At 46.8% G+C, this 551,913-nt stretch overlaps 9 protein-coding genes across 27 annotated transcripts; 3 read left to right on the top strand and 6 right to left on the bottom strand.

Annotated features, from left to right (window-relative positions):
• Positions 1-34,780: 34,780 nt before the first annotated feature.
• LOC131810500 (solute carrier family 25 member 3-like) lies at positions 34,781-36,715 on the bottom strand. The gene is made up of 2 exons (XM_059138515.1): positions 35,565-36,715; positions 34,781-34,922 (listed from the first exon to the last, which is right to left on the bottom strand). Exons 1-2 carry the CDS (start codon positions 36,476-36,478, stop codon positions 34,781-34,783), a joined length of 1,056 nt encoding a protein of 351 aa, XP_058994498.1. The 5' UTR covers positions 36,479-36,715.
• An 11,971-nt stretch (positions 36,716-48,686) lies between these two features.
• Positions 48,687-56,700, top strand: DMRTB1 (DMRT like family B with proline rich C-terminal 1). Its single transcript, XM_059137052.1, has 4 exons — positions 48,687-49,302; positions 50,906-51,111; positions 54,364-54,580; positions 55,797-56,700. Exons 1-4 carry the CDS (start codon positions 48,723-48,725, stop codon positions 55,877-55,879), a joined length of 1,086 nt encoding a protein of 361 aa, XP_058993035.1. The 5' UTR covers positions 48,687-48,722; the 3' UTR covers positions 55,880-56,700.
• Positions 56,701-89,183: 32,483 nt separating this feature from the next.
• On the bottom strand, positions 89,184-305,982 carry GLIS1 (GLIS family zinc finger 1). 4 transcript variants are annotated; one of them, XM_059137085.1, is made up of 11 exons: positions 305,900-305,982; positions 304,534-304,837; positions 174,207-174,384; positions 167,452-168,331; positions 110,005-110,166; positions 105,355-105,465; positions 102,426-102,558; positions 97,829-97,985; positions 92,879-93,057; positions 92,109-92,276; positions 89,184-89,685 (listed from the first exon to the last, which is right to left on the bottom strand). In XM_059137085.1, exons 2-11 carry the CDS (start codon positions 304,793-304,795, stop codon positions 89,555-89,557), a joined length of 2,361 nt encoding a protein of 786 aa, XP_058993068.1. In that variant the 5' UTR covers positions 304,796-304,837; positions 305,900-305,982; the 3' UTR covers positions 89,184-89,554. The 4 variants fall into 4 exon arrangements, with proteins under 4 accessions (XP_058993068.1, XP_058993065.1, XP_058993064.1 ...); XM_059137082.1 differs by lacking the exon at positions 305,900-305,982 and adding an exon at positions 304,977-305,130 and having other exon boundaries at positions 105,367-105,465; XM_059137081.1 differs by lacking the exon at positions 305,900-305,982 and adding an exon at positions 304,977-305,129.
• Positions 305,983-331,814: 25,832 nt separating this feature from the next.
• NDC1 (NDC1 transmembrane nucleoporin) lies at positions 331,815-376,718 on the bottom strand. 2 transcript variants are annotated; one of them, XM_059136742.1, is made up of 18 exons: positions 376,342-376,718; positions 374,672-374,792; positions 372,283-372,384; positions 369,912-370,086; positions 367,635-367,773; positions 363,414-363,522; positions 360,971-361,022; positions 358,484-358,619; positions 357,639-357,731; positions 355,833-355,914; positions 353,418-353,573; positions 350,390-350,635; positions 350,174-350,289; positions 347,841-347,891; positions 346,054-346,117; positions 345,156-345,256; positions 334,787-334,947; positions 331,815-332,133 (listed from the first exon to the last, which is right to left on the bottom strand). In XM_059136742.1, exons 1-18 carry the CDS (start codon positions 376,702-376,704, stop codon positions 332,070-332,072), a joined length of 2,331 nt encoding a protein of 776 aa, XP_058992725.1. In that variant the 5' UTR covers positions 376,705-376,718; the 3' UTR covers positions 331,815-332,069. The 2 variants fall into 2 exon arrangements, with proteins under 2 accessions (XP_058992725.1, XP_058992726.1); XM_059136743.1 differs by lacking the exon at positions 376,342-376,718 and adding an exon at positions 375,958-376,104.
• Positions 376,719-383,563: 6,845 nt separating this feature from the next.
• YIPF1 (Yip1 domain family member 1) lies at positions 383,564-422,600 on the bottom strand. 3 transcript variants are annotated; one of them, XM_059135688.1, is made up of 11 exons: positions 422,457-422,600; positions 422,100-422,171; positions 421,638-421,717; positions 416,557-416,717; positions 412,715-412,795; positions 412,386-412,473; positions 406,598-406,714; positions 403,238-403,404; positions 402,698-402,880; positions 397,160-397,255; positions 383,564-384,085 (listed from the first exon to the last, which is right to left on the bottom strand). In XM_059135688.1, the coding sequence occupies exons 3-10, from the start codon at positions 421,666-421,668 to the stop codon at positions 397,172-397,174; spliced, it is 912 nt and encodes a 303-aa protein (XP_058991671.1). In that variant the 5' UTR covers positions 421,669-421,717; positions 422,100-422,171; positions 422,457-422,600; the 3' UTR covers positions 383,564-384,085; positions 397,160-397,171. The 3 variants fall into 3 exon arrangements, with proteins under 3 accessions (XP_058991671.1, XP_058991674.1, XP_058991673.1); XM_059135691.1 differs by having other exon boundaries at positions 383,564-384,105; XM_059135690.1 differs by lacking the exon at positions 422,100-422,171 and having other exon boundaries at positions 422,457-422,591.
• Positions 422,601-439,403: 16,803 nt separating this feature from the next.
• Positions 439,404-454,280, top strand: DIO1 (iodothyronine deiodinase 1). 2 transcript variants are annotated; one of them, XM_059137447.1, is made up of 4 exons: positions 439,406-439,780; positions 447,486-447,629; positions 451,172-451,371; positions 453,486-454,280. In XM_059137447.1, the coding sequence occupies exons 1-4, from the start codon at positions 439,459-439,461 to the stop codon at positions 453,576-453,578; spliced, it is 759 nt and encodes a 252-aa protein (XP_058993430.1). In that variant the 5' UTR covers positions 439,406-439,458; the 3' UTR covers positions 453,579-454,280. The 2 variants fall into 2 exon arrangements, with proteins under 2 accessions (XP_058993431.1, XP_058993430.1); XM_059137448.1 differs by lacking the exon at positions 447,486-447,629 and having other exon boundaries at positions 439,404-439,780.
• An 11,764-nt stretch (positions 454,281-466,044) lies between these two features.
• IFT25 (intraflagellar transport 25) lies at positions 466,045-499,756 on the bottom strand. 7 transcript variants are annotated; one of them, XM_059135316.1, is made up of 7 exons: positions 499,630-499,752; positions 488,285-488,355; positions 487,017-487,128; positions 473,374-473,480; positions 471,502-471,570; positions 468,227-468,270; positions 466,045-466,257 (listed from the first exon to the last, which is right to left on the bottom strand). In XM_059135316.1, the coding sequence occupies exons 3-7, from the start codon at positions 487,112-487,114 to the stop codon at positions 466,144-466,146; spliced, it is 432 nt and encodes a 143-aa protein (XP_058991299.1). In that variant the 5' UTR covers positions 487,115-487,128; positions 488,285-488,355; positions 499,630-499,752; the 3' UTR covers positions 466,045-466,143. The 7 variants fall into 7 exon arrangements, with proteins under 7 accessions (XP_058991299.1, XP_058991300.1, XP_058991295.1 ...); XM_059135317.1 differs by lacking the exon at positions 499,630-499,752 and adding an exon at positions 499,399-499,467; XM_059135312.1 differs by lacking the exon at positions 499,630-499,752 and adding an exon at positions 498,851-498,969.
• LRRC42 (leucine rich repeat containing 42) lies at positions 499,599-520,402 on the top strand. Of its 3 annotated transcripts, none has more exons than XM_059135310.1 (9): positions 499,603-499,741; positions 500,936-501,024; positions 504,980-505,466; positions 511,520-511,651; positions 512,824-512,942; positions 514,140-514,228; positions 514,398-514,511; positions 518,223-518,307; positions 519,903-520,402. In XM_059135310.1, the coding sequence occupies exons 3-9, from the start codon at positions 504,994-504,996 to the stop codon at positions 520,175-520,177; spliced, it is 1,287 nt and encodes a 428-aa protein (XP_058991293.1). In that variant the 5' UTR covers positions 499,603-499,741; positions 500,936-501,024; positions 504,980-504,993; the 3' UTR covers positions 520,178-520,402. The 3 variants fall into 3 exon arrangements, with proteins under 3 accessions (XP_058991292.1, XP_058991293.1, XP_058991294.1); XM_059135311.1 differs by having other exon boundaries at positions 499,607-499,741; positions 500,992-501,024; XM_059135309.1 differs by lacking the exon at positions 500,936-501,024 and having other exon boundaries at positions 499,599-499,741.
• Positions 520,403-535,663: 15,261 nt separating this feature from the next.
• On the bottom strand, positions 535,664-544,965 carry LDLRAD1 (low density lipoprotein receptor class A domain containing 1). 4 transcript variants are annotated; one of them, XM_059137183.1, is made up of 7 exons: positions 544,829-544,926; positions 544,260-544,311; positions 541,890-542,086; positions 541,646-541,771; positions 539,526-539,663; positions 537,985-538,113; positions 535,664-537,168 (listed from the first exon to the last, which is right to left on the bottom strand). In XM_059137183.1, exons 3-7 carry the CDS (start codon positions 542,002-542,004, stop codon positions 537,020-537,022), a joined length of 657 nt encoding a protein of 218 aa, XP_058993166.1. In that variant the 5' UTR covers positions 542,005-542,086; positions 544,260-544,311; positions 544,829-544,926; the 3' UTR covers positions 535,664-537,019. The 4 variants fall into 4 exon arrangements, with proteins under 4 accessions (XP_058993166.1, XP_058993168.1, XP_058993167.1 ...); XM_059137185.1 differs by lacking the exon at positions 541,890-542,086 and having other exon boundaries at positions 539,526-539,607; positions 544,829-544,965; XM_059137184.1 differs by lacking the exon at positions 541,890-542,086 and having other exon boundaries at positions 544,829-544,965.
• Between the last annotated feature and the right edge of the window lie 6,948 nt (positions 544,966-551,913).

Consider the following 551,913-nt stretch of genomic DNA (forward strand, 5'->3'; position numbering starts at 1 on the left):
TGAGTCAATAAATGATCGTAATTAAGTATTGCCTGGCTGCTGAGTTTATCTTATCAACCCCCTCATAACGTGCTCCTTTTATCTTCTCCCCCAGATCTCCACCAGCGCCACAGGAAACAAAAGTGGTGTTGGCGTTGGGCTAACAACAGGCCTTGGCCTGCTCCAGGCTCCCAGAGAGGCGTTCTTGGGATTCACCAGCCTCTGGAGCAAACCCCTGCCCAGCTCTGGTGCCCAAGAAGTTGCCTGGTGGGAGCTCCAGTTATTATTATTTTGGGCACAGGGCCTCATTCAGAAAGTGGATGAGTTTAATTACAGGAAAACTGTGAATAATGTGATCCTTTCATTCGTGTAACTGTGACTCCCAGACACCTGCTCCATTCAGGAAAAAAATAGGTTTAAATTGAAAAACGCTTCTTCTGCAGTCTTTAATCACCACCTCATTGAAGTTCGTGGCACAGAATGTGTTCTGTTAGGAAGTGCGTCAGAATGATGGGCAAAGTCTGAGGAGGGAAGGCAGAGTCCCTGCTGTGGGAAGGGTCACGCCTTTTCTACTTGGCGGGGGCTGGGGATTATCCAGACTCAGGGACAAGATCGATGAAACTTGGCCATGCCCTTGACAGGAGATTTTTGTCTCCCTCACAGTGACATCTGTGGACAGTTTATGGTCCCATGAAAATGCTTATGTTAAAATGCTGAGTAAGAAAAACAGAGAATCTGGACTACCCAAAACCAGTTCTCCATGAAAAGAGGAACTTTGTGTCCAATTGAGACAGAAGAGCGAGAACCTGATTTACCCTTCCACCTGACCGGTGCTGGTAGAATATATGAAACAATGGATTTCTGAGAGAAGAACTGCCCTGAAGAGTGAGCCTTTCTTACCTCAGCATTCCTGTCTGGAAAGTGTGCTCAGGCCGCAGTACAGTTAGAGGAATCCAGGCAGAGCCTGGGCCCCCCGGAGCTGAGGAGACAAAGTCTAGAGAGTTGTGACACTAATGTCCACTGGCGCCAGAGGAGAGATGTCCAGAGAGAAAGTTCTGGAAATCTGTTTCACTCATGCTTTCAGCTGAGAACCGACCAGGGCTTGTGGTATAGGAACAACCCAAGTCTAGGGAAAGAGCCACCCACAAGGAGCAGGGGACTTGATGTTCCTCATGTACAATAGGGAACCATTCGTGTTCCTCACCAGCCGTGGTTGCAAAATTCTTAACAGTCCAGCAATATATAAAAAAAGGTTAACGTCATGACTAAGTGGAGTCGATCCTAGGAATATAAGGAGAGTTTAACAGAGTAACAGACTAAAAAAGAAAAATATATGACCATCTTAATACAAGAAAAATGTTTTGATAAAATCTAGTCTCTGCTCGTGCTCTCATGCAAGCTAAGGACAGACAGCAATTTTCTCAACCTGATATGAAAGGCATCCACAAAAAACCTTCAGCCGATATCATACGTAATGGCAAAAGTCTGAGTGATTTCTAAGAAAGCAGAATCCTTCTAAGATCAGGAACAAGGCAAGGATGACCTCTCTATCACTTTTGTTAAGTATTATCGTGGAGGTGTTAGCCAGTATGATAAGGAAAGAAAAAGAAATAAAATGCTGACAGACTAGAAAGGAAGAAGTTAAACTTCTTTATTCACAGATGACATGATCGTTTATGTAGAAAATCTTACACCGCCTAAAAAAGCTACTAGAAATAATAAGGGAGTTAAATAAGTTTGCAGGATACAAGTCCAATGGAATCAACTGTATTTCTTTTTTTCTTTTTTTAAAAGATTTTATTTTTTATTTGCTAGAGATAGAGCAAGAGAGAGGGAGAGAGAGAGCGAGTGCAAAAGCAGGAGGAGCAGCAACCAGAGGAAGAAGCAGGCTCCCTGCTGAGCAAGAAACCTGATCAAGGACTCAATCCCAGGACCTTGGGATCATGACCTGAGCCAAAGACAGACTCTTAACCAACTGAGCCACCCAGGCGTCCCCAGCTGTATTTCTACATACTAGAAATAAACACTTGGAAATTGATATTTTGAAAGTAATATGATTATAATTTCAAAAATGGGAAACACTTAAGAACAAATTTGTCAAAAGATATTCAAAATCCAAATATTGAAACAATATGGAGAGAAATTAAGACCTAAATAAATGGAGAAATAGACTGTCTTTGGGTCAGAAGACTGTATTGCTAAGAAGTCGGTTCTCCCCTGGGCACCTGGGTGGTGCAGTCAGATAAGCATCAGACTTTTGGTTTCGGCTTGGGTCCTGATCTCCGGGTCATGGGATCGAGCTACTCATTGGGCTCCGTGCTCAGTGGAGAGTCTGCTTAGGACTCTCTTTGCTCCTCCCTCAACCACTCCCTCTTTCTTTCTTTTCATAAATAAATAAATAAATAAATCTTTAAAGAGAGAGAGGGAGAGAGAGGAATCAGTTCTCCCCAAAATGATGTACAGATTCGATGCAATTCCAATAAAAACCATCAGGATTTTTTGCAAGTGTGTGGAAATTGACAAGCTGATTTCAAAATGTACATATAAATGCAAAGGATCTGGAATAGGCAAAACACCTTTGAAAGGCAAGAACACACCTAAAGTATATATACTACCTGATTTCAAGACTTACTATAAAGTTGCTGTAATTAAGACAGTGTGGTATTGGCATTAAAATAGACAAATCAATGAAACAAAATAGAGATTCCAGAAAAGGGCCCATGCATAGGTGGCCAACTGATTTTCAGTAAAATGAAAAAGGTGAATGGATGTTCTTTTCCACAAATGGCGGCATATGACCAAAGTGACAACAACAACAAAACCTGGGCTCTTATCTCAGGCCACATACAAAAATCAACCTGAAGAGGCAATAGACCTAAATATAAGAGCTAAAAACAGTAAAACTTTTAAGAGAAACCATAGAGGAGAAAATCTTCATGACTTTGGTTTTTGCCAGGATTTCTTAAACTAAAAATTACAAAAGAAAAAAAATGAATAAATTGGACTTCATCAAAATCATAAAGATTTGTTCTTCCCAAAAACTCTGTTAAAAAAATGGAAAAGCTGGGGCACCTGGTGGCTCAGGGGGTTAAGCCTCTGCCCTCGGCTCAGGTCATGGTCTCAGGGTCTTGGGATCGAGCCCTGCATCGGGCTCTCTGCTCAGCAGGGAGCCTGCTTTCCCCTCTCTCTCTCTGCCTGCCTATCTGCCTACTTGTGATCTCTTTCTCTGTGTCAAATAAATAAATAAAATCTTAAAAAAAAGAAGAGAGGAAGAAAAAGAAAATGGAAAAGCAAGCCACAGAGGGAGAGGAAATATCTGTAAGCATATAACCAACATAACGATGCATAACTTTGTGAATATGCTGAAAGCCACTGAGTTATAACATTTTAAAAGGATGAACTTTATGGTATGTGAATTATATCTCAATAAAGTTATGAATGAAAACAAAAAATATCCCACGAAGGGCTTGTAGCTAGAATATATAAAGAGTTCTTGCCACTCAATTACATTTTAAAAACTCAATTTTAAAACTTGAGCAGAAGATTTGAAGAGACACAGCTGCAAAGAAGATACAGGAAAGGCAGGAGATCACACGCCAAAGTGCTCCAGATTCCCTGTCGACAGACACAGGCAAGTTAAAACCACAGGGGACGCCACCACCACCGCAATAGCTCCAACTTCAGTTGTCATGTTGGCTCCCAGGCAGTGCCATCAGTTTGGCTCACCAGCTCCTAGTGGTCTGAAGGAGACCTTTTGCCCCACCGTCTGTTCTCCACCTACAGCTTTCAACCCAGCACCCCCAAATACCCACCGTGTTTGGGAGCTCACTTAACTGCATTTGGCTGGCCAGCACCCGGGGCAACTCTGGTGGACGACAGCTACAGCCCCGGCCGTCCAGGACGGGTGTGGGCGAGGCTGCCCCCTGGCTGCCACCTGTTGTATCATGGGGGAAGCTTGGGGATAGAGGAAGAAGGGTAAAGAATGAAGGCGAACCAGGCAGTTTCAAGGGTGTGAAGTCAGAAAGGGATCCAGGAAGAGCAAAGCGGGCAGAAGAATTTAGCAGTAGCCTGAATGGTGGTGGTGGGGTTGGAGGACAAAGTCAGGAGTGAAGATGAACCAGGGGCTGGGGTCATGCTATTATTCACCAAGGCAGAGAGTACGAGGAGGAGGAAGTGGCACAAGGAAAGACACCAGCTACCACCTTGCAAATGTGTGGTTTGGGTGCCTGTGGGCAGCCAGGCACCCGTCCTGCAGGCTGCTGGCCGTCTGGGTCCAAGCAGGCACTGTGGTGGTCCACAGAGGGAAGTGTCTGGAGAGGGCAAAGTTGCTGGGGGGTGGGGTGAGGAGGACAGAGGAGCCAGGGCCAGGTGATGAGATGCACCTACGTTAAGGGAAGACCAAGCGCTTGCAAAGGAAAATAAAAACAAGTGGCCTGTTCGCCTGCCAGCTCCTTCCTGGCTGTGACTTGAGATGGCATAAGAGAGAGAGGGGAGTGGGGGAAGACTCTGGCCTTGAAATTGGAGGAGACAGGCCCTCTAGGAGGTGCCAGACAAAGTGCTCATCCCAAAGAACAAGCCAACCTGGTGTTCTAACGTCCCAATCTGATTTATTTATTTATTTATTTATTTAGTCAGAAGTTGGACCAAATTCATATCTGCAGTCCACCAGCCCTGCTTTTTCCTTTGTCATTCCCTCCTTCATCGAGCAAGTAGTCACTGAGCTCCCATCACCACACTAGGCATAGCTTAGTGCTGAGGATACTCGGTCCTCCTATCCTCATTCCTTGGCAACATCTCCACTCTTAAGGCTTCCAGAAGCTCCCCTCTGCTGACCTAACACGGTGCCTACTCACCCCCATGATCCCTAGCCCATCTGGCTGCCCATAGGCACGTGAGCCATGCATTTGCAAAGTGGAAGCTGGTGGCTTTCCATGGATCTCCTCCTCCTTATACTCTCTGCCTTGTGAATGATGTCAAAGCTTCAGAAACAGCCAACATAACACCAAAGAATCACTGAAATAGTAATTAGTAACGAATTATTGCGCATACATCGAAAAAGACCATTTGCAAACTGGGAGCATTCAAACCAAAACGTGGAACGAGGCTCAGGGGTATGTCGTTATAAAACAGCTTATCTTAGCGAGAAGCCATGACTGTTTATTCTTCACAGCAACTGGTTATAATATTAGAATGTTCTTAAATGATAGGAAACTGGTGAGTGGTTACTTCATATCATCCTTGGAAAACAAGTTTTGTTTATGATTTTCAGAGGCATAAGCAAGAAATGACCCAGGTCATGTTAGTCTTGCAAAATAAACTAAATGAAGCTTTGTTTGTGTGACTAAACTGGTTTTGTCCCCTCATGAAATTTTCAAGGCTGGACTCCTTTTGGTTTTGATTGTAACAATAGCAGGATGTTGGCCCCCGGCTCATCCTCACTCCTCTCTCTCTCTCAACAAATCCATTCATTTAGGGAGTCCCATTGGTGATGTCTGTCAAATTCTTCTTGAACCTGTCCACTTCTCTCTCTCCCTAATATCTTCCCAAGTTCAGGCCCTCTTATCTGATTGGTTCCCTCTCATTCCCCACCTATCTTCCTTTGGCCTTAAATTTCTCTACTGTGAGATATTTTTACTTGTAAGTGGCATAAACCTAAGTCAAATTGACTTAAACAAAAAATTGAGGGGCGCCTGGGTAGCTGAGTGGGTTAAAGCCTCTGCTTTCGGCTCAGGTCATGATCCTAGGGTCCTGGGATCGAGCCACGCATCAGGCTATCTGCTTAGCGGGAAGCCTGCTTCCCTCTCTTTCTGCCTGCCTCTCTGGCTACTTGTGATCTCTCTCTCTGTCAAATAAATAAATTTTTAAAAATTGAATTTATTGGCTTTCATAACATAAAAGTTCATGGTGGCTTCAGGCATGGCTGGATCCAGGAGATCAACGATGTCCATAGGACCTGGTCTCTCTGCTTTTTTCCCCCTCTCCTCAACTAGCATAATGGGTTGATGTCATTTTCTCCACATTGAGGCCCCCAGAAAGAGAGATTTCTTTCTTCTCTAAAGATCTAACCAAAGTCTAATGGTTAAGTGTCACTGACAATGACTGGGTTGCATGCCCATTTCTAAGCTAGTCACTGGGGCATAGGTGTGTGTGGTGTTCTGACTGGGCATATCTGGGTCACATGTCCACTCTTGAAGTTGGGCATGGGGATGGCACCATCTAAACCACGAGGACTGCAAGTAAGAGAAGGAAGATTCCGACAATCAATGTCTCTGTCCAGGTGGGTAGGCTGGACATGAAACTAGGGTCAAGAGAAACCATCACCTCTACTTTAGCAAGGAAAGCATTAGCAGCGGACGGGAACCTGGGAAAAGGTTTGCTGAGCAAATGCAGGATTCATTATAGTCCTTTACACAGCACATTTTCTATTTCTGTCCAATTATCATGCCGCACACGTGCCATCACATGTGTCTTCACGTAGGTGTGGGATTAACTTTGTTGTGCGTAGTACTTAATTACAGCATTGAACTCTGCTTGCTTGAGGCTTATCTGCGCAGCACACGGCACGCTCCTGAGCAAGGCTGACCGCCCTCAGCCTGAAGTAACTAAAGAAGACCTCCTCCAGCCCCACAGTACCCTCTGCCATCCAGGGCAGTTTTGGGCTGCCCTTAGAACTAATTTCAGGATGAACCTGACTCAAACCCTCAGCCTTGGGTCAGAACCAGACTTGCTCAGTATGGGTATTGTGGGAGTAGGGTCCCAAGATTGTGACACCCCCGCAGATCCCTGGGAGTGGGGGCCTAATGAGAGAACAAGTTGAGTGGGCTTTGAGAAATGGCTCTGGTGAATGTTAGTAGGGGCCCCTGGGAACCTTGTCCAATCAGCAGCTCCCCACCGCCCAGCCTTCTCCCTACAATTATCTGTCTGCCTTACTTGGTTAATGAGACTGTCCAGTCATCTTGGAAAAGCTTCTCCTGGTGAGCAGGACTTGTTCCAGAGGGCTGGTGGGCCTGGTGAAGAGTGTCACGTGCATAAGGGCTCGTCTGAACATGATTTACAGGAGACATCTGACCATCTGGGCTTTGGGAAAAGAGGAAGAGCAGGGACACTCCTCTTGTGTGTGTGAAGGACAGGATTTCTGGGTGATCCTTGTGGACCCGTCCACAGAAGTCGGCTGTCCTGGGGCGCCCCCTGCTGGTCATATCCCCAAATGGCATCCAGGCGAGCTCAGGCCTCTGCTGTGCGGACAAAGGTTCAGAGGGTGGGGGCAGACCTACTCAGTGTGTCAGGCCCAGAGCTTTCCAGGCTGGCCTGGCAGTCTTCCTGGGCACAGGCAGGTGGCACCCCATGGGAGACGGCTCAGGCTTCACAGCCTCTGACAACACCCAACCACTGAACATAGAAATGTGTGCATGATGTTTTCTCCTCTCCCTCTTTTGCAGACCCCGTGAAGAGGAATGGACCAGGCTCCAGTGTGGGCCGCCACACAATGGCTGGGAACCTGTGAATGACTCTTCATCATGCTCCCACTCGTAAGATGGGGTTCAAACACGTGCTGGCTTCCCAGGGCTGTCTGAGGTGGGTCATCATAGCTGTGCCTCTGTGTATGTTCCTTGAGACAGGGCACACATGAGTGCCCTGTGAGAGCTGTGCATGTCTTCAGTGTGTGGCTGTGGCTCACAGAAAGCCACCACGAGGGTTTTCCTCCAGTGCCAGTCTGATGACCTTGCTCTCCAGGGGCCTCACCACCACCCTAGGAAAGTTCAAAGTCCAGGGGTCTCAGAGCCTTCAGACCCAACAGGGCCCTTACCAGCTGCCTTTTTGGGTCATTCTCCAGCAAGAACCAGTGGTGCTCCCTCCCCAGGCTCCCTCTCCAAACTCCAGCTACCTCGTGCTTGTCCTGGTTCACAATGTTCTCCTGGCCGCTTACCAGCTAAGTCCTCCCATCTCCGTCTCAGTCTAGCCTGAATGTCACTTCTGCCAGGAAGCCTTCCTTTCTGATCTCCCATCAAGATAAGCTTCTCCTTGAGGAAGTCAAGGAATTCCCTCCGCCTTACACTGCCTTAGGTGTCTGCACCTGGCTCTGTCACCCCCACTAGAGTGTGAGTGCCTTCAGGGAAGGTTCCTGTCCCCCAGCATCTACATGGGGCTTGGCACCCAGGAGGGGCTCAGTGGGACCCGAGGGTGAAGCAAGCAGGCAGTCTTCTGGAGCCCAGCCATGATGGCATCTGCCAGGGAGCCTGCTGGGCAGAGGCCAGAGACCTGCCATTCCTCTCATCTGTGGGAGGTACCCCTCCTGGTGGGGTTGTCTGTGGATTCATTCGTTCACACATAAGGGTAAGTGCTGGGTCCAGGGCCTGCTGTGAACTTCCCATGGGCGCTGCTCTTCCCCAGAAAGATACTGACGGAACCCCTCCCAGATGACTGTCACCCAGCCACAGTCAGTGGCTGCCACCCTTCCCTCTTTCCCTTCCTTCCTTCCTTTTTCAGCGATCTTCAATCAGTTGTATTGAGGGATAATTCACATGTGATAAGATTTACCTTTTAGCACAGTTTGAGAAGTTTTGGAAAACAAACATAGAGCATTTCCATTGTCCCCAAAAGTTACCTGGGGACTCTATGCCATTGATGCCTGCCCCCTCCCCCCGCCAGCTCTGGTCCTTCTACACTTTCTATCACAGTAGCTTTACCTTTTCCAGAATATCACAGAAATGGACTCATGAAGTATGTGTCCTGAGATTGGCTTTCATCATTTAGTGTTTTCTTTCTGAGATTCAGTGGTGTTGCTGCGTGTGTGGGTAGTTCCCTCCTTTTTACTGCTGAGTAGTATTCCATGGGAAGGACAAACCGCAGTTCGCTTAGTTCCCAGCAGAGGGAGCACTCCCCGCCTTGAGAGAGAACAATGAAAGGTCTTAAAGAACTGTGTAGATGATGTGGTTCCGGGACAAAAAGTGTGGTAGGGACTCCTTCCAGGGAGGACAGTCAGGGCAGGCCCCTCCCAAAGTCTTCTCGAATGGGGTCATTGTCTCTATTCCCAATGGGGCTGTGGAAATAATTCTTTCCTGGCTTGCATTCCCAAATCGGATCAAAAGCTTTCCCCAACCAGTCTTTTTTGATCAGTGCGTTCATTTAATTTTCTCTGTGTGGGTGTTCTTCTTTTTCCAATGGGCAGGTATTAAAGGTCTTTTAAAAAGCTGCATCCACTCTCCTGGATGATGCCTGTTTTTCCTGAGCCCAACAGAGAAATCGGGGCATCAGGAGCACCCCTGCTTGTCCAAATGGGTGGCAGCTACAAGGGTGTCTTTCTTTACCCTGAGTGTGCGGCCGTAGCAAGAAAGCCCCTTCACTAGCAGCCTGCAGTGTGGCCCTGCAGGAGTCAGGAGACAAAGGAACAGGACTGGAGAGACAGAGAGACCTGGATCCCTGGCTCCGGCCAGCAGTGCTCTCAGCAAGATCCTCTCGGATCTGAGTAAGTGGGGACTCATGGTTCTTAGAGAGTCGTGGGCAAGTCCCAGCTTGTACTCGCTAGTGTGTGTGTGGGGGTCCTAGCCAAGTTGTACCCCTTGTTCCAAATCTTGTACCCTTGACTGCATTAATACATTTCTTAAACGGGGAATCTTCTTTGGTTTTTTTTGGGGTGTACTCTTTGATGTTTTGACATATGTCTATCTTCTGGGAAACCATCTCCATCATCTAGAGAGAACGTACCTATTGCCCCCAAAAGTTTTCTCTTGCCCCTTAGAAGTCACTTTCTCCCAACTCCCACTTTCTCCAGGCAGCCACGGGTCTGCTTTCTGTCACTATAAATTAATCAGCGCTTTCTCGAGTTTTATGTGTACCCTTGTTTTGCCCGGCTTCTTTCACTCAGAATCACAATTTTGAGATTCGTCCCGGCGTGGTGTGCTTCAGGGGTTGGGATCATCTTTGAGTTCCTGTGATAAGCCCTACTCAGTCATGGCCTATTTTTAATCTTCTGTTAGATTTGGTTTGCTAATAGTTCCCTGAGGACATGAGCATCCGTATTCCTTGGTGAGGGCAATGAACCAAGACTTGGATCCAGAATAGACCAACCAGCTAGACAGGGGCAGTCTAGAAAAAAAAATGTGGTTTAGAAGCTTTAGGGCACTAAGAAGGACAATTGAGAAAATGCTGGGATTGCAGGATCCTGTATCTGTGTGCAAACCCAACAGAAGAGGCCCACGGTGGGCTCCTGTTAACAAGGGACCAGCAACTGTCTCCTCCACTGGGCACAGAGTGGGCTCATGCTGAATTAACTGACCCGTTTGGGGCTTCCTTAGAAGAAGGAAAAAAACAGTCTTTTTTTTTTTTTTTAACTTTATTAATTCCGGAGAGAATGCAGAAGGGTGAAAAGCCAAAAATTATTATAAAACACTTGAAAAAAGCAGCCCCAATCTATGACAAGCTGGAGAGGAAAGCCTTCATGTGCTCACTGGAACAAAGCAGACACTCGGGATTTTTATAACAACTGAGAAACATTCTCCCTGGTCATCGGGTCTGAGAAAAAGATGGTGTCTTCTAGGCAGGTACCTAAGCAAGGTGGAACAGGGAGAGAGAGAGACAAAAAAAGGACAGAATAAGAGAGGGGGAAGGGGAAGGAAAAAGAAAAGAGATAGAGAGAGGGAGAGGAGGAGAGAAAAGGGACCAGGAAAAGAGAAAGATGTTTGTCATTTAAAAAAGTATTGAATAAGGGGAGGTCAGTCAATGCTCTTTCTGAATCTTTTAGCAAAATAATTGTCCCTGAGCATTGCTAAGGCCAGGAGGGCAGGGGAATAAGAAGAGGAGGTCTGTAATGGGTTGGATTTTGTCTCCCCAAAAGATATGTTCAAGGTCTAACTCCCAATACCTGTGAATGTGACCTAATGTGGAAAGAGAGCTCACAGGTAGAATCAAGTTAAGGGTGCTCATGCTAGATCAGGGTGCCCTTCTAAGGAGAGAGAAGTTTAGACACACACACACACACACACACACACACACACACACGGAGAGGAAAGTACCATGAGACGTGGAGGCAGAGACTGGAAGGACAGTTCTACAAGCCAAGGAATGCCAAGCATTGCCAGAAAACACCAGAGCGGGGACAAGCAAAGAACAAACCTGCTCTGGAGTTCTTGGATACAAAACATGGCCCTGCCAACACCTTGATTTCAAACTTCCAGGCTCCAGAACTGGAAGAAGATCAGCTTTGGTTATGTCAAGGCACTCACTCCGTGGTCATCTGTTATGGTGGCCCTAGGAGCAGGGTCCCTAGGAAAATAAAGCATCCGGAGCTTCCTGTCATGGTGGAATGGTGTCCGCTCCAAGTTCTCATGTGGATGACCTCAGAACACAACTGTATTCTGAGAGAAGCTCTTTAAAGAAGGGATTAAGTGAAAATGGAATGATTAGGGTGAGGCCTAATCCACCTTAGGAGAGGATATTGGGATACAGGTGGCAGGAAGACCATGTGGAGACAGGAGGAGAAAATGAGCCAGCAAGCCAAGGAGAAGAGCCTCTGGAGATGGACCCTGCTGATACCTGGATCTTGGACTTCTAGTCTCTTGAACTGTGAGAAAATGAAGTTCTGTTGTTTAAGCCACCCAGCCTTGTGATGATAGCTCGAGCAAACTAGTAGAGCTCTGCCATCCTTCAGCGTTCCTCAGTGCCACTGAGTGGGGAGGGTGACTGGAGCCTCTCCTGTCTGCTTCTTGGGGCTGGCTTCCAGGACAGCCATGGCCGCCGCCTCAAGCTCAGATGGAGGAGCCAGCACACAGTGCTGTGGGCTCTGCCCGGTACCTGCCCAGACCTGAGGGAGCACAGAATCGCTGTCTAGCTCCCATGTCAGCAGCCCAAGGTGCACCCCTGAACAGTCTGCTACCCCAGGTCACTCTCCTGCCCGATTCCCTACAGGCGTTGGCCTGAACCCTTTCTCCCATGACCTGGAGCTTCCTTCACATGGCTTTGGACACCTTTCCTGCCAACCCCCTACCAGCCATTGGCATGAAGTGACAAAATACTAAACGGTGACAGACTGGGGTTTCCACACCTGGGTGAATGATCCTTAGGTTTACAATTTTGTCCCTAACCCTTCATTTTCTGTCAGGTCCGGGAATTCACCTTTCAGAGCTGCCCGCTGTTGAGTGGACTCAAATTCCTGAGGAGAATGTCAGAGCAGAAGGGTCCAGCCTCCTTGTGTGTTTTTATTTTTGTTTTGAACAGATGAGGAAACCAAGGCCCAGAGTTGGGGAGGAACTTGCCCTAGGTCACACAGCTATTTGAGGGTGAGCTGAATCCAGAACACCAGGCTCCTGGGGCCAGCCAAGCCCAAAGCATGCTCAACACAAGTAGCCCAAGAATTCTTAGATAATACAATTATCTAATACAATTTTTTTTTTCCCCTGCCTCACACTCATAGTAAGATTTGGGGTGGGCTGCAGAGGTTGTGTTTTGTTTTGTTTTATTTTTTAATTTTCCCAATTTTAAAAGCACTCAGCATCTTATTTATTACAGCAAAATCCAGTTCATGTCACTGTTAATAAAACTGTGATTTAACAAAGGGCTTTTATTACAAAAATAAATTCCAGTAATAACTGCTCAACCAGACACTTTGCAATTAAAAATAAAACTGTGCAGTAAAGAGAAATGCAATTCACAATAAACTAAGTCATTCCCTCTCCCTGCTCTCCACCTGCCTGGCTTCCACAATAGTGCTTCTCAACTGCGAACCATTTTCTGGCATTAGGCTGTTTAGTACTGCTCTCTTCTCCAAATAATGAAACAATTTCATATTTTTAGCTTGGGGCTAATTCCCGAACAGATAGTCACACTTCCTCTCAGTCAATAATCAGCTCTAAGGAACCAGGAGCCAGCGACACCTGCCCTCACCAGCCCGGCAAAGCCAATAACACACCCCATCCCCCTCCCTGCCCACGGCTGCTTGAGTGTGTCCCTTTGCTTAAAGCAATCCCAAATTTTGATCTCATCACTGTCTAAGATGAAAGCACGGAGTGTAGGAAACCCAACTTAGGAGTCAGCTAGGGCTGCCGTAACAAAATATCACAGACTGGGGGCTTAAACAAGAGATATCTATTCTCTCGCTGTCCCGGAGACTGAAATCCAAGAGCAGGTCGAGTTCTGCTGAGCTCACTCTTCCTGGCTTGCAGAGGACCCCTTCTCGCTCAGGGGGGCACAGAGAGAGAGGAAGCAAGACCTTTGCTGTTGCTTCTCATAAGGGCGCTGATCCCATCATGGGCCCCACCCTTATGGCCTCATCAGAAACCTAATTACATCCCAAAGTCCCCGTCTCCAAATTCCATCACACTGGGGGTTAGAGCTTCAACATATGAAGAGGGGGACCCACAATTCAGTCCATGGCCCCCACCTACTAAAACAGCTGACTGGTTGTGTTTGCAGGGTGCTTACGGGCAAATTTGCACCTGGAATCATATTAACGAGAATAGTTTTTCCCCTGGCATGTCTCCTGTGCAAAAAACCTTTTTGCCTCCAAGCAAATTCCCCTTTAGTCTGTTGGCAAGGACAATTGAGAAGGAGTGGACTGTGTCTGAGTCCCAGGAGATAAAAGCAAATGGAAGGGTTAATTGCTCTTCACAGCTCTGGAACTGCTTGGTTTAGCTGCAAAGGTTCTGATCCACTGGTAGTAGGAGACCCCAGGGAATTCCTATAATTCCCCCTTGATTATTGTTGCATTAATTCTTCACTCCTCCAACCTTTCTGTAGTTTATGGGTGAAACAGCTCTAAAAGAAGAGAACAAATTAGGCAAATGCTTTTGATTGTAAGAGCAGATGATACACACCCCACAGGCTCTCTTTTGTGGGTTTTTTCTATATATATTGACACAGCTAATCTTTGTTTCAGCAGCATGCATATAAATATTATCCAAGATGACTGGCATATGGAACTGTTATGAGTCTTTTAAGAAAATCTCCAGCTGAATCTGATGTTTCCCATGTGGCACCTGATCCACAGTGGGTGTGGGATATTTATAGAACAGTAATAATGATATTTGAAAACACTGTAACGTCTAAAGCCTCTATTTCCCTGCAAATTTCATCTCGAAGGCTGCATTTTGCAGACACAAGCTCCTGCCAGCCATTCGCGCTGATTGCTGGAATGCGGGGCATTGTTGAGATTCACAAAGCGGCTGTTTTGAGCATTATTGCCTGTGAACCCTTCAGAAGGAAAGTCACCTTCTCATGTGGATGGAAATGTTTGCAGGTAAGGACGTGCCAGCTGACTTGGCCTTCCAGTGCTGGTCTTTTGCCCTTCAGGAGAATTCCATTTTGGATGCATGTGCCCCTAAAAGCCACAGTAGGGCCTCAGGCTTCGTACGACAGTTCATGAAATTGCAGAATCAAAGGATCTTATGATCCAACAATCTATAGGCTGGGAGGGCGACTAGCTCCCATTTTAACCAATTTCCCTCCTTTTAAACCAACGAGGGTGTCCACAATAGCCAAACTATGGAAAGAACCTAGATGTCTATCAACAGATGAATAGATAAAGAAGATGTGGTATATATATATACAATGGAATACTATGCAGCCATCAAAAGCAATGAAATCTTGCCATTTGTGATGATGTGGATGGAACTAGAAGGTATTATGCTTAGTGAAATAAGTCAATTGGAGAAAGACAACTATCATATGATCTCCCTGATATGAGGAAGTGGAGATGCAACAGTGGGGGGCAGTTAGGGGGGTAGGAGAAGAATAAATGAAACAAGATGGGATCAGGAGGGAGACAAACCAGAAGAGACTCTTAATGTCACAAAAGAAACTGAGGGGGGATGGGGGGTGGGGTGTAGGGAGAGGAGGGTGGGGTTATGGACATTGGGGAAGGTGTGTGTTATGGTGAGTGCTGTGGAGTGTGTAAACCTGGCGATTCACAGACCTGTACCCCTGGGGCTAATAATACACTATATGTTTATTAAAAAAAATAATAAAAAAACCAACGAGGGTATTGGTTTGGTGGTAGAGGTGGAACTGATACCTTTTTGTTCCTCTCCCAATGCTCCCTCCATCACCCCGTAGCTGTTTCTGTTGCTTGTGTCATAGTGTGTGTCCTAGTGGATTCAGACCTATCATTTAATACATGTTTACTAAAAAGCTCACTGGGAGAATAACTTCTACTTTTCAGTGTCTACTATGTGCAGACCCTCTACCAGGCCCTTATTTGCAAACCCTCATTTCATTTTTTTTTTTTTTTAAGATTTCATTTATTTATTTGACAGAGAGAGATCACAAGTAGGCAGAGAGGCAGGCAGAGAGAGAGGAGGAAGCAGGCTCCCCGCCGAGCAAAGAGCCCAATGCGGGACTCGATCCCAGGACCCTGAGATCATGACCCGAGCCGAAGGCATCGGCCCAACCCACTGAGCCACCCAGGCACCCCCCTCATTTCATTTTTTTATCAGAACTTTATGAGGCAGGCATTAACATCCCCATTTTACACATGGGAAAACAAAGGTTCAGAGAGGTTGTCCAAAGTTCCCTGACTAGGAAGTGGCCAAGTCAGTGTGGGAAGCTGGGACTGTTCGGCCCTGTAGCCCCCATCTTGCCATCAGAGCGGAGAGGAGGAGAAGGTGAAGCTGGAGTAAGCAAGACACGTTCTTCTCTCTGGACAGACCGGAGGCCTGGGCTTTGCATATTCACAGCTGGGGGGCCCAGAGGCGAATAGATAATGCCCTCTGCCTGGGAAGAACATTCCAGGTTTGTGGGAGACACAGGTATAAACAGAAGCAACAGCTTGTGTTCCAGGCTGGACAAAGAAGTGTTGGCAGGGGGTGCAGGGGATGGCAAGGAGTCAGCCAGCTTCGAAGGGGGCTGGGAGTGGAGGTAGGCCTGCAGGGAGGGGACCTGCATGGAGAAGGCCCAAGAAGTAGGAAGTGTAGAGGGAGAGGACCGTGGTAGAGCGACTGACAGACACCAGATCACAGAGGGCCATGGATGTACTGACAAATTCGGGGGTAGACCTCACCCAGGAAGCCTGAGGGTCACAGACGGGGAGGGAATCTGACTTGGACAGCTAACCTATTCAGTGTCAGGGGAGGCCTGAGTAAGGGGGCAGGGTGATAGTGACCATGGGAAGTGACAGAAGGGAGCCTGACAGGAAGCAAGATGGATAGACAGCCTGAAGGAAGGAAGAGAGAATCAGGGGCGACTTCCAGGTACCAGAAGAAGGGGGATGGGAGGTGGCGGGCATTGCCGGCAGTTTAGAAAATGTGGAGGCTGAGATTCCCCTGAGAGCTAGAGCCAGAGGATGGGGGGAGTAGGCAGGGGGCTCCAGAGAGGAGTAAGGGGCTGAGCAGCCGGTGGGCTGGAATAGGGACAATGACAGTTGGGAACAGCCCAGCAGTGCTCAGCCCCTGGGTAGGCACAGAGGAGGGGGACTGCGGAGTTGTCCTTGGGGTGGGCTTGCCAGCAGGGTGAGGGAAGGACTGGGGCCCAGGTATGTGGGTATGTTTGGGCCTGGCAAGGAGGGGGCGCCAGGATGAACTCCCAGGGCACAAACCCCACAGGATCTGAAGAAAGCCATAGGACAAGGTCACGTAAGTCTCTAGACAGTGGTGCCAGGGTGACTTGTGTCCGATCTTCCAGGAAGCTCCCCAGTCAACAGCGGCCAGACCCCAAAACAACTGCTCTAAGCGTTTGCTGCCCACCTTCCTGCCGGCGTGAGGCTGGCTGTGTTGCCAAGGCAGCGGGAGCAGCACATCTGAACAGCGTCTCCCTGGCAACTCCACTCAGGTCACACACGCCCAGGGCAGCATGGGGAACAGAAGGAGCACTGGACCAGGAGTCTGGGGAGATCACCCATGGGTCTGCCATAGCCCTCCGTTACCCCATCTGGGAGCCAGATGGTCAGTCTGGTCCCTTCTGGCTCTTTGAAGCCATTAGTGCCAGCTCGGAAGGGGGAACCCGCGAGAGGAGAGGCAAGCGCCTTCAGGAGAAGCCCTTGCAGGGAAGTCGGCGCACCCTGTCACAGACAAGCTAAGGAAACCCACGGGGAATTTCAGCCCATGTCCCCGGGCCTATGTGGGAGTCTACATACTGTTGGGGAGCTCAGCAGAAGGAGAGTCTTGGGTGCTTGGCAGTCCCTCTTGGCTCATGGCGGCTTCAGACCTCAGGACAATCTCTTACATGCCTCATGGGTGGCTGTTTCTTAAAGATAGTCACCATGAACACACCCCCCAGTGAACAGGACACCCGGGCGTGGTGCTTCTGCACCTGTGAGCCTGGCGACAATGCTTGGAGGTGGGCATTACCACGCCCACTTTCCCGGCGAGGAGATCAAGGCTCCCATTTGGTTAGGGAGCTTGTGCAGGTGGCTGGGCCGGAGTCTGCCTCCAGATCCGTCTGCCCCCACACAGAGACCCAGGGACCTCAGGAGACTCACCCACCTGTCCAGGCAGAAAGATGGCTGCTTTGGGGCCACGGCCATTTTGGGGGATGTGCCACATGCTAAAAAGTCACCCTGAGGGTCCAGGTGGCCACTCTCAAGGAACTTCCAGTGTGATCAGCAACCTTAGAGAAGGTTTAAGGAAACTGCCTTTATGGGATTTAGACCTGTGGGAAAGATGAGCTCCCTAAGCAACCAGTAGCATGGCCTGTCTGGAAGCCACTGGCGACCAGCACCCCCCTGCCCCCCGCCCATCAACGCACCCCAGCAGCTTCCCACCGAGGCTGCACACATCTGCCCTGCCACTCTGGGGCAGACAACAGGAGATGACACGTCTACACCAGAGGGAGTGTGAGCCCGACGTGTCTAGAAGGAGAGGTGCTGGGGGCTCCTCCTCTCCTCCCGGGGCCCCCCCAGCCCCACAGCGCGTGGACTTCCATCTGTGCTGGCATTTTCTAATGCAGCCTGGCAGGTGCTTGGGCTGCGGGGCAGGAGGATAAGGGTCTGGATGGAACGTTGGTTCATTTTTGTGGCAGGAGATGGATGAGATGTTTGAGGGTGGCAGGATGCACTCTAGTTCACCACCTTCAGGAAAGGATCAAGCTGGTGGAAACAAATTCAGTCATTCCAATTTAGGAAAAGGCATCTTGAGGCCTTTTCCTTTCTTTTTGTATCATCCCTGGAGTCTCTCTCTCTTCTTCTTCTTCTTCTTCTTTTTCTTTTTTTGTAAGATTTTATTTATTTATTTGACAGTTAGAGATCACAGGTAGGCAGAGAGGCACGCAGAGAGAGAGGAGGAAGCAGGCTCCCCGCTGAGCAGAGAGCCGGATGTGGGGTTTGATCCCAGGACCCTGGAATCATGATCTGAGCCGAAGGCAGAGGCTTTAACCCACTGAGCCACCCAGGCGCCCCTCTCTCTCTTCTTTTTTAAGATTGTATTTTTAAGTAATCTCTATACCTAGTATGGGACTCGAACTTACAACCCTGAGGTCGGGTCGCACACTCTTCTGACTGAGAAAGCCATGTGTCGCACTCCTGAAGTCTTAAATTTTAAATTACTTTTTCATTCAAAACACATTTATTTTTAAAGGACTGGCCCATTGTCATTTTAGAAACCTTACCCAGAGTTGAGTTTAAGGAGCTCATCGGGTACCTTTAACTACAACTTGGGCTTGCCAAAGACATAGTGCACTGTGTATATTTTGTTTTTAGAAGGATGGGTTTAATGTTCAGACTTCATCTGACTGTCATGCCCACTACAATTATGGATAATTATGCTGTCTTGCTGAGAAATCACAGCAAGATATGGGCTGTGCAGAAGAAGACAGACTGACACACAGGGTCTGCCTGATAGATTCAGACCTGAAATCGCCATGTTTAGGTTTTAGTAATGGCGCGGAACACGAAGAATTCTCTCATGCTGTGTGTGTGTCGCGGGGAGGTGGAGAATGAAAATTACTTCCAAAAACAAAAAGCCCTTTCCAACGGTGCAAATGGAGGTAATCAGTCATCTAAAAGGAGGTAAGAAACAGGGAAATAAATAAAGGACTGAAAAATTAGGACACTTTAAGACTGAAAATGAGGCTTTGTTTGTAACATGCTCACAAAAAAAAAAGGGAAAAAAAAACCCATCAATCTCTCCATAAAGGAGACAATTACTGGCATGTAATTACTGGTGTGACAAGCCTCTGTTTCTCATTCCTCAATGCAGCAAATATTGATTAAGTGTCTACCATGTACCAGATTCCAAAGATGCCAATTAAAAAAAATTAGAAATCCTTAAATGTCAAATTCTCTTGCTATCCATGTTACAGTCACTGGATGATAAGACATTAAAAAAAAAAAACCCTTATAAACATTAGATTTCTAAATGTTAGTATACTCCTTTCTTTTCATGATTTAGATCCTGAAACAGATCCTCCAAAGGACAAATAGTTTTAAAATAGAGTGGAGGAATTTTTCATCTAGAATGAATTTGGGCATTTTGTATCCTGGTGCATTTCTGATTTGGGCCACAGACTCTTTGGAGCCAAGAGGGGGGCTGCACAGACAGATGGGGGCTTGAGGGGGCCAGGGTAAGAGCCCAGAGGGCCAATGGGGAGGGCGGGCCTGGAAACCAAGGAAAACAGGTTAGAAAGGAGGAGAGGAGGCTAGTGGTGGGAATCAGGGCCACTGGCTAATATGAGAAAGGCTCCTGTGTGGTTTACCTGTGGCTTCCAGAGCCTCAGTAGACAATGACTGACTTCTGTCTAAACCACGCTGGTGAAGCTTGACTCACAGTTCTGTCGCTTCCTGGCTGTGTGATCTTGACCATGTTACTCAGTTTCCTGTGCCACGGTTTCTCATCTGTAGAATGAAGACCCCTCACACAGGCTTGTGGTGAGGACTGAATGAATTCATCTCTTTCAGTGCGTGGCACAATGCTCTGTAAATGTTAGCTCTTATTATCGGAAGGAGTGATGAGGACATTTTCCCTCTTTTGACTACCCAACATCCAAATCTCCTCCTGTGTGGGTCCTGGGCTTGCTTTGCCCAGAGGACACAAGAAAGTGGGCCTGGGGCAGATAAACACACAAGATATTTTAATCCTGAGCGAGGGAGGTAGAGGTGCTGGCCCAAACTTGAAGATGATTTGCAGAGCTGGTAGCCATGAGGAAGCATGGCTGGGTTGACATGCTAGGGCGGCTGGACTGTCCCCGTGGTAACTTAGCATAGTCCTGGCTGCCAACCTCCTTGGCTTCTGCCCCTTCTCTTGCAATAAATTCCTTTTCTGCTGCGTTAGCCAGAGGCCGTCCTATGGTTTGCAATCAAGAACTCTTAGAGGAGCCATGCTCCACGGTGCTGTCAAATACCACCTCCTGCTAGAGACCACGGGGAGGGAGCACAGCCCCCTGGACTTCCCGCAGACTAGGGAGAGAAGGCAGACCTCAAAGTCCATTGCTGAATCCAGAATGACTCCAGAATGGAACAGCAAGACCCCAGAGCAGATATCACTCATAGGGAGAACTTGGTAGACTGCCCAGAAGGGCCAGAAGCATCACGATGGAGCCCCTAGGAGGGCAAGGCCAGGAGCGATGACACACCATATCTCTGAACTTGAAGATGGCAGGGGGCTGGGAGGCCGTGGAGGTAGGGGAGATGAGCAAACATTTACCCAGGGCCTAAACCATGGCTTTTGGGTCTCTAATCCTTTATTACTATTTTTCTGCCAACTGCTTCCTTGCAGGGAGCGGGAGATTTTTCTGCAAGTGGGGCAGGGGTGTGTTTATCCGATTGTTGCAAATTACATGGTAAACACAGATCCCCCCCGGTTGAGGCAGTCACCGAGTCTCTTTGTTAGATTAATAAGATTACAACAATCTGGGCAGACTTTCAAGTGTTTATTTTCGAAACCTTACTTCAGGGGGTGGTAGTCACATAGTACCAGACCTGACTGGCTTCCTCCTATTTGGGTAGAGAGTGTTTCTGTTCCAAGGGCTTATTTTCCCACATATGGAAGGGAAAAAAGATCATTCACCCTTAACTTCTACCAATTTATAATCAGTACCCTATAGCCTGTTTTGTGATCGACAAGTTAGTGTTTATTTTAACACCTATGTGGCAGTTGGCCTTTTCCTGCAGATTTTAAAGGGAATCCCTGTTACAGGGAACGATTTCCTGCAACTTGAAAGCCTTTCGGCAGACTGGCCTTAGGTCTGTTAACTGTACGCATTTCAATAAAATTGACTCAAAGCAAAATTCTGTAACACAAACCCTGTTGACTTGCTTTATGACATTATGGATGTCGCAGCTCCTTGGCAAAAACACACCACTCCTGCCACCCAGGGCCAGGAAGGAGGATTGGGGAACTCAGGGGGCACAGTTGGGCTGGTGGCTGGAGTGGTGGTCTTTGCTGCCCTTTGGTACTTCCCATCATGGTCTGCCCTTCAGACTCACGGCTCAGCACTGTGGGCTACGGGCTGAGCCCTGAGAGCCGTGCGGGGATAAGAGGGACTGATTCTGATCTTGGCCTTCAAGGAGGTGTCAGCTCAGCTGGGACCAGAACCCTTGGTACCATCCCAGCACACAAGCACAGAAAACCTTCATCCCAGGTCAGGGTTGTGTGTCCTGCCTCTGGTCCTGCCACAATTTCCCTAGGTCCACCCTGCCCCATTCCACTCTCCTCTCTAACCCACAGCCCCAGACCCAGCTCCTTGGCCCCCACTGCAGATCCCCCGCACCCTAAGAAGTCTCACACTCCCTCCATCAGCTTCCTCCACCTGCTACGTCCTCCTTCCCCCCTCACCGCATTCTTCCAGACCCAAACACAGGGCCTGCGTTCTGGAACTCATCCCTAAGCCTTCTCACATTCTGCAGCACCCACCTGGTTTTAGACTTGACTGCCTCCCTGTCTGATGCTCCCATGAGGCTCTCTGGGAACATTTCAAATTCTTCTTGATATCCCCACATGCTGGGCTTGTGATGTACCAAATACTGGGAATTTTTAATAAATGTTAAATGAATAATTAGATGAATGAATGAAAAAAATGATGACTATGCTGGTAGAGATACCAGTAATAATTAGCTTTATTTAAAGGCTTTTCAGTTTATAGGGGTTTCCTACTCATCAACTTATATAATCCTCATAGCAAGTTAGAAAGGTGGTTACTCTTGCCTGAATATCACAAAGAGGTTAAATTATTATGATAATAATAAGAGCTCGAATGTCCAAGGGCTGACTGTGTGTCAGGTAGGCAGTCATCTTTTACCATTGGGGAAACTGAATCTCAGAAGCTTGTCTAAAGCCAGAGCCAAGATTGAAGCCCACATCTTGGGACTCCAAAACCTTTGTTGAGTCCCTGACACCACACTGGCAGACAGGGTACCGGAGCCAAATCTGCACAGATAAAGGGCACCTGAGCTAAATCTTAAAGGACTGAAGTGAAGATCAGTGAGGGTCAGACAACGTGGTCAGTGGGACTCACGTAGACAAAGGAGGGAGCTGGAAGTCAGCAGATCAGACTTGGGGCCTGGCCCCCAGGAACAGTGTGTAAGCAGGAAGCGATCAATGTCAGTGGCAGGGGGGTGTGGGATCAACTCACCACAGGCCTCAATGCTCTGGGTAAGCTGCTCAGACTTCATCCGGCAGTGGTGTGGTGTGTGTGTGTGTGTGTGTGTGTGTGTGTATAGAGGGGGCAAGGATGAACACTGCAGGAGCTTTTGAAGTTTTCTTTTTTTTTTTTTTTTTAAGATTTTATTTATTTGACAGACAGAGATCACAAGTAGGCAGACAGGCAGGCAGAGAGAGAGAGAAGCAGGCTCCCCGCTAAGCAGAGAACCCGACGCGGGGCTCGATCCCAGGACCCTGGGATCATGACCTGAGCCAAAGGCAGAGGCTTTAACCCACTGAGCCACCCAGGCACCCCACTTTTGAAGTATTCTTACATGTTAGTAGGGGAAGGAGCTGAGAGCAGCAACATCAGTTACAAACTATGACAATAGTTCGGTCAAGTTATAAGGTGACTTAACATGATGTAGAAATACTAAAGGGGAAACAAATACAGAACATATTGAGAATATTTCCCATCCCTCTCCCGTTCTCTGTTCTTAGGCCAAGGGAATTTCTCCTATGAAAAACTTATCCACACTCTCCTGGTTCAGGCCCCTGTGCCTTTGTATGTACTGTTGGATCTGCCTCGGGCGCTCTCTCCCCTATACGCCCTTACCCACCTGGAGAATTACCTATTTATTCTTCAAAATATTTCATAGATGTAACTCTTCCAAAATCTTTCCTCACTACAGGCATGATGGAGCTAATGACCTCCCCTTTGTAGGATGTACATACTTCTGTGGGGACATGGGTGTGAGTGGAATTGTTTCTACATCTGCTTCCCCTGAGAGACAGTGAATCCTGCAATGGTTGTAACGGGTTTCCGGTTTGGGTTCCTGTGCTTCCGGTAATGCCTGACCCACGCTAAGCACGATGTTGAATGAATGAATGCATGTGGGCATAAAGGAGGAAATGAATGAGTGATGCTATTATTCCCCTCCCTCTTTTCCAGCCATTCCTGATGTCCGATAGAAGAAAGCTAACTTGACATTGTCTCTCAGATGAGGTGTTTTATCTTGAAAAATGCCCCGAACTTAAGCTTTGTTTTTGTGAAATTAGTGAGTGTCTCATTTGGCATCCATCACTAGCAAAAAAGGCCTGGGTGGAAAAGAAAAGGAAGAAGAGGAGAGAGGAGAAGCATGGTGGGCCATTGGCTGACAGGTGCTGTTTGATAAAGAAAAACAAAACACCCAAAGGGTGGTGGGCCTTTCATATAAGTGACCTCAGAGGAACTTTTTCCTCCCAAAAGGAGCCAATAGGAAAAGACTTTGAAAACCGTAAGGAACAGTGGCAAAAAGATGTATTATTACCTGACTGGATGGTAAAATATTGCCTTGCTAAGTAAGAGCTAGCTTTCCATGTTCCTATCCTTCGAAATGGATGATTTTTAATATTAAATGTACTCCTTTCACTTACTAAGACACACATTAATTATGAGGAAAATGTTTCCAAAACATAAATTTGAATCTGTTGATAAGCACACAACTTCACAGAAAAGTAGGAAGTAATGGAGACCAGCAGCTTAACCTGCGCAGGGAAGCCATCTGTGACTTTGGAACAAGCACCTTTACTAACTGGAGGGGGCACGCCATTGTGAAATGCTAAATTAAATACCACTAAACATTATTACGGCTTCACAAAGTAGTTACAGGCTTCAGTAAGCGCACTTTTATCACAAGGACACACAATCGAAAGCCAAATAGTTCAGTTTAATGTGCCAAAAATACGCTTACCCCATACATTGTTAGAAAGAGCAGTAGGAAAAGAAATCTGAAATTTGCTGCTAATTCATTTGACGGCAGCCAACATCGCCTATCTTCCTTGGCAAGAGGGCCGTTTTTCTATGCTGTATTTTGCACACAGAAATCTGCATAGAGTGATTTGCATACCAAAAACACATTTGTAAAGGAAACTGTTTGCCTAGAAGCCAGGGAGAGATGGGGTTGCCTCTGTTGGCTTTTACACACACAACACCCCCAGGCTACTTGCTTTTCATTTCCCTATACACGACATTTCCACAAAGGGTTATGTACTTTATGAAGCATTAAAAATTAAAGCAAAAAATCTTGTATATATCCAAGAACAACCATAAGAACAATAACCATACAGGCTCCATTTCTCTAGGCTAACAGACTTCAGTGTTGACTAAGGAGGGGGTAGTCGCAACTAATAATAATATAGTGAGCTTTTATTTTATATCAGGCATTCTGCATAAATTATTGCAAATTCTCACAGTCTTCAAGATAGGTGCTGTGGTTCCCCATCTCACCCAGGACGACACTGAGGCTCGGGGAGCTGGAGGTAAGTAACTTGCCAAAGCCACAAGAGTCAGCACCGGTGAAGCCAGGTTTGGGAACCTGTCTCTCTCAGCCCTTTCCTGCCACACCCATGCTGCCTCTCTTGTTCCCCAGTTTTGTTGCATACCGTTGTCTCATTTCCAAGGGCTGAATCTACCAGTCTGGGGTGGGGGGCAGGGAGTCATGCTGGGAGAGGTGCACCCCTTTGGTTTCCTGGCATTTTTTCTGACCAGCGCTTGGAAGCAGGACAGCCCATCTCAAGGCCCAGTGAAGGTGCCCAGTAAAGCAGCTCAGTGACGGACACGGGGTGAATGGGCAATGGCCTGCGATTCAGAGGGTGTTGGGGCTGTGAGGGAGGCGGCTTGGTCCCCGCACAAAGAAGGTACATGGTATTTGAGAGGCACTGGAACCCTCCGGCTCAGTGCCCATGCACTATTGCCCATTTGGTGCTAGCCCAGCTGTATTCTTGGAAACACAGAATGGTTTTGTGTGTGCTTAATTACAATGCTACTTACAGAGAATTGATCAGCAGTGAATCAGATGCTTGAATTGATCAGCCGTGAATCAGATGCTTGATGTATTTCTTAAGGAAAAAAACTGGTGGTGGCACTTTGGAATTTGTTTGTCTGATGAATCCTTTGGATTCCTCCAGGGTACAGCCTTCAAAAGAAATCGGTCATTTCTGGAAAATCAAGAGAGGGAAAAGGGCAGGATGAAAAGACAGGATGACTGCAAAGCAGGATTATAAACTTTTGCTGTCTTTTCAGATGTTTCTTTGTGTGTATTTTCTCACCTACTTTCTCTTTTTCAGGGGACAGCAAAATTTATCCCTAATCATCTCTCGTTATTTGTGGATTGCCATTGTCCAAAGATTCCTGGCTTTGAGACTTCGTTATGATTTAGTCACTGTTAGAAAGCAGTTTTTCTGACACTTTCAGTAATAAATCTCTTTTAATCTGATCTATAGTTGCTCTGTTCATAGCAAGTTCCAGGCTAAAGCAAGTAAAGTGACAGCAAACTGCTGCGTGGGCAGAAAGTCCCGGTTTGAATCCTGGTTTTGTCACTATGGTTTTTACCTCACTTAATCCCTCTGAGCCACTGTTTCCTCATCTGTGAAATGGGGGAGGCTATAAGGGCAGAGCCTTCTTGGTCAACAGCTAGTCCACTCTCCTTCCTTGCTGACAGTAGCAGCAGCAACGAACCCGCATTTATTTGGCTCCAAGTGGACCTAATCCCAGCAGATGCATTGCACCGACCTAAGTCCCCTGCTGTTGCTGGTGAGCCGTTTATGGAGGCCACAGGAAAGCAAGTGACCTAATTCTGGCCAATGAGGCCAGAGGAGAAATCTGGCAGAAGCTTCTGAGGAAGATTTTCCTCTTTGATAAGAGAGACAAATGAAGAGAAAGCCCCCCTGCCTTTGCCCTTCTTGCTTCCTGGTCTGGATGCTGTTGCCAATAAATGACATTTGGTGCTAAGGCAGCCGTGTCTTCAAAATATGGAGGAGCATCACTGACATATTAAAGATGGCAGAGCCGAAGGACTGGAAGAGCTTAGGTCCTTGGAGTAACTATTGAACCATCTTGGTTGAATCAAGATCTATTGAACCAAACTTGGTTTACCTATCTCCAGATTTCTCCTTAACAATAAACGTCTTTTTTTTAAAAAACATTTTATTTATTTATTTGACAGAGATCACAAGTAGGCAGAGAGGCAGGCAGAGAGAGAGAGAGAGGAGGAAGCACGATCCCCACTGAGCAGAAAGCATGACTTGGGGCTTGATCTGAGGACCCTGGGATCCTGACCTGAGCCAAAGGCAGAGGCTTTAACCCATTGAGCCACCCAGGCAACCCCAGTAAACGTCTTTTATTGTTTAACCTGTTGTGTGTTGGGTTTTGTGCTGCTGGCAGCGGGCAAAACAAAATCTTAACTTACACAAATACCAATCTCACAAAATGGTTATAAATACAGGATACGATGGATGTAATATATTTAGTATAATACCTGGGCCAGTGAATTGCTGCTATAATTATTAGTAACAACAGTTAGTAGATACAGGTGATGATCGAAGAGAACAAAAGTTTCCAAACACAACAGGCGAATCAAATGAATGGTACTGATTCAACACAACAAAAAAGCTTTGTATTTTTGATAAGGGTCGGGGGAGACATCGAAGTCTAAGACAATGACTGCAGCGACAAATCCTCGTGTCTGGGAGTGAGATGTAAGTACGAGCCTGAGTGCAGACGTTAATAGAGATGAAAGGACTGGGGCTCTTTGCCAGGTTTCCGTCCACCCTCTTACAAACGGACAATCGCCCTGTCAGCAGCTCTGATTCATGTCTGAAGACTAACAATTACGCGTATGTGAATTACCAGCCTTGCGAAGGAGCAGAACGCTTTCAACCCACAAAATCTCTCTCCAGAATACCAAATTTTACTAGCATTTTCCAAAAACATGTTTTATGTCTTTGTGGCAGGAGAGATAGATATACTGACATATATTAAACATATAATAACTTAGAAATATCATTTTTTTAGATATAGCCTGCCATTTCTGAGTGCTGTCATAACTCGCAGGACAACATCTAGTTTACACATGAAATCACTAGTTTTTGAAACAACCTAATAGAACACAAAGGATAAACCAAGATAACATGCGAAAGTACCTAGCATAATAGAAGTGATATAATAGATTGGACACTCAATAGTAATTTTATTTTATTATTTTATTATTTTTAAAATATTTTATTTATTTATTTGACAGAGATCACAAGTAGGCAGAGAGGCAGGCAGAGAGAGAGGAGGAAGCAGGCTCCCCACTGAGCCCGATGCGGGGCTCCATCCCAGGACCCTGGGATCATGACCTGAGCTGAAGGCAGAGGCTTTAACCCACTGAGCCACCCAGGTGCCCCACAGTAAGTAATTTTAAAGTAAGCTAGATTTCCCCCTTCACTCTGCTTTAGCAAAGAAGCAAATGACAAGATATCAGTCAGTGAGGATTAAACACACATATACTCACATCCATATCCACTTATGTATAGGGTCAGTGTACCTCTGTCCAAAAGCCTTATACTTTCTATGGCAAGACAATAACATTGATTTTCATAACCGATAGACACGAAGCTTTCTGAATCTCTGAATTATTCATCATATTTGGCAGAGTATAAAAAAGAAGTACTCAGGCATATAGACAAAAGTTCATCAAGAACTGAAGACAAAAAAGGATTTCTGGTTATCTTGCAGTTAATTAAATAAAACCACCAATTCTTGAACATTTTGGTTAACTGAGATTTTCTTGTACCTTATACACACATCTGCTTTTCTCAAAAGCCATCTGCTCCTCTTTCTTTCTTACAATAAAGGGCAAAACTGTTGGCAGCTCAACTCACGTTGTGAGGTGATTCTCCAAAATGAATGATCTCTGTGTCATTAAGAGATGGAGATACCATTCATTCTTTAGAGGCGATTTCCAGCCTTTAGGATGACATACTGGACTTTTCCTTACTTACTTATATGGAATTTAACATGACAATGACACCAGCTAGCGGCTTACTTTTGCAGCTGTTGTCTTTGTGGGTTTTTTTTTTTTTTTTAACCCTAGGTTTCTTATTGTTTGACTTGAAGTGTAATTGACATAGAACATCATCTTAGTTTCAGGTGTACAACATAACAATTCAATATTTGCGTACACTGTGAAACGATCACCACAGTAAGTCTAGATTGAGAAAGACAGAAGTAAGGTCTATATCTTGAGGAAGGAAAAGATATCTGAGGTGTATGTAATAGTCTCAAGACATTTTTTTTATTATAACAGCTTTATTGAGATATAATCACATATCACGAAATTCATCTTTTTAAAGTGTATTCACAAAATTGAGTGTATTCACAAAATTGAGCAACCATCACCACTAATTCCACAACACTTTCATCATATCAAAAAGAAACTACCCACTACACATGAGCGGTCACTCCCCATTCCTCCCTCCCAACCCTCCAACCCCACACCAGCCTCTGGCAACCACTGATCTACTCTCTACGGGTTTGCCTATTCTGGACATTTCATAGAAATGAAATCACACAGTATTTGGCTGTGTCAGTCCTTAGCATATGATTTCAAGTTTCATCACGTTGTAGCATGTATGTTTTTTTGTCGAATAGAGTTGTATTCCTTTTTATGGTGAAAATATTCCATTGTATGGATATGAAATATTTTTAATCTATTCATCAGTTGATGGGCAGTTGGGTTGTTTCCACTTTGGGACTATTGCAAATAAAACATCTCATATCTTGATTGAGGTGAAATTAATTTAGCACACAATTAATCATCTTTAAGTGTATAATTGTCATTCAGTGCATTCAAAAGGTGGTTCAATGACCACCTCTCCCTGCTTTCAAAACTTTATCACCCCAGAAAAATACTCCATATCCAGTAAGTAATCACTTCCCCTTCCCTTCACCCTAGCCCCTGGTAACCACTCATCTGCTTTCTATCTCTACGAATTTGCCTATTTTGATGTATTATAGAAATCATACAATATGTGACCTTTTGTGTCTGACTTTGTTCAGTTAGCATAAAGTCTTTGAAGTTCATCCATGCTGCAGCATATATCAGTACTTTGTTCCTTTTTATGATTGAGTAATATTCCATCCTATGGATAGACCACAATTTATCCATCAAACAGACATTTGGGTTGTTTCCACCTTCTGACTTCTCATGATATTTTAACATCCCCCATTGTCATCATCCTAGTCCAGGCTTCCCTAAATTCTCTCACTGAATTACAGCAACATTTTAACTGATCTCCTCTCCCCCTACTCCATTTGTTTCCTGAAAGTCATTCCAGCAACCTGAAAGTCATTCCATGCTTAAGGTCAGCATTCCATGCTGAAGGTCACTCCATGCCTTTCGTGGGTTTTCCAATGGCTGTACGAACGATCTAAGGAGCCCAGATTTTTAAACATGAACTACAAAGTAGGAGTCACCCCCTTCCTGTTTACCTTTCCCACTTCATTTCATACCCCTCCCCCTAGAACTGGAAGGCTCCATTCAAAATAAAGTTCTCAGTTCCTCAAAACCATCAGCCTTTCTCTTTCTTCAGGGCAGGTGCACATGTTGTGCCCACTGCCATATACCATCTCTTTGCCGGTCTAACTCCTACTTATTCTCTAGGTCTCATCTCAAATGGGAGATGTGCAATCTTACATATACCCTGTACTTCTTTGCAGCACTTTGCAGAACTGTAAATTATTTTTCCTACTAGACTGTGAGTTCCATAACGGCAGGAAGCGTATATTATGCTCATCACAAAAACCCTTCTGCCTAGCCCAACACTAAACATATGATAGACGATGATTAATAGTAGTTATAGACTGGGCATGGGCAGAATTATCAAATTGTCCCTAGAATTTTAGATACTCTATTACTGAAGGTCTTAAAATACACAAACACACATACACACAAATCTTAGTTATAATTACATTGTCAGAACTCTCCCTACTTATCCACTCACTCAAATACAGCTTTCAGAAAAGACAAGACCGTGGTGCCTGGGGCGGGGAGCTCATCAGCTGAGCATCTGACTCTTGACTTTGGCTCAGGTCATGATCTCAGGGTTGTGAGATCCCTCACAACCCCTCAGTCGGGCTCCACACTCAGTGCAGAGTGTGCTTGTCCCTCTCCCTCTGCTCCTCCCCCTCCTCACTCTCTCTCTCTCTCTCTTTAAAGAATACATTTTTAAAAATTCTAAAAAAAGAAAAAGCAAGATGAAGCCTTTTAAATAATATTAAAATTTAAATTCCCTTTCAGGGATGCCCAGGTGGCTTAGTCAGTTAACCATCCCACTCTTCATCCTAGGTCAGGTCTTAATCTCTGAGTTGTGAGGGCGCCTGGGTGGCTCGGTGGGTTAAGCCGCTGCCTTCGGCTCGGGTCATGATCTCAGGGTCCTGGGATCGAGTCCCGCATCGGGCTCTCTGCTCGGCAGGGAGCCTGCTTCCCCCCCCCTCTCTCTCTCTGCCTGCCTCTATGCCTACTTGTGATCTCTCTCTGTCAAATAAATAAATAAAATCTTAAAAAAAAAAAAAAAAAAAAAAAAAAAAAAAAAAAAAAATCTCTGAGTTGTGAGCTTAAGCCCTACGTTGGGCTCCAAACTGGGTATGGAACTTACTTTAAATAAATAAATGAAGAGATAGATAGATAAATAAACAAATAAATTTCCTTTCAAACTGTTCTTTGTTCATGATTTTTGGAAAAATGATCTTTTAAAAAAATATTTATTTGACAGAGAGAGAGAGAGATCACAAGTAGGCAGAGAGGCAGGCAGGGGGGAGGGGGAAGCAGGCTCCCTTTCTGAGCAGAGAGCCTGATGTGGGGCTCAATCCCAGGACCCTGAGATCATGACCTGAGCAGAAGGCAGAGGCTTAACCCACTGGGCCACCCAGGCCCCCTAAAACAATGATCTTTCAGAGCACATAGAACAAGCCTACTATAACTGAATGGCTGCCTATCAAAATGTGATCTTCTGACTTCAGAGATTATTCTTGCCTTTGAAAGGCTCAAAAGAAATACTTGCTAAAGACACACTTAAACAGTAAGGAAAAATACTCGTAACATTAATACCTTGATTCTTTCTAATCTTTATCAGTGTGGTTTAACATGTAAATATGGCTTTTGTTTTTCAAGATTTTACCTACTCTCTTTATTCGCTTCTCAGAGAACAGATCAATGGATGAGATTACAGCTCCCGATCATGAAATTAATTTCATATACTTGAAAAAGCTACTTTGATCACCACCTGGGGGAAAAGATAAATAGCCTAAGCCAGCTTTTTTAGCTGCAGGAACTGAAGATTAGAGGAAAGAATTAGAAAATGTGATAAAATAAAGCCTTGAAACTGAAGTACCACAAGTTACAAGAAAAAAATTAAGACACACTGTTTTTATGACCATCAGTCCTCTCAAGTTAGGACTGATGCACTGACCTGATGTGGAAAATGACTTAAATATTAAATTAAATGTATTTAAGTATTTAGCAGTTTGATTACTTCTAAGCAATTATGCCATAGGTTTTTCCACAACTGAACCATGTTACAAACTTTCCATTAGTGCAAAATTAGGAAAGCTTTATAGTACAAATAGAAATCCTTTTTTACAAAAAGAAATGTAAAAAAATATTTTTGAGGGTTTATAAAAAGCATTTTATGAAAAAGATAATTATTTGTTATGTCAAGGTGCTGAGCTTGAGTAGTGAAGAAAATGTGAACTCTGATTCAGACTGTATCACTTATTAGCTATATGATGTTGAGAAAGTTACCTAGCTCCTGAGTCCCAGTTTCTTTATATACAAAATGTACAACTTCAAGGATTGAGATTATGAGAAAATGCACATAAATTGTCTCACAATACCAAGGCACCTGGGTGGCTCAGCCATTGAGCATCTGACTCTTGGTTTTGGCTCAGGTCGTGGTCTCAGGATCAGGGGGCTGAGCCCCTCATTAGGCTCAGCTCTCAGTGGGGAGTCTGCTTGAGATTCTCTCCCTTTCCCTCTGCAACTTCCCACCCCCTACCTTCCCACCTCCGTTTGCGTGCATGTACAGGCTCACTTGCTCTTACTTAGGTAAATAAATGAATCTTTAAAAAAAAAAGTCTCACAATACTAGACATATACTATGGCTTTTCTAATTCTAACAGATTTGCATAATTTCACAGAACGGTAATTACAAAGTAAAACATTGAATAGAAGTTTAAGTTGTACCAAAGGAATAGTAACTAGGAAAAAAATCCCCAATGACTTTGAACGTAAAAGAGTCATTAAATTATTTAATTAAATTTTTACTTAGTAATCTTACTTAAATGTATTTGTTTATTAACTTTTTTTTTTAAAGATTTTATTTATTTATTTGACAGAGAGAAATCACAAGTAGACGGAGAGGCAGGCAGAGAGAGAGAGAGAGGGAAGCAGGCTCCCTGCCGAGCAGAGAGCCCGATGTGGGACTCGATCCCAGGAGCCTGAGATCATGACCTGAGCCGAAGGCAGCGGCTTAACCCACTGAGCCACCCAGGCGCCCCTGTTTATTAACCTTTATTAACCTTACTTGAATTAATTTTTATTCTTTATTGTTAGCTACTGTGGCCCCTATTTAGTCAGACATTTATAAACCAGCAATCAAAAAAAAGTGAATAGAAATCTAGGAACTGAAGAGGAAAACTGCTGACCCAAACTAAATAAATTTCCTTGACCATGTCCACGATAGTCAAAATCATAGCCAAAGAGTTCTCCTTAGATTATAATCCTATAAGCATACGCAGTGTATACTGCAGAAATCATCTGGTGTTCTCAACAGAACAATCAAGAAATATCACAGAACAGAACAAGTGGTATCCTGAAACTACACAAAGATTTTGCAGCAACCCCCTAAATTATAGTAAAGATAGAACTTTACTTAATAAATTGTTGACCAAAGAAACTTCCTACAAACATTTTACAAGGCAACACTAGACAGAAAGACACTTGTCTTAAAAATTTCCAAGAAAGATCCCACACAATTTAGTCCCTTGAAATTTATCATTCTCCTTCATTGAGAACTTCTCTTTTCAAAAACCTGGACACTAAGTGCCTACGGAAAGTCAGTGTCTTAATAATATATAGTACCCTTCCCTTGCATCCTCCCCCAAACAAACAAAATAGGACTAAATATAAATTTGATTCTAGTTCATTCACAAGTTCTGATTTTTCCAAGTTCTTTATTATCAAATCAAGACAATTCAAATATACTTACTTAAATTTAGACATTTTTAAACCTCTGTTAACCCCTAAACAGTTTACTATTACACAGTTAAAACATCCATATATTTTAAATTTGCTGTCCTTAATACAAGTTAAGGCAATCATGTAACACTGTGACAAATGGCAGCAAATATCACATTAAAGTTTATTTTTTACTTACATTCTACAAACATCTCTAATTCACAGTTGCACTAATTTTATAATTTCCCTAATGAGAGATGTGAAGGCTACAGAAAACCATATGTGCTTTATAACTTCAGTAAATTTTATGAACCTCAACCATCATAAGGATCATGGAAACATGTACGAAATTAAATGAAGGCATTTGTGACATTAAAAGTGAGATTTTCCTTCCAAAGTCACCAAAACCACTCTTTAATATTCAACAAAAAATTGGAATTGCAGGGTTTCATGTGTGTGTTTTTAAATGTCAGGGTGGTATGATCTTCTTTGGATGTATGGCTGTTGAAAGCTGACTTGTACAAAAGAAATTTTTAGAGAACAGAGGCTTTTCTTTACATATTTATTCCCAGAGCCTGCCCTTCATCTCATTTTGGTTTTCCACATTGATCCAATTGTAGCACTTCCTGGAGAGAGCTATGTTCTAATCAGCAACATCAGGAAGAGAATTGGACAAAGCAAAATGAGAAAATGCAGATCTTCTCATGTCACGTCTCTTTGAAAACAGTGAATACATTCTAAGTTACGAGGCAATAGAAGCCACCATTTATTTAACTTTTAATAGTTTTTTCCTGTGATGGACATGAACAGGAAACATGGAATGGGTCCTTCATCTATTCAATAGGTGCACGATTTCTATTGAGGTGAGTAGCAGAATTTGACTTTGTTCCCTGCCCCACGCGGTAGTGCTGACCTTCAAACCTCATTAGTCGGCTATTCAGTAAATCTCCACTGAATGGTGACTCAAAGGAGAAACAATCTAGAGACCCTAAATTACCTAACATTACTTCCCGTTAAGAATTTTCTCCTTAAAGTTGCCGGAAAGCTACCGAGTTAAAGCAGCCGTGCCGATTCCCCAAAGGTAATGGTTTGGACTCCTACTAATTGAAAAGGCTGCAGTTGGCAAAAAAGGAAGGAATCAGTCCTTTAAAGAGAACTCTGGACTATTTCGTCACCTCTCCAAAGCTAGAAAACGAAATATGTGACACGCTAGCACTGCCTGGACACTTGGGCCCAGGGTGGCCGCACGAGCTGCCAAATCCACGCCTACTCCTGCTGCTTCTGGGTTGGGGGCGCTTGGGCGGCTGGAGGGCGAGGCAGCTTGAAATAGACCTTGACCGAGTCATAGATGAACCACTGCAGCGCTGTCAGGGTGCCGATCATGATGATGCTGATGAAGTCCCAGAACCTAAGTCAGGTTCAGTGGGGTGAGGAGGTTCGGAGCCGACGACTAAAGAAAGAATTCTTAAGACGTCATTGGTGCAAAATGGTGGTTTATTAAAGCACGGGGACAGGGCCGGTGGGCAGGCGGAGATGCGGCTGCCCCGGGTTGTGAGGGGTGGTTGGTTATATACGCAGGAGTTGGGTAGGTGAGGACAAAGGGTTATTGGGGCAAAGAATACTATCAGGATATTGAAGGCTTACTTACTATTAAGTAAAGACAATTGAGAGTCTCCTGGTGGAATGTTACATTCCTGCCATCAAACATCCTTGTTAATGAGATTTAGGTTTAGAAGAAATTTAACTTTATTTGCTTTTCCTTCTACCTCCGCCTCCTTTGGTTTTTATGGAGGGGAGGGTGACATTAGGCTTGAGAAACTGAGTTCTGTGTCTTTGGAATTTGGGCTATTGATAAGGTAACTTCTTTGTTTGTAAATCTCAAGGATATTTGCAAACCAAGGGAGACTCCTGTCTTGTAGGATTGTGATCTTAGCAAGTTAACTATTTATCATTTTATGGCAGTCAGGGGTGCCTGAGGAATGCTACACCTATGGAGGGGAGCGGATGAAGGGGGGGGGTGCAAGGCGCCAGCTCTTGCTTTGTCCTCAGCCAGCCTCCTGCTCCCTCATCAATGCGGGCGAAGAGGCCCTTCCAGACACCCTTAAAGCCCAGTCTGCGCAGAACCTCGAAGGCCGTGCTGCCCTTCTCCTTGTTCAAAACGGACACGACGGAGTCGGCAGGGTGGGACCCAACGGCACAGAAGATGCCGGCGATGTAGCCGGCCACGAAGGTGACGGCTAGCTGCTCGGCCTTGGTGCACTGGCATTGGGGCTTGGGGACCACATACTTGTAGAGAGCCTCCACCGTGCGCTCGAAGCAGGCGAACTTCATCATGGTGTAGGGGATCTGCCGCAGCCACAGCGGCGCCACGCCCTTGTAGAAGGCCCACAGGCCCTCCTCCGCGAACATCCGCGGGGCGGCGGCGCGCAGCATGCGGGCGAAGCCGGGCTGCGTCTGCATGCGCACCTTCACCGCCTCCATGGGGGCCAGCGCCACATCGGCAAAGAACTCGGCGCTGGCGGACGCGGCCAGGTACAGGCTGGTTCTCCACTCGTACGCCCCCTCCGGGCCCAGCAGCTCGCTGTAGCGGATCTTGAAGACCTCGTAGAGCCCGAACTTGAACAGGCCCTGCAGGGAGTACCCCAGGAGGGTCGGGGCCCAGCCTCGGGCCAGGCCGCGCAGCCCGTCCTCGCGCACCGTCGCACTGAAGCCGCTGAGGATGCCCTTGTACTTGCCGGGGTCCGCCTGCATGCAGCACTTGACCAGGTCCAGGGGCACGATGGCCGTGTGCGTCAGCCCGCAGCTCAGCATGCCGCCCAGGCCGCACAGCAGCAGGTACCTCGTGGAGCCATACTCGTAGCTCTGCTTCTCCTCCTCCCCCGCCACCGCCGCCCCCCAGAGCCTACCCCGGAGCGGGCCCGTGCTTCCCGCCTGCCGGCCTTTGTAACCGCCAGCGTCACGCATGACCGCGCCCGCTCCGGTCACACACTTTGGTCTCCCGAGCTCTTTCCTCGCGGGGGCCGCGGAACAAGTGCGTGTGCGTCGTGCGCTTCCCCCGCGCGCCCGCGAGCCCAACGGTCGGGTCGGTCGGTGGGTCGGTCGGGGTGGACCACAGGTGCAGCCAGGAGCCGCCAGGCTTCTTCTGCCCAAGCTCCAGGTGCGCCTGCGCAGGCCCCACCGGCGGGTGAGGTGGCTGTCCCGAGTCCCCCTCCCGGGTTGGGGGAATCAAGGAGTGTCCCCTTGCCCTTCACCACCAGGACCGTCCTCCATCCCTCCCTCACGCCTCCAGGGCCTCCCGTCAGCCCTCCCTCACCCGAGGGGCAGTGGTCCCCTCACCTTGAGTGGTAGGTAAGGCTTTGCTCTGTCCAGCCCAGCTGCCTAGTCTTCTACTAAGATGCTAAAGAAATAAATCAACAGGTACAAACAGGAGTACACACAGGAATAGGCAAGCAGATAGATCAGGAGTTGGACGAGGGGACAAAGAGTCGCCATGCACTGCTGCCTTCCTGAGGGGCCTTTCTGGGGTCCGTGCCTCACTGAGCCCACTTAGGACAATGGTCATCTCCATAGCAACGGAGTGTTCTACGGAGGGAACGGCTAGAAAGAATCGGGAACATGGTGTTGGAGGCTAGTCCTGCGGCTTCTGGCCTGACATTCTCATCTGTTAGATAGGGACATCTGCCCCCAGCACTCCCACTCCACGGCTGTTTCTCGCCAAGAGTTGCAGTGAGGGCCTAGGAAGCATGGAGGTATTCACTAAATTGGGGGGACAGAGAGTCTGTTGATTATTTTCATTCATAAGGTATTTTTTCATTGACTGCTGAGCTCCTGGCATAATTTTGGAGTTCACAAAGTGAGTCAAAACCCCTCACTTCCCTGAGGGAGACTCACTCGCCTGGGAAATAAGAGCTAAGTGACTCCACTGGTAAATCAGTAGCATACCTTCATTCATTCACCCACTATGTGTCCTGCTGTGTGCAGAGCTGGGGGTTTAAGAAAGAGTTAGACATAATCCTGCTTATATCTAAACAAGGAGATTTAAAAATCAGCATCGTGTGGTATGTAGTATAATAGGGGTCTGAATAAAATTCTGGATGAACAATGAGAGCAATAATACTGCATCATGAGGTTGAGAAGACTTCCCAGAGGAGATGACAATGTAGCTAGGTTTTGAAAGATGAGTAAGAAAGAGCCCATCACTCACATAGAGTAGATGGAAAGGTAAGTCCAGGTTATGGGAAGCATGAATACGTGAACTACTGAGGAGAGGTGACTAATTCAACATGGTGGAAACTAGCCAGGGTTGAGTCCAGAAAAGTAGAATTGGGTCAAATTAGGGAAAGCCTTAACATCCTGTTCAGTATCTTGCCTTTTATGCTCTCGGGAGGCCAGCGTTTCTCAAAAGTGTGATCCATAGACCGCCTGCGTCAGGATCACCTGGAATTCTTTATTTAAAATCCAGGATCATACCTCCAGGCCCTCTGAATGATAATCTCTGAGGGTAGGAATGTGCCATTTTAATAAGCTCCCCTAGATGGATTCATCATTAACTTCACTGAAGTTTGAAAACCACAGTATGTGGATGAGGGGAGGTCAAAGATTTTTTAAGTTTTTCTGATCAAGAATTTAGTACTTTTATCTGGAAGTAGGTGTGTATACAACTCTGCAAATTCATCATGAAGCTGTACACTTAAGATTACTGAACACTAGACACTTTATGTATGTTATACTACTTTTTAAGTTGATGGTATAAAATTCTAATCACAAACTGAGGATGTTGGCCATTGGGAGAGCAGAGGCAGATATAGGTTTTCTCGATCACCCAGTCTTATTGAACTCCTGTCCTTACTGTAATCTTACACCAGTGTTAAATTAATTAAACAAAGCAAATAGACTAGGGTGGCTTTAATGCTTTAGCAGTCTATGTAAGGAAACCGAAATCTAAGCCTGCAAATCTATCAATGTTAAGATATTGAAAGCCAAGGACAGCCAATCACAAATGACCAAGCTGGGCTTTTCCAAATAAGGCAACCACTTAAGCAACAGCCTATCACAACAAATCATTTCTTTGGTCTGTTTTGGCATCTTCTCTATAGAAGTCTTTCCCTAGTTCCTGTCATTGGAGTCTTCTAGCTACTTCCGATTTGGTTGTTGCTGCCCAACTGAAATTGATCTTTGCACTAATAAACTCTTAAAACTTTTAATATGTCTTAGTGTATCTTTTAACGTCAGGAATTTTGGTGTGAAAGAGAAGATTCTCTCCTTGAGTCATAAGAAAACAACAAAGTGTTAAACTATCTCATTCTGAATAAATCGGGATTCCTAGAGTCTGTTCCTGGGAATATTGTTCCACTTGAAAAATGTCAGGGGTTGGTCAAACATGTCTAAGGAGCATTTCCTACCAGAACCTACATTCTCAAATGAAGCAATATCATCCCCAAGGGTCAAAAATTAGTTCTTAGGGAGCAAAAAACAATGGTTTGTGGCCCCTCAAAACTCAACTTACTTACCAAAGTCTTATTCCTTAGTATTTAGTCTGGCGGAGGGTGGGGACAGGTGGATGGAAAGGAGCGATTAGGGGATTGTCTAAAAAAACTTCTAGAGATGGAGGGCTAATAATGAATAACAGGTTGAGAACACAGCACTAGCGTTTCCTTGTGGAGATTCACTGGGTTTGTGAACATACTATAGAGTGAGAAGTTCCATCGTAAAGAACTTGAACTTTGCTAATATGTAGGGTGTGCTAATTTTTACTAGATTTCAGAACATCTTTTATATACGATACCTAGTCTCATGTCACAGACGTATTCTTCCATGGAGCATGTTTCGGGAAATGCTGAACTCTATCAAATATAGAGCTTAAAGAAAATAAAGAATAAGGAAAGGCCAGAGTAATAATAGCAGGTACAATTTACTTATACCTCTATTTCCTAAACGTATAATGTAGATTTTTTATTTGTTTTAAAGATTTGATTTATTTGAGATAGAGCAAGAGAGAGACAGCTTAAGCACATGTACAAGCAGTGGGGAAGGGCAGAGGGAGAGGGAGAAGCAGGTTCTCTGCTGAGCAGGGAGCCCAACACGGGGCTTGATCCCAGCAGCGTGGTAGGATCATGACCTGAGCCGAAGAAGCCACCCAGGCGTCCATAACTTGGAAGTTTTGCTAACACGTAGCATGTGTCACTGGCTACTTTATGAAAACAGAGGTTAAATCAGTTTATCTCATTCATAGGAGATACATGTTCTGTACCACTAAAATATTGGTAAAGAAAATATACAAGTTGAAGGAAGCAATTTAGTGATCTTCACTACCAAATTTTTTCAAAAAATTTTTTTCTAGCTGCATGACCTGAGCCAAGTTATTTAGCCTCTTCCTGAGCTTCATTTGTTTATTTTTTAAAATCTGTAATTAGGATTAATTATAACTACCTTTAGAGTTGTTAAAAGATGAGATAATGCACACAAACTACCTGGCCTAGCACCTTGTATGTTAATAAGCATTCCATGAATGTCAGTTTTTGTTACTCTCCCACCTTTTCTGGCCTTCATTGGTCCTCACAGCATTCACGGTTCTGTGATGGTCCAGTCTCGGCTCTTTCCCCTCCACTTGAGTGATTTATTCAGTTAACTGAATTCCCACGAACTGATGGTTTAGGGCAGGGACTGAAGAAATCAGAAGTGGCAGGGATGTGAACACCTTTGACAGTGCCCCAGGATGTGTCACAGCATCAAATAAATAGGACAGAGATGGCTCACCTGTGACCTAACAGCCTGTCAGAGCCACAGACCGGAATGGGACAGACACAAGAGGGCAGGCTTCCTCCTCTTCCAAACTGCCCCTCCTAGGCTGGTGCTTTATTCAGTTGCATTCTAGCTAGGGCAGCCAGCTTGTCCTGGCTTGCCCCCCACTTTTCCGTGTGGAGCACTGAAAGTCCAGCAACCCGAAAACGCTCTCAGTCCCAAGCAAATCAGGATGGCTGGTCATGACACTTTCATGAGTCCCAGCTGTGCCCAAGGCCTCCAGCCACTGCTAGCAGGCTGTGTCAGAAGAATCACTGGCTTGGAAGCCAGGCGTACTTGGGTGCAAGTCCTGGCTCGTTCCATTTCTAGCTACATATCCTGTAAATGTCATCTTTCTTGAACCGCAATTTATCTGTACACTTCATCCCAGTCTTTCCTGAATTTGTGATAAACTTCATATTATCGTTAAATTAAATGACAATACAGTGCTTGCAACGATATAGGCCCTCAATGAATGCTAGTTTTTTTTCCCCTTCCTGACCTCCTTATACTTGGGAGAGTTTCATTATTTCCTGGGGTTCCAGATGTCTAAAATATCCCCGCAACAAGTTTCGGGGAAGGGAGGTGGCCGTCAGGCAGTAGGGGGCGCTGTTGCCGCTCTTCCTCTCTTCGCTCCCCACACCAAAGCAATAAAGCTTTAGTAAACCACTGATCAAAGGTGGCTAAACTCTAAACCCACACTTGGTTTGAACTTATCTAAATGTGTCCCACATGCCTGCAATAACGTTCCGGGTGTATCGAGATGATTTTGAATCTTGTACATTCAGTTTGTAATCCTTCTCACTCCAGGAGGTTTACGCTGTGCCAGGAGGTCAGATGTTTGTTCGTAGAATTATTTAACCCCAATCAGCTAATTATTCTTATGAGTTACATGCCTTTTTTCTTTTTGCTTGACCAGTCTGGAAACAATGACAGGCATTCAACTGAGATTTACTGTAAAACTTGAACAGCCTGGGAATTACGGAGTTCCTTAAACTGCCTCTGAAAATAAATATTTCTGATTTATCTGGCAAGTTGCAGGGGGAAAAAGCAACAACCTCCAAACTCATTAAACTAAGTAAGTCTAACCATGTTTAAAGAAAATGTTGTGGGAGGTAATATTCCTTAGATGTTTAGATGAAAACTGTTCATAGCAAATCTTCATGCCTTTTTGTTTGTTTGTTTAAGGAATTATTTGTGCAAAGCAACATTAGTGCTCCCAGGGTTGCAATTTTTATCCAGGGTGGGTTCTGGGGCAGAAGGGTGTAAATCAAACAATTTTTTATTAAATTTCCAAAGTTCTTAACAATATTAAATGTCCAAAGGACTTCATTTATCAAGCAGCATGTGTATGGTTTATCCAAGCTCTCTGGTTGGGATCTTAGTAGACTCTAAAGGGCTACACAGGAATGGTGTAACCTTAGTATATAATGACACCCTTCTTTCTTTTCTAGTTCACAGAGTTTTTCCCTGGTAATTTATACCTAACAAGATAAATATGAAAATATGAAAAATAAATATGAAAAAAATAAATGTGAAAACATTCCTATAAAAATGACTTCAATGCAACTGAAGATTCAAAATGCAAACCAGAATTTTATTAGACTCTTCTAGCTGATATCTTTTAATAGGTTAATGTTTCTAATTCTAAAGCACGAGACAGAGTTTCGATTCCATTAGAAAGGCCCTCAGTGACAAAAAGTACATTCACGTTAGTGAACATAATCTAACCAGTGTGAGGAAGGGACTTGTTGAAGTGGCCTACTACATGCGGCAGTGGTGTAACAGCTTGAATCAGAGCTACCGTTGAAAACCTGCTCTTTGGAAGTGGAAGAAGGCCTGCACAGACAAATCTCTCCTTCAGTGCTGCCAGTAGAAATACCATGTGGGACATATATGTATTTTGAAATTTTCTGGTTGCCACATTGAAAAAGTGAAAAACCACGTTAAAATACAGTATGTCATTTAACTCAAAATATCATGATTCCAATATATCATCCATACAAAATTATCAGATATTTTCCACTCTTTTTTATACCATGTCTCTGAATTCTGGCATGTATTTTATATTTTTAGAACATCTTAATTTGGACTGGCCACACTTCAAAGTGCTCAACAGCCACATGGTAGTAAAGCTATGGTGTCAGTCAGCTGGGGTTTAATCTATGCCTGGAGAGCCTGGAGCCACCCGGAAAGGTGGAGCAGCGGAATCTACTCTCCTGGCTGGAGGCGGGGACACTATTTCTTTCTCTTCAATCCGCATTCCCTTGCTCTTCCTCCTCTTTGGTACCATGTAATGTGTGCTAACCATGCGCCAGATACCAGACACTGTGCTGGGCATTGTAAATGCATTATAATCCCGCAAGAGTCAGAGATCTTACTTTATAAAAAAGTATAAAGTAAATGAAATAACTAAATAATGGCAATGAGAGCATAATGGTTGAGAGAACAGACTTGAGAGCTATTCAGACATGTTTCTGCCACTTCCTGTACACCTTGGGGAAAGCATATCTTAACTTCTCTAAGCCTTGGTTTTAATAGCTGTCAAATGGACATAACAAAAGCACCTCCCTTATAGACGGTTCTGTGATTTAAATGAAACCATGCCTGTGTTGGGGACCATGCCTGTATTTCAAAGTTTCTTCTGGCTGGTCTGAGAATTAAATTGACATGAGACAGATGAACAGAAGAGAAACAAATTTAATTTTGTATTATGGGAACCCTCACGTGCATGAGGGGTTTAAAAATGGAAAAGTTAAATGAGGTATATATACCTTCTTGAGCTAAGGAATGGGATAGGGGGCTGGGGCTTCAAAGGGGAGGAGGGCAAATAAGAGCAGCTTAGTAATTAGGTGCCTGCCCTGCCATACAAATGAATCATTCAGATAAAAGTTATCTCTGATAATAATTCTTATTCTGGCAAAACCCCTCCGTTTAGATTCTTCTAGGTATTTAAGGCAGGGTTGAAAGTTTCTCTTAAATCGGCAGGGTTTTAATTACCTTCCGCTCAAAATAGTTCAGATGCCAAAGTAGCACATTTTGGGGAGACTCGTTCTGAACCCCTCGACCTGCAAAGCTGTATGCACTCATATATTAATATCATTAAATGGGGTAAATGTGGGGGTACTTTAGAATTTGTGGCACATTATACAAATATTACTAATGCTTGTACTACTGATGAGCAAAAAATTTAAGTGACCTAGCCAAGCAAGGCAACACAGCTAATGAGCGGTAAACACATTCTTGCCCAGTTTGCCTGTCTCTAAAGCAATTATTTCCTGCCGTTTGTTTATAGTTACAATACAGACTAAATTTGTCCTGAAGCTGTGACATAAAATGGAAAGGTTTCTTGAAAGAGAAATTCTTGATATCTGCGTGCTGTTCTCTTAGAAGCAGAAGTCGGGGAAATTTTGGGTGTTTTATTCTGTTTTGTTTTTTTGCGTATATAAGAATTTACTATTTTAAAAAACTAGACAAGTTACACATAGAAAATTAAATTTAATTTTCTTTGCTCCTTTCTTCTTTTTGACTCTCATTTTAATAGGGAATGGTGCCTTGCATATATTGGCATTAAATTCATGCAGGTTGTATTAAACCAAATTTGCATTTTACTAAAGGAGAGAGATACTAAGGCTATTATTTCCTATTAACAATGTATTTATAGGGACATGTATTTCTCATCTTTTAAGACAAAAAATTTCTTGAAATTTGACAGTACTTGTAATAGTTTCTGTGTGTAAAAAAATTTCTTCCCATCAAGTTAGCAAGAAAGCAAAACAAAGGTCAGTGCTATATTCAGTTAACTGTACCATTTTGAGTATGCCCTCTCTATCCAGATTGTATACTTTCCATTTGTTCCAGAGGATTGTTTATTCTAGTCTTTACCTACAAAAGCTTTCATCTCGTTCTATTTTTCTGTCACTCTCTTGTCTTCCCTCGCTGCTGCTTTACGACTCCTAGGAGATTCCCAGGAGAGGTCACTTGAACCAGTGAGCACGGCTGCAGGCTTCGGAGAATCAAGTGGCTAGGCTAGCACAGTGTTAGTCCAGGGCCATGGCTAGCCTCGAGTGTATGCCCCACCCACAACAACCACCCCACTCCATTTTCAACTTGCAACACCTATGTGAGTCGTAGTTACTTATTGTTTTACTTTCTGAAAGAAAAGCCAAGGTCGGGACATGTCTGGATATGTGGGTTTCAGTTTGGTCTGCCTCTGCCATGTCATTTCTTCTCCTTAATCTTAGATAGTGGCCCCTGTAATTTCTCCCCAATGACCCCACCATCTGGCTACTGTTTAACTTCTATACCTTCTCTTTCTCCAATCCTGACTTCACTGAACTAGAACCACACCGCAGGCCTTCAGACGTGCTCTTCCCTCTGTCTGAGACACCCCTCTCCTGCTCCTGTCCCTGACTATTTCTTGTTCAGCCTTAGCAGGAAAACCAACCCTTCAACAAGCTGGGTTTTCTCTTCTCTTCTCCCCTCCTCTTTCTTCCTTCCCTCCCACCTCTCCCTCTCTCCTTTTTCTTTTCTTTTTAAAGTAAGCTCCATACCCACCGTAAAGCTCAACGTGGGGCTTGAAATCATGACCCTGAGGTCAAGACCTGAGCTGAGATCAAGAGTTGAACACTTAACCAACTGAATCATCAACACACCCTGGGAGCCAATCTCTTGATCCAGGCTAGGCCCTCATATGGGTTCCCACAGCATCCTGGTTTTCCCCACCACCCCGACTCCCCAGCTTTCATTTGGAATTACTTGTTTACTGTCTGGTTTGCAAGCTAGAATGTTTGCCTAAAGGTAAGGATACTGGTTTTTTTTTTTTTTTAATTTACTTCTGTGTCTTATACTTGGCACATAGTTGGCACTCAGTAAATATTCCCTGTTGGGGGTGGAAAGCAACTGAGCAGGGCATCTTAGGAAGCCTCCCCAGGGTGCTACCACCTTCATAGCCTTTGCCCCAACTGTAATGGGGTATGTAATAAGACAAACATTTCTATTCATCATCCAAAGCGTTCTTGGGAAGAGCACTATATTTGTTTAGGAGAAATATTGAAATAGATGATATATGGTTCAGAATATGGACTTTGAGGATAGATTTCCTGGTTTTGAGTCATGGTTCTGCCACTCAATGGCTGGAAAACCTTGGGCAAACTACTTCTCTAGGCCTCAGTTTCTTCATGTGTAAAATGGTGGTGAAAATAACACACCCACTTCAAAAGGGCTGTTGTGAGGATTATATGAATGAATACACACAAGGACTGAAGAACTACTGCATACAGAAACAGTAAGTGCTCGCTGTTATTATTACTATTAGTAAACCATTAGGGGCTGGGTGTGAACCAAGGTTGATCACCAAATTCTGCTTGTCGGGAGAGTGGTTCTGTTCACTGTGGGCTTTCTGTTTTGTATGTTTGGGGAGAGTTGCTGAAGCCAAGCTGATTTACTATGCCAATTAGAGATGAGATAATTTTGACATTGGCAGGAGAGGGAGGCAAGAGCCATTTCGTACATTCAACAAATATTTACCGAATGTCTATTTTGTGCTTAACATTCCAAAAAAATCAAGAAGGGAGAGAGAAGCTAAAGAGTCTGGGGGGACTCAGGGGGTGTGGGGGGCAGACGAATTCCTCTCCAGTGGGTGCAACACAGCAAAGGAGGATGTTGAGAGAACAGAAGTGCTAAGGCAGGAAAATAAAGCGTCTGCTATAGGATGTATCATGTAAATCCTCCCTTCCATCCTCTACAAAATCTTCAATAAAGTTTTCATTGCTCACTGGAGAGAGCCTGAGGAAGGGGAAGATAGCAGATATCTGGGTTATAACTGTTAGGGGAAAGAAGCTATAGACAAAAATCCCTTCCTTACTCTTGTGTACTCCCAGTAAGGAGGGATTACAGTGCATGCAATATTTAATGATCATAAACGACACCTCCATGCATTGTATAATACAAGACTCTTTACAATGAATATAAATTAAACAGTACCAATAGCAACCATATAACTGAAAAGAAGAGGCATTATTCAAGACAGGAAACCTTGGGCTTTGAGGGAAAAGGAGCCTCATACTTGGGAGTCACATTTGACCACCAACCAGCCCCTTTGTGGTTTATTAGTCGTTGCTGTGATTCCTCAGCAGCTATGACTTGTTATTTTATAAACCACTGGTTAAGAGGATGCAGGCTTTCTTAAACATAAATATCCTAAGGTTTAGGTATGGCAGAAAAAAAGGGGTCCACCATATACTTATGGCTCCCATCCTTTTATGACTTCCAGTTTTTCACTTTTTCCATTTTTTTAAGAATTTGAAAATTTGTATATAACAACATAAAGAAATAACAATTTAAAGAAACGTATCTATTTCTTTAAAATAACAATTTAAAGAAATGTACATATTTCTTTAAAAAAAAAAAAAGCAGCCTAAGAAGTAATCAGTCAGCAAAGCAAATAAAACAAAACTATCAATTTGCCTGAATTTCCAAGAGTGAAGTAAATAAAGCTCTGTTGGAATTTACCTACACAAATTGAGACTTTCCAGGGAAGAAAGAAACAAACCAGTGTTTTTTTCTTTTTTCTTAGATTTGTTTACTGTGTAAACCCTGGGTTTTTTTGCATCTTATAATGTGACTACTGATTAAAAAGATATACGGTTGTTTATTAATGTTCTCAAGGCATGATGCAAATTCACACCACCTTGGGTATATTTTGCCCCTAAAGCTATGAAGTAAATATGGAAGCATTTTGTAGTTAACAAGGCCAAAATATGTTAATTCAAATAGTTGGCTTTGAATAGGATTTTCCTTTAAATCATTAATAGGAAAATGAAGAGAGCTTGGGTGGTCAAGCATGAAATGTAAATGAGAGTAGTTTTCTTTTTTGTCTCATCTGCCCATGTTATTTGATGTTAAAATTTAAATTTGATAATGTGGAATATGACCTTATCATGAAACAATGCAGCTTATGCCCCAGATTTTTTGACAGCAGTATTGTAACTGTGATTTTTAAGTACCATTTTCAAATGAGAAGTTCAGTGAAAAAATTAGACATTTTGAATTGGTGGAGTCAGAAAATGACTTTTATCTACAGGACCTTATTTTTTAAATCAAAAACTAAGATAGAGGGTGTTAGAGCAAAGCAGAGACAAACCTAGATCTCTTTAAATGGATGTAAAATCACCAGTGAAATCCCTGAAGGGCCAAATAATACAGGAAGCGTATACTTTTGCCCTCTTATTAAAATGAGGAATATTTTTCTTTAAAGCAGAAAAGGGCTTTACAAACCTTTCAGCTGTGGGTTTCTAATCAGCCTCAGAACAGCAACCGTTCCCCTATCGTCAGGCTGCTGGTGAGAAGTGCAAAGGAGCCACCCATAACTAAGAGTTCCAAAAAATCAAGGTGGACACCAGGCCTCGCTTTTGCCATTCTGCTACCAGGAAGAAAATTTTAGAAAGAGGTCAGTTTAAAACACACACATTTTAGCCAGGTTTTAAGTATAACTACCTCCTTAAATATAACTGATCCTATGATTATAATCTTTTCAATGTAGGTGTCAGTGACCTATTTTCCCCCGTTTTTTGGACTGGAGAAAAATAAAAAAGACCTGAGTGTCACACATTTCTATCAAAAAAATGAATTAACTTGTAGCCTTGGAAAACTATGAACTTTGTGCCAGTTTCCAGATGACCCAAGATTTGGGCTGCTTTACAGAGGTAACTAAATATATGGCAAAGTTAAGAATGATAAAAGCTCGTGCTAAAATATGCTGTGTAAAGTATGCTTTACTTTGGAAGGCATCGACAACAGCAATGCACCATTTGCCAGAAATGCATGACTATACCAACAAAATCCTTGCTATTAGGGCACACCCTTGAGCAACTATCACACTGCACTGAGCTCTTGAGACTATTCTGGAAGCATCACTGCGAGCTGCTTCTCAGCAGGGGAGGGAAATGAAATTCAGCAGAAGCAGCAACTTTTGGAAGGAGAAGCACAGTTTGCCTCTTAAGATGCTTCTCTCCCGGAATGGGTTTACTGAGAGCTCCGTGCCTCCGGAGCTTTAAATCTGTGGACCGTTGACTATCACTCCGCCTCTTTTGAAGTTACAAAAATACCTTCTGTGTGGCGGGAACAGCAAGTTTGGAAAATTAAATGGGTAAAACTTCAGATAATTCAGATGACATACATGCAATAGCATTCCATGAAGAATTTATTCAACCCAATCCCTTGCATGTAATTAACCAAGACACACAAAGTCTCCAAATTTTGCACTCCAAAAAAGGAGGGAAAATGCAAGGGTCCTGTGCAGCTACCAGGACCTACTGAGAGCCACTTTGTTACAAATGTATCCAAAGTCCCCAGCACCAGAGACTTGTGGGGCGCCGCTCGTCCTGGCTGCACTCGCTCGGCAGCTTCCAGAGGTGGCGGTTGTGCTATGAAGGCAGATCCTGCCAAGCTGGCCGACAAGATGCTGCGTACTCCCAAGTGCTCGCGGTGCCGGAACCACGGTTTCCTGGTGCCAGTCAAGGGCCACGCGGGCAAGTGTCGCTGGAAGCAGTGCACCTGCGAGAAGTGCTACCTGATCACTGAGCGCCAGAAGATTATGGCCGCGCAGAAGGTGCTCAAGAAGCAGGCCTCCGAGGAGGAGCAGGAGATAGCCCTTGGCGCACACGGGCCGGAGCTGTTGTCTGGGGCTGCGGCTGCTGTCCCGGGCCCAAGCCTCCGCCAGCTGCTTCCACTGGCCGTTTCGGGAGACCGGGAGCTTGGCCCAGAGTGCCGCGTGGCCGCGGGCTTCCCCGAGAGGCCTCCGCGGGGCCCGAGCCCGGGCCCGAGCGCCTTCCAGCCAGTTCTGGGCAGCCGCGGCCACGTGGGGCTGAGCGAACGAGCCACCGTCGCCATGCCCAGTTCCGTGGGGCCCCAGCTTGGGGCGGAGGCCGCAGGCAAGGGCTATCCCGGCCGCTTGGAGCTGCGCAGGCCGCTGCGGCCCATGCCCAGCCCGCCATTCGCGGACTTCGGTAAGATTCCCTGGCCCCGCGTGGCCTCGCCCCACCCCCCGGGATGCCTTTCTGGGTTGCAGCCTCCCGGTGCCCCACGCCAGCGGCCCGGGCCACCCTGGATCGTGCCGGGATGGGCCCTTGGGGTGTGGGTGGGGTAAATGCTTTCAGAGGTACTCTTGCTGTGGAAAGCCGTTCTCTATGTACAGAATTGGGTTGGGGGCCATTTTGCAAAAAGATTTAAAAAAAGCTAGAAAGTAATGGGTGGTTCTGGCAGCTTTTAACATATAGCTTCTTGCATTTCCATCTTGGGAAAAAGAAAATGGCCCCCAATCCCTTAACTGTGGCTTCTCCTCCAGGAAGACGCCTTAGCTAGATGGGCCCTACTGCACTTGCGCACTTCTTCCCGCGCTTTTCTTGGGCTGGTGGCGCCTTTTTCAAGGCGCTCCCGGTGGGTGGGCCCGCGCGATGGTGACTGCGCATGTGCAACTATGACTGCGCATGCGCACTCTTCCTGTTCCAGTTGCTGGAGGCTCCGCCCAGCCAACTTCCTTTGAAAAGGCCTGGCCCAATGCGCCTGCGCACCCGTTCGCACCCTTTTCCAGAAAGTGGAAAGGAGACGGTTCTCTGCACCCCACTGGAGAACAGTTGGTCTGTTAATATTGCCTCTTTTTCCTCCCTTCCCACCATATGCCTAAATTACATGGTTCCTTATGTCTTGGTGGTTTTCAATATTAAAGCACAGTTTCAAGTTACATTTAGATTTGAGGCTCTTTTGGGGGTGCAGACACGTGATTTCTTTTGGTTTTCTCTATGGCAGTGTGGTAGAAAGAGCATAGGAGACTGGGAGACTGCTCAGGCACCTTAGGCAAACTCCTTCCTTCTGTGGCAGTCTCTCCCCTCTATGTGAAGGGGATTGGCCTGGATGCTCTCTGAAGGCCAGTTCCTTGTGGGACATTCTAAGAAAATTTAGGCCCCCAAGAAACTAGAGGGGGAAGACAGACCTGAAACAGCAATTCTAGAAGATAACTTTCCACAGACATAGTGCTTTTCTCTGTTCCATCTCAACAGGGGCTGAGCACTTAACCGTTCCACAGCACTAGTGATGAAGACGCAAAGAGGGAAAAGTCACATTTGTTGCCTTCAAGGATCTTGCCCTCATGGGAGGGACAGTGCCGATCAAGGAATCATGCAAATCAATGTATAGAGCTCGAATAATTGATGGTTTTGTTGCGGTCTGAGGAAAGAGTCAGCTGAGTACTGAGAACTTTCTGAGGCACAGTGAGGTTGGGGAGAAAGCCTTCTAAACTGAGGGAGCAGCATCTGCAAAGGCAGTGAGGTTGATGAGAAAGGAGAAGCTGCTGGGTTATAGTGCATGAGGAGGCCGGAGTGGAGGCAGGAACCAGCCCTCATGGGGCTTTATGACTGTGCCAAGGACTTTTTCTAAGAGCAGTGGGACATAGCTGAAGGGCTTAAAAAGCAGAGAGGATCAAAAGCACAATGGATGGGGGAGTTCTTTGTAAGTGGCTTTGAGTGTTGTGCTGCTACCTTTGTACAGTGACGTGATGCTCTTTTCTCTAGCTGTGTGTGTTTTTAACGTTTCCTTCATTGCTTACCTTTCCAGGGTTCCCTCTGAGCATCGGCTCAGACTGTGTGGTGGGGTCTGAGTACCTGGAGAGAGACCCTTCTAAGCTGTACCCCAGCTGCTCCAACATGCATTCTTATTGTCCATTCCCACTGGGCTACCAAGAAGGCTCCCCAACCCCAGGGATCCCCCTGCAGCGGGGCTTCCGGCATGTGTCCTGCAGCCACTTCCATGGAGGAGCCTTGGTAAGTCCCGTCCCCATTCCTTTCCCAGTTCCTCCTTATCCCAGATGCCCCATTGCTCTTATGGATGCTCAGTCCCAGAAAGCAAGCTGATGGGGCAGTCTGTGCCAGGCCCTGAGCACTGGCAGGACCGGTACAACACTGACCTTGTGCAGTGTACACCTCTCAGAGGGGACGCGTGTGGGCAAGTCCATTCATATGTAAACAAGTTGGCCTGGCTGGGCTGTGGCATGTGCTTTTCAGAGCTGGGAGATCAGGCAAGAAGGAACACAGAGAAACCTCAGATAAACCTGGGGGGCAGCTGCACGGTACCCCCCAATGAGTGAGACTGCCAGTCTAGACTGATGGCATGTTGGGGCCAGAAGGGCTTTATTTCGCTGAGGTATCAGGAAGGAAGTCTCACTGTCCCAGCACCACACAGTTGAGGGCAGAGCTAGGAGCAGACGTAGGTCCCTTGCCCAAAGATAGGGGCCCCTTGAGATTTTGGGCTGCTTTCGGGAAGTATTGAATGTTAGTCATGAAAAATAGGGAAATCTTTCACCAAACACCTGTCACCTCAGGAAATATTTGTTGAAAGAACGATGAGATTTAATCTTTTTGTAAGATTACTGGTCCTAAACTAACTGTGGTGCTCTTTAAGCCTCGAGTTTTGAATACGGAGTATGGAGGAGTCAGGCCATCCCTGCTGTGTGAGGTACAAGTTGGGGAGACCAGGTTTTGTGGCATTGGTTACCAGCTTCTTCCAGACCAGAGTGGCTAAAAGCCCTTTCCCTTTTGGCAACCCTGAAGTCAGTCAGGACTGTAGGATAGTCAGAGGCTTGGGTAACCAGTCCTGACTTGGCCGCATTGGGCTGGACCTGTGGGGCAGGTTGTCTCGAATGCAGCTCAAGTTCATGAAAACGTAGACCACCATTACTTTTCCCCCCTCCCTCAGAGCTAAATGCCTAATCTTGGGTGTTAGATGTTTCTCTTGGGTGGAGGGTAGAGAAGAGTGAAGACTGAGCAGCCTTCTTGGTTTAATGTGGAAGGTGATTGAGAAGAAAGAGCACTTGATATTTTCTTAGCTGCAGAACAGAGCCAGTGGAATTCTGCCACTCCCTCCCAGATGTGTCCACACAGGTCAGGCAAGCAGGGTGCTGGGTCCCCACTCTGGCTGCCACTCCAACAGCATCTCTTCTATTTTAGACATTGTAAAGTTTTACATAAGTCATTTTCCATTGATTCATGGCAAAGGAGTTTGAAGACCCCTGGTCTTGATAATTTCCAAGATGCTACTCACCCTTGTGTGAACCATCAGGGTACGCTGTATTACCCCAACTGTAGAGTAGAAGACAATGACTCGGGGAAGCAAAGTATTTGTTTGTGGGCACAGAACTGGGGAGGGAGGGCCTAGGGTTCAGATTACATAGCTGGTCAGTAACAGAGCAGTCCCCAACCTGGAGCCCTGGTACTCACTGGGGACACCCTTCCCGAGGTATGTTTGTCATACAGAGACAGAGCAAACATGGACCTTGACTGTCACCACCACCCCTGCCACACCTGAACTCTCATGCTGGCCACCCCCATTACAGCCCCAAGGAGAGCACAGAGCCTCCAGCCTTCACACAAAGAGGGGGCTCTGGCCAAGTGAAGCACGCACCCACCGTCTGCTCACACAGAAGCTTGGATGGAGCCTGGCGTCCAGGGTAGAGCTCTGATTGACAGGCTTGCCAGACGGCCTTTGTTAAGAGTGTGATCTCAGTTGGTTTATCTGGGCCTGAGCTGCCACCACGGGCCCCAGGCAGGAGCTGTGATCCAGGGAGAGACTTGGCTGAGCAGCTTGGAATTAAAGCACTAATAATCCCCCTTCCCACCCCCTTCACGTCTGGATAGAGGATCAGGCATTTATTTTTGATGCTGTTTCAAGACCCAAGAGCCTATGAACTGCTTTCATCCTTGTCCTGCTGCCCCCTGCCTGGGCTCGGAGATACTCCCCAGAGATGTCTTCAGCCTCCTATTCCTGTCCCTGCCCCATTTGCTGCTTCTTCACTTCCTCTGTTCTCTTCCCACGAAACAGCACAAGCTTGGAGTTGGACAGACCTGGGATCCAGTCCTGTCTCCGATGTTTACTAGCCATATGGCCTGGGGAAGCCATCTAACCTCCGAGGGTCTGACTCAGGTTCTCAGTCTGGCTGGTAGGGGAAAGAGGACCTATCTCATAGGGCCGTTGACAGATTGAAGAAGATGTAATGCATGGAAAGTGCTTGGCACGGGGTCTGGCACGTAGTAGATACTTGAAGGTGGGCTTTCTTCCTTTCCTTGTTAGGAAAGGCTGGAAGAATCTAAGATTTTTACAGACTGCCTCAAGGCTTTATTTAATGTGCTCATGTGTGACTCACCGATGTGGTGGCAGTGCGTGGGGTTTCTCAAACTCCTTCGTCAAAGGACACTTTTAAGAGCACATAAAATATCTTATAGGACACCAGGGTTCTCCAGAACACAGCTTGTAAAGTGCTCTGAAGTTTCTGGATGCAGAAGTAAATAAGAGGAACTACATCTGAAATTTATTATGATTTTTTATTGCATTGACATCTTTCTCTGTTCAGCGCTAAGCTGTGTAGTCCTCCCTCCAGACGCCCCCATTCCAGCCTTAGGGTCCTGCGGCACAAGCACGGCTTCCATGTCCAGAAGGAGGAGTAGCTGCACAGAGGGCGGCCCGCTTTGCTGAGGTCCCCCAGCTGCCCTTGCCTCAGGAACGGCTGCACCGCACTCAGCTCTTCTGTGGTGTTAGAATAGGGCCTCCAAGGCCCCCTGACTCTCAAGTTCTCAGCTGTACCAGGAAAAGGGACCACAAGGGGTTGGGATGCATTCAGACCCTTCTGCAGCACGAAGCAGTAGAGCCCAACAGATGGATCCGGTTCCGCCTCTACCGCTTACCAGTTCTGCGGCCCGGGGCCCAGAGCTTGCCCTCATGGACACAGTCTGTCATCGTTATAGTGAGGAACGTCATGGGGTCCTGAGGGTGGAAGGAGGTTCTGCATCTATGCCTATACGAGAGGGCTCAGTGTGACTTTGTGCCTGAATTCCTTCTTCCCTTCAATCATTTGGTGGGTATTTGCCAAACACCATGTCTCAAGTGCCCTGTGCCCAGGTGTGGGGGGCACATGGTGAATCTGCCCCTTGGGGAGTCCCCCTGCCCCCGCCATTGAGGAGCGTGAGACCCATTTGAGAAGCCTGTCTGACTAACCCTCTCCCTCTCTGGCTTGCCTGCTGCAGGTGCCCGAGCCGGTGGGAGACTACCAGCCCAGCTACTACCCGCCGCCACCCCCGCCGCAGCCGCTGCAGCCGCCACAGCCGCCGCAGCCGCCACAGCCTCAGTTTCTCCCGCCGGGCTTCCTGTCTGCGCTGCACTTCCTGCCGCCGCTGCCGCCACCGCCGCCCCCGGCATCCTTCTCTCTTACTGTCCTGTCTGATACGGACAAGGAAACCACTGGTAAGTGGGCTCCAGTCTGCCAATTTCTGGGGAGCCAGGAAGGTTTTCCAGAGGAAGGGGGCCTACTCTGAAGTGGATGCGGAAAGAAGGGAAATGGAGAGCAGAAATTAGAATGCATTGGGCCCAGGCTTGAGCTTTTTCCTTATACACCTCCCTTTATTCAATATGCAAGCATCCACAAGAGGGAGTCCCCAGTCCCAGGTGAGGAAAACCAGTGGAACCCAGAGAGGCTCCAGGTGCAATGGTGATTCTCTCCCCATCCGCGCCTGTGGGCTAGGTGTGCAGGTTGCCATGCGTGCTGTGTGTTGAGAAGACCAGAGGCATCTGGCCTCTCTGGCTTGGCTGGGCCTCTCCAGCTAGGGAGAGATTAGATGCTGAGCCTGGAGCAGCGGCTGGGGCTGGGCTGGGGCTGCTAGGGGTAACCCTCTGCCCCCAGCTGCTTGGTGGAGAGAAACAGGCCAGGAGCTAGGCCTGTCTTTGCCTCTGTAAAATGGGTCCTGTCATGGGGTGACTGTGACAGTCAACTGACAATCTGGATGTAAAAATGCTTTAGGTTTTCTGTTGAGGGCTCTTGCAGCTTTGAAGGTTCTAGGATTTTTTTTTCCCTTTCAATCCTTCCCTGAGGCTCCTTAGGAAAGAAAAGGAAGTAAGAGACCTGTTGCACACTTGCTGTGTGTGAGACGCCCAGATCTGCGGGCTGAAGAGCTGTCGTGTAGCTTGAAGCACACCCAGCTGCGGAGCCAGACAGCGGGGGTGTGGGTCCTGACTTGGGCCCTTAGCAGCTGTGGGGCCCGCAGCAAGTCCCTTCAGTCCTTGTGCCTCAGCTTCACCTTCTGCCAAGGCAGACGGGTGGTCCCCACCTCAGGAGGGGATTCTGAGGACTAAACAGAACATGAGCCCGAGGATGGCCTTAGTGTGCGTTCTTGTTTACTGTTTCCCCTCATCCCCTGGCTGACGTGATCTATTGTGAGGCAGAAAGACGCTGAGGTTCAGAGCCGCGGGGTAGCTGGCTTCTCCCTGCCTGGCTGGAGGGTCAGTTGGACTCTGTGTCGCGGGGCCCAGGCTCAGTTGCCAGTGTCCGAATACCCAGCAGAGGAAGGGCAAAGGCATCCTCCGCTGGGGCTGGGAGTGGGGAGAATGCCTTACAGAAAGTCTGCCTCTGAAAGTAGGTCATTCCCTCTTTGTAAATCCAGCCCTTCTTCTTTGTCCTTCCCAGACGACCAGGAGCAGGACGCCGAAGTGCCCGCAGCGCCGCCCTGTGAGCCCAGCCAGCCGCCCTCTCAGGAGCCGTCTGATTAGGCCCAGGCCCTCGGGCCAGCAGGGTGGGGGTGTGGGGTGTTCCAGCAACGATGTTCTCATCTGCTTTTGGCCGTGTGTAGGGAGGAAGGATAGTGGTGGGTGTAAGATGGCAGTTTATTTCCATTTCAAGACAGGAGGGAGGAGGGGGATTTCTAAAGTTCTCTCGATTCTGAGATATGGGATTGACCAGGAGCGTGGAGGATGGTTGGTTAGCAGGGGAGGGCCAGGGCTCTGAGGATCACGGGGCTGGTGGAAGCTCACATTTAGGAATGAATTTAACCGAGTCTGGGTTGTGTGGCTGTTAAACTCACTCCCAGTTGCGGTCTTTGATTTCCTCAGGCCCCGCTCCAGGACAGGAGGCACGAGTCCAGCCTTCTGCTTCTGCCTCTATTTGGTCCCAACTGGGGGTAGCACAGACACCAAGCCCCCAGCACATCCAGGTGGCCGGTGTGGTCAGCAGGACCCTCGGCACTGACAGCCAGTTCCACAGCGTTCTTCTCTGCTGCTCTGGCCCACGAGAGCTACTTGGCCATTGCCCCTCGCCCCATCTCCAAGGGGCTTCTCTAAGTATTCTGACCGCTGGGGCTGCTTCGTCTCCCCTCCATAAAGTTTAAGCCATTATAGGCATTATTTCTGGTTTGAAAAAAAATCTATTACAGTTTGACTATTTGATATTTTTATAGTGATTGCCAACTTTAAAAAGTAGGCTGTTCCTAAGCATTGATGCAATTCTCAGAGAGTAGAATGTGCTTCTAAACCATCTCTGTATCCACTTCCTCTCTGGGATCAGTTGACTGTTGAAATAAAATAAGCAGTAGAAATTGTTGTGGAAGGTTTATTCTCTCTTTAAATCCTTGTGGGAGGTGGTGTTGGGTAGAGGGTTGGGTCAGGGCCTGGCCTGCCTCCCTTCTCCCTTTGCCTCTGTTAGCAAGCAAGAGGCTTGGGCCAGGCTATGAGACTTTTGACTATTATTGTTGGTATTATCACCATTTTGGTTTTTTCTTTTTAAAGCAGCAGAGAGCTTTCGAGGAAATCTGATGCAGATCCCAAAATATAAAGATGTCTTTTCGTTTCCCTCACCCAGCTGTGGGGGGTGGTGAGAGAAAGCCTTCTGGAGAAGTTGGGGTCTCAACTCCATCTTGAAAGTGAAAGTAGGCACTCCCAGTAGGGGGATGTGGAGAGTAGGGGACCTGGAGTGAACAATTCTGGGTAAGAGACTGTGTCCTGTTCTCTGTCCAGGGAAGGACTGACATTCAAGAGAACAGGCTGACCTTCCTGCAACTTGCCTGCAGGCAGGGGTGTCCCAGCATGGTCACAGGACAAGTGGTAGGATGATCACTGAAAAGTGATACTCGGCTGTTCTCCCAACATAAGGGCAGTGGCTGGGCCTGGGGCTGCTCTGTTGGAAGGCCCTGGAACAGGATATAGTTTTAGAAATGTTTCATTTACTGCATTATAGAAAGTTCTTCCAGCGGGGCTGATCTAAGCGTGCCGAGGCCCATAGGTCAGCATTGGCTTCAGTCTGGACCTGATGATGTGACTTCAGACTAGCTTGGCTTTGATGCTGAAGGTACCCCCATGCCAGCCCTCCCCTCAACAGTGCTGGTTGTGCCCTGGGTTCACAGCACTGTAGGAGCCCTGCCTTCCCGTTGGCCTCACTCCCCCTGCACTCACTGGGCCCTGGCATGTCAGTGTGGCCAAGTAAGCCTGGATCCGTGCCCCTATTTTTTCATTGCACTTTGTTTTATCTTAGACTCCATGTTTTGAAAGCTTTTTCAGCCAAACTGCATTAAAGTATTTCTGATCAACACACACACACACGTTATAAAAGTTTGACTACATGGACTCCATAGCAATCCAGACCAGTGCAAGAAAGTGAGTATTTATTTAAGCCTGTGGGGTTTGAGATGGGAAGTTCTGGCCTGCTGAGAAGGGCAGTATCTGTTGCTGGAGTTTGTGTCCACAGGACTCCACAAAGGGAGGATTTCTCAGTTCTAGAGGCCTGTGATCTGTTGAACCTCTGGAGATCAGTTTGCATCTTTCCTGGAAACTTGAGGGTGCCGGCTGGGGTGAAAAGAACTGTGGGGCAGGATTGGAGACCTACCATCTTCCCTTGCCCCTGGTGTGAAGCTCCAGTTTTGATAGCCCCACCTTGCCCTTGTGTGTGTGTTCTCACCATGTTTACTTTAGGGGTCAGTGGACACCTGCTCCCTTTCCCAGTAGCCTTCCCAGTCAATCCAGTCTGAGCCCCCTTTAATGCCCTGTTCCTCCAGGCTGTCCCTTTAGCAGCAACAGCATGAGCACTGAAACACCAGATCTTCTCATATTGCTGCTTTGCTCACACACCTTCTATGGCTCCCTGCTGCTCTGAGGCCAACATTTTCAACAGAGTCGGCCTGCCCACCTCTCCAGCCTCCATTCTTAAGAAGCTAACCCAGCCCAGGTCTTGCAGTAGAGTGCAGGAAAGGATGAGAAGAGAGAAACGCAGCCAGGAGCAGTACTGCTCTTCCCCAAAGACAGACTTGGCTACAAGCTTGGAGAATGTTCTGGAAGGCAGCTGGCTGGCATTGTGGGACGCCAGGTGTACTGTAAGGGCGCTGCCAGGAGGGGGCGCGCAGGCAACAACCGTGCTGTTGCCTAGCGACGGACCACAAAGAATAGCGCAGCTCCCACGCCAGAGGAGGCGAAGGAATAGTTTTTCTGCAGCGCGGGCTTGAAGCGCCACCCAGAGACCTGGGGTCTCCCGGGAAATCAAAGCGATGAGCGTCCAGTCTGCGCTAGGTGATTGCTAGCCGCTGCGCAGTCCTCTTTGCGCTGCCCTGCCTAGGAAATAGGTGCCCTTTTATCTTCGTCTTCAGACACCAGCCCCAACCCTGTGCCCCCAAAGAAGGTGAAGGGAAGAGGGGTTTTACCATTTGTATTTTATGAAGGAAAGTGAGGCAAAGAGAGGGATAGTGATTTGCCCAAAGTCACATTGCTTCTACATGACCAGGAGGGTGCAGAGGAACACATACATCCCTGAGCACCAGTCACAGAGATTTTAATATCCATTTCTCCCTGAGTTACTTCTTCAGATTTTTTTTTTAAACTAGGTGAATGCACCCTAGTTTCTGAGCGGATTCTAACATAGCATAGGGAGAGCAGCCTAAGGACACTGGCCTCTTGAAACCACCACCCACTCTACTGACCACAGCACACATAGCCTCCTGAGAAAACACTGAAGTAGGCATTCTGGAGACCGGTGTGAGAAGGGTGCTCAGGATATCTGGGCCAGAAGGCAGGCAGCATTTGCTGGTCTCTGAGCTCTGACTGTGGCCTGGGGTTCACCATAAACACCACTGTGTGAGCTGGGACTGACAGAACGTTTGGTCTTTTCTTTCCTTCTTTCTTCCTTCCTTCTTTTCTTTTCTTTTCTTTTCTTTTCTTTTCTTTTCTTTTCTTTTCTTTTCTTTTCTTTTCTTTCTTTATCTCTCTCTCTCTCTTTTTAAAGATTTTATTTATTTATTTGACAGAGATCACAAGTAGGCAGAGAGGCAGGCAGAGAGAGAGAGAGAGGAGGAAGCAGGCTCCCCGCCGAGCAGAGAGCCTGATGGCGGGGCTCAATTCCAAGACCCTGGGATCATGACCTGAGCCAAAAGCAGAGGCTTTAACCCACTGAGGCACCCAGGCGCCCCAGAATGCTTGTTCTTGAGGTTTGTGTGGAGCAAGGAGGTGTGTCTTCTAGGGCAGCACTAATAGGTTTGATCCCCAAAACCCTCTGGAGAGAATCTCTCCCACCCTGACACCCCTGGCTTTTCTGGAGAGTGGGGGTGCTCTGCAACCTCTTGTAGACAAAACACATCCCTTGGACCCTGAGGCAGGGGAGGAGATCCTCTCTCTGCAGCTCTGGGGATCCTAGCAGCTCCTTCCACTCCTGGGTGTTATAGCCTTGGTGGACCTGGGCCTAGGTTCCTCTTACTTGAGGGCTGCTCAGAGACCTTGGTTGAGGCATGGCCTCTTCTCATTGGCCAAGGCTCAGGGTCTTCAGGCCCCACTCTTCCTCCTCGCCTTTCTATAGCTGTGTGTTTTGGGGCACATCACATACCCTCTCTGAGCCTCCCTTTGGTTCAGGGGCATGCTAAGAATGTAGGGAGCTCTTGCCTGAAATGTCACCTCTGATGCCGCCTCTCAAAGTACATAATATGTGGTACCTGCATTATCAGATGATCGACAGCAGCCTCTTCTTTAAGACTGTGTTGGGGGTGAAGACTTACAAAGCATATTAGCTGTGGCTCTTTACTTGCCAGCCCTCCCCATGTACCAGGCACTGTACTGCGCACTTTCCACAAATTGTCTCTGTGAATTCTCACAGTGACTCCCCCAGGCAGACACCACAATACCCCCATCTTACAGACCGCAAGACGGACACCTACAGAGGTTAGGTTCTCATGCTTGGCCATACCGTCTCTAAGTGGCAGAGTTGGGGTTAAATCAGAGTTCCACTTGAGTCTAGAGCTAAGTTCCTAGCCACCCTGTACTCTCCTCCTCCTCCACAAGGGAGAGGTATGAGTCCTGGAAAGGTTGTGTTGCCTCCTGGGACTCTGCCCAGCCCGCTGCCCTTCAAGACGCGGACAGGCTGCCTGCACACTGTAATTCAGCTCAGTTCTCACACAAAGAATGAAATCATTTTAAACATTTTTTCCCCCAAACCCTATAATTTCATTTTGAAAATGAACAAAGAAGCATGAAGTCATTTTTCGAAGAAATGAGTATTAATAGCATATTCACATTTTGATCAAAATCCTTTCACAAGGTTGCTGGAAAATTTATCAATAATAATACTTGTAATTCAAGTGTAACCCAGGAAAGAGTTTTGACTCTGACTGGGATAATTTCTTCTCACACTCATTTCTTCATCTCTCTCCAGGAGACGTTTGTTTGTTTCTCTTTAAAAATAATTGTGAATATGAAGAATGCATGGAAATCATACACAGTTTGTAAGGATAAGCCAGAAACAGATTTTTTCCCCCACCTCCATTTCCCCTTCTCATTTTTCTCCTCACCGATGTCCCCCTTTTGTGTGTGTCTCCCCACCCAGAGATAATTTGTACAAGCTTTATTTTGTTGACTAATTTTTAATTTTGAGATAATTATATATTCACATGCACTTGTCAGAAATAACACAGAGAAATCTCATGGACGCTTGACCTACTTTCCCCCAATCGTTACATGATGCAAAACTATAGTATAAGATCACAAGCAGAATACTGACATTGGTACAGCCCACCCAATTTATTTGGATTCACTTTCACCTGTTACATTTGAGTTAAATTTTGTATAAAGTGTGATTTTTTTTGCCCATGGATGTCCCAGTGCTCTAGCACCTTGTATTGAAAAGACCGTCCTTCCTCCATTGAATTGTTTTTACACTTTTGTCAAACATCAATTGAGTCTACTCGTGTGAGTCTATTTCTGAGGTTTTTAATCTGTTCCATTGATCTGCTTGAAAAAAAAAAAAGCCATACAAATGGTAGCACATGATCCACGCTGTTCTCCACATTTCTCTTTTCATTAACACCGGATCAGGGCTTCTGAGCTTTTTTTAAACCATGGACCCCTTTGTCAGTCTGGGAAAGCCTTTGACCCCTTCACAGAACAGTGCTTTAAATGGATAAAATAAAACACATAAGGTTACAGAGGAAACCAATTATGTTTAATATACTTGTCAAAATAGAGAAATACATTTGTGGTTTAGTAATACATGTATTTCTTTACTAATGCATTAAATAATAAGATTGAGCAGCGGGTATAATCATTATTAATAGTTTCATAGTCGTGATGTAATTGATTTTTCTGAGATACCTGCAGCAACTCGAAGGCCCTATGAGAAAATCTGTGACTTCTCTCTCTGGTGACCAAGTCACCACTAATTCTTCCGGGGTTTGTGGCCTATATTCATAATTGAAGGAAACACTAAATTATAGTTAGAGGTTAGCAAACATCAAGATGTAATTCTTCCCCCGCCAAGTTCACAGAGCCCTTAATTCACTTCCGACCCCAGTCGTGAACTGCATTCAAGTTTGGAGAGCCTCCCAGCTGTCTCGTTCTTCTTAGCAGCTGTGTAGTATTTCGTCGAAGGGATGCGTTTTCCTTTATTTAAGCAGTGCACTGTTACCAGATGTTGAGGTGGTTTCCGGTTGTTTGCTCTGACCGTTGACTTAATTTTATATGTGTTTTTCTCTTGCTGGAATTTTCTTCTCAAGCGGGGGCCGTCCAGCTGACCCCTCAGGGCTCAGAGACCCTCGGCCGGTGACACAGACACCGCCATTCTGCTGAGGGCATCCTGGCCAGCAGGCCTCAGCCCGTGTCACCCTCCGGGGGGCTGTCCACTCCCCACAGCACTACATCCTTCGCCCCGGCCCCGCGAGCCCAGACCAGGGATCCCACTGCAGCCGTGGTGAGCCAGTGGGCCAGCAGGCCGGGAAGTTTCCCCAAGCTGAGCAGCATCCTGTGAGCAGATGTACGGCTCCTCTGGGCCTTTGTGCTACATTTTATTAACAGCAGAGAGTAAGATGCTAACATTCTATCCTGTCAGCTCTTCCATTTGAGCTGGTACAGGCTTCGGCCTGTCAGTAATTAGCTGTTGGGTGGTGTCTTTGCTTCATCTTTTTTCTTTTTATAATTGGAATCAGAACATATTTTTTCTTTCTTTCTTTCTTTCTTCTTGGTAGTAGACGCAGGCCATGGAACATTCTGTGGGGACTTGGCTGTTTTTCCACATTCATGGGCAATTAATTCCCAGCTCTATGCCAGTTCCCCAGCAAACACCGAGTTGCCTTCTGACGTCGTCAGCCATTTGCCAAAACCATAGCTCTCCGCACTCCCTCGCCCCACTTGGGAAAAACAAGCGATAACACCTCAGTCTGAAATGTGTGAAACATACCTGGTTTTGAAACCCTGGCCATTTCACGGTCAGTCTATAATTAAGCCAGTGCTTTTGAACATCTGGCTTTTAGATTTTTTCCCCCCCAATTTGGAGTAGATTTTTTACTACCGCGGCATATTAACATCAGTCATGGGTGATGTCAGCCACCATCTCCAACATTCAAAACAGCCTGTGCTCTGTTTTTGGAGTCAGTATTTATCAGGCACCTACAGTGGGCCCAGCCTGGTGTTGCCCCAAGACGAGGTGGGATTTTCCTTCCCATGAGCTAACCTGGGCATCCTAACACCCTGATCTGATGACTCCCTCACCTAAACCCTTCTCTGGCTCCTCACTGCTCTGGGACCAAGGCCCAGCTCCCCAGGCTGGCCTATAAGGCCTTTGAAACCCGCAACCCATTTGATTGCTCCAGAGTCTTCTACGTCTTTAGTCCTCTTTTGCACTGCGATTTCCCCAAATGCCTATAGGCCTTGCTGGTGCGGTGCCTTCTGCCTCGGCCAGCCCTCCCTTGGGCCTCATGGGCACCTCCGAGGAGCCTGCACAGAGTCTCATGAGGAAGTCTGGACTTGCCTGAGTTTGGGGCCAGCTGTGCCCTGCAATTTTCCCTGCAAGACTTCATGGCACTCACTTGCCTCTTCTTTGGGTTCATCGCAGGAAAGGATGACCTCTAACTCTCCCATTGAGGTCACTAGTGATGACCTTGGGGCCAAACCCAGAGGTCAGTTCTCTGTCTTTTGCTCTCTCAACCTCCTAACCCATTTTCATGCATTTCTTTAGACTTCTGGGACACTCCTCTCTCCTTCCTATCTCCTGGCAGCTCCTCCTCCATTTATTGCTGCTTCCCGCCCCCTTCTGGGCCTGCTTTCTGCCTGTCCGCACTCTCTTGGGGGCCTGGGCACTCCTTTCTGCATCTCAGGGCTGTTTCTCTCCAGTAGCTTATGCAGGTCCGTCCCTTACCCTCCATCTAATACATAGTAAGGACTAGCCTGGGCTCTGGACACGTGTCACCTTTGTCCATGCGACCTCTCCAACTGCCTGTCCTGTAGGTTCAGGTTCAGGTTCAATACCGTATGGTTCTGGTAGGAAACAGAAGTCAACTTGGAAAGTTCTAGAGATTCACAAAAAGTGTTCCTCAAGCGGGTTGGATGCTGGGGGGAAGGTGGGTTAGAGGTGGGTCTGTACAGGGGCTGTGTCACTCCCTGTCTTTGCTCTTCTCTCAGAGCAAGAAACTTTCATCTTAAAAATGAGGGGAGGGCCACGAAGCCCACCAGCTGCTACATTTCCATGAGTGCCCTCAGGTAGTCACATTCCCACCTAATGCCTAAGCTAGAACGTGAGCTGGATGGCAGAAAAGGGGAAGGAAATTCATTAGTCAAGCTGTAGTGTAGATGGTGGCTGTGGTCACCATGTCTGCAGCCCATTGAAAGGTGGAGGCCAATCATTCCTGCTGTTTCCTAGCACACATTCTATGTTCCCCTCATGCTCTGGAAGTGCCACGGCTGAGGGTTCCCTACCTGGTAGGGTGACCTAGTTCTTTACCCTCCTAGGGCCCGAATCCTTGTCATCCTGGCTTGGGGTTTGCTGCAGCTTCCTGCCAACCGGAAGTGTCTGTCCCCAACCTCAGTGGGTCCCTGGGGGATGTCCTCTTCTCCATGTGCTGCAGAGTTCCCTTGCCTATCGGTAATCGGTACCACCCACCCAGGCCAGCACAACCACTCTGCCTATCGGACCAGTAGCTCGAAGAGCTCAGAGTGGCTCAGTGGAAGCCCTAATCAGGGGGAATCATGGCTGTGTTTCCCGGTGGAAGCCCCTTGAGAAGGGCTAAGGGGAAAGAGCACCCCCAAAACTGCTGAGCCAAAGACTGCTGTCCTAGTGTGGATTTCTCAGAAACAGACCCCCAACATGAGGTTTGGTGAAGAAGTGATTTATGAAAGAAGTTGTCTTGGGGGAGGCCAGGAAGGGGGAATGGGGGTTAGGACAGGGAATGGGGGGAAGCCAAAATGATGCCGTTTCAGGCCAGCTCTCAGCCTCAGTGTGACAGCTCTGGAGTGGATGTCATGACTCCAAGTTATCAGCACACAAGGCTGGAGAGTCAGGCTTCCGCTCCTCTCCACTCTCAGTCCCTGATTAAGGGCTGCTTGGTGGGAGATGTACGTGCCTGGGCACTACCAGCTGTCTGAGCCTGTGGGCCAAACCGGTTCTGGGAATGCAAGGGATGTTCTTGGAGAAAGAGCCTCGATGCCCCCCATTGGATGCAAAAACACTCTGAATCCAGGAGGGGCCGAAATATGGAAAAAAGGAATCTGAGGGGATCTGGGCAGAGCTCAACATGATCTGCTATGTTGCAGAGATGGGAACCGAAAGTTCTGTAAGAGAGTTATGGAGGGGGGAGCGTGAGCGGGCTCTGGTGATGCTTGCACATCTGTGAAGATGCTAAAACCCATTGAATTGTACACTTGGAATGGGCGAGCAATATGACATGTGAATCCCATGCAAGCAAGCGGTTATTGAAATAAAAACGTGGGTGGGGATACCCCTGGTGGGAGACAGCCCCACCCACTGGTCACTAATTAAGGCACACAGCCCACCCTACGTGACAGCTCTGCTGCTTCCCACGATGCTAGCCTCCCGCCAGCACAATCACTGAAACTTCCGAAGCCATCCGCCACCTCTGCAGGCTAGCAGCTCCTAGGTGCGAGCCCATGACCACACTTCTCTCCCTGTTAATTGCATTCCTGGGTTGGAGGCAATACAGCGCGGCATCCCTGGTGATGGAGAAAGGATTCTGCATGGCCACAGATGGTGCTCCTGGTGGAAGCATCCAGCAGAGAAGGCAGATCTATACTCAGATTCCAAGAGGATTAATTGATGGCGCTCCTCATAGTGGACGACACCCAGTGTGATTAACTTGCCATCATCATGGTTCCTGAGGAGTGATGTCCAAACTGGGCAGCACTAGCCCATGTTGCACACAGACCGGGCCCTCACCAATGGCAGTAGCCAAACCAACTTTGGTAGGCGGAGACCCGTGCTGTCGAGCCTGAGAGGACCCTCTACCCCAGCTGGTATGGATGGAATGTTCGTGTCCCCCAGTAATTCATATATGGAAGGTCCAACCCTCCCATGTGGCTGTAGAGGCCCCATCTACGGGGACTCTACAGAGGTAATGAGGGTTAAATGACATTCTAAGGGAAGGGCCCTGATCCCATAGGATTAGTGTCTTTCTAACAAGTGACACCCGAGAGTTCCCTCTCTTCCTTTCCATGAACACCAAGAAGAGGTCACAGAAGCCCAAAGTAAGACGGCACCACCTCTAAGCCAAGAGAAGAAGCCGCAGAATGAAACCCACCTTGCGGGCACCTTGACCTTGAACTTCCCAGCCTCCAAAACCACGAGCAGTAAAATTCTGTTGTTTAAGCCACCCGCTCTGTTATGGCGGCCCATGCAGACTAATACAATGCCTGCCATGGTCATTTTGTTCATGAGCCCAAGGAGGGAGGCCAGGACTGGCTGGAGAGAGTTGGACTGATGTCCAACTCGTCCCCCCAGTTCGCGAAAGCCTCTTCTGCAGTGACTACCCTCTGGCGCTCATCTACTCAGGAGAGGAAGGTCTTCGCTTTTCGCCTATCTGGAGAGGCTGGGCGGCATACCTACTGACCTGCCCCCAGCTTTCCAGTCTTGTTCAAGTTGCCGAGTAGCCGGCTGACCCTGGAATGTCTGCCCATGAATCAGTGTAAGCGCACACCTCAGGCTGTCTCTCCTCCCACAGGGAGCGGGCACGCACCCCTGGAAGCATCTCCCTTTACAACTCTCTTTGGGGAGCCCCGAGTAGGCTGTAATGTGCCTCCATTCACTCCAGTGCACACTCATGTGTAAACCTGGGGCTTCTAGTGGTTTCTTTTCTGCTCACTGGTCACAGGGATTTCCCCAAAGGGATAGCAGAACACCAGCAGCAGGTCCAATGGCATCTAAGCCATATGTCCATTTGATGTACTTGTGCCTGCTGGACCTGTTCCCCCCAGTTTTGTGCACGCGTCTACATGGAATGAGGGAGAGTTGTTGCTCACACCCAGCTTTATGATTTGGAGGGATGGGTCCAATCCAGCGTGTTTGTTTTCTTTTGCTGCGTGACAAATCACTACAGACTTAGCGGCTTCAAACAACACTCACTTGTCATCTCACAGGGACTGGAGATCAGAAACTGGGTAACCGCACGCCTGCGTTCTGTGCTTAGCATCTCACCAGGCAGAAATCAGAGGGATGGCCCGGGCTGCAATGTTATCTGAGGCTTAAGGTCCTTGTTCAGACTCATTCTGCTTGTTGGCAGAATTTGGTTCCCGGCAGTTGCAGGACTGGCGTCCCCCTCTTCCAGCTGGCTGTTGATTGGAAATCACTCAGTTCCTACCGGCCATCCTCTGGTCCTAATCACACGGGTCTCTCTCAGCATGCTAGTTTCTTCTTCAAGGCCAGCAGAAGAGTCTCCCTCCAGTGAGCCAGGATAGGGTCTTATGTTACATAACCCCAGGAGTGACTGTTACAGCAGAGGAAGACTCCAGCAAAGGGGATTATACAGGACACATACCCCAGGGGGCTTCTGCCTGCATGGGGTGCCATGGTGGCTCAATTGGTTAAGTGTCTGACTCTTGATTTTGGCTCAGGTCATGATCTCAGGGTCTTAGAGTCAAGCCCTCTGTTGGGGTTCAGCTCGAAGCTCGAAAAGGAGTTTGCTTGAGATTCTCTCTCTCCCTCTCCCTCGCTACTTAAAAAAAAAAAAAAAAAAAATTAAGTAAAATTCTGCCTACACACCTATCATCTTATAGGGTCCCAGCAGGAAACAGCATGCTGAAATTGGGATAAGTTAAGGAGGCGTGTGTCAGTAAGGGAACTTATAAGAAGATTTGGTAGGTAGTAGGAAATTATACTGGGTTAGTGCAGTGACTGGAGAGTTTGTTAGCATCCCTAGGGCTGAAGAAGTGAGGGGACAGAGCAGCTAGCCCACTAGCTAGCTGTGGAGAATCTGCTATGACAGAGCAATGATGTCCCTCCCAAGGATACCCTGGAAAAGGGAGCCGGGAGTATAATGACTGTGACCCCCCCTCCCCCGCCATCCAGTCTCCTGCCAGGGCTCCCTGATGCTGAGCTCAGCCAAAAGCCAGAGGGCAAAGGAGCCCCTTAATATAGTCCCACATGTTAGCCCCCTGGGGCCCAGAGCAGGGGAGAGGACAGGGGCCAGGGGAACAGAGGCACCAGGAGGACATCCAGCCAGCAGCTCAGGTCACACAGCCCTTGGGTGTCTCGTGACTGTGGGGTCTGGCCCCTCCCAGAGCCAGTGGCCAGCCTGGGCTGCTTTCTAAGGAGGAGAGCTGCCAGCAGGGGAGAGCAAGCTGGGCTCCGGAAGCTCAGCAGCATGCACCGATTCTGTGGGGCACAACGGCGATTGCACCCCGCCTGCGCCCCCATCTGCCCCAGAGCTTGCTCACCCCACTGGGGCTGCTGGGTCACATGGCCATGCAGCAGACCAGCAGCCTGGACAGAATGCAGAGCCCTCTCTTACTTCAGGTCCATCCCCAGCTAGCAGGCCTGCCAGGCCCCCAGGAGATGATGGTCCCCATGAATGTTGTAGACAACTTCCAAAATCCAAAGAGACCCTTCCAGTATGAGCTTCTTGTGCAGGCGTCATTGCTATAAGGTGTAACAGTACATCTTTCATGGTGGCAGCAGTATTCCAGATTCTAGCCTCTCCTGCCCTCTGATCTCCTCCGGGAAACCAGACACTCCGGGAGCCCGGGGCATTCTGTCTACGGGGGTCACGGCTCCTCTGGACACAACATGGGGTGGAGAAGAGAAGGTAGACACGGAGGGAGAGTAACTACTACACATCTCCAGCCTGAGGGGCAAACCAGAGCCCTCACTTTAACAGCCCCTGCTGGCCCCTTGCACTCCCATATTTCCTCCTGTACTCCCACACCGCTCCCTGCCTGGGCAATGGCAGTGGTCTTCTGACTGGCAGGTTTGCCTCCCTCTCCTCCCCACCCCTCGCTCTGATTTCCATAAATAGAGGGATCCTTATAAAATGGGAACCAAATGAAGTCACTCCCCGGCCCAAACCCTGCAGTGGCTCCCACTGCTCTTTGAGTAAAACCCCAATCCCCGGGCCCAGTCTCGGAGGTTCTGGATCAAATGGCTCCTACCCAGGCTGGTCCATGAGACAAATTCACCATGGGTGCGTACATGAGCCGCTCGGGTTTGCTTGTTTGTTTTTAATAATGTGATAAGCACCCACGAATCCATCGCTCCAGACAAAAGTCCTCTGCCCAGCCATCTGGTCCCCAATCCTGCCCTCACCTCCCCCACCCACAGTCACCAGCATCCTGAATCCCAGTGCCTCATTTGCTTGCTTTCCTTTTTTTTTTTTTTTTTTTTTTTTTAAATTTCATCACATCCATATGTATTCCTAAATGGCTGGTTTTTAAAAGTTATTTTAGGCTATTGTCTTTGGAACAAACTTTTTTCACTGAATATTACATTGCTTACACTCACCCATTTGTTTTACCTGCATTCTCACACTCTCCCTCCAGCTGGTACTCAGGTGTGCAGGTTCCACTGTGGGCCAGTGCTATTGAGGACATCACTGCCCAAGCCTCTACTGGCCCATCTCTCCCTTCATCTTCTGCCACTCTTCCCCTCACCCGCCATATGCCAGCAGGCTGGCCTCTTCGGACACACTCTGAGTTCATCCTTGCCTCAGGGCCTTTGCACCTGCTGTTTGCTCTCCCTAGAATGCTTTTGCTGGTCTGGCTCTTGTCTCTGTCTTTCTGGTTTCAGAGCAATGTTACTTTTCAGATGCCTGCCCTGGCCCACCTGAGTCTACAACTCTCCCCTCCCAGGAACTCTCCCCATGGGCCTGAAGTCTTGGGCAGCTCAGGGAAGGATGCCTGGAGCACAGGGGGCACAAGGTTGGGGTAAGAGATGGGCCAGAGGAGCTGTTCAAGAGCAGATACAGGAAGCCTTTAATGCCATGGTAAAGAGGCCATGCACACTTTTGTCCTCTGTAGTATGTTAGGATCAGTGCCCCCAAAAGAAGTCTAGTGCAGTCAGGGTTCTCCTCCGGACCTCTGAGGACAGGCAGCTCCCACATATGCTTGAATATGAGGCAAATGGGTTTTCCCCCCAATTTATCCCTCAGAAGAGAAGGGGTTGCCTCATAGTGGAGTCTACGTAGTTTTACACTTATGGAGCTCTTGTTCAATTACTTTATTTTGAAAAACAAAGTGTTAGTTGGGAAATACCTGTTGGATTAAATAAACTCTGGTGTTCTGGACAGTTCTAAGGGTTACCAGAAACTTGTAGAAAAGAGAACGGAGAACCTCCTCACTGGCAGGGTCACCATTCAGAGGGGTGTGACCTGACAATCATCAGAAGGGGAAACTGAGGCCCAGGGAGGTGCATAACTTCCCAGCATGCAGACGCAGGCCAAGAATACAAGGCCCCTGCTTATTAGGCCTTTGGGCTTTTCCAGGACAGTATGACTAGAGAACAGCAGGCCAGCCACAAGGTACACAAAAGCTCTCGGCTTTCTGGGCCTTGAAGGCAGGAGGAGTGAAGCTGTGTGTTTTGTAACCAGGAGACCTGGGTTTGAATTCCCAGCTTCCTCTCCAACCAGCCTTGGGACTGTGGGCACCTTGCCTCTCTTCTGGGGACATCAGTTTCCTCCTTTGCTGAGCGGACATAATGGTAGTGCCTTGTCCTGGGATGTTGTGAGGGTTGAGCTGCTGCAGAGTGGGGAGGCCCTCATTCCTTGGTGGCCAAAGGGCGGGGTGAAAGCCTGCTGGAGGCTGCCGGTGGCGCATGGTGGAGCCCCGGCAGGAGCGGGGCTGGGGGTGCAGCAGGTCCGAGAGCTCTCACCGTGAGAGCATGTGTTTGCCACCACAGGCCCTGAATGTCTTGTAAAACTCACAATTTGTTCCAAAGAATAAACAGCATGAAAGGGAGTGCAGAGGCTTCATCCAGGGCTGGTGGTGGGGCGGGGAGTGGCTCGGAGGCTGGTTTCCATTTAAACCAGATTTGGAGGCATCTGTTCCTACAGGGCCCTGGGTCTGGGAAGCCCTGCCCGATACAGACTGTGTGCTTGGCTCTGGCCCTGAATGAAGGACACAAGGCCTCACTTTCTCCATCTGTGCAGCAGAGGGAACAATGGGATTATTCTATACACTATAGGATTAATATATGCAAAGTACTTAGAAAGTACCCAGGAAGGATGAGTTCTTACTCTTATAGGAGACACACTTGTCTGTGTTCTGTGATATCCAGAGGGATCAGCACTGGACAGAGGAAGCCTGGGGCCTGTGGGACCTGTGGGACCTGGGAAGGCGCTTGGCCAGCTTGAAGAGACCGAGGTTTCCTGGAGGAGGGGACACTGGTTTTCCCCTCATAAACTGGGGATAAGGTGGACAGAGATGGGTCCTGGCAGATAAGCAGCATGTGTAAAATCTCTGAGGTTGGAGAGAGGTTTTCATGTTTGACAAACTGAAAGAAATTCCCTGGGGCTCAGAGATCCAGGGGCTGGGTCACATGGATCATGACCTGCCCTTAGAGGATGCCCAAATAGCCCGGAGCATCCCAGAAGCCTTCCTAAAGGAAGTAACACTCAGGTTTCGTGTTGAAGAATGAGAAGACATTAGTCTGTAAGGAAGGGAAGGAAGGGTGTTCTAGGCAGAAGGAACAGCAGGTGCAAAAGCCCAGAGAGCCAAGGGAGCAGGGCATGATGTGGGATGAGCCTGGTGAGCTCATTGGGTGAATGCGCTGAGAGTGGGATGACTAAGTGTCTGTTGGGTTCAGAAACAAGGTGATGGGGTGAATGTGGGGCAGGACGTGTTAGTGGGAGAACACTGGCGTTCTGAAGGGAGGACAGAAATAGGAAGTGGCTAGTGCGGGCAAGGGGTCCGGGCATGTGTGAAGATGAGCTGAGAGTGTCTCTAAGCACTGCTGTGGAAAGGGCAGAAGAAAGGCTGCAGAAGGAGGGGGCAGGGGATGGGCTGTAGGAAGGCTGTAGGTACAAGAGGGCCCTCAGATAGTGGGTCTGGGGGAGTAGGAGAGGAAGCCTGTGGTGGAGGCCTGGGGGACAGGAGAGAAGGGAGATGGGAGAAGGGTTGCTGGGAGCTCCAGGGGAGTCTGTCGCCAACACCTGGACATGGCCAGCCTGTGGCGGTTTCCAGTGCGTGAGCACTGAATGAGTGGAGGGGTGTGGAGCGGGGAGAGGGGTTCTAGGCCCTGAGGCTGCGGCTGCCCTGAGGTTGCAGCTGCCCTGAGGTTGGGATGGGAACTCCAACTTGCCCTCAGCCTCAGTGACCATCCTGGTAGTGCTGGAGATCTGGGGCAGGAGGAGCTGGGAGTCAGCCTGTGGGGAGGGTAGGGGGAGAGGGGCGTGCCAGACCAGAGGATTCTGGGGCCTGGGCAGGGGTAAGGGGTTCGTGGGAGTGGCTCTGGCTTCTCATCTGGTTCCCCGGCTCTAGGAGCCCTCTCTCCAGGACCAGCCAGAGCAGGATGGTGTGTCCCCCTCCCCTCAGCACTCCTGCGCCTGCTCCCTGAGCACATGTCACCCCTGCCTGGCATCTCTAGGCTGTTCTCAGAGTCCTGAGTTGCAGGGAGATTAGTAATCTCCAAAGTCCCTTCTGATGAATTAGTTTGGTTGTGTTCAAGAGCTTGTCCAAGGTTTCACAGTGAGTGCAAGGTGGATCCAGGTCTCTGGCCCCTTCTCCCCCTGGGAAGAGCTCCCTGCAGCCTCTGGGCACCCCAGTCTCCTACCACCAGCCCTTTAAGTAGAAGTGTCTGTGGGGAAAGTTGAAGGAATAGCCACTAGAGGGCGCCATGACCCAAGCCAAGCATCTACTCTAGCAGGCATGCTTGGGGTCTTTATTATATATTTCCAAGGGGCTGTTAGCTGCAGTGGGAATTCTTAAGTTTATCATGGTGTAGGGTTTCTGCTGTCCTTGAGAGGAGGCAGGAGGCCCAGTTCAGTTCAGTTCAGTTCAGTTCTCAGATCTGCCAGAAGCTTCAAGCCAGTCCTGCTCTGGGCCTATTTCCCCTTGGTCTATGGTGGTGTCTTATTCTCTTGGGTGGGTGAGGGCAGGGGAGGGTGCAAAATGGCCTGCATGCCCCGCACACCTGCACTGTCTGTGGGGACCTCTGGTAGTCCTCCTGGTCCTCAGGCTGCCCCCAAGGCTCCAGAGGGCTCTGGAGTTTGCGGAAGATGTTTCCACGCTGGCCCACAGCTCTCTGGGAAATCAGGGCAGGAGCCCTGACCCTGCTGTCATGGAGACTGAAGTCCAGGGAGGCGAAGGCCTGAACATGCCCACAGCCCCGCTGTGGGGCCCCACGGTGGGCTCTGTTTCTTCCATCCTTGCTCAGAGTGCCCAGGAGGCGGAAATCCCTAGAGACCAAGGTTAGCGGTCACGGAGATACTCATCAGCCCAGTAGAAGACTGCCTGGAGGAAGGGCACTGAGCCTAGACACAGCCCCGGAGCATGGCTGCCAACCTTAGAGGGCCTCCAAAGGGCTGGGACTCTGCCTCTAGCACTTGCCGCACGTGGCTCTGAACCAGGGGACCAAGGACCATCAGCCGAGAAGGCGCTTGTCCCTCTGTGGAGGCCACCCCAGGCTAGGTGTGCCTCCAAGCTCGGCAGTCACATTTTGGCTACTTTCTTCTTTCATTCCAGAGTAGTAACTGACACCCCCACTTCCTGCTGGTGAGACCCTTCCCCCTTCTCGTCCCTCTCCCCATACCAGCACAGAGAGTAACCGCTGCCCATCCAGCCTAGCAGGGAGCTGCCTGCCTACTGCAGACCATGCAGCCAATGTAACCTGGGAAGTTCAGGGAAGAGTGTTCCAGACAGAGGGAACAGCATGAACAAATGCCTGGAAGCCAGAGGCAGAACTGAAAGATTTGGAGGGGAAGGTATGATGGGAAGAGGGCCTAGGCTCTGATATGGGGGACCTGAGGCCTCACTGAGGCCTTTGAGCTTTCAGTTGGGGGTAGGGGAGCTCGGATGTCTCTCACACTGGTCTGCAAGTGTCCTTTCACTTGAAAGTCTCCCACCTGGGAGTTCCCATTGCTAACTGTGTGCACCTACCCCTGGTACGCCCCTGAATACTGCCCCCTAGCGTTGAACTGCCCCCATTGGAATGCAGGCTGGGAGGGGGCAGTGGAATGGGATGCAGAAGTGGGCCATGAGATGGGGTGGAGGGGGAAGTGAGGAGGTTGGGTGGGAAGCAGCTGATTTGTTTTAGAGCAAGAGGCTCTGGGCTGCTTTTCTAAACTGCAGCATCAAAGGCTGCTTGGAAACGTGTACAGAATAAGGTGGAATATTATGGAAATTGTCTCCTCTGCTTTGTGGCCTGGGAATTCACGGTCATTGAGAAGAATTTCCCCTGGTCCCATATTTTCCCGTCTTTGAAAGTAAAGCTTGTGGATCAAATAAATGCAAATACGTTTCTTCTGAACTCAACTGGCTTCACCAGCCATGACATAAATGGACTGAACTTTGTTCCAGCCCTCCTTCCACCACTGGAGGGTCACCAGACTCTTTTCCACGTATTCAACGTGGTGACGTTCCCGTTCTCATCTTTCCCGTGACCATCACTCGCAGTCATGGACCCCCGAGCGCTGCCTGGCAGCGGGGAACCCGGGCCCTGCCCTCACTCGGCCATGCGAATACTTACCCAAACCTCAGTGTCTTCTCAGCTTGTTTTCTCTTACCAAGAGGGATTAATTTCACCAATTGCTCATTCGTTTTTATTTTTCTGAGAGTCATGCAAACACATTGTTTCAAAGAACCAAATAGTGTACCATGGGCTTTGAACAACAATCTCCAGTCGCCACATTATCCTTCTCACCCAGCTCCCTCCCAGCTACACTTTCCAGAGCGGCTCCATTCAAACCCTGAAGCCGTTTCTTCTTGTCCACTTTCCCAACTAGTACGACATGTTAACTGCTGTCCCTGACTCCTCCCTTGAAGACACTGCTATTGGCTTCCTGGCGAGGGCAGTGACGATCTTTCCTCCAGTGCTCCCACCTCTTGTCTCTTCCCCAGGCTCCCAGGAGTGGTGGCACACAATTTCAATGAGCAGAGGCCCGCATTTCTGCTATCATGACTGCGTAACTGCTCTCAGTTCCTCCAAGCACTGGAATCTGATTATTTTCTTCTTGTATTTTTACGGTTTTCCAGAATTAAGAACGGCCTCGTTTTCTCATGTGTTTGGTTTTCTATGTTCCTCATACTAATTCTTCCCAAACACCTTTTAAAAAAATTTTATTTATTTATGTATGTATGTATGTATTTATTTATTTATTTAAGGAATCTCTGTACCCAACGTGCGGCTTGAACTCACAACCCTGAGATCAAGGGTCGCATGCAGTGACCACGCCAGGCAGGCACCCCTTTTCCTGCATCTGCTGATAACCACGCACACCTCCTCTCCGCATCACCGTCCATGCTGCCAAACATGTCAGAGCCTGCGGCTGCCTCAACCCCTGCTGCACTGCCTCCGCTAGACCTTGACCTTGACGGTGTCTTGCTCTGATCTCCTCTTCGTAAGGTCCCATGTCTTCTTGTCCTTGCTTTATTCTTTCTGTGGAGTTTATTCCCCAGTAACTTTCTGAAAAAACTGGCATGTCTGAAAATACCTTTTTTCTACACTCACCCTCAGTCAGTCATTTAGTTGGGCATAGAGTTCTAGGTTGAAAACTGTCTTCATTCAGAATGTTTCCGATCTTCGCTCCACACGTTTCTCTCTGTGTGCTCTGGGTATCGCTCTGAGAAATTTGATGGCATTCTGGTTCCCTCTCTTTGTATGGGCTTTCTGTTTCTTCTCTCCATCTCCTCTTTTAAGGATGCCCTCCTTTATCCCTGGTTTTCTGAAATTTTCAAATGATGTGCCTCGGTGAGGGGCTTGTTTTCATCCATTGCACTGGGCACCCAGAGAGCCCCTTGGAGCTGGAGGCTCACATCCTTCCATTCTGGAAATTTTTCTTATCATGTTCCTTTGATAACTTTCCTTCCTTCACTTTGTCTTTTCTTTCTAGAACATTTATTAGTCAGATACTGACTCTTTTGGTGGATCCTTAATCCTCCTTACTTATTTTTTTTTTCCTATTCCTGATTTCTACACCTTTTTGCCTACTGTCTGAGCAATTTCCTTCATGTTACCCTTCACAATTTCTACCAAAGATTTCATTTCCATTATCTTGTTTGTTTTGGTTTTGCTCTGCTGCCTGTGTTGTCTCTGTTTCCTCCAGGATTTATCCCCAGCATGTTCCTGGTGGCCCTTGCTGGCATTAAAAACCCACAGGAAACTGGGCACCTGATTTCAGTTGGGGAGGAACAGGAATTGTTGACTGTGAGCTTCACTGGGGTCATTGGTGGCAAGTCAGCTTTTTCGGGAGGGCTCCAAGTGCCCATTTCCAGAGGCTGACTACTATAGAGAAGACTCCCCCTTCTCCCATCCTGGGTGTGCATGGTGGGGGTGGGGCCGGGGGCAGCTTCTCGGGTATTTCAGGACCAGGATCCCCTCTCCTTCTGTCTCTGGAGCATGACCCCCATCTCCCGGTCTCCTGGGAGTGGCTGTGCAAGCTGGGAAAGGGGGTGCCAGGGAGTCAAACTGCTCCTACATTGGCTTGCCACCAGCCCCCTTCTTTTTAACCCGCTTCCTTCCCTCTTCCTTAAGGTGCCTTCTCTGGTACCTCCAAGTCCCGAGTCTTTCTGAGGCTCTGTGTGGGCAATGCTGCTGGTGTCCGGCAGTGCTCCCTGTGCAGCCATGGAGCAGCTTCCGCCCCTGGTTCAGGCTCCCCTCCCCATCAGCCCCATCTCCCACCTGCGGCTCTCCTGCTCTCACGGTCTTTTTATTTCTATACTGTCGCCTTCACGGACTTGTAGAAGCAGATGAGATCTACACTTATGTCTCATTTCTCTCCTCTATTTCAGTTAGACTTTGCTCATGTCAGGCCATCAGAGGGGAAGCCTCACTGTCATTATAACCGCCAATATCTGTCCCGTGCTTGCTCCATTCCCAGAGCACTGCGAAGTGCGTTGCAACAGACCGTCTGGTGGGATTCCTCGTACAGCCTTGTAGCGAGGGAAATCATAGATACGGAACTGGGCCCAGGCAGGTGGGTCTCGCCCAAGGTCACCCAGTGAGGCCAGTTCCTCAGCCAGAGTAAGGGCCCTGGGTGGTCCTGGTTGACTGACCCCTCCCGCCTCCCCCCTCCCTCTCCCCACTACTGCATTGGACTGAACTGTGCTCAGTGCTCTGCTCACCCCACGTTCTCTCTCACTGCCACACCTTGGCACAGGTTGTTCCCCTGAAGAAGGAATCAAAGACATCAGGCGAAAACTTGCTTGTAAGAATAAAGATTACCCAGACTCCCAAGGTGGAGGTGAAAGCCCTCAACTCACCTCCCATGAGCTTTTGTGTCTGCAAGAGCCCCATCCCACCCCCAGTCTTTCCTTATGGTCTCTCCAGAAATAAAACTCTTTCCTTTATCACCTTTGGTTTGTATAAAATGTTTGCTGCCGGCTGTGCCTGGGATATATGCCCTTCCCAGCGATTCTTTTTTAACTTGGGGAGAGGTTTTTTTTTTTTTTTTTTTTTTTTTTTTAAATATTTGGTGCCTAACCCGTTAGTTTCCTGTCTCTGAGGTAAGACAGCTGACCAAGCAAGGGACAGGGTTTCATACTGATGAGAAACACAGTGCCAGTGGGAAAAATAATAATTAGTCATTTGTTGCTGTTGCCAAGACGGTCACTTAATAGAATGCATGGGTTTTGTCATCATTAAGAGATTTATAAGAAATTCAGCACACAGACTCTCTTTAAAAAAAAAAAAATTGCTTGGGGTGCCTGGGTGGCTCAATCATTTAGCATCTGCCTTCAGCTCAGGTCCTGATCCCAGGGTCCTGGGATCGAGCCCTACATTGGGCTCCCTGCTTGGCCGGCAGCCTGCTTCTCCCTCTCCCCCTGCTTGTGTTCCCTCTCTCACTGTGTCTCTCTGTCAAATAAATAAATAAAATCTTTTAAAAAAATAAATGCTTTATTGAGATACAATTTATATACCATAAAATTCGTGCATTTAAAGTGTACAATTCAGTGAGTTTTAGCATATTTACGAAGTTGGGCAACCATCATTACAATCAATTTTGCCTTTTCCTCACCCCTAGAAGAAACCCCATACTTATTAGCAGTTATTTCCCATTCCCTCTCAAGCCCCCAACCTGGACAAACAGGAGTCTATTTTCTATAGCTCTACGTTTGCCTACTCAGGACATTGTGTATAAATGGAATCATATAATATGTGATCTTTTGTTACTGGCTTTATGTCCCTTAGCTTAATGTCTTCAAGGTTTGCCCATCTTGCCACAGAATTAATACATCATTTTTTCATTGCTCAATAACATTTCATTGTATGGACACACCACATTTTGTTTATGATGTACGTTTGAGTTGTTTCCCCTTTTTGGCTATCACGCATCACACTGCTCTAAACCTGGTCTTTGCCGGACTATTTTATGACAGCCATCCTAGTGGATGGGAGATGGTCTCCCGTTGTGGTTTGGATTTCCATTTCCCTGGTCATGTTGAGTATCTTTTCACGTGATTGTTGACCATTTGTAAATCTTCTTTGGAGCAATGTTAATTCAGATCTTTTGCCCATTTTTTAATCAGCTTGTTTCTTTATTATTGAGTTGTAAAATTTCTCTCTCTATTCTAGATACAAGTCCCTTACCAGATATGCGATGTGTAAGTACTTTCTCCCAACCCACAGGTTGACTTTCTACTTTCTTGTGTCCTCTGAAGCACAATTTTTTTTAACTTTAGTGTCTAATTTATCTTTGTTGTGTTAGTGCTGCTGTGCTTTTACTATTGTATTTAAGAAAATATTGCCTAATCCAAGGTCATGAAAATTTACTTCTATATTTTTTTCTTACTCTTCTATAGTTTGAGCTCTACCATGGAGGTCTTTGGTTCATTTTAAGTTAATTTTTGTATGTGACATGAGATAGGGGTCCAACTTCATTCTTTTGCATGTGGATAGCCAGTTGTCCCAGCACCATTGGTGGAAAAGACTGTTCCTTCCATCATTTAACTGTCTTGGCATCCTTGCCAAAACTCAACCAAAATGTGAAGTTCTATCTCTGAAACCTCAGTTTCATTCTATTGATCTATACGTCATTATGCTGGTATCACACTGCTTCAATTACCGTATAGTTTTACAGTGGATTGTGAAACTGGGAAGTGTGAGTCCTCTAACTTGTTCTTATTTTTCAAGAGTATTTTGACTGTTCTGGGTTCCTTGAATATAATACGAGTGTTATAAATATGTTATCAATTTCTGCAAAGAATCCAGGTGGGATTTTGATAAGGACTGTGTTGAATCTGTAGATCAACTTGCAGAGTATTGCTATCTTAATATTAAGTCTTCTGATCCATGAAGATGGGATATCTTTTCATTTATTTAGGTCTTTTTTCATTTCTTTCTAAAATGTTTTGTAGTTTTCAGAATATGTGTTTTGGACTTCCGTTAAATCTGTTACTAAGTAGTTTACTCTTTTCAATGCTATCGTTAATGGACTTTTTCTTAATTTCCTTTTTGGGTCACTTATTGCAAATGCATAGAAATTCAATTTTTGTGTATTGATCTCATATCCTGCATGCTTGTTGTAATCATTTATTAGGTCTAACAGTTTTATTGTGGATTCCTTAGGATTTTCTACATACAGAATCACATCACCTACAAACAAAGATGGTTTTACTTCTTTTCAAAACTTGATGCCTTTTATTTCTTCACCTAATAACCCTCGTTAGAACTTCTAGAATCCTATAGACATCAGTTAGATTTACTGGTTTATAGTATTGTTCAGCTCTTCTATTTCCTTGCTGATCTTCTGCCTAGTTCTTTTTTTTTTTTTTAATATTTTATTTATTTATTTGAGAGAGAGAGCGTGAGGGTGAGATCACAAGCAGCGGGGAGGGGCAGAGGAAGAAGCAGACTCCCTGTTGAGCAAGGGGCCTGACACAGAACTTGATCCCAGGACTCCAGGATCATGACCCAAGCTGAAGCCAGACACATAACCTACCGAGCCACCCAGGTGTCCCTCTTCTGCCTGGTTCTATCTATAATTGAAAGCGAGGTATTAAAGCCTCCAACTATTACTAATTGTCTGTGTTTCTTTTCAATTCTGTCAGTTTTTGCTTCATGTATTTTGGGCTCTGCTCTTCAGTGCATTTATGTTCATAATTGTTATATTTTCTTGAGGGACTGACTCTTTTGACACATATACCCCTTTATCTCTAGTAACTTTTTGGGGGGGTTATTTTAAAATTGGTTTTGGACAGACTTTAAAAAAAATATTAGAATTGCAACCTCTCCCACAGGCTCCTGCTGGGTTCTAGGCAAGGAAAACCAGAGGCCTGTTTCAGGCTCTGTCAAATGGTCACTGCCCCCTTTTCCTTCTCCCCTAGGCAACAGTTCCATGCCTCAGTGTCCCTACCCAATGAGAGGATTGCGACTTATAGCTGCTAAGCTTTTCTTTAGCCTTCTTTGGGTTCAGACATTCTGCAACTAATACTAATACCATGTTATTTATTAAATGCTTACTGCGTATCTAGCACTTTCAGATGGCTCATCCTATTTACATACCATCCAGTAAAGTAGAAATCATTTTTGTCCTTATTTTATAGCTTAGAAAACCAAGGCTGAAAAAAGCTGAAGTATATTTGGAAAGTAGAAATAGGCATGAAGAAGTAACAAGTGTCAGCATCAACCCCATCTTCCCAAGACAAACCACTCTCAACCTTTGGAAGTACCTTTGTCTAAACTTTCTTCTAGACGTGTATGTATTTTTAGAAAATTGTTTTCACACCACATATACTACCTTCTTTCACTATATCATGTACCAAAAATATTGAGGGAAGGATTTCCTCACAGTCAGAGCTAAAAAAAAAAAGATAAAAGAGGCTGCCTTGTTGGCGGTAAGCACCTCATCAGCGAGAGTGCATGAGCAAAGCCCTTGGTTCGCACAGTGCGACAAGGGCTCTAATGGGGGCTGTTTACGAGCCTGTCTTCTCCTCTGGACTGCAAGGCTGCCCAGGGCTAGGACAAGACTGAGCAATCTCACTTTCCTGTGCCCAACTCAGAGAAGACGTGGAGACAGTTTGATGAATTGATCAGCATGAGCCAAGGGACTCAAGAGAAAATGAGAAACAGCTGAGTCTAAAGACTTTCTGGGCTGGATCTCTTCAGGAAACGGATTTGTGACAGAAGCGTCCTGGCCTGGGTTCTGCACTCAGGGAGAACTTCCTACCCTTCCCTATCTGTAAAATGGAGATTGGCCTTTCTGGGATGGCTTGGGTAAAACTCCAAGTCTTGTTGACAGATGGACCTTGGAGCCATGAGACTCGGGCGTTGAGGCCATCTCCTAGGGCGGGGGGTCCGGGGGCAACAGCTGTGTGGGAGTCGCCAGCCAACCTGTTGGCATCCACGCTGGGTGATGTACTGAGTGCTTTGTTGTATGGGAACAAGTCTTGTGTAACTTGACCTGGAGCGACTCCTCAGTACACCTTACATGTGACCGTGGTTTTCCATTTCTCAGGTGAGGGCATGGAGGCCCAGAGAAAGCTTATCTAAGGACACATAGCCGGGATTTGAATCAAGGTTACAGGCCCTGAGTAGACAGGCTGCGGTTTTCTGACCAGTGAGTCTCTGCCCAAGACAGCCTGGGGTGATGTGAGCACTGCCCTGGGAATCCTGAGATCAGATCCACTGCCAAATTGCAACATGTCCCCAATCAGACCATCTTCCTGGGCCTCAGTTTCCCTACTTGCAATGTGAAGTTTGGTTTAGAGTTATGGGGAGACTACTTGGGGGCAATATGGTTGGAACAATATGGTTGTATTTCTTGAGCACCTACTATATGACAGTATTGTCCCATTTAATCTGAGGGCCGAGAGAGGGTCATTGTCCCATCTGACACAGTAGAACACTGGACTCTGTGAGGTGACCTGCCTACAGCCCCAGTCAGAGCAATTCTGGAGACACAGGAACCACTTCTGTCAACACTCTGGGCCTCCCCATCTTTTCGAGAGCCGCAAGCTCCGAGCCTCAGTTTCTCCGTCAAGAAGAAGAGAATAGCGTGTGCCCATCACATTCCGGGTCTCTCGGGCATGGCACCACCTAATAAAGCCAGGCTCCCAGGGTGCCTGGGTGGCTCAGAGGGTTAAAGCCTCTGACTTCTGCTCAGGTCGTGATCCCAGGGTCCTGGGATCGAACCCCGCATCAGGCTCTCTGCTCAGCAGGGAGGCTGCTTCCCCCTCTCTCTCTGCCTGCCTCTCTGCCTGCTTGTGTTCTCTCTCTCTCTCAAATCCAAAAATAAAATCTTAAACATAAATAAATAAATAAATAAACAAAGCCAGCCTCCCTGGAGATGCAGCCCAACGTGCAGCGCCTTGCTTGTCCTGGCAGACAGCCTCATGCAGGGCTCAGTGACCTCATCCTGGGGCCATCCTCCACCTCCCCCTTTGCTTCCTGGCAGGAGAAGTCCCTGAGCTTCCTTTCTGAGAGATCAGGCTCTAGTCCCCTGCCAGGAGCCCCTCGGGTTGCTCCGTGTCTGACGGTGGAGGGGAGACCGATGTGGAGGAAATCTTGGGTGAGGGCCAAGTGCCAAACATGGGTGAAAATACCAGCTTAATGGGGCGCCTGGATGGCTCAGTGGGTTAAGCCTCTGCCTTCGGCTCAGGTCATGGTCTCAGGATCCTGGGATCAAGCCCCATATCAGGCTCTCTGCTCAGCGGGGAGCCTGCTTCTCTCTCTCTGCCTGCCTCTCTGCCTACTTGTGATCTCTGTCAAATAAATATATAAAATCTTTACAAAATACCCCAAAACCAGCTCACCCAGGCACAACCCCCAATGCAGATCTCCTGTTCCAATAGAGCTCCCGATCCCCCACATGGTAACTGGGGTTGACTCCCAATCCCAGGAACGCGTCGCAACCTGACATCCCAACACCTTGTGGGAGTTGGGGGACACCAAAGTGCTGGGGTGCAGAGGCTGTCAGGGGGCAAGGGCTTTGCTCAGGAAGATGGGAGCCCGAAGCCTAGCTGGCCCGTGTGTAAGCCTGTGTGTGAGTCATTTCACCTTTCAGGTTGTCAGTCTTCTCATCTGTAAAATGGGGATGATAATAGGCCCTGCCCTGCAGGGTTGAGTGAAGGTTTAGTGACCCCCTGTGTAGAGCACTCACAATTCCTGGCCCAGGGGGAGTGGGAGACTTTAGTAGAACCCCTGGACCAAGAGTTCCCAGCCCTCCCTGCGTGCACCAGAGCCTCTAGGGAGCCTTTCCCACACAGAAGCCCTGCCCTCCCTCAGAGAGCTGATTCCACTGCTCAGAGGTGGGGTCCGGGTGGGGAGGTGTGGAAATTCCTGGATGATTCCAATATGTTGTCAATGGGGGAGCAGATGGTTCTGCTTCAAGCCACGCATCCTGCACGTGGGTAAACTTTCCTTCCCTGGCACTTAATCTCTCATACATCCCAACCTTCCCTCACTGCCCTCACCCTCAGGGCCAGTCTGAACTCTTGAGCCTTGGTTTCCCCATCTGTGAGGCGAAATGTTGGCGAGATGCTGTCCCACCTGTGGCCTGGCCGCCTTCCAGACTCCAAAGGCCCACAGAAGCTCATGTGCTCCAGCCTGCAGCTCTGGGGCGCATGACTCTTTCCCTGCAGCCTCCAGACAAGGTTTGGTTTCTCAACACAGAGGCTCCTAGTCAGGGAAACATGAGAACAGAGGCCCCCATCATGGCTGCCCCTTCCCGCTGTCCTGGGCTGCCCGGGTGTGAGGTCTGCCAGTCCCGAACCTCTGAGAAAATATTTAGGCAGTAACCCAAGCCTTGGCCACCTGCTTTCCCTGCGAATGTGCAATTAATCACCTGGACACACACTGCCCTGAGTCCAGTCTCAGGAATGATGCTGGGGTGGCAGGCCCCTCATTGCCTGGGTAGGCAGGAGACAGCTGTGTCTCGGGTTGGGCCTGAGAAGTGTGTGGAGGGTGTGCGGTCCAGCTCTTGACCCAGGAACAGGACTGCTTCATAGCTTCCTGTCTGCTCTTGCTTGCACACCCCCAAGGATGGGGAGCTCAGTTCATCCTAAAATAGTCCATTCTGCTTTAAAGGGCTTTGCCTTTTAGGAATCTGAGATTTGCCCCCATCCCACCCTCTGGGGTCCCAGCCTGCTCGGGGGTCTCCCAGGATGTCAGCTCCGTCTTTCCGGGCACTCTGCAGAGCTGTGTGGGTGTCTTCAGAGTCCCCCGCGTCTCTTGTATTCTGAGCCACACTTCCAGCACCCGTGGCCAGCTTCAGGTGTGAGGTGAGGGGACTTCTCCCTGTCCTAGCCCATGTTCTGCAGACACTCTAATTGGTCAGTGGCAAGTTAATCTAGAGAACCAACTGTGTGCCAGGCACTGTACTGGGCTCTGGGGACACAAAGCCTCCCAAATGGCCGCTGCTGTGACAAGACAGGCCTACAGTAGAGGCGAATTTGGGCTCCAGACCCTCCTCTAGGGCCCTAGTCTGAATTTGCCTTCTGTACCCATCTAGGCTGCCAGACAAGCAAGGAAATCCCAACCTGGCCACACTGGGATTGGGTCCATTTTTTTTCTTCTGGAAAATGTCAAACATCCACAAAAGTGTAAAGATTATTATAACCAGCCCTGGAGAAGAGTATAATGGGCCCATTCTCCAGCTTCAACCTTTTCCACATGAGGCAAAGCCCGTTTCCATCCCCTTCATGCCCCCACCTCCTCCAAATGATCCTGAAACCGGGCTGGCTCTGTTCCTTGCTCTGACCAAACCCAGCCCCACATCTCATGCTCCCCCAGTCCTGTGGGAGCTCAGGCAGTCCCCACCCTCCTGCAGACATCCGGCACGTCTTCTGGTGGAAAGGCCTGGCACGTGGCTTACTGGAGGCCCGCTGCCTCCCCGGCCCCTTGAGGAACCTTCTGCAGAGCCCGCTGCGTCATGGGCCTGGGGCCCCTGGGAGTAAACTGAAGAGTTTTGGCTCCGAGGCTGCAGTCTTGCCTTCCTGGTTCACGCCCCGTTTGCATTTCCCTCGAGAGACACGATCACTTAGAAACCTATAAATCCCTGGCAGGGCTGACGGCCCAGGCGAGTATATAAATCAGGACTTGGAAAAGCCGAATGGTTCCCGCGGGCTGGCGGAGAAGGGAGTGCGCCAAATCTCCACGGGCCGCTCCCCACGACCCAAGTCGGTAGGGCCCTGGGGCCCAGTGCTGGGGCCACAGACCATCTCTGGAATGCCAGCTCTGCCCTCACTCTCTGGGACTCAGTTCTTAACTCTGCAAAATGGGCTAATGACCCTCACCATGTGGAGACAACATCGGTTCTGGCTGAGCAGTAAGGCAAAGGGATGTGGTGGGCATCCAGGTGGGCTGGCAGGATGGGCTGGGCAGAGGCCGTCTGGGGACCCGGAGGCCTGGGTTCTCCACCGCTGGCCACTCTCCTGCTCTGTAAACTGTGGACATGTCATACTCTTGGGACCAGTCTTTTCATTCGGAAAATGAGGGGCTGGACAGGGCGGTGAGCTCACAAATACGTGTTGTGGCCCTGATCTGCATGAGGTTCTGCACAGACGGGGCCCAGGTCCCTCGCTCCTGGCTCTCACGCCCCACGGATGTATTCGACAAACAAGTACTGAGCACCTGCTGTGTACTGCAGCAGCCGAGCAGCCCACCGTGAGGAGGGCAGAGCAGGACCCACCTCCTGAGCTTCCAGGGGGAGCCTTGCCCCTCCCTTCACAGCAGGGGGCAGAGGCGCGTCCCAATGGCACACCCCACTCCTCCCCTTGCCTGGTGCCCTGTTCTGCATGTGTCCTGGGTTTCTCCATCCGGGGGGAAGGGGTGGAGCCGGTGGCCTCAGGGGACCTCTTAGTTCTAACGATCTGGATCATGGGGACCCCAAAAGCCAGCAGCAACAGAGACTCTGGAGTCAGAGGGAGTCGAGGCAGATCCTGGGATGGGGAGTCCCTGTGCCCACCACCAAGGGACCCTGGGCCTGACCATAAAGGGTAGAAGGGCAGTTCCTGATACCCACTGTCCCCAGAGACCTCCGGCAGGTGGTTGAGGAAGGGGTCAAGTGACCGGAGGCCCTTGCACCAAGGGCCTTTCCCACCAGCACTCTCCTGGGATGCCTTTTTTGGGTCCTCTCCCCCGGGCACTAGGGCTCTATGTTGCTGTAAGCCACAGGCAGCGAGGCAAGAGTCATCGAGGGGGGGGCAAGGCAGGGAGAATGGGGCACAGAAGAAAGACCTGCAGTTTAAAGAAGGCAGGAGAAAGAAGAAAAAGAGACGGGGGGGGGGGGAACTGGGAGGGGCAGAGGAAGCGGAAAGGAGAGAAATGGGGACAAAAGGGCTCAGCAGAGATGGGGAGATGGACGGTACAGGGGCAAGGAGCTGCCGGGGGCGAGGGGGAGCAGTGAGGGAAAGCCAGAGGGACAGGAAAAGATAGAAGACAGGGACAGGGGGACAGAGCACAGGGAGAGGAGGACAGAAAGCAGAGGGACAGGAAGAGATGGAAGACAGAGGGCCCCTGATGCAGACAGTGATGAGGCAGAGTGGGGGACAGGTCAGTCTCAGCCTGGACTGGACAAAGGGCAGGGCAGCAGGGGCTGCCCCGAGTGGCTGGGCTGAAGGGCAGTGTGGTCATCACCTGGCTGACTAGGGCAGCTTGTACCCTGGGTCCCGCTTTGGGGGCCCTTGGGCAGACTCAGCTCCATTGCCCTACAGACCGCAGAGGGCCCCAGGGGGTGGTCCATCCCCAGGGCCGCTCCACGTACGAGATACTCACCACTTCCACCTGACCCGAAACCCCTGTGTTGGGGGCGTGGGCACTAGGCACCCTGCCCTGTGACGGCAGCACAGTCCCGGCCGCAGGCCCTGGCACTTGGTCAGAGCTCAGGAGGGGCCGCGGTTCTCAGTGTTTCCTAAATAAGGGGCGAAGAAAGCATGGCCGGGAAGGGAGATCAGGTCCAGTCTCTTGGCGGATCCTGCCCCAGGGGCCCAGCCGCTGCTGTGCTCCCTAGACTAGGATGGAGACCTGGCGGCGTCTGGGAGGCGGGAGGCCTCCGGGTGCCAAGAGGAGGAGCGGAGGCTCAGCGGAGACCCCGCAGGGGAAGGGGGCAGTCACATCTAAATTCAGGGTCAGGATGAAAGCTGCTATGACTGAGTCCCTACTGTGTGCCGGGCCTTTGTCTCCAGCTCGCTCATCTGTCTTTTCTCTTTTCTCTTTTGTTTCTTTTTGCCTTTGTCCCCATCTCTCCCTCTCTCTCTCTCAGAAACTAAATGGGATCCAACTGCCAGCTCCTTGTGTGTTCTCCTGCTCACGGCGCAGCCCTTTCATTATTAATAGAAATATGTCCTCATTGTACAGCTTAATTCTGCTTATCTGGAGTGGATTAAGTGCTTACAATGACATGCAGTATTGATTCTGGAGCATCTCTGTTAAAGGAATTTTGCCACGACCTAATTAGTTCCATAAAGCCAGTGGAGGATGGGACCATGGGACCGAGGGTGCCTGGGAGTCAGGAGCCCTGAGTCCTCATCCCAGATGCCCACGTGCTATGTGGCATTAGGTCGGAATCTCCCCACTGGAGGCCAGGACTGGGGCCTGTTCTGGGAGCAGGAGGTGGGAGCCAGGTTGCCCGGAGTCCTTAGGGCTGGAAGTGCCGTGGGTGAGAGTGTGTGTTCTGGAGCCCCATCCCTGGGTATTGAATCCCTTGCTCTACCGCCCTCTGGCTGTTTCAGGTCCCTCAGTGTCTGCATCTTTAAAATGGGGTCATTGTCGGGCTCTGGAAGGAAACAGATGGGCCTCTGACTGGGGCAGGTGACGAGGGTTTAAGGAAAGGTCCATGTACAACAGTGTGGATGGCAGACTGACGAGGGACAGTGCGGTGCCCTGACTTTCCTAAGAGTGGGAGCAGTTTCAAGCCTCCAGCCCAGGCCTGACGAGGGAGGACAGAGGGTCACTGCTGTGACCAGCACATTGGGGGGGGCACATTGGGGTCTTGAATGAGGACGGAGCCTGCCCAGGGACCCTTGCTCTCCCTCCTCCTTCCCAAGCTGGGCTCCTCACTTGCTAGAAACAGCTGGGAGGCAGAGGAAAGGGAGCCCCAGACACAGTCCCCACACATTGGCCTGGACACAGAGCAGGACGCATGGCCTCTGTAGGTTTCAGGGGGAGACCGGGCACGTATACAGGTGGCAGCCTTAGTCCTGTCCCCACTTGGCTGGGTGGCTTCTCTGAACCTCAGCTTCCTTCTCTATAAAGAAGGGATTGGGGCGCTTGGGTGGTGTCGTTCGTTAAGCATCTGACTATTGGTTTCAGCTCAGGTTGTGATCTTGGGGTTGTGGAATCCAGTCCTGCGTCAGGCTCCGTCCTCTGTGTGGAGTCTGCTTAAGACGCTCTTTGCCCCTCCCCTACCCAGTACTCTCTAAAATACATAAACCATTGAAAAAAAGAAGAAGAAGAAGAAGAAGGGATTGACTAGATCTTTCCACCTTGCTTTGCCTCCCTGCCTCAGTCTTGGAACTGGGTTTGACTCCTGACTGCCCTGCCTCAGGACAGGCCGCTCCTCCACAGAGCTGTCCGAGGAGAGCCCAGCACACAGTAGGTCCGCAACACCCGCACCTTCCCTTATCTCATTTCACTTCGGCAATGCCAAGGTAGGAATTTTCCTGAAGGACTTCTTCTTCTTCTTTTTTTTTTTTTTTTTAAACCAGGTGACCTTCAGGGTGACGTGGTGAGATGCAGGACGCTGTCCAGGCCATCTGTCCAGGTCTGGATGAAGGGGAGGGAGCCAGGCAGGGGAGGACAACAACCCCGAGTGAGCCTCGATACCCTCAGAACTGGTTTCCTTCCCCCATCCCAGACAGCATGGAGTAGGGTGGGGATCTGTGTCCAGGCGGGGATGCTGTCTGTAGCCTGACCCCCATCTTCGGGAGGCTGTTTGGACTCTGTCCTGCCGCCCCAGGCCCTCCCTGCTGACCCGAAGCCAGAGCCAGCAATGAAAGCACATTCCAGTGACTGAGAAGTCAGCTCAGAGAGCAAAGGTCTAGGCCAGCTGATCTGGGTCCCAGTTTGAGCCTTAGCCTTGGTCTTCTCACCTGCCTTGCAGCATGGTCCTGGGACCAGCAGGCCGTGCGGGCCGTGTGAGGCGGGCCCCCTTCCCCGGGCCTCCGAGCCCCTCACCCGGGCTCCCTTACACACCCCTCCACCCTGCTGCCCGCCTCAGCCTCGACGCCCCCTTGCGGGCACAACCAGGCCCCCACGTCTTGTTTCCAGTTTTTAATGTTTTTCTTGTAAAAACCCAAAATATAAAACTGGAAGGGGAATGGAAAACAAGTTCTGTACATTTTATATACACGAGGTCTGTGATTTCAAAACTGTGGGGGAAAGAAAAGGAAGACACAGGCAAGGGAATGTTGCAGCTCACGGATCCTGAAGGGCACCCCCGCGCCGCCAGCTCGGGCTCAGGCCGGCGCTCCTGGCCAGTGCTGGCAGCCGCCGCAGCCTGGCACCCTGAGTCTGTGGGGAGCTGCGGCCTGCTGGCTCAGGCTGGGTGCCCAGAGGGTGGGGACAGACGGCCAGTGGGCAAAGCAGTGTCTGCCATAGAGGGGGGCAAGCGCAGGCAGGGCCTTCCTTCAGGTGTCCGTGTAGATGGACGGGATGTGACTCAGGCAGTGGTCAAAGGCCCCGTTGGGGAAGAAGCTGCAGTCCTCGGGGCCGCTGGATGCCATGTCTTCGGATGGCTGTGGTGGCAGGGCCTCGTAGCCTGTGGGTACAGTGGGGAACAGGGTCCGGGCTGGAGAATGCAGGGGCTCTGCCTCATCGTCTTTTCCCAGCCCCCCTCACCCCATCTTATTGCCCAGGGTCCCTCTCATAGTGTCTTCCGCAGGGCCTGCTCTGAGGCTTTACTCTTCCAGAAAAGGGAGCTGGTGGGTGGGAGGAGACACTCTAGGCCTAGCACTCCCCCGAGGGGCTGGGGCAGCCGGACAGACAGAAGGCTGACTCGGGGGCAGACTGTCACCCAGTGCTGGACTATAGGACAGGACTATAGGCAGGGAAGAGAAGGAGGGCTATCACAGTTCTTGCCCTTGGGGGCTTGTCCCCTCCTGGTAGAGGGAACCCATCCCATCCCATCCCCACTCTTTCAGGTTCCTTCACCTAACCAGACACGAGAAACCCAAAGAAGGAGATGAGCACTTACTGGGTTCTTACTGAGGGCTCTTGAAATCTTAACTCAAGTCTCTCAACAATCCTGTGAGGTAAGGAGTCACTATCCCATTTTACAGCTGAGAAGACAGGCTCAGAGAGGCCAAGACACTTGCCTAAGGCCAACTGCTGGTCAGTCGGGGAACTGGGATTTGAACCCAGAGCCATCTGGCCCCAAGACACCTGGTTCTTCCATTGGACGTGCTGTCTGAGTGGGGTCACTGCTCAAAGGCCCTCAACCTGGAGGGTCTTACTCAGTCCCTGCCCAAAGAGCCAGGTCCCTGAGCTGCTGTCACAGATTTCTATAGCTTAACATAGGCAGGCCTCAGTCTTTCCATCTGTGCAGTGGGATTAATCTGAGCTACTCCTGGGGCCCCACAGTGCCACCCTGTGAGTCTGGATCAATCCATGTCTATTCTCAGCTTGGTAGGAGGTGTAGGCAGCTTTGTGGGTCCTGGGATGGGCCCCGAATGCTGGGCTGCCACCCAGATAGCAGAGGAGAAAGGAGGCCACAAGAATCCACTACGTTGGTGTGGGGCATGGAAGCTGTCTCTTGCCTGTGCTCATTCTTTGTTCCTGTTGCTAAGCCCAGAAACCCCGCCGCGGGCTGCATGGAGCAGGGGAAGGATGAAGGGTGAGAGCCCGCAGTGCTGGGATTGGGGTCAGTGCCTTATCACACCAACCCATGCGTGTGCAAAGAAGAGACATACATCCCCCACGCCCCGGGCACACCCTCGGAGAGGGTACACATCTGCCTATGACGCACAGAGGTAACATGCCCCCATCCCCAGACACACTTACAGCATGCTTGAACGCAGTCTGTGTGCACAGATTGGAGTCCTGGGATGGGAACCGGGCAACGCAGTGTGTGTACAGATGGGAATAAAGGGTAGAGAGAGCGCGTGTACACAGTGCGTGAACATCAGCATGAGTGTGACATCTGCACATGCATGTAGACCTGAGCACCTGTGCCCTGTGAGCTCCTTAAACATGCAGGGGGGCTTGTAATGCTTGGAACCTGCTTGTACGGGCCCTATGATATCCACAGGCACCACGGATACTCACCACAAATGTGTGAAGAAAGAAGACACACACAGACGGGAGAGCACGTGTGTGAATGGGAACATAGGGCCCCACGTGCAGATGGACCCACAGGCTTCTGGGCGCTTGTTTACAGCCTTCTTGTCCCTCTGTCCTTAATCCTCTACCCTCAGCTGCACACACCCAGAGCTGTCCAAGGGGTCTCTGGCATGGGGCCTCAGGCTGAGATCCCCATCTGTCTGAGACCCCCATCCTGCCCACGCCTTGTAGCTTCCAGCTGGCTGCGGGCCTGGAGGCTGACTTGAGGAACTCTGAGAAGGTCGGCCCCAGCCCTCAGATGCCCCTGCTCTGATCGGCTCGGCCTTGCTGGTCTGAGCCCATCCACCCTGGCCCGTCACTGGCTTTCTCCACTGCAGTGGGACCCTTCCTTGCAGAAGGCCCAGGGCTCCATAGCGGGGGACATAGATGCCACACAAAGTACAAGCACAACCTCTAGGCTCTGTCCTTTCCTAGTAGTGTGGCCACTCCAGTCTCGTTTCATCTGTTCGACAGAGATCCGTCTTTGTCTCTTTCCCTGTTGTACCCCCAGGGTCTACAACCGTGCCTGGCATGTAGTAGGTGCTCAGTAAATAGTTAAAGGGCAACATCAGCTGGACTGTAAGCTCCCTGATTCTTCTCTGTCTTCAGAAACCTGCCAGTGCGCAGACACGTAGCAGCTGTGACAACGTGGGAGGGATACTGATCTGGAGAGAGGCAGGATGCCAATCCCAATTCTGTGGGGTTCTGGGACCTCTGGGAGCCTCGATGTCTCCTTCCACCAAGTGGGGATGACTCTGCCTCTTCAGGCCGTCCCAGGGCTTCAGGACAATGTACATAAGCACCTAGCCCAGGGTTGGGCCATGGTAGGCAGTCAGGGAAGGGAGGCAGGCAGCTGGGGCTTACCGGTGGCAGATAAAGGTGCGTTGAGGCCGTGGTAGCTATTGGGCCGCAGGGGGTTGAAACCGTGGGCTTCCCCGACCAGACCGTCCCCGCTGGCTGCTGGCTCAGCTGTCCGGTAGCAGTCGCCGTAGGGGAAGCAATTCTGGATGGAGTGGAAGGTGCCCTGGTACCCTGCAAAGAGAGGCAGCAGGGGCTGCGTCAGCAAAGGATGAGTGCCCGGGGGCGAGAGGGGCCAACCCTGCTGCGCTGTGCCATCTCCCATATAGTCCTGTCCCTTCACATTGGGTGTGAAGGAGAGAACAGAGCTCCAGCGGGAGAAGGTGCCAGCGGTCCTGGGCCCCTTTCCCAGCTCTGCCGGCCGCTGGAAGGGGAGGGTAAGGTGGCCTCATGTAGCGGCCCCTGACTGGAGTCATTTGTAGGCTGACGCAGCGCTCTGAGGGAAGGGACTGTCGGCCCCACACCCCCACCTCCTGAGATGCCTGCTCCCTGCCCTTCCTCCAAGCAGCAGGCTGTTCCCACCTGGTCAATGCTGTTCCCTTCAATGCCTTGTCAATGGAATAACTCTTCCCCACCCCTCCAATGGAATTTCCTCAAGAAGTGCCCCTGACTAGGTGTGTTGGGTCACTTGACTCCTGGCTTCTCCCATAGTGACCCTCAGCGCCCTCCCTCATTCTGATGCCCACTGTCTCCCCCATCAGTGCCCCATTCCCCTCAGGCACCCTGAGCAGAAGTCAGTGGGTATCTATGGAGAGGGGCCCCCAGCCAGAGCTTACCTTGTGGACTGGGCAGAGGTGGGGGTGGAGGGCTCTGGAAAGGTGGGTAGGATGGCTTGCTGGAGAGTGTGGAGAAGGGCTGGACTCCTGGAGAATGGCTCTGAGAGGATGGTGGCAGCGGTGGTGGCCCGAGTCCCTTCAGTGGGCTGACCATAGGGGAAAGGAGGCCGGGTCCCAACCTGGAGAGAACAGAGGCAGTCATCAGTAGGACAGGCTCTGGGGGCCAGGGGGCCAAAGGCATGGCTGCTGCTGCTTGCTTCCCTCCAGCCATGAGGAGCTCGCTACCTGATCTGCTCTTACTTAAGACACCGCAGTTAGAAGAGAAAGCTTTTACTCTAGATTATGTTCAAACTGGAATTAAATTTGAAAGTCATCTAAGCTTGAAAGTCCAAAGGGATCAATAAAGAAGAACTTCTATCTGGTATTTAGGACTGGCAATCAGCAAGGAACACTGGTTATCAGAACGACCTTTGGAGTTGACAGAACTGTTTTAAAACCCCATCTGCTCTCACTGGCTATGACTTCAGCAAGATGCTTAATGTCTCTGAGCCACTCCCAGGGTTGCTGTGTGTCCAGCTGGGACACTGGGATTCTCATGAGCTGCGGGAAGTACCAGCCACCCCCGCGGGACCACGCTGCTCTCACTCTGCACTTGCGCTCTGGCCACCGGGAGGACAAGCCCCAGAAGAGCTGCCCTGACAGCCCCATGGCACTAAGAGTCACCACCCACTGAGTCCCCGCCTCACCTCAGCCCCTGGGAGAGAAGTTCTTGTGTCTGCCTCACACATCAAAACAGCAAGGTTCAGAGACGTGGCTCACCAGGTTAGTCCTGGCCACACTGACCTCACGGGTTAGGATGAGGGTAAAATTAAGTAAGTTAAAGTGGACATAGCACCCAATATGATGTTACATGTATTCTGAGCCACTCCATGAACCAGCATCATTATTATAAAGACATAGGGAAAGAAAACAAGCAGATAGTTCTGATGTCTAAGTTGGGCTTTCTTCCCCCACACAGTGAGCTTTCAGGGACCTTCGGTCTCCATCCTTGTACTCACATACCTCCTGTGATGGGGGGCTCACCACCTCTATTCATACAGAGCCTGAGGTAAGGCAGGCCTGAGCCTGTGCTCTCTGGAAGTTCACTCTCTGGAATAAGGTCATGGTAGCTGAGAGCTGTTCTGTCACCCTGACCGCAGCAGAGCCCAGGCAGGTTATCTAACTGGATGGCATGTCCATACAGCGTGGGGTCTTTCCTCATGCTGCTCCCGCTGCCTCTGCTCACAGGAACCGACCTGGCCCTGAGGCCAGATGGACTTGGGGGCTCTGGGGACCAGCCTGTAAAGCCCTTACGTGCATTGCGGAAGAGGCAAGGGGAGCTCAGAGTGTCCACTCTCTGATTTGCCTTGTGGATCTGTTGGACCATCCACCTTAAAATATACTACAAATCCAATGTCTCAGCTAAGGTGACCGTTATAGGCCAGAAACACTACCTCTGCTTACCCTCTAAACATGACGTGTTAGGGGGACAGATCAGCACCTTTCTCTGAGGGAAGCAAGGCTATCCTGAAATGGAGAAAGATTTAAGGAGAGGCCAGTGGGCCCCAGGTCTGTAGCCCTGCTGGGTCCCCCCCACCTGCTCCCTTCAGCCTGGGCACCCTCTGCTCACTGCCGTCATTCGATGTCTGGAACCCCACCACTGTGAGTGTGCTGAAGGTGACACAGGGAGCCTCTGTGCTGGCCCCTGGTTCCCGGTCCCCCATCTCACACACTGCAGGTACCTCCTCAGCATCAAGTTGACAAAGTAAATCCTCATCAAGGCCCCATGACCTTCTTATCATCCTCATGACTGTTTTTAGGCTCTTCTCACAGAGCCGTCAAGTGGGAAAGAGTCTACCCTGCGGTCTATATGCCGTGGCGGGCTGTGCATAAGCCGTGTGTCCTCACAGCAGGTTTTCAGGCTGAGACTGGGCTGAGGTGTGGCCCGCGGGGAGGCTGCGGGGTGGCCTGTAGGGGACCTACCCCCCTTCAGGCCCGCTGCGTGGTGACCACCTGCCTCACGCCCGGCCCAAGCTTACACCTACGGCAGCCCTTCCCTGACTTCCCGACGGTCCCCTGCCCTGGGAGCTCCTGTGGGAAGGCTGGGCCTTGCCTTTCAGGGGCACTGTGCTCAGCCCTGGGCCGGGAACACCACAAACAGCTGATAAACACTAACCAACGGGTTTTTAAATCGTTCAGCTACAAAACCCAGAGATTAACAGCGCTGCAGAATTAAGGAGAACCAGATCTGAAGGAGGAAAAAAAAAATGCATTCTCAAAGTTTGTTTTCCCTGTCTCAAACCTGCCATAAATTCACATTTGCCACCTTCACAGCCAGTGAAATTAAACAGAACACGACTCTCTCTGCAGCCGACATGAAGGCTGAGGTTACGCTGCTCTACCTGAACTCTTTAAAAGGAAAAAAGATCATCTGGAGCTCCTCTTCTGAGTCATGCAAATGATTCCTAAATCAAATATTTTTGCTTCAATTGGAACCTATAAAAATTAATATAAAACCTCACTGGCTTGGCAGACTGAGGGCTTCATACCTCGTATGGGGCTGAGGGGGAAAAATCGCCCTTTCGGCGTCTTCCCTGAGCCAGGGTAAATAAATTTGGTCATGAAGTCAGGCCCTCTTAGCATATTTTTGAGTGAATCAGATAATTCTGTCAAACTCTTTAAACGTCTCAGCAAACCACCAGGGAGCCGCGAGTGGCCTTCCCTGTTGACTTTGGCAGGAAGGGGAGGCTGAAGGCCTTTTCCCTCTGCCTTGCCGCTCTTCTCAGGGGCTGAAAAAAGAAACCCATTCAAGCTGGGCCTGGGCCTGCTGTCAGGCTCGAGGGCCCTCTTCTCCCACAGCCCAGCGAGGGAGCCTGGGTGCCTGGCCCGTTGGGATGACTCGAGCAGGAACCGGCACTTGGATGGTGGGCTGGGCTGTCCTGGTCTTGTCATCACTCTGCCACTCGCCGCAGGAATCCCTGACGGGCACTTACACGCAGGCGGCAGGCAGGTGATGAATGAGGCAGAGCAGAGGGCCTGAGCAGGGAGAGGCCTGTGTGGTTTATTTTAGTTTGGTTGGAGACATTTTTGGGGCTGGCGTGTGGATGAGCAGGTGGCCTGAGCTGGTGGGTGGGTGGGTGGGGGGGGTAAAAGTGTCCGTGTCCGTGATGCCACGTACAAACCCAGCAGGTGTTGTGTCTGCTGTGGCTGCTCCTCACCATCTTCCTAAAGGAGATTTTAATACCCATTTTATAGAGGAGGAAACTGAGGCTCAGGGAGGCCTGGTTCTCTGGGTCCCCTTTGGCTCCCCCTCAGGCTGCCTCTTTGTAGCTCTCCACGCATGCATCCCCCTCCCCCAAGTCTTCCCTGGTCTATGAATGGCACTTCTGCCTCCCCAAGGGCCCATCCCGGGTGCCTCCTCCTCTCCCCGCCCAGCTGCGTTTCCTCGAGGCCCGCTGATTCTCTGATGCCTCCTGGTGTTCCTCCTCTCCACCCAGCAGCCCTGGCTCAGGCCTCCACCCTCCCACATTCAGTGCTGCCTCTGGAAACCAGTCCTACACTGCGGGTCACGCTGTCCTCCCCAAACTGACCACATCCCTGCCCAGCTCCCTTTGGATATAGCCCCACCACAGGCCGTGTGATCTGGCCCTGGCGACCTCCCTCCTGAGCTTGTCACCCTACACAAAGGTGCATGTTTCCCAGAACACAGCAAGGCTTCAAGGCTTCACCGTGTCTGCACTCCCACTGCCCCTTTCTCCCAATCTCTCCTCTCGGTCAACTGCTACTTAACTGTGGAGGCCTGGTCTAGCACCACCTCCAGGAAGCCTTCCCTGCATTGTCCTCCACCACACTGGGCTCTCCTCCAGGCTTCCACAGCCCCTTCTGCTTCTTCCCTCAGAGCCCTTGTCTTACGTGGTCTATCCCTGCGGGTCTATGTCCCTTCCTGATGGTGAGCTTCTCCAGGGCTGGGGTCATCAGTCGCTTGAACATGGGGTCCAGGGCCGGCCCCCCTCAGGGGCTCAGTAACTGGACGCTGACTGACTGGATAAGTGAGTGGCGAGGAGCCTAGTTCGGAGCTCTGGACAGCAAATTTGGTGATGAAGCCAGGCTGGCCCCAGGCACAGGCAGGCCAATGCCAAGGCCAAGGCTGTGGCCTTGGGGAGCAAGGGCAGAGAAGGAAGGTACCGAGGCCAGGCCTTGGGGGTCAAGTTTGATCAAATCCTGCTAGTGATAAGTGAAAGTAGCAGGGAGGGCAGGCTGTAGGGCTGTGTGAACTCCCTCAGCACATTTGCAACGAAAACAGATTTGGCAGCACCAGGGGCCAGCAATTAGCACATTTACCATTTCCAGCCAATTAAGTGGCCACAATGGGAACCACATTGAATACAGAAAGAGTCGCTCTTCCTTGCAGTGATCCTGCATGACGGCCCCTGGACAAACCCTGCGGGCAGGGCGGGGCAGTGACCACAGCTGCTGTGGCCAGAATGGTGGTGAGAGCCAGACGAGCACCTCTGGAGTGGGCAGCAGGCAGCCTGCTTGCCAAACGTGGCGTGAGCCAAAGAGAAGCCGGAGTGAGGCTCCCGAGGCGGCCCAGTCAGGCAGTCCAGGGTGCAGGGCAGGGCACAGTGTCTTCAGCAGTCGCCCTTACGGGGGTGGGGGGAGAGGAGGAGCACACGCAGTGAGGCGTCAGGAAGTCCATGTGCCAACACCCTCTGCCTGGTGTGTGGCCTCGAGGCGCCATTGAGACTGTGCACAGGTGTCCATCCAGGATATGGTACACAGTAAGCGCCACATAAATGCTGACAGTTTGCATTATCAGTGATAACCACAGAGTGCGCAGGACGCCTCCCCTCACCTGCCCCTGTGCAGGTGTCTGCTTGTGGTCCCGGAGGACCGGCTTGCTGTACGTACCCGTCCCTGGTGCTCTCAGCCGTGGGGAGAGGGGACAGATGGTGGTGGGAACTGGTGCTGGCATCCAGTGGGTGGTGCCTGGAAGGGACCTCGTGCATGGGGGGCAGGATGCCCGATGAGAGCCCATTATGAGGGGTGACAGAGCCAGGATACATGCCTGCAGGGAAGCAAACAATTACCACTGGGCTTCGGCCGCTCCCTAGAGATGGCTGTGAACCACCCAGGAGCTGTGTGTCTGCTGTCAGAAAGAGACAGACACGAAGCGAAACCAGCACGGTCGTATTACCAGGAGGTCGGGGGCCCAAACAAGGAGGGGATGGCCCTGCTCCACTGTTCGTGCCCCGGCTACAGGGCTGTATATGGGGCTGAGGCTGTCCTGAAAGCAGCGGAGGACTGAGAAGGGGCTGTCAGAGGCATCAGCAGGCCAGGCTGTGTGTGTGTGTGTGTGTGTGTCACACACATGCTTGCATTTTTTTAGGGTGGTGGGTTTTATGGAATGTGCTGCCTCAAGTCTCCGGAGCTGTTCTGTGTAGCCCTGGAAGCAGACAGGGATCCTGGAATGGAGAGAAGCCTGAGAGAGACTCAGGGCTTGGCCATACTTCTCATAGGCAGACCTGATGTAGAGGTCTGCCTTTGGAGGAAATGAATTCCCTGTCTCCAGAGACATGCAAGGACAGACTGGATGTCCACCATGAGGGGTCCTAAAGACAGGGTAAGATTGTGCTCGCTGGATGTCAGGCTGACCTAGGAGACCTATGAGAAGGGACGCCACAGACGGTTGTACAGGCTGTACACAACACAAGGGTTCTGACAGAGGAGAGGTGGCAGCCATGCTCTTATCTACGATTCTAAACCTCTAAAAGATGCCTGCAAGGTGGTACCACCTTCTATCACTTGTTACTCCCAAGGGTCTTACTCTTGTTAAGACAGGTAGGGAATGAATCAATGGAGGACATTAGGTCATAGTTGTTGCTACAGGGGTCTAATGGAGGGTCTGGGAGTAGTTACTGAGGCTAGTGCTTCCCAAATGCCTTCACCAAGGAACCCCAATTAGAAGGGAGAAGGACCCCAACTCTGGGACTTGAGCCTGAGAGGGACCCAGCAGAGGTGGCAAATTTTCCCTCTATTTTATCTGAAGAAAATAGGACCAATTTTGTTCCCCTTTTAAAATCTGGCCACATTTATTTGACTTTTATGACACTGACATCATTTTCCTAGAAATTAAGTCATTATATTGATGGCCCAGGATAACTCCACAGGCTCGTGGCCACACCCAGAGCTCTGATGCAGGGTTCACACTGATTAGTCTGAGCTCGCCTGGGTCAGCTGCTGCAGTTTGAACAGCACCCCGGTCATTGTGGGTCCAGAACCAATGCTCTTTACCATGAAGACCATCCGAGCACACAGCACACTCTTTTCGTGCATGGAGTCAAGAAGGAACTTTTACATTCTCCAGTGGCTGGGGGGTTCCAAGGCTAGCCCATCCCAGGTTGGCCCCTTTCTCCCAGACCTGCAGCTCAGGAAGCTACCACCAGGAACTGAACAGACCAGGGGAGGCTCCCTCCCTGAACAGCAGCGAATCAGGCCTCCAACTGATACCAAAGAAAGCCCGCTTAAAGCCAGGCCAAAGAACTGTCCTGGGGTTCTAGCTCAGGCTATGTCCAAGATGTCCACGTAAGGGCCTGTGGGCCAGGCTTCACTGTGGGCTGGCTGTGAGACCCCAGGGCTCTGAATGGGCTCTTGGGGGGCCCTCTGCCTCTCAGCTCCAGGCCTTATCCCTTCCCATCGTGGGGACCTCTGGTCCCAAGGGCAGCCCCACCATCCATCCACCACACGTCCCTCCCCAGCTGTCAGGAAGGCACTGGAGGGGATTTCTGGGGATAGAGCCTGGCTCGGCACTGCTCCTGGCTTGCTCCGCTCACCACTCCCCTGAGCATCTCACCTGCCATCTTGAACCAATTTGGAAGCCTGACAGCTAGGAAGGTCTAGAATCCCGATAAATCCTGCTCTCTCTCCCTCAGCCGTGCTGAACTCGTGCTTTTCATATCCTCGCTGCCCATCACATTATGCTGGGTCTGCTAAAGGAGCCTGCCAGATAAGCTCCGGAGGGTTTTCTCTGAAGAGAGCTGGGCCTTCCAGATGAGAGACAAGCTCTTGGGAGTTTACTATCATCAGACAACAAACATTTAATGTCCCCCTTGCAAGCTCCTCCCCTTCCCTCCCCACTCTGTTCTGGACTCCTCTCTGTCCTAACACTCCTTGAATCTGCCCCGTTTCCCCTTGCCTTTGCCTACCTTCCCCTGTCCAGCCCTGTGCAGACAGTGGGGTAGGCATGCTGAGCATGTAGGCAGACAGCAATGGCAATGATGGTGGCACAGCATCACAAGGGCTGGCGGAAAAGGGATGCCATGGAGCCTGCTGGCCTCTCCCCAAAATGCACCATTTGAGCCTATGAATCACCATCCTCCATCATCAGCTTTGAGTGCTTGACCTCTGGCCCTACCATCTTCCCAACTGCACCCCAAGCCTTTGCTGTATGGCCTGCAGAAGCTAGTGGCTGACGTGCAGAGAGATCCAGAAGTTCTGCGCCTGCCTGGCTGGTCCTTGTCTCCCCACGGGGCTGGAAGCAGCCTTCAGACAGGGACCAGCTCAGGGCCTGGTACCCAGCAGGTGCCAGTATGGTGAGGAGAGCATCGGCGGCCGGGAGGCCTCAGACTATCTGATAATGGACAAGGCCTGTGGCTGGACAGACAGCCCAGGTTCAAGTCTGGTCTCTGCCATTGACTGGCTAAGGATCCTCAGCATAACCTCTGGAGGACTTAACCTTAACTTCTGGAGGACTAAACCCTAACCTCTGCAGGACCCTGTTCCCTCATCTGGAAAAAAGAGCAGAGTAGCATGGACTTTTTGAGGCGCATGTGAGGGTTTTGCTAATATGGGCACATACAGTCCCCAGAGCGGCTCCTGGCATGGATTCGGTAAACGGTGGGGCCGTGCGTTATCATGAGATGGGGGAGAACACAGTTCCTCTTCTCACTCACCATGGGCGACAACAGCAATACTTGTGATAAAATTATCTGCCACTCTGCGTTTATAGACGTGATCATGTTGCAATCACATTTGTTGTCACAGCAGGTCTGGGGGAGAAAGTGAGGCTCGAGGCAGGGAAGATGCCACTTGCTCGCTGTCAGAGCAGGCGTGGGGTTACCTGGACGGTCCTCCCATGCTGCTGCCTCAGTGACTCTGCTTCTCTGCAGCATGGGCTCATGGGGACCGAAGGAGAGGGTGTCCGTTTAGTGACCAGCCCGAGCAGGTCCTCAAGACATGGCTATTCCAAGTCTGGCCCTTTTCCCTGGGAGAGGCCCTGGCCCGGTATCCTTGAGAAAAGACGTCCAGCCTGGACCAGCTGCTGACTTTTCCACGTGACCTTGGGTCAGTCCCCCTCCTGCCCAATCCTGAGTCCCCCCAGAGTAAAAATGAAGGGGCTGCAGGGGCCTCTGCCCCAGGCCAGCCACTGCTGATCAGTCACAGCCCTCCTTCCTGCTGGGGCCTCAGAATCAACACATCCCTTATCCCTGTGTCTCTTCTTGTCTGCTATTTTACCAATTCTGACCTTGTGAGAAGAAGCCCGTGGAAGAGGGTACGATCCCTGCTCCATTCTCCTGGGGTGTCCTTAGAGACCTTTGTGAACACAGATCCCTGTGAAGGGCAGCCCAGAGGAAGCGTAAAGACCTTCTCTTCCTGAGGCTGTCTGGTAAGGGCTCTGACAGAGTTTTAAATCTGCTGCTACTTCCACACTGAGGGGAAAGCATTAAAAATGAGAAAATAAAGAATGTTTAAGATGGTTAGAGTAATTCAAGAAATCCCAGAGGGTGGGAAGAGCTTTCCTCTCTGATCCTGCGGTTTCTGTGGGGGGCGCAGGGGGCACAGCACCAATCTTGTCAGTGGGAATCTCCCATCAGGCCATGCCGCCAGCCATGCCACCAGCCACGCAGCAGGGATTTCCTGCTGGGGCCTAGGGAGGACAGGCAGGCCACCTCAGCTGGACCAGAGGCTCTGAGTGTCCGGCTGGATGGACCTGCAGGGTCCCAGGGGTCGAGGGGCTCCATGTCTGGGCTGCAGCGTTTAAGAAGCTGGAAGGGATGATGGCCACGTGGTCCATCTTCTCTGAGGCTCAGTTTTCTCTTCCGAAGCCTGCTGTGGTGATGTGGAGCCCTGGTGGGACACATGGGACTTTGGCTTGAGGCCTGGGCCTGAACCCTGATGTGGGGCCTGAAGGAAGTGCAGGAGCGGCCTCAGTGAAGGGCTGGGGGAGGAGGCCGGCCGCGTGAACACAGCGGCTTGGAGACAAGAGGGAGCACGAGGTGCTCAGGAACCATGTTTGACATGCCAAGGTTGGGGTGGGCCTGGCCTTGTGAGGTCTCGAAGGCCAGGCTGAAAGGAGCCTGGACTTCCTCCTGTGGGCAAGAGAGCCACAGGAGAGGGTGAAGGAACGTATGTCAGGGGAGTGGGTGCCTGCGTGGCCCCTGGGAGCCCACAGAGCCTCACCATCTTCCTGCAGGGCTGTGCTGCCGGCCCTGCCTCCCTGCACACCTACCTGGGAGCAGCTCCTGGCCCAGGGGGCGGCCCCCCTTCCTGTCGTTGGCAGCCAGCTGTGTGGACCCATGGAGCTGCTGCAGGGCCAAACACTCAGTCAGGACGTCGGCCTCGATGTCAGGGCCCGTGTGCAGCTGAGGAGCAAGCAAAGGGAGAGAGGGTGTCAGTGTGAGACAACCCACCACCAGCAACACTGGGCTTAGGGGACTGGACAGGAAGGGCTCCAGAGGAAGACCCTTCACCTCACTGCTCCTCGGCTTCCCCGTCTGTGAAATGGAGCTAATTATACATGTTGGGTTAGTTCAGGGCTGAGAAGCAGATGCTAAGACAAGAGTGAACAGGCCAAGATTTTTGCCTGAGAGAAAACCAGAGAGCTGGGCAGGCTGGGAGAGCTGTGGGCTGAGCTACAAGTCTGACCCAGAGTAAAGGAGGGAGGGAAGGAGGTTGGTGGAAGCATCCTAGACTGAGTCCTCAGGGAGCAGCCGTGTGTTGGAAGTCAGGGGTCCTGTGTCTCCCAGGCAGAGGTTTTGCCTCAGTATCCCTGCAGGGCCTGCCACACTCAGTTCCTAGCTGGGAGCAGCCTGCCAGAGGCACAGCCTCACTCATGGGCCCAGACGGGTGTCCAAGGATGCAACTGGGCCCTCCCCCAAGCAGCCACTGTGTGGCCCATTCTCGTGGCTGCCACAGTGAGCTCGTGTGTGGCATTCAGCGGGCACAGCGGAGGTGTCTTTCCTTCCTTCCCCCCGTCCCCGCATCTTTCTTTCTTCCTAACACGAGGCACAGTGGAAACAGTCTAGGGCTAGAGACAGAAGACCCGGGTTCAAATCCTAACCCATCTCTTCTGACTCCCTGTGTGACACTGGACAAGTAACTTAACCTCTTTGGCTGTCCCCTGCCTGTAACAAGCAATGACAACTGCCCCCCCGCTGCCCCCGGCTGCTGTGTGGAGTAAGGAGATGACATCTATGAATGAGCTTGTTGAAGGTACTGTTGTGAAGGGCTGGCTGAGCCCCACATGGTCACGTGACAGTCGGCACACTGGATCCACATACGGACTGAAGTCGCTGGCTGAGAGCAGCCTGGGCCGGCAAATATTTTGGCCAGCTCTCAATTGTCCTAAAGGCAGGCTTGAGCTCTGTACCCCAAAATTCTTCACCTCCCCAGAGAGGCCAGATGGGGACAGGGTGTGGCTGGTTGAGGCCCTTGGGACCTGGGGCAGTGAGGCAGGTCTGCACCCTCCCAGGGAAATCCCAAAGCCTGACTATCAGAGCCCTGAAAATTAACTTGTCCAGACTCTTCATTTCACCTGGGACAAAACTGGCCCAGAGAGGGCAAGAGCCTGGTCCCACTTTGCACAGCAGCTGAGAGTCAGCCTGCAGGCTTTTCCCACCCTCCCAGGCCAGAGAGCTGGCACCCAGGCTGGGGGATGGCACGCCCAGCCTCCTGACAGGCTCTCAGCTCCTTGCCCCAGCAGCTGCTTTCCATGTAAATTCAGTTTCTGGCAAAAGAGGGCCAAGGCGTGTTCCTGCAGACCGCAATGTCGATCGGATTAGGAGCAGCAGGAGAGGAGCATTAAGGAAGAAAAGCATTTCTAATTCTCCCTGAAACGCAGCAGGGCTGCCAAGGAGCTGTCATAACACAAGGGTCGCTTTACCCAATAAGATACATCATCCCTGATGGCTCCTAATGGATGCCTATGGTTGGGAAGCTTGCAGATCTGCGGCCTCAGGTCCCTGGGGCTCAGTGCGAGCCAAGCACAGGGCTTGGGAAAACCGGGGCAGGATTCTGGTCCTCGGGCACCAGTGGGCTCAGGCTAGAAGCCTCCTTGGCATAGAGCCCAGGCCATTCCGCATCCCTGCTCGGGCCCTTCAGCCTGAGAGCAGTGGACAGAGCTCAGGCCCTGGAGACGGGCATGTCTGGGGTGAGACCCTGGTGGTCTCTCCTGAGGTTCACGACTCCATGCTGGGTTCAGTTTGGCCCTGCCTCGTCACAGTGAGGACAGATGGGGTGTTCTCACCAGACGGCTCAGGTGTAGGATAAAGACTGAAGCCTCAAGCTTGGCTGTTGCCTCCACCCTGCCATGTCTTTCCAGCAGAGCCCTGTGTGTCCCAGACCCATCTCTGTACACCCCCACCCCACAGGACTGAAGCAGGCCTCTTTCTCCAGCCTCTCTCTGCTGGACTCACAGCCCTGTCCACAGTTCTTAAAACAGTGCTTGGAAAACGGTAGGTACTGCATAAATGTTGCAGGGTGAATTAACAGGCTCTCCCTGCTCTGTCCTCCGCTGTCACGTGGATACCCCTGGACTGGCCCTGGTGTTTCTCTTCACCACCCCCTTCCCTTGCACTCAAGTACCTGCCTCCCATGGCCCTGGTGCTCTTCTGGAGATGTGGGTTGAGCCCAGAGGTGGGCTGAGCCCCAAGTGGCAGCTCCATCCCCCCACTGCCCTGGGTCCCTCCTGTTCCCACCCCAACAGGCTAAGGCCTCCTCTTATGCACACCTGACTATTCTCTGTGGACTTCTACTGTCATCTTTATTATATTCTACCAAATGAGCTCTTTATGTCTCCCTGCCAGGTCCCCATCAGAGGAGGGCACCATGGTTTCCCATTTTTATATCTTTGATGCCTATACAGGGCCTGCCATCAAATGTTAACTAAGCGAGCCAGGGCGAGGGGGCAGATGGATGATAGAGAAGCTGTATGTGGACGGTCTGTGGGTGGACAGATGTCTGGCCGGCTGGAGGTGAGCAAGTGAACTCAGGGGCCGGGAGGCCAGTCTCGGACGATGGAGAGCAGCATCCCCAGGTGTGTGGAAGGGTGAATGCAGGCAAGGAGTGCGGGTACCTGGCTTGTTGCCCGATAGGTGTCTGCGAGGCTGGGAGTCGGGGGCAGACACTGGCAGAGGTGGGCCTGGAATGGAGACTCTTACCTTCTTACGCACCTGCTGCTCTTTGGCCGAATGGGCCTTCACGTGCTTGCGGAGGGAGCTGGGGTCCGTGTAGCGCTTGGAGCAGCCGGGGATCTGGCAGGCATAGGGCTTCTGTAACATCAGAGGGGCAGAGGTGGGGTGAGGGAGCAGCTGTCTGGCAGCCCAGCGTTGTACTCTGTGACCCGCAGCAGGAGGGGGGCCAGCTGCAGGCTCACATCCAGTCCCTCCCCGTGTCCCCAGCCAGGAGGGGTCTCACTCAGCCAGCCCCGCCCACACGCCTCAGAGTGCAGGAGGGGTTGGATCTCCCTGCTACCCTCATGCTGGGACCTCAGAGAAGTCAACTCCCATCGCTGAGTCTCTCTGGCAAAATGGAGCCACCTGAATTCTAAGCATTCTCCCAGCTCGGACACTGGCTCTGAGGAAAGGGCACCCTGTGAGCCCACGGCTGCAGAGAACGCACAGGTGGGCAAGGAGTACAGTGAGGTGGCTGTCTTAGAGGAGGAGGAGGGGGAAGAAAAGGGACAGCACAGGGCCAAGCTGGAGTACGGCAGGGCCTCAGGGCTGGGAGTGACTAACCACACCTTGCAGTGGCTCCAGACACCCCAGATTGCTCTGGTCGGTGAGAAACCCAAATCCTCAGTCCAGGGATCATGGGAGCCGGGGAGGGAGCTGGATCTCAGACGAAGGCCTGGGGAAGCTGGGGGTCTGGGCCCTTTGTGCACTTTCCCCTGAGTCCCTATCTCATTGCTCATCTAGAGCCAATCCATCCGTTTTACTGCCTCCCCTGTTCCTGCCTCCCCTGTTCCTGCCTGGGGCTCATACTGTTCTTTGTGCCCCAGTCTCACCTCCCACCACTGCCAGAGGACCCTTGGCCATGCTCTCACCTTTGAAAACCCCTCCATGGCGCCCTTGTGTGCTCTGACACAGCCCATCTCCCAGCACTGAAGGCCCTTTGGGACGTGGGCCTGCTGAAGTTCTCACCCCTCCTCCTGCCCCCATCCTTGTACACCCTTCTGCCCAGCCCTTCTGGAATCTTCTTTCCACTTCTGCTCCCTGACCCTCCCCCAGGCAGCACTGAGCACCCAGCACTGCTGGCTTCGTTCAATGTCCTTCTCCTACTAGATAGTGCATTTCCTCGGGGGATGGTCCCTTCTGATTCATCTTAGGTCCCAGGGACTGACTCAAGGAGCAGCTCTAAACTGAATTCTGAGCTTTCCTGTAGGGAGTTCCACAGGACCCTGCTTGGGGTTCCAGCTGCTACGGGGGCTTGAAATCTTCCATCCCAATATACTTCGTGGTTCTGATTTCTCCAGGCCCTCCGGCCTCCAGCAACTGCAGGGAACTGGAGGATGTGTGGAGGAGGGGGTACGTCTCAGATTAAGTACCGGGACCTGTGAGACACACCCAGACGAACTGCCCCCGCCCAACCCCTCCCTAACCTCCTGGCAACTCTGTTCCCACTGGTGTGAGGAGAGACCAGTACAACCACAGACCCAGGGACCTCATGGGGAGGGGGAAGCAGAAAGAGATGACCATACCTTGGTGCTGCCACAGACAGTTGCCAGGTTAAAGAAATGGAGGAGAGCAAAAAGAAAGAGACAGAGAAGTGAGAGGCTTGCCTCCCGGAAAGGAAGGTGCTGGGCAGGAGGGCGGAGGGCACGCCTCAGACCTGCCCCTCTCTAGCTACGTGAGACACAGACGTGTACACACACACACACACACTCTCTCTCTCACTCTCTCTCTCTCCTAGGGCCCTGCTCCCACCCCAACACACGGACATATGTACACATACATGTTCTCCCTCGTGGGCTCCAGCTTTTCAGGCCCCTGGCCCTGTCCCTCAGGGACACTGGTACAAATCCACACGCTCTTGCCAGAAAGCAAACAAACAGAGCTCCGAGGGTGCAGGCGCACTCGCCTGGAAAGGGCACAAGGCCCATCTCCGTGTTTGTTTTTCCAGGGCCTGACGTGTGCAGAACATTCCTCCGGTTCTGCTCCCCCGTGAGCCCTCAGGAAACCCTGTGGCTATCCCAGGCGGCAGCCAAGCCCAGGACTGGGGAGTCACCATCCCGGACCCAGAGCCTCATTAGTAACAAGGACACTGGTGCTGGTGCAGGAAGGATGGAGGGCCATGGCCCATATGGCCCTCCACGTCTGTGTGCGGCTACTCTCCATTGGGCACCCGTTCAGCCTCATACCCACTGTGGGAGAAGCACAGAGGAGGAAACAGAAGCTGACGCATTGCCCAAGATCTCAAAGCAAGAGTGTGTCAGTGACATTCTGGGGTGGGGGGGGGGCTCTCCTTGCCTGGGTACAGGAGACCTGATCACCCCCTGCACAGTGGCAGTCAGGACTCTGAGCGTCAGGGGACATGGCCGGGTTTGGTCAGCTTCCAGTCAGCAAGTCGGAGCAGGGAAAGGAGGTACTCCTGTTTGCCGTGTGGACCGTGTGTCAGGCCTACACCTGCATTGTTGCTGTTCATTTTCCCATGTCTCCCCGGTGATGTAGGTGTTTGAGGAAAATGAGGCCCAGAGAGGCTCGGTGGCATTCCTTAGAGCTCTGGGCCCAGGTGGAGGGCCAGACTTCAAACCTGGCTGGCTCTCTCTAGTCTGTTCTGCCACTTTCCTGCCTATGGCGAGAATCCCATGTTCTCTGGCGCCAGAGGGGAGCTGGGAACATGACTGGGTCTCCCTTCTGGAAAACAAGGCCCAGCCCACATGGGCTGACCCACTGGCCTCTGTGTGCTGGGAAGGCAACCTCTCTGGGCAGGATAGCCAGAGCTGTTTCTGTGGGGAAGGGCACAAGTGGGGGCTGGGCTTGGCGGCTGTACCTCTAGGGCTTCACCAGGACCTGTGGGGAGATGAAGGCCTGCTATAACCCTCTGGGCTCACTGTGGGCCTGACCTGACCTAGTCCTCACAGCTCTGTTCACATACCAAGTGGGGGCCAGAGGCCTGTTGCTTTGGGGCTGGGTCCAGGAAATGCAGCAGGAAGGGAGGGAGGAAGGGGGCAAGTCAGAGTAGGTGACCCTGAGAGGCCCAGAGGGACACTGTTCAGGCTGGGGGTTGCGTGTGCAGAGGGCCTGGTGCTGTTGGTGCTGTCCTGCGGTCTCTGGGAGACATAACCAGGGGGCTTGGGCACGGGTTATACCCCTCAGGGCCTGGGTGGGGACCAAGGACCCCAAGGCTGGGCTAGTGAGAATGTAATAAAAGCAGGGGTTGGTGAGAAGGCCTCACTTCATGTCCCCAGCACAGCCTGTGACAGCAAAGCCTGAGGGGGGTGGAGTGGAGAGAAGGGTTGGGTTCAGTTGGGGACAGGGCTCCTTCTTCCTACCCTGTCCCCTGTACTCCGATCCCTACTTTCCAGGGGGACTGCTACCCTGGCTTTTCCAGCCAAGGGTCACTGGACTCTGCGATGTACCAGCTGTGTGACAGTCAGTGACTTCACCAGAGTCTCAGTTTCTTTGCAAAATGAGAATCGTGGCCTTTACTTTGTAGACTATTACCAACATTAAACTGGGAAGAGTGTATGGGACACTGGCTGTGAAGGAAACGTACAGAACATCCTGGCCAGGACCTAACCTAACCTCTGTGTTTCTAACATTTTGGCTCTCGGCTTTCCCAGCTCACTCCCAGCTCTGACTGCTGTTGTTACTCACTCTTGTGGGCCTAGTTTCCTCATCTGTGTATCTGCCTGTTAGACAGCCTGGGCCCATTGGCCACTCGGGTCTTCCAGTCCCCCACCAGCAGACGTCCGCCACCCAATGTTTGCCCAGAGAGCAGAGAGATACAGACATACACTCTGGATACAGACCTGTCTCCTGCTGTACTTGGGGATGGGGTCCCCCCAGGCCATATGCACCCCTGGGACACGGGTGCAAGGCCCAGCTCCGAGTCAGCTCCGCCACCTCCCAGCTGGGCAGACACTGAGCCTCCTGAAGCCCCGCTTCCCTCAGCTGTCAAAAGGGTCAGCGGCCCCCTGACAGGCAGGGTCAGTATGAGATCATGGGAGATGACGTTTTTGAAAGTGTGCTGCTAACCGCTGAGGTCTGGATGACCAACAGAGGAGCTGTGACAAAGCTGAGGGTTAAGGCCGTTTGACCCAAATAAGGGAAAGGGGATGGACTTACAGGGATCTGGGGCCCAGATCTAGAGTCCGAGGCCCTGTTCATCTCAACCCCACACCCACCATGCTTAGGAGCTAATGGACAGCCCTGGAGAGGCCCTGACCTGTCTCCATGGAGGGTGTGGGATGGGAAGAGCAGGGAAGGCCTGCTCTGCGGCTGGCTGATGGGTTGGGGGAGCCAGCTCTCTCCATGGGGCATGTCTGGACACTGGTGCCCAGGCCAGGAGCCGCAGGCTGAAGCACTGGTTCTCAACTTGGAAGACTTTACTTCCTCTTCCCTGGGCTATTTGGCAATGTTGAGAGACACTGGCCACAACTGGGAGATGGAAAATTGCCCCTACCTATCGGACAAACGTCCCATAATAACAGGCCTCCCCTCTCCTGGCATAGTTATGCTGCCCAGAATGTCCAGGACTCAGGACAAAGGCAAGTTTCCTCGCGGGCCCTGGCTGCTGGCTTGCACCGCACAAGGGAGGGAGCGTGCATTCCGCCCACCCCTTCCCCTCGGCCTCTGCCCTTGGCCTACCGTGTCCAGATGGGTGCGCTGGTGCTTGGCGCGGTCGCTAGAGTTGCTGAAGGCCTTCTGGCAGCCTGGGTGCTGGCACAGGTATGGCTTCTCACCCGTGTGGCTCCGCAGGTGGATCTTGAGGTTCTCCAGCCGCGAGAAGGCCTTGCTGCAGCCTTCAAACTGCAGGAAAGGCTGGTGAGGGGTGCTCTGCAGCACCGGGGGGAGGGCCGCTACTCAGCCTGGGAGCGGCCCCAGCATCCCCTGTCCCCCAGTCCTGCCCAAGGCCTCCGGGTGCCCCACTTCAGCTCCCCATGTAGTGATCGGGATCCAGGCTCTATCCGGAAAACCCTGGTGGGTTCCTGTGCCTTAGAAATGGCCGTGAGGGTTAGAGAAGAAAGGGGTCTTTCCCTCTCTGGATCTGGAAGGATCCCCAGTGGCAGGTGGAAATGACATGCTGTTGTTGGCAGCACAGCCTTGAAGGGACAGGAGAGTGGGAAAGACAGCCCTGGATTTGGGATCTGAGGCCTGCATGTGAGTGAGACTTAGGGCAGTGCCCTTGACTGCCCTTATTTCTTTGTCTACAGACTTAAGACTATGTGACTACCACTCAGGGCTGACAGGGGGCTCCATGTGGAGGGGGACGCTGACTGTCAAAGGGCTCTGTCCATCTGGAGCGTGCATCAGTGCCGATCACTGTCAGAATAACAACCCATTTGTAAACTCAGGGTCTTCAACGCGTTGTTTGGGCATCCATCCAGTGCCCAACATGGGCCAGGTCCCATGCTGGGCAGTGGGCAAGCAGCAGGTGTGGCCCAAACAAGGCGACGCCTCTGGTTGGGGTGGGTTGGACGGAGCAGAAGACGTGGGGCCTCCTTCTGCAGTCCAGGGTGCCCCATCCCCCCAGACTCTGCTGAGGTCCCCCCGCCCCAGAACCCTCGAACTTCTCACTCCTCCCACGCTCTCCCCTACACGACCCCCTGAGGAGGTCTCTGACGTAAAACAGGATGCCATGACTCTGCCTGAGGCCGGACGCCCTGTATACCTTCCTGCCCCCAACTCCTGCACGCCCCCAGCAACAGCAGGAGCCCACTAGGCCACTGCAAGCCCCAGTTCGCCAGTTGCTCAGCCAGGGACACCATCTCTCTTATAATCATCCATCCAATCCCCCGTCAGCCTTCAAAGTCCAGCTCTAATGCTGCCCCCTGGCACATTCCTGGACCCCCCGTGTGGCTAGCCACTCCTCCCTGCTTGTCCTCACTGTCCAGGGTGTCCGGCCAGGCCAGCACTCCTGTGGGGCACACCGGGGGCTGGGAAGACGACCCTACTCAGACCCGGCCCCGCTCTATCCATGCAGACACGGAGCACGCTGTTGTACCACACCATAACTCTGAGGTGTGTGGCCTCCACATTCCTGCCTCAGAGATAGAGGCTTTGTGTGGTGACCGCAGGGCTGTGTCACGGCAAAGACAGGACGCAGGCCCCTTCTGACGCCGAAGCGCCGATGGTTGTGCTCTGGCCGCTCTGGCCGCTGCCTTCCCAGGGCAGGTGGGCAGGGCGGGGCAACCCTTGAGGAGGAAAAGACAGAGGAACCAGCTCCCGGGTCCATCATTAGTTTCATCCCCCAGCTTAGGACAGACATAAGGACGGGGACTCCGGGACAATGACTGGTCTGGGGTGAGCTGTCTCCACCCTCCGTCTCCTCCTTGAAGGCCCGGCCACAACCGCAGGCTATGCTCCACTGGGGCTGAGCCAAGGCAGGCAGCCTGCTGCTGGGTTTTAGAGACTGTCCTGCCTCCTGCTCCCAGTTGATGGGCCTTTTCCACTCATGAAAACCGGGACGAAATCCTGTTTGGGGAGTAAGTTGGCCACAAGCTACTCCTCTGCTCTCCTACAATGGCTCCGTGCCAAATTCACCCCAAAATGAGGTGGAGGAGCCACGGCTGGAAAGCGGGCTGCCTCTTGGCACCCAGCTGGTCCCTTTGTTCCTCCGTTGGCCGCTGCCTGAAGGGTAGATATCTAAGGCCGAGAAGCAATAAGTTCTTAGGCCCCGCCTGCTTTTCTGGACTGTGCGAGAGCCCAGCAGACTCTGGAGGCCCAGGCATCATCTTCTTCTCAGAGGGGCCCGTGTGCCTGTCTGGCCAGCCTCCGTCTCAGCAGTGTGGCTTTGTTCAGGCTGCACGCCCTACCCCCCCATGGGACACCTTCCCTTCCATCTCAATGACAATTTAATTCATACATTTTTCAAAAGCCCAGGACCTGTGGCTTGGTGTTCGCGCTCTTCTGCAGCAACCCTGTCGCCTCTCCCATCTGCACACACCCACCACGTCGTCCTGCTGGAGCTGCTTGGGAGTGACGACTCAGTATCCTCGGGACTCTCATGCCCCCAGGCCTTTGCTTGAGCTGCTCCCTGGGCCTGGAATGCCTTTCCCTCCTTCACTTATTTTGCAGATGTCTTACTGGACTAGGTCTACTCAGTAGTATTCAAGCACGGCCTCCTCCGAGAAGCCTTCCCAGCCTCCGCAGCCCCTCTCTGGACACACTCTGAGCCTGCAGATCAGAAGATTTTTACTGCACACCCATTGCCTTCTCGCCAGACCTCCAAGCTGAGGGTGCCTTGAGGGGAGGGCTAGCATCTCCTTCATAGGACAAAAGCTGGATTAAAAACCTGATGGGGGGGTGGTGAGAACAGAAATCCCCAGGCCTGGAGTGCCTGTGCCCTTGGGAGTGCACCCTCTTCCCTGCAGGGTTCATCCAAACACCCAATATCTGTACCCGAGGTCTGTGCCACACCCATGTCCTACCCCGCCGTGGAGCAGAGTCACAGGCTAGGGTACAATAAACAGCGGTCAAGGGTGCCCTGATGGGATGCCCATCCCCCGAGGTGGAACTGGAGGTAGCAGCAGGTGGAGAAGGGGTGCCGCCTGATCCAAGACTGCTCTGGGGTGAAGACGCTGTGGGGCCCACTGCCGAGCCACACCCCCAGCAGGCCAGTCCCCAGACACGCCGGGGCACCTTGAGGGTATGGGCTCTGCTCACAGCTGCTGCCATGGCTCACCCGGCTCTCTCTATCCAACCACCGTGCAGATGGCCAACAGGGGCAGAGTGAGGAAGATGGCATGCTCCCTGGTTCACAGCCATGTGCGCTCGCTCTGCTGGGCCTGTGCTATGCCTGGGGTTACCCCACTCAGGACTCTCCAGAGTTCCTCATGCCTTCCGACATCCAGCCAACCCCCTTAGCATTCAAGGCCTTTCCAGGGTCTGGTGTGGCACAACCTGAGGCCGGGGGTCCAGACTTAGGAAGCAGACTGCCCTGTGATCTTGGCAAGTCAGTGCCCCTCTTTCTTTCTCCATAAAATGAAGACAAACCAGCTCAGGCAGTTGGTGTAAGGGCAAGGCAAGGTGCATATCCACACGCGACACAGCACATATTCTGTGAATGTTCTGTTATCACGGTAGTGATGGTTCCTATCCTGCCCTCAGGAAAGATACCTGTGTAGGTCAGGTTTTACCGACCCCAGAAGTAAAGAACAGGGGGCCCTGGCTGACAGGCTTGCCATTGGTCTGGCCCTAAAACCCTTTCAAGGTCAGTCCCATGGGGGCACTGCTTGGGTGCCCCAAACAGCCCCTGATGAGGGTGAGGCAACCTTTTGGGGTGGGAATGGCCTGACAGGGCCCAATCCATTGGCTATGTGGGGGCTGGGAGGGCAGCACGGAGAGGTACCCCCCACTATTGTGTTGGGGGGGTAGAGATGCTTCCAGAATGGAGACAGAGGTCTCATGGCAGAAAAAGAGCCAACAGGGGGCCTTGGTTTCCCTGAGGGGGGATGGAGAATGGGCCCTATGGCAATGCCACTGTGACCCAAAGATGTAATGATCTTTCGATGGGGTCTGCAGCCCAGGGTGCGACACACAGGCCTTCCTGTACTCCTCCCCCGACACAGTAGTTCCTTGAGGCTCTCGGGCAGATTTTGCCCTGGACAGACCCCTTCTTTCCTGCTGTGAATGTTCAGGTATATAACCCCGCTGGGCAGATCTCCTAGGATGTCCCCGACCCTGGTACAAGGGGGACAAAGGAGAAGTGGCTGCTACTGGCCCAGAAGGGCTAAGCCACAGTCAGAACTGCCACCTCTAGTGAGAAGAAGGGACCCCCTCAATCTTCAACACAAGCCAGCAGTGCCAGGTAAAGCCCATGACTCTGAAAGTCATCCACGCACCCCATGCAACAGTCGCATGCCCCCAGCCTTACCACACACCCTGCTCGCAGGTGCTGTCACCTGACCTTCATCTGCCACCCTTCTACCTCCTCGCTGTTGGGATTCAGGCTCATCCTCTCATCTCTGTGCACATGGATTCACATCTTGACTCACTCGGGTACCCCTGTGTGCCTGGCAGCGTGCTGGGAGCTGGAACTTTGGGGCAAAAAAAGGCCACAAAACACCCGTAAGTCCAAACAAAAAAGAATGCATTCAGCCCCATGAAGGGGCTGATGTCAGGGGGCTTCCAGCTGGGGAAGGCAGGGGGCTCACCAAAGCCTTCTCTCGGAGGAGCCAGGACTTGATGCCTCAGCAGCGTTTGGACAAACAGCGTGGGAAGCACAAAGAGACTGGGAGGGGTAGAGAACGTTCTGGAGACAGCCAAGGATTTGCTAAGCCAGAATGAAGGGACGCAGAGGAGAGGTGGAAGTAGAAATGGGAATGTGGGGGGTTCTCTTCTTTCTAATCCATGGAGTGCTGATTCATCCTGGAACAGGTGAGTTTGGGGGTATTTTTTCCCAGAAAACACCACAGAAACTGCCCCACGTACTCATTGATGGGGCCCAGCCAATGAGTTGGCTCTTCACCTGGAGGACCTTGGTGCTGCTTCTTCTGGCTGGACTCCCCAGCCCCTGATCTTCCACTTCCACCCAGATGCTTGTGCCAAAAACCCATTCCTTCCTCCCTGGGCCCTGTTTCCAATCAGCCACCAAGCCACGGAAATGCCACCTCTTAAACAACTTCCCTGGTGCACCCTCTTCTCTTCTTTGCCGCCCTGATTCCTGGCCCACACCCCCAGCTCCGCTCGCCCCAGTGACTGCACTAGCTGCCGTCCTGACTCCTGCCTCTCCTCTCCCACAAAATCTGGGATCTAGAAGGAAGACTTAAGCCTACAGGTCTGAGTCCTTCCCTGCCTAAATCCCACAGAGTATTCTAGTGCCTGGCAAGTATCAGTCTTCATTATGGCATCCTGGAGCCTGTGCCCTAGTCCCTGGTGATGGCTTGGTGGTGCCTGCTCCCTCCAGCTCCCACCTCCACACTTTTATGTTTCAGCATCAGAGAAGCCTGGGTGCAAATCCATACTTCCCAGCTGGAGTCAGACCTCGGGCAAGTGCATTGGTTGGAGTTCCACCAAAAATGGGGGCATCACTTGGGCACACCTGGGCACACAGCAGGGGGGTGCTGTCTGTAAGCCCAGGGTACATGCAGCATTCGGTATTATTTGGGGTGAATGTGAAACACACTCTAATAACCAACCACACAGCACATTTATGTGGTCAGGAACAAATGCTCACATGCCATGGGCAACAGGGGGTAGCTACTGTGAGTGGGTGGGTGGGGACACAGAGAGGAGAAGAGACAGAAGGGACACCTGTCTAGAAAAAAATGTAAGAAGGGATGTCAGATACTTTTTACTTTAAAATGCATGAACATTAAAATATATCCTAAGACAACCCTGGGGTGATTCAGGATATAGGTGGCCAGGTGACACCCTCTTGGATACCGACCAAGGGCTGGTGGCTGCTGTGTGTGTCTCACGTGGTATGTCACCAATCATGACAACGTGTTCTGCCGCTAAGGCTCCCTTTTCGCTCCACTCTGCAGACGAGGAGCGTGAGGCTCATCAAGGGGACACGCCTGGCTCCAGGCTGGCAGAGCTGGGATCTGGTCTCGAGTCTGGCTGATAGGTCTGTCTGTCTCTCTGTACCCCTAACCACTCTGGTCACTGCTGCAGGACCCCGATGGAAAGCACCAGAAACAGGGTCGCACTCAGCAGCTGTTACAATGACTTCCAACCAGGCCCACAGCCTGGGTTCCATTTCCAGCCAAAGGCCAGGCCTGGCCCAAGATGCAGAGCTGAGGCTGGGAGAGGAGGGTGCCCTTCCTCCTGGCCCCCCAAGACAGGAGATGTCACTGCACAAAGAGGAAAAGCACGGCGTTGCCGCAGAAAGGAGTGAGCCGTGGCCGACGCTCAGAGCGCAGGGTCCTGAAAGGCCCAGTTTCCACATGTGGGGCGTGTTACAAAGGAAGATTAAAATAATGGGGGAAAATACCCCGGGAACCGTGAAGCCCCAGACCATCTGGAGTTTTATAGTAACAGGCAGGGGAAAATCAGAACCTAATTGAAAAAAGTCCACTACAATCCATTACGGCTGCGTGCCGCTCATAGAACCAAGGGCAGGAGATGAAAGACCGAGGGGAGCCATCCCAGGAGCTGGGAAGGGCCCAGCATTTCCCTCTGCAGGCCGAGCCCAAGGACCCTTCAAGTTCTGGCTGGGGGAGAGGGAGGGTCCAGGGTCAGCTGTCGGAATCCAGCTGGGGCTGGGCTCACCCCGCTCAGCATCCTGCCCACTCTGAGCCCCGCTCTCGTCTGCAGAGTGGCTAAGCGAGACTGCCGAGGGAAGCATGCTGTCAGACACACCGTGTGCTGAGCAAGACTGTTCTCTCCCCGGGCCCCTGGGAAAGAGCAAGATTGCTGCTTCACAGGTGAGGCGTGGGGGGCAGTGTGATATGAGCCACAGAGCATGAGACCGTGCAGAGAGAGGTCTGCACCGGCCTCCGCCAAGGGACAGTCACAAACTTGGGCAAATCATGTGCCCTTTCTGCCCTCACTTTTCTTCCTCTCTGAAATAGGGCCACTGCTATCGACAGTGAGAAGTAAATGCAAGGATGTGCCCAGTGGAGGAACCGGCACACAGCGGGTTCCAGGTGAATGTTAAGTCTCCTCCCCATGGTGGTCATGGCCCACAGAGCAGAGAGGGCCCGGTTTCTCACGCTCTGGCTAAGAATCTGGACACAAAGGGCAAGGCGGGGGGGCGTGTTGGGGAAACAGGGCATGGGTGGGGGCAGGGGAGGAAATGCCTCCAGTTTTGGCATTTGCCAGTGACTTGCTTCTAAACAAACACATTTCTGGTTTAAGGGTAAAATATATTGGGTTACAACAGTCTGGCAAGCCATTCGGGGATCAACTTCTCATTTTTGTGCAAACTTTTAACTTACTTTATAACAATGATTGGGATGTGCAGTGCCAGAGCCTTCTCCAAGATGTCAGATAATTCAGTGTTTGGCCAGCTCGAAAGGCCAGCCAGCCGGGAGCTGAGGTCCCCTCCCCACCCCCTTACCCCAGCAGGGGGACTCTGGCCTGGAGATCACTGTCCTCAGAGCCCCATGGGGTTTCCACCGGAGTCTCCGCAGAGCCTATGCTTTGCCAGTCCTCAGGGGGTCCAAGCAAGAAGGGGAGGGACAGATATGGAGAGAGTCCTGGGAGGGGAGGCCGGACGGCAGCAGCATGGACTCTGCTCTGGGAGCCCATGAGGGGCTGGTCTTACTTCAGGCCCACGGTACTACCTGAGTCAACGAAGGAGCCAGCAGACGTATGCAGGAGGGAGACTGTGTCGGGAACAGCAGCTCTTACATTTACCCTGTACCCAGGACTGGGCCAGACTCTTCCTACACATGACCTCCTTTGTCCCATTAGGACAGGATAACAACCCCTCCCTCACGACACAGGCAGAAAGCAAGGCCCAGGGAGTCTAGGTGCCAGATTTCCAGAGCTCCCGCGGGATAGACCCTAGGTTTGCCTCCAGTGCCCGGACTCCCGTGCTTTGGGCCACCCTAGTGTCTTGGGCAGCCAGGACCAAGATCCCCGGCCAGTGTGGGGGTCCCTTCACACCTGCTCAGCTCTTTGTGCCTTCCTAACCATCCAGAGAGGATGGCGGGCTGGAGGGGGTTGGGGAGGTGCTGTGAAGCACAGAAGGCAAAGGGAGAATGTGCCAGAGGGACCACAGCCCCCCTCCCCCCCCATCTCCCAGAGACAGTCAGATTGTACCTGCCCTTGGGTGGATTTCCAAGGCTGGATGAGGGCTGCAGACCCCCTGTCCCTTCTCACCAGGACTGCACAGAAGGCTCTTGGCTGGGATCTCTCCAGCACAAAGTCTCTGGGCAAGAAGTACGTTCTTATTCCCAGTGAGCAAGGGCCAAGAGGGCTAGGCCACCCCTCCAGAGGTTTGTGGAGCCCCCAAATGAGGAGAAGCAGAGGGGCACAGAGTCTGCTCCTCAAGCACACAGGTGGGCCCCGGGGGAGCTCCTGTGCTGAGCAGAGGCTGAACATCATGGGGAGGCAAAGAGCGGCTCTGCCAGGGGCCAGGGCCTGGCAGCAGGTGGATGGCATGGGATGGCTGTCGCACACGTGCACCGAGCCCCAGGTGCAAATGCGGAGACTCAGACACATACATGCACCGACACCTCCCATCCCAACCAGGCCCGGCGTCAAAGACCGAGAAGCCCAGGACACCACCGCACAGCACCAATTCCAGCACATGCTTACACCAACAGGGCTCAAGTCACAGACACAGAGGCCAGCCCGTACACGCTCACACCTCTACACAAGGACCCTCAAGCCCTAGACCCCAGCACGGGCTCCGGGCCCCAGATGCACTGACTGACAGCACTCCAGCACCACAGCACCGCAGAGGCAGACTGCCCCACGTGTGGCCTTGGAACAGTCTGTGTGTGGTGGGGAGAAGACACTCACCCAGAGTGAAACAGCTTCTAGGAGGTGAGTGGATAAAAGACACATCCTCACACTGTCACAACACCTGACCCAGCCAGACTTGGAGACAGTCACACTCCCACACACCTCTTTCCACGGCTCTAGGCAGCCCTCAGGGGCCCACAGTACCTCCCAACTTTCCCATGGCTGCTGGACGGGCTCGGCTTTGGCGAGGGGACATGTGGCCTTAGAGAACCCCAAGGCAAGGCCAAAAACAGCCTCTGGCCACGCTGACTTCTAGCTCAGTGCTCTCTCCTCCTCCCCTGCTCAGCCATAAGCCACAACTGCCAGCCTTCAGGCCTGTATCTGTGTCCTCTGCACACGAGGGCCCTCGATTTGCCTGTCTAGTCCTCCCTGTCTTCTAAGCCCCAGCTCAAGCCTCACATCCGCTCCTCTCCACAGTCCTCCCACCATCCTTCCTGATTCTGCCCCCTTCTGAGGGCCAGGGACCGAGTTCGGCCTGGCTGCCATCGTGGGGCTGACTCCAGGACTGCCCATCTCTCACTGCTCACACATGGCATGGACACCGCACTCATCCTGGTACCGTGCCAGCTGCCCGGCTTGGCCTCTAGGAACTTGGGCCTGGGAGGGGGAGGCCAGTAGGCAGAGGCTGGAGAGCCACATGGCAGCCCACCCCACCTCCACAACCAACCGCCAAGCAGAAGCACCTGGTCCCCTTTGTTGGGGGCTGTGTCTGACTACAAGTTGCAGTGAGGTTGGCCAGTGCTATTTTGGGAGGAGGAAAGATAGGGACCACCATGAACAAAAGGGCCCTATCAAGCCCCCGACTTCAACATCCCCTCCCCTCAGGCTTGCCCCCTAGCCTGGGCACAATGTCTCCCCACCACCAGCAGAGTTGGGGCTTAGGTCTGGTTCCTCTTGGTCCTGGCCCCTATGGAGCTCTGTGTTCCCACTGTAAAATGTGGTGACACTCCTGGCCTCAGATGCCCGCTAGGGCCATCAGGGCAGCATGCCCCTGCTACTGGGTACAGGACAGCGCTCAGTGAATGGCAGTCCCCCTTTTGGCACCTCTCCCAAATTCCAAACAGAAACAGTGGGGTTGCGTCCATATGTGAAAACATCGAGGTTAAAGATCTGAGGCCAGATCTGACTCTATCACTGGCTGCTATGCAACCTTAGACCAGTCACTTGCTTCCCCTGCGCTTAGTCACCCAAGGCTTGTCTGCCCAGGACAGTGGGACAATGGGGGTGAACGCGCACCAGGTGCAGTTCATCCAGGTGGCAGCTGTGTGATGCTTAGTGTCCTAGGACTGCCTGGGGAAGAAAAAGCCCCCAGACATCACCCCCATCTCTTGAAAGAAAACCTCACATCGGGTCACTCGGAAACTTTACAAATGTACAATGTGTGAAGATCCCGTCTAAGATCGTGGGTGGCTGTGAGCCCCCTGCCTGCCCAGTGTGCTCTGGGTTTTGGATCTCATAGGATGTCCTGTGAGGCCCTGGGCTCCCACCTTAAGGGGGCGGTGTTCAGAAACAGGCTTGTGAGACCACTGGTATGGGCAGTAAGACCCAGGGATGTTGGTGGGAGAGTCACAAAGGCTGAGCTTGGAGTTCGGAGGAGACCCACCAGGGAGGAGGGGAGTGACCTGTCCCCGATGTTCAGGAACCAAGCCAGGCAATTTTGTGTTTGGGGGCTGCAAGATGTCTCCCAAAGCTACCAGCTCTAAACTGGGGTGCACTTGCCACCCAACTCCCAGTGCTATCAACAGGATGACCAGCCTCAGCACCATCACCCCTCCCATCTGCCCCAACTAGCCACCCGTTACTGACCAACAGAGGGGTGCCAAGGTGGGCTGACCCTGTGCAGGCAACTTAGGACCACACCCTGAATGGGGCCCGGGGTCCCCTGTCACACCCTCCTACAGCTGTTCCAACCCAGCACCCGGATTCACGGCAGATGGAAGGAAAGGGGACAGTCTTGCACTCACATAGGAGCTGGTGAAGGAAAGTCAGTTACCATTAAGAACATACGACACAAACAAAAACCCAAATGAAATTCAAGCCCTGGAGGGGATAAGAAGTTAAGAAGAGACACAGCAAACCTTTCTGATGGCCAAGTGCCCCAGTGTTTAGAACACTCTTTGCCCTGGTCCCACCAGCATCACAGCAACCCCGTGAGAGGCAGGCCTGGGACCCCGAGGCCTACACTGGGGTCTCTCTGAAGGGGGGATTGCTGCCAGTGACCCTCCTTCCTGGCCCCAACTACCCTACCATGCATGGTGACATCCAGCAATAAGCCAGGCACCCCGCTGATCAGCCACGGGGCAGCCCCCTGGGCCAGGTATCCAGGGAAAGTCCTTTTCCCTGCTGGGCCTCTGTTCTCATCTGTCAAATGGGTATGTGTGGAATAGCGTTACGGCCCTACTCAGGTGCCTCGGGGAGGAGATGACTTAACAGAAAGCAGAGCAGACAGGAATGAACTTCTGGCTTTTGGGTTTCGACATCCCAGGCCCCAGGGCCAAATGGAAAGATCTCTGGAGGCAGAGATGAGTCATGCACAGTTAAGATTTCAAACGATCTTTCTGCCACAAACCCATCTAAAAATGCCCAACACAGGGCCTGACACGGAGTGGGCTTTTGGAAATATCTGTTAATGAATGAAAAAAAAAACCCCAAATAACAAACAACTGAGCCTTGAGGGAAGTGCGGGGTAGGGTGGGGAGACCCCAAATTAGTAGGGGGCAGGACAGGTTCTGTCAGGAGAAAGAGCCAAGCTTCCCATGTCCCCACTCCTGAGACAGTGCTCCTACTGGGATAGGGTCACTGGAGGGGAAGCAAGATATGCATAGACGGCTGCGATCCCTAAAAGTGGGGAGGCTCTGAGCTTGGGGGCCATGCCCTGGGTGTGCCACAGCGTCCCCAGCTCAGCTTGTGGGACCTGAAGCAGGGCTCTTTGTAGGTGGGGCCCTGTCCCCTACAGGCAGGGCTCCGGATGTCTCCGGAGGTACCAATTGTAACACCATGGCGGAGACTGAGTCCGAGCTGGGCCTGAGGCAATCTTTCGGAGGGATGGGACACACGCAGACTCTGGCCAAAGAGAAAGGACGCCAGTACTCTTGAACTGCCAGCATGCAAACGCTCGGCCTGGGAAGGGAGTTCATGGAAAACGTCCACGTTGCATTTCTTTCTCCCTCACTTGAGTCTGAAGACTGCATGTTGGAACCGGACATAAAGAAGTCAGCCGGTGCACTCTTTCTGTGCTCTGCGTTTTTTGACCTGCAGGCCACCCTGGACACAAGGTGCCTCATGACTATCTCTCATAGAGAAGGAGACAGACGGTCCCAGAGAGCCTGAGCTCATAGTGCTCACAGAGTAAAGGGGTGGCATCGGGACTGAACCCAGGGATGGCTGATGCCAAAGAGCTTGGCCCTGTTCTGACACTGCATTCAACCAAAAGCAGATTGGTTAGGAAACACTAGGCCGTGGGAAAGAAAGGACAAAAAGCAAAGAATTCAAAGTTTCACATCACTAGGACATAACAATTCTAGCAGTAACAGCTGCCACACTGTCTCTCAGCTTCCCCGAGAGTGTTTGTTTCCCCTAAGGCCCCAGTTCCCCCACTCGTTAGCCCCGCACAGGCTGGAAAGCTCTGGAAGAGGCTGGGAGAGGTGTCCCACCCCTCACCTGTGGCTGGGATGCCCCAGGGGTCTGAAGGGGATGGGCAGCTTCTGCCAGACCAGGCAAGCTGTCCAGCAATCTGGAGAGCCTTCTTCTTCTTCTTCTTCTTCTTCTTCTTCTTCTTCTTCTTTTTTTTTTTTTAAGATTTATTTATTTATTTATTTAACAGGGAGAGAGAGAGCGCAAGAGAAACAACACAAGCAGGGGGAGTGGGAGAGGGAGAAGCAGGCTTCCTGCCGAGCAGGGAGCCTGATCTGGGGCTCAATCCCAGGACCCCAAGATCAAGATCTGAGCAGAAGACAGATGACTAATGACTGAGCCACCCAGGTGCCTTCTGTCCCTCGGACAAGGGGAAGCCCTCTGTGGCCACCACATGAAAGAAGACCAAGGAAGCTGAAAAAAAAAAAAAAAAACCAAAAACAAAAACAGAAACAAACAAAAAACAACAAACAAACAAACAAATAAAAAAACTGTATGATAAAACAGGAAGGGATCCTGAAGGAGAAACTCGCCACAGGGCACTTGGCTGAGAACCAAGGGGGTGGCAGGAGGGGCGTTCCGGGGAGCAGGGCCCCTCCCGGAAGCCTGGCTCTGCAGAGTTGAGCCTGATGGGGGCAGGGAGGGGGGAGGGATGCCTGGAACTCATTAGCATTATGTCAGGAATAATGTAAAATTAAAACATTTAGCTTTGGCTTCTAAAATGAAGGAGGACAAAAAGAGAAGGATGCCATTGTGCTGAGTTGCGTCGCTCTGACTGGGGCACCAATAATTTACTGAACATAAATCTCGGCCTTGCGCTTGGACGCAGCCCAACCACTGAGGGCTGATGAGTCTGCAGCTCTGTCTTGGGGCAAGCGAGCTGGGAGCCTGGGAGGGGCAGGGGGCCCAGGGCTCAGGGGGCCCAGGGCTCAGGTGAGGTCTTCCAACTGCTCGCTCCCCACAGAAGAGCCAGGTATGCAGCCTCTCTCCTCACCAGCCCCTCCCTGCCTCCACCATGGCCACTGCCTCCAAATCCATCAACCATCCTGTAGTCAGACAGATTGCAAGATGGCAAGCCTGTCCTTGTCGCTGCACAAAATCCAGTGGTGGCTCCCTGCTGCCTTCAACGTACTACCCACAGCCTTCAGGCCTGGTGTTTCTGACTCCCAGCATCTGAATCTGCAGGCCTTCCAGCTGTGACTGCCTCCCAGGCTCCCGTTTCCTCCCCAGGCTCCAGTTATACTGACTGCTTGGGTTTTCAGAACTTCCTGTACTTCCGGAGCTTTTGCATATGCTGTTCCCTTAGCCTGGAACTCTCTCGGGCATCAGGGCTAACTAAGCTCCAATAGTGGCTCCTCGGCAGAAGCTCTGGGCTTTCCTCTCTGGGTCCACTCTGGCCCTCGGGGAAAGGGAGGGGGGCTGGGCCAGGCTGTGTAGGAACTCAGGACTCAATGTTAGGACCGGCTGGCCTTTGGAGGTCCTTGTGTTACAGATCCAGACCTCGAGGCAGACCAGAAAGTGCAGGGCTGACAAGGCTTCCCTGGGCCCCTGCCCCAGCTCTGGTCCCCTTGGATTCTTAGAGTAGGCTCTTTCTGCTCCTACATGCTCATTGGTCCCCCAGGCCTGAGTTCAAGTTGTAACTCTCCTCCAGCTCCATGATCGGCCCAAACCACCCAAGCTCTCCCGGATTCAGTGTGTGTTGGCATTCCAAGTATGGAACTAGAGTACAGGGCTCCCCCACCCCCGCTCCCAGGGCTGTGCAGAATCAGCGTCAGAGGCTGCAGAACACCGACCATCGCCACCTGCAACCCCCCGTGCAGATGGAGAAACTGAGGTCCGAGGTGACGGAGGATAGGGAGACAGTGGCAGAACGGAGTCCGAGGCTTCCCACTCCGGAAGACAGTCTGAGCACAGTTCACAAAGCCTGACCTGTCCGGTGACACAAGACAGATGCCCATTCAGTCACTGGCCATCCACTCGTCCTCATTCACTCACTCACTCAGCTAAGAGCCCATAGCCAGATGTTCCAGACACAATGTAGTGACACGAGCGAGTCACCAGATAGTAAATACAGGGGGATTCTATTCTAGCACAGAGGACAATTATCGTATGTACTGAGAAAAGTCTGGAAAAATACTCTAAAATGTTAAACAGTGGGTATTACTGAGTAGTCTCATTAGAAATAACTTTTCTTTTTTCTCTGTACTGTTTTCTACTTCTTGATATGTCACACTTTTTACTATATATTTTATACCCCTGTGTTTTGTTGAAGTTTAAGAAGAAATCACAGTGGGCAGTGATCCTTTCTGGACAGACTGAGATTGCAGAACTAGATTCTGCTGAGTTCTACATGTGGCTTCAGGTGAGCTGTCCTGGGGAACAGGACTGGAGGACGCTCCCATCCTCAATGTGGAGCCAAAGATCTGAGTCAGGTCTGGATGTGACATTTGTTCCTGTCCTCTGTGAACTCAGTTTCCTTCCACATGATGACCTCTAGAGGGGATCTGAGGATCAGGGAAGGCATGGATGTGGCGATGAAGCCCATGACAATGACAGCTGTGTGCCTACATCAGGAAAGCCAAGGCTCACCCTGTCGGATGACCCGCCCTGGACAGGTACAGATGCCTCCTCACGGGGTGATATCACTGAGCTGTCACACACGTGGTAGTCAGTGATGACCGAAGAGTCTCTGGAGATGCAGTGGCCAGTTTAGTCAAATAGTGGTGACAGACGACCTCACTCCTAGGTCAGAGGACACACAGGCAAATCAGAGCCACAGCCTGGATGGGGGAGGGCAAGGCTGCTGCTCACCTCCCGGCAGCCACCAAGAGCACCAGGAAGAGTGACCTTTGCCACACCCATCTCTGCAGTCTCGGCTGAACGTCTGAGGACACACTTCTGGGCCAGCTGGATGGGGTGTAGAAGTTTTGGGTCAGCCCGACCAAGGTTCAAGTCCCAGCTCTGCTGTGTACTGCCTTGGGTCCTTAGGCATGTTACTTATCCTCAATGGCCCAGAATTGGTTTCTAAAAAGAGTTAACACGCCTTCCTGGTGGGTTTATTGTAAGGGCCAAATGAGGTAAGAGATGGCAGGGCCCACCATCTCTGAGGTCAGGACAGGGCTCCACCCAGCAATACAACATGTCAATGATGGGCGTCACGCTCCAGGAAGCCTGTGCCTCTGCTCCCTTCACTCTCTACCCAGAGTGCCCTCCGCCCGCCCCTTTACCTGGCAAAAGACTGCTCATCCTCCAAGCTTCAGCTCATAAGCCGCCTCTTCCAGGGAGCCTTCCTTGATTCCCCCACTATTAAGGCCAGGCTCCTCTGGGGTCCCACCAAGCCCTGTCCTTCCCTCATCATAGCCCCTAGGACTCGGTATTTTAACTCTTGGCTTCCATGTCCTTTCTTCCTGCCAGCTGGGGGTGTGAGTCAGAGAGGGGATGAGGCTGGTCCCACTGATGGGCCTCTCACTACACAGCCCATCAATGACCTGGACACACAGCATGGACTCAGGGCACGTTTGCTGAGTGGAATAATGTGCTTGGTTGGGGCTAGTCACCCTTGTCTCTTCCCATCCTTGGGTAAGAAGGAAGATTTTGGGTTTTTTATTTTTTTAAGATTTTATTTATTTATTTGACAACGAGAGACACAGTGAGAGAGGGAACACAAGCAGGGGGAGTGGGAGAAGGGGAAGCAGGCTTCCCGCAGAGTAGGGAGCCCGATGCAGGGCTCGATCCCAGAACTCTGGGATCACAACCTGCACCAAAGGCATACACTTAGTGACTGAGCTAGCCAAGCGCCCCAGGAAGGTTCTTTTAAGATCACAGAAAGTTTGAGTTAGAAAGGGTGTTAGGGGAAGTCTGTGGCTGGGGAAGGAGAGACTGGTTCAAGGCTCCCCGTTCAGTCAGTGGTGATACCAAGAGAGGGCGCCAGGTCCTCAGACTCCCAGCCCAGTGCTCCCTGACCTTTGGCCTCAAGGGGACTCTCCTCCCACCCACAGAAAGGCCAGCAGAGCCATCTCCTCCTGCACCCTCACAGAGCTAGCTCTTGATGGCTGGGGTCCCAAATTCTATTCCACTTTTCACCACCTGCTCCTGCCTCTGATGGATGGACGGTGTTATTTATCTCTGTAACGTTCCATGTCTCAGGCCCTGACCCAGGCCAAATCCCCCTGACATACCTAGCTCCCCAGTATGTCACCAAGAGCCCACTCAAGTCTGGACCCATCAAGGGCCCTGCTTTAAAATGTATTTGCTAAGTGCTTGCACCACAGTGGGTTTTCATCATCTCTGGAATGACTGTACGTTCTGGAACACAGACTTGGTGAACTTGGCTCAGACCAGGTCTGACAAAGTCTATTTCCCTGCCTCTCCCTTTGCGCTGAGCCAAGCCTGGGCTGCCAGGGATTACCAGAGCAGAATGGGGGTAATTTCTCATTAGAAATATGGTTCATAAAGTCCATTTCTATTTTACTCAAGGAGCCAGGAGCAGCCCAAAGAGGTCCAACTTGAGAGTCTTTCTGTGTGAGGGGGCAGCAGTGAGGACTTTTATTTTCTTACAAATCTATGCTATTGTGTTTTCCACGTTTTCTGCAATAAGCATATAAAACATATACATTTATTTTTTTAAAACTCAAGGACAGAATCCTCTTGCTTCTCCAACTCCCCCCCCCACCCCACTCCCCTGGCCTGCCTCCCTTGTTGCTTCTTTGCACAGGAGAAGTTTCTGCTAAACTTGGGATGAACCTCTCCCCCACCGCCAGTCGCCAAGCTCTACCTAGACCCTGGGTCTGCTCGCTTTACCTTCTCAACAACTCTGCATTTTATTTTAAGTAGGCTCCATGCCCAGGATGGGACTTGAACTCACAACCCTGAGATCCAGAGTCCTACTGACTGAGCCAACTAGGTGTCCCAATGACTTCGTGTTTTAAAGAGGACTCTTGGCTAAAGCCACCCCAGGAGTCCAGGCTGACTAAGACCTGAATGTAAGTCTGTCTGACTCCAAAGTACTTCCTCTTTCCTACGGTAACACCTCCCCTCTCTGGGCCTCAGTTTCCCCAGCTGTAAAAATAAAGAGGAGAGGGCTGAAGATGGTCCCACAGGTCCCCTCTGATGCTGGCATGCCCCATCTAGTGTGACTGGCTTCTTTCTCTTAGCGTAATGATTCCGAATTTCGTCTGTGCTGTGGCATGGATCAACACTTCATTCCTTTTTATGGCCAAATTAATGTTTCATCGCATGGAGAGATCACGTTTTGTTTGTCCCTTCATCAGCCGGTGAACATTTCCTTTGTTTCCACCTTTTGACTCTTATGAATCCTGCTGCTATGAACATTCCTGTGCATTTTCTATAGACACACGTTTTCTTCTGCTTGGGGTGTATGCCTAGGAGCGGCATTGCCAGATCACATGGTAGCTCTATACTGAATTGTTTGGGGAACTGCCAAATGACGCTCCAAAGCAGTTATACCATTTTACGTTCCTATCATCAGTGTGAAAGTTCCTATTTCTCCACATCCTTGCTAACACTTATTGTTCCCCATCTTTTTTATTGTAGCCCTCTTAGCAGGTGTGAAGTAGTAGCTCACTGTGGTTCTGATTTGCATTTCCCTGATGGCTAATGATGTTGAGCAATCTTTCCTGTGCTTTTGGCTATGTGTATGTTTTCTTTGGAGAAATGTCTACTCAAATACTTTGCCCACATATATTGCTTATTGATTTTATTTTTTAAATTTTTTTAAAAGATTTTATGTATTTGAGAGAGTGCATGAGCCAAAAGAAGGGGGAAAGAAGGGAGTGGCAGAAGCAGAGGGAGAACCAGGCTCCCTCCTGAGAGTAGAGCCTGATGCTTGGCTCGATCCCAGGACCCTGGGATCATGACCTGAGCCGAAGGCAGAGGCTTAGCCAACTGAGCCACACAGGTGCCCCCTTTGCCCACTTTATATTGGGTTATTTATCTTTTTTTATTATTGAAATGTCAGAGTTCTTATTATATTCTGGGGACAAGTCCCTTATCAGAGCTGTGATTGCAAAAGTTAAGTCATTTTCAAGCTAAAAGGATGCCAGCTAACAGGTACCGAGCACTTACTCTGTGCTGGCCTTGGTGCAGGCACTCTCCATGTCAGCAGTGTTTTCAACCCTGCAACAACCCCATGAAGCAGGTATGATTATTGTTGTTCGCTCTGTCATCATCCCCATATTACAGATGGGTCAACAGAGTCACAGAGCCATACCCTCCTCAGGTCACATGCAGTGCACAGTGCACAGTGGAAGCTCTGGGGCATGAAGGTCATGGTGCTTCCTGGGGCTGCCATGGGGCAGAGATGACAAGGGACCCATCAGAGCCAACTCCTGACAGGAGCCCAGGCCACCAGGTGGAGTCCCACTCATGAGATTTTCCATCTCCTTGGCCAACCTCAGGAGACTTGGGTTCCATTTTATTGAGGAAGGATTCTGTTTCCTGATAGCCGTGCAGGCTCAAATTAGGTGGAAAGGGGTTTTCTCCCTGGAGACTTCAGACTACTGCTCGGGAACCAACTCCCTGCAAATGAGGGATGATGAAGTTTTGGGCCGTCGATGCCAGAGGGAAGCTAGCCCATTTGCACATTAGCAAGTGAGCATCCGTGGCCTGGGCCCGAAGGAGGCGGGTGGTGGTGCCTGGAAAGCAGTGAGCCCAGATGGGACAAGGCCTTGCCCCCAGGGTTGGAGGCTTCAGGGACCCTGTGTAGGGTGAACCCAGACTGACACTTTGCCAGGTTCCAGCTGCCCCCAGACATCGGGGTTCTGGGCGCCCACCCAAGCTGGAGACCAGACAGGCTTTCTGCAAGAAGACAGTTAACAATATACTCTTGTTATGAAATCAGAGCAGTGGAAGGTCAGGGACAATGTAGATCCCACAGGGCCAGCAGACTGAGGTAGACCGCACCACCATCCACACGATGGACTGTCCTAGTGCTGTGAAACCCACAGGTAACCAGGCCACATGACCAGGAAGCTCCTGAGCCGTAATGCTATTTCCAGGCTGATTCTCAAATCATCCTCACATAGGCACAGAGAGGTGACTACCTCACCTGACATGAGGGCTGCACCAGGAGTCAGACCCTTCTCTAAGATCCCAGCAATGACTCTGAAGTTGCCCCTCGGTGAGTGTTTGCGCCTGATGCTGTGCTAAGGGCTCTGTCAGGTACAGATGGGACCCAGCCCAGGGGAAACACAGCACTGAGGTGGTCTAGAGTCACCTGCGCTCTCTTTTTGGTGTTGTAAAATCTCTAGCATCAGATGATGGTACATTTGTACAAAGAAACCCTACACACCCACCTCTTGGGGTCACGGTGAAGCCCAAGGATGTCATGAGATGGCGCTCTGGACACTGGGGTGGCCCCTCTGCCCTCAGCACCCCAGGCTCAGGACGCAGGCCTCTCACAGGTGATGGGACACATACCAGCCTCAGGCCACATCCTCCCTCCTATCCTGGGTCCTCATCTGTCCAGAGGGGTGACTATTTCCACCCTCCTGCCTCCCCGGGTGCCAGGAGCGCATCAGGTCAGTCACTCCAAGGCAGGCAGGGCAGAGCCTGGGAGACCGACGGAAGCCTCGTGAAGGGGCTGCTTCTCTCAGGGGCCCTCTGAGCCCTTCATGAAGAAAGCACTGTCGCGTGGGCAGTCCTGGCCCTCTGCCCACAGAATCCTGTCTCGCTACGGGCCTGCCATTCAGAGTCCCCATGTTGTGGCCCAAGCGCCACCTCCTTCAGCTCTCCCTCACTGACACTCGGCTATCCACGCCCACGGCCTTCCTGGGTGTGTGGCATGAGCTCCTTCCTCCTGGCCCCTCGGCCCAGAATGTCCGTGGGCACCAGTGCGCTCTTCACCACTCTAGCCTCTGCCCGTCTCCACGAAACTTCCCCAGACGCCCCCTCCAATACCTCACACAGTCCTCGATTGAGGAGGGAGTGAGGGATCCAAGCTCCTGGGTTCAAATGCCAACAAGGCTGGGCCAGCAGACTCACGTCTCCCAGCTCTCCTCCAGCACCCCTACACTGAACGCACGTGCACACACCAACCCCACGTCAAATACACTCCCACACCCCATACACATGTCCGTGCCCGAAACAGATTCTCAAACATGCTCCTCCAAATACACATGCGCCTTAACCACACAGGCACACCCAGCATAGAATCGACACCCAATCAACACACACAACACACATTTGAACCCTCAACCACACCCTCAAACTCCTCTCCCCCAATATAAGCACAGGCCATGGCCGCACTCTACTTCCCAAACTCAAGTTCAAACTCGTACTCATCCAACCCAACCACAGGCACATAGAGGCACAGTTACTGTAGGAATGTGCTTGAAAGCGTGTCCTGGGAGCATGTGCTGGCGTGCGGGTGACCCCAGGTGCTGGATGTTTGTTTGGCCGTGCTACTGGGGGTGTCTGGGTATGCTCTGGTGTTGACACGTAGGGGTCTGGGGGTATGCAATGCACCTATGTCTATTTCCACCATATCCTCCTCCAGCCACATCCCCAATATATACATCCTTAATTGCATAAACACCCGTAGCCCACACCGAACTCCACAGCCCCCATTACCATCCCAAACATATACTCTGAAACCATCCACATTCCAATCCTACTGCAAACAGCCCCCGTCCACACACACAGCCCCCTCAGATCTAATCACACAAACACGCAGCCCCACTCTCTCCTAATTCCTACAACACTCAACACGCATCCAGGTATAGTTAATCACACACATATACACTTTCCCAGACCACCTGCCCCCTCCACCTGTCCCTCCAAAAAAGGACCCCAGGACTCTCCCCTTCTGGTTCCCCAGGCCTTACTGCACACCCCAATCTTAAACTCCCATGGGTAGAGACTGTGCCCACATGGGAATGGGACGGGCAGGTCCCTGCATGCATGGGCCAGATCTGTGTGGCAGAGCCCAGATGGCAGGGGATGGGCAGCCCCCACCGGGCCTCCATCCTCGGATCCCCTGGCCACATTCCTGCCGGCTCCGGGGGCAGGCCCTTATTCTGCCCTTGTTCATTGATTAAAATACTTTTAACCCAACCACAAAGATTGTTGTCTTTGTCTTTTGTTCTTTCTTTCTTTTTTTAATATAAAAACCAACAGATGCGTTTGGGGACCCTCTGATTTTCCTCCAGGGTGATTCACATGACCACAACCAGTTCTTGGAGAAGAAAAGCAAACATTCCCGTGGCCTAATAGAAACATCCCCCTCACCCCCATCCCTCCTCTCCTCTTCAGGCTCAGCTCCTTCCCAGGGATGGCTTCCCACTTGGAGGCTGAGGGCCCAGATGTGAGACCAAGTCTACAAGACTTTTTCTGTTTTTAGTTTTATCATCCACCCTGGAGGAGGGAGTTGGGCAGGCAGAGACGAACTACCTCAGTGACAGAAAAGAAGGAAGCTCCCATTTATTTAATCAGGCCTTTTGAACCAACAAAGCAGTACCCCCTAGAGGGTGGGTTACGAGTGTGATTCCCATTTCACATATGACAAAACTGACTCAGAGGTAATAAGTCACTCGTTCAGGGACTCAACTAGTGAGTTGAAGTTGCCCCTGGCAGGGGATCCTGGAGGCAGACTTTGCCAATGCAATGCAGAGCTGGTATATGAGCTGATCCCACAGCCATGAGCAAAGGGGACCGCCACACTTCTTGGCCTTTGCGACACTCTGCCCTGCCGAGCTGGTCCACGGTGGCTGGTCAGGCACATGTGGTAGACCCCAGCCCTGGAAGCCTCGCAGCACACAGGTCATGCTTCAGAGCTAGAGGGCACCAGGAATGCACAGCCAGGGCTGGAAGAATCTGTAGGGTTACCACACCCCACCCTCCCCCAGGATAGGAATCCACTCCACGGCCTCCTTGCCTGGGACCATTCCCTTGGCTTACACACCTGTTGAGACGTTCCCCCTGCCACCCAAGGCAGACTTTTTCTATCTAGCTACCACCTCTTCATCCAACCGTGACTCCTCCATCTACACGCTCACCCGTCCATCATCCATCCAATGTTTAATGCCTACAAGATGCTGGGTACCCTTTCAGCTGCTGGTGACACAGTGGTGAACAAGACACTATATGGCGTCTGCCTTAGCGCCAATCAAAGCAGGATGGAGCCACTAATTAGATGGGGAGCTGGGCTCTGGATGCTGAGGGATGTGGGCAGTGCTTGTCAGCTCACATGCTAGTGGGTGGTACAGAGACCAGCCAAATAAGCAAATACGTAACACAATGTCAAACCCTGTAAGTGCTCTTGGCAAAAGCACTTGGCCTTGTGGTATGATGGGAGTATTGTGATATGGAAGAGATGATCAGGGAAACCCTCTCTGTAGAGGTGGCATCTGAGCTAGAACCTCAAGGATGAGAAGATGCCAGGCACACATGCAGCTCTAGGAATGAAGAATCCTAGCAGGGGGTGGGGATAGCCAATGCAAAGGCCCTGAGGCAGGAAAGGAGGTAGAGCAAGGAGGCCAATATGGTTAAAGCAGAGTAGGCAAGCAAGAAGACGGCCAGAGGAGTCCAGAGAGGTGAGGGACCTGTTTCGCTGGCCAGAGCAAGGGTCTGGCCAATGTTCTGGGAGATAGGACCCACAAGATAGAGAGTGTCCATCTCGACAGCTTCCCTGGGTGTCCCTAACCAGAAGAGAGGACACTGGACCTCTCCAAAGTCCGCCTCCAGGATCCCCTGCCAGGGCTACCTCTCAGTGCAGGAAATGCCCTCCCCTTTCTCCACAAGACCACAAGACTCCACCATGCGTTCCCAAACCCACACCTCACCTTATCACAGCCCTGTGGGACTTTTACAACTGGAATCCCGTCTGAGCATCCCCAAAACAAGGAAAGGAGGCAGTCATACAATGTCCTTTTGACAAATGGGTAAACTGAGGCAGTAAGCACTTGAACAATCACCCAGGGACTGGGACTTGCACCCAAGTCCTTTCTTTGGGGGTGTCCAGAGGAACCCATCAGTCCCACCACAGCCCTGTGAAGTAATGTTTGGACAACTGAGGTAGTGGCGGGCAATGCCAGGTCATTTACATATGTTAGCTTGTAAAATCAGAGAACCAAAGCTCCGAGAGGTGAGAGGTGTGCCCAAGGTCACAGGGCAAATCTTGAGGACATGCCTCAAGGCTGGCACCAAAGGACTCATCAAGCAGCTTGTTAGTTCAGGCAGATATCCACTTCTGGTGCTGATTTGCACTCAGGTTTGAGCCCATAGGCAACAGGGCCGCTGGGGGAAGAGTTTGGGTATAGATGGGGAGGGGTCACACCAGGGAGGCAATAAGACAGGCCCCACCAATTCTGCCTGTCACCAGGCCCCAACAGCTACCTCTGAGAAGCTGAGGGACACTCCCCCAAGAGCCATTGCCTCAGGGACTCAGGAGGGCTCCCCACCCTTAACATCCCTTCTGGTCCTTCTGAAGCCTCCAATGAAGAACACTGTCGTCTGCTCAGACTCCATCAGGGCCTGTGAGGCTTGAAAGAGATCTTCTGGAGTGCAGAATGGATAAGACCTCCCAAGAAGGGCAGAGGACCTGGATGGGCAGCTCCCAGGCCCCTGAAGCTGTCTCTCTGGGCAGACGGAAGTGCTGCCCACTGGGTGGGTTCTCTAGGCTCAGCAACCCTCAGAACTGGCATGTCCCAGAAAGTTCCATGGGGACTCTCAGCTCCAAAGCCTGGCCGCCCCTCCTCTCCCTTCATGTAGCTAAGTCTGTCTCTTCCTACAGAGCAGTGTGTTGGGACAAGACCTCACTGTTAGGAAGCAAGGAAGCGTTCAGAAAGCCTCTTGGGGAGTTGTGAAGGAAAGAGGTGGGGGCGGCAGCAGGTGCCCTGATTCAGAGGAGCCACATACCCTGTGGCTGAGGCCGTGCCTGGGGAAGAATGGAGCCTCCGAGCTCATCAGGTGTGCCTTGAAATGGAGCCAGCACGGATGGCACTGGTGCCTCGTAGGACAGGCAGCTACCATGAAATACCTCATCACTCCAACTGTGCTTCTGAGTGCCTCTCCTAATTCACTTTCTGTAAAATCAGACCGACTAAGCAAATATGTATCTTTTTCAAAGGAAGCACATTATAGTCCCTAAATGGTCTTTATCCAGTTCTTTCCAGTCTCTTGCAAATTTCTGATTTCTAAATAATCTCTTATCCGTTCCATATGCCCCTCTGGAGTCACTGTTAAACAGAACGGCAGAGAACACGTAAACGATCTGGCCTTCTGCACGGGCTTACGCCTGACTGCAGCCACTGCCAATCAGATGTCTTTCAGGGAGCGCCGATCAGAGCGGGATGGAACCACTAATCAGATGGGGAGCCAGGTTCCGGATGCTGAGGGACGGTGGGCAGTGCTTGTCAGACACGAGGGTGCGCTGTTGGAAGCACGTAATGTGTAGGCAACACGCAGGGAGCCCAGGCTCAGGAAGTGCCACAGCACGTGGATGGGGCAGTGGGGCACGGGGCCACATGCAAAGGGTCCAGTGTAGCGGGGGCAGCCTAATGACCCATGCTGAGCGCCATCGCCCGCGGTTGTCACTGCTGTCACTATCAAAATGATCTTTTGGAAGCTGATGGTATCACCCCTCTGTGGAGCTCTAAGGTGATGTCACACCTGCTCTGTGTGTCTGAGGCACCATGTGACCCAGTCCTAGGGGACCTTTCTCATCTCCATCCTGGACCCTCTGCTTTGGCCCCTGCAGACTCCTAGTCAGTCTCAGAACAGGACAGTCCATGGCTTACACTGAAACCCCTTCTCAACTCCCAACCCTTGGGCCACTCCAAATGTCCTATCCCCTGGCTCCAGGGTCTGACCTTCCCACCAGACTCCAGGCAAGGTTGAGAAGGGTGTCCCCTTCGTGTCATAGTCCCCAGCACCAGCCCAGAGCGTGGCCCAGCACAGCTCTCAGCAAAGGCTGAGGGAGTTTGTGAACGAACACCCACCCTCCCCTGCGGTGAGCCAAGTACCTTGCTCCATTCAGGACCCCGTACATCTGGGGCATCATCAGTGTGTACTTCTTTGCGCTTCTGTGCCAGGTCACCCAGAACCTCACACAGTGCCATAAGGCTTGTAGGTAAACAGAGCACAAACCTGCACTTCTCTGTACAGTCCCAGAAACCAAAAGGTAGGAGAGACCCAAAGCCCAAATTGGTGAGTGCGTGCCGTAGCTGACAAAATAGTCAAACGCACAGCTAGAAGAGCCCAGAAAATATGTTCTAGAGCCTAGAATTTTGGACCCACTTAGAAATAGGAACTCATATAACACAGTGGGCTTCACTGGCCACTGCCATTTTGTGTAAGCCCCATCTTTTCAGACTCTGGTTTCTCTAGGAGCAGAGGCCTTTTTGGCTGTGCCAACCCCCTTAGAGCCCAACATAGTACAGACTAGACAGGACTGGGGCTGCTCACTGGAGAGACGACCTCTGGGCCTCAAAGACACAATCCTGCCTTGTCATGCATTCAGTCCCAGAATTGGCCCAGAACTTGGGACTCTCTGTGATAGAAAGGCTCTGGGTCCCTGCCCTCCCCAGCATCTTCTCCTTTGACTGCTTGTCTCATCCCTCAGTCCTGGTGATTTTCTTTACTTCCTACCATCCACTTGGCCCTTGCCCTAATCCTGCCAAGCCACTTCTGGTTGGGATGATGACTGGCAGGCTCTAAGTTGTATATCCAGCAGCCGGGCCTGCCCCTCCTGTCCATTCTCTCATGGGGTGGCTTCCTTTGTCTTCAGGATCAAGCCCGACTGCCTTAATGAGGCACGAGGCCCTAGTCCCGAGGCCCCAGTGACTCTCTCCACTGGCACAACCAGCTCTAGCCCGTCTCAGCCCCTGCAATGGCCACCCTGACAGGCTCATGGCTTCAGGCTCGTGAGGTCCTGCTGCCTGAAGGACCACAGGAAGTACATGGTATTCTGTGTCCCCTCTACTCTTGCCCCTGCTCCTGCCCCACCAGGCATCAGGTGGCTAGACAGAACACCAGAACCCCAATGAGCACCCCATCACTGAGTCCCTACTCTGCACTGGGACAATAATGGGTGCTCTACTGTCCTACTTCATTTGTTTGATCCCCACAAGGCAGAGGGACCTGCTCAACTTCTCCCAAGTCCCAGTCTGCCCCACTACTCAAGTTATAGATGAAGAAAGGCTCAGAGAGGCTAAACCACTTGCCCACGGTCACACAGCAAGCAGCAGAGAGCCAGAATTGAAAGCAGGTCCCTCTTTCTAATAATCTCCTCGGGTCACTTTAACAAGCATCTAGGCCATAGGGGCCTTCCAGGTAAGCAGAGCAGCAAGAACAGTTAAGAATATACTGCATTTATAGATGGTGTGCAGCTTTACAAGCCTCCAGCTATAATTTCATCATAGCACAGACCCTGGAAAGTCTGCATAATCCTGGAAGGCGCTGGATTTCAGCTGAAAGACGACTGTGACTGCTAATTGGATCCCCGGCCTATGCTGTAAATCAGACCAAAGTGTGGGCACCTACATGCAATCTTTTCTCAAACAAGGACTGTATGTCTTTACATTATTGTTGGCCAACCAGGACCTTAAATAGTTTCTGTGTGACCGAGTTCATAAATCTGCCCTCGCTCCACGGCTGGCCAATGCTGCCGGAGAAGCAATCGCGCTCCCAAGGTAAACAGTTGGCTGGCAGCTGTCTCCCAGCCAGTAAGAACTAGAGCGATGGGCCTGGAGTGGGGGCTGGGCTCAGACCTGGGAAGCCTCAGAACACGCGGGGCTTGGTGGGGGCCGATGGACCAGTCATCCTAAGGAATGGAACCAAAGGAACTTGGGCCCCTTGGGAGCCAGCAGAGTGTTCTAGTTAGGTGGTACCTGCAGGCAAATAGCATGTCCAGAGGCAGGGAAGTTGGAGGGAACCCACCCTCATTATGAACCTACAGCATGCAAATCTCTTCACAGTCCTAGGAGATGCTTCACTGTCCCCATTTTAGAGGTGGAGAGAGAGGTTATGCTAGCTGTCCACAGAGCCAGCAACTGGAGAAGCCACAGTTTGGATGTAAGGCTGCCTAGTTCCAGAGCCTTTTTCCATGTCCCCCATGAAGAGAGGGCCTGGGGGCAAATGGGTTACGGATACCTGCTAAACTGAAAACCTACCCGTGAAGAATGACAACTGTGAGGATGATGACGAGAGTGACACGACAGAGTGTTTGAACGTACGATGAAGTTAGAACACAATGCTGGGGAAAGAAGAGAGCTTCCCAGAGACAGACGAGCAGGGGCTCATGAAGATGCCATCCATGTAGACGCAGCTCCTGTGCAATACGGTAGAGAAGACCCATTGTTTCCCCTGGAGTCAGCATCTGCCAAACACCAGCAGGGCACCAGGCCCTTGCCAGGTGACAAGGAACCAAGAGCAATCAGGGACTCCGAGGAACTCCACCATTCACGGAGCTAAGGAGTTCACAGAAAACAGGGCACCAAGACTTCCACTGCCCACAGAGATGAGACCCAGAAGGAACGTGGGGACATCTGAGAAGCGCGCCTCCACCAGGGAGGCCATTGGAGCTGCACCTCTCAGGGGTCTCACCACATCCAGAGACTCACTCCTGCACCCACAGCTTACGCCTCTGTTCCTCCTAAGGGAGGAGCCGGCACCCCAGGCCACGAGCTGAGCTGGCTCAAGATCAGGCAGCAGAAACCTGTTAGAGCCACAACCCTACCCTTTCTCTGGAGTCCTGCCCCGTCCTCCCCACTGCACCACACTGCCCCTCAACAGCAGGCAGGCAGCTCACCCCACCCCCTGTCTCCCTAGGACAGCCACAGCTAGTCTCATTTTCTTCTCCAACAACAACACAATGATAGTAATAACGGCGATGCAAATGAACCTTAACCACTTAAAACATCAATTTCCTCCTTTGTAAAATGGAGGTGGTGACAGAACCTGATCTGCTGGAGGACTAAATGAAATAGTGCATGTAAAGCACTCAGCACCGTAAAAGATCAACAACATATGGTAGTTATACTTCAAATAACATTTTTATGGTGCTTTGCTGTGTATGATTTTCTATGATTCCTACAACAACTGTGGGGTAGCTGTTACTCTTACTATTGGTCAATGTCCTACAGATGAGGAAACTGAGGTTTTGCTTCTAGGTCCTTCTGCTGCAAAAGAACCAGATTACGCATAAAACAGTTTTTGTTGAGTTGCTTGTATCCTAGAAGGTGAGGAAACTCTCAGAAGCTTGGGGAGAAAGAAAAGGAACATGCTATGAGCTCAGACCAGACAAGTGAGGGGGTGGAGTTGCCCCATTAACACCAGGGTTGAAGCAAGGTTGGGGGACTGGACCTTTGACTCCTAGACTGAGCTTGGTTTGGGGTGACCTGATTCCGAGTGCTCCCTGGTTTCTGGCAAAAGCAAATGCTAATCCTCTATGGAGGAAATCACATCAACTCAGGCATCCAGTGTGCCCAGAGACAAAGACCAACACATGAGCTCAAGCTCCAACTCACACAGTAGCAGGGGGGACAAGCAGGAGAACCTAAAGACCTAAAGAAGCACAAAATCTTATGCTTGCTCCAAGGGTTTCACAGTTTAAAACTATCAGACTTTGAAAACAAACTGTTATGGGTGAAATGTTTTAAAGAAATAAAGGATGGAACCACAAAATATGAACAAGTAATAAGAGACAGTCAAAAACAACCAGCGAGATTTGAAAAGGCTCAAATAGAACTTTGAGAAATTAAAAATATAATTGTTGAAATTAATGTTTAAAAACTGAAATGGGTAAAACAGCAGATCAGACAAGGCTGACCTGGAAGAGCTGAAGAAATTTTAGGAATTCAGGCCAGAGAGATGCGCAGCTTGGGAAATAAGAGGTGTGGGGGCCAGAATAAGAAGGCATAAGACACCTTTAATCAAAACCTCAAAAGCAAAGGAGAAAGAACATAAAAGAAGCAATATTTGAAGAGATAATGGCTGAGGATTTTCCAGAGCTAAGGAAAAAAAAAAACAAGTTCATACCTACTCACAGGGTAGTGAAAATCTAGAACACTGAAGCAGAAGATCTTAAAAGCAAGAAAAATACAGAAGTATTTTATTTTATATATTTTTACTTTTATTAAAAGTATTTTATTAAAAATATTTATTTATAAAATATATTTATAAAATTTATTTATAAAATTATATATTTATATAATTTATTTATAAAATATAAAAATATTTATTAAAAATAAAAAGTATTTTATTAAAGTAAAAAAATACAGATAAACCCATAAAAGAAGGGCGATTGTATCAACAGGCATTTCTATGACAGAATGGGAGACAGAGGCAATGGAATCATATACTTCAGAAAATAACTGTCAACCCAGAATTGGGTACTGCAAAAACTATCTTTCAAAATGAAGGTGAAAGAAAAGACACTTTCAGATTAAACAAATGAGAGGGAAAGGGAGACTTAGTCAAGGAACTTCTAAAGGATGAACTTTTGGAAGAAGGAAAATGATCACAGAAGGAGGGTCTAAAATGTGCAAGAATGGATCATAGGCAAATAAATGTGTAAAGATGTAGGTAGAGCTAAACAAACATCAATTTACACAATAATAATGCTCTCTAATTTGTGGCATGGAAACAAGAACAGAAATAGAATCCTGGATGACAGCAGGATATAAATTTGGTTGGAGTAATTCGAGGGAACGTTCTAAGGTCCTTGTGTTGCTGGGGAAGGAATTAAGGTATTAACTTTAGGCTCCCTTAGATGAAGAATGCATTAAGAAAAAAAGCCAACAAACCCTCTCTTAATCGATCAAAAAAGCAAAACAAAACAAACCAAAAAATTAAGCTAAAGTAAACAAAAAAGTTAGCATAGAGAAAGCAGAGGTAGAAGCAAAATGTAAGATACCAGCAACATTAAATATGTAATAATCTAAATACATTAATAATCACAATAATTGAGAGTGGACTAAACTCTAATTAAAAGAGAGCATGTTGGGGTGCCTGGGTGGCTCAGTGGGTTAAAGCCTCTGCCTTCAGCTCAGGTCATGATCCCAGGCTCCTGGGATGGAGCCTGGCATCAGGCTCTCTGCTCAGCGGGGAGCCTGCTTCCCTTCTCTCTCTGCCTGCCTCTTTGACTACTTATGATCTCTTTCTGCCAAATAATAAATAAAATCTTAAAAATTTTTTTTTAAAAGAGCATGTCAGAATGAACTGAAGAAATAGACCGTAGCTTCTACTATTTGCTAATTACAATAAACGTACCTAAAGCATAAACACATGAAAAAGTTAAAGGACAGAGAAAGATAGATCATGCAAATGTTATCGAACAAAGCTGGTATATCCATATAATATTAGATGAAGTAGAATTTAAACAAAAAATGACTAGGAATAGAATTATCTAAATGATAAAAGCTTTTAACTTCTAGGAATTTAATGATCTTGCAAATATTGATAGACATGCAGAGCTTACCGTCTTGGTGGGAGAGTTCAACTTCTTTCTCTCAATTATTAATAAGTCCAACAAAGAAAAAATAAGTAAGACTATAGAAATTTTGATTAATACAAGACTTTCGATCTACTGAGTGAAAAAAAATGTACACATTCTTCTGAAGCCCCTATAAAACATTACAAAAAACTGCCTTATAAGTCACAATGGTTGACAGCATATAAAGAAATGTCCTTCAGCTACACTGAAATTAAACTGTAAGTCAATAACAAAAAGGGACAAATATTTCCCTATGTTTGGAAAATTAAAGACTCATTGAGTAAATCAAAGCATCATAATGGATATTAAAAATACTCGCTCAGAGCTAAAGAATAATGCCAATGCTACATAGAAAAAGTTCAAAGTTGCAGTAAAAGTAGCATTAAAAAGAAATTTATTTTGCAAATCATTATACTAGAAAAAGAGAAAGTCTGAAAAATTAATGTGCTAGGCGATCCATTTCAAAAATTAGAGCAGGGACAGCAGAACAAACTAAAGAATATAAAAGGAAGAAGATAAATACAAAAGCAGTAATTAATAAAGTAGAAAACAAAGATACAATAGAAGGAATCAACAAAGCCAAGAATTAGTTCTTGGAAAGACTAATAACAGAGACAAACCTCTGGTGAAATGAATTAAGAAAAAAAGAGAGAAGGCACCAAAAAAGAATAATGTTAGGGATAAAAAGGGAGACATAAGCACTGATCCAGGAAAGATGTGAAAAATAAGAGAGAACTCTATGACCAATTTGGTGCCAATAAATTTGAAAACATACACAAAATGGGCAAATTCTGGGGGAGGGGGGCTGAGTTCAAAAGAAATAGAAAGCTTTAATTGTTCTATGCCCACTGAGGTGAGAGGAGTAGTTCAAAATCTTCCCATGAACATAACTCTAGACTGAGAGAGTTTTATACGCAAGTTTTGTCAAATATTCAGAGAACATATCATTACAATCTTATACAAACTTTTCAAGGAATAGAAAAAAAGAGGAATACTCCCTAAGTCATTCTTTGAAGCCCCCCTCCTCACCAAAAAACAGAAAACAAACCCTATCCCTATTCCAAAATCAAATGAGGAAAGCACGTGGAAAGAGAACTATAGGCAAGTGTCACTCATGAATAAAGATCCTGATTTAGTAATATATTAAAAAAAACTACACCATAATCACATTGGTTGGAGAATATAAGAATGATTTGACATTAAAAAATGTATAAATTTTATTCACCATATTTATAAATTAATGTAGTTCAACTATATATATATATATATATATATATATATATATACATACATATATACATACGTACGACAACCTTAATGGGTTCAGAAAGACCATCTGATACAATTCAATGCTCCTATTTTTTAAAATTCTTTGCAAATTAGAAATACAAAGAAAAGCCTTGAACGAGACAAGGATGTCCTCTTTGACCACTCCTTTTCAACTTCACACTGAAAGTCCTAGCTAATGAGGTAAGGCAAGAAAAGAAAAGAAAATGAACAGAGATTAGGAAGGAAGAAATAAAACTTGTCTTTTTTTTGCAGGTGACATGAATATCCATGTAGAAAATCCAAAATAATCAACCAAAAAACTATCGGAACTAATGAGCAGTTAGTTATAACAAGGTTGCAGGATACAAGGTTAATATACAAACGTCAATCACTTTCTTATGCGCTGGCAATGAATGAACACAGGGAACTTAATGTTAAAAGCACAACAGTATTTATATTAGCATACACACATGCCCTGAGAATGAAATACTTACATATAAATCTGACAAAATCTGTACAAGATCTATAGGAAGAAGACGACACAGTTTTTGTTTTGCGTGTGTGTGTGTGTGTGTGTGTGTAATGAAAGAAATCAAAGGACAAAATAAATGGAGAGATAGTCCATGTTCATGTACGGGAAGTTCATTCAACATTGTCAGGAAGCCAATTCTTTCCAATAACCTACAGATTCAACAAAATCCCAATACAAATTCCAGCAAGCTATTTCTTGGATATTGACAAGCTGATCTGAAAGCTTATACAGAGGCAAAACACCCAGAACAGCGAACGCAATGCAATAGAAGTACAAAGATGGAAGACTGACACCACCCGACTTCAAGAGTACTATAAACTATAGTAACCAAGACTGTGTAATATTGGTGAAAGAACAGACAAGTTGATTAATGAAACAGATCACAGAGTCCAGAAATAGACTCCCATAAATATAATGAACTGAACTTTGACAAAGGAAAAAGGGAAATGCAGTGGTAGAAAGGTAGTCTCCTAAAAAATAGTGTTGCAGCAACTAGACATCTACAAAAATAAAGAATCTAGACACACACTTTATGTCCTTCACACAAATTAACTATAAATGGATAACAGACATAAGTATAAAATGCAGAACTATACAATTCCTAGAATATATCATAAAAGAAAATCTGGAACAAAGACATGATCCATGAAAGAACTGATGGATAAAATGGACTTCATTAAAATTAAAAACTCCTGTTCTGCAAGACATTGTCAAGGAAGCAAGAAGACAAGCCAAGACTGAGAGAAATATTTGCAAAAGACAGATCTGATAAAGGACAATTACCCAAAATATACAAAGAACTCTTAAAACTAAACAAGAAGAAAACAAACAACCTGAATAAAAAATGGGGGGAAATTTGAACAGACACCTCACCGAGGAAGATATACAGGTGGCAAATAAGCATATGAAAAGGTGTTCCACATTATATGTCTTCAGGGAATTGCAAACTAAGACAATGGAATACTCCTACACTATTCCTCTTCCTCCTCCTACTACTACTATTGCACCACTACCATTCTATTAGAATGGCCAAAATCCCATACACTGACACCACCAAATGTTAGAGAGAATGTGGAGCAACAGGGACACTCATTCCTTTCTGATAGGAATGCAAAATGGTACAGTCACTCCAGAAGCCTTCTTGGCAGTTTCTTACAAAATTAAACATACTTTCGCCATATGATCCAGAAATTATACTCTTTAGTACTTACCCAAAGGAGTTGAAAACTTATGTCCACACAAAATGTTTATAGAAACTTTATTTGTAACTGACAAAATTTGGAAGTAACCAAGATGTCCTTTGGTAGGTAAATAAACTGGTATAACCAGACAGTGGAATATTATTGCGTTCTAAAAACAAACGAGCTATCAAGCCATGAAAAGATAGAAAGGAATCTTAAATGCATATTATTATGTGAAAGAAGCCAATCTTTAGCTCTAGTTGTGATTTCAACTATATGACATTCTGTCAAAGGGAAAGCTATGGAGATAGTGGTCTCCTGGGGTTAAGGGATAGGGAGAAATAAATATGCAAAACACAGAAAATTTTTAGGGCAGTGAAACTATTCTGTATGATAGTATAATGGTGGATACATGTCCTTTTCCATTTGTCAAACTCATGGAAGTACAACATCACAAGTAAACCCCTAATATAAACTCTGAACTTTGAACTATATCTAATGTGTCAATGTAGGTTCAATGATTGTAACAAACGTACATTGGAATCCAGGATGTTGATAGTTGGGGAGACTGGGGAGGGCAAAGAATGTATGAGAACTCTCGACACCATCCATTCAATTTTTCTGCGAACCTAAAACTCCCCGCACCCCCCCAAAAAATCTATTTATTTATTTATTTATTTGACAGAGAGAGAAATCACAAGTAGGCAGAGAAGCAGACAAAGAGATGGGGAAGCAGGCCCCCTACTGAGCAGAAAGCATGATGATGCAGGGCTTAATCCCAGGACCCTGGGATCATGACCTGAGCTGAAGGCAGAGGCTTAACCCACTGAGCCACCCAGGCACCCCACAAAAATAAAATCTACTTTAAAAAAAGAAATGCCTTTCATCTGTTAGAAAGTATCTACAAAAATCCTAATTAATTATAAAATGTTAGAAGCATTTAAAATCAGCAGTAAAACAAGGATGTCCACCATTATCTTTGTTTCTTTTTAAAGAAGTAGAAAGAAATATAAATACTGAGAAGGAAGAAATAAAATCATCAGTACCTACATATATGAAAGCCTATATAGAAATACCAAAAGAATCTACATTTAAAATTAATAGAAATAATAAAAGAATTTGTTAAGATGACTGGCTATAAGGTAAATATACAAAAAGCAATTGTATTTCTATTCACCAGAAACAAAAGAGGTAATTTAAAAAGAGATCTAGGGATACCTGGGTGGTTCAGTTGGTTAAGTGGCTGTCTTCGGCTCAGGTCATGATCCCAGCGTCCTGGGATCGAGTCCCACATCGGGCTCCTTGCTCGGCAGGGAGCCTGCTTCTCCCTCTGCCTCTGCCTGCCACTCTGTCTGCTTGTGCTCACTCTTGCTCCTCTCTCTCTCTGACACATAAATAAATAAAATCTTTAAAAAAATAAAAATAAAAAAATTTTAAAAAATAAAATAAAAAGAGATCTAACTAACATTAACAACAAAAAACAAAAGAAACCTATGAATATATATTTAAAAGAAACATATGCAAAACATGTATGGAGAAACATATAAAACCTTGCAGAAAATCATTAACAAAGACCATGTTTATAAACAAAGAATTAATATTATAAGGAGGTTCATTTCCCCAAAGCGATCTATAGAATAAATGGAATTCCAATCAAAATCATGAAAGTTTCCTTCATGGAAATTTTAAAATTGGGGCACCTGGGTGCTCAGTCAGTTGAGTATCTGCCTTCAGCTCAGGTCATGATCTTAGGGTCCTGGGATCAAGCCCTGAATTGGGCTCCCTGCTCAGCCAGAAGCCTGCTTCTCCCTCTCCTACTCCTCCTGGTTGTGTTTCCTCTCTCACTGTCTCTCTTTCGGTCAAATAAATAAAATCTTAAAAAAAATTTTTTTTAATTGATTCTAAAATAGATATGGAAGTGTAAAGTCCCAAGAAGAGTAGGGGAACATTGAAGGAGATTGGAGGGGGAGTGGGGGATGGACTTTGCCATTAGATTAGCCAGGACTTCTTATAAAACTATTTTTAGGTAATTAAGATAGCTTGATACTGGGGCACCTGGGAGACTCAGTCGGTTAGGTGTCCAACTCTTGGTTTCGGCTCTGGTCACGATCTCAGGGTCACTGAGATTAAATAGTGCATCAGACTCCCCGATCAGTGGGGAGACTGCTTGAGGTTCTCTTTCTCCCTCTCTCCCTGCCCCTCCTCCCCACACTCTCTTTCTCTCACAAATCTTTATCTTTTTTTTCTTTTTAAGATTTTATTTATTTATTTGATAGTGCGAGATCATAAGTAGGCAGAGAGGCAGGCAGAGAGAGAGAGGAGGAAGCAGGCTCCCCACTGAGCAGAGAGCCCCATGCGGGACTCGATCCCAGGACCCTGAGATCATGACCTGAGCCGAAGGCAGAGGCTTAACCCACTGAGCCACCCAGGCACCCTCTCACAAATCTTTAAAACGAACAGATAGTATGTTACTGATATAAGACAGAAAAATTGACTAACATAACAAAAGCACCTAGAAACAGACTCAAATGTACAGAAACTGATGTATGACAGATGGCACTATGTATCAATGGAGAATAGATGGGCAATTTAATAAACAGTTATCCACATGGAAGAAAAACTAAACTGGGTCCCTACCTCACACCATACCCCCTAATTCTACTAGATTAAAACCTTAAATGAGAGTAAAACGTTAACACTTTAAAAACTTTAAAATAAATCCTCCCATTATGAGACAAGATCATTTATCTGTAACATCAAGGTAGAGAAGGATTTCTTATAAAAACACAAAAGATAAAAATAATTCAAAGAAAGATTAATAAATTCAAATCATTAAAATTAAGACCTGCTCAAGAAAAACACAAAGAAATTTTAAGTCACAAACTGGCAGAAAATACCAAGAATTTCTGCAAACCAATAAGAAAAGAGCAAACAGCCAGTAGAAAAATGGGCAAAGGACAAGGAAGCCATTTCACAGAGGAAGAAACATGAATGGTCCCGGAAATATGAAAAGGTTCTGATAATCATTAGTAATCCGCTAAATAAAAATTGAGAACAGCCCCAGGTACCATTTCACAGCCACCAGACTGACAAAGTTCCATAACGTTTTTGAGGGTGTGGAACAACAGAGCTTCTATGCACAGCTTTCCTCCACTATTCGAAACCAGAGCATTTCTAAGAAAACTTTTGTAAACTGAAACACCTTAAAGCGAAGAAGCCATTGCCGTGAATTTACATAGATAAACTTTTGAGGGTTTCCAGACTCAGAAAATAACCTCTCTTAGGTTTTTCTGACACCTTAGGACACCATATGCTACGATGCACAGAATGCATGGACAGAAAGCACAGATGCACACGGGCATCAAGTTCAAGACCCCACAGCTTGTTGCTGATCTGAGATGGTTCCCAGGGTGGAGCCCAGCGGCGTCCCTCTTGGTGCTCCGGGTGCATGCTGCCTCTGTACTAGCTTGCTACAAAACAAACCGCTGTTGCAGCTTTTTTTCTTTTAAGATTTAATTAAATAATTAATTAATTAATTTGAGATAGAGGGAACACAAGCAGGGGTTGGGGCAGAGGGAGAAGCAGTATCCCCATAGAGCAGACAGCCTGATACGGGGCTTGATCCCAGGACCTTGAGATCATGACCTGAGCTGAACGCAGATGCTCAACTGACTGAGCCACTCAGGGGTCCCTCAGCTTTTCTTTTTTTTTTTTTTTTTGGTTAGTGCTTTTGGAAAGCGTGGCACCACTTTCCGTCCCCTGACCAGCCGCTGCATTTCCAGGCTCACGTTCTCGTGGAGCCCTTCTACCGGCCTAGGCAGACACGGGAGAATGGATGACTGTTCGCCGCAGCATGGTGAACTAGCAGAAAACTGGAACAACCCAAACGTCCATCAACAAGAAAACGACCCAAGTTTGGATTACTCACACGATGTAGGATTACACAGTAGTGAAAACGAACGAATGGCAGCTACATACAATAAAAAGGATAAAATCTTAAAAACATAATATTATGTGAAACAATTGCAAAGACCACATACAGCCCGATACTATTTTTATAAAGTTTTAAACCAAGCGAAACTAAACAATGCCTTGTTTATGCATAGATGCGTATGATGAAATGATGTCAAGAAAAGCAGAGAATGCTAAGCAGAAAAAGAACAGTGGTTCCAGAAATTCATGGATGTTCATTTTGCTATGCCTTATTATGTGCATATATTTGCATGTATACTTTTGACTGTATCGAATATGATGTTATTTTTAAAAAATGTAAACATGAGTAAGGACTCTGGGGCTAATCAGTGTGGGTTTAAAGCCTGGGGCTTCTACCTCCTAGCGTGTGCCCTTGGCAATTCTCTTCTCTTTCCCAAGCTTCCGTTTCTTCATCTGTGAAACAGGGATAGGGACACCTCCCTCCTGGGGTGCTGGGAGCCAGTCCCAACTTAGCATCATCCCTGACCTGTACTAAGCAGTAAGGAAACATTTGCTGTTTTTATTACTAGGTAACCCCTGCTTTCCGAAAGTTCGCATTATGCCACTTGGCATTTCTGAAAGATCTACATTTTGGTTTATGAAACTTTTCATAGGAACAGTTTATTTTCCAAGAACAGGGGAAACCTGTATTGGTATTGCTAAATGATAAACATTGTGTCAGGTCAGAGACCCAGGCGCTCTGCACCTCCCAATCCAACGCTCCTTCTATGCTGCGCTTTCTGTCCCATGCTCCTGGGCTCCTGGAGGCTGCGGCAGGGTGCTGTTTTCAGGCCTTGTCAGAGCAGTAACTGCATCAGGCAGCACCCTGGCCAACAGCCCCCGTGCGGTCAGTGGCCCTTTACATTCCTGGTGGATTAAAATCCCCAGCCCGCACTGCAGAGGCCTCCCTGGGCCTTGGTGATTAATAAGCTGGCCCTCGCACTAAGAGCTCTCAGAGGATGGCTGGTGGGGGGCGGGGGCGGTGCGGTCGGGGCACCTCTTGGATGCACATGAGCTCTGGGGACAGAAACGAGCCTCTTCCAAGCCCTGGGGGGCACCATCGCCTGGCCCTGGGGCAAGGGAGACGGGCTGGCAGTTCAAGTCTCTCCACTCAGGGATGTGGGTTCCACTCCTAGCTGTGCCTCTGCTTGCTGTGTGGACCCCAGGCAACCCACTTCATGAGCTGGGCTTCTGTCTCCCATTGTAAATTAGCACCTGGTTCAGTGCATTAGCGAGCTTAGAGCAATGCCTAGCACACTAAGGGCTCGATCTCATAGTATTATTGTTATCATTTATGTTACTATTACTATTCTCAGGGCCCAAAAGCAGGGCTGGTATAGAATAAGAAGTTGCAGGGGATGTGTGCTGAATGAAACTACCAAATGGCCAGCCTCTGCTCCCACACTTCGGGATGAGAACCCCACCTTTGCCCTCCACTGGGCAAGGTCCTGCCCATTAGAAAGTCATTCCTGGTACCGGGCTGCACTTGCTCCCTGACAGTTTCCTCTTGTGAGTTTTGAGAATGGAGGAAGGACAATGGGGAGGAGACGCTTCCTCATTCCCCATTCGTACCCACTTCCCAGGACCTGACTCCAACTGGTCCTTCTCAGTGGTACGCCCATGGCCACTCTGGCTGGGGAAAATATAGACACACACCCCTTAGAGCCACAGAGTCACAGACAAACTCACAGGAACATCCACGATGCCCCGGCCCCTGGAGACACACTAAGCCGTGCACACACACAACAAGCACATACATTAGAGACAGGGGGATAAGCACCCAGAGACAGACGAACACATATAGATGCGGGCCCTCAGAGGCACATGAAAACTCCAGAAACCAGACAACCAGGGGTAGAGCTCCTTAGGGGAGGACGGCTCCATGCTTTCCTAGAGATGGACTTGACTGACCCTGAACACATTCCCTGGGGGCAGCTCAGGCTGATGCCAGAGACCACAGGTTTCCCTCTGGCCACTCGGCAAGCCTGGCATGGGAAGGGCTTTTTTAGAAATGGCAGAAACGGGCCCTCCACGCTATGCAAGCCGCTGAACAAATTACAAGACAATGACAATGAGAGCAGTTACTGTTACAGTCAGCCTGTGCAAACAGACCTCACGGCCCCCACCCCCCTGCACCCGGCACTCCAACAGCACTGCGGCCTGGGATGGGGCCACCTGCACTTCTGACCTCCACTTCTGTGGTCCTGCTCCAAGTTCCTTCAAGGTCGCGCTCTATGAGGCCCTGGTCAAGCACAGCTCTGAGCCTCACTTTCCCCAGATGTCTCAGGGCCATTGGTCAGCTTCCCCAGCAAGTTCTGCGCCTCGCCTGTCTTTCTCCCAGGTCCCATTCTGTGATTTGTCCCCAGCACCTCCCACATTGCTGGGTGCATTTCAAGGGCTCAGCAAACATCTGCTTAAGAACAAGGCCCTCTCTATCCTGAAAGGCCGGTATCACCACTACCACTTCCATGCACAGCATCTGTTGGGGTCTGCTTCCAGGAAACTCCCTTAAGCCCCACTTCACAGAAGAGGAAACAGAAGCTTCAGAAAGGCAAAGGAATCTTCCCAACGTCACACAGCACAGCCAACCCCTGGAGATTAGTTTTGGGGAGGCACCTCCCCACTCCTTATCTGGCTGGGGAGGCTGAGGAGGTCCTGATGTCCGGGGTCTCTAATAAAGAAAACGCCCCATGCTGCCCTCATGTCCAAGCCATATTCACGGGTCCAGTCATACCATTAATGAGGGCCACGGCTATCCTCGCCTGGCCATGGGGGCTAGACATGAATGTGATTTAAAAGAGGGGGACTGAGCTCAGCCAGGATTTGACCACAGACCCACAGGAGGGGGCATGCCTACCTGACCCAAAGCTTGGTCTCCCTCAGAGGGTCCCTGTCAACCAACAATACAATCCCTCCAGGTCCAGAGCAGGCAGCCCCGTCTGGCCCTGACGTCTCACAAAGGGTCCTCAGTGGACACCCTGGCCCAGCACTGAGGGTTCTCGAGCCAAGTTGGAAAACCTCCGGCAAGCGTAGTGTTCTCCAGCAGCCTCTATAAATCTGGAGAAAGGGGTTATTAAACCCTGAGAAACTGCAAACCAAAGACACTACGTTCTTAGAAAAGCCTCTAGAATCAAGTCATTACCTGTTAATTACCAAGAGTGGGGCAGAGATTTCAGTCGGGGCCTGGCATGACTGCTTGTTTGCTGGCTCTTGCGAGGCACAGGAAACATAAGCACGGGTATGTTCACACATGCGCATGGCCCTCCAAATTTCAACAAGTCCAAAGTTTTCTCCCTCGAAACCAAACTCCTCACTCAACTCTTCAGCCCACTCCATCCGTCCCTCTGCTCTAGCCGGCTGCCCAGACCCCTTACGTCTCTCCCCCTGGCCTTTGCCTCCCCTACCCCATAGTCTCTCTTCCCTATCATTGACCACCTCCAGGCTGATGACGCCCCCTCTTCTTGCATATCCCTAAATCCCCAACCCAGAGGTCCTCCGGCTGCCACCTCCCTACTCAGCAAGCCCCAAACCAGCTCACACTTTCTTCCCCTGTGCTGCCAAGGCTGTACCGGGGTCCCCTCAATGCACCCAGGCCACAGTAGAGCACCAATCCCTCATTTAGCGGCCTCCCCATCCCCTTCTGTCCACCAGGTTCGACTGGCGGCCCAGCTTCCCTCCAGACTGAAGAATCCCTTGGTATGGGAAGTGACCGTGTGAACAGGGAGGACCTTTATGCCCTCCACAAAGGAGGGAACCACACCCTGTCAGCCTGAGGGAGACCAGAGATGGGCCTGGCCCGTGGGCGCCCTGCCACAGCTTTGGCCCTGGAGCGAAAGCACGGAGGTGTCTGGACTTTGTGTCATCTCTTAGCAGTTGTGAGCTCCCTGCTTCCAGGCCTCTGGGAAAATGGAGATCCCACCCACCCTCAAAATCTGTTCCTCTGTCCTTAGACAGATGTGTCTGTGGGCACAAGGGCTGGCCAATAAATCCTAGGAGTAGGAGAGAGAGGCAGACACGGGGCCTATTATGGCCAGAGCTGGTTTCTTCTTCTTGTAGGTCAGAAGCCCGGCAGGGAGCTCCTCTCTCCCTTCTGCCGTGGCTCTGACCAAGGTGTCAGCCTCTCATGTTCAGGCTCACGCTAGTGCTGCCTCCTGGGATGCCCTCTCTCACCTCTTCCATGATGCTATCTGGACTCCCCTTCCCTGAGGCCCAGGATGAGAGCTGCTCCTTCTCTTAGACCCCCCAAAGCCCCTGGAGCTCCCTCTGCTTTTTAAGAGCCTTTCCCTCTTCTTTTTAAGATCCACAGAGTCCCCTAGACTATGAGCTCCTGGAAGATGGGACCGAATCTGCCCCAAGTAGTAAGCTGAAGTGTTAAGTCGGCAGAGAAAGGCCACTTGCCGTAGAGGTCAGGCCCGACTGGATGATCAGGGTCAAGTTGCTCAGCTTCTCTTAGCCTTGGTGTCTTCATCTGTGAAAGGGGGATGGACAAACTAAGAGCACGACATAGCCTGGAGGACACAGGTAAGGTACATTCACTGGCTAGTATTTACTTGCCCTCTGGCTCTTCTCAAAGAACATTTGCAAAATTATCACTGAAAATAAGGTCTACTGTTTCATTCAGTGATTCAGTATTACCATCGATCCATCCATTCAACTGCCCTCCTCCAGCCATCACCACGGGGGACCCTCACCACAGCCTCATAAGGGTTTGAGATCCAGACAAAACTGGCCCCAATGCACAAGAGGGCTGCTCTGCTTCCTTTTCCAGACAGCCAAAGTCTGCAGTTCAACAAGTTGCCTTCTTTGCCTTGGCTTCCAGGAAGCTCCAAGAAAATACAGACTTCAGTCATAATAACTAAATGAGCTTAGGGTTTTTGTGTATTTATGTCATTTTCTCTCACCTCCATCAGTTCAACTACACACAGTTCTCTTTTTTTTTTTTTTTTTTGCATGTCCATGAATCCTTAATGGAAGCCAAGAATTCAGTGATAAGGGGGGACAGAGTGGACCAGTATAGGAAGGAACAGAACATCACAACAGGATTTTCTGGTGTTTCCTGTGCCCAATCCTCTTCACAGAGGATGAAACGGAAGCTCAGAGAAAGGAAGGGATGAGGTAAGGCATGGACTGTATTTCAAGCCCTTGCAGCCTCTGCAGGTTCGGCTTCTGGGCTGACTTACCCACCAGCCATGCAGGCACAGTGGCTGGAGTCCACAGTATTTTCAGGGACTCATGAAAATGCTTTAATTTAAAATCGGAAGAAAAAAAAGGGGCTTCTAGGTCAAAGAAAATATTTTAATACATAATATGAATGTGTCCTCATGCCAGTGCTGTCATAAAATGTAATTTTTAGTATTTTTATGGAGGAAGAAGCTGAAGCCATGACAAGGCCCCCGTTCACTTCACCACCTCACCAGTGAGTACAGGAAGCTCCTACTTCTCACTTGCCCAGCTTCCTGGGGGCCCAGGCCTCATCCATGCTTCTCTGACAGAATCCAGTGGGAGTGTTTTCAGGAATATTCCATGGGGAAGTGGGGCCTTGCCAGGTGAATCTAATTTATACCCTTCAGAACCACCTCAGACAGCTCTTGAAAGGCTGTGGGAGGGGGATCTCCTGGCTGATTTCACCAACCAGTTGTCAGGACCAACCTTCCTGGGTTCACAATGTGGAGACAATTAAAGACTGACGCTTTGAAGGCACGAGCCAAGAACTTCCTGACAGAGGTGTTGACTGCAGGCGGCAGACCCTCTGTTCCTCAGTCCTCAGGACCACACCTCGTCTTCCCCCAGCCCCTGGGCTGTGCTCACTGCGGGGGCAGCCGCGGCAGTGCTGGCCTGAGAAACACCAACATCACCCTGCACAACAGCTGACAGACTCAAAGAAGAGGGGTGGCAGGGAAACATCATGCCCTGGGCACGGCTGCTGACTCACTGTGCAACCCTGGGCACAGCTGCTGACCCATTGTGCAACCCTGAGTATAGCTGCTGACCCACTGTGTGACCCTGGGCATGGCTGCTGACCTGTTGCATGACTCTGAGTAGAGCTGCTGACCCACTGTGTGACTCTGGGTATGACTGCCAACCCAATGTATGACTCTGGGTAGGGTCATACTACTGACCTACTGTGTGACTCTGGCAGGACTGCTGACCTACTGTGTGATGCTGGGCAGGGCTGCTGACCCACTGTATGACTCTGGGTAGGACTGCTGACCTGCTATATGACCCTGGCCATGGCTGCTAACCCACTGTGTGACTCTGGGTATGGCTGTTGACCCACTATGTGACCCTAGGCAGGCCTGCTGGCCCACTGTGTGACTCTCTGTGTGACCCTGGGTATGACGGTGGGCCTGCTGTGGGACACTCTGCTGGCACCCCTGTCTGTCAAGGCCTGAGGGTCCTCACTGTGAAGATGGGACAATGCTCCCAAGACATCAAGTTGTGAGGATGATGTGGGGTGAAGAGCCATAAGCAATTCCACCCAGACAAGGCAGGATTATCATTCCCACCAAACGGATAAGGAAACTGAGACAAGAACAAGGAAATAACTTGCCCAGCTTAGGTCATGGCAAATAAGGGATTAGGCAAGATCTTGGATATGAAACCTAGATTCCAGGAGCCTTGAGGGCAGGGTCTAGATCTTCCTAAGGAGCGGTTTGCAGGCTTACTTGGATTTAAGTCTCAACTCCAACTCTTACTGGTTACAGGACTTCCCCACATTTTCTCTTCTGCCTCAGAGTATGCCATCATGAGCCACAGAGCCCTTCCATCCTGACCCTTTCTCAGGGCTGGAGCTCCATTCGGACAGCTGCTCCCAAACCTCTCCCTTCCTCTGACACCTGCATGTCCCCCCTAAACTGTGAGGTCAGCTATCTTCCTGCACACAGAAGACAGAAAAGTGGGACATGAGGACCAGGCTTATGGTGCTAATTCCTGATACACCAACCCTTTCCCACCACCCAGTACAGAGACCTGGAAGGATCAGCTCCAAATCCATGAAAAGCCCGGATTCCATGTGATTACTTTCAAGGAGACACAGTAACCAATTAAGTTTCCTCTTCAGGGGTCTTCTGGGGCTAGCTCAATGAAAACAAGGAGTAATCAGCTCACCCTCAATTTCAGAAAATCACGTGGACACAGGGAGTATCCTGGAACAGTGGAAGGAGGCCAGGGTTTGGTATCCCAACACTTGTCTGAGCCTCGGTCTGCTCATCCCTAAAAGGGGCAATAATGCCAACATCAAAAATTCACCGAGAAAACATGAACAAAGGGCTTAATCCAGTATGTGGAGGAGAGCATACTCCTAACAAATACTACTTTGCTTCCTTCCTCACACTTTAAGGTAGCTGTTTTTGGGTAATTTAATGTTTACCCTTGTTGCCTTCATGGCTGTCATGCATCTTGGTCACCAATTAATTCAGAATTGTTCTCTTGCTCCAGTTCCGGGCCCATGGTCATAAAAACAGAACCCATGGAGACTGAATCCATGACCAGCCACAGCAGCACACGGGAGCAGAGGCCCACGTGGACGGAAGTTGGCCTGGGACAAGAGCATGTGGGGCAGAGGGGAAGAGTCAAGCAACGAGCCCGAGGTGGGAATGAACTTAGCATGTTGGTGGGACCAGCCAAGAGCCAGGGGGCTGGAGTGGAGCAACAGAGAAGGAAGTGGAAGAAGCTGAGACCAAAGGGCTCATCAGAGGCCCCACACCTGCCCCCTCCTTGTCCTCCATCTCCTTTCTCCTCCCTGGGGCCCTGCCAGGAATGCAGAAAGATAAAGATGGCAGTCTCAAAGTCTTGCGTTCAAAGATTGTAGGATTCCTGGAGTCCAGACCTTCCATTTTTCCGCTCAGGAAACTGAGGGCCCAACAGGGTCTGGCGATTTCCCCAGAACCACAAGGCAGTTTGAATGCAGAGCTGGGGAGGGACCCGAGCTCTGAACCCCTGGGCCACTCTGTCTTTCCGTTTACTGCCTCAGTCAGGGTCCTGAGTCCTGAGAGCTTTGAACTGAGTCAAATCCTCATCATACAGATGAAAAAATTGAGATCCTGAGGCCAGGTGGCTCTGTGTACATGAAGAAAATGAGGGCAGAGGCAGGCAGGGGAAGTGAATGCCTGTGGGCTTCTGCACACAGGGCCTCAAGCCTACAGTGATCAATCATTGTGCTTTTCCAATGCATGCAGAGGTGTGAGGCTTGAAACCCACTGCTGGTTAGAGTCTCTCTGGAGCCAGCTGTGCAGCGCTTCCTGAACCAGACCCTGTCAGGAGGGACAGCCATGCGGAAACACGTGGGCTGCACAGGCCGCAAGCCATCCCCTGCCAGGTGACCTCTAGTGGGTCCTCAGGTCCCCATCTATCGAAGGATGTTGCAAGGCTTGGGAGCTGCAGCAGAGGATATTTTCTGGAAGAATTCTTCCTCGGCGCAAACACCACACAGGCCTGTGTCCAAGCCCTCAGCATGGGGCCTAGCACCTAGTAGGTCCTCAACAGGTGGTGCCTCTGTATAGTGGGAAGGGCCTGGGCTGGGAGGCCAGGAAGCTGGACTTCCCTTCCTTTGCTCTGTGATCTTCAGGGAGCCAAGTCCTCTCTAGGGGCCTGCTTCCCCGTAGGAAAACAGCAAAAGCACAAATAAGCATTCAGATTTATAGCCTCAAGGAACCCCTCTTCTTGTCCTGCATGTCTGGGGAGAAGGAATGGGGGCAGGAAGTAGGGGGTGGGAGGGGAGGAGGATCTGGAGGAACTATCCGAGGCCCGGCAGACTCCGTTTTCTTCCCGGAGCCAACTCTCTTGTCTCCTAATTGCTACCGTAGACACTGGCGGCTAAACCTGGTCAGAAATGACCCCGTAGGTCAAAATGATTCCTAAAACTTGGGTTCAGTAGATTCTGGGAAGCAGAGACTCACGGTTAAACGGGGGTACAAAGGCGACCGTGTGCAGTGGGAAGATCACGGAGCAGGGAGCCAAGGACATGAGGTGGAGTCCCAGAAGGGACACCTGCCCAGCCAGCACAAGCTCTGGATTTCAGGGACCTCACTGTAAAACAGGGGTCCTGCCACTGCCCTGTGCCCTCCCCCAGCACAGGGACCACCCATCAAAACTCTGCCTCCCAGGGCCCTGCCCAGGCTTCAGGGAGGTACAAATGTTACTTTCAGCTCCAAAACCCTACACGTTTCTTCTCCAGTAAAACAGAGAGGCCATGGATGGTTCATCAGTTGAATGGACACTCCCTGGGTGCTGACCTTGCTCCAGGCCCAGCAAAGACTTCCGGGTATTGTCCCCTGAAATGCAGTCCTGTGGAGACCCAGTCCCACTGTCCCATCTGCAAGATACACACCGCCCAGTACTACCATGCTCACCTGCCCTCTCGGGCTTGTGCCCCTGGTGTGGCAGACTCATCCGGGGGGCCGGGGGGCGTGTGGAGGGCAGGTGCAGGCCTCGCTCTTCTGGATGCCCACCTCCTGGCTATTTGGAAATGGCCACCTGCAAAGCCACAGAGTCCCCATGATGGGCTCCCATTTTATCACTCCCCACGTCAGAAGAATGCATCGGGAGGAGGCAGCCAGGCACCAGTCCGTGCCCTAATCACTTGCAGACCACGGAGGCCCTGTCCTGGCAGTGGAGAAGATTTATTGTAGGGACGGACAGAAAACAAAGAACAGTTGTGCAAACTTTACAGAGCCAGATTATGGGAAATGCCTTTCCCGTTTCCCACTGGTAAATGTGCTGGACGCCGTTTCCAAAGGGGGTTGAGCTTGGTTACCCAACCTTGCAGACACGGTAACCCAGTACGGCTCCCTGGGCTGGGCTGGGCTGGCCTGGCCCAGCCTGTGGTACCCAGGCCCTGGCTGGGGGGTGGCTCTGGTGGACCTGGGGATGAAGGCTCCTTCCTGGGCCTCTGTGTCCTCATCTGCCCGCTGTCACTCCCCCCACCCCCCACCCACCCCTGACGACTACATATGCCACATACCCAGTGTTCTCCACGTTAACAGTCACTGCGTCCCTCTCCTGCTCAGAACCCTTCCACCACTCAGGGTAGAGTCCAAGCTCCTTATACTGAACTTGGAGGCCCTTTATGGTCTAATTCCAAGCACCATTTCTGCTCCCAGCCACATGGAGGTAACACACTCATTCCAAATATAGAAAACAGCTCTGCTTCCCACAAGGGTCAAAACTGTCACATCTCGAAACTTTCCCAAGATTTATTCTTCTTCCGCAAAGAGCCTTTCCTCACGATCTCCACCTGGAAAGCTCTTCCTCACCCTTCAAAGCTCAGCTCTCCTGACACCCTGGGGGAAGCCTTCTCCCTCTTCTCTGTTAATTCCCTTGCTGCCAGACCATTCCTCACTTGGCACGGCATCATGTGCTTCTAGCATCAAACCTGGCACAGCGTAGGTGCCAATAAAGCTGTTGAAAAGTTGGCAGAGGTGAGGGGAGAGGCAATTTGGATGAGCACCAGGCTCTCTCCCAAGGGAGTGGACTCAGGGCATCCTGGGTCTTCGAGTATCCAAGGTGACTGAGACCACAGGAGTCATGTGACCATCACCCACTGAACAGAGGGGGACAGGATGCTGAGCTCTGTTGCTGCAGCCATCCCAGGGAGGTACGCAAAGTCCGCTCAGCTAACCCTGCTGCCATCCAGTGGAGACAGGACCCTATTAATGCTCAGTCATGAAGGTTACCTCTTCCAGGACGCTCCTTTCAGAAAATATGGTCTGGACACTTTCTTAGAGTCACTTTTGATTTTATCTGACGTTCTCATTCTAAGGAGAGAATCATTTCAATTCCATTTACATTAAATTAAAAAGCTTCCCCCCCTTTTATTATTTTAAATTCAATTCAGACGGCTGTGCTTTTTTTTATCCTTAATTTTTTTCATATTCCATAAAGCAGGGCTGAGTTCACAGAATTCGGCCAGTGGTGCCTCCCCATACCCTCAGGTTTGGTGCTGCTAGGATGCTAGACCTTGGATTTGATGACTCACCAAAAAAAAAAAAAAGAAAAGAAAAGAAAAGAAAAAGAAGAAGAAGAAGAAGAACAAGGACTCCTGTTTTCAAGTGCCAAGTATTTGCCAGGCATGAGGTAAGCGCTCCACATTCGTGATCTCATTTAATCTCACAACTGTCTCCCCTTTATACACGTAGAAAACTGAGGCTTCCAGAGGCCATGTGACTTGTTTGAGGTCTGAGGGCTGGTCAGGTGTCCCTCTTGGCTCCTGGATTCCTGACTCAGAATTTAAATAAGACAGAAGGGGGTACGCAGTGATGAAGATGAAATAGGGGTGGGGGTGGGGAAAGGGATGGGATGGTGGGGATGGCGGGTAGGTGCCAATGGGGAGGGTGGGCTATGGAGGGGCAAGGGGGCCCGGGAGCGCTGCAGGCTAGGGATTATGTTTGGGGAGCATGCGGCTTCTCCACTACATGCCTGATGGCAGGAGAATGGCTGCGAGGGTGTCCGTGTCCTCCAAGACCCAGTTGCGAGCAGGCGCACTGGACTGAGAGCCAGGAACAGAGCTGGCTTCCCCCTGCAGTCACCGTGAGGTTTGCAGAGCATGGTCCCTCCACCCAGCACAGAGACTCTTTTGGGGTGAACATCACAGCCGTCATTTTACAGACTGAACCATGGAGCCTGGGAAGGGAAGTGACGGCCTGAGGTTGCCGAGCTAGTGAGCCTCCCCTCCTACTGCACCGAGGTCCTCTCCTTTTCCTCTAGGCAGGTTATTTCCATCTGGGGCCTCACTTCCTCCCTCTGTACAGGGCTCCGATCTCATTGTGAGGCCAGAGCTTCCAGGAAGTCTCTCCTTATGAAGTCCCTGAGTCTGATATTTTAAAAACCAGAGGAAAGAGAAAGGCATCCCAGTTTAAGCCAAGCTCTGTGAAGCCAAGCTCCATGGAGCTGGAACCTGGAGTTCAAGAGGGGAAAAGACAGTTGTATCTCTTGGGCCCCCACTGAACACAGAGTGCTAGACATTCTCCCATTTCCCAACTCAGGAAACATGCTCAGAACTGTGAGGTGACCTGTCCAAGGTCACAGAGCCAGTCCATAACCAAGCTGGGACTTACATCAGCCTTCTCTGTTCCTTTGGGGATGTTCATGACTGCACAACTATCTATTTCAGATTCTCCTTTTTCTTTTTCCCTAATGCAAACTGCCCCAAACAGAACCATTTGCTGTGCATTTACTGTAAGTCAGCCACTGTGTAATCTCCTCTTACACGGCATGTCACGGAAGCTTCTCGACTGTCCTGTTGCCTCCACTACACAAGGTAAGAACCCGGGTCTTACAGAAGTCAAGTTACTCACACACGATCACAGGCTGACAGGGAGGTTTCAAGTTCAGGCTTTCCTGCAGAAAAACTTGAAGCACCAGATGAGAGGGTGGACACGCCCATCTTTAAGGCCCTGCCAATCTTGTGACTTCACAGGGAACTTATGCAGCCTTGGAGTGGGAAGGTCAGATCACCACTAGGCCAGAGCTTCTGCACCAGAGAGCGGGCTTAGCTCCTCAGCCTCCAAGACTGGGCCAGACATCAAAGGGCATGCGGTCCCCAAGACACTTGGCCACACCAGGAAACACTATTACATATGGGGCAACATGTGTGGGGAGAGCAGGAGGCATGGAAACAGGGAGAGTGAGGGAGAGGACATTGGGTTGGGTTGTGAATGATGGGCGGGGAAAGGCGTTCCAGACAGAGGGACCAGCAAAAGCCAAAGCCTAAATGAGTGAAAGGAACCGAAATATGCAGACTCTGTAGGAGTTTGGGAGCAGAGGAAGCCTCAGCAGCGGGAGAAATAAAGCAGGCACCCCACGGCTTCCTTTAACTTGTTGGGTGACACTGGGCCACGGATGCACCCTCTCTGGGCTTTGGTTTCCTCATCTGATAGCAAGCAGACACAAGAACTGACTGATCCTAGGAGGGACCCCAGTTGGGATTGTTAGAAAGGACATATCTGCATGCCAACTTAAAAGCTGCCTTTGCCCAGGAGACTTCTCCTACACAGACCCTTCCCATCTTAGAACCAGGAGGTGAGGCTCAGCTGAGCCCCATTTCCAAAGTGGGTAAACTCGGTGGGCACCCAAGCTGGGTGGACCGGTTTGACCTCTCTGGGCTCCTTCATAGCAGGAGCTTCAAGGGCAGTGGTTTGAAAACACGCTCCATTTTGTAACGTTTTATCCCCCTGGAAACCCATCCTCCAGAAAGGAATCTCATTTTCAGGTGACTCATTTATTGTAAAGAAGGTGAAATATCTTGCCCCTCATCCCACAAGTGCCCTCTCCTCCTCCTCCTCCTCCAAGACAGCACAAGACATCCTATCTGCAGGGCAGGGGACTTGCCACAGGCTCTCAAGGTCATGGGCGGCTAGTATGGGAAAACCGTTAAATGCAAACATCTATCAGTTTCTCTGATTAATGAGGGCTCCTCCAGGCCAAAAGCTGGCTTTAATTCCCTTCTGTGACCCCATGGTCCACCAGGGCAGGCCTGGCACCTCGGAGGTGCTCAGTAACAGCTTACTGAAATGAGTTTCAAATCGGGATACTTTCTTGATATTATAAGCAGACTGATGGTTTTCTGCCTGGGAGGCGGCTTAGGGTCATGGTTAACATATCATCTCTGGAGTTGGGCTGAGACCTGGTTTCAAATTTGACCCTATGATGCACTTAAGGACTGAACTTGGGCCTGAACTGGAGCACCCTTCCCCCTTTGTAAAGTGAGGATAACGATTATGGTCTCCAGGAATTATTCTTCCACTCTGAGGAGCGCATGTGCAGAGCTCTGTGCAAGCTGAAAAAGACCCAAAAATGTTCTAATCTCCTTGCCTGACTTGGACAAGGTACTGCAGCCAGACCTCAAATCCTCAGCTCTTGGCTCCCCTCCCTCCCTCAACCAGCAATAACAACGTAAGACTCAAGGGTAGCTAGTGTCCTTCCTACGGAGCTCGAAGTCTCACATCACCTCATCTTTGTCTCAGGACCCCGAGCACAGTGTGAGGCCCAATACACAGGGGCACCAGTCCTTCACATGAAGCAAGTGTTTCTGGGGAGGACTCTCCCTCGTCTGAGGTAAATTCCCCACAGTCTAACCTTTCCCAGCCTTGGGTTATCAGCCCCTTCTGGTGTCTCCCTCTCCACTGAAGCTGCCCCGTTTGCTGTGGGATCCTGCACCCTTCCCTGTCCTCTCAGGGTCTGTCTTCCCTGTCTCTGCTCTGTACATGATGAAGACGGACAGGGAGCCCCACCTGCACACACATTTTGGACTAGAAAAATTCACAAGAATGAGTTGGAGATGCTGACATGAGTCAGGGGTGTCTGCTGCCCCAGAAACATGACCAACCTGCAAGGCTAGCCTCAGGACACGGAGTGGGGAAGGAGAAGATGCCCAGGGATGCCCCCCACCACCACCAACGTGGTTTGAGAAGCACCAAGGACTCGACTCTACTAAGGAAGATGCTGAGCAAAGGCAGGTGGAAGAAGGCCGTGTGGCTGAGGAATGGTCCAGGCAGCTGAGCCAGGAGACCTAGAGTAAAACATTTCATCTGTCAACATCAGTCTCTGCTAAAAAATGGGAATGGTGATTCATGGTGTATTTCACATGCCTCAGACTAGATCTGGGCTCTTCTCCCTGAGGACTTTCCGTAAGATAGGATCTCAGACCCCCAGTCAAGTTTCTCTCTGACAGCCTGGCAGAACAGGTATGCAAATCTGATGGGTAGTTGTGCCCTGCTACTTGGCAGACTGCATGACCTTGGGATCTGATCTGGCCTCTCTGGGCCTCAGAGTTTTGACCAGAGTGTTTTTGAAGATGGACTGGGACATGGCTGGCACTGGGCCAGGTATCAGACTCCTGAGTCTCAACAAAGAGGAGCACCTTCTGCCTCCCCCACCCTTCCCAGCACCCAGGATATTTATTTCTCAAGAGTTGGGGGACCAAGATAAAGCATAAAGAGAGAGCCAGAAGCCCCAGGATTATAGGAGATGAGAGTAGATTTGGCCTGGGCTGGTCCTCTGGGAGCTGGGGAGGCCCAGCCAGGTGGCTGGTGTTCTGAGTTCCTTGGCTGATTATGGCCAATCAGTTATGCTCAGCTTTCGGTGGGATATATTTCCCTGGCCCATGGCACTGGGGACAGACTGGCAAACAGGGGAGAGGAGCATAAAGGATGGGGTGGTCATTGCAAGTGAAGCTACCAGAGGAAGGCAGGCACGATGTAAGCCCTGCCTCGAGGTTCCCAGGCCTGTGAGGGCAAGGACCAGAGCCTCCCCCCTAGGCCTCTGTCCTAGTTCCCCCTTCTAGCACCAGTCACCCTGAGCAGACACGGTTTGGCACAGAGCAGGTGGTCTGCATTGCTGACAGACAACTGACAAGGTCACTGGCAAGGTGAGTGACAACTGTGCTCCCCTCAACCACCAGCTGATGTGACAGTGCTGATGGGGGATGCACCACCCTAAGTTCTCTCTTTAAACCCTAATGTTGGGACACCTGGGTGGCTCAGTCATTAAGTGTTTGCCTTTGGCTCAGGTCATGATCCCAGGGTCCTGGGACGCAGCCCCACATCAGGCTCCCTGCTCAGCGGGAAGCCTGCTTCTCCCTCTCCCTCTGCCCCTGCTTGTGTTCTCTCTCTCGCCATCTCTCTCTCTGTCCAATAGATAAAATCTTAAAAAATAAAATAAAATAAAATACATAAGCCCTCATGACTGCAACCCTTAGAAGGTGGGTACTATCATTGTCCCACTTTACAACCGAGTGTGCTATGGTTCAGAAAGGCTAAGTCACCTGTCTGAGGTCATGCAGCTGCTAGATGGCAGGCCCAGGTGGAGACCAGGGTTGGTGTGACTCCAGGCCTGGGCTTTTCATCACCTGTCTACACACACACTTCCCACCCTGCGCTCCCAGTTTCAGGAAAGCTCTTCACAAAGGCAGGGACCGTTGCTGTTATTACTGTTGTTTTCCAAAACCCAAGGTTATGAAATGTTTTCCTTTTTCACCCTGCGTCTCTTTTTCTTGATGTACAGAAAAGCAAACTACCGAGCCTGCTAATTTCTGCCGTCTCAGACAATCAGAATTCCAACCGTCTGGGAGAGCCAACCTAAGAAAGCAAGAAATTAATCTTTTCAAAGTTAACGTCTTGGAGGCGTCGCGGCGGTATTTGGCTTGGACGTATCCTCGCTACCCTAATGCAGATGAAACCCCACATTTAATAAGGCTAAGACAACTCGGACAACATAAGAAACATAACAGGATATTGCAAAGAGATTAGGGAGCTTCCTCTGGATGGCGTGGACGGGCCGCGGCGAGGGCAGAGCGGGGGGACGGACGGCGCGGTCTAGCCCGGGGGCCCCCGCGAGCCGAGGCCGATCCTGGGCCGCCCCAAGCATGGAGAACCTGGGCAGGGGGCGGCCGGCTCCTCGCCATGCCTCCCCAGGCCGCCTGGTGCGTGAGCGGAGGCTCGGTGGGCTAAATGGAAACCAGCTGCCGGGCTGGAGTGTTACAGTTGGACGGGGCGGGGAAGGCTTACCTCATGAAAGAACCGTGCACACGGCTGCTGGAAAGATAATAAAAGGATTAACTGCTATTTTAGTGGGCCATTTACTCTTCAATCAAAGTGTCTCATCTATTTCCTGTTCTCCAGAGGATCCAGGTCCAAAATTCCTTTGTCTATTACAGCACATGGTAGCAGAGGCCTGTCATGAGAAATTAATAATTTTACAGGGAAAGGAGATTCTATTTATTTGGGTGCGGGCTGGGGCCTGCCCCTTCCCCGGGGTCACCCACTGAGCCAGCAGGGTAGGAAGGGGGTGCGCCCCCATAGGGGACGAGGAGGTCTCTGCCCCTACTCCAGATGACGGCACCCTCGGGGCTGGGCCGAGGACCCAGAGAACCGTGTTAACGGGACCATCTATGCAAACAAAAGCATCACAGTTTAGGAAGATGTGGGCTCATATTTCACTCTAATGGTTCCTAGCTAGGCGACCTTGGGCAAGTTACTTCCATTGCTGTTCCTATTATTACTATGACGATAATTAGCCTCTATTACTGTTGTTGTTATTATTTGCCCCTCACTAGCTATGTGACCTGGGGCAAATTATGCAATCTGAGCCTCAGTTTCCTCATCTGTAAAATGGGGTTGATAGTATCGACCCCATAGAGTTGTTACAAGGACAACACGGAGTTACCGCTTAGAATGAATGGTTCCCGGGGCACCTGGGGGGGCTCAGCCGGTTAAGCATCCAACTCTTGCTTTTGGTTCAGGTCATGATCTCCGGATGGTGAGAGTAAGCCCCTCATCGGACTCCAGGCTGGGCACAGAACCTGTTTAATATTCTCTCTCCCCCACATCCCCATGAAAGAATGGCTCCTACACATAGTCAACACTGAGAAGCTGCTTGCTACTATTATCACCATAAGCCTGAACCCCTTGGGAGGCAAGATAAAGTGTTCTCATAGTAGCACATAGAAGGTTGGCTGGACTCCACTGAACCCTTGTTTCTTCATCTGTAAAACCTTGGTTTTACAGACTTCTATAAAGTTTAAATGCAACTGTGGGTAAATACAGACATGGCTTGAACATCACCTCCTCTGTGAAGCCCTTCTGGGTCTCCTGTCCCTGGGCCTATACATACTCCAGGCAGAACCTGCCCACAACCACCTCTCACCCCTTGCTGACCATGGGTGCCTGCCAGCGAAGACCTTGGAAAGTCTAGGTCTGTGTCCCCAGAGCCAGGCACAAACCAGGTGTAAGCCAATGTTCTGTGGAGTCCGCTGAATCAGGTGAGATCCTGGCGGACCCAGAAGAAGGAACCATAGAGAGAGATCCCCCAGACTGCACTGGTTAGACTGGGCCTCTCTGTCCTGCTCACCAGGCCTCTGTTTCCCAGAAAACAGGCAGAGAAGGCTAGCTTATCACCAAAGTCCCTGCGGTCCACATGGGCACTACTGCAAGCTGTAATTCCACACAAAGGAGGCCCTGGAGATCGAAGACCACTGACCACATGGTACCAGAGCTTGGACCTCCACACCAGTCCCCTGCAGACACCAGTAGGATCCCCCATGGGAAAGGAGACATGAAGTACTGTGGCTTGGTGGCTCTCTGCTCTGGAGTCTCAGGGGGAGAGGGGGCCCTCTGTCTTCTGGAAGTCTGTTGGGCATCTTCCAGGCAAGGGCATGTCTTTCAGCAAGCCACATGTCACAACACCCCAGACAAATGGGGCATCCCCAGGACCGACCCGGTCACCACCTCTTTCCAGCACCCCCTCAACCCCAAGACACATGATAAAGTCAAATTCTCAGCCTTCCCAGTTCAGCCTCTCCCCACAAAATCAACACACAAACCACAGGCTCCCTCCTATTCCTGTCCTTTGGCAGAGGCTGTTGACAACCCACTTGTCTAGAAGGTGACCTTCTCCTCCTCAAGATCCAGCCCAGTTGCCTGCCCAGACCACAGCTCCACAAGCAGATGGGACCACAAGGGTGACCACCTCGTTCTGGGAGGGCGGAGTTTATGCTGCCAGCCGCCGAAGCTTCCTGTCTCCCCCCTCGCTGCTACAGATACTGCCCTGGGCCTGGAGGAGGGACAGAAGTGCACCAGTTCCCAGAAGGAACACTTCAGGAAGCAGGGTCCAGCATCAGGGACAAGGTGTGAGTGTGTGAGAACTCAGCGTTGGCTGGACCCCAGCCTTGTAGACTAGACCAGGCACACCAATTCCTCCTTTGCCTCCCCAGTGCCCCAGTGGCTGAGAAGCTGGAGCTGGGCCGTGGGAGCCTGGGCAGCTCCTCCGGCCCTTCCATTCATGGGCAGGTGCCTCTCCGATGGGGAGAGCTGGGCCTTGGGGATGGGCGCAGCAGCTCGCCTGAGGATATCAGGGACAAAGACTCCGATATGGATTTCCACCACCCCAAAAGCACAATACAGAAATGACCAGTCAGAGGAGCTGGAGCCTAGGTGTCCACAGCATGTGTGTGTGTATGTCTGTGTGTGTGTCAGAGGGGCTGGAGCCTAGGTGTCCACAGTGTGTGTGTGCCTGTGTGTGTGTGTCTGTGTGTGTGTTCCTGGAAACCTCAGGCTCAAACCCAGCCTGGGCACTGCTGGATCCTTACAGGTTAACCTGGCCTTACCCCAAACCTGTCCAAGGGACCCACGGCTCCCAAGCTGGGTACCTGTGAGGATGGGGCACTCCTTGGAGTAAGCCATGCCTGGGGATTGCTCCAAGATCCAGAGAGCACCCCAGGGAATGCTGCCTAACAAGGCCCCAGTGCTAAAGGAAAGCACGTGTCCCATGACTCACCTGACCACTGGTGGGTGAGACAGTGAGCATCTGCATGCAATAGGCAAGGGTGCCCGGGCCTGCTCTGACCTCAGAGCGCATGTTGTCGTCCCATGAACAAGTGTGTTTGATCACGTGGTATGCCACAGGGGCGGGGGAGGGGGTAGGACACATGGTGAGCAGAGGAACCGAAACAGCCAGGAGGGCTATCTTGACCAGTGGTCCCATCACCAGCATCAGTCTTCCCCTTGACCACCACAGGGCATTGCAGCCAGACCCCACCCCTGGCCTGAAGCCCGACCCCCCCCCCCCATAGGCCATCCCTAAGGCCAAGTGGAGGCTAATCTGCACAGTGGGGTCGGGACTGGCCGGCAGCCATGGGAACTCACCATGCACTTGTTGGGTTTCTCCCCCGAGTGCACCCTCATGTGGATAAGCAGTTTGTAGCGGGCGTTGAAGGGCTTGTAGCGGCGCACACAGCCCGCCCAGAAGCAGGTGAAGTCCTCGCCCTTGCGCTGGTCAATGTGGCTCTTCTCGATGTGCCGCACCAGCTCCTCCTGCTGCTCGTAGGCTGCACAGCAGTCCACCCACCGGCACGCCTGCCGGCCGGCCACCCCCCTACCCACCAGCCCCAGCCCCAGACCTCCGAGGCCCGAACCTGGCGGCAACTGAGATGCAGGGTACGGGGGAGGCAGGCCCTGCTGGGGAGGCAGCCCAAAGAGATCTGAGAACTCGTCCGCAGGCTCCTGCTTCAGGAAGGCCGCCTTCCGGCAGGCTTCAAGCTGCACACTGCCCTCCTGGCTCTCCACTGTCACTGGGCCAGGTCGGGCCCGTTTGGGAGGCCCCCCCAGATCTCCCGGCAGCGGGGGGCTCCTGAGTCCGTTGACGCAGGTGACCAGAGATGTCTGGGAAGAGCGGATGATGGAGGTGACCTCGGATGAGGCACAGGGTGAGGAAGAGGCAGGGGAGGCGGGGGGCAGGCCCAGGAGGCAGCACCGCTTTACGCTGCCCTCAGGGAGATGAGCCTCAGGTGGAGGGCCCAGGCCGGAGCTGGGTTCACTGCCCAGAAGGTAGCAGGAAGGCACGGGGTTAGTGAGGCCCCGGCCCGGCAGGTCCAGGTCTGTGTGCAGGCCAGTGGCTGGCGGGGCCCGGCAGTGAGTGGACAGCGGTGCACGAGCTTCTGTCATGGCCTGGTAGTCGGGCAAGGACTCCTGCTTGATGTGCTGTGGAAGACCACCATTCACATACGTGGCCTGAGGTCTGGGTGACCTGGAAAACAGGGAGCAGAGAGGCCATGGGGGGAGCCACTCCACAGTGGGGAGGCCCTAGGGTAGGGGGAATGACAGGGGACCAAGGGATGGGAAGCCCAGAGCAGGGGTGGAGACAGAGGGCTAGAAACAGAGGGAGGGAGAAGCCAGGGGCTGGAGATCTGGTGAGCAGGGAAGAATATGGGGGACAACGGGGAGGGGGGAGAGAGAGAGAGAGAGAGAGAGGTAGGATAGGGCTGGGGAGAGATTCAAGAAAGGCAGGGGGTCTGAAGAGGATGCCAGGAAAGAGGCCCCTGTCATCCTTTTTCCCTCTCCAGTCCCGGATGCCATCCTGTCCTGTTGCTGAGGCCTCCTTAGGGTCTGCCCTGACTTCTCCATGACCTTCTAGTGAGTTCTGGCATTTGGAGGGACATCCAGGGCCAGTTTGTTTTAAATTCTACCTACTTGTCCCTTTGATCTTAACTTTTATAGTCTTTCTTAATTTCTAGAAATGTGAATTCTATGACATTTTGCCCCAAGCAATGTGTCTTTTCCACAGTGAACGTCAGCGGACTGGGGTCTGAAACCCAAGTCATGGTGACGAGGGGCATCCCAAGAATGACTGAGGAAAAGCCTGGTGGGGGTGATTTCAAGCCCAGACACTGACTGCACGAAACACAACTCTAAGGGAGGCCTGGAGCTGGGAGGGCCACACCAGTGAGGCCAGGGACTGGGGTCTGAGGCCAGGTTCAGCCACTCCCTACTGCACCAAGCTGGGCAAGGCACTCTGGGTCTCACTTCTCATCCCGACACTGAACGATTCATCATCACTGGACAGTGACGATGGTGTGATGCTGTCTTCATCACCCATGTGCTACACGTGTTCCGAGAGAAGGCCCTCCCCACATAAGGACACATAAATGCGGGAAGACACATCAGGGCCTCCGGCCACAAGGCAGGTGACGCCAACAGAAGGACAAAGTAGTCCCTTGGCTGGCTGGGAAGAACAGGAAGACTGCTTACGTGTTCAAAGTCTGAAGAGGACAACCCTTGTGTCCTTGGGCCTGTCTGCACCTCAGTGTCCTCCCCTGTGAAACGAGGACTAGCCTTCACTGCCTCAGAGGGTGGCTGCCAGGATCAAGAGGGATGGCAGATGCTGTGATAACCCTTCTGGAGAGATAATAGCATGGTGGGTGCTGCTTTCATTACTGCCAGATCACTGCCAGTGTTTTGGAACTCTCTGCAGAGGGGCTGTGGGATCATCACCTGTCCCTGCTTTCCATGCGGCCCTGCAGCCCAGCCTCCCTCTCTGGCCCCCTGGAGCTGGAGCGGGCAGGAGGGATGGAGAGAGGAAGGAAGGGTTAGGCAGAACCCAGTGGCCCTCAGAGAGCATGGGCTCCAACCCCATGACTGCAGAGACAGGAAAGGAGCCAAGAGGGCACAAGGTTTGCCCACAGTTCCAAGCAGCAAGCTGGTGATGGGGCTTAGGCCGGAAGCCAGGCTCCCCTTCTCCTGGGGCTGTGTATTTCTCCAGGGGAGACAGGAAGTGCTCCCCAGATAAAGGCTTGTGAAAAGGGTCCTCCTGTTTCTCAGCTGCACTTGACCAGTTCTCTGTCTCAGCCAGCAAAGGCCTCTCTTCCCTTCCCAGAGCGTGGCCCCTGGGAGGAAGCAGAAGGAGCATGGACTCCAGGGTGGACAGCTAAAGCACAGCCCCCTTCCCTGGGCCTGGGGATGCTGGGCCATCGCTGCCACCAGAAAGCTCTGAGAAGCTTAAGTACCTGATAGGAAGATCTGATAGGAAGGATCTGATAGGAAACTTGACTTCGTGAAGCTTAAAAGATAAATAAATAAAAGCACAGCTGTTCCTGGTGTGGTCATCATCCTGGGCCTGGCAGAGGTAGCATTAGGCTGAACCACAGCAGCAGAGAACAGCCATTGCACTTGTGACTGAATTACCCGAATACAACAATGAAACCTCCTATGGCAGCAGGGGTTGGGGGGCGAAGGCAACTCAGGCTTTGGTCTGCTGAGGGGGTCCCCTGCCTGTCCTCTCCATTCCTCTGTCCCTGGCAGGCCAGCAGCGGTTTCTGCCCTGCCTTGCGGCTGAGCCCAGGGCTCCCCAGGTGACTCCTGTCACATGTCTGAACACTGTGGGCGAGGGTCCCTGGACAGAGCAGTCTGGCACTGAGCAGCCCCGCACACTGGGCGCTTTCCCGAGGGCCATCCCATGCAGCACCACCGCAGCTCAGCGATGCATGCTATCTGCTGAATGCATAACCAAATTCTTCAGGGGAGAGCCCACCATCTGGTTTATACTTAGGAAAACTGAAGCCACTTGGCCAACTCCTCAGAGGCAGGGAGCGTTAGAGCAGGAATGTGAACCTCGATGGGTCTGAATCAGCAGTGTGCGATTTTCCCACAGCACTGTCCTGCCAGGGTCCCCAGCTTCCTCCCCTGCAAAATGATGGAACTTGATGACCGTTGGGTTTCCTGGCAGCCTCAACGTTCTGAGTATCAAGGACTCCGATGTTCTTCTGTCACCCAGACCCTGAAGGGAGCTGCTGAGCTTGGGAAAACTAGTGTTCCTCCAACAGAGGCTCAAGGGGATGGGAGGGTGATTTCAGATCTCACGGGGTCTGTGCACCCACTGTGGCCTGGGCGGAGGGCCAGAGAGGTCCCTCTGCAGGCTTTGCCCTCTGTGCTGGGTGATGCTGGGGACACGAGACGGTTCACAAACCAGGTCCCTGCCCTTGAGAAACTTCCCTTCTCATGGGGAAGATGGAGAACAAGCTCTCATGGGAACACTTCAACTCTACTGAGGGGTGGACAGAGTTCTGACAAACGTAAGAGACCAAATTGGTGGGGGCGTTCTGTAGGCTAAGGCCCGAAGATGTGAATGTGTGAAGCCCACTGGGCCCAAAGTCAAGGAGGCCAGCCAGATCACAGACTGCCTTCCCATACTACTGGGGGCCTGTGCACTCTGTGTTTCTATCCTCATCTTACAGGTAAGGAGATAAGGCCTAGAAAGGGTCAGCATTTTGTCCAAGGTCACTCAGAAAGTCAGTAATAGAAGTAGGCCTCACACCGCATGTAATAATACATTCTACTGACCACAGTGGTGGTGGGTAGTCATTTTTAGCAGAGAAATGACAAAATCAGGGTATTGCTGAAGTTCCTTGAAACTCTTGCCATTTGCTGGGTGATGTCGGGCTAGTTTTGTGGCCTCTCTGCCTCAGTCTCCCCACCCTCTGGCAGATGGGAGTTGAGTAAGGTAATTACATGAAGAGTGCTTGGCCTCCTGTGTGGCACAGAGCAAGCACTCCAGGATTGTCACTTATTAGGGGTGATGATTGAATGAGAGATGGGCACAAGCAGCAAGTCCTTGCAAAGTGGGAGCAATTTTTATTTGTATTACAAAGCTGGGAAGGAAGCACAGAGGCCTTTAGGAACCCAGGCTGTGGATCAGGGGTCTAGACATCAGGAGGGAGGAGGCAGCAAGGAGATGAGAAGGGACAGGGTCTGACGGGTATGGGACAGGTGTGGAGCCTTGTTTTGCTTCAGGAGAATGACAGTGTGTGACAGTGCCTGATCAGCAGGAGAAATGGCCACAGATCAGAATGATCCTGGTGTGGGGTTCTAGATATGGGTTCTAGGTACAGGCTCTCTTAGGCTCTAAATTGTCAAAATGACACTCAAAATGACAAACATTTCTGATCATCTGTACAAAAAAAGAAAAACAGAGCTACCCTATGACCCAGTGACTGCACGATTTAGGTATTTATCCGAAGGATACAAATATAATGATCTGAAGGGCACGTGCACCCCAATGTTTACAGCAGCAATGTCCACAATAGCCCAAGTGCGGAAAGCGCCCAGATATCCATCAATAGACAAATGCATAAAGAAGATGTGGTCTATATATACAATGGAATATTACTCAGCCATCCAAAAAATGAAATCTTGCCATTAGCAATGATGTGGATAGAACTAGAGGGTATTATGCTAAGTGAAATAAGTTAACCAGAGAAAGATAAATATCATATGATTTAACTCATATGTGGCACTTAAGAAACAAAAGAAATGGATGTAGGGGAAGAGAAGGGAAAATAAAATAAGATAAAAACAGAGAGGGAAGCAAACCATAAGAGACTCTTAACTCTAGGAAAAAAAACCTGAGGGGATAGAGTACCTGGGTGATGGGGATTAAGGAGGGCACTTAAAATATGAGCACTGCATGTTGCTTGCAACTGATGAATCATTAAATTCTACCTCTGAAACTAACAATACAGAATATATTAACTAAACGGAATTTATATTAAAAAATTAAAATTAAGAAAAAATAAAATAAAAAATAAAAAAATAAAAGCAAGCAACCCACTTGCTTTAGCTTTCCCTAGGCTAGCATAGCTTTTTCCCTGAGATAGAAAGAATGTCCCTTGGGGAACCAGAGGCTGCTCGGGGAGCCTCCGGGAATAATCAAGCAGACAAATGCATTGGACTCTCACTGAACAACGGACAGCTCAAAGTCTAAAAGACGTTTGCTCTTTGTTATATACTGAATTGTCTCCCTCCAAAATTTGTATGTTGAAGTCCTAACCTGTAGTGTGATGGTCTTTTGGAGACGGGGACTTGTGGGAAGTAAGGAAGGTTAATCGAGGCTGTGAGGGGGAGGTCCTCATCCAGTACGATGGGTGTCTTTCTAAGGTGAAGAGCGCGCAAATAGCAGAAAGGCCACGCACACCACAGCAAGGCGGCCTCGTGTAGGCCAAGGAGGGAGGCCTAAGGAGAGACCAAACCTGGGGACACCATGCTCTCGGACTCCCAGCCTCTAGAACTGAGAGAAAAGACATTTCTGCTGTCTGAGCCCCCTGGGCTGTGGTATTTTGTTAAGCCAGTGTGTGCAGACTAACATACTCCCGTATGTCAGAAGTCTCCCTGATATTCCTGAAGGCCACAGGGCGTCCACATTCTCAAAGGAAAATGGCTCTGTGTGGGAAGAATCAGCATCGCTGCTCTGGAGTCGTTTCCCCTGAGGCTCTCAGTGCAAAGTGAGCGCCACTGGGAGCTCTCTGCTTGCTTTGCCAAGACATCTCCAGCACTCCGCAGTGCCTGGCACACAGCAGACACTTAATAAATGATCGATAAAGGAATGAGCTGCGAACAGGCCACTAGGCCAGTTTTTAGAGTCTCTGATGTGTGAAGCAGGCCTCAGCCAGCATGTCTGGGCCCTGGGGTGTGGGCCTGGGCCAAGCTGGGGGCACAGAGGCCTGCCCGTGGCTGACCTCTGCCTGTCAGCAGACCAGAGGACACAGAGGCACAGCGAGGACCCCGGGAGAGCCACAGGAGGCAGATGCTAGCCCGATACACGATGTGATCAAACATCCGCCCACAAACGGACATGACCGGAAATGCACAGGCACTGGATGGCAGTCCCCTGGCAGGGCTCTGAGAGGCACAGCTTCCTAGGGCAGGAGATGGCCCCAGGCGGAGGAACCCCTCCCTCGCCATGCTCCAAGTTGTCCAGGGCTTGACACTACAATGTGCATGAACCCTGAGCTGGGTGCTCCTTCCCCATCTCACCCCTGAATCTTCCTCTTCTGCAATTTCTGATTCTCTGTGAAATGCCACCTCAGCTTCTGCAAGGGGGAAACACACCTCAGTGAAACCATCTCTGTCTCTCATGAGGCACTGCAACGTGGGGGGTTCAAGGCTTAGACCAGGCCTCCTTCATTGTGCTACTGGCCTCTGGCTGGTCCCTGGCCCTCGTGTGCTTCAGTTTCCCCATGTGTCCCATAACCAGGCAGACTAGATCCCACAAGGGCAGACAAGGCCCTTGGTCCTTGGCCTTCAGGAAGTGTCCACAGAAGGCAGCTGATGGGTAAGGATGGAGCCCTTACCTGCTGGGGTGGGGGAAATGCAGGAGCCTCTCGCAGGCTGGGGGCTGGCCCCGAGGTGGTGGGGTGCCTGCAGGGAGAAAAAGGCCCTGGCGGCAGGTGGGGCCGGGGCCTTCCACAAGGTCCAGGTCCAGCAGGCTCTTCTCCGAGGCTGGGGTGCAGTGGCCGTAGCTCCCGTTCACTATGCAAAGAAAGACAGGAAGAGGAAAGAAGGTGAGTGGGGACAGCCTGAAGAGGGGTACAGGGAGAGGGCAGTCCTAGGGCACAGCGTGGGACACAGCAGCCTTGAACCCATGTTCACTGAACCCCTGCTGCATTCAAGGCACCAAGATCCCTTATTTAATTTCCACAATCACCAGCAGGATTGGGAGCAAAATCCCCAATACTCAGATGTGGATGCTGAGCTCCTGTGGCTGAATGACCGTTACACAAATACTGAGTCTTTACAATGTACCATCACACCGCTAGGGGCAGGAAACCCTGGCGAGCCAGGCGGACAAGCTCCTGCCACTAGGCCAGTTTTTAGAGTCTCTGATGTGTGAAGCAGGCCTCAGCCAGCATGTCCGGGCCCTGGGGTGCGGGCCTGGGCCAAGCTGGGGGCACAGATGGTCTATGACCATCACACTGGTCACCGAACACTCACTGGACAAGGGTCGCAAACGCGTGCTGGGGCCGTGCTGCTCAGCAAGCCGGGTGAGCGGCACAGACGTCGTAGGTCATGGAGCAGGTGCTCACCAAACCCCATCTGCTCTTGTTATTACCAAAACTCAATCTGCTTTTTTTCCCCAAATTGCGTTACACCATGGAAATGTGGTACACAGCTATTCACGCCTCCATATTCTCCATGGTTCTTTGACAGCCTATCAGTTGCCCTGCCTTGCCCAGTGACAGGGTTTTTAGGAAGACTAGAGGTCATCCTCACCATAGAGAGCAGGCAGAGGTTCAGGGACCTTGGGGTCTGAGATCACACCGCTAAGAATCTAGGCAGGAACTCGGGCTCAGGTCTGTCCAAACCCAAACCCCAATTCTGAATGGCTATGTAACAAGAAGTGGCCTCTTAAGACAAAAACCTGGCCCCATCCTCAAGGAATCCACTGCCCCCCAACCTTAATTCCAGCCCAGCCCAAAGGCAGGCCCTTCTGCCCAGGAAGCTGGACACTCAGTGCTAACTCGCTGTGTGCCCACAGCTCTGCCAGTCACCAGGCATCCACCTGCCAAGCACAGTCCAGTTTGCAGAGCAGAATGCAACCCTCCCAAGGTCTGGGGCAGGGAAGGGGCTCAGAGGAGCCTCTGTGTTCCCAGGCACAGGCCAGCCTCCTCCAGAGGGCACGGAGGAAGATTCGCTCAGAAGCCCCCTCACCTTCCCAGGCTGAGTCCTGGGCTCATTCCCGTTGCAAGGAATGCTCACTCCTGCTGGCTCAGGCTGCTGCTGGGCCAGCCCCTCACAAGCTTATTTTTAATAACTTGGTTGTTTTTTAATTAAAAAGAAATCCCTGGTAACAAATGTGAACAGCCTGAGTTAATGAGAGCAGGCTGCCGCTCGTTTAGCTCCGTCCCTGCTTGGCGGTCTTTCCCTGTTCCAAATCGTTTCTGCATGCGCTTTTATTGTCCCATTGAGGCAAACCCTGGGCCTGGGCCTCAGAAAACTGTGGATAATTTTATGAGCATTAATAGCATTTGGAGCAAAGAAAGCTTAATCATCATGTGGGGTTGTTCCGCCAGGGTCTTTCTCCCAGAATCTTTGGGTCGGGAAGCGGGTTCTGAGCATCCTTCAAAAACCCACCAGATGAACTGGGGGCCTCTGGGTTACTCAAGGAGGATGTGTGGAGAGGCATGGGGGAGCCCAGCATTTATCAACCCTTCCTGGACAGCAGGCACATCGATCCATTTAAGTGTCCATCCCTGTGTGGTGGGCTCATTCTAGCCATTTTTCAGATGAGAAAAATTGAGTTTTGGAGAGATTAGGTGTCTCTGATCAGACTCAGAGCTCTGTAAGAGATGGGCCACAGTCCAAACCCAGATCTCTGAGGCTTCAAAGCCTAGGTCCTGTCCTGCTGCCTCTCAGGCAACTGAGGAACAACTAGGGATCCCCTAGCAAACATCCCCACCTATGACTCCAATGAAGATCATGCTGGGGAGGCTTTGGGGAGGTCAAAAACCATTCCAGTGACTCCTAAACCTCAGTCTCCATGACAGCTCTGCCAGATGGGTAAGACTACTCTGCCTACAGACAAGCACATGAAGACTCAAAGAGGTCTAGTGGTTTACCTAAGGTCACAAAGTAGTAAGGAACACACCTGAAAGGCAAACCCATCACCTCCATGGGGAGAACAAAACAAAACAAAACACAAAACAGTTATTACCCAGCAAATAACTGAGGCCTGCTAGCTTCTTCTCCACTAGATATAGTAAAAAGTCTTCCTACAGCAAATAAACAAGCCAGCTCTTGGAGGGAGGAAAGATGGAGCAGGTCACAGTTTGATGCTGCTTTGGGGCTCCCAGCCCATTCAGGCCCTTGTCTTGTGTGACCTTCACAGTGCCCTGGATAAATCCATGAGCTTCCCTAACTTGCAGAGGGATGTGCACATGAGAGTTGGCAAGTGACCATACCAGGTTGCCCGGCAATTGCTCCCAAAGCCCATGCCAGAGGCTTCCCTAGGCTATCTGCTTTCTCAAAGGCTGGATATAAAACCAGAGGCTATAACGTGTGCCCCAGAGATGCTGCCACCACTCCCCACCACAGGCCCAAGTCAGCCAGAAGACCTGCCACTGCCCTCGTGCCTATTGGCATCTTGCTTCTGTGACCCCAAAAGCATCACAGGACTCACCCCTGCTCACTCTCTGTCTCTGGGGAGTGAGGATGGAGTATTTCTCTACAGAGGCAGAGGAATGAGAGGGGCACATTGGCCCTGGGGCAGGCTGGGGGTGCCCCAGGAAGGGGCTACACCCAGCAGCCATATCTCCCCCACTGTACCACTGGATCCAAGAGCAGATCCTGAACCTGGCTTTCATGTAAGTGATGCTTCTTTGCAGAACTGGAGGGTGCGGGAGGCCTGTGTTCATTTTTATGAGTTAGTGAGCAATTCAGGGCTGGGACTGACTGCCCATCCATTTAGTTACTAGATGAAGAAACTGAGGCTCAAAGAAGGAAAGGACCTGCCTTGGTCGCACAGCAAACCCCTGGTGGAACGTGACTGGCCTCCCCGGGACTAGGTAAGAGTTTGGTTTACTTTCCTCTTGAAGTCTCTGTTTTCTCATCTATCAAATGGTGCTAATAACTACTCACAGGCTGTGAGGACAATCCCATGAGATTATGGACACAACACCTTTGGCATGGTGCCCAGCTCACAGTAAGCACTTGAAAAGGCAGGAGGATGGTAACCAGAATGATTTCTTCCATTTATTCTTGTGCAAAGCAAGACCCTGCCTTCTATTGCTGGAAGGTCAGGTCTGGATAACCCTGAGTCCAGACTCAGAAGACCAAGTCCCCAAGGCTCAGGGGTCACCAAATCCAAGACCAGGCGGCTTCAATGAGGTCACAGCCAGCAAATGTGAAGCAAATGACTCCAGTTACACACCAGAGAGTTTTGCAAATTACCGTAATGACTTGGCTATAAAGTGGTACCATATATAAGGTGACTCCCCACAAGAATTTTAATTTATGCTCAAACCTGCCAAGTCTGCACAAGAAGAACAATGATGCATTCAGCATCTCGGGTCCAGATGCCATCCCCTTGCCGTCCCTGGAGCGGCCAGCAGCCAGGTCTAGGAAGGCCTGCATGGTGACTATTCCTCATTTGCCCACAAGCAGACATTTAGTGCCCTCCCGGTGCCAGGCTGGTGACACTTTGCAGTCCACAAAACGTCTTGCAGCCATCATCTATGAGCTTCATTACAACCCCCGAGAGTTGGCTGGGCAGACTCAGAGGGGGCAAGCCATTCTCCTAAGCTCACGCAGCAAGTGTAGGGCTCAGACTCACACTGAATCCTCTGACTCCGCTCTCTAGTCTAGCAGACATTTTTTTTTTTTTAAAGATTTTATTTATTTACTTGAGAGAGAGACAGTGAGAGAGAGCATGAATGAGGAGAAGGTCAGAGAGAGAAGCAGACTCCCCATGGAGCTGGGAGTCCGATGTGGGACTCGATCCCGGGACTCCAGGATCATGATCTGAGCCGAAGGCAGTCGTCCAACCAACTGAGCCACCCAGGCGTCCCTCTAGCAGACATTTTTAATCTAGCCAACTTCTTTCTGTAAAGGGCAACCTACAGTAAATACTGTAGGTTTTGCAGCCACAGAGTCCCCTGGGTGTTACCTTGCACTCCCACAATGCTTTGCTGCTATGCTCCACACATCCTTGCCTGTCCAATGAGGGTAGCCTGACACCTCCCAAACTCCTCTGGGCCCCCAGAGCATGGTAGAAATGCATCTCCTTCCAGAACCTTTCTGCCCTTCCTGAGTTCCCCCACCTCAGCTCCCAGAAGTCCCTATGACCAGCTGCCCTTTCGGGTACACTTTATGCTCACTGGGCACAGCCAAATACTTGACATATTTTATTTCTAAATTTCCACAACATCCCCACAAAATCAAGACTGTCATACTCTGTACTACCACACCAATGCTGTTAAGGGCATGTAAAACCCTGCCTCTCCCACAAGTCTATAAACTCCTTAAGGACAGGGGTTGTAGAGCCCAGAGCTGCTAAATGTCAGTGTATCCTAAGACATAATTTTGTTCAACCTACTTCACACACAGGAAGCAGGGACCCAGATGAGGGCCACGCCTGTCCTGGTTGCCTAGGAAGCAGGCTCTGTAGATACCTGGGCCCACTCGGGGATTTCCCTATCCTGGCACATGGCTAGGCCTATAGTAGGTGCCTGGAAACCCTGGGGAAGAGGGTGGCTGGAAGGACTGTCCCAAGTTAACCACCACATCTCCGCATGCCAGATACTGTGACTTGCTTTTGTGACCCACACAGCTAGGTTGAAGGCCTGATTCTACCATTAACTTTCTGGCCATCTGATCCTAGATGGGCTACCTCACCCTTCTGATCCTCGGTTTCTTCATATATAAAATAGGACTAAGACTCCCGGCTCCCAAACATGGCTGTGAGGATTAAATGAGTTTAGATTAGATGCACAGGGTCTGGTGCAGAGTCAGCATCTCCATAAAGGCCCCTCCGTTTTGCTCTCTTAACAGGCAGAGGAGACACAGGCATAGGCTCTCTGGTTGGTCTGTGCCTCCAGAAACAGAAGCATGTGCTCCCAGATAGGGAGTACTAATGGCCAAAGAAAGGCAACTTCAGATTCCCAGGGTCTCGAGTCTGAGCCTGGGCGCTGCAGGCTCCTCCAGTGCAGAGCAGGGCCTTGGCCCCCTCTCTGGGCCTCAGCTTCTCCCTCTGAGTCGTGGTAGAGTCGGGCCAGGAGAAGGAACGCCATAGGTCCCACAGGATAGGAGACAAGGGGCTCCCCTTCTCAGGCCCAGAAAGAGTGAATGGCTCCCTCAGGACACACAGCAGAGGCACAGACGGTGTGGCCACCCCCCTACAAGACCCCTTTTGCCTCCCGAAGCTGCACTGTCCCCTCTCCCTTCCTCACCAGGCCCAAAGGCCTGGCGAACAGCAGGAGGTGGGGGCTTATGAAGAGAAGCAGGAAGGCAGATAGCCAGGTTCTTTCTCATCTCCATAGCCTGGCTGGGATGGGCGGGCCAGGGTCCAATCCCCCATCTTAGAGCCGCCCTGGGGCACTCACAGCCATCAGGGGGCCTGTAACCCAGGCAGGCTTCTGGAGCTCCAGAGCCCAGCCCTCAAAGCCTCACACCAGGCTTCTGACAGCCCCTAGTCTCTTAGCCCACATCACAAAAACTCTATAAACTCCCCCTTTAAAGCTGAGCTGCATTTACGGGGACTCAGGCTAGTGAAACCTGAGCAATACTAGGCTCTTTCCATGCCAGAATTATGAATGCTATTTTCTAGAGCAAGAGTAACTGACTTGTCCAAGGTCATGCAGCTGGGAAAGGGTGGAATCAAGATGCAAGCCCAGCTCTCTTGGACTTGGAGGGCAGTGTTGGCCTGATGCTGTTCCACATCATGAAGGGATTTAGACTGGATACAGTGATTGCTTTCCCCAGTGTATTAGTCTGCTTGGGCTGCCATAACAAAATACCACAGGCTGGCGGGCTTAAACAACAGACATGTCCTTTCCTCACAGTTCTGGAGACAGGAAGTCCAAGATCAAGATTCCTGCTGATTTGGTTTCTGGTGAGAGCTCTCTCCCTGGCTTGTAGATGGTGGTCTTCTCACTATATCTCCCATATGGCTTTCCCTCAGTGCATGCAGAGACAGAGAGAGAGAGATTGAGAGAAGAAGAGAGGAAGGGAGAGAGGGAATGCATACAACCTCTTCTTATAAGGACTCTAATTGTATTGGACCAAGGCACTACCCTTATGACCTCATTTAACCTTAATTACTTCCTTAGAGGCCCCATCTCCAATTACAGTCATGTGCAGGTTAGGACTTCAACATATGGATTGAGGAAGCACAAACATCCTGTCCATAACACCTAGTATTTGGTCCCTAAGAAGGTCCATATTTCCTATATCTTTCTACGGGGCTTGAGGAGACACAGCATAGACAGAAAGCAGGATTCTGGGGCCTGACTGACTAGATTGGAATCCTGGTTTTGCCATTGACTAGCTGTGACCTGTCTAAGTTAAATGGTTTAACATCTCTGTGCCAGTTCATGAAAGTGAAATGGGTTCATATACCACATGTAAAGTGCTTACAACAGAACACCTGGAACCCAGGAGAGACCATGTGAGTGTGTGCTCTCACTGTTGTTCTGATTAACCCCATTCCACAGGGGGCTGTGGAAGCCTGAACCCACTAGTATGATCTCTTGTTACCAGCCATGGTGCCACAGTGACCGGCTCAGAGCTGGGCACACAACACAAGCTGGTTTAATAGGAGTCCTGGGACTTCAGTTTGAAGCCTGGGGAAAGACCAACCTCTCCTCTACAGGCAACTGAAGAGGCATGAGGCCTCCCCAGCTAGTAGAGAACATCTCGTCATCCCAAGGGAAGCTAGTTGGAAGACAATGGTAAGAAAACAACAGACACTGGAGCACTGGTGGCACCAAGAACCTTTTATGTGAAGAGCAGAGTTCCCCTAGTGTTTCAAGCCTATCTTGGATGGGCCTTCTGTTACATACAACCCAAAGCATCCTTATTAATGCAATATTCTTCTAGAAAATAATTTCTATCTACTCTGACAATCTTTGTTTTTGAGTATTTAGTCCATTTATACCATTTTCATTTAATATAACTAACTTACATTTGGCTTTAAATCTATAATCTTACTATCTGTGTTTTATTTGTCCCACCTACTCTATATTCTTTTCCTCTTCTTCCTTGCATTCTTTCTGATTAATCAAGTCTTTTTTAATCATACTATTTTCTATCTCTATTAGCTTGTTAAACGCACATTCTTTTATTATTAGTGGTTATTCAGCAATTATAGCACCCTTCATTGACTTACTACAATCTAATACAGATTAGTATATTTACCACCTCCTGAAAAGTACAAGAACCTCGGGATTCTTTACACACATGCATTTTCTGTCTCTCTCTGGGTTATTTTTATTGTGTATTTTAATTATACATATATTTTTAAACCTCACCAGATATCATTGTTGTTTTATATAGTCTCTATCTATTCAAATGTTTTCTCTTCCCCCTGCTTCCATATGGGAGTTACTTTCCTTCTGCATGAAGATATTTAAAAAATTGTAAGTCTGCTGGCAAGGAATGCTCTCAACTTTTGTTTGTCTGAAATTTTGTGCTTTCACTTTGACTTCTGAGGGTATAGAATTCTAGGCTGGCAGTCACCTTATTTTAGTACATTACAGAATCATTCCATGGTCTTCTGAATTACAGCATTTCTATTAGAAAGTCATCTCTATGTCTTTCAAGATACTACCTTACCCCCGTAAGTCCTATTTTTAAGGTTTTCTCTTTATGTTTAGTTCTCAGCAGTCTGTGACTAAGATGTGTCTAGCTGGGAATTTCTTTGTATTTATTTTGCTTGAGGTTCGTAGGGCTATTTAAATATGTGACTTAACATTTTTCTGTCAGTTTTGGAAAATTGCTGGCCATTATCACTTCAGACATGACTTCTACCCATTATCTTCCCTGTATATTTCTGGGGAAACAATGTACTTTAGGCCTTTTCACCATGTTTTATGAATCTTTTATGCTCTTTTCTGTAATATCCATCCTTTTTGAATTCATGCTTCAGTCTATTGTCCCCTAACTTATTTCCAATTCATTAATCTTCTCTTTAACTATATCTAATCTATTAAATCCATATTTTGAGTTCTTAAATTTAGTCTTTCAGTTTTAAATTTTCCATTTCTTTGATTTCTTATAGTTTTCAGATATCTGTTGAAATTTTCCATTTGGTAATCTATTTTCTTGAATATATTCATCATAGGTATTTTAAATCTTGTGTCTGATAACTCCAAAATGTGGATCACCTATGAGCCTGTTTTTACCATGATCCTGCCTCCTTTATCCCTCATAATTTTTTACTGAATTCCCAATGTTGTGTATGAAAAGAGGGATTTTCTTTTGCTTCTTAAAGGAAGTTAAAGGAGGGGAAGTTTAGTCTTTAGCTGTTTCAAAGTTGGGTTTAAGGCTTTGTAAAAGTTGCTCTATTTCTTGTTCATCCTTTCTCCAAGGATGCTGCCCTTCATGGACCCCAGCTAGAAGCCTGGGATGCCAGGGCTCTTCCTCCTTGGTTAACAATAAGCTTCAGTTTTATCTTCCTAGAACTTGAGGCTGTTGAAATAAAGCTCTGCCTAGCTTCTCAACCTCTTAACTGCCATCCTCGGTCGCTCTCTCAGCCACTTAGCCTGTGCCACTTAAGAAGCAACAAATGTTTTGAAAGGCAAAGCAACATACTAAATGTTAGGCTTGCATTTTGCCACTGCCTGTCTCCATGGGATTTTGGCTCTTCCAGAACTGCCTATCTTGGTAATCTTAAACTCCAGATTTTGTCTCTCTAATAAAGTAAGGCTGTGGAGACACAGCTCTCTGACTCTGGGTCCTATACCATTTGAAAACTAGCTAATACTTGGAAGGAAGAAGTGCCACAGAGTGTCAGATTCACATCAGTGTACTTCTTTTCTCCTTACAATGTTGGTTTTTCAAGCCCTGGATGTCTTCATGGCCCTTTAATGTCTTCAAAGAGTTGGTTTCTATATTTATCTAGAAGAAAGGACTGATACAAGCTTATCTGGTATAGCCAACTGTAAAAAGCCCCTTCCAGCAAATAATTTTAATGACTGTACAGTATTCCATTATATGTTTATACATGCTTTATTTAACCTTTCCTCAAGAGTTGGGATTAAGATTGCTCAGAAAGTTTTAAAAGTAGAAACCATCATGTAATGAATGTCCTTACAGACCTGTCTTTATGTCCATCCATATTTATGGCCTTAAGATAAATTCCTAGACGTGGGGCTGCTGAGTCAAAGGACATGCAAAATTTTAAGAATTTTATTACCTGCAGTTCAAGCTGCTCTCCAAAACGAATATATCAATTTATACCATCAGCAGTATAGGAAAGCAACTCTTCCCTGCACTCTCACCACTCTGAACATTCTTGTTAAAATGAACAAACATCTCTTAATTTACCACTTCAGGGTCATTTATAATAGAAAAGAAGTGAAGACAACCTATATATATCCAGTAATAAAAGAATGATTAGGGGGCACCTGGTAGCTCAGCAGTTAAGCATCTACCTTTGGCTCCGGTTGTGATCCCAGGGTCCTAGGATCAAATGCTGCATCAGGTTCCTTCCTTGGTGGGAAGCCTGATTCTCCCTCTCCCACTCCCCCTGCTTGTGTTCCCTTTCTCGCTGTCTCTCTCTATTGGAACTAGCCCATTATCGCAAAACACATAGCACACAGGAACTGAGAACCTCTCATATGGTTATGGGGCAATCAGTTCCTAAGGCCAGCATGCCCTGTAAGCCACAGAGAAACATGGGCTCTAAATGCCCCATTTGTGAAGGGACTGGACAGAGAGCAGAGGCCAGGGCCAGTGATGTTTTATATGAACTTGCCTCATCAGAAGGCATCTTATGAGGGGTTTTGCTGCATTTATTAAAGGTTCTAATTAGAAGAGAAAATATCTGTAAGAGATATAGAACAAAAAGAGCAAGATTCAAACTTCATAAACATTAAAATAACCTGAGTCACAAAAAATTGAAAAATTTTAAAATGTCAAATGTAAAATGTACATCAAATGTTATTTATTCATTTGTCTCCTTAGCATATGTATACTGAATGCCTACTATGTGTCAGGACCAGACACTCATCATCAGAAATGCTGTGGTCTCGGTACCAGTCAGGTTAGGAAGGCAGGTAAGGGAGAAAACAATCTCAAAAGTAAACAGATAAATATATACTGTACTATCACTAGAGATGCGTGTTGTGAATTTACAATAAGGGTAAGAAGCTAGAAAATGCAGAGAGATGGGGACGGTCAGGACAGTCAGGGGGTCTATATAGTGACTTGAGGGAAGGGAAGGAGGAGCCAGGTGAAAGCAGGGGAAAGAGCACTCACACAGACAGAGCAGCAAGAACAAAAGCCCTGAGGTAGGAGCGTTCTCCAGGGTAGGATCACAGAAAGTCCAGGTGTCTCTGTTGTCCACTGAGCAGAGGTGAAAGAGTCAGGTCATGAAGAAGTTGGACCTGAGAGGCAGGGTTATGAGGTCCCAATGAAGATCTGGGTTTAGAGCAGGAAGCCATCAGAGGGGGAGAGTAGGAGCAACCAGACCTGACTTACGGTGCAGGACCATGTCTGAGCATTGTGTTTTAAAAAAAAAAAAAAAAGACTTCAGAAGGAACAGAGTAGATGCAAGGAGAGCAGTGGCTTCATTAAAAGAATGTTTTCCAAACTCATCATTCTTTTGGAGGAGTGAGGGAACAGTCCTAATTGCTGATTATAATGGTGTCTGCACTTCTGACTTAATGGCTGTGCATTTGTCGAAATTTACCGAATTGTTCACGCTCACACGTAATGTGAATTTCACCTTATGTAAATTTTCCAATAGCTTAAAAAAAAAATCTCTGTGTTGGGACGCCTGGGTGGCTCAGTCAGTTTAGGTGGCTGTCTTTGCTCAAGTAATGGTCCCAAGGTCCTGGGATTAAGTCCCACACCTGACTCCCTGCTCAGCAGGGAGCCTTCTTCTCCCTCTGTCTGCTGCTCCTCCTGCTTATACTTTCTCTCATTCTCTTTCTCTAGCAAATAAATAAAATATTTTTTTAAATAATGAAAAAACACTCTGTATTACACATTTTGAAATATTCCCTACTATTTTAATAATTTTAAAACTGTGCTTAAAATCCATCCTTGAGCATAGACCAAAGACAGAGTAGGATATTCTTCCATCCCTACCGTGGCCAGGATCCTCATCTAGTGCCCTGGTCCGTAAATAGGACCCCTTCCCTCTCAGCGCATCACCAGTACTTGCAGGACAAGGGGTGTGTGAGCATACCCACGGAACCTCTGGGTACCCTTCCTGTTAATGGCTTCCAGAAGGGATAGACCTACAGGGTACAGGCACATCCACATGAGATAAGGCAGCTGACAGAAGAGCTGTGATGCCCAGCACATCCTCTGGGGCTTCCTCTGGTCATGGTGAGTCTGTAGGAACCCCTGCCCTCCCCCTGTTGTTTCATGCAGCCTTCTGCCTGCCCTGCTGTTCCTCCTCCTCCCAGCTCCTTCCCTGGGCAAGGCTGAAAGGCTGTACCCACACCCAGTGTAAATGACTACTAATGCCCCTCTGGGAGTGAGAGAAGATTCCAGGTTGAATGAGGAGGGAGCGGCACAAAGCAGGGATCCAAGGGCTGGCAGAAGAAAGCACTGTGATTATTTAGCATATGTAAGTATGAGGGGGTCTAATAAACTCTGATATCTCTTAAAATTCTCAGTTTCTACATTTCCTCATGCTGAGCCACGAAGATTCCAAAATGATAAATTTCCATGCATCTGGGATTCTAAAATTCCCCAATTCTCTCCTTCCGTGATGATGCATTTTTCCACAGCTAGGGATTTCAATGACTACAGTTCCAAGATTTTGTGACATCACCAATGAGCCACAAGGAGAGTCGGTGGTTCTAAGACTGTAAGGTTTCCCACATCTCCCATCAGAAGTCTTGCCACTACCTGGAGTGCCCTGAGCCCACAGAGGCCCCTGGCTGCCCCCAAATCGTTAGGAAGGGAGCCACAGTGATGATCACTGAAACCCATTTGTTTTTATCCAAGCCCCAAACAGTCCGAGAGTGATGGGATGACAATCCAGAGGAAATGGCTGCTGAATCTATAAAAACTTCTCAAAGACAAACATATTCCATCTGTCTTTTTTTTTTTTTCAGTAAATAGAGGACCATAAATGTTTATGTGAGGCATGTATTTATTATTTCATGTTCAGCTTTTTTTTTTTTTAAACTCCTTCCCTTTATATCAAGCTAATTAACTACTATGCTCATGTGGGTTTTTCTTCCCTCACTCCTCAGAAGTATATGAAACAAGAAGGAAGACATAACAATGGGGAGAAATGCTCAGCTCCAGGCAGCTGGGTGGGGGGTTGGGGTGGGATGAGAGAGGCCTCGTCTTAAAATCCCCTTCCTCCAACACAGGACATCTCGGGTCTCTCTGGGAGGAATCAGTTGTTCTGACTGAGAAAATCTGTAGGAAGACACTTCCACCTCCTGGAGAGGGTACATCCTGGGATACAGAATGGAGTGGTAGAGGGGACCTTTCCTCATCCCTCAGAGAAGCTCAGTTTTAGAGTCCATGGAAAAGATAATTTGCTCCACAGTAAGGCCAGAAAAGCTGGCAAAGCCTACTGAGGAAGTCACAGAAGTGCTCTGGCTTCTGAATAATCCCCTGCTCTGGGACTCCAGATCTAAAACCACATGGCTCCCAGGGCCTCTCCTCCAGGAAGCCCTCCCTGACTAGCCTTATCCCACAGGGTTTCAGCTGTCCTCCTCTGCCCTCCCCAAGGAACTACAGCCAGCATTCCAGTCTGCCCCCTCACCCATCAGGCACAAGGGGCATCACTGCCCTAGAGATTCTCTAGGGCAATCCCTAGGGTGGGGGGTTCTACCCCAGAGGGCACAGTGAATGTCAGTGGGGGACTTTCTACTGGTCACAGGGACTGGGAGCCACTGCCATTTAGTGGGGAGGAGTCAGGGATGGCCCACAGGGAGGGCCAGCCCTCCAGTAACTTTTGGGTATCTTTCCAGATATCCAAAATAACTGTACATGAGCATTCTGGTCGTCTATGCCTAGAAACTACCCCCATTTTATATATACACAACTTCTTTCATGGTTTTAACATCCACTGAATTTTCCAGGAATGGAACGACCATGTAAATTGAGGGAAGATTGTACTGTGTTATGTTTGGAACTTGACCAAGACTTGTTCACCATTTCAGAAAATCACGTCACCTCGGTCACTCCGCCTGTGGTGTTTGTACGTCTGTGGCTGGCAGGTTCGGGGAGGCCGCACACAGGTGCGGGTGACTGACGACCTCATCCCGCCTCTGGAGAGTCGTGCCTCGGCTCATACAGGGAATTACATGTCACTCAGGAGTTACTTCCCTTTTGTTTCTTTTTTTTTTTTTTTTTTTTAAGATTTTGTTATGTATTAGACGGAAAGAGAGAATGAGCAGGGGGAGGGGCAGAGGAAGAGGCAGACTCCCTGCCGAGCAGGGAGCCCTGAGTGGGGCTTGATCCCAGGACTCTGGGATCATGACCTGAGCTGAAGGCAGACACTCAACCGACTGAGCCACCCAGACGTCCCTTATTTCTTTTTTATAACACAACTAAAACATTATATGGAATTTTTAAAAAATTGGGTGCAGGCAGGTTACATTATCTATGAATTTCATTTGAGAAGAATAAAGGAGGCAGGACAAAATGGACCTTGTTAGAAAAAGGAAGCACTGATGTGAACCCCAGACCCCGGACAACTCAGATTTTGGACGGGGAAAGCAAGGTCTCCTTGACAGTCACACAGTGAGGCGAGTCCAGAAGAGCCATGCAGCCAAGTGTGTCTGACTCTATGGTGCTGAGACACACCTAGGGCCGGCCCCTGTCTTGATGTCTTTGAGACCCAGGGTCTGTTTCTGGATTCAGAGACACATAGCCCTGAGCCCAGAAGGGTCCACGAGAAGGCAGGCACATGGTTCCAGGCGGGTCCCCAGGGAAGGGGGCTGGGGGCACAAGGTGGAGTGTGCCAGGTTGACTCTGGGAAGCCCCAGGAGAGACAGGCCAGAGAGAGCAGGTACAGGCCCTGGTGATCAGCAGAGGTTGGGGGGGTTGAGACCTTGCGACCACGCTCACATCTCCACATCCTTCCCCATCCCAAACCTTCCTCTTCACCTGCAATGTTCCCCAACTCAGCTCTTTCCTCTCCCTCAGCCCCTAGTCCTCTACTTAACCACTCTTGGTCTCCCATGCCTCCCCACCTTTGCCTCATTTCAAACTACCACCACCTCTCTCCTGAAGGACAGCTTCCCCTCCTTCCTGAATGCGATCCCTCCACTCCGGGTACTCTTTCCAAAGCACAGAAGTCCAACCAGCCTCCCCGTGTTCCTAACCCTGCTCAGCCCCTACTACCCACAAGATAGCCTCTGACTCTCCAAGCCAGGAAAACGAGACTGTGCACCTTCTGTTTGCTCCAGCCCCTCTCCTGCCGGCTCCCAACTCACTCCCTGCTGCGGTGGTGCCCAGCTGTTCAAGGACCTGCCCAATTCTTTATGCCCTTGCCTCTTGCTGTCCACCCCCCACACAGGCCCTCACTACTTCCCCTCTGCATCCCCAACCCCCAACAGCCTGTTCTCCTGGCAGAGTTCCCCTGTGCACTCTGTCGTGTGGCTCAGGTGGAAGTTTGAAGAACAAACCTAGACAAGAATACATCCATGAATGAGGCCAAGATAGATCTAGAAAGCCAAGGGAGACAAGAAGCCTTTTTTCTAAGATGTAACCCTTGGGGCAGACCTCACTCCAGCCATTCCAGCTTTACTGGCTGAACCCCATGGATTCCCCCGAGACGTGGGGGTTGGAGACATCACGGACATTTCCATAAGCGTGTCTGGGGGACTGGGAAGCAGCACCTCGTAGTGTTTTCATTCCAAATACGAGCCAGCCTGTGCGAGGGGGTAGAGGTGTGTGTGGACGGAGGGCTGGCCTAGCAGGGGCTCTGCTCTAGGCTGTGCGGAAGGTTCTCTAGGGAGTGCAGCTGATGAGGACAGCCCACTCAAGGATGCCCTTGGGTGCTGGGCCTGCAGAAGAGAAAGTCTGCCCATGAGGCTACATTTCACGAACTCCATGGGGAGGCACAGACGGGTTCACATTCAAAGTAAACGATCGATGCTGTGTATCTTGGTCCAGCGACCCCTGCATTCAGTGCTGACCCCCTTTCTCACACTTGAGGTCAAGAGTCCGAGGAAAGGCCCTCTGGGCAGGGAAGCAGAACCCGGCGTTTTAGGCTTTCCTGAAGATTCCCTGCATGTCTTCGGGCAGCTTCCAGCCCCTGGGCCTCAGTTTCCTTTCCTAAAAGATAAGGGAAGTACACTGGGGTGCCTTTAAATGTTCGTGTTCTAGGCCCAGAGAGCCATACAGAATCTGCAATCAAAAGGCCTCATGACCCAGAGGAGGAGCTGGTGTTGGACAGGACCCAAGCCTCCCCCGCTCTCCCAAGTCCTAATACTTGGGGCTCCTCACTACCTGACAGGCCTGCCACTTTCCAAAGGAACCCAAATCTTTCTCTGGAATGCAATGAAAACAACACCTATCCGTCTCTTCCTTCCCACATCCTCTCCCCACATTCCTACTATGTACCAGGCCTGGGCACTGGACACGGAGATGAGACAGACACTGGTACTCCCTCAGGAACCCATAGTCTGGTGACCAACATGGACCTTTAAATAGAAAAATACATCAGATGGATCAGTGCTGGGACCGAAGTGCTCCCCCACCCTCAAGAATGAAGGAGCATACCTTCCTTCCCTTATCCTCTCTCCAGCAGGGCCACTGCCTCCATGAAGCCTTCCCTGACTCTGCCACCCTCTCCTATGTGATCGGCTGCTCCCAGGAAGACTGGCAGTCCCCCTCCTGCAGCCTTTACTGTGTGACGTAAGCCATGTCCATACCTGGTAGGGCAGATCACAAGGCTAACTGTTTCGGCACCTCACGGTTACAGAGATGGTCTCCCTGAGCCTCCCTGAAGCCTCTCAACGTTCCTGCTAGATAGATCAATTAGCCCATTTTACAGGTAAGGAAACCAAGGCCCAGGAAGGTGAAATGACTTCTCCTGAATAACACACTTAGAAACAAGCTGGCCTGGGATTTGGGCCCAGGGCTGACGATTCCAGGCATGGAAGAATCCCCTGCCTGGGCTTACAGTGGCCATCTCATGGCCCACTCACAGGACTCCCCCAGGCCCAGGGAGGCCATTCCCATGGAGAACACATACACATCCTAAGAGGCATATACCTCAGTCATTCTGAGGTAAAGTGTCAGGGCTAAAACACGCTAAAACTTCTATTGGAAAGATAATATAATCTCAACCTTCCGTTTTACAGAAAAGGGAGACTGGGGCCCACAGAGAGCAAGGGGTTTGTCCAAGTTCACACAGCAATGGCCACATCAGGATCAGACGCAGTTCTCTGGAGTCCCCATGAGGCCCTCACTCCAGGCGCCTGCCTTCTACCTCTTAAAGGCAGCCGGAGGGGTAACACTCTCCTTAGCAGCCTGGGAGAGAGGAGATGTTTATAGGAACAACTGAGTGTATCTCAAAGATTCTGCCTGGGGTCGAGCCCCGGCTCCCTCCAGGATGCCGGGCTGCCAGTAACTGCCTGCCTCGACCATTGGACACCTCACGGTTACAGAGATGGTCTCCCTGGGCCTCCCTGAAGCCTAGCTAGCACAGACCTGTGCTTCTGATGCCAGCTCAGTGCCCTGGCATCGTTTCTTTGGGCCAGCCCTGACGTCATTAGGTCCCATCCTAATGCACGCATCTGGCTGGAGAACAGGGTGGACAGAAAACGGGCAGAGGGACTGGGCTTAGGACACGAGTTCCCCAAAGCCCGCCTGCTTCCTCCTCAGCCTGCTTGCTGCCAGGTTTTGCCGGGTGAGTTGTGGCAGCTTGCTGCCAAGCACGGGGACCCTGTCAGCAGGCGTGCCGTGAATGAGTGCAGTGTTTGGGAGCAGTCAACAAGATGGATGTTGTTTCGTTTCGGCTCCACGCACCGTAAACATTCTGGGGCAGACGCAGCTCCAGGTGGCTCGCTGGCTCACCCCCGACAGCTGGACCAGCCTGCAAAGGCCCATTAACGTGGACATAAACAAGGAGAGCTGGAAGACGGAGAGGCCTCTGGGGTCTGTCCCACTTTCAGAGACACCACAAAGGACACAAAGGAGCCGAGAAATCCAGGAGCCAGACTGGAGGCAGAGGTTGCCCAGAGAGGGGGAATGAGGCCCCACCAGGCTCCAGTCCCAGCTCTGATGCTGCTCAGCAGGGTGACCTTCTGTAAATCCCACAACGTGTCCAGGCCTCAGTTTCCTCATCTGAAGAAACAGGAAAAGGCTTCCCTGGCAGACCACAGTGAGGCCCACAGAAATTCTTTTTGAATGAGCTGACTGACTGCACCGGCAACAGCTTGAAGACAAGGACTACACCTGATCCATCCAGACCAAATGGTTAATAGCATGGGCTCTAGAGACAGAGCTACCTGGTCTGGAATCCTCACTTTACCATTCATCTGCCAGCGTGCTCATGGTCAGATAAACCAAGCTCTCTGAGCCTCCCTTCCCTTATCTATAAAAACGCGAACAATCATGCTTGCTGCACATGCTGGCTAGGAGGGTCAAATGCCCCACAGGCTAAGCTTAGCTCAGAGTCCAGCACACAGTCAATAAAAGGTCACTCTCATTCCATTATTATCCATAGCTCCCAAATCACTTGGAGCAGGGTCTCAGAATGAAGCAGTGGCCAAGGCTGGGGGACAGCCAGGTCTTCTGGGATTCTCCCCTCCCGATCTAAGATGATCTTTGAATCCTGGACCAGGCACTCAGCCTGCCAGGCGCCCACGGGGGCCTCACAGCCTGGCCCCACACATCAAGCCCCGGGCCCACGTGGGAGACGGTCCAACTTGACGAACATCAATTCTCCAAGAGCCAACTGGCCAAAAATCAACGTGTCAAATGACCAATTCATCATAAGCCAAATAGCCACAAATTACTCCGCCAAATGGCCGTATTCCCAAATTACCCAAACAGCTACACCAAACTTGTTTGTTTTAACCATGTATAATATAAAGATGACAATTTGGGTTGGAGGAGACGGTTTTAGGTTGAGTTAGTAAGTTCTCATTTTGTGTTCAGAGTAGGATTTTTTAAAAGTATTACATTGATCAAAATCAAGGATCATAGTTGAATTCGTCTCCTTAGTGAGTATTCAGTTCATTTCATTATCAGGAATCAAATATCACTGTTTCATACAGGCAGCCTTCAAGTTTCACTGTACAGTAGGTTAAAGAGGAGCCCTGAAACGTTAAGTCCACATCAAATCCCTGGAACGTGTGAATGTGACCTTATTGGGAACAGGGGTCTTTGCAGTTGAAATGAAGCTAAGATGGTGAGATCTTCCTGGCTTAGGCCCATGGCCCTAAAGCCGATGAGAAGCATCCTTATGAGAGACAACAGACGGAAAGGAGACAAGACACCCAAAAAGGCAGAGACTGGAGCAGTGGAGCCACAAGCCACGGAATGCCAACAGCCCCAAGAAGCTGGAGGAGGCGAAGAACAGATTCTTCCCTTGAGCTTCCAAAGCCAGCCCTTTGGTGCCAGACCCTTCCAGGACTCTAAAAAACAAATGTCCCTTGTTTTTAAGCTACCAAGTTTGTGGTAATTTGCTACAGCAGCCTCAGGAAACCAACACACATTTTTAAAAATATCATTATTTTATATCATTTTCTGTTTTGCCAACTCTTACTTTTTAATTTTTTTGTAAGGGATTCTTTTGCTAATTTCTCAAGAAACCTATTGACTTGAGTTTGAGAGAACTTTGAGTTCTCTCTAGCTAAACACACAACTGTGACAGAGCTATAGACACAACTTCTTAGGGTGTTCTTTACTTTAACCATCTTTTAGCGCTTTTTATGGTTTCTAAATCACACCTCAGTCTTTTCTTTAAAATTTCCTATTTATGGTTAAAGTGTATCAAATTGATTATCTATTCTCTTAGCAAATTAATGAATCAGACTCAGTAATATATAAAAAGGATAATTCATCATGACCAAGTGAGGTCCTCAGAATGCAATGTTCCAGATCAATCAACCTAATTCACCAAATTGAAAGGATAAAGAAGAGCCACATAATGAGCTTAACAGGTGCAAAAAAAAAGAAAGAAAGAAAAGAAAAAAAAGCAATACTTATTCATGATAAAAACTCTCAGCACACCACCAATAGAAAAGAATTTCCTCAATGACACAAAATCAATGATAAACTATAATATCATGCTTTATGGCAAAGAACTGAATACTTTTCCTTAAGATTGGGAACAAAGTAAGGATGTCCATATTCATCACTTCTATCCAACATTTTATTAGAGGCCCTAGCTGGTACAATTAGACAAGGCATGAAAATAAGAAGAGGAAAAGCATAACTCTTTATTCCCAGAGGACATGACTGTTTACACGGAAAATCCTAAGCAATCTCCAAAATCAAAAACTTAGAAAGAATAAATTAATTCAGCTATGTCACAGGATACAAGGTCAACATATAAAAATAAATTATAATCCTATATACTGAGGAAATACTGCAAAAATGGAATTTAAGGAATAATCCAATTACAACTAAAGTCATAAAACTTCTAGAAGAGAGCATGATTTGGGACAGGCAAAGGTTTCTTGGAACACAGTAACATAATCACATAAAAAAAAAAACAAACATAAAATGCTTAGGAACAAAGTTAGCAAAAGTTGTGTAAGACCCTTTACCCTGAAAATTATTAAATTCCACTGACAGAAAGTTAAAAAGACCTGAAAAAAATGGGGAGAGATACCATGTTCAGAGATGGAAGAGTCAACATTTTTAAGATGTCAATTCTATCTAAATCAACTACAAATTTAATGCCACCTCAATAAAAATTTCAGCAGGTTTTTTGGGCAAAATTTGACAAGTTGACTCTAAAATACAGATGAAAATATTGAGAACCTAGAATAGTCCAAAATCATTAAAAATGAAGAACAAGTCAGAGGATTTAGACTATCTGATTTCAAGGTTTTTTCTAAATCGAAAGTCATCATTAAGACAATGTGATGGTGGTGTAAGAAGAGACATATAGATCATTGGAACAAGCAGAAAATCTACAGGGGTACCTGGGTGGCTCAATCATTAAGCATCTGTCTTTGGCTCACGTCATGAGACCAGGGTCCTCATTCACTGTCGAGCCCTGCATCCAGCTTCCTACTCGGCGGGAAGCCCACTTCTCCCTCTCCCACCCTCCCTGTTTGTGTCCCACCCCCCTTGCCCTCTCTCTCTCTCTCTGCCAAATAAATAAATAATTTTTTTTTTAAAAAATAGAGAGCCTATGGATAAACCCACACTACTATGAACAATTTATTTTTTTTACCAAAGTGCCAAGACAAACTAATGAGAAACAAGTCTTTTCAGCAAATGTTTCTGGAAAAACCAAGTAACTGTATAGGAAAGGCAACCTTGACTCTTATCTTACCTCAAAGACAAGAATCAACTCACAGAGCATTATCAACCTAAACTTAGGGCTAAAGCCATAAAACTTCTAGAAGAGTACCCCACTTGGGACAAAGGTTTCCTAGAACACAAAAAGCAAGACACAGAAAAGAAAAAGTTGATAAACCGGACTGCTTCAAAGTTAAAGAATCTTCATTCTTGAAAAACATCATTGAGACACTGAAAAGGCAAGACAGGAAATGGGAGAAAATATTCCCAATCCTTATCTCTGATGAGACTTGTATCTGGAATATCTAAAGAACTCTTACAATTTGGTAATAGAAGGAAAGACAGTGCAAATGAAAAATGGACAAAGGGCTTAAAAAGACCGTGCTCAAAAAAAGACTGGCATAGGCCAACATGTACATAAGAAGAGGAGAAGAGGCTTGACACCTGTAGTCCTCAGGGAGATTAAGATAAAACGGGGAGAGCTGTGGTTCTAACAACACTGGCGTGTTGGTATGTTGGTACCTGGACACCAACTGAAGGACTGTCTTCCGGCTGGCCAGCTCTAAAGAGAAACCAAAATGAAAGCCCATCTTCCAGCAGCATCAGGTCTAGATACCCACCCTGTATTAAGTTCTTTTCTAGCTTGCAAGCAGGAAGGAGTCAGAAAAACTGATCCTGAAAGATCACTTTCCAAAAACACTGGGCAAGGAGAGCATCAAAATTGCGCAGACCACCATCCCAGCCAGAGACACGCAACAGCAACAGGCTGTCGGAAGGCTTTGAGTTTTCAGACCAAGGACCAAGAGGCCCAGGAAGTAAGATGAGCAGGGCTGGAGCAAGTAGTGCCTGTGGGTCCTTCAGTAACCTTGAACTCTCTCCTCTATCAGGATAGAGCCACGGATTTATCACTCAGCCCAGGTCTGGACCAAATCCCAACATGCAAGCCATACTATCCCTTCATTCTTCATTCACTTGGATATTTATTCAAATATTAACTGTGCATCTACTATTACCATTCCTTTCTCCCTAGCCTAGAGAGGATTCCCCCAGTCCCAGTCCTTGCTCTTTGTCTGGGATATGCAACCACTACAGAGTAAGCTCTATTGTGTGCCAGGAGCTGGGCTATATGATGCTATATAAGCAAAATCTTACTTAATCATCAGGATTTCTTCATTTTGTAGATGAGGAAATGAGAAGCCCAAAGAAGAAACTGATTTAAACCTAGGCCTATTTATTCACAAACCACTATTCCCATCAATCTATCTATTTGTGTAGACATGTGCAGGCTGTAGACCAGGCCCAGAGACCCACACAGTGGGACAGGTGGGGGCACAGGGGACAAGACAAAAGTCTGCCTTTGAAAGGCTCACACCTGCCTGCCTGTGACCGCTTCTCCCATCAGAAGTGGAGCCACCTTCCCTCACAGAGATCTGGGTGGGCTCCCAGACGCCGGGCTGAGTGACCTTAGAGCTGGAGCGAGAACTGACCCAGTCCCACTGGCAATCCCTTCTCCAGCTGCTCACAACAATGGATGCACTAACCCTTCGCCTCCTGGTGGAATCACTAGGTCGGGAGTAGGGACTGCTCTTGGGAATGGCAAAGGGGGCAGGGCATGGTGCCAAGGTCTAGCCCCCTCCACTCCAAGCCCATACCTCTGGTATGACCGGATCCTGGCCAAATACTGAAGTTCCCATTACTGTAGCTAGCGGGGTCATTGATCCAATCAGAGGTGGGTCAAATAAACAAACAACAGACACAACCAGTAATGTCCCATAGGAGGCAGCCTCCCCACATCCTTCTCTGGAGCTCCAACCAAGTCTGACCTTGACAGCCCAGTAGTTACAGGTTTTGCACACTGCCGCCTCACCCTACCTCTGCTCCAAACCTTCTTCAGTGGCCCCCATTCCCTAGGTCTGATGGTCTTCCACCTGAGTCCAGAGGACTCCTGAACTGGTCAGGCGAAGTTCCTTGCCTTCTTATTAGTCCCTCATTGCTCTGCTCCTGGTACACCCGCCATTATGGGCAGAATGCTTGTGCCCCCCCCCCCCCAAATTCACATGTTGAAACCCTACCCCCAATGTGATGGTATATTTGGAGAAGGAGCCTCTGGGAGGTATTGAGGATTACATGAGGCCAAGAGTCTGGGGCCGCATGAATGAGATCAGTGCCCTTACATGAAGCAACAGCAGGCAGCTTGCTTCTCTTGCTCTCCTCTATGAGAGGACATGGTGCAAAGACAGCCATCTGTGAACCAAGAAGCGGGCCCTCACCACACACTGCATGTGGGACTTCCAACCTCCAGGACTGTATGTAAATGTCCACCATACCTTCCTTCATTCCAGCAGCTTGAACCAACCAAAACACCTGCCTTGCCCTCAAACACACCTCAGAAGCTTTGCATTTTCTGGCCTCTCTTCTCCCAGGTCCATAGAGCAGTTTCTTGTCACCATTCAAGTTTCAACATGAATGAAATGTTGCCTCCTCCAGGAAGCCTTCCCTGATGCCCTGGGAACCTCACAACCCCGTCCTGTTTAACCATCTTTATGGCACGCAGTGTTAACAGCGTCTTGTATTTTTGCTCACATCTTTGATTTTCTACGCTCTGAGGGCATGGACTTGGGTCTCTTTTGATCGCCTCCCACGTCAGAGAACACAGCCTGGCTCGCAATAGGAATTGGCAAATACCTGTCTCATGCACCAACTCCAAAGGGCCCAGCTTAAATGACGCCTCCCCAGTAAAACCCATCTGGACACCCTTGCTCGGCTCCCTCGAAACTGTAGACCTCTCCCCGCCAGAGCCTGAGGCCAGGGCTGTAGCTGATTCATCTCCAAAACCAGCACCATGCACGGGGCCTGGCCTGCATATCCAGGGGCTGAATACATCGCCACTGAATAAACAGATGAATGCAATTCAACCACCACCTAGGATATGCACAGAAGGGCAACTGTAAACTGCAGAGTGCTCTGTACAAATGCATATGGGCATGCGTGTGCACACACACACAGGCACAGACACACACATGGACACACACATACCCTCCTTCCAGGGCCTGCTGATCACAGGGCCCTTCCCTACATCTGCTGAACTGAATTCTGGGCAGTTCCTGCCTGTGCCCAAACACCAGGTCCTGCGACCACAGCCACACGTTGGAACTGTGCAGCCACTCCCCCAGTTGGCATGAGTCTTGAACAATTACCTGAGCGGCTTGGGAGGCAGAGGTTAAGAAAACCCCAGCGCTGAGTGCTCTGCAGGCCTGGGAGGGGGGAGGCGCAGAGAGCTGCCGGCACATGTGAGCAACAGATGGTCAGCCTGGCCGATCGGGAGGGTTCTATTTCAGTGACAATTCATTTTCAGTAATTATCCCTCTCTCCTTTAAAGTCACCTAAGGCAGCCCTCGTGGGCACAGCGGATCTCTTCCCTGGGCGAACTTTCAAGTTATTTGCACTTTTGGAGATGCGTAGAATTAAAAGCAGATGTGTCAAATTGAGCCTCCTGCTTGCCGCTCCATCTCTGATTTTTTTTTCCCCTTGCCGGCCCACTGTAAATGTTTTTAAAATGGGACCCCGGTACTAGACATGTCAAAAGCTGAATTCAAGGTAGAGGAGGCTGCCAGCAGGGAAGACGGATGAAATTTAAAATCCCTTTCGACAGATTAACTAGAGACACTTTGAAGCCATAAATCATGCAGACAGTCTAGAAGAAGCTAATAATGGATTTCGGTTTTGTTCGTATTTATTATCTTGAAGAGATAGCAGAATGTAGGGCCAATGCGCCTGGCTGGGAAACCCACTGGGGACTTCCCAAGGCTGACTGTCAACCAGAAAAGAGGTGGGATAGGAAGGGCAGAGGGACGCAAAAACTGGTATTAATTATGTACTTGCTGTATGCCAGGCACTGGGCTTGGCATGACCTCTCTTATGTCAACCACAATGCACCATGTGAAGGACACCATATTGTTCCCTCGTTATGGAAGAGGAGGGATCTTAAGATGCTCCAAGAGATCTTGTTCCAAGCCTTACAGCTTCTCCTCCCCAAGTCTAAAGCTCTGTTCTTCCCACCCAACAGGATATAGGAAAAGAGATGACCCAAGGTAAGAGCAGAAGATCTCAGAGAGAAAGACAGACCACAAGGACATAAGCTCCAACACACCAAGGGGCCTACTCCCCAAGTGACCTGTGTACTTGCCCACCGCTGGTCATTTCAGCCTTCCCATACTCTCTACCTGGGGTGCCTTCAGTGGTCCTTTCCTGAGCTCACAATCATGCTGAGACTTGGCCTGGGTTCCTGCCCTTTTTTTTTTTTTTTTTTTTGACAGAGAGAGATCACAAGTAGTCAGAGAGGCAGACAGAGAGAAAGGGGGAAGCAGACCCCCCGCCGAGCAGAGAGTCCGACGCAGGCTTAATCCCAGAACCCTGGGATCATGACCTGAGCCGAAGACAGAGGCTTAACCCACTGAGCCACCCAGGCGCCCCAGGGTCCCTGCCTTCTAACCTTCTCTCCTTTCATACAACACAGGTCCCTGCCTTCTAGAGCATACCATGCATTTGTGTTTGCCTTACTGATCCCCAGAGGGCTTGCCTCAAACAAATATGACCCTATTCATCCCACTACACCTGCCATGGCCATAAAGGAGAAGATCAATGCTGTTTTCACTGAATTCCCTGATGCCCTGGCACCTGAACACTAGGATTACATCCACCAAGGGCAGGGGAATGACAAGGGAAGGAAGCTAGTATTTTAGAGCGCCTCACTGATTCATTCAACACACAGTTCTGATGCTGCCCACTCTGTGCCAGCACCAGGGATGGAACCATGAACCAGACACAGCGCCCACAGAGAGCTTACTCAGAGCTTAAGGACCAGCCTCTTTGTATACTCATTTAACCTTATCGACCTAGGGGGGAGGAAGAGTTACCCCACCTACCAGACAAGGAACCTGAAGCTCAGAAGGTAAAGCCACCCAGCCCTGATCAAGTGGAGTGTGCAACCATCCACCCTACTTCACACCATCAGAGCCCCACCCCAGTTGCCAACAGGGCCGGGCTAGGTGCAGTCTACTATGTGCTGAGCTTCAGATGGCCAGCTGTACTGAATGCAGGGACAGGCTGGACTTCATGACCAAGGGCTCGAATACAGGAACAAGAAATAACACCTCAAGAGGCCAGAGGGGGCCAGCACTGGGGAGGGCTCAACTCTCCCTATTTACTCTCCTCGGGAACTCCTTATCCATGGCAGCAGGCTCCAAACTCTGGCATAGCAGAATCACCCCAGGGATTTGATAAATCCCTCTGGGTCCTGCCCTGGATAAATGAGATCAGAATCTCCGGGAATATGGGCTGGGAAGATGTATTTCTATGAAGGTTCCTGAGAATCCTGCTGCAGCCAGCCTGGTGCCAGCCCTACCTAGCATCTGGCCACCAATCCTCAAGGGCAGAGAGTCTCCCCTCTTTGGCCTGGCCCTGCAAACTACTTGGCTCCAAACCACTTCTCTGCTCTGGTCTGCCAGAACCACACGCGCATACACTCACAACCCCCAATACTCATCCAGTCCCAGCCTAACAGTGATTTGCCACATTCCCCTGTTATGCCCTGAATGGGACCCCTACCCCACCCCCTGCTTTATGCTCTTCCCTCTCCTGAATGTCCTTCTACCTACTTCAACATGGCCGATTCATTCCTGCTTATCTTTCACGGCCCAAATGTTTCCTCCCTGAAGCCCTCCCAGATCTCCTCTCCCATGAATAAGATCCCATGAATGAGATCCCTCTGTGAGCCCCATGAATAAGTCACTCCAGACCCCAGCTGCCCCCTGAGTTTGGCACCTGAAGTCCTCTTTCTAGTTCTCCCTCTAGCCTCCCTTCCTGGCCCAGTGCCTGGCTCAGAATGGTGCTCTGGAAACAAAGGAGTCATGAGATGGTCTTGGAGAGCAGGTCTTCCCCCGAAGATAGGAGGAGAAGGAGAAGAATCTCCGGGCTCCCGATTGCACTCTCCCCACGGCGGTGCGGACACGCTGGCCCCATCCCACAGTGGCAGCTCATTCCTCCTCCTGGGCCTTTGCACTAGCTCTTTCTTCCACCTGATATGTGTGTGGCCCCAGACAGGTAGGTCAGGGATGACTGCTCCTTGTCACGCAGCTCTCACTTCCCGTGAGAGGCCTTCCCCGCCCTCCCTCAGACCCCATCCCTCATTATCCCCTCACCTGCTTCCATTTTTCTTCCCAGCACATGCCACTACCTCCATATCATGTCTCTGCTCCCTGGCTGTCTGCCCCACCCAAATACAATCTCCATGAGGGGAGGGAGCTCTGGAAAGCCTGGAGAGCCTTCTTGTCCTTTCCTGCGTGCACACACACAGCCTTGAGAAAGCTATCACAGACCGTTCAATACGCAAGCCTTGGGTTTTCCCTTGAGATGTATTTGTGGCTAGCTGCACATGCTCCTCTATGGTGCATTTTTGGAGGAAAATCTTCAAAAATTAAAAATAATTCCATAATCTCATCTGTCAGACAGCTTAGATTTTGATAGGCTCATTTTTTTTCATTACACCTATGTGTGTGACCGTGTCTGTTTATGGACATGTGTACACACACACAAATGCATATACAAATGTTTACCATCTTATTACAAACTGACATTTGTTTCGTATTTCTTACACGAATCACAAGCACTTTCCCCTTGTCACGAAGGCTTCTTTGAAAACCCCCTTCTGAATGGCTGCATAGTACTCTGTCACACGATTGCGCTTTAATTTGCTTCGTTTCTCCCCTGTGTTAGACATTTAGGTTGTTTCCAATTTTTTACTGTTACAAACGATGCTATAATGAGCACTTCTAAACATAAATCACTGTCTGGACCTCTGAATGCTTCCTCAGGATGACTTCCAAAAGGAGGAATTCCTGAGTCAGAGAGACGGAATATTTTCCGGGATCGTGGAACATATTGTCAAACTGCCCTCCAGGAAGACCGTCCCATTTACACTCACACCAGTGCCGGGGTGGGGGGGGGGGGCGACACTGCAACAAGGAGGAACAGATTTCCTTTGTGTTTGCTAATTTGCGAGACCGAAATGATATTTCGTTTTTATTTGGAGTTTAACGCCAATGGGAACAAATAACTGAAAATATTTTTTGGCTAACTGTATTTCTTCGTCTGTCAACGGCCTATTTCTGCCCTTTCTCCATTTTTCTTATATTTTGGGGTGGCTTTATTATGTATTAAAGACATCAGGCTTGCTCTCTGTGGCAAATGCTCTTCTCACTTTGTTGACTCCCTTTTATTATTGTTTATACATTTTTACACATTAAAGTGTTCTACATTTTCACACGGTCCAATGTAACAGTCCTTGGTTGAGATCACTTTCGTGGGCTTTATGTAAAGCTAGTCGTTTTCCAACCAGACATAAGATAAATATCTCCCTATAATACCTTCTAATTTTTTGTGTGGCTTCATTTTTCACACTTAACTCCTTAATCCATCTGGAATGTATTTTGCAGGATAATGTAGGTGAGGATTGAACTTTATTTTTTTCCCCAAATAGTTAACCAATTGTCCCCATCTGTGTTATTTTTTTCAAGACCTCATGGCAGAATTTCTACCATCTCCCTTAGTAGCGCCATAGCGTAATAATAATCACAAATATCACATGTATGTACGTAACACTTTACCAAACATTATTCATTCATCATTCATTCATCACGTTGCTGCTGAGTGCCTGTTGTGCACTGGGGATTATTCTAAGTGCTAGGAATACAGCAGGGTGTAATACAGGCAACAACCTCTGCTCTTATGCAATACACCTTCCAAAGGGGGGTGTGAAATAAATAATATAAACAACATAGAATGTTAGTGGTAAAGGAGAAAAATAAAACAGGAGGGGGTATTTGAGGGGAAAAGGCACTTTTACATAGGATTTTCAGGAAAGGCCTCACGGAGAATTGCCCTTTGCCTAAAGACCTGAAGCAAGTAAGAGACGGAGCAGTGGGATGTCGGGCCCTAGAGAAGAGGACATTCCAGGCAGAGTAAACAGACAGTGCCAAGGCCCTGAGGCAGCAAGTGACCGAACATGTTCCAGAATCAGCTGCAAACCAGTGTGGCTAGACATGAGTAAGCCTAAGGGCATGAAGGAGGACCCGGGATCAGAGTAATAAGGGAGGTGTGTGGAGGTGGTTGTATGTGTGTATGTGTGCGTGTATCATGTAGAGTCTCACAGGGCTTTATACAGATCTTGTTTTACCTCCACATCTGGATGAGATGATTTGTTTGGGTGGGTTTCCAACAGAAGAATGACATTATGGATGTTTCAACACAGGGTTTTTCAATCCCAGCCCTACTGATACTTGGGGCTGAAAAACTCATTGTCCTGAGGGGCTGTCTCTACAGGACAGAATCCTCGGTAGCAAGTGTGCACACACACACATGCACCCGGCTGTGAAAACTAAGTACGTCTTCGGACACTGCCAAGTGTTCTCTACAGGACAAAATGGCTCTGGTTGCAAAGCACTGCTTTAATGGATTGCTGTGGCCTCTGGGCTGAGGGGGCAAAGGCGGAGACAGAGAAACCAGTGACAGTGAGCTGATGAAGGGGCTGAACTGGGGCTCGGTGGTGAGCGTGGAGGCATCAGGGTCTATCAACAGAGCACCTATATGGAAGGCAAGAAAAAGAGTCCATTTTGCAGCCTCAAGACCTAGGAGGATGGAGTTGCCACTTACGGGGATGGGAAACCCAAGAGAAGGACCTGGTGTCGGGGAGACTCTCAGGAGGTCAGTCTTGGTCTTTTTTGACCAGCAATGGAGATGCTGAAGAGCCGCAGGATTGCCAGGTCTGGAGTGTGGGGGGCCAGAGACAATGCTACAGATGAGACCACCAAGGGAGTAAGCATAACCAGCCAAGCAAGCCATCCAAGGACTTGGAGTGGGCACACTGGTGTTCAGAGGTCAGAGAGAGCAGGCAGTGGTGGCTGAGATGCAGAAGGAAAACCAGTCTGCGTGGTGTCAGGATGCTGGGAGAAAGAACTGTTTCAGGGAGCAGAAAGTGACCCACCACATCCAAGGCTGCGGAGAGGACAACTGAAATGATGACCAAGAGCTGTCCCCTTGATCTGGCCACATGGAAGCCTCTAGAAACCTGGACCAGGGCTGCTTGGGGGGCGGGAGGGGCTGGCTGGAGATCATTCGTGAAGGAACGGGAAGAGAGAAACTGAGAGGCTGAGCACAGGCAGCTCTTCCAGTTTGTGACAATGCATCCTTGGGCTTGTCTCATGCTCCTTCCACACTCCTCCCCGCCCCGGCTGCCTCTGACTACGGTCACTGCTGTGGGGGCCAGATGCTGGCCAGGCGCTGGCCCGATGCAGGCCTCAGGCAGGGGCGGGCTGCCAGCACCACCTACAACACAAGCATGTGCCATGCAACCTCACACACCCAACCCTCCCGCGGGAAATGGGGGAGGTTCTGAAGCACCCTTGGGCAGTGGGCACAGGCGCCCATGAATAAACACTTCCTCCTTGACAGCCCTCCAGGATGCATGTGGAAGGCGCTCTTGACACCCCCCACCCCACTCCCCGCAGCCCTGTTTCACTCCTCCATCTCTCAGGCTCCCTGGAATCACCTCCCAAGGAAACTACCTGTACCAGAACACGCAAATCTTCACCTTCAGAGAGGAAGCCAAGCTAAGGAAGATGGGAAGGAAAGGAAAAGGAGACTGAAGGTGGATATACTGTCAGGAGAAGATTTTGCTTTGGTCTTTGTTCTTTTGAAAGATGTCAGAAATAACAGCAGGCTTGTAGGCGGATGGCAAGGAGCTGGGAGGGAGGCAAAAATGGATACAGGGAAGAAGGGAGAATTGCCAAAGTGGTGGTATCCTTGAGAAAGTGAGAAGAGGGTCCACAGTCAAAACTGGGCCACAAAACCAATTCTCAATAAGTTTCAAAGGACTGAAATGAATAGAACATGTTCTCGGACCACACTGTAAGAGAGAACTAGAAATCTCATATGATTAGAAATTAAGAAACGACTCAAAGACACAATGGGAATGACAAAATATTTTGAACTGACTGATTATGAAACTTCTAAATATCAAAACTCATGCAATGTTGCTGAAGCAGTACTTAAGAAAAGATCATGGTTTTCAAAGCCCCCAGTGAGTTTGTTAGAAGTGTTGAGATTTTAATGAGTTAAATATCCATTTCAAGAACAAAATAAAGCAGAAAGAGAGAAATTATAAAGACATGGGCAGAAATCGTAATGTGGAAAATATACACACATGAGCCCACACATAAAATAGAAATCAATAAATTAGTCTTAAAGTTGGCTGTTTGAAAAGATAAGTAAGATTGACAACGACATATCACAAGACAGAAGGAGCAGGAATGAATAACTAATATCAAGGATAAAAAAAATAGTCAACCCTTGATGTTACAGGCCTTCTAAAAAGTTTAGAGATTATTATAAATATCTTTATGCCAATAATTTTGAACTGTAGTCAAAATGAACACATTCCCAGGAAAATATAACTTACCAAAACTGATCAGCGAAGAAGTAGAAAATCTGAATTGTCCTACAGGCATTTAAGTAATTGAATAAATGCTCTAAAATCTTCCCACAAAGATGAGGCACCTGGGTGGCTCGATTGGGTAAAATTTTCCCACAAAGAAAATTTCAGATCCAGATGGATTTTCCAGTGATTTCTACCCAACACTTAAGGAAGAAATAATTCTAATCTAACTCTCACCCTTCCAGAAACGAGAAGAGAGGATAATCCAAAATTCATGGGCTGAAAAAACCATGCTGTTGAACCTCAAAAAAGACAGTATGAGGAAGGAAAATTTCAAGTCAATTTCATTCATAAACATAAATGGGAAAACTTGAAATAAAATATTAACAAATTTAATCCAGAAGCATGTAAATGGAAAAAATAAATTACCAGATTCGGTATACTCAAGGAAATCAAAATTGGTTTAACATGAAAAAGTCATTTATTCACCACATCAGTAGATTTAAAAACAAAAATAATATACGCATCTCAATAATTGCAGAAAAAGCATTTGATAAATTCAATATCCATTCATGATTTAAAAAGAAGACTGCCAGCCAATCTGGAAAAGAAAGGAACTTTCTTTATATGATAAGGAGGATTTACAAAAAGCCAACAGGAAATTTCAGTTAGTGGTAAACAGTTCAAAGTTTTCCCTTTGATGCTGGAAGCAGACAAGGATATCCGTCATCCTTGTCTTCCATCTTCCACTCCTATCGTATTCTATATTATATTCTACATAGTAATGTTAAATGTTATATATTAAGGAGGCCCCTTCCAGAATGGGAGGGCAAGAAGAAGAAATGAAAAAAGGCAGAATGTAGGAATACAGTGGACATGCACACCCAGGCTTCTCTGATTCAAGCCCACACAGAATGCCTCCACCTCTGATTCCAACTCAAGTTTTACCTATTTTTTTCTTTGTTCTTGGTTTTTTTTTGTTTTGTTTTGTTTTGCTTTGCTTTCCCAGCCTTTAATCCTTCCCTTACTCCCTCGCTGGGTCATTCAGTAAGGGTTCGCTGGGCTGTCCACTCATCACCGATACTTCCTGCCTACCACTGCTCTGTACCTGCAGTGGGTTCCAGACTCCGCTTTCTCACAGTCTACATTATGGGGGCCGGGGCCACTCTCCTATTGCTCTACTGGGGCTTCACTGTCCTGACCTTGGCTTCTTTAGTTTCTTGTGGGCAAAATAGATCTGCTTCCCTGGTGCCTCTAAGTCCTGTAGGACCCAGCCCATTCTTGTTGCTAGATGAATGGCTAAGTGGACCGTGACAGCAGCTGCAGAATTCTGTTTCCCAGGAGGGGCCCTCCTGCTTCACCCACATCCATCAGCTTCTGCCTTTCTTGCTTAAGAGACCATTCCTTTTGCTGTGCACTGAGCAGCAGCTTTGTACTGCTGGTCCTAGGCTGGGTCCGTGGCCCACGCCAGAGGGCTGCTAGGGATTCACAGGGTCACTGAGATGTAATCTCTCCCTGTCAGTGGACTGACAGTGCCCATGTGGGATGGTGGGAACAAGAAGGGGCCTGACCCAGCCTGCAAGGTCAGGAGAGGCTTCCAGGAGGAGGGGGCTTTTAAACTGAGCTACAGATGATGAGTCAGTGTTAGTGTTTGAAGGAGGGCTCAGGTGGAAGGATGTCTGGGACCGGGGGGCTCCAAGTGGGTCCCTGAGGGTAAAATGCTGTGAGTGTCAATGAGGAATAAAGGGGACCCTGAGAACAGAGAGGGAAGCCCACCCTGTACCCTAGGGTTCTAAGAATCTAGACTATATCCCAAGGGTGGAAAAATCAAACTTTTCCAGACTCAGGGAAGAGAAGTACAACTGAGCTTCATTTGCTGTCCACTTTTGCCCATGATGTTGGCCAGGATCCAAAATAATCCCCCCAAGACTAAGGCTGACCTCCCAGCTAGAATAGACACTCTATTTCCAGTCTGCAAGGGTCCTACAAGCCTTGGCCCAGAGCACAGGGCAGAGCATGTCCAGCAGAGGCTTTGCAGTGACTATAGGGAGGGAAGCTATCTGCCTCGTGAGCACCACCACAACTACCAAAACTGCTGAGCACTTACCATATGCCAAGCAGTGATGGACAGGCATATGCTAACAGGTAGGGAAGAGAAGAATGTTCCAGAAACAGGACATGTGTGAACAGAGGATGTGGGCACGTAAGAGCTTGATATCTCGGGGGGACTGGCCAGAGGATCCAAGGCCAGGATGCTGCCTGGACATGCATGGGAGAAGCTGGCCCCCATGGACCAGATCCCAGCTTGGATGCTATCCTGAGGGCAGGAGACAGCCAGAATCCATTCTGGGCTTAGAGCGATCACTCTGGTTGGGTGTGAAGAGGGGTCCCACACGATGGCGGTAACTCAGGGAGGCGGTGCTCATGGAGGGGGCAGGGGGAGACCAGGAAATGTATCTCTAGGAAAAGGGAGGTTTCCCTGTTTCTTTGCATTCTGACGGAATGCATTCTACAGGCCTGCCTGGTGCTGGACACCAAAAATCCAAAGGCAAGGGTGCCTGCTAGCTCATTACCATCACAGCAACTATGATGGGTGTCGGCTATAGGAAGGAAAGACTGAGCAAAACAGATACTGGCCCAAAAGGATAGGCTTCCTCTGGGTCGCTCAGGCCCCACTGGTCAGGAGTCCTAGTCCCTCCCTCAGTTGACAGATGAGGCCAGGACTCTCAGAGGTCAACCGGAGGCCACTGCAGTGCTGTAGAGTATGGAAGTGACCAAGCCAGTCCTAAACCTGGTCCGAGTTCCCCTCTCTCCAGCCTAGTTGCCTTCCAGCCCGAGCAGAGCCACTGAGGCAGCATGGAGTGATAGCAAGGCCCCAGGGGTCTGGGAGCAGGAAGTCCTTTATCCATGTCTTAGCTGCACACCCCTGCGTGTTCCTGGCCAGCTCCTCTCACTGCCACCTTGGGTCAGGTTGCTGTCCATAAGCCCCTTTCCAACCCAAAAAGTTCACTTGCCCAGAGGCCAAAGCAGTGATGTGCAGAAAGAGCCAATGGACATAAAATCAGCAGTGACCATAGAGGGGAGTGGTTAGGGAGGTCACTGGGAGAAGAAAGCAGGACCTGACCAGGTCACTGGAAAACAAAGGCAGCAGAACCAGCGGGAAGAGGGCCACTGGGGTCCCAGGCCTGGACTTCCTCATCCATGCACTGAGGGGCAGGGAGTGGAGGGCAGAGGGAGCACCTGGGCCAGACATTTCCAAGGCCCTTCGGCTTCCTACCTACAGCACAAGCTTCAGTATCAGGATCTGCCTCTGGAACTATGTGGCTTGCAACAAATCCTTCTGCTCTCAGGGCCTCAGTTGCCTCATCTGAAAACTGGGTATAACATCACCACCACACAGTGTTGTTCTGCAGATGGAACCACAGCAGTAGACACCGAACGGCCGTGCGACCATGACCACACTCTCCAGAACTACATCAAGCGAGCCTGGGGAGGCTGGGGCGGGCCAGCGGGCTCCACCAGGCCCCTGCTGCCTCTCCTCCCAGCTGCACCAAGTCGGCCACCCTGGTGCCAGGCTGCCGGGGAAACCTTTCAGGCCCATAGCCGGCCTCCTCGCTTCAGTCAGAGGAGTTTTCCCTGGCCTTCCCCTCTCCTTTTGTCCCACAGGGTGGCAGCTCTGAGAGGGCCTGTCCATCTCCTCAGGGCTGGCAGGAGGCGCCTTATAAATCAATCAATAAATTCCAAGCAGATGCGCACAAGTTGTTTGGGTTGGAACCCTGGCCCTTCTCCGCGGCTGCCGCGAAACCAGACTCTCTCAGGTGATTCAGAATTTGACAGGGCCGGGCCTGGATCCACCAGAGGGTGACGATAATATTTTCTTTCCTGTCTTACCTCAGAGACAGGGTGGAGGTTTTTTTTTTTTCCAGGCCTCTCTCCTGGGCCAACAACGAAGGCAAACCCACAATCCGCATTTACTCAGTGCATATTTATAGACCCCCGGGCTGGGGGAAGCCAGGAAGGAGGACAGCCAACTCCCTGCGGGGCTTCCCAGCGAGCGAGCTCCTTCTCCCGCTGGACTCCATTTTCCTCACAGCCACCCATGAGGCTCTGCCTGAAGAAGCCAATCGCGCGTGGACAGGGCTGAAAGAAAGCTGTGGCTTTCCTGCCCACGGTCCTGGGTCCTAACCCCAGCTCTGACACTTGGCCAAGCTTCAGTTTATACTTCCGTTTTGTTTTGGAAACAGGAATAAGAACACATATGAATGGTAATGAGGCGAGATCTGAAGTAAAGTAACACACAGGAATGGCCTCCCTAGGGCCCAGAACATTTTAGGTATTTGATAAATTGTCACCAGTGGTATGAACGGTGTGATGAGTGCACACAGCTAGCCCTGTGACAAGGTCATAGCACAGTCAGAGTTCAGCGCACTAGCTCCAGAATCCAGGCCGGTCTCCACTTCCTCCACAGCCAACTGGACTGACAGGGCCCTCCCTCCCTCAACACAGGGGGGCACCAAGGCTGCCAGTCAAGGAGCAGCAAAGGAAGGCAAGTCGGCCACAATGAGTGCGCCTGTGTGCCGGGCCGCCGCCCCGAGCAGCAGGGATGGGACACCGGAAGTCAGAGGCGTGCCCAGCGCCGCTTGGCCGGCTCCCGGGCAACACCAACTCACCCTCCCAAGGTCCCACAGACTCCCTTTATGGAGAATGCCCAGAAAGAGGGAAAAATACCTGAGTCTGCATCCAGCAATGGTTAATGACTCAACTACTTTTTGTTGTAACAAAACAGAAGGAGTACACAATTTAGGCCATGAGTCTGGTTTAAAAACTGGCCAGTCACTCCACACCTTTTTTGGCAGAAATCCTGACCTGCCCCTCCCTGGGTGTCAGTTTTTCATCAGACGGCAGGGTTTCCGAGGTCTCCAGCACCCTGCCCTCAGTAGGGCCTGGACCTGAAGCTGCCTGTCGGCGGGTGTGTGGGCTCTATCCAGCACAGCCATGTACCACGCAAGGACTATGGGCAGCCCCACACTGGGCACTGAGACTCTCCCCCTCCTACCCCCCAGCCCTGTGAGGTCGCGACCCCCAGCCCAGTGCTCACTTTACAGAGGAGGGAAATTATCATACAGAAAAGTTAAACAGCTGGCCCAAAGTCAACAAAGATGTGAAGGCAGGATTTGAAACCCAGGCAGCCTGAGCCCCTTCCCCTTCCTCGGTTCCCCTAAACACACACACACACACACACACACACACACACACACAGTCAGGTCTACGCTGTGGCAGCTCTCAGAGTCTAAGCTCAGCCGACACGCGTAGCAAGACTATGACCTCATCATCTCTGGACCTCAGTATTCTCATCCGTAGAAAGGGAACAAAAGCACCTACTTCAGAGGGTCCTTCTAGAGACTAAACTACACCAGAGGACACACAGTTTCAGAAGTCAACCTGATACCACGTCCCTGCCCTTAGGAGTTAATGAGACAGCCAAGAACAGAGAATTATGACAAGATGTAGACAGCACGGGTCTCAGCCAGGCCCCTGAGGCCCCCAAAGCCTGGCCTCTGCCAGCTCTCACGATGACCCGCTCCTAGGGCCCAGCTCTCCACAGCATCCTCCAGAGCAACCTGGCTCTTTGCTGCCTCTGGGCCTCTGCTCTCTGAATCACTCTGCCCATAAGGTCCTCCCTCACCCCTTTCCTTGGCAAACTCCTACTCATCTTTCAGGACTCGGTTCAGCAGCTGCCTCCTCCAGAAAGCCTTCTCCGACTACTACAAGCCAGGATGATGCCCTTTCTGGTTCGGCTGCTCCCCACTTCTCTGCCTCCTGCTCACTCTGGGTCGACAAGCTAGTACACACTCTCTTCCGCTAGACCCTGGGCACTTCCAGAGCTAATGCCATGTCTATTCATCTGGGGTACCCAGCAAAGGACCCAGCCCAGAGTGGGTGTTCAGTGGACCTCTGTGGCATAGATGAACCAGGAATTTGGCAGGTGGGTGAGGCAGGGATGGGAAGCCAGCACAGCACCCCCCCCCCCCAAAACCAAGCTCTGTGCCTCTCACATTGAAAATCTTCTCTGTGCCCCAAAAACATCTTGTCCATCCACTCCCCTTACACCCTCTCCTTCAGGGCACCCGAATAGACACCCTCTCTGCGCTGGGCCCAGAAAACAGTGAGATGAACCAGAGGGGCTCAGGAGGGACTGGAAACACAGGTCCCCTCGGATTCCCCTCGGATTCCCCCACCAAGCACCGGTGCTGGAAAGGGAAGGGCTATGACGTCCCAATGGTCACCTGCTCAGCACTATGGCATGGCCAGGCCAGGCAGGCCAGGCTGCCAAAGCAGACTCTGCAAAGAGATAAAAGCCTGGGAAAGAAGAGTGCGCAAGGGAGGGAAGGGAAAAGGGGAGAAGGAAAAAAATAATAAAAAAGAGTTCTTTTGGTATTTGTTTTCAAAGCCACTGACGAAAACCAGATTTGAAGTTTAGGGGAAAAAAGGGATTTGGGCCTTTCAGATTCCACTCTCCACTAATTGACTGCAGTTTCCTTTGAAAGAGCCCCCAGCTCTTCTGAACAATCAGCAGCCCAGCTGGGACTCGACAACCAGCGGCTTCCAGGCCTCCTGGCTCCAGAGGGTCTCTCCGGCTGTGTGAGCTCTGGACGGACAAACAGATGGACAGACGATGGGGCCCTGGGACACTCAAAATGCATACTCAGAACCAGAGCCTGTACGAAATGCTTTCCATGGAAAGGGGTGAGGCCAGAGCTCAGTCCCAGCTGATCCCAGTGCCTGTCATTGTGCCATTTTCCTGCCTGTCTCTCAAGGTGCTTAAGGCTTTTGGAGGCAGGAGGGAACCACAGCAGGTTCAAGCACAGAACTCCGGGTATGCATCCCACCACTGTGTGGTCCACACTCCCTGGGGCTCTGGATCCTTATGGGGTTAAGTGCCCAGTCTTTCACACATACTCCCCAGGACCCCCTCCCCCTCAGCCAGTGAAAGTGTTCACATTCCCTGTTTTCCTCCCAAGAAAGTCAGAAATGCCTCCCCATCAAGCCTCGTTAATCCTGCCTCTTCCCTTGCCTGACTTCAGAGCCTCTGGCCCATAGCTTCTCTCTGGGGCAACTCAGAAACACATACCCCTTCTCCCACTTTTCACTTAGAGACATCTAACCCTAAAGGCCCAAGAATCCCAGCAACCCAGCTCTATCTGAGGACAGCTCAGATCATGAACCCCCTCCTTCCGTGCGAGGCTCTTATATCTCGTGTTTCACACAGAGGTCCAAAGGAGCAGACACACTTGCCCAAAGACATATGGTCAGCCCTAGAGTTAGCAGGATCTAAACCCAAACCCGACTGTGAGCCCCACCTCCTTTTCCCTAGACCAGCCCATCCATCTGGACAAAAGCCTTACTCGCCTTCCTGAGTACTACCCAAAGGGGATCCATGAGCAGGAAAACCAGAAAGTCCTGGAAATGTCAGCTCTCCTTCCATGGATGAAAATGACCAGCATTCTTCAACAAAAGCTGGCCTCCTGGCTTTTGCACCCAGGCAGGTCCCTCATCCTGGAAAGCCCTCCCCCTGGAGAACTCTTACTCTAACAAGGTTTGGCCCAGTGTTCCCCTCCTTCAGGGCATGCTCCTTGACCCCCTCAGGGCTCCTGTGCTGTCCTCTCCTGTGCCCTGCTTGGCCCAGTGTAGAGCTGCTCTGCCCATCCGCGGACTCCCACAGATGAGCTGTTCTAGAGCACGAACAGCTTGCCTGGTGCGACACCCCAGGGCCCCGCAGGAGGAACTCCAGTAGTGTCTGGGGAGGGAGGAGTAGAGGGGAGCCAGAGGGGAGCCTGGGAAAAGCTCTGGGAAAAGCAGGTCCTGACTCCATCACTTGTCAACCATGTGACCTTAGGGGAACTCACTTCCCCTCTCTGAGCCTTGGGCTCCTCACCCAAAAAACTGTGGGTGACTGACTCTGCCCGATGTAGCTGTTACACAGCTCAAGCCACACTGGGGTACAGAGGCACTTCGTGAAAGATGGAGCTTTAAGATGGTAAGGACAGTGGAGGGGTGGTGTCGGTAATGGGGTGCTGCAGACAGAGGGGCATCTCCCTAACACATCTTCCTAATGCATGGCCACCTCTCCAAGGGTGTCTCGGGAAGGAAGGGCTGGTCTACCTATCTGTGCTGGGAAAAGCGGAGGACTCCATGATCACTGAGCACTCATTGCGGGCTGAGAACTGTCACAACCAGCCCCTCTGCGGAGGCCCCTGCCCTGAGGACTGCGTAGTACCACTCTTTCACAAGGTAGTCGTGAATGCCAAAGGCGAGGGACTTGGCCCAGACCTCATGTTCAGGGCAGCCCTGCCCCAGAGCCTTTCCTTTCCACAGCTTCCCCCCCCCCCCGGGGTGAGCCCAGAGCTCTACTTCACAGAGTGTCCACCCCACCCTCAGGCGCTGCCAGGCTTTGGGCCTCACGGGCTGCTCTGGGGGCCAGCTGGCCAGGGCCAGGGCCCCTCAGTGGCCCAGCAGGCCCAGTGCTCCTCGGGCCAGGTCACGCCCACCCTGATGAATCCCCAGGCAGCATGCTGCCCTGTTTCTGTTCCCCATTATGCTCAAGGACCAGCGCCCATCAGAGAAGTCAAGCTCATGAAGTCTGATGAACGAGGACTGTGATGGTGGGAGGCTGTAAGGATAAAAAGCAGCTGCTTGGCAACCCGGGATCACGGGAGCCGCCTTGCTGTGATGGGGGGACAAGGGGCAGAGCAACTGGATTTAGACTTTCAGGACACTGGAAGCAGGAGGAGCCAGGGTCCTCTGCCCAGACCCCCCCAGCACACTGCTAGGGACTTTCCAGTTGCTGCACGACACACAAGGTCTTCCAGCATAGGTTCCCATCAAACTCTCCAGCCTGCATCTTGGTAACAGCCTGCTGGCACTGCTCACTGTGATGCCCTTTCCCACTTCCAGGCCTTTGCAAAGGTCATTCTAGCCATCCTGCCACAACCAGCTCCAACGCCACCTCCTTCAGGAAGCCTTCTGAGCATCCCACACAGTAAAGCACTCCTTCCTCCTACGGTCTCACAGAGCTAAGCTCCATCTTTGCTCATGTTTTAGCATAGGTCATTCCCTCTGCCTTCCCCCTGTAGCTCTAAGTCCAACTCACTTTTCTTTTCTCAGATTAGATGTCTTCTCCTCTGGGAGAACTGCTTGATTGCCCACTAGGCTGCCTTGGATTGCTGCCTCATCCCTCCCAGCGCCTTGCACTTGGTCCCTGTACTATAATTGTCAGTTTTCATGTTTGTGTCCTATCCTAATTTAGAAATTCTCTGTCTCTGATGCAAGCACAGGCCTGGCATATAGCTAATTCTCTGCGCTGATGGAGATTCAATCACTATCAAACAGCCAAGGGGCAGACGATCTGAGGCCCCCAGACTGTGTCTGAGTCCCTTCTATCCCCTCTAAGACTGACCAGAAGACCCAGCTTCTACTAACCGAACACATGAAACCACCAAGGGCAGCCATGACCCAAACGCAGAAAGCTTCATATGGAAGGAATCGAAGGGACTGAGGAATAAAGTATCCATTGGAATAGACACTTTATTATCCAGGTCATAAACCTGATTTATACTCAGGTTTCCTCTTTCCAGAAGCTCTATAAAGCTTTACCTTTGCCCCAGCAAGCCTTGGGAACAAACCTTCCGAGTAATAGGAAACTGCCCGTTTCAACTGGGGGACGGGAAGGGGTTCCCAGATGCCCCTGCCCTCAGGACAACCCTATGGGTCAAAGTCACCTAAATAAGGCACAAGGGATGGGGTCTGGAAAGAGCCACAGGCCAGAGGCCTAGACACCTGGGTTCAGTACAGGCACTACTGTGCCCATGGTGCAGCTTTACAAGCGACTCCCCTGTCTGGCCTCAGTCTCTCCTTCTAGATGGTACTGTGGGGAAGCAGGTGAGGCCAGATCTAGTGCTGAGGTTCAAGGACACAGCACAGCACAGCCGCTGTGGGTCTGAATCTCAGTTGCTGTGACTTGGGGAACTTACGGAAGCTCTGCCCCACTCTGGACACAACTAGCATGGGGGAAATACATCAGGACAGCACCTGTCTCCCCAGGGGGCCAGTGTGAGCACTGAGGGGGTTAATACTGTAGATGGGTGTCGATGATCGCTTGGCACACAGCAGGCCCTGTCCACGCTGCTCCTGCAGCCACCCTTAGCCATCAGATGCTTACAAGGAAGAAAAATCCATTGTCCAAACTCATCCCTCAGACAAGCTGAGGGGTACATGTCACCTCCCCACTAAAGATAAGAGAAATGAGGCTTGGAGAAGGGCTTTAACTTGCCTGTAATTCAGTCAGCTGGGAGCCTAGCCCAGGATTCCCAATGCCAAGGCCAGTGCTCTTTCCCTAACAAAGGATGTTCTAGGCCAACTTGTTTTGAAAAGAAGGGGCAAAATAGAGGGGGGCAGGGGGATCCATCTTAGGGTCAACTCATGTGAAGATGTGTCTAAAAGACACCACTTAGGGTAAGCCGTTTTGCCTCTGTCTCTATCTGTTCACCTCGTTCCCACTCACTAGCTCCCACTGTGGTCAGGAACCTGGATGTCCTTCCCCGCAGAGCACTGGGGCCCCTCCCTCACTCCACCAGGCCTTTGTCTGGATGCCACTGCTTCAGACAGTCCCTCCTCACCCACCTAAAATAGCAGCCCCACACCACCAGCCTCTAGTCTCACCATATGCCAGATACAATATCAGCTTTTTTCATTAAATATTAATTGAGCACCTATTATGTACCAGAAGCTATTGCAGACATTTGAGAAATGATCATGAACAAAACAGATGAAAGCCCGTGATTTCCTGGAACTTATATATACCAGAAGGAAGACAAATTACAAGTAATAAACATTGTATATTATATATATATATATATATATACACACACACACACACACACACACACACACACAGAATATATGTTAGAATGTGAAAAGTGAGTTGAAAAAGATGCAGCAGGGTGATGGGATCAGGTATGCGAGGGTCGGGCAGGGGGCTGCATTTTTAATTACAGTGTTGAGGTAGGCACAAGAAAGAAAAGGGGAGTTAGCTCAGCAGACATCAGAGGGAAGGGCATTCAGACAGATGGAATGGACAGCTCAAGGGCCCTGAGGAGGGAGAAAGTAGGAAGGAGGAAAATTAATGCTACTGTGGTCAGAGGGACTGCAGGCCGCTGTAGACCACTATGAAGACCCAGGTCTTCACTCTGGGTGAAATGGGTGTCACTTCACAACAGCCAATATTAATGGCAAAGGAGTGGCAGGTTAGAATCACAGCACAAAAGAAATCACTTGGGCTCCTATATTAAGAGCAGACTGTCTCAACTGTTAGTTGGTTTATTGTCTGTTTTCTCCACAAAACTGTGAGGTCCATGAGGGCAGCACTCGATCTGAGTTGATCCACATTATCTCCTCCGTGCCTAGAGCAAGGCTTGGCACATAACTGCTCGGTAAATGTCTGTGAAATGACTGAGTAAACAAACAAACACTACACTGGCCTCTTGGTTATTTCTCACACCTGCCAAACACACTCTGGCCCCAAGGCCTTTGCACTTACTATGTGTCCTGCCCAGAATGCTCTTCCCGCTAATACCGTTATTGTTTATTCCCACACTTCAGATCTTTAGTCAAACATCACATGAACCCCAAGGCCTTTCCTAGACACCCTATTGAAGAAGGGTATGTCAAATATCCCTCTCCAACATGTGCTACCTTCTCTTCCTGCTCTTTTTTTCCTCTGTTGCACTGTTACCAAACGACATACTCTATGGTTTCCTTTCTTACTATCTGTGTCCATCCCCTCTATTTTTCACGATGAAATCCCAGTGTCTAAGACAGTTACTGACACATACCAGGATCCCAGTAAACGCTTAAATGACCGAGTCACTCTTTCTGCCTGTTGATTTGTCCAACCCCACTGAGCAGTATGGTAATAGGAGGTTGCTGTGGACTCCATGCCAAACAGCAAGACCCCTTGCAAACCACAGCCTCGGATCCAGAGGTGAGAACAGAAGGAAGGGCTCCATCACCCGTTGCGAGGCTATTTCATGGCAAGTTATCTCATACTAACCATACAAACCATTATCATTTCCATTTTGCTCAAGAGGAAAATTTGAAGCTGAGAGAAGCTAAGTAACTTTCCCAAGATCATAGAATTGAGGAGGCTGTAGCACTGGGATTGGAACCCAAGTCTATTTGGCTCCTTCTAAGTTTTTTGTTTTTGTTTTTTGTTTTTTTCCAATCAAAGGCTACTAACCTGCCAGACCAGGCCCGACCCTGTGCTTGCTCCTGGGGAATGCAGCAGTGAACAAAGGGCTGGAGGCTGAGGTGAGGAGAAACATTTCATGGAAGGAACAGCACATGCAAAGACCCAGAGATGAGTGCTGTGGTCTGGACAGAGAGCTGTAAGGAGGCTGAAATGAGAGCTCTAAGGAGGCAGGAGTCACGTCGTGGAGGCCTTCTTCATGAGATGCCTTAAGAAGTTCGCACCACCAAGTAAGTCAAGAAATGTGAGCCAAGACCACAGTTAGGTGCCATTTTACACCTTTGAGAGGCAAAAATTAGTGACTCTGACAGCAGCAGGTGTAGGAGAAGCTATGGGTACAGCACGGTCTGCTCATGGTGTGCGTGCTGGTCCATTATTCTGGAAACTAGCTGAGCATCATCTCCAGAAGTTGACTTCACATGCCCTTCAGCCCAGGGATTCTACATCTCGGTGATACTTAACAACGGTGGTTATCAAGGTGGAGTCTGCAGACCAGCAAACATGGCAATCAGCATCTGCTTTCCTCGGAGAACCGGTTGTTACAAATCTACCAGCACGTTATTGGCTAGAACCCATGCATGCAAAAGGCCCTGGAGCGTCCTCAATAATTCTTACAAGTATAAAGGGATCCTCAGACCAAAAAGCTTAAGAACTACCACCCTAGAAAAACCCTTGCATATGTGCACCAGAAAATATGTACAGAGAGTCCGTGTAGCAGCCCCTTTCGTAACAGCGAAAAGAACAAAGAAACCTGGAAACAATCCAATTATCCACCAACTGGAGTGGATCACAAAACTGTTCTCTCTTCCTAGGCTGCAGTGTTGCACAGCAGTGGGAATAAACGAACCCGAGGCACCTGCAATGACCAGTAACATCACGATGAAGTTAAAAAGGGAGTCCCCGAGCTCACTAAATTAACTACAACTAAATAATAATTGTTTAGGTACACACACACACGATAAAGACTTTTTTTGGATAAAAAGTATTTTACAGAAATGGAATGGCAAAGAAGACATCCAGATGGCCAACAGACACATGAAAAGAGATTCATCATCACTCATCATCAGGGAAATGCAAATCAGAACTACAATGAGCTACCACCTCACACCTGTCAGAGTGGCTGAGATCAACAACACAAGAGACAACGGGTGTTGGTAGGGATGTGGAGAAAAGAGAAGCCTCTTGCACCGCTGGTGGGAATGCAAACTGGTGTGCAGCACCGTGGAAAACAGCAGGGAGGTCCCTCACAAAGTTGAAAATAGAACTACCCTACAATCCAACACTTGCCCTACTGGGTTTTTACCCAAAGGATACAAGAACACTAATTCAAAGGGATGCAGGAACCCTGAGAACAGCCAAGATGTGGAAGCAGCCCAAATGGCCACCAGTTGATGAATGGGTAAAGAACGTGTGAAATACACACACACACACCAACACACACAGGAATATTCAGCCATAAAAAAGAATGAAATCTTGCCACTTGCAACAACATGGATAGAGCCACAGAGTATAATGCTTATTAGCGAAACAAGTCAGTCAGAGAAAGACAAGTACCATATGATTTCACTCAGATGTGGAATTTAAAAAACAAAACAAACAAGTAAAGGGGGAAAAAAAGAGAAAGAAAAAGGCAAACCAAGAAACAGACTCTTAACTATAGAGAACTGGTTACTAGAGAGGAGGTGGTGGGGAGGGGATGGGTTAAACAGGTGGTGGGGATCAAGGAGGGCACTTGTTCTGATGAGCATTGGGTGATGTATGGAAGTGCTGAATCACTATATTGTACATCTGAAACTAATATTACACTGTATATAAAATGGATTAAAAACTTAAAAAAAGATAATTCTTTTAAAAAAGAAATAAAATAAAATTATCTTTTGTGCATAGGCAGAGATGAAAGAAATATAATAAATAAGGGTTTAAAGAAAAAAATGGTTATTATTCACTGATGACAATCAGAAATCAAAAAGAATCTAGAAACAAGTGACTACCATTAATAACCGAATTTGACAAAGATAGGCACACGGGGTGAATACTCAAAAATCAATTGCATGTTCATCTGTAATAAACAGAACAGGAAGTTTTTCAGGTACTTATGATAATATCAAAAAAACATCAAATACATAGGGATAAGTCTAATAGAAGGCATGCAAGACTTCCACATAGAAAGTCACAGAACATTATGGGAGAAATTAAAGGAGATTTAAATGAATTGAGAAGTATACATAGTCATGGGTTGAAAAATTCCAGATGTGAATTTGGAAATTCCAAATTCATCTTCCCAAATTTACCCAGAGATTTGAAAGCAATCCAACTCAAAATCCCAGCAGGTTCTTTCGTGTGAGGAACTGACCGAGCTAATTCCAAAATTTATGTTAAAATGAGAACAGCCGACATGGGCCAGGGTAATCCTGAAGAACAAAATAGCAGACCCTCCACAACTGGACAGCAAGCCCGGCTGTATGACCACAGGTTGTGAAATCGGCACAAAGATAAACAAACCAATGGAACGGAATAGATAATTCAGACATGAACCCTCTTGCCTCACTGATTTATGGCAAGGGAGCATGGAGAAAGGACAGTGTGTTCAGTGGAAGCCGGTGGCTCAGTCAGATTTCTATATGACAAAAACGAAACCTGACCCCTACCACACGCCATACACAAAAATCAAACCCAGATGGATTCGAGAGCTAAAAGCTCCAAGAAGAAAATACAAGAGACTATGTTCACCGTTGGAGGTAGGCAATGGTTTCTTGACTAGGACATAAGTCACACTAATCCTAAAAAATAAAGATTAATAAAGTAGATGGTTTTTAAAAATTAAGAGCTTCTACTCATCAAAAGGCACCGCGAAGAGAGGAAAGCAACAAGCCAGGGAGGGAGAAGATACCTTTGGCACACCTGATTAACAGGGAGCTTAGATCCAGAATAAAGACCTATGCAACAAAAGGCCAATAATTCCCCCCAAAAAAAATTTTGTTGAAGGATTTGAATGGGCACCTTACAAAAGAGAGTATTCAAATGGTCAAGAAAACCTATGAAACAGGGCTCAGTATAACTGGTCCACAGGAAAATGCAAACAGAAACCACAGTAAATACCACCACAGCCACTCATCAGAAAGGCCAGAATCTTCTAAACAAGTGGCACCAGTCTTGGGAGGGTACTGAGCAATGGGAATTCTGCTATCCTGCATCTTAAGACAGGGCAGTCCACTTGGGAAAATTGCATGGCATTACACATGAAGAATGAACACACCTATTCCTTCAGAGAACCCAGCCTATGTGCAAATATATGTGCATTGTAAGACACACACATTTGAATTCATAGCAACATTACTTCTCGTGGTCAAAAGCTAGAAACAACCCAAATGGTCACCAGCAGTGGAAAAGATCAAGGAACCTGTAATTCTACATATCAATTGAAATGAAAAAACAAAACAAAAGATTACAGCTACAGAACAATATAACCAGCTTTCAGAAACATGATGGTGAGTGAAAGAAGCTAGATCCGGGGGTAGTGCATACTGTGCAATCCTGGCTGTATAAAGCCCAAATCCAGCAAAACCAACCTGTGCTGGAAGGCAGGCCTGCAGGTCCCCCTGGAGAAGGAGGCCAGGAATAGAGCCTGGGAGGAAGTGTGAGCAGGGCTTGCTGGGGTGAAGGTCATATTCTGTTTCTTTTTTTTTTTTTTTAAGATTTTTAAAAATTTATTTGACAGAGAGAGAGATCACAAGTAGGCAGGGAGGCAGGCAGGGGGGGGGGGGGAAGCAGGCTCCTTGCTGAGCAGAGAGTCCAATGCCGGGCTCCATCCCAGAACCCTGAGATCATGACCTGAGCCGAAAGCAGAGGCTTAAACCACTGAGCCACCCAGGCACCCCCGTAATCTATTTCTTGACCTGAGTACTAATTTCACAGTTATGGTCCCATTCTGATACGCACCGAACTGCACATTGAGAATTTACAAACTTTTCTAGATACAAAATTTACTTTGGTAAAAAGTGTCATTAAAATAGAACGACAGGAATGAAATTCAGTGAGATGGTAAGTCCAGACTGGAAGCAGAGAGACCAGAGTAGGGAGAACTCTCAGGTAAGTGTATTTTCTTCTTAGTGTTCAAATGGGGAGGGGAGGTAGAAAAAAGGGAGACAGAGAGAAGTGAGCCCAAAAATGGGGTCCCAGAGAAGACAGGGACACCGAGAACAGGGCTTGATCCAACTCTAAGCATTTTGCATTAAAAACATAAATAACTAAAAACATAAAAAAGACCCACACTCCAGGAAGAAATCACCAGAACGAGACCACCACCACCTACCTACCTCATGGGGTCGTGAGATAAGTTATGGGATATAGTGCCCTGTCAACAGTAGACTTTCTTGATTTGTATTCAGCATCTAGAACAAGGCAGATCTCTGAAAAATCATTCCTGGGGGTAAAAGGTACAGCACAGTGAGTAGAGTTAACAGCACTGTGTTGCGGATACACCAGTTGCTAAGAGAATAGATTTGAAAATCTCACCACAAGGAAAAAAAAAATAATCTTAAGAGATGATGTTAACTACATTGATATATTTTACCATATACACGTATCAAACCAAAATCTGGTACACTTCAGATTAAGACACTGTCACGTCAATCATATCTCAATAAAATGGGGAAGAAGAGACAGAGGCACACATGAATAGTAAGCAGGACGTGCCCAAGGTTCTTCTCACCCTGCCCATCCACCAGCATCCTCTCCCACGGCTTCACATTCTGGCTGGCCTAATTAACACAGCCCTGATTAAAACCCCTCACCACCCTCTCTCCGGCAACGCACCCTGGCCCCAGGAGCCCTGGTCACTGGGCCAAATAAGTTAACAATTTCCTTTCAGCCCTATGGCGTTTCTCAAATGTTAGTCCATTTTTTCACAGCCTGAAAGAGCCAGATTCTTTTTAACAGTCCAGTCCTGGGCTGGATCTGTCACCACGACAGTAAAAAATAAAAATTAAAAAAAAAAAAAAAGGTTTAAGTGCATCGTGTGCTTATAATAAATAGTTTGCACAAAATTATTCATTCCACATATGGGCAGAGCGATGCCTTTAATGTGCACATTGTTTGTGGAGAGCCCGTAACCGAGGCTGTTACCAGGCAGAATGTGGAAGTCGTTTTCTACTATTAAATAAGGGAAACAAGGTTCTCGTTTTAAAATTAATTCAATGAAAACTATTAAGCAGTTGGCCGTGAATGCCTCAGTATTTCTTCCAAACTGATACTAATAAGGGTTCCCATTCCCAGTTCTGCCTAAACAAAAAACACAGAATCAACCACAGAATTCCCAAGAAAGTTTTCCCAGTGTTGTTGTTTTGAGACACGGAACCAGAAGGAACATGCAGATCTGACCGAAACCAAGACCCCAGTCCCTGCGATGCTGTCTTTGGGTGGTTTCAGGTGAGGCGGCTGCCTTCTGGTATCACAGGGCTGGTGCCTGGAGTCCTGGCCTCCCTTTGTTCTGCCATCGGCTGACTAGGGGGTGGGGGGATGCTCCACTCCAGTTTTGAAGGGTGGAAGGGACTTGGGGTGCAGGAGACCAATTCAAGTCCCTAAACCTCTAAGGACAAACATGGTCAGCAATTGTCGATGGGGACTGCCATTGTGGGGCAGCTGGTAAAGGGCAAAGACTGCAGGACTGGGAGACAGACAGACATAGGGTCAAATCTCAGACACGCTGCTTCCTAGCGGGATGGTCTCAGTGTCCTCATCTAGAATGTGGGGCTGTTCTCCGAATTCCAAGTGTCCATGGACACAGAGAATCCAGACTATGCTGGCAAAAAGCAAGTGGTCATCTGAGGTCAGGCCCCTTTCCCCTGGGCTGTGCTAGCTTTGTGTGCAGGGTGCAGACACGAGTCAGCCGCTGTTTCCAGTGGACAACCAACTCATCAGAACAGGAGGCATGGGGGGCTGTGAGCTCAAGGGCAGAGGAGGCTGTGTGATCTGGGGCCGGGGGACAGGGGGGGTCTCATCTGGGCCGTTCCTGAAGGGATGTGTTCAGCTGCTGGCCACTGAGGCCAGTGCTGAGCAGAAAAGGGCATGGCAGGGGTAGGTAAGGAATCCAGACCAGCATGACATGGCCAAGGACTCTCTAGAAGCCCAGACTCTGTCCCCTAGTCCTGTGGCCATCAGTCCTCTGAGGGCAGGGGTGGTATCTGACTCATTTCTGAGTCCCCAACATCCAGTCTGGGTGGGAGCAGACCCAAACTCAGTGAAGGTTACTGACAAGAAGATGAGTCCTCAACCACATCTTCCAGATGTTTTCTATGGTTTAGGAGGAAGGTCATCCTGGCTGGAAGCCTGGATCCCTGTGTAACACAGCCTCCTGGGTCACGTCTCTTAAAAATGAGGTCCACAGTGTCACAGAGAGTAATGCAAGGACAGCCTAAGGCCACCAAAAAGGAGGAAGAGGTGTCCCCTCTGCTGCCCAGAGGATCAAACAAAGGAACAAGAAGTGCTGGACACACGTGAGGTTCACCATTTCTCTCTCTCTCTGCTGTCTCTGTCGCCAGATTTGGACTGCAACCGTGCCATGGGTCAGGCTCTGCACCCTACAGGGACGAGACGGGGCTAGAGGTCAGCCTAGAGGTTAGTGTGCATGGCCTGTCAGCAAGGCTGGAAGAAGCAGAAGAGAAAGGAAAAGCACCATTGGTTGGAAGCTTAGTAAATGTTGGATTGACAGATAGATGGATGGACAGATGGACATATGGATGGGGACAAAGGAATGATCAACAGAGCAGACAGGATTCAAACCTCCAGCTCCTGGTTCTTCCTTCTCCCACAGAGGCGGTTTGCTGCGCCCTGCCCATAAACACCTAACCCAGAACCACACTCTTGCCATGAGCCAACAGAGAGGTCCGTGAACAGCTCTGCCCTCCTACTCTGTGTCTGTTGTGTCTTCCCCGGTGTTCCATTTTTCGGGCTCTTTCTCCAGGTCTCTGACTTTCTCTGCCCCATTCTCCCGTTCTGATTTCCTCAGTAGATGGGTCTCCTTCTTGGCCTCTCTTGGTGGCTTTGCCTCTCTTTCTGGCCTCCCTTCCTCCTTCCCTCTCCTTGTCCTCGCCGCACCACCAGGCTGTCTTCCCAATACTCCTGTGAGGACCGTAGTTCCTCCAGCACAGGTGTGCCTACAGGTGTTTAAAGCAGGGAGACACCGCTTGCAAGCCACGAGAGAGGATCAGGGTGAGGCCAACGTCCCGCTGTGAGCTGTGCCATGGCCCATCCAGCTGGTACGTCACCCCTCCCGGCTGCCAGCAGTGGCAAGGAGGAAGGAGGGCACACAAGGGAAGTCTCCACCCAATGAACAGGTGCCAAGAGACCTCTGGGCTTACTTTTCACTAAGGGTCTCTTGGCCGAAGTACTACGCCCCCACCCCACCCTCTGCCACAGGATGGAAGCAGGATTTCTCTGGAAGGGCAGCACCAAATTCCAACTGACTTGGTGAGACCAAGACAAGCACAACAGCAGTGTGGGTCACCCACACACTCAGGCCCAGCACTTCACGGCTTCCAAGGTCCTGACACCCCATCCACCCATTCAACAGATACTAAGCAAGCACAGCTCAGGGTCAGGCGCGGGTCTAGCTTCTGAACCTAGATGGAGTGGGAGCAAGGGGGGTAATGGCGTTGACCTTCTGGTGTGTATCAGCCTGACGTGGAGGATAGTGCTCACAGCACTCCCATCCCTGGGACAGAGTATGGAGACCAGAGGAGCCCCAGCCTGGGGCTGGCCACATGAAATCTGGCGGGCTGCACAGACATCCATGTACACATGCAGGGAAGGCAGCTTTATGTACAAGTGTGAACTCCGGCGGAAGGTCTGGGCTGGGCCCGTACACCTGAGGGTCAACAAATGCCCATTCCTCAAAGCCACAGCCATCACATGATCACAGAGAGGGGGGAAAGCTCTGGGAGAGGTGGGGACAGGGAAGAGGGCTGGAAGGAGCAGAGGACCACGAGATCTGGGGACCGCAGAGTTGGCGAGGAGGCCAGCAAGCCCGGGGCTAACGCGGCTGCTGGGCACAGGGACACAAGAGATGACGGTGGCCTGGGTCACACAGAGGCCATGGAGACCCCTCTGGGAGTCGGGTCAGTGCAGCTGTGGATGGAAGAGCCGAGCTTGCACTCAGAAGAGAACAGAAGATAAACGGGACAAAAAATACAGCTTCCTTTTTCAAGGAGCTCTGTTCTAAGGGGAAGGAAAGATTCCAGGGAGGATCTGAGGGGGGAAGTGTGTCGGGAGGTTTGTTTTGTTTTGTACTATGGGAGAAAGAACAGCTTGCTTACGGGGACTTGGGAATGACTCAGCAGAAAGAACTGTTACCCAGACAGAAGCCAGCCTGCGGGGCCTCGTCCTAGAGCAGGTGAGAGGCATTGAGAGTGCTCGTCCCTCTGGGCGCAGGGGCACCTGTCCCCATTTTCTGGATGAGGGCCCCAAGGCTGCAAACCACTAACCTGTATCTCCAGAAGTCACCCAGTGGTTTCCTTCCTCCCCTGCCTCTTCCTTACAAATCTCCTAGGCCCCCAAGGTGGGGCAGCAGTCTTCATTCATTTCCATTCATTTTTTAGAGGTGGCGGAGGAAACAGAGGAAGGAGAGACAGAATCTTAAGCAGTCTCCAGGTCCAGCATGCAGCCCAACAGGGGGCTCGATCCCACCACCTGACATCATGACTGGAGCCCAAATCAAGAGTCAGATGCTTAACCAACTGAGCCACCCAAGTGCCTGCTTCCTCTCCCTCTCTGTCTTCATTCATTCATTCATTTAAGGAGTCTGCATTCAGCCTGCTCCTTAAATATTTCTCAGGCACACTAAAGTCTGAAACTCCCTGCTCTAAACTAGGAATCTCCAAACATTTTTGATCTCATATCCCTATCAGGAGAAAATGTATTCATTTATAGATCATAGATGTGAATGATTATTCTACCACCTACTAGGTATGTGTGGTCTTGGCTGAACTGCCCAACTAATATCCTCTCTGTGCCTCACTTTCCCCATCCATAAAATGGGCACTAATAAGAGACAACCTATCTCATATGGTTGCTGTGAAGCCCACCACATTGTAAAGCACAAGTTAAAAACACATGCAGTGTTCAGATCAGTGCCTGCCACACGGGACCGCCATCATCTTCATTATTACCTCATTAAATATGCGATGTGTCAGAAATGTCAACTACATTCCAGTATCTCTTCCCCCCTCAAAGACGGTCTTGGTCCACACAATGAGGTCCTCAAGGACAGGGACCACGTGTTTCTTATTTATCCATTTTTGATGCCTAGTGGTGGGGTGGGGGGGGTTCATTTCTGATGCTTAGTGGTGGCAGTCGGGTGGGGGGGGAGATGCCCAGCCGCCAGTGGGGCAGGGTCCTGGCACAAAGCAGGTGACCAGCAAGCTGTTGCTGGAGTGAAGAACCAGCATCTCTTGAGGCCCATCTGTGAGCCCCATGCTGCCTGATCCTCACAACCACCAATGAGATGGGGATCGGTATTTAATTTTTCAATGAGAGAAATGGAGGCTCTGAGGGGTTTTGTGATTTGCTCCAGGTCATAGAGCAAGTTACAACAGACTGGGGTCTACGCCAGGGCGTTTGCCTCCCCAGTCCCATGGCTAGTGACCTCTCCCCTTCACCAGAGTGCCGTCAGAATATATTGCCAGCGTCTAGCTGCTTGTGGGACAGGGACTGGCCCTTAGATGGACTGTTCACCCTGCCCCCAGCAGAAGAGGAAGGATTAGCTGGGCGCAGGCGCGCGCGCGCGCACACACACACACACACACTCACTCACTCACTCACTCACTCACACTTCTCACAATGAGCAGAAGCACAGAGGAAAACAGGGCTGGGAGTAGGCAGGACAGGCCGGAGGGGCAGAGGCCCTAACCCGGCGGCCCCCCCCACACCCCTCCCCCAGCCACCCGGCGGCCCCCCCACACCCCTCCCCCAGCCCCCACAGCCAAGGCTGGCCTGAGCCAGAGAGGCATTGCGTCCACTCGGGAATCCGCACCTTCCCTTCACCTCGCGCCTCCCTGCAGGCCAAGCTGCGGATCAGCGGGTGAGGCCGCATGAACGGATTTCTGAAATGTCACCAAGAACAAAGCTCCCCTTTCTGCCAGCCCCTAGTATTTACAAGCAAGCACAAATCTGTGAGAAAATTCAATTGAACGCAGATGGCAGGAAATTCCTCTAAAATGACAGTGGCCAAATTCAAACCACAAGACATGAAAATAACCCAACATACTAGACATGAAGAACACATCTTATAGACTTCTCCTCGTGCGATTTGCAATCTGTGATTGATTACCAGGAAGACAGACTGCAGATTTATTGGACTTCTGTAGAACACGGATTCCATTTGCAACAATTAAACCTTCCGTGGTTGAGAAAGGGCTTGGAGGGGCTAGAGGGAGATGGTGAAGTGAAGGAATGTGATGTGAGGCTGACAGAGGCTGGTGTTAGCACCCAGAGAGCTGGGCGTCTGCCTGGCTCAGGTACTGGCTGGCAGGGGATGGTCCGGCTGTGCTGGGGCTTCTGGAACCCCGGCCAGTGGGCTGGAGGGCCAGCGTGTGGCAAAGGGTTGGGAGCAGAGACAAGCTGACAGGGTTCTGAAGGGACAAGAACATGCAAATCTGGTGACCCCCTGGGTATACACGGCCAGACTAGAGCAGTGGAGGGACCCTCATGGCGGCAGCCCCAGGGGTGCTAAGGGGGAAAGAGAACAACCTAATCAGTGAGCCAAGGGACAATGACATTGCCCTGCCCCTTCCCACGCCTTGGACAAAGTAGATATCACAAACAGATCATAACATCTTTTTTCTGCTAAGCTTAGAATCCTTCACCATACTACTCTCCACACAGTACAAGCAAGTGGCCAAACTTGAACCAAAAGCAGAAACCCGTCTGCTAACCCTGGGTTCATGCCCCTGGTGGCCCTGTGGTGTGTGTTGGAAACTGGAGCGCCAGTGGTGCACTCTGGCATTGGAGGAAGCAGGTGTATGTTAAAGTCCTCCAGACCTCGATGCATGCTAGTAAGCTAGAGGCTATGTGTGTGTGATAGGCCCACAGCTGAGGTGTGTGCTAATGGGTAAGAGACTCAAATCTGTGCTAACATCAAGGTTCTTACAAAGTGGCCGAGACCCCACATCAGTAATATTCCACCTCCCCGTCCTCAGAAGGGCTCAGATCTCTCCAAGGGAGATGGCGGGGGTTGCATGTGGGCTGATGGTCCCACCATTACGAGGTGGCTCTGTGTCCCCTCTCTGAATCTGAGCTGGCCTGTGACCACCTTGCCAAGTGAAGCTTGGGTGAAGGGATGCCGTGCGTGATCACGAGCCTGCCTCTCTAAGGACTGGCCCCTTTCCTCTTGGTCTCCTGGAGCCCTGAAACACCACGCAGGAAGCTGGACTCTGCGACAGGAGATAGGAGGGAGATGGAGTGGGGTCCAGCTAAGCCCAGTCTCACAGCCATCCTCATCGCCCTGCCGGCATATGACCAATCAGACCCTCGGCCAACTGAATACCACCAAAGTGACCCCAGCTGATGTCACGCGGAGCGGAAGGATCATCCAGAAGAGCCTTGGCCCAAATTCCTGACCCACAAAATTCCAAGATACAGTGAAATACTTGGCAATTTGAGTCACTCAGTTTTGGGGTAACTGCTATGTAGGTTCTTCATCCTTGCCCTCTTTCTCTCCATCCTCATTTTTTTAGCCTCCTTTTTTTAGCCTCATCACCTCAGCCTGGAGGACTGCCCTGGCCTGTGTTCCCGGCATCCCAGCAGGTCCCTGACCAGACCTGGCCGCCGGTGACCTTGTTAAATGGAGGCTCTAACCACACCCAATCTCAAAGCCCCGTGCGGTCCTGACCCCCTCTCCAGCCATGTTGCCCACGACTCCCTTCCCTTGCCCCTTGCTCAGCACTCCCCAGATGGAGTAATCTTGAGAGGCCACACACTGTTGTGCATGCTGTTCCCTCTGCCCAGTGCCTTTGGCAAACTCCTACTCATCCTTCAGTGCCCAGCTCAAATCCAGGGCATTTGTTGGCTTCTTCCTCTGGGCAGTTTTAGTCTCCACCACCCCACACGGTCATTATATACGATGCAGGGAAGCAGCAGGAGGAGAACATAAAAGCTCTGGGTTTTCATCAGCGCTAACCTGGTAACTGGCATAGAGTCCAGCAGCGTTTCATTGAGTAAATTAAGAAAATAACAATTCCATGATGTACAAAGGCCAGCACACGGCCTGGCTCCAGGCTGTCAATAGGGAAGGAAAACATGAAAAGTTGAATTCCAACAAAGAGTTCGAACAAGCAACATAGCAGTGACTACTGGCTCATGGTCAGAAAAAGGGGAAGTCGCTGGGACCTGGGTCATCAGGAAGGACTCCCTTGAGGAGGAGGAGGAAGGCCATACTGGTGTTAGAGTTTCCTCCCCGAGATGGCCTCCAGGCTGCCACTCCTACTCCCACTAGCTGCTCTCACCTGACTGCTCACGGGTCCCCATTCCCTGGTGCATCCATGGTGCCGTCAGGGGGCTCCAAGACAAGCTGACCTCTCCCATGCTTGTACTCTCCTTCCTCTGAGAGACAAGGACCAGCAGAAGCCCCACCCTGAGCACACACAGAGAAATGAGTGAGGGGGAGGTGAGGGCAGCACTGTGGTCAGGATGAAGCTCAGAAAGGCCCGAAGAGTCACTAGGAGCTGCGGAGCACACACTCGGACCACTGTCCTGGCTGTGGGACCCCAGGGCCTCCCCTCGGTGAATGGGGATCATGGCAGGGTGAGCACCATGTGTTTCTGGCATGAAGCGTGTGTCCTGACGACGCCCAGTAAGCAGGAATCTGGGTGCCAGGGAGTTCTTGGGAGGTGATCCCAGAGCCTGAAGGACTTTTGGAGCTCTGACACCGGGGAAGGCCTCTGGAAGGGCCCAGGAAAGGAAAGGAAGCATTTCCAAAGCAGCAGTGAAGGGTCAGCCGCTGGGTGTGGCGGCCGCACTCACCGAGGGAGGGAGAACCGGACCAGGGGAACCAGGAGCACAGGCAGAGGAGAAACTCTTGGGCAGTCAGAGAGTTTGGCTCTTTGCAGAGGAGAGCTGTCCAGCACACAGATGGGCTGAGTAGACAGGTAGTGAGCTGCCCATCACGAGGTGATCAGTAACAGGGTAACCTCTTAGAACAGAGAATATCAGGGCTGGATGGTCTTGTCAAGCTTCTTCATTACACACATAGGGAAACTGAGGCCCAGAGGAGCAAGAGAACTTCCTCAAGGTCACCTGGTGAGTTGATGAGAGAGCCAGATTTGCATCCTGACCTACCCAGTCAAGACACCACACTCCACAGACCCTCCTCGGCTGACCCAGAGCCAGTGCCATCTATGGGGGATCCTACAGGCAAACCCCACCACAGACATCTCCCAACCCCTCCCACTGATGCTGAATCCTAACCCCGAGGCCCTGCAGCCCCCAGAAGGTTGTGTCACCCTGTGAAAGTTGTTCAGCTACTTTGGAGCCTCAGTTTGCTCATCTGTAAAATGTAAATAACAGGTCCCACCTCGGGATGCCTGAGTGGCTCAGTTAAGTGTCTCCCTTCAGCTCTAGTAATGATCCCAGCGTCCTGGGATCAAGTCCCGCATCAGGCTCCCCGCTCAGCGGAGAGTCTATTTCTCCCTCTTCCTGCTGCTCTCCCTGCTTGTGCTTGCTCGCTCTTTCTCTGACAAATAAATAAATAAAATCTTTAAAAAATAAAAATAAAATAATAGGTCCTATGTCAGAGGGTTTAGGTGAGGATTAACAAGATTAAAGACGAAAAGCCCTCACAACAGGCCCAGTATGTTGTAAGGGCTTGGTAAATGTCGGTTGTTGACTTTTTTTTTTTTGGACAGACAGATCACAAGTAGGCAGAGAGGCAGGCAGAGAGAGAGAGGGGAGGAGGAGGCAGGCTTCCTGCTGAGCAGAAAGCCTGATGCGGGACTCGATCCCAGGACCCTGAGATCATGACCTGAGCCGAAGGCAGAGGCTTTAACCACTGAGCCACCCAGGTGCCCCTGTTGACTTTTTTTTTTACCATTTATTTGAGGCACTGAAACAGAAAGAGACCCTGCTCTGCTGCCTTCTGGCGGGGTGGCCTTGGGAAGGCCTCTTCCACTCCCTGAGTCCCTCTGCCTCTAACATGAGCTATTTAGCTAAATAACTGCAAAGGTCCTGGGCAGCTCAAAAGTCCTTCCCATCTACTTCAGGTTTTCCCGGGCACCCCTGGTGTTGGGGGCCACCTCCTGAGCATACAGGAAGACCCGCCCCTGCCTTCTCCAGACACCTCTCGTTGTTGAGCACCCAAGAGGCACCAGGGCCTTCCTCAAGAGGCCAGGGATCCCCTGCCCCTCCCATCTTCCTGATCTCTGGCAAGGTCTTTCTTGGCTCACTTCACCTCACCCCACAGCTGTCTCCCCCAATCATCCTCCCTTCCCGGCAAGGAAGGGGCCCGTTTCTCACAGAGGAAGTGAGGAAAACTGACATCTATTCAGTCCCTACTAGCCCACCAGGTAGAGCAACAGGTCCTCCACCTATGTAATTTCACCTAATTGTCGCAACAACTCGAGGACAAGAACAGCAAATGCCATTTGTGCCTAGGAAGCTGACTCAGAGAAGGGAAGTGAGTGGCCCCTGGTCACACATGGGTATGACGGAAGAGACACCAGTGGTGGTGTCAGGCACACACTCTACCCTCGGGTGCCTTCCCGGGACCCGAGGCAGAGGAAGGTGGGGAAGAGGGAGAGAGCCTGGACCAGAGTCTCGGAACTTGACTGCCAGCCGAGGGTGGGGAAAAGGGAGAGCCTGGGCTGGCCTGGAGTAGAGTAGGGGGAGGTGGGGAAAGCAGCCTTAGGGAACCCCTACGCCCAGGCCAGCCCAGATAGTCATCGCACTCATCTTCTCATCTGGCTGGACAGAGGAGGCGGCTCTCCCTGCCTGCTTGGATTTATAGGAATGTGGCCCCCCAGGGTTCCATAGGGAGGATGACTACAAAGAGAACAGTGGGTCACAGCAAATCAAAGCATGTCCACCAGTGAGTGGCTCTCCTGGCGAACCAGTGTGGACCAGGGCCGACAGGCATGGCACTTTCACTGGGGGGGTGGTTGGGTGGGGTAGAGTATGTGCTGGCAGATCCACATGTGAAGGGTGGCCCTATGATTGAGTGGCCTTGGGCAGTTCCCACCTCACAGGGCTGTAGGACTGAGCATGGCAATATACATGTGCACCCATTTCAGTGCTGCCTGGCTCCTGGGACATGGTCAGGAGATGAGCAAAGTGGGAAGCACAAACACTTCCCTGGAACCAGGGATAAGGCTGAGGTCCCTGCCTTTTAGGAAGACAGGAAAGCAAATCCTTACTCAAAGAGAGATACTAGAAGCCAACTAAGGCCTCTTACCCAGTCAGTAAGTTCTGAGAAGGCTTCCTGGAGGAGAGGGTATTTGAGCTGGACAGCAGGATGGGAGCAGGGGCGGTAGAGGCTGAAGGCAGCACATCTGGGGCAGAGGGCCAATGGAAAAGGAGGCCCATCGTGGATGGCCTGTGCGCTTGACTACACAGCTGAGCCTTGTCCTGGAAAAAAAATTCCCCCCAAAAAAGCTTAATTTGCTTTCATCAAAAACAATCCCCCAACATCAACAACCCCCAAAAGGCCTAATCTTCTCATCCTCCCCCCAGACTACTGCACACAAGCCTACACAGTTAGAAGAAGAAGAGAAGGAGCTGGTAAAGGCATGACTGAGTTTCTGGGTTACCAAGGGACCTAAAGACTTTCTGGCTCAAGGAGGCCTAGAAGGTGCTGACTTGTCAGGGTTAAGTAGAACCCAGACCTCCAGATACCCAGCCCTGGGCTCCTTCTCACCACCACTCCCCACGTGGTCTCTACTCTGCCCCCTCTCTGGGTAGCTTCAGGGTGTGCCCCAATGGGGGGCAAGGTAGCAGAGACTGTGGCATAAATACAACACAGAGCCAAGGACTAAGTTGGTACGGGAGCTGGATACTACCTGGTTGTTTGAAAGGTCACTGGAAAGGCCTTTTGAAGGGCTCGTCCAGATGTCTCAGTCAAATTGTGTATCATCAGATCACACAGCTAGGAGCAGCAAAAGGGATAGAGAGCCATGGATTGGGGGACAGACCTCTGTTCAACTTAGGTAGTGAGATTCCTGTCCCTGGGGGTATGTAATCAAGTGGCTAAACTGCTATGACAGAGGGGAAGCCTGCCCTGTGAGGAAGGCTAAACTAAAAAAGGAAGACCCCATTAGCACCCCCATTCTAGCACTCAAGTACCAGGCTCATAAGCCAGGACACCTCCAGCAATTCACCAGCTTTCTCAGGGCCTCAGATTTTCTTGTCCAACAGAATGCTCCTTCCTGGCTGATGTGCCTTGTGAGAAGCCACAGTGAGGGCCAAACCTGAGCACGCACGTGAGGGCACTTCGCAAAGTACAAAGCACTACAAAAACGCACGGCCTTATTATCATTTGAAACAGACTTTTGGAGGAGTGGGCCCCATAGGACCCGAGAGAAATGCATCCTTTGCCTTCTATTGGAACCATGTGTTCCCAATGAGGTAATGGATGAGAAAACACTTTGTAAAATGTAAATCCCCACACAAATGGTAGTTATCATTGTCATTATCATGATGAGGATGATGGTGATGATGACCATCGCTGTTCTCCCATCTCCTGCCGCGGGGATCCCAAGCGGCCCAAAATAATCAAGCTATAGATCCTGAAGGCAGACCTGTCACCTGCGGGGCCATCAGTCTCCTGGTGTGGAGGCGGCTGGGAAGTGGTTTCTGACAGGCCTGGCCAACTCCAGAAAGGCCTCCCCATCTCCAAGGGATGGCTCACAGGTACCCAGATTCAACCCACCCCATTACCCCTATACCTGCTCCTCCCTTTCCACCTCCAGAGTCCCCGGAGCATCAGCTTCCAGGCTTCTCTCTGTCCCAGTCTCCCATCGGACCAGTCACCAATAGTAACAATGACATCTGAGACCCCCATACACACTGAGATTGTTCTAAGCCCTTTTAAGGTTATCTCCCCTAGCCTGTGAAGAAAACACTGTTGGGGCACCTGGACGGCTCAGTCGGTTGAGCATCCAACTGCTGATTTCAGCTCAGGTCATGTTCTCATGGTCATGACTCGGAGCCATGCATTGGGCTCTGCACTGGGCGTGGAAACTCCTTGAGAATCCATCTCTCCTTCTCCCTGTGCTCCTCCCCCTACTTGGAACACGTGTGTGTGCTCCCTTTCTCTAAAAAAAGAAAACACTGTTAAACACCCCCATTTCATAGATGAGGAAGCTGAGGCACAGAAAAGATAAATAATCTGCCTGAAGTCACACAGCTGGTAAATTCTGGGGCCAGAGTTTGAACTTGGACAGCCTACAGCCAATGAACTACCTCTCCCATCTGCTAGAGGTTTCACAGCTCTCCACTCTGCTCTGTGACATCTGCCATCACCCTAGTCAGGCCACCAGCATCTCCCTCAACTTGCATTACTGCCTGTCTGACACACCAAGCCTCACTCAAGGGCTTGGACCTGTCTTTTTTTTCTAGGCTTCTAAATTCCGGCACAAGGTTGGGCCCAAAGCAGGCAGGCATCATTGAGCACTGAATACACTGACCCAAGCCAAACCCACACAGGAGGCCTGGGGGCTGGTGCAGGGGATGCTGGGGGAACAGGCAGCAGATGGGAGGCCCTGGGTGCCAGGCACAGGCTGAGCACGTCTCATGCATGATCCCCTTTCATCCATACCAGGACACCTCTAGGTACAATTGTGCCACTCCATGGATCAAGGTCCCTTCTGTTTTTCCAGCTGGAGACTCTACTTCTAGACCATAGAGGGGAGCAATGGGTATGATTTAAGATGCGAGGTGAAGCTGACCTCTGGGCTCCACAAGGAGCCTCTTTATGGCTCCATGCCTCAGTTTCCTCATCTGTTCTGTGGGGGTGAGCCATCGCGTCCTGGCAGGGTGGTTGGGGCAGCCGGAGAAGTGAATATCACAGGATTGCTAGCCTAGCTCTGGTGTGTCACTGGAGTTCGAGAAATGCTGGCTGCCCGTGCTCCATGGAGGTCTCTCTCAGGGGACGGTGCCCGGAGCCAGGGGTCAGGAAGACAAAACGTTCCGAGGCTAAGCTGTGGCTCCCTCTGGGCCAATGGCTGGGTGGCCCTGGGCCTTGGCCTTCACAAGGAGCCACAATTTATGGGCTTGTGTCCTCGGAAAAGCCTCCTCTGATGTGGCTCCAGACACCTCTTAAAGGAGCCGGGAGTGCAGCGCAGGACTGGCCCCAGGCAGCCCCATCCCAAGTCAGCCCTCCCTGCTCCCTCCACTCCCTTTTGCTTTCTCCTGCCTGACTGTCAATGTCGGGGAAGGCGGCAGGGAACCCAGTTCAACAAAGGAAGGGCAACCCAGAATATGCTCTTCATCAAGCTGAACCCACCCTGCTGGGGCTTGCCCAGCCCCCAGTCCTGCAGACAGGGATTCTGGGACGCAGCCCCTAGAGGTTTCCGAGCCGTGGGGTTACCTCACAGGGCTGATGTCGGAATGAGACACTGGCTGCAGAGAGGCCAGGCTGGGAGCAGGGAGAGGCAACAACCCAGGGAGGAACCGGGGAGGAGTGGAGTGGGCGGGACTGCCAGCTGGGAAAGGATAGAAAGCCGTCAGATTTGGCCTCTGGGGCCAATGCGCAACCAACAAGATTTGGAAATGGGTTTGCTGAAGGATGTCGGGGAGAGAAAAGTGAGAAGAGGACTCCAAGGCTTTGGACCTGAGCACCTAGAAGGAGAATGGGAGACCTGCGGTTACATGGCAGGGGTGTTTCCAGGAGTTGAGCTGAGGCTGCGCCCAAGCTGGAGGCCTCCCTCAGACATCCCACAGCCAAGCGGGGCCGTCTGGAGTTCAGAGACCACGGCCACGCTGAAAGCAGGAGTGGGGACTCGCCATGGTTATTCAAAGCTGCAAAGCGGAGGAGATCACTTGGAGAGTGAATGCAGGCAGAGATGAGACCCCCACCTAGGCTCACGGACATCTCAAGATTGAGAGGAGGACGAACCAACAGAGGAAGGGAGAGGAAGGGAGAACAAGGGAGAAGTCCCGGAGGAGAACCAAGACATGTCCTCAAAGCAAATAAAAAACGTGTGTCGAGGAGGGAGTGAACCCATTGGGTCAGACATCCCAAAAGGCCAGGGAGGATGAAGCCTAAGAAGCCCGTCCTGGTACCAGTAACACAGAGGCCCTGGGAACCCCACGATGGAGTGAGAGTCAGCATGAGAGGAGATCCATAACAGAACGGAAGACCAAAACTGAGTATTTGCTCAAGTAATACAACGATCCTATGGGGTCAGTAGGACTCTTCTCATAGCTTCAAATTTAAAACAATAAAACTAAAGAGACACAGAGAGGGCTAATCAGAGTGCCCGAGGTGGCAGAGCCAGCCAGCATGAAGCTAAGCTTTGACCCTGGTAGGCTGGCTCTGGGGCCCCTGGTCTGAAGCACTTGGCGCTGCTGTCGCTACTGCTGATGGACACAAGGCCACCTGTTTAGGGAGTACCTGCCCTAAGCCCAGGCCAGCACTTCACAAACTCTACCTGACGGCATCCCATCTCCCTTCTACCTGCCACAGCTCTGTCATTTCTCTACCCTGTGCATGTGGAAACCTGGGCTCGGAGTCAGCAAGAGGTGAGACCAGCGTTTAGGCCCAGGTCAGGATGACTCCGATGCCTGTGCCCTTCACTGGCAGCTCTCGGGATGGTACCCCAGGTCCTGTTGGCTCACGCCCTCTGTTCAGGCAGGGACCAGGCCAACCACCTTGACATGGGACTCCCCAAACCCACCCACTGACAAAGAGCACAAGCACCGTGGACAGCTCTTGGGTCCTTGGGGGGTCTGGCCCGGCTCCCCTCCAGCCTCATCTTCTGTCCACCTCCCACCCCACTGCAGTCAGTCACTCCAGGGATCCAAACCCCAGCCCAGCAGATGTGAAGCCCAGCACAGAGAGGCATGCCTCTCTGGACAAAATAATCCTGTAACACACATATCCCCTGACAACATCTACAACACTTGGCCAAAAACCCCTTTCCCTCTGCTGACTTCGAGCCAGGCTGGGGAGCCACAGGGCAGGAGTGATGGAGTCAGACCCGGCCTCTCTCCCCATGCCTCCATTCTAGCAATGCCACCTCTCCCTGCAGGCTCATCCTGCCCCAAAGCCAGAGACTAGCCCTCTCCCAAGATGGGGCTCAGCCTGGCCTTTGTCCTCAAAGCATGTCGCCGCCTTTCATGATCCTTCCTGCGCTGCCCATCTCTGCACTGCTTTGTCCATCTGTTCTCTACTGGGGAACCCCCACGGCTCCATCTCTCACAGATAGTGAAGAAAGATAACGATAATGTAAGCTTCCTAGTGTTAGAATAAGGGTAAGGGCGAGTCAGAGGGCTAAAGCACTGTGGGAACTATGAAGTACTAAGTACACGTGCCACGCTGAGCCTACCCCGTGAGCCCAGGCCCAGACGCACCGCCCAGCAGTACTTGATCCAGTCCCCACCTAATGCTTCCCCCAGCCCACACCCTCCTTCTCTGACACCAGCTCCATCCCATCCACCTCTCCATCCCTGACTTGGGTGCAGCCACGACAGTTTCCATGCTGCTTCCTCAGCCCCTGAGGTCAGCCTCATTACTCCCATGATATAGATGAAGAAAAGAGGCCTAGACCAAGGTGGTGCTTTCCCAGTGGTCCCCAGCCCCTGTGGGGCGGAGCTCTGCTGTGTTCAAGCCCTGGGCCAGCCCCGCGGTCCATTCTCAGCCCTGATATCCAAGCGAGGCTTCAAAACACCTTCTCACTGCTCTCTTCCGGAGACATGCCTTTAGGAGTTCTCTGCTGTCCTTGGGTAAAAACCCCACTCACCACCATGGCCCTGTGGCCCTGCCGAGCTCCACTCCCACGTCTCCCCTACCCACACCTGCTTCTCACCAGTGCTCTCTCCATGGTGTTGCACAGGGAAATCCAGTCTGAACTCTCCGCAGTCACAGCTGGGCTCTGTATGCTCAGAACTGCGCATATCTGGGGCCAGAGACTTTTGTCCCGAGGTCTGTCCTGTGTGTTGTAGGATGTTAGCAGCACAAGGATGATAACAGACACCAAACATCACCACAGACAGACAGACACACGAGCAGGCAGACAGAAGCCAGGACTGGGTCTGGGTCCCCTTGGCATCCCTTTCTTCTGAAAGACATACAACATCCTACAAGGTGCTTCTGACCTGCAGTCTCCTTGGACCCTCCTCACACCCCTTGGAGGCACCCCACATTCTAGATGAGGAAATGGAGGCACAGATCAGGGAAATGAACTGTGCGGGGTCACATGGCAACTCAAGGTTTGGAAAAGCAGGACTCGGCCTAGATACACTCCCAGAGAGTGTTCAGCTAAAACTAGCCCTCCCTTGCCCCCAGATTCAGGAGCTGCTTCTCTGAGCATCTCACCTCTCCACAAAGGCCCTTCGAGAATGTCCTCTGGCCTGGCCCTGTGCTCGAGTCCCTCCCCGTCCTGGTGGAGCTCTAGGTGAGAGGCACAGACACAGAGATGTGCACTGCAGATTCACTTGGGCTATGAGGGATGACCCACCAGCCTGGGGTGGGTGTGAAGAGAGCCCCCTCTGAACCCCCAGTTACCAGCCCAGGGCCTAGATCCCAGCAGGTGCTCAGTGGGGGGCAGATGGGAGAAAGGAAAGGTGAAGGGGGAGATTTTTTCTACCAGGTAAGACTGGGGGCTGACTGATCCTCCTGCCCCCACATATCCAGGCTGGGTTAGGCACTGCCTAGTCATTCATTCCACAAATATTTACCAAGCACCTGTTCTGTCCGAGACAGCATGCTAGGTGCTGGAGGTAGTACAGAGAACAAGCTGGACATGACCCAGCCCACAGGTACCCTACAGGCTGGTGGGCTGTCCAGGCTCTGGAGCCCCCACACCTTCCTTGGTCCCAGCCCCTCCCACCACATGGGCACTGCCTGCTCTGTATCAGGCCTGCGAAGCCTGAGAGCACCCTGAAGGCAGAGACTGGGTCTAACTCCACCCCTGGGTCCCCACACCCAGCACTCAGCATGAGCCTGGCCCCAAAGAGACTGCTTACTGGCTGAACCAAACAAATGGTGCATCGAGAACTCCGGGTGAGGGGCTTCTGGGGAGGACTTCCTGAGCAGGAGGCCTGCCGCTCAGCACTGCTTGGCCAGGCTGGCAACAGACATTTGAAATCCAGCAGCCTCCGTGACAACAAATGGAGATTACTGGGCTGGCTTTTTATCTGCTTTTATCTAAGTGACCCAAAGCATAAAACACAAGTGGCCCAGCAGTCCCAGCCTGGACAGGAGTCCCAAGCTCTCTCTCTCTCTGGCCATGAAAGCTCAGCTGACAGGAACGGAGCATTCCCCCAGCCCAGACCTGCATCTCCACGAGCAGAGATGCCTTCCCGGGTCACACAGCCCTGCCCAGCAGAGACTGGGTGCCTCAGGAAGCATCAAGTTTTACAAGTGAGGCAACAACACTTTAAACTATAAATGCCCCAAAAGTGAGACTCGATCCTCAAACCCCAGCCGGATGCCTCCCCCTTCTAGGCCCTCTAACCTCTGCACACATCCTCTGGGATGTCCACACGGCTTTACCAACAAAACTGTTACTGGTTCAAGGACAAAAACAAGCCCTACTCTTTTCTTCTCTGCCCCAGACCCTAGTACACAGAGGTGCTTAATAAAAATGTACGGTGTCCACATCTTAGCAATCCTCTAAAAGGAAGATGCTTTCCACTCAAACCGTCGGACACAGGCCCCTGAAATCCTAAAGCACATGTCATCCCATAATGAGGTTCACATACCTTCTGGGTCCTCCGAGCAGAGCTCCAGCCCCTGTGTCAACTCCCAGCAGAGAGCTAATCAGACTCTGGCCCAGCCACCTGTTCACACTTCCGTCTCCCCAGCCGACCATCCTCCTCCAAGAGGCCTCCTCCATTTCTGCCCTCCAGCGCCCTGCACATTCCCGGGCACACAGGAGGAGCTGACTGGCTCTTTGATCAGTGAAGATGTCCCCTCCCATTATTATTTATGAGAGTAAGCAGGAAGCAGAAAACAACCTAAACATCCAGCAACGGAGGAACGATTCCAAGTGTCCAGGTAATCAAGCACTACATGGGCATTATTTTGAGCAGATATGGCTTATGAAGGAAAAGTTCAAAGTAGAATATACAAGCAACATCCTTGCCATGATTCAAACTCTGTTTTGTATTTTTTTTTAAATTGTGGAGGCTCAGCTGATAAATGATTCAAAGTATCTTTTTTTTTTTTTTTTTGACAGACAGAGATCACAAGTAGGTAGAGAGACAGGCAGAGAGAGAGGAGGAAGCAGGCTCCCCACTGAGCAGAGAGTCCGATGCGAAGCTCGATCCCAAGACCCTGGGATCATGACCTGGGCCAAAGGGAGAGGCTTTAACCCACTGAGCCACCCAGTCGCCCCAATTCAAAGTATTTTTAAATCATGCATGTGGACAGAAAGGATCAGTGAGCAGGAGAAATGTGTTTTTTTCTTTTTTCTTTTTTTTTTTTTTTTTTGGTGGGGCCAGATTTGTGAAAGTGCATCTCACTTTGAATTAGTTATTGCTATCATGGTAGCAGTGAAGAATTCTTTCTAAAATAATTTACAGAAGAACAGGATGTGGGGGACTGTCATACTGGCAGAGGATGTTTTTAAAGGATAGAGGGGGCTTTGAAGCATGGAGGTGTCTGTCTACCCAAGACTTAACAAGCTGTTTGACTCCTCGGCGGCATTTGCTAGAAAAGGTCAGGTGTGAAACTGTCCTCCTGGGCCCAGGTAGGATACTCAGCTCTTGGCACAATTCTGAAAGGAGCTTGGGTAGCCTACTGTTGAGAAGGGCTCCTAGGGCTCGTGGCACAGGAAGGTGGTTCCTCAGTAGGAAAGGGTTCACGGGCCTCTGGTGCGTGAGGCCTCTTGGAACAGAACCAGGATCAAGGGAGGAAGCTACAAGGGACCAGATTTCATTTCACGTAACAACTCTCTTCGAAGTAGAGAGCTCCTTATCACTAGGAGAATTCAGGCAGACTGGAAACCTTCCTTCGGGAACACTTTCAGGAGATAGGCAGACTGAGCTCACTTATGCTGCGGGAGATGGAATTTTCTATTACTGACCATCTATATAAATTGAAATGCACTTTAAATATATGTTATTTCATTAAATCTTCCTAGGTTTTTTACAGATGAGGAGGCTGAGGCTTAAGAAGGGGAAACAGGACACTCAGGCTTTCAAAGCTAGCCAAGGCAGAACAGGGATTCAAACAGAGATCTGACCAACGGTGAAGGTCCTTTCCCTCACCCCCACTTTTCACTCAAGTATTTTATCCACTAGCAAGAAGGGACTCTGAATCCTAATTCAGACTTCCTCATACTGCAGCATGAGAAAATTCTCAACTTCTCCACTTATGAGATATCGTGTGGCCTGCGGAATGAATGCAGCAGGCCCCAGCCAAGCTGGCCTGGCAGTGGACCACGTGCAGGATTGAGGGGCCAGGACCAACGGCATCAAGTCCTGCCTCCAGTCAGTCCTGAAGCTACCCTGCTGAGCCACTCCCACTAATCCAGGTGCCGAAATGTAACAGAAGTCCAGGGCATGTCCTAAGCCTTCATAAGCCTCTTGCAGGTACCTGAGAGTAAGCCTAGGAAGCAGTATGGGGCAGTGGGCCAAACACCGGATGAGGAATCAGGAGGAGGTCTGTACCCTGTCTTGGCAAGCCTCTCCCCCTTCCTGAGCTCTGCTTCCTTTTGTGCAAAACAGAACCATTCCGCCCACTAGGCCCAATGGAGAGTTGCATGGAGTTTCATGTATAATGTCTTCTCATCATCCTGTCTGTGAACTCCTACACATCCTTCAAGGCCCAGCTTCAATGTCACCCACTCTATGAAGCCTTCCTTGATCCTCCTCCCCCTGGGCCCAGAGTAAGTTACTCTGCTTCTCCAGGAATCAGAATATCCCCTATCCGTGGGCTATTTATTTGACTGTGGATCCTGAAGCAGGTTCCATGTTGTCTCCGGCCAGATGGGTGACCTGGATTGACAACAAGGCTTCTCTGCCAATCAGAAACCCCTGTGGCCTTTAGGGACTTACATCTGCACATCTCTGGGAAGTCTGCCTGCAGCCTCTAAGAGCAACAACAGGCAGAGAGAGAGGAGGCAGCAGGCTCCCCACTGAGCAGAAAGCCCAATGCGGAGCTCGATCCCAGGACCCTGGGATCATGACCTGGGCCAAAGGGAGAGGCTTTAACCCACTGAGCCATCCAGTCGCCCCGATTCAAAGTATTTTTAAATCATGCATGTGGACAGAAAGGATCAGTGAGCAGGAGAAATGTGATGTTTTCTTTCTGCTCCTCTCGCTACATCTCTCCCTATAAGCCTGTTTCTCTCTGCTTCCTATGACCACAGTACCCCACTCAGGGCTAGACACAGAATAGGACCACGCCCTCCCAAATCAATCTGGGCAGGACCCAGAGAGTGGCCTGGAGCAGCTGCCACTGCCCCTTCCCTCTGCGGGGACTGGCCATACCACCTGGCCCTCAGCCACTCCTCACCCCGCCCACCAGGCTGAGGCCGTGCAGGGGCTGCCCCCAGGCCCATCTGGCCAGACTGTCCCCAGTTCTCTGCACAGCCAGGTCACTCCAGTGTTGGGTCCATTATTCCCTGAGCTGGCAAGCACACCACGTTCCCTGCAATCTCGTGCCTGTAAAGGCAAAGCGGCGCCAGTGGTCGTAGAAGCCTCTTTCCGGTCTGCATCCCTATGAGGCCCCCTCCACCTCCCGAGGCCACGCACAGTTTGGGACCACAAGTGTTATGTCTTTAACTTCCTGTCCACACCATCCCCACACAACTTTTTTTTTTTTTTTTTTTATTAGTGGAATGCTGGAGAGGTTTACAGCGATAACACTGACAAAACGCCTCTGAAAGGGCCTGGATCAGCACTGGGGCCCTTTGCCCGGGGAAAACCCAACCTCAGATACACAGAGAGACAAAGTAAATCCGTACCTCTAGTTGGGCCATGCTGCAAAAATAAGCCAAAGGGTTTTAGAGAGAGGGAGCACAGTGCAGGGAGACCTGGCCTCAAGCCCTGCCTCCATGCTTAGCGGCCATGTGGTTTTGGGCAACTCGCCTCCTCCAGGGAGCACTCCCTGATCCTCCCGCACTGGCTCCTATCCATGGGCACCCACCACTCCTGGGCTTCCCATGCATCTCCTGCTACACAGGGAATTCTTTCCAGTCCAGGACACCCAGCTCAGCCTGGGACAGAGGCACAGTCAGTAGCTGCCTAGATGGACAGATGGATAGGAAAGCAAAAGGACAAAGTTCCATTCTCAGGGTCCACTTTTCATAGTTAGAACAAGAATCAAGCCTCCTTCCCTTTAATAGTAGTGCCAAGTGTGACGCCTGGTGTGAGGCAATGCTAACAGCTTAAATGAGGACAGGAATGACGGAAGCGGCTGTTGCCGGGCTCTTGGGGGCTGTGCTGAGCCACACTGGAAATGGAAGGGGGGGGGGGGGTATCCACCCAAATCTCTGTGTGAGGGTGGTTTAGTTCAGGGCTACCCAAAGCGTGGGTCCCGGTGCAGCGGCACCAGCATCTCCTGGGAACATACTAGATGTGCACATTCCCAGGCCCCTACCCCTGACCTATTTAAGACAGATTCTCTGGGCACTGGGGCCCAGGCATGTGGATTTGCGCAAGCCCGTCAGATGATCTTTCTGCACAGGGATCTTTGAGAAACACTGATTCTGATCACAGGTCTGAGTTACCTATGTTCTCTGTGCCCCTGCTTCCACCTCTGCAAAATGGACACACATAAATGTTCTCCGGAGGGTCACAAGCTGTTGGTACTACCTAATGATAGCAGGAGCCCAGCAGACATGAGATACTGGGGGGGACCTGGACACAGCAGATACAGCCCCTTCCACTCTCCAGAGCCCTGTTCCCCACAGCTTAGGCTTGGGACAAATACTATATCTGTGCGGGCGTAATGACATGCGCAATGGTGCGGCTGGGGTCATACGAGCGAAATCTCCTTGCCAACTCGTGCTCCTCGGGGGTTCTGGTCACTTCCCTGAATCAGAAACTCGGCTTTGTGCCCAGCTTACCCTCAAATTAGGTCCCAGGTTAAGTAAGTCACAGCCCCACTCTGAGTGAACCCAGATTCCCCAAAACCAGCAGGGAAAATCTGCTCTATCTCCCAGATCTGTCTGGAGAAGTCTAAAGAAGAAGAACCAAGTCTGTTTGGAGAAGTCTAAAGAGAAGAAATGAGGAGAAATGCAAACACGTGGGTGTCCTCATCTGTTGCCTCTCACTGTTGGCTGCAAGGCACAGACACTTACAAGGTTTATCTCCTCATGACCCTGCATATGACACTTGAAAGGTTCAGAGTCATGGGGCCACAGAGCACAGAGCAGCAAAACCTGAAGTCGAACCCAAGTCTTCTGACTCCTAGGCCAGGGCCCCTCCCATCAGGGTCCTCATGGTCCCACCACCTCCTTCACCAAACCTCCTCCTCCAACACCCCCCCCTTCTTTCACATCCTCTCTCTCTCTGGCCCAGAGCGTCCAACCTACAGCCAGCAGCCACCAGGACCCTGTCCAAGAATCCCCAGGGGAAGGCAGAAGGGGAAAAAGAGGCACTGCTACGATTTGAAACTTCCTGAACAGAACCTCTTTTTATTTGAAGGAAGAAATCATAGACTCGGTTCCCAGTTCAGGAAAGAAAAAATCCTTGGGTTTGGTTTGGGATTCAAGCAAATTAGCATCATTTGCTCTGGTTTGGGGTTTGAGGTTCTGGTCAAGTCTATGGGAGACAAAAGTTGGGGACACGTCATTCTATAGGCCCCAAAGGCTTCAGCCTCAATGGCTCTGTTTGAAGAACAGAGAATGAGAAAAGATGTTCAGGCAGGAGTCAGTCCAGGACTGGATTGCGAAGCATCCCTCCTTGCCCAGGGCCATCTCCTCTTCCAGCCTGGCTGAGTGCTAGACCAGCCCCCAGCCGGCTCAGAGGGAGCCCAGAGTCACCCCCCTGGCACAACTACACAATTTGGATCCTTTGAGCCCAAGTGTTCCAATCCCCTCCAACTCACCCCGCCCTGGTCTTCCTGACGATCTTTCCACCTCCCCCACACTGGAACCCAGCAGCAGATCATGCCAGACACAGGCCTGTCCACAGCAAGTCCTCAGTCTGAAATCACCCACCCACTGAACCTGTCACATAGTTCTTAAGGAAAATCAGGCTGAAACAAACAAGGTGCCCGTACCTTCTCCAACCCCCGGCATGAGCCTTCCAGTTTTGGACGTTTGTGTCCTGGGGCCAGAAGCACCATCCATCCCAACCTCCCACAGGGTGCCCTGCAACCTAGGGCCGAGCCATGGCTGCAGCCCCCTCCTCAGCCTCATCTGGGGGCCGGGAGCTTTAGTAACTTGAAATTATTAAAATTTCTCTCTCAGGGCACCTGAGTGGCTCAGTCAGTTGGGCGTGTGCCTTTGGCTCAGGTCATGATCCCAGATCCTGGGACCAAGTCTTACATGGGGCTTCCTGCTCAGTAGGGAGCCTTGTTCTCCCTCTGCCTGCCATTTCCCCTGCTTGTGCTCTTTCTCTGTGAAATAAATAAATAAAATCTTCAAAAAAAAAACCTTCCTCATTCTTGCCTCATACTCAAAGGAGCATGGGATTTGGAAAAACAGGTCTTCAAAACCCACCTACCTCCCATGCAACCTTGAGAAGGCCTGAGACTTAGCCACAAAATGGGGGATATCAGTAGAACCTGCTGTGTAGGGTCTCAAGGATGAAGCCGTATGCCACCGCTTAACATTGCACCTAGCAGAATGACAAGCACACAGCAGGTCCCCGGAAAACCCACAGTATCCTCCCCTCCCCTCCCCATTCTCAGGGCACCGTTCCTTGTCTTCTCCCTGTGAGGACTGTGCACCCCACTAGCCGCAGCTTGTGAGTACAAATGCACGGTAGGGGCATTATAAGCTTCATGCTGAGGTTCACAGTTCCATCAACAGGAGGCCATTTGCAGTCTGTGATCATGGCCGTGAACAGTTGCTAAAACCGCTTTTCACCAGCGAGCAAGCTTGGTGACACTGATGGTCTCCTTCCACGCAGGACGTATAGCCACCCCCTCTTCCAGGTAAGAAAACGAAGGCACAAAGCAGCCACGCGACTTGCCAAAGTCGCGTAGCCAGCGGTGACTGAGCTGGGCTGGAATTCAGGTCTGCAAGCTCTGGAGCCCAACACCCTCTAAGTGACAGCCTTGCCTCACCAACACCTCAGCCTGTTCCCGAAAGTTCTGCTCCCCGGCCTGGCTGTTCAACGCACGCGGGCTGGCCGGAGGAAAAACAGCTCTGTTTGGAAGGCAATAAAAATGTGTTTTTTCTTGCTAAACAAATTAGTTTACATCTGGTGATGTACAAATAAATAGAAGGGGCTCAGCCAGGCCCAGACCAGACGTCTCCCAGGGCCTGGGCCCCGTTCCGATTGGATCTGGCCCCGGGCGCTGTGCAGAGTACCCTTGCTTCCCACTTGCTCTCACGCCATTTCTGGGGTCCACTGCGCCTCCTCACGTCCTCTCCCTCTTCTCTGTCATCACCTCATGAACTGCCCATCTTGATGAGGACCCCCCCCACCCCAGTCCTTCTCCCCCAGGCCAGGGGCAGAGCAAGGTCTCTGGCATTTGCCTCCCGCCTCCCTGCTGTGAGGGCCTCAAATGTTACTCTCCTCCTAAGCCTCAGTCTCCCCATATATGAAGTGGAGATAAGGGGTGTCTTCTTGTCAGAACTGCTCTGAAAATAAAATACCCAAAACCCCCACCATAGTGCCTGACACCCAGGCAACAGCCCCAAAATGTGGGACTCCTTCACGGTTGCCTGGCAACGTCAGGCTCCTGGGGACACACTGGCTAAGCCCGGTCCTCCCACACTCCAGAGGCAGTGAGCACCCCCAGCATTCCCAACTCTGCTCCCTGGAGATGTACGGACCCCCCTTCCTGGAGAGTCACACCGCATACCAGCACATTATACCCTCAGAGGGAGCCTGTCATCAGAGCCTGGCCGCAGAGCTCTCTTCAAAACACAAAGACCGACCGTCATCCCTTAGCTTGGGAAATGCTGCCTCGTAAGGGGCTGTGGCTGTCTCATTCCACCTGGTGGATGAAGACACAAGGCCCAGAGAGATGAGACCATTTGCAGAAAACCAGGTCCCCAGACAGAAAATCACCACGCAGAAAACCAGGCCAGGTCCTCAGACTCCCAAAAGCCGGTACCAGCCACCTTAAGCCACAACGGGAAGGCCACTGCAGGGCCTTCTGTTGTTGGACAGGCCACTGTTGGGCCTGTCCAAGTACTAACATTCACTGCAAGTGCCTGATTCCCTTTAGACTTAAAGCCTTCTGACTTCCACAGCCGTGATTAAAATGGAGTATCACTGGAAGGGGTCGGGCCAGGGGGAAAGGGGCAGTTTCATACTTGGTACTGTCAGCGGGGACACAGACAGGATGAGTGGAGAGCAGAGTCAGGGTGAGACCTCTAACCCGGGGAGGTGAGGAGTGGAAGCAAGCAAGCCCATCCCTCACTGGACCTCAGTCCCCTTCCCTGTAAGAGGAACGCTCTGGACATGACCGCGCCCTGCCCCCCCTCCCCCGCACAAAGGGTCCCTCCCTAGCCAGAAAATCTGACTTATTTGGACCCAACTTTCAGCCCATTTCAGCTAGAAAGTGAGGTGTGTGCCATCCTGGTAACCAGAGTGTGAACCTACACCCAGGCCTGGCTGCTCCCTCCCTAGGAAGTCATTCCCTCACCTCCCCATCGTCCTCCCACCAGGCCTGGATCTGAAGCTGGCCTCAGACAGCGCGCAGGTGACCACAGAAGGGAGGGGGCCCCAGATCTCACTGCAGCTCCCTCCACCACGTCTGGGCGCCACTGGGCCTCTGCCGGAAAGGGACCGGGTCCCCGGGGCTGGCAGGGAGGTAGCAGCCGCGGACGCCCTTAGCAGCGGTTGGAGGACTGTGGGAGCCAGGCCCACAATTAAAATAAATCCCCAAACAGCCTTAAAATAACTACAAGGCATTTTAAGAAGATTGTATTGTTGAATTTACTGTTTGTTTACTGAGAATCCGAGTTGGGTCTCAGATGAAAGGAGGAGGGAGACCAGATGTGAGGCTGAACATCTGACCTGCAGCATCTGCTGCTCCAGGAGTCCCGGCCTGGGGGCGGGGGGGTGTCTAGTGGAGACCCGGAGCCCTGTCCCAAACCAGCGCTCAAGGTAGCAGGGGCCCAGAAAGCCGGCACTCCCCTGCCATCTGTTGACGTCTCCCTTTCACGTGGGAGCTGCTTGGAGGCAAGGTATCCCAGAAAGGACTCTCGGCGGCAGACACAGAGACGAACATCCAAATGTCAGCTGTGCAGGCCTGGCTGAGGGCACCAATCTGAGCCTCTTCCTCTGCTATAGCAGCAGGGGTGCGCATGCCGGCCTCCCGCACTGCTGCAAGGACAGGACGGGAGGTGCCTGGAAAGCCCCTGGCATGGCACTGGCCACAGGGGGCTCTGTGACAGCAATGCCAGCCCCATGGTGTCCCGTCCCCCTCCAGCTCGTGGGTCCTCTCCAGTCACGAGTGACACCCAGGCTTCCCTGGGCAGCTAGAAGAGCGCTTCAGTTCTGTGAACTCCTCAAGGTCAGGTACTGGGGCGGGTTCTCTGGGTCCTCCCGGGCTGGGCACCGAACAGCGGCTTCCAGCTACGTGTTGCATGACGGAAGGAGCAGGGGAGGCCTCCGGGAAGGGTCTGACAGGCACAGACTATCCATCACACTGCAGCTACTCTTGGCTTTAAAACCTTTTCATGTCAAATGTGGTGTTTGTCCTTGACGTCCTCATAAGGAAAGGCAAGGGGAGAGCTTTCCATCCTACCCATTTCATAGATGGGAACACTAAGACACCAAGTGATTCAGAAAACTGACTCTCCTGTCCACACATCCCTGCTCTATCCCCTTCATGAGCATGGGGCCTGCCACACGCCAGACTGGGATACCGCTGGGAGAGCGGATGGCCATGGGCCTGGGCTACTGACAGAGCTGCATCACCTTGGGGAAGATTCTCACCCTCTCTTATCCTTAGTTTCCTTCTCCTACAAAATGGGGATAATAAAACCCCCTCACCCTATGAGCGTCAAATGAAGTAATGGAAGGGAAAGTGGTCTGTGAACTGCAAACCACATGGAAATGCCAGGGACTACCGCCCTCCTCTGGGTGCTTTTCAGTCTAGGCCAGTGTATGTGTGTATGCTGGGGGCGGGGGGGGGGGGGGGTGGCGCGCGGTGCACAGCTCCTGACACCTGCCGAATGGGTGAGTGCATGAGTGAATGAAGGGCAAAGCAGCCCAGGCCGCCTGATGTATTCTAAGACAAATCCACCCTCCTAACTACCAGCAGGAATCAAACAGCCGACCCATTGCTGTCCCACGTCTGAAGACTTGGAACCGACTATGGGAAAGACCTATATACCCCTTCCAAACCCGAGAGGTACCCCACCCAAAATGGCCCACACACCCGCCACCGTCGGATTCTCCCGTCCTGCAGCAGACACTGGCCAGGTGACCTCAACCCTGGATGCGGCTAGGGCAAGGTTTCCTGGGCCTCGAGGTCAACCAGGCTGATACCATCTGCTGGTGTCAGGGGGAGGCATCTCAGGCCCCTCTTCCCAGCCTTGAGGCATGCAAGCCTCTGTCTCCTAAACCAAGTCCAGAAGGAAGACTACAGCACTTGCACAGCGGCCCGGAGACCTACCCCTGTGTCGGGAGCAGGGCTCTCTTCGGAGTCCGTGGCTGTGTGAAGATGTGTGCTCTGCTTGGAGTCACGGGACAGGGTGAAGGACACACGGCATGCTCCACACAAGAATGGGGAGTGCGGCCCATGGTGGGCAGAGATCATCGGGGCCGGGCTTCAGGGCCCCATCGCCTCTCGTCTGGGCTGCTGCAACAGCCCCTCACAGGCCTCACTGCTCGAGGGATGACGCCAAGTGGGGTTGGAATATGCTGGTCAGAGCCAGGAGAGGGGCCCAGATCCGAGAAGAGATTTAGGAGAAATCGTGTAAAACTGAGCAAAATGAAAGAAGTGGATGCTGCTGGTCAGGGCCAATGTCTCTAATCGAAGGCAGCCAAGGAGGAGAACGTGCCCATTCTCTCAGGGCTGGCGAAGGGAGAGCCTGGACTTCTTTCCACAGAGTCAGGAGGGGGACTGGCTTTCAAGGACTGCTAAGGAGGGGTGGGTGAAGGAGCCCCTCGGTGATCTCCATCCCACAGACAAGTGTGGGTGCCTGGGACAGAGCAGCCCCAGACAGGGTCCCTGCCCTGTTTGGGAGCTCTCCCCCAAACATCTCCAAGGCTTAGCGAGGTGCTCACGTTCACACAGCAGACAGGCAGTGCAGCAGGGACTCAAACCCCCATTTTCTGACCTTCTACCATCTCCTTCCACAGAGCCCCACACACTCAGCCCCTCGCTCCTTGTCTCGGGCCTTCCCGAACTGTCTCTCCCCACCCCCAGTCCCGGACACGCAGACACTCCTGTGCCGAGTTTACACCACACTCACTTAAACCACTTTGTCGGCTACTTTGCAAGTGTTCTTAATCTTTCAGCTAATTCATCGGCTCTTGGAGAATAAAGGAAATTCGAAATTGCTGTGTTGCATGCAATAAACTCTTGGCACCTGGCCCGCCGAGGCCATTCCGGGCAGATTCGGCACCAGCCCTGCACAGATGCTTCCTGTCGTAAAGGTGAGGAGCCTCCCTCCCTCCCTGCCACCCCTTTAACACACCCAACCCCACGGCCAGCCCGCTCTGCAACTGTTCCCTCTCCCCTCCAGCCATCCGGCAGTCACTGACGGAGCGGACACCTGGCGGCGGAGGGCGGCGGGCCAGGCCACGGGGTGAGGGGGCTCAGGCAGAATCCCAGCATCCCGGCTCGAGGAGTTCGCTGTCCAGGCAGGCCAAGAGCCTCTGGCTTCGCCCCCTGTGCACATGACTGAAATCATTGAATGGAATCAGAACGCAGCCTTCCTCTGGGGGTTGCCTCTTAACATGTGTCCCCCTAAGGAACACAGGGGGTGCACAGATGCCAAGGCCCCTGGCAGTGACCCTGTCTGCTGGGGCTGCAGGGTGGCAGCCTTCTCCCCAGTGGGTCTGGAAGCCCTCACCGCAGTACTGCCACACTCCTGTCGGGACGGATTTTTTGTGAGCCATCACCACACAGCCAGGGAGCTCAAGCAAGGAGGTAAAGGATGAGGAGAGGCCCTTTCACCTCTAGTTCATCTATGCGAATCTGTCTTTTACTTAATGAATTACTGTTGTTTTTTTTTTCAAGTCACACAATCAGCAGAGAGGGACCTTAAAGGTCATCTCTGACAACTGGCCATTTTACAGATGAGGAGACTGAGGCTCAAAAAAGGGAAGGAGCTGCCCCAGGCCTCCAGAAAAGTAGGTACAGGACCTTCCCAGGAAGGCGTGAGACCCAGCGTACAGGTGGATGCTGGTTTCATTAGCCCAGACTGCTCCTGCCTCTTAGACGGAGGTCTTGGTGGCTGAAGGAGGATGTTGGCCCAACCCCACTAAGTCCATCATTAGTGAGCTTCCCAGCCAAGTGTTCTAAAGTGTTGCAAGAGAAAGTCCCCAGAGATGCTGACCACCTGTGAGACCTGAACCAAATCCCACAGAGTCTTCCTGTCCTCCTGAAGGCCCATAGGCACCTTCCCTTTCCTTCCTTTGAACTTACAGGCAACAAGCATTTGCTGCAGGTCTACTCTGGGCCACGCACTGGACAGAATGAGGAGCTGAGTCCACGTCCCTGACTTGAGCGTGGCACCTCGTGAGGCAGTCAGGAAGCAAAGGATCACACAAACGCATGCAAAACAAAGTCTGCACGTGGCGCGGTCGGCCGCACCAGGAGCTGTGAGAGACCAGGAGAGAAGTCAGGAAAGGCTTCCGAACTGCAGAAGCAGCGTTTGAGCTGAGACATGAAGATGAAAAAGGCTGCCGCAGAGGAAGGGGAACGCGTTCCGAGTCCAGGGAACCACGTGTGCACAGCCCCGAGGCAGGGAGAGGTAACAGCGCGCTGGAAGGGAAAGAAAGGAAGCTAGTGTGGTGAGAATATGTACAATGAGCGCACGGTCACTAAAGAATGATGCCGCAGAGGCAGACACATGCTGGACTGCCCAGACCCTGTGGACTAAGGTACAAAATGCGTGCGTTATTCTGAAAACACTGTTCTAGCCATCTAGCAAAGTCTCAAGCAAGGTGAGGGTATGTGACAGGAACAGATCTGTGTGGGTAGAGGGTAGGAAAGAGCCTAGGCGGAGACACGGAGACCGGAGGGGCAGCCACTGCCCTTGGCCAGGCTCAGACTACGCTGGTGACAAGCGAGGAGGACAAAAGTAGACACACTCAAGAGACAACCAGGAGGGCAAAATGACAGGGTTCGTGGAGGGACTGGACATAACCAGTGGTCAGGGAGCTGTTACCAAGAACAACCGTGAGCCAGCGACCCCGGACAAGGATCAGACAAGCTCAGTCCTGGCCTGTGGAATCTGGGGGCTCACTTCCTCGCTCCCCAGCTGCACTGCTGGCAGATTCCACTTACACCTCTTCAGAATTTAGCAAGAACCAGGCCCTCTTCTTCTAAGCACTCGAACCCAATGACTCTCTTATCATAATAAGAGAAGTGGTAGCTGCAACTAGGAACCCGTGCAGGCCGTCTCCAGAGCCTGGAGCCCTCACACAGGCCCACTCTGAGGTGCATGGGGGGCTCAGTCAGATGAATGTCTGCCTTCGGCTCAGGTCATGATCTCGGGGTCCTGGGATCCAGCCCCTCACTGGGCTTCCTGCTCAGTGGGGAGTCTGCTTCTCCCTCTCCCTCTGCACATGCTCTCTCTTGCGCTCTCTTAAGTAAATAAAATCTAAAAAAAGAGAAAGACAGACAGACACAAAGGCCCCCTCTCAACGAGCCAAGGGGCAAGACTGTGGGCTGAGTCTTGGGTTCAAAGCCCCAGCTCTGCTTCTCATTTCCTGTGTGAACTTATGTGAGGGATACCACCTCTGTAGGCCCCATCTGTGAAGTGGGGATAGGGTGGTGTCACCTACTGTGGACAGTCCCTGCACGGACCCAATGAGAGCATCCCACAGACCAGCCCTCAATATTGCAGGATCCAGGTGAATAAGAACTAGAAGCAGCCTTAGCAGATCTGTGTTCCCAGCACTGGCAGGAGGCCCAGCATGGGGCAGGTCTGTGGAATGAAGGAACCAGCTGGGTGCCCGGTAAATGCTGAGCTGGTAGTGAGTGTCACAGCCTGAAGGGAGTGCACAGCGAGGGAGGATAGACAGGGGAGACGCTCAAGCACACATGGGGAGGTCACTTGCTGGGGATCCTGTAAGGGATCGGGGCACCGGGAGGCCCTGCACCGGAAGGACGAGGGCTTTGTACAGTCCTTTCCAGGCCTGGAGTTCAGGGACTCCCTCAGCTCACCAGCCTGCTCACAGAGCACAGGCAATGTTGTGGAGCTCAGTCTCTTAATCAACCTTACTCTGCCGGGGCTTAGAGCTGAATCCTTTCCCCAAATTGGACATTTATGGGGCTGGAGAAGGTACAGAAGAGCAGGATGGATGAAGTGTCCACATTCCATCTGGGAGGTTACGGGCTTTTGTGTTCCTTCCTTCTAAACCCCCAGACATTCTCAGCCAGGCCTGGGAGCGTCCACATCTCCTCAGATGCTTGGGGGTGGGGGGCTCCTTCCTGGAACTCTGTATTCCAGTTCCTCCCTCCTGTCTCTGGGGACAGTCAAGGTGCTAGAACCTCAGAGGATCCCCAGGGCTCAGCCCAGAGCTGACACACAATAGGTGTGTGTTTGTGGAGTGTGTAAGCCAAATTCAGCCTGACTTCAGGCTAACTGTGGTCCCTCTCACTCCTGGACTGATGTGGCCTCTCCATGGTCAAGACCAGCCCGGGGCACCTCAGGGCCCTATGTGGGGGCTAGTGCAGGTATGCCTCACTTTCCCCTGCAAGGTGAAACAGCTACCAGATGTCCAACCCTTCAAGGAAGCTAGTTCAGAGGGATCCCACTGTCCCAGAAGTAGAAACTGAGGTCTCTCCAGAAGCACAGCTGTTTCCATCACTGCCCCCAGTCAAACCTTCAGAACACCCCCAAGCCCCAAGAGTCTAATCCAAGCTCCTCAGCCTGGCTCTCATTTCCATCTTTCCTTCCAGAGAACCTGCCTGCCCTCCAGCCTGGTGGAGCCCCCAGCCTCTCCTCAGCTGGGCAGCTGGCAAATCAGACACCTGGGGACTCGTCACCCTGGTGGGCAGGTCCCCAGCGCCCCACCCCACTCCATGAGCAGCACCTCCCAGCACACATCCCGGAGCTACTCCCAAGGCAGGTAAGCAGCGTTTGACCCTGCTTTACTCTTTCCCTGAGGTTTCAGGGACTTGGCTCTGCCCAGATCGGTGAACACACATCTGCTCTGTGTCTGGCACAGAGTATCTGAGTTGGACACACAGGTCACAGAGAAGCATGCTGCCATCAAGGGGCTCACAGTAAGCAGGGGTTTGGAGACCCATACAGAAACAGATGACAACCAGGAATGACAGAAGCTATGGGGGCCAAGGGAAGACCCCTGACCCAGGCAAGCGGTCAGGGAAGGCTTCCTGGAGGAAGTCCTGGAGGGGAGGCTCTCAACACAGCAGGAAGGGCGTGAGCAAGCACGCCAAGGTAGAAACAGGAGTTTGCATGCTCTGGCCGACTTCTGCCAGGGCCCAGCTAGCAGGGGCGGTCCCCAACCACAGAGGCCACTGACAGGGGGACCAGACTTGCACACGCACCCCCTGCCACCTTCATTCCCACCGGAGCCCGCGGACATGCCATTCCTTGTGGCCACCCCGCCGCGGAGCAGCGTGTCCCCAGAGCGCCGTGGTGTCTGCGCGGCCGGGTGCGATCTGTTATTATCTCCCGTCAGCGCGGCCGGCCTGTGTACATTCCTCGGGAATGAGTCTGACCCTCCTCGGCAATGTTTAATCAGAGCCTAATCGACCCTGGCTTTGATCTGCTTCATTTTCTGCAAAAACCCCAGTACCTGATTTTTACAATCTGATTAGCCAGGCTAGCTCTCCGAAGCCAAAATTACCCTGAGTTGCAGAGATCCCTGCTGAGTTCTTTGTGTTTTTCCCTTCTCTTCCAACAAGGTATTTCCTGAGACAACTGTCACTTCCCTACTTGCCCACTCCCGCCTCCCTCACTCCCATGCAGTCAGTCGCCCAGTCTCAAACAGTGGCCCCAACCCATCACCTCCCCTCCCCGCCAGCCTCGGCCCTGGCCATCGGCCTCCTCTCTGCTCCAGTCCACATCTGATCAGAGTCAAGGCAGTCCCCGACCATCTGGCCTCAGGAACTGTTCCCTGACCGGTCTGGCCTGACCTGCAACCCCTCCCCCCACTTCCATTGCCACCGTGGACACGCCAACTCCCATCCACAGCTTCTGGGAGAAATATGCCCTCCCTTCCACCGGACTCTTTAACCAGCCGCCATCTCTGTCAAGCTCACACCAGGCTGCAGGACTGGCCCCTCAGCTCCTACAGTCCTGAGGGCTCCCCTCCAGTGTCCCAGTCCTACCCATGGGCACCCTTTTCTCCATCTCTCCCACCAGACTGTGAGCCTCCTCAGACAGACAGGGGGCACTTTGATTCCCCACTGCTTCCCTGGGGGACCCACAGGGCTTGGCATGCAGCTGGTGCTCACTAAATTCCCGCTGAGTGGACGGCTGGCTGGCTGACTGGCTGGCTGGAGATTCCCCGGCAGCCCAATATGGACACAGCACACTGACGGGTCCCATAACGGCCCCTTCTTACCTTTCAGTTCCACAAGGCACAATTGTCCACACCCTGCCTCAGCCCCATTCCACTTCCCACTGGCTTCGATGACTCTCCGACAGAGGACACTGTGTTGTTCTCACCCGCAGCACTGTCTCTCCCTCCAAAGAGGAAAAGAAGAGGAGCTGAGAAATGGGGCCAAAACCCCTCACGAGCAGAGGAAAACAGCCCTCGCTTGGTCTGTGCCAGGCGCTGAGCTGAGCACTGAAGGCACAGGCGAACCAGGCCTCCTCCTCTTTACGAAGCTCAAAGCCTATCGAGGGAACCAGAGAACGAAGCCAAAAAAAAAACAAGAACGTAGGGTAAATGGTGCTTGCCTTTAGTCAGGAGAACGGACTCTGCTTGCAAAATATGGGAGAATTCGAAGCGGGAATGACTGAGCTGAGTTTTGAGAGATGGATGAGAGCTCTCCAGTCGAGGAAACAGCCACCATGCAAAGGCACAGAAGCATGAGAACCCAGGGTGTGCCCAAAGGATGAAAAAAGTTCAGCGTGTCCTAAAGGGAGCAAGGGTGGAACGGCAAGGTTATTAGGGCCTGATAGGGACGGGCCCGGTCCGCCATGCCCGGGAGGTCAGTCCGTGTCCTATACCATCACTGCATCTGCTACCTGACTGAGCCTCCTGACGGGGCTGGGACCTTCCCTTGCCTTGATATACGCAGAGGACTCCAGAGCTGTGTGGAGGGAGCTCTGGAGAACTATTCCAAAGCCAGGATTTGCGCTGGGAGAACACAGGCTGAGAGAGACCAAGCGACTTCGAGGAGATTACACAGCCTAGTGGCGGCAGAGCCTGAGCTGGAAGACAGCTTTACCAGAGGGAAGGGAAGACTTTCACGGGCTGGAGGGCTGATGAACAGGGGGAGGTGGGAGCTGGACCCAGAACCAGGCCAGAGAGCCAGACTTGGAAGGGGGCAGCTCACCTCTGGTGCAGACCCTGGGAGGAAAACAGGCCCTGCTCACATCATCTTTCATGCCCTTCAAGGTGCTGCCTGCCTGGGTGTCTCAGACATGGTCTTGGGTGAGGGGTGACAGGAAGGAGGAAAAAAAGTAACGCTCTCCTGAGGGTTTCCCATCAGACTCTTTTACAAATTATTTCCTCCCAGCCATTCCAGGAAAACTGCGAGGCCCCATCGACCAACCATCTAACTCAGCTTTTACACAGTTTTGAAGCACTAAGCTTAATCCCCATGATAAGGCCTCATGGTAGATACTGTTGTATCCCTGTTACCCTTACCTGGATGAAAGGCCAAGGAACATCCTCAAGGTCACCCAGCTGGAGAGTAGGTTTGTTTTTCTCTTCCTCAGTCCACCAAATTCGCTCAACAAAAGATGTCTGCCCTGGGCCAATGTCCCTGTCTCCTGCCTCCCAGCCCAGGGGTCTTTCCTATGCCTTCTGGCCACCCTCCCCTCCATGGGGAGGATGGTGAGGCAGGAACTCTGGCCAACAGGAGATCCAGTGAATGGGGGCTTCACAGCCCCCAGGTCACCAGCTGATGGGGATAACTGCCCATGTCCAGAGCCCCAGATGCAGGCTCTGGACAACTGCTCTCTTCCCCTGAATCAAACTCTCCCTCTGACCTGGAGGAGGACAGGTAGCCTTCTCAGGTGAGGAAGCAGTCACAAAGGTAAATAAGACTGCCTGGGGCCACACCGTGATGTCAAGCCTATGGGACCCCAGCCTCACTGCCTTCCCTGGGGGCCACCCCACTGGGGGCCAGATAAGCAGGGCTTCCTGCACCGCCAGCTCAGCCCCGTGTGTGGCAGGCGAGGCCTGCTCAGTCCCTGGTTGGTGGCGAGCACCTCGTCAGACTCTCATTAGGCTCTGTTTTCTCTGCAAACATCTCCAAGGGCCCGCGGCCCCTCCTGTGCCCAGGAATGCGACCGTGGGCTCATGGGGATAAATCTGTCTGAGTCTCTATTTTGACTAGTCCCTACAACATGTGCTCTGAGCACTGAGCAAGGGAAAGGTGGGGAAAAAGAAGAGGTGGGAGGGGAGAAGGATCTCCTCGCATCTTCACGCACACAGGCAATCTCCCGCTGCCGCCAGTGAGCTGAGCACTAGGGACTGCTGTGCCAGCCCTCCCAGGCCTCTCCCCGACACCCACATGCCTGCCTTGCCCACTGCCCTTTCTGCTCTCCCTCCCGACCCCAACTAAAACCCTCTCATTCATTAAGGCCCAGAGCAAAGGCCCCTCTTCCAGGAAGTTTTCCTGATTTATCCCTACCGGGGAGGACGCCATTCTTCCCTGTGCTGCCACAGCATACTCTTCCTCCCTTGAATGACACGTGCTTGTCCCACTAGACCATCAGCTCCCCCAGGGCAGGCCCACAGTACCCATCAAGTGTCATGAATCACAGTTGGTGCTGAAGAAAAATCTGTTCCTTGACTAAGTCAGTGCGATATCACTTGGAAAGTCTTCAGTTTTTTACTAAACAGTGGAGAATTCATTTGGCAAGTACCTTGAGACCTCCAGGGGCACACGCACCCGTTGGCAGACACTTGAGGCCCAGGAGCTGGGAAGGCCCTGCACTAGCCAGATGCCCCTAGCTCAGAGGCCCACTCTACACCAGCCATCGATAGGGGCACAAAACACAGCCATCGTCATTTGAGAAATGGTAACACCACTTTTGCTCTTAATAGTCCTTTGTGAAAACCGAAATACTTCCTCTTGGGTTATTTGGTTGTCTCCACAGGCATCACCCCTGTGAGATGGGGGGAGGCTGAGACCAGTCAAAGTCACAGACTGCATTCAACAGACAGGAGAACAACAAAACAGAGAAGAGGATGGGGACGCAGCCCCTGGGAGGGAAGGCAAGCTCAGGAAAGGCTTCACAGAGGCCACATCTGAGCCAAATTGGGCAAAGCTGGTAAGAAGTGGGCAAAAACATCAAGTCAGGCAGCCCAGGCAGAGGGAAAAGCAGAGGAAAGGCGTAGTGCCACGTGGAAGGAGCACGTGGTTCAGCGTGACCCCAGTAAAGGGAGCAAGACAGACGTGGCAGAGTGCCGCAGGCAGGCGCTGCGTGCCAGGCTGGGTCCTCACTTCCAGGGGAGGGGGCAGAGGCAGGCCCTGCCAGGGCACTACAGACATCAGCACGAGGCAGGAAGGGAAGAAGGAAGGTTCTGGATTGTCAGGCAGCCCATCTACTCAGGAATGGAGCCCCTTTGTACCCTGTGCTCCTTCTGTGCTCCTGACCCTAAGTCAGTCTGTGTGGTCATTATCTCCTACCCAGCTGCCTGACAAGCCCCTTGAGACAGGCTTGGACCTGAAGGAGCAGAGCACAGAAACCAAACAGCGACAGGTCCCGCCAAGGCCTGAACCTCATGCTGTAATGAAGGTGCCCCTCAACACCGTTGTGGAACATTCTAGGGCCACAGGCAGAGACCGGCTGTGTTTACCTTGTGCCACCCCACCCTAGGCTCCAGTCCCCCCACCAGGAGCACCATGAGGGGAAAGGGGTGATCTCCAAGGCCTTCAGGAGGTCTGGGCTGCAGGACACAGCTGGGACCACTTCAGCCAGCCTCACGAGGGACACAGCAGGATCTCCTCCCGGGACCAAGCAAAGTGCCTCCAGCCTGAACTGACCCGCCAAGCCCCCAGATGGAGGAAGGAGCCTTGAATGCAGGAAGCTGTCCCTTCTCCCTCTGTTGCCCAGTGAGGCAGGCGGCCCAGGAACGACTAACCCCTTTTCTCAGCTAAGAAAATAAGTGTCAGAATGTGGCACGTGTGATTGGGCCTCAGAAGGCAAAGATGGGAGGAAAGGGCATTTTGGCAGAGGGACTGGCGTCAGCAGGAACATCTGCCAGCGACAGTGCACGGACCGCCCAGGGGTGTGGCCAGAGCGAGAAGAAAAGCCAGGGGCCCTCTCTAGCCACCCCGCATGTATTTAAACATGTAATCCTGGAGGTGGGGGGGGACTTCCGTCCCTCTTTTTACAGATGAGGCATGTAAGACACAAAGATTAAGTACCGTTCCCCAAGTTGCCCAGATGGCGGGTGATGGAACAGGGAGGCTCCAGAGCCATGTTCCTTCCTAAACACCAGACACCACTGCCTCTCAAAGAGGAAGGGAGCATGAGACAGGGCCCTATTCAGAGCCTGGCCCTTAATTCATATTTGATGAGCAAACAAGTGGATGAATGAATGGAGAGCCTCGGCATCTCTCCCCACTTGTAATATTAGCTCTCTGATCTGCAGTCCTCGCCCCTGGCTGGGACCACGCACCTCACAGCAGAGCACACTCGTGCCCAACCAGGCTGGGGGACCCAATCCAACCAGCTGCCTGCTGGAAGGTCTGGGAGGGTTTTAAAGAACCTAGAGTGAGGCAATCAGGGCAGCCATTGGTCCTGCCCTGATTTTGGCCTCATCTCTGTGAGCAAGGCCACCATGCCCTCATCACCCACACCATTATCACGTTTACTCTGGTCCTCCTCTGGCTCCCCAGCGGTGGACCCCCTCTGCTGACCTCCAGTCTGAGTCCCCACCCAGCTCATGGATGCCCCTACACCTTCGGTTTTCCCCTCTCTTACAACCAGATTCTAACAAAAGCCTTCCAACAATTCACTCCCACCGCGCCCAGGCTAGGCCCACCGCTCTCTCAGTCCCTCCAGTGGGAGTCCCTCACACCCAGGTCCAGCCCTTATCGCCGCCTCCAGCTGTCACATCATTCCCCGCTACCCACTGCAGGAACTGGAGGTGGACCAAAATCACTCCTCCTCAGAGCCTGTTCCTTTGCCTTTAAATCTGTTTAAAATGCAGATTTCTGGGTTCCCCCAGAAATCCATGAGCCAGAGTCACTAGGCCCTGGACCCTGGGTCCCAAAGGCACACACATTCAGAGGAGGTGGGTGCCTCACTCTCCCACATGCCTGTCTCCTCCCTGAACTCCCTTCTTCTCCAGTTCCCCCTTCCTCCCTGTCTCCCCCCCAGGGATTCCTCTGGCTGCCCGCACCCACCCCCTCCGCAGCCACTCTGCCAGCACTGATTCCTACACAGGCTGAGCTCCGGATCTGCTAGGAAAGGGTCCTTCATCTCTGGACGGCTCACCTTATCAAACTCCAGTTTCTCTAAGCAGCCTCTATATCCCTTTCACAGTCCATTCCAACCTTCTTCCCCGCCCACCAGCATTACCAGCTCCACAGCAAACCAGACCCGCCTGATGTCTGCATCCCTGAAGGCACAAAGATCATTTAAGTTATGATTATTTTCTCCAGTCCCACACAAATGTGGCTGATGGGCTGAGGGGGATCTCTTTCCAAACTCACAGCCTGGCCTGGGGACATTGTCTGGCACCCCCAGGCCTGATCTGCAACCCACTCTGCACTTCCTCCTATCTCGGATAAGTCCCTTACCCCCTTGCAACTGCCTCATTTTTTCTTAACACAATCTTTCTTTTCCTTCACACCCAGCCTCTCTCTCCTGCCCCCCAACTAAAGAAGATTTGAGAAGTCCTTTTAAAAAATACCATAAAACAATGTCTGGGTGGCTCAGTCAGTTAAGCCGCTGCCTCCAGCTCAGGTCATGATCCCAGGGTCCTGGGATCAAGTCCCGCATCAGGCTCCTTGCTCAGCAGGGAGCTTCTCTCTCTGCCACTCTGCCTGCTTGTGCTTGCTCACGCTCTGTCAAATAAATAAATCTTTAAAAAAAAAATTCAAAATACCATAAAACAAGAAAGCCCCTTTTTGAACTAACCAAACCTCACAATGAGGCTTAAACCCACTGCCAGATTAGTCATCTCAGAACTGAGCTCCAATGCCATACCCTTGCTTAAGAACCTTCTGTGGATCCCCATCACCTAAACGATAAAAGCACTTTGCACAACCAGAAAACAGCAAGACATATCCAATGTACTTGGGATTTATGTGGAAAGAATGGTGTAATGATATGAAGACTGTAACAATAACAATATCTAACAATTATTGAGCACTTACTGTGTACTTCATACACATTAACACATACTTCTCACATCATCCTAGAGTTAAGTGAAGCCTCACAAGACGTTCAAGGCGGGTGCTACCCTTGTCCCTGATTTAGAGTCGGAGCTTGTAGTAAGGAAAGGGCTGGGAAGGGAAGCTGGGGAAATTCAGGCCACCCCAGCTCTGCTGTCCTTCTCCCCACTGAGCTGGAAACACACAGTTGCCTGAGGCCCCCTTTAGGCCTGGTTCTCTGAACTGGCCCTGCCACCCTCACAGACCCTGCAGTGTTTCTGGAGCCCACTGTCTGCCTGCCTGCTCTCTGGATGAAGGTGCTCAGTCTTTGCCAGACTGGCCCACTAGTCAGCCTAGCCCTTGGGTGGCTCCCGGTGGCTTAGCCTCCCCAGAAAGGTGGCCCAGCCTTCCAAGCAAACAGCTAACCAGCCCGGCTCTCTCCTCCACCTCTGCCTCCCTTCTGAGAAAGCACAAGTGCACAGCATTTTACCACATGCTTATAGTTTCATCCAACCCTCACATCAACCAGCCCAAGGAGCTAAGCGGGGTAGCACCCATCTGCACTGCACAGAGAAGGAAGTGATCGGTATGTTTCAGACCCTGCTTAAGGAAGTAACCCCCTGGGGGCACCTGGGTGGCTCAGTGGGTTAAAGCCTCTGCCTTCGGCTCAGGTCATGATCCCAGGACCCTGAGATCGAGCCCCGCATCGGGCTCTCTGCTCGGCAGGGAACCTGCTTCCTCCAATCTCTCTTTCTGCCTACTTGTGATTTCTGTCTGTCAAATAAATAAATAAAAATCTTTAAAAAAAAAAAAAAAAAAAGGAAGCAACCCCCTTGCAGCCCCCTCTGAGAATGCTATGCTGCCCCTTTCACAGGGGAGAAAACTGAGGCACAAAGAAGTTACGTAACTATCATGGCCTCCTGTGTCAACTTAGCAGCATCACTGACCAAGCAGAGCTTGAACCCAGTCAGTCTCTGGAAGCCACCATACTGGCCAGCTTAATTTCAAAAAGCCAGAGTAGGGTCTCCTGGGTGGCTCAGTCAGTTAAGTGGCTGCCTTCAGCTCAGGTCATATCCTGGGGTCCTGGGATCAAGCCCCGCATTGGGGTCCTTGCTCAGCAGGGAGCCTGCTTCCCCTTCTCCTCTCCACTCATGCTCTCTTCAAAATAAATAATTTTTTTTTAAAAAAAGGTGCTCAGTCTTGAAATAAAATCTTTAAAAAAATAAAATCTTTAAAAAAAAAAAAAAAGGCCAGAGAAGTCTGATCCATCTCCCTGCTGCTACTGACCATCCCAAATCTTCAGGACGCTCAGACGTGTGGGACAGGCATCTGGCCAGCCACATGGGATGGTTTTCAGCAGCCCCCAGGGCCTGAGGGCACAACCATTAAGTCCGGTCCTGGTGTGTTCATCCAGCCCCCTCCCAAACCCAGCCAGGTCTCCCAGCACCCCAGCCAGAGCCACCCCCCACCCCAGCCTCTCATCCCCACCCACTGATGCAAATTTCCATTCTCTCAGCAGCATGAGCTCAGTGGGGAGGAAGGCAATCTGATTACAAGCAGTCCTGGCCTTGGGGTCGCCAAGGGTGTGGGCATCACAAGCAGGCGCCATCTACGGTATTGGCGCGTGCAGCGGGAGGCAGACCAGCAAGCCTTGGACTTGGAGCTCAGTCACAAAGTGAATTCCTGAGCGTCTGTCTCCTTACCTTACACCACCATGGCCTTACTGAACTCTGACAGTCAGGAGGCTCAAAGTAACAATGGATGTGAACATGCTTCGGAAAACGGACAATATAGGAGCCCTCTCGTTACTAATCAGATTGGACAAAATTTCCCTGAGCCAAGCCTGATGGGAGACATTGGGGACAGAGAAGAATAAACACAATCCCAGACCTCAAGGTCTGCTGCCTGGTGGGGGAGACAGACAGTGAAGAGGCAGCCATCACACAGGTGTCAGGGCTATGGGGAGGGAGGCTCAGGGAACTATGGGGTCCCGAAAAGGGGCTCTAACCCAGCCTGGGGGTCAGGGCAGGCCTTCTAGGGTGGTCCTGAAATGAGTCTTCAAAGATCAGTCAGAGTCAGCTGAATAAAGAAGAAGGTGAAGGCTCTGGGCAGAAAGAAGGACACAGGGAAAAGCATAGACAGAGGGAGTGTGCGCTTTCAGGGTAAATGTAGTTGGGTGCTGGGGGAGAGGGACAATTAGGAAAGACAGCATAGCACATGGCCCACGGCAGGTGTGGGCATTGTCCTTCCATCCCCATGCACCCCCCCATGGATGCGCGTCCAAGCTCAGAACTCTGGACTCCCTTTCTACAAGCTAGCTGACCCTGGTCTGGAGGGGCCCTTTCTCCCTTCCTTATCTGCCTTATGAGAGGTAAATTCTACCATAATAAATTGAGGCAGTTTGGAAACCTCCTAGGCCAAAGGGCCCCTTGGTAAGCAGGAAATGCGCAGGCATCAGCTCTGACGCAGAAGGCAGCCAAAGTCATGGGGCGGGGAGGGGGCGTGGGCAGCCTCAGGTCAAGACCGCTCAGGGCCATTCTGAAAACACTGAGGGTTCACTGACTCTCCAGAGGGACTCGAGGGACTTGAGGGACTTGAGGGACATGAGGGACCAGGGCCAGGTGGCAAGTGATTCCTAGTAAGTCAGAGAAGGAAAGTCAGTGAAAATGTGACAGCACACAGTAGGCCTACCTCCATCAGTTGAAAAAGCCTTCTGTGTGGCCCTCCATGGCCTCTCTCCCCAGTGGTAGGGGACAGAATAGGACCGAATCTGCTATCAGAATGCTGCTCTCTGAGTACAAAGGTGCCAGAAATCCAAGAACCACAGGCCGCTCAGATCCTAGCAGTAACCCCCTGCTTTACAAGGTGGGACCATTCTGCGCGTTTTCCTTCCCTCGGGCGCCAGAGGGCTTGGAGCGGCTAATGCCGTGCTGGGCAGAGGGTTGAGTTTAATAAAACTAGAAGCAGCTAATGGCTAACAATAAAAAATAATATTTTTCCTTCAAGCAATTAAATTGTAATATAGAGCTCACTAATTCCTTCCTGTTCTTTCCCATGGGATTCTCAGATCAAGGACCAGGAGAAATAAATTATGTGTTGCTATTCCCCACTTAAAACCCAAGTTTTAAGAATCTATGGGAGGAAAACTGCCTCCTTCATGAAGGCAAAAACTTCTGAGGATTTTTATAATGGATGGATAACAAGTTAGCTTTCTGAAAACACAGGATCCATATTATCTATCCCCATCTCAAAGAATTATCAATTCACTTCTTGCGTCTTCTCCGAAGAACCATGCTGTGTAAAAGACAAGGGAATCGGCACAGCTAAATGCTCTCCCTGGCTACCTGTGTCTACAGGAAAACAAAACTCCTCTACCTCTGTCCCCTGCCTCAATTGGCCTGGCACACAAGACCCTCAAAGATACTGTATTTCTCTCTGTTCCTGCCAGAGACCCTTCACTCCAGCCAAGTAGAGCTCATGGCCGCTCCCCACACATGGCCTCTGCCTTCCCAGTCTGGTGCTTCTGCCCACGCGGACGGTGCTGCCTGGCATCCTGGGTCCACCAATGCTCCAAGGCCCACACCCCCAACCCTGCCCAACACCCCCAGCCGGAAGACGCCATCTGCTTGTAGAACTCCTGGGGCACCATCTTGTGAAGAGCTTCCCCTTTGGACCTTGGGCATGAACCTTATGGGAGAGCCACCTTAGACTAGGAACAAAACACTTCCGACATGGCTATCGCCACACACGCATCTTTGTACACCATGTCTGCCCCCCCAAAACTGTGCCTAGCATGGTACCCACGATTTTACAGACGGGGCCTCCAGATTCGCTGGGTGAACTCATCCATGACCTTAGTAACTACTGAGCCTACCTCTGTCCACTGGGGAAGGGAGCTGGGAGAAGGCAGGGCAAGGACCCTCTGGGCACTAACTGTGCAGCAGCGGAGACAGTCACAAGCCATCAGGCCCCAAGAATGATGCAATGACTGCCTCTCTAAGGAAAGGGAGTGGAAAGACAACATCTGAAACCCTCCCGTGGCTTCTCTGCCTACCAGGGCAGAGTCTGAGCTTCCTTAGCCTGTGAACTGATCAGCTCCCCGCCAAGGAACCCCTAGTCATCCTTCAAAACACAATCCACTAGTACATTCCTGATCCCTGCCTCTTCTGGGGTGGAGGGCCAGAAGAGGGCACTGTCTGTCCCTGAGCCTCCCCCTGCCCCAGCTGTGAGCACTCCCGGGACGCCAGGCTCAGAGAAGGGATTCCCCTCTCACTGCAGGCTTGGTGAGCATCCGTGGAGCTGAACTAAACAGGAACTCAGAAGGAGAGAGAGCTCTGCTGGGAGGACCTACCGGTCCTCAGACCTCTTGCACAGTCCGGCTCACTTACTTAGCACTAATTCTGTGCCAGACACTGTTCTGAAAGCTTTTGCATATATCACCTTTCTTCATCCTAACAACCACCTATGAGGCAGGTGCTATTATTACTTTGCAGACCAGAGAATGGGGGCACAGAGAGGTTTAGAAACTTGCTGAGGTCACAGAGCCCGTGAGAGGTAGAACTGGGCACAGAGCCAGTGGTTCTAAGCAGACAGCCAACAACTCTCTGAAACCCAAGGATCTACGGGGTGGGGCCAGCCCAGTTACTCCAACAACCTTACCCCTTACGTTTGAAAACCTCCCTGTCTCTGTTTTCTGACGTCTGACCTCCTCGGCCCCAGAGAGGCCTTCTGTGGTGCCCAGGCCGACATTCCGAGGATCCCCACCCCACCCACCTCACCAGCCCAGACCAGACAGCAAACAAACAGGGCCTCCATTAAAGAACCAACCAGAAAATCCCATAAACGCTCCCAGGAACACACCCCTCCCCGTCACTCCAGTTCGGGATGTCTGAGCTGGGGGACAACTCAGCCCATGGCTCTGAAGTTAAATGGGAACAGCAACAGTCCCTTGGGATGCACTCCAGAGGGTGAGGTGGACAGAGCTCCAGACAGTGCTTTTCCATCTGAAGACTTCCACATCCCTGATGTCACAGAGCACCAACAGGAGCCAAGCCGGCTAGTGCTTCTAGGTCTACTCATCTCCCTATAGGCAGCCTTTGGCTACAGCTTGTGAGGTTTCTCTGTAGCCCATGGTTCTCCCTCACTGAGGGAGGCACGGTCGTGGTCACGGTCACGAGCTGTGTGGGGGCTGTCCTCCCCCTCCCACATCCTGAGCAGGCACAGCTGCCTTTGGGAACCGGCCCCACTTCCCCTCCACCTGGCTCCCCATTCACCCACCTGTGGGGCTAGGCCCAGGGATCTCAATTCAGTGCTGTCACATGGGTATGAGTGGACAGTTGCTGCAGCAGAACAGTCCCTTTCTCAAAGGTCCGTGTGGAGAGCTTCCCAGCCAGGAGTGTCCCTCAGACCTGCGGCCACGACGGTGCTACTCTCATTTCCTCCCACACTGCCCTGCCGGGTTTTCCCACCGTCTCTGCTCCATAAACACTGAGCCCCTTCCACAGGCATGCCATTTCACAATTTACAAGCCCCTCGACCTAGATTATCTGATCTGAACCTTGCCACAGCCCTGCGTGGGCGGCACCTTGACCTCATTCTGTGGAGGAGGAAACAGCTCAGAGAAGCAAAGGACTCGCCCAAGGTCCCACAGCTACGAATGACCATCCCGGTCATAAGTGGAGCTGCATACTAAAAACAGCAGGGGTGCTTATACACGCCAGACACGGTGCTCTGCATTTTTAGATCATTGTTCTTGTTATTGGCTTGTCTCGGTCTGCCCAGACAGCCATAACTAAACACCACAGGCTGGCTGGCTCCGACAGCACACGTATATGTCTCACAGTTATGGAGCCTGCAAGTCCCAGATCAGGGTGACACACGGTTGGCTTCTGGTAAGAACTCTCCTCCTGGCTGGTAGATGGCCACCTTCTTGATGTGTCCTCATATGGTGGAGAGACAGAAAAAGGAGAGAGCTCTGAGGTATCTCTTCTTATAAGGGTGCTAATCCCATCATACGGACCCCTCGCCTCATGACCTCATCTAAACCTAATATAGAGGAGGCTCCATCTCCAGATATGATCACGACAGATGACTTGGGAGACAGTGGCTGTGGGTGGGGGGACAATACGGTCTATAGCGAGCCTACCACAACCTGTGTCTACTAAAGAGGGCATTGAAGCCCAGAGAAGTTGGGCTTCCAGTGATCTGCAAAAGGTCACCCAGCTAGAAGAAGAGCTGGGACTCCAGTCCAGGCCTCCCTGACTCAGAGAAGGAACTCTTGAGCTGGGCTGCCTCCACCAGGGGATAGCCAAGCCCAACCCCTGCTCCACAGAGGCCTTGGCCCCACCCTTGGCCTACATGACCCCAAGCCTTCTGGAATACTCAGAGTGCACGAAGTGCCTGGCCTTGTAGAAGTCATGAACAATGGAGGACTCAGATGCTCCTGCTCTTGATACCCATCCCAGGCTGCCGCCTGCCCTGATTTCCCCTCCCAGTGGTCCTATGCCATGTTTCCAGGTCGGGAAACGGAGACCCAGAGGAAGGTGCAAGAATGCAGGAATGCAAAGCTCAGTGGCTGCAGAGCTCCAGGTTTCCTCCCGCACTATCAGCTACAAAGTACTTACTTCTTGGCCCCGGACAGCCTGCCGAGGAGGAGCAGGACAGACAGGCACGTGAGCACAGATTTGGCTGCACCAGGTATTACTGGCTGGGGCGCAGAGTGAGACGGGGATCCCGGGGGAGGGGGAGTGGAAGGGGTCAGAGCAGTAGGGCTTTCGGTTTTCTGATTCCTTTTTCTTAAGTCAAGGCAGAAACGGTATACCACAAGACTTGCCCTTTTAAAGTGTTGTTTAACGGATTTTAGTATATTCACAGAGTTGTACACCCATCACCGTGCCCGACATTTCCAGACATTTTCATCAGCCTCAAAACAAACTGTGTACCTGTTCCCAGACACTCTTTATTTCCCCTCCCTCCCCTGCAGCCCCCAGCAACCACTAACCTGCTATCCAACCCCGTACGTTTGCCTACTCTGGGCGTTCCATATAAATGGAATCATGTGATATATGGCCTTTCGCTTCTAGCTTCTCTCTTAGCACAACAGTTCTCCAGGATCACATGTGGTAACACATTATCCATAGTTCACCCCATTATGGCTGAATGATATTCCACTGCATGGATTAATTCCATTTTGTTTATCCATTCATTGGCTGATGGACATCTGGGTTGATCCATTTTGGGTATGACAACGAATATTGTGTGTACAAGTTTTGTGAGGTGTATGTTTTCGGTTCTCTTAGCTACATATGTAGGAGTCACATCACTGGTTCACATGGGAACTCCATGTTTAGCCTTCCGAGAAACTGACCCTGTTTTCTATAGCAGCGGCACCATCTCATCTGCTCACCAACAGCGTAGGAGGCTTCTGGTTTTTCCACAGCCTCACCAACACTTGTTATTGTCTGTCTTTTTGGTTCTAGCCATCCCAGTGGGTGTGCCGCGGCATCTCACTGTGGTTTGGGCCGGGTTTTAAACTCCTGACTCAGGGATAGTCATCTTCTCTCTTAAATAAGAACTCCGGGATTCAGAGCTCCCAGAATGTGCTCTGTCTCATCTCCCTCCTGCCCCACACTCTCTTCTCCTGCCCTAAAGAACATGGACTGAGAGGGCTCATGGCGTGCCAGGTACTATTCTAAAACCTATTGCTATCCCCATTTTACGGATCAGAAACTGAGGCATGGAAAGAACTGATCTCCGAAGCTGGTAAGTAGCAGGATAGGGATTCAAACCTAAGAGCCTGGCTCTTAAGGACCATGTTCTTCTGCTTCTCAACTTAAAATAGACAATGCTGGGAACACACTTTGTTTGAAAATTAAGAGATTGTACCACTATTAGCTATTATTGCTATCAGAAAGCTGAGGCTCCTCCACAGTCAGCCCAGTGCCCCAACCCCTGGAACAAGGCCCAGCAAACAGTAGGCATTTAATAAATGTTTACAGGCAGGCAGAAAGCCTTCATGTTACTTCTCCCTGCCTGCACTTGCTCACAGAGTCAACTTCTACTTCCAGCCCTTTTCCACTCTTCATCACCGAGTAGACCCTTACGTTCACTACAGGGTCAAGATGGGGGCAGGGCAATGAAAATGACAGAAAGAGAAATTAAGAAAATAATCCCACTTACAATTGCACAGAAAAGAATAAAATACCCAGGAATGAATTTAACCAAGGAGGTAAAAGACCCGTATTCTGAAAACTACAAGACACTGATGAAAAATATTGAAGATGACCCAAACAAATGGAAAGATACTCCATGCTCACGGATTAGAAAGCTTAATATTTTTAAATGCCCACACTACCCAAAGCAACCTATAGATTCAATGCAATCCTTATCAATACCAATGGCATTTTTCACAGAACTAGAAAAAATAACCCTAATATTTGTATGGAGTCACAAAAGACACCAAAGAACTAAAACAGTCTTGAGAAAGAGCAAAGCTAGAGGTATCACAGTTCCAGATTTCAAGATATACTACAAAGTTGTAGTAATCAAAACAGTATGGTATTAAGCACATAGATCAATGGAACAGAATACAGAGACCAGAAATAAACTCACACTTATATGATCAATTAATCTTCAACCAAGGAGGCAAGAGTATGCAATGCAAAAAAGATGGTCTCTTTGATAAATGATGTTGGGGGTACTGCTGGTTGGCTCAGTTGGTTAAGCCTCTGACTCTTGATTTTGGCTCAGGTCATGATTGCAGGGTTGTAAGACTAAGCCCCATATGGGGCTCTATGCTGGGCATGGAGCCTGTTTAAGATTCTCTCTCTCCCTCTGTACCACCTCACTGCCCCTCCCCAGGCATATGCGCACTCTAAGATTCTTGCTCTCTCTCTAAAAAAAGTGGTGTGGGAAAACTGAACAGCTACATCCAAAAGAATGAAACGGGGTCATTTTCTTACACCATACACAAGAATCAACTCCAAATGGATTAAAGAGACCTAAATGTGAAACCTGAAACCATAAAACTCCTAAAAGAGAACAGAGGCAGTAATCTCTTGTACATCAGCCTTAGCAATACTTTTCTGGATCTGTCTCCTCAGGCAAGAGAAACAAACACAAAAATAAACTATTGGAACCACACCAAAATAAAAAGCTTTTGCACAGTGAAGGAAACCATCAACAAGACAAAAAGGTGGCCTACTAAGTGGGAGACGATACACATGATATATACAACCAAGAATTAATACCAAAGCATAAAAAGAATTCATACAACTCAACACCAAAAAACAAAACAAAACAAGTAATTGGATTAAAAATGGGCAAAGGACCTGAAAAGACATTTTTCCAAAGAAGACATACAGATGGTTCACAGACATGTGAGAAAAAGCTCAACATCACTAATCAACAGGGAAACGCAGATCAAAACCACAAGCTATCACCTTATACCTGTCAGAATAGTTAGTATCAAAAAGACAAGAAATAACTAGTACAGATGAGGATGTGGAAGAAAGGGACCCCTCACACACAGCTGGTGGGAGTGTAAATTGTACCGTCATTATGGAAAACAGTATGGAGGTTCCTCAAACAGTTAAAAGCAGAAACACCATATGATCCAGCAATTCCAGTTTTGGACCTGAAGAAATGGAAACACTAACTTGAAAACATATATGCACGTCTATGTTCTTTGCAGCATGACAGATCACAGCCAAACTATGGAAGCAACCCAAGTGTCCACCCATAGATGAATGGATAGAGAATATGTGAGAATATGTGGTATATACATACACTGGAATATTACTCAGCCATAAAAAAGAATGGGACCCTGCCACTCCCAGCAACATGGACAGAGCCACAGGATATTATCCTAAGTGACCAAGTCATGCTGAGAAAGACCATTACGGCATGATTTCACTCTTATGTGGAACCTAAACAACAAAGCAGACAGACACAGACTCATAAACACAGAGAACAGACTGGGGGTTGCCAGAGGGGAGGCGAGTGGGGAAATGGCTGAAAGAGGCGAAGGGGATTAAAAGGTACAAACTTCCAGTTATAAAATAAGTAAGTCATGGGAATGAAAAGCACAGCATATGGAATATAGTCAATAATATCATAATAACTTTGATAGCAGACATGACTACAGAAAAAAGAAATAGGAGGAAGAGGAGGAGGAGAAGAAGGAGATGGAGATGATGATGATGATGATGATGATGCTGGGGCTAGAAGTCCAGTCCTGGCTCTAATATCAGTGCTCCTCCCCCTCCCTGGACTGCCTCTCCAGGAGGATATCAAGGTTCTCTCCTCACCTATAAAATGGGGATCCTATTAGTACCCACTTCATGGGGTTAGGGTGAAGAATCAGTGGGTTAATATAAATAAAGCACTTAGAAGAGCCCAGGCACAGGATAATACTATAAAGGTCAGGTCCCACAGGGAGCCTTCTCCCTGCTTCTGCCCCCTTGCCAAAGTGCAGGGAGCATAGATCCTATGGCCTGTGGGGTGGGAGGACAGGGCATCCTGACTGAAGGAGGACTGAGAAAGAGGTGGCCAACCCCAAGCCCCCGGCTGTGGGCCAGAGCTTCCTTCTCACCCTTCAGCCACACTCACTACCCAGGACCAGGGCACCCCTAACAGCACCCCCAAGTAGCAGGGGTGTGAGGCTGGGGATGCTCTCCAGAGCCGGGGTTACCACCACTCTGCAGTCTGCTCTGAAACTTGACCCTGCCTAGTTAATGAGAAACAACTAAGTCAGCAAGGGACCGTCTGTCTTCAGTCACAGATGATTCCAGCCACATTCTCCGCATGATCATAAAACTCTAAGCAAAGACTTGGCACTACCTGGTCTACTAAAACCCTGCCACAAGCCTTGGGACCCTGTCCTCAGAAGCCTAACCTGCCCACAGGGCTTACAGGGGAAAGTGGCACTGGAGACCACCATGGTCTATCCCTTGCAGGGATGCTCCTGTCACCTGGAGAGCATTGCGCCATCGAGGCTCTCCTCTTGTGAGAACTTCTCTGGCTTCAAAGCCAACTAGATACAAACTTGAAATCCTGCTCTGCCACTCACCAATATGGGCAAATGACTTTACCCCTGTGAGCCTCAGCCATGGTCAATGTAAAAAGCAATTCCATCCCTTCCTGGCAGGAAGCTACTATTTACCGTGCATTTACCCTGTGCCTGACAATGTCCTAAGCTCTTTCTATATATTAATTCACTTTACCTTCACCGTCCCCCTAGGAAACAAAAACCATTATTATCCAGATTTCACAGAGAAGGAAACAAGACAGAAATTGACAAAAGACCACATATACGGGGACTCCTGGTACGGACCCTGGGATCCAGAGATGTTCAAAAGCAGGAGTCGTCCTTCCCTTGAGTAGGTGCGAGCAGGGCGTGAGATTTCTGAGAACACGAGACAGCCTTTGTCCCAAAGAATCCATAGAGCAAGCTGGTCCCCACACAGCCCTCAGCACAAACCTCCCAGCCCAGGGCATTCGGATCCAGGGAGGCTTTCCAACTCCCTGCTGATAAAACGGGGTGCTGCATGGGCCAATCACCACCACAGGCCCTCTATGGCCTCATGACTCTATAACCACGGCCAGGGAGACACAGGGCAGAGCAAAGCACTCCAGATCCCTCCACAGCCCAAACCGCACACATTTAAGCCTCTTAGATTTTCCGATTTTAATCAAGCCTAGCCCCAAGCAACATTCTTCAATAAGGGGGGATTTGTTTAGCTTGTTCTGAGAATCAGTGTTACCCACTAAAGAAACAAAACTCTCTCCCTTGTCCCACTTGTGCATTTAAGACCAAACGTGGCCCTTAAAAACCCTTCTCAGTTGGAAGAAACATTTCACAGCAGAGGCTGCAGAACACGAGGTCCTCTCCTAGGATCCCCTTGTGCTCATCACAGCACCTTGCCTAACAGCACTCTGAACCAGGTCCCACCTGCTCATTGTCAGGACTGCTTTTGCCCCACAGCAACAAATTCGTGGCAGGAATAAAGTAGGGACTCTCCATCCTGTCTTACTGATAGGAGAAATCAAGTCACAGAGACGAACCTTGCCCATGGACACACATAGTCATGGAGTTATTCGCTTGTTCACGCAGAGCTTTTAATTCAATGGGCTCCCCATCTTGCACCCCTGAGCCACATCACCCGAAGTCCAGGTGAGCAGATGAACGGTGGTAAAGAAGGGGGAATAGGAGGGGAGAAGAGAAGAGAGTTCATTTAGGACAGAGGGAGCTAGAGCTGTTGCCTGCTTAATGAGCCATTCCAGCCCCTGGAGTCCAGGGTCTCTCTGAGAGCGGACATCAGGGCGGGGGGCAGAGCAGGCCTGATCTGCGGGGGGATGGACCTCAGGTTAGCTCCCAGCTCTGTGGGGTCTGCTAACCCCCCATATCTTGAGCAAGTCACCTCCACTCCCAGCACTGCCTCACACTGAAAGAGGACACCCGCTGCAGAGAACGCAGAGTTCCAGGGAGGCAAAGCTCTTCGTAACCTCCCATGTGACACATGGGGTGTCATCACTGTCTCTCAGATGGTCTGCAGTGTCTCAAGGGCTTCCCTAGGCCCTCCCTGCTCTGAGACAGGAAAGGGATTCACCCCCCCATTCTGCAGATGAGTAAAGAGAGACCAAGGGAGGGGAAATGCACAGACTGAGCTTGAACTCACACCTGTTCCCAACAGATGGAACAGGATACTGGGCAAGGAGCCAAGGAGGCCTTTGGCTTCTTGGGGCTTCTCCTAGGCTCTGTGGCACATCCTAGGAAGATCTGGCAGATTCTAATTTGGTGTCAGCCCTTGCCCAGACCTCCACATCTACTATGGCAACTCTCTGTCATGAGGACACTGCACTCAGAGGGAGAAAGCAACAGGCCCATGGCACCCAGATGGCAAGCGGCAAAACCAGAGGGCAAATCCAAGCTAGCCAACTCCAAAGCCAGATTCCCCCAAACCCCTCAGATTATTCTCAAACCCCTATAGGTGGGTAGAAGACAGATGTCCCACTCCCCCGGGAGATGGCAGGTGATGATCAATAAAGGCTCTTCCAAAGAGAAGTCTGTGTTTCCAAAAGCAAGTTTTTCCATTATGCCAGGTGGAGGCAGTGCTGGCATCTTCCCACCTCTTCTTTGTCAATCACTGCTCCTGTAAAGCAGTTAGGCTATTCAGAGGTCCTAAAAAGAAATGGTACACATAAAAAAAGATTCAATCTGTTCTCATTAGTTCTCAGATCGCCTGCTGCCATGTGACCAGCTAAGGAAAAAAAGTGAGTATTCAGGCTGTGCTCAGTCCCACGGGTCAGCACCACACACACACACCCCTCCCACCCAGACCCCTTCTGAGACAACATGGGACAGAAAAAGGGAAGAAGGCGAGGAGGGTAAAGGAGGGAGAGAGAAGGCAGGAGGGAGGGGTGGGGAAAGCCTTCCCAAGCTGTTTCCACTTTCTGCATTTACCCAAATCCTTTAACTGCCTTCCATGGAAAGACTCCCGATTCGGCTAATCCTGCCTATGAAGCCATTAAAGTCTGGGGAAGGCTGAGGGAATACCCCACATCCCAGTGCAGGAGTCGGCAGGCAGGGGAGCTGCCCTCCCCGGCCACAGGCTGCCCCACCCAGCTCCTCCACCAGAGCCACCTGAGCAACAGGGAAAGGCTCTGGAACCTGAGGCCTGGGCTCCAGCCACAAGCCCCTACTGGCAGTGACCTTAGCTAGTTACTCAGCCTCTCTGTGCCTCCACTTAATAGTGATGTTGGCTAATGTACTATGGAGCACAGACAATAATGGACACCATTACTGTCCCCATTTTACAGGTGAAGGGACCAAGGCTCAGTGAGATTAAATAATTTGCCCAGAGTCACGGAGAGTGGACGGCAGAACCATCGGGACCTAAAAGCCATCCTGTGGGCTGAATCAACAGTCTTAACCCATGCCTTTCTGATGCCCCTTCAAGAAGGTAACAACCTCATAGTTGTCACAAGGTTCAGCTAGACTTTGCAGAAAAGCACTTATGTGATAGAGGCTGGCACACAGTAGGTGCCCTAAAAAGGAGTGCTCTTTTCCCTTCTCTCTTACCCAGACAGTTGAGAGAAAGAAGGGCTCCTCATGCCCATTTTTTTCAGACCTCTATGCAGCCCTGGTCTCTAGCTGGGAAGTAGCGACCAACAGGTCCCCTCCACATGAAGGGACTGCTGCCACCTTCCGCATTTCCTACAGCCACAGCCGAGGGGGCAATTCTACTGTCAAGGCTCCACCAGGGACTGCCTCCTTCTCTCTGAACCTGGCCTTTCAAAGGGGCTTTCATTTATCGGGCTTTAATGTCTCACATGATTTAATCGGAAACACGTGCCTTGTAAATATCGTCTGTCATGTTCCATTAGGTTCACAGGGAAAAGTACAAGTCAATAAACAAAGGTTGTAGCATAAATCTACCTTGAACACATAATACCTCAAATAAGAAAACCAAAACATGTGTGGCCTCTGACCTGTGGAGTTTCACAAGAGGGAACTCTGGGTATAGTCAGGAACGTTTCTAAATGTTCCTAATTAATAGGGAGGCTGGAGCTAGGCCCGATTGCATAGTGTGAGTGCACGCAGATCCCTTCAACAAAAGAATCTGCCTCTACAGCACCTGCTAAATCACAAAGCCTTGCTAGCTGGACCAAACCTTGCCATTTCCATGGCGAAACGACTCTTAGAGCCCAAGAACCTTCTTTTTAAAAAAAAAGGAAAAAAAGGAGCACATCCCCCAATTTTCTCATATGGAGGGTGGAGGAGAACGTGGTATGATAAAAGCCTTCCCTCTTCTCTTCTGACTTCCCTGGCACCCTTCCAGGCTGTTTCAAGAGCCCTGAAATGGAGACAGGGGAAAGAGGAAGAGGTCTGGAGAATCCAATGGCCCTGGGTTCAAGTCCTAGTTCTGCCATTTAAGACCAAAGGCTGTTGCCAAGGTTTGTCTGATAAGAAAGCAGTTAATAATAATACCTTCTATTCCAGGGTTCCTGCTATTTAAGACACCAAAACCATTCATTGAATTTTTTTTTCCTTAAACAGAAATGAAAATAAGCATTTGCCATCTTAGATGAGGTACTAGACAAAGATCCGGTACCCCAAATACCTATCCTTTCAGACACACCCACCCACCCACCCTCACTGAAGCTTTTCCTAAATCTCTGAAAGGAAAGCAAAGATGGTAGGTGGCTTGACAGAGTGGGAAGACTCAGTTTTCTCATCTGCAAAATGGGAGTAGCATGTCCTCTCCTCACAAGAACGTAACAAGGATTATTACTCAAAATGGTATATTCAAGAATGCATACTAAAACGTGACATAAATAGGTCTTCCCTTTTAATTAAATTCAAATATCTCAGAGTCATGGTCCAGGAGACTTTAGAGCATATCTAGTCCAACTCCATCATTTTGTGATTCCAAGACAGGGGCTCAGCATGGACAAGGGCCTGGCTTCACCCAGCAAGTTGGTACGGTGGCCAACTCTAGATGCAGGGCATCGAGATGGTACTCAGGGTCAGATGGTATTTGGTCTATGTGTATCAGCAGGTTCCCCCGTACTGTAACCTCCTAGGCTGCATTGGAGGCTCCCATCCCGGGGAAGTCCTCCTTGGTTGCTTCTCTGGCCTCCTGTGGTCCTTCAATACTTACATGCACTCCAGTTCGGAGTACAGCACACAGACCGTGTGAGCGTTCTCTTTCCCCAGACCTATCTCACCTCCAACTAGACTAGAAACTCCCTAAGGAGTTTCCTAGGCCATGCCCAGCACACAGAGGCACATACAGCAATCTTTATTTTTTTGTTTGCTTACTTAGTGTCTGTCTCCCTTACTAGAAGGTAAACTCCACAAGGTCAAAGATTGCCTGCCTTGTTCCCCACAGGATCCCAAGTGTCTAAAGAAGTGTCAGGTACACAGTAAGTACTCAGCAACTGTTGTGTATAGGGATTTGTTGGATAAATGAGAGTAGGACCTCTGTGTTGGGTTTCCACATAATATAAAATATCAGAGCTTTAAAACAGGTCCCAGGAACACAGCTGATACAGGTCATACATCAGGCTAGTAGTCCAGAAACCCAGCGCCTCTTCCATTTTGGAGTCTTAAAAATACATTTGCTGATGGTGTGAAGGTGAATGAGCAACGAGGCAGTTGGGTAGATGAACAGGCAGTAGGGTAGCTGGGTGGTTCTGGCAGTTAGATGATTTCATGGTCGGTTATAAACATGGGTGGGGAAGTAGGTGGGAGGCTGCGGAGATGGTTAGATGGATGGACACATGAATGAAAAGTGGGTGAATGGATAAACAGACAAGTAAGCAAAAGGGGAAGGAGAACTGGCAAGCAAAGACTCCTTCAGACTCACTCTCTGATCTGCTTCATCTATGAAGCAGAGTCCCAAAGTTAACAGCCTTCCTTAATGTCAAAGCCAGCCACACACCCCCTCCAACAGAGGTAGTTCTGACTCAGCAGAGGGTAATCTTTGCATATCACGAGCAGGGGACATGACCAACTTGGTGAATGTGGGCTGGTGGGCAACTGGGTAGAGGTATGAAAATACTGATGGATGTTCGTACAAATGGGCATGAAGATGGCTGTAGGGCTGGATGGATGAACGCCTTATCACTGAGGGCAGGAGCCAAGACACATGGGCTTATCCACAGACAGAGAAGAGTGGAAGTTAGGTGGGCAAAGTTCAAGGTACAAGAGATCGTTGCCGGTGTCGCCAGTTTCCTGAGGATAGCATGCTGCCCACACCCCCTCATCCCTGGAGGGGAAACACTGACAGTCCATTCCCCACAGACCCCTGCCGGGACTGCCCATGAAGCCAGGAAAGCAAGGCCTTCTTGATGCCCTAAGAGTCCTCCTGGGGACTGCCCCATGTTCAGCCATCCCTCTCCACCTCTAGGGGGCACGCCAAACCACACCCAACCAAGGTGTTCCCCCACACAACTGTCAATGAAATAAATAGCCCCAGGGCCTTGTGCACGTCGCCCCCAGAGGCATGTGTGCAACACAGAGCCCGGGGTTCCCCACAAGTGGAGCTGTGCCCCATGGTAGCCCTGGTCACACGTCAATTCCTCTCCCGGGGCACTTAGTTCATTTCATCTTCACAATGAGCCTGCGAGACAGACGGTCTTATTAGATGAGAGCTGAGGCTCAAAGAGACGACGGGACCTGCCTGAGGTTACACAGCGAGAGGACCAGTCTGGCCAACTCCAGATCCGAATCTGTGCTCTGTCGCTCTATGCACCTTTGAAATGCCGCCATATTCCCTGTGGGGACAGTGCCACCTACTTCACAGGGGAGGATGAGAGACTAAAGGAGCTCTCTGCCACAAGCAAGAGTCAGGGGAGTCACTCCTCCCCAACTGCCTGCCGGGCCCCTGGGAAGAACCCCCTGAGCTCGTCCAGCAGGAGCCCCGTCCCCGGGTGGCTGCGACGTTCCGACGCGGTGCCTGTCACGCTCGTGCAAATGTGGTCCTCCCCGCAGACCCCCAGCACATGTGGGAAGCCAGTGCCAGGCACCCTCCCACGCATGTGAATGTTCCTAAACAGAGTAATTAGAGTGGTGTTTAGGTAACTTTTACACAGGCCGCCTAATCAGAATCACATGTGGGACGGAGTCAGCCCTGGTGGCCGAGCTGGAGGGGCCGGTCAGCTCCTCCCTCAACACAGCTGCCCCCCATTCGGCCGTTCTGCAGCCTTGTTTCTCCATCTCCCACCCCAGGACTGAAACTCCCTGCACCCTATTACAGGCCAGCAGGAAAACACCCGTGGGCAGCAGGGTTAAGCCACCTCCAGCCTCTCTGACGTGACACATCACAGCATGACATACGCAAAGTCAGACTCAGAGCGGACCTTCAGGACTCTGCTAGAATTGCCGTGGAAACCCAGCAGGGGAGAAACCAAGACCCAGGAGCTTGCTCACCCAAGGCCACCCAGAGAGCTTAGTGCTCGCCCCTGCCCCTGTGCGATCTTCCCCAAAACCGGGGTCTGACCAGGTCCTACCTGCAGCTTCCCACGGCCTCCAGAATCATGCTTGAGCTTCTCAGCCTGTCCTCCAGGGGGCAGGTCACATGGGCCCTGGAGTCAGCCAAACAAATTCAGAGCCCAGCTCTGTTCTTCAGTCACTCGTCCGTAAGCAGGTGAATGTACCTCTCAGAGCCTTAGTGTCTCGTGTGGTAAATGTGGATCACAAAAGAGGAAAGACCTATTTCACTGGCCCAACGGGAAGCACCTGATTCCACACCTGGCCTACGGCACGACCTTACTAAGCAGCAATCACTCTTATCACAAACAAATACATCCCAAAATAGCACCAGCTGTCCATCCCCCCTACCCTGTATCTGCTGTGTGACCTTAAGCGAGTCACCTGGAGTCACTGGGCTTCAGTTTCCTCCATTCACCTGGTGCAAAGAGGATCTGATGATCCTGAAAGGTCTTTGTGGACACGGTGGCCTGTGGGTCTATGGATCTGGCAGGTCTGGGAAGCAGCAGTCATAGCCTCAGCTCCCTTCTCATCCTTAGTGGGTCATTGAAGGGCCAGGGCAGTTTGACTCCTACCTTCCTTTCTTGCCTCATTCAGGCCACCTTCAGCCACATCTCTGCCCCTGCAACACCAAATTCCTCCCCACTACTCAACACATGGGCTCTCCCCGACAACCTGCCCTTTGCACAGCCTTGGCCTAGAGCAGTGCTTCTCCAGCTTTGGTGTGCCCATGAATCACCTGGAAATCTTGTTCAAAGGCAGATACTGAAACAGTAGGTCTGGGGTGGGGCGAGGATTCTGCATTTCTAAGAAGCTCCCAGGTGGCGCCCATGCCGTTGGTCTGCAAACCATACTTTGTTGTTGTTGTTTTTTAAAGATTTGTTTATTTAAGAGAGCTAGGGGGAGAGAGAGGAGGGACAGAGAAAGAGAGCATGGGGGGGGGGGGGCAAAGGGAGAGGGGGAGAGAGTCTCATGTAGACTCTGAGCCTGATGTGGGGTTTGATCTCAGGACCCTAACATCATGACCTGAGCTGAAACCAAGACTTGGACGCCCAACCAAATGCACCACCCAGCTGCCCTGGAAACCATAGTTTGAGTAAGACAGCCTACAGGCCATTATCTCTGGATTATGAGATCGAAGCCTGTGTAAGGCTCCACACTGGGGGAGGAGCCTACTTCAGATTCTCTCTCTTCTTCTGCCCCTCCCCACTCTTTTTCTCTAAAAAATAAAAAAAGAGAGAGAGAATAAGAAGGCCTAGAAGGCCTTGTCCTTGTGTTTTCACCCGCAGTGAACGGCCTCCCCCTCCTTCAGAGCCTGGCCCACGCAAACTGTCTGCCGAGAAGCCTGCACCCGCAGCAGGAGTCATAAAGCCCCTGCGGTGTCCTGTGTATACAGCTGATAATCACCCACCACAACAGGTGTTTTCTGACTCTGCATCCCTAACAAAAGCCCCTTTAGGGCACGGCAGTGTTTCAGTGCCCAGCCCAGCACCTGAACAGAGGGAGGGTCAGTGAGCACCCTCTAATTGATTAAAGTCACGGGCAATAGGGTCATCTTTAGACCTGCCTCTGGGGACCGGCAGCCAGAGTGACCCGCAGAGGCCCGCCTTCCTCCCAGCCTGCCCCCAGGACTGTGCCCAGTTCTCCCAGGGCCCTATGTCTTTGTAGGCTTCTCCCAGGATAGCTCAGGGGCCGGGAAGAGCCACCACGGGCTACCACAAAGATTCTTCGTTCTCACAACCACAAAAGGAGCACTTGCCAGAAACGGCAGGTAGAGGGAGTGTAAACCGAAATAAGGACCCAGGAAGGCAGAAGCAGGGAGAAGGAAGGAAAAAAACACAGGCAATAAGGCAGAGAGAAGCTGAGACAGAAAGATATGGAAAGCTCCAGAAGGAAAAAAGAAAAAGAAGTAGAAATGGTAGAGAGACACCAAAAAGGAAGAAAAGGAAACAGCAAGAGAAAAGAAGGGACCAACTATAGAGGCGGGCAGATAGAGGACATGCCAGAGAGCAAGAGAGGAGAGGAGAGACAGGGAGGAGAAGAGATTTTTTTTAAAGCAGGGAGGGGAGAGCCCCTAAGCCTGCAGCTAGCTCATCTGCAAAGGCATGAATCCACAGGGTGCTGGAGAACCTCTTCTTGCTGAGCCTGCCACCCACACCCCTGGCTTCGGGGATCACACAGGGCTGCAGGGGGGGAGTCCTAAGACCTTGTCCCCACTTCCCCTACCTTCCCCAATCCTTCCCTCCCCCAAAAAGTTACGAAAGAAGGATAAGTAACAAAGAAAAAAATCCAGCAATTTGGAGTTTGTTTGTTTTTTTTGTTTTGTTTTTTGGTTTTTGAAGACAAACAAGATCCAAACGTAGTAGGAGACAGAGGTGAGCCTAAGAAAACAGAGGCAGTCACGACAAGCTCCACGAGGTGCCAGCAAGTCACGCATCTCCTCCGAGCCTCTGCTTCTTCAGGAGCAAAACTGCCAGGAGCTTCACAAGGCTGTTGGAAAGATTCACTGAGTTATGGAAACATGAGCACGGCAGCTTATTCTAGCCCCAGTGGGTGCCTCAGAAATGGTCCCTGCGTTAGAACTGCAGAACTGGTTATACAAATCCCCTCTTTGTTAGTTGTTTTAGGTCCTTTCCAACCCCGGATCTCCCCTGAGCTTCACAGAGCCCCAGGTATGGACTACCATCCCATTCTACAGAGGAGAAAACGGAAACATTTTACACAGCAGCCCTAGAGCTCCAGGCTGTGTGGAAATTCAGGTCCACCATGGCCCCCTGACTTTTTTTTTTAATATGTATTTATGTATTTTTGAGAGAGGTTGGGTGGAAGTGCCCAGGAAGAGAACCCACTGATGAGGGACTTGATCTCACAACCCATGAGATCATGACCTGAGCTGAAACCAAGAGTAAGACACTCAACCAAGTGAACTACCCAGGGGCCCCAACCCCCCATCTTTTCTATTATACTAGCTGCAGTCTGCATCAAAACTATGGCCTACACAAAAATAGCAAGAAATGCTATTTTTCCCCCAACAAAGAGGGACCTGGCCTCCACGGATGCTGCTCCAGGCCCTGTGCAGAGATGGGCATGGAGAAGGATGAAGAGCGGCTTGATTCCCAGGGACACTGACGATGTCCAGAGATGCACAGTGGCAATGGGACTGCACTCCACCCACCCAGGGTCAGGAGCCTACTCTTTGCAAGCACCATCCTCGGCCCTAGCTTCTTGTAGGGCCTGCTTCTCGCAGGTACCTGCTTCTTGCAAGTGCAGGGTGACGCAGCAGGAACAAGAAGATCAGGAGAGTGACAAGCTCCCTGATGAAAATGTAACAGAGTTAACATCACAGAGAGGAACTGGGCAGGGCTCCAGGAGCACCCAGTGAGGAGGGGGGCTCTGGAGGCAGGCAGACCCTCAGGCACGTGGGGGGCTCCTCCAGCACCATCCAACAGGCAGGCATGGGGGTGCAGCCTCAGCCAGGCTGGGGGCTGGGGGTGAGAAGGATGATTTTTTTGGAAACGGTGCTTGTGCTGACCACTTCTGAACATACAAGCTGGGCAGGGAGGACACTAGGGGCCACAGTGAAGAGCAGGAGGGTTAGTATAAGGGGATGTCTTTCTAAGGTCAAACAATTGTCACAGCACGTAACCTGGAAGGATGAGCCCAGTCAATCAAATGGAAAACAGGAACCCAGGGCACAGGAGAGAAGTGGTTTAAAATCCCAATAATCAAAATAGTAATAATTATAAATTAAAAATTTAAAAAAATAAAATCCATGGGGCTCCCGGGTGGCTCAGTCAGTTAAGCATCTGCCTTTGGCTCAGTTCAGGATCTCAGGGTCCTGGGATGGAGACCCGTTGGGCTGCCTACTCAGCAGGGGGTCTGCTTCTCCCTCTCCCTCTACTGCTCTCCCACCCCCGTCCCCACTTGTGCATGCGTGTGCGCTCTCACTCTCTCTCTAAAATAAATAAGTTTTTTTAAAAAATAAATATAGAATCTGGGGCGCCTGGGTGGTTCAGTGGGTTAAAGCCTCTGCCTTCAGCTCAGATCATGATCTCAGTGTCCTGGGATGGAGCCCTGCATTGAGCTCTCTGCTCGGCGGGGAGCCTGCTTCCTCCTCTCTCTCTGCCTGCCTCTCTGTTTATTTGTGATCTGTCTGTCAAATAAATAAATAAAATCTTTAAAAATAAATAAATAAATATAGAATCTTAACAATTTCCTCAGAGAGATATGCTAAGATATTGCATTCATAAACCGAGACAGAATGTATGAAAAGGAATCATTAGAGATTGGGTGCTTTTACAAACTGAAAAAATAAATGGGAGATAAAGTCAAAGAAATTCTCAGGAAACAGATCAAAGACACAAAAGCAAGAAAATGAGAGGATCAATACAGAACAACTAGGAGGATTTCCAGAAAAGGACAAGAAAGACGTGGTATGGAAAAAAAAAAAAAGTTGAATCTCCAGATTCATGATGCAAAGGTCCTACCAAGCACCCAGCCTAATTAATGGGGAAAAAATCCACATCAAGGCACATTACTGCAAAGTTTTACAGCACCAGGGGTGGAGAGAGTATCTAGAAATCTTCTAGAAAACAGATGATGAGGAGTGGGGAAGAAACCTAGGCAAAGCCTCTGGAATCATGGCATGAGAACTGTCCATAGCCAAGGAGGGAAGCCAGAAGACAATGGGACAATGTTGTCACAATTCTTTTTTTTTTTTTTTTTTGTTGTTGTTGTTGTTGTTTATATATATATATATTTTTTTTTTAATTTTTTATTTTTTATTACAGGATCAGCTCTGAAGCTGAACATCTGAGTTCTGATCCTGGCCCTGCCACTCACTGGCAGTGTGACCATAGCCAAGTTACTTAACTTCACTGGATCTTGGTTTCCTCGTCTGTAGAACAAGCACAGTAATCATCTCTACCACCTACTTTAATGGCTTGGTATAAGGATGAATGAATTCAAGTCAACTATGCCTAACACATAGTCATAGGCACTGGAATTATAGTTCTTATTATCAAAATTCTCCAGCCAAACAGTCAAGAATGAGACGCTTTTCAGACAATCATCTTTACTGACCTCTTACAACTTCATTGGAGGATGCCCTCCAGCAAATTACAAGGTTACATCAAGAAAACAAGAAAATACAATGCAAAGGGCATTTGCCTTTCTTTCTGGGTGCCAGCATCTGAATCCCTTTCTTCTACTGGGAAAATTACTCACCTTATAAGGCATCCCCCCCACTCCACTTCAACCCCCCCCCCCAACCCACACACAATGAAAATACACACAGAAGCTGAAAATATCTGATCCCTTGCATCCTTTGGCTTGTCCACCCATGTTCCCTACCATGAGCACCCTGTGAAGCAGTAGTCCCCCGCAACATCCTCTGTTTTTTTCTCCAAAGTATTATCATCATTTGGTCAACTTTATATTTAACTTGTTCCCTTCATAACTGTGCCTCCCACTCTAGAATGTAAGTTTCATGAGTGTAGAAATTTTTTTGACTGTTGGCTTACTTTCTCAGCATCTAGAAGAGTACCTAGCTCATAGGAGGTGCTCAACACAAATTTGTTGAATGAAGGAAGGACATGTTTCCCAGCCTCCTTTTGCAGCCTCCAATGGCATGTGTAAAAACAAGCAGTCGGCAATAACCAATGACCAAGGACCGTGGCTCTGCTGCCAATGTCTGTAACCCACTGTTTTCACCGCACAGCCCTGTTGCAGGATTTGGAGTAAGATTCTTGGCTATGTAGCTTCCAAGCCTGGGTCTCTAGCCTTAGTAGGCAATTATGAGAGCCACCCAGCATCCTTTCATAAAAAAATCTCTTTTCTGCTTAAACCAGTTGCAGTGCATGATACAGGCATGAACCAAGAAATGGGAAGTCCTGCAAAGGAGAGCTTCAAAGAAGGGCCCCAGGAGGTCAACCGTGCAGTAGACCAGCTCTTACTTCATTGAGGTGTAGGAGACACGGAACAAAGCTAACCTGATGTGTTCGTGCATTTAGGGAAGTATGATTGACAGGTGCCACAAAACTGACGGAATGTTTAGGGAGAAATAATAACATACACAAATTTGAGACTAGCAAACGAAGAAAGAAGGGATAGATATCCAGGAAAACAATGTATTGCACCCCAAAGGATAAGTTCCCATAGTACAGGACTTGATTCTACCACCTGTACCAAACCTAACACTATGCTGAGAAAGTGGATCCAGAGAGGGCTATAGAAACAATTTATCATTACCTGTCCCTTCCCAAGTCTCCCCTCTCTGAAACTTGTCCCTTTTAAAACCCAACCTGCTGACTTGCTCCCCATCCCCACCCCTGAGAAGTCTCTGGAAGTCCCATAACTCGTTGGCTCATTTGTAGATCATAAAACATCTTCCAGACACTTCAGTCCCCTGACAGTCTCAGTTTAGTAATTAAGATGTCCCATCCAGATTAATAATCTCAACACTGAGCTTCATTTATAGGGAAACTCCTCCCTTCCCACACCTTGGACCTGCCTCAGGCTGGGAACTCTGTGCAGGACGAGGGGCAATGTCTCCAGCCTCCTTACTCTTTCCATTACAGTGGCACAAAGGGACTCCCTTGCCCACCTTTGTGGGAGCTCTGTGGACCCAGCTGTTCAGTGGGAGAGCTCCTCTGGTTGGTAGACACCCCCCCACCCCACTGTATCCTGTGGGACACCTCCAGTCTCTCTCACCCCTGCCTGGCAAGATGCCATCTTGGGCAAAGAAGGCAGGTCTGAGAACCACCACCAGGCATGTCGCCGGAACACAACCTCCTGCCCCATCACAGGTGGCAATGGTGCAGCCACCCTCTTCAACACCATCAGGCCAGGAGAGACACAACCATTCCTCAGCTTCAGGGGCTGTGCAGGGCTCTCTGGGTGGACCTCTCAGAACCCCCTCACTTGAGTTGTGGAGAGGAGAAAACAATCCTTTCCCCCTGTATAGCGCCACCAGCCATGGGGGAACGAAACGTCACAACTTTTCAACAACTGCCTCCAAAGAAATCACCTCTTTGGAGAATTTGGAGAAATCCAAACCAACCCAAGGGCATGCCAGGTAAGGATCCCCAAATCCCAGTTTAGTTTGGGCACCTACAGCCCGGCTTTAGAACACAGTGAAGTCCCACTTTAGAAGATGGCCACCAGTGCCTCTGGTCAATCCCTAGTGTCGGGGCTCAGCCAGAACCCTGAGGGCAAAATCCCCAGAGTGGATTATACCCAGTCCCCACTATGCACAGGCATAAGGAGACAAAGTGCAGCAGCCTGGGCTGCACGGAGTGCCCCGTGCAGGCTGGGAAAGCACCGGGCTGGAGGCGGGGCTTTCGAGATCGGAATCCTCATTGGCTATAACAGGTGCCAGTCAACAATGGGCATTCCGGACCCAGAGATAGCCCCACAAATCTTAGAGGCCAGGGAGCACAGCGATTAGGGCTTCACCACTCACCAGCTGTGTAGCCCGGGACAAGTTACTCTCCTCCTCTGGCTATGTCTCCTCATCTGCAAATCCGGGAAGATAAGAGTAAACGCCTTCAGAGCGTTGTTGGGAGAATTATGGGAATTATGTTTGTAACATGCTTAGAGCATGACTGGACTACAGTCGGTACCATGTTTAGCTCTTGTTTTTGTTTTTGTAACCTAGACACGTGGAAGAAAATATTAGAAAAAGACAACTAAGTAAGTTGAAGGTGGGGCCACCATGTTGCCCATGTCTAGGGAGCTTCGTTCGTATAGATGGGGTTAAGTGGCGCCCCCTGGAGGTGCACACCCCAGGAGCCCGGGCTGAAGGCAGCTGCCCCCAGGAGTGGGCCCACGAAGGAACGGGGACCCGCTCTCTTTATTAGGTGATTTTAAAAAACTGGTTAGCATTATTTCACTAAAAATATGAATTTATTTTTAGAATGTTAATAAAACATGCTCCCAAAAATAGTAACAAGAGCAAACAACAGCACTTGGCCAATGACAAAAAGAAGAGCAAGGAAGGAAATGACAAAGGAAAGTCTTGGGAGATATGACTATATATAAAATTTCAAATTTCTGTTTTAAAATTATCATTAGAAACTTTAAACAGCAGACTCCTAAAAATATTAGCAACAGATACAGTGAACAAAGCATTAACATTCTCAGCTTACAGTCTACCTATATGGAATAGTAAATGTTTAAATTTTTTAAGTAAGATATTCAGACTCCAATGTAAATACCAACTTGCCAAAGAGGAGCTATGAATGTGAACTGACACAAAACAGACATGAAGCTACACGAACGTTCAAATAAATGTAAAAAAAAAAAATAACCGGATGTCACCTCCACCTTCAAATTAGGAAATTATTTTGGAAACTCTGGTGAAGGTGCAGGGAAGTAAGTTCTCTAAAACGTGGCATGCAGTTGTGTAAATGGGTGTAACCCTCTAAAGACCTATTTGATAATTTGTGTCAAATGTTACTACCCTCTCACCCAGTCATTTTCATCTCTGGGGATCCAGCCTAAGAAAATAATCAGAGATGCAAACAGGGATTACTGCACAAAATTTACTGCAGCATTATCTGTACGAAGGGAAGAGGTAAAAAATTCTAAGCACTATGCCCTGTGCAAGTAATATATATACAGATTTGTTTGTATGGGCATAAACTCCCTCTGAGAGGCCAAGCATCACCAGCTGTCACCAGCAAAGGGAATGGGGCAGGAGCAAAAAAGACAAAAGGAAGGCTTTCTTTCCTAAGAACCCTTTTTGGGTCTTCTGAATTTTAAACTATTTTAAGGGGCTGCCTATTTAAAAAGATTTGACAAGTTTAATAAAATGCATGTATTTTTGTATGTTTACAAGGAATTTTAATAACATGGAAGAGGTTTATTACAATAGAATGTAGAGTTTAAAAATAAGTACGTAAGACTATATTCAGAATGATCTCAAGGATATAAAAAATATAATTAATATAAAGTATTTAAAAAAAGAAGATAAATGAAATATACCAAAATGTAAATGGCAGCCTTTGTGTGGGGGCCAAGGGGGGAATAAAATTATAAGCAAATATTATTTCCATCTGCATATGATTCTATAGTTTCTAATTCTTCTATGATAAGTATATACTACCAACACAAGTTAAAAAAAAAAGAAATTAAAAATAAAGAATAAAAACAAGCCAAATTATTTTTCAAAAGGTAATCCACCTCCCAAAGCAGAATTATAAGTAACAGAAAACAATTTGTCACAAGTCAAGAAGGCACTCTTATCTGAGAGGCTATAGCTGGGAGCCAGGAGGAAGCCTTGACCAAGATTCCCGCTTCAGAGATGTCCTTCCATGAACCATCTGCCTTGTCTGGGCTGCTTCTGGGGGGAACCAGCAGAAACCAGTCATGCAAATGCTGCTTCTTGAGAAAGTCTACTCTGACACACTTTGTCAGTGCTGACCTGTGAGCTCTCCTGAGATCAGGACAGACCCTAGGACTCAAGTCCCATCCACAACAGGAGCCAGCCCTGGTAACCAGCATGCGGCCCCTACCTCCAAGTTACTATGTCCACCTGCTGCCCGCCCCAAGGCAGAGGCTGAGCCTGGGCTATACCCACTTATCCAGGGCCGGATATAAAGCCTAGCATATGGTAGGGTTCCAGGAAGCATTTGCTGAACAAATGAATAAATTAAAGAATGATATTCTAGACTGGTGCTGTCCAACTGAACTTTCTGTGGTGATGGAAATGTTCCACCTCTGTTCCATCCATTATGGGTGGCCACCAGCCACAGGTGTCTACTGAGCACTTGAAATGCGGCTCGTATGACTAAGGGACTGGATTTTCAATTTTATTTCATTGTAATTTATTTTAATTTTAAAAGTGTTCCATAAAAACACTGACATCACAGGATAGTTTAAGATTACACAAGACAATCCTTTAAAAAAAGAAAAGAAAAGAAAAAGAAGGGGTGCCTGGCTGGTTCAGTGGGTAGAACATGGGACTCTTAATCTTGGGGTTGTGAGTTTGAGCCCCACATTGAGTGAAGAGATTACTTAAAAAAAAAAATCCTTAATTAAAAAAGAAGAAGGCAAGGAAGAAGGGGAAAGGAAACTTCAAAGACCAAAATGGAAAGGCAAATCCCAGGCTGGGGAAAATATTCACAAAACATGTAACTGACAGAGGTTTTCTCTCCAGAACATATAAGAGAATACTTAAAACTTACTGAAAAGTAAGTTTTAGTTACTTAAGACAAGACTACTCAATAAAGGGGCACCAGGGTGGCTCAGTGGGGTTAAGTCTCTGCCTTCGGTTCAGGTCATGATCTCAGGGTCCTGGGATGGAGCCCCACATCAGGCTCTCTGCTCAGCAGGGAGCCTGCTTCCCCCTCTCTCTCTGACTGCCTCTCTACCTACTTGTGATCTCTCTCTCTCTCTCTCTGCCAAAAAAATAAATAAAATCTTAAAAAAAAAAAAACTACTCAATAAAAAAAATAGGTAAATGCCTTGAAAGGGCACATCACAAAACAGGTAGACTGGTGGCCAATCAGCATGTGGAAAATGTTCAAATTACTGCCCATTCACAAATTAAAACAGATTCCACCACTCATCCACCAACCAGAATGGTTACATTTAAAAAGAATAACAATACCAAGTGTTGATGAAGATGTGGGAATGCAAAAATGGGGGAGAAATTTTTATTTAAAGTCATCAATTAAAAAAGATAATCCAGTGTCTGGCAGTATTCAGTAAGTGATTGTGACAGCATACTGAAAATGGAGGGGTGTGGAGGGAAGGAGGGCCCCTAACAACCCCCCTGCCTCCTCCCCATGCCCAATAACACACAATGGGAATTTACTTGTCTCTGGGTCTCTCTAGCTGAGAGCTCTCCTGTGCGAGAAGCCACCTTCCACCAACAGACTGGGAGGAGTGGAAGAGAAGCATGTGAGGCTGGGACAGGAGAGACTCTAAAGATTTCACAGAATGAAAGTTCTTGGCCTATATTCCCAGAGACGATGAAAAAGGGCATTCCCTCCAAGAGCAAAGTTTAAGCAAGTAACAGGTACAAGAAAGGGGGCTGGCAAAGGTGGTCCCCCTCCTTGGGACTGACTACCCTCCTCCAGAGTGTCCTGCCCTTTCCTGCAGACCTCACCGAGTCTCTCACTAGCTTTGCAAGGGGAGCTAAGCTGGCAAATACTTCCATTTCCTATGCCTGCAAACCCAGGCTCAGAGACACTGTCCCAGGTCATGAGGCATTAGATTGGCTGAGCTCAGGAGTCTGCTCAGGACAGCAAAGCAGGTAATAAGGCGGTGAAGCTGCACAGAGGAGGAATGGGGACCCAGCCGGGCTGGGAGAGGCCGGGCACACACTCACCCAACTGTCCATTGCTCTCCAGACTACAAGCTCTATGCAAGCGAGGGCTCTGTTAGACCACCACAGAGTCCCCAGCGGCAACCCAATGCTTGGGCCACGGAAGCCGTTCAGTACACACTGATGAACGAACCAACCAACAAGCAAACCCAAACGGCCCTCCCTGTTTTCAGGACACTTTCGCACACTGTACCCCATAGGCTTCTGATGACTGGCTGGGCAGGGACTCACTGTCCCCCCGTTTTACAAATACGAAGCTGAGTCTCCAAAATAGAAACCCACTCTAGGTTGTTTTCCCGAAAATCTGCTTGAGGAACAGCCCCAGGAAAATGTCCCTTGACTGGAAAGGGACAGATGAATTCTGCCGAGGTCCTGCGTTCATTCGGATCTCTGGTCCACACTCCCTCCGCAGGGCGGAGATGTGTTCACTCCAGACCCTGCTCCAAGGAGCCCATGGTCTCAAAACAGAGGAAAACGTCGACCCAAGCATCTGTAATACCTGACTGTTCAGTGAGAGAAAAGTAACAAAGGACAGTCAGCAGATGAAGAGGGAATGGAAATCCTGGCTGGAAGAGGCAGTCTCTCAACAGTGATGCACGGGTAAGACTGGGCCCAAGGCAGCAGAGGTCTGAAGGAGCTGAAGGGGGACCCAGAGAGGTAGCAGGGTGCAAGGAAGGGCAGGATCCTGGAGGGAGACTGGCAGCTACCAGCTCTGGAATTTGGGGCAGCCACTTAGCCTCTCCCGGCATCAGCTTTTCTCATGTATAAAACGAGGGTGCTGATGCTTCCCCACAAGGAGTAAATGTAGAAAGAATTAAACGGCCTTGTGGGTTCTTTACTCACAATAGGATTCAACAAATGGAAGCACCTGCATGCGTGGGGAAGGGGTGGGGGCAGAACAGTAATGGCATTACAAGTTAAAGAAGGGGAGTGAAAGCAGTCCAGCTGGGTATTAGAAGTCAAATCCCAACCCAATAAACAGGGGGCAGGGCACTCTGCCTCCTGGCCCTTCCCATACCCTCTCCCGCCTCCCCCTGCTGCTGAACACCAGAGCCACCACAGACCCTGTGAGGGTCTTGGACTACCCAGAGCCGGGACCGGTCAGACAGCTACACTGAGGCAGCCCATGCCCGTGTCAGCCGGGACCACAGCCCCTTCCTTACCTTCCCACAGCCCCAAGTGAGGCCAAGATGCCAGTCAATCACATCTGTGTCCTCCAGCACTTAGATCAGAACCTCAGTCTCTCTGAGACTCCAGAGTCCTTACTCCTCCAACTTCACCAAAAAAAGAGAAACAAGGGGCACCTGGGTGGCTCAGTGGATAAAGCCTCTGCCTTTGGCTCAGGTCATGATCTCAGGATCTTGGGATCGAGCCCTGCATCAGGCTCTCTGCTCAGCAGGGAGCCTGCTTCCTCCTCTCCCTCCTACTGCCTCTCTGCCTACTTATGATCTCTCTCACTCTCTCTCTTTCAAATAAATAAATAAAATCTTAAAAAAAAAAAAAAAAAAAGGAAAGGAAAGAAAAGAAAAACAAGCACCAGAGAGAGGGGATAGAGTACTGTGCCGTAGAAGAGCATCAGAGGAAGTGAGGCCTGCGGAACTGTCCTGGCTCTCTCTCAGTAAGACCAGCAGCAACAGCAGCTCATTTCTGTTAACACGCCTACTGGGTGCTAGCCCCTGAGCTAGCTGCTCCCCACATCAGTTCTAAGTGACAGGAATTACCTCCATTTTACAAATGAGGAAGACCGAGGCTCACCATTAATGACTTTGGCCAAGGTTCAGCAAGTGGTGTAGTAAGTAGTCCGTAGTAAGGGTCTGAACCCAGTTCTGACTCCAAATGCCAAGTGGCCACATTTGCACAAGTAACAACATGGCCTCTCTGAACCTTAGTCTTCCCATCTATTCAAGGGGGGGATTGAACGAACTTTAATGATTTGGGCAGAGTTTATGGTTTACAGTCCTGTAGAGAAGCCAGCAGGTCGACATGATGCCCCCAGGGAGCTCTGTCGAAACCTGACCTGGAGTGGGGATCCAGGGTCTGTACACCAATTTCCACCCCTCGGCAGGACCTCGGAGACCCACGGTGTGGCTCCCAGTCCTCAGTTCCAACACCTGGTCCGAGGTTTTTCATCTTAGAGGAGTTTGGGTCAGATGTAGTATAACCACCAATATCTGCTCTTTAAACCACAAGATGACACACATTTTTAAATGCCTGAAATTTTGCCTTGGAGGGAGGGAGGGTATGTGGCAGGGAGTACCTACAATCCTGGGCCAGTCCCTCTGGGACAGCCATCATGCCCCTAGCTCCTCTACAAGCCCCTGCCCTGTCCTTGCATCCCAGAAAGACCTGTGATCACTGAGGCCAACTCTTCCCAGAAACGAGAGGATAGGGAGGCCCAGACAGGTGAGAGGACATGTCCAAGGTCCGCTAGCAAGCTAGGGGCAGCCGTCATTATGCAGAGCCCCACACAGGTGCTGGAAAGGGAATATGAGTGTGTGCACATGTGGGAACTCCTTGCATATTTGTCAGTCTCACATACACCGAGAGCTTACTGTGTGTTCAACCATGTGGGAAAAACAAAAGCACACAAACTGGACAGACACTGGGTTGGATCCCATCCCCAGCCTTCCCAGACATCCACTCTGAGCCAGACTCTGTGACATGCAGGGATCAGGAAACTCTACCCCTGTCCTCAAGACCACAGAAGTCAACAGAAAATCACCACAGGGTGAACAGTGCTATGGCAAAAGCAAGGATAAGGGCTGTGTGTGTGCTAGAGCTCCACCAAAACCCAGCCTAGGGAGAAAAGGAAGGCTTCTGGGAGGAGATGGTGCTGGAGCTGGGTCTTAAAGAAGAATTAGGAGTCAGTCTGGTGGCAAGGGAAGGGAGGAAAGCCCTTCCAAGAGGTTCTGTTTACCAAACATTTACATGACAGCAGTAACAACAATAATAATAATCCTAAAATTTACTGAGCATTATACCATGGGCTAGTCCCTGTACCAAAGCACTTGTACATGTATTAACTCATTTCATCCTCTTGTGAGATCATTGCTATTATTATCCCCATTCTGAAGATGAGAACACCGAGGAGCAGAGAGCTCAACGACATGCCCCAAGTTCCCCATGTTAGTCCCCAGAGCTAGGATTCAATCCTGGTGGCCTAGTTCTATGCCCACAGCTTCAGCTGCACCCTCGGATACGTACTTCATGCCAGACTTGGTAGTGGACACAGGGGTACAGAGATGAATCAGAAGCAGCTCCTGGTTTATAAAGACAGAAGGACAAGGAAAGAGAAAAACCCCAGGTCTGGAGCCACCTAAGGAAAAGTCCAACACTGCTGGAGAACGAGCAGAGCAGGCATCAGGAAGAGATGAGCTGGACTACTGGGAAAGCCTTGGACATCACACCAAAGGGCTCAGATTTTCCCACTGGCCAACCAGTTGCCAGTCTATGAACCAAGCTGTAGTATCAGACGTGACCTTTAAAGCATGCACCAAAGACCAGAAAATAAATGGATGTCTCTACAGATGGGTAAGTGGATGATAAAATACCAATCTATTTAAAAGAGGGCTTAAAACTAATAATCTCATTAGGCATCTTGTCCATAAACACACGCTAAAAATATAACTGCTGTCCTGTGGACTGAGGAAAGACTCTTGTCCTTGTATTCAGAAAACTTGGATACCCCTACTGTCAAGGATGGGAAGTAACAAAAAGTTTCTAAGCAAGGAATTCTTAGGATAGTAAGGTCTGGGATTTCTCTTCTCTGCCCACCCCTGGACCCCCGCCTCTCCGAGCCCCTCAGCCTGCTGGAAGTCAACCATCTAAAGGCCCCAAGAAGAGCTAACCCGGGCGAGAAGCTCCAATGCAGAGATATTCTCACAAAAAGTGCTACGTAAGTACAAATGACTGTTTGATCAATCATTTGGCCTCGGCGTGGGATTTGGTTAGAATTAAAGCCATCTGGCTGCTGGGGGTGGGGGAGGAGGGTGATGGGGGAGGAGACAAGCGGGCGGGAAAATGACCCACCCCCTCCCCCAGAAAGCATTGTTAAAATATAAGGGGGAAAAACAGTCAAGTCCCTGCTGTTATTTCAGCCTAAGCCACTTAATCCTTCAGCACATAAAGCAACTTATTTTACGACCTTTTCCCTTTAAAAAGTAAATCTGAAGACGCTGCCTTGAATTCAGATATCTCTGAAACACACAACTCATCCCTCCCAGTGAAATATCCTGTTTCATAAACCTTCTTCGAGATACTTGAAACTGCAGATCACTAAATGCCTAGCTTTAGGCATCTGACATTCCAGAGAATTAATATTTAAACTTATTATAGGAAAAAAAGAATTGAGTTTGGTTGAAGCATGAAATATTTAATAGCGTCTCCAAATTAGAAACCCTATTTTGTTTCGCACTGGAAATGCCAACGTTATTACCTGGGCTTTGCACTCAAATAAGATAAAATGCACAGGCGGTCTTGAGATTAAACACATAATTACGGCCGTGTTCTCCAGAGAGAAGGGGAGTGAGGCAGGTTTGGGGAGTGGAAGCGATCGAGTTTCATTTTTACGATACACTTAAAATTATACTATCATCCTCTGCCTGGAGGGTTGGGCTTGAGACCGTTGAAGCTACTTAATCACCAAAAAACCGTGTCAAGATCTGTGGACCCACGGAGGCCTACTCACAGTCTCACGAAGCCGTCTCTGTCTTGGAATGGGCCCGCTGCTGGACAAGACCCGGTAACTTTCTCTACTTGCTAGGACAAAAGTATTAAGTGGTTTGGGATAAAAATTAAGCTTCAATTGACACAGTGGATCCTGGCAACCTCGGCCAGCACATGTAATTTATTTACAGGGTTGGAAAGTCGGCAAAATACATCATCAGCTCTTACACAAACTTCTACTAGGTATTAAATACCCAAGCCTCAGAGAAGTAATTCATATAGTCCAGCAACGTTCCAAAACAAACCCACTCTCCAGCCCTCCGGAGAGCTTAAAACAGCAAATGGGATCTGTATTTTTAAAAGTAAGGTTTATAATTCTCCCTGGTTTCTTGCTAAAGCTTTATTTTCCATCAAACCTGTTATTTAAAAAAAAAAAAAAAAAAAAAAAGGAGGCAAAAACATCTAAAAGAGTAATCTAGTTGTTAAAAAGACACAAGTAGGAAGAGGCTGGGCCACATGGCAACCAGCGCCCTCCTGATTCTTCTTCCTATTTTTCCTTTCAGACTCAGGGTCATCATCCAAAGGCAAAGAAGGCTGGGGCCATAAAGACTTCTGCACTAAGTGTGATTCTCCGAGAATGTCCACCATCTCATGACGTGTGCCCCCTCGTGCAAGGCCACAGACACAAACCAGCAGCGGGACTTTTCCTTCCCCTAGGGGTCATTTGATTCATTCTTCATCTGACATAAAAGACCCATTTCCCACAAACAAATGCTCACGTTTACTCTGATTCCTGGGATGTTCTCCCTCCCAAGCCCTTCTTCGTCCCATGATCGAACAGGAAATGACTGTTCAGCAGATCTTACGCCACATGCCCAATGAAGCATGCATTCTACCATAGGTGTGGTGGGGCTTAAGAGAAATTCTCTTCAAACATCAAAAGGTGTCTTCAGAAGCAGTGAAAGGGAGATCGCAACCAGTGTCGGGGCAAGGAATCGCCCTGAACTGTGGGAAAGTCTCAAAAAGGGACTAGAACTCGCAATAACCACTAGGACATGTAAGTGTTCTGCTGCTTCAGAGAAGGAGCTGTTTCTAGAGGGTCCCTCCACAGCCTCAGAGAATCCTTGCCTGAGGACCCCATGTCACGACTGGGAAATGCTGTCTTTCCTCCATTTCTACAGCAGGGAGGTGGACAGATGCACACAGTCTGCCCATAAAGTCACACCTCGGCCTGTTAGCAGAGACTCAGAATGGGGTCCTCCAAGGAACAGCTGTCTGGACCAGCCTGCAGCCTTCTACCATCTTCCCCCAGGATGGGGGGCCCACTCTCTAGGCACGGCAACTCCTCACCACTGCCTAGGATTTAAAGCCCATCCTTAAGAATGCTGTGCTTTAGCCGAGAAAGTACAGGCTTTGCTGTCAGATAGAGCTGAGTTCAAACTCCAGGCTTTAAGACTTACTAGCTAGTGAGCTTATTACTGGGGTCAATACTTAAACTTTCCAAGCCTCAGTTGCCCCATCTGGAAAACTAGAATAATGCCTCCTTTTCTCACAGGGTAATTGGGCATCATTAAATGCAGTCAAAGCTACAGTGCCCAGCCTGGCACACAGTAGGTGCTCAGTAAAGATTAGCTAACTGCCCCCCTCACACTTATGTTTGCTCCGGCAGTCAGCCTCAGGGCTCAAGAGTTCAAAAGAGAAGTCAAGTCTGAGACAAAGATGACTTCTTCCCACAGCCTCGATCCTCCCTGACTTCCCCAGTCCAGTTCATGTGGAATCCCCAAGCTTCAGAGCAGGAAGGGACAACAGACTATCCCGTCCAACTGTTTCCCATTTTACAGATGGGGAAACAGAGACTCAAAGCCAAGAGCGTGGCCCGCATGCATCGAGGCTGCACAATGGTGCATGTGTTCGCTCCAGACAGGCCCAACCATAACCACCAAATAAATTCAGGCCATACAGGAAATGCATTATTCAGTTAGCGGACTGAAGGTCTCCTCAGTGCATCTGACTCAAATGCTGACTTTAAAAACACAGCTCGTAATGCTAACACAATCTGCCTCGATCCACCGGAAACCCTCTGAAGGAATAACCCTTTGGAGTTTAGAGGAAGATGGGGGAAAGAAGAAAACAGATGCTTTCGGGGACTTTAAACTGTAAGACCACTGGGTTAGGGTTGTATTCTCCCTACCCCCACCCCATCCCAGGTCTGTTTCCTTTCAGTTTCTTATAAATAAGGCCTAGGGAGACCAAAACAGCTACAACCACCCTCCCCCTTTTCAGCTATCAGTCCCGGACTTTGCTTCTAATGCTGAGAGAATTTTTTTTTTTTTTTTATTCATTGTAAACTATTAATTCGCGCAGCCACTGTTGATAAACAAGAAGTCCGTTTTTAAACTGCTAGAATCATTAGCACAGTGAAGGCGAGCAGCACGAATATTTCAGGAGTTTGCTCTTTTTTTCCTGGCCCTGGTATTACAGCTGTGCTTTCTGCATAAGGCAGTTGAAGTTTTCAAAGCCCACTGCAGAAGTTTGTTTCATTTCTTCTCCCCCTTTGAATCGAAATGTCTTTGTTTCTTTAAGCACAAAAATAAACTACCCCCTACCAAAAGAAACAACACAACTCTCCAGGTCCAAACTCATTGCAACTAAAATCTGTATTAGCAAAATAAATGAACAAACCTCATAATCTAACGTCACATATAATCATATTCTATAAGGTGAGGTTGTTGAAATACCACCGTATCAGTTTCAAAAAAGGGGATTCTGGTTCAAGAAAATTGAGGGAAGGAAGAGCCATTACCCTCTCTATGCAAAAGCCATAATTAGCAATAGTCACTGGTCAATTTATAAATAAAGTTGGTATTTATTTGTTTGTTGTTTCTTTTTTTCCTAATCCTATCCAAAAAAGGATTGAAAACTTTAGTTTCTCTCCTTTTCTAGGATGCTGGCCAAACTCCACAAAATAAAACCGAAGAAAATGATGATAATTATGCAACATTCAAAACAAAGAACATAAGAATATATTTTTTTAAATGATTCATTGTGCACTTATGCCTGTAATGAGATTTTAACGCACTGTAAAACTAAGTGTGCTGGCTCATTTAGCTTCTCACGCAAATATAACGCAGAGAGATGAATAAGTCAAAGACGGGGTGGGCTTTTTTTTTTTTCTCAGAAGTGTGAAGGAAAACCATAGCATATAAAGAAACTTACGCTTTTAAATCACAGATGGAACAACACAGCCTATCTATATGAGGCCATGGCTAAAGGGGTCCTCAGACCTCAGCCCAGCAAAGCACGACAGGTAAAATGACGAAAAACGAGCAGGCCAAAATTAAGTCAAGATCTCCTGTGATGGTCTCCTTTTCATTTGTATACCAAGTCCCAGCAGCTTCTGGAGAGCTTGGGAGGTAGGAAGGGAAGAGAAATTCTAGCCGCCCAGGATTCTTAGAGAATCTTTGGGAATTCTATTTCCGCTACACGTCTATAAAAGATTTGTCGGATACATAACTCTCAAGACTGTAGACGCAACATGTTCCTATCGCGTTTGTGTACCCACACACATACATGTCTCTCTTTGTCTCACAGAGCCTGACATTTGGCCAGCAGGTTTTTCTCCCCCTTTTTTGAAACCTCAAGCACCGAAAAAATTTGGATCTGATTATTTCCGGATCGCAGGACCAGCACTTTAAAATGGATGAAATGCAAGCAAATTGCCCACCAGAGCCGGAGGGGGTAAATGCTTTCAAAATAACTCATACCTTTCTATTAGGGGTGCACTAGCCCCTCCAAAGACTCCCCAGGACATACAAGGGCTTCTGATTTGGATGAAGAAATTCTACCAGGTAACCCACCAAAACCGTCATGTTTACTCTCCACCATTCCTGGTCTCTAATGCCCGGCAAACAAACTACAACTGCATTTTGTTTTCCTTTTTTTGAGAAAAAAAAATCTATATACTAGCTATTTTTTTAAGTTACAAGATTGACTACTTCTTGGCATTTACGGCCATGTTACAATGGCTGTTTACTAATGGCAGTGACACACATGTGTCACGATCCTCGGTCTCTTTTTTTGTTTTTGCTAGGACTTGCCCCGTCTCAGCACACTGTAAAAGGATCCCAGAGAGTCGCTGTGAATTAAATAGCGAGCTCATTATCTGGCGTAGTCTGGGAAGAGCAACTCTGGACAAATGGTAAACTAAGAAGTTTTCTAACTATGGCATAGGTATTACTTCCAAAAAGGACAGATAAAACACCAAAAGCAAAAATATTTTAAATTCTCTGGGAATATTCAGGAGGCCATTCACTATGCTAGCTCTCAGTAAAAGTACAAGCTGGGGAACCAGAATCGAATATTTGGAAGAGAGAGGCTTAGAAACCACCACTCTCTCAGGGGCGCCTGGGTGGCTCAGTGGGTTAAGCCTCTGCCTTCAGCTCAGGTCATGGTCTCAGGGTCCTGGGATTGAGCCCCATATTGGGCTCTCTGCTCAGCAGGGAGCCTGCTTGCCCCTCTCTCTGTCTGCATCTCTGCCTACTTGTGATCTCTCTCTGTCAAATAAATAAATAAAATCTTAAAAAAAAAAAAAAAGAAACAAAGAAAAGAAAAAAGAAACTGCCACTCTCTGTTGGTAGCTTTGAGCACATCCTTGAGCCTCAGTGTCTTCATCTATAAAATGGGAGTCAGAGTCATGATGTACCCAGCACTCTAAAGACCACAAAGCACTCTACATCTGTCCCCTTAAAGCAGCCCACAAGGTAGGCAGAGCACAGTTGGCGTGAGGGCAGATGAGAGAATGTGTGGGAACACGGTGGAAACTGGAAAGCACTGTGCACAGGGAACAAGCGTCATCGGGCCATCACCACAAAGCCGTCTGCCTCCATAAAGCCCAGATGTTTACCTTCTTTCCTTGTCAGGACTTCCAAAGGCACAGTGTTGGGTGTTTAATAATAAGAAAGAAAAATGCAGCATCTGGTAATCTGGCCTTTGCAGCTGCCTGGAATCTGGATAAACGGGACTCTGCCATAAACAGATCGTGATTCTTATTGTAAATGATGACAATGTTAGTCCATGACGTCGCACCATCCCCAGCACCTCCTGACTCCAGATCTGGAAACACCGAGAAGCCCAGCATATATGGATGAGTTGCTGGATTCAAGGGCTCGCTCCCTTCCTCGGCTTAGGGTCTATCTGAAGCAGAAGACAGCTCATCTGAAACCTGACCCCAGGCGGAGCAGTACCGTCTTCTCTCTGGGCAGACGTGGACACAAAAGACCCCATGCTTGGCTCCTCTCGGCTTCCCCCAGCCAGCGCACCCGAGAGTGAGCTTCACATTCAATATTTTAAAAATCAAACCGGTCTCCCTCCTTTCCCTGCCTCCTTCACCACAAGTATCACTTACCCTAGCATGGTAGCCTGGCATGAATTAATAAAAGTGACCCCTTCTAGCTTCTTCGTTTATAAAGCATTCTTACAACCATCGTTAGATTTACCCTGGGAGGAGACATTATTACCTCTCATGCAAATGGAAAACCAGAGGCTGAGCACATTAAACACACCCCCAGAGGAATCCCCACAATTACCAGACACTGAAGAGACCCTTTCACTAAAGCTCTCCTCAGTCTTTCCAAATCAGTCTCGCACTAAATTGATAAGTGGGGAAACTAAGGCTCAGAGAAAGAACAGCTTCCCCCCAAGCTCCCACAGATATAGGTGGCGGGGCATAGTCCGTGGATATTTTTTGTTTGGTATTTGCATCTGTTTCAAATAAACCTATGATTTGGAGCTAGACACCAAGCATTCAAAGGGTTACGTGGTCTGGGGAATATTTGAGCAGGAGCAGGGGCAGTAAGGTTCCTTGTGACATTTTTAAGAGAACTGCTGAAGCCCTGCGGGGAAGTTTATTTTGTCTCTGATCACTGAGGGACTGGACTGTGAGAAAGAACTCTCTTAGAAGGACAGAGGTCACGGTGGAAATTTCTTCAAGCCCAGGTCAGTGAGCAAAGGCTGGTCAGAGAACTCCCACCCAGACCCCGGGGTGGCCTTTTACACAGGAGACGTTTTCCCCACTCTCAGGCCTCAATTTCCTCATCTTTCAAATGGGTATAATAAATTCTACGCCACCAGCCTCACTGGAGACAGTGAAGAAAAAAGTTTAGAAGCCTCTTAAAAAGCTTAACCAGAACGACCATCTAAGGATACAAAGAAAGAGGCTGTTCCTCCCATCCCTTTATTCTCCTCTGCCCCTTCCCAATACAATCCTGACTTAAATATCTCATATATTAGACATTGGTGGGGGAAGGGGAGTGTAAATAAAAATAACTGGGGTTTGGAAGAATCGAAGTAGAAAGTTCATGTGCAAAGCCTGATGAGGTCTCTAACCACGGCTCTGAGCAGAGACCACATTTAGGAGAGACATTCGCCAGGTCCTAAGAGAACTCCGTCTTCAGGGACAGCTACGATTTTTTTAAAACCTAAAACACTGCAGGAGGTACCTGTTTAAGGGAGGATTATGTGTGGAACGGTGCAAGCTAAAGAGCTCAGCACAGCAAATATTACTTGTGTCTTGCTTGCTACCCACCACTCCTCTCTCCCCAGTAAAAGAACACTTCCTATGCATACCCAGTAATAATACTCTGAAGCCATTGTTTGCTGTGTCCACCCTTTCAAACAGGATCCCACTCTGTTGGAGAAGAGACTAACATTGACAATGAGGCAAGAAATTGCACTCTTCAACAAAGTCAGGTGTTTTCATCAAGAAGAAAAACACTGTTTACATTCATTTCATTTTACCACTGCCTGAATTTGGAGGTTGGTTATTTTCTCCCCAGAAGAAGCTCTCATCTCTAAAACCAAGACACTCTAACTTTTCTAAGTTGCTGGGGCTGATGCTAAAGGATTTATGTCTACAGGGCCAAAAGAAATCTTTGTCTTCCTTGAGAATCACCTGAAAATAGAACCAAGAAGCCCGAAAAGCTAAAATAATGAAATCCCAAGCCTTGGTTTCTCTCAGGGAGAAAATAAGCTGGGAGGAGGGGGTACCAATCTGTACCTTAACAATCTCCCCAATTTCTGGTTAATTATCCGTCAGCATGAAACTTATAAATAATGACTCAATAATAATTAACTGTGATGAGAACGGGTTCATGAGAATGCCTGCATCATCGCTGACTTTGAGCCCATGAACCCTACTGGGGCCTGCACCTTACACCCACCAGCCTCACTGGGTAGAGGAAGGATATTGCAAAGGAACTTCTGACCAATTATGCTTCTGAAGCTTCAAATTCAGAAAGGCCTTCTTTTAAGCCAGAAATTAACTCAGGCTGAATCACAGATTCATAAAATTTTCCATCAGGAATCCAGAAATCATCCGATATAATTAATTCCTTAATTGGCAGAAGGGGAAACTGAGGTTCCAAGAGGGGAGAGGTCTTGCTGAAAGCCTCTGGTTTTTGTTATTTAGCATCAGAATATGTCCAGATATGCCTGTAGGCAGTTCAGAGATAGTCGAGTTGCTAGTCACCCTAATTTATAAGATTTTTTGTAAGTTTCACACAACTTTTATCAGAAATACAGAGATGCAAAATCATGTAATCTGGACTTTCTATACACACCCTTCTCCAGAATAGGTTTATTGAGTTTAAATTAGATGCCTCTTAAACGGCCATCATTTTATAATGACGACCAAGTCCCAAACCACTAAAAAGAAACTCATGAACACTAGAGAAAGAACCACCAAGTTCCCACAAAGGTGTGCAGTGTCCGGGCCAGGCGGCCCGAACTTCTCCACACCTTCTGCCAGGCACGCTGGTGGGGCGAGACTTACCCTTCCCGGCGGCAGCGGCTTTGGACTGCCCAAACTCTCTGGGGCTCCGTGGCCGGAGGAGGTCGTGGGCGCACGGCGGCGGCACAGGCGGCCGGGGCAGCAGGTCACGCGGGCCCCCATCCACGCAGCCACCGCCGCTCACGGTGACCCTGAAGGCCATGTGCGTACCGCCAAGGCCAGTGGGCCCGCGGCCTGGACCCGGAGCGCCGAGGGCCTCCTTCGGCCTCTTGTCTGAGCGCGCCTCCGCCACCTCGCAGTGCATGGCGCCAGGGCAGGGTGGGCCACCGGGGGTCGCGCCGGGCTCCTGGAGAGGGGAGACAGCACCCGCGCGTTAGAATGAACGGAACAGCCCCCTTTCTTGTCCCAGGGTAGGTTTGGGCAGGTCACCACCACTCCTCGGTTTATTCCCCGTCTCTAAAATGGGTTAGCCCCACCACACTTACCTTAACCTGACAAACACACCTGATCCCGCAAAAGCCCCTTCCCGGCACAGAGTGGCTCGCACTTCTCTGGTGTGTCGAGGGCCCTGGCCACCCGCCGCCACAGCGCATTCCGAGAAGCCCGTGCACCCTCCCGCTCAAATCTGCCTCCACCAACACCGGCCTTCTTCAAAGGAAGAATGGGGAAACTGAGGCCTGGAGCGGGGAGAGCGCCTGTACGGTGTCACCCAGTGAGACAGGAGCGGGCGGCAACTAGGATTTCCAGGGCAGGACTCTGGCGACGCTGCGGAGACTACTCCAGGTGGGGCAGGGGCTGCGCGCCTCCTGGGCGCTTCGGGGACCCGGGCTGCGCGCAGGGATGAACTGCGCACCCACCGGTCTGGGGCGCGGACTTACCCACGAGACTTACCCCGAGACTTACCCACGACCACCTCAGCCCGAGAGTGGGCGTCCGATGATGGGCGCTCACTCCTGCGGCACGAACCCATCACGAGCACACGGAGACACGCACACTCCCACGCGCAGCAGAGAAAATGAACCCATCGCACGGGCAAACCCGCACAAAGTCGGTAACGCCCATGGACGCTGGCTCCCACGCATACCACACACCCCCGCAAATGCACACTGGAGACACGGCGTGCCACACGAATTGCTCTCTCATTCACCCGCTCAGACACTCAGCAACACCAGCAGCCTCACCGGCTCACACAACACAAACACGCGCGCTCGGTTCCTCTCCACAGGGTCTCGGCCCTTCCAACATCCCTCCTGGAACAAGGGCCCGGGGCCCCCAAACTCTCCTCTCCCCGCTGCGCTCCCGCGCCATTCCAAAGGTCCCGGGATTCCGGCGTCGCTGGGACCCTACCCTCGGACCTCGGCCCTGGCGCCCGCCCCCTCCCCGGGTCATGAGCCGCGCCCCCTCTCACCTAGCCGCCGCGGCTGCAAATCGCGGGGCACACCGCTCGGCGCGCCTCCACTGGCGCCGCAGCCCCCGCAGCCGCCGCTGCCGCCGCGTCCGGCGGGGCGGCATCCCGGGGCGGGGGCGGGGCCCAGACCTGCCGGACAGCCCCTCCAGCCACTGGCTTGATGAGGCTGCCGCGTAGAGGCCAATCGCGGCGCGAGGGCGGGGCCTCCTTGCCTGGGGGCCTGGGCAGGGCCAGGCGCGGGGCTGGGCGGAGGGTTTGACAAGCGGCGGCTGCCGGAGCCCTGCGCTGCCCGCTGCCCTCCGGCCGCCTGGCCGGGCAGGGCGGCGCCGCGGGCGAGAGAGGCAGGGCTCTGTCGTCCGAGCTGGGCTGGCTGGGCGGCGGAGCGCACTGGGCGTCAGGAGAGCCAGGCTGTGTCCCCGTCTGGCCCAGCGGCTGAGACCGGACCCTTCCCTTCTCCGAGGTCAGTTTTCTCATCAGATGGGATCCGCGAAACCTGCGCGCTGAGGTAACAGATGTGAAAGTGCTTTGAAAGTTTGGTTGCAGAATCCAGGCGACTCACTCAAGAACTTGCACCGCATTTCACAGCCAGTCCGCGGCAGCGTTGGGAAGAGAACTGGGGATCTCTGACCACTTTTCTTACGTTTTTGTTTTTGTGGTGTTTTTCACCGTAGAGTCCAGCCTAGAGGGTCTCAAACTCTGGAGCTGAAAGACAAACAAAAACTGGGGCACCTAGCTGGCCCAGTCAGAAGGCCATGCACCCATGATCTCAGGGTCGTGAGTCTGAGTCCCACCTTGGGCGTAGAGCTTACTTTTTAGAAAAATTAAAAAGTTTATTTTTAAAAAAAAAAAAAAGACAAACAAAACCAGATGCCCGGTCCCAAGTAGAAAATATTCTAATTGTATCTGTGCATCTGTCTGGGGGCAGGGCCCCAGCGCCTAGATTGTTAGCAAGCTCCCAGAAGATCTTAGAGTCCTGAGGATTGAGACCCACTCCTCTAAGTTTCTTCCAGGCCTGGATTTGGGGCTTCCCTCACAGACAGCAGTGTCTCAGGGAGCCCTGTCCAATGTATGGGAAGAACATCACCTAAAGAACAGGACTTCTCACGTTGGAAGCAGTGGCTCAGTTCCCTTCTCTGAGCTTCAGTTCCCTCCTGTACAAAACAGGGCTGTTCAGGTGTGGCAGAGCTGGCAGCAGCATCCAGGCTTCCTGACTCCAAGTCTAGTGCTCTCCCTTCTATACCAGCCAGTTTTCCTCTAATAGGTATAGGATGTCAACCAACCTGGCCATTACAAACAGGTCAAGGGCCAAGGGATCCATAGAGCACCTCAAAGTCTTGTGTGTGTCTGGAGACTAGGAGTTGAGAATTGTTGCTACTTTTATGGTGCAAGGAGAAGAGGTAGAAAGGTTGAAGCGTAGCTCACCAACTCCTCCAACTAGGTACCCCCCTCAGAAGTTCTGTGCTGGCTGTGCGGTCAACAGGCCATGTGGCTTTAGCAGATCATAATCTCACTCTGGACCTCAATTTCCATTTCAAAAAGCAAGACAGTTGGAAGAAGGTGACTGGCATTTCCGGTTCTACCTTTCAGTGGGTCCAGGAGCTAAGCCCTCTGTGCTCCCTCCCTCACCACACACACACACACACACACAGCACTGCACACTTAGGACTCTGAAAACACTTGCCGAATAAGTCATTTAATCAGCTATAACTGCAGGCAAATCTATCCCAATTTCCAAGATGTAGCAACAGCTCATTCACTTAGTCTTTACTGGGCACCTACCCTGAACCAGCCCCTATAGCCTCAGCTAGGGTAATGGACATCCTGCCCTTCCCCCAGAGAGCTCACAGCTCCACTCCACCAGGACAGATGGCTTTGTAAAGCCTAAAAAAGCAATGAGAAGGTTAATATTCTCAGTAAAATAGACCTCTTAAACACTTGTATACTGCAGGAACCCTTTGGGAATATACAGAACCTAATGGGTGCATGCATTTTTTTTTCCTAGAAGGAATTACAAGGAATTGTTAACATTGGTTAAGGGAATGGAGTGCTGGAGGGGTACTTTTTCTTTTTTTTTTTTTTACTTTTTCTATCAATATATATTGTCCTCCCTCTCTTTAAATAGGGATTATTTGAGTAGTAGGGCTATGAGCTGTATTTTTTCTTTATAGTTTTGTTATAAAAATAAAAATCATTAATATTTTAATTATCATGAAAAAAACACAGCAAAACAAATAAAACCCACTTCTCCCTTCAGCAGGCCAGACAATAATGTATATTTTTTATACTAACCAGTGTTCCTACTCAAACTGGTTTTTGCCCTTCTAGTCCCACACAGCCTGTCTACTGGATATGTCCACTTGGCGTCATCTCCAAAAGCAAACATGATGTTTCCTTTCTTGTGTCTACCTAATGAATGGCCCATGGCTAAGTTCCCCCATGTCAGAAGTCTGATTCATCCAAGGCCCCCCCTCTCCCACATTCCCATATTTGATTCACCATCAATCCACCTAACACATGCCCCCACACACATTTCTTCCCAATTTTTCTACTTGCCTCTAGCCTCATCCTCTTCTACCACCCATTTTCCATACAGGTCTCTCTCTCAGTCTCTAAAACATAGATTAGACCATGTCACTTCCCTGATGAAGACAATGATCATTAATAGATCTCAACAATCATCTCAATGAAGTCAAACAATTTTCTCACTCCACTACTGAACCCTATCCTGTGTTCCCTAAAATATTTTCATTACCTAGAGCCCAGAAGATATATTCATGTCTTCATAGTTTTGTATATCATATTTCCTATACTAACCTTTTTTCCTCTTGTTCTTCGTATTCCTTCCCATGAATTGGGTCACTTTTCCCCAGAAGCCTTCCTGAAATCCTCTGGCTACAGTTATTTTCTTCTTGCACACTCTTACAGCGACCTCTACTTCATTCTATCTCAGAACTTATATTATACCATTTTATAACTACCAGTTCAACAGTCTGTCTCTTCCTCTAGACTGAGAGCTTTCTGGGAGCAGGGGCAGCCTTTTGTCTTTGTAACTCCAGAACCTAGAACAGATTCTGGCACAGAGTCAGGACTAGGTAAATGTTTATGGAATGCTGATTGAATTACTTGATACTAACCACTGCTTCATTTGCTTGACTGCATTTCCAGCTAAGCACTTCTTCAACCTATCCAGACCTCTCTAGTTACCATCTTTGTCCAGAATCGTAAACATATACTCAACAAATGGTTGAGGCAAAAATAGACATGTCAGTGTATCAAGCATCTCCCATGTCCTGGAAATATGAAAAAGAGAATGAATAGAGGTGATGGATGTTACACTGCTTACCCTACCTCTTTCTTGCAGCAAGAGAAGAATTAACATTCACTGGGGAACCTACTATATCCCAGGTAGTATGGCTGACACTCTCCATATGTGATCTCATTTTATCCTGAAAACTCTGAGAGAAAGAGATTATCTTCTCCATCTTTTAGGTGGGAGAAAAAAAAGTTCCAAATTAAGTGGTTTGCCAAAGTTCTCAGTTAAGAGTGTCTTCCCCCCATACATCCGTGGTCAACTGATTTTTAGTAAGAAGGCCAAGACCCGGGTACCTGGGTGGCTCAGTCAGTTAAGCGTCTGCCTTCAGCTCAGTCATGATCCCAGGGTCCTAGGATGGAGCCCTGCATTGGGCTCCCTACTCATCGGGGAGTCTGCTTCTCCCTCTCTCTCTGTCCCCACCCCACCCCCCGCTCGTGCTTTCTCTCTCTTAAGTAAATTTTTAAAAATCTTTAAAAATAAATAAACAAATAAAAATAAGAATGCCAAGACCACTCATTGAGGAAAGAATAGTCTCTTCAACAAACAGTGCTAGGACAACTGACTATCCGCATGTGAAAGAATGAAGTTGAATCCCCATCTCATTCCCTCTACAAAAAGTAACTCCAAATGGATCAACTTTCTAAATGCAAGAGCCAAAAAACATAGAATACTTAGGAGAAAACATAGGGGTGATCTTTGTGACCTTGGATTTGGCAATGGGTTCTTAGATGTGAAACCAAAAACACAAGCAACAAAATTTTAAAAATTGGACTTCTTCAAAATTAAAGACTTTTCTGCACCAAAGGACATTATGAAGGCAGTGAAAAGAAAACCTACAGAATAGGAGAAGATATTTGCAAATCATACATTTGATAAGAGTTTAGTATACAGAATATATAAATAACTCACATAACCCAACAGCAAAATGACAACATAGTCAAAAAATGGGCAAAGGACACTTCTCCAAAGAAGATATACAATGGCCAGCAAGTATCTGAAAAGATGCTCAAACTTATTAGTCATTAAGGAAACATAAATCAAAATTACCATGAGGTATCATTTCATACCCACTAGGATATCTATAATTTTTTTTTTAAATGAAAAACAAAACAGAAAAGAATAAATGTTGGTGAAGATGTAGAGAAATTGGAACACTCATACATTGCTGGTAAGAATATAAAATGGTTCAGCCACTGTAGAAAACATTTTGAGGATTCCTCTTTACATTTAACATAGGATTACCATATGACCAGCAATTCCACTCCTAGGCATATACCCAAAAGAACATTGTTGTGGAAACAATCCAAATGTTCATCAGTGGATGAATGGATAAGCAAACTATGCTTGTAAACACATCCGCATTCACACAATGGAATACCCATTCAGCCATAAAAAGGAATGAAGTTCTGAAACACATTACAAGCTGGATGAACTCAAGAACACTACGGGGACGCCTGGGTGGCTCAGTTGGTTAAGCAGCTGCCTTCGGCTCAGGTCATGATCCCAGCGTCCTGGGATCGAGTCCCACATCGGGCTCCTTGCTCAGCAGGGAGCCTGCTTCTCCCTCTGCCTCTGCCTGCCATTCTGTCTGCCTGTGCTCACTCTCTCCCCCTCTCTCTCTCTGATAAATAAATAAAATCTTTAAAAAAAAAAAAAAAAAGAACACTACGATAAGTGACAGAAGTACATAAAAGGTCACGCATTGTATGATTCCACTTATATGATCTATCCTTGATAGGTAAATCCATAGAGACAGAAAGCAGATTAGTGGTAACCAGGGCCTAAGGGGAGAGACCAATGGGGATTATCTGCTTAATGGCTATAGGTTTTCCTTTAGTGAAAAGTTTTTGGAATTAGATAAAAGTGATGGTTGTACAATATCATGGATGTACTAAATGCCACTGAATTACTCATTTTAAGTGGTTTATTTTATGTTACACAAGTTTTATTGCAATAAAATTTTTTAAATTTAATTAAAATTAAAGATTATCCTCTGAGTCCAAAGCCTGGGTTTACTTCACTGCACTTTGTAACTTTCATTGAGAACAATCCACAAAATGGCTTTAGTCATTTATGGAGCCTTTAAAGGTTGTAGCTCTGGTGTTATCAAGCTAAGGAACACCAGCAAGTCACCATCCCAGGATCCTCAATACTGTGCCTGCCAAATAAAGATGACAGCTTCTGTGGAGGCTTCTGTGGAGACTCAGTAAGAGGGAAGAAGATAGAATGAACCAAAAAAGAAGAAGTGATGATGATGATGAATGAAACACCCAACATACTTCTCCCACCACTTCCAGACTTCATTTTATTAAGTTGAAGGTGCCCTTTTTAAAAGAAAATAAGGAAAAACTCCTGAAGAATCCCAATATGGAATACAGTCATAAAGGGGCAATAAAGCTGTTCTAGATAAAAATCTCATATACTGGGGGTGCCTGGGTGGCTCAGTGGGTTAAAGCCTCGGCCTTCAGCTCAGGTCATGATCCCAGGGTCCTGGGATCGGGCCCCACATCGGGCTCTCTGCTCAGCAGGGAGCCTGCTTCCTCTTCTCTGCCTGCCTCTCTGCCTACTAGTGATCTCTGTCAAATAAATAAATAAAATCTTTTTTAAAAAAAGAAAGAAAAGACACACCACAAACAGGGAGAAAATATTCGCAAATCATATATCCAATTAATGAACTGTATTCAGAATATATGAAGAACCCTTACAACTTAACAAATAGAAAACAACCAAAGATTTTAAACGGACAAGCGATGTGAAGAGATACTTCACCAAAGAAAATATGCAGATGGAAAACAAGCATGTAAAAAGATGTTCATTATCATTTGTCATCAAGATGCAAATTATAAGCACACTGAGATAGCAGTACCACCCATTAGAATGGTTAAAATTTAAAAATAGAAAAATATCAAATGTTGGCAATGATGTGAAGCAACTGGAACTCCCATAAATAGTTGGTAGAAATGCAAAAAGGGGGGCACCTGGGTGGCTCAGTCAATTAAGGGACCGACTCTTGATTTTGGCTCAGGTCACGATCTCAGGGTCATGAGACCAAGCCCCCTGTGGAGTCCTGCATTAGGCTCCGGGTGCCATGGAGTTTGCTTGTCCCTCTTCCTCTGCTCCTCCCCTCCCCTACTCTCGCTTGCTCTTGCTCTCTCTCTCAAATAAATAAAACTAAATGAAACCAGAGAGGGAGACAAACCATAAGAGACTCTTAATCATAGGAAACAAACTGAGGGTTGTTGGAGGGGAGGGGGCTGGGGGGCTGAGGTAACTGGGAGATGGACATTAAGGAGGGCACGTGATATAATGACGTAATGAGCACTGGGTATTATGTATGACTGATGAACCACAGACCTGTGCCTCTGAAACTAATAATACATTATATGTTAATTAAAAAATAAAACTATTCCAAAATAAAAAATATAATAAAAAAGAAATGCAGAAAGTTACAACCACTTTGGAAAACAATTTGCTATTTTCTTACAAAGTTAAAGATAACACTTATAGTACAACCCATACAAGCCAGTAATCCATTCCCAGCATGAGATGAAAATCTATGTTCCCACAAAAACCTATACATGAAAATTTTTAGGAAACTTATTTGTGATCCTAGAAAATATAAAACCAAATATTTCTGAGCTGCAGAACGATAAACTGTGGTAAATCCACAGAACAGAATACTACTGGGCAATAACACAAAATTGATCCTTGATATACTTAACAACATGGGTAAGTCACATTGTATCATCTAAGTAATTGAAGCCAGACTCAAAAGACCACCTACTGTATGACCCCATGGATGTAACATTCTGGAAAAGACAAAATTATAGAGAACAGATCCGTGATCTCCAGGAGTTATGCATTGGAAAAGATTTGCCTGGAGTGAGGCCATTTTGGGGAGGAAGGGGCCATGATAGAGCTGTTCTGTATCTTGACTGTGGAAGTGTTTGCATGACTCTATGCATTTATCAAAACTCATAGATCTGTGCACTGTGAATTTTGCTGTATGCAAATTAAAAACAAAGAGTCAAGTTGGTTATTCCTGAAAGTAGAGTCTCTTCTAAATGAAGCCTCAGGTTAATCAGACTCTCTCTAGAAATAGAAACCGATAAATTGTTGGGGAAGCCAAGTTCTACTACACTCATTTCCTCTCCCTCTCCCTCTCCTCATCCTGTGTTTTCTCTCACTGTGAATGATGACACTACCGAGCTAAGATCCTAGGGGTTCTCCTAGGCTCCCTGTCTCCTCCACCCACACCCAGGCTCCGAGGCCTGTGGTTCCTACCTCCCAGGTGCTTCTTTCCATCTCCACACTGTGGCCCTCATCAGGCCTCATCATCTCTATCTATTTAGAATCACTGGGCCAGCCTCCCACCTGGGTCTCCTCCCTACAGCCACAGCGGTCTTTCTAAATCACTGATCCAACCATGTTGCTCTCCTCGCTGAAAGCCTTCTGAGTGCCTGTAGCTCTTTGGGGGCAAGAATTGTTTTAGGTGCCAGCCTAGCCCTAGTACTGAGCACAGACAGTGCCTATTGTCTGTGCACACTCAGTGAATTAAGGCTGAATCCAGGCATAAGTTAATAGAGTGAGAGAACAAGTTACTAAAGGATGTGCAGGCCTTCCGGGAAGTCATTCAGAGAGGTCTGAAGTAGTGTATCCAGAGGACCCACCGTCTTGGTCCAACAATATTGATTGAGAACCTACCATGCCCAGGAACTATCCTGAGCAGCCAGAGATTCATGGAGCTCCCCGACTTGTAGTGGACTCACAGTCTTCAGCCAGTCTTACAAAGGAGTGCACATCTGGGAATCACAGGAACCACCAAAGATAAGGTCCCAAAGGAGAAATGCTCCTCATGATGAGAGGCTGTGAAGTGGGAGGAGGAATTGGAGGCTTGATGAAGTCACGGAAGGCTTCCCTGAAGAGGTGATGATTCAACTAGAATCTCGGAGGACACGAAGTCCCTGGTTGAGGAGCCAAGGAAGAGCTTTCCAGCAGATGGTCAAGTGTGCGCCGAAATCCTGAGATGAGGGGAACAGAGATCCCTTCCAGGCAGTGAAGGAAGGGGGGTGGGATTGGAAGCCACAGAGTGAGGGGGAAGGTGCCAGATGAGACTGGGGAAGGGAAAAGGATGGGTCCAAAATTAATGAGGAATTTTGGGTTGAAGACTAACATGATTTGATCCGTTCTGAAAATACCATTCTACCTGTTGCGTGGAAAGTGGATGGAGAAAGAGGCGAGTGTGGATGCTGTTAGAATTGTCACGAGGAGCCCCAGAGAGCAAGGCTGGGGAGGCTGGACTCAGGTGGCCAGGTCGGTGGGGAGGGACAGAAGGGGCTAATGCAGCTTTACTTAGGAAGGAAACCTGATAAGCCTGGGACATGTGAGTGACAAGGACAGAAGGGAAGGGAGAGGCCCAGTGTCTGGAAGTAGCAGTTTTCAAGTTTCGAACTTCCCCTGGGTGGCCCAAGGCATTCCTCATCCTTAATGGTGGTTTCTGGAAGCAAGGTACAGCAACGGTCAGTCCACTGTTACACCCCTGCTTCACTCTCATTTCTAGGCAACTGCTCTTGCAGAACAACTTGCTTTGGGTTTTTTGTCTTGGGGTTTTTTGAAAATAATTTTATTTTTTTAAAAAATCAAACTTCTGGGGCACCTGGGTGGCTCAGTGGGTTGAGCCTCTGCCTTCGACTCGCGTTGTGGTCTCAGGGTCCTGGAATGGAGCCCCACTTCGGGCTCCCTGCTCAACGGGGAGCATGCTTTCCCCTCTCTCTGCCTGCCTCTCTGCCTACTTGTGATCCCTCTATCTGTCAAATAAATAAAATCTTTAAAAAAAAAAACACACAAACTTTTTTCTTTTTTTTTTAATTTTTAAATTCTGTTCAATCAGCCACTGTATAGTATATAATTAGTCCTCGATGCAGTGCTCAGTGATTCATTAGTTAAGTGTAACAACCAGGGCTCATCACAGTGTGTCCTCCTCAATACCCGTCATCCTGTTACCCCCTCCTCCCACCCTCCTCCCCTCTGAAATCCCCAGATTGTTTCTTGTGGCTCATTGTTTCTCATGGTTCGTCTCCCTCTCTGATTTCTCCCCCTTCGGATTCCCCTCCCTTCCCCTATGGCCCTCCGTGCTATTGCTTATGTTCCACACATGAGTGAAACCATATGATAATTGTTTTTCTCTGTTTGACTTACTTCACTTAAAATAATCTCCTCCAGTTCCATCCATGTTGATGCAAATGGCGGGGATTCATCCTTTCTGATGGTTGAGTAATATTCCACTGTATATATGGATCACATCTTCTTTATCCATTCATCTGTTGAAGGGCATCTTGGCTCCTTCCATAATTTAGCTAGTGTGGATATTGCTGCTATGAACATTGGACTGCATATGCCCCTTCTTTTCACTACATCTGTATCTTTGGGGTAAATACCCAGTAGTGCAGTTACTGGTCATAGAGTAGCTCTGTTCTTAACATCTTGAGGAACCCCCATACTGTTTTCCAGAATGGCTGTACCAGCTTGCATTTCCACCAACAATGTAAGAGGGTTCCCCTTTCTCCACATTCTCACCAACATTTGTTGTTTCCTGTTTTGTTCATTTTTGCCATTCTAACTGGTGTGAGGTGGTATCTCATTGTGGTTTTGATTTGTATTTCCCTGATGGCTAATGATATTGAGCATTTTTTCATGTGTCTGTTAGCTATTTGTGTATCTTTTTTAGAGAAGTGTTTGTTCATGTCTTCTGCCCATTTTTTAACTGGTTTTTTTGAGTGTTGAGTTTAAGAAGTTCTTTATAGTTCTTGGATACCAGCTCTTTATCTGTAATGTCTTTTGCAAATATCTTCTTCCATTCCATGGCTTGCTTCTTAGTTTCATTGACTGTTTCCTCTGCTGTGCAGAAGCTTTTTATCTTGATGAAGTCCCAAAAGTTCGTTTTTGCTTTTATTTCACTTGCCTTTGGAGACCTGTTTTGAAAGAAGTTATTGTGGCTGAGGTCAAAGAGGTGACTGCCTATGTTCTCCTCTAGGATTTTGATGGATTCCTGTCTCACATTGAGGTCTTTCATCCAGTTTGAGTTTATCTTTGTGTATGGTGTAAGGGAATGGTCCAGTTTCATTCTTCTATATGTAGCTGTCCAATTTTCCCAGCCCCACTTATTGAAGAGACTGTTCCCCCCACTTTGGATATTTTTTCCTGATTTGTCAAAGATTATTTGACCACAGAGTTGAGGACCCATATCTGGGCTCTCTACTCTGTTCCACTGGTCTATGTGTCTGTTTTTGTGCCAGTGCCATGCTGTCTTGGTGATCACAGCTTTGTAATATAGCTTAAAGTCAGGCAACACGATGCCCCCAGCTTTGTTTTTCTTTTTCATCCTTCCCTGGGCAATTCAGGTTCTTTTCTGGTTCCATACAAATTTTGGGAATATTTTTTCCAGCTCCTTGAAAAATGCCAATGGTATTTTAATAGGGATGACGTTGAAAATGTAAATATCTCTGGGGAGGATAGACATTTTAACAATTTTTATTCTTCCGATCCATGAGCATGGAATGTTTTTCCATCTTTTTGTGTCTTCCCCCATTTCTTCCATGAGTGTTCTGTAGTTTCTTGAGTATGGATCCTTCATTTTTTTAGTTAGGGTTATTCCTAGGCATCTTATGGGTTTTGTTGCTATTATAAATGGAATTGATCCCTTAATTTCTTTTTCTCCAGTTACATTGTTAATGTATAGAAAAGCAACTGATTTCTGCGCATTGATTTTATATCCTACCACATTGCTGAATTTACTGTATGAGTTCTAGTAATTTGGGGGCTTTGATTTTCAGCACATCATGGTATTTGCAGGGAAATGGAACAGGACGATATAGTAGCCTCCTAACTAGTAGTTTTCCTGCTTTCACTCTTACTGGGTACCCACTCTCCCCAGTCTACTTTCCACGGAAAAGCCAGATTGAATTTTTTTAAAAATTAAGTGGCCTCATGTTACTCCTTTGCTCAGAACTTTCCAATGACTGCCTTTGACTCAGAGTAAGAGCAAAGTCCTGATTGTAGCCCACCAGGCCTGACATGGAGGTCCCCTCTTGTGTCTCTGACCTCCCCTCCCCACTTTGCTATCTCTTGAACTTACCAAGCATGCTCTAGTACTGGGGTCCTGCTGTTTGGGACTTTCCCCCCAGGTATCCACATATTCTGTCTCTTACCTCATTCAGGTCTCTGGCCCAACACTGCGTTACCAGGAAGGCCTTCCCTGACCACAGCATCCCACTGTGCTATCTACTATCTACTTGTTTTTCAGAGTACTCACCACCACATGGCATTTGTTTGTATTCCTCGCCTTTCTCCCTCAACTAGAGCCTTAGTTTGGCTACTCTGAGCTACTTGCTATCCCTGTGAAAACTGGTTAAATATTTGCTGACAAAGAAAATAAGCCAGCTCCATCTTATTATTTAATTAAGAAGATCTAAAAGGGTAATATGGTCTTCTGATCTAATAAGAATAGTAATTGTGATTATTTATTATTATAGTTAATAGCAACCACAAAAACATTAACATTTTTGAAATAAGAATGATGGACTGCAATATGCCAGGCCAATTTGGAAGACTGACTCCAAAATCCAATGTCCTTTTATAGCAGCCCAAAAGATACAAAGCCTTTTCTTGCTGTTCTCACATGACCTCTTCAGTGAGAACAGGGGGGTCAAACTGACCACTCATTATCTGGTGATGAACACAGCTGTCCTCTCCTAACTCTAGCTTTGTGGAAAATCCTGGTGACTTATTCATGTCTTAAAACATGAATAAATAAAAGTCCACTGAAACATATTTATCTTTTCATTCACAAGCAGTATTTCCAAAGTTTGGAAGTTTTCCATTGGACTTATAAATTGAAATACGAAATCTTTTTAGTAAACTTGACTCACTAAATAAGTCTTAAGCTTGAAACATTTTTGGAGACAATGTATTATAATGTTCTGTTTTCCCAGAGGCAAAGGAGCAAAGCCTGACAGAATCATCAGGGGTTCCCAGTTTCAAAGAAGACAAAGAAGTCTAGCTTCTTCAGGAGAGTCACAGGCTGAAATTAGCCAAGGAAAACCAGCAAGCTATTTCTAAGGTTTTGCTTCAAAAATACACACTCCTCTCACACATTCTGGGATTGTTGGCTTCAAACTGATAAAATATTCCTTCTTTGGGGCGGGTGGTGAGGGGGGTGGAGGGGAGGTGAGGGGAAGAGAAAAAGAAAACTCCCAAGAAAACTAAGAGCCTGACTTTGAAGACAGATCTCCCTGCATCTGAATCCCTTCTCTATTAGCTGAGTGTCCTCGAGCAAATCATCTCACTTCTAACCTCAGGCTCCTCTTCCGGAAAACTGAGGTAAACGTCATGATAACCCTGGCAGATCAATGGCTATTAAAGAGACTTCGCATAGAGTCCAGAATCCAGCACCTAGCAGGTGCTTTAAAAAAAAGAAAAAGATGCTCTATAAGCATCTCTCTATGGAAGCCCACTCAAGCCATCAGCACTTTTAAACGCAATGTATATAAAAGCAATCAATTTCTAAGAACATTTAGAAAGTACAGAAAAATATGAAAAAATAAATCCTCCATCAATACTATGAAGAAAACCTCCCCCCCAAATGAGAAGTGGTGTGGACCACAGACTTCTCCTCTAACAATTTCGAAATAGTGACCTCTGCTGGCCAGCGGGAAACGTGAGCTTTCCAGCCAACTCTTTCACAATTGAGCAAGGGTTGAGTCAGCCAGGCTTGGTCCCTGTCCCTGGAACAAAAACCAGGTGTTGCATTACAAGGACAGAAATCGTCACAAGGGTTACCACGATGTAATTGGGATGTTAACAAAATTAAAGGCCGGCCTTTCCATTTGCTCATCCGCCCAGAAGATTCTTTTTTCTTTTTTTTTTTTTTCAAACCCCGTGGTCTCCTATTTTTAAAATGTCATAATTGCATGCAAATGTTACAGCTGAAAAACAACGCAAGGGGCATTAAAAATCAATCTTCCATGTAAGCCTCAGATTTTCCAGCATGAAGATCCAAAAGCAGAAGTGGTGACAAATGTGTAGAAAACAGAGTGAAAAAGTCAGAATGCATCATTAAGAATATTACAACAAAAGGAGGGAAAAAAATCTTGGGGAATTCATGTCTGATTCAGCGGGAGTAAACAGCCAACTACAAAGGAGGCTTTAAAGAGCCCTGCAGACTTCTTATACATAGGACCCAGAAATCCAACTAGGAAGCCGTCACGATCCTTCTCTTCAAGCAGAAGTGTACTTGATGGAAGAGGCTACTTAAGAGTGTGCTGGCGGGGCCACTGAGACATGAAACACATTCCCACCATGTCAGGTGTGAAATAAAACAGAGCTTACAAACTGGCAGCCATAGGGCTGTGTAGTTTGCTTTGGCACGGGCTCTATTTTTTTTTTAATTAATTAGTTTCCAACACTTAAGAAATGGAGATTTCACATCAAAATCTGAATTTGTGCCTCCTTATAAACAGATGGGGATATCTAGTCCTCTCTGGCCAACACACTCCCATAGCGACAACCAGGGACAAGCAGTGGCGGGTCCTCCTCCAGCACACCCTCTGGTTTGCTGTTTCCCCATCCAGTCCTCCTCGCTTGTCACATTACCTGTCTGCAAGCCCTTGGGTCTGAGACCCTGGGTTTCAAAAGCCCCAAGGCACTGGGGATGAACTCAATTCCATTCAAGCAAGTATCAACCACATTCAAGGCACTTAATATAGGCACAGGGGTTATAAGGAGTAAGACATGATCCCCGAACCCCAGGAACTCCAAGGTCACAGTTTCCAAGGAGAGCTAGTAAACTTGAAGTTATAATACATTACCACATATGCACTGAAAAGGCATAGAAGTGGTAAAGACTAATGATTAAATTCCCTTTCTAGCTTTCTGAGATGGTACTCTTCTCACTTATTTCAGTCTTTCTTCTCTTCTCTATGCACTTAAGGGTATAAATTTCCCTCTAAGCACGGCATTAGCTAGATCTTCTAAGTGTCAACATGTATTTTCATGATCACCCAATTAAAATAATTTTTCTCAGGGTGCCTGGGTGGCTCAATGGGTTAAGCCTCTGCCTTCAGCTCAGGTCATGATCTCAGGGTCCTGGGATCAAGCCCAGCATCGGGCTCTCTGCTCAGCAGGGAGCCTGCTTCCCCCTCTGTCTCTGCCTGCTTCTCTGCCTACTTGTGATCTCTGTCTGTCAAATAAATAAATAAATAAAAATTGCTCCTGTTTATAAATAAATAAATAAAATCATTTTCCCACCCATGTGGTTTCTTCTTTGACCTGGGGGCTATTTAAAGGTGTATTTCTTAATTTCCCAACATGCAGAATATTCTAACACTCTTAACTGATCTCTACCTTGACTATCTTGTGGTCAGACATACTCTAAACGATTTTAATCCTTTGAGATCTATTGAGACTTGCTTTATGGACCCACATCTGGCCAGATGTTCCATAGGTGCCTACTGGGTCAAGTTTGCTGATCGTGTCACTCAAATATTCTACAGCCTTCCTGACTTCTAAAATCCACTTATTCTACCAGTGGCTAAGAGAGGTACGTAGAAGACCTTACGATATGGTGGACTCATTTATTCCTCCGTGTAAGTGGCTCTGTCCTTTTTTGTGGATTTTTGAAAATGGAGGTATAAAATACAGAAACCTTACATATACAGTTCAATGAATGCTCATATGTATACACCCACAGTCCAAATCAAGCTACAGAACATTTCCAGCACCTCAGATTTCCAAGTCAATATGCTACCCCTCTCCGTTACCACTATTCTGACTTAGGGTGAAAACATTTCCCCTGTTCTTGAAACACATACAAATGCAATCACGGTATATATCCCTTTGTGCCTGGCTTCTTTTGCTAAATATTATGTCTAAGAACTATGTCTACATTCACATTGTGTAACACGGCAATAGTTCATTCTTTGGATTACTGTGTGAAATCGTATTGTGAAAGTTATGGCATGTTTATCCATTCCACTACAGTGATGGGCATTTGAGTTGTCTCCAGTCTGGGCTACTGTGAAAAATCCTGCTACAAGCATCCTTAGTAAATGACTTTTGGTGGGGACCTGCTCTCATTTCTCTCGGGCATATACCAATTCGTGGAACGGATAGATTCTAGAGTAGGCCTTGGTTTCATTTTAGTGGTTCTTGCCCATTTCTTCACTTTCCAGCAATTCTCTGGGAATATTAGTCGTTCCATATCCACAACACCTGTCATTGTCAGACTTTGGAAGTGCTTCTGATAGGTGTGTAACGGGATGTCAGTGTTGTGTAAATTTTTATTTCCCTCATAACTAATGGCTCTGAGTATCTACCTCCTCTTTCTTATAAGCCATTTGAATACCTTCTTTTATAATTACCTGCTGTACAGAAGCATTAAATCACTATACTGTGCACCTGAAACTAATACTAACACTGTCTGTTAACTAACTGAAGTATAAATAACAACTTCATGGATAGGTAAAAAAGTGCCTCTTCATCTTTTGCCCGTAATTTTGATTGAATATACGTTGAGGCTGTTATGAGGTATATTAACATTTAGACCTGTATCTTTCTCATGAACTGAATCCTTTACTTTGAAGTGCCCCTCTTTATCTCTGGTAAGTTTTTTAGCCTTAAAGTGGACTTTGTCAAAAATTAATACAACTAGGGCGCCTGGGTGGCTCAGTCATTAAGTGTCTGCCTTCAGCTCAGGTCATGATCCCAGGGTTCTGGGATGGAGTCCTGCATAGAGCTCCCTGCTTAGTGGAGAGTCTGCTTCTCCCTTTGCCTGCTGCTCCCCCTGCTTGTCCATGCGCTGTCAGATAAATGAAGTCTTTTTTTTTTTTAATTGATACAACTAGGTGAGCTCCTTTTTTGTGTTTGCATGTTTATCTTTTCCTATCCTTTGTTGTTCAACATATCTATCTTTATGTTTTAAAGTGGCTCTTGCTAGCAGCAAACAGTTGAATTTTGTTTATTTAGTTTGATAATCTTTGTGTTTTGATTTAGTCCATTTTCTATTTAATTCAATTAATGACATATTGGGTTTAAATCTACATCTTACTATGTACATTCTCTTTTCCCTGACTATTCTAGATTTTTTCCCCTCCTACTTATTTTCTTTTATATTTATATAAAATAAGTACATATTTATATGTATTTTTATATATGTATATATACATATAAATGTGTATTTATATATTAATGGTATTCCATGCTTTTCTTGCCTGAACTTGAAAATTTTACTATTGTTTCAGTGGCTATCCTGAAATTACAATTCACATCCTTTAATATACCAAAGTCTACTGCTGGCACTTTTGCTCTCTTTCCAATGTAAAGACATTAGAATATATTTTTTAAAGATTTCATTTATCTATCTATCTATCTATCTACCTGTATAACTATCTAAGATAGAGCAAGAGTGAGAGCACATGAGCTGGGGAAGGGGCAGAGAAAGAGGGAGAGGGAGAGAGAAAATCTCAAGCAGATTGTGCATAACTATGGAGTCTGACGCAGGACTTGATCTCACAACCCTGAGATCACGATCTGAGCCAAAGCCAAGAACTGGATGCTTAACTGACTGAGTCACCCAGGCACCCTAGGATATTCTAACTCCCAAATAAATATTCTGATTTGTATGTTTTATTTACCCTTTTTATGTGTGCTTAATTTCTTCTGCCTCGTCTTCCTTCTACTCCCTGAAAAAACACCTTTATAAATTAAGTTCCTTTTATTTATTTATATTATTCATTTTAAGGCGGCTCCATGCCCAGTATGGAGCCCAACATGGGGCTTGAACCCACTACCCCAAGATCAAAACCTGAGCTGAGATGGAGTCAGACACTTAACTGAGCCACCCAGATGCCCCTACTAAGTTCATTTTAGTATGACCTGTTGAAATCTCTCAGCTTTTGTTCCTTCATTTTTATTGCATCATATTTATAGATTACTGCCAGGTATGGAATTCTAGGTTAGTGGATTTCTTTCAGCACTTTAAAATTTGCACTCCGTCGTCTTCAGTTGTTTTTGTTGAGAAGTTAGCTGCTGTTGCTCATTTGAAAGCCATTCCCACCCCCTGCCATCCCCATGCTACTTTTAAGACTTTGTCTTTGGTTTTTAGCACTTTTACTACAACGTACCTCAATGTGTATTCTCTTTTTTTATATGCTTAGGGTTCAGAGAGCTTTTTTTTTTTTTTTTTTTTTTTTAGTATATGTGCTGCTGAAGCGAGCACTTCAGAGAGCTTTTTAAATCTGTGGCTTGATATTGGAAAATTTCAGAAAGTTCCTCTGCCATTAAATGATCAAAACTGCTCTGTCTCTCCTTCTAGGACTCCAATTACACCTGCAAAGTTTCTCATTGTATCATCTGTCTTAACCTGTCTTCTGTATTTTAATATTTTTTACTTTTCTGCTTTATTCTGAATAATTTCTTCTGCCTTTCAAGGCATTTTTTCCAGCTATATTTAATCTCAGGTAAACCTACCCACTGACTTTTTAACCTTAGTTATTCTATTTTTCTGCTCTAGAATTTCTGTGGTGCTTTTTTAAGTTTCATATAGATAAAGTTTTATATGCATGTGTGCTTTCTACTACATATGTAAGTAGTTTCTAATTCTCCAATGAATTAAAATTTCATTTTTAGGTCTTACTGAACATACTAATCATAATTATTTAAAAATTTCTGGTATGAACAGACATTTCTCCAAAGAAGATATCTGGATGGCCAACAGACCCATGAAAAGATGCTCAATATCACTCGTCAGGGAAATACAAGCCAAAATCACAATGAGACATCCCCTCACACCTGTCAGAAAGGCTAAAGTCCAAAACAAGAGAAATCCAAAACAAGTCTTGGTGAGGATGTGGAGAAAAATGAACCCTTGTACACTATTGGTGGGAATGCAAACTGGTGCGGCCACTGTGGAAAACAGTATGGAGGTTCCTCAAAAAGTTAAAAATGGGGTGCCTGTGGGCACCTGGGTGGCTCAGTTAAGTGTCTGCCCTTGGCTCAGGTCATGGTCCCAGGGTCCTGGATCAAGTCCCTCATCAGGCTCCCTGTTCAGTGGGGAGTCTGCTTCTCCCTCTCCCTCTGCCCTTACCCCCCTGCTTAGAGAGTGCTCCTGCACTAAGTAAATAAACAAAATCTACTAAAAAAAGTTAAAAACAGAACTACCCTACAATCCTGTAATCCCACTACTGGGTATTTACCCAAAGAATACAAGAACACTAATTCAAAGGGAAACATGCACCCCTACCTTTAGTTTAGCGTTGTTTACAATAGCCAAATTATGGAAGCAGCCCATGTGTCCATCCATAGATGAACAGATAAAGAAGATGGGGCATATATACACAATGGAATACTACTTAGCCCTAAAAAAGAATGAAATCTTGCCATTCACTACGACAGAGCTAGAGAATATAATGCTAAGTGAAATAAGTCAGTCAGAGAAAGTTAACTTACCATCTGATTTCACTCATGTGGAATTCAAGAAACAAAACAAACGAGCAAAGGAGAAAAGAGAAGAGCAAGCGAAACCAAGAATCACACTCTTAACTCCAGAGAACAAACTGGTTATCAGAGGAGAGGTGGGTAGAAGGATGGGTTAAATAGGTGGTAGGGATCAAGGGGGGCACTTTTGATGGGCACCAGGTGTCATATGGAAGTGCTGAATCACTAAAGTTGTACACCTGAAACTAATATTACACTGTAAGCAAACTATATTGGAATTAAAATAAAAACAATATACATAAATAATTCAATTTAATTAGTCTCTTAACTCTAATCTGAAGCCCCTGTGGGTCTATTCTATTGTCTCTTGCTTTTGTTGTTCTCATTCATATTGTCTTGTCTCTTCCTGTGCCTGGTTATTTTTAATTGTGTGCAGACACTGTATTTGAAAACTTGTTTGTAAAAATAATTGAAGCCTAGGATGTTGTTTTTCTCTACAGAGGATTTATGATAGTTTCTCCCAGAACCTAGAAACACTGGCAAACAGGGATTACCACAAATCAATTTAATGAGAATTCTAACTCAACTACAGTTCATTCACTCTATCTTCTCTTCACCCTTCCCTCCAGAGTGTAGACTTTTGGGGTCCCAACCCAAAGCAAGGGGACTTAACTCCCTCTTTTTAGGCCTTTGCAGGCCCAAATTGTGCCCCGATCTTGGGAGGCTCTGGTAACTGCCCCTACCCTCTTTTCTCTCCTAATAAACAAAGGTAAGCTTGCAGAAGCTGTGTTGGCACTGTGTGACCTTTTCCCTCAAGCTTAATTAGACCCTTGAATACTTGACCCATTTGGGTTAATTTCTTTCAATGTGGAATGTGGTTGGCCTTCAGAAATGGCCAGTCTCCATTATATGAACTCAGGAGATAGAGGGCAGCTGGAGCGAGTGGTAGGCAGCCAGTAGACAGGCAGACAGAATAAAGCACTGAAGCAGAAGGAAGCATAGAAGAACCATTTAGAGATCCTTAAAACTCTCCCGGTTCTTCATGGGACAGAAGCATATCTCTACTTGCGCTCACCAAGACTTTCCCCACACCCTTAGGATCAACTCTCCTTTTTACACTTATGCTAAACTGAAGTGGGGGTTGTGTCCTTGCAGCTAAGGGCCACAATGTTAGGGAAGGACTGGTGTTTCATACATACATATTTAAGATTTATGTATTTGAGAGAGAGAGAGAGAGAGAGGAGGAGGGGCAGGGAGGAGAAAGAATTTCAAGCCCCGGGCTCAAGGCGATCCCACGACCCTGAGATCACAGTGCAAGCCAAAACTAAGAGTCAGATGCTTAACCAAGTGGGCCACCCAGCAACCCTAGTGTTTTATATTTTGTCAAGACTATAGAATACTAGGAGCGCCTGGGTGGTTCAGTGGGTTGAGGCCTCTGCCTTCGGCTTGGGTCATGGTCCCAGGGTTCTGGAATCGAGCCCCACGTTGGACTCTGCTTGGCGGGGAGCCTGCTTCTACCCGTCTCTCTCTGCCTACTTGTGGTCTGTCTGTCAAATAAATAAATAAAATCTTTTTTAAAAAAAGACTATAGGCTACTGTTACTAATAAGTTGAGAGACAAATCAAGAGTCGACATATCTTTGAAATGAAAGACTTTCAAGGTAAAGGCCTGTGATTTCAAGGCCACTTTCTAATGTTTTTCTGCCAGGGACATCCCATAGGTCTTCCAGAACTGCTTTACCACCAGGATCACTTGCAAGGCACAGTCAACCGTATCTGATAAGATATGTGCGTGTAGGTAGACTATGAGCAGTTGGAGGCAAGGCACAGCCACACAGCTCCTGCAAAATAATGCAAGCAGTGAAGTGGGCTAACACCAGGACACTGAGAAGATGCTGCATTTAGTGCCGAAAGGGTCCATAAAGGAGGTGGGCATGAATGCTAGCAATAACTATTGCTTGGAATAGGCTAGGAGCAGAACAGGTGCTCAATCAACCACAGCAATAGCAAGACACATCAGTTGTGTAAATACAGTTTTTTGCAAACAAGGGTTGCCTCCATTTACTTCTCCCACACAGGGTGGTGAACCCTCTGAGGACAAGTTTATGACTGTACAATCAATGCCCATCACAGGGTCTGATATACAGTAGGCAGTGAGTGAATGCTGAATGAGTGAACGGAAGAATTAACAGCATTTTACAAGAACCGGTCTACAACACCTTGTCTTAAACTCCTGAGGCCATACGTTTCAGAATAAAGAACTTTTCAGATGTTAGAAAGGTAACAATGATACATATTACATAACACCCTCATGGGGTCTGGGGCAGCACTTCATAGTCAAATATGCTACGACTATAAGCAGAGTCATAGTACATGGAATAAATTAAATATACAAATAGCCCCACATCCATTCAGGTCAGGTTTTGCTGCCAAATACATTTTGTCACCAAACTTAATCAATTAAAAAAAATGCTTTATAATTCCAGAATTATAAAGATCTGCTAAAAATGAAAACTCAAGGAAACCTAGAAAGGACCGCTAATTTTCACTTTTGTATTGGGAAACTATGGTTAGCGGACTCATAGCCTACATGAGTTCACAGGTAAGTTTAGCTGCTGATTAGACCTGGTTAAAGAAAATGAAAGGTCAGGGGCGCCTGGGTGGTTCAGTCAGTTAAGCAGCTGCCTTTGGCTCAGGTCATGATTTCAGGATCCTGGGATCCATGGGGAGTCTGTTTCTCCCTCTCTCTCTCTGCCTTTCCACCTGTTTGTTTTTCTCTCTCAAAATAAATAAATCTTAAAAAAAAAAAAAAAAAAAGTGGGGGTAGGGCACCTGGGTGGCTCAGTGGGTTAAGCCTCTGCCTTCAGCTCAGGTCATGATCCCAGGGTCCTGGGATCGAGCCCCGCATCAGGCTCTCTGCTCAGCAGGGAGCCTGCTTCCTCCTCTCTCTCTGCCTGCCTCTCTGCTTACTTATGATCTCTGTCAAATAAATAAATAAAATCTTAAAAAAAAAAAAAGGGTCAGAAGGAACTATCCAGAATAAAGCTTAGAAAGTCAAAAATATTAAAATAGACAAGACGCAGACAAGACTGGAAGGAGAGGGAGTTCATAGTCTACAAGAGGACACGAATTTGTAATCGGTTAAGGTCCAAAGAGGGATGACAAAGCACTGAAAAAAACACATGGAAATCTATGTGAGAGGATCTGGAAAGGCTAAGCTCATTGTGAAGGATGGGAAGCGTGCCAAGACAGACATTCAGGCAAGGGAACATGAGCACAAGCACATAAAGGCATGGCAGGGCGACTCATGATCTATCACCTGCTCCGATTTCAAGGTAGGTCTATGAAACCTGACTATTTCTCAGCATTCCAACCTTACCTATGAGGTCTAACCATATTCAAGCTTTCCAATAAGTGCATCGGATGGCAGAAGTCTAACCTAGAGCAAAGGATAGTTCATGTGCTTCAGACACTCATCTGAGAGCCCCATGTGAAAGAGAAAATCCACCTGAGCTGCAGTGCAGTCTCCTAACTTGCAGCATTAGCCATTTGGCACTTGCTGGAAATACAAACTCTTGGGTCCACCCCAAACCTACTGAATCCGAAACTCTGGAGGTGGGGCCCAGCAATCCATGTTAATAAACTTTCCCAAGGTTCTGAAGCATGCTAAGTTTTGATTAACTCCTGATCTAAAGTATACCTTTCTCCCAGTACGATTCAGACCACTGCTTAGAATTTGTTACAAACATCTCTTGGGAAGCAGTCCAGACCTTCTGAAGCCACTGTGCTGCAGGGGAGCCCAGCCTCCACAGCTCCAACAGGGACTCCCTGTGAATTTCGTGTGTCTGATTCCAAGTTTCCAATGTTACTGCATTAGATTATCAACTTCTCAAGGGCAAGAACTGTCTTGTTCACAGTTCAGTTTCTTTCTAATAGTGGGGTGATAACAGACACTCAGTGACTGTTTTTAAATGATTAGCTAGCTCTGGATCAACAGGCACATTATTACGGCAATGTCAAGGTACCATGACTGGGAACTACGGGGGTATGTGCTTATCTGACCTTGTCTTATTTCCCGTAACACACAAAAAAGTTCAGCTGATTTTAAAATGGTGGTCAGCAGCTTGTTAAGAATAGCTGGATTGCTGGGGTGCCTGGGTGGCTCAGTGGGTTAAGCCTCTGCCTTCGGCTCAGGTCATGATCTCAGGGTCCTGGGATTGAGCCCTACATCAGACTCTCTGCTCGGTGGGGGGCCTGCTTCTCCCTCTCTGCCTGCCTCTCTACTTGTGCCTGTTCTATCAAATAAATAAATAAAAGAAATCTTAAAAAAAAAAAAATAGGTGGATTGTTAACTGTGGAATTAAAGCTATTTTTGTTTTAAGCTCTTTAGTTTTAAAGAGGACTATAGGTTGGGAGAGCAAAAAAGGGAGTTGAGGGCCTTCGTGCAACACCTCAGCTACGTTGAGGTGAAGTTCAGACTAATTAGAGTAAAGCTGATAGACATAACTGTTAGCCTGGGGGAATATGATCCACTCAGAAACACTACTCCGGCCCGAAAAGAGATGGCTTTCAGCACCGCATCCTTTGTTTAGAAAGAGACCCTCAGAATTCAGGCTCCTTAGTTCTTACTGAACACAGATCACCCACCATATCAGTTCAGTTAGAGGCAAGAGCTCCGCATTTCTCAAGAAGTTAAACCTTTTCAAGTTTTATAACCAACTGAGACTGAACTGAAATGGCTCAAGAAACACACACACTCCAGAAATTAAATAATTGAACTCGAGGATACACGTATTTTAAGTAATAGTCCCGTTCAGAAAAACTGTCAATTTATTTTTCTACCCAATTCAGTGTCAGTGATATACAAAAATATAAACAAATTACCATATTTACAGGAAGATATACAAAACAATCACCAAGGAACAAATCCGGCTTATCCACAGCCACTCAACTGTATGTGGTTTATTGTAGGACAGTTGCCCAGTTCCCCGGGAAAGATGCTATGTGAATTCATACCTGTGAATTCATAAGCTCAAGCAAACACTACAAGAGCTGATAGAACCATGCTTAGCACTGACAGTCAGAGAAAAGCTTTTAAAGAACATGCTCTAATTTTCAGGCCAATGTTATAGCATCAGCGGGCTCACAGGCAGGATGTGGCTTCATCCAAGGAAATGCTCCCTCCTCTTGGCCTTCCTAAGATCCTCTTCCTTGTATACAGGAGAAGCTCTCTTCGGTAACAGGTGATTGAGCAACACCCTACCCAGCAGATGGTGTGTATATTATCAACACAATGGGGAAAAGGAACAGACTCTCTTCTCAACTAAATACAATCCAGATTTGGGGAGGCAATTTCCAAATCTCCAGCAGGTGGACATTATGTGACTTGTATTTTGTACACAGCACATTCCCTTGAGAGAAAATAGGATTGAGCACCTCAGAAGTGTTCCTATTGCTCATCAAATATATCTTTTCCCAAAGTATATGGGGAATGCAAAACCCCAAACCAAGCCAGATATTAAAGGAATCATCCCATCGTCATTCTCAGGAATCCAATGGGTCACATAGCACAATTCTTCTTTATTGGAAGCAGAAGGTTAAGAGTCCTTTTCTCCCAAAATGCCTCAGCCAGGGGCAGCACAAAGAGTGGAACACAAAAAGCTCAACAAGATGGAACGCAACAGTTTTCAGTCAACCTCGCCACAATCTTCTGGTCATCTCCAAGACACTACCACATTCAAAATTCAAGTTCATATTCAAAAAAGAGACAAGAAAGAGAAAGAGGGAGAGAAAGAGAAGGAGGGAGGAAGAAAGAGAAGGAGAGAGAGAAAGAAAGAGGGGGGGAAGGAAGAAAGAAAGAAAGCAAGAGGAAGAGAGGGAGGAAGAAGAGAAAGCAGAGAAAGAAACAAAGGAACGGCAATTAGCCCAACTACTCCAAATGCCGGACAACTGGGGAACTGCCTCCTGAAGACACTCAAGGCCAGCAGGATTCATTTATAATTTGGCATGAGCTGGCTGAAGGGGCAACAAACAAAAAGAATAAAGATATAATGCATCAAGTAATCAGACAAATGGTAGACATACATACCACATTAAAGATTCATATACAATATTGTGCTGATTTTAAAGAAGAAATTGGGGGAGAGGGGAGGGAACAGACAATAGGAAAAGAATTACAAGGGAGCGTTTCAGGGCAGTGCCAGTCCAGTGAATACTTACCAGTGGGACTTCCTATCTTTCATCTCCAAAGAAGTTGATCTAGTCAATTATAAAATTACCTTCTCACTTTGGGGACATACAACATACTCCCAAGTACAGTAAGCCCTCCGACATTTTGGTTTCACTCGCTATTTGATGACTAAGTTGTTTCTGGTTGTAAAGATTTTCCTAATATATTTTTATTAGCCAGTTAACACAGTAAAGGCTGCTCCCTCTGTGAGGCCAAGCAAGCTTCACCAAATAATTTGATCTAATGAAGATGAAGGGGGGGCTGGGAGGATGGAGAGGAAAAAGGGAAAGTTTCCTGGTTTTAGTTGCAAAACTTCTTCTCTCACTTGAAAACCTCTGCAATCACTTAATGTTTTGCTCCAGAAAAAGAAAGCAAAACTACATGGGAAAATACCCATATACTTATTGTTTACTAGCATGATACAAAACAAATTCATAGTTGTCAGTCAATCTTCTTTTGAAAACCAAATGTGAATGTTTAATCTTGTAACTTAAGAACTGAATTTTCCCACATTCCTTTATATAGAGTTAGCATCTGTAAATTGAGATCTTTTTTGGACAATCATGCAAATTTAATTTGTCCCTGGAAAGAAAAACACAACCTACCAGATTAACAAAATATGTCCTTTAAACAATAATTTTTCTGCGAATTTTTCTGCACTGTTACCACTTTTATTCTTCAGTAAACAGAAACTACTCTTAAAAGGCTTATGGATTTCAAGTGTACAGAGAGTTAAAACTCTGAGCACAGTTAGGAAGAGTGAATCAAGTCAACCTATTTTACCTTCTGAGCGGGCTCTACTCAGTTCAAAAGTAAATTCTAAAAATTTTCCAGCTATTATTATTAAGCTAGAGAAGCTAGAGACATTTTTACTGCCATCGAGGCTTCTGTAAAATTGAATAAAGATTTTATTATACCACACACACAAAAAGCAATCGGTACAGAAAAGGCAGTTTTCGGTTATTCTGTTGAGAATTTCTTTCCATGATTTCTCCCATTAAAGTATAGTTTTCAAAGCAACCACCACGACAAAGGAAGCATCTAATTAGTCCATTTTCTTCTGATCCAAGAATGCTGAACATTTACTGTCCCATCTGTAGCTGTATCAGCAGTGTAATGAACACAGTTTATATTACTGAGCTATTCTTTGAACTCCAAGAACTGTTGAAGTCTTTTCTGATGTTCTGCAGATGCTTGCACAGCACTAAATGAAACATAAATTCAAAGCATAAGCTTTATTTTACATTAAGCATATTAAGTGAACCACAGAGCACAGAGTCAATATTTTTCAAAACAATTAAAAACAAATAGAAATCTTCACTTATTGAGTACTTCTGAGAAAGCTGGATGAAAACCCTCCTTAATCTAATGAGGAGGAGGGCTTGCATTCAGTAACGGCATGCTTCTACCTTCTAAAAGACCAAAGCAAATTAAGACTGACAAGGGAAAGCATCGATTTGAACCTGCTCTGCTGTGGAACCTGCTGTGCAGAGTTCCAGGCCTGGCAGCAGATTTTCTGGATTTTATTATTTTATTTAAACCAGATTCCAACATTATCTTTGAGTTGTGGAGTATTTGAATTGCCTTTAATATAAAATCCTTTAAACTAAAATGTTTGGTTAAAACACAATGGACTCCACTAATCGTTTTCAAAGGTAACAGCTTGGTGGTTTAGATTTAGTTCTCCCTTTGAACGTAGTCGTGTCTCAGATGGGGAAATGGAGTTCTCTCCCCACACTCGCCCCCACTAACGTACACTACCTTGATGAAATTAGAGCAAATATATCCCAAAACTAGTATATAACTTCCTTCTAAACTTTTGGGCAAAAACCGAATACAGTCAAAGATTCTCGTTTTCTGGCTGTTGAAGACGTATTATTAAATGATAAAATTCCAGATTACAGAGAGTCACCACTTTTAAAAGTGCCCCAAGAAAGTCTTATTATAGTAATTTCACTACAAATCATCCCCAATTGCCTTACAAATACACATCTCTGCTAGATTCAACCTTGCAGCTGCCTCCCATTGAACCATTTCAAGTACTTTACTGTGTGGACTGGTGAAGCGGGATTACACACCTCTTCCACAGGAGGGTCAACAGAGGTAAATAGACCTTTTGTGAAAAAGCCAGAGGTCAAGGAGATAACACCGCCTAGTAGTATAGTACAGACACCAGTGGACAGGCTCTGGGGTCAGAAGGATTTTAGTCTGAATTCTGATTCTGCATAATCATTGGGAAGTTAAACCATTTGGTAACTTGACCACAACCACAGATAGTTAATGACGTAACTAGACATAAATCAAAATGTTTTAACTCCACATCTTTTTTTCCCACCATACTGTACTGTCCCAGACGTACAAAATAGTCTCTGTTGACCTCATCAAATTTAAAACATGGCTCTTCCATGTTTTAGAGAAAAGAAACAAAGGCAGAATTTCATCCTCCTAATTTTTTTTTTATCAGTCATTTATCCCCCTTTTGTATCTAAAACTCTCTGCGCCCCCTCTCCCTGTTCAGTACACATATTCCAGGTTCCACAGCCATCCAGCATCCCCCACCTGACATCTTAGAGGCAGTCCTGGGCACAGGAAGGAAAAGAGGTGTTTTAAGAGTAGGAAGATCGGATTTCAGGTTCCCGTTCTAACACCAACTAGATGGGGCTATTAGGCAAGTCCTTCATCTTCTTGAGCCTCAGTCTCTGCACCTGTGTGGTTATGATAACCTCTATACTTCAAAGACTCTTTAAGGAAATGAAACGAACATGGATAAAGTGCTCAGCTGTATTGTCCAGAACAGTGCTGTCGCAATAAACTTCCTGTAATGACAAAAATGTTCTAGACCTGAGCCGTCTAGTACGGCAGCCACAAGCCATATGTAGTTATGGAGGACTTAAAATATGGCCAGTGTGACTGACCCACTGACTTTTTAGTTAATTTAAATTTAAACTGCCATATGCAGCTATCATATTGGAGAACACAGATCTAGAAGACACTCAATAAAATTTTGTCTGTTTTTAAACAAGTGAATAAACCTTTCAGGGCTCTTTACATTCCCACACAGAACCAAGTGTTCCATAAAAACCTACTATTTCTGCTGTGTATTACAGAAGTAAAAGGAAATATCCTGCTGTTTCTAAAATCAGGCAGTTTGAGGAAGCTCTGAACTATTTATTGATAGTTCTGCATACAGGAAAAGCAATCTCTTGTGTCTTCTAAAGTTCATTTATAATTGTGATAAACACAGTTAATAAACTTGTATCCCTTATCCTGCCTACCTAGATTGTTTCATGAGAAGAAAGGAGTAAACATCAATGAAACTAAATATAAACAGGTCTGGCATTTGTGGTTTTCTCTCCGGTTCCGCTTCCGAAGGTGTTATGATCTGTCACTATTTTTCCAGTATGATTCACAAAGCACCAAGGACTCGTTTATGGAACACTCTGCTCACCCCAAGTCTTAACTAGCTAACCAAGATGTAATATCAGAAGTATTTTTAATGTGCTTTTCTGTAAAGGTACTCCATTTTTTGCCTTTTTTCTCTCATAAGGGTGTTTTGGTAATTTAAAAAAATTATATAATTCATAATTATATAGAATATAATGAAATTACATTTACTGCTTTTATTAACTTTCTATATCCTCTTTTTTGTCTGTATGAAAGAAGGCCCCAAAGCTTGTATGACAGGCCCAATTTTAAAATATAAATAGTACTAAATCAAAACTGTTAATTCCCAGTAGGAATCATGAAAGCCCCAAAAGAACATGTTCAACATGTGAGCCTTTATAATTCTCGTATCTATTTCTCAAGGGAACTCCCGAAAGTGGATTCTTATCATGGATTAAAACAGGTAAACTTACTTCAGATGTTCACCAAATGTAGTAGTTATTCGATAGATGGCAGTTTTTAGTGATGCTCTAAATGCAAATCTTAATGTTTTATAAGAAGTGTCCACAAGACTTCCGGAAATCCGAGGCGGTTTACTGGAAGCGTGAGGAAGCTTGAAGTACTTGTCCACTGCCTAGATCAAAAAAGAAAGAAAGAAAGAAAATAGTTCAGAATATCAAGGAAGCCATTAGTCCAAAGGATTAAGGAGATTTTATTTAAAATAGATGGACAGAGATACACACATCATACAACATTTATTCTGGATCACAAACAGAAGTTGGGGGGGGGGCAAAAAAGAACAGTCTGAGATACAACACAATGGAGGTTCAGCCCCAACAGCAGTTTGCAGAGAAAAGTCCAGACCCATCCTCTAAAAAGGAGCTATACTCCAATGGCCTTGAAAAAGCAAAGCTGGGAAGTGAAACACAGATATCCTACTCCGCTTATGGTGTGGGACCACTAAGAATACTTCTATTATAGATCTCAGTAAAAAGAGAGACAAGACCAAAACTATACGTAAATCAAGTTATTTACTAAACTAGCTTATTTTCCTTTTCATTTCTAGATGATAAAGCATCTATGAGCAAGAACAGGTGGGGAGGGCGCCTGGGTGGCTCAGTGGGTTAAGCTGCTGCCTTCAGCTCAGGTCATGATCTCAGTGTCCTGGGATCGAGTCCCGCATCGGGCTCTCTGCTCAGCAGGGAGCCTGCTTCCATCTCTCTCTCTCTCTCTCTCTCTCTCTCTACCTGCCTCTCCATCTACTTGTGATCTCTCTCTATCAAATAAATAAATAAAATCTTAAAAAAAAAAAAAAAGAACAGGTGGGGAGAACTAACTTTATTTGTCCTTGATAAAGAGATTTAAGTATATCTTTTAAAGGTCCAAGGTAAACAATATAATTTCTATATAACTACATTTAAAAAAGGGAAAACTGAAGAAACAAAAGTTTAAGTGGATTAATCTAGTATAGCAAGATCATTTCTACAGGGAGAAGAAATAATAGTAAAAGCCTATTCTTTATACTTATGGATATAATCACCAAAAGAACTAAAAACATTTAAAATGATTTCTGCCATCAAGTTTTTTTTGTTTGTTTGTGTTTGCTTGTTTTTAAACTCATTTGACAAAGAAAGAGACACAGCAAGAGGGAACAGAAGCAGGGGGAGTGAGAGAGGGAGAAGTAGGCTTCCCACCGAGCAGGGAGTCCGATGCAGGGCTCGATCCCAGGACCCTGTGATCATGACTTGAGCTGAAGGCAGACCCTAATGACTGAGCCACCCAGACACTCCTGCCATCAAGTTTTTAATTTCAAGAACACTTTTGTGTCATCTGAGTGATCCTGTTTATTTTAGCATCCTAGTTTTAAGGATGCAACATCTTCTATTTCTGAGGATTTTGATGATTTTTGTTGTTTTGGTTTTTTGATTTTGGTTCTTTCTTCCCTTCCTTTGCTTCTTTGGTCTCTATCTTCTGCGTTAGAGATTCTACTAAGAAATCTAGTGATCCCTGGCTTGAGACTGAGGGTGGGACCTCTTAAAAAAGCTGACCCAAGCCTGAGTACACAGAGATTACCGACAACGGGCTTCACAACAGGTGATCTGCATGGGGGTTTTTTTAGGGTGGGTGCCCAGCTCAGTCAACTTTTTCTTCTTGGATTAGTCAGAGTTCCCAGAGAAGAGTTTTCCAGTACACTGTCTGGAGGGCCTGTGCCCTGTGCTTTTCAAACAAGACCCACAACTGTGTCTCTGTTGTTATCTACTCACAACGCTGCCAGCCCAGAGCCCCCAGTGTTCTACCCTCTCTGAAGGATAAACCTCAACTGCTGGAGGGAGAAGCACCAGTAGCAGAGAACCTAGGGATCTAACCGATTTTCAAACAGCTCTGAGCTATCCTTATTCTGGTACCTGTCCCTTCACCCTCGGTTCCAGAGGCACTTGGTGCCTGTCCCACTACTGATTTCAGATTTGCCTCTGAGATCTGTTAAGTTAGTTATCTCAACCATCTGCTCTCCAGCTTTGAAGACTCTGTTGCTGTTGTCTCCTCTCCTGTTTATGGATTTATGTCTTTTTAAAAGTCCTTTTACTGTAGTTTAGCAGAGCTTTGCGGGGAAGGAACAAGATTTAATGTGTGTGTTCAGTTTGCAATGACAAGTTCAAGTCCAATTATTTATTCTTTCAGTAGTAACTTATAAGAGTATTTCCCAAGACTGGGACATATTTGAGATCATTTTAGACAGTATGGGAGGTGGTATTCAGTGACACACTTAAGCAACATTAGATAACACTGAATCATAATGGATAAAGTTACTTCCTTTTCAATTTTTCTTGTAAACTTTCTGGCAAACCCTCATCAGACAAGGAAAAATAGTCATCATCATTTACCACCTGGGTCCAATAGATCATTTTTATAATTTAAGGTTATCTTATAAAAAATTTACCAGAAGAATGATATCATCAAAATGCAATATTTTAAAAAACTTTTGACAGGGGTGCCTGAGTGGCTCAGTGGGTTAAAGCCTCTGCCTTCGGCTCAGGTCATGATCCCAGGGTCCTGGGATTGAGCCCTGCATTGGGCTCTCTTCTCATCAGGGAGCCTGCTTCCCCCTCTCTCTGCCTGCCTCTCTACCTACTTGTCACCTCTGTCTGTCAAATAAATAAATAAAATCTTTTTTAAAAATTTAAATAAAAAATAAATAAAAACTTTTGACAGCTCATAATTTTGTTGAAGAAAGACTAGCCATTTTCCTTGTACCATAACCGGAAAACTTTTCATCCTTAGGTTTATAAAGAAAAATTCAATGACCAATCCAGTGAGTTTTTTCATTTCAATATCATTTATTTCCTTCCAATTACCTTTGTATACACCTTTGTATACCTTTAGCACTTATCCACTTATAAACCATATAAAGTAAATTTTGGTGTAACATATCACAAAAAATGAAACAATACTATCACATGTACTTTCGACCAAGTGGGATGATTCACAGGTTCTTATTATAAAATATTGTCAGACAAGTCTTTCCTCTTGAATGACTTATTGGATGGGAATATTTCCTTTTTCTCCTAAAAAATACATTGTTCTGTCATTTATACTGGAGTTTGAGGAAATATACCTAGAATATTATCATCTGAAGATTCATAGTCTGAAATTCCTCTTACATGATCACCATTAAAATCTAGAGCAGTGCTATACAGTATAGTAGCCACTGAGATACATGTAGCTACTAAGCACTTGAAATGTGGCAGCTCTCAACTGAGATATGCTTTTAAGTGAAAAATACATATCAGACCTTGAAGACTTAGGTGTTAAAAAATATGTAGAGATTATCTCATTAGTAATTGTGTATTGATTACATGATAAATTAAAATACTGTAGATTTACTGAATTAAATAAAATATATCATTAAAATTAACCTCATCTGTATTTTTTTTTAAAGATTTTATTTACTTATTTGAGAGAGAGAGAGAGAGGGAACAGAAGCAAGGGGAGTGGGAAAGGGAGAAGCAGGCTTCCCGCTGAGCAGGGAGCCCCATGCGGAGCTCGATCCCAGGACTCTGGGATCATGACCTGAGCTGAAGGCAGACGCCTAACAACTAAGACACCCAGATGCCCTCATCTGTATTTTTTTTAATGTAACTCCTAGAAAAATTTAAAGTTACACAAATGTATTGTATTATATTTTGATTTGACAGGGCTGTCTAGAGTTCTATTTGCATTGTTCTGATTTACCTAAATAATTACTGAACATACTGGCAATTGTCTTCCCATTACCAGTGTGAACAAAAGATTTTAAGATTCTGAATTAGCAACCATATTCAATGAAAGCTTAAAATTAAAAAAAAAAACTATAAAAATGTGTATCTAGGCCTTTTCTTGAAAGATGACGTAATACTATGTGATTTCATCATTCTCCTGTTTTCTCGTTGGTCTTTTTACCACAGTTGGAAATAACTGATGAGTAATGATGAAATAATTTCCTAGGATGATCAAAGAGTAAACTGTCTCAAGATACTGGAAATGGAAAATCACTAAGATTCCAAAATTTACATCTTAGATTTTAAAAGGGTCCTAAGGGTAAATGCAAAAGAATGAATTTTATTGAGTTGTTTCTTCTCTTTGTTCAAAAGACCTCTAAGAATAAAAGTCACAAGATATCAGCTCCTACAAATAGTTAGAACAGCTCAAACAAGAAATGCAAAAAAAATGAGTAAGGAACAACAGACCCTAAGGATACAGAGTTAAATGAGGAAGAAAAAGTCTGAGTCTGGAGCTGGTATGTCCACAACGCATCTTTCATCCTCCTTAATCTCCTTTTATGACAAAGGATAAACAGGTTTCAGGTTCAGGGACTTCAGCAAACAGCGGTATCAACTAGCTAGAGCTTTCACTTACTGTCTTTTCTCACTTTGTCTTATCCTTAATAATGAAATCCAAAAAAGTCCTGAAAACAAAAACTTCTGTACTGTTTTGGTGGCAAAAGCTGACCTGACCTCATCGAGCAGTAAAGCCTGACCTGAGCTGACACGGGCTGTTTAGTCTTTATTTCACTTAATTTCACTTACTATGAATACTCAGATATTTCACTGGTGAAAATATTAATGTATCTAATTAAAGGGACTCTACCCCAGATTCCAGTAGGAGTATTATGTAATATATAGTATATATACAATGTTATATTCTTAAAATTTTTAAAATCTGAATTTTGAAATATTTCCTAGGGTATGAGATAAGGAACAGTACACCTATATTCTATTTGTAGCAACTCAAGTTAGTTGTCCTTTTACAAAAGTGATATAAAATTTCCTTTTAAATAAATTTAAGTTAAAAATGAACGACTTAAGGGGCACCTGGGTGGCTCAGTTGGTTAAGCCACTGCCTTCAGCTCAAGGTCATGATCCCAGGGTCCTGGGATCGAGTCCCACATCGGGCTCCTTACTTAGCAGTGAGCCTGCTTCTTTCTCTGCCTCTGCCTACTATTCTGCCTGCTTGTGCGTGCGCTCGTTCTCTCTCTCTCTCTCTCTGACAAATAAATAAATAAATGAAATCTTAAAAAAAAAAAAAAAAAAAGACTTGGGGCACCTGGGTGGCTCAGTGGGTTAAAGCCTCTGCCTTCAGCTCAGGTCATGATCTCAGGGTCTTGGGATCGAGCCCCACATCAGGCTCTCTGCTTAGCAGGGAATCTGCTTCCTCCTCTCTCTCTGCCTGCCTCTCTGCGTACTTGTCATCTCTGTCTGTCAAATAAAAAATAAAATCTTAAAAAAAAAAAAAGACTTAAAGTACTAAGAAAATAATAGTTCAGGTGGCATATGACTAAAATTATAATAATATATGGTTAGTAAACAGCTACAGCAAAAACTATGAAAGTCTTAAATGAATAACTTAAATCTAAGAAACACCAGTTTGTAATACTTAATGATGTGCCCCATGGTCAGAACTGAAGTACTCAATTAGCTGTCAGTTTAAACAAGTATCTCTGAGCACTCATTTTATGCGCCACACATGGTTCCTGGCCTGAGGACTCAGATCACATCACTGGGATCTCAAATACCTAGTTAAGGATTACCCCAAATAATTAAAAGGGTAAGTGGTGAGTACAGTATATTACTGAACAATACACTCCTCAGGAAAAGTTAAAAATTCCAAGAAGGCCTTACCTTAGCCCTTACAGAAGCCTAAAAAAGGGCTATCCTATGAAAATGGGCACTTTGGGCCCATTTGGATTTATATGCAGTACTAAATATGCAAAAGCCAAATGAAGATAAAACCGCAGTTGCTATCCTTTGAGTATTTATCTGTCAGTGTCATTAACAAATGTCCACTGTACAGAGCTTTCAAATTTCCTGGTCTCAAGGATCCTACTTATAACCCAGTTAAAACAACGGCTTATTCCACTAAAGCCAGAATCCCAAACAATTGGCAAGGATAACAGCTTTGTAATGGAATTTCCTTAATGGGAATCATGACTGCAGAGCAGAGTTTCTCAATCTCAGTACTACTGACATTTTGGACTGGGTGATTCTCTGTTGTGGCAGCTGCTCTGCACATTACAGGCCATTTAGCAGCATCCATGGTCTCCACACAACAGATGCCAGTAGCCCTCCCTTTCTCTGTGCCCATCACAATGTCTCCAGACGTTGCCCAAAGTCTCCTGGGAAGCAAAACCACCCCTGGCAAGAACCACAGCTACAAAATAATAAAAATATTAGATGACGATGCTGATAGCTACATTTACTGATTGCGGTTACTGTGTGCCAGAAACTGAGTTAACTGCTTTATGTATGTAATTTCATTTAAATAGTAAAATAATTTGCTAACAAAGCCATCATGCGAACATCACAACCATTCCATTTAATGAGATGTTTTTATAATATTAGCATCTGCTATGTATTGCATACCTCTCTTAGGTTCTCTGATCATCCTGCATTTCTGTACATTGTGGTACTTAGTACATTGTAGTTAATTATTCCTTTTTGTCAATAATCTGTTTTATACTCTGTAAGCTCCTAAAGGGCAGGAACCAGGTCTGTCTTTTTCTATTCTGTATCTTAGCACATGGTAACCATTAGATAATTGCCAGGCAGCTGATAAGTTGGCCAGACACCACTCCAGGCTTTTTACAGATATTATCTCTAACCTTCATAATAACCCTGCAAGGTGCTACATTTTAAAGTTGAAGACACAAAAGGGTGCCTGGGTGGCTCAGTGGGTTAAAGCCTCTGCCTTCAGGTCAGGTCATGCTCCCAGGGTCCTGGGATCGAGCCCAACATCGGGCTCTCTGCTCAGCGGGGAGCCTGCTTCCCTTTCTCTCTGTCTGCCTCTCTGCCTGCTTATGATCTCTGTCTGTCAAATAAATAAATAAAATCTTTAAAGATGAAGACACTGATCTAAAAGATATTTCATAAGTTACCCTAGGTTACTAAGAAAGTACTGGAGGCTGGACTTGAACTGGGCAGCTGCTCGACACTGTCTCTCTTGGAATGCTTGCTTACAGTATTTTTTTTACTTAAATTTAAATTTGTTCACTAACATACAGTGCAATATTGGTTTCCGGAGTAGATGTTAGTGGTTCATTGCTTACATTCAACACCCAGTGCTCAAGTTTGCTTACAGTACTGACTGTAATACTTTTTTTAAATCTTGAAAGACCTTTTCTCCTGTACACTATAAGAACAGTGTTGTACAACATGGTAATAATAACAAAGTAATAAAACCTTATATTTGCTGGCACTTAATATGGGACAGGTACCTTGGGTGCTTTACAGAGATGATCTCATTCAGAATTCACATCCCTGTTGTCAGGGATGAGGTAAGTACTGTTATCACTCCCTCCAATTTTCAAATACAAATGCTGACATTTAGAGATTCCTGTATTTATTGGTTATATAACATACTCCCTCCCCCCCCATTTTATAATTTCTGAGTTGGAGCTGTATCTTCTAATTAATTATATCCTGGACTCAATGAAATATGATAAACATTTTTCCAAGGTTGCAGAGCTAGGGAATAGTAGGAACCAGGATGTAGACACAAGTAGAACTGACTGTAGCTCTATCTCTGGTCCTTCTGACACACTGCCATTCCATCTTAGGAAAGGAGGTTAAGAAATGCATACCTCTCCAAGCCCTCACAGAGGCAAAGGACTTGGGGTCTGAAAGCCTAGTTTTGTTTTTTTTAAAGATTTATTTATTTGACAGATAGAAATCACAAGGAGGCAGAGAGGCAGGCAGAGAGAGAGAGGAGGAAGCAAGCTCCCTGCTGAGCAGAGAGCCCCATGTGGGACTCGATCCCAGGACCCTGAGATCATGACCTGAGCCGAAGGCAGCGGCTTAACCCACTGAGCCACCCAGGCGCCCTGAAAGCCTAGTTTTCAAATCTGCCTCTACCATTTACTGAGCATGATCCTGGATAAGGCATATCAATAGATATAGACTTTTTGAGACAGACACAATCCTATAGTACGTTAGGTAGAGCAGCACACGAATCTAGCAGAACAAAGAATGAACTATGACATATAAGAGAAGATTGGTCAAGGGTCTCGGAGCCTTCAAACCCAAGGTTCTCCACTGCTAATGCCCTGCGAACAGCTCAGGGTCAAATCCTAGCTCTGCCATCTACGAGACTTGTATGTGAGACCTGAAGTATGTCACCATGCTCCCAAGCTTCCCTCATCTGTAAAACAGGCCTAAATATCTCCGTCCTACTTCCTTTACAAGACAGTTATGAGGATAAAACAAAAACAAAAACAAAAAAACAACCAAGAATGGTATGAGTGAAATCATATAGCATTTGTCTTCCTCTGAATGTCATTTAGCATAATACTCTCTAGATCTATCCATGTTGTTCCAAATGACAAGATCTCATTCTTTTTTATAGCTGAGTGATATTCCTGTGTGTGGGTGTGAATGTGTGTTTGTGTCCCCACATCTTCTTTAACCATTCATCTATGGACAGAAACTTAGGTTGCTTCCGTATTTTGGCTGTTGTAAATAATACAATATACATAGGGGTGCATATACCTTTTCAAATTAGTGTTTTCATTTTCTTTGAGTGAATACCCAGTAGTGGAATTACTGCATCATATGGTCATTCTATTTTTAATGTTTTGAGGTACCTCCATACTGTTTTCCAGAGTGGCCGCACCAGTTTGTATTCCCATCAGTGCACAAGGGCTTCTTTTTTTCCAAATTCTCGCTAACACTTGTTACTTCTTGTGCTTGTCATTTTAGCCATTTGGACAAGAGTGAGGTCAGATTTGAGAAACAAAACAAACAAGGGGTGCCCGGATGGCTTAGTTAAGCATCTGCCTTCAGCTCATGTCCTGGGATCAAGCCTGGAGTCAGGCTCCCAACTCTGGGCAGAGTCTGTTTCTTCCTGTCCCTCTGCCCCTCCCACTGCTCTCTTTTCTCTCTCTCTCTCTCTCTAATAAATAAATAAGATCTTAAAAAAAAAAAAAAAGAATAAAACAAAGAAAAAAGAGACAAACAAAAAACCCCAACAGACTCTTAGCTATGGAGAACAAACTGGTGGTTGCCAGAGGGAGGCTGGTGAGGGAATTGGTGAAACAGATGAAGGGAATTAAGAGTACACATATTATATGAGCAATGAGCAATGTATAGAACTCTTGGATCATTATATTATAAACCTTAAACTAATAACACTGTATGTTAATTATACTTGAATTTAAAAAGTTTAATAAAATTTAAAAAATAAAAAATCCCAGAAGTTTGGTATTTAGAGAATTTAAAATTAAATCTTCCTAATTTAAAAAATAAAATAAAATAAAATATAAGAAGAAATCAGTCCATAGACTATAAACTACTATTATTATTTTATTATAAACTACACTGGCAGCATGATGAAAAACAAACTCTGCTATGAATGTCAAAGATACACCCAAAGCCTGGGAACCCGACAGTGTGGTTAGGCAAGGCGATTGTTAGGTGGTGTGCAAAATACTAGGAAATTCTTTCATTACAGAAAGGTAGCTGGGTAAGAGTATGAATAATAAAACTATTCACGTGTTCCCACATGTCTTAAAAAGGTACATGAGAAAGTGAGCACAGAAAGAATTCAAAGGGGGAAAAACACAAATCACTGGCTTTGATGGGTAAAACTTTCTAAGAGGTAAAATAAATTGAGAGTTGAAGAAAGGAATAGCAAAACATGTTTTCTTTTCAGGCTTCCCAAGACCCAGAGATGCACCAACTGCCCTCCTTTCAACCTACTTCAACACCACTGCCCCAGAAAAATAGTGTGCAGCCCAGCTCCCACCTCAAGATGCTTCCGGCACACAGTGTTCCTATTTCTCATCTGACTTACAGCTACAGTGATGAGGCACCCAACATGAAGTCAGGAAAGGCAGCCTGTTCAAAGGCAAGAAACAGGTTTTCTCTGTTTTTAGATCTAGGACTAAAAGGATCTACCACTTTAAAACTGTGCACCTAGTCTGGCAGCAGGGATCCACCAGGCTCAGCTCTATCCTTTTGAGCCTCTGGCCAATAGGTAACATTTATCTGCATAGATAACTACAGGTCACTTTTAGTAGCTGTAAGTTGTGTAAGGAACCAAATTTATATCACTGAACAGAATCCTAATATCCTAAATAATCTTATTAATACCAGAGGGTTAGTAACTTCCTTTTTCTATTCTATAAAATTATTATTAACAAAGGAATTAGTTTCTCTTCCTGGTCTCTCTTAGATTGTTGATTTCCCAAGGGTGAGAACAGTACCATATTTAACTTCTAACATATGCTTTGTAAACATGAGCTATAAGAAACAAACCAGAAAACCTAGGAAGGAGAGAAAGACACAACCTCTCCCAAACCCAAATACTGCTTACCTCTTGCAGCGTCAACAAGGTATTAAGAATAGCTGGTAGTGTAGTCTGGACAACTCCAAATCTGTCTTCGGTAAATGATGCTGCTACTAAGTGAGACAGACCTCAAGAGGAAAAGAAAAAAAAAATTTAAAGGAAATCCAAATTAGGCACATCTATTTGCATCAGCTGAGAAACTATTAATATCCTGAATATGTGAAGAGCTTAAAATATTGGATGGGAGGGGAGTACAATAGAAAAATGGGCAAAAGACTGGAACAGGCACTGGAGAGGTGCTCAACTATATGGGGTCAGGAATAAGATGACAGTCTGCATTCTAGCACGAAAAAAAGCTTTTAAATAATATTGTGTTTGGTAGTGATGAGTGGTAGAAAGAAAACAAAGCAGAATAAGGGAAAAGAGTGACAGCTGTGAGGACACTTTTCACAGGGGGTCAGGAAAGGGCTCTCTGAGGAAGTATCATTTTAAGCACTCAGAAGGCAGGATCTAGGAGATGGAAAAAAAAAACTCACTTCTTTAACAACTAAATTTTTATATTCAAGCTAAGTTAAATATGTTCAAATGTTAAAAATGTTATGTCAATATAAGTTGACAGTTGAAAACATTCTATTAATTGCAGTTTTTTGAAGTAGAAAAAGACAAGCAAGAATCCCAGGCTCAGTTTCTCTGCTTGTTAACAAGGATAATTTCTGCCCAAATTAAAGTATATTTAAATATCTAAGGAAATTGATCCATATAAAACAAAGACATAAAAATTGTATCTAAAAATTCAAAGACTGAGGTCAAGATCCAGACCTGACTTTTCATGGATATACTTCAGTAAATTTTTTTTTGGAGATGCTTCAGTATTTAACTGATAATTAAAATCAGAGTTGTACTGTAGTTCACTGTGATTGCTTACCTTCTAATGCCCAAATATGCATTTGGGCATCTGAAAAAACAGCCTGAATAGAGGCCTCTGGGTGCTACAAATACAACAGAAACATTTAAGTTCAGCTGGGCATTAACTCTGTTATTTCATCTAATCAACTAGGGAGCCTATAACAATAAAAAATTCTCAGCAGCCTCTTAAGAATTAAAATCTGAAATTCTTATATAATAGGATTTAACTGCAATAAAGCATTCTGCCACCAACTTATTGTGTGACCCTTGCCCAATCTCTAAATCTGTCTCAGTTTCTCATTTAAAATAAGAGTTACACACACTCAACTCACCTCAGATTAGTATACAGATCACCTCAGAGAATGGCTACAATGCTTTTTTTTTAAATCCCAGAACTGCCTAAATACATATTACCTCTCTTAATTGTCTACCCTCAGCCCCACTCAAAAGAAACACCATCCAACCTTCTTTAAGATAGCAAGGTCAAGAGTAGGGAGCACTAATTGGTCCATTTAAACAAATGCTGATTTTGTGATGCACCCAACGAAGCCTATTAAGTACATCGGCATGTTACATTTCTCAACACCAAACAGCAGCGTGTACAGCTCCTTATCATAAAATAGATCCACTTGCAAAACTAGAATCAAAGGCAGCCATTCACTTCCACGGAAAAAGCAGATCTTGTTCAGCATCTGCTCTGCCACTTATTGGCTCCGTGCCCTTAGACTAGTTACTTGACCTTTCTGAGCCTCAGGTTTCTTTATCTGTAAAATGAGGACAGAGAGATATCTCAGAGGAATGCTGTTAGAATTAAATGAGGGAACTTAAGAGGAAACAACACAGTGTACATAAGACACAAGGATGAGTCCTCTTCCTATCCTCTGAAGTAAAACTTCGGACAACCCCTCTTCCTCTTGGTGGAAGACAAGACCCCTTCCTCAGGGGGGTGATGGTTGTCCCAAAGCTCTAATGGAGAGCCTAAGGTAGATTCTTTTTGGTAAACATCATTGCTAGGTGGGTAGATCTCCTCTGCCACCAAAGTGAGAAAACAGTTTCAAGCCCTTGAAATGATTCTTTGTTCTGTGTACCTTTATTCTGTCAGAGTCACTCTTAGATCTCTCTCCCCACAGAGTAAAAATTAATGATGCATGCCAGTGCCCTTGGAGTACAGTATTAGCTAATACTGTAATATCTTCAGAACGAAAGAAGCCAGACTAAAGTAACTAAAACAAAACAAAAATTCTTTCCCCTACATATGGGCAAAGGTTTTGCTCATCAAAGGATTAACATACAACAGCTGTAGTGAGTGAAAAAGGAAGGATTCTTTAGCTTCTGCCATTCAGTTACTCTCCTGTGACAGCTGGAGCAGCTGACACACAAGATGGAATGTCATTTAGTTTGTGGCCTGAATTACAACTTTTTATCCCACACAAGCTTAACATCTGCAACTTAATCCAGTCATCTCTCTTCTGAACACCAAACTGGCCACAAAGATTGTAGCAAGACAATGAGCCATGAGGGACCGCCACGGATTTGACCATTTTGCAGGAAGGGGTTGCCCACCCCCACAAAGCTGCCTGCAACCAGGAGACTCAGAAGTCCAAAAGAGTCAAGCCACAGGAAGTCCCTGGGATGAGCTGGGGGTCTAGGGCAGCTCTTACTCACACAGAGGTACAGTGAAGCACTCTGCAAAGCTGTCTGGCTTGCTAGGATTGAGCTCAATATTTAGAAGTCAAATCCAGTCTGGTACTTCCTTTCTTCTCTCATTTCCTCTCCCCCCCCTAACACTGAACTATATATTCTTACCTTACTGAAAAAATACATTATCAGCACCCGTTTTGATAAGAAATTCTTAACCTGAGTTGGAGAAAAGGAAGAATGAACACATTTAAAGTTTTCAGTTCTATTCAAATATAATGTTAACACATTCCAATGTACTTGCTGACACTAAATTAAATGAAACGCTTCACATCTTACAGAGAAAGGACAGTATTTGCAGTAAACCATATAAGTAAATACCTTTTGTACGTAAGTTGGATAACCAAGATGGATCGTCTAACCTAAACTGACTTTCCATGTACACATGCTAACCCCCAAATTAGAGTTCTATGATAAAAGGAATTCAAAGTGGTTCCAGGGGTATTTTCTTACTCACTTCTTGACAACTGTCTTGACCTTTAGCCTCTTAATACCAAAAAAGTGCGTGTTTCCCTTACCAAAAAAATAAATAAATAAAATAAAGAATCTTAAGATAGGAAATGGTTTTCTACTAGTTGACATTTACATGGAAAACAATTTTCTTAGTATTAAACTGAAAGCTACATAACCCAATTGACTTGAAAGTGAATTCATGATATGGCAGGATTTGATATGTAAGGCAAATGGGATCCCGAAGTCTGTGAAATGCCCGCAGTGCCTCTATTAATCAATCATTCCATCAGCAAAGATGTTGTCATTCCTCCCATCTTAAAACATAAAACCCTTCCTTGACCCCTCAACTCCCTCCAGCTATTAATTACCCCTTTTCTTTGCACCCCTAATAGCAAAACTCCTTGAAAAATCCAGCTTTCCTTGTGGCCGGATTCCTCCCCCAATCTCTCCTGGCCCCATCCAATACGCATTAGTCCCATCTGCTCCACCCAGAAGCTCATCAAGGACTCAATGACCTCCACATTCCACCCCCCCCCCCCACACACAGATCAGTTCATCCTAGAGCGGCTCTCAGGCTACCCATCAGCAACACGTGGCACCACTCACTTCTCTTCAGTTTTCTTCCCACCTCCACAGTCACTTGGTCCCCTCTGCCATTCCTCCTTACCACCCAGACCTGGAATCGCTAGAGGATCCCATTCTTGCTTCTTTCTTCTTCTGTAACAATCCCAAAGAATTTTCATGGAGTCTCATGGCTTTAAATACTGCCTGTATGCTGATGACTTCCAAATTACCATTTCTAACCCAAAACTTTTCCCTATGCTCTAGATATATGTCTCAGTTCTTAGTATTTTCAATTGGTTGTCTAATAAGTATCTCAAAAGAACATAAACCGATCTCATCATTTCCCTACCTCACCTCTATCAAATCTCCTCTTCCAGAATAATCAGCTAATTGCAACTATACTATATCAGAATATACTCAGGCCAAAAATCCGAAAATCAACATTAACTCTTTTACATCACAACCAGACCATAAGCAAATCCTATTAGGCCTGCTTTCAAAATATACCCAGACCTTGATTACATCTTGCAGTCCCCACCACAACCATCGATACCATCATCTCCCATTAGATTACCTCAACAGCTTTACAACTGTCTCTCTGCTTCTATTCCTGCCCTCCGAGAATCTTACCTCAACACGACAGCTAAAGCAGCATTTTCAAAATGTAAGGTTACATCACATCATTCTCATGAACAAAACCATCCTGTGCCTTTCCGTCCCACTCAGAGAAAATGTGAGTCTTCAAAACAACTAATGCGCCTGATAAACTCTGGGTGCTGCTACCTCTCTGACTTCCCCAACACCTACTGGTGTCCACACTATCCCTCACCCAAGCCCACTCCCACCTAAGACCTTTGCATTTTGCTGCTCTCCGCCTTCCGTTCAGGTCTCTAATCAGGTGTCACCCAAGCAACAAGACCTCTCGTAACTGCTCTATTCTTCTGTACAGCACTTAAGACATCAAATTTCTTCCCTTTTAAAACACATATTGTTCATAATTTGAATATAACGTATTGGGATCCATCTTATAATCAATAGCATAACATGATTTAACTGGAAACTTTTTCCTAATGGTACCCAAAGTAAGTCTTACCGTTAGTAGAATTTTTTAATACTGAAAGATACAGTTTAATACATTTGCTTCTTCATCTATTTCCCTTCACTGGAATGTAAACAAATAGTCAGGGGCTTTAGTTCAGTATTTTCCCAGTGCCTAAAACCACACTCTGCATATATAAAGAACTCAGCAAATATTTCTTAGATGAAAGAATTCACAGAGCAAAGGCATCGCATTAGGTGAAGTCATATGAAGTTGCAACTTATATAGCTCCAAACCAGTCAAATACCAGCAACTTCATATGAGTCAATCCTGGATGCTCTCAATGATACATGCGAATATAAATCCTACAACTCTATCACCCTACCTGCTCACGTTTATTCTGAATCCATGAATAAATCATACTGGGCTGTCTCGCTGTCTTACCCTCAGCACTAACAGAGGTACATGGAGAAGGATTAGAAAATTCAGTCATTTGCTGATCTAAAGAAAACAAAAAATAAAACAAAAAACCAAGAAGGTGAAAACTCGGGTTATAAGTCTCTGTAACTACATTTCAAATTCTAGAAAACAGTCCCCTTACCAGAAGCAGAAGTCCACAATCTTGGCCCTCTTCTTATGAGCTGAGAACTCTGAGGGGACCCATAGCAGGTATTTACATCAAAAATTCCAGCCATCCGATTCACTACACTAGAGCCAAACGGGCTTCCAAGGGGACTGGCAACATCAGGCGTAGACAATTTGGAGGAAAACAGTGACATCTTAACTAATGGTGGCACTGAAGGCCGAGGCATCTGGCTGGATTTTGGGGTCTGAAAAGTAGCTTCTTCTGTAAAAGAACAGATCCAGTGCTTAAGAGGCAGCCCGAACAAACTGCACCCACCTCGGGTTTTGGTTTCATGCATTTACCCAAGGCTCAGGAGCAGGTTTCCTTTGGGTTTACATCCTCAACATCCAGCTTTCACTGCTGCAGCTCAGTGACCGCTCGTGGAGCACTCTGCACCCCCTTCTGTTAGATTGGTGCAGCCCCACTTGTTTTCTCCCCGCAGAGAATATCTTCAGCTTCAAGGACAGTTTCTCTAAATCTAAGCTGTGTTGAATGAACTTACCAATTTATATTTCACTTTCAAACGGCAACTTCAATTACCGCACTGGAATATGCCCAGTGCTACCCCAAGTTCCTACTGCAGCTGTCATGTGACTAAAGCAAACCTGTACTGTGAAAGTGTACTGATACAGGGTGCACACTTATCCATTTTCTACAGCATTTTTTTGAGTTAACAAAAGTCACACCAGAGATGAATTTGCCCAGAATCATCTACAAATATGATCTGTAAACACCTTGCTCAACAATTATCTTATAACCACCAATTTATAGATTCTGTTGTATAAAAACAAAGGAATATTTTTCCAGCCACTTCAGTACAAGGCACAAAGACAAATAAATTACACTAGTATTCTATCTTCTTAATAACACTGCCATAAGGAGTGCCTGGGTGGCTCAGTGGGTTGAGCATCTCAGTGGGTTGAGCATCGGCTCAGGTCATGATCCCAGGGTCCTGGGATCCAGCCCACGTTGGGCTCCCTGCTTATTGGGGAGCCTCCTTCTCCCTCTCCTTCTGCCCCTCCCCCTGCTTGTGCTCATGCTCATACTCTCTCTCTCTAATAAATAAATAAAATCTATATACATACATATCTATATATGTATGTATATATACATATATGTATATATAAAACCGTCATAAAACATCAAATATTTAAAGTGCTAAACTTTGGAAATATTTGAAGAATCAATTTAAAAATTAAGACGGGGGCACCTGGGTGGGTCAGTGGGTCAAAGCCTCTGCCTTCCGCTCAGGTTATGATCTCAGGGTCCTGGGATCGAGCCCCACATCGGGCTCTCTGCTCAGCGGGGAGCCTGCTTCCTCCTCTCTCTCTGCCTGCCTCTCTGCCTACTTGTGATCTTTGTCAAGTAAATAAATAAATAAAATCTTTTGAAAAAATTAAGACAGAAGTTTTTACATTTTACAAAATTAGAAACAAATTTTGACTGAGCAATGGAACGTGACAGCAACTTAAAGTAACGCACAATTCCTGTTTGATCAGACCCCTGACTCTCCCCACTAACCCAGGGTTACAATGATTTAACATGCTAATGTGATATAACTAGCCTATTTAAAATTCACTAATGGCATCCTATCCCTACAAAATACAAACTCCTACCTGGACACACAAGGCCGCCTTCTATTATCTACCATTATCTTACCTATTCAGACTCCTTTTTGACAGACAACTTTTTAGCAGTTACACTGTCTTCTCATTATTTATGTGCCTCCCACCAGAAGTCAGTTCTAAGAGTGTTTTTTCATCTTTGAATCTCTTGCTTCTAGCACATTGCTTGGTATATAGTAAGCATTCAATAAAATTTGTTGAAAAAAAGAAATGGTAATCCGAATGTTGAGAACAGAGACACTCTACAATCTTTTACAATCTGACATTCATGGTCTTACTTAAATCATTTTTCATTTGTAATCTTTTGTTTTTGGTCAATGGCCCCTCCAGAGTAATGATGCTTGCTATGACCCACACAGGGATTTTTTTTTTTTTAAGATTATTTATTTATTTATTTGACAGACAGAGATCACAAGTAGGTAGAGAGGCAGGCAGAGAGAGAGAGAGGAGGAAGCAGGCTCCCCGCTGAGCAGAGAGCCCGATGAGGGACTCAATCCCAGGACCTTGGGACCATGACCTGAGCCAAAGGCAGTGGCTTTAACCGACTGAGACACCCAGGTGCCCCCATACAGGGATTTTTTTAAGTATCAAGATCAATTGCCAATATTTAAAAAGTGGAAAATTTTACCCACAGTATTTTTAGCTTTCAGGCTTCACCTAATGGCAGGGAGGGGGGATGCGGCACAGAACACCAGGTCCAAATTCCCACAGGGGAACAGTGGACCGAAGCTTACCCCTTCCCCGTTGGGTGAAGCCAGGGCTCTCAAGTTTACCACATTCCTCACCCAGCCAGTTTTGCTCATTTTCATTCAAGGCCTGCCTCCAAAAGGCATGTGGACGTTAAGACCGTTCATCAGTCTAACATTCCTAGGTTTCTTCTACTTAAGGAATTTGGTCAAATAGCCTCTGTCCCTCCACCGTGCTTCTCAGCTTCCATCTTTCAAATATCCTATGAAGCTATCTTAAAACAATGAATGTGATGGCCCCATGGCGAGATTGCTCAGTCACTGCAGGTGCTCTCCTCTGGGCATTGTCCAACAACTACCTGTCTCAGGGATACTGCGAAAAGGACAGCAACCCAGTATGACATATAATGCTTCACCTGGCTCTGCACTTGAGGAAGCTAAAGGCTTCTATCAAATGGGCCACAGTTTGTTAACCTTTCTAACACCACGGACACAGCAGACCTTATTTCTTCAATCTACAGTGATACCCAGGCCTTTTTCTTGGTTCAGTATAATATTCTATGTATTAGATCAATTTTCCCTAAAAATAAATCCCTCACAGTCATGTATACATATCCTGAGATTAACTACTGCCATGTATCTTAGGGAAAAAAATGTACATGCTTTGCCTTCTCACAGTAATATAGGAACTACCTGGAGAATTTGATTTCTTGGGTTCCACGGAGTAAGAGGACACCATTCTCCCATTTGTAGCAGCGGCTTCTTGGTAGAGAACCAGTTTCTGAGTCATATCGTTTAAAAGATTCAAACACTCCCTTGAAATGGCTGTCCAGTTGTGGGGATGTCCACCTAGGAGGTCCAAATACCAGCTTTTAAAATATACATAATCTTATAGTCACCTTCTCAAAGTGAGGAGAAAATTCAATAAGAAACGCTACATGACAGGGGCACCTGGGTGGCTTAGTTGTTTGGGTATCTGCCTTCGGCTCAGGTTATAATCTTGGGGTCCTGGGATGGAGCCCTGGGTCAGGCTCCCTGCTCAGTGGGAGTCTGCTTCTCTGAACTCTGCCTCTCCCCCCTCCACTCATGTGCAAGTGCGCTCTCTAATAAATAAATAAAATCTTTAAAAAAAAAATGCTATGACACTTTGCATCAGGGCCCACTTTACTTGGCTAAGCTACTATTTATACTCCTGTCATCTAGTACACAGCAGGAGTTCAATAAATATTTGGGCAAAATAATTTTCCAAAAACTCTACAAGCAAAAGCTTGCTATTTTAGCATAAAACCAAACCAAACCAAACAAAAAACTCTAATACTGGCTGCTAAAAATAAAGCCAAACACTAGAGTATGGGTTCAGTGTAAAAGAGGATTACTTCCTTAGCACCACTGAACAGACTAAAGACTAAGACAATGAATACAAGCATGGCTAATGAGAGGCAACCCATGACCCTCAATTACCTATATAAACTGTTGTGTCTGGCTCACTATGTTTTCTTACATTTTCATTAATAATAGCCCCTATTTGTTATTATATCTGTAGGTATAACACAGGTAATAATCATACTTGATAACATGATAACAATCATACTTTACACTTAGAGAATTTACATTCTTTATTATTTAGTAAACTACTGCAATCCAAAATCTTGTAAAAATTCCCTTCCTTCTCATTATCTTTTCATTTTCTAAGACCTTATCACCTATAGCTACCATGTAAAAATCAACCAACTAATCAATCTTTTTATGTTAAGAATAGCTGAGGAGTCCACTGAAAACTGGTTTCCCCAGCCTGGGTCACAAATAATGCTCCTCCCCTCACTTAGATCCCTCCCTAAACACTGTCCCCATTTACAGCTCAAGAGGAACACAACTTAACCTGCATGCAAACAAAGTACTCCATCAATAAGTTTCAAAAGGTTTTGTACTGCTCTTAACTCAGGACCACTAAAGAACTATGTAATGCTTGAGTTAAATTTTAATAATACGCCCTAGAATGTAAGTTCTCTGGCAGAGAACATGTCACCCTACTACAGTTTACTGGAGTAACTGGTGAAAATATTTAATGCATAGAGCATTCCCTGGTGAACCTAAGTTTGACAGAAAAGACTTGGTTAATTTTCCACAGCATCAGCTCTGGATGTTTCATGCTACTAAAAAGAGAGTGGCTCAATCATTTATACTTTCATGTAACTGAATTTCATTTCCATGTAACACTTAACTATAGAGGTTTCTTTTAGAATGTGGGAATTGGCAAGTATAGTCAAATAATGAAAAGCTGATTACAGAGATGAAAAGCTACCTAGGTTCCCTATTCTCCATTGGTGACTGGGCTGAGATGCTTGCCATCCAGGAACAAGGGAGAGCACTGGCATAGTTGTAACAAGGAGTTTGTAACAAGTAAAAATGGAGAAGTCTTTCAGAGTTGCCAAGAGCATCCTTGGGTCACTATCAAATCTAGTACTCTTTTACTTTTTTTTAAAGGGAGGCAAAGTACATTGGGGAAGGTATGTGCTATGGTGAGTGCTGTGAAGTGTGTAAACCTGGTGATTCACAGACCTGTACCACTGGGGCTAATAATACATTATATGTTAATAAAAAATATATAAATAAAAATAAAAAAATAAAGGGAGGCAAGGTAGCATGGCAGAAGGAGGGAGCTCTGTACTTGGGAGTCAAAGGACAAAATTTCTTACTCTAGGACATTAACTTTATGTAAGACACTTAATCTCTCTGAGACTTAGATCCCCCATCTAGGGATTAGACCACCTGATTTTCAAGACCCTTTGTAGCATTAAAACTTTGAGGATTCTTAAACTGTACTCTTCTGCCCTAAAATTGTCAACCTACCTCATAATTTTTTCAGGTTAAGGGAATGAGGCTGCTGAGGAAGATAACATATAAGAGTTTAAAAATACTTTTCTGGAAATATAACTTCTACCCATCGCAGTGGTGGTTAGAATCTTACTTACATAAGATTTAAATCAATACTTCACTTAATGGACTCACAGCTGTGGGATATTGTATTAAACACATCTCTCTCACCAAAAACTTTAAGTGGAACACTTTCTGCACACACATGCCTGCGTCTGTTACTTTTAGCAATACCTGGCTGGCTAAGGCTAAAAACTTCTTGTCTTCGTGAAGGAGAATACTGAGAAAGCAACATCAGGTCCTGCAATGCCAAATACTAAAAAGAAAAAAAAATACACATTACTTAATTTTTTTAACTTCTACATAAAAATCTTATTTATGAATTGGGCTCAGCATTATATATGTAAGGGGAAATTAGTTGAAATTTTTCATGAAGGAAATACTCTTCCACTTTCTAGACTCCTTTCCTGCCTCTACCTTCTGTAGGCTGCCCCACTCACTGGCGGCTCCATCTACGGATCTCTTTGTGTCTTTTTTCCCACTTCTACAGTGGGAAACTTAAAACATCACTTCCTCCTGGAACTTCCCAGGTCCCCCCAGACAAACATATACTCACACAGCTCTCAACTATTGCACTTAACATAATTTATTGTAACTGCCTGTTTCCTTGTCTCATGTGGTTCCACCCACTAAACTGTGAGGCAGGGATAGCATTTTACTTGCTACCACATCCAAAGGCAGTGCCTGGCACACAGCAGACACACAACATATGTTGTACTTTTTTACCAAAAATCGTCATTTTGCCTCCTGGCAAACCCCTTCACTCATCATTCAAGACAACATAACTTCTGTGAAGGTTTCTTGTTTTGGTTCTAAGCAGAATAAGTGGTTCCCACTGCACTTACCACAGTAAATTTTCATTAGTTTGTATATCTGCCTTTTCCATTAGGCTGTGCTACATCTAATTCATTATTATGCCTTAAGCAACTAGCAGTGACTGACATCTACCAAGTGAATACAGATTTGTTAAGTAACACAATGAGTACCTGATATATTTGTTTTATCTAATAAATTAGTCATAATTGATGTTTAAAGATAATCAGAACCTCAGTGGGTCATTTTCTTATCAATTTACAACTTTTCTAGAGTGTATTCCAAACTCTGGGTTCCATTTTCTTCAAATTCTTTTTTAAGCACTATGATCTCTTAACAGGATTACATATATTACAGATCTACTTGAAAATTTCAAAATGCAATTTAAATCCAAACAAGTTATTCTCACTTAGGTTTAATTTGTGAACTTACTACAGCTTCTTTAAACTCTTCTCATTAAAATTGATTTTAGGGGGTACCTGGGTGGCTCAGTGGGTTAAAGCCTCTGCCTCTGGCTCGGGTCATGATCCCAGGGATCGAGCCCCGAGTCGGGCTCTCTGCTTGGCAGGGAGCCTGCTTCCTCCTCTCTCTCTCTGCCTGCCTCTCTGCCTACTTGTGATGTCAAGTAAATAAATTAAATCTTTAAAAAAAATAAAATTAAAAAAATAAAATTGATTTTAGGATCATTATGATTATCTATTTTGAGTTCACTGTATGTGTACACCTACCTTTGATCATAACAGCCAACAATACTACATGAGTAAAAATACATCTTGACTCATGATAAAAACAACAGCAACAGCAACAAAACAAACAAACGAAAGACAGTATTTTGTTTTGCTACCATAAGGAGTTTGTGAAAAGCAAACGCACATGGTTGTATATCATGGTATTTCATGGTTGGAACTATTTTTATATCTATCCTAAATACAGTTTAGTTTAGCTTGTACAAATACACTGAAATATATTCTTGTATTTTAGTCACTTGGAATAAAAACTGAAAAAGTAAACAGCACTCAATGTAGCATGTACTTGATTTTTTACAATATTGGTACTAGAATATTCTAGGCCCTCAAAAAATGTATCAAATACACTGCATATTAAGTCCATTCCATAAGACAAGTTAGAGGTGACTGTATGAAGACACAAAATGTACAGTTCAGGTACCTTAACGATGAGGGGAGGATTGCTGTTTAAAACCTTTGGGAGGCATTCATCTGACTCTTCGGAAAATGGTGGCTGAACAGGAAACAGATGAGCCTATCAAATATAATCAAATATAAAGACTATGAAATGATGATTTTCTTGACTTTATTACATTCAGTAATTTCACACTGACGGTAATTTATTACAACAGGAGATAACACAACAAATTAGTATCTTCAGTATTTTAATAACAGGTTGCATTAAAATTAAATATACCCAAATACACTACTTTCTAAAATGTTACTTTCCCAATTTTATTAGATCTCTGGCTGCCAAAAATAGAAACAAATATTCTCTACAAACCTACAGAGATGGTAAAATGAAACATTCATTTTCTAAGACAAACACTTGGATGACAAAGACCATGGAAATCCCATTTATTTAAAACCATTTCAATATAAAATTTAAAACTTTCTCTCAAAGAACAATTATTGTCTTACATTAAATATTTTAATAGTAGTAATATCAATAGCACAGAAAACTGATTTAAAATTCACGCATTTAGTATGTGCTCAATAGAGAAAGGGAAACTTTCAGAATAGAATTACACTATAGATAAAACAAAGTAAGCTCCACTAGCAGTTCAGTTTAGTTGCCAAAAATCAAGAACAGTAACACTGTTTCTTACAGACAGACAGACAGCAGACACACAAATGATACATCCCTAACAAAGTCTTAGAAAAGAAACGGAAACCCAACTTACTCATAATGGCTCTGGGCACAAGAGCATACTGCTCAGTGCTCTGCTATAAATAAGTCTGTGCACTCCCAAACACAAAAGCATTAACAAAAAATTCATTACAAACCTCTGTGGCAAAGATTTTGAAGAGTATCCATGAGATATACCAAGTCATCAGAAGAAAGACACCACACAGCCAGACATGGTAGAGTAATGAGAGATTGAGGAGGCCACGCACAGTGTCAAGAGGCCTGTGAAAGTGCCTATGAAAGCAGAAATTACTGTTTAATCCTATGAGGAAAATACAATCTAAGCATTTAATAGACTTGGGCCTCATAATGAAAAACAAATAAATCTTACTTCTAAATAATAATGGTGATATAGATGCCTTTCCTTTTGCACCCCATAAAATTCTCTCCCTGATACCTTTTTTATGAACTACATAAGGGAGCCTTAAAGGAAGAACAGACCTAAATTTGTGCTCAGTTTCTTCTGTTCCAAATCTTCACTGTCATTTACTATGAAGGAAGAATGAGTCAAGCCTATAAACCAACCCCTAGAGGCTGGGTAAAATTTTACTATTGTTACTTTGTAATTTGATACATAGCCATTCAACAGGACTAGCACCTCTCCTGGGTCAGATTTCAGCTCTATCTGTACACCCTAAAAACAGTTCCACAATAGTTAACAGGACATGGCACTATCTAAAAATCACAATCTTTACTTTTAAAATAATTTAAGAAACTGTTAGAAGGCTAAAAGAAGGGGCACTTGGGTAGCTCATTTTGTTGAGGATCTGATTTCAGCTCAGGTCACGATCTTGGGGTCCTGGGATCAGCCCCATGGGGCTCTGTGCTCAGCGGGCAGTCCACTCATCTCTCTTACTCTGCCCCTCCCCATACCGTACATGCACTCTCTGTCTCTCTCTCAAATACAATCTTAAAAAAAAAAAGCTAAATAAAGTGAACACTCACTGTTTTACCAAAACACTGAATAGATCAATAGGCAAAGTCCTCATAGTCCTACAACCACACAACTAGCAATTTTTTAAAAAGATATTATTTATTAATTTGACAGAGAGAGAGATCACAAGTAGACAGAGAGGCAGGCAGAGAGAGAAGGGAGCAGGCTCCCTGATGAGCAGAGAGCTCGATGTGGGGCTTGATCCCAGCACCCTGGGATCATCACCTGAGCCAAAGGCAGAGGCTTCCCACAGAGCCACCGAGGCACCCACAACTAGCAATTTTAAAAACAGGATTAGAACCTCTGGCTCTGCCATTTATCAGTGCTGTGATTATGTTAACTGGTTGACCTAACCCACCTCAACTTCTTCTTCCATATAATAGTGGCATATAATCTCTTTCTACCTCTTATGGCTATTAAGAGATTTGAAACACCTTATATTAGGAGTGCCCAGCATAGTACTTAACATTTCCTGGGAAGAAGCAAGTTATTTTTAGATTTTTAGTAAAATTTTTTAAGGTTTTTTAAAATTTATTTGACAGACAGAGACCACAGTAGGTACAGAGGCAGGCAGAGAGAGAGGGAAGCAGACTCCCTGATGAACAGAGAGCCCGATGCAGGGCTCAATCCCAGGACCCTGGTACCATGACATGAGCCGAAGGCAGAGGCTTTAACCCACTGAGCCACCTAGGCGCCCTTTTAATAAATCTTTATTGAGGGCCCACCATGTATTAGGGACAGTATATTAGGCACTGCCATATGAACAAAATACATTTTAAGTGAAAGAAAGAAAAAAGTACTATATTAAATTATAATCAAATTATTATTGTTTTTCTTTTTCCGTTTGACCCAATGTAAAATTCGGATTAACATGACCCATGCATTTAGTTTCATATCGAGCAATTAAGCAGAAGACAAAACTAAATTTTACCTAGGAATTTTTAAAGTTAGAAATTGAAATTCACAAAGTAGGAACCATAATATCTTAAGCACCCACAAATATAAGTATCTTCACTCCCAAAAAATGGTAGTAGTTAAATCCATATACGATGCAGAAAAAAACCTCACAGTAGAATAATCAATAACTAAAAGAACAAATACTACTAGAGAAATTTACACTTACTTGCCAAGTAAAGATTAAAGCTTTAACTATGGGCAAAGTACATTGGGAATAACTAGAGCAATACACCAGAGTGCTACCCCCTTGATTGACACTTAATGACCTTCAACTGGTCCCACGACCCTGCTCAATTATGGCTTCCTTAGAGGCAAAATTAGAATAATACCATAGCACTGTGCTCGCCTATTCCAACATAGCAGAGAATGATGACTGAGGAGTAAAGCAAGAGTGCAACTCAAGAAGCTCACATTTTCATAATATAAAAGCTATATCTAATGAAGAACAAATTATCATTGCTGACTTCCAGGTAGAGGAACTGGGTGACTACAGAGACTGGAGCAAAAGGATTCTTTTTAACTGTATAACCTGTTTTATGGCACTGGAATTTTAAATTATGCGAGCCAGGTATATTCCAAAATGAACACAATTATTTAAAGGCTAAATCTGAACACCACCATCTGGAAGTGGCAAACACCTAAAAAGGATGGAAACTAGCAGTGTTAAAAATCAGACTTTTCACCTGTCACTTACTCATCTATCTGAAGATCCATCGCAGTGCTAATCCAAGCTTTGGGAATATGGCCTGAAAGGAAAAAAATACCATGCTATGAACATAAAAAGTTAATACAGCAAATCTTAACCATGCTTTAGTATGAGGTTGATGAGATGACCACGCAGACACAAACACCTTGGTCAGAATGCTACATTGTTTGATTATGAGTGGGCAGAAGGAGTGCCTAAAAGGCTCCATCAGTTAGGCATTCAATTCTTGATTTCAGCATAGGTCATGCTCTCAGCCCTTGGCTGTGAGATCAAGAAGCCTGACTTTCTGTGCTCAGCAGGGAGTCTGCTTGAGATTCTCTCTCCTTCTGCTCCCTAAGACTCCCACTCTCTCTAAAATAAAAAAATAAATCTTTTTTTAAAAATGGTCAGGAAAAGAGAATAATTTCTAAATACAGAAGTCCTTGCTTTGCATGGGTCAGATTACGTACATATTTCAGTCATATTTCAGTGGCAGTTAAGTTAAATCACAACAGTCCCCCAACAACACAATTCAAATTTCAGTTACCACAGTATATTTACTGTGAGCAACTGAACATAGTACTTCTAGCTTTTCAGTACACAAATCAGTATGTAGATAATGGATACACACCATAATTTGTGACTAATCACATCCCTTCTTACTAAGTCTGTTGGTGACCGGTCATTCAGTTAAGGCACAGAGAGCAAAACGTGTAATTGTGCTGCCTCTTTGTCTCCCTGAAAAGCCCACACAACATTTTACAAAAACGAGTAACTGAAAGAGAACACTGGCCAAAAAGACCAAAGTGCAACAAAAAAAAAATGAAAAGTGGAAACACTTGAAATGAAACCTGAATGGAACGTAAGTGGGTTATAGAAGATACAGCTGACCACGGAAATGCTGATTGGCTGCTACATCAGCCCAATTGTACAATACAATTGTAGGAAACATCCAGACTCATGGTAGCAGGTTAATGCAAAACAACCAAGTGTTAACATTAAATGACAATTATAAGGGCAATATAGAAAAATGGGTTATATAAACTACAAGTGAAGGAAGGAGACAACAGAATGGCCTATGCCCAGTGAGAACAACTCTAAAATTATTCCATAGGAAAAAGTAGGAGCAGAAAGTTATATAGGTATCCCCTGCTTTTCCAGTTTGTGTTATGTCACTTCACTTTTATGAAAGGCCTATGCTAGCACCTGTTTTCACCAACTGAAAGAAATCCAAATTTACAAATAAGGCACAAAAGGGAAAACAGCATTCAGCACTTGTTTTGTCCCAAGCCAGAGCTGTCACTGCACAGAAGCAGGGCATCCTGAATGGTGAGAGGGGTGCAGCCAAGTTCCTAACCTGCGAAGTACACTCAGCATCTCAGCATCAAGCCTCCAGAGCTTTCAACTGTGTCTGTGAGCTTCTGTGCTTTATCCCCATTTGCTCTGTGCATCAGTTAGCAAGATGTGTCCAAAGGCATTAGAAAAGCCTAAGAGAGGTTATTTTGGGGGTTTGAGATACTCAAAGATCTTTCCATATAAATTAAAGCTTATTGCTTCTTCACTTTGTGCCATTTGGCTTACAGAAGGTTTCATAGGAACTCTCTACTTTCAGATGGTGGGGGAAACCTATAGTCTGAAAAGAGTATTTTAGGATGTTGAATTTTGTTTATATATTATTATGTGTTGCTATTGAGCTTAATGTTTTCCACTCAACTTGAACTGTTCATCATATTAAATAAGTACATCAATTTTTGTACTTAGAATTCATGTTAACAAATTCTATAAGGTCTCCTCAGCAGCAGGATATTTCTAATATATTAGTACCAAGTTATAAAAAGCTATAAAAAAAAAAAAAAAAAAGGAGTAGGTTATTTACAGAATATACAATATTTTTTAAAAGCATTTTTTATTGTAGTAAAAACCACATAACAAAATTTATCATCTTAACCTTAAGTGTACACACACTATATGCAATTTGTGCAATGGATCCGTGAACTTTTTTCTTTTGAAAATCTGAAACTCTCTACCCGCCAAGCAACAATCCTCCTTTCCCCTTCCCACACAGCCCTGCCAAGCACAATTCTACTTTCTGTTTCTAAGAGTCTGGCTACTCAAATAATACCTCAGATAAGTAGAATCATGCAGTATTTGTCTTTTTGCAACTGGGTTATTTCACTTAGTATGTCCTCAAGGTTCATCCATGTTGTAGCTTGTGACAGCATTGCCTTCCTTTTTTAAGGTTGAATTATATCCCATTGTATATACCAAATTTTCTTTAACAATATTGTTAACTAAGTAAATACTCTATGAAAATCTAAACAATGAATCAGTTGGACTAATCACATACCTACAATTAAGAAACATACAAATACAATAAAAAATGGCTTTGCAATTGACATTTTCTGAGCAATGAGATAACACATACACTGTATCAAAAAACAGAAATTCTTACCAAGAAAATAATAAAGGATGCAAAAATTCCTAACCAGGAACAGTGATTCCACACAACTATGCTTAACTAACAAGAGCAGAGATCTCCTGAAGCGTAAGAATTTGTATTGCTATGAAAAAAGAAGAAAAACAGAATCAAATGACACATCCAAGTAGAGGTTCAATTTTATTTTAAAGCAAGCACATAACTAAAACAGTCCACATATAAAAAGCATAACCACTGTATAAAAAGACAAAGTTTATTCCAGAGGTTAAAAAATCAGTAATTACTGATGATAAAATATTTAATATTTACATTATACAACATCTCATTGATACGAGAGCAGATATGACATAATTAACAATACTGATCTATACTTACACTAAGGACTACAGAGACGGAGTAAGCACAAAAAAACATATGACCAGAACAACAGCAGCTAACATTCTTTGGTTCTTTAGCATGTACCAGGTACTATTCTAAGCACAACCCTATAGAGAAGGTTCCATTATTATCTGCATCTTATTTATGAGAAAACCAAGGCATACTGAACCAATTTACCAGCTAGCAAAAGGAAAACCTGACATTTTAATCCAGGCAGGCCAGTTTCAGAGAATGTAATCTTAAATATAATGTACACACTGCCTCTACACTAACTGTTTTTAAATGCTATCTTCAAGAAAAACAGGAGGCAAGACACTAGACTGAGTCAGGAGACCTGAGTTCTAGTGCTTCTCTCTACAGCACTGAGCAAGGCATGTCTCCAATTATGTGTGCAGTAAGAAGGCTGACCCAGCTGAACAGTGCACTAATGAGTAGTACCTTCAATTCTAACAATATAAGAAAGAAATATCAATTAAGAAAAAATGTGAAATGCTTTTTTCCTGGTAAAACTAAGCTTTTGTGAAATAAAGAGTATTTGCCCCCCCTCCCATTCCTGCCCCAAAAATACCAATGGAAAAAAATATTTTTAAATTATTGGAAAGAACCTAAGGAAATTTAATGCAGCAAAGATGAATTTCCCAAATTCTAGTCTTCTTTTATGCTTCTATTATGACTGATCCTTCTTTAAGGAAATTCAGAAGCTAAAGAAGAGCAAATAATTACAGTACATAGGTAAAAGTTTTATCTTCATACCATGTCTGTGAACTCCTACAGTATCTTTGCCAAAAGCAGCCCATAGGAATACTTGGTTACTAACCACACAGCTTCAAGAATCCTGGTTTATTTGGATATATTCAAAGTCTGAGATATGCAACTGCACAATTCCATGCAGCCACTGGATACTAACCTTCTTATTTGACACCACCGCCACCCCCTCACCCAGTAAAAAGAGTATAGTTCCTATACTATTTCCACTGAGGCTCTCACCTCAACCATTACTCACAGGGTCCAAAGAGGAGAGGGAAGCAGGTAGGCATTTCAGTAGATATGCAGAGAATAGCTAATATACCCTCTTATTGCTTCCCAGCTGAAGTGTTTTTCAATTCCCTTTTTGGGTTTCTTCTGTTATTTAGCTAGAAACTACCCTCTACTGAGGATTTACTACATGCCAGGCTCTATAAATCTTATCTCATCTAATATTTTCAGTCTTGTTGGCCTTGAACTTGCCAAGCCCTGTCTTGTTGTTCATCCACTTCTTTGTCCTCTCCTCCTCGCTAATGTTCTGCTTTTCCCTATCAGTCTGTCATTAAGAGTTTGATAAATGGAATTGGCTTTAGAACTACAGGCTAGTTTAAAGAAAAATTAATAAGCTAATGGTAAACTGGTTAGAATTAGATCTCCAAAAAGACATAATCTTTCAGAGGTACGTGAAAACAGTGGTTACTGAATAATAGGAATAATATAAAACTGTTTATGGAAGCTCCACCTGACAAGATACATAATGTTGGAGGCATTCTATACGTAAATGTACAGGAAAGGGTCTATACTAAACTGGTCACAATTATCTCTGAGGTAAAGACTGAGATTGGCCCCAGAATGGCCAAAGGAATTTTCATTTTATCTATACTATTTGAATATTTTTTAATTGAAATGTTACCGCTATACTCTTAGGAAGTAATCTGACATCACAAAAGATGATGATGATGCTAATAATAATGGTTGTTACTGTCTGTAAAAAAATAATAAAAAATAATTTTTTTTAAGGTCTAACATTCCCTGATCAGCTTGTCCAGTTAAAGAAAAAAAGTAAATGGCTATTGCCATCATATCACTTTATTGAGGTTCAGAAGAAGAAATAGGTCTGATCTTACACTGAGCTTACAATTTCCTGAAAAATCAATCCTGCTTTCCTTAGCAACTTAAAGTACATAAGGGGAGGTTATATAATGTAGATCAGGCTCTGGTATGCTGGAAAGCTAAGGTATGGTGTCCTTCTTCCCCCTCAATCTTCTGAGGAGGCAAATATATCCAGGTGGGCAAACAAAGGCAGTTACAAACGTGACAGATGAGAAACTATGATCCTAGGCACAAAGATTCAAGATTTCAATTGCTCCTACCAAAATCCTGACCTCCCTTATTCTACTGCACCCACCCAACAAAACCCCTATCCCGGGGCGCCTGGGTGGCTCAGTGGGTTAAGCCTCTGCCTTCAGCTCAGGTCATGATCTCAGGGTCCTGGGATCAAGCCCCACATCAGGCTCTCTGCTCAACAGGGAGCCTGCTTCCCTCTATCTCTCTCTCTGCCTGCCTCTGCCTACTTGTGATCTCTGTCAAATAAATAAATAAAATCTTTAAAAAAAAAAAACCAACCCTATTCCAACCATCCCCAGGCTGGAGAGAGCACCCAGCTGGGCAGACCAAATAGCACTATACACTTAAGGTTCCAAGAGATGCCCCCAAAACATATTTTGGCCAAATAGTGAATGACCAAATGTTAGAAGCTACGCTTCTGCCAGAGTTGAACCTGAAGTCAAAGCTAAATATTACCATCAGAAGAGAAACTTCTGGGATACAAGAATAAAATTTAGCCAAACGAAATTACAAAAAATTTAGTAGGCAAATTTAGTAGGCAAATGTGACATTGCATAGTAGGAACAATTTATTTGTACTGTCAATTACTGGCCTGCCCCTACATTTACTCTACTGCCTATATGTGAAGTTAAAATGGTCACTTTCAACTGAGGTTCAGGAAGGAGCAAGGTATTTGGGGGTATTTCATTTTTCTTTAACATTTTTCTTCTTCATATTCCTAATTATATTATTAAAAAATGATTTAGCATGAATATTTCTGTACAGAATTTCAGGGGTTTTCTTCCTTATAAAATTTTAAAGTGGTAAAGCTGATACTCCGCTTTTAATTCATGTTCTCAAAACGTGAAGAATTTCTAACTGGGACTCTTTCTTCATACACTCACGGTCTGCAGGGAGGGAAGGGCCAGCTCCTTTTCTGTGAGCACTCCCTCCTGCAGTACGTGGATTTTCAACAGACTGCTCTTCAGGGAAACCAGGAGAAGCCTAATTTAGACACTCCCTTACTCTCACATTTGTTCACACATCACTCCCTCCCCACCAGACTGGGTCCTAATGGGAAGGGGCTGGTTCTAAGACTTTTGCTCCAAGGCCCAGTCCTCGGCCTGCCACAGGACAGGAATGAAGCAACTAAGAACACAGCCAGGAAGAGTGGGAACAGCCTGGGGAGAACCCTGACCCCATAGGAGAAATCTCAACTGATACTTCTTTCTCTTGCTTTAGAAGGTAGTCGTAGTTGCACAGAAGGCTCCTACCAGATTAGATTTTTAAAAACCTAACTGAAAGAGAGTTCCAACTGTCCTAGTCAAAACTGTTTTATTTATTTATACACATCATGCCTTGTTCTAGAAAAGATCTGAGGCAGTAACTGACATTCTATACTTACTTGCATATCGTCAAGCCCATGAGTTCTTAGGTTCAAAAAGAAGCTGGCAGCTGCATAGAGGTACACTGCATGAATGTCATCATCATCCTCCCCCAGCCCTGCTAGGTCACAGCCACTGCCATTACCTAGCAGGGAGGGAAAGAGTGGGCTAAAGCAGTATTCTCAGAGCGGCAGTGGCAAGGGCAGTGATAGCTCTCACACATATGCTAAAATCTCATGAAGACAAGTCTCTCCTCTCCAAATGGCATTTTGATGATCTCAGTCCTAAGTTTTACTGACCACATGTTGAGTTAATCAGATGAGGCCAGTTATATATATATACATCAAGGCAAGTTTACATCTGCCAAATTCTGATATAAGATAACACCCAAATGCTATCTTACCTGTATGATGGGAAATGGCAGATAATTCATGTTGTTAATAAAATACAGGAGACTATAGCTGTAGCCCATAAATGCTCCAGCCAGTAGAAAAAAAAGGTGATACTCATTTAAGCAGGTCTGTGCAGCAGGGCTGTTTAAACTGGAGAGAAACAGGTTATTAATTCGACAGTCAGGGACACATATCACTTCTTTAGGCTCAAACTTTGACTTAATCATTTATTAAATGTCCCAAATTCTAACAAAATAGTTCATTTCAGGTTCAATGCGGGCAAGAGATGAACAAAACCCTCTCCCTGATGCATGAGAATTTGACCTCTCTAAAGGTTAACGTGTTAGCTCTTCCTCTGGAAATCTGAAAAGGGTATGAATGTCCCCAACGCTGCTTACAGGTGGGTATGCTGTATCTAGACGGAGAGGAACTAGAACTGAACGTTATGGACCTGCTAGAGATGCCATCACTTTGGGCTTCTCTCTGTGTTGTCTTATAACTGGGCAATCCTTCACAGGGACCCTTCTCACGAAAGAAAACTTGAGTGCTAACTTGAGTGCTAGCTTGAGTGTCCTAACTTGAGTGATAGCCACGGTGACAAGAAACGTGTGGGGAATAAACAGGCATCATGGAAAAAAAAAAAAAAAATGGGGCACCTGGGTGGCTCAGTGGGTTAAGCCTCTGCCTTCGGCTCAGGTCATGGTCCCAGGGTCCTGGGATCGAGCCCCCCATCAGGCTCTCTCTGCTGAGCAGGGAGCCTGTTTCCCCCTCTCTCTCTGCCTGACTCTCCACCTACTTGTGATCTCTGTCTGTTAAATAAATTAAAAAAAAAAAAAAATTTAAATAATAACAAAAAAAACCTTATGACCCAGCCATTCTACTCCTACGTACTTGCCTCAGAGAAAAGGGAATGTGTATTCATGTAAAGGCTTATTAAAAAAAAAAAAAAAACACATTAGGGGAAAAAAAACCCCTGCCTTATGTAATAGTAATTGAGGGACAAAAAGAAATTAAATATTCATTAGTATAGGGGCGCCTGGCTGGCTCAGTCAGTTAAGTGTCTGTCTTCAGCATCAGATCATGATTCTGGGGTCCTAGGATAGAGGGCTATCCTAGGACAGAGGGCTATCCTAGGACTCTATCCAAGATGGGCTCCCTGCTCAGTGTGGAGTCTGGTTCTCCCCCTCCCTCTTCCGCTCCACCCCACACTCATGCTCTCTCTCAAATAAATAAAATCTAAAAAATGAAGAAGAAGAAGAAGAAAGAAAATTGGGAACTTAAGATTACTACCGTAATCTTTTTTTTTTTTTTTTTAACTTACCTATTTGACAGAGAGAGAGAGATCACAAGTAGGCAGAGAGAGAGGGGGGAAGCAGGTTCCCCGCTGAGCAGAGAGCCCAGTGTGGGGCTCGATCCCAGGACCCTGAGATCACGATCCGAGATGAAGGCAAGGCTTAACCCACTGAGACACCCAGATAACCCTACCATAATCTTTATTGATTTTTAAAGTTAGAATATCAACCTGAAATTGGTATTAATGTCATGTGTTCAAGAACTGTTAACAGTTTATGGGGTGCCTGGGTGGCTCAGTGAGCTGAGCAACCAACTCTTGATTTCGGCTCACGCCATGATCTCAGGGTCATGTGATCAAGCTCCACTGGGCTCCGTGTCGGGTGTGAAGCCTGCTCAAGATTCTCTAAGATTCTCTCTCTCCTTTCTCTTTCCCTGACCTATGTGTGTGCTCTTTGCCCAAAGAACTGTATCAGTTTCAAAATTATACAAGTACTCTACTGAAGAAGGTAGTTGTCATTATTTTAAAGTTTTTTTCTTCATTCTTCCCATACAATCCTTCCTTAAACTCCCAACCTAAATGCCACCTCCTCCAAGAAGCCAGGGATCTTCCCTGCCTCTCAAACTGCCACAGGTTTACGTGCACATCTCACTTTCTTATTACAGCCCATGTCACAGAAGTTCCTATTTCTCTCCTATCACACCCATTTGTGTCCATGGCTTAATTCCCCTCTTGTTCATAAATCTCAAGCACCTTATAGTTTATGCATGAATCCTCTCATAAATCCAACAGCACCTAGCACAGCGCCTTGCAGAGATCATGTCTTAAAAAAACCTGTTGAATTCAGCAAACATAAATATCAAAAACATTTCATATTAAATATAAAAGCACCTTCCATAAAAGTCTTGAAAGCAAAGAATGTCCATAAACTATTTATCTGTGCAGGTCACCTTAGTAACTAAACAAGGTTCCATAAAAAGAATATATTTACTATTACCTCTCAGTACCAGTGCAGGGAACCACAAGGAAACGGTATTGACCCTTGGTTATCACCACAGCACACCAAGCCACCAGCATTCCCATTGCAGCATGGACAAAAGAATGCATGAGCTGCTGAGGGTGAATGATCTTCCCTATCAGTGCCAGTCTGGAGCAGGGAATGGAAGGCACAACTGTAAACAAAGCACATTACAATGGCTTTAGGCTGCAGCAAATGAAGTCAGAGGACCTGAACTATTACTCCCTCTCATACTTGCACAAATATTCCAAAGGGGAGGAAGAAATAGAGAGTCAATGTAAAGTACAGAAAAATTCTAAGTTAAATATTTGAACCTAAAAGATTTTGAAAAGGTTGAATACACAAAGATGTACACAAAAAAAAAGAAAAATCAAAGATTCTGAGAGATGAAGCCTAAGGATAGCATGATTAACATTTTTCAGTTCTTTTTAAATAAAATTTCCTGACAGTTCAAATAGTGTCTACCCTGCCACTCTCTTAGGTGCCAGAAAAGAAATAATCATAATTTTTAAAAGACAGTGCTTGACCTCTGACAAGTTATTTTTACTTCAGCATTTGAACTGGTCAATATATAGTCCAACTGTGAAAAAATAAACCACAAAATACATAAATAATGACAATACTGAATACCAAAATAAATGTTTGTATAGGAATTTCTAATGCCTCTCAGATAATCAAAATAAGTTTTCTGGGTGTATTCGGGTAGGTGAGTGTGGGTTGGAGGGATGTTGACCCTTGAAAACAGCTAGTAGAGGGTTTCCTGATCTAACCATATACATATCCTTCTTTTAATATATTCCAAGTAAAGAGACTGTAGAGAGATGGAAAATTCATGTGAAGGGAGAGGGCTTAGGTGCTTTACACTTTGAGAAAGAGGCTGCTATCACCTCTCCTTCCCCCCAAGAAATGCCCATTAGACCTATTGAGTGTGCAACTGGCTTATAATGCTCTGAACATACCAAATCTTCTTGTGTGTCTAAGCCTTTTTACGTGCTATCCTTTTCCCTGGATCATTATCTTCCTTCTCAAATTAATACAATTCATCCTTTTAGCATCACCTCCTCCAGGAAACTTCCCAGGCTGGGTAAATGGTGCTCCTATATTACATATTCCCATACTATCCAGTGTATTGTAATTAAATATATTTGATGTTTAGTCTGTCTCTCTATTAATTGTGATCCTCTCAGGATAACTGGGACCATAACACTTATATCTTATCCCCACACAATGCACAGCACATAGAATGCTTGTTGAAGGAATGAGCCAAAGTGACTAATCAGACTTTAAGAATGACAAGGCAGAGAGCCCTAGTGTGGCATCTACATCAAGAAGACCTAAGTATGTGGGACCATGTAAAAGAGCACGTGCTATAAGCCAAGGAGATCTGTATGTGGCTTGAACAGAAAAAGATATCCAGCAGTTAGGAGTGAGGGACGAGGAAAGCAAAGGAAAAGGGTATGTGTTGTAACCCCCAGAGTAAGATTGGAAATTTTATACCAGCTCTAAGAAGCAACTACTGAAGAGCTAAAAAGAGGAATGATGTTATACTCGAATAAGAAGCTTCTCACTGTACCGTAAGTACAGACACAGGAATCAGAAAAGGCACAAAAAGCAAAAAGAAAAACAGGAAAAGAAAAAGCTCTGGAATCTAGCAGGTGATTCTCCCAAGGCAAAACATACAACTGGGTTTTTTTAAACTATAGAATTATAGACTTTTATATTTGAAAAGGACCTTAGAAATCATCTGGTCCTGATCTCCTACCCTATAAAGGAGTTATTTTTATAATACATCTGCTGAGTCACAGCTTTAACAGCAGCTGTTAACTATTAAAAGGTCTAAATTTTTTTTATTGTGGTAAACCACACATAAGTAAAGTTTGCCATGTTAACCATTTTTTTTTCCATTTTAACCATTTTTAAGCATGTAGTTCTGCGGCATACATACACTCACACTGTTGTGTAACCATTGCCACTATGCACCTCAGGACTTTCCCCCCAACCTCAACCACAACTGTGCCCAGCAAACAGCTCCCCAATCCCTCCTCCCCCAGCCTGTGGCAACCACCATTCTACTTTCTGTCTTTAAGAATCTGACGACTCTAGAACCTCCTATGTAAGTAAAATCATACAATGTTTGTCCTAAGAGCTCTAAATATTCTTCAAACAGAAACGAACCTTCACATAAATTTTTAGTTAAAACATTCAAAGCAGATGATTCTGTATGTACACTTTAGGCTGACACAAAACAAGCCTGTTACACACATCCACATACTAAACGCGCTGAGCCTGCCATTAATAATAATAATATAAATTCACATACTTTTAAGATGATTAACATCTGAAAACTCACCTGCATAGAACTCCACATTAAAAATACTTATTATTACTACTACCACTGCCAGCAGCAGGAGGTAAAAGATTACATAGGAGCTATACAGATCACTGAAAGAATCTAAAACACAAGAGAGATGAATTAGTAAGTTCATTCAGTCATATAGTCATGATCAGTATATTGCAACAGAAAACGGGTTTGAACCACAACTGTAACTTTCCTTTTAAAAGTTATCTTTTCTTCAAGAATTCACTCATCCACTGTTGACAGGTCCCACAGGACATCAACTCAACAACTACAGTGTGAGTTATTTGGACCAAGCTCTGGGTCCTTTAAAATTATAATAGAATTTCTTTTAGATGACCCAGATGTTAACATCAGAAAAATACTACCATATGCAAATGTCTTTCCTCATGTGAAACAGAGAAATACCACATTTAGTAATATACCAACAAGGCTTCTTTTTACAATATAAATAATATTTTTCAGATCTCTTCTTAACAAATGCAATTAACTTCTATTATGAAAAAAGTAACATTTCTGGAAATAGCATAATCCATAAATCATTCAAATGCTGAATTAAAAAAAAACCATGATATCTTTGTAAAAATACTAATATATTCACATTTTAGAGTAGTTCAACAAGCAATATTTCATTTAAAAAATCTGGCCAAGTTTAAAACATATATACATATATGTTTGTGTATACATGTATACACATATATATATAAAACAAAACAAAACATAAATAAAAATAAAAACATAAATAAGAGAAATAAAAACAGCAAGGAAGTACATTTGCTGAATAGACTAAAACTTAATGAAATCAATAACTTTTAAGAGAATAATTTATTGACCTAAACTAATAAGAGTATTTATTAAGGATTCACAATTAAACCCCAACATTATACTGAGCTAAGAGAATGAAAGAACTGATTCATGTGACTGGAAATAAGTAAGGGAAGAGTACAATTTCTCTAAAAAGACTTTGTGAAGCAAAAGTTGAAAGAGATGAGTAACATTTGATGAGAAAAATGGCATAAATCAAATCTCATCTCCAGATAAAGTATTATTAGGATTAAAAATCCCTGGCCCATGAAATGGCAAAAAGTTTTTTCTTGAGTGCCAAATCTGAACAATGGGTAATGGTTCTAGATTTCAGGACTGAATATTCCAAGCTTGTGACCAGACCACTGAGATCAATGAGGGATCCAGGCTCAGAGAAGGTGGTTACAGAAATACCTGGCATTCCCGTGCTGGCTCATGGCTTAATTTTATCTGCCCTCTAGGTCCCATGCAAGAAGTGATTGAGACCTTTCAACAAGAACGTAACACTACTATGATTCTTTAGCAGCAATAGCTACAAAGACCACAAGGTAAAGGGGCTAACTCCTTGAAAATTAGCACTTTTTTTCTGAAAATTAAATTAACAACACACTTTCCACTTCCCTAGGCAAAAGGAATTTGTTATTGTTGTGGAGAGGGAAATAAAAAGAATTTCGAGAGTATTTGTGCTTTTTAGCCTTAGGCAAGACTTTTTAAAAGAGTTCAAAACCTACTCTGGCAACACTTCTCTCCAATTCCAGTTGGCATAGTGGAAAAACAGGCTTTGAAGTCAGAGACCAAGGTTCAAATCCTGGTTCCATTACTCACTGACTGTATGTCTACACAGACTTCTATAATCTTAGTCTCAGCTTCTTTATTTATAAAGCAGAGATAATATCTCTTTATTATATAGGGTTGTAGGAAGAATAACAATATACTTAAGATGCTTAGTACGGTACGTGGCATGCAGTACATGGCAATAATTGGAGGTTATTATTAATTAACATGATCATAATAAATTTAATAAATTTAGTAATTTTACTTTGATCGCCACATTTAATCTGCTCCAAGCTTTTCTTCCTCATCAGTCTTTGTATTCACCTCTACGCTTCTTAGTCTGTACCTCCTTCCTCCTCTTCTCTCTTCTCATCTTTTTATTAGCCACAATACAGAAATGAAGTAGTCTTATTTTTAGGCAGGCTTTTTAAAAAGATAAATGTCATTATTTTCTACTCAAAATTTTTAAGTAGACAAAGGAAACAGTTCTGGTCCTTAAAAATGAAAACGTCAAAAAAGACAAAGACATAAAAAAATTAAGCTAAGTTTTCAGTTATGCAGTCTTCTAATAATCTTTTTGCTCATGTGATAATACAAATCTCTGACCGATTTACTAATCTTATAATTACACAGTGAAAAGGTGATCTATAAAGGGAATGCCTTAAGGTCACCTCCAAGGGGAATGTTTTGCCATGTCCATCAATACGGGCAGTGATTAAAAACAAATGATCTAAAACATAACACAACTTTTATGTTGAGAAATAGGTCCTGTAAATTTGATTTCCCCAAACTGAGCACCACTTACCAGACAGCCACTGAATAGGATGAAATAAATCAATGCTGCTGAAGATGATAAATACTGTGGTACAGACGGGTAGAAGCAGCACTGACCAGATAATACTCGCAACTATCCTCCAGCCCAAAACCTATAATTAAACAAACAAAATCCCTCAATCATGAAGTCAAGCTACTTCAGTTATTTCAGTTATGCAAATCCTATCTTTTCATATGGGAAGTCAATCACTAGTATTTACACTAGATCATAGCCCATGCAGCTATAAGCTCCAGTGGTTACTCCTATTAATAACATGACATATAACTCCCGAATCTTATAAGATCAGGGAACTGATGCTTGCGTTTAGACCAGAGTCAGACGCTACATTGAACATCACAGTCTGAGGGAGGAGAGGAATTGTCTTAGTTTTATAACTGTATTTTACAACAACTTATACTTGTCTCTCTCTCTCTTTTTAAGATTTATTAACTTATTTGACAGACAGAGATCACAAGTAGGCAGAGAGACAGGCAGAGAGAGAGGGAGAGACAGGCTCCCGGCTGAGCAGAGAGCCTGATGCGGGGCTCAATCCCAAGACCTCAGGATCATGACCCCAGCCAAAGGCAGAGGCTTTAACCCACTGAGCCACCCAGGCGTCCCAGCCTTATACTTGTCTCTTTAGCTTTAATTGATTGATATATCAATATCTAAAAGCTGTACACATTTTATAGGGATCATCTGCATACTGTAATTGTGTTTACAATTATTAGCTATGGCAGTTATTGGACAATTAGCACAATGTATTCATGTGTGAATCACCAGAGCCTACCACTTAAGAGATACAAGATACGCTACTGAATAAGTGAGTAAAGAAGAGATACTGAGGGGTCTGAAGCATGAAAGACTTTACTTTAATCGGATTTACATTTTGGAAGGTAAAATACTCTTGGGTTTGCAAGGTGCTTATGATGAAGGTGGGTCAGAGGGGGCAAGACCCACACAAGAGACAACTAGGAGGCAGTCTACTACACGTGCCCAAAGCCAAAGTTCTCAGTGTACAAAGGAAGGCAGTGGGAAAGAAAGGAGAAAAAAAAAAAAAAAAAAAACTACAGTCATATTTTCTGAAGTACATCTATAGAAAATCAGTAATTGACAATATAGGTGGTAAAGAATAGGCAAGACTTAAGGACTCAAAATTTTAGCTTGGGATACAGTCTCTGCTGAGGCCACATCATATTCTTTCTGATTCTAGATATTCCTACCCCAAATAAGACACTTCTTACCCCAAGTGATCAAATTATTCATTTTGCACCTACCAGATACTCCATCCTTGCATAAAACTCTTGACAATCCCTCCCCCAGTTCCCATGCAGGTCATCCCTGTCATTCTAAACAGCTTCCACTCAGGACTCCTCTCCCACCCTATGACAAGTCTGCACTCAGGACGTCCCGCCACTGCACACTAGTAACCAGCTTTCCCTAGCCCGCCCCGCCCACCCCACAACCAGACTCCACTCGGGACAGCCCCCCACATCCCTCTAATCACTCCCTCTGGCCGCCCCCTCCCCACGCGCCCCCCATGCTACACAGAAGCCGGTCCCTTCCCCGCCCGGCGCGCACGCGCGCTCAGCGCGCGTCCGCCCGCCAGGCCCGACTCCAGCTGCGGGCCGAGCGCACGCCACAGAGCGCGCAGCACTCACGCGCCACAAGATGTCCCGCGACCCGCCGGCGTAGGGCCGACTCGCAGCCGTGGCCATGGTGATGGCGGTCCGGGTTCTGAGGGGTGCAGGAGACAGTACGCCCGCCCGCCACCGCTGTTCAAAGGGAGAAAGGCCCCAGGAGGACCCTGTTGGGGCTGCCTCAAACGCCGCCTGAGAGAAGCCCGGGCCAGGGCCCAACCAGTCCCTTCGAGGCTTCGTCTGGACAGGCCTAACGCGCCAGAAGTGGCCCCCGGACACGTCCCCCAGAGGGGGCTGGGATTTCAGGATCCGCCCGCTGGAGACCAAAAGGTCTCTCCGAAGCAGGGTCCAGCGGGACGCCAGAAACCAGGGGCGACGCTGCATGCTGGGAACTGTAGTCTCGATGGCGCTCTGGGCGCAAGGGAGCGTTGCATTCTGGGACTCAGAATTCCAAAGTACAGCATGCTGGGAGTGGAAGTTTTCCCAGAGGTACCTTGTGACGTGCTAGGAATCGTAGTCTTTTATAAAGCCCCTAAGAGTTAACAGTGTCCATTGGCCGGATTTTACACTTAGATCTGGCAAAATGACTCGCGCTTATTTCTCCCGATTTTCTTTATCGACTGCCTGAAAGTGAAATCAAACAATGTTGTGGCCCTCTCCAGAGAGGTACTCACTGATTTTACTGAAATGGAAAATAATCTATATGAAAGTGAATCTGGGGGCTTCTGGGTGACTCAGCCTTTAAGTGTCTGCCTTGGCCTCAGGTCAAGATCCCAGGGTCCTGGGATCAAGGCCCGCAACCGGCTCCCTGCTTCCCTGGAACGCTGCTTCTCCCTCTCCCACTCACCTTGCTTCTGTTCCCTCTCTCACTGTGTGTCTCTCTGTGTCAAATAAATAAATAAAATATTTTTTTTTAAGTGTATTTGGTTTCCTAAGATCTGGTTCCTAGTTCCGTCTCTGCCACTTGCTAAATGGAATGTCTTGATCCTATCTGAGACTCCATTTCTTAATCTAGAAAAAAAGGATAAAAATAAAGATGGTATCCATTGATGTTGCGAAAATATGAAAATGCTACTACAAATACGGATTATCCTTAATTTCCTGCCAGTAAGGAAAAAGATTTCTACCGATCCAAGTCCCACTTAATGAAGTCTTCTCTGATTGCATTAGCCCTCAGTTAGATCCCTGGAGGTATACTGCTAACACCTTTTAATACCCAATTATATACCACAGTCAACATTCAGTACTCTGTAAAGACAGAGAGATTTAGCGATTTACTGATTCTGGAGAAACTCAGTCTAGTGAGAGAAATTGACATCACACACAGTGCTCTGTAATGTTTGCTATACTGTTGCTTTAAGATTATATTCATTTCCAAAATCATGTTAATATCAATCATGTTTGAAGCCCTGCAGAATAAACTGGGAATACAAAGGTAGATCAAGTCTCTGCCAAGAAGAAACCTTCTTTCTGGTGATGGAAAAAGATAATCATTCTAAATGAGTGTCATTAAACACAGACAAGGTCACTTGCAGTCAGTTTACTTTGTTTAGTTCCTTTAGTACCTGGTTCAGACTACTAGTTGTCTACCCCAGCATTCTTTCTCCTCTACTTCTTAGAAATAGAATCCCTGATTTTTAACTGGGCATGTGGCTACATTTCCTAGTCTCCCTGGCCGCTAGGTGGAGCCAGGTGACTGATGAGTTCAGGCCAATAAAATATAATCAAACTATCGCATGGTAGTTTCCCAGAAACTGCCCTTAAAAGAGAGCTAGCCATGTCTTTTGCCACCTTATTAATCCCTTCCTGCATCCAGCTGCATAGAATTTGGATGTGTCACACTCTAGGCAAAATCAAGTACTGAGCTCAAAGTAAACCTGATTACTGAAGCAACCATACCAATCCTAGCTACCTGCCCTTACCTCCTGACTTCATTTACACAACAGAGACAATTATTTATTGTTTGTGCCACTTTTATTTTTAGAGCAACTAATCATATTCTGAAATCATCGTGTGTAACTACCTATTTATTGTCTGAATTCTAACTAGCACATAAGTGTCCCATGGGCAGAGACTTTGTCTATCTTGTTTATCATTGTTTCCAAAATGCTATACAGGAGAAGGTAGTCAATAAATGTTTGCTAAATGAACAGAAGAATGAATGGAAGGAACTGCAGCAGAAAGTGTCTATTCAGGACAACAAACTTTGTTACCTAATTCAAAGAGGAACGGAACCCAGGGAATAGATAATAAAAGTGTTCAAAGGGCTGAAAGGGCATAGGGGAGAAAGAATAGGGCTGTAGTAGCAAAGGGAGAAGGGAGTTATCCAAATATCATGAAGGTGCTACTCCTTCTACAATAGAGCCCACCAGCACACTCATGATGTGGGGCTGCTGGGGGGAACGCCAGTACTGCTGTTACAACTACACCACTGCTGTTGAGCAGGAACTTGTATTATTTCCTTAATTTGCTTTAGTTTATTTTGAAATCTTACGTTACAGTTTTCATCTGGTTTTGTGGGCATGTCTTTCCAGAATGTTTTCATATCATTAGGGATATTATTCAGCTCCATGTTTTCACTTTTCCTATAATAACTTCATTATGAGGTTTGATTGCAGTCCTTTCTGCTGCTCATTTTTATATGAAATTCGTTTTCCTGCACATTTAAGAAGGAGGGGTGAGTTAGGACAGCTTTGCTAAATTTGAGACTCTATCACTTCTTTCTCTGTTTCCAGGAAGTGTTCAAAAATATGGCTTCAAACTTTCTGGATCTTCTGGCTCTGTGCCCTTCCCCCACTTTCATCTGATTTCCCTTTTCTTTGCCCCAAATATCCCTGGCCTACTCTATCTGTATTCTATTCCCTGAAGTTTCTACTCTGATGTCCTGGAAAGATACTTTGGCTGGTTTCCAGAGCCCAACTTCTTCAGATCCTTCTTCGGACCCCTTGCACTCATCAGCTGAAAACTGGGTTGTACCAAACTGCCCCCAAATCTAGCTGCTTTTCTCCTATTGGTCCACGGTACTTTTTAGGGAGTACCTCTTGGCTATTTTGGGGTTTTCTTATTTTTAGATTTCTCAGACACCCAGCTGCTTCCTTTGCCTCTTTCCACAAAAATGCTGATACCATGCAAGTCTTTGAGTGGCTAGTGGTTTACATCTGCTTGAATTTTGGGGTATGTGGTGATATCTTGTCACCCAAGTTTGTTATTGATATTGTCCACAGGTTTTTGGTTTTGCTATCCCAGATACTCTATTTTTATGGAGGAATTTGGGGAAATTCAAAAAATGTCACTGCCATCTTTCCAGAATTCTTTTCTCTTAAATCCTTTTTTTTCCCCTTTTTTAGGTAGGCTCCATGCCCACTGTGTAGCCCATGAGGGGCTTGAACTCATGACTGTAAGATCAACCCCTGAGCTGAGAACAAGAATCAGATGCTTAAATGACAGAGTCACACAGGCGCCTCTTAAATCTTTATACACAAACCAGTGAAATCAAACTGACAATGGAAAAACCACCATCCATTAACTTTCCTAAAAGCAGGGGTTCCACGATGTAACAGTTATGTGTTTCAAACCCATTCTGGTTTCATTCAGGGTGGCAGTGTGCCCAGCTAAAGAGCATTTCCTAACCTCCCTTGCAGCTAGGGATGACCATGTGATACATTTCTGACCAATAAGATAGAAGTATAAGGCATTAGATGGGGTTTGGGAGAAAGCTCATTAAAAGCCAGGTCAATTCAACTGGTCAACGCTCTTTGCCCTTTCCCTTCTTCCTGCCTGTCAAAAGTGGAACTGAGCTGGAGAGAGCTGAGCTGCCACTGCTCAGCTGTTCACTGTTCAGCTGTTCACTGTCTGAGCAGTGAAAGTGAAAAGTTACAGTCAAGTCTTTAATCAGTTACTGTGATGTTATAAGCAAGATACGAAATGGGAGAAAGCATTGGTTCCCCTTATGTTCCATTTTTCTCCATGGCACAGTGCCACACAAGGGTCAGGTGGGTTGGTGCAGATGTGGGCACAGTCTTACTGCCTAAACAAAAAACTCCTGCCATTTTATAGTTTAGGAGGCAGGAGGAGGAAGCGGGGAGGGGCGGCGGGTGGAAGAGTACTGAATACTGGGTCAGAGTGGAAAAGACATCTTTAAGGACCCCCAGTCTCGGCAAAGGCACCTGAGAGAGGCCATGGCTAGGGCCCTCACCCCTTAGCTCCATTAGGCCTCCAGAAGAAGGAAGCTGGGCTAGAGATGGTAGATTTGCCTAAGAACAAGTTTGGGGTGATGGTAAGGTGAGGCCAAAACCACTGACCACAACTCCCCACAGAGGGTGCTGTGCTCAGGCTGTGCACCTAGTCTGGTGTGTGTAGGGGGCTTTCCCAGGAGGCCTGTCAGGAGGTAAAGACCTTCAGGTCCATAGCCCCTAACTGCCCACGATCAGGCCTGAAAGATCACACATAGGGTTCTGGCTTGGAGCCAGACTCTTCATTTCCTATACTTTGCCGGAAAGCAGCACGCGTCTTGGGATCAGATGATGGCAAATTCACACTAAGGACTGCTGAGCGGAAGAAAAATTTTAAAAAGCCAGAATCCTTAATGACATCATGGAGTAGCTGTATTCATCTGGGTGGGGCTAGCTCTAAACTTCTATTTCCATGCGAAAAGTACAAGTGCTGATTTGTTTAAGCTACTGCTTTCAAGAGTTCTCTTATGGTTGAATACGATTCCTAAGTGCTTCAAGGGGATCCTGAGAGTAGGGGCTCCTAAAGGGTGGTGCTGGCTGGTTCGTGAAATTTTCACTGGTCTTTGGTAGGTGAGAAAAAAATGAGCAAAATAGTCAGCTTTCCAGAAAGCTCAATTTATTCAAGTTTTTAGTTATATCCTTCCAGATTATTTGAGATTATGATAGCCTCTCTTTTTATAAGATGATGGTTCTAATTTATGATGCTGATTGTGTCTGGAATCCTTACTTTAAAAATCCTGACCTCTAAGTATTAAAGAATCTCTAAACATTTTTTAAAATATTTTATTTATTTATTTGACAGATCACAAGCAGGCAGAGAGAGAGGAAGGGAAGCTGGCTCCCTGCTGAGCAGAAAGCAGGCTCCCTGCTAAGCAGAGAGCCTGATGCAGGGCTCAAATCCAGGACTGTGAGGTCATGACCCTAGCCGAAGGCAGAGGCTTTAACCCACTGAGCCACCCAGGTGCCCCAAAAATCTCTAAACATTTTGGGGAGAAAACTTTACCAGTTACACCACATAAATACTCAGTAGTAACTAAATTCCTTCTCAAATATCCTTCCCAGGATATTTACATGTGCCTGGGAAAAACTCATTGCTTTCCTTTCCTTTAGCACTTACAACACTTCCGTGACCAGATATGTGGATCTTCCACACCAAGCAATTCTCACACTACCTGCCTGGAGGTAGTGCAGAGCCCAGAGGGTAAGGGCACAGTCCCCCAAGACTGCCCCCTCGCTTCAGTTGTCAATTGCAAGCAGTGGGTCCCCAGGTTACCCATGAGTTCTGTCCAACTTGGCTACAAATTAAGAGGCTCCCAAGGCCCCCTCCCTGGGTTTGGTAATTTGTTCCCAGGACCCAGAAAAAGTTTACTCATTATTGCTCATTTATTACAAAGGATGTTTTAAAGGATATAAATGAATAGCCCGGTGGAGAGATACATGGGGTGAGGTCTGGAAGGGTCCTAGGTGCAGGAGCTTCTGTCTCTCTTGGAGCTGGGGATGTACTACCCTCCTGGCAGGTGGATGTATTCACCAACCTGAAAGCTCTCCAAACCCCGTTCTTTTGGTATTTTTATGAAGGCTTCATCATACGGGCCTGATCGATTATTACCTCCATTTCCAGCCCCTCACCTCTCTCCAGAAAATGGGGAGTGGAGCTGAAAGTTCCCAGCTTCCAGTCATGGCTCGGTCTTCCTGGTGACCAGCCCCATCCAGATCCCACCACCCCAAGAGTCACCTCATTAGAAAAAAAAATGTTCCACCAGGAAATTCCAAGAAATTTGGGAGCTCTGTCAGACACTCTATCACGCAGGAAATAGCAAGGCTCTTAGCAGCTCTGTCGAAACCGTAGCAGAGGCATATATATATATGTATATATATATATATAATTTCATAGTATCCTTCCATTCTTTAGTGGAGAAAAATCCTACCACTTTTGGTGAGACACAGGAAGGGGAGGTTGCAGAGGGCAGGTACCGGCTCACAGGGCCCACATGCGTAAGAATCACTGCCTTGGGCAGCAGGAGTTAGGTGTTAATGAAAGAACACCAGGGTACCAGCTCAGAGAGGGTCGGGAAGGTAGAAACACCAAGTTTTCCGAAGCGTCCCTGAAGACAGAATAAACACTGAGCTGGTGGGGGGTGGGGGGAGGAGGGCAGAACAGCTGCTTTCAAACATCTGAAGTCAACAAAGGGAAGAAAGCTCAGACTAGATCTGAGAGGCCCAGGGGAAGAGCTCAGACCAAGTGGCAAAAGCTGCAGAGATGCGCGCACAAGGACTTGTTCCAGGAGGAGACAGCGACCTTGAAGAGGCTGAGGCTGGCAACCCCCCAGACATGATCGTGTTGCCCACAGGATCCCTGGGATCAGGGACCTGGTCTGTTCTGTTCACTGCTCCAGCCCCATCACCTAGAATGCTGACCACATATGAGCACTACCTGCATTTGTGAAGTAAATTCATGGAGGGGAGGGTACCCTGTGTTTGACGGGAGGTTTGCCAACTTGACCTTAAGCTCATGGTGGCCTGAATTTGTGTGCCTCTTCCTTTTTTGGTGTGACCAGCCTTTTAAGTCCACGTGTGTCTTTGTAGCTGTCTCAGAAATACACTGGAAATTCCTGGCCTGAAGAGGACAACAGAAACAGTAGGGGATCGGCAATCCTGACCCGGCAGAAGCCCAGCCTCCCAGATGGCACACATTTTGAATAAAAAAATAAAATAAAGTAACTGAACTGTCACTTGTTTCTCCCTTTAATGCACTATAGCCAGGAGTCATGCCACCATGAAGAGGTGCTCAAAGTGCCCTAGAAATTTTTTTCTAAAATCTCTGTGTTGAAATATGTTATAAGGGAGCAAGTTCTTTCAACACTCTGTTCCATACTTACAGGAAGAAAAATTCTGATGTCCACTTTAATCCCCACATCTCATTAAATAAATCCAGATTTACAGCAGCTTCCAGCATGCTAAAGATAAAACATCAAGGAAGAACTCGAGGTCAAAGTCATGAAATGCAGACAGACATTCTATGAGGTATTTATTTTGCAACAATCAGGTTCAGTTGCCCAGTGTCAAGTCACCACAGACAAATTGTTCGGGCTCCCAATGAATCCAAACCAAAGTTCATACAGTTCAGTCAGTTTACGATGGCAAGCACAGGAGAAAAGAGGATCACCTTAGAGGATCATCTGTATACAATTCCGAAGAAAGTCATCAGACGTTAGGATGGATCCATTTCACGTGTTAAGGGCGTCCTAGGACAGCGAGAGGCAGATGGCAGGCACACCTACCACGTTCCCTTGTATTTTGTCCTAAATCGGTGCATAGTTACAACGATAACAGACAGGTGAGAAAGAAGAGCCGAAAGACACAAGGACTGAACAACATTTAGTTACTATTTGTTAAATTGGGTGATGAGACTTCAGCGTGGCACCTTACAGCTGCCAGAGGGTGGGCCATGCCATCAGTTTTCCCACGGGCTTGCTTCCCTGCAGTAGATGCCATGTCCCAAAGAACCACACTTCAAAAAACAGAAAAGAGAACTGAAAAACAAAAAGAGTCACTTTTAAGAAAAAGTGTAATATCCTATTGGATATTACAATGGACTATTACTCAGCCATCAGAAAGGATGAATACCCACCATTTGCATCGACATGGATGGGACTGGAGGAGATTATGCTGAGTGAAGTAAGCTCAACACAGGAAGACAATTATCATATGGTTTCACTTACTTGTGGAACATAAGGCATAACATGGAGGACATCAGGAGAAGGAAGGGGAAAATGAAGGGGGGTAAATCAGAGAGGGGGACAAACCACGAGAGACTATGGACTCCGGGAATCAAACTGAGGGTTTTGGGGGTGTGGGGGTTGGGTGAGCCCGGTGATGGGTATTAAGGAAGGCATGGACTGCATGGAGAACTGGGTGTTATATGCAAACAATGAATCATGGAACACTGCACCAAAAACTAATAATGTACTGTATGGTGACTAACATAACATTAAAAAAATTATAATAATAAAGAAAGAAAAAGACACCCCCCCCAATATTTAGAAAGGACCTAAACTGTAGGGAAGGGTACTTGTTTATGTTCAGAGGTATAGCTTCAATACCAGACAACCTGGAGCCCAGAGTCACCAACTCCAAGAAGACTTATTATGGGAGGGGAGACGACATTTTAAAGTTTTCCTCTGTTACGTTAGAAAACCAGTGATTTTCCTCTGCCAGATCCCATAGCTACCTTCTCCCATCCTTCTTTGTCTCCCTTCTTTGTAACAGCTGTGTTAGGTGCTAGAGGAGGAATAAAGTAAATATGGAGGGACATGAAAATATTTGAAAACTGGTTGCTGAAGCACGAGGTTGTGCAGGGGACAATGGCAGGATATGATGTAGGACAAACCGATTAGGGATTGATCCTGCAGGGAGTGTAGATTTTGTCTTTTAGACGATCAGAGGCCAAAAAGAAAAAAAAAGAAGAAGAAGAAGAAGAAGAAGAAAAGAAAGTTCTTAAGTGACACAGTTTTATAATTTTTTGAAAAGTGCTTTGGCTAGGCATAGGATAGATTGGAAGAAAGAAAAGAAAAGAGATAGAGAATCCCACCAAGTTACTATCATAGTCCAAATGTGAGATGATTGGGTCCTGAACACCAGGAACATCAGGCATAGTACTAATAGGACAGACCTGAGAAACATTTCAGGGGTAGAATAGACAAGTTGTACGGAGAGGTAAGATACTGAAGGTTAGAAGGGGGATTCTACATTGATGATGAGGTTTCTAGGGTGACCAGGTGGATTTCTTAATTATTCCAACAAATAGTGATTGAGGACTCATGTGTCAGATGGGTTGGGCACTGGAGTACCATGATGAATAAAGCACCATGGTCCCAACTCTCAAGGAAGTTACACAGTCTGGCAGTGGAAACTACCGGGTAAACATATACATAACATATTACTTATGTAATTGTAATTGTGAGGTACTGTGAGACAGTATAATAAAGAACCTAACCTAGTCTAAAGTCAGGGGCAATGTGGATGGTCGTGCCATTTACGGAGACAGGAAAATATAAGAAGGATCTGGTTGCGTGGGAGATGGGTTTAGTCTTGAACATAATGAATTTGAATCATCTGTTGGTACACCTAGCTGGCGACTTGCAATAGATGAAAATTTGGGAAGAGGTCCTAGATATAGTTAAATCCAGGGTGGGGATTAAGAAATGTGGCAGAGAGGCCGTTTCCTAATAAATGGCCTCCAACCTAAGAGAATGTGCCAGGCCTCCTACTACCCTCGGGGGTAGGATCACAACTAGGAAGGTGGGCCTAAGAGGGCGGTATCTGCCTCAATGTCCCGGCTCTAGAAAAGGGAAATGTTGTCAACAATATATCTGTGAAAAGTGGTTGGAGAAGCATGAATGCTGCAGTTTGCTGGACTGGAAGAACTAACAGTCCTTCCTCCCCTTCTGGTAAACATTAGCTCGGGCTTCTGAAATGCTAAATAAAGGTAGAGACAAACAAGCCCACAGGGCAGGCACTGAAGATTTTATTTTCATAAACATGCTCTTTTTCTCTCATCTCTCTAGCTGTCTGTTCCAAATTAATGTCAAGACCAGAGGAGGGATTCAAGACAGAAAATTTCTCTTGCCCGGCTGCCAACCTTTAGTAGGTAGCCTGACAGAGGCTGGGGATTCCTGGGGCTTAGCCCAGAGGGTGGTGAGTAAGATGACACTGTCCTTTGTGCCAGACTTGGTCCCTAATGCCACCATTAGCCAGAGCTCCCCTGCCTCTTGCCTACCTACAACCCGATTCCTGGCCACTTCAGGCTCCGCATGTTGGGTGGCCCTACTGTGACCCAGGCCAGCCCTGAGCCCTCTTCGTGGTGGCACCCCTGCACCCAAGCCTGATCGGGGGTGTTCAAACCCAAAGTTCCCCAAGTTAGGGTTCCCTTTTTAATTTAGCAGGGCCTTCTAGTCTATCTGAAACCTGAGATAGAAAATGGGGTGTAAAATCTGGGAAGGGAAAGTCCAATCTCCACTGTTGACCCCAGTGACCCAGCAAATGGTGGCCAAGGGTAGGCTCTCAATGAACAAACAAGTAAAAAGTTTTCAAATCACCAGGCAAAAGAACAAAGCACGTGTGCATGTGATGGGTCTATGAACTGTCAAGTTCAAAATCAAGCTTTCCCCAAAGCCTGTGGGATGCTGCAGCTATACTGGTCAATAAATCTTCCCTTTCTAGGGATTCCCAGTCTGTGTCCCTGTGAATAAGAGAATTGCTCTAACAGAGGAACATACAAAGAGCTTTAGGAGTAAGTAATTTAAACTTCCCCAAGGACAGGCTATCTGAAGTGCATCCTGAAAAATAAATAGTGGGCTTCCAAGTAAACAAGCCAGGAAGGGGAATTCCAGAACTTAAAAACCTTAAAAAAAAAAAAAAAAAGCCTTAAAAGATTTTAAAGCAATGTTTCCAGTAATTAATGGGAGTGCTGTTGTTGTTATTATTGGACTGTTGCTAGTGCCTGGATAAAACAATTAGGTACTTATGTGCTAGCCCAATTCTATCTCTGCTGGTATTGTTGTAAAGTGAGATTCCCAGGAGGTAAGAAAGGAGATACAGATATAAGATAAAAGCAATTTAGAAAAAACTCTGTAGTGCTAAATAAGAATTCAAAGTATGAGTATGAACCCACATTGCATTTCCTTTAAAAAAGGAATCAAGCACACAACACATATATTTCCTGACTCTGAACAGTGAAAAGGCCTGTGAAAAAACAACCCAATGGCAATGAGTACTGCTAGCGTCCAGATTGTGACCTGGTATGACTATCTCCCTAATGAACAGAACCAAGACTCCTTCAAGAAATGACTCAGTCTGGATCTGGGACAGGAAATGTTCAAGATGAGCCTGGAAAAGCCTGGAAAATTTTGTTTAACAGATAATAACACATTTACCAGAGATTCTTAGGGCTATGCCAACAGGACTTGAGCAAATTTGAAGAGCTTCCCATTAGCCAAAGAAGGGACAACTTGAATATTGGTAAGCATAATACTTGCAATGGACTGAAACTAACTCGTCATTGTTGCTGAGTGCTAGCAAGCCAACTACTAGTTTGAAAGTAGGTGGGAAAAAAAGCAAAAGAATCATTTATCCTGCTTTTCTCCAGGAATTACATCACTGCTGAGCCAAATAGTAGATAAAGGGAAGTTTTTATGAAAGAAGTATTCTAATTAATAAAGAAAGAAACAAAGATAGAACTGAAATATCACCATTTTGAAAACCCTAATGATTTAACACATGTAGGCATCGCTTAATTACTTTAAATATCAAAAAGCAAAAGATAGTTACATATTATGAGTTTATGGGTGAAAGCATTTATTTTTTTTTTTTAAAGATTTTATTTATTTATTTGACAGAGAGAAATCACAAGTAGATAGAGAAGCAGGCAGAGAGAGAGAGGGGGAAGCAGGCTCCCTGCTGAGCAGAGAGCCCGATGCGGGACTCGATCCCAGGACCCTGAGATCATGACCTGAGCCGAAGGCAGCGGCTTAACCCACTGAGCCACCCGGGCGCCCGGGTGAAAGCATTTAACACCACATATCAAGTAGTCCTGCCAAAACCAAACAACCAACTAACCAACCAACCAAGGCTGACTCTGACCAAATCTTTGGATACAACCACCACTTTACAGAAAACAAAGGCAAAGCAACATGATAAACAACACCATAGAAATACAATCAGCAAAATCCAGATAGTGAAAAACTATAGGATAAATAATTCTTCAACAAATATATGGGAAAGGGAAAGGGGGGAGAATGGAGTAGGAATCTACCTACCATTTAAAAAACACTTAAGAGATACATCAACAAACTGCAAGGTGAAATTCAAACACTGAAGTACATATGATGCCTCAAAGAGATTGGGGAGACACTCCAGAGCAAGGCAATAAAGTGGATACCACAATAAAGTGAATACATGAACTTTTTGGTTTGCCAGGGCATATAAAAGTCATGTTTATACTATACCAGAGTCTACTAAGTGTGCAATAGCATTGTCTGAAAAATGGACATAGTTTTTTCTCTGACATAATTTGTCAGAGTCAGAGTGAGCATGAACAGGGGAGAGGAGCAGAGAGGGAAGCAAGCTCTCTGCTGAGCAGGGAGCCCAATGTGGGACTTGATCCTAGGACCCTGGGATCATGACCTGAGCCAAAAGGCAGATGCTTAACTGACTAAGCCACCCAGGCATCCCAAAATGTAAATAGTTTAATTAAAAAATACTTTATGGCTAAAAAAAAAATGTTAAGCATCATATCAGCTTCCAGCGAGTCATGATCTTTTTACTGGGGGAGGGTCCTGCCTCAATGTTGATGGCTGCCGACTGATCAGGGTGGTGGGTGCTGAAGGCTGGATGCAGCAATTTCTCATAAGACGGCAATGAGGTTTGCCACATGGATTGATTATTTTCACAAATTTCTCTGTAGCACATGATACCGTTTGATAGCATTTTACCCACAGTAGAACTTTCAAAATTGGAGTCAATTCTATGAGACCCTGCTGCTGCTACATGAACCAAGTTTCTGTGATATTGTGAACCTCTGATGTCATTTCAACCACCTTCATGACATCTTCACCGGGAGTAGATTCCCTCCCAGGAAACCACCTTCTTTGTTCATCTGTAAGAAGCAACTGCTCACCCTCAAGTTTTACCCTGAGAGGGCGGCCGCGCAGTCCCACCTTCAGCCTCGCTTCCCGCTCTCTTGCTCCTTCCGCCCCATCTGCAGTCACTTCCTCCCTGACGTCCTGACCCCTCAGAGTCACCCATGAGGGCTGGAACCAACTTCTTCCAAACTCCTGCTCATGATGCTATCCTGACCTCTTCCCATGAATCACGGATGTTCTAGGATGGTGAATCCTTTCTGGAAGGTTTTTATTTCACTTTGCCCAGAGCCACCAGAGGAATCACTATGGCAGTGACAGTCTTATGAACCGAATTCCTTAATCAGAAGGCTGGAATGACTCCGTGATCCATGGGCTGCAGAACAGATGCTGTGTCAGAGGGATTCGAACACTTACCTCGTCCGTCTCCATCAGGGCTCTTGGGTGACCAGATGTACTACTGTCAGTGAGCAGGAATATTTTGAAAGGAATCTTTTTTTCTGAGGAGGTCTCAACAGGGGGCTTAAAATACTCAGTAAACCATCTTGTAAACAAGTATGCGGTCATCCAGGCTTTGTTGTTCTGTTTACACAGCACAGAAAGTATAGATTGAGCAAAATTCTTGAGGGTCCTGGAGCTTTATGAATGGCAAATGGGCACCAGCTTTAACATAAAGTCACGAGCTGCATGAGCCTCTCTCACTCGAGTCAGCCTGGCCTTTGAGGCTTTGAAGCCAGGCGCTGACTACAGCTGTGGATGTCTCACAGGGCATCTTCTCCCGACAGAAGGCTGCTCCGTCTACACTGAACATCTGTTGTTCAGTGCATCCACCTTCATGAATGATCGGAGCCGGAGCTTCCGGATCACCAGCTGCGGTGTCTACACGGGCACTGGCTGCTTCACCCTGCACTTCCAAGTTATGGAGGCGGCTTCTTTCCCTAAACCTCACGAACCCACCTCTGCTGCTTCCAACCTTCCTTCTGCAGCTTCCTCACCCCACTCAGCCTTCACAGAATGGAGGAGGGCTCGGGCCTTGCTCCGGGTCAGGCTTGCCTTAAGGGAATGTGGTGGCTGCTTTGCTCTTCTATCCCGGCGGCTCACACACTCTCCACGTCGGCAGTAAGGCTGTTCCACTTTCTTATCATCCGTGTGTCCCCTGGAGCAGCACTCTCAGTTTCCTGCAGGAACTTTTCCTTTGCTTTTGCAACTTAGCTGTTTGGTGCAAGAGGCCTCGCTTTCAGTCTGTCTTGGCTTTCGACATCCTTCCTCACTAAGCTTAGTCATCTCTAGCTTTTGATTTAAAGTGAGCGATGTGTGACTCTTTTTATTTGAACACTCAGAGGTCACTGTTGAGCTATTAATTGGCTCATTTTCAATATTACAATTTTTTAATAGGGAAGCCCGAGGAGAGGGAGAGAGACAGGGGAATGGTCGGTTAGTGGAGCCATCAGAACACACATAACCTTTATGAAGTTTACCATCTTACATATGGGTACAGATTATAGCACCACAAAATAATTACAACAGTCACACCAAAGACCTGTGATCACAGATCACCATAAGAAACATATTAATAATGAAACAGTTTAAAATATTGCAAGCATTACCAAAATGTAACACAGAGACACAAAGTAAGCAACTGCTTTTGGGAAAAGGGTGCTGATAGACTCAGCTCAACACAGGACTTCCACAAACCTTCAATTTGTAAAAACAAAACAAAAAACAAAAAACAAAGACACACATAGTATCTGTGGAGCGCAATAAGCAAAGCTCAGTAACACAAGGTATGCCTGTATTTAGAAGATACAATTTTTTTTAGCTGTGACTGTGGTATTACAGTTATGTTTTTAAAAGTTTAAAAGTGTCTTTTATAGATCCAGGATTTAAATATTTATGGATCAAATAATACATGTGCTTAAATGTGCTTAAAAATAATAAAGGGTGGGGCATCTGGGTGGCTCAGTGGGTTAAAGGCTCTGCCTTCAGCTCAGGTCATGATCTCAGGGTCCTGGGATTGAGCCCCGCATTGGGATCTCTGCTCAGCAGGGAGCCTGCTTCCTCCTCTCTCTCTGCCTGCCTCTCTGACTACTTGTGATCTCTCTCTCTGTCAAATAAATGAATGGAATCTTTAAAATAATAATAATAATATGGGGTATTAATCTTAGATGTGCTTCAAAATAATATGGGGGTAGAGATGGGTGAAATAAAGTTGGCTGTGAGTTGACAACTGTGCAAAGTAAGCAATGGGTACATGGACATTCACTATACTATTCACTCTGCTTTTGTCTATGTGTAAAAACTTTGCACTAAATAAGTTTAAGCAAGAATAAAAAGTTACTGTGTTGTGTGCCTGGGTGGCTCAGTTGGTTAAGCATCTGCCTTTGGCTCAGCTCATGATTCCAGGGTCCTGGGATCGAGTTTTGCACTGGGCTCTGTGCTCAGTGGGGAGCCTGCTTTGTTTTCTCCCTCTGCCTCTCCCCCTGCTTGTGCTCTCTCTCTCCCTCTCTCCCTTTTAAAAAAATGTTACTGTGCTGACCCACTCTCTAACCCGGGTTCTTCCGATTGACTTCAAAGAGAACCAGGAAGAAAACTGATGGAGAAACAGCACAGACACTGAAACTGGGCTCTCTGGGCAGGGACATCTCAGATGTGGTGTGAACAAGAAGGGGCTGGTGGAAAACAGCTTTAGTCATGGTGGTAAGTCATACAGTCTGGATGCTCTGTTAAAGAGGATTATAGCATTGAGTTAAAACTGATTTCAGAATAAAAGAATTGATGTGTATAAACATAGTAAAAGGGTTTGTAGCTTTGGCTTATAATATGAACACTCTTAACAGGAGTGAGTGAAAGGATAATTGCACATAAACCCTGTGTATCAAATCAGGAGGGTTTTTTAATTACAAAGAAATCTTCTAAGGCCCTTTGCTCATCTCTTACTAAAGCCCGATCACACTACAGTGTAATTACCTGCTGGCCACCCTCCTCCAGACAGACCCACTTGTCACAGCTCCTGGGAAGGCAGCCCCAATACAAATGCCATCTTTCAGATACCCCATCCCACAAGCCAAAGTAAGACTCCCAAGGCACAGTTTCCAGGCTTCCCTAGGGTCTTGGCTCAGAGAAGAAATGGCACTGGCCCTCAGGTGATAATTTAATTTAAAAAAAAAGGAAGTATGGGGCGCCTGGGTAGTTCAGTGGGTTAAAGCCTCTGCCTTCGGCTCAGGTCATGATCCCGGGGTCCTGGGATTGGGCCCTGCATCGAGCTCTCTGCTCTGTGGGGAGCCTACTTGCGATCTCTGTCAAATAAATGAATAAAATCTTTAAAATAAATAAATAAATAAATAAATAATTTTTAGAAAGGAAGGAAAAGAGGGAAGAAGCAAGCCAGATATTCTCTGTAATATCTCTATGATTTATATAGGGGTAGTTTCCCTGATCGTAAGTCATTGGAGGCTCCTCTGTGATCCCAAGTTTCCAGGGAGAGAAGGGGTGGATGTTCTCCTAGTAATCCGTGCCAGGCTAAGCCCTCCAGTGTGCAGATTTACATGAGGAAGGTTATCTGTGAGATTAGAAGCCATTCTTTTTCAGTGAAAGCTGGGAGTCTAGAGATTACAGAAGAAGGCGCAGGCAGCTCATAAATCCGCAGAGCCTGGGGCTCTGGACAGCCCTCGTTGGCAAAGCGATTGATGCTTCTGCCACGGAAGCTCCAAAGAAACTCTTCATCACTATCTCATTTGGAGACCCGACACCCGAACGGAGACACTGATGCCCAAGTTTATAGATCTGAGCAAAGCCCAAAGGTGTCAAATCTATAGAAATCAGGATGGGAGGTCTGCAAAGGCCTGCAGGACCAGGCTTTTCTCAAACGCCAGCTTCTGACTCTCTGAAGGTTTAGAGTACATGGGCCACTGGCCTGGAGCCTTCATAACAAAATGCAAGGAAGAAACTTGAGTTCTAACATAGGAGAAGCCTGAAAGAGGCCCTCCCTAGGTCAATGTCAGGTATTTTTGGCCAAGAGAGACCCAAGCAATGGCTGCTACTGTGGGCACAACCTCTGTCCTCCAGCTGGGCTCAGATTTTCTTGTTCCCAGGGATATGAGCCCACATCACATCACTGTGTCCCAATGAACCTAAGACTTCACCTTCCCAAATGCCATGAGAAGCTAACTACTCTCTTCAGAAAAATTGGTAACTGACTGCTTCTGCCCAACCTTCAGGGTCCAGCTCAAACAAGACCTATTCTATGAAGCCTTCCCTCAGGCCAGTGAGTCACAGCTTCTGTGCTCCCACCAAGCTCATCAATTCACAATTTGGGTCTGGCATGTCTCTACAAACACTGTCTGTTTATTATCTGTTTAGCTGTTTTACCCATGGACCAAGGCTCCCCAAGGCTGACTGTATTTGACTTTCTAGGTCTCCAGTTTCTGGACCACGGAGGCCACAGAACAGCCTCAAGTAAATGCTGAGTGAAAGAGTAAATGAGGGCTCCGTGAGCCAAGACACCTCTGATAAAAGCCCACATCCCCCCCTTTCCTTAATTTTGCAAATTAAGGTAACCACCTCCTTGGGTCACCTCCAGCCACCCAACATTAATTGAGCACTTGCTCTGTCTGTGCTAGGCCAAGCACTGGGGAGTTCAAGTCCAATCAGACTTAATCCCTTTCCCATGGACCTCAATCTCAGGAAGAGACCTACCTTGCCCCAGGGCCTTCTCTGCTAACTGTCAATGAAATCCATCTGCAGGAGGAGCTTAACAAGTATGTAGACAATCAAACCATAAGGCAAACAAGCTACCATATGCTCATTCTAAGGCAATGGACTGTAAAAATCACCCACTGAGGTAATGGAAGAAAAATTTAGAACTTCTATTAATATTTATTTTTCATCAAAAAATAAAAAATTAAGCTTTAATAGTTACTATATGGATTGACAACAATGTAAATATTTCAAATACATACATATTACTAGGGTGTGTGCTTATGGCAGACAGACTACACAATGGCCTCCACACAATGGACATGTAGATCAAATCATCACAACCTATACTTTAAGTAACTTACAATTTTCTTGTTAATGATACCATAATAAAGCTGAAAAATAGTGTAAAATAAAAATGCCCTCCTATCGCTTCTCGGCCTTTCGGCTAAGATCAAGTGAAAAATGCCCTCTAATGATCCCTGCCTCCACGTACTCATGTCTTTGGGTAATCCCCTCCCACTGAGTGTGAGCAAAACTTATAACTTGCATCTCATCAAAAGAATATAGGAAAATTGATAGATATCACTTCCACGATTACTTTACATTATCTCTGTCTTCCTAATAGACTGTCTGTTATCTCCACTTATGGCTTTGATGATGTCAGCCATCCTATGTGGCAAGGAACTGGGGACAGCCTCCAGGTGACACTTAGTAAGGAGCACCCTCAGTCTAACAGACCACAAGGACGTGAATTTTGCCAACAACCTGGTAAGCCTGGAGGAAGATCCTTTCAGTCGAGCTTTCAGATGAGGCCCCAGCCCAGGCCAACACTCTGAGTTCAGCCTTGTAAGAGAACCTGAAGGAGAGAACCCAGCTAAGCTATGCCCAGACTCCTGAGCCACAGAAACTGAACTAATAAATGGGCATTGTTTAAGGTGCTAGGTTTGAGGTAACACTGTTAGGCAGCAATAGATAATTAATACAGCCCTCAAATTCCTGGGAGGTTGTGCAATCCAATAAGTATGGATTCTCTGAACTGAACTGAAGCATCTCTAGAGAAGCAAAGGAGGGTTCAAAAAAGATGCGAAAGTCCAGGAGTGAGAGCCTGCAAATTTTAGGGGTAAAAAGAACATCAGCTTTAAAAGTGGGAAAGTGGAAAAACCTCAAGAAATGGCTCCAAAATACCTGGGTTTGAGTCCCAGCTGTGCCTTTTAAGAGACAGGTGATTGGGCACCTCGGTGGCTCAGTGGGTTAAGCCTCTGCCTTCGGCTCAGGTCATGATCTCAGGGCCCTGGGATCAAGTCTCGAATCGGGCTCTCTGCTCAGCGGGGAGCCTGCTTCCTCCTCTCTCTCTCTCTCTGCCTGCTTCTCTGCCTATTTGTTCTCTCTCTCTCTGTCAAATAAATAAATAAATAAATAAGATCTTAAAAAAAAAAAAGAGGCAGGTGATCTTAGTCAACTCAAACTTCTTAAGTTCAGCTTCCTTATCTATACGATGGGGTCAGTAAGGCTGCTAACAGCGGACAAAGAGAGAGTGATCTAGATGGTATTTTGTAGAATGGAATGTGATATACTCATGTTAGTTTGCCACAAAACTCTGGGATGGCCTTGGACAAGGCACTGTTCTCTCTTGGCCTCAGCCTCTTTATGGTAAAAAGGAGAGAAGAGCCCACCCTGTCTCCAAGGACTCTGACCTTTGATTCTGACATCATCACATCCCCATGTGAAGAAGGGAAGAGGGGAAGGTGGGCTGTGACATTTACAATAGTTCCTTAGGCATTCCATTGGCCAGGGCAACTGTCTTACCATCAAGATGGCCAGAGGTGTCTTTGGCAATATCTTGTCAACTTGCAAGGCCTACAACCCAAATTCCTCAACTAAGAAGGAAAATCCATTTGGTTTTACAAAAAGGAAATAAAGGGTCAAGGTAAAGTCTATGAGAACCACCAAATTTCAACACAAATACAGACCCACTCTCAGAGGGCCAGTAGCTTGATTCTGTCATTGAGCATCTTAACTATGAGCCAGGAGCTTTTATAAACATGATCTCTAATCTAGTATAGGTTGTATCATCCTTCTGTGACAGTTACGTTGGTTGAAGCTCAGAGACAGTAAGCTCCTTGTCCCAGGTACACTGGTAGTACGTGGTGAGGCCAGGATTTCATTTTTGTTCCACTTGACTGCAAAGGCCCTGGTCTTCGCACCACACCCTGTTGCTCTGGGAAAGGAGAAGGTCACCCTGTGATTACAAAACAGACTAGAGGTTCTCCATGGGCAGGGAGATCATGTGCAGAGTGTGGCTTCATTCATTCACTGCACAAACATTTACTAAGCACTCCCTATATACCAGGTCTTGTAATGGGCAACAAAGATGCAGGATAATATCCATTTCTTGTTCTCACGTTGCTGAGTTGAACTGGAGAGGCATACCAGTCCATGGAGGACAAATGAATCAATGAATGAACAAATGACTATGCAGATGGACACACAGACAGTGAAGAATTCGTGCTTCCAGCACCATTAACAGCAATGTATAATACAAGATGTCACAGGATCACAAGGAAAGTGATGACTGCTGGAATAGAGGGAATACTCAGATATCTGGAATGGCAAGTGCAAGGGCATGTCTGTTCTGGTAATGGCAAGAAGTTCAGCATGGCCGCAGCCTTGGTACACTGAGGATCAGGAACAGGGAGGCAAGGAATAAACCATGGAGGATTTGTCTCTTCTTCCAGGACGCAGACCTACTGAGCCAACCAGTGAAACAGAATCATCCAAGAGGCCAGAGAGCAAATCAGCCATGAGCATTGGGAGGCTTTGGGAACCCTATGAGTAATTCAAGAGAAGTCACACTCAGGGTCTGAGGCCAGGTTGAGAAGTCACAGGGAAACTAGGAAAACCACCAGGAGTGTACCCAAATAGAACAAACCATACTCTGCTCCTGGGAAGAGGACAGAGCGCAGAGGAGAGGGGATGTTGGGGCCAAAAGGCAGGAGCTCCTCCAGTGAAAAAGCTAAGAGCTCACATCTCCCAAATCTATCACGCCAGGACCATGCGGATTTCACAACGGAGGACTCCGGGTGGCGGGCTGCGTAGATACAGACATGCTTGTGCCCAAACACCATAGTGAATCGTACGGAAAGACAAAAGGGTCTGGCCCTCTTGGTTCCTGATGTTAACAATTTTGGAAGTGACACACTTGCCCATTTGTTACTGTACCAAACCTCAAAAAAAAAAAAAAAGGAAAGAAACAATAATACAGTCTCTTACTTTCCTCTTTAGCTACTTGGCTGCCGCAACTGTTTGGTTTGGAGCAACTGTAGCTGTTGGGAGGTGGTCCATCTCTGGCGCATCAAAAAAGTATGCCTGCAGGAAAAGGAAATGCATGCAGGCAGTTAAACCACAACAGTCTGCTCAAGTGTTCTAGACTCCATGCTAAGAGTATTTGTCATGGCCCCTATGTTTCCCTCTGCCATGCTTGTCATCCCACAGAACCACAAGCGACTCTGTTTCTGTCCATCTCACTTACTCAGAGTTAATTTTTTAAAATGTAGCCACTGGGGCACCTGGGTGGCTCAGTGGGTTAAAGCCTCTGCCTTCAGCTCAGGTCATGATCCCAGGGTCCTGGGATCGAGCCCTGCATCGGGCTCGATGGAGAGGAGGAGAGCCTGCTTCCTCCTCTCTCTCTCTGCCTGCCTCTCTGCCTACTTGTGACTGCCTACTTGTGATCTCTGTCTGTCAAATAAATGGATAAAAATCTTAAAAAATAAATAAATAAATAAATAAATAAATAAATAAATAAAATGTAGCCACTGTTTATTGGCTACTTCCTGCCTAGGACTTAATCTGCATCAGAACCCGCATAAGAACCCTGTCAGGCTGCTATGATTATCCTCCTTGACAAACGAGAAACGGAGGCACAGAGAGGCTGTCATTCAATCCGGCGCACATGGCTAGTGAGTGGGAGAGTCGGGTCTTTCTGACTCCAAGGTTCAGCCTCTTCATCGCTACCTTACACAGTCTCTCTTCCAGGGCAAAGACAGTATCCTTCCTGTCCCTATGTCACCAGCCTCTCACTCAGGGCCTGGCCCATGATGTAAATAACCGAAACTCAAGAGAACCGAGGCACAACAGATTGCTGCTAAACCAGCTGGCTCTTGGTAAAGACCTTTACAAGAAAGTGCCAGGCAGGCCTGACCTCATAATTCTCCAGCTTGGAAAAGAAAGGTCTGATAAGTGATTCCATTCACCCTCTACGACTTCACTGTCAAAAATCAGGAGGCAGGGGCGTCTGGGTGGCTCAGTGGGCTAAGCATTTGCCTTTGGCTCAGGTAATGATTCCAGGGTCCTGGGATGGAGCCCTGCATCGGGCTCCCTGCCCAGCGGGGAGCCTGCTTCTCCCTCTCCTCCCTGCTTGTGCTCTCTCTATCTCTGTCACTATCTGTCTCTCTTTCAAATAAATAAATGAATAAAATCTTTAAAAAAAAATCAGGAGATAGAAGAGGGAAAAAAACCAAGGAGGATCTTCTGATCTGTCTCAAAGTCTGAGAATCTGGACTTTAGCCCAGGAAAATACCTAGGTCCTTCAAAGTAAGGGGAATCCCTTAATAAGTCAGGGGTCACTGCACACTTGCGATTTCCCCCATGGAGTCAGGGCAGGAGGAAGATAAAAAGACAAAAACCCAAGTGAGGAACCATTTCAACAGCTCTACTCTCTATCAGCCAGAAGGGGGCACCAAGATGACGCACTGGAGCTTTCCCCAACACACTCAGTGTGAACTCTTCAACAGTCCATTTCCAAGTTTCTAGCTGCAGAGCCTCCCTAGCTTATCACATTCCCAGTGGAATCCTATTAGCTCTAAAAGCCTTCTTCCCAGGGCCCGTTCTGGCACTTGCTTTCTGAGGTGGGAAAAAAACAGTTCTTAAGGGGGTCAGGGACAGCGGCCGTGCTGCCAGTGCTGGGCTCCTCCAGCTGTCTCGAGGGTGTACAGAGCTACAAAGTACGCCTCCTAGTGAAGGAACTGTGCCTTTCTTCCAAGCTCTTGGAGGAGGCCCTCATCAGATAGAAAGGAGCAAGAGGCCAGGGTCTAAACTTGGCTTTGCTAGTAACTCACACCATAACTATGAAAAAGTCACTCTACCCCTCTGAGCCTCAGTTTTCTAATGTGTAAAACAAAGGGATTGGAAAAAATGATCTCTAAGGGCCAGCTATAATTCTATAACTCATTAGTTCAAGAATGCCACAAATCCTTAGTAACAATCACAGTTACCATCTGGGGAGTGCCTTCTGTGCACCAGGCACGCACTTGATCATTAGTAACAGGCAATGTTAACCCCATTTCAGAGATGAGCAAGTGGAGGCTCAAAGAGATGGAGATTTTCCCAAGGCTACACAACCCTGTGTCTGAGCTAGGGTATCAATCTAGCAGTGTCCAGCCCCAAGACAACATTCTTCTCTTCTGTGGGTGACCTGCAATTTGGCACCTGACCTATGTGCCCCATCTAGATCTAGGCACTGTAGAAGTGTCAGGATGAACCATCAGGCTTTCTAGAAGGCAGGCCAGGAGTGTCACCTGGCAGAGTATGAGGGCACAGGATAGTCCGCTATCAGCAGTAACCCCTGCAAACACAGGCTTGTGCAGCTCAAACACGCCAGCCAATCAAACACCCTCTGGGGCTTCCTTAGTCATCCTGGCCAGGAGTGTCCTGCTACCAACGTGGTGTACAGCCGTGAGTACCCAGGGGCCCTCAGCAGGTAGAGGGCTGGCATATGCTTCAGAACACTGAGGCAAAAATGCGAATCCGTGCTCCCCAGGGCAGAGTGGGAAGCCAAGCTGTCTGGGTCAGCTGGTGCCCCTCTGCTGCCAATTCTTCTCCCTGCCCTTCAATAAAACAACATCCTGGGGCGCCTGGGTGGCTCAGTTAGTTGTTAAGTGTCTGCCTTCAGCTCGGGTCATGAGCCCAGGGTCCTGGGATCAAGCCCCACATTGGGCTCCCTGCTCATCGGAAAGCCTGCTTCTCCCTCTCACAGTCCCCCTGCTTGTGTTCCCACTGTCACTGTGTCTTTCTCTGACAAATAAATAAACAAAATCTTCAAAAACAACAACAGCAACAAAAAACCATCTTGCATGTGTTCGGCTTGTGTTGTTCATGTTACATATAACATTCAGTCTTTGCAAAAGTAAAGATGCTCCTGCAGTTCCCTTTTCTCAGTGAGGAGGTGTGGTCCAGAGAGGGGAAATGACCAAAGCAGGGGTGGGTGGGGGGTGCCTGGGTGGCTCAGTGGTTTAAGCCCCTGCCTTTGACTCAGGTCATGATCTCGGGGTCCTGGGATCGAGCCCCACATTGGGAATCTCTGCTCAGCAGGGGGCCTGCTCCCCCCACCCCACCCCCGGCCTGCTTCTCTGCCTACTTGTGATCTCTCTCTCTCTCTCTCTGTGTCAAATAAATAAATAAAATCCTTAAAAAAAAAAAAAAAAAGGAGAGCGGTCGGGAACTCTGTGTGTTATGTGTAGAACATACTCAATCTTCAAAGCAGGGGTGAGGGAGCTGGAGCCAGACCCCCTCTCCGTCACCTCTGCTTCAGCCTCTTGGCCTGCACATCTCCAGAACAGCACAAAGGAGGCCATCTCTGGCTGGAGAATGAGACCCCAGGCTAAACACCTGATGATAGAATAGTTCCCTTCTTTGAGGAGGAGAAAACTGGCTTCCCCTCCAAGAAGGGGTCCTACACCTGCAATTCCCTCTCTGCTCCATCATTTAATGCGCCTGGCTCCCCAGAGTTCCTTAGCAGCGAACCAGGCAAGGTCTTCTCTCCTGCCTCCTTGTCTTCCCCAACTTCCCAACCAAGTGTATGATGGGAAAGACATTCTGGAGAGGCAGGAAGATGCCAGCGAGAGGCACCAACTCTTTCGAGTTGTGTGGCCTTGCACCACCCTTCCTGAGGCACTCAGGAGGGATGAGCAGCAGAGGGCCCTGGCAGCTTCAGATGACATGAAACTCTTCTAGTAACTTCTTTAAATCTGAAGAACCCTTCACAGCATATAAAGGGCTCTCACAGCCATCTCACTGAGGGTCACAAAAACCCACAAAATATGAATGTCCGTGACAGAGAAGCCAAGTTTCTGAGAAAGAGGACTCTCGCCTAGGCTCACAGTGCAGGGCTTTTTCTGCTTCCCTCTAATTGTTCTCTTCCAGCAAGTTCCTGAGCAGCAAGATGGGCAGGTTAAGTCCCACTGCCTATGTCATTTATCCCAAAAGGGAGGAACAGGCATAGAGGTAAAAAATTCCACCACACACAGATTGATTCTTAGTAACACTACTAGATTGAAATGAAATAGATTCTTAGCAACACTCTTACCCATTACCCCCTCCTCCCTGATCCCAAGTCTGACGTGCCATGCTCCCCTTGATTCTTTTACGCAACCAAACAAAGAAGCGCTTCTTCCTGCCTCCTTCTCTCCATCAATGACTCAACTAGATATATACAGAAGAAAATTCAAGGGAGACACGGGGACATGCCAGTGAGAGGGCTACAGTGAGAAAGGACATTCTTCCTCAGCAGACAGAAGGGTCACAGAGGGTTGCAGCAGCATTACAAAGGATCAGCCCAGGGGCTCCAAGTGCCAAAAATTAACGGTGTCACTCTGCCATGAGTCAAAACAACAGTCTTCTGGAAGTCTCAAAAATTTAAAGCTCAGACACTAGGAAAGTATATGTAAACCGGCTCTGTGTCTCAGAACCCGGCCCTTTTTATGTGACTGGTTCAATGATCAAGTATCAGGATCTTATGCGTGACCCAGGCTGTCTACACAAAAATCGTATAGATCAGATGGTGCCAGAGAAATATTTACTCCCACAACTGTAAAACCTAACCAAGGGTCTAGACATCCGTCATGCGGATGTCCTCCCGTGGGCATGTCCTTTCCCTTCATCGGAGACCTTAACATTTTTGGACTCAAAGTTCTTTCAAACCCTGCGTCAGGCCTTGTTAAGGCCATGGACTACAATTTTTGTGTACAATGTGCACAGAAAATAGAAAATCATGTCCCTTAGGATCAAGGGAAAGGGACCTAATTTACAGGTATTTATGGGACAAATTCTACATTAAATATTTTATATGTACTATTTTATTTTAGATTTTTTTATTTAGATTTTTAAAGTTTATTTTATTTAGATTTTATTTCATTATTCAGAAAAACTCTCTGGGGCAGGAAATACTATGTCCATGTTATCGATTAAGATGTTCAGATACAGAGAAGTTAGGTGCCATGGCCAACCTCACATAGCCAGTGAGTGACAGAGCCAGTCTCTGCTCTGGGCCGGTGCAACTCAAATGACATGCTTTCCCTAAAAAGACACCCAAATACAAGACTCTAAGACTCTTTTAAACGTTATTCACTTTAAAAATATTTCCCCTTTCCTAATTTGACTCCATCTTCATGCTTTTCACCTATGAAAAGAAATTTTAAATTTCAAAACTCTTTCTAGGTATGAGCAGAAAACCAGCAAAGACATCCAAAGGCCAAGCTCGCCCCCAGCCCCGCCCCCCAACCTATTAGAGACACTCAACTACCTCTACTTCCTCTAGCCAGACTCTGAATCATAACCAAATTTCAGAAATTAGGTAAAGCCAGAGAATACCATCAAATTCTCCTAAATTTACTACTTCTCATTTAGGACAGTCTATTTAAAACAATGTTAATTTTATGGAGCTGGTTTCAAAGGAATCATTTTGAATAACAGCTTGAGGTCTTTCAGCATTTCTATCTAAAGCATGCAGGAAGATCACAGGAATGAGACCATTACCAAGCAGCCCACAGAAAGCAGCGTGTGAAGGAACACAATTGTCACAATTGTGGCCAGGGCAATGCGCCGGTTATCCTCACGAACAGCTGGCCAGAACGTCATTGCCAAGACAGAGCCTGAGATCCCCAGGGCAATCATGACTAGAATCCACCGAACAGCCTTCTGGGGGATGATCCACAGTACCTGAGAGAAAAGGAGGGAGAGGAGGGCTTTACTGGAGGCATTTGGGAGACGCATGGGTTCATTCCATGCATCTGTGTTTATAAAGTCCCCTGAGCTCATCAGCAGGCAGGCGCCCCCTCCCACTCCGGCCTCTCTGTCCCAGCCTGGAGAAACATCCCAACACGCAGACTGAGGTGAATGCTTTCAGATCGAAGCGCCTGAGGTCCAGCAAAGGCATCTGGCTCCCTATCCCCTCTCCTGCTGACTTTCTAAATTCAAAGGATATTTCAGGTGCCCATCGATGCGGGGCTAGAAATGATGTCATTGGCTGATTTTCCACAAGCCCAGGGCATCACGCAGAATAAGTATGGTACTTACTGCTGTGGGGATATAAATGAAGAGTGAATATCCATAGACGCACACAATCTCCAAAAATGAATAGGAAACGATGTTCATAACTTTGCTGTTTCTCCACATGAGGAAACCCCAGAGTGCGAGAGGAACCAGCCAGGCGTAGGCATAGATGATGGTGGCCGCTATGGACACTGAGGAGGACAGGACAGAGGTGGTAAGCCCCGTGTAATCATGCCTTTAACTACTATCAGAGCTCATCTCCCACCTCATTTCCTAGCATGTCCACCTGCTTTGTGGGATTGTGGGGTCGCGTCTTAGAGCAGACACCCGATTGACGAATCTTCAGCACCATCTTTATGGTGATGACCAGTGGTCTCTCACGTAGCTTTTATAATTTGTTTAATAACAACTCAAGTATTAAACAACTGCATTATGCAACTGAAAGACTTCAGAGGGCCTCACAATAAGTGTTGAAACATATTAAGCATTTCGAACAAAGGAAAGCCAACTATGCCCTTAGAAGAACACACCCTCTTTCCTAGTATCACAAGGGCTGATGCTGATTTCTCGAGCAAATTTATTAAAATCTGGGTACAGATCAACTGGCTCTGCATGCTATTCGGAGTGCCTTCTGTCCCTGAAGTAGGGAGTTTCAGTTCACCGAGAAACTCGACTCAAAAAGTTCCTCACTTTCGCTTTCTGTGTTGGAAATGCCAGCTAGCAGCTCCTCAGAACAGCAACGTTCAGTATTCTGCTGTCCCTCCTACTCTTCCTCCAGGAGAACCATGCTCCAAAGGCTTCGCTCTCCCTCTTCTGGAGTGGAGGACCAGTAAGCGTGGCTAAACTCATGGCACCAGCACTTCCTACAGGAAAATCAGTAGGTGACGCACTTTACACTCTTGGCAAGCACAAATGCACCCCAAGTAATTGTAGTCAGACTCTGGTGAAGACATATGATTGGCCAAAACATTTTTAGCTCCCAGGGGAGGTTTTTTTTTTTTCACATTGGGAACTCCCTCATTAAGCCAAATGTAATTCTCCTGATACACTGCCCCCCCCCCTTTTTTTTTTGATTAAAGAAAGAGGAAGTAAATTGCCTCTATGCCTACGGCCATCCACTAGGTGTCAGGCATTCCACTAAATACATTACTGAGAGACTGAGAGGCAACACTGTGTAATAATAGTCAAGGGCACAGATTCCACGTGCGAACTCCACAGGTTCTAACCCTAACTCTGCCATTTGTAGCTAAGTAACTCTGAGTAAGTGAATTACTTAACTTTCCTGCCTTAACTTCCTCATCTGTAAAATGGGAATAAACACAGTATACAATCATATAAGATTAGTAGAGTTAAATGAGTTAAAACAAATATATTTGGAACACTGATTGATAAGTAATAAGTGCTCAATCAAGAATTAGCCTTTTATATTATTAACTGATACATAAATACATTATTTCACATAATGTACATCTTCATTTTAGAGATAAGGAAACAGAATCAAAGAAGCTAAGTGGTTTGGCCAAGGTCAAATAATTAACAAGTGGTAGAAGAAGGATCTTACTTTGTATATTTATGTAAATACTCTTTAAAGTATTCTATAAAGTACTTTAAAGTACTCTATAAAGTATGTAAAGTATTTATGGAAATACTCTTCACATAAAATGGAAAAATGTTTAGGGGAGCCTGGGTGGCTCTCAGTCAGTTGGGCATCTGACTCTTGGTTTTGGCTCAGGTCATGAACTCATGGGTCATGGGACTGAGCCCCATGGAAGGTTCTGCGCTCAGCGGGGAGTCTGCTGGAAGATTCTCTCCCCGCCCCTCCCCCCACTTTCTTTCTCTCTCATAAATAAATAAATCTTCCAAAAAATGGAAAAACGTTTATTGATAGAGTCAATGACTATCTTACTGGTACATTTCTATCATGACTCCCAGCCAAGGAGGAAAAGAAAAGATAAAAACCTTCCCGAGCGTCCAGACCCCCAGGCAGGGAGGGCCATTACTCCTTCTCTGTCACTATACCTACACATACTTCTGATACAAAATGTAATACATCCCACTTAACAGCAATATTCACTTATCCATCTTTCTTTATTTAACCTCTGTACAACTTGAAGGCAGGGTTTATATCTCATGAATAACATTTATTGAGTTAAACCAGAGTCATTTGACAAAGACAACTGAATCCAAGTCTGACTCCATGTAAACGGGCCAGGAGGGTACAAGGAAGGGGACAGGGGGACACACACAGGTACACGGGGAGACAGACCATGCACACAGAGGGAACTATGTATCTCCCTACACACACACATGTGTGCATGCGCAGGAACTCTTTTTTGTGTAGGGCATTATTCCAACCTCTTCACACACCTCAATTCTTCATTCTCCCAACAGCCCAACAATATAGGTATTATTATTCCCATTGCACTCATAAGGAATCTGAGGCCAACAGCAATGAGCTAATTTGCCCAACCCGTAGAAGCTAATGAGTAGTGGAACTGGAACCTGAAGCCTGTCATCTGGTTCTGGAGACTGTGCTCTTAGCCTCATCTGTCTAGAGCCTCTCGACAGCAGGCCGGCAGAGAGGCAAGAGGAGGGAAGGAGAGGGCAGAGGAAGTGACCCACTCAATCTCCTACAAAGCCAAACGTCCTCGCTGGGGGGTGGCTGTCCTCTGCAAGTCTCTAAAAAACTGTCTGTTGCTTTCTTTGTGTAATAATCCAATATCACCACAAGAAAGGAAGTTTTAAAACAATGTCATCCACAAGCCCATCGCTAGGACAAACTCCTTTCTAGGTTCTCCCTGCGAGACCCTCTGACCATTTGCAGACTTCTCTGTAACAATGTTGCCAATAGCACAGGCATAATTTTGGATTATCAGTGTCCCACATTGTTCTAAGTGCTTCATGATTAGGGGCTACCGACCCAGCTAGTTGAGTCACTGCAACTTAAAAAACAATGCCCCTATTGTTTCCAACATCTGGATAATACAAATAATGCTACAATGGAGACTTTCATGCACACTGCTTTTTACTTACTTTGCACATTTTTCTTTGGATAAATTCCAATTGCTACTCTGCCTTGCCTTCCAGCGTCCCAAAAGAAACGCGGATTCACAGTATTGTGCATGTACTCAAGGCCACTGAATGGTATACGTTAAAAGAGTTAAAATGGTCAATGTTATGGTATGCGTATTTTACCACAATAAAATAAAAGGTTATGTAGATTTATATAGATGGGTGGTAATTCTGAGATGGTAAGTATGTTTGAATCCTTAAAGACAAAAAGCTGGGGCTGCAGCACCTAGAGACAGGGGCCCAAGGGCTCAGTAAAAGGAACTCATGGTTACAAACTGAAAGCCTTCCCAATGAGTCGAGCTATTCACCAACCTTTTCGGAATTCGGGCACATAATGGTATGTCTTCTCTCCCAGATGGATTAAGAAGTTGGAAAGATTCCCACTAATTGCTATGGCAAAGACCAGTGTGGCACAGATCCAAAAGGGGCCTGCAGAGAAAACCAGAAAATTCAGTCAAGAAAATGAAGGCCTGCTTCTGGACACTTACAGAGTAATTTCTTATCCCCCTCTCCCTATTCATGTAAGCAAGGGAAAATGAATTTTAGATGCAATCAATACTCATTTAATGGGAATCTTTTTTTTAAAAGGTCAAACACACAACTCAGCAATTAGGTGCATTGAAGACGGGAGACTGAATGAAAAGGCCAAAACACCTTCCACAATTAGGTGAATAAAGACACTAATTTGTTTATAACTTCTTTCATTAGAGGATCGTCCAAAAAATCATAGACATTTTGTTAAATCTTCACCATCGGGGTACAGGAAGCAAAGGTTACTTCCCTTATCTACGTGCCAAATGTTAATTAATGCCAGAGAAAAATAAATCAGGCAGGTCCTTCTGCAATCTAAATGAAAGAATAGGGCGAGCAGAACACTTTGGAGTGTTTATCATGGGTGTGTGTGTGCAATAATGTGTGTTTAAGGCTCTGTTTTTTTAATGAAAAAGTAATAAATGCACATAGTTCAGTGTTCAAAAGGTACAAAGGGAATCTAGAGAAAAATAAACTTCCCTCTCTCTGTTCCCTAGCTCTGTGCATTTCTCCTCCCCAGAGCTTGCCGCCATAACCCGTTTCTGGCAAATCCTGCCAGAGATTTCTACATACCTATAAACAAATGCATATGTGGTGTGTGTTTATATAAACGAAAACATACATACATATATATGTGTGTGTATATATAATATGTACATATATATCTTGCTCTGTACTATTTCCACTTTAATATCTAGAGATTCTACCATAGCTATTCATAAAAATCAACTCACTCTTTTTTTAGTGGTTATCAAATATCCCACTGCACGAACGAGTACATCATGCTTTGCAAATCCTTTTCACGATTTCACTTGATTTCATGAATGCCACCCTTGTTTCTCCCTATCTAGAAAAAGTTCTATGTAGAACAAACAGATTTTTTTTTTTAAGAATTTATTTATTTGAGGGGTGCCTGGGTGGCTCAGTGGGTTAAAGCCTCTGCCTTCAGCTCAGGTCATGATCCCAGGGTCCTGGGATCGAGCCCCGCATTGGGCTCTCTGCTCAGCAGGGAGTCTGCTTCTCCCTCTCTCTCTGCCTGCCTCTCTGCCTACTTGTGATCTCTGTCTGTCAAATTAATAAATAAAATCCTAAAAAAAAAAAGAATTTATTTATTTGACAGAGATCACAAGTAGGCAGAGAGTCAGGCAGAGACAGAGACAAGAGGAAGCAGACTCCCTGCCAAGCAGAGAACCTGATGTGGGACTCGATACCAGGACTCTGGGATCATGACCTGAGCCAAAGGCAGAGGCTCCAACCCACTGAGCCACCCAGGTGCCTCCAAACAGAATTTTTAAATTGAGAGATTCCTAATAAATTTTAGGAATTTAATTTTCCAATTTCACCAATGTTTTGGGACACCTTTGGGAATAACTACAGGCGCCGTGACATATCACAAAATTCAGAAAATTACTGTGCTGTGGGAGATGCCTGGCAGAAACGGGTTAGCACTTCTCCAAGCCAGGCTGGCTCCTGACAGTGGGAAAGGGAGCACAAGCAACCAACTGAGACGCTCCAAGACTCACCAACAGTGGCTTTCCACTAATTGCTACTGACTCGCTAGCCTACACGCTCTCTGCTACGGGACCAAATCTTGTTCACTGTATTATTCTGTGTACTGACCATACATAAGAGGCAACAAACAAACAAGACCAAAACACCTCCTACAATTCAGCAATTAAAAACCCCCCCAAATCTCTGATGAACAAATAAACAAAACTGACCCTGTATTGTCAATGGGCCACGACCATAAGTGGCCCAAGTATTATACTTTCTATCACTAGAAAGCAGAGAGCATCATATTCTACTGGCCATTACTTGTAAGAACCCACTGTCCTCTAGACCCGAGCCCGGGTGCTGGGGACACCATGATGCACAACAGATACAGTCACTGTGTCCTGTGCCTGCGGGCACATAGACAGCTCGGATTCCAGAGGCACACAACCGCCCACACATCTTAGGGCCTGCCAGGTTGCTTCATATGCCTTCTCTCTTCCTCTCTCCTGCCAAATTCCTACTCTTATTATGGGGCGGGGTGGGAGGGAGCCTTAATTTAGTTGCATTATGCATTTTTATATTATAAAATATTTCTAACATCCAGGAAAGTACAAAGGATGATAAAACCAACCCCGGTGTACCCGTCATGCTACTTTTTCAAGTCTTTTTAACGGGGTCAAACTTCTCACATCCTTCTATGATGTGCTTTTTTTCATTTATCTTTTGTTCTGAGATTTAGCCACATTGATGCGTGTCGATCTCATTCATTCTTAAAAACTGCAGATTCTGTGTATGAACACACCGCAGTTCACGTCTCTTCTCCTGATGATGAATACGCGGTTGCTTCTGAGTATTTGCTCTTGTAAGCATTGCTGCTGCAGTCAATATTCTTCTATGTCTTCTTTTGATTTGTGAGTTTCTCTAGGACCACACATCTAGGAGTGGAACTGCTAAGTGGTAGGGTATGAGCATCTTCCAATGGCTCCCTTTCGCATACCGCTTACATCCCCACCAGACACACAGAAGTTTCCATTGCTGTGCACATTCTTGACAACTCTCGGTATTAATGTTTCTGATGCTCTGACTTAAGAGTACATCATTCCTGTGCTCAAACCCTCCAGTGGCTTTGCACTCACGAAAAAGCTGAAGTCCTCTTTGTTGCCAAGATTCTACACAACTTACCCCTGCACTCTGCCCCCTGACCTCATCTACTAGGTCCCCTTCTTCCTTTCTGCCAGGTTACACTAGTCTCTGCTGTTCTCTGAGCATACCGAGCCAACTGTCTGCCTCAGGGCCTTTGTGCTTACTGTGCCCACGGCTTCAGATGCCTTCCCCTTAGGTATCTACATGGCTTGCTGCTGATTCCTCCAGACCTTTAGAGTAAATTCACCTCTTAAATTTTTTTTTTTTTTGAATTTCAAATCCCCCCACCCACCCAAACTTTCTGTCCTTTAAATTTTTCACCTTGGCCTTTAACACCAGAATTTTTTTTTTAAGATTTTATTTATTTATTTGACAGAGAGAGAGATAGATCACAAGTATGCAGAGAGGAAGGCAGAGAGAAAGAGGGAAGCAGGCTCCCTGCTGAGCAGAGAGCCTGATGCGGGGCTTGATCCCAGGACCCTGAGACCATGACCTGAGCCGAAGGCAGAGGCTTAACCCACTGAGCCACCCAGGCGCCCCACCACTAGCATATATTATCTGACTTTTCTTACATGCTTACTGCTAAGCTCAGTAGATTCTAAACTGCCTTAAAACAAGGACTTTTGTCTGTTTTCCTCATTGCTCTGTCTCTGGTGCCTAGAATAGTGAAGTGCTCAATATTTGCTGAATTAACTGAATGAATGAAGACAAGCCCATTTGGACATGCTAGCTAAAATGATGAGCTTTACAATATACACCTTGTTTTGTTTTTATTTCTGTGATTACAGGTGGGACTCAGCATCTTTGCATGTTTTTGTGGGCCATCTGGGTTTCCTTTTCTGTGAATTGCTCATTTTCCCCCAGAACTTATAACTGGTTTTATTCTCATAACTGGTAGGAGTTCTAAACATATTCCTGCTTTTCTTCCTTTGTTGCTTATGAGAATTGCAAATATTACCTCTGGTCTGTCACTTATTTATCTTTTTTTTCCTAATTTTTACTTTGCTTATGGTTTATTTTGTGGCACAGAAATTTTCTATTTTAGTTTACATGGAGTCAAATTCACCAATCTCTCCCTCCAATTCTGCAGACTGGTGCTTCTGTCACCTTTTTCCAGACCACTACCTCCACTTTCCTGCCAAGGCCCAGTCTTCTCCTCTACCAAGCTCTTTACCTATATGGTACCTCCTCTTAACCATGTCTATGGGTCCATGAGGCTAATACTGTTGTGAAGGAAGTAAGCTTTAGGTTCAAATCCTGACTTTGCCATGAAAGGCAGCATACCAGAGAGATGAGGGATATCGGTTTCGCTCCTCCTTATCCATACAATAGGATAATAAGAGTAACTGCCTCATAACATTCAGGTTGCCATGAGGATGAAGTGAGTTAATCCAGGTTCTCCCCCAATGACAGGGACACACAGTTTGCTAGTGTCATTTTCATGGCTAAGTCTGTGACTGTGGGCAAGCTCTGCTCCCCAAATTTCCATTTTCTCTTTTGTAAGACAAGGCTACCTCAGAGCGGGGGAAATAAAACTGTGAAACAGTAACACGGAGTTGAGCTCTTGGCACTTGGCTCAACAGATGTTCTTTCTCTCGTTTCTCTCTCCTTGGGAGTGGAGACTATGATTGCATCTTTGAATCCTCGCACAAAATAGGGTGCTCAAAAATTGTTGGCGTGCTTCTTCTGGCCAGGTGCTGATGGCACGGATCACTCAGACACACGGCCTCTCAAGATCTCGGGCTAGAAGAATGAATGAGAGAGCTGGAGAGAGACCACCTTGACAACACTTCGACGAGAGACATGGGCCAAGGCAGGATGTGTGTGCGGCGCTCCCTGGTGCTCCAGGCGCGGCACCGACATCTGGCTGGGGCTGTTGGTGCTGCCAGAGAGAGAAGCCAGCTGGGAGGTGCCTCTCCTCAGCCTCCCCCGCAGCCATTCCCCCTTCACTGGCTCCAAAGACTGGACATCTATGCCAGGTGATAAAAAGGTCCTGTAGCTTAAAATCATCAGGTGAAGAGAATAAAGATGGGTTTTTATGGAACACTGAGCTAGTTCTAGTTCGACTTTTATTTTGGTTTCCTCATAGGAAAAAGAGGGATAATCACACTAGAGTCTTGTTGAAAGGACTAAACAGTGAATGCAGTCATTGGCACATAATAGATCCTCATGAATTCCTTCTCCTCTTATAATCAACGTATGTACAAAATATGCAACATATTACTCTAATACTTATTTAGGACTAAGCATACATTTTCCTGAGCCTCATCGAGCTTTGGCTTCCTCATTTGAGAAATGCAGATAATGACATCTACCCCAGAGAACTAAAGGTGACCATGCAAACAGTCTTGTGCAGAGAACCCGCACACAGAAAGCACCCAGAGCCGTTGGCTCTCTTCTCTTCTTTCAAACACAGAAGGCCACGGTTGTGGGAGTCCTTGCCCTCAGGAGCACTGGGTGGGGGCCTCTCACCTTCCTTCAGACAGCAGGGAGATCAGGGCTGACAGTCATCCCCCTGTCCGCTGCTCTTACAGACTTGCAGTGCCACTGGCTGAATCCCACGGGGAGTCAGCTCATCGGAGCGACAGCTGGGACTCGGCATGCAAATGAGTAAGTGCGAGAGTCCCGTCCCCACACTTCTCTCCACCATCAAATCCTCTAGAGTTAAAATCAACAATCTCTTCTTAGAGTGACTTAATTCGTCTCAAGTTTGTAGTGTCATTTGAAGACTTTGAAAACACATACTAATTACTTGTCATCGCAGCATTCCAGTAACACAGAATTGTATTTCCCCCAAAAAGATTGTCAGAAGAGCTGAATAAAATGTCCCATGGCCTGCCAACAGTGCCCTTTTCCAACTTCTCAGGCAACCCATGGGCTCATCTGGATTCAACTGGTACACGGTAAAGAATCAAAACGATGCTATACGTACCATAAAGATCAGGATTGCTGCGGATATACAGCCGCACGAAGTTTTTCCCTGGTATCGGCAAAAGAGACCCTTTTATCCTGTCAAAGACCTGGAAAATAACACAGCGATAAGTCTACTGAAGATGTCTTTAAAGTTTAATAAATTCAAATACTGCAAAACTGAAACTCTGTTATTACAGCTCTTACAATAAGAGTATTTTTAAATGTCAACCTTTACTTTTATAAGAACATATCCAGGATACAAAAGCTTTCACGTCATGTGACTGTTTAACCATAAAAGACAAAAGTTTCCACTACCAGTGAAAAGAAAGGTGAAACTGATTTACAAACCTGGTAAGTGTCTACATCAAAGAATGTTTGATAGTATTCAAATGTCCAGAAGGGGGAGCTTTTCTTCTGTCCAGCAAGTAACTGTCAGAGGTAAAATAAAATGTAATGAACACGGAAGTAATTTCCTTCTATCACCTACATAGACACTGGGTGCTGATCTAATGGCAAATCAAGACGCATGGAAGATGGAGCTCTTCGGCATTCATCAACTTTGCAACAGCTGTGCCCAGCTCAGCCTGATAGAAAACAAGCTTCCGTTTTTTGAAGTCACACCGAAAGGCTTCAATTCCTGGTCCGTCCACCAGGGAGAGACTTATCAAATCACTAGACTGTTCTCCCAAAAAAGCATTGTGAACAAGATCCCCCTTTCAGGATTATAAGAAGGCCTGGCTCAGTTCTATATAACCTGTATCAGGTACAGTAACATATATACGCATAGATACACATGAACATGTACAAACTTCCTCAAGATTCTTACACTATCACCACCTGAATTCTCAAAAAATCGATCTACTGATCTACTTTCACATACTAAAAACTTAAAATATACTCCTCTGATGACAAAAAAAAAAAAAAAAAAATACACACACACAAACCAAAGAAGCTAAGAAAACAAAAAAGAACATTAAAAAAACCAAAAAACCCCACAAAATTCTAATTTAGAAGAGGCACATGAGGGCACATCGGTCCTAACAGCACAGCTATTCAACAGCAGAATGAAAGCCCCTTGCCACTTCAGGTCTTTCATGAGGAGTCACACAGCACAAGGCACAGATGGCCTATGAGGAGTTCTGCATGACAAGGGAAGGTGCTCCAGTAGGTATTTTTTGTTCATTAAAAGGACAATTTTTCCATAATTTAAGTTGCCCAATAATGGCAGTGGCCGCTTTCCATGGTAATGAACAGCCTGCTTCTGGAGGTATTCAAGTGCTGTCTTTCTGATATACCACAGATGGCATTTATATCCTGGGAGGAAAGCTGAAACAAAGGAAACCAAAGTTTCTTTTGAACTCTAGTATTGATTGATCTAGTATTGATCAAGATATTGAATTGCACATGTTCTTTAAGTTAGGACAAGGAATTCAGTATCTACCATAGACTTTTGGTAACATCTTCCCAATTCCTAGACGAATTAAGATAATGGATAGAATGTTTCAGTTTTAAGATTTCTTTCCCCTTACACATTTCTTGAACTTTTGATGCCTGCTGTTGCTCAGTGTGATGGTTAATTTTATGCGTCACCTTGCTAGGTCACAGCGCCCAGATATTTGGTCAGACATTATTCTGGATGTTTCTGTGATGGTGTGTTTGAATAAGGTTTACATTTAAATTGGTGGACTTTCTGAGTAAAGCAGAATGTGGGGAGGCCATAGCAATCAGGAGCAGGCCTGAAGAGAACAAAAGGGGGACCTCTCTGAGCAAGAGGGACTTCTCCAACAGGCTGCCTTTGGACTTCCTCTGCTATACCAGCTCTTCCTGGATCTACAGCAAAATGTCTTTGGACTCAAACTCCAACTCCTTCCTGAATCTCAGCCTACCAGCTACTTTTATCAGATTTTGGATGCACCAAGCATCCACAATCACATGAACCAATTTTTTAAAAACAAACCTCTTTCAGGATACCTGGCTGGCTCAGTCAATTGAGGGTCCAACTCTTGATTTTGGCTCAGATCATGATCTCATGGGTTGTGAGATCAAGCCCCGGGTCGGGGAGTCTACTTGAGGATTCTCTCCCTCTGCCCTTTCCCTCACTTGCGCACTCACATGAAAGAAATATTTTTCAAATATTAAAATAAATACAGGGGTGCCTGGTCAGTTAAGCATCTGCCTTTGGTTCAGGTCATGACCTCAGGGTCCTGAGATTGAGCCCTGAGTTGGGCTCCCTGTTCAGTGGGGAGTCCACTTCTCCCTCTGCCTCTCCCCCTTCTCATGCTCTCTTTCTCTCTCTCAAATAAATAAAATAATTTTTTTAAAAATTAAAATAAATAAACCTCTTTCTCTATAAATATACATTGTATTGGTTCTGTTTCTCTGGAGGACTCAAATTAATTGTGTATACAAAGGCAAGTTATTTAAACTTTGTGCCTCAGGATTCCCCTTTGTAGAATGAAGATAAGAATAGTTCCTTGTATATGAGTTGTTTTGAGGATTCAATAAGATGATCCAATAAGGAACTTTAAATGGTGTCTGCAGCTATTAAATACAGAATGAACACCAGATATTGTAATGATAATGATGACAATAGTCAACACTGCTATTTTCTTATATTTCAGATGAGGAAACCCAGATGTAGGGAAGTTCAAGTACCTTACCCAAGACCAAATAGCTATTACTACTGGCTGGGCCAGGATTCAAAGTTACGGTCCTAGGCCTAAGATCTTTTTTTTTTTTTTTTAAAGATTTTATTTATTTGACAAACAGAGATCACAAGTGGGCAGAGAGGCAGGCAGAGAGGTGGGGGGAAGCAGGCTCTCTGCTGAGCAGAGAGCCCGATATGGGGCTCGATCCCAGGACCCTGAGATCATGACCTGAGCTGAAGGGAGAGGATTAACCCACTGAGCCACCCAGGTACTGCTCCTAGGCTTAAGATCTTGCCACAGTATCTAGTATATAAGGATATTTAATTTAGCATAAACTTCAATACTTATTTTGATATTTCATGGAGTTCCACAAAGACCACCTGGCACCCAAGAGCTAAACTATTTAATAAGCCTCTGGACTCAATGCTATAAACGGGGTACTCCTCTAGGGTATTACAGTCATGTCTGCATTTATAAAATATTAATAGAGGGATGCCTGGGTGGCTCAGCTGGTTAAGCCGCTGCCTTCGGCTCAGGTCTTCATCCCAGGGTCCTGGGATCGAGTCCCACATCAGGCTCCTTGCTCATCAGGGAGCCTGCTTTTCTCTCTGCCTCTGCCTACCCTCTGCCTGCTTGAGCCTTCTCTCTCTCTCTGACAAATAAATAAATAAAGTCTTTAAAATATTAATAGAAATACTATTTTTCAGAACACACCAATAGTACACACAGAAATCTTTGTGCTCAAAACCAGCCCCCTGATATTTACCATCCAACCAGATACAGAAACCTAGAGGTCTTCCTAGAACCCTCTGTCTCCCTCAACCATTTCCCACCAAGTCCTACTGACCCTACCCCCCAAAGCACCTGTGTCCAACTCTAGTTCTGGCTTCATCACTTCTAGCCTAGACCACCTCCAGGGTCGCCTTCCTGGCCTTCTGGCCTCCAGTCCATCTCCTTCCAATTTATACCTAAAAAGGCCACAGTATCTTTATCTTTTAATTTAGCTGGCCATATCATCTAAAATCTTTCAGTAGCTCCTGATAGCTTTCAGAATACAATTCCTATTTATTCGATTGGGTCCCTGCTGAGCCATGTGGCCTCATCTTCTGTCTTTACCTATATTTTGTTCCCAATGTAAGTGAAGACAGGAAAAATGCTGTGTGTGCCATGTTCTTCTCTGCCTCTTTGGCTTTGCCAAAACAATTCCCTTTGCCTAGATCACCCTTCCCTGCCTTCTTCCCTTGGCCACCTCCTACGTTGGTGCCAAGACTCAGTTTAGGGTTCACTACCTCCCCAATGCCCTCGCTCTGCTCCCACAGCCCTGGTGTCCCCTCTACCAGCATGCTTCTCATGGGTAACAATGCCCTGGGTACCTGTCTGTCTCTCCCCCTACCCCCACTCCGAGGCAGAGGACACATGTGACCCACCTTTGGGTCATCACTGCCCAGCACTCTGTGTGGCACCAAGGAGACAGTGAATAAATGCATGAAGAAGTTTTTAAAACGTTAAAAGGAAAAACCAATTTCAAAGGCAAGTTCAAACCTCAGTTTTGTCGGAGTCATCGTTCCCCAGCAACTCATCGTCCTCTTCTCCCCCTGAGCCTCTGGAGAGTCCTGGTTGGTGTGCCGGGCTCTCACTAGGACCCTCGATGTGAATCGTAGTGGCACCAGGGTTTGCTGCTGAAGTGGCTTCATCACCGAATTCTGAAAGCAATCCGAGGCCTTACCCACACTGGAAATGCTAGACTTTTCATTTAAAGGCAAGCTGTTACAACCCCCGTTTAGCTATAGACTCTACTTGATACAAATGGCAAAAGGCTCTGAAGAAAAACTCATCTAGAAATCAAGCTTGGAAAAAGGATTACAAACACAACACAATCTGGAGTCAGACCTGGATTTTAGTCCTGGTTTAGTTACTTACTAACAAAATGAGCTTGAGTAAATAACCCAATGCCGATAAGCTTTGGTATTCTCATCTACACAAAGGGGAGAACAATACTTATCTTCAGAGAACAGTATCTACAGAGAATTTGGGGAAAGTTAGAAATCTTACCCGAGTCAAGTCCTTAGCTGAATGGCTGGCCCACAGCAAGTACCCAATCTAAACCTCTCTTCTTTGATTCAAGGTCAAAAAATGTTAATGCAAGTTATTTTTTCCGAGAATTCCTATGTAATTACCATGGAAAACATAGGGTCAAAAGTGAAAGTAGAAACCACAGAATAAATATCACTCACAGTCCTGCTCCATAAAGGCAAACACTAATAATTTTTGGTATGTTTCCTTCTCTCTACACAGTGAATCCATAGAGTCATGCCAGTGACGAACATTCATTCATTCAACAAATATTTACTGCACGTCTACAGTGTGCCAAGTACTGATCTAGGATGTGATACTACATAAACAAATTTGTATCCTGCGCTGTCGACTAGAGATTATAGAAAAAATGATTTTTTCATTTTATATCAGTCTTTACAACAATATGTTCAAAAGAACAAAATCTTCCATCAGCTTCCATCAGGGAGGTGGAAAGAGTAGGAAAGACTGTTAAATTGGACATTTGGGGTGTTTCCAACTTTTCATTACAAAAATAGCACTGTAAGAAGTTTCTGCAGAGAAAAGCCCTTGAGTTATTACCTATGAACACTGATCACTGCAATCACCAGGACAAGGGGTACAAACCATTCATAAGGCTCTTAAGCCATGGTGATAAATTGTTTTCCAAAAGAACCTCAACTGCTGACAACCACCAGCAATGATGGAGACTTCCTGTCTCTGGGTATTCTAACAAACTTTATTTAGCTGCTCTTGAATAAAACTCAAGGCAGCTCTGAACCTTGGAAGGATTAAGGAAGAGTACTGGCAGGGCACTATTGTAAAACTACAAAGCATAGGGGCGCCTGGGCGGCTCATTTGGTTGTGCCTTTGTGCCTTTGGCTGAAGTAACAATACTGGGGTCCTGGGCTAGAACCCCAGTTGGGATCCCTGCTCAGCTGGGAGTCTGCTTCTCCCTCTCCCTCATTCCTCTGCTTGTGTGCTCATTGGTTCTCTCTCTCAAATAATTCAATAAAATCTTTTTTAAAAATTAAAAAATAAAACTACTAGCATACACGAATCCTACAACAGGCAGTTTTGTCAAGCGCTTCAACAGTGTGATGCTAGTTTTTAAAAATTACTTAAAGGTAATTTAAGTATTATTAAGTATTATTATTTATTATTATTATTATTAATTATTATTATTATTAAGTATTAAGTATTATTCTTCCAGAGAGTAACACCCTAAGGACTGGATCTCTCTGTGTCTACTTTATAATCAGAAATTCTAGTTGATTTACAAAGAAGCAGTTTTGTGTGCCATTCATGCTGGTCTTTTTAACATTGCTTTAAGCTTATTGCAGTATATGTATTGGGATTTTTCTGTAAAATGGGTGTGATTTTCTCTGAATACAGGTATGTGACAACAAGAGAAGTTGCTTGCATACCAGTTCAAATTGTTCTATATAAAAATGCTGTTAAAAGATACAGCTAGGTTACCCTAGTACCTTTTTTTTTTTACTTGAAATGTTAAATCCTTTATAAAGACCATAGCAGGAAAACAGTGTAATTTTTTTTCAATTGCTAAATATAAAATGTTTGAGAATTTTAATTTTCTTTTATGTGTGCTGTCTCAAAATATGGGGGTAATATAACAAATCAAAACTAATTTTTTGTAGACAACTATTACATTTTTTAAACTGTTTCAATGCCAATGTATGTTCTACAGAAGAGAATGGTTCTAGGATAACTAGATGGGAATGGGCCTCTAGGATAACTAAGCCCACTCTTACTGTCTTTCAGCTATGTAAACAGTTTTAGGGTGAGAACCAGAACGACTAAAATTAATTAGGTGGCTGGTGTGTAACAATTAGTCAAGCCTCAGTCTGTAGTGTTGGAATAGCACAGTGCTCTGGAGTGAGAGGGTCCTTTGTTTAAGTTAAGACTAACACTCCATGACCTTGGGCAAACGCCTCTGTATCTCTGAGTCTCTGTTTCTAAAAGGCAGATAACACCTATCTTAGAGAGATTTGGGGGATGATATGAGATAATAATAAATATTGTCATAGCTATCATTTGTTGACTGGACAGGACACTAACATTTAAAAAGATGGTCACAACTGAGGGAGTCAGACAGAGGAAGATACACTTAAGTCTCATATTTAAAAAGCAGTAGTTCAGTGGGCAGTCTCATATTTAAAAAGCAGTAGTTCAGTAGTTCAGAAGGGCATGCCAGAAGAAGGAAGAGAGAGTCACTTGAGAGGGAGAAAGGACAAAGATGTTCAAAGGAGGATGATGAGTTGCCTGGGTGGCTTAGTCATTAAGCGTCTCCCTTCAGCTCAGGCCATGATCCCAGGGTCCTGGGATCAAGCCCCACATCAAGCCCTGAACCAGACTCGTTGCTCAGCGGGAAGCTTGCTTCTCCCTCTCCCACTCCCCCTGCTTGTTTTCTCTTCTCACTCTCTCTCTGTCAAATAAATAAATAAAAATAAAAAATAAAAAGGAGGATGATAATTCCTCTATTTGAGGGGATTAAGAAGGGCTTCTCAGAGGAGATGCCACACAAGGACAGCCAGAGGTGGGGTAGGGATGGCACCGCACACAAAGGGCATGTGAGGAGCAACAACCAGAAGATGGAGAATGTGTGCCCTGTTTGAGAAACAGCAGGTAGCTTGGTTTGACTGGAAGGTAGCGTGTGTACCTCTCACTGTCCACACGTAATGCCACATATGAGTTATTCGTGTCCATCTCAGCTCCTAGAGGGCAAGCCTAGTGTGTTCTTTATTTCCGTCACCAACATTCTCTGGTTCTACATGCTGGCATATCCTGGCATACGCTCTGTGTGGTCTCTGTTCCTTTTCTGACACAGTGTCTCCCACCTGAAGGGACCTGATCTCCACTTTCTCACCTGAACTACCATCTACCTCAGGAAAGCCTTTCATGACCTCACAGCATCCTGCGTTCTCTTCTAAAGAGCAAAATCCTAAACACCATTTATCCCATCCTCTGTGATTTGGCTCTGGCCTCATCTCTAACCTCCCCTTGTGCTAATGTCCCTGGCCGTCTGTGCTCTGGCAGATTGGCCTTCCTTCAATTACTTGGGAAAAAAGTCATATTTCTGCCCTCCTCAGGGGCTTTGCATATGCTGTTCTCTACGCTGAACTTTCTCCCACTGTACTTAGAAAGGATGACCAAGGAGGGCCTCTCAAATGAACTGAGATTGGAACAGAGTGAGGGAGCAAGCCCCATGGCTATCTGGAAGAATTCCCAAACAGAAAAACGGCACAAAAGAAAGGGTGTACTTGGTGTCTAGGAAGGACAGTGACAGGCCCATGTAGGAAGGGCAGAGAGAGAAAGGGCAAGAGTAGCAGGAGAGGAGATCAGAGGACGTGGAGGGTTGGAGCACTTCAGGCCTCCTAACACAGAAAACGCTCTGGCTTCCATTCCTAGTGAGATGGGAGCCACTGGAAGGTTCTGAAGGAAGGACATGATCTGACTTAGTTTCAAAGGACTACTGACTGCAAAATACAGACTGCAAGGAGGCAAGGGAGGAAAGCAGGAAGACCAGAAGGAACGTAAGGGCTGTAATCCCCACAAGAGGCGATGGTGACCTTGAGCATGATTAGAGGCAGAGGTGATGAGAAGTGGTTAGAAGCTGGTTGTATGTTGAAGATGGAGGTGTATTTCTCTTTAAACATCCCATCTCTTCCTCAGATAACATCGGCTGTGAAGCCAGGCTGCCTGGGTTCAAGCCCTGCTTCACCACCTGCTAATTATGTGACCATTAGGCAGATTACTTAATTTTTCTGTGCCTCAGTTTCCTTGCTGGTAAACAGGGAGAATAAAATAACTATTTCCTAAAGTTAACATAAAGATCAGATGAGCTAATATTTGTAAAGCAAAACAGCACCTAATATACAGTAAGTGCTGTGTGACTGTTTGCAAGACAAATAAGCATTTGTCCATCCCTAGCCTAGGTCGGGCTCCAGGTTATAAGTGATGAACTGCTCCATCAGCACTTTCATAGCTTGTGGATATATATTTAAGTGATCATTTACCAAATTAACGGCTCCCCCACTAGACTGAGAGCTACGTAGGGGAGGGAACTGTCTTGTTAACTCTTCTATCCCTGATAACTAGAACGACTGCCTGGTTCCTAATCACACTCATGAGATATTTACTATTTCAATGAAGGAATGACCTGATCACCTTTCACCATGATTACCTTTTTACACTTTTATCTACTCCAGCAAGGTAAAAAACTTCTCTTTTATCTTTTTATCTCCTATATCTAGTAAGTTAGAAGCACAAAGTGGGGGCTCAGTAAATGTCTCTTGAACTAAAGCAGTAACTCTATAAACGTTTTTTGTAATCACTGTGTTCAATTAATGATGTTACCAATCTAAAGGGCTATTTGGCAAAAAAAAGAACAGCGGGTGTAGACAAACAAAAGACCTGGATGTGGCCGACATTGTTTTACCAAGATGTTTGAAATAATCTTTTTAAATATAAATGCCAGTCTATCAATGAAAACCCATCTCTGTGACTGTGGAAATAACTGATCATAAAAGGTGGGCACCCAGCTGATGTACCTTCAAACTGCAAGTCATCTACAGCTGCCATTCAGCCAGTGGGTCTTCTCCCAATTATTAAGAAGAAAATGTGCAGAGGTCTAAAAAGGAGAAATAAATAAATTTCATAGGATACCAGAATAAATATATGCAAACAATTCTTATTTCACTGTTAGAAATGGTACTGATTCCCCCGCCCCCCCCCCGCCTCCTTTTTTTAGTGGGGTGTGACACGTCCTGTATAAAGACAACCATTTAGCGACAGATACTATGAAACTGTCATAAATAAACTAACCCCGGGGGATCAAAGGTTCCATCCAATATCACTCACTCTGTTTGTGTTGAAGAACCAGGTACAGATTGGAGATTTAAGGGTGAGGAAGGGGAGGCTACAGTCCGAGAGATGGTCATGAGCACAGTGAAGAGCAAAGGCAGGTCAGCCTAGCCAATGGTTAAGGGCACAGGCTCTAAAGTCAAACAGACCTGGGTTTGATTCCCGATTCTGCTTCTCCTCGCTGTGTGACTGTGGGCTCCTCTGGGCCTCAGTTTTCTCATCTGTAAAATGGGTTCGTAATGGTACCTACTCACAACGTATCGGAGGCCATTAAATGAGACAGCGAGTGTAAGGCGCTTAGTGTACAGCCGAGCAATTAGTAGGTGCTGAAGTGAGGGCCACCCTGCAGCCTGGGACACACTGAACCCCAAGCAGGTCTGGGAAAGAGCTGCCCAAGAAGCAGAGGCAGTGTTTCAGGGGGAGGAGCTGGGCTGCAGCTCGCCAGGCGAGCAGGAGATCGCGGGCCCCCTCTGTCTCCGGCGGGCCGGCAGACCCTGCCGCCTCACCTCGGGGGCCTCGGAGTCCAGCCGGTCGTGGGAAAGCTCCGGACTCAGTTCCTCCGCGTACGTTCGTGCCCTGCCAAGTTGCCGGAAGCCGGAGATCCGGGGGGCGGGACTTCTCCGCCTCCTCCGGGCAGAGCCCCGCCTCCTTAAAGAGCCCCAGCACCGGGACACGTCGTGGCCCGGGACTCCAGAGCCGGCACTCCTCCCTTACCTCCCCACCCCCCGCGCTCCGTCGAGGCAGAGGTTCGGGTTCTTAAAGAGACAGACGCCGCCAGGTCCCGTGGGGAAACTGTGGGGTTTGGGGAGAATTCTCAAGCGTGTGGGGTCTTCTTCCTGTTTATCTATACCCTTTTCTTTATTGAAATATAAAATACTATAACGAAGGACGGTTGTCAAGAGACAAAAAGTCATCAATATTCCTCACATTCTATTTTGGCCACAAAAATTTAATTAACCGGTGATGGAGCGGATTAGTCAAATCGCTACCGAGTTGCGAATGGGTGGGTGATCGAGGGCTGGTGATGTCTATTCACGTGGACGCCCCCCAGTAAGTGTGGTACTCCCGCGCCCCCTCCTTCTGTCTCGGGTGGGGGCGGGGGCGGGGAAGCGGTAGGCTATGGCCTCCCGCACCCCCTTTTCCCCCATGGCGCTCACCGCCACCCCCAGCCGGGCAGGGACCCAGTAAACCACGGCGGAGGTGCACTGGCGGACCTGGTGAGAAACGTTTTGCCTTGCCTTCTGTCTTGGCCTGGTTACGCCTACACTGCCTTCCAGCTTGGGGGGTCATTTTCTCCTCACTGAGAAAGCCCGCCTTGGCCTAGGACCTCGCCAGAACTTCTGCGCTCCCCTGTCTCCTGGGCTTGCTTCCAGCACCGCGACTGCTATTGTCTGCCCACCTTTACCAGCTTGGGAGCCATCGGATTGCAAGGGCCAGGAACGTCTCTGGTCTCTGGGTGCCCAGAGCCCAGCACGCAGTACTTGTTCACTGAAGGTTAACTGTAGAGTGGACGGGTTCTGGCTGTCTGAGTCCCAGAATCCTACTTCCGGGCTCACACAAGGTGGAAACTGTGGCTTTGGCCTCACCACACCCGACCCTAGTGATCAACTTAGAAGACTTGACATCTGACTAATCAGTATATATATATGTATTCTTATGCGTACACACATACAATGTATTTGCTGAACTGACATCATGATCAGACTTTATGCGTGCAGGATCTCTAATTCTCAGAAAAATCTTGCAGGCTTGAGGTGACTCTCCTCATTTTATAAAGAGAAAGTTGAGGCTTAGAGTATGTGCAGGGTTCTTTGGTTGTATAGGTACCAGGAATGAACCACAATGCACAAGTTCAGGTGCCCAAATATGTCAAACGCCTCTTATGACCCATTTCAGGTCCTCTTGGCCTCACCTGCTGCTTATTTCACCACTGTGGACATTACTCAGGCACCAGGAGTTAGAACCTAAGTGAGCATCTCCTCAAGTCCATGCCTCAGGCTTCTCACTTGCATCATGGCTTGTGTCTTGGCGGTCATGGGTCTGCTGTAATTGGTCAACATGGGGACAGGAGAAACCCAGGATTGCAGGGGTGGGCAGCAGATGATGCGTTATGGGACACCTCTTTAATAAGAGTGAACAACTGATGCTTCTCTCTTTTTTTCCCTTCAGAAAGACTCTCCTCAGATAGTTCATAAAGCTTTCTCTTGCAGGATCAAGCAACAAATGCCTTAGGAAGTGACCGATTTGATAATGTATCCTTGCCATGGCTGTCCTCCCTTCCCTGCTTTAAATCCCCATGCCTCACTCTTGGCTCTTGGACTCACACTTGCCAATAAAGTCCTCGTATGAGGAACTTACATTAAGGCGTGCTGGTACCAAGAATGGCCCCAGGAATCAGCCCTCAGGTTGGAATTTCCGAACTGGCCTGGTCAGTGGTGAGATGGCCAAAACCCCATTGCTGGGGTAAGTGTGTGTGTTGTGGGGGGCAGGTGAGAAAACCAAGGCTATGTATTTCTTCTCTTGGAAACAGAAAGAAAAGTTATATGGATATATTAGTCATAGTGATATACAAGTTTTGGCTCAAAATGAGATAAGAGTCAAAGATGACTGGTTTAACTAAATTCTCAACTGCAGGCTGTTTTGCTCCGAGGGGGTATTTGGCAATATCTGAAGTCATTTTTGATTGTTGCAACTGGTGGTATGCTACTGGGGTGCTCCTGGTCACCACAATTCTCAGCACCCTACGGGCCACAGGGTAGGCCCTCACAACAAAAAATTGTCTTATTCAAAATGTCAGTGGTGTCAAGGTGGAAGAACTGAGCTCAAATGTTCAGATGTCCTTATCTTGTCTGCACAAGTAGTTAAGCCCAAGTAGGTGAGCTCAGCGGGTGATGCGAACCACTGAGTAAGGGAACCCACTCTTGCTGTCCCTTAGTTAGAAGGAGAGAAGAAAGAGAGGGGAGGGGGAGCTGAGGAGCAAGTCTTGCACTGATGGACAGGGAAGTGGGGTGGACGGGCCACTCTGGTTAGGCATGCATGTGACCCTGGCCGAGTCCCCCAGCTTTCTACTGGTGATCACACAGCTGAGCCATGCTCCAAAAAGCATCCCTAACACCCTATGAGTGACACCCATCCCAAGGAGCGCTGTGGGAGGATCTCACCCTGACTCTTGGGGTGACAAATGAGGGATGAGCAGTTGGTACCACTTTAATTTTTTTTCTTTTGGGTTTTCTAACAAACAGTACTCTTGTCCTTTTTAAAGTGTGCCTCTGATAATCTCTTCCCAGTTCCACAGGCCAGTGAAACCACCTTTGTAGTGGAAAGTCAGCAATGGTAGAACTAGTTACATTACAGAAATTAGCCAATGCTACATGTAAGGGGTTGATTTGTTGTAATGTTAATTGTCTAGACCAGGGCTGGTAGTCTTTTTCTAGAAAGTCCAGAAGAGTTAATATTTTTAGCTTTGTGGACTGCATAGTCTTTTGCAACTAGTCAACCCTACTGCTGTAGCACAAAAGCAAACATAGGCTAAAGTATAAGTGAATGAGCAAGCTGTATTCCAATAAAGTTTTATTGACAAAAATAGGCTAGAGGGCCAGATTTGGCCATGGCCCACAGTTTGCCAACCCTGTTCTAGATTTACGAAAGTGACCGAGAAAATGTTGAAGTGAAGGTTAAATCTAAAAGTATGTGTTGTGCCTGTAGTAGTAATATTCTGAATAACACATAAAATCGAGGGAGTATTCAAAAACAAGTTCCTCACATCTTGAACAAATAAGTCCAATTTCGACATATGTATTCATTTTCTCGCTTTTATCTTCCTCCTTAGCTTAAAGGAAAATACTACCAACATTCATGTCCAAATGATCGTGTTCATCATTTGCAGTTACTGGCGGGCTGCAGAAAAGTGTTCAGCAAAAATCAATGAATCCTGTGAGAATCAACTGGCTATATGGAATTTGCAGTAAGGAACATTTTATATACATTTTTAAAAATTTATTTATTTATTTTAGGGAGGTGGGGGAGGGGCAGGGGGGCGTGTCAAGCAGATCCATGCTACTCATGGAACCCCACTTGGGACTCAATCCCATGACCCTGATATCCCAGCTTGAGCTGAAACCAGGAGTCTGATGCTCAACCAACTGCACGCACCATCCAGGTGCCCCGGGAATATTTTATATTTTATTATAATTTGTATGTCAGTAAAATTTATAACAAACTTACATACAGACATAAGCTACTTTTTTTTCCTAAGAGAACCGGTGGTTAAACCTCTAGATTCAGGCCCAGATTTCTCCATGAAGCTCACAGGCCTTCTCCTTCCCTGGCTGTAGGGCCTGAATCTAGTCGATTCTCACAGGATGCATTCATTGATTTTTTGGTCAGTCTCTTATGACCCCAAACTTGCATCACTACCCCAGGCAATTATACTGTTAAAGAGTTTCCACTGATTGTTTCAACAAATGCCCTATTTTCCTGGAGTAAGCTCTGAGTCAGGTCCAATGGGCCAAGACTTAAGAATGGAGCTTTCTAAGGAAGACGTTAGACAAGTCAAATAAAGTCAGTTCTCTGGGGATGGGACCTTTCTGAAGAGCTCCAAATCCATTCTGCCACCTCCCGCGTCAACCTGATCGTTACTTTTCACGGCAACCACTGTTGTGAAGCTGTTGTTTTTCAAAGGGACCTGGGAGAGGGGAATGGGAATAGAGCAAGTTAAAATATCATAAAGCTCACTGTTATAAAACTCAGCTGTCTTTCTTCAATAGACACTTTGCAGGGGCACCTGGGTGGCTCAGTGGGTTAAAGCCTCTGCCTTCGGCTCAGGTCATGATCCCAAGGTCCTGGGATTGGATGGAGCCCTGCATCTGGCTCTCTGCTCTTCAGGGAGCCTGCTTCCTCCTCTCCCTCTCTCTGCCTACTTGTGATCTCGCTCTGTCAAATGAATAAATAAAAAAATCTTAAAAAAAAAAAAGACACTTTGCAGATTATTGCAAGCTTTTCTTTAGTTAATTTAAAGAATTCTGAAAACAGTTGATTTTGACCCTTTTTGCCAGTGTTCTCATTGCCTTTATGAAGGAGTGGACTTTCCAAGACCCTTATGCATCCATTCCAGAAGTGCTTCTAGCTCATTTACAATAAATGCAATTATTTTCTACATTTAGACATTTCAGTCATCTTTCTTCGTATTAATTACTTCTTTATATCTGCTTTCCTATTTTCCATTAGCTAGATTAATTTTTTCTTGCTAACTCGAAGTTATTCATCTCTTATTTTGGTTGTTGCTTCTAACTCATTTTATTTTTTCATATCGGCTTATTAAGCTTCTTATCATACATATACTATCCTACTGAACAAGGAAAGACTTTAACACATGCCCTAGGATTTTAATTCTGTATTGTTATTATATAATATCATTGTTTGTTCTGATACTTGCTCATTTAGACGTTGATAAACTTCACAAACATATTTCTTATTTTCCTTAGCTCATGGCATTTTCTTAGATCCACTTCTCTTCTTGCTAAAGAACGTCCTACAATGGGGGCGCCTGGGTGGCTCAGTGGATTAAGCCGCTGCCTTCAGCTCTGGTCATGATCCCAGGGTCCTGGGATCAAGCCCCACATCGGGCTCTCTGCTCTTCGGGAAGCCTGCTTCCTCCTCTCCCTCTGCCTGCCTCTCGCCAACTTGTAATCTCTGTCTGTCAAATAAATAAATAAAATAAATCTTAAAAAAAAAAAAAAGAACGTCCTACAATGATATTTTCAAGATGGGTCTCTGTGTGGTAAACTTTCTGATTCTTCTACATGCCTCATAATATCTCAGATTTATTTTACTCCCGTGTTTCAATATTAATTTAACAGAACATGAAGTTCAATATTAATTTAACAGAACATGAAATTCAGTCACTTTCCTTCAAGGAAGCTCTTTTCCTTCAACACTTGAAAAATATTACTCCATTTTCTTCTTGCCTCCAGTGGTTCTTACCATTATTTTACTTTTTTGTAGAGATCTGCTGTTTTTCTGGGTAGGACCTGTATATTGTATTGTATTATATTGCATCTGGATTGTATTTTTTAGAGAAGTTTTAGGTTCCCAACAGAATTGAAAGGAAGGTACAGAGATTTCTCCATATCCCTTTGCCCCTACATGTGCATCAACATCCCCCATCAGAGTGGTTCATTTTTACAGCGGATGAACCTACACTGACACATGATAATCATCTGAAGTCCATGGTTTACATGAGGATTCACTCTTAACGTTGTATAGTCGTTGGATTTGGACAAATGTGTAATGGCATGTATCCACCATTGTAATACCATCCAGAGTACTTTCGATGCCCCCAGATCCTCTATTGTTCCTCCTATTCACCCTACTCTCCCCCTGATGTTTTTCACTATCTCCATAATTTTTGCCTTTTCCAGAATGCTCCATGGGTCAAATCATACAATACGTATATCCTTCTCAGATTGGCTTCTTTCACTTAATAATATGCATTTAAGTTTCCTCCATTTCTTTTCATGGCTCCTTTCTTTCTAGCACTGAATAATATTCCATTGTCTGCATGTATCACAATCTATTTATCCATTCATCTACGGAAGGACCTCTTGGTCACTTCCAAGTTTTGGCAGTTATGAATAAAACTGCTATTAACATCTGGGTGCAGGTTTTTATGTGACGTTAGGTTTTCAGCTCCTAGATAAATATCAAGGAGTGAAATTGCTGGATTGCATGGTAAGGATATGTTTAGTTGTTTAAGGAACTGCTGCACCATCTTCAAAAGTGGCTGTACCATATTGTATCCCCACCAGCAAAGGGTGAGAGTTTCTTTTTTTTTTTTTTAAAGATATTTTTTATTTATTTGACAAAGAGAGAGAGGTCACACCTAGTCAGAGAGGCAGGCAGAGAGAGAGGAGGAAGCAGGCTCTCTGCTGAGCAGAGAGCCCGATGCGGGGCTCGATCCCAGGACCCTGTGATCATGACCTGAGCTGAAGGCAGAGGCTTTAACCCACTGAGCCACCCAGGTGTCCCAGGGTGAGAGTTTCTGTTGCTCTCCATCCCCACCAGTATTAGGCGGTGTCAGTGTTCTGGATGTTGGCCATTCTAACTGGCGTATAGTGGTATCTCAAGGGTATAGTTGTTGCTTTAAAGAGTTATTTATTTATTTCAGAGGAAGAGAGCATGAGCAAGAGGGGCAGAAAGAGAGGGAGAGAGAATATAAAGCAAGACTGCACTGAGCGGGGAGCCTGACATGGGGGCTCCATCCCATGACCACAAGATTATGACGTGAGCTGATACCAAGAGTTGGACGCTTAACCAACTAGGCCACCTAGATGCCCCATGAATCACCATTTTATACACTTATTTGTCACCTCTATGTCTTCTTTTTCTTAAAGATTTTTTTAAATTTATTTGACAGACAGAGATCACAAGTAGGCAGAGAGGCAGGCAGAGAGAGAGGGGAGGAAGCAGGCTCCCTGCAGAGCAGAGAGCCCGATGCAGGGCTCCATCCCAGGACCCTGGGATCGTGACCTGAGTCGAAGACAGAGGCTTTAACCCACTGAGCCACCCAGGTGCCCCTCATCTCTATGTCTTCTTTGATGAGCTATCTGGGAAGGTTTTTGCCCATATCTTAATTGGGTCATTTGTTTTCTTGCTGTTAATTTTTTTTTTGAAGATTTTATTTATTTATTTGACAGACAGAGATCACAAGTAGGCAGAGAGGCAGGCAGGGGGAGGGGGACGTAGGCTCCCCGCCCAGCAGAGAGCCCAGTGTGGGGCTTGATCCCAGGACCCTGAGATCATGACCTGAGCCAAAGGCAGAGGCTTAACCCACTGAGCCACCCAGGTGCCCCTGAATTTGTATACTTTTAAAAAGTGAATAGTAGCTCGATAAAGCTGTTAAAATTTTGGTTTTGTAGCTAAAAAATCATCACCAAACCCAAAGTCATCTATGTTTTCTGCTATGTTATATTCTAGAAGTTTTATAGTTCTGTGCTTTACATTATGTCTGTGAATCTACTCTGAATTATTTTCTGTGGAAGGTATAAATAAGGTCAGTGTCTAAATATGTTTTCCCCTCACGTGAATGTCCAGTTTTTCCATCACCATTGTGACAAGACTATCTTCTCTCCTTTGTGTTGCCTTTGTTCATGTGTCAAAGATCACTTGACTATATTTATGTGGTTCTGCTTCTGGGCTCTCTATTCTGTTCCACTGATACTTGTCTATTCTTTTGCCAGTACCACACTGTCTTGACTATTATAGCTTGATAGTAAGTCTTGAGTTTGGGTAGTATCGGCCTTCTGGCTTTGTTCTTCTTCTTCAACATGATGTGACATCTGCTTTTTCTCTTTAGAAACTTATAGAAATTTCTCTTTGTGACTGAGGTTCTTAAATTTCACTATTATATGACTTGGTATTTTTTTTTTAATCTTCCTTTCTATCTGAGGTCTTACATATTTCTCTAATTATAGTGGTTTTTTAGTCAGAATTTCCCCCAGACCTCTAGTTGTTTCCCCTCTGGGTCTGTGAATCAGGACGGACTCAGTCATGCAGCAATAACTGATGACCCTGCCCCCACTGTGTGCTTTGATGCAGGTTGTTTTGTTGAATGTCTTCCTTTATTGTAGCTGCACTCTTAAGACGCTATCTTATTTTTCTGAATGAACTCTTACTCCCCTAAGGGTTTTGGTCCCTGTCCTGGTGACAAATACCTGAGAGAAAAGCCTAAAAAACTGTGCTCTATGGGATGAATTGGAAGGGAAAGGTGTGGAGAGCTACCGAAGAATGGAGAGAGCTGCTGTGTTTTACTCTCTGTCACTGTCCTGGCACAGCTTATTGTCAAAACACTGCTCTCGTTAGCTATACCCACCTAGTCCTTGGAGGGATGGAGACAGATGGCAGAAGTGGGAGCACTTAGTTCTGGCCAGCCTGCCAGAAACTCAGTTAACCATGCCCCATTCTAGTCAGGTTCAGGCAGTAGTGATGGGCTGGCTACCACTTGTGTGTGTGTGTGTGTGTGTGTGTGCGCGCATGTGCATGTGTGACAAGAGGGAGTGAAATGGTCTACCAGTGAAATGTAAGGGACAACAAAGGACACACAGAAAGAGGGTAGTCCACCTTCTCTCCAGTCCCCAGTGCCCAATCTTCTCAGCTCAGCTGTTCGCTCTGTCCTATACCCTCACCGAGACCTGCTCACCCTTTGTTGCCCAGGAAGTTACCACGCATCCACATGAATCTGATAGTGTGATCAACCGCTTTGGCCTCTGGGGTATTTTCAGAGTCTCCATCCTCTTAGGAATTATAATATTTTCATCAACATCAATCAGTTTTGAGGAGATGGTGCACAAAGCTTTGTTCCTATTCTTGTTTTTCCATTTAGACAATATTTCTTTAGATTTACCTGCATATTTACCAGTTTTATTGTCACTATTCCTACTGGCATTTTAGACATCCCCCCGGGAGCATTTTCCTTCTTTCTGGAAACCTTAGGAGTTATTTTAATGAAGTCTGTGATTGTAAACTCAGTTTTTATTTATTCAGAAATACTTTTTTTTTAAAGATTTTATTCATTTATTCATTTATTTGACAGGCAGAGATCATAAGCCGGCAGAGAGGCAGGCAGAGAGAGAGGGAAGCAGGCTCCCCGCTGAGCAGAGAGCCGGATGCAGGGCTCCATCCCAGGGCCCTGAGATCATGATCTAAGCCAAAGGCAGAGGCTTAATCCACTGAGCCACTCAGGCGCCCCAGGAATACTTTCTTTAATCCCCATTCTTAAAAGACAGGCTGGGCACACAGTCCTAGACTGCAGGCTATTTTTTTTCCTCAGTATTTTGAAGATATTATTCTGATTTCCATTGTTGCTGCAGGACTCCACTCTGGTGGACGCTGTTGGTGCCCACCTAGATCTTCATTACTACTGGTTCCTCCATTCCCCACCTTTCTGTGTTGACTGCTAGAGGCTCAGAGCTCCCTTTTTCTCTGGAGAATTACCCTCAGCCGAAAGACGCTGTTTTGCTGAGAATGCCTCGGAGGTTATACACGCAGCCAGTAACTGAGTGATATGGGTATACTAATGGTTGACCCCTCTTTGCCTCAAATTGGTACAACTCAGTGGTGCTGCTCATGATCCAGAACTTCCTCATGGAATCAAGGAAAGACTAGACCTCACCTGAAACCAGCCGTCTTCTGAAAGAAGCTTCCTTAGCTTCTTCCCTTGTCCTATCCTGTTTTCCTCTTCCTTACAGGTTCTCCTGAGAGCACTCCCGCTGTAAATTTTGTGCCAACCAATCATGTCTCAGGCTCTGCTGCTAGGAAAGCTGACTCATGACTGCTGTCAACGTATTTCTTATTCCTTTGTAGGTGATAGTTTCTTCCCTTGACTTTTTTTTTTTTTTTTTTTTTTTTGCCTCGCTTGCTTGCTTGCTTGCTTTTGCCTATTTCCTATCCCCCAGGCCTGTTTCTTTCTTTTTTTTTTTTTTTAATTTTTATTGTTTTGTTTATTTTTTGTTTGTTTGTTTTTAATTAAATTAATTTATTTATTTTCAGAAAAACAGTATTCATTATTTTTTCACCACACCCAGTGCTCCATGCAATCTGTGCCCTCTATAATACCCACCACCTGGTACCCCAACCTCCCACCACCCCCGCCACTTCAAACCCCTCAGATTGTTTTTCAGAGTCCATAGTCTCTCATGGTTCACCTCCCCTTCCAATTTACCCCAACTCCCTTCTCCTCTCTAACTCCCCATGTCCTCCATGCTATTTGTTATTCTCCACAAATAAGTGAAACCATATGATAATTGACTCTCTCTGCTTGATTTATTTCACTCAGCATAATCTCTTCCAGTCCCGTCCATGTTGCTACAAAAGTTGGATATTCATCCTTTCTGATGGAGGCATAATACTCCGTAGTGTATATGGACCACATCTTCCTTATCCATTCGTCCGTTGAAAGGCATCTTGGTTCTTTCCATAGTTTGGCGACCATGGCCATTGCTGCTATAAACATTGGGATACAGATGGCCCTTCTTTTCATGACTTCTGTATCTTTGGGGTAAATACCCAGGAGTGCAATTGCAGGGTCATAGGGAAGTTCTATTTTTAATTTCTTGAGGAATCTCCACACTGTTCCTCAAAGAGGCTGCCCCAACTTGCATTCCCACCAACAGTGTAAGAGGGTTCCCTTTTCTCCACATCCTCTCCAACACATGTTGTTTCCTGTGTTGTTAATTTTGGCCATTCTAACTGGTGTAAGGTGATATCTCAATGTGGTTTTAATTTGAATCTCCCTGAGGGCTAGTGATGATGAACATTTTTTCATATGTCTGATAGCCATTTGTATGTCTTGATTGGAGAAGTGTCTGTTCATATCTTCTGCCCATTTTTTGATATGTTTGCCTGTTTCGTGTGTGTTGAGTTTGAGGAGTTCATTATCTTCAATAAATGGTGCTGGGAAAACTGGACAGCTATAAGTAGAAGAATGAAACTCGACCATTCTCTTACACCGTACACAAAGATAAACTCAAAATGGATAAAAGACCTCAACGTGAGATAGGAATCCATCAGAATCCTAGAGGAGAACATAGGCAGTAATCTCTTCGATATCAGCCACAGCAACTTCTTTCAAGATATGTCTCCAAAGGCAAAGGAAACAAAAGCGAAAATAAATTTTTGGGACTTCATCAAAATCAAAAGCTTCTGCACAGCAAAGGAAACAGTCAAAAAAACAAAGAGGCAACCCACGGAATGGGAGAAGATATTTGCAAATGCCAGTACAAACAAAAGGTTGATATCCAGGCCTGCTTCTTTTAAGATCTTTTTATTGTTGTTTTGTGTGTGTATTTATTTCATAGCTTCACTAAAACTGTGCACTGATTACTTCTTAAAAAATCTTACTCTTGGGGCACCTGGGTGGCACATTTGGTTAAGCTTCCAGCTGTTGGTTTTGGCTCAGGTCATGATAATATCAGGGTCTTGGGATTGAGCCCCACACCAGGCCCCATGCTCAGTGTACATTCTGCTTGTCCCTTTCCCTCCCCCTTTCCTCCACTGCCCCTCTGCTCCTTCCCCTGCTCACTTACAAGCCCACACGCTCTCCCTCTCTTAAATAAATAGGTTTTTTAAAAAGTCTTACTCTGAATTGCTTAATTTCTCTGTCATGTTTTCAAATAACATTTTTTCATGCTTTTCAAATCCTTTGATTTGTATGGCGTCCTGAGTAATTTCTTTTATATCATTCTAGCTTATTAATTCTTTCTTCAGGGTTCCTAATCTGCTATGTAAACCACCTCCTGAGTCTTTAACCCAATTATGTATTTATTGTCTGAAAGTTCTGTTGGGTTCTTTAAAAATCATTTTAGATAACCTATGAATGCTTTTTTTTTTTTATCCAGTGAGGCAAATACTTGAATAGCTTGCTGGTAGGAGCTGCCCTGGCCCCTGTGAATGAATTAAACCTTTAATACACAGTTACAGTTATTTAAATAGTCTGCATTTGATAACTCCAAAGTCTGGAATTCCTGAGGATTTAAGTGTTGTTTTTCTGCTGACTCCCTTGTGGCCACTCACGGAGGTAATCTTTGTGAGCTCATATCAGTTTCATCCTAATGTATGGAAATCCTCAAGCTCTAAATATTTTGTCTTTTCTAAAAGTTCTATTTGGCTCTTTTTTCAAATGTACACCATCATTAACACCAGGGTGCAAGAGATAACTTTTCAGAGAGGAGTGACTATTGCTTCTTCCAGAAGCCAGAAGTCCCTGCTGATATGGGACCACTTTTATATCCTTCCAGGAGTCTCTGTCTTAATGCAGGAAACTCCAATCAGCAGCTCTATTCTATAACATATTTAGGACTTCCTTGCACAATCACAGAGCTGATATTGGTGTTTTCCCTCAGAGCTGCTCTAACTTGTGCATTTGCTCAAGACCATTTTGCCCAGTTCCCTATTTTGGTTTTACCTAATGATAGTATTCACATGTGTTTATACTTATGTGTGGGTGTTTGGAGATTTTCCTTTTTCTCCCTTGAAAGTAGCTCATTAAAATAGTTTTTTCATGGAAAAGCTAGTTGTTTTGTGAGCAGAAAGCTGACATACTGCTAGAAATGAAATTTTCAAATATTTTTTCTGTTATTCAAAATTCCAAGCATGCACAGAAACTAAAGGACAATACAATGAAATCTCGCATACCATCGCCCACATTCACTTACCACAGTTTTGTCATCTATCCTCCTTTCTATGTTTTTGTGAGCCCACTTCTTTTTTTTTTTTTTAAGATTTGATTTATTTATTTATTTGACAGAGAGAGAGAGAGAGAGAGAGATCATAAGTAGGCAGAGAGGCAGACAGGGTGGGGGGGAAGCAGGCTCCCTGCGGAGCAGAGAGCCCAGTGCGGGGCTCAATCCCAGGACCCTGAGATCATGACCTGAGCCAAAGGTAGAGGCTTAACCCACAGAGCCACCCAGGTGCCCCAGTGAGCCCACTTCTTAAACTTAAAAATATTTATTTTAAAGAGAAACTTCATATTGACTCTATGAAATGGAAAACCATGATCTTTTGCCATTAATAGAATGAAACTATAGGAAATACAAGGAAAATCGAAGTTATTAAAAATTAAGAAAATGAATAATAAAATATAAAAGCCATAATTAATTGATTTATATATACATATCTAAAAAGTTTTTCAGTGAGGAAAATGGAAGAACACATGATCAATCAGTTATAAACGTATATGAAAGCTCATTGTCTCTTCATTTAAGATAAGGATTAGTTTCTGAAATAACTGCATGTCCAAAACTGTTCCATCATCATACTACATAATTACAGAAGCAACAAAATAATTTTAGGGTATTTATAAATTTGAAATTTTTTAGGCAAATAGTCTGATTTCCAGAAAATATTGAAAATTACTTAAATTTTTAAAGAAAATTTGAGAATATGGAAAGTTTAAAGAAGAAATAATAAAATGATTTTGTCCTTTGGTTTCAATATTATAGCACCAAGAATCTCAACTTCCCACACAAACCTGCAATTGGAAAGGAAGGGCAAAACATATTTAGTCCCTTTCTAGGTTTCAGTGATAACATATTTTGCATACCTACTTTGCATTATGAGTAATCGGCAGCTTCTGAAGTGATGGTTAATGTCTCACTGAAAATAACAGAAGTACTGAATGTTTGAAATATTTATGGGCTGCCTGTGTAACATGGGTATCACAGATCCAGCCCAGGATTCACTGATCCGTAAGCAGTCACAGAGAACTGTGCATTATTGTCCTACTCAAAGCCAAGCTTTCACAGCGAAAGAATATAAAACAAAATCAGCAAAGGGATATGGGGCAAAAGTCCAGAGAAAACAAAGTTGTGACAACACATGTGAAATACTATCTCCCAAGGACGCACATCAGAGACTCAGTTCCCAAGGGTTTTACTGGAGACTGGTCCCTTAGCCAGCACCTACCCAAGTTCCAGAGTCTCAGAAGGAACACAGCTGTTCAGCATCAGGTGCTCCCATTGTTTTCATAAACGTTTGTGCACAGAGAACCACTATGAGCAGTGGTGAGAACCCTTCTAAAATCCCAAGTTCCCAGGCACTAGCAAAGGACCAACCTTAAAAGCAGGACTTTTTAGGGATAGTAGTCTCAGGTCTGCTACGTTAACTTTTCTCTGAAGACATAGCTCACTGCTATACTATCTACTTTGGTCTTATCCTAAGTGATAATACCTATGAAATCACAGTTTTGGTGTGGCTTTTATATGTAATATAAATTGAAATAAATATGTAAGTATTAAAATTTTAAATGTTAATGTGTGTACCATCTCATACCCATGGTATGGGATACATGTGGCTACTTTAAAACAGAACAAAACAAAAAAACAAAATAACCAGTGTTGGTGAGGATGTGGAAGAATTGAAACCCTTGTACACTGGTGGTGGGAATGTAAAATGATGAAGCCTCTATGGAAAACGGTTCCTAAAGAAATTAAAAATGCAACTACCACTTCCATTTCTGGGTATATACCCCAAAAGATTAAGATCAGGCTTTTAGGGGCGCCTGGGTGGCTCAGTGGGTTAAGCCTCTGCCTTCAGCTCAGGTCATGATCCCAGGGTCCTGGGATCGAGCCCCGCATCAGGCTCTCTGCTCAGCAGGAAGCCTGCTTCCCCTACCCCTCTCTCTCCGCCTGCCTCTCTGCCTACTTGTCGTCTCTCTCTCTCAAATAAATAAATAAAATCTTAAAAAAAAAAAAAAAAAAAAAAAGATCAGGCTTTTAAAGAGATATTGGTACACACATGTTCATAACATCATTCACAGTAAAAATATGGAAGGAACCCAAGTGACAATCAACAGATGAAGGGATAAACAAAATTTGCTAGATATATACAATGGAATATTATCCAGCCTCAATTTAGGAATGAAATTCCTTAATATGTTGTAAGATGGATGAACCTTGAGGACATTAAGCTAAGTGAAATAAGTCAGTCACAAAACAAACAAACAAACAACAAATACTGTATGATTTTACCTATATGACATACTTAGAGTGGTCAGATTCATGGAGGGAGAAAAACAGTGGTGGTTTCCAGGAGCTGAGGGGAGTGGGGAATGGGGAGTTATTGTTTAACGGGTGTAGTTTCAGAACTGCAAGATGGAAAGAGGCATATGGGTAGATGATGGTGATGACTGTACCATAATGTGAATGTTCTTAATGGAAGTGTATGCTTAAAAAGAAGTTATCAAGTCCTGAAAAGACATGGGACATATTATTAAGTGAAAGATAGACTGAAAAGGCTCCATGCTAGGTGATTCCAACCATGTGACATTCTGGAAAAGGTCAAACTATGGACACACAAAAGATTAAGGGTGCCAGGGGTGCGGGGAGAGGTAGGGATGAATTGGAGGAGCACAGAGGATTTTAGGGCATTAAAACTATTCTATATGATACCGTAATGTTGGATACATATTATTACAGATTTGTCGAAACCCATAGATCATACAATTCCGAGAGTGAAGTCCAGTGTAATCTGTGGACTTTGGGATACTGAATTGTAACACGGCCTCATCAGTGGTAACGCATACAACACCCTGCTGCGATTTGGATTGTAGGGGGGCCTCTGCGTGTATGGAGATAGGGGTTATTTGGGGACTCACTGTACTTCCAGCTTAATTTGGCTGTGAATCTAAAACTGCTTGAAAAAATACAGTCTATTTAAAACCAACCAACAAAAATACTTTGTATGGCAAAATGCTATGTGCACACGAAGGGCAGTTACTGCTTACAGAGGCAGGTGCTGTACTTTGGGGGCACAGCTCAACATTTCCAGGGAGATGCTTAGAAACAGAACATCTTTTGGAGCTGTTTTTTTCTTCTCTGAATAAAGTTAGTGTGCTAGAGGCCAAGGACAACACCTTTATGACGGGGGCAGCCAGCTTTCCCGTGTTCCTTCCTTTGGCCCACAAACACAGGTATGCGACTGGAAGCTTCATGAACTGCAGAACTGGCCTTCAGCCACTTCCTCTCTCTGGGCTTCAGTTTCCCTACTTGAAGGGAAGGACATTTTAAATGTTTTCTAAAACGCTTTCCAGCTCTGGGTTTCTAGGAGTCTTCTTTTAATTTTTCCATGGGCTCCTGCTTTCTCTGGCTTCGAGGCCTCTGGACATGTGGTTCCTTCCACTAGGATCACCATCCCCACTTGCCTGGCTAATGGCTTGCTGTTCCGCCTTTCTGATCTCAGCATCGGTATCACTTTGGGGAAGTCCTCCTGACCTCTCTACACAGGACTAAGTGCCCTTCTCCATGCCAGGAGATCCCCACTCATTCTCTGTTTCTGTGCTTAATATACTAAATGATAACTTTCTGTTTACTTGTCTCCTCCCAATTCTAGACCTCCCCCTGCTGAGTGTAGGCTGTTGTATTTATATCACACACACACACACACACACACACACACACTACAGGGAGTCTCAGGCCCAGATTTTCTTGGGGATGGGCCAGCTCTGTCTCTGCTTGGGGAGCCTCCAGACCCAAATCCTCCAGGAAGGACTATGCCTCCAGAAACACTCAACCATCAGCTAGAAGCTGTGAGTGGAAGAAACATCTTTCATCCATAAAGGAACACTTTACATTATTAAAAGAATCATTATTATTAGAACTCACTTGCAACAGAGCCTTTCTAAAGGACCGCAGGGTCCCTTTAAGTGTGACCTTTTTACGTATTTGTTTTTAAAAATTTATCAGAGAGAAGCTTTAAGTTCTGCAGTCTCCCAGCCCAAGGATCTCTCAAAGATTAAGGTGAAGGATCAGAAATGATAATAATTAGAACAGACCTTTGAGCACTTGGTTTGGAATTTTCCATTGCATTGACAGGAAGGCAGACACCTTCTGTCCTGGCACCTTCCTGCTGTCCCGGGTTGGCTTCGTCCACCCTGCACCTTTGTTCAGCTCCGCCCAGTACTGCCTGGCTGTGTCCTCTCTTCCCACCGGCCTCAGAGCCAGCTCTGGGTGTGCCGAGATGGGGCTGCCCGGGCCAGGGCTGTGTCTGAAGAGGTTCTGGGTCCTCTTGCAGGTGGTGGTGCACGTGGCCGTGGGCAAAGTGTGCCTGATACTGTTTCCAGAGAGAGTCAAGCAACACATCTTGGCCATGAACAAGAAGAACCCCCACTTTTCTTATGACAACTGGGCCCCGACCTTCTACAGCATGCAGTATTTCTGGTTTGTTCTGAAGGTCCGATGGCAGCGACTAGAGGACAGGACAGAGCCCGGGGGCCTGGCACCCAACTGTCCCGTAGTCCAGCTCTCAGGACAGAGATGCAACATCTGGGACTTCATGCATGGTGAGGAGACAGTTGCGAACTTGAGATGTGCTTGGAATGGGGGTGTAGAAGTGGGTGGGGAGGTGGGTTGGGAAGTCCAGAATTCTCCTACTCTAGCTGCTCTCTTTTTTGGTTTCTTGTCCTCTTCTCACTTCCTGAAACTGAGACTTCTAGATTCTTTTCACCTTCCCAGGCCCTTAACCCGCAAACCAAACAAACTGGCCTTCAGCGCCTTCCACACGCTCTTCAGCTCTGCCTGGTGGGCTCCTGCTCACCCTTCACACTGCCGCTCGGTGACGCTACCTGCGATGAGCCAACCCTGGCTCCCCCAGACTAGCTCAGCCCCTCATCCAGATTTAATGTCTTCAACTTTTCTTTATCACGTCTGACCGTGTAGGTAGTTACACATGGGGGTGTTTGGTTACTGTATCCCGCCCTCACTGGCCTGCACATTCTGGGCACATAGAGCCCTCCCGTGGATGAAGCCCAGGCCCAGCCTTGTATTCAAGGTCCTTCCAGGCCAACTCCTGCTCCCCTTCCCAGTTTCACCTACAGGTTCCCCCTTAGTTCTAGCCTCTGGAAGAACCCTTGAGCCTGGCACATCCCTCGTACTCTCCCTTCTCTGCCTTGCTGGTGTTGTTGGCTCTTCCTGTATCTCACCAACAGTCCAAAACCCCACACCAGCTGGGCCTGCTCTCCTGTCCCCCTTCCGTGAGGCCCTCTCAGATCCCTACAGCTAGGCACACACTCTCTCTCCTGGGCTCATGGCTCTGCATCTGCCCCTCTCCACAGACTCTGAGTCTTTCCACCCTGCCTCTGGCTGCCAAGCACAAGTGTTTTCTTCCCACCTGATGGGGAGCCTCATGACAGAACTGTGTCTCATTCATCTCTGAGTTCCCAGGAACTAGACCCAGCAGACTGAGTAGAGAAGGTTCTTGAGGCAAGTTATAATAGGCAACCAAATCTAGTGGTTTTCAAACATGTTCTTTGGAAACCAAAGCCCACGGATAAGCTTTACCACACTGAGTTTCCTGACTGAAATAGTTTGGGAAACCCTGCACACCCTACCCTCCTCCTGGAAATTCATAGAACACACACATACTTAAAAAGCTCTGAGAAGCCCTGAAGCTTAAAAACAAACAAAACTTGAAAAAACTGAGAAAACACTATCTGATTTTCCTAACATACAACCCCTGACTTTCTACCTGAGGAAATGCCCAGGTTCCAAAGAACAACCTTTGGGAAACGTTGGCCTAATCCAATCCTCTCACTTTAGAAGGGAGATGGAGTGAGCACTAAGAGGCAGACGTAACACAGCTAGGGAGTGACCAAGTCAGACCCAGAATCTAGACTTCCTTATCTCATTCTTTCCAGTGCACCTTGGCAAACATTCATTAGCCCAGTCCCCAACTAGATGCCAGGGGCTAAGAGTTAGGTAAGAACTTCATCCTTCCCTCGATGAGTCTATGGTTTCATAGACTCATCTGTCTTCATAGGTTGATGTCATAAAGAGATCCTCACAGTTCTGTGAGATGGGGGAGGCTGTAAAGGTATAAACTTTGCCTGCAGGGATTGGAAGGTTTCCTGGAGGAAGTGGGTTTGGAACGAGGCCTTGAAAAACGAGAAAGATTTTTGTAGCTTGGGAAGAGAACAGTGTTTCGAACAGAGGGAACGGCACGAGTTTTTTGCTCCTGACTCTACAACTGCAGTACACAAATGACCTCCCTTCTATTAAATATCCACTAAGTGACCCCTGATAATAAGAGCAATGAGAATAACCACGAACTTTTATGGAGTATCTCCTGTGGGCCAAGTGTTGTGCTGGAACCAGGCCAGTTTGCCAAATATCCATCTAGTGACCAGTTATGTGAAAGCCAACTTGCCTCACGGCAGTTTCCAGAATGGACTTGCTTCTTTTAGCTGTTCACTTTTGTGGACCAGTTTACATTTTAAAGACTGTTCTATTGGTCTCTGCTCCCTGCTATTGCGACTGAAGAATGGAAAGAGAGGGAGACCAAGAGACAAAAGAAATATCTACCCATAAAACAGAGTTGGCTTTTGGCATATGGACCCAAAAATAATGGTACTGAATGGTGCTGAAATAGTAGATGCTGGTGGTACAGACCTCAGCATGATTGGTCTCTGCCCTGGAAAATCTCATAGCCCGGAGGGGGAGATGGTGTAGTGAGAGAGGGAACTGGAGGGTTCTGGAAGAAGTGGGATGAGATAGGGAGGCAGGCAGAGGAAGGCTTCTTGGAGAAGAGGATGGTGAGCTGATTATCTAGAGACAGTGAAACCTTGGGATGGGTGGGGAAAAGGGCAGTGGGGAGCAGAGCAGGGCAGAGGAGAGGAACTACAGAGGGCCGAGCTGTGGAGGACCATTGGTCAGTTTTGGCAGAAGTGGGGCTGTGGCGGGCATGAAGATGGGGAAGATTGAGGCTGGACACGGCATCAGGGACCAGTGTTTAAAGGATCTTATGTGTCTTATTGAAGAGGGTAGACTTCAACCTGACAGTATTGGTGAATTCTAGAAGAATTTCAAGCAGGGTGTTAACAATGATCAGGTATGCCTAATAGAAAGCAATCCAGTAACTGCTTTGGAAACCCACCAGCCACTAAAAAAACTCTGATGCTTTGGGTATAAATCTGAACTCATTTTACAGCCAAAAAGCAGAAGGTCCAGAAGACTCTACAGGTAATCTGAAGCAGTTCTTTTATTTTTCACATACAAAGGCCCAGAGAAGTAAATTACTTGCTCAGAGTCAGTCGTATGGCAAGTGTTTGTAGAGCCTGAACTAGAACCTGTAGCTTCTGGCTCTCCGGTAGTGGAGTTGTTGTTGGATAAGATGACAGAGGTCCAGAGGAATTCCCAGCCCCCTCCTATCCCCTGGGTGTACACACATGAGGTACACATGCTCCCAGAGCAAAACACAGTTTAACTGGTGAGTGGTGGTAGAAGGCAAATCTGGACCATTTATTTTCTAGGTACTTGGGAGTAAATAGGAAACCGGATTTATTTCAGCCCCTGTTTATTATCTTCTAAAATCTCCCCAAGTGTACTTAGGAGAGGTCATCTACTAATGATAAATGGGCTTTCTCTGTTAAGAGAGCCTGACCTGGGGCACCTGGGTGGCTCAGTGGATTAAGCCTCTGCCTTCGGCCGAGGTCATGATCTCAGGGTCCTGGAATTGAGCCCCGCATCGGGCTCTCTGCCCGGCAGGGAGCCTGCTTCTCCCTCTCTCTCTGCCTGCCTCTCTGCCTACTTGTGATCTCTTTCTCTCTCAAATAAATAAATAAAATTTAAAAAAGAGAGAGAGAGAGAGCCTGACCTGGCGGTCATAATGGTGAGTTCAAGTCCAGGTTCTACAGGGCTGTTTCCCCATTTCTACAGACAAGATGGACTTGACAGTGCTAGCCCAATGTCTGAAATGGTGTCCTCTGCCCCGTGGCCTGTGCACACAGGCAGACTGCCAGTCCTCTGTCCCGTCATCTCTCCGTCCCGTCACCCCCTTGTACCCATCCTTCCTCTCTGCTATCAGGAAAGCAGGGAACTAAGCTTAAACTTTGCCCTCCATACTGATCACTGCACCCAACCACACTATAAATAATTAAACACATGGCTCTGTCTCGTCCAGTTTCCTAATCAGTGATGTTGAATTTTTTTTTTCCAGTTAAAAACAAAATTCCAGATAGCTAATATTTAGCACTGGTCCTGACGTTAAGTCTTGGGGTTCTTATCAAAAGCATGACTCTCTGGGGTCATTGGAGGCCAGTGGCTGGCCACTTAGTCTTGACTTGCCTCTGAGACTACCCTGATGAGGCCCGGGCAGTCCTGTCACATGGGCAAGGACTTGTGTAATCATCCAACAAGGACTGGGGCCCACTCAGTGCTCCCTAGGGCCTCCTAAGAGAAAATCTATGAGCCAAGGACAAGGAGAGCTTTGTATTTCCTTGGCCAAATTTCTACTTATGTACTGAAAAATGAAGACTCTATAATCAATCCCTTCTCTCTTTACTTGGCCACCAGGAAACTCAATCAAATATTAGTTCAGTTATAATGAATACATGCGACTTAAGACTGCTTTGTTTGCCATCTTTCCCTTTTGTTCTGTGCCTCCCAGAAGGGCGTGATTTTTTTTTAATTAAAAAAATATTTGGGCGCCTGAGTGGCTCAGTGGGTTAAGTCGCTGCCTTCGGCTCGGGTCATGATCTTGGGGTCCTGGGATCGAGTCCCACATCGGGCTCTCTGCTCAGCAGGGAGCCTGCTTCCTCCTCTCTCTCTCTCTCTCTCTCTCTCTGCCTGCCTCTCTGCCTACTTGTAATCTCTGTCAAATAAAATAAATAAAATCTTAAAAAAATATATTTTACTATACATATAACTTCTTCAAACCCATTGCACAATGAGGTGAGGGTCTAACTAACAAAATACACCATCAGCAAGTTAAGATGCCCTCGGTTCCCCTCCATCAGCAAGTCCTGTCAGTTTCATCTTTCACCTTCTCCGCGGCCCTCACACTAACCTGGGCTCCCATTATCTCTCATGCGCATTTCTCTGGCACCCCCTGACTGGATCCTTCCACTTCCATTCCCATCCTCAGGCCTTTCCCCATAGAACGATCTTTGGGTGTAAATCTGACCACATTTCATTATACCTCTCTACCGTGGGAGTCAGGGGTCTGGCCTGCAAGTCACAGAAACGTACTCTGGCTTTCCTAGTCTCACACACACATACACACACACATAAGAACATATTAAGAACGTGTTACAAGACCCCCAGAATTAACCACACCTGGAGCACTGGGCCTGGACTTTTAGCATCAAAAGTCAGGCCTGGATGCTGCTGTCACTCTGGTTGCTTTGGGAACTGACACGCCTGCCCCCAGGACTCCCCCAACCCAGACAGGAGCCCTGCCACTGGGCCACAGACCAGTTCTGCTGTCTCAGTGACTTCAGGACCAAAGATCTCTGTGGGATGGTCCAATCAACCCAGCTGGGCCACTGCTTACTTATGCCTTGGCTGCCCGGGACAAAGAACAGACCTGGCCCCTCTGTCCTCCATAGAGGCGTACGCTCCTATTAATACCATACAAAATAGGGAAGTCCACCTAGGAAGGACGACTAGGAAACAGGCAGCCAAAAATGCAATAAATATCTACCGTCCTTGCTTTATATCTCCACGAGGTCCCACTGTACCCAGAATAAAAATCCAGATTTCTCACCAAGGTGTAGGAGAGCCTGCCCTCCCCCACCCCTGCTCATACCTGCTTCTTCAGTCTTGCCTCTTGGGATCCGCCCTCCCCCTTCCACCTTCCACCCGCTCCCCGGGCCTGGCTCTGGTCATAGTGGCCTTGCAGGTCCTTGAACTCACCAAGCTCTGTCCTGTTTTAGGGCCTTTGTACAGAATGGAGTCCTTTTGCCTGGAATGCCCTCCTCCTCCCTTTGCCCATGGCTGGCTCTTTCCTGTCCTTCATTTCTCAGGTTAAATAGCATGTCCTCAGAGGCCTTTTCTGACCCACCTGTCTAAAGTAGGTCACTCCTTTATGGACTCTTTCGAAACACTTATCACAATTTGGAATTACCACATTTATGTGTTTACTTGTTTTTTTTGCCACTGAATAGACCTCAAATTGCATGCAGGCAGGGGCACCATGGTGGCTCAGTAGGTTAAGTGTCCACCTTTGGCTTAGAACATGATCCTGGGGTCCTGGGATCGAGCCCTGCGTCAGGTTCTCTGCTCAGAGGAGAACCTAGTTCTCCCTCCCCCTCTGCCTACCTGTGCTTTCTCTGTCAAATACATAAATAAATCTTAAAAAGAGAAAAGAAAAGAAAAGAAATTGCATGCAGGCAAAGCCAGGCTGGACTTGTTCTCTGCTGAACCGCTCCCCAGCGTGTCGGGGGAGGGCTCTGCCCTCCAGGGGCAACAAGTAGCCTGGGCGACACAACTCTCTTACGGGACATGTCACAGTGCATGACCTGCTATGCTCTACCTGCTGTGCTCTAACAGAGCACACCTCAGTGAGGCCTCCACCGTGTCCGCTCTGGCCACAGGGACCCCCGGGGTGCTGGCAGCTCCCAAGGGCTATTCCTCCTTGAAGGTGGGGCAGTTGTGGAAGGCTCCCGCCCAGGGTTGGTTTCATGGGTGTGGGACCAGTGAATCACACAGGGGAAGGCCCTGTGCTTGGGGTTTAATGCTCTGCATTAGCCATCTTGAAATCCTTAATCATTTTGTCTTGGAATTTACATTTTTTAAGGGAAGCCTCATGGGACAATGGAAACTTCAAGGGACTTGGAGCCCTGGTCATGTGGGATCCGGGATCCCACAGCCTTCTCGCTCCCTGGGACATGTCCGCTCTTCCACCCTCAGAAGCAGGGCTGGTCCCGCCTCCTTCCCGCTCCTTCCCAGTGACTGCCACCGCCTTCTCACCCCAGAAAGGACCTGGACACAGGCACAGGAGAGGCTGGGGTGGTCGGGTGTGTGCCTCCGGGAGCCTCTCAAGGCAGGGCATGGAAATGGCCATCTCCGTGCTGGGCTAACAGTGCCATGGGGCAGTGTGTCAGGTGACTGGGGGAAAGTGGTGGGAGAAGCCTCTTGTCTCCTCCCCTCCCCCAGCAAGGAGCCTAAGCATTCCCGAATGGCGGCTGTGATACCCTGTGGGTGGTGGGCATGTGGGGAGGATAAATGTCTAGTTCAGTTTCTCATGATACAGTGACTGGGGCATCATGCATTGGCCTGCTGGCTGGAGGGAGAGGAAAGCTGGTAGCCGGTCACCATAGTCACACAGGCACATATGCACTAAGTTTTAGGGTTCCTGGCTGACTATGAAGGACTGCATTTGCCCTATGACTATCCCTATGTCTGTGAGAGTCTGACATTAAATGGTACCTAGAAAATACCATGCCAGTGCAAGAGAGAGGCCACAGAAGCAAACCTTTTTATTTTCATATATTTAACGGCAATTCCCCCACGCACTCCACTTTTGAACAAGGGGCCCAGCATTTTCAGTTTGCACTGAGCCAGCAAATCATGTAGCCAGTCTTGGGCCTCCCCCTCATTCCCCTTTGTGGCATCCCCTTCGCTGCCTGTTCCACTTCCTAGCTCAGGGACAAGATAGCTGATAACAATAGCCTACATTTATTGAGTACCTACTATGGGCCAAGCACCACTTTAAGGCCTTATCTGTACTCCCTTATCCGTACTACCTATGATCCTTATAACAATCCTATAAGGTAAGTATTATTATTATGTCCATTTGTGAATGAGGGAACAGGGGCTTTGGATGAGAAGAACTCTGAATTGAGCGTCTAGAAGCCAGAGTACTAATTTTAACTCCACACTTGACCTGCTGTGTGACCTGAAGCAAGTCTGTAAACAAGGAGAAAAATGGCCTACCTTGCGGTATTCTAATCTCATCACCTGAGAAGACAGATCTGTGCCTACCTTATAAACTGCCTGGGAGGGACCCTCATTATTTGAATTACCACCTAGTAGCTGCAGGTGGTCCACTGAGACCCCCTGATAAAATCCCCTCCTTGTGGAGAGGAGTAAACTGGCTCCAGCCTCTGCTAAGTCAGGCTCTGTAGGCATCTGTCCCCTCATTGTGGCCTGGCTCCATCTTCGAGGGAAAAGGAAAGTACCAGAAGTGAGAGCATCCAGAGCGAAGATGGTACTGACAAACCAAGGCTGTGTGCAGAGGACTGGTTGTTGATGATTCCATTCCTGTTTCAGGCAACCGGCCACTGGTGCTAAATTTTGGAAGTTGTACCTGACCTTCGTTTCTTTTCAAACTTGACCAGTTCAAGAGACTTATTGAAGACTTTTGCTCCATGGCAGACTTCCTCATCATCTACATCGAGGAAGCACACGCATCAGGTACTGAGACACTCCTTGCCTCTGCCTCTGCCTACCTTCTCTTTCCTGCCTCACTTCCCCAGGCCCAGGGTCAAGGTTGGGGAGAGAGGAGGAAGAGGAATGAGGGCATGAGCTGCTCTGCATGGAGTACCTACTTCTTTCGGTGCCTGCTGCCATTACCCACTACTTAGTAACTTCACAGTCTGTGCTTTCCACCAGCACACGGAGCAGAAAAACTGGAGGTGGCGCCGGGGTGGCTCGGTCGGTTGGCTTCCGCTTGGGTCATGATCTTGGGGTCCTGCGATTGAGTCCAGCGCCCGACTTCCTGCTCACTGAGAAGTCTGCTTCTCTCTCTGCTCTCTCTCTCTTCTTCCCTCTCTCTCTGCCTCCCCCGCCCCGTTCCTTCTCTTTCTCTCAAATAAATAAAATAAAATAAACAAAACAAAAAACACTCTAGAGGGACAGGTCCAGTGGAAATCAAGGAGGAGGAGCTAGTAGGAGGAATTTAGACCTGAAACGTCACAAGGGAAATGCCCACTCCATAGCTACATGTGCGACCCCTCCTAAGACTCTCCAGACTCAAAGGGACACTGTGGTTCCTCTCCGTCGATGGTTCCCAAGCATTAGTGAGCGTCAGAAGCACCTGGAAGGCTTGTTAAAACAGACTGCTGGACCGCCCCATCCCAGAGTTCATCAGTGAAGTCTGGGATGGGGCCTGAGAATTCACATTTCTGACAAGCTCCGGTTGATGCTGATGCTGCTGGTCTGGGGGCCATACTTGGAGACCCACCGCCCCAAGCTAGCTTTCATCCAGAGCAGGCATTCTTTCTTCACCCCTGACAGGTGGTCACACATTTTTATTACTTCACGGGACATCTTATTCCTTTGCTGGAGAGTTCCATTCAGGAGAGCTCTCCCTGAAACTCCTACAGCTTGTGGGCTAAGCCCGTTGAACTTTACCAGGTGGTCCACCGATCCCACAGGGCCTGGGGCCCAAATCACGTTTCCACACACCACCTGTTTCTCCAGGTAAGTTAGGGGGAGGCATGAAGCATGGTGGGAAGGACATGAACTTCGGAGTTTCAGACCTGATTATGGGTCCTAGCTCTATCACGTGACCTTGGGGCACTCACTTTCCATGCCCACTTTTGCAACAGTGACATGGGATGACAAGACCAACCTCACAGGGTCACTCATCTGACAATATTTAAGGAGCACTTGTGCTGGGCCTGGGGATATTGAGACAAAAGATACACACAGCTCCTGCCTCTCAGGAACTTACAGTTAAGGTTGGGGAAGCAAGTCACTGTTCCTCTCCCGCCCTCCATGTCCTCAGATGCAGGATGAGGGGCAGAATCCCAGTTTAGCCTCCCCTAGGAGGTCCTTGTGAAGTTAACAGTTGCACAAGACTGACTGCCTAAACATGACACGAAGGTAAGCTGGCGTTGTCATCTACAAAGTTCCGATGTCTTGGGGCAGGTGATAGTTACTTTACACCGTGGCCAGGCACCTGTATCTTGATGTGAATTTGTCCCAAGAGCCGGCTTCTCTAGGAGGAAGTTTTCTGAGCGGAGCACGTTGAAGCACCAAGGAGGTGGGGCCATTTCTGCTGATAAACTTTTCCAACTTCCCTTACCTTGGGAAGCAGCTATGACTGTAAACACAGGCCACGTGGCTTCCGAAGGATCCCATGACCACATTAACTGGGTCCAGGCTCCGCAGAAACGGGGCAAGTAGAAGGGCAAGGCCAGTAGCACTTTATGTTATTTTTTTCAGCCCATTAACATGAGTACCACTTCCTGTAAGAAGGCAGAAGGACACCTTGGCAACGAGGCCATTTGAAAATCCCCTTCCAATTAACATTAACAAGCAGCCTTAAATGGGTTTGATTTGGGGCAACTCCAGAGCAAAGTAACAGAATACCTGTGGCATGGAATAAAAACTGGCTTCTTTCCTACCTGTCTGTTATTTGGGGGAGTCAGGCAAGATAAACCCATATTTTTAAAGCAGCTTCTGTGAAACAGGCCGAGTACTAGGAATTCTAAACAAGTTACCTCACAGTCATCTGCAACGCTGGTCCTATTAATCCCTTTACAGATGGGAAACAGAGTTAACAGAGGCTTCAAGAGCTTGCCCCCTAACACATAGCTGCGTGTGTCAGGAAAGGCTTCCTGGAGGAGAGGGGTTTAGAGCTGTGGTTCTGAACGGAGGGTGATTTATGTCCCCCAGGGGACATCTGGCAATGCTTTGAGATGTTTTTGGTTGTCAAAAACAAATTGAAGGGAGGGCGGGGTGCTTAGTGAGGCCAAAGACACTGCTCAATGTCCTGTAACACACGGGATAGCGGACCCGCCACAAATGTCAACAGTAGCAGCGTTGAGGAGCCCCATGTTAGAGCTGAGGCTTGAAAGGACAGGTAGGATCTCAAATATGGAAAAGATGCTAAGGAGACAGGGAAGAGGGGGTCAGACCCATTTGAGGAAGTCGCTTCAGCGAGATGCGGAAGGACCAGCGGCCGTGACTAGAAGAGCAGGTAGGGAGAGATGGTCGGCATCGTGACATGTTTGCTAAGGAGCTGGTCCTGTCATTGGTTTTCAAGCAGAGAAAAAAATCTGATTAAAGTTTGTGTTCGTAATGTTGTCAGAGATTTTTGGATGATGAGTTGGAGGGTAGCAAGATCAAGAGGTAAGAATACTCCTTAGGGGTTGAAAGGAAGGGTGGTTGTCAGGCTGACAGTTGTCCTTGGCTGTGAGCTCACCTTGAGGGGCATGAAGCTGTCATGAAGCTGTCCGTAGAGCTAATGGCAGCCATAGTGGCCGAAGTTGCAGGAGAGAGAAGCTCCTGTTCTCACACTGTAGGTGGAGGCAGCCCTGTGAGGAAGAGGGTGGAAGTGAGAGGCAGCTCGGGGGTGGTGGGTCAAGGAATCCCAGGTGTTTCACCCATCGGCTGAACAGAGGCTGGAGGTGTGCAGGGCAGACAGGCCAGGTCACTGGGGAGCTTGGGATTTCCCCTGCGGATGACAGGGAGCAGGAGAATGACATGGTCAGACTGGCCCTTTGGAAAGATCATTCTGGTGGAGAATAATTAGAAGAGGTAGATTGTCTAGACTAGTAGTTCGTCGACTTCCGGTGTGTTGTTAGAATCATCTGGAAGGTTGTTAAGACAGATTGGTGGGCCCCATTTCTTGTCAGTCTAGGTTCGGGCCCAAGAATTAGCAACAAACTCCAGGTGATGCCCGCTAGATCCTCACTGATAACCTGGACAGATGAATCAGAATCTGCCTTTAACCGTTCAAATACACATTCCAGTTCAAGAAGCATGGGACTAGTCGACTCTTCCATGCTGAAGAGCTGAGAGTCAGGAGTCCTGGGCTTCCATGCTGGATCAGTCAGTAACTCCCTGTGTGAGCTCGTGTCTTCACTCATAGTAGGAAACTGGGCCCAATCGAGCTAAGGGCTCCTCTATCTGGGACCCTCAGTTAAATGTGGTGGGGATGGGGGTTTTTAATGGGCAGAAAATAGCGCCCTGCCAGTTAGGCTCACTCCCCATCTCTTCTTTTGCAGATGGCTGGGCTTTTAAGAACAACGTGAACATCAGGACTCACCGGAATCTCCAGGACCGCCTGAGGGCCGCCCGCTTGCTGCTGGACAGGAACCCCCAGTGCCCTGTGGTGGTGGACACAATGGAGAACCAGAGTAGCCAGCGCTACGCAGCGCTGCCTGAGCGGCTCTACGTGCTCTGGGAGGGCAGGATCCTCTACAAGGTGACCAGGGGTATGGGGTCCAGGATGGGGATGGGCAGAAAGGGCTTTGTAGCATTCATGTCGCTTCCTGGCTATGTACCAGCCATGTGGCCAGCGCCAGGTCCTCTCCTCTCGTGGAGTTTCAGTTTCCTCTTCTGCAAAAGGGAGGTACCCTCACCTCACAGGAGGTGAAATAACGCACAGAAAAGTCCCTAGCATTTGGGCTGGAGCTGCAGCCTCTTGTTGCCTTCGAACCCAGAAGACTGGCCCAGCCCTAGCTTAGTTTGGAGCTGAACAAGAGAAGGTTGTTTCCATTTCATAAACAATGCTCAGAGAAGGACACTGACTTGCCCAAGGTCACACCTCACTAGGCTCTGATTCCAATTCTAAGTCCTTTGGATGGGGTGAGCAAGGGGTGGGAGGGTCTGAAGCCACTCATCTCTGAGGCCTGAACCTGGAGGGGGTTGTAGGAGTGGGAGCAGAGCAAACCCTACAGGCAGCAGCTGGAGATGCTGAAGCAGGGATTTGAGGCAGGAGCCGAGTCCCGGCTCGATTTCTGGTGATTGTGCCCCTCTTAGGGCTTCCAGTCTGGCCAGGGTTGGGGACAGAAGCATAGCCTCTGGCCACTTGGGCACCGTTGGCCACCCCTAAGAGGGCAGGAACTGTTTCATAGCTGCAGAAAGGATTTCAAACCGTGGCCCCTGAAGCCCAGCCACACGGCTGCTCCTTGCCCACAGGTCAAGCTGACCCTACTGTCGCAGGGAAATGGGCAACAACTTGCAGATGAATTCCCGAGGTGCCAAGGGCCACAGCACAAGGATTCAGGTCCTTCTTCCTTTCTCCTCCCTAGAGACATGGCTCTAAGGTGGCATGGTGGAGGCCAGCAGGGCTAGGCTCCAAGCCAGTACTGGCAACACAGGAATGAATTGCGAATGGCCCACCCCTTACTTTGAGTGCTCTGGTGTCCCCAGTACTAGGAGACTCCAGAGCAGGGATCGGCAAACCTTTTCTGAAAAGGGCCTGATTATAAATATTTTTGACTTTGTGGGCCAAATCATCTCCGGTTACAATTCAATCCTGCTGCTGTGGCACAAAATCGGTATAGATGAGACATCAATGAGTGTGAAGCATCAGGACAGACTTGGCTCTCAGATTGGAAATTTCCTGACCCCTGAGGAAGGGTAGGCTCTTTAGAGGTGGGGACAACTGCGTGGGCCTCAAGGCCAGGAAGCCAGCCGTGTGAGCGGGGTGAGTGAAAAGCATAGCAAATACAGGGGAGAAGGTGGGCAAAGGCACAGAGGCAGGTTATGGCAGGGTGTGAATGGAGAATTGTCACCATGTCCCCAGTGGTGACAGGAGTCTCATTCTGGACCAAGGAGTTCAGCGGGCCTCTTGGGACAAAGTAGAGCCACTGACGAGTTTTGAGCAGAATCGAGGCATGATTGGATCTTATTTTATTTTTATTTTAGTTTTTTAAAGATTTATTTATTTAGTAGAGAGAGTGTGTGCATGTGAGTGGGGGGACGGGCAGAGGGCGAGAGGCCCAAGCAGACTCCCTGCTGAGCATGGAGCCCAATGTGGGACTCTATCCCAGGATCCCGACTGAGCACCCCAGGTGCCCCTGGATCTGTATTTTAGAAAGATCACTGGCTCCTGGGTGAGGTGTGGACTGGAAGGAGCAGGGATTGAGGACTAGGAAAAGTCAGGAGGTAGGATGGCTGTTCAAGTAGGAGATGAAAAGGGCTGAACTAGGGCATTGGACTGGAGAGGCAGAGGTGGGTCTGATTTAGGACAGGTGGTGCTTGCTGGGAGGTGTAGAGAAGATAAGGCCTGTCTGAAGGTCTAATTATGGAAGATAATTATTTGTACAGACCCCTTTCTCCTCTTGGAAGTATTCACTTCACCCCCTCTGGTCTTCCTTGTACTTCTCGGTCCAATCTGCCCATTAAATATTGGCACCACTCCACACCCTCTCTCTGGTGACCTCATCCACCTGAGGGTTGTCTCTGCCACGGAGTACACCATCCTGACAAGTCCCACGTAGCCATCACCAGCCCTGTCCTTTCAACCCAGCTCCAGACCCACCGATTCCTGCAGGCTGGAAATCTGGGAACACTGGTTCATTTCTCTTGCAGGGGAAATCGGGCCCTTGGAACTACCATCCAGAGGAAGTTCGTGCTGTTCTGGAAAAGTTCCACATCGAGTCTGGAAAGATCCCCCAGTGCTAGGTGATCAACAGGAGGGCTCCTCAAGTTCTGGGGTCTCCTCCCAGCCTAGGTGGCTTTCACCTCTGGACTCATGTCCCCTGCTGGTCAGATTGGTCTCATCTAACCAAACAGTTGTAATCAGAAAACAAAGCAGCAAGTAAGCAGAATGTTAAAATACCCCCCCCAATGCTGTCCCCACGGAGACCACATTCATCGCATGACATCCCCACGTGAGAGAGGCCCCACTCCACAGGCAGCCTACCGAGGCGTGGCATCTCTCTCCAGCCACTCTGACACCAAGCGGTCAGAATCGGCGGTCCTTATGTGAGGCAGACTCATTTTCCCCAGTTTGCCATTTATGGACTTGATCATCTCAGACACTAAATTGGCTTTTAGAACCAAGCATGGGGAGAGCATGCTGGTTGTTTAGAGAGAGAGAGAGAGAGAGATGAGGAATTGAAAGCCGTTGTTCTTTTAAGCAGAAGCTCACACTGGAAATGGTTTCTCTGATGTCTTTGCAAGTCTCCTAACGGTCATTTGTGTTCGATTACATCAGACTAATGGATCGCCATTGCTATTCATCTGTTTTAACTCTGCTTCTTTTCATATTTGTCTATGACGGCCACAGCCTAAAGTACACACAGCTGTGACTTGATTTGAAAGAAAATGTTTTAAGAGGCAGCAAGCTAATACAGAGTGATTAAACTATCTCAGGCCGTTTGAGATGGCTTCGGTGTGATTCTTACATTTTCTTTCCCAGTTTGTGTCAGTCTGTTTTATCTTGCATTATAGCCCAGTGTAATCTGATCAGCAAAAATACCATATGCTTGGGAGCGCCTCATTTGGTGGGAAGAACATTCCTTCTCCGTGGGTTACATATTAAATGTCCCTTTGTCTTGTGAATTCCTGCTAAAGAATGTTTTACATTGGATTCAAACTACCTTTACAACACGACATAAAAGAATGGACTTGGGAGACATTTTTCTACCAAGAAAACACATTCTCCTTGGGTTGGCCATTGTTACTACAATGTGAACACCATTAATGCTGCTATTTTATTCTTTGTTTTTTTTTTTTTAAGATTTTATTCATTTATTTGACAGAGAGAGATCACAAGTAGGCAGAGAAGCAGGCAGAGAGAGAGGGGGAAGCAGGCTCCCCGTTGAGTACTGCGTGGCTCGATCCCAGTACCCCAAGATCATGACCAGAGCAGAAGGCAGACGCCCAACCCACTGAGCCACCCAGGTACCCCTATTTTATTCTTTTTAAAAGTCTTATCATTAATCACCTACCAGGCATCCATGTTCAGATATATTAAGTCCTCTAGTCTTCGTATATTTCAAAGAGGAGATTATTACCCCCATTTTAAAGATGGGAAGTCAAGGCTCAGAGTTGAGGAATTTGTGGAAGGGCTTAGATCTAATAAGTAACAAGCCAAGATTCAAAGCCCATCTCTAACTTCAGCTAGCTGTGGGACTTTGGCTAAGCTGCCTTGGTATCTTGAACTATAAAATCAATTACTAGTAATGCCTTCTGCCTAGAGGATTTGTAAGTAAAACACTCAGAACTGTGCCTGCCTTGGAGAAAATGCCACGGACAGACTATTATTATTTTAAGTCGTTCCACAACTGCCTCCTTGGGCCCCCTTTTTAGGCAGTGGGAAATGGTAGGAAGGTAGGACAGTAGGGACAGTGAATCAAAATTCTTCATCCTGGGGGCACCTGGGTGGCTCAGTGGGTTAAAGCCTCTGCCTTCAGCTCGGGTCATGATCCCAGAGTCCTGGGATGGAGCCCTGCATCAGGCTGTCTGCTCAGCAGGGAGCCTGCTTTCCTCTCTCTCTCTGCTGGCCTCTCTGCCTACTTGTGATCTCTGTCAAATAAACAAATTAAATATTTTTTTTAAAAAACTATTCATCCTGCCAAAGCAATGCATGCATGAGTTTATGTGGGTACACGAAGAGCGAGGAGCTGGGCAGTGGGGCTGGAGCCCAGCCGAGCCCGTCCTTCCTAAGCCCTGTTTCCATAAAAGGAGACAGCGGATAAGCCTGTGCTCCTCTGAATCACTCCTCAGATGGTCCTCCAATTCATGCCTATAAATGCAGAGAAAATTCCCAGTTTTCAGTGAACAACAGTAGCTAGAGCTGAGTTTTCAGAATGGTGAAGTAGACCCCAAGCGTTCCAAGTCAGTTCTCTTTGGTTTAATGCTTCAGACTGTCATTGGGCACCGATTCCTTACTAGGTGCTGAGCAATGTCCAGGAGGACAAGGTCCCGCTTAACCTCACGGGGGACTAGGCATCCATGGCAATGACTGTAATTCAAAGCGAGGATGATGGGGGAGAGCTGAGATGAAGACTCACTGCTCAGGGAGTGCAGACGGGAGGGCAATTGTGTGGGGCTGGGTGGGACTGGGAAAGCCTGGAGGAAGTGCTAGCATTAGGCTGGGGCCAGGCCTCCCACAACCTGCAATGGGAACGTGCAGAGCACGGGAAGGGAAAGGGACATTTGTGCGGTAACTCCGCATGGCAGAGATGGCAAAGAACTGTGCACGGTGCTCAGCAGGTTTGGACTCTCATTCTACTAAACTGGCCACGGATGACTTCATTTCGAGTAAGTTCCGCCATGACATTCAGCAGGTGCGTTAACACATTTTGTAAGGCATGCGTAGATGTCCGCTGAAGAAGGATTCAGGATACCTGTTCTGCCATATAGATGACATCACTGAAAGTCTCAAGTAGTTTTTTCAAGAAGGGACCACGGTGGCGCCTGGGTGGTGCAGTGGGTTAAGCATCCAGGCACAGGACGGGATCTCAGGGTCTTGCGTTCGAGCCCCATGTTGGGCTCCGCTCTCAATGGGGAGTCTGCTTGAGATTCTCTCTCTTCCTCTCCCTCTCCCTGCCCCTCCCCCAGCTCTCTGTCTCTCTCTCTCATAAATACATTAAAAAAATAAAAATAAAAATAAAAAATGGAAGGGCACATGGATGCTGTACTCTGGGACATCTGACATGCTTGCCCCCGCCAGCCTGTCATCTGAAGCCCACAGGATCCCTGGCTGGGATTCAGACTCTTGTATCTCAGCCTCTTTAGCTCAGAGATTCACAGACCCTGCTCCCCTGTGGTCCAGCAGTCATGAGAGGAGGAGAGTGAGGCCAGCCCGAGTGATTGCTCCCAGCACTTGTTTTGCTTTTGGAGACGTGGAGACCTGTCAGATTCTTTCTTCAAATCTGAGATTCAATAACTTCAAGACCTAGTCCCAGTGTCGATTGTTCCTATATCAAAATTTCTATAATACTGCTAGACTCTGAAGATTTGTGTCCCCCTGGAATCATACCCTGAATCGTAAAGCCCAGCATGATAGTGTTAGGGTAGGACTGGGAGGAATGTGCAATGAGGGACCCCTTCGGAATGAGATTAATGCTGTTATAAAAGAGCCCTGAGAGAGCTAGCTTGCCCCCTTCCTCTGGGGGAGGATATAAGCAGTCTGCTGCTCCAGAAGACATCCCTCACCCGACACCCTGATCTCAGCTTTCAGGCTCCAGAATCCTAAGAAATGTTTCTACTGACGATAGGCCCCCCAGTCTGTGGCATTTTTGTTACAGTAGCCTGAACAACTAAGACAAATATGTAACTTCTTCTGGTCTAAGATTTAATTATTCTTCTTCTTCTCTTAAATTTCAGGAACATTCTCTTCAGTTGCCTTGATCATCTTTTCCTTGTATTTTGTCCTACTCTCAGGAAGTAGAATTTTGGGTGTGTTGTATACCCTGTTCTTCATAGCTGCTATCTTCTCTATAACTATTTTTTTATTTTTAAAAAAAAATTTTAAATTTTTATTTATTTGAGAGAGAGAGAGAGAACATTAGCAGGGTTAGGTGCAGAGGGAGAGGGAGAAGCAGACTTCCCGCTGAGCAAGAGCCCAACCTGGGACTTGATCCCAGGACCCTGAAATCATGTCCTAAGCTGAAGGCAGAAGCTTAACTGTCTGAGCCAGCCAGGTGCCCCTCTGTAACTATTTTTAAAATCCGTTCTTGTCTATTTCATTTTGTAGTTTTTCTCAAGCTCTCTCCTCCGACCGGATTCTTCTTAAACTGGGTTCAATACTGCGCCAGTTTCTCAGCTCTCGCCTGTTCCCATTTGCCCACACTCCCCTCTGGATCTCAGGGAGCCAGAAGCCTGGAGGCCGCATTCTGATTAGGTTTTGCCACTGGAAAGCACTGGTGGGAACTTAGAAGGTGGGCAGAAGAAGTAATTTTTTTCACTTCTGGCTGGAGAGATTGCTGTGCTGCTGTCACCAGCCAAGGCAACGGGAGGCTTCTGCTCAGAGACAGCGACGTTGCCTCCACTGTCAACAGTGAGTGTGGCTCATGGGTGCCAACTCAGGGTCACATCCCCTCTCCTATTTGTTTTCCTAGCCTCTACAACATTTTGTAACAAACCCTCTTCATTAGTTCCCTCTCTGCTTTAAATAGAGATCTGGAGCCAATGTAGTTTTCCTAATTGAACGCTGACTGCTACAATTACTGTCATTATCCCTTTGCTGCTTACACGGCTTTAGCTCTGAAAGGGTTTGCTTTCTTGCTTCCGTTTCTTTTCTTAGCGCTGGCAGCTCACTGTTCATCTTCTGTGCCTTATAATTTTTTTCTTTAAATCCTTGTATCTCTTCTCTGAGCTCTGCCTTTTTAAGAGATAACCATGAGTCGCAATTCTTGTCTTTCACTTCTCTTGCAACGTATGTTGTGTATCCGCCTCATTTTTGTTATTTCCCCCCCCCCTCCATTTCTTTCAGTCTCTGGGTACAGTTCCCTATAGTACAGTGGTTCCCAAACTTTGGCATGATCAAAATCACCTGGAGGGCTTATTAAAATACAGATTCATGGGTCCTAAGCTCAGCGTTTCTTTCTTCCTTTCTTTCTTTCTTCCTTTCTTTTTTAAAAGATTTTATTTATTTATTTGACAGACAGAGATCACAAGTGGTCAGAGAGGCAGGCAGAGAGAGAGGGGGAAACAGGTTCCCTGCTGAGCAGAGAGCCTGATACGAGGCTCAATCCCAGGACCCTGGGATCATGACCTGAGCTGAAGGCCGAGGCTTTAACCCACTGAGCCACCCAGGCGCCCCAAGCCCAGCATTTCTGATTGAACAGATCTGCAGTTGGGATAGGAGATCTGCATTTCTAACAAGTTCTCAGGGGAGAGGCTGCGGCCACTGTTGCAGGGACCCCACTCTAAGAGGCACAGCTCCAAGTGGATTGTTGCTGGGGACACACCTGGACCCCTCTCACCAAGCCAGTGCACCCATCTGCCACAGCTGCTTTGAGTGTTTGAGGCTCATGGCTCACAGATAGATGCCCCTTTTCCTGATGTTTCCTCAACGGCAGCTCTCCCACCCAGAAATTCCTGAGAGATTATGTTCCCCTGGGGGTGACCAGTGATGGACGCGTTTGTCCTACAAAGTCCTGGTCCCCTGCCTCTAGGTGAGAGTATACCTACTGCTCAGGGGCCATTCATGATCCAGAGCTTCTTATGGGATCAGGCTGGGGCTCCAGCTGAAGCCATATCTTTTTCTTCTTTTTTAAAGATTTATTTATTTATTTTAGTGGGGAGGGCCAGAGGGAGAGAATCTTCAAGCGGACTTCCTGCCGAACGTGGAGCCCAACGTGGGGCTCCATCCCACGACCCTGAGTTCACAACCTGAAGGGAAATCAGGAGTTGGACACTCAACTGACTAAGCCACCCAGGCGCCCCTTTGGTTAACTTTCTCCCCTTGCTTCATCCTGCTTTCCGAGAGCACTTACTCAATAAAGCACTCCTACAAGAGTCCCTACTTCAGGCTGTTTCTGGAGAAACTGACCGAAAGCGCTCCCCTTCTGGGTCTTTTTTGATCACTCTTTAATGGGGCTTATTTTTTGCTGGGAACAGAGTGTAGAAGGATGAAGAGGAGTCAGCTGGGGCAATCTGCAACTTTCATTTAGATTAGCTATCTTAAATACCTTCGTATTAAGTTTATTACCTCCTTTGCAATGGGGCTGCTAGAAATCCCCTTCAGTCACATGCTCTCTGCTTTGATTGCCTTCTTACCAGAGTTCCTATGTTGTAGCTCTAACCCCCAATGTGACTGTGTTTGCAGAGAGGGCCTGGAGGTGGTGATTAAGGTTAGATGAGGTCAGGCTAGGCCACTGATACTAGAGGATCCGTGTCCATTTAAGTAAAGACACCAGAGAAGGGCACCTGGGTGGCTCAGTCAGTTAAGTGTCTGACTTTGGCTCAGGTCATGATCTTAGGGTCCTGGGATCGAGCCCTGGGTCAAGGTACCTGTTCGGTGGGAAGTCTGCTTATCCCTCTCCCTATCCTCTGTTCCCCCACCCCTGCTCATACTCTGTCTAATAAAATCTTTTAAAAAAGAAAAAAGGGACCTCAGAGAGCTCTCTGCCCCACTCTGGACAAAGAAGAGGTCATGTGAGCACATAGGGAGATGGTGCTCATCTCCAACCTAGGAAGAGAGGTCTCATGGGAAACCAACCACACTGGCACCCTGATCTTGGCCTTTCAGTCTCCAGAACTGTGAGAAAATAAATGTCTGCTGTTGAGGCGCCCTAGCCTGTGTTATTGTTACGGCAGGCCGAGGTAAGACGCCGTCCAGCAGGCTTCCTCCAGCAGTCCCCTTTACTGTGTCTTCCTGTCTTTCCTTCAGCTCCATCACCCCTGCCATTCTGAGTTAGTAACCTCAGCCCTCTGTGGACACTCCCCCTCCTCTGAAGCTACCTGCAGGCTGAGAAAGCTTCAGTCCCAATAAAAAAAAATTGTTCTTTTATTGAATGTGTCTGTGACGTTCTCTAGTTCTGGGAGAGCATAGCAGTTCTCAGATTTTCACCAAAATCCTGATGTCACAGGACTTAGTGAAAATCCTTTCTCATTACAGATGGAATTTTTTTCTTTCTTTTTATAATTCTTTTGTTGTGTGTAGTGAATTTTGAGAAAGGGGATGGAGTAAAAATCCCTTTACTCCACCATCTTTAACCAGAAGTATCCATCCTATATTTATATATGATTAATATCTCTTGATAAAGTACGATATTTGATGTCTATATATATGCTTTCTAATGTACAAATGCATAGTCATTTCCAGCTCCTGCCCTGAAGAAGCATTGCTATCAATCTTTGTTCATTTGTCACTTATCTAATTATTGCATTAGAATATATTCTTAGAAATAGAATTTGTGTCCAAAGCTATGTGTATGCTTAAAGCTGCATACTGCCACATGTTATTTTTTAGAAGGCTTGCTACAGCTACAAAAGGCTGTTGGAGCATCACTAGATGCTCCAGCATTTACTAGAAGGTAAAGTCCCCAAAGGATGCCCCTCCACAGAGGGGCATTCCTGAGACAGGGCTCCTAACAGCAATGTTTTTTAAAAAGTCTGTATAGGGACCCCTGGGTGGCTCAGTCAGTTAAGCGTCTGCCTTCAGCTCAGGTCATGGTCCCGAGGTCCTGGGATGCAGCCCCACACCAGGCTCCCTGCTCAGCGGGGAGCCTGCTTCTCCCTCTCCAGCTCCCCCTGATTGTACATGCTCTCTCTCTGTCAAATAAATAAATAAAATCTTTTAAAAATAAAAATAAGTCTGTGCAAATCTCTGTGAGAGATGTAAGGATTTTCATTTGTGCAGTATTTCTTTGACCTGTTTGAGTACATGGTTAAAATGTCATTAGATTTTTACTTTTTCAAAAAAGTAATAACTTGGGGCACCTGAGTGGCTCAGTCAGTTAAGCATCTGCCTCCAGCTCAGGTCAGGATTTCAAGGTCCTGTCAGGCTCCCTGCTTCTCCCTCTCCCTCTGCCCCTAAACCCCCAACTTGTGCTTTCTCTCTCTCTCTCAAATAAATAAAATCTTTAAAAAATAACAACAACAACAACAACAAAGTAAAAACCTGATACAAGTCACCGTGGTAGGCACTGGCCCACAGTAAGTGATCCAAAAATGTATATTTTATTAGCAAGCTTTAGTAAAAACTCCTCGAGGATAAAGTAGTATAAAGAGAGAACAATGCGTCAACACATTTTAACTGAAAATCTACTATGTGCCAGGCCTGTTGTAAGGCCTGAGGTTATGGTCAGAAGCAAAAGCAACAAACATTGCCTGCCCTTTTGGAATTTACCTTTTAGTGAGGGAAAGAGACAATAAACATGAAATACATGATAAAGAAGAACAAAAATGTGTTAGTAATAAGTAGGGCCGTCTCTAAAAGGTTGTGAGAGCTGAGGGTGATTCAATCAATTGAGCCCCTACCCAAGATACTCACACTTGAAAGGAGACTGCACTGACCTCATCTCTCATAGCATGCTTGGGGTACGATTAAAGGGAAAAAAAATCTCAGCTGGATTTTAGTGGTAGTGAGGAAAGAGGAGTAAGGTACCAGAAGCCCCGCAGCACAGGAACTAGGGTGGCCAATCCCAGAACAAAGGAGAAAAACAACCCAGGAAGGAAGACTGAATGTTTATGTTGCAGTGGTGTGTGTGGGTGGAGAATGGCCAGGGTGATGAGACACTGTAATTTTAGATACCTGAGGCCAGAGAAGGCCTCATTGAGACTTTGTGTAAGGATCTGAAGTACCCAAGGAAGCTAGCTGTACAGATAGGTAAGGAAAAGAGCCCACCAGGCAGAGGAGGCCAACTCCCAAGTCTCAATCACAGAGTATACACAGCCCAATGGGAGTCAGGAGTCAGTGGGTAGGTGGAGATAAATCCAAATGAGGGATAGAGGAGACCAAGGAAGCCAACTGGGGACAGATGAGACTTTAAAAAGATGAGGGGGTTCAGCAGTGAAGAAAAAAAAGAAAAAAGATAAAGCCACATATTATGATACCTATTGCTTGAAACTTGGTGAGGTTTTTAGAAGGTGAAATGAATTTTTAAAGTCCAGGAAAATGAAAGTTAAAGAATGCCGTTTTAAAATATCATAAATGGTATTATAAGCACTACACTGATGACTTGTTCTCTGCATCCACAGGAGACAGACACAGAGAAAAAAGACTTAAGAGATAATTTACTAGGCCTGAGCCAAAGAGATCAATCAGACAGCCCCTGGAGATCCTTCCAGCAATCTGCGAGCCTTAACACTGTTTCTTACACAAAGAATCATTGACATTTCAGTTTAGGAAGTTGGCCAAAAGAAAATCCTTAGCATTTCATTTTATTGAACACGAGCACAATTGCTCTAAGTCACCTTCCTTCTCAAAAGCCTTAAATGGCTCCAATATTAAGGGAAAATATTTGAAAGCATTAAAAGCTCTCTGTGATCTGGCTGTAATGTACAGTTTTAGTCTTATTATTTGCCCTTGTCTGACTTAAATACTCATCACTCCCCAAATGTGTTTGATGAGAGAGTCCTCCTCTTCACATCTTCGGTCACACCAACATTGCTCTTGAAATACTTTTCTTACTCTCCTCTGTTTATCTAAAACCTACCATTCTAAGAGTAAATTTGTGCAACAAATCTTGGTAAGTGGTTTATCAGGAAGTATTAAGAACCTTAAAACTGTTCCTGACTTTGACCAACTCCCCTCTGGGAATCTCTTCTAAGGACATCTCTGAAGGGCAGGCAGAGATTTATGCACAAAGATACCCTCAGTAGCATTATTGATTTTTATTTTTCTGTTATGAAGAATGTCAAGCATACACAGAGGTGGGTGCAGTGAAGTCCCATAGACCCACCATCCAGATCTAACCATTTATTGCCATACTTGTTTCAACCAATACCTTTCCCCTTAAAACATCTGCTTATTTTAAAGCAAATCCCAAATATGAGGACATTTTACCCCTATATACTTTGATATGCATCTCTGAAAAATATGAGCATTTTTTTTTTAGCTAAGCTTAATGCCAGTAACACAGCTAGCAAAATGAACAGTAACACCCAATCCATAAGCATATTTCCCCAAATATCTTTAAAATGTCTTATTTTCAGTTGTTTTTCTCAAATCAGCATCCAAATAACATCCACACATGGCATGTGGCTATGGGGGTCCTTAAAGTCTTTTTGAATCTAGAGTGGGCCCCTTCCTTATTAATTGCCATTTTTCACGCCACTGACTTGTTGAGGAAACCAGGTCACTTGTTCTGTAGGATAAGCCACAGTCTAGATTTGTCTGTGAATCAATTGGGATAGGCCAAGTTATAGCCCAAATTTCACTAGCTTAAAACAACAAAGCTGTGTTTTTCCTTCTGTCTGTCAATCTCACATTGAGAGAGATCTGCTCCCTGCTACCATCAGGTTCAATTTCCAGACCCAGACTGGTGAGGCAGCTACTGAGCAGATCATCATTGCTGGTCATCGTGACAGAGAAAGAAAAGGCTTTTCTTTCTTTGAAGGCTCTCATGTAGACTCACCTACCCTTTTCCCCTCATCTCATTGCCCACAGTTGGTCATATGGCCCTACCCAAAGAAGGCCAGGAAATCTATCTCACCATGTGCAGGAAAGGCACAGATCTGGGCATTTTGGTGAGTTACAAAATGGCTATTAATCTATTTGCTGCCCTGTGGTGTCATTTTACTTGTTTTTCCATCCCTTGTATTTCCCGAAAAATGGAAGTTAACTCTAGAACTTGATGCAACTCAGGCTCAGTAATTCTGGCAGAAGGACTTCAGAGGCTGGCCCGTGTGCTTCATAGGGCATCACATCAGGAGCATAGAATGTTTAACTGCAGTGGATGGTAGCAGCAATAGCTGCTGCCTCCCTGACCTCCCATCATATATATGCATATACGAAGACAATGAGAGGGAGGCAGAAAGGGAGAGAGACTGACTGTGAGAAACTGGCTCAAATGAGTATGAAATCTGGCAAGTGCAAAATCTGTAGGGTTGGCTGACAGGCTGGAGAGCTGTTGTGCAAGTCTGAGTGCTGTCTACTGGCAGAATTCCTTCTTGTCCAGGAAAGGCCAATCTTTGTTCTATTAAGGTCTTCAACTGATGGAATGGAGGGCAATCTGCTTTACTCGAAGTCCACCCATTTATATGGACATTGGGGAGGGTATGTGCTATGGTGAGTGCTGTGAAATGTATAAGCCTGATGATTCACAGACCTGTACCCCTGGGCAAATAATACATTATATGTTAATTTTTTAAAAAGTCCACCCATTTAAATGTTAATCTTGTCCCCAGAATACCCCATACATAAACATTCAGAATGTTTGAACAAACTCCTGGGCACTGTGGCCCAGTCTATGTAACACATAAAATTAACTATCACAAACTAAACTATCACACACTTTCACTAAGATTATGTTATGGGTTGAACTATGTCTCCAAAAAGACATGTTGAAGTCTTCATCCTTGGTACTTGTGAATGTGACCTTACCTGAAAATATGACTGTTAAATATGGAACTAGTTATGACGAGGCCATACTGGAGTAGGGTGGGGGCTAATTCAATATGACTGATGTCCTCATGAGAGGAGAAGATACATAGAAACAGATATGCAGAGGGAAGATGATGTGAAGACACACACACAGAATGCCATGTGATGACAGAGGCAGACACTGGAGCTGCAGGGCCACAAGCCCAGGAATGCCAAGGACTGCCAGCAACTCCAGAAGCTAAGAGAAAGCCATGGAACAGATTCTCCCTTAGAACCTCCAGTAGGAACAAACCCCGTCAATACCTTAATTTCTGAGTTCTAGACTCTGAAACTGTGAGACAATAAATTTCTATTGTTTGAAGCCATCAGGTTTGTAGTACATTATGGCAGTCCTAAGAAACTAATATGAACCACATACATGAAATACCATGTTTAATGCCACTGTTTCTTGTATGTTTATTTTATCAACTAGTGATAAAGTTAGGTTCATGCATTTCTGTTTGTTTTCAATATTCTGGACTTTCTTTTTTGTTTTAATTTTTGGTTATATTAGTTATTTGTGTTTCTAAATGTTAAGGTATATAAAGTATATTCAGAAAAGCTTTATTTTTGCCTAATCTGTCCTATCCTGTTCTTTAGCTCTTCAACATACACCAAAAAAACCAACTCATGTTAATAATGGTTGTCTGTGGAAAGTCAGATTATGGTTTTTTTCCCTAATTCTTCTCTGAGATTTTCAAATCAAGGCAAAAATTAAATTAAAAGAAAAAAATAAATTTTTTGGACAAGGCTCAGTTCAAGTTCCATGGCCTCCATGAAACATTCCCATAAATCCTTTCTCTTTTCTGAACACATACATTTACTGTCTATGTTGCTCACTTAGCCCTCTTCATTAATCAATCAATAAATTAAAAAGTTAATGCACTGAACCTAAAAAAAATTAATGCACTGACATCTGAAGGGCACCCTGTGAGATGCTGGGAGGACACAATGCGTTTATCAGTTAAGTTTTCATATATATGTCATTTCCTTTATTAGGTTGTATGACAGCTTTCTTACAGCCCATATGGTGGCCATGACTCCTCACTAATGAACCAAATTCCTTCACAGAAAATGTTTAAGAGAAAAAAACACTGAAACAGATTGATACAAATCCCTTTAATAAAAGCATATCAACGACAACTTCATGTTTAAATAAATATACTGTTAAAAAAATCATGCAAGAGTATTTGGTTATAATTACTAAGAAAGATTTGAGACTGCTAGTCCCTCTGCAGAAACACTATGCACAGATGCAAAATGATCAAAGGCTGATATAATCATGAATCTCAAGTAAGTGGCGTGGCCATCTCGTGTCTGCAAAGGAAAAATCAATATGGAAGCATTTAGCAACTCTAGTTAACTTGTTAAACAGCAGTTAGCAGAAGAAAGAGTGTGATGCAAAAATGATATCCTAAATATATAATATATAAGATATAATAATCAGAAAAGAAGACACCTGCATATAACAGTACCGCTGGTCTGATGTATCACCCGGCAAATACCAGCATTGGTTTGATGAAAAATAACGGGTGGAACAAAAATTGCAACTTTACATATCTTAAATATCTTTCTTTTTTTTTTTTAAGATTTTTTTTTTTTTTTATTTGACAGAGAGAAATCACAAGTAGATGGAGAGGCAGGCAGAGAGAGAGGGGGAAGCAGGCTCCCTGCTGAGCAGAGAGCCCGATGCGGGACTCGATCCCAGGACCCTGAGATCATGACCTGAGCCGAAGGCAGCGGCTTAACCCACTGAGCCACCCAGGCGCTTTACATTTCTGATTAATGTTTTAAAAGTGTCTTTCTAGAGTATTTTTCATGTTAGGAGACTTCCTTTGTTTGATGATTCTTCTAACTATACTATCCTGAAACATTATTATACTTTTACATTTGTATAATTTCTCTGGAAAGCAATTTGGCAATATATATAAGCAGCTATAAATATGTCTACCCTGATGGACCCAGTAATTTTATTCCTTGAAATTTAATCATAGAGAATAGTTTAAAAGGTGAAGATCATGGTAGTGAGAACATGCGTAAGATGTCCCCTGGAGTATTACTTCTAATGACAGAGGCAGGAAAAGGGAAATTAGTGAACATTTGTCTATTTTCACATTTAATTTTTAAATTATAATTATGAACTTATAATATTGTTTAAAAAGATATAAAACTCTTCAGTTTTTACTATTAAACTATGTGATGCATACTGACAAGAAGAAAATAAGTGTAATAAAAGCTCTTGTGGCAGGGTAATAAAATCACGGGTGACTTCCAGCTGCCCACTCCCCCTTACTGTTTTCCAAATGTCCTATAATGTTGTCCTATAATGTTGTTGATTCACAGTGAGTCCTAAAACAAAATACTTAGCAGAGGCTTACTAATCATAACCCATTAATAAACATGGAGAAAAAAAGGCAGATAAAATTCAGTCTAATTAATCATTTTCTGGCCCCACTGGCCTCTCCAGTCACTGGGCACATTTGGATGGCGGAGAAGATAATTAATAGCATTCAAAAACTTCCTACAGAATCTTTTGAAGCACAGATTTCATAGCAGCGCCTGGTTAAGTTGTGAAGAAGGAAACTTAATGAACAAGGTTCCTCTTTAAGCCTCATTTAGAGAAACCTTAAACAAACACTACCACCTAAAAAAAAAAAAAAAGCCCACACATTTAGTTGTTTCACTTTTTTGTGTTTGTCTAAAACTAGGGCCTGATTAATGAGCAGGAACAGAGGAACCCCTGATGAGGCAGCAGCTTCCTCATCAACGGGCATTCATTCCACTTGACAAGCAAAGCCCAATGGAATGTTGTCGAAAAATGCTGGTTCTCTTTCCACCTCATCTCTCTTTGGCTTATTTGTTGCTGATCCTATGCTCCAGTTCCCCTTATGTGAATCTCTCTTGTCCTTTCATGCTCAAATTAACATCCGATTTTGGCATCTCAACCTTTTTTGATTCCTATTCTAAAAGGCCTACAGAATCAAATGAATGAAAGCACAGCAAGTAAACACTTCTAAAAAAACGAACAAAATAAAAACAAGTAAGTGAATTGTTTTACCCTTGCTGTTAGTCTATGACAGATAAAGGCCTAGTTGATGCATGCTTTATTTAAACTATAGTATCATTGAGAATGACCTTCTCCATGGGTTATTATGTACAGAACCTATAATACATCACAATAATACACACAAATTATTAACTTTATGACTGAGGAGATAGATTTAAAACATAAACACATTGCACTGACTAAAGATAATGTTTATCTCTACAAAGTATATTGACTTACCATAATTTCTTCATTTTGAAGCTGCCCCTCTGTGTGGACTAGATCTAAACCAGAAATTTAACAGGAATGAGTTAGGATTCAAAATACATGAGGACAGCTACTGAAATTTAGGCTCAGCAAAACATGATGTCTGGTAAACTACAGTTAGATCAGACTTACCAGGGGTTGGGGGTTAAAATTCAATATCAAAATAGGAATATTTGATGTAAAAGGAGTGAAAGATAAACTGTGAGCTCTAAAACATCTGTAGTGAGTATAAACAAAAGGAAATGTAAATCAGAGTAAAGGAATATAAGGAATTGACAAAAGATGAAAATCCCTTTTAAGGATCAAGCCACAATCAGTTATCACAGGCCTGAAAGGAGCCATCTTATTACCACTCCCATGGGTAATGACCACAGCTCGGTTTCTCATGCTGAACTTTTACTGTGACGTTGAATTATGCTGCCTGTGAATTGATCTTTCTTGGTACCCAACTTTAGAAAACATTTACTTAATATAATTTTAAAACAGATTAACTTAGTTGGTCATGAGTCATATCAAACATTCTTTTGGAAACATGAAATATTTGATTGATATAATAATAAACACAGACATTATTTAGAAATTAATTTTATTTGTATCAGAATAGTTAGTGCACATAATTTTTAAGGCACATATCACAAAAGGGATAGTCTCTGGGAAGTAAGACGGTGCATGACTTCCGGTTTCCTAACCTCTCTCTGAGGTAACGAATGGTAGTAATTCCCTGCCTGACCCTTTCTTTCCCCTCCGGTCCTGCTCCTGAGAGGCAAATGTTTCCAACTCCTTCAGCGTTTTTTCCCTGGAACTGTAACATATTTATATTCCTTTTCTCAATTTATTAGTGTTTTACTGACTTTATATTATGGTAGGAGAAAATTAGGTCTCTGAAATCGATATCCCCTTCCTCCTCCTGCAACTTTTCCCTCCTGCCATCCTCTGAGTTTTGAAATCAATACTTCACAGTTACATTATTGTCTATGTAATGTTATTTACTACTGAAATAAGTATCAAATTATGACCCCATTTTCTTTCTTATGCAACTCCTCCTCTACCAGAATTTAATTATAACCTCTTCTTTCATTGCTTAGTTTAATTATGAAAAATTGGGGGTGCCTGGGTGGCTCAGTTGGTTAAGCAAGTGCCTTCAGCTCAGGTCGTGATTCTGGAGTCCCGGGATAGAGTTCCACATCGGGCTCCCTGCTCTGTGGGGAGCCTGCTTCTCCCTCTGACCCTCTCCCCTCTCATGCTCTCTCTGTCACTCTCAGATAAATAAATAAAACCTTAAAAAAAAAGGGGGGAGGAGAAAAATTGGAAAATCTCACTTACATCAAAGACCGATGTAATTCTTGTATATACCTGTCATCTTGATTTTGTAATTACTAACATTTCACTATACTTGACTTATGGCATATTTTTTGGCTAAAGTATTCTTTTTAAGATTTTATTTATTTATTTAAGAGGGAGAGAATGAGCAGGGAGGAGGAGTGGAGGGAGAGGGAGAAGCAAACTCCCTACTAAGTAAGGAGCCAACGTGGGGCTCGATCCCAGGACCCTGGGATCATAATTTGAGCTGAAGGCAGATGGTTAACAGACAGACCCACCCAGATGTCCTTGCTAAAGTATTTTAAAGAAATCTAAGACAACATGACATTTCACCTCCAAATATTTGATTATCCATCGCTCAATAATAAGGATATTTTCTTACAATAGTAAAATACTATTATCATACCAACATTTAAAATGCTTTAATATCATATAATACCCAGTCCACATTCAAATTTCCCAACTGTCCCCAAAATGTCCTTTTATAGTTGGTTTATTCAAATCAGAATCAAGTCTCCTGTAAGAAGGAGACTTTTGAATTGCTTTCTCTCCCCCACACACATTTTTTTCCCATGTCACTGACTTATTGAAGAGATCAGGTCAGTTTTTCTGTAGAATGTCCCACATTTTGTCATCTTACCTCCTCTTAGTTTCATTACATTTAATCCTCTATCCTCTATTTCCAATATACTGGAATTAGAGCTAAAGGCTTGATTATATTCAAGGTTTGAGGCCTTCATCAAATGTCCGGTGAACTTTGGCTATCTTTTGTTACTTATAAATAAATCATTTGAAAACCGTGTGCATGAACCAGGCTCACTGACTAGGGCTTCATCAGAGCGACCAGGAATGAGCTAGCCTTTGTCTGTATCCATAAATCTTTTTTCTGGAGCCACTCGGTTTCTCCAAAAATGTTTAGTCTCCTGGGTGGGGCTATATTCTTGATTGCTGTCATAAACATTAGAGCACAGAGGAGTGAGTTCTCACCATTCAATTTTCAGGCTTAAATCCCCTGCTTTCAACTGCACAGCTCCCTTACTTTCTCTACTATGTCTGGCCTCGCTGAGTTCTGAGCCTCAACACACAGTGTTCCTCATTATCCTTTGCAGGTGGTTTGCGGGAGGAAAGAGGAATCATCCAGCTTTGTGGAACAGGAGAACTTACATAGGGTCAAAAACTCTGTATATAGATGTTCAACTAATTACCCTTGTTTTCCAGTTCACGTCTCACTTGCACCTTCCCTGGTACTTTCTGCCTTCAAATTCTAGACCATCCTGGGGTTTTGTTGGGCAAACTGGCTTGCTTTACATTGCTACTCTCCTTGGAAGGCACTTAGCTACTACTCCATTCGGCGACGTTAGTTCCTTCTCTTCCATCTGCGTCCTCTCTTCCATAATATGGATTAACTCCTCACATCCTCGTTGGTCTCCTGTTTTTTTCACTGTTTTTCATCTTTGTCCTTGTAGGTTTATGCCTCCTTTTATTCCTTTTCCATTATTCTCATGGTATTTGGGGAAGGAAAGGAAACAGACACACGAAGGCAACATATTGTGTTTAACCAGAGGCAATTCTGATGATGATATTTAAATAGTACCATTAGGAAGGAAGAAGACAAGAAACTAATACTTATTGTCTACCATGTATAGTTTGGTAGCTGATACTATGTTCAAAAAAACCTTAAATGGTGGGTTACTGTCCCCATTTTTCAGATAAGGATTCTGAAACTCAGAAAAATTGAGTATTAACATGCTAACAGTTACATAACCAGAAGTGAAGCAGCAGTCTTCTATTCAAACTTGGGTGTTTCTAGGCTCTACATAAGTCACAAGAGTCACCTTTTTTCACCAAAGCATAATTGGAAATATAGAATCAAAGGACAATTCTCCCCTCCCTCACACCCAGAACAATGCTGGTGAAAAAGCACATACCTCTTTCAATCCATGGCTCAAAATCAACTGGCTCTTTAGATGTGGTCTTTTCAATCCTCAAGGTCCTCACTGACATTGGGAGTAAACAAAATAAATAAAGTGTTAATTACCTACCTGATTTTATGTCGTTATCCCTACATTTCTTTTTTTTCTCTGAAAGTGTCAAGCACTGGTGGGATTACACAAAATACTGGGATCAGAAATACCTGGTCTGGGGGCACCTGGGTGGCTCAGTCAGTTAAGTGTCTGCCCTCAGCCCAGGTTATGATCTCAGGGTCCTGGGATTGAGCCCCACATCGGGCTCTCTGCTCAGCAGGGAGCCTGCTTCCTCCCCTCTCTCTCTGCCTGCCTCTCTGCCTACTTGTGATCTCTCTCTGTCGAATAAATAAATAAATTCTTAAAAAAAAAATACCTGGTCTGAAAATCATTCACACACTCTGTTTTTCTGTAGGGCCCTATGGTAAAATGCAGTCTTGTGTCACTGTAGTCTTACAAATGTTTGCAAAGCACCTAGTACAAAGTTAGTAGAATCTTTCTGAACTTGGTTATCATCCAGAGTTTTTGTGTACTGGTAATAGTAATAGTAACAGTAATCATAATAATAATACTGTTAGTGATCTTGGTCATAAACCTTTATGGAGAAACTACTGTGAGTCAGGCATATTTACTCATTCCCTCTTGACTATAATCTTCTAAGAGAAAGTATTACTAATACACTTTACTGATGAGGAAACAGGCTTACAGAAATCAGGCACCTTAGAGAAGTCAGGCAAAGTATTCAATGATAACAGAGCTAGTAAGGGTCAGAAAGAGAATTCAAACTTTGGTGTGTCTGACTCTAGAGCCTCTACAATTAATGACTAGAGAGACACTTAACCAGAATCCAGGCATCTTCCTTCTGCATTGTTTTTTCTCCATTATCCCTAACCCAGATCCTGCTAGAAACATTCTTCTCTTCTCTTCTCTATTCTGTGGCCTGGGGGAGGACGACTGTGGATTGCACCACTGGCTTCTGGTTGGGTTTGGCCAATGGGAGGCACTGGGAGGAAACTGGAGGGCAGTGGCAAAGTGAGATCAGGTTGTTTTTTGCCCACTCCCTTCCGGCTTCCATGCCCTGAGACAGTGGTTGGGTCCCTTCATGCTTACAGCCACTGCCGGGCAGGCCATTAGACCCAGGCTCCAGTTCTCATTGGGCTCTGGTAACACAATTTCTGTCCCTTATCCTAGGGATGGTAATGGCTTATTGTTGTGGCCAGTTTCAGGACGTTCTCACCATCCTAGGTTCCCTTACCCAGACCATAATTTTGTAAGTAATCCCGTCAATAAAGTCTTTTCATTTGAACCATCTGGGATGCATTGTCTCCTGCCATGATTTTGTCTGAAATATTTTATCCTTAAGTAAACACAAGACAGGATCAGAATGATGTTCCAAAGGGACAGAAATGCCTCAGAAAATGCCACTATTAAAAGAAGAATAAAAATTATCCAATGCAAATAATCAAGGTTATCAGATTTTCAGAAAGAATTTGACAGAGAACCCCAAGCCAAATGAATCTGGAATAAAGATGTTGAAGAACTGAGTGTTCTGGCAAGCTGGCTTCTTAAGTTCATAATAGGGTTTTTTGCCAAATATTTTCACATAGTAAATTGCATGGAAATTATTATGCACTTTGGAAGGATTTCAAATTTGCAATTTTAGAGAAGCTAACTGTGCTCAAGGCAGTTAACCCATACTCCCTATTCTCCCAACCCAGCCATAAAACTGGATTCCATGCTGCAAAGAAAAGTTAGTGTTTTGCCAAAGTTTACATATGTGCCCTCTGCCTATGGGAAAATGAAAAGATGATGAATATTAATGTATTATTTGCTTACCAAAGTAACTTTGGATTACAAGTCTTTCAATCCTTACATGTTTGTGAAAACAAATAATGAACTCTTGGGGAAACATTCCTGTTGTGGTCCAAAATGTTTCTGGATTCCTATTGTTAATTTTAAAGGAAAAGAAAAAAGAAGAGCCAAATAAAAATGTTCAATCACAAAATTCTAGTGGGTAAGTATTTTCAATAAACGACCCTCAACTCTTAAGATCCCTACCTCTTCCTTCTGCCTCTAATCGCTCCCCAACTTTAATAATTCTTCTTTACTATTACCAGATACATTTTTTAAAAACACAGAAACAGAACTGATGTCACTCTCTTGTCTAAAAGCCTTCAGTGGCCCCTTAGTGCCTATAAATCTGCCCGTGAAGGATGGCATTTTACAACCCTGTACGATCTGGTCACATTATGAAAGTACACTGTCTCCCGTCATGGTATGCTCTCCCGTTACTGTAGTCACATCGGGCCAATTAAGATTCTGCAAACACATCATACAGGGTCATATTTCTGTGCCTTATTTAGTTCATGAGGTTCTTTTGACCCTTACGAGTATATTTGCTCTTTGGTCCCATCTCTGAGGCCCCAACAAGTCAGAATCATTTCCTCAGGCCTCCTTTGCACTCAGAATCCATTTTTGCATTGGTACTTCTCTCTTGTGCTTTTATGGCTCCTGCTAGATGCTGAGTTCTCTGAGTCCAACCACTTTCTCTTCATTATCTTTATATCCCAGCAACTATCACATTGGCTGACCCATAGCAGATACACAGTTAGATGCGTGTTGAAAAAAAAAATGCATTCAATTTCATGTCATATATATAATTAAAATACATGTAATATATATAGTACTGTCCACAGAAATAACCATTTCTATTTTAACTATACAAGCTGCTTCTTTCCTTTTTGTAGGTAAAATTTTACCTGCAGTGAAATTTAAGTATACAACTCAATGAGTTTTGACAAAAGTATATACTCACATAACCATTACGCCAGGGCAACAAATACCAAGATACGTAACATTTCCATTGCTCTAGAAACTTTCCTTTTCTTTCCTTCCAGACATTTCTTACTTCCCTTAGGTAACTATTGCTCTGATTTCTGTGAACACAGACTATGCCACAATTTGGTTATTCATTCTTCTGTCTGATTATTTTGTTGGATATTTGGATTGCTTCCAGCTTTTTAGTATTATGAATAGGTTGTTATAAACATTCTTGTACAAGTGTTTTGGGGACATATTTTCATTTCTCTTGGGCAATTATTAGGAATAGAATTGCTGGGTCATAGGGCAGAGGTATGTATAACTTTACAAGAAGCTGCCAGATTTCCAAAGTGATTGTACTATATTTTATATTCCTACCAGCAATGTAAGAGAGTTCTAGTTGCTCCATACCCTTCCAATACTTGCCTTTGTCAGCCCTTTTTTTTTTAGCTACTCTAGTAGATATAAAATGGTGTCCTACAATGACATTCATTTGGATTTCCCTGATAACAAATGATGTTAAGCACTTTTTCATATACATATATGAATATATATATATTTATAAATATATATCAGAAGTTTTACTGACAACATAATTGATACATATCTTACATATGTATTATATACTGTCTTCTTACAATAAAGTAAGCTGGAGTAAAAAAAATGTTAAGAAAATCTGAAAGAAGAGAAGTTATATTTACTCCTCTGTATATGTATTTATTGAAAAAAAATCCCATGCAGTTCAAACCCATGTTGCTCAAGGGTCAACTGTACTTCACTATGTATTCTTGTCCTTTATGAGATATATGTACTGTGAATATTTTCTTGTCTTTCCATTTTCTTACTTATATCTTTCAATGAGTAAAAGTTTTTTTGGTGAAGTCCAGTATTATTACCTGTTTCTTTTATGTTTAGTGATTTTTATGTTGAAGAAATCTTTGCCTACCTCACAGCTACAAAGGAACTTTCTGAGGTTTTCTCCTTGAAGCTTAGTAATTTTGGCTCTGAGTGGAGATCTATGATCCATCCTGAATTAACTTTTGCGTTTGGTATGAGGTAGGGGTGGAGGTTCATTTTTATCAGTATGTTTATTTAAGTATTCCAACACCATTTATTAAAAGAGTTTCCTTTTCTTGGGGCGCCTGGGTGGCTCAGTGGGTTAAGCCTTTGCCTTCGGCTCAGGTCATGATCTCAGGGTCCTGGGATTGAGCCCTACATCGGGCTCTCTGCTCAGCAGGGAGCCTGCTTCCCTCTCTCTTCTCTCTGCCTGCCTCTCCATCTACTTATGATTTCTCTCTGTCAAATAAATAAAATCTTAAAAGAGTTTCCTTTTCTTACTGAGCTGCCTTGGTGTCTTTGCCTAAAATTAATGGATGGGTAGATCTGTCCCCTTCATTTTACTCCATTGATCTGCTTCTATATCCTTAGGCTTCTGTTGAAAACTAATTGACCTTGTATATGTGGGTCTATTTCTGGGCTTTCTATTCTGTTCCATTGGTATGCATATCTATCTTTACAAAAACACCACACATTTTGATAACTGTAAGTTATTAAGTCTTGAAATCAGATAATGTAAGCCCTCAAACTTTCTTCTTTCTCAAGTAACTTTGAGTAGACTGGGCCTTTGCATTTCCACATACATTTCAGAATCAACTTGTATTTTATACTTGTATAAAAGATGTATTTTGCTTGTAAAATTGAGATTTTGATCGACACTGTACTGAATCAACAGGTTATTTTAGGGAGAAATTGGCACCTTAACAATACTGAGTTTTCCGATCATGAATGTAGTATATCTTTTCATCTACTTAGTTATTTAATTTTCCTCAGCAGCATTTTATGGTTTTCCTGTAAAGGTCTTGCATATCTTATTAAGTTTATTTTAATTCTCTTTATGTTTTGAATGCTATTGGAAATGGAATTTTTTAGACTACAATTTCTGTTTCCTGCTATTATATAGTAATATAACTGATTCTTGCATATTGACCTTGCTAAATGTACTTATTAGCTCTAGTAGGCTTTTATAGATTCTTTGTTTTTTTTGTAGATTCCTATAAAACACTAATACAACCTATAAGCAAAGACAATCTTTCTTTTTTAAAAAAATGTATTTATTTGACAGTGTGCAAGCATAAGCAGAGGATGTGGCAGGCATCGGGAGAAGCAGGCTCCCCGCTGAGCAGAGAGCCCAATGCGGGGCTCGATCCCAGGACCCTGGGATCATGACCTGAGCTGAAGGCAAAGGCTTAACCCACTGAGCCACACAGGCGCCCCTAATTTTACTCTTTCTAATCCTTATGCCTTTTATGTCTTTTTTTGGCCTTACTGCATGGGCTAAAACCTCTAAAACAATGCTGAATAAGAACAGTGGAACAAACATTCTTCTTCCGTTTCCAGTCTCAGGGGGAAAGCATTTATTATTTCACTACTAAGGTAACATGTTTAGTAGATATCTTTATCAGACTGAGGAAGTTCCCTTCTATTCTTTATTTGCTAAGAATTATTATCATGAATGAATGCTGAATTTTGTCAAATGCTTCTTCATCTTTTGGAATGATCATGATTTCTCTCCCTTGTTCTGACAATGTGGTGAATTACAGTCAACCTTGCATTCCTGTGATAATGTGGTAAATATGCCAACCTCGGCATTCCCAGGATTAATTCCACTTGCTAGATTCAGTTTATAAGAATTTTTGTGTTTATGGGCGCCTGGGTGGCTCAGTGGGTTAAAGCCTCTGCCTTCAGCTTGGGTCATGATCTCAGGGTCCTGGGATTGAGCCCCACATTGGGCGCTCTGCTCAGCGGGGAGTCTGCTTCCCCACCCCCCCACCTGCCTCTCTGCCTACTTGTGATCTCTGTCAAATAAATCAATAAAATCTTAAAAAAAAAAAAAAACTTAAAAAAATTTAAAAATTAGAAAAAAATTGTGTTTATATTCATAAAGGATACTGGTCTTTAATTTTCCTTTCTCTTGTCCATTCTTTTTCTTTCTTTCCTTTCCTTCCTTTTTCTTTCCTCATAATGTCTTCGTCAGGTTTGTCCTGGTATCAGGGTCATGTTGTTCTCATGAAAAACAATTTGAGAAATGTTTCCTGCTCTGTTTGTGAAAGATTTATATTATTTTTTCCTCTAAATATTTGATAGAATTTAACTTATACAATAGATGCATGGCTATTCAAATTTTCTTCCTTTTTTTTTTTTTAAAAGATTTTATTTATTTATTTGACAGACAGAGATCACAAGCAGGCAGAGAGGCAGGTAGAGAGAGAGAGAGGAGGAAGCAGGCTCCCCGCCAAGCAGAGAGCCCGATGTGGGACTCGATCCCAGGACCCTGAGATCATGACCCGAGCCGAAGGCAGAGGCCTAACCCTCTGAGCCACCCAGGTGTCTCTCTATTCAAATTTTCTATTTCATCTTTTGTCATTTTTATAGGTTGAGTTTTTTAAGGAATCTGTCCACTTAGATTATCAATTTATTAGCCTAAATTTGTTCTTTTCTTGAAAAAATTTTAAAATTAAGGTATAATTGACATATACCAGTTAGTTTCAGGTATATAACATAATGATTTGATATCCTAAATTTATCTTTGATAGTGACGTATTAGTCTTTTAGAAACTGTAGTGATACTGCTTTTTTCATTGCTGGTACTGGTGATTTGTATTTCCTCTATTCTTTCTTGGTCAGTTTTCCTAGAGATTTATAACTTTCAATATTTCTTTCAGATAATCAGTTTTAGCTTTGTTAATTTTTTCTAATAGTCTATTTTCTATTTTATTGATTTCTGTTCTTACCTTTATTATTCACTTTCTTTGGGTATAATTTGCTCTTCCTTATCTAGCTTCCTACTGTGGAAATTTAACTAGTGGTTTTTAAAAATTCTTTTTTTTTTTTTAAAGATTTTATTTATTTGAGCAAGAGAGAGAGAGAGAGAGGGAGTAAGTGGGGAAGGGGCAGAGGGAGAAGCAGGTTCCCTGCTGAGCAGGGAGCCTGATGTGGGGCTCGATCCCAGGACCCCAGGATCATGACCTGAGCTGAAGGCAGATGCTTAATCGATTGAGCCACCCAGGCGCCCCTAAAAATTCTTTTTAAGATAAAATATTTATGCTATAAAAAATTTCCCTGGAAGCATCACTTTAGCTGCATCCACAAATGTGGATATATTGTGTTTTGTTATCATTTGGTTACAAATATTTTCTTTTTTTTTTTTTTTTAAAGATTTTACTTATTTATTTGACAGAGAGAGATCGCAGGCAGACAGAGAGAGGAGGAAGCAGGCTCCCCACAGAGCAGAGAGCCAGACACAGGGCTCGATCCCAGGACCCTGGGATCACAACCTGAGCCGAAGGCAGAGGCTTTAACCCACTGAGCCACCCAGGCACCCCAGAAATATTTTCTTTTTTTAAAGGTATTTATTTATTTATTTATTTGACAGACAGAGAGGAAGGGAAGCAGGCTCCCTGCTGAGCAGAGAGTCCGACTCAGGGCTCGATCCCAGGACCCTGGGATCATGACCTGAGCCGAAGGCAGAGGCTTTAACCCACTGAGCCACCCAGGCACCCCAGAAATATCTTCTAACATACCTTGTGATTTCTTCTTTGACCAATGGGTTCTTTAGAAGTGCCATGCTTAATTTCTAAGTTTCAGGGATGTTTTTCCAAAGGTCTTTTTAATATTTACTTGTAATTTAATTACATAGTGGTCAGAGAACAAATTATTTTTTCTCCAGCTTTAGTGCAATTTAATCAATACACAACATTGTGTATGTTTAAGGTATACAATATTATGATTTGTTTACATATATGTTGTGAAATCATGGCCATAAAAAAGTTAATTAACACATCCATCATCTCAGAGGTACCATTTCTTTTTCAATTCATATTCCCTAAGGTTTTCATCTTTTAAAATTGACTGGCTTTATGGACCAGCACATTTTAGTGAATGTTTAATGTAGATAGACTTCTTCCATGTGCCACTGTTGATTATAGTGTTGTATAAATGTCCACTCAGTCAAGGTGACTGACATGTGCAGATCATCCTATCTTTACCATGTCTTTACTATGTGTTATCTTCAGAATCTTTGTCTGGCTGCTTTATCACTACTAAAAGAAAGGTGTTAAAATCTCCAACTATGATTGTGGATTTGTTTGTTTCTTTCATCTGTCAGTTTTTATGTATTTTGAATATTATTAGATCAGTATAAATTTAGGATTATTATCTCTTCCTGATGAAAGAATTCTTAAAACATTAAAAATGTCCCCTTTATCACTGGTAATTCTTCTTACCCTACATTCTACTTTGTCTGGTAGGAATATAGCCAAGCCACTTTCTTATGTTTAGTGTTAATAGGATACATCTTTTTCATCCTTTTATTTTCAACCTATTTGTGATTTTACATTTAAAGTACATCTCTTCCAGATAGCATATACCTGTGTGTTATATTTTTACCCAGTCTGACAAATTCTGTCAATTTCTATCATTTAATTAAGTGTTTAGCCTATTGGCATTTAATGTAGTTATGGATATGGCTGGGTTTAAGTCTACCATCTTGCTATTCATGTTCCATTTGTCCCTCCCATCTATTTTTTTCTTGTTCTATTTCTCCTTTCCTATCTACTTTTGACTGAATTTTTTTAAAAACCTAAAATTCCATTTAATTTTCTGTGTGTGTGTGTGTGCGCGCGCGCGCGCACGTGTGTGGTTATTTTCAAGATCATAAGAACCTATGATAGCCATTTTACACTGAGTTCCACTTTTGTGCCAATTTTTAAATAAATTTTATATTTACATATATAGAATTTATTACATATATATGTAGTAAATCCCAGAGTACAATGTGTTTTTTCCCATTAAGTGGTCAGTTGATTTTTTTATTTTTTTAAGATTTTTATTTATTTGTTTGATAGAGATCATAAGTAGGCAGAGGCAGGTGGGGCGGGGGTTGGGGTAAGTAAGCTCCCCACTGAGCAGAAAGCCTGATGCAGGGCCCAATCTCAGGACCCCGAGATCATGACCTGAGCCAAAGGTAGAGGCTTAACCCACTGAGCCACCCAGGCGCCCTGGTCAGTTGACTTTTTTTTTAATTAAAAGAAAAAGAATAGTTTTTTTTACATTTACCACTTCCAATGTACTTAATTTCTTGGTAAGTTTGAATTTCCACCTAGTATCATTAATGAACTTCAACATTTCCTGTGATACAGGTCTACCTGTGGGGAATAAAATGTTTCTATTTCACCCTCATTTTTGAAAGATATATTAGCTAGATACAGAATTCTGAGTTGACAGGGTTTTTTATTGTTTCTTTTTTCAACATTTAAGTTATTATTCCATTGTCACCTGTATTCCACTGTTTGTGAAACAAAGTCAGCTGCCACTGGTACTACTGTTCCCCTGTAGTTAATGTATTTTTTTTCATAGTTATTTAAAATTTTTTTCTTTACTTTTCAGGAGATTACAGTATGGTCTCTTTGTGTGTATCCTGGTTGGGGTCTGCTGAAATTCTTGGATTTACAAATTGGCATTTTTTAATAAGATTGGAGAACATTCAGACAAAAAGTAGAAACAACCTGAATATCCATCAGCTAATGAATGAATAAATAAAATATGCTATATCCATAAAATTGAATATTATTTGGCAGTAAAAAGGAATGAAGCACTGATATGTGCTATAAAACGGGTGAACCCTAAAAACATGTAAGTGAAAGAAGGTAGTTATAAAAGACCATATATATGATTCCATTTATATGAAGTCTCTGAACAGGCAAATCTATAGAGATATAAAGTAGATTAAAGAGTGCCTAGGGCGGGTGGCGATGGGGAATATAAGGTGACTGCAATGGGTTGTAAGCTTTTTTTGGGAGGTAATGAAATGCCCTAAAATTGATTGTGGAGGTGACTACATAACTCTAAATATGTTGGAAGCCAATAAATTGTACATTTTAATGGATGAATTGCACACTATGTGAATTATCTGTCAATAAAGCTGTTACCAAAAACAAAACAAAACAATACAGGTCCAACTCACAATTTTGGATTTTTTATACTATGCTTATTTATTTCACAATTCATTTTTCATTTATATGTATATGGTTTTAAGTTTTACTTATTCAAATGACTTTTAATTGCCCTCTGTCTCTCAGGTGATTTTAATGAACATGACCAATGTAACAACATCAAATGGTATGTAGAGATGTACTGGTTTTAAATATGACATAGGGGCAGGAGTGGCCTGGGTGGCTCAGTCGGTTAAGCATCTGACTCTTGGGCTCAGAGTGGTGAGATCAAGCCCTACATCTACCTCTGTGCTCAGCATGGAGTCTGCTTGAGATTCTCTCTCTCCCTCTGCTCCTCTCCCTGGCCACACACTCTTTCTCTCAAAATAAATAAATAAAATCTTTTTAAAAAGTGACATATATGACACTAATCAATTAATCTAGGGAAGAATATGCAATGGGAAAAAGAGAATCTCTTCAACAAATGGTGTTGGGAAATTGGTCAGCTAAATGCAAAAGAATGAAACTGGAACACTTGATTACACCACACCAAAAACAAACTCAAAATGATTAAAGACCTGAATGTGAGACCTGAAACCATAAAATTCCTAGAAGAAAACACAGGCAGTAATGTCTTAACATCTGTGGTAGAAACATTTTTCTAGATATATCCCCAATGGAAAAGAAAACAAAAGCAAAATTAAACTATTGCGACTATACCAAAATAAAAAGCTTTTACACAGTGAAGGAAATCATCAAGAAAATAAAAAAGACAACCCAGAGAATGGGAGAAGATATCTGCAAATGATATAACTAATAAGAGGTTAATATCTAGTGGTGCCTGGGTGGCCCAATGGGTTAAGCCTCTGCCTTTGGGTCAGGTCATGATCTCAGGGTCCTGGGATCGAGATTGGGCTCTCTGCTTGGCAGGGAGCCTGCTTCCCCCTCTCTCTCTGTCTGCTGCTCAGCCTATTTGTGAGCTTTCTCTCTCAATCTCTGTTAAACAAATAAATAAATAATCTTAAAAAAAAAAATAAAACAGAGGTTAATATCCAAAATATACAAAGAACTTACACAACTCAACAGCAAAAAACCACAAATAATCCAATTGAAAATGGGCAAAAGACATGAATAGACATTTCTCCAAAAAGACATACAGAAGTGCCTAACAGATACAGGATCAACATCAGTAATCACCAGGGAAGTGCAAATCAAAACCACAATGAGAAATTACCTCACACCTGTTAGGATGGCTAAAATCAACAACACAAGAAACAAGAGGTGTTGGTAAGGATGTGGAGAAAATTAAATACTCATGCACTCTTGGTGGAAATGCAAACTGGCACAGCCACTGGGGAAAACAGTACAGAGGTTGCTCAGAAGCCTAAAAACAGAATCACCATATGATCTAGTAATTCCATCACTGGGTATTTATCCAAAGAAAATGAAAACACAAATTCAAAAAGATACATGCACCCCATGTTTATTGCAGCATTATTTACAATTGCCAAGATATGGAAGCAACCAAAGTATCCATCCACAAATGAATGGATAAAGAAGATGCGGTGTATGTATAGTGGAATAATACTCAGCCATCAAAAAGAATGAAATCTTGGGCGGAGCTAGGGAGTATAATACTAAGTGAAATAAGTCAGAGAAAGACAAATACCATACGATTTCACTCATATGTGAAATTTAAGAAACAAAACAACTATTAAAAAAAAGACAAACCAGACTCATATATAGAGAACAAACTGGTAGTTGCCAGAGGGGAGGTGGGTAGGGAGATGGGTAAAATAGGTGAAGGGGATTAAGAGTATACTTGTGATGAGCACTGAGTAATATAGAGAATTGCTGAATCATTACATTTTACACCTGAAACTAATATAACACTGTATGTTAATTATACTGAAATTAAAAAAATAATTAATTAATAAAATTTTATTGACATATAACTGAATTCTCATAGTTAGGTATAATGAAGCCATAAAAACAGTAGTTTTCTTTTAAAGGTTAATTAATTAATTATTTTTAAAAAGATTTTATTTATTTAACAGACAGAGATCACAAGCAGGCAGAGAGGTAGGCAGAGAGAGTGGTGGGGGAAGCAGGCTCCCAGCTGAGCAGAGAGCCCGACGCTGGGCTTGATCCCAGGACCCTGGGATCATGACCTGAGCCGAAGGCAGAGGCTTTAACCCACTGAGCCATCCAGGCGCCCCTAATTAATTAATTTTAAAGAGAGCACGCATGTGTGAGAGTACTGGGGTGGGGAAAGGGGCACAGGGAGAAGGAGAGTTTCAACCAGACTCCACACTGAGCATGGAGTCCAACACAAGGCTTGATCTCATGACCCTGAGATCACAACCTGGGCAAAAATCAAGTATCCAATATTTAACCCATTGTGCCACCCAGGCACCTCAGTAGTTTTCATTTAAATATAAAGCTTTACTTGGGGTGCCTGGGTGGCTCAGGGGGTAAAAGCCTCTGCCTTCGGCTCAGGTAGATTTCCAGGTCCTAGGATCGAGCCCCGCATTGGGCTCTCTGCTCAGTGGGGAGCCTGCTTCCCCCCACCCCGCCTGCCTCTTCTGCCTACTTGTGATCTCTGTCTGTCAAATAAATAAATAAATAAATAAATAAATAAATCTGTCTTTAAAATAAATAAATAAATATAAGGCTTTACGGCTAACAACTGTTTAACATTATCATCTCATGTGACTTTTTCCCACAACTTTGAGGTAGTCAGGGAAGGTGGTGTTATCCCCACTTCTCAGATCAGAAAAGTGAGGTTCAAAGAGCAACATATCCTTTTTGTCCAAGGTAACATATATAGTTCACTTAACCAGGAATTTTAACTGTAAATCTAGTATTATACATTACACTGAAATGACTAATTCTCTCTTACTATTTTTTCTCTTAACTCTTTTTTTCCTAGTGTAGAACTTCCTTTCTCCTTTTTCATTAACATATTAAATACCGAAGGGCAAAAGTACAGTCAAAGACCATTAGAAATATAATCACTTTAACTCTTACTTCTGTGGAAATTGAGAACTATCTAATGGGGGCAGTTTTATGGTACTGTTTTCTCCAAATAATTCTATGGTTACTTCCATTTAGACAAACCAACTTATGAATAAAGATTAATTTTTAATACCTACTACATAAAGTCTAATTGTACTTGTTCGAAATGCATAGACATTAAAAGTCTCTGATATGTTCTGTTATCAGGTCAGTAATCACTTTTATCCTATATGGTTTTCTGTACTAAGGGTTATGTCCTTAATCATTCATTAATATGGACTGGTCTTTGGAAATATTTCTATTTCTTTTTAAAAATTTTTTAAAAGAGATTTTATTTATTTGGGAGAGAGACAAATAAATAAAACTTATTTATTTGGGAGACGCAGATAATAGGGGGAGGGACAGAGGGACAAGCAAACTGCCTGCTGAGCATGAGGCCCAAAACGGGGCTCAATTCCAGGATCCCGAGATCATAACCTGAGCCAGAGTCAGACACTTAACTGTCTGAGCCACCCAGTTGCCCCAGAAAGATCTCTATTTCTGAAAACAACTTAAGGTAAATCTCATTATATCTGCATCTGATCACACAGTTTCCACATTAATTTTTCTACTCTTGAGGCAGAATGGGATAAACAGCTATTACCTGAATTCCAGGAAGTAACAAACCAAGGATTAAGAGGTACAGGCCAAAAAAATGGATGTTAAGTTTTGGATTCAAATCTAAAGTCTGAGTTATCATAGTATAGTACAAAGAACCCCAAACTGGGACTTAGAAGACATGAGGTTAATATTGATTCCACCACTTGGTTATCTATGTAATTTTGAACAAGTCATCTTTATCTCCGATTATCCTTTTCTTCATCTTTACAATTAGGTTGAAAATACATTTTTAAAATACTTTGGGAGTGCCTGGGTGGCTCAGTCAGTTAGGCATCTACCTTTGGCTTGAGTCATGATCTCAGGGTCCTGGGATCAAGCCCCGAGTCAGGCTCCCCGCTCATCCAGGAGTCTGCTTCTCCTTCTCCGTTTGCATCTCAGTCTCAAATAAATAAAATTTTTTAAAATAAATAAATAAATAAATAAAAATATTTTGCCTCCTATTTCCCAGGCTTATGGTGAGGGTCACACGATATCTGTGAAACTATAAAGCCCTATTCAAATTAAAATAATACATATATACATATACATACATAAATATATGGTTTGTGTATATGTGTATATGCTCAGCTACTTTCCAATATTAATTGAATTTGACCGATACTTGATGATCTAATTCACACGATACTCAACTATTCTAAGATATTCTAGAGTCGAAGATGAGTGAGTCATATCTCTAACTTCTAGGAATTCATAGTTAAGAGAGGACACAAATATTAAACAAATAATTATACAATAAAGGGATAAAAAGGTAATAGATGCATACACTAAATTCTCTTAGAGTCTGACAAAAAGGTACACTAATCCTACATGATGCCAAAGGGACAGATGTCAGAGAGGAGAAACAACTAGGCTTAAAGGAAGGGATTAAGTTGCTAGAATTTTATCCAGATACATGGAATTATCTGTATCGGGATTAAATTCTAGCAACTTAATCCCGATACATGGAATTCACGATAGAACACAAAAATACCATAAGATCTGTGTTGTAACTGGTTCTGCCTTCAGCAGTTAAAATAGTACTTGACCTCTTTAGACCTCTCTTACCACAACTCTAAAATGAAAGGTTTAGGTAAGATAAATTTCTAAGTCCTTCCAGCTCTAAAATTATATGATTTTATAAGTCAAACTCTGGTCATTGTAGAGATACCAAGAAAGAGAAATCAAGAGAGTAATAAAATAGTCACAACTATTTAAAAAGGAGTTTTTCCATTAACTACTTTTTCTTGGAATTTAAAAGCCTGAGAATGATATTTATCTCTACCTTGAAGAAGCTGTAGCACAGTAAAGACAGGAAATTGGAATGAAATCAACAAGCTGAGAACCAGACAATGCAAGTAGATACCAGGAAGTCAGGCCTTCAGTTCAGCAAAGATATTGCTTAGACCACTAAGGAAATAGGCAATAATGAGAAGTTATAATGTTTTTATTCCTGTTTACTAAAAAACTTGGAATAAAATCACAACCATATATTTTAATGTACTCTTCCCTAAAATGAGACAGTTGTTTAAAGTTTTGCCTTGTTAAACTACTTCTTAAAAAGTATTTGTATAAAAGGTCAGTTTAAAAATTGTAAAGAAAAGGATCAAAAGCGGGCACCTGGGTGGCTCAGAGGATTAAGCCTCTCCCTTCAGTTTGGGTCATGGTCTCAGGGTCCTGGGATCAGGTCCTGTATCCGGCTCTCTGCTCAGCAGGGAGCTTGCTTCCTCCCTCTCTCTCTGCCTGCCTCTCTGCCTACTTGGGATCATCTCTCTCTGTGTGTCAAATAAATAAATAAAATCTTTAAAAAAAAAAAGGATCAAAAGCCTAAATATGCACAACTGAGTTTGTTTCAGGAATGGTACCAAAGGTAGATACTATCAAGTAATGTACTTCACCAAACATTTATTAAACTATATTTAAAAGTTCTAGTTGTTGTAAAGCATAGTCCCAGTACTGAAGGGGTTCACTGAGCTAATATCAAGACTATAAGGAAGAAAAAATAGTAACTCTTACCCATCAATCATATTTTCAGGTGGGTGTTTTTCATCACTTGATGTAGCTAAAATCACTTCAGTCCCCTCAGAGCTCAAACACAAATCAATTTTTCTCATCTTCAGGTGTTAATCTGCAAATAAAACAATAATAACGAAAGCAAATTCTTGATTCTTTGAACTTCATCTGAGAAAAGGGAAAGAGAAAGCCTGTTGCCTAGCACACAGCTTAACCACCAAGCTATTCAACAAGTGGGAGGGACTCTAAGATGGTTGTTTATAAAAGTAAACTTCTAACCTCCCCCAGGACTAATCTGTAAGATAATGATTATTTCCACTATTCTACTCCACAAAACAAGATACTGAGTACTTGGGGTGCCTGGGTGGCTCAGGTCATGATCTCAGTGTGCCTGGGATCCAGCCCTGCATCCGGCTCTCCACTCAGTGGGGAGCCTGCTTCCCCCTCTCTCTGCCTACTTGTGATCTCTCTCTCTCTCTCTGTTGAATAAATGAATAAAAGCTTTAAAAAAAAAAAAGACACTGATTAACTGACATCATTATTCTAAAATTAAAAGTCCTCAATAATGACACAGAAACAGTTAAAGGATACTGTAACATGATTAGTGGATAAGTTTTTAAAAATTATTTATATCATTCTATTTCTTTTTTTCCTTAAGACTTTATTTATTTCACAGACAGAGATCACAAGCAGGCAAAGAGAGAGGGGGAAGCAGGTTCCCTGCTGAGTGGAGCCGGATGTAGGGTTTGATCCCAGGACCCTGAAACCATGACCTGAGCCATAGGCAGAGGCTTTAACCCAGTGAGCCACCCAGACGCCCCTGTATCATTCTATTTCTGAAATTTAAAAAAATCTGGAACATAAAAACATGTTTTTGTGACTTTTTTTTCTTTTTTAAAGTAGGCGCTACACCAAGGACAGAGCCCAACTCGGGGTTTGAACCCAGGACTGTGAATCAAGAGTCAGAGGCTCAACCAACTGAGCTGGCCAGGCATACTACATGACTGTTTACCCATACATTTATCAACTTCAGTAGCAAATAATATTATCCACATGTTTAAAAATATCTTACCATCATTATTTTTGGAGCAGAATGTAAAATAAGAGAGAAGACAAATTTTGTTTATTTTTAAATTCTGTATTAGTCACATGGGTCATGGATTTAGAGACATTTCTATTGCATGGTAATATTTTGAGTTTAATAAAAATATCCTGAAAAGATAAGGACCTTGGTGGATTAGACAGAGAAGACTCTATCAGATCTAACTCACCTTCCTCCTTGATCTGGTGGTGACAGGGCACGGACAAATATATAGAAGCAAAGTGACTGTAAAAGCTGTATCTATAAAGAATTAATGGACAGAGAGAGTTTGGAAAAAGAAGGCTTCCAATACCTTTTATACCCCAGCCTCCGGCTAATATTTTTAAAAATGAAACTATTTCAAATAAATAATCAACAAAGTACAGAGAATATCACATATGTTAAGCAACTATGTACTCACTCCCTAGATTTAATAAATGTTAACATTTTTGCCTATTTCCTTCCTTGTCCAGAGGTAATAGCTATTCTGAAGTTGATTAGTATCTCTCCTTGCTATATTTTATTATACTTTTATCATATATGTACCCATAAACGACATGTACTGTCCTTTTAAAAGCTTGATGATTTCTTAGGGACCCTGGGCTGCTCAGTAGGTTAAAGCCTCTGCCTTTAGCTCAGGTCATGATCCCAGGGTCCTGGAATCGAGTCCTGCATCAGGCTCTCTGCTGAGCGGGGAGCCTCTTCCCCCTCTCTCTGTCTCTGCCTGCCTCTCTGCCTACTTGTGATCTCTGTCAAATAAATAAATAAAATCTTTAAAAATAAATAAAGATGATTTCTCAGTATTTATATCCTTATACTACTTGCTTTTTTCATTCAATATTATGTTTTCAAGTTTTTTGCTTTTTTTTTTTTTAAGATTTTATTTACTTATTTGACAGACACAGATCACAAGTAGGCAGAGAGGCAGAGAGAGAGAGAAGAGGAAGTGGGCTCCCTGCCAAGCAGAGAGCCCGATGTGGGGCTCGATCCCAGGACCCCGGGATCATGACCCGAGCCGAAGACAGAGGCTTTAACCCACTGAGCCACCCAGGTGCCCGTTTTCAAGTTTTTATCGTGTTGATACACGTAAATCTACTTTATTCACTTTAACTGCTGTCAGGTATTTCTCCATTTCTGTAATGATGAATATTAAGGTGTTTCCAATTTTTTGCTGTTATAAACAAATCTGAAATGTATATCTTTGTGTATATATCCTGAGCATATGTGGGAGAAAGTCTTATGATAAGAGTACCTTTCTTATGTGGTGCTGTCTACTTAGTGCAGGTGAACATTGATTTCAGATCATAGAAAACTAGCAGCTAAAGCAAAAAAGACAACCATATTTAATTAGGTGTCACTTCACTGTTTCTTAAGACAAGGCATCCTATAAGAGCTTAATAAAAATGTCATCAGGAGGGCTAAAAAAAAGAAAAAATATCTTTACAGAAGTAAAATTGCAGAAACTTAGAATCAGCATATCTTCAAGTCAGTAATTGATCAATTTGATCTTGAAATTTTAACAATTTACATTACCATCTATAGTGTTTGAGAGTTTCTGCTTCCTCGTATTTTCACCAACTTGGTATTATTAGAGGTTCTGGCTTTAGCCCATCTCATTGGTGTGAAATAATATCTCGATAAGGTTATAATTTGTATTTCCATGATTATTAGTGAGGTTGAATACTGTTTCATATGATTATGAGCCATTCAGACCTCTTTCTCTGTTATTTGCTTTTCTTCATCCTTTGTTCATTTTGCTACTGTGGTGTTTTCTAAAAATGTTGTCCATTTCTTTTTGATTTGTAGGAATTTTTAAAAATAAAACCTTCTGGATACAAACTCTGTTATATGTGTTGCAAATATCTTCTCCTTCTCTGTAGCTTGATTTTTCCTTTTAACTTTGTTTTTTTGTGTTTCTCCACCCCCGCACACTTTTTAAAAAATTATTACTGAACTATAACATACATAAAGAAGAGAACACAAATCAGAAGTATACAGAGCAATAACTTTTCACAAGGTTAACACACCCAGGTAATCACCAGCCAGGGTAAAGAAAGAGAATATTACCAGCCTTTGAGAAGCCATCTGCCCGCCCCCTTCCAATCACTTCCCTCTCTCCTTCCCAAAAGCAGCACAGTCCTTTTTCCAAACAGATTAATTTTGCCAGAAATGTATATATATAGAATCATACAGTTTGCACTCATTTGCATCTGGTTTCTTTCACTCATCATTGTTTTTGAGACTTAGCCATATTGCTGTGTCACAGAGTTAAAGTGCAACTAAGTAAAGTCAAATTACTACCCAGCCCCAACCCATCACAACCCCTAATAAGATCAAAGAAACCATCCCCTAAGTGGAGCTTCGCAGGAAACTGGGTATATGAACTGAAAAGCAAAGAAAGATTTATGTGATCTTGGTTACGTAGATCTCAAAGCCCTGATGGAGGGAACTGATCTCTCTCCCAAATATCTGCAATCAGAGGTAAACTGAAGTCCAATCCCTAGGAGGACTGAAGTGATCTGCCCCTTATCCTGGCTGTGAGGCAAAGAAAATGTTGTGTTCTCTCTGGGAAAAAGACATTACCTACTTCAGTGTCTATTACTCTTTTTTTCTTTTTTTTTTTAAACACAGAATGTATTATTTGTTTCAGAGGTACAGGCCTGTGATTCATCAGGCTTACGCAATTCACAGCACTCACTATAGCACATAGCCTCCCCAATGTCCATCACCAAGCTACCCCACCTCTCCCGCCCTTCTCCCTTCCAGTAACCCTCAATTTGTTTCCTGAGATTGAGTCTCTTAATCTCCCTTTGTCTCCCTCTCTGGTTTGTCTTGTTTCATTTTTCCCTCCCTTCCCCTTTGATCCTCTGTCTTGGTTCTCAAACTCCTCGTATCAGTGAGATCATACGACAATTGTCTTTTTCTGATTGACTTATTTGACTTAGCATAATAGCATCTAGCTCCATCCACATCGTTGTGAATGGCAAGATTTCATTTTTTGATGGCTGCATAATATTCCAGTGTCTATCATTCTTTTAAATACAATATTCAATGTACAAAATCACTTCAGCAGAACTATAGATGACCCAAGTACTGGAGTTAGCAAAGACAGCTACTATGAGTCTGTTACATAATTTAGTGAAAAGATGGACAAAATAGGAGAACAGAAAGGGAATTTTAGCAGAGAAATGGAAACTCTAAAAAAGAACAAAATGAAAACTCCAGAACTGAAAAGTATAGTATCTCAAAAAAAGAATTCATTAGGGGTACCTGGGTGGCTCAGTGGGTTAAAGCCCCTGCCTTCAGCCCAGGTCATGACCTCAGGGTCCTGGGATTGAGCCCCCCATCAGGCTCTCTGCTTGGCAGGGAGCCTGCTTGCTCTCTCTCTCTCTGCCTGCCTCTCTGCCTACTTGTGATCTCTGTCAAATAAATAAATAAAATCTTAAAAAAAAATTCATTACATGGACTTAGCATTAGACTGGACTCAACATAAGAATGGGTCACTGAACTTAAAACATAGGTCAACAGAAATGATCCAAAAAGAAATATAGAGAAAAAAATGAAAGTAGCAGAACAGAGCATCAGATACCTGTGGAACATTATCAAACTATTTAGATATACATTAGGAGAAAATTTTCTAAAATCTATGAAAGACATAAACCCAAGATTCAAGAGTTCTTGAACCCTAAGTTGGATAAATGCCACAAAGAAAACCCCTTAGACACATCTTAATCAACTGCTGAAAATTAAAGAAAATATTAAAAAATATTAAAAATTAATCAAAGCAAAAAACACATTACATCTAGGAGAACAAGAATAAAAATTGTCTTCTCATCAGAAACAATGGAGGCCAAAAGACAGTGGAATGACATCTTTCAAGTGCTAACACAAAATTTAGAATTCTATATCCAGCAAAAATATTCTTTGAAAATGAAAGCAAAATAAAGGCATTTTCAGGCAAACGAAAGATTAAAGTATTTATCAGTAAACACATGCTAGAAAAAATATTAAAGGAAGTTCTATAGGCTGAAGGGAAATGATTCCAGGTTGAATCCTGGGTATATGGAAAGAAAGAACACTAGTAATAGTACAGGTCTTGCTAACATAAAAGACTTTTAAAAACAGCAATGAATGGTAGGGATTTAATAGATGTAGAAATAATAAATACAGTAATAGTACAAAAGTCAAAAGGAGGAGAAATGAGACTGTATTTTTTTGTAGAGTCCTTTTATAAAGTTCTTATGTTGAACATTAAGTGATATAATATTAATTTAAAGTAGACCAGGATGTTAAGGATACATGTTGTAATCCTAGGATTAGAATAAAGTCACCACTAAAAGCCATAAAACAAAAAGTTATAGGAAGGCCAACAGAAAAGAAAAAATGAAATATCATAAAAATACCTGATAAATCTGAAAGGCCAAAAAGGAGAAGAATAAAGAGAAACAGAAAATAAACAGCAAAAAGATATTTTAAAACACAAATGCATTATTCCATTAAATGTTAATAAACTAAACACTACTTAATCAACTGAATTTAAATAAAGCCAACAGATACCCTTTTCAAGAGACACACTGTAGGGTGCCTGGGTGGCTCTGTGGGTTAATCCTCTGCCTTTGGCTCAGGTCATGATCTCAGTGTCCTGGGATCTAGTCCGGCATCGGGCTCTCTGCTCAGCAGAGAGCCTGCTTCCCCCTCTCTCTCTGCCTGCCTCTCTGCCTACTTGTGATTTTTCTATGTGTCAAATAAATAAAATCTTTTAAAAAAGAGACACACTGTAAATATAACGACACACTGAACATAAAAGGATAGAATAATAAGTCTTAACATCTGATTAAGTAAACTCCTCTACTTAATTTTCAAAATTCTATGCTTTGTACCTTAATTATTAGAAAGATTTTTAAGCTCAGGAAAAAAATTTTGAAATGTTGATTGTAATTCAATTCCATTTATAAATTAATTTGAAGAGGATATCATGATAATGAGTCTTCAAATACATCGATCTTCATTTATTCATTTATCTTCTTCATATCTCCCCATTTATTTAAGACTTAAAAAGTCCTGAAATTATTCTCTAGTTTTCCCCAAACATATTTTCATCTCTTTTTTAAGATTAATTATTAGATGCCTATGGTTTCTGTTGCTATTGTAAACAGGATATTTTTAAAAATAACATTATTTTTAAAAGTCTTATTCTTTACCACACAAGGAATATTTCTAACATTTCCCCATCAAATGTGATATTCACTGAAGATTTTGCTAGACACTGTTAACCAGGTTATAGAGATTTCCTTCTCTTTTTGTGCACTAAATTTTATTTTTCCACAAATAAACTTAATTTTATCAAATGTTCTTCTAACATTTACTAAGATGGTTATGTAGATTTTTGTACAGGTTGATAATATGATAAATTATATCAAGATATTCTATTGTTATAGTATCCCCAGTTCCTAGCATGAACTCTATCTACATGGCCAAGGTATATTATCATTTTCATCCATAGTTGGGTTCAGTTTGCTAATATTTTATTTAGAATTTTTACAAGCATACTTCTAAATGAGACTGGCTTATAATTTTCCTTTGTTATTCAGTCACTGTCTTTTTTTTTTTTTTTTAAGGTTTTATTTATTTACTTGAGAGAGAGGGAGGGTGTGGGGTGGAGTTGGATCAGAGGGAAAGAGACAAGCAGACTCTCATCTGAGCGCAGGGTCGATGGGGTAGGGCCTTGATCTCACAACCCTGAGATCATGACTTGAGCAGAAATCAAGAGTTGGACGCACAATGGACAGAGCCACCAAGGCACTCCTGTATCTGGCTTTATAATCAAGATTGTACTCTTGTTGTATAATCAACATACATAAGTTAGAGAGCTTCCCCCTTTTCTAGTTGTTGGAGCAATTTGTGTAAGACAGAGGTTATTTGATCCTGTAAGCCTGCTAAAATCTACTGGCAGGTAGATTCCTTTTACTATTTCAAATTCAACTGTTCTTTTCAGACTTTCCCTATCACCTTGAGTCAATTTTTAAATACATATTTTGGGGGTGCCTGGGTGGCTCAGTTGGTTAAGTGTCTGCCTTTGGCTTGGGTCATGATCCCTGGGTTTGGGGATCGAGCCCCGCGTTGGGCTCTTTGCTCAGTGGCAGCCTGCTTCTTCCTCTCCCTGCCGCTTCCCCTGCTTGTACCCTCTGTCAAATAAATAAATAAAATCTTTTAAAAAAAAAGAAATTTATATTTTGTAATAAATCCATTTCTTCTTAATTTTTATATTTATTGGCATAAGGTTCATTTTTATTATAATTTAAAAATCTAGTATGATAGTGTTAAAAGCCATGGAAAGATTAGTCAAGAAAAAAGGCATGCGTTCTAACATTTTCTATTTGTGCCTCTTTTCTTGTTTTTTTTTCTTGCATTTAATACTGTTGATACCAGAGAACTAGTGTTAGATGAACATTGTTAGCACATAGTTTGAAGTAAGATGGTAAATTCCTAGAAATACAGATTGATGAACTTGACTGTTAATTCTTAACAAAATTCTAAAATTATTAAAATATCATTATTAAAATGATAGCCCTGAAAATGTAAACAAGAGAGTAGTAGTACAATAGAAAGCAGGAGTAACATTAGTTCACAAAAGTTATGCCAAATCTATACATTTCTTTTTGCTTGTTTGAGTTAGTACCAATTAGGGACATGTTCTGACTATTTCAACAAAACTTCAAAGCTTCTCAAGATTCCATATGGACCAGATGGAGAAATGTACGTTGGGTGACAGGCAGTACTTTAAGTAAATATTTATAACTCTTTGAATGGCTACCCTCAAAGAATGATGATTAATAGAACAAAATGAGCTGTGGAAAACCTCTTGTCTGATGCCATTCAATATTTTTATTAATTAAAGATAGGAAAAGTATTCTTATCAATTTTGCAGATGACAAAAAGCTGGGATGTCAGCTAATATGTAGATGACAGAACTGCCACACAAAAAGAACTAAGCAAGCTAGAAAGATGGGATATGATGAATAATATATTTAAAAAGGGTAACAATAAAGGTCTGTACTCAGGCTTAAAACGTCAATAAAACAAGGATTGATTTTAATTGGGGTTGGCAAACTACTGCTTATGAGCTAAATCGAGCCTGCCACCTGTTTTTGTATGGCCCACGAGTTAAGAATGCTTTTTATTTAAAATGCTTTGGGGGGGGGGGGGGCGCGCCTGGGTGGCTCAGTGGGTTTAAAGCCTCTGCCTTCAGCTCGGGTCATGATCCCAGGGTCTTGGGATCGAGCAGTGCATCAGGCTCTCTGCTTGGCAGGGAGCCTGCTTCCTCCTCTCTCTTTCTCTGCCTGCCTCTCTGCCTACTTGTGATCTCTGTCAAATAAAATAAATAAAATCTTTTAAAAAAAAAATGCATTTTGGGGTGCCTGAGTGGCTCAGTCGTTAAGCGTCTGCTTTTGGCCCAGGTCATGATCCCAGAGTCCTGGGATCAAATCCCGCATTGGTGTTCCTGCTCTGCAGGAAGCCTGCTTCTCCCTCTCCCACTCCCCCTGCTTGTGCTCCCTCTCTCACTGTGTCTCTGTCAAATAAATCAATCTTTGGAAAAAAAAAACAACTTTTTAAAATTATTTTGTGATATGTGACGGTTATATGAAATTACATGAAATCCATACTTCAGTATCCATGAATAGTTTTTTCTTTTAAAGATTTTATTTATCTGAGAGAGCGAGCGTGGGAGAACACAAGCAAGGGAAGTGACAGAGGGAGAAGCAGACTCCCCACTGAGCAGAGAGCCCCATGTAGGGCCTAATGCAGGGCTCGATGTGTGCTAGATCCCAGGACCTGGAGAACAGGGCCTAAGACGAAGGCAGATGCTTACCCATCTGAGCCACCGAGGCACCCCTCCATGAACAGTCTTATTGGAACTTTGCCATGGTCATCCATTTATACATTGTTGATGGCTACTTTTGGGTTATAGTGACACAGGAGCTTTGAAAGAGACTATTAGGCTCATAAAGTCTAAAATATTTATTATCTGGCCTTTTACAGAAAAAGTAAAAAAGCTGACCTTTGATCTAGATGTGTAAAACATAAGGTTTCGTTCATTACAAAGTCACACTGTAAGGCAAGAGTGTACTGTATTTGCCCCAAAAGTAAAAGAATACAATCTTAGATTATAATAACAGAGTTAAGGAGGAACTACATGCATCAGCATTTTTAGATACTGGGGCACATGGGTGGCTCAGTCAGTTAAGCATCTGCCTACGGCTCAGGTCATGATCTCAGCCCCATGCTCAGCAGGGAGTATACTTCTCCCTTTCCCTCTGTTGCTCCCCCTGCTTGTGCTCTCTCTCCCTCTCAAATAAATACATAAAATCTTTGGGGCACCTGGGTGGCTCAGTGGGTTAAGCCTCTGCCTTCGGCTTGGGTCATGGTCTCAGGATCCTGGGATCAGGCCCCACTTCGGGCTCCTTGCTCAGCAGGGAGCCTGCCTCCCTTTCTCCCTCCAACTCTCTCTCTGCTTACTTGTATTCTCTATGTCTCTGTCAAATAAATAAATAAAATCTTTTAAAAAAATACATAAAATCTTTAAAAAAATTTTTTTAGATACCAACTAAGGACCAGGCACTGTGCTTGCTAGTTATGCAAAGATGACTACAACCTAAGATTATAATGGTGACTAAAACTTGGTTCTTGCCTTCAAGATCAAAGTCAAGAAAAGATGGACAAACATATAACTAATATTATAATGCTATGTGCTAATAGTGTGATCTATATCTAGATACTACATCAGTTCTGGGTAGTATATATTAAGTAGGACATTGTCAGGTTTAATATTGTCAGAGGAAAACAAAAAGTTCATGACGATCTATAAGTTATCACATGGAGAAAGTTGAAAGAATTGGCTGAAATATTTCAAAAGAGATCAGAGAGAAATGTAATTAATATCACAAATGTTCAAAATAGAAAAAGGACTACAATTTTTCTTTTACGACTCCCAAGTAGGAGAACTGAATTCAACAAACTTTAAGTAGGAAGACATCAAAGATAAAAGGACTTACTAGCAAAGTAAAAATTTTAAGTCTTTTCCATCCCTGAAAGTATCCAAGAAGAGTACATGATAATTTATGGAGGAAACTAAAGAAAGGATCCCTGCATTGGTTCTTTTAGACTGGATCAAGTTCTAGGAAAGACAGATTGAGAACAGATAATGAAGAATCTTAGAAGCCAAGTTGAAGACAATGGCTTCTATCCTGTGGTTTTCAAGAGGACTGGGGGTGATTTTGCCCCAGAAGAAAATCTGACAATTTTGAAAGACAGTTTGGCTGTTACAACTTGGAGGAGAGGTGTGTGATGCTACTGGCATTTAGTGGGCATTTCCGGAGGCTTCTAAATACCCCCATGCACAAGACAGGCCCCCACAACAAACAATTATTTAGCCCAAAATGTGAATACAGAGGTGGAAAAACCCTAGGGTAATATATTTGGGGGTGCAACTGTGGGGGTTGGAGACTTAGGGAGAGAACTTGCTTTCAGTAAGTTATATTTTAGGGAAAAATATCAAGCACTGATGTCAAGTATAAGAATAAGGAAAAGATTATTTCAAAATGTCCCGTAAATTCCTTGCCTCACATTCCTAGCATCTAAATTGTTTGAGAGAAGTCAACATGTACTTTAACACAAAACTCATTTCCTATCTCCTATACCCATCAGTATCCTTCTTATTTCCTGTGTTGGGTGTTCATTATTTAATGGCAGAAGTTGAGTTCTCTTTAAGGTTCCTTGTTTATGGTTAAGAGAAAGGGGCAAACCAGCCCCAGAGAAAGCCACAGAGAATGCTGCTTCCACAACTCCAAGGTGCAGGCTTGCGCTACACTCTAACCAACACCCCCCCAACCTGGGATAACTTAACTCTAAATAAATACATACATATTCCCTCAGGGCCTAGATTACTAAAGGGGGTGCACTCGGGGTGCTCTGCCATTTTTCAAGGTCCCTGACCTTGGACATCCCTTTCCCAGAGCCACTGAGCTACCCTTTCATCTCCAGGTCACATGCCCTTCCTGGTCCTTTCTGAACACCTCAAGGGGTCAAGTCCACGGTTCACTTTATACCTGACTTGGTACTCTCCACATGACTGACTGGGAGCTTTTATGCAAGTCAGAAAACGGCCACCCTCTGTCTCCCAGGGCCCGGGCCTACAGCTTGGTATATCACTACATATACTGTGAAACGAATGGCTTTGGACCGAGATGGGCTTGGGACAGAGGCGAGGAGGCGGTGTCAGTGACCAAAGCCATTTTCATTTCAAGACCTCCGAGGGTCCTAAGCACTCAGACTACTGGACGCCCCCACCCCAAATTACATAAAATACATTAAATGAACCCACATCCTACATTAACTATAAATCATTATATATGGGTTACGTAGCAGTTGAAAGGTTACAGTTTGATAGGCTTTTTAATTCCAATCTGCAATTGTTTTTCCCTTTTAGGAATGAAACCATTATTTCGGGGCTCAAAAAAGTTCGTGGACCGGTACTGATGTCTCTAAGACATCTCCCTCAGGAGAGAAGAGATCTGCGTCAGAGTTCACCCCTCCATGTCCCCTCTCGAGCCGCCACTCAGCGCCCTCCCGCCGTCCGCCTCCTCACAACCCTCTCCACCAGCTTCCCGCTCCGTCGGTCCGGTCCAGCCAGGCTCCCACCTATCCCAGCGCAGGCCCAACCCGCCCCGCCGCCTCGCCGCCCCGCCACCCCGCTCGCCTGCGCCTCCCGTTAGCTCCAAGCGCGCGGACTGTCCGGAATCTGGATCCCCCTTCCGCTCCTCCCGGCAAAGCGCGCCCCTGCCCCTAACTCCGCCCCCCACTCGCGGCCTCCTAGGAGTCGGAGTCCCCGGGAGCGCGCACCTCTCCGCTCGAGCTTTTCGCTCCATCCCACCCGCCGACCCCGCCCCGCGCAGCCCATCCCGGCCCTCAGCCCAGCCCACGGGTCGCGCGCCTACCCCGACTCCCAGCTCTTCGCCCCTCCCCGCCCACAGGTCCCGCCCTGCGCAGCCTGGCCCGGCCCTCAGCCCCGCCCCCAGAACGCAGGCACCTCTCGACTCGCGGTTATTTGCCCCACCTCTCCCGCAAGCCCCATCCCTATTCTCTCCTTTACTTGGTGGGTTTAAGTGCGTAGCCTCAGTTTAAGGCCTTTCCCCAAGAAAATGCCTGAGCCTGCACCGTCTACCCTCCCCCACCTCAGATCAATTCCAGTGGCTTGCAGAACCCTGGAGCCCCACCCTCGCGCGAGCACGCAAGCGCAGTGCCCACCTCTCCCGGATCCGCGCCCTCGACCCTCAGGTCTTCTCCCAGGGCCCGGCCCCGCCTCCGGCCCGGCCCCGCCCCCATCCCGGCCCCGCCCCTCATGCCGGGTCCCGCGCACGCGCATCACACCAGCCCAGCCTTTCCCCCGCCCCCCCCCAGCCCCTTGCCAGCCCCGCGGTCCCACGGCGCCAGGTCGCCCCCAGCCCCCTCCCTCCTCCCAACCTCTCTCGGTCCCACCCTCTGTAGCTTTGTGCCTGCGGCGTCGAGCCGCTTCCCCCATCAGGCGCGCCGCGGGAGGTGGGAGCCGCCACCAAGAAGCTGCCGCTCGCAGCCCCGGGCAGGGGCACAGGTAGGTGGCGGCCGCGGGCTGGGCCGCTCACGCAGCCTGGGGCTGCGAGTGGGGGCCGGGGGCGGGGTGTGAGGGAGGGGCGGAGTGGGGGAGGGGAAGACCGGGAAGGACGAGGTTGGGGTGTGGTCTGGGTGAGATGTGAGGATGAGGATATAGGGATGTGGGAGATGGGTTCAAGGGTGGGGTCGGGGTGCCTCGTAGGGTAATTGGGGGCAAGGTGGGAGAAGGGAGCAGGGTTAGTTTGGGCAGGCTCGGGGAGGGGCATGCGTGGGAATTGAGGGAGATTGCAGTACTGGGGAAGGGGAAGACGGAGTGGGATTTGAGAAGTGTAAGAAGGAAAGGATCCAGGATCGGAATAGAAGGAGTGGGGTCTAGGGGGTAGGGAAGAAAAGTTGGGGCTGTGGGTTGTGAGGTTGGGCTTCGTGAGGCGTGAAGAAAGGGGATTTTGAAGGTTATAGGCAGAAGACAAGAAAAGGGATGGGGAGATTGAAGTCCTAGGAGAGGGAATCCCAGAGACTGGGAGGAAGGGAAGAATACTTGAAGGACAGAGGAAGAATGCCTGGGGGTGGAACCGTGTAGGGAAGGAAGGAGAGGCAGCTGAAGGTGTGACAAGGAACCTCATTTCAGAAGGGCATTGGTAGGATAGGATTGGAAGGGCCTGAGGTGTGAGAGGTGGGGACAGGGATGCTGGGACTGGGTGGAGGGAGAGGAGTTAGGATTTGGGGTGTAGAGAGACTGGGTTTTATGTTAAAAATTCTAGAATTGGCAGGTAGAAGAACTGTAAGTGTCAGGATGTAGGAGAGATTGGCATGCTCCTGGAGCTGGGTATGGTGTGGCCCTCTGGAGCTTTGGGGGAGGAAAGGGTTTGGGTGAGAAGGCAGGTAAGGAAAGTGCACTCTGTAGGGAAAAAATGAGAGGGGTGGAAAATTGGATAATGGTGGTGACACAGAACAACCAAGGCAAGATTGTTAGTTGGTTATTGGTGGTTTGGAACTTGTCTCTGTTCAAGTTTTTGCGTAGGAATTTTCTCAAGAGTACTGCATTTTCAAATAAACCAAGGGTGTCTGAAGCCTTGGGATGAAGGCCATGGCTTGACAGATGTTTTCCTGGTGTGTGGATGTGGGTAATTTCTGCCCTGGTAGAGGGAGGAAGGGAGGCCTCAGCGTAGCTCTGTCCTGGCTCTGTTCCTACCAGCTCTTTCCTCAGATGGCCACTGGTTTTTTAATCTCCTCCCTGCCCTCCACCCCCAGCTTAAGCCAGTGAACGCCAAAGGGATCAAACAGGTGGGTGAGATTAATTTTTAACATCTTTTTTTAATCCTTAAGGCTGATGTCATATTTTTATTCTTGAGAGACAGCATCATGCAGTGGAAAGAGTCTGAGCTTTGGAGTAATACAGGCTTGAGATTGAATTCTGGCTCTGTCGCTAGTTCTGTTCCTTAAGTTACTTCGCTTCTCTGAGCCTTGTTAACCTGTTAAATGGCAATCCTGACCTAATAGGATTGTTGAGGGTTATGTGAGATCACTTGAGTACCTACCACAATGCTTGGCAACTGGTAGGTACTTAATAAATGCTAGCTATCAGACCTAGTATCATTGTCATCATCACTGTCATTACTATGATTTATCTTTAGGGGATTGTTCTTTTGCCTGCTAAAGTTAGGTGCTTTCTTTTTTCCTTCACGTTAGAGAGCCATAGACTCAGCTCACAATTTTGGTCCTGTGCCCTCTGCCTCTTATTCCCCCTCTCCAGTCCACATGATTGGCGGGGTCCTGCTTCTCGCTTGGTAAACTGGCTTCAAGACCTAGAAAGTTGTCATGTTTAGTTATCAGTTATTTTAGTTCAGAGGCTACGGAGTTCTGAGTTCTTAATGTGGTAAGGTTACATTTTATTCATTTGACAAAATTACGTGCTTTAAAATATAGTTAATGCAGATCTAAACTGGACATTCTTTTTTTTTTTTTAAAGATTTTATTTATTTATCAGAGAGAGAGAGGGGGAGAGAGCGAACACAGGCAGACAGAATGGCAGGCAGAGGCAGAGGGAGAAGCAGGCTCCCCGCTGAGCAAGGAGCCCGATGTGGGACTCGATCCCAGGACGCTGGGATCATGACCCGAGCCGAAGGCAGCTGCTTAACCAACTGAGCCACCCAGGCGTCCCTAAACTGGACATTCTTGAAGATACTAATTATTTTGATTTTCCAGTTTGTAGGGGATTTTTGCCATGGTGTAGAACAGGCCTTGTTGCCTGAGGACCCATTTTTAATAGACCACCATGTACAACAGCCAGGCATAAGCAAAGCCAAATATAGAAGTTGTATGTGGAATTCTCTTGCTTTTATGGTTCTTAATCTTGCAAGACTTAAACATTCATTTAATTCTTAGCTCATTTTATAGTATCTCACAAACTCTCAGGAAGCTTCTTATTGAGCGAATGCAAGATGCAGGAATTTAGTAGTAGAAATCAAAAGTTACCAGGATTCCCTGAACCAAGTACCTCAAGTACGTTCATTGAAGAGCCAGAGGAGCCTTGGGGCTTCTGGACAGAGACTGTGGATTTTACTCTTCAGGAAATACTGGATTTTTTTTTTCTTTTAATCATTTAGAAAGACAGTCAGCATTTTGTGAGTAATTTAGAAGTAAAAAATAACCAGAGCTAGGCCTTTTTTGAAAGTGATCCCTGCAAAGAGAAGCTGCCAGGATTTGGGGCAGCCTGGGTTAGCATCCTTGCTCTGGTCCCTGGCTGCTTGTGCCCTCTGCTGGATGGAATCAAACTTTTCTGATTTATACCTGAAGTGGTCATTTATCCACTTGTCTGTTTGACTCCAAATTTTGTGGAACACACTGTTGGGGTGAGGGTTAGGAGTAATGTGGATGGGCAGACCCTGTTCCATTGTCAGGGAGCTTATGATGTGCCGATCCATTAGAATATGTTCTCCCCTTAGAATTTGCCTTTCCATTATTACAATCAAGTTATTGCTTTTTAGGGCCATGCCTGGTGACTAATTTCTGATTCACAGGTAGAGTAGGACTCCAGATGTGCAAATCTAGGGATAAAGACTGAGGGGATCTGCTTTATCTCCTCATCAAGATTAAAGTATGTGAAGATGCAGGGGACAGATGCTTACCTCTGCTGGAAGAAGAGCTTAGAATAAGTGAGGCATCGCCTTAGCAGCAGGCCCTGAATACTGGCAAGAATATGGGTTATGAGAGCTGGCACCGTGACAGGAGTTTTTTGTCTGGGTTTTAGGTTTTTTTTCCCCTGGTAGTACCAGTAGCAGTATCCTGCCATCATTTGCTGTGCTTCTACCACCTGCAGAAGGGTCTGGCCAGTCGGGGAGGAGCCTGCAGCTGTTGCCTGGAAGAAGAGCTGGCTCCTAGCAACAGTATCAGCAGGCCCAGCAGCTCTGAGCACTGTGTCTGTCCCTTCGAGGTCTCACCCTTTCTCTCATTCAGTTCAGCACCTACCTTTTGAGGGATTACTCAGTACTAGGCACTGTGTTGGGCCTGGGAAAAAGAGATGAATCAAGTCAAATAAGTGCCTTACCTTCCAAGAGCTCACAGCTCTGGGAACATTAGCAAGTAAACATAGGACACAGGGCTAAGTGCTATATAGAGAAGAGACATGGGTGCCCTGGGAAAACCAGACAGGCGTGCACTGGTGCAGGGGTTAGTGAAGATTTCCCGGGAGAGAGATGATGGTTGAGCTGAGTTTTAATGATGAGTAAGGATTAGCTAGGTCAGGAAAGCTGAGAAGGATGTTCCAACCAAAGGGAGCAGAATGGGCAAAGACCAGTGAGACAAGAGAGCACACAGTCAACTTACTTGGGTGGTATGGCATGGCATAGGGCGAGAGAAGCTGATCAGGAAAGGGTGAGGCTGTCAGACTAGGCAGAGCCCTTCTTTCTGATGTGCTTTTACCCACATAATTATCCTCAGGAGAAACAGGGATCATACTGATGCCCACAAACAGGATCACTGTTTGATCTTCAAAGACTCAGCGTTTTTGATCACTGACTTGATTGTTTGTTGACACTTTTACGTGGCATCAGAGCTATAGCCCAGCCCTGCATTGATGGAGAAGCTGGGTTACTTCACTCTAAAAGTCAGAGTCTTTTAAAGATAATGGCAGCTATTTGACATATATAGAATTTTAACTCTCACCTCTCTTTAAATTGTTGTGGAAATGATAATCAAATGTTTCTGTTTAATATAGGAATTTCTCCTGTGGTTTTGAGATCTCACGGTTTCTCAGGAAAACAAAAATTTATTCCAATTAATGCTTGAGCACAAAATGTCACCCATAGGGTTGCATAAATGCCCACTGTTTTTGTGTTTTGCCTTATGTCAAAAGTGTCCTAAATAGAGCCTTAAGAGATATGATGTTTCCAATGGGTAGAATATTTTTTTTTGGTTAGCTCTTGTGATGGAGGTCTTTCTTTGTAGATCCAAAAAATCCTGTTGCTGGTGTTCCATGCAAGGCTTAGCAAATGAGTAAACTTTAGTTCCACAGATACCCACTCAGGGTCTGTTATATGCCAGAGCTAACTTAGGGAGTTTGGATGAATGAAACATGGTCCCTCTCCTCAAAGAACTCAAGCTGGTAGAACACAGGCCTGGGAATAAATCAGTAGCAGAACACTGAGACAACAAAGATGTGGAGGGTGCCAGGGGAGCAAGGAAATTACTAGTTTCTGGTCTTCATTTCTATGCATAGTTACATTTTTAAAAACAGTAGTAGTAAATTCTATATGTACTGTTTGTAACCTGCAAAACAATAAAAATTTTATGATTTGAATAGCTGCCTAACATGCCATGGTATGGATGTATCATAACTTACTTAATAACACTCCTATTGTTGGTCATTTAGGTTGTTTCCAGTTGTTTTGTGATTATCAACTGTGCTGCCATGACTTTCCTTGTAGATGATTCTATGTGCTTCTGTAACTTCCCCAGGGTGAATTTTAGGAATGAGATTTGAGCTGCCTTTTGAAAGATGAGAGGGAGTGCACCAGATACAAAGAAAAGGGGGAAAGTAGGAGTCAGCATTTCAGGTAGAGGGAGTAGAAGCAGCCTGTAGGTGCCAAGAGTTCACAGGCAGCTGGGAAGCTTTATTTCCCCAAACCAACCAAAGGGCCTTCCTGCTAGGCTTTGTAAAGCTCTGGGCACGGCACAATGAAGTTACGTGTACAAATGGTGTGTTAATTGGATTTGCTTCCTCTGTGCCTTGCTCTTACAGTTGCAACCAAGGCAATGTCTTACTACCTCAACTCAGAAAACCACCTGGACCCAGGACCCATCTATGTACGAGAAAATGGTCAGCTGCACATGGTCAATCTGGCCTTGGATGGTGTCAGGAGTAGCCTGCAGAAGCCAAGGCCTTTCAGACTGTTTCCCAAAGGCTTCTCTGTGGAGCTTTGCATGAACAGAGAAGATGATACTGCACAGAAAGAGAAGACTGATCATTTCATCTTCACATATACCCGAGAGGGGAATCTTCGGTACTCTGCCAAATCTCTCTTCAGCCTTGTCCTGGGCTTTATCTCCGACAATGTTGATCACATTGATTCCCTTATTGGCTTTCCTGAGCAGATTGCTGAAAAGCTGTTCTCTGCTGCAGAAGCCAGACAGAAATTCACAGAGCCAGGTGCGGGGCTGAGGGCTTTACAGAAATTCACAGAGGCCTATGGAAGTCTGGTACTTTGCTCCCTATGTTTGCGAAACAGGTGGGTATTCTGATTAGGATAGTGAATATTTTATAGATGTGTTAATTCTGTCTATTTCTGGGGCTTCATGGGCATGGGGGCTTCCCCCATCAAATAGCACTTCAATTTAAAACTCCCAAATACAAAGTGGAGGCTATTTTGAGAAAAATCACTGTCTTTCTCCCTATCTACCCCCCAACCAGAAAACAGGTTTATTTTGAAACCATTTTGCCACTGCTTGATGGCCACCACTCCTCCTTTCAGTAAAAAAAAAAAAAATTCTTCTACCAACTTTTCTAGTATGAGAAAATAGAAACGACAGGGTATCATCTGCCAAGTATCTTAGTATGCTCCTAGGGATGGGAAGATTAGTAACTAGAGTTCTGGACCCTGTTCCAATTTTCAAACTTCTAGATATTGAGCATTAGATAAAAGGTAACTTTAAAAGAGTTATTAAAATTTCAAGTATCCTAAAGTTTGGAAATTTTCAAATAAGGTCTGTTCACTTTAAAAATAGAAACTGCCAGTTATTTTACCTGGGTTTATTCAGGAATAAAAGAGAATTGCAATCTGGGACAATCAAGCTATGGCAAAACCACAGGCAAATCTGGGGGAACAAAGGAGACACATACTTTTTTAAGGAGGAAAGAAGGAAGCTGAGAAGGTTGTTACAAACTAAAAATCCTTTGGAGTAAACTAGGAGTTTGAAGGGTGGAGGCTTTTCATTGATGATACTATTGCTAGGCAGGATGAGGAAAGCATTTCTTCCTTTGTCTGGGAATAGTAGAGTAGTATTCATGTGAAAGGTCAAGTCCGTGTAAGGTCAAGTCAGGCTCTTCCTCGTGGGTCTAGGGCCTGAATGCTCCACCAGCAGAAACCTCACGACTCCCATTTTAGTGAGGCTTCCCCATGACATATTTTGACAGGTCTGAACACCAAAGTCTATTTTCTGACAGAGAAGATGTTTTCTCTTCTGACTTGCCTTTGCTTATGTACTTTTATTGATGTATTTAAAGTTTCTAGGGCACCTGGGTGGTTTAGTTGGTTGAGCATCCTAGACTCTTGTCCACAGCTCAGGTCTTGATCTTGGGCTCATGAGTTCAAGCCCCACTTTGGGCTCCACTTAAAAAATAAATAAAGTTTTTATTCCACCATAAAATGACTTTTAAAGCATCTACTAATTAAAAAAAAACAACAAAACTCTAGGGTTGCCTGTGTGGCTGAGTAGGTTAAGCCTCTGACTCTTAATCTCACCTCCATTCTTAATCTCAGGGTTGTGAGTTCAGGCCCCATGTTGGGCTCTACTCTAGGCATGGAACCAATTAAAAAAGAAAAAAAAAAAAACCTTTGAAAAATGTGGAAAATTTAAAAATAGAAACTGCCATGCAAAATAATTTAAACACCAAAGGTACAAAGTGAAACATAACCTCTCTCCCATTTTATCTCCTATTTCTCCAGAGGCAGCTACTGTTCATGATTTCTTTTACGTCATGTCAGAGATATCCTGTACATATACATTCATTTATAGCTCTCCCCTTTGTTACACAAGTGGCCGCACACTGCTTACACTGTTACCCACCTTGCTTTCTTGATATATTTTAAAGATCATTTGCTGTCAATACCCGTAGATTTAAAAAATAACTGTAGTATGCCATGTGTGAACCTTTTTTGTGATTAGAAAGTGTGAAAGGTAGCTTACTATTAAGAAGTACCATCAAGAGGACCATTAAAGCAAGACTAAAAAAAAACAGCATGTAAGAGGAGAAAGTCATACCAGAAAGCATAAGCTAAACTCATATGGTTTAAAAAGCAAAAAAGAGGGGCACCTGTGTGGCTCAGTTAGTTAACCATCTGCCTTAGGCTCAGGTCCTGGTCTCAAGGTCCTGGTATTGTCCCCTGGGGCTACGCGCTCAGTGGTGGGTCTGCTTCTCCTTCTCCCTCTGACCCTCCCTCAACTCCTCTCTTTCAAAAAAGTCTTTAAAAAAAAAAAAAAAGAAGCAATATTTATATAATTGGCTCAGAAATAATGGTTTCAGCCTAGTCCAAATATTATACTTTAAAAAGACAAGGGATAAACACATGCAGATAGGGTCAGAGCTGTGGACTTGGGAGCTAAGCTGGCACCTTCTGAAAGCTCCATCTCTGTGCTGCTGCCAGTAGAAAAAAGATTTACGTTGCCTGAATGAAAAAGCTAAGCAGTATTTAAATATATAACACGTATATTTAAAATAACATTTTACTCTTTCATGTATTGTTTCAAGTTATTTATGTTCATTGTAGAAAAAATAGAACCATGAAAAGTAGAATTATGATAGATGTTTTAAAATTATAAAGGTAGTACATATTGGGAAATATATACAGCTGTAATTTTTTTTTTAATTTTTTTTTTTTTTAATTTTTTATTTTTTATAAACATATATTTTTTATATACATATATTTTTATCCCCAGGTCTGTGAATCACCGGATTTACACACTTCACAGCACTCACCAAAGGATCGGGGGTGTCTGAGTATACAGCTGTAATTTTAAGAAATTTGTAATCCTACTATTCATGATAATCATTTCCAAATATATATCTTTATAATTTGGGAATATACTCTATGTACAACTTGTATTCTGTTTTCCCCATGTACCATTCTAGCTTAAGTATTTCTCCTGATAGTGAAAATGCTTCTTATTCATTTGTGATGCCTGTGTACCACTCCAGTAGTCAGATTGAAGGAGAATAGCACTTTCATTCATGTTTGACAAGTACGTAAATTAGTGATATTTCTGGAAAGCAGCTCAGCTACTACATGTATCAAGAGCCTTAAAAATACCCATACCATTTGATTGACCCATGAATTACATTCATTGGGAATCCTAATTTTTAATGTAATACACAAACATGGGAACAAATACTTTCATATAAGGGTGTTCATTACAACACTGTAACAGTGAAAACCTGAAAGCTGAATATTTAACAATAAGAATTGAATTTAAGCCAATTATGGTATTCATATGGTGAAATATTACATAGCTGTTGAGATAGTACTCAAAGATTAAAATGGTGTGAAATGTTCATATACGACACATTTAAAAGGATTTAAATTGCATGTACTATATGATCCAATTTTTTAAAAATCAGGAATTTTTATATGTGTTGTATATATAGAAGGAAAAAGAGAAATCTTTCAAAATGCAATCTAGATAGTGGGATTGCAGTTTAATTTTCTTTATAACTTTTCACATGTTCTTAATTTTTTCTATAAGGAACTTGTATTTTATAACTGGAAAGATAGAAGAAACATTTTTAATGTGATTGTGATCTTTTGATTCATACTTTATTGCAGCAATTCTAAACTTTGTTGTCTTGTTCAGATACAAGATTAAGATTTTGGGGGTGCCTGGGTGGCTCAGCGGGTTAAGCTGCTGCCTTCGGCTCAGGTCATAAACTCGGAGTCCTGGGATCGAGCCCCACATCAGGCTCTCTGCTCAGCAGGGAGCCTGCTTCCTCCTCTCTCTCTGCCTGCCTCTCTGCCTGCTTGTGATCTCTCTCAATAAATCTCTCTCAAATAAATAAATAAAATCTTAAAAAGAAAAAAAAAGATTTTCAATTGTAGGGGCGCCTGGCTGGCTCAGTCTGAAGAGCATGGGACTCTTGATCTTGGAGTCTTGAGTTCGAGCCCCACCCTGAGTATAGAGATTACTTAAAAATAAAATCTTTAAAAAAAAAAAATTTCCACTCTGATCCCAAACTTCCCTCTCCTTTTGAATCTCCAGAGGGAAATAGGAAGAGGACAGGAGATTTGGATTTGCTTTTATAATCCAAGGCTGATGCTGTACCAGCAAAGGTTTTACCATCATGAAAGGGTTCAGGTCAAAGGGAAGGAGAGTAAGAAAATTATTGAAAATAAGATAATTGGGGAGGTTTGGGCACTTACTGTGTAAGGGCATGTCACAAAGCTGCTTGTCAGAAGGAGAAGGTAATATCTTTGCAACTGCATTCTGACCCTATAAAAACTATTTCCTTCCTGTGTTGAAAGCCCAGTGATTTTTAATCCGACCAGTGGTACTGGGAGACCAGTATGTTTCCCTTAAAATACCACTCTATGTAAGACCTGATTGTAATAACTACTATGAAATGAGGTTCTATAAGATGCCTGTACTTCTGGGATATTGTTTATAGTTTTCTTAGTAATCCTTAAGTAATCATTTGCCCCATTTTCAGCTAGAGAAATTGAGGATCAGAGAGGTTGAGTAACTTTTCACAGTCACACAATTAATTAGGGTTGTTAGAATCCAGACTTAGGTGTATCTGACACTAAAATATGTCTGTGTTCTTTCTGTTGCTTCTCTATTACACTATTCTGAACTGGTTAAGGGATAAATTGGAAGAATAGCATTGAGCAAGACCCGAGAGCTTTGATCATGTCCTAGATAAGCATCTAGTAGTGTCTGTGGCTTTGCATGTTGGTTTCTCAGCCTTGATTTTTGTAGTTTGTTAATCACATTATACATTGTTATGTCCTTTGCAGATAACCCTTGTTTCAGAATTACTAAAAATCTTTTGGTTAATTGATCAAAGGTGGTGTGTTTTTTTTCCTCTGATTGCCAGTAATCCCCCAAATCCCCATTAACCCACTTCAACTCTGTGATTGGAAGATGGAAAACAGCAGCTTTATTTACAGTGCAATTAAAATACGTCTGAGTCAATAAGACTCAATTGTGTACCCAGCTGAGCTCTGTCACCAGGCAGCTTAGAGAGGGTATCAGTGCCCCATGCCATCTGTACGTAGCAGCCAGGCCAACGATCAGCTTCAGTACATCTTATTTTGATTGGAGATAGGAAGAAAAGAGGTCTCACTTCCCTCTTGCCCTCACATTATTCCATCTCATTTTTGGCAATTATGATCCTACTAACAGAAGAGAGAAGTGAACACTTTTAAGTGTTAAATCCACAGATCCTAGCATACCATTTTGCTCTGGAAACCTAGACACCTATGAGGAAAGTCGATGAGAAAGGCACGCTCTTACCACAAGTCAGTTTTCCTTTCTCTTTGGATCCTCTCCTATTTCCTGTCACACCTAATCCCTTTTCATTTTTTTCTCACTGACATCATCTGAAAATCATCTGAAATAGATGAACAACTAGAAAGCAGGGCGGAGGCCCCAGCCTGGGCTGCGGAATGCCCTTTTGATCTCCCTTTCCTCTCCAGAGGCCTCCCTGATGCTTCCTGATAACAGTTTGCCAAGGTGCTCCAGTGTAATTAAATTGTTTGTGCTCACATGTTTGTCTTAACCATCTAGATGAGCTGGAGTCCTTGTAGTCTGTCATACTGCACGTACCTTCAGAGAAAAGTTAACAGGCGCAGTAGAGAGGGCAACTATTGAAACGTGTTTGAATAGAAATGGTAAAACACGATCTGCCAAGTATCTCTTGGTATATTCTTGGGGATGTGCAGAGATTAGAACCCAGAGTTCAGGCCCTATTCCAGTTTTCAAACCAGTAGTTACCAAGCCTAAGATAAAAGGCAACTTCAAGGGGTGCCTGGGTGGCTCAGTCAGTTAAGCATCTGCTTTTGGTTCAAGTCCTGATCCCAGATTCCTGGGATGGAGCCTCACTTCAGGCCCCCCACTCAGCAGGGGCTCTGCTTCTCCCTCTCCTCCTGCCCCCTCCCCCTGTACAAACGTGCTATCTCTTTCTTTCTTCTGCTCACTAAAATAAAATCTTTTAAAAAAGGAACTTCAAAAGAATGAATGATTATGTTTTTGAGAATCCCAAAGTTTGGAAATTTTCCCATTAGGTCCCAACACCAAGGTCTGTCTTCTAACAAAGCAGATGTATTTTCTCTTGTGTCTTGCCTTTGCTTGTGTATTTTTATTTAAAAGTTTTTCCTCCACCATCATGTAAAAAGATTCACGGTATTCACTAATGAAAAAATTCAGCCTGTACCCACATAGAAATGGGTGAAGTCTGCTTATTTCATAGTTCCTTGTCCTGATGGAATGTTGACTATATCACAGAGCCACAAATGGTAATGTTTTAAAAGAAGGAAAAGAAAAGCTATTGATTGCTCTCCATGCCCCACAGATACCTGGTGATTTCAGAAAAGCTTGAGGAAATTAAGTCTTTCCGGGAGCTGACCTGCCTGGATCTTTCCTGTTGCAAGCTTGGAGATGAGCATGAACTTCTAGAACATCTCACCAATGAGGCACTGTCTAGGTATTGACCTGCCACCCCTTGTAGATGAATTGTTTTGTTTTTTTTAAAGGATGATACATGGGATCATCTTGAAGAATGCTGATTACTTTCCAATCCTGTGTTTATTTGCTACTTACTTTCTTTCCTAAAACATTTTCAATCTCCTCTACTGGGCACAAGCAATATAGATTGAACACTTCATAGGAAGGTAAGTCAGTTGGTTCATCTTCTAAATAATCTTTATTTCAGCATGTAATAAATGAAACTACATGGGGTGAAAATGATTTTGCCCTTGGTCTGTCCAGTCCTAGTTTATTCTAACATGAGATATTATACAGTTGTCTATAAGCATTCTTTTCAATGAACTATAGATTATTTCAAAAATAAACTATTAAAGAGTGCCTAATTCTTTTCAAGAGCCATAGTTTAAAGAAATCGCCCAGTACCATTCACAAATAGTCCAGCTGATCTCCAGTTGCTCAGTCTGGCCAGCAGACAGGAGGCCAGACAGATTCTTCTGTGGTTTCATAAACAGCCGGAAGCATAACAGCATGACAAACTTGAGTCTAACCAGCTTCCTGGTGCCTGGCTCAGACAGCAACACCTACACACTGCTCCATACAAAGGTATTTTTGTGTGAGGTTTAGTAAAGTTTCAGATGTCTTATGTGTGGGACAGTGGAGGAAATTAATACACTAATTTCAGGTTAGCTGGATGGATTGGGCTATGGGTGTACCCAAAAAACTAATCTGAAAATCTGGATTTATAAAGCCAGTCAATATTAGAGGATTGTTTGCTTTGCAAAAAGAATTCTCATAGGAGTTATTCAGTAGACTTTCCTGACATATTTAGAATGTTTCTGGTTTTCACATAGGATTTGTCGTGAATGCAGCTTTTGTATAAAACAAGGTATATTTATCCCCTTAATGAAGTCCCTGTTTACCTCATTTGACCATATACCCTTAGTGCCCTCTGCCATCTGAGATTAGTACTACATGACACTTTGATCCCTAAGTTAACCTGCACTTAGTAAACAGCGCCAAAGGGTTTATAACTCTGCTATATGCATTGGGTGTGAATAAAACAGGACGTAGAAGGTCCTTTTATTTTTAGGTGAAGTTTACGAAAGCCTGCTCTTGTACATAGGCTTTCTCAAACTCTAAGTGATTTACTTACGGACTTTGTTTCCCTAGTGTAACTCAGCTCCACCTGAAGGATAATTGTTTATCTGATGCCGGTGTGCGGAAAATGACAGCACCAGTTCGAGTGATGAAAAGAGGCCTTGAAAATCTAACATTATTAGACTTATCTTGTAAGTTTCATTAGACATTATAGTTCTTAATGTTGGAAGAATGCCTTAGAAATCACCTAGTTCTTCCCTGTCATTTTAGAGGTGGTAAGATGGAGGGCGGTGACTTTCCTAGGTGCCACAGCCAGCTAGTGGCAGAGCAGGAGTAAAGCCATATGCTCTTGACTCCTGACCACACACCTTTCCCCGTATGCCTTGCCACATGCATTTGGGCCACTCACAGTGTGCAGACAGGGCAGCCTTTTATTCTAGTCATGGCATATATAAAGGACGTCTGGCTTACCTTTACTTACTCCCTGAGTTGCTGATTTATAGTGTCTGTCAGCTGGGTCTTTGAATCAATACTTGCTTGATGAAAATATGGGTAAATTCACAGTTGTGATAACATACTCAGGATTAACTAGATGTTGACTTCAGTGGTAGAAAGTCAATAGAGATCATTTACAATTTAATTGAGCATCCATTTAGTATATGGCAGGATGGTGTGGTGTCAGAAGAAGGAAAGGAACAGGGTTTTAAGGTCAGACAACACTCCTTGCTCTGCTACTTTTTTTTTTAACAACTCTGTACCTTTGAACAAGTTATTTAACCTCTCTGAGCCTCAACTTCCGTAAAATAAAGATAGTAGTGAATGTCCAGCCTCCCTCCCAGGAGAGTGTATTTATCCAGAAAACATTTTTTTGAGCATCTGGAATGTGCCAGGCATTGTCTTCATGGCTTTGAGGACTCAGTGCTAACTACAGGACTCTCTGATTTGAGAAGGTAATATGTAAGAAAAATTTCTGAAATAGTGTAGGTTAGTAAGAGTAGTAATAGTCTCTGTGTCTAAATGCCTTTGAAAATCTTTTAAAACTGTCTTTACTTTGGAGATGAAATACCCACGAGCAAAGTCAGATAAACCATTTCAATACATGTTTATGTAGGCAGTTTTCATAAGGCTCCAAATTAAACCCTTCGGAATAACTTCCTGGTTTATTTTTCTGCTAATCCCCACCTCCTAGAAAGTTAGAGCTTTATATAAAGGATCTTAAGGGTCATCTAGCATGGCTGTTCCACATTACAGACAGGATGAAGATAAGATCCTAACAGTAGTTAGCTCTGAAAAGTTTGCTCACTCAATACTTTATATTTTATCATTGTTTGGCCTTTTTTCTGAGCTCTACTGAATACTGTTATACAGCCTATGTTTTTGACATCTAGGTAACCCTGAGATCACAGATGCGGGAATTGGATACCTCTTCTCTTTTAGAAAACTAAACTGCTTAGATATTTCTGGGACAGGGCTCAAGGTAAGACATTTGTTCCCTTCTCTTATTTCTCCAGACTCACAATTAGATATATTTGGCTCCTGCTAATTGGTGCTTAGAAAGGACTGGTATTTGTGATGGTGTTTATTTCCTACTGAAAGCAAGCAAGAATTGACCAGACATGTGTGCCTTCTTGTTCTTTCCCTCATAGGACATCAAAGCTGTCAAACACAAGCTCCAGACCCACATAGGCCTTGTCCACTCCAAAGTGCCTTTGAAGGAATTTGATCACAGTAACTGTAAGACAGAGGGCTGGGCTGACCAGGTACTTGCAGTTTTTCTCTCTCACAATTATATGGCTTCTCGTTTTAAGTCACCAACTGCCTTAGTCAACACTTTGAACAAACATTAATCTTTTGCGTAGTCTGACTGAATTATCATCTTCACATCAAATCATAGGCACTGATGGCCCTTACCTGACCCAGCTACGGAAGGCAGGGTGTCATATGCCAGTCCTTAGACCTCATGCTCTGATCTCTAGGTCAGGCCTTATCCTTATTCACCCTAGGAGAAAATGTCGTCTTATAAACGACTCAGAAAATTAGCAAATTCTGGCTTGCTTTGCAAAAAAACAGTATGTCCAGCTGCAGAAGGACACATTCTCTTAGCAGCTTGTAGATGCTGGAAAGAGAATAAGGCACGCTGAGAACAGTTCAAATCTGACTCTCCTCCTTAGTTTGGACAAATTTCTTAGAGCTTTAGTGAGGAAATGTCTTTGTGTGTATATATGTGTGTGTGTCCTCTCACTGTGCGAACCCTCCCATTTTCAACTTTTTGGCTGACTTTGCTTTGATTCTCCCTTGTCTTCTTGGTGGTGTTCTTCAACTTAGTAAAGTAGAGACCTAAGGAGGAAGTCAGAAGGTAACCAAGTCTTAGGGCACCAGTAGATGGTGGCTTGCCTGGGGCTGGTGTCTTTTTCTTCAGACACTTTAATGTTTCTAGAAGACCCAGCAAACTGTTTTGTTTTGGGTTCCTCCCTGGTCCTACTCTAATGTGTGATGGTGAACCTATCCGAGTGCCTAATTGTAGCATCACCTCCATATAAGTAATGAAGAAGGGGGGACTCAGGATTTCAGGAGCACTGTGATGTTTGTCCACACGATGCATACTGAAATCATTATGACAGTTTGTAGCATCAGATGAATCCTGCATGTATGCAGTGGAGTTCAAGCAGGTATGGGGCGGACATACGAAGGCTTGATGAAGTTTGATAGCAAGGGCATAGTAGAATGAATATAGGCTATGGAGTTTAGGAGACGAGGGTTTGGGATCCTGACTAAGCAACCCAATAGCTGTATCACTTAAGGTAAGTTGGAGTTACTGTTTCTTCATCTAGAAAATGCAGAAAACAGGACCTCTCTTACAGAGCTTAGTAAGGATGAAGTAAACCAACTAGCTGGCATTTAACCTGGCCTGAACGTACAGGCGTACCATGGAGATACTGTGGGTCTGGTTCCAGACCACCTTGATGAAGCGAATATTGTATTAAAGCAAACATTGCTGGGTGCATGGGTGGCTCAGTCAGTTAAGTGACTGGCTCTTTATTTGGGCTCAGGTTATGATCTCAGGGTCTTGTAATTGAGCCCTACATTGGACTTGGAGCGCGGGAGGGAATCAGTGCTTGAAATTCTCTCCTTCTCCCTCTGCCCCTCCCCACCTCACCCTCTCTCTTTCTCTTTCTCTCAAATAAATAAATCTTTTTAAGAAGTACAAATACTGCAATAAAGCAAGTCAAGTGAGTTTTTTGGTTCCCCAGTGCACATAAAGTATTTGTGTACCTCTAGTCTGTCAAGTGTATACTATCATGTCTAAAAAAATAAGGTGCTCACATTAATTAAAAATATTTTATTGCTAAAAAATGTTAGCCATCCCCTGAGTTTTCAGTGAGTTATCTCTAATGACTATAACACATACAATAATAATGAAGAAATCAGAAGTGGTAGGAGCATTACCAAAATCGGACAGAGACATGCAATGAACAGCTACTATTGAGAAAATGATACCAGTAGACTCGCTTCACACAGGGTCACCACCAACCTTCCATGTGTGGAACACGCAGTATCTGCTTCAGCCTAGGTCCGAGGTGTGCCTGTAAGATGATGAGGCTCCTTCCCACACACAGCTTCTGTTCATACACCCCGCTCGGGCCCCTGGAGCGTGGCCGCAGCGTTTTCCCCGTTTCTTGCTGATCCCTTGTTGAAATGTTTCAGGCTGACTCCAGTCTCCTCCTGCCCTGCTCTCTGCAGGTGACAGGAAATTAGGGCCAACTAATAGCAGTCCCCTTACTTCCCTGTCTCTGTCTCAGAATGTCTCCGTTTCTTCAACCATACCCTACCTCCCTCCTGTTCGAAGGCAGGTGTGCCACCGGCTTCCAGGGATGAGCCCTTGCATGTTGGTGGGTTCCAGTCTCTGGGGTCTCCCTCTACTCCCCCGCCTGTCCGTCTTCAGTCTCATACTGTTGGCTACTTGCTTTCTGTGTATAAATGTGACTTACCCTTTTTCTAACGTGTTCTTCATCCCCCAGTGCAGCTGTGAAGTGGTTTCTACGATCTTGCCCACTTTCTCACCACCCGCCCGGTTCTTAATCCCTTGTAACCTAGGTCTGGCCTCCACTGCTCTTTGGCGGGTGTTTTCTTGCAGGTGGCGTGTGATCTCATTCTCCATCTCTCCTGGGCTTTTCTGCACTGCTGGTATGAACACGCCCGCCTTACGCTTCCCTCTCCTGGCTTTTCTCCTCACTCCCCTCTCACTCCTCCCTCTGGCTCCTGCTGATTCCCCTCTCCTCCTCTGTCTTCTCTCACTCTCCTGGTGATCAGAACTGTTCTTACAGCCTTAGCCTTCCCTGTGGGAAGATTTTACCCTCTCTGACACATCGAACCTGTTCCTAAATACTGTCCATAAATCTCTACTGGGAACCCCAGACTCAGTGTGTCTAGAACCAAGCTTATTTTCCTCTTCCTTCTCCCCAAGCAGCTCTTCCTATTGACATTCCTGTTTCTGTCAGTGGAAGGACTGTTTTCTGTATTGCCTGCTGAGTCACCAGGTTTGGTTTATGCTGGTGTTCTCTAAGATCCGACCTATTCCCCATAGGGAAGTATTGTAGAAGGGATGACACCTAGTGTTTACTGGGTGCTTTCTGTGTGCCAGCCACTGCTAACCGCATCATTTAGTCCTCAAAGCAGCCCCGGGTGGCTGTGTCCTATTGTTAATACTATTTTACAGATGAAAATACTGAGCCTAAAATATTAAATCACTTGCCAAGGATACCCTGGCTAGTAGACAATGGCGCTAAACTTGGAACTATATTCTTACATTCTTACATTACATTCTTGCATTACATTGTCCTGTCTGTGTCCTGAAGTGTTTTCTTTGGCTTTCTTTATGATCATTTTATTGCATACTATGATGAGAAATAGTAAGTTAAAAGTCATTGTTACTTGTGGTATATGTGAAATAATCACTTTATTTATGCATAGTTTATACTCAACCAAATTTCCCAAAGAATTTGTAGTAGTTTACCGTGAAAATAGATTTGCAACAGTTTTGGAAAATGGAAACCTAGCATGGGATGTCATGAGAACATGGAAACATGGGCATTTTACACACATACAAGAGTTTGAATTATATTTGATATATTTTAAGGCATGAAAGTGAGTCTAGGGATGTGTGAAAATTATTTAATTTAAGGCTTTACACTTCTTTTTGGCTTGCAATGGAGATGAAAATAGATGGGGAATCAGCTTGACAGATTTTTCCCGAGTCCTGCAGATCCATATGTCCAGTGTGATTGTTCTGATCAACTCTTGCATTAAAACAGAAAATCCGGTCTTGACTTAGTTACTCTTACCACCACCTGTCATCTGAAGTGAGATTACAAGGCTTTGTGTTTATGGAAGGGAGCTGGGGGAACAAGGAAAGCTAGAAATTAAAAGCTTGAGATATTGTTCAGATTCAAATCTTTCCAAATATGTTTTAGATTGTTCTGCAGTGGGAACGTGTGACTTCAGAAGCTGTGAAGCCACGAGAAACCGGGGAGCCTCGAACAGCAGCTCAGCACTTCTGTGAGAAATTCCCTTTTCTTTGGAATGTTTGCTGTTAGGTTATTTGCACCCTTAAAGCAGTCAGCCCTTTTCACCCAGTGGGCAAAGTAATTATGATCGTATGGACTTAAACAAATCATCAGGACTTCTATTCTCTCACCATGCTACGGTGTCAGTTCCCACTTGGCTTTGAGCACCACCACCAGGAACATAGTTAAATGTCTGTGTATCCCATCTTTGTGGCGGCACAAAAGTAGATCGAGTACAGAACATTAAAAAAGGAATTAAGTCTAGCCAAAAGATGGAAGCATCCCAGGTGTCCATCAAAAGATGGATAGGGGCGCTGGCTCAGTCAGGGGAGACTGCCACTCTTGATCTCGGGGTTGTGATTTTGAATCCTGTATTGGGTTTAGAGGTTAACTAAAAATAAAACCCTTAAAAAATTAAAAAATATATGGATGGGTAAACAACATGAGGTATTTCCATATAGTAGAATATTTAGCCTTAAGAAGGAAGGAAATTTGGGGGTATCTGGGTGGCTCTGTTGAGCTTCTGCCTTTGGCTGAGGTCATGATCCTGGGATCCTGGGATCTAGCCCCATGTCAGAGTTCCTACTCAGCAGGGAGCCTGCTTCTCCCTCTCCCTCTGCCCCTCCCCCACTCATGCTCGCTCTTCCTCACTCTCTCTCTCCCTCTCTTTCTCAAATCTTTAAAAAAAAGAGAAGGAAATTTTGACATAGTGTTATAACGTGGATGAAATTTGAAGAAATTATGCTAAGTGAAATATAAGCGAAAGAGAAACATGTTTTGTGATTCTTATTGTAAGTTGTTCCTAAAATAGTGAAGTTTGTAAAGACAAAATAGAATGGTGGGTATCAGGGGCTGGGGGGAGAGGAAAGGGACTCACCCTTTAGCAAATACAATGTTTCCATTTTGCACTAAGTGAAAGTTCTGGAGAAAGATGGTGATGATTGCACAACAGTGTGAATGTACACAGTGCCACAGAGCTATACACTTAAAAACCATTCAAGTGGTAAATTTATGTATATTTTACCAAAACTTTTTGAAAGGAGTCAAGCAATAAAATCAAAATGAAGGAAAAGTAAAGGTAAAATAAGAATTCAGGGCCTACCAAAAGCTATAGAATAAATTGGTATCATTTGTTAGGGTTGTGCCCCAAATGTGGCTCTTGTTTAGAAGACAAAGTCCGTATTTTGAATAATAATAGATTTAAGATTTTCTGAGCTTTAATTGTGTGCTGAGCACTTCATATGTTCTATCATTTATCTTCACATCACGCTTATGAAATTAGTTTTATAACCTTACAAAGATGAGAAGAGTAAATCTCAGAGCAGTTACTTGCCCAAGGTGACTTTTCCAAGAGAAAGCAGACCTGGGATTTGAATCTAGATCTGTCGTCCTCCTGTGTGAGTGTGTGCCTCCAGCCTACACTAGTGCGCAGGCCAGGGTCACTAAATAGGGCCTTCAGAAGACAATAAAATGAATCCAAGTCTCTCCCTATTTGTCATCTTCCTTGGATCATCTTTCTGGACTCGGGCAGGCCTTCACACCCCAGCATGGTCAACTTATTGCCGCTCCCTTCTGTCACTCCTGCAGATGGCAAGCGGGCTCGGACAGAAGCCCCCGTGAAGTGTCCCCTGGCAGACACCCCCGTGAACTCTTCTGAGAAACTCCAGTTCTATAAAGAGAAAGCCCCAGACTGCCATGCACCATTGTTAAAGCGGGAAGCTGTCTCGAGCCAGGAGTCAAAGAAGAGCAAGAAGAGAGCTTTTGAAGAGCCAGAGAAGGACCAGAGCAACTCTTCGCAGTCTTCAAAGCAGAAATACGTGTGTCTTGCTGTGGAAGACTGGGACTTGTTAAATTCCTACTGATTGGTAGATAGGAGTTGACCTCTTTCCCCCGACTCTAATGTATGAGGAAAGGGGGCTGATGGTGTTTTCCCTTTTGTTTGACTTTACCTATGGTATTAGCATAGCAAGCGGATATTTCTACTTTTGTGGTGGGGGAGGGGAATGCTATGGAAGTATGTAATAATTTCTAATGTATATTTTCAATACATAGTAATTTTTTCAAATAAACGTTTTTGCTGTCCTTAAGTTCTGCTTGTGAAATACAGACTAGAGCCACAGGAAATAACACTCTGGTGATTTGGGAGAGAAGGCATGTGAATTAACAAGGCAGCTGAGCATGATTTGTTACTATAAGGTGGCCCAGCTAAGAAGGTGTGTGTGTGTGTGTGTGTGTGTGTGTGTACACACACGCACCAGTGTATGGCTACCATCATTGAATATCTCCTTTGTGCCACACCCTGTCCTCACAACAGCAATGGAAGATAGGTTTTAGCCCCACTTTAGAGTTCAGAAAAGTCAGCCTCAAAGAGCACCTGGGTGGCTCAGTCAGTTAAGTGTCGACTCTTGACTTCAGCTCAGGTCATGATCTCAGGGTTGTGAGATCGAACCCTGTGTAAGACTCTACGCTCCATGCGCAGTGGGCTAACTGCTTGAGGATTCTCTCTCCCTCTCCCTGTGCTCCTCCCTCCACTTGCGTTCTTCCTCTCTCTCTCAAATAAATAAATATTTTCTTAAAAAGGAAATAAAGAAAGAAAAGAAAACTCAGCCTCACATTAAGGGAGTTAATGAAGGTCACAGAGCTCATAAGTGATAGAACCAGAATTCATACTCTATTCTGTCCTAAAGCCCAATCTTACATTGCCTTCTTAAATAACAGCTACCGTTTATTAAAATCCCAACTATTAAGTCCATGAAGTAAACCACCAAGAATCTTCACACAGTCCTGCCAAGTCAGGGTTATCACCTCTATCTGACAGAAGAGGAACCGGAGACCAATAACTTGGCCTGAGATCAGTGCTTAAGTTCTGTCGTGCATGTAAATTACTTGGGGCTCATGTTAAGATGCAGATTCTGGTCAGTAGATCTGGAGTAGGGCCCAAGAGTCAACATGTCTAACAAGTTTCCAGGAGATATTAGTGCTTCTAATTTGTGGACCACTTTGGATAGCAAGGCTCAAGATCTTCCCTATCCCATACAGGAGCCCCTAGTGATATGTGGCCGTCAAGCACTTGAACTGGGCTAGTCCAAGTTGAGATGTGCCATAGAATACACACTGGGTATCCTATCAAAGCACAAACAAGTGTGAACAAAAAAAATCTCCCATTTTTAAAGTATTGATTGCATGTTAGAATGGTAATTTGGGGGTTAAAATACGCATTTCCCCTGTTTTTGTGTCTGATGTGACTACTACAAAGTTTACATGTCTTATATTTATGATACGCTTTATATTCCTACCGGACAGTGTCACTGCGGACCGTCCTCCATCCTCACAGTGAGCTTAAAGCAAGACTTAACTGGTGAGTACAAGGAAGGCAGTAGATACCTTGAGGAATTAACACATTGGCATGACATACATCAGTGTGACAGGTTTGACATTTGGAAATGCTCTACGGTTCAACCAGGATTGTAGTATAGGGGCGGATCTTGAGTCTGATAAATGTTTTGTTTGCTAGGCAAGCTGCTCCGTCCATAAAGGCCTGTTGTCCTGGATCATGAAAAGTTCTGATTCTAAAATTTGTGAAACGGAAAAAGCAGATTAGATGCAAATTGCTTTTTTTTTTTTTTTTTTTTGGTAGAAGTAGAGTTTTGAAATGTCATTTGGGTGGACATTAACACACCTTGCCAAATTCCAAGTGCAAATACACAGCCTTCCTTGTCAAACTTCGCATATGTCATTGGTCCAACTGGAGTCTAATTTGCTGGTCACCTCAGTCCTCCCACCTCTATTGTTGCCGTAAGGTGACACTGTCAGAGAGGGGCGTCTGAAATGGCTCGTAAAACAGCTCCCTGCTCTCATTGTTTTGGAGGGCAAATCTTCAAAGCCACTTCTGATTACCTTTGCTTTCATAAACACAGTGTACTTTTGAAGTGGACATTTCACTTTCTTTCATCCTTTTTTTCTTTCAAGGTTCTTGTTTTCCTCTGCTGATGATGCCTTTAAACAGATTATTTCTTGTTCGATCTCAACAATTTGTTGTAGTCATTCACACGGAGTTATGAAAGTCTAGGCTCTGTCTAAATGATTGAAACAAAGGATCAAGGCCAAGAATTTATGACCAGCATAAAATAGATGGGGTAATTTGCATGTGTGTTTAGCTCACCTGCAAGAATTAGCTATTTTTAAATTAGAGTTTCTTGTTCCTTCTTCGAATTCACTTACTCATTCTTCATGAACTTTAGACAAGTGAGTTAATTCTGCTAAGCTTCAATTTACCACTTTAATACTAAGCCATTTACCTACTGGTGCTTGTAAGAATGAATAAATCAGTATTCTCAAAAGTAAGGTCCTTGGACCCCTGCCCCAGCATCTCAGGGCACAGTGAAGGGGTGGGGGGGGTGAGTATTCCTGTGTTCCAATAGTATTTGCTGAATCAAAAATTTTTAGTTGATTGGAAGTGTATAAAAATCTAACACGAGGCCACCTTTTCTTCTCACTCATATTTGTAAAATGCTGAGTACTCATTTATTCACTTGGAAAGCTATCTGTTGAGCATTTAACAGTGCCTGGTGCTGGCAGACACGAGATGGTGCTTGCTTTCAAGGAGCTTACGTTCAAAAAGGGCAAGGAGACCGAAAGGACAGTGTGTCAATAAGCTAAGTCCAGGTGGAAATCAGTACTTTAAAGAAAGTGGAGGGTCATGGGGAGGGTTAGTTTAGACTTTAATTTACAGGATTATAAGAGACCTCTCAGGATGTGACAGTTGAGCTGAGAGGTATGAGGAGTTAATCATGCAAAGGTCTGGGTGAAGGGGGTCTTGGTAAAAAAGAACAAGTGCAGAAGTCTCCAGTGGTGCGTGCTGACTGGCACGCTCTGGGGACAGAAGAAGAAAAAGAATAAAGGCCAGATGACTAGTGCTTGGTGAGTAAGGACTAAGTAAGTAAGACAAGTTTAGGAGAGGCAAGTGGCAGATCACCTAGGCCTTGAGGGTCGTGGAATTTGAATTTTTATTGCAGTGTAACAGGAAGCCACCAATGAAGCCTAAAACACATGTCATCTGAGATATTATACGTAATATAGATAAAGATGTATTTATTTATTTGAGAGAGAGAGAGAGAGCATGTGTAGTGGGGAGAAGCAAAAGGGGAGGGAGAAACTCAAGCAGACTCCCAGCTGACCGTGGAGCCAGATGTGGGAGCTCCACGCAGGGCTCGATGCTGTGGCCCTCAGATCATGACCTGAGCCAAAACCAAGAGTTGGACACTTGACCAACTGAGCCACCCAAGTGCCCCTGATTTGTATTTTGAGTAAGTAACCCTTGCTGCTTGGTGGGCCCCATAGGTGGAGCCTGGATCATGGCAGGGACACCATGGGAACAGGGAGTCCCATGGGAACCATGACAGAAGTCTGGGTGAGAGATGATGGCAGCTGCAAAGTGGGCAGTAACAGTGAAGATGGGAAGAGCTGGATTCGGGGGCTCTTTTGGAGGGGGAGCTGATCATGTTGTTGAAGTTGGTGTCAGGAAAGAAAGGAACAGAAAGAATAAAATCAAAACTGACTCATTCCTTAAGGTATTGCCTGAATGGAGTGAGTCCTGGTGCCATTTACTAAGACTGGACAACGCAGGAGAGGAACAGGTTTGGGGTGGGTGGGAATCAAGAGTTCTGTCACAGGTGGGCAACCAGTGGCTCAGGGCATATGCAAGTAGGCAGGCACCTGGGCAGAAGTCTAGCTTAAGGGATAAGTCAAGTTGGGGTTCAATACTGTAGAGCTGACAGAGCCCATGACTGCCCAAGAGCACCCAGAATGAGTATAGACAGAATTAGGAAGAGGGCTGAGACTTGGTATGGGGCCTTTCCCACACTTAAGATCGAGGAGAAGACGAATGGGTGTTGAGGTCAGGCTAAAACCAGGAGAATGTATAATGGAAGCCTAGAGTGGGAATGTTTAGACAAGAAGGGGGTAGTCTACTACGATAATGCTCTGAGAGTTCAGGTTGGATGAGAACAGATAATTCGGCAAGCTGAAGGTTGTTTGTGGCCTTTATTGGGTTGAGGGGAGAGGTCAGTGTTAAAAAGCCAAATAGAATAGATTAAAGAGAATGGGAGGTAAGGAAACAGAGATAAGAACCACACAAATTCAAGAAGTTATTTTGAAGAAATTTTCCCCTCTGCCGCTCAGTAAAGGTGTATAAGTTCCAAATTTCTATGGTAACTGAGGTCTTGGAGTCAAAGAAGTGTTTCTTTCATCATTTTTGATTCAAGCGTATTTAAAGGAAAGAGTAGAACAAACTCCTGTGTACCCATTATCCATTGTGGTAGTCTGAATGACTACCACATTGAATGACAGTCTGAATGACATTCCCAAAAATGTCCAGATCATAACCCCCAGAACCTGCGAATACATAACAAGGACTTTGCAGGTGGGATTAAATGAAAGAACCTGAGTGAGGGAGATGATTCTGGAGCACCGAGGGGACCTCATGTAATCACAAGGATCCTTCTAAGAGGGAGGCAGGAGGCTCATGGAAGCAAGAGATTGGAGTGATACAGGGAAGGGACCACAAGCAAAAGAATACAGGTGGCCTCTGAAACAGGCAGGGAAACAAGTCTCCCCTGCAGCCTCAGGCAAAGGAAAAATAGAAGAGAATGAGAAAGCACGAAAAGTGTTTAAAAAAAAAAAAAAAAAAAAAAGGGCAAGCAATTAGCTTTCCCAGCCCTGTAAGTGCTTGGGACACCAGGCTTGCAGAATTAGCTTGCAAGTTTTCCCCTGGTCTAATCCTGTAAGTAAACAAAGATAACACCAAATCAAAATAAACAGAACAAGTTACCAGAAGGCCTTGCTTTCTTTCTAGTCCTTCCCCTGATAATCTTTTTGTACCTTTGGTCTGGAATAACCCTAAGGCTTAGCTTTGGAAAAGGTTTTATAAGAGAATATTCTGGCAACATTAAATGCTACATGCTTTCTGGCAAATAAAGAGCTGTGACCACCTTTTCTGGCCATCTTTACCATGCATTTTTCATCATCTTTACTTTTCAAAATTTATCTTAAATCCCAAGTTCGTAGTTCTTAATACACCAGGTGTTGAGCTCTGGCTATACCCGTACTCTCTCGGCTGGAGAGGAATAATTACATTCTGGAATTCCTAACCTGTCCTCACCAGGCTGATTTGGACATCCAGCCATCCTGGCCTTACTCTGAGTTTCCATAGCGTAATTTCCCCCTCTGCCGCTGCTTCGGCCTCTCATTCCTGGCAGCCTTCTCTCTTTCAGCTGTCACAGATGGCTCTCCTGGCAGTGAGGAATCAGCTCTAGGTGAGGAGTCAGAAAACCCAGTCTCCAGTCAAATCCCTTCCTCTCTCTGGGCCTTCCTGTCCTCATCTGTAAGAAGAATACAGTAACGAATTTGCTTAATAGGATTATTCTAGGGATTAAATCATATAGTGTGAGTGAAAGTGCTTTAAACTAGAAAGACTAATCCAAATGTTATCTAATTGCCATGGTTTCTAGAATCCTAGACCATTATTACAGCTCTTTATTTTACAGATGGGGAAGCTGAAACTCCGAGGGAAGTTTATTCATTATGGGTGGTAAATTTTATGTGTCCTGCTGGCTAAGCTATGGTGCCCAGGGGTTTGGTCAAAAGCCAGTCTAGGTGTTGCTGTGAAAATATTTTATAAATGTGAGTAATAGTTAAACAAGTAGGTTTTAAATAAAACAGTTTACTCTGGGGCACCTGGGTGGCTCAGTGGGTTAAAACCTCTCCCTTCGGCTCAGGTCCTGATCTCAGGGTTTTGGGATCAAGGCCCACATCTGGCTCTCTGCTCAGCAGGGAGCCTGCTTCCACCTTTCTCTCTCTGCCTGCCTCTCTGCCTACTTGTGATCTCTCTATGTCAAATAAATAAATAACATCTTTAAAAAAAAAAAAAAAAGATTACTCTGCATGATGTGGACAAGCCTCATCTAATTAGTTGTAGGCCTAAGAGAAAAGACGGAGATTCCCAGAGTAAACCTCTCCCCACCTTCCCTCTCTGTCTGTGTATACACACACACACACACACACACACACACACACACATTTGTTTTTTCTCTCTGTAGACTGCTTACTAATACATTCATCTTTTTGCTCATATGGCAAACAATTATTGGGCACCCACTGCGAGCTCAGTTAGGCAGAACAGATGAAACAGGGTCCCTGTCCTCAAGGAGGACAGTCAGGAGACAGACAAGTGACTTCCAATGTACAGCTTTGTGTGATCAGTACCATGATTTGGGGGTGCTTTGGGAGTGTTGCAGCCACAGTGAAGGAATGCTAAAATGGGTAACCAAGAGGTGTGACGTCTGAGACGCTTCCTAAAAGATGATGAGACTGGCGTGACTTTCGAAGAATGACCGTGAGTTAGCAAATCAGAGAGGGGCTGGGCAGTTCCGGTTCTATGGAGTGTGGGGAAGAGTGGCCGCCTTTGCCCAGATGAGGCTTTCGGGAGTTTGGGGGCTGAAGGCAGTGGTAGTGGGAGAGAGCTGAGAGAGGAAGGGGGACCCGTCAGCCAGGACCACTCTCGGGGAAGGCCTTGATCCTGAAAATCCTAGGGGGTCACGCAGGAGAGGAAAGCAGGGATGACAGAAACCTGTGGCTTAGAAAGACTCCTCAGGCCTCTCCACGGAAGCTGCTGCCCAGGACAGGGAGCCAAGGCAGGCTTGAGGGAAGGGACAGAGAGGCAGCAGAAGGGACGCCAGCGAGATGTCTTCATGCACTCCTGTTCACAACACAGACCCTGCAGCTGGCGAGCTTGGCGGGGGACCCGGGAGGGTCTGGTGTTGATCTCCCGGAGAGGGAGTGGTCAAAGACTATGTCCAGGTCTCTAGGCTGAGGACAGCAACCACCCAGACGGGGAGTCCTGCAGAAGGAACAAGTTTGGGGGCCAGATAAGTTCAGTTTGGGGCTTGTCAAGTTTGAGGCGGGACAATCGGATCAAACTGTCCAGGAGATCGCTGATTTGTGAGGCTAAGGGGCCAGAGAGTTATGGGCCTGGAACAGAGACTGGGAAGAAGCCAGGGTGGGAATGAGATCAGGCAGGAAGAACAGACTTCAGGCTCGGAACCCGGAATTATATGCAAAGTGTTCTGTGTTTGGATCCTTGTGGGATTCCTGCCACCCTAAGGTGGGGCTGCATAGCACTTATCACCTTCTCCCAGGGAGGAAAATACTCTGCCAACAACATTAGGAGCCGCTGAGATAATAACTGGGTGGGCCAGGTGGCTAATGAGGAGACCTCAGGAGTGGCAGCATTGAAAGGGAAGCAGAGGAAGAACCAACCGAGAAGAAAGGGTGGAGGATAGAGGGAGCTAGAGCAGGGCCCCATGATGGAAACCACGAGAGGGGAGGGTTTCCCTGGTGCCGAGAGGGCAGGGAGGACAGAGACAAGCAGTTGGACTTGGAGTTGTGAAGGTAGCCCGCGGAGAACTTGGCGTAGAAGCAGGCTGTTTTAACATCAGACAGACTGACATACGACATGTGTTTATGCCGCGAGGAGCATTCTAGTAGAGGGGAGCCATTGCGACATCAGCTCCCCTCACTTCAGGAAGGCAGTCAGCTCCTACAGAGCGAGGGGAAGCCAAGTGACAGGCCAGCGCAGGCAGCCCTGTGGGGCTCTGCAAGTAGGCTTGTTCAAGAGACTAAAACTCTTGATCCCAGGAGGCCTCGGGGGGCAGTGGAGATGGTTTTTCCTGGGACAGAGGGAACACATACATTTTCTGGATCCAGAACTAACTAGAGAGAGATCTGAGTCAGTAATGGAAGAAAATTTCTAAGCTCACAGCTACTTGGAGAGGTAGCAAGCTCCTCATTGTCAGAAGTGTGCAGACAGAAGCTCGGGGATCATTTGGCAAGGCTGGTACAGAGATAATCCAGAGACAATCAGGTAGAGGGTTGGATAGATGACCTTGAAAGTCCCTTCTAGGCTTGACAATCTCTTAACACTTGTCAAATTTCCCTGGCCATCTCAAATATTTCTGTGAAAAGGTCAAAAAGACCATTTGGGTTCATTTTATTATAAAAATTCATGCCATATAAGGCTCATGAGGTTAGGAGTAGAAAGGGATGATGTAACTTAACAAGATAGCACATCTAGTTAAGTGTTGTAGCTCCTGGGAAGAAAATCACAGGCTGAGGTTTTGGTGATTCCTAGAAACTTTCAAAGGTCACTCAAGGACTGATTTTTAAAAAAGTGTGATTCCTAGAAACTTTCAAAGGTCACTCAAGGACTCTGTTTTTTAAAAAAGTGTCGATAAGCTCCACCACTCCGTTCTGATTCTTGATTGCTGGTTGGCCCCAGGAACCTGCATTTGTAAAGATTGATTGATTGATTAATTGATTGATTTGAGAGACAGAGAGCGAGTGCGTGCCATGGGCCTGCGCTTGGGTCCGGGCTTGTGTACGCGAACGCGCACAAGTAGCAGAAGAGGCTGAGGGAAACCGAAGCAGACTCTGGCCCCAGCATGGAGCTCAACTCAAGGGTCAATCCCACCACCCGAGATCACGACCTGAGCCTAAATCAAGAGTCTGATGGACGCTGAGCCACCCAAGCACCCGAAACCTGCATTTTATTTATTTGATTTGTTTTTTAAGATTTTATTTTTTTATTTGACAAAGATCACAAGTAGGCAGAGAGGCAGGCAGAGAGAGAGGAGGAAGCAGGCTCCCTGCTGAGCAGAAAGCCCAGGACCCTGGGATCCTGACCTGAGCTGAAGACATAGGCTTTAACCCACTGAGACACCCAGGCGCCCCCAAAACCTGCAGTTTAATCAAATAACATGCCCCTTGGCCCAAGAATCTTAAGTGGCAGATGCCAGGACTCCTCTTCTGGAAACTGAATGGAGATGATGGCGTGAGAACAAGGATCCTCCAAGAGAAGTGCTCTGTAAATCTCAGTGTGCTGCGCAGGTGGGAAACAGCTCGGCCATGCGGGAGGCTTGCTGGCAAGTCAGGGTGCTCCCTCGGACTCTCAGGTCCAATATTTCCCCACAGCACCGAGCAGGCTAAGTGGGGAATTTTGTGGCTATTAATCTCGTCCATTCCCAACACTCCCCTCTGTGGAGGCTACCTTGCCTCCATCTCCCAGGCTCTAAAATGAAGCAGTGATGGTTGGACCCCTGCTTCTTGATGAATGAGGTAGAAGGATTCTGCAAGGGGGTGGGGCTGGAAAGCTCTGGGAACACGCCTTCCTCCGTCCGCCCTGCTCAGAGGATTCAGAAGGCAGCCAGGGTGTAATAATGGGACCAACTTTGTTTTCCTGCCTGGAACAAAACAAAAAACCAGGCAGAATACGTGAAGCAACAATTTTAAGACACTGGACATCGGGCGGTGAAGGATAGTGATCCCGAGACTGAGTGCTTTTTCCTCGTGATCAGGAGGAAGGCGAGCCTGTCTCCTCTCACCGCTTCTGTTCAACCTTGTAAATGTCCTGGAATCACAGGAAAAATAAAAGCCATCCAGACTGGAAAGAACGAAAACTGTCTTTATTCACAGATGATATGACTATGTATATGGAAAAATCTGATAGAATCTACAAAAATATAGAACAATAAGAGAGGTTAACAGGTTATCTGATACATGATTGATGTACAAAAAATTAACTATCTTTATATACTAGCAGCGAAAAATCAGAAATTAAAATTTTAAAATGCCCCTTGCTATCAAAAAACAGGAAATAATGAGGGACACATCAGACAAAGGATGTACAAACCTATACAGTGAAAAACCATACAACATTGCTGGGAAAAAGCAAAGGAGAACGAATAGAGAGAGATGATGTAATCATGGGTGGGAGCACTCAGCGATGTTAAGGTGTCCGCTCTCCCCAAAACTCGTCTACAGTTTCAATGCTATTTCAATCAAAATTCCAGCAGAGCTTCCCTATAGAAATTGGCAAACTGATTCTAAAATTCATATGGAAATGGAAAGAATCCAGATAGAACAGGCAAAAAATACTTTTGAAAAAGAACAACATATGAGGACTAATACTGCCTAATTTCCCGGCTTCTTATAAAGCAACTGTAATCAAGACAGTATGATGCGGGCATCAAGGCACACAAATAGATCAGTGGAATAAATAGAGCACAAATATATAGATTACTGATTTTTGACAGAGATGCAAAGGCAATTCAGTAGAGAGAGGATTGTCTTTCCAACAAATGATACTGGAACAATACCATGGGCAAAAACAAAACAGAAAGAATGTTGATTCATTCCTTGGACTTTGTACAAAAATTAACTCAAAATGGATCATAGATCTAATTAGAGACCCAAAACTGTAAACCTTCTAGAACACATAGGACAAAATCTTTGTGACCTAGGGCTAAGCAATCATTTCATATATACATCACCAAAAGCATGACCCATAAAAGAAAAAAATCTGATAAATTGGACTTCAACAAAACAAAGAAATGTCTGCTCTTGGAGAGATACTGTTAAAAGAGTGAAAAGACCAACCACGGACTGGGAGAAATATTTGCAAATCACACATCTGATTAAGGATGTGTGTTCAGAGTATGTAAAAAACAGTCAAAATCCAGTAATGAAAAAACAAACAATCTAAATAAAATGGGTAAGAGATTTGAACGAACCCTTCACCAAGGAAGAAATGTGGATGGCAAAGATATAAAAGGTGCTCAACATCAGTTTGTTAAGGAAATACAATGTAAAGTCACACTGAGATGCTACCGCATACCTATTAGAATAGCTAAAATGAGGGGCAACTGGCTGGCTCTGTAGGAGGAGCGTACAACTCTTGATCTCGGGGTCGTGAGTTTGAGCCCCATCTTGGGGGTAGAGATTACTTAAATACGTAAAAAAATTTTTAAAAAAATAGCTAAAATGAAAAAGACTGACCATAGCAAGTATTGGCAAGAATATAGGACAATAGAACTCTCATATTGCAGTGTGGGAATATAAAACAATACAACTACTTTGGAAAACAGTTTCATAAAAAGGTAAACATACACCGATCACATCCAGCCATTTTACTCCTAGGTATTACCCCAAGATAATTGAAAATATTATGTTCATATAAAGATATGTACATAAATGATCGTAGCCATTTTATTTGCAATAGCCGAAATTGGGAATAATGCAAAAGTCCATTTGCAAATGAATGCGTAAGTGCAGAGTGCGTCTCTTCAGCGTGGAATGCACCGATTGTGGTATATTCACACAAGGAATACTAGACAAGAGTAAAAAGGATGTCAGGCATGCTACCACATGGGTGAGTCTCATAATAGTTATTCTGAGTGAAAGAAGCCAGCCAGACAAGAAGGTTATATATGCACGATTCTATTCATATAACATTCTAAAGATGTACAGATGAGGGGCGCCTGGGTGGCTCAGTGGGTTAAGCCGCTGCCTTCGGCTCAGGTCATGATCTCAGGATCCTGGGATCGAGTCCCGCATCGGGATCTCTGCTCAGCAGGGAGCCTGCTTCTCTCTCTCTCTGCCTGCCTCTCTGTCTACTGTGAACTCTCTCTGTCAAATAAATAAATAAATAATCTTAAAAAAAAAAATGTACAGATGATACTGAAGAAGGAAGATCACTGGCTGCCTGAGTGTGAGGGGGAGGACTAGAGAGGGGGCAGGCTGAAGGATTACAGAGGGGCATAAGGACACTTGAGGGCAGACGACTATGTTCACTATCTTAATTGTCGTAGTTTCGTTAGGTGTATACATATGTCAGACTTATGAAAATATATACTGAAACTATGTGTAACTTACTGTATGTCTTTATACTTCAATAAAGCTGTTTTTAGAAACTCTTGGACTGGGGTGCCTGAGTGGCTCCATTGTTAAGTGTCTGCCTTCAGCTCAGGTCATGATCTCAGGGTCTTGGGATCAAGGCCTGCATTGGGCTCTCTGCTCAGCGGGGAGCCTGCTTTCCCCTCTCTCTGCCTGCTTGTGATCTCTCTCTCTGTCAAATAAATACAATCTTTAAAAAAATAAAAAGAACTTAACATATACTTAAGATCTATGCATTTACTGTATGTAAATTATATGTTAATAAATTATTTTTTTGAAAGAATATTCAGAGAAATCTTTTCTTCCTTGACCCAGAGTTGCTGGGTGGCTCTCAGAATCTCAGTGATGACCACCAGACGGTGCCACTTTGAGGGGTGCCGGTGTCCTCTTGTCAAAAGCCTGGCTGGGCTATGGGTTTCTCCCCGGTTCCAACATCTGAGGTTCGGTGAGTCTAAGGATGAACGGAGAGTCCTAAGCAAACAGTGACCTCAGAGAGTTAATCCAGACCAGATTTCTAGTCCAAACCCTGGGGCGAAGGCTGAGCCTTTTTAAATTCCATTCATCTATCCCTGCGTGTTTGCACAGCAAAGAACCTGTTGTTCTCACAGTACTGATCTCAGCCTGAGGAGGGCCAGGGAAGCTGGGAGATGGCAAATATTGACGCTGGCTGCATGGGTTCCCCAAGCAGGCTTCGGCATTCAGTCCCCACCGCCCCTCTGCTGATGTGAACTGGGGGAAGGGCCTGGCTGGCTGCCCTGGGCTCCGTGTCTTTCTGGACCCGGTTTATGGAACATTGTTCAGGAGGTTGCTGTGGTACCTGTTTCTTTCTGAGAAGAAGAACCAATAAACAGGAAAAGAGCAAACTCCAGCGCCAGCCACCTCCCATTTACAGGCTGCTGCCCCCTGACCTGAGCTCTAGCTTTCTCTTCCAGAGACTGCTGGCTGAGAAAGAGTGAGACGTCAAGGAAGGGGTGTGGCAGCCTCTGGATTTGGACCTGTCCGGGTTTGATCCCGGCTCTATGATCTCAAGCAAGCAACTTCGCCTCGGTGTGCCTCTGTCAAGTGTGACTAACCAGACCGGTGCCTGGGATGCTTGTGTGTATTAGGGAAAATGAGATACAGGAGACAAGGCACACACACACGCACACACACACACACATGCACGCACACACGAGACAAGGCACATATACGTTGGCAATATTGCTGACTAATTACCTCCTTTTAATACTCATTAAAGCCCCTGGCACAGTGCTCAGCACTCCTCTTTCTTCTGCTTAAAGCTCTAAGGTTTCCAAGTAGCGTTCACATTCTGGATCTTTCTTCTCAATAAGGACGAAGGATAGTTTGCTGATGACATCATTCTTCCTGAGGCTGGGAAGAGAGCCTTTACTGCAGCCCCTCCTCAGAAGGAAAGACTCAAACGTGTTCCTCCTGCTGAAGATTTCTGCCAGCATCACGTAGCGTGCAGAGTCAAGTTCACTCCCTGCAACCCAACCTCAGAGGTTCTTCCTCACCCAGGGGTACTGGTTCACATTCCCTCGGCCACCAGGTGCCCTCCCTGCACTCTTCAGCCTGGGCTGCCCCGGGTTGGCTTCCCACTGGGCTCCATCATGGCCCTGCATGGGCAGCACCACCACAAGAAGCTTCCCAGACCTCCGGAAACAGAGCTTTGGACAGTGGACTACTGCCGCTGAGCCCCCAGATGCCTGGCTCCACCCCCAGCCAATGGCGGGGCCCCTGGGTGTGTGTGCAAATAGTAGCTCCCTCAGGGCACTGTTGGGAGGAGAATGGGAGGTGAAGCTCTTTTTTTTTTTTTTTTTTAATTTTTTTAGGCATGCCTGGATGGCCCAGTAGGTCAAGCATCTGACTCTTTTTTTTTTTTTAAAGATTATTTATTTATTTATTTGACAGAGAGAGAGATCACAAGTAGGCAGAGAGGCAGGCAGGCAGAGAGAGAGAGAGAGGAGGAAGCAGGCTCCCTGCTGAGCAGAGAGCCCGATGCAGGACTCGATCCCAGGACCCTGAGATCATGACCTGAGCCGAAGGCAGCGGCTTAACCCACTGAGCCACCCAGGCGCCCGGGAGGTGAAGCTCTTAATGAGCACAGTGCCTGGTTCCCAGCAAACACTCCGCAGGGACCAACTGTGTGCACCTGGGAACCTGGCTTTAGGTCCTGCTCTGCTCCGGACACACCGAGTGGACTGGGACCAGTGTGTCCCAGCCTTGCATCTCGTCCTGTGAAACGAAGCTTCTTAACCCCTAAAGGATGGTGGGTGTGTTTGGTTAGGAGGGGCGGGTAAAATGATGGGGCAGCCCGTGGTGCCAGTGCCTCGGCACTTTGCTGAAAAGGGCCACTGAAGAAGCCCAGGACAGGAGGGCCAGTGGGGCCAGCCGCCCATCCCCTGCAGGGCCCATCTGAGGCACTGGCAGGATGCATTCTCCTGGTGGGAACTGGGTGCGCTCCCGCTGCCCGAACCACTGAGGCTGATCAGCATGAGCACACAGGGGCATATTCCCATGGCCCCCTCCCAGAAGCCTTGTTTCCAACAGCTAGACCACGGCATGGGGAACGCATTCTGAGGGCTGGAACGAGCCTCTGGACCTTTTCTTGTTGCCCAGGGACCACATAAGCCCTCTCTTCCCCTGGAGACTGGCTTTCTGTTGGAGAAGGCGCCCCCAGGGCGGGAGGACCAGTCTCAGGTCTGGACTCTTCCCCCTCCCCCTGTTCCCTCCCCTCCCCTGCTCCCTGAGGTCCCTGTGTTCCACCAGTAAGTAACTCTTGACCACCTCCTGTGTGCACTTGGTCCAGGTGCTGGCATCTCTTTCTTGGACAGTGTAATTAAAGGTCATTGTAGGTCCAGGGTGTTTCCTGGCTTATCACCCCTGACGACACCCGCTGCCCTTAGGAGGGAGTGTGATGGGCTGTGCCCTGAAGGATCACATCCCAGTTCACCTCCTGACTTCATCTCCTTCTGTCTCCTACCCCCAGATGGTGCTTTGGCCACTCGGACCTGCTATGCATTCCTGGGTTCAGCTATACCAGTCCCACCCCCAGATCCAGATCTGCAGTTACATTGGCCCCTCAGTGGGGAATGCCCTTCCCCTCCCCCTCTCCCCTAGAAACTCTTCTCTCCAGAGCCAGCCCAAGGCATCAGAACTGACAGTGTCCCCAGCGAGCCCCAAGTGCCTCACTTAGGCTGTGGTTGGAGGAAAGCTCAGACAAGGGGGACTGTTCCTCAGCCAGGATCCCTGAGGCACCTTGTCCCAGGAGTGGGTCCTCAGGCCATCAGGCTCAGGGACAGGATTGTGTCCTCATTCCCCAAAGGCACCTCCTTGGTGGCCTCAGCCCGGCCTTTCCTGCTGCCCCACCCATCCCCTATGCATGAGGGGTCCCTTCCATGAGACCTTGGGTTCCTCGTGTGCTGGGATCAGGTCTTTCTGCTCCTGGGTGCCTGGAATGGCCTTGGCCCAGAGCAGGTGCCTGGAGGCTGCTCTGTGAGAAAATGGACTGGAGCTTAACAGTCTCTCAGATGCTCATGTTCAATTCAAAACTCACCAAAGACTGCTTTATAAAACCAATTTTATTAGTTTCCAATGAGGATATATCTGTCTTCCTCATCAGGAACTCTTCTGTTGGTCAGATTCCAAATTGCAAGTCTTTCTTTTGGAATAGGTGTGGATCACACTCTGACCTTCAAATTGTTTATTTTTATTTTTTTAAGATTTTAAAAATTTGTTATCTTTTTATTTTACCTATTTATTTATTTAAGATTTATTTGGCAGGGGTAGGGACAGAGGGAGAGAGAGAATCCCAAGCAGAACCCACACTCAGCGCAGAGCCCAACGCAGAACTCAATCTCTCAACCCTGAGATTGAAACCAGAGTTGAAACCAGGAGTCAGATGCTCAACCCACTCAGCTGCCCACGAAATTACCTTTTTAAAGTACCCCAAGGAGATTCTGTCCCTGGCCAAGGTATAATCCCATTGGGAGCAGAAAGGCTTCAGAGGTGGGACGCCAGAGACCGTGCTTGGGTTCCAGTTCTGGCACTGACTTTGCTGGATGACCTGAGCAAGTCATTTCTTCCTCTAGGCCTCAGTTTCCTCATCTGTTTAACAGGGATACGTATCCTTGTCTGTCTGGCTGTTGTGAAACTGGAAAGTATCAGAGAAACTGCTCATTCACTCAGCTTCCAGGACCAAAATGCAATCCCTTCCTCAGGAGAGCTGGGTTGTTGGGTTGGGCAACTGGTTACAGGTGGCAGCGTGCAGAATGGGATAGACAGAAGGGCAGTGAGGAGCACCTCAAGCTGCTCTTTCTCCTGACCTTCTATTCTCCAGCTCAGAGCCCTCGGGATGGCTTCCAAGGGTAGGTAGGATAGCCAATACCCTGCCTCGAGTGCCATCTCCCGTGATCAGCCAGCAGGGCCTGCTAGGATCACTGAGTGGAGAAAAATATAAGCTGCACGTGAGCCCAGCAATATCTGCCTTGGGTCCCCAAGGGAGCAGAAAGTGGCAACTTCACATATATGTGGCATCTATGAGATCCGAACTCCTTGGCTTGGTTTTATCTTTTTCCTAAGGGGTGATAGGATCAGGAGCTGCAAGCCTCTTTTGGGGCAGAGAACGGATTTGTTCTGTGTGGTCCCGGAGACATGCCTAAAATCAGGAAAGTGGATCCCCTTCATCTTGGTTAGGAGTGATCTGACTTGGTCGTGAGCCCCTGTCCCTGGAGGCATTCAAGGAGAGGCTAAACAACTTGAAAGCAAGGAGAGGCAACTCTTATTCAGAGACAATGGTGCACGGATCCCCTAGATGACCTTGAAGCCTCCTTCCCATCCTTGTGTTCTTGCATTCGCTGCTCCTGTGAAGGCCTATCAGTGCCTTTCCAACCGGCCTCCCCTCCGGCCTGGGGGCCCCCTCAGGGTCCAGGACAGGAGTACTCATCAGACCAGTCGGAGCAGTGCTGTGTGTGGTCGCGGCAGAGGCTCCTGGGGATGCAGCCACAGTACCCGAAGACAGTCGAGGGGCAACGCCACCAGCCCGGGCCACAGGGTGGGCACGTCGTCACTGTGGGCACAGCAGAAGAGCAGCTCCTTTGGCCCGAGGCACCCCAGGCTCCCTAGAGCCCCACTCTGTTAAGGCCGCTTGAATACTGCCTCTTCTGAAAAGCCTCCCTTGGTTCTGACCTGCACCCCTCCCCGCGAAGTACCCCTCCCTAGTTCCCCAGCACGGCCTTTTGGCCTCAGCATGATGTTAGTCCTGCAGGTAGGACATGGGTTTGACTTTTGACTATCACTCACCGGAAGCTGGCACCAGGCACAGCCAGCCCTTCCCAGGGCTTGGCACACATTTGTTGCTTGAACAATGGTGAAGAAATAGAAAAGAAAGTTGGGGCAGTGAAAGAGCTCCAGACTTGGAGCCAGGAGACCTGGGTTTACATCCCTGTTCCTTTCCTATCCCTTCTTCTGTGAAGTCCTTTCTCTGCTCTGGCCTCAGTTTTCCTACATATAAGTTTGAGACCAGTGATTCCTGCCCTGCTTTCCTCACAGGGTGATTGAGAGGTGCAGAGGAGAGGAGGGAAACTCATGCTGAAATCCCAGTCCGGCCTTGTATGTGCCCCTTGCATAACCCTATGGGCCTTGATTTCCTCATCTGTGCCCTTGAAGGTAGGTGCCCCACCATGGAAGAACAGGCCTCCAGAAGGAACAGCTTGGAATGGTAGTGAGCACTCCACCACTGGAGGCACTCAAGCAGGGGTGGAAAACTTCTTCACACTATGCAAGAAGGGGAGGCAAGGGAACCTTTGAGATTCTCTGGTCAAACTCTGCCCTTTGGCCACTGTCTAGCCTGCTGCCCCAGTCAAGCCTGTGCCCAGACCCCTACCTGGGCTCAGTTCATCTGAGCAGTCCCCACAGTTGTTGGTCCCATCACACTTTTGGTCTGAGTAGATCCAGAAAGATGGGTCTCCACAGCGGGCCACGAGGAAGCTGGGGAGGCTCTGGGGCATATCCCCTGCAGGGGGACAGATGAAGCAGGGAGAGCTTCACATCTGGCCTCCAGACGTCTCTCTGGAGGTGGTCTGTCCTGGCCACCCCCTCAAACCCGGGCTCACAGGGAGAAGGGCACAGGAAAAGGTTTCCTGGGGAGGACGTCAAATCAAGGGGAGAGGAGGATTCTTTCCCTCCCCCTCGGCATAAGATGCCCAGAGAGCAGCATCTCCCTCGTTCATTCCTGGCTTAACTCCGGGGCACGCCCACTTCACACCACTGCTTGCACTATTCCTTCCTCCAGAAGTGTCTTTTCGGACACCTCTACAAAACCACTCCACTGTCAAGGGCAGGCTCAAGTTCCTTCACCTCCAGGAAACCTCCTCCCAACAGGAACGAAACAAGAACAAATGTGAAGTCTTGCGCTTGGGGACCAGAACGCAGAGGACGTGGCTTCACAAACTTTGTGAGAGAGGGAGTCAGAGCACTTTCCTTGAAGGTGGGTTCTGTGTTAGGCGGTGGTGTGAAGGGGCTACATGGCGAGAGGCCTTTGGGAGGGGAAAAGCCTTTGTCCTTTGGACTAGCCAGGGCTGGCCAGGAGTGTGATGGATGCTTCTGGAGCCAGACCGAGGAGGGGGAAAAGGGCAGCTGGTGTGTGTTCTGTGGTATGCCGGTGGAGTGGAGAAAACCAGCCTTAGGGAGGATGACTGTAGGAGTGTGGAGTGTGGCTCTGGGAGGGGGAACCTCATAGTGGGCAAGAAAGCAATCTTCAAATCCATGCAGTGCCCCCATCATGGGAGGTGAATTCAAATGTGGTTCAGATGAGGGAAGAGAGTTGGGACCAATCAAGGATGCTACAGGGGACAGCTCTAAATTCAGTCCAAGGGAGACATTCCCATGGAAACCATGTGACGAGGGAGGGGAGCAGCTGCCTCGGGCTATAGCGAGCCCCCCATCGCTGGAGTATGCAAGCAGAGCCTAGGTGGCCTCTGTTGGGTGTGTGAGAGGATTTGGGCATGAGCTCTGACATGGACGAGATGAACTTTAACATCTCTTCTAGTCTAAAAGGTCCTTGATGCAGTGACTTCCCCCATCCACTTCCCACCACACGTGCTCCAACCCCCCAGACTCTCTCCTTCCTACATGGGAACTGCCTAGTCCATGTAGCCATGGCTTTCCTCTCCTGGGTCCTGTCAGGTCTCTAAGGTCTGGAACCCATTCATTCATGCATTCATTCATTCATTCATTCATTCATTTACTTGTCACTCATGCATTCATTCACTTGTCATTCATTCATTCATCGTCTGTTCAGGAAATAAATGCAGAGACTCCGCTACCAGGCACAGGGGCCCCCAGGTCAAGGAGAACTGGCATGGGGGGCAACCCTGAACCTGGAGAGGTCCATTTGGGGCAGGGCAAGACTGTGCAGGTACTCACGGCACATGGTCTCGTCCTCATCCTCCCCGTGGGCGCAGGTGCGGACGCCATCACAGACCCTGCTGGCGGGGATGCAGCTCCTCTGGTCATGGCACAAGAAGCCCGTCCTGTTCGTCAGCGTTACACAGGTCTGGGCCCCTGAGTTGGCAGGGGGAGACCCCAGAGGGGCAAGAGTGGTGTGCACAAGGGCATCACAAGTTCCCCCGACTCAGCCCCACACTGAGCTGTCCCGAGGGTCTGGGGTTGCCGGGAGGATGCTGGGCTGGGTGGTGACAGAGGTGAGGTTGAAGCCCCCACTCTGCCATTTCCTGGCTGTGAGACCTTGGGCAGATGACTTGACCTCTCTGAGCCTCACATTCCTTTTTTGTACGGTGGGGACGAGAGCACACACCCCGTAGGACTGCTGGGGAGATTACATAGAAGCTTTTGTGTGATCAACCCTAGAACACAGAATGTGCAGGGTAACTCATGGTTCTCTCCTTTACTGAGAGCTGATTGTCAGCCTCACAGAAGCTCCTGAGAACGGGGCTGTAGTCAGTGAAGTGGTTTTAATGGTGGAGCTCCAGGTGCTGGGTCAGGCTGTCAGAAACAATCTCTTGGGCTGGCTGGGGACCTTTATGCCACAATCCCTGACATCTGGGCACAACTACGGACTGTAGAGCACTTTGATAGTTGTAGTCTCTTGTTTCCTCAAATAGTTCTGGGAGGTGTCATCCTTAGCCCTGTTTTATAGATGAGAAAACCCAGGCTCAAGAAGGTGCAAGGCCCAGTCACACGGCTGACAGTTCAAGCCCGCTGTCCCCGCTCCTCCCTGAGGCTGGGGCCAGCCCCCCAGTGTCCAGGAATGCTGGGCAGCTGAGAGTCTTCCCTTCCTTCCCATGGGGAGGTGTGGAGGGAACCCACCCAGGGCTGCTCTGAAGAATTAAAGGAGCGAAAGTGACGGCGGGAGGTCACCCCGGCCCCACGGCTGTGCGTGGGCGTGTATACACGTGCGTGCCGCCTGGAGACGGGCTCGGTCTATGCATGTGTGTTTGGGCACCCAACACCCGCCTCTCACCTCCTGGGGCAGCCTCAGCCAGCGGGAGAGGGACTGAGTCTCAGAGAATTCCCACTGTGGCACATGCATACACACACTGACACGTGTGCATACACACAGACGTTTACACACGTGCACACAGACACACTCTCAGACAGGTACATGCATACACACATGCACACAGATAGACGTGCACATACACTGACACACAGACACATGTGCAGGTACACGGGGCGCGTGAGGGAAACTCCTCACGTGTGCACTTCTACTCAGTGCCCATGTTCTTGCCCCGGGGGGGTGGGTAGAGTACTGTGTATTTTACCCCTTGTCTCCACATGTCCCTTTGTACCCCCCTAACCTGGCTACAGAGCCATCTCTCAGAAATGACAGCCCACCCCCAGCTGGAGCCTCTGCCCATGGCACTTTGGACGGTGACCCCTCCCCAGCACAGGGCACCCGCCCTGTCCACTGCTCTGGCCCTTGGAGCCCCCCGGCCTCCTGGGTCTTCTTCTCCTCACCTTTCTTCCCACCCTCAGGATTCTGCATCTGGCATTCCCAGCGCCCGGGAGGCTTTTCCTGCCTCCCTCTCCGCTAACCATTGCCCTCCTTTTCTTCATGGCCCTTCAGCTCCCTTTCCCTTTCCAAGCTGCCCACCTGACTCCTAGCCTGGGTCAGAGGCCCTGGATCCAGACTTGCAGAGCCCCCGCTAACCCCGCCTTAATGGGTTTCTTTGATTAATGTCCATTACTCTCCAAACTATCAGCTCCATGAGGCAGGGCTGTGGGATGGACAAGATATGTCCCTGTCCTCTGGTGGAGGCAGACACACAGATGCACGGCAACCCACAGGAGGTGTGGGAGCCATGGGGGCCGAGGCACAAGGCCCAGCCTGGGGGTCAGGTCAGGCTGTTTGAGGAAGGAGACATCAGAGCGGAGTCTGCTCAGTAACTCCTTATACAGATGGGCAAATAGCAGCTCAGAGTCCTGTATGCATCTCATGGCAGAAACTCACAGCATTATGGTTCCTCATGGGCTCCCCATCCCCTCTGAGCAAGCCCAGCCCACCCAGTCTGGACCACTCTGACCTGGTGTGTGTGGTGGGAATCCCAGGATGGAGACCAGGGCGATGAGGGCAGCGAGAGTGACCAGCAGGAGCAGCAAGAAGGCTGAGAGGCAGGCGCCCTGGCGTGAGCCGCAGAGGGGGCTGCAGCCTGCGTGTGGGGTGGGAAAACCAGTGGCGGATCCCCCTTGCCCAGCCCTACAGGTGCACCTCCCCGCCTTTGGGGCTGGGAGCAGGAAGGACTCCCTGGAGGATGGGGCTCCTGAGACTTCCATGATGCGCCCGGTTCTGCCTGTGGGCCCACTTCCACCAAGCACCCGTCCCTTGCCCAGGCCAGTGGCTGGTGAGCAGCAGTTGAGGTGGGCATCCAGGTCTCTGCATCATGGCCCTCGCCCCTCTGTCCTCCCTCGAGGACTTCTCCTCAGGAGGTCAGGAGAAACAGACACCTGTTTTAGTGAGCCTCTGCCTGCAGAAAAAATAAAGCAGGCCCTTCATAGCAATTACTTCTATTTTTCAAAACCTTTATTTTATAGATGAGGAAACTGAGGCTCAGAGAAGAAAAGGTCCAGATCACCTCATGCAGAGCTGGGACTTGAGTCAACGCCAAGTGACCATCCATTCTGGAGCCAGCCAGGATGCTGGCTGGACTCCCAGCTGGACCCCACCGAGAAGTCACTTGACTTCTCTACGCCTGTTTCCTCATGCAGATGGGGGGTGGGTCATGATATCTCCCTTAGGCTTGTTGAGAGGACTAAGCTAAGCCAGTAACCAGTTAGAACAGTGCTCGGCATACAGTCAGTGCTCTAAAGGTTTTAGCTACTCTTAGTGTTCATTGAGTGTTTACTATGTGCCTGGCTGTTTACGTAAGCACCGTGGAAATAACAATGAGATGAGACATCCGCCCCTTTAACTTACCTTGTACCTTTAATTTTTGCCTGCTTGCGAAAATCATGAAAGAAAACTTTATTGAGGACCTACGAGCATCCTGCTGTGCAGAGGACAGAGGATCGTCACATTGGGGTCCTTACCTAACCTTGGGAGCTTGCTGTTGCACTCAGGAGGACAAGGCATGGGTGGGGAAAGGGAGAGTGTGGGCGCCACTGCTGTCTGCAGGTATCTCAGAGAAAGGGGCAGGCCAGGTCTCGGCATCTGTGTGTCCACAGGGTCCAGTCGCGAGACTGGGCACCCAGTGAGTGTTTTGTGACCACTCTGACCCAGACATCCGGGAGACACGGGAAGGCACCCAGTTCAGGTGAGTTCGAGGCCCTTCCCTCTGATTCACTCCCCTGTCCAGAGCTTCCTACACCGCTTGCCTGTGCTAGGCAGACCTGTACCTGGACTCCCAAAGCTCTGGTCCAGGGTGCTAAAGTATCAACAAAGTGTGAGCAAGGGGCCATGGGTGCCGGAAGGAGGGGTAAGATAAGCAAGGGTGGGATTTGCACAGGCAGGGTTGAGGGGGTGGGCGTGGGGGTGGGCAGGGGAAGGCATTCCAGGGAGAGCGTGTAGGAGGGAAGGCCTGGCGCTGAATGAGCAGGGAACTGAGCTGAAACCCACCACCCCTGCAGGGCTGTTCTGTGGCTCCCTAGACGTCATCAGCGAACACAGCGCCAACTCAGGTAACCAGGGAGACAGCGTGGAGCCCGGGGATTCAAGCAGCTGCTTCTCAAATATTTGTGCAGCACAGGCCTGGGCGGAGGGATCCCGGGAGGGACCTGAGATAGGACTGGCAGCACTGGCGCCAGGCCCCACAAAGGCACCACTCTGCAGGGCTCAGAGCCCTTCCACACCAGCCCTCCCTGGACATATGGGAGAAAGAGGCCGTTTGCTCCACAACCACGCCCAGTGGGAGCCCCGCTGGAAGAATGAAGGCACGATGCTTTGCCACAAGAGGAATCCCAACTTGAATTTGAACTCCATCCGCCTCTCCCCACCTCCCAGCTGTGTGCGATCCCAGTTTGGCCAAGCTCCCCAAAGTCCCTTAGCCTCAGCTTCCTCATCTGTTATTGTCCCCAAGCAGGCCTCCTTCTCAGAGGTGTCCTAGGTACTACAAGAGGCCATACACTGCCAAGCACAGACTAGGGTGGGCTGGGGGGTTGGGGGGTTTGCCGATCCTTTAGAGCTGTTATTATTACTACCTACCTCTGGTTTCTGTTTCCTCATTGACAAATGTGGGCCAAGACGGGGCATACAGTAGGTGCTCAATAAATGTGTGTTTCTTCCTTTATGCATAAAGGCAAAGCAACCTGTCCTTGGTGCATGGTGAGTTAGTGGCACACTGTAGGAGCTAACTTAGTGTGTGATCCTGTCTACTTTATCCCTCAGAAGTACAGAGAACAGTCCACGTCAACCCACGGAGTCAGGGAATTGGCTGCAGAGTTCTTTCAGTCATCATGGAAACAGTATGTAGGGCGGGGTGTGTGATAGGCAGCACACACAGGCGCTCAAGGCATAGAGAGAAAGAACAGCCCTCTTAAACAGGTGACTATCAGCCCTGTGGCCAGGAAGCTGGGAGTGGAAGACATGACGTCAGCATGGGGGCAGAGGTCTGAGGGACAGTGGGGGACTTGGGGAGTCCTGTTCATGCTTCTGAAGCAGCGGCCCAGCCTCAAGGGAGCCCACTGGGGAGCTCGGTCCTTTACCTTCCCCTCGGGGGAGGGCGTTGGTTCCAGCAGCACTGTCATCGCTGTCTCCCTGCCCAAGAGAACAGAGTGAGGGCAGGGCTTAGGTGGGCCAAGGGCCAGCCTCTGGGAGCCAGCCAGAAGGGGTTTTCAGAAGGGTCAGGGAGAGCCTTGTGTGGAATCCTGGGAATGCCAGCGTGCTGAGCACCTCAAGCCCATCACGCCCGCCTCATGATTCCACACTGCCCTCTGCCCACAGTGCCCTTCTCTCCACTGTCCACTTGGCCAACACTCATCCTTCAGACCTGCTCAGGCTCATCCATGGAGGGGCTTTCTTTAAGGCCCCTTCCCATAATGCTGACTGATCCCTCCCCTGGTCTCCTGTGCACCTGGCTCCTCTGTCCCCCTTCCAGCGCTCGCCACCGGAACTGTGCGGCTGGTTCACATGTGGGGTCCCCTACAACCTGGGAGGGAGCCTTCAGAGCAAGGGAGACCTGGGCCACCTCAGCTGCTCCCCTCTTCACTTAAGCCCACTCTTTATTCCAGGGTTGGCCTCCCCAGGTCGGGGAGCATTTTAAAGTCGTTCTTACCTGGGGGAAGATTTTGTTCATGTCTCGGGCCTCCTGCTCCCAGCTCTAGGATCCTGGCCCTGGGGCCCTATGCAGAGAACTCAGCACAGGTTCTGGCCTGGTTGCCAGGGACAGCCTGGCGGAGGGAGGACTGAGGCCTGGCCTGGCCACACCTTCCCTGTGGGCAGTCCCCTCCCAGGTTCCTGCATGGCCCTTCCTCACTCCACCCTCTGGCCTCCGACAGCACACTCCAAGGCTGGAATCCTCATGCCCACATTATAGACAAAGAGCTTGTGGTCAGACAGGACGAAACTGCCCCTAGCTCACACAGTAGGGAGTGGGAGGCAGGGGTTGGACCTGCTTTTTCCTCCACATCTGTGGTGAGACCAGGGGCTCTCAGGACCCTCAGCTACATGAACGTCCAGGCAAAAATATCCAGAATTAACATTCTAGTTAAAACAGGAATCATTTTCTTATTGTTCTAGTCAATTTAATAGGTAATCTATGAGGCCAGAATATGCATTTTTCACTAAAATTATAAAACAAGCCTAATTTTAAATTATTTTAAAAAGTGGCCATGTGCCTTTTTGTCTTTTGGGGGACAGTGCCCATGATGGAGGAGGGACAGGCAGGTCACTCACCTGAATAACCTTGGCTTCCTGCCCTGCAGGAGGAAGCCTCATCCCAGGGCTGAGGGGACCAAGGCTCTGGGAGCTCCAGGGACTGGTTGGAAGACCAAGGGAGGCAAGGTGTCCACCTCGGGACTTCGAGTGTGGGACCTCCTGGGAAGGTCACTGGGCAGCTTGCCCCTGATGCCTAGGGCTTGTCTACCCTGGGACTGGCCTTCTGTTTTGCACTGGGATATGAACCACTGGAGCCGCCGAGGTGGGGATAGGATGGATTGATGCCAGAGCAACCCTCCAGAGGGAGCTGCCCTGGGAAGGGCCAAACCCTCAGCCAAGAGAGAGGGCCCTGCCACTGGTGCTGGTGTAGGCAAGTTGCTCCCCTTTTCTGAGCCTCAATTCCCTCATGCATAGAATGAAAGGATTCGGCCAAATGAAGGGGGCACTTGGGAACTTCTATAATCAGACCATAAGACCAGACTGGGAATAGGTTTAATTGGGAGTGATCCCTGGAAATACCAGCTGGGGAGCGAGGGGAGTGGGACAGGGAAGCGAAGGACCCCGTAATAGGCATGTGATTAGGCACATTCCCATGAGGTGCAAATGGAACTTTCTCCTGCCGAGGAGTTCGAGGAGACAAGGGAGAAGGCACACCTCCAAGTTACTCCGCCTGATGGTGAGCGCATGGAGTGGGGGTCTGCTTACCATCTCTTGCTAGTCGTTGGCTGAGAATTGCCAGAGGTAAAGCCCGCTGGTTCTGCTGGCCTGTCGTGGGAGAAGAGCTGCCAGTGTTGGCAGTGGCAAGCCAGGTTTCGTGCTCTGAAGAGAAATGGGTGGGGGTGGGGGGTGTATGGAAGGACACCCCTACTGCAGCTGCCAAAGATGCTAACTAGATTTCATTTGTCCGCCAATGGCAATCGACGGCGAGAGGATGTCTGGATGTGGGGTTCATGAGGGTTCTGAGGTCAGGATTCAGGGTTTTGTGATTAACTAGAGGTGTCTACCGTGGGTTCCCTTGGGCAACCCTGCTGATCTCCCTTGCCTTGGCTGGGGCCCGCTCGAGCCATGCCTCGGTACACTTCTAGCAGGAGTGGGAACTTGGGTGCTGATAGTCCAAAGCGTCTCCCACCACTAGCTGTGTGACCTCTGAGCTAACCTCTTTGAGCTTCGGCTTTCCCACTTACCTCTCTAAACTCCTTTTCCATTCATTCCTGAAGAAAGTGGTGCCCCAATAAAAGGACCTCTCTGTGCTTTAACCTCTCCCTTCTTCCCCTCTTTCCTCCCCTGGGAGAAAAAAAAGGCCCCCAAAATTATTACAGAAAAGCAGAGAAAAAAAATCACATAACAAGCAATAATGATTCTACCCTCCAGAGTTAAGATTTAGTTATTTAGATTTAGTAATTTTTGCTTTAGACTTTTCTATTAAGTTTAGTAAAATCAAAGGCCTCTTTTCTCCCCAGTTGTATTCCTTTCGTTTTCTCCCCAGAGTCAACCAGTTTCCTAAATATGCTATGTATGCTTCCGGAGCTGCTGCTGTCTCTAGACACACAGACACACAGACGCACTGACACAATCCCATGGTAGGGGCACCTCGATTGTAGCACAATTGGCCACACTGCTCTTCCAGGGGGCCATATGACTCTGTATTCCCATCAGCAGCGTGTGAGAGTTTCCAACTTCCATCTCCCCAGCCTCAAAATGATCATTCTCAGACACCTGGTGGGTACAGAATGGTGTCTTCGGATGCCAGTGGTTTCATTTGTACACCTCTAGTAATTACTATTGCTATGACTAATCACTATTACTGAACACTCACTTTTACCACATACTACCAAATGCTGTATGGAGGACTCATTTAGTCTTCCCAGCCACAGGGTATGGGGACCATGATCTCCATTTTACAGATGAAAACACTGAGGCACAGAGACATTGAGTTGCCCAAGGTTCACAGCTGAAAAGAGGCAGAGCTGGGATACAGGTTTGGCTCCTGTACCCACACCTTTACTTCTGTAAAGCATTCCTCAGACCAGCAGCATCTGCATCATCTGAAAGCTGGTTAGAAGTAGGGTCTCACTGCAGCCCTGTTGAAGAACCTGCATCTTAACAAGGTCCTCAGGAGATTCAAATGGAGAGCCTTGCCTGACTCCATGCATTGTGCTGCCCATTTTTGTATATTGGTTGTAAGGATTTCCTCCCTGGCATGTTGCTTTTTCATATCTGTTGTTCATTTTTCTACAGGTGGTTTGTCTTTCTCTTGATTTGTGGATTTCTTTATGCTGGACTGTAGCCTGTCACTTGCTTTGAGTAGCTTCTGAGGGCTCCCTCTGCCTTTCTAAATCCATCTTTTGTGCCCAGAACCAACTAAAAATCTCACTTCATGAAGCCTTCTTTGACTCTTCCTCCTTCCCCAGATTAACCTATCCCTCTATGCCTTCCTGTCTGAGGCTTGTCTTGGCCCGGTAGTGGCTAGGAGAGACTGGACACGAAATCAGCCAAACTCAGCTTGGCAGATAGACCTGGGTCTTCATCCCAAGTCTGCCCAACTAATTTAAGGTGTGAAGTCACAGCCTCTTGAAACTCGTGTCCTCACCTGGAGAATGAGGACAAGAACACTTGTCTCAGAGCATGGTGGTTAGAATGAAGTCAGTGCACGTATGTGAAAATGTTCTGTTCCCTTTGGGGGCACAGTATTGTTTCTGGAGGCCTTGGTTTGTGGACAATTACGGAGAGCTGCAAGGAACTGCTTTCTAGTCCAGGGCCAATCTCTGGGTTAGAGAATCCTAATGGACACTACCATTAGATGGACCCAGGGACTTCCTCCCAGACCTGCCTAGGGGTTGAGGCCTGTCCCTGGCTCAGCATTTATCACTCCTCCCCAAGGCCTCCTATAACTTGCGGAGCCCTGACTGGTGCCTCTCCTGTCTCAGACTGTCTATTCAACTCTGGAATGGACATGGCGGGCCCCAGCTTGCCTTCATAAAAGAATGTGGTCAGCACCCATTGAAGGGGATGGTGAGACTGCTCCAAAGGACTTGGAGGAGGGTGTGGACAAACACCATCATGACAGAGCTGAGCAGACCCTGTTACAAGACAGCATTACAATATTGTTTAATGCAGATGATCCAGATTTTATTGAAGTTTACAGACATATGTGTCATGAACCAACAGACGCAGGGCCCCAGCAACGATTGTGTTGACAGTATATCTTGAGGTAACATTATCAAGCTTTTGTTGTCTAACCAGTTGCTGAATTCTTTCCACCTAAGCCTTTAATTATTGCTGTCCCAAGGCTGCAGAACAATTCAAGTATGAAAAGCACACAAGATACAGTTAAAAAAAAAAAGGAAAAAAGGCCCCAAATAGTTTAGAATTGAGCAGGCAAACAAACATATTTTGCTCCTAAAATGACAAAGTAAAACTGTGTGTGAACTAACTGGAATTTAAATAAAAACTTAAAAAAAAAAAAAAACACGACAAAAGTTAGACAACCTCTAACCCACCGGTTTTAGTGCACTTGGATGGGAAAAAAAAATAAATCTTTATTCTCACTAACTTCTAGCTGAAATGTAGCATTTCCTTTAACTATGACTATAGGCCACAATCGACAGTCTATGAGCAGCACCTGCGACTTTGTCACCAACAGAAACCACAGATTCAGGTATCACATTACAATGGTTGCAGGTATTTAGAAATAATAACCTGAAATTACTTTGGAATCACAGAGGCTCTAGAACTACCACTACACCTTAATTTGAGTTAATAAAGAAGTACATATATACACAACCACAAAATTTTAAAAATATCTTAATAACTATAGTTTAACATCCTTTGCAGTCCTTCATATTTAGTGTTTGGCATCTAAAAACACGATTCTGAAGAGTCCACAGGCTTCATCAGATCACTGGAATGGTCCATGGTGTGAAAAATGTTACAAACACCTGCTCTCAACAAGTTAAGCCATTAACATCACAGGAAGAGAACACAATCGGAAGTACATGGAGCTTCAGCAAGCACAAATTTGAGAAAAGGCATATAAACTGTGCTTCCCAATCTAATTCTTGCAAGGAGTTGGAAAATCAAGATTGTACAAGCTAGCTTCTCCCAGAAGGCCACATTTCCCACTATTTCACTCTTTTATCTCTATTACTGTACATACTTCCACCCCCGGACTCAAGCTTAGAACAAGTAGTCAAGGAAAGAAAGGTTAAAAAAGGTAGCTCGGATGTTGATGATACACAAATGTAAACATGACAGTCTTAGCAACTGGCCACCTGGTGGGAGGGGCTCAGGAGCACACTGGGTTGGTAGAGGCTGGGTTGGCAAACCTAGACTTTAAGCGTGGTGGTAAGTTGACCTAGCATTGTGGTTTTTAAAAATTTAGCCCATCGTTCGTCTGGTAAGAAGCTAGGGCTCCATAAAACAGCCTTCCCAGTCTGCTTGGCAACACTTAGATTGTGATCAGGACCCCAAGACCAGTCCTAGGATTTACCACCCAAAAATAGAGTGGGGGGATACAGAGACTTATAGATAAGGGCTCAAAAATATAAGTGAAGTAAAATGAAATAGTATTAGGCATTAAAAAAAAAAGAGAGAGAACACTCTGGGAAGGGAACAGAATTTCCCATTTCAGCATGGCTGGGTAAGTATATCATTTAGTAAATATTATTGGTTACTACAGAAATGGTATCTTTGACTTCTGAACTTGCCCGTCTATTCTATCCTCCCCATTGTTGGCAAGTATATGGTTCTAAAACAATGTAATTCCCCTGTTTAAAGCCTTCCTATGGTTCCCACTGTGCTCAGGATCAAGTCCAGGTTTTATAAGGTCCTTTATGATCTTGCCTGCCCAGCCACATCTATGGCTGTGCTTGTGCACGTTTTATCACAACCTGGGAACCAATTTGCTGTCCCCAGCCTCCAGTGTCTAGGTCTTTGAGTGCACTGCTCCCACTGCCTGGAGTACTTTTTTGTTTGACTTTACGTCCTCCTCCAGATTTAAGCTTGGATACCACTTCCTCCCACAGGCCCTCCTATGTCCTCCTACTATATGCTTATCTTGTCATAGACCTTCTCACATTAACAGTCTGTGAGCAACCAGTCTTGTTTGTTGTTGAAGTCCTATTGCCCAGCATGGGGCAGGACACTCGGGCTCTCACAGCGTTGTTGGATAAACTGGGAATCTGGAACAGGATACCTGCACAAAATCCCCGCCATGGTGTGGTAGTATGGGGACTCAGATCAGACATGTTTTATAGTCTGCTCCAAAAGTGGGGTAGGGGGCGGGGCCTGGTTAATTTTATCAGGAAAGGTCTAAAGCCTCTAGATCAATAATTCCCAATATGTATCCTAAGATGCTTAAGAGCCCATAAAAATCTTAACAGCTAATTTATATATTTCAAAAATAATGCAAATGACACATATATCTAAGATAAAGCCAGGCCAATAACAAAGGATAAAGTTGTTTGCTTTGGCTGGACTATCAAAGTAAAAATAGTAGGTTTCATGTGATGATCAGCAGTTCAGGTTGGCTGATAACGCATCATAGAAATCTGAGACAAGACTGATAGGCCAAATAACCTAGTAATTTCTGATTTACTGGGAAAATATATCATAAATAAAAGGGTCTGTAAAGTTTTGTTAAGAGACTGGCAATCTTGGGCCTAAAACATTCATTGCGGTGGTTACTAACATGTCTGCAACTGCCTGAATTAGTATATCTCTTAGACCAGGGACCTCATACAAGGACCTTAGGAATATGGGAGGTTTGAACTGGAGACTCAAGGGTCTTAACAATTTGCCTAGGACCAAGATAAGATTCTCAAAATGCTGTGTGGTAGGAAAGCAGATGCTGCCTGTCTCATGGAAGCAGGTGAAGAGGGACCCATCCAAGAAGGGCTAAACTTTAAAAAAGGGACTGGTTTTGTTGACTGTGTTGGAATTTCAAGTCAAACATGCTTGTGCATTTTTAGAGGGGTGGTGAGTTTTTTGTTTAAAGTAAAACTCTTTTCAAAAACGTCAGTCTGATTTAATGCTAAACTAAAGGCACAACACGAATATTTGAGCGCTTACTAAATAACTGGGTATGACTGGGTATTTCCACATATATGGAATTGTCTCTTAAACAAGGGGAAAGTTTAGCTAAACTTGAATCAGGACTTTCAAGAGAAATGAGAGTGTCGCAGGGGCACCTCATTCAGGAAGCAAAGAGAAACAAGACCAAAGGAAGGGGGAAAAATCTGGGAAAATTATTCATTTGCTCTTTCTTATCTAGGCTTCACTTTGCGCTTCACTTCCCTCAGAGGGAAGGCCTTTCCTAACAGAGGCCGCTACACACGTGCAGCACTTGGCAGATCTCCCCCTCTGCTTGCTTCGTGCACTGCATTACTTGGAAGCCTGTGCCCAACTAAGGGACATAAGCGTGTATCATGCTGGGGGGGGGTGGTTTAGCTGACTCCAATCTTTTCCTCATGTTTTTCAACTGTT

The sequence above is a fragment of the Mustela lutreola genome, chromosome 10 (genome assembly GCF_030435805.1).
Source record: "Mustela lutreola isolate mMusLut2 chromosome 10, mMusLut2.pri, whole genome shotgun sequence".
Taxonomy (NCBI): Eukaryota; Metazoa; Chordata; class Mammalia; order Carnivora; family Mustelidae; genus Mustela; species Mustela lutreola.

Excerpts from the sequence above, each read along its gene's own strand:
- IFT25 (XM_059135319.1), bottom strand. The coding sequence starts at position 487,114 with ATGAGAAAAATTGATTTGTGTTTGAGCTCTGAGGGGACTGAAGTGATT. Across the intron at positions 468,271-471,501 it reads TGAGCCATGGATTGAAAGAG|ATCTAGTCCACACAGAGGGG; the intron begins GTATGTGCTTTT and ends TTTCTGGTTTAG. Across the intron at positions 466,258-468,226 it reads TTCAAAATGAAGAAATTATG|ACACGAGATGGCCACGCCAC; the intron begins GTAAGTCAATAT and ends TTTCCTTTGCAG.
- DMRTB1 (XM_059137052.1), top strand. The coding sequence starts at position 48,723 with ATGAAGGCAGATCCTGCCAAGCTGGCCGACAAGATGCTGCGTACTCCC. Across the intron at positions 49,303-50,905 it reads CCCGCCATTCGCGGACTTCG|GGTTCCCTCTGAGCATCGGC; the intron begins GTAAGATTCCCT and ends TTACCTTTCCAG. Across the intron at positions 54,581-55,796 it reads TACGGACAAGGAAACCACTG|ACGACCAGGAGCAGGACGCC; the intron begins GTAAGTGGGCTC and ends TGTCCTTCCCAG.
- YIPF1 (XM_059135688.1), bottom strand. The coding sequence starts at position 421,668 with ATGGCAGCTGTAGATGACTTGCAGTTTGAAG. Across the intron at positions 412,474-412,714 it reads TTGATGTAGACACTTACCAG|GTCTTTGACAGGATAAAAGG; the intron begins GTTTGTAAATCA and ends GTTATTTTCCAG. Across the intron at positions 397,256-402,697 it reads TGCTTTCTGTGGGCTGCTTG|GCATACTTTTTTGATGCGCC; the intron begins GTAATGGTCTCA and ends CTTTTCCTGCAG.
- DIO1 (XM_059137448.1), top strand. The coding sequence starts at position 439,459 with ATGGGGCTGCCCGGGCCAGGGCTGTGTCTGAAGAGGTTCTGGGTCCTC. Across the intron at positions 439,781-451,171 it reads CATCTGGGACTTCATGCATG|ATGGCTGGGCTTTTAAGAAC; the intron begins GTGAGGAGACAG and ends CTTCTTTTGCAG. Across the intron at positions 451,372-453,485 it reads AGGGCAGGATCCTCTACAAG|GGGAAATCGGGCCCTTGGAA; the intron begins GTGACCAGGGGT and ends TTTCTCTTGCAG.
- LRRC42 (XM_059135309.1), top strand. The coding sequence starts at position 504,994 with ATGTCTTACTACCTCAACTCAGAAAACCACCTGGACCCAGGACCCATC. Across the intron at positions 505,467-511,519 it reads TCCCTATGTTTGCGAAACAG|ATACCTGGTGATTTCAGAAA; the intron begins GTGGGTATTCTG and ends CATGCCCCACAG. Across the intron at positions 518,308-519,902 it reads AACAGCAGCTCAGCACTTCT|ATGGCAAGCGGGCTCGGACA; the intron begins GTGAGAAATTCC and ends TCACTCCTGCAG.
- LDLRAD1 (XM_059137183.1), bottom strand. The coding sequence starts at position 542,004 with ATGATGCAGAGACCTGGATGCCCACCTCAACTGCTGCTCACCAGCCAC. Across the intron at positions 539,664-541,645 it reads ATTCCCACCACACACACCAG|GGGCCCAGACCTGTGTAACG; the intron begins GTCAGAGTGGTC and ends CTGCCAACTCAG. Across the intron at positions 538,114-539,525 it reads TGAGGACGAGACCATGTGCC|GGGATATGCCCCAGAGCCTC; the intron begins GTGAGTACCTGC and ends GTCCCCCTGCAG.
- NDC1 (XM_059136742.1), bottom strand. The coding sequence starts at position 376,704 with ATGCAGCGTCGCCCCTGGTTTCTGGCGTCCCGCTGGACCCTGCTTCGG. Across the intron at positions 334,948-345,155 it reads CCTTGTTGACGCTGCAAGAG|GCAGTGGACAAGTACTTCAA; the intron begins GTAAGCAGTATT and ends TTTTTGATCTAG. Across the intron at positions 332,134-334,786 it reads ACATTTGGTGAACATCTGAA|TGCTGTGCAAGCATCTGCAG; the intron begins GTAAGTTTACCT and ends TGTTTCATTTAG.
- GLIS1 (XM_059137081.1), bottom strand. The coding sequence starts at position 305,084 with ATGCGCTGTGGCGGCGGGTGGCCAGGGCCCTCGACACACCAGAGAAGT. Across the intron at positions 304,838-304,976 it reads GGTGTGTTTGTCAGGTTAAG|GAGCCCGGCGCGACCCCCGG; the intron begins GTAAGTGTGGTG and ends TCCCCTCTCCAG. Across the intron at positions 92,277-92,878 it reads ACCTCTGCCCAGTCCACAAG|GGTACCAGGGCACCTTCCAC; the intron begins GTAAGCTCTGGC and ends CTCTCTTTGCAG.
- LOC131810500 (XM_059138515.1), bottom strand. The coding sequence starts at position 36,478 with ATGCGTGACGCTGGCGGTTACAAAGGCCGGCAGGCGGGAAGCACGGGC. Across the intron at positions 34,923-35,564 it reads GATGAGGGAGCAGGAGGCTG|GTTCTGGGACTTCATCAGCA; the intron begins GCTGAGGACAAA and ends AACCTGACTTAG.